Genomic DNA, 576716 nt, shown 5'->3' on the forward strand with positions numbered 1-576716 from the left:
GAAAAATTCCTGCATATCATTGACAAGACACCATGCATTACTCTTGCAGCCAGTCTGCACTGCTCAGAGAACTTCATATCTGGCTGCACAATTACCCCCATGTCCTTTTTATTCTCTACCACTGTCAGAGTAGTACCACAGAGTTGATACGTTGCTCTGCAGTAGCTGTTTCCCATATATAGTACTTTACATTTGTCAATGTTAAACTTCATTTGCCACCTCTCAGCCCATCTGCTCAACTTTTCTGGATCCTGTTGCAACAGTGTACTGTCACTAGTGCCCTTAACAACACTGCCAACCTTTGTATCGTCTGCAAACTTGGACATTTAAACTTGATATACCATCATCAATATTTATAAATACAGAAAACAATAATGGACTGAACCCTGAGTTGTTCAGTGTTGGGTCCATTATTGTTATCCCACTTCAGCACAGCGTGATCACTGCCACCTAGTGGTTCTTTTATCTGCAGATTCTTAATGCATGAAGAATCACTACTGATAATCAAATCAAGTATATTACTCCCTCTAGTTGCTTCCCAAACATGCTGATGTAGAAAAGAATCATCCAATAAATCCACAAATTCCAGTCAATATCTGTGAAATTAAAATCCTCCATTATAAGACTCTCTGATTTACTGGCCTGCTCTATTTCCCTGTACGTTTTCTTATACCCATCAGAGTCATTAGGCCTATAGCACACTCCTACTCTCAATTTTGATCTTCCAATGCATATGTCACACCAAACTGACTTGATACTGCACTGTCCAGCGATGTCGACTGGCTTCACTGCCTTGTATTTTATGTGTTTCTTAACTAATAGCGAAACCCCTCCTGCCTTTATCCTTTCTGTAGACGTTGCACTCACCACATTGTGCATTTCTTATATCTGTGTAACACCACGTCTCTGATATCCCAACAATATCCGCCTTTGATGCTTTAAGAAATACCTCAAAATCATCAAATTTATTTACCAAACTCCTAGCATTGGTATACACTCACGTGTTCCTATTCTTAGCTACCCTAACACAAGGCATGTGTTTACTTGTACCGCAATGACTCCCAGCAGTCTCTGAAACATCCTGCATCTTGTTTTCCAGGCTTCTGCTCATTCTCATAGAAGCAGTGCAAGAATCACTTCCACCTCTGCCAGTGGCTACTGTTAATCTATTAAACCTTTATCTCCCCACCAAGCTAGCAGTTTTCTGACCCACCTAACACTGCCTCAATAGCATCAGCAAATATTCTTGCTCCCTTTCTATTTAAGTGATCCCATCCCTATAGAAGCATCCCTAAGATGTTAACAAGTACAGACCAGGCAGAAAAAAATTCTACCCCTTGCACAATCTTTCCATGGCCGAATTGATCGACAAGGCTCTCATCATATACTCCCTCCTATCGTGTCTGGGCAGAATTGCACCTAATGTTGGTGGTGCCCTGCAGGATTCGGTGTTGGGCCCATTGTTGTTTTGTATATCTATCAATGGTATTGATGAAGGTATATCAAGCTTAATGTCGAAGTTTGCAGAGGATACAAAGGTTGGCAGGGTTGTTAATCACAGTAATGACAGTATGCTGCTGCAACAGGATCTGGAGAAGTTGGGCAGATGGGCTGAGAAATGGCAACTGAAGTTTAACATTGACAAATGCAAAGAACTTCATATGGGTAGCAGTAACCCAAGAGAAATGTACCAATTGTGTGGTACTATATTCAGGGAGGTGGAGAATGAAAAAGACCTGAGGGTAATTGTGCAGTCGGATATGAAGTTCTCTGAGCAGATGGGCTGCCAGAGCAGGTCATGGTGTCTTGTCAATGATATACAGGAATTTTGCGAGTAGGGATAAGGAGATGATTATCACCTTGTTTAAGGCAATGGTCAGGCCACACCTTGAGTACTGTGTACTTGTCTAGAAGCTTCGTTTTAGGAAGGATGTAGAGTTGTTAGAACGAGTACAGAGAAGTGCAACAAGGTTGGTAAGGGGAACAAAGGGGTGCTCTTACAAAGAAAGGCTTAAGTTCTGCAAATTGCGACATTTGAAGACTAGGTACCTGTGAGGTGATATGATTGAGGTGTATAAGGCCTTGAATGGATTGAACAGGCTCAATGCTGATGGGATTCTGCCTCTTGCTCAGATTACCTGAGGGGGCATAGACTGAAATTGAGAAAAGACAATTGTAGAATAGATGTGCAGAAATTTGCCTTTAGCCAGTGGGTAGTTGATTGCTGGAAGAAACTTCCATCTGTTGTTGTGGAAGTTGACAGCTTAAATAAATTGAAGGCAGAACTAGACAAACATTTGGAACGAGTGGATCAGTGAAGTGGGAAGGGATGATTTTTTTTTTGCTGATGCTGTATAAGCTTGCTTTCTTGCATCATGTGCTTCTACTAATGAATTTGAAACACTGAAGAAATGAGTTGATGCCCTATAGCAGTCCCAATTCTTTGTCGTGAGATACTTTTAGTTTAAGACTGTTCAGAGGCACAAAGAGTAATTGCTGTTGAACTCCCAGATGATTTTTCTAATTTCATGGCACACTTCAAAAAAATTATTTTTGCTCAATTTTAGAACCACTGCCCTCTAGAGAAATCTAAGTACTCATGAGACATGCAATATCTAGAGTTGCCAGGTTGCTGCATTTCTGACATCCGAAGTTGCATCAAATGCATCCTGCTCTACACCAGAAAGCCTGTTTTAATGGAGAATTACATTTTGTGTTATAGAAAGAAGTGGAATAGATAACAAGATAAACTGCACATGAGTTGATGTCATGGCAGGTAGCTACCATTTGCAGTGGTAAATGATGTAAAGAAGCAAGTTTATGCAACATCAAGCAAAAAAAAAAAAATGCTAGCTACCTCATCTCTCTATCCCCCCCCTTGTAATTCGTTTAATTATTCCTTAAATTTATTCAAACTGCCCACTTGCACAACACCATATGGAAGTCTGTTCCAACAATCAATTATTCCCTGGCTGAAAGCAAATTGTTGCATATTTATCTTGCAGCCATCCTTTTCAATTTATGTGTGTCTACTTGTATATGTTGTCTGAGAAAGAGTAAGAATACCATCATTAAGTTTATTCAATCCATTTAAAGTCTTAAACACTTCAACTGGGTTTCTTGTAGGTGTCTAGAATTAGCCTTATGCACTTCTGATGCCAGAATTCTCTGATAGCTGCAGCTGCATTGTTGCTGTTCTGATAGTAAGCTTCGCTAATTGCGCCTTTTCCTGCAACGTTGTTGGCATTGCTGCTGTAGTGCAGGCAAACATCTACTGTATGATTTTGAAGAGATTGCTTTGCTTTTATACAGTACAGTACAGCTGAGTAGTGGCGCTGTCGCAATAACTTACGATTATGCAAATAACGTGTTATTTGCATAATCGTAACTAAGATAGTTACGCGCCATACAGTGACAATTTTTTAACTATTTTTTTCCAATAAATGGCGAGCGCATTCTTTATTGTACCTGTTGTCTAAATTTCTCTTCAGTAGGAGCCTTAGAACTCGCTCCAGAGTCCTCTACATAGGGATACTTTAATTTTAACAACCCTGTATTTTAAGAAGTTTGATATTTTATTTTATAAGTTTAGTTCAAATAAGTCAATGTATTTAATTTATATATTGTGTATGAATATTTTTATATTAAAAAAATTTAAAAATATGTGTATATTGTTTCTAGGGGGGTTGAAAAATCTCTCCCCGCATTGGAATGCTGAGGATCTGATCACTTTACCTATAGTCGAAAAAAGACATCTGCCTAAGGCCCTGATCAGAGGGTGGGGCCCAAAATCGCTGTTTCAAAAACTCATTGCTGTTTTTTACTAATATTTTAGGCGATTTTTATCGGAAACTGAACTTTCTACCTGTCAAGGTCAATGGACTTTACTTGAAGATTAATTTTAAAATTCCTTTTTTTTTTTTTCAAAAATGGTTTTACCGATTTTGATGAAATTTTATATTTAGTTCTTATGTCATATAATTTGTTTTGATGTCACATTAAAACGAAATTGAAAATGTTCTTTATTAGTTTTTTCTTTAGATGGGGCCCCCCAAATTCCATTTTGCCTTGTGCCCCATGAAGGTATACGACACCACCGCCCAACCGATTATAAAAAATAAAATAAAATAAGAGTGATTTTAATTAGTTTGCCACTTTCGAGTAGCAAGTATAGTGCTGCCATCTATATATACTTTTAGAAAAAGTATATTTTGAATACATAAAATATCCGCCTCTGTAATCCATAGGGTATATTTCCCTTTGAATTCATCCAGTTGCCATAGTCTTATATCTGATACGAGGATTTAATGCTTTAAATTTTGAGAACGTTATTCTTCAAAAATGTGTATGTGTATATATTATTTTTATGTTTTTAGGAAGTTAAAATAAATGATTAAGTTATCCGAGCATACAAGTGAAAGGTAATTGAAAAAATTATTACGACACAACTCTGCTCATAACTAAATCGATCGCATATTTCTCATGCTATGGTTCATGAACTGGCGTCCTTCGGACGTCAGTTGTCCAGCGTTTCAAAAATAAAATAAACAAATTCGAGTTTATTTCAATATGAGGATTTCAGTTAGTTTTGCCCGATCCCTCTAAAGTTAGTCTCATTCCAGGTGTGTATATTCTCTTGTAAGTTTAACCCTGGGGGCTCACATCTGGTGAATATGGGCTTGGCACACCCAGGGTCCTGAGCTGGATATCATCATTCTTCTCTTTCTTGATGATTTCCTTTCTACTTTTTACTCTCTCTCTCTCTCAGGGTAATTCGGGGAATTTTTTTTCAGGCTTCCTTGAACCATATGGCTAATAATAATAATAATAATAATAATAAGTTGTACTCAATTGGTAGTGTTGTAGTGTTGAAGCTTGCGATATATAGTACATATAGTCTTTCTGTGGGAACTACAGCATCTGAACCCACGGCCGCGTACCAAGTGAATCGACAGTTAGCAAGCTTTACGGTTAAAAAAATAATAATAAAAAAAAAAAATGCCGAAAGGAACAGCTTCATGCTCAGAACGACGCAAAAAAGAATACTAATGCGTAAGAAGGTCAACATGTGCGATGAAGGAAAAGGTCACTTAATCAAACACACTAAATGAAGTGCATCAAATTCACACCTTTTTTTAAATATTATATATTACAAAATATCTTTTAAAGCAAGTTGAATTTTTATAATTATTATGTTATACACCTCATATCCATATCTCATTCTGAAAATGTAGGTGTCCTCCTTTTTATATAAAGTGACAATCCCAGCCCTATTTCTCTTGTCTACCATACACAGAAAAAAAAGTTCCTCACGTTTGTGCCTGTGTGCGCATCTACTACAAGTGAAGTAAATTTTAACCCGCATTGATTCCATGGTTGGACATCATAACAAAAACTGGGTATATTCAAGGCCACCCTGTAAAGCGAGGGATAAACAAGATACCAGAAAAACTGTGCTAGAATTCTAATGAAATAGTTACCGTACTACACGGAACTAAGCGTTTCTTTACCTGTACATGCATTATTGCGCATGCACAGAACTATTAGTCCATTGCCTGTGTAATGTAAACGAAAATTCCGCATATACTGCACAATAGCTGCTTTATTAATATTACCAGTACAGAAAAAGAATTAAATCACTATTATATTCCTCATTGCAAGTATTTCATTAACATATGGGGAACTAACGCAAAAGCAGTGTCAGTATTTAGAACTTATGGAATCAAACTGCTCCCAAAGGAAATGATAGGTAAATATTTTCAAGGACAAGAAACTATACGGGGAAATAAATGTAAAAAAAAAAAAAAAAAACAAAGAAAAAGAAAGAGGGGTGTAGATGCCGAAAGAGAACAAAACACGTCTAATTTCTACCGTTTAATACACTGGTGTGCAAGGACCAACACTATTTATGGGATGGGATGGGATACACTTAAATAGAAAGGGTGCAAGAATGTTTGCTGATGCTATCGAGGCAATGTTAGGTGGGTCGGAAAACTGCTAGATTGGGGGGATACAAGGACTAATAGATTAACAGTAGCCACTGGCAGAGGTGACAGTGATTCTTGCACTGCTTCTATTGGAATGAGCCGCAGCCTGGAAAATAAGATGCAGGATATTTCAGAGACTGCTGGGAATCATTGGGGTACAAGTAAACACATGGGTTGTGTTAGGTTAGCTAAGAAAAAGAACAGGTGCATGTATACTTGTGTGTACACCAATGCTAGGAGTTTAGTAAATAAATTTGATGAATTTGAGGTATTGCTCAAAACATCAAAGGCAGATATTGTGGGGATTTCAGAGACGTGGTGTCACACAGATATAAGAAATGCAGAACTGGAATTTGGGGAGTACAATGTCTACAGAAAGGATAGACAGGATAGGAAGGGAGGAGGGGTTATGCTATTAGTTAAAAAACACATAAAATCCAAGGAAGTGAAGCCAGTCGACATCGCTGGACAGTGCAGTGTCGAGTCAGTTTGGTGTGACATAAGCATTGGGAGATCAAAATTGAGAGTAGGAGTGTGCTATAGGCCTAATGACTCTGATGAGTATAATAAGAAACTGTTCGGAGAAATAGAGTGGGCCAGTAAATCAGAGAGTCTTATAATGGGGGATTTTAATTTCCCAGATATTGACTGGAATTTGGGGGCTGGTCACTCACACAGTAGCAAGGCTTTTGTGGATTTATTGGATGATTGTTTTCTACATCAGCATGTTCGGGAGGCAACTAGAGGGAGTAATACTCTTGATTTGATTATCAGTAGTGATTCTTCATGCATTAAGAATCTGCAGATAAATGAACCACTTGGTGGCAGTGATCACAGTGTGCTGAAGTGGGAGTTACTCAAAGAGGTAACTACCATTAGGGGTAAAGGGAAGGGGTATTGCTTTCGTAAAGGCGACTACAATGGACTGAGACAGTATTTAAATTCTATACAGTGGGATCAACTGATGATATTGCCAACAGCAAATTCAAAATGGGAAGCATTCAAAGAACTTATCGTGGAAGCTACTAGGCTTTACATACCAACTAAGAAATATTGTTCAAGGTTTAGGCCTAAATGGTTGTCAGATGAACTAATGAGGCATATGGCAGAGAAGAAAAATGCATGGGATACATACAAATTAACACGTGACACGGACGCCTATGATAGATACAAGTTGATCTGTAACCAAGTTACAAAGGAGGTTAGGCAGGCGAAGGCAGATTACGAGAGATCCTTGGCAAGGGATGCGAAGAAAAACAGCAAAGAGTTCTTTACTTATGTAAACTCTAGAAGGAAGGGGATGAATCAGATTGGTCCACTTGAGATCGATGGGTCAACTGTTGATGACCCTGCTCGGGTAGCTAACAAACTAAATGAATATTTTGCATCGACATTCACACATGAGGAGTTATTCAGCGAGGGGAATGCCAGAGGTGTATTCAATTCTAGCAGTAAGCTAGAGAATCTTGTAATAACTGAGAACAAAGTGGAGGAGAAATTGTTGAAGATAAACACAAGAAAGGCACCTGGGGTGGATGGGATCTATCCAGTTATATTAAAGGAGGCAGCAAAGGAGGTAAGCAAACCCTTAGCCATAATTATGAGAGCTTCCTTGGACTCAGGGGAGGTACCCATTGACTGGAGATGTGCAAATGTGACCCCAATTCACAAAGGGGGATCAAAGGCTGACACAAGTAATTATAGACCTGTGAGTTTAACTTCTGTTCCCGGAAAATTAATGGAGGCACTGGTGAAAGAAGCACTGCAGGATCATCTAGACAAGACTTCAGTTATAGCTAGGACACAGCATGGTTTTGTTAAGGGGAAGTCTTGCCTGACCAATTTGATTGGATACTATGATGCAGTCACAAAAGAACTGGATGCAGGGAATAACTTTGATATTATATACTTGGATCTTAGAAAGGCTTTTGATACTGTTGCACATGGAAGACTGCTGCAAAAATTGGAGCAGTGTGGCATTGGAGGCAAGTTGCTGCTATGGATAAAGGGGTGGTTGAGGGGGAGAAGACAGAGAGTGGTAATCAATGGACACTGCTCATCGTGGACTAATGTTATTAGTGGAGTCCCTCAGGGTTCAGTATTGGGGCCTTTATTGTTTTCTGTATTTATAAATGATATTGATGATGGTATATCAGGCTTAATGTCCAAGTTTGCAGACGATACGAAGGTTGGCAGGGTTGTCAAGGACACTACTGACACTATGCTGCTGCAACAGGATTTGGAAAGGTTGAGCAGATGGGCTTCGAGGTGGCAAATGAAGTTTAACATTGACAAATGTAAAGTACTACATATGGGAAACAGCAACCCCAGAGCAGCGTATCAACTCTGTGGTACTACACTGACAGTGGTAGAGAATGAAAGGGACCTGGGGGTGGTGGTGCAGGCAGATATGAAGTTCTCTGAGCAGTGCAGACGAGCTGCAAGAGTAGCTCATGGTGTATTGTCAATGATATATAGGAATTTTTCTAGCAGGGATAAGGAGGTGATTATTCCCTTGTATAAGGCAATGGTCAGGCCACACCTAGAGTACTGTATACAGGCCTGGAGGCCTCATTTCAGGAAGGATGTAGAGCTGCTGGAACGAGTACAGAGAAGGGCAACTAGATTGGTGAATGGGACAAAGGGGTTCTCTTACGAAGAAAGGCTTAAGTTTTGCAAATTACAGTGTCTGGAAACTAGGCACCAGCGGGGTGATCTGATAGAGGTGTACAAAGCCTTGAATGGTTTGAGCATGCTCAATGCTGATGGGATTCTTTCTCTAGCTCAGAAAAATCACCTGAGAGGGCATATATTCAAATTGAGGAAAGACAGATGTAGGATAGATGTGCGGAAATTTGCCTTTAGCCAGCGGGTGGTTGGTGGGTGGAACAGACTTCCATCCCTTGTCGCGGAAGTTGATAGCCTAAATAAGTTTAAGGCTCAGCTGGACAGGTATTTCGAACGAACAGAGGGGTGAAGTGGAAGTGGTTATTTTTATTTATTTATGTTACTTTTTTTTTTTTTTTTTTTGGCTGATGCTGCATAAGCTTGCTTTCTTGCATCAAATGCCTCTACTAATGCTAATGCTAATGCTATTTCTAAAGGTTACAACCACTAAATCAAACGAAACAGCCTGTGACGATTTGCATAACTGTGGCCGTTCAGTAGAAAGCTGTTGCACATGCAAATATTTTAATTGTGATGCTGAACTGCTGCTTTTATCTGTTTATGTGAGCCCTCTCATATAAACAGATAAAAGCAGCAGTTGTGTGCAAATTACCGAATGGTGAGCACGATTGTTACAGACGTTCGATTGGTTTCATACAGTACTACAGATAACGAAATGGCCAGTAGACAACATATGCATGACTTTACCCGGGGTGGGTCGAATAATTGGGAAGGTCGAAGTGCGAAGAGTGTGGCTGCAGAGTTCGGTATCGTCCATACCATCGTCCCACGTGCGTGGTCGGTCTTCAGAACGACAGGTACAGCTGTTCGAAGGACCATTGATGGTCGTCTACGAAAAACAACGCCCAATGATGACCGCTATATACTTCTACAGGCCAAGAGGGACCGACACCAGACATCGGGATCCATTGCAAACCAGCTGTACAGGACGCAGGATATCGCGGTTTGCTGTGGCCAAGCGACTCCATAAAGGTAGACTGTTTGCCCGATGGCCAGTACACTGTGTCCCTTTAACACCTGCCCATTGGAGACCCCGTTTACAGTGGTGCATCGAACACAAGGACTGGACAGCATCGCAATGGGATAAAGTACTCTTTACTGATGAGAGTAGATTCAGTCTCAGCACCGATTCTGGACATCAGCTGATCTGGCGAGAGGTTAGCACACTGCAATACCCCGCAAACATCACTGAAACGGATCGATATGGCGGTCGATGTGTTCTTGTCTAGGGAGGCGTTATCTTGGATGGACGTACACAACTCCAGATACTGGAAGGCGGTACTGTAACCGGTGCACGCTACTGTGCTGAGATAATCCTTCCCCATGTGCGTCTGTTCCGAGGTTCCATTGTCCCCGAGTTCGTGTTTAAGGATGATAACCCCACAGCCCATTGCACTGCAGTGTAGATATGCTTTTTAAAAGTCAGGACATTGTTCGTATGGATTGGCCTGCCCGTTCCATCGATCTAAATCCCATTGAACACATATGGGACGCTCTGTAGAGACTCCTAGGAGCACGTCCACACCCACCAGAAAATGTTCAGCAGCTGAAGATGGCGCTGACAGGGGAACGGACGATGTTATCGCAAGAACTTATCAACAACATTGTTCTAAGTATGGAGAGGCAGTGCAAAGCCTGCATCGACATTAGGGGTAGTCACATCTCATACTGAGGACCACATCTTCCCTTTGTTCCATCTTTGGCAGTGATGCATCTTATTGTGGTAGCCAGTGCTAGTTGCCATTTTTGAATAAAGTCCCTCTGTACCGTTTTGTTTCCGTTGTTGTGTCGGTATTGTTCCCTCCATCATTTCTGTACCTCACGAAGTTTCTTTGGTATGCTTTTTCCCATATCCAGGCCACTCCTATGAGAGATTATAAGTGAAAACCTGACTAGTCCTTAAGTTTTGCACACCAGTGTACTTCATGAGAGATATTCTGTGCGGCCTGACACAACTAAAACTCAGTAAGAAACAGTCTTCCTCAAATTAAATCTAAACAATGTGATTTAAAAATTGCATAATGAAAGGGGACAATACAAATTCAGGCCCCTAACGATATCAACTTGGTCTGTTAACAACAATAATACGGAGTCAACGGTCACCCATTTCGCACTCCGTGGTGGCCGATTTGGTGAATAGTGGTTTCTCCATTCCTACGTCAAAAGTCGATAATGAGACATTCTATCCGTAACCATCATAAAGAAACGTAGCTGCTGGAGTTACTATTAATATTAGTATCACTGTTAGCATCAGTGGTGAAAAATGATGCGAGAAAGCAAACTTCCACAGCATCGACCAAAAATGTTTTAAAAAAATCCCGTTTCATTTATTTATACGATTATTTATTTATAATCGTAATTTATTTATACGATTCATTTCCACAACTACGAATGGAAGGCTGTTCCACTCAATCACCCATTGGTTGAAAGCAAACTTCCACCAATCTACAGCGGCAGACAAAAAAACTGCATCACCTTAAAAAAAGCAACATTTCCAGTGAAACGTATAAGATTACAGTTATTTTGATTACAGTTATTTTGTTTGTAGCAAAGCAAAGGTATTGGGTCAGATATCGCTTCTATTGCATCAGATAGTAATTGCAAGGTATTGCATCAGCCTTTCTATAAATACGGCGTTGGAATGGTGTACACGCTCCTGTTTTGCGGAGGTGTAAGCATGACTACATATGTTCAATTGACACAAAGAAAAAAAAAGTAGCTGTTGCTCTATCGCAGGAAGGCTTTCTACGCGTGCTATCACTGATAAAATAGGCTGTCACCAGTCAACAGTATCCCGAGTGCTGAAACTGCAGAGTGAAACAGGTGATGTGAAGACCTGGATCACGCAGTAAGGGACTGACTACGCCTTCCCAAGATCGATATTTGAAACGGCTATGCCTTCGTAATCACCATGCTAGTGCCCCTGATCTTTGAGATGACCTCTAGTGCACGAACTATCCAAAGATGGTTTTCGGAATGTAATCTGCATGCTATCGGCCCAAGAAGAAGAAGAAGTATTTGTTCACCCAACAGATCAGGAAGGAGCTAATTGCTTGGGCTAAAACGCATGTTTCATGGACAAAAGAGCAATGGTACACCATAATCTTTTCTGACGAATAGAAATTCAACCTGTATTATTATTATTATTATTTTAGGGTTGCCCGTAATTAAATACATTAACCCGTATTTGTGTCTGTAAATTGCGTATGTTCTATGGTCGATTTGCCTGTTTTGCTGGACGAAAAAACCCCAGTTACTGGGGAGAAAAACCTTGCTATCTACGCCTGAGACCGACTAACTCAGCCACGGAGTGAAAAAAGACCATTAAAGTTCCTCGCGTCATCAACGGGATTCGAACCCAGGCCTTTTTCCACGCGGTGTGGGGAGGACGGTGACGATACCACTGTGCTACCGCGAAGACAAAAAATTCAACCTGTATGGCTCGGATGGGTAGCGACATGTCAGAAGACGAAAATCGGAGGCATACCATCCTGACTGCATAACACCAACTGTAAAGTTCCCCACCGGTCAGATGGTCTGGAGACGCATAACAGGCAAAAGGGCGGGGCGAATTAAGTCTATTAATGTAACGGTGAATACAGAAACCTAACTGCTATCTTGGAGGAGTGCCTGAAACCCGTTATTAGGTATTACCACACAGACGTCCAAAACTGCATTTTTCAACAGGACTCAGCACCTTGCCCCACAGCAAAATTGGTTAGTTTTATGCTATTTAGATTTAATGATGAGTTTGTCTTCTTGTCTCACAAGGCTTAAAACATATTTACACCAATGTTTTCCCTCGTTTTTCTCCCTTAAGATACAGTCATACCTCAGAAAGTCTGGCATTACAGTGTTGGATTGGTCCGGCAAAAGTTCGGATTTGGACCCTATTGAAAATTGCTGGTACATAATGTCTAAAATTGCTCAGAAGAAGCCAACAAGTAATATCGTTGCAAAGCTGTAATTGCAGCTCGAGGAAAAACACAAAAATACTGAAGACTCATTTTGCTGATTGACAGTACATAATACTATTACGTTAACTTGTCATTTCAGTTTCTACATGTAAATGGATAAAATGTGTTTGGTTTTCATGATTGCCATTTGCATGATTTCTCATATTTCCAATAATTCCGCATTTAACCTTTTGGGAAGATATTTATGGCAATTACGTATATCAGGCGGATTGTTTTTATTGAATTTCATTCAGAAAGATATATATCCCATCTAACAAATGCATTTCAAACTTTCTGAAACCCATAATGCAGTGCAAAACACCTTGTTTGCAAAATTCCCAAGTGATGCATTTTTTGTCCACCACTGTATTCTGCAACCATCCTTCCTCAGTTTGAATCTAAATTTCACCACACACACACACATCCCTCTGAAGTGTGTGTGTGTGTGTGTGTGTGTGTGTGTGTGTGTGTGTGTGTGTGTGTGTGTGTGTGTGTGTGTGTGTGTGTGTGTGTGTGTGTGGTGAAAGAACCGGAGCAGCACTAAACAAAGAGCACCCCTTTGTTTCCCTTGCCAATCTGGTTGCCTTCTCTGTACTCGTTCCAGCTGCTCTATATCCTTCTTAAAATGAAACCTCCTGACCTGTATCCAATATTCAATATGTAAACTAACCATTGCCTGATACAATGGGATAATCACCTCCTTATCACTTTTAACAAGGTTCATGTGTATCATTGACAAGGCCCCATGAGCTGCTCTGGCAGCCTGTCTGCACTGTTCTGAAAACGTCATATCTGACAGCACAATTACTTCAAAGTCTTTAATTTTCCATTACCCTGATTGTGTTGCCACAGTTGGTAAGTTAATTTGGAATTAAAGCTACCCATATGCAGAACCAGCATTTATTAATGTTAAACTTCAATTGCCATTTCTCAGTCTAATTTTTCACGGCAAACGTAGACATCAGCCTGATATACTCTCACCAATAACAATATTTAAATACAGAAAACAACAATGGGCACAGCACTAGTTGTTTATCATATGTGTACACGGACACCCTGACACGAAAACTGGAACATTTCTAACCGATATCATGTTTTCTCCCTGCCCATGCAGTACTTTTTTTTAAAATTAAGTTATTATTTATTATTCTCTTTGCTCTCGTGTGTAGCACAATTGCCGTGATTGCCGTCCTCCAGATATCGGGTGGAAAAGACATGAGTTCGAATCCTGTCGATGAAGGGAAGAATTTTTATCGGTCTTTTTCACAACCTGGCTGAGTTTGTCGGTCTCAAGCGACGGTAGCATGGATTTTGTTCTCTGGGAAACTCGGATTTTTCGTCGAGCAAAAGAAAATCCACTCAGAACACGTGCAATTTACAGACAGAATATAGGGAGCAATATGGCTTTCGTCGCCGATGCTCCTAAAACCCAGTCTGCGCGGGTAGCACAGTAGTGTCTTCATCATCCTCCCCACACCGGGTGAAAAAGGCTCGGGTTCGAATCCCATCGATGACGCGAGGAACTTTAATGGGCTTTTTTCACTCAGTGGCTGAGTTAGTCGGTCTAAGGCGTAGATTGCAGGGTTTTTTACCCAGAAACTGGGGTTTTTTTCGTCCTGCAAAACAGACAAATCGACGAGAGAACACACGCCATTTACAGACAAAATACATAAATGGGTATATATTAGAAATAATGGGTGGCCCTAATATAATAATTTGATTTGATTTGAATTTGCTCCTAAAAGCCAACACTAAAAATATTACTTTCTTTAGAACCAGGCCATCTGAAATTCGCCACATTCCCATGGGCTGATCGTCCCTACATCTAGACGTATCCCAAACCATGTGCCCTTGATGATAGCACATAGTAATAATAATCGTCTTCCACAAAAGTGGGCTGGATTAGATCTGTCAATTTCGAGAATTTTTAAGGGATTTTCTTCACAACATGGTTGAGCTGTCTGTCTCAGGCGAGAGTTCGATAGTTTTCTTATCCTGGAAGGTTGGGCCTTTCATCCAGAAACCCACTACTGCAACAAGGTCTTTTACGATGTCTGCGTCTGCCTCCACCATGGGCTGTAAAGATCGACTCCGTACAAGTCGGCCGATGATATGAGTGTTTTCATCACCCAACAACGCAGAAGAAAGTGCCAGAACTGATGCAGGCAGCATGTTGCATGGAAACAATACTCACCAGTGATGGTGAGTATTGTTTACCAGTGAATCTAAGTTTGCTCTTGGTTGGTCCAATGCAACTTAGTGTAGGGATGCTAGCCGATATATTCCCAACAATATTGAAAGGCAGTCCAATGGAAAGTCGTATAGTGCATGGGGTATGCGGCACCAGGGTTTCCCCAACTTCGCGTGTAACCCTGTGAATATTACAAACCCTGTAAAATCCAGACTGTGGGGGTGAGAAAGTGTTTGTCTGGTGTTAACGTTAAGTTGAATGGAAAATAGCGTGGAGATTTCAGCAATCATCTCTTTAGATAGAATTTATCGATTTGAATTTAGCCCTCTGTAGCAACAAATTCGCACACCACATCGCCATCTGCACTCTTTTGCATAGGCCTAATTTCGATTCCCGTCGACAAGTGAAGAAATTTCTGCAGTATCTTCATTAAGAGTAGGAGATCTGCAGACTAACTTACAAGTACAGTCTAATGTAGCAAAAAAGTCGTGAATTAGGATTAAATTTGAAAGTGTCTGTAATTCTGCCCAGACACGATAGGAGGGAGTGCATGATGAGAGCCTTGTCAATCAATTCGGCCCTGGAGGAAATGTGCAAGGCTCAAGGGGTAAAATTTTTTTCAGCGTAGTCTGTGCTTGTTAACAGGAGAGACTGCTTCTACAGGGATGGGATACACTTAAATAGAAAGGGTGCAAGGATATTTGCTAATGTTATCGAGGGAGTGTTAGGTGTGTCGGAAAACTCCTAGCTTGGGGGAGAGTCACAGACTAAAAGGTTAAAAGTAGCTGCAGGCAGAGGTGAAGGTGATTCTTGCACTACCTCTATTAGAATAAGCAGCGGCGTGGAGCGAGAGGTGAGCGAAGGGAGGTGTTATGCTGTTAATTAAGAAAAACGTAAAATCAAAAGAAGTGCATCCAGTTGATATATATGAACAGTGCATTGTTGAGTCATTTTGGTGTGACATAAACACTGCGAAAGCAAAAATAAGAGTAGGAGTGTGTTATAGGCCTGATGACTCGAATGAGTACAATCAACCATTGTACAGAGAAATAGAGTGGGCTAGTAAATCAGAATGTCTTATAATGGGGGATTTTAACTTCCCAGTTATAGACTGGAACTTATGGTTTGATCACTCGTACACAAGTAAGACTTTTGTGGATTTATTGGATGATTGTTTTCTACAGCAGCAGGTTCGACTGGCAACCAGAGAGGGTAAGACTCTTGATCTGGTTATCAGCAGTGATCATTCGTGTATTAAGAATTTGCAGATAAATGAATTAGGTGGCAGTGATCACAGTGTACTGATGTGGGATTTATTTACTTAAAGATATATTTACCATCAGGGGTAAAGGAAGGGGTTTTTGCTTCCGCAAAAATGACTATATCGGTCTCAGACAGTTTTAAATTCTGTACAGTGGGACCAACTGATGATGTTACCAGCAGCAAATTCTAAGTAGGAAGCATTCAAGGAATTAATAGTGGAAGCTACTAAACGTTTCATACCTATTAAGAAATATTGTTCACGGTTTAGGCCTAAATGGTTGTCAAATGAACTAATGAGACTCGTGGCAGAGAAAAAAAAATGCATGGCATGCATATAAATTATCAGGCGAGACAGAAGATTATGATATATATAAGCTAGTCTATAATCAAGTCACCAAGGAGATTAGGCAGGCGAAGGCAGATTACGAGAAATCTTTGGCAAAGGATGCTAAGAAAAACAGCAAGTATTTCTTTACTTATATATAAACTCTAAAAGGAAGGGGATGAATCTGATTGGTCCACTTGATATCGATGGTTCGACTGTTGATGATCCTGCTCAGATAGCAAACAAACTGAATGAGTATTTTGCATCTACATTCACACATGGGGAGTTATTAAGGTTTGAAAATTCCACAAGGTTATCAAATTGTAACAGGGTGCTTAATGATTTTGTGATAACTTAGAGCAAACTGGAGCGGAAATTGTTAAAGTTAAACATAAGAAAGGCACCTGGGGTGGATGGCATCTATCCAGTTAGATTAAAGGAGGCAGCAAAGCAACTAAACAAACTCTTAGCCATAATTATGAGAGCATCCTTGGACTCAGGGGAGGTCCCCACGGACTGGAGATGTGCAAATGTGTGCCCATTTCACAAAGGGGGATCGACGGGTGACACGAGTAATTACAGACCAGTTAGTTTAACTTCTGTCCCAGGTAAAATAATGGAGTCGCTGGTTAAAGATGCATTGCAGGATCATCTAGACAAGACTACAGCAATAATTCGGACACAGCATGGGTTTGTTAAGGGAAAGTCTTGTCTGACAAATTTGATTAGTTATTATGATGTGGTGACATAAACGTTGGGAAAGCAAAAATGAGAGTAGGAGTTTGTTATGGGCCTAATGACTCTGATGAGTACAACGAATAACTGTACACAGAAATAGAGAGAGGCATAAATCAAAATGTCTTTTAATGGGAGATTTTAACTTTCCAAATATCGACTAGAACTTGTGGTTGGTCATTCGCATTCTAGCAAGATTTTCCTGGATTTATTGGATGTCTGTTTTCTACAGCAGCATGTTAGGGAGCAACAAGAGGAAGTAATACTCTTGATCTAAATATCAACAATGATAATTCAGGCATTAAGAATCTTCAGATAAAAGAAACATTAGGTGGCAGTGATCACAGTGTATTGATGTGGTTAAAGATGTAACTACCATTAAGGATAAATGGAAGGGATTTTGCTTTCGTAAAAGTCAGTACACTGGTGTCAGACAATTTTTAAATTCTATATAATGGGGCTAACTGTTGACGTTACCATCAGCGAATTCTAAATCGGGAGCATTCATGGGATTAATCATAGAAGCTACTAGGCTTTTCGTGCCAACTAATAAAGGTATAACACATAAAGTCAAAGGAAGTGAAGCCAGTTGACATCGATGGACAGGGCAGTGTCGAGTCAGTTTGGTGTGACATAAGCATAGGGAAATCAAAATTGAGAGTAGGAGTGTGCTATAGGCCTAATGACTCTGATGAGTATAATAATATATTGTACAGGGAAATAGAGTGGGCCAGTAAATCAGAGAGTCTTATAATGGGGGATTTTAATTTCCCAGATATTGACTGGAATTTGTGGGTTGGTCACTCGCACACTAGCAAGGCTTTTGTGGATTTATTGGATGATTGTTTTCTACATCAGCATGTTCGTGAGGCAACAAGAGGGAGCAATACTCTTGATCTGATTATCAGTAGTGATTCTTCATGCATTAAGAACCTGCAGATAAATGAACCACTAGGTGGCAGTGATCACAGTGTGTTGAAGTGGGATTTACTCAAGGAGGTAACTACCATCAGAGGTAAAGGGAAGGGTTTTTGTTTTCGTAAAGGCGACTATGATGGTCTGAGACAGTATTTAAATTCTATACAGTGGGACCAACTGATGATGTTACCAACTGCAAACTCAAAATGGGAAGCATTCAAGGAACTAATCTTGGTGGCTACCAGGCTTTACATACCAACTAAGAAATATTGTTCAAGGTTTAGGCCTAAATGGTTGTCAGATGGACTAATGAGACATGTAGACATGTGGCAGAGAAGAAAAATGCATGGGATACATACAAATTAATGGGTGACATGGAAGCCTATGATAGATATCAGTTGGTCTGTAACCAAGTCACAAAGGAGATTAGGCAGGCAAAGGCAGACTACGAAAAATCCTTGGCAAAGGATGCATAGAAAAACAGAAAGGAGTTATTATTATTATTATTATTATTATTAGCCATATAGTGCAAGGAAGCCAGAGGCTTATGCTGCACCAGCCAAAAAAAAAAATTCCTGAGTTACCCTGAGAGAGAGAGAGAGAGAGAGAGAGAGAGAGAGAGAGAGAGAGAGAGAGAGAGAGAATCAGAAGTAGAAAGGAATCACCAAGAAAGAGAAGAATGATGATATCCAGCTCAGGACCCTGGGTGTGCCAAGCCCATACTCACTAAATGTGAGCCCCCGGGGTTTTACATACTTGAACTCGAGAAGGAAAGGGATGAATCAGATTGGTCCACTGGATATTGATGGTTCAACAGTTGAGGATCCTGTTCAGGTGGCTAACAATCTAAACGAGTATTTTGCATCTACATTCACGCATGAGGAGTTATTCAGGAAGGAGAATGATGTAGGTAAAGTAAACATTGGCAGTGAGCTGGATGATTTTGTAATAACTGAGAGGAAAGTGGAGGAGAGATTGTTGAGGATAAACATAAAAAAGGCACCTGGGGTGGATGGGATCTATCCAGTTATATTAAAGGAGGCAGCAAAGGAAGTATGCAAACCCCTAGCCATAATTATGAGAGCTTCTTTGGACTCAAGGGAGGTACCCATAGACTGGAGATGTGCAAATGTAACCCCAATTCACAAAGGAGGATCAAAGGCTGACACAAGTAATTATAGACCTGTTAGTTTAACTTCTGTTCCAGGTAAATTAATGGAGGCACTGGTTAAAGAAGCACTGCAGGATCATCTAGACAAGAATTCAGTTATAGCTCAGACGCAGCATGGTTTTGTTAAGGGCAGGTCTTGCCTGACCAATTTGATTGGATACTATGATGTAGTCACAGAAGAACTGGATGCAGGGAATAACTTTGATATTATATATTTGGATCTTAGAAAGGCTTTTGATACTGTTGCACATGAAAGACTGCTGCACAAATTGGAGCAGTGTGGCATTGGAGGCAAATTGCTGCTATGGATAAGGGGATGGTTGAGCGGCAGAAGACAGAGAGTGGTAATCAATGGACACTGCTCAACGTGGACTAATGTTATTAGTGGAGTTCCTCAAGGTTCAGTGTTGGGTCCATTGTTGTTTTCGGTGTTTATGAATGATATTGATGATGGGATATCAAGTTTAATGTCTAAGTTTGCAGATGATACAAAGGTTGGCAGGGTCGTTAAGGACACTACTGACGCTATGCTGCTGCAACAGGATCTGGAAAGGTTGAACAGATGGGCTGAGAGGTGGCAAATGAAGTTTAACATTGACAAATGTAAAGTATTACATATGGGTAACAGTAAACCCAGAGCAATGTATCAACTCTGCGGTACTACACTGACAGTGGTGGAGAATGAAAAGGACCTGGGGGTAATTGTGCAGGCAGATATGAAGTTCTCTGAGCAGTGCAGACGAGCTGCAAGAGTAGCTCATGGTGTTTTGTCAATGATATACAGGAATTTTTCTAGCAGGGATAAGGAGGTGATTATTCCCTTGTATAAGGCAATGGTTAGGCCACATCTTGAGTACTGTATACAGGTCTGGAGGCCTCATTTCAAGAAGGATGTAGAGCTGCTGGAACGGGTACAGAGAAGGGCAACAAGATTAGTAAATGGAACTAAGGGTTGCTCTTACGAAGAAAGGCTTAAGTTTTGCAAATTACAGAGTCTGGAGACTAGGCACCGGCGAGGTGATCTGATAGAGGTGTATAAGGCTTTGAATGGTTTGAGCATGCTCAATGCCGATGGGATTCTTCCTCTTGCTCAGAATAATCACCTGAGAGGGCATAAACTCAAATTGAGGAAGGACGGATGTCGGATAGATGTGCGGAAATTTGCCTTTGGCCAGCGGGTGGTTGGTTGGTGGAACCGACTTCCATCACTTGTTGTTGAAGTTGATAGCCTTAACAAATTTAAAGCTCAACTGGACAGGTATTTCGAACGAACGGAGGGGTGAAATGGGAGAGGGTTTTTTTTTTTTTTTTTTTTTTGGCTGATGCTGAATAAGCTTGCTTTCTTGCATCATATGCCTCTACTAATGCTAATGCTAAATCTAATAGGCCTAAATGGATGTCAGATGATCACACGAGACTCGTGGCAGGGAAGAAAATGAATGGCTTGCATATAAATTATCAGTCGACACCAAAGCCTACGGTAGATAGAAAGTAATATGTAATCAAGTCACAAAGGAGGTTAGGCAAGCGAAGGCAGATTAAGAGAAATCTTAAGAAAAACAGCAAAGTCTCCTTTACTTATGTAAACTCTAGAAGGACGGGATGAATTAGATTGGTCCACTCGATATCAATGGTTCGACTGTTGATGATCCTCTTCACGTTACTGACAAACTGAATGGGTATTTTGCACCTACATTCACACATGAGGTATTCTTTAGGGAAGTGGATTCTAGAAGTATATCAAACTCTATCAGGGAACTAAATCGTTTTATATTAATTGAAAGGAAAGTGGAAGCGAAATTGCTGAAGTAAAGCATGAGAAAAGCAGCTTGTGTGGGATCTATCCAACTATATATAAAGATATAAAGTGAGGCAGTAAAAGAAATAAGCAAACCCTTAGCCATGAATATGAGGGCATCCATGGACTCAGGGGAGGTCCCCACGGCCGGAAGATATGCAAATTTTTTCCCAATTCACTTAGGGAGATCGAAAGGTAACACGAGTCACCTTTCGAAATTACAGACCTGTTAGTTCACCTACTGTTCTAGGGGAAAATAGTGGAGTCACTGGTAAAAGAAATAATGCAGGATTAACTTGATAAGGCCGGATTTATACTTCAGACACACCATGGGTTTGTTAAGGTGAAATGTGGTTTGACCAATTTGATTGGATACTACCATGTGGTCACAATGGAACTGGATGCAAAGAATAATTGTGATATCATATATATAAATTTCTGGAAAACTTTTGGCACTGTTGCACATAAAAGGGTGCTGTAAACATAGGAGCAGTGTTGCGTTAAGGGCAAGTGGCTGCTCTGGATAAAGGGATGGTTGAGTGGGAGAAGACAGAGAGTGGTAATCAATGGACACTGTTCTTTCTAGACTATTTATTAGTGGAGACGTCCACAGTTCGGTTTGGTCCCATTTTTGTTTTCTATATTTATGAATGATATTGATGAAGGCATATCAGGCTTAATGTTCAAGTTTGCTGATGATACAAAGTTTGGCATGATGGCTAATGGCAGTAATGGCGGTATGCTACTGCAGCAGGATGTAGTAAAGTTAGATAGTTGGGCTAGAATTTTTAGCTCATCTTACAATATCAAGTGTTTTCATTTTTGGGGTTATGTCTGAGATATAATAATTTGCAGGATTATGTCAATCTTCTTAAGGGCACCTATGAAAATCAGAAAATCCCTTCCCTGCCCATTACATGCAAAAGTGTCAGTAATGTTGTTTTCATTTTGTCATTGCACCAGTACACGAAACGGTCCCATCAATTCTATCAGTCTTGCTGCTCTTTAGCGACTGAATGCAGTTAGTGACTGAATGCAGTCATCTGAACGTCTCTAAAATTTTAAAATTTAATTTATGAATTTAAGCACATTCTGTTGAGATATATATATATATTTTTTATTTAAAAAAAAATTTTTTTTTTGACATCTCGCGGTCACACACGAATATTCTGATTTATTAGAACTAGTACTTTTGAAAATATTCTTGGATTCGGTTTTTTTATACTTCTGGATTTCTAAGAATTTTCACTTTCTGTTATTATTCGGAGTTTTCTTAGAAATGTGGAGCACGTGTTTTGGAACACGTACACTATTCTTTCTCATAAAAGTCAAAAAAACCAAAAAAAAAAACATAATAATAAAAAATTGTGTAAATCGACGCTAGGATATTTTCTCTTACATAGAATTCAACCTTGAGCTTGGCTTTGCAATGAATTGTCCACGTCCGCATTAAAATATAATCTAATATATGACAATTGAGACGGATCACAGGTTTTTCCGAGTGTCATCTGAACCTCTCTAAAATTAATTTATTAATTTAACCACATTCTGTTGGGATGATGGACCTGGTATTTTTACAACAGTAACAACTTAGTTACGTAGAAATGATTTAAGACAAACTTCGCCCTCTATCAAGGTAATATGACGACATGCCACTAGCCAATAGCCATTGACATCAGAAATCATTGCCTAACGTAACAACTCAACGTAGCCAATGGTATCGCTTTTCGAAAGTCTCGTGCGTAGTAATATTATGGTTTTATGTGGAGATGAAGGGGGGAAAGATTTTTAGTGACGAAGTCAGAGTATCTTGACGTGGATGCTACGTTTCTGCCAGTTTATCCACTCGGATTGCGGCAAACTTGGTGACGAGAAATACGTAACTGGTAAGTACTCTTCTCAGGTTAATAACAATCAAGCATGCCGTTCGGTTGTGATGGACATTCCGTCTCAAAAATCTAATTGTAGTAGCAGATGATCACTAAGTTACCAAGCCTTGAATTGCTGTACGTTGTAGCACGCCATTTGCTACATTCTAAAGTTTGAAGTATATCATCAACAAGCCATAAGGGTGTGCTTATTTAGTGCATTCCTAACGAGCATTTGAAGCCATACCGCCAGTAATTTTTATTAATATGGGTGTTGCTCTAATTAATCTTAAATGTTGCGTCACTGCTTATAGCCACAAATGTATTACCTTCACTTATTCAGCAACTGTATGAGTTATAGGAATATAAACATCTGTTATTGAATCATCAGAGCCACGTAGGTTTCGGTGCCAGTTTCGAAATGTCTGGCTTAGGTTTTTCCGGGAAGGAAAATATAAAAGTGAAAACGGTCTAATCATATTAAAGATCATTCACAATATTCATTGTATCTTTGTGTGTAAACAATTTGATCTCTTCGGTTTGTGGCACTTGCTACAACGCGGTTGACACACTTCTTGTTTTTTGTTATTTTGAAGTTACGGTATAGTTAAAGTAGGTCGTAGTGCTATTTAGTAAACCCCATAACGCTTTCGGTGCCAGTTTAGTGTTTTGCGATTGCAAATTCAGTTATTATTATTATTTTTTTATATCAGTTACTCATTAGTTAGTTGTCATTTTAAATTGATTTTGTTATTGAAGGCTAAGGTTATCTAAGGAAAAGAAGTTTGCTTTAAGTTTCCAACAGTTTCGGTCCGGGGAGAATTTAGTAATTAGCGTTATCAGAATATTACCTATAATGGAATGTACGCGCACTGAGGGGGGGGGGGGGATTGAGGAGAATAAAGCCCACAAGAACATTTTGTTTATATTATATGATTGTACTTTCACGTGTTGACGCTTGTAAAAACTATTAATGTGGAACGTACCCCCCCCCCCCCCGGCTATTTTTCTAAGTGCGTCATTGATGAAGGAACTATATCGTTTCTCTCCTTTTTACGATCCTTCTTTTTTTTTTTTTTAAATATAATTCACTACAGTAATATTTCACTTATTCAGTAGGTTCTTTTGACAAATACTGAATAAGATTATAAGGATGAATTTTCATCCCCCAGGCAGCTCTGCAAATGGTGGTATGTATGCTAATTTAAATACCCAATGGCACTGTATGGGGCAAAAATCTGGACTTTTGCAGCCACAGTTAATATTGGATACTGCAGTGAATATCATAGTAACACAGATGCCCAAAACCTCAATGTTGTTCCACTCCAAAATACAATTCACCGAGCCAAGCCAAACACCACAATGAAGGTGATTGTTGACATCATAAATACTGCATCTGTCAGGGAAACTTGCCATTGGCAGATTCCCATTGCAGCAATGAGAGCAACACCTGCACTGTCATAGTAAAACGTGATTTAAAAATCTTAAAGATATCTCCTACACCAATTGTTGACTCATGATCAAGATCTTGATATTGATTGTCATGGTTTGGTATTTGACTATTTAGTATTAGTAAGGAAGGAGTAGAAGATAATGGCAGAGATGGATAGATGAAATTCATGAGTTTGTGGGTAGTAAATGGATGGCCATTGCACAAAACAGAAGGAACTGGAAAGTTGCTGGAGAGACCTTCATCCTGCAGTGGATTGAAAATGGATGATGAAGGAAGTGAACTTTTTCTACACCAGCCAAATATAAATAATAATAATTAAAATAAGAAAAACTTCATATCATTCTTACAAGCAGGGGCAGATCCAGGTTCTGTGGGGCCTGAAGCTTATACAATTTTAGGGGCCCTCTTTCAGAAAAATACAAAATTAAGTACAAAAATGAATGTTTATTTAGAATGAGAAAAAAAAATTACAAATGAAAAAAAAAACTGACAAATACTGCAAACATCACAAAAATCCAGAAAAATAACATATATTTTCATTAATTAACTGCCTGACACATCTCTATAATACTTTTTTTCCTAGATTTCTTGTTACATAAGTTTGATCTCCTCTTCATATGACAATGATTTTGTAATATTTTCTATAGAGGAAATAAAAAGATAATTCAGTCATTCCTCTAGCATGGCTGATCGAAATTTGTTTTTTATTATTGATAGTTTAAAAAAGTTTCTTTCAGCTTCTCAACTCATTATTGGTAATGTTATGTAATTTTTAAGATCATTGTCAAATTTGGAAAAACCTCAAGTTTCTTTCATATATGAGCTGTAAGATTTCAGGGCATTTCAAGTTCATTAACCAGTTTGTCAATGACCTCATAATGAGTTTTATGTTATCTTCGTCGACGTCAGTATTTCATGTCAAATCAGCAAGAAATTTAAATCTTTTTCCAATGTGTTCATATGATTCACCCCTCTTCATTAATTAGATTATCAAGCAATCCAAGAGCCTATTCATTATTTCTATTCAAAACTTATCTTTTCCTCTTATTGAATTACTGCTTTGGGTATGATCTGAAATTTCTTTTTTTTACAATTCGCTTCTCGATGTCAGAATAATTCCTACATATGTCCCATCTTACTCAATGTATTTCATCCAATGCCTAAAAAGTTTTTTGTGTGCTGTTCAAGTAAGATTCTTTTGGTTGAGTCCAATCATCTCATGGTTGTTTTAACTTTTTCAGTGGAATTATATTTGTTTTCATGATGATGTTTGTGCTTTGGGAACTAAAAAAAAAAAAAAAAAAAAAAAAAATCTGATTGTGGTCAAATCTATACTGTAGGAGGGTTGCAGAACTTCAAATCCCAGCAATAAAATTATTTCATGGTTGCAGTGAAGTTTGCTGTCCTGTTGCTATATTGCTAGGGTTTACATGTTTTATTTCTTTTTATGATCTTTTCCATTATTTCAATGTTATGGACTGAATTCATTGTAATCCCTTTTTCAAAAAAAATTACTGTACTGTAGCTCAGTGTTTCTCAAAGGGTGTGCCGCGTCACATTAGTGTGCCGCAAAATTTTCCAAGTGTGCCGCAAAATTTAGAAATTTCTTCTTCTATGACTACGTAGGTGTGCCGCGAAATTTTTCTTCTTTGGAAAATGTGCCACGAGAGTAAAAAGATTGAGAAACACTGCTGTAGCTAATGCCCATTGAGTCCAAAGAAACAGTCAGCTTTACCAGCCGATGCTTGGATTTTAATTTCTTTTGATGTGGAGAAGTTTTATGGTGCAATTCACAGTCACTTGTTTTCAAATCATAATGGTGAATCCAGAATTTATTCTACATTCTACAGGTCTAACGTTTTTAGCAGTCAGAACTTAATTGCAGTTTTTTTTTAATCACATGTTCAAAGATGCTTCCATAAAGAAGTATAACTTGAAAATGAACAACCACACAGAAACACTACTGCATATGTACTAACTAGAAAACATTAGTTACATGGAAAACCTAGTTGACACTTGCTGTCTTGAGGTTTTGAACTAAGAGGCATTACTTTTCTACTCGCCTTCACACTTAAGTAAAAAAATATATATATTCTTTGATCTAGGGCTGAAGGTTAAGTTACTAAGCAGAAATGTTGTGGTTATTGCCTAAAATTTTAAGCTGCATGCTGTGAGGTGAACTAATTCTGATTATTATTTTATTTAATGACACCAGAGCATTTTGTCTCTGAAAGTATGTGTTCATGGGTCAATTTGCATGTTGTGTGGGTTGAAAAAGCCACAATAACTCATGGAATTCTGCTTGAATTCACTTAACTGCAGACAGCCTTGATTGTAGGTGATTCTCATCAATCAAACCCAAACACTCTCCAAACAAGTCTATTAACAGAACATTGTCAACTCGTGCTGTGAGTTGAGAATGAGTTCTTATTTATTATTTTTTTTACAAAAACCCAAAACACGAGAGGTATTAGAACCTGTGGTACTTTGTACTGTGCAGACCACAGATATTTGTTGACATTAGACTTGAACTTCTGTAGACTGTAATTTTCAGGCAATACATATGAAGGAAAGTTGTTCCAGAAAATGGCAGTTGAATGAATAAACGAGGAAGATGAAAAGATGGTTCTATGAGTTTGAAGTTGGCTGGTGGCAGCACGTGTTCGGACTGTTTTGAAAGAGAGAGCAGAAATTATAGAAGCCAATTCAGAAGAGCAGTACCCATGGAAGTATCTGTAGAAAAGGCATGCAGCAGAAACAGTATGTCTATGAGACAGTGAGTGGAGAGACTGTTAGAGATGAGTCATTAATTAACCTATCTGCCCTCTTCTGAACGGAATCTAGAAGCCTGAGAGAGGTTTTGGGGACACTGCCCCAGATGTAGGAATAATATTCCATAGTAGGGGGGCGCCTCCGTAGCCAGGTGGGAAGGAGCAGCAGTGCGTAGCACATGCTTCTTGATTAGACCGGGGTTCGAGCCCGTCACCACCAAATACGGAGTATGCGGAAAGGTCAAGGAATGACCACCGCATATCCCGGAGCAATATGGCCTTAGTTGCTAATGCTCCTAAAAACCAAATAACAAACAAACAAACAAACCATAGTAGGGTGGATTTGCAATTTGTACAAAGTGAACAGCTGTTGGGAAGAAAAGTAATGTCGAGAGTGAAAGAGAAAACCAAGTTTTTTAGATACAGAGGAAGCAATATTTGTAATGTGCTTGTGCCAAGAGAGATTTGAAGTCAGGGTAATCCCCAAAAGAGATATATCATCTTGCCTAGAAATTGGAGTTCCACAAAAGATAAGCATAAGAGCATAAGAATCCTTTTTGCGAGATATAAGACAGGACTGAGTTTTAGAAGGAATGAAATCAACTAAGTTGCCTCTGTCCCATTGGGGAATTACCTGGAGATCGGCATTTAAGGAATTGGTAGCGGATAGATTAGAAGTCAGGATAATCCCCAAAAGAGATATATAATCTTGCCTAGAAATTGGAGTACCACCAAAGATAAGCATAGGAGCAAAAGAATCCTTTTTTGCGAGATATAAGCAGGACTGAGTTTTAGAAGGATTGAAATCAACTAAGTTGCCTCTGACCCATTGGAGAATTACCTGAAGATCGGCATTTAAGGAATTGGTAGCAGATATTCGAGAAATCGAAGTAGTAGTAGTAGTAGTAGTGGCATGTGATGCAAGAAAGCAAATGTATGAGCTTATGCAGCATCAGCCAAAAAAAAAAAAAAAAAAAATCACACCATTCCCTCCAAATGCCTGTCCAGTTCCTCCTTAAATTTATTCAACCTATCAACTTCCACAACGACAGATGGAAGTTTGTTCTAGCAATTTAACCACCTGCTGGCTAAAGGCAAATTTCCGCACATCTAATCTACATCTGTCTTTTCTTAATTTCTTAATTTGAGGCACCTCCGTAGCCAGGTGGGAAGGAGCAGCAGTGTGTAGCACACGCTTCTTGATTAGACCGGGGTTCGAGCCCGTCACCGCCAAATACGGACAATGCGGAAAGGTCAGGGAATGACCACCGCATATTCCCGGAGCAATATGGCCTTAATTGCTAATGCTCCTAAAAACCAAACAACAACAACAACAACTTTTCTTAATTTGAATTTATGCCCCCCTTAGGTTCGTAATCTGAACAAGTGGAAGGATCCCATCAGAATTCAGCGTGCTGAACCCATTCAAGTTAAACTAACTGGTCTGTAATTACTCGTGTCACCCTTCGATCCCCCTTTGTGAATTGGGGATACATTTGCACATCTCCAGTCCGTGGGAACCTCCCCTGAGTCGAAAGATGCTCTCATAATTATGGCTAAGGGTTTGCTTAGTTGCTTTGCCGCCTCCTTTAATATAACTGGATAGATCCCATCCACCCCAGGTGCTTTTCTTATGTTTAACTTCAACAGTTTCTCTTCCACTTTGCTCTCAGTTATTACAAAATCATTAAGTATCCTGCTACAATTTGATAACCTTCTGCCATTTTCAAACCTTAATAATTCCTCACGTGTGAATGTAGATGCAAAATACTCATTCAGTTTGTTTGCTATCTGAGCAGGATCATCAACAGTTGAACCATCGATGTCAAGTGGACCAATCAGATTCATCCCCTTCTTTTTAGAGTTTATATAAGTAAAGAAATCGTTGCTGTTTTTCTTAGCATCTTTTGCCAAGGATTTCTCGTAATCTGCCCTCGCCTGCCTAACCTCCTTTGTAACTTGGTTACATATCAACTCGTAGCTATCATAGGCTTCTGTGTCACGTGTTAATTTGTATGCATCCCATGCATTTTTCTTCTCTGTTACGAGTCTCATTAGTTCATTTGACAACCATTTAGGCCTAAACCTTGAACAGTATTTCTTAATAGTTATGAAACTTTTAGTAGCTTCCACGATTAATTCCTCGAATGCTTCCCACTTAGAATTTACTGTTGGTAACATCATCAGTTGATTCCACTGTACAGAATTTAAAAACTGTCGGAGACCACTGTACTTGCCTTTACGGAAGCAAAAACCCTTTCCTTTACCCCTGATGGTAATTAAATCTTTAAGTAAATCCCACGTCAGTACACTGTGATCACTGCCACCTAGTGGTTCTTTTATCTGCAAATTCCTAATACATGAATGATCACTGCTGATAACCAGATCAAGGGTATTACTTTCTCTGGTTGCCTCTCGAACATGCTGCTGCAGAAAACAATCATCCAATAAATCCACAAATGTCTGACTAGTGTGTGAGTGCCCAATCCACAAGTTCCACTCAATATCTGGGAAGTTGAAATCCCCCATTATAAGACATTCCGATTTACTAGCCCACTCTATTTCTCTGTACAATTGTTCATTGTACTCATTCGAGTCATTAGGCCTATAACACACACCTACTCTTATTTTTGCTTTCGCAGTGCTTACGTCACACCAAACTGACTCAACAGTGCACTGTTCATCTCTATCAACTGGATGCACGTCTTTTGATTTTGTTTTTCTTAATTAACAGCATAACACCTCCTCCCTTCCTATCCTGTCTATCCTTTCTGTACACATTCTACTCCCCAAATTCCAGTTCGGCATTCCTTATATCAGTGTGACACCATATCTCTGATATCCCAACAATATCCGCCTTTGATGTCTTCTCCAACACTTCAAATTCATCAAATTTATTTACTATACTTCTAGCATTGGTATACATGCTCCTACTCCTATTCTTTGTTACCCTAACACATCCCATATACCCACCCATTCCACGGTGACTGCCACCCATCCCTGAACCCCCAACACCCCATGCTCCAGGTCGCTACTTATTCTAATAGAAGTTGTGCAAGAATCACCTTCACCTCTGCCTACGGCTACTGTTAAACTATTAGTCCTTGTATCCCCCCAAGCTATCAGTTTTCCGACCCACCCAACACTGCCTCGACAGCATCAGCAAATATCCTTGCATCCTTTCTATTTAAGTGTATCCCATCCCTGTAGAAGCAATCCCTTCTGTTAACAAGTACAGTCCAGTCTGAAAAAAATTCTATCCCTTGAGCCTTGCACAATCTTTCCAGGGCCGAATTGATCGACAAGGCTCTCATCCTATACTCCCTTCTATCGTGTCTGGGCAGAATTGCAGACACTTTCAAATTCAACCCTAATTCACGGCTTTTTTTCATCAGTGACCTGTACTTGTCAAGTAATTCTGCCGGTCTCCTACTCTTGATATCATTAGTGCCAATGTGTACAACTAAATCACCTTTTGTGCCCTTAAAAGATGATATCTGCTCTACAACGTCATCAACCTTTGCCCCTGGCAGACATACCCTGGTCCTGTTCCACCTATCCTTTTTATAAAGGATGTTTCCCGTTTCCCTGACAATAGAGTCACCAACAACTACTAGTTTTTTTTTTGTTTTTTTTTATGAGAACCCCAATCACGAGAGGTATTAGTTCCTTTGGGACCAGCGCATTCTGCCTTGGGGGCTGCCTCTGTGTTGCGTGATGACCAAGTGCAAGCTCTGGCGTTGATGTGGGCAGCTGAGAGCCTGATGGGCCCTCAATTTAGATTTTTCGAGGGCATCCACCCTGTCCTTCAAACTCTCATATAGGCCCATAACAACGCTGAATTGTCGCCCGATTTCCTTACACTCCTTACATCGCGCACACACAAAGACATCCCCCATGGCAATATCATGTTCCGTTCCAGATAGTTCGGCAAACATTTCACAAGTTGCACATTGTTTTAGGCTGTGATGCGTTGGAGAATCGCCCCCCCTCAGTTCTCCCCCGAGTCACAACACTCCTGCCACTTTGTGCCCGTTGCTTTGCTGCTCTAGTTTGGGGCATGATACTTTAAATTAATAAAATCAATAAATTAAATGAATTAAATGTCAATACTACGCTATCTGATAGCATTAGCATTAGTAGAGGCATTTGATGCAAGAAAGCAAGCTTATGCAGCATCAGCCAAAAAAAAAAAAAAAAACCCCACTTGCACTTCACCCCTCTGTTCGTTCAAAATACCTGTCCAGCTGAGCCTTAAACTTATTTAGGCTATCAACCTCCACAACAAGGGATGGAAGTCTGTTCCACCAACCAACCACCCGCTGGCTAAAGGCAAATTTCCGCACGTCTATTCTACATCTGTCTTTCCTCAATTTGATTTTATGCCCTCTCAGGTGATTATTCTGAGCTAGAGGAAGAATCCCATCAGCATTGAGCATGCTCAAACCATTCAAGGCTTTATACACCTCTATCAGATCACCTCGCTGGTGCCTAGTCTCCAGACACTGTAATTTGCAAAACTTAAGCCTTTCTTCGTAAGAGCACCCCTTTGTTCCATTCACTAATCTTGTTGCCCTTCTCTGTACTCGTTCCAGCAGCTCTACATCCTTCTTGAAATGAGGCCTCCAGACCTGTATACAGTACTCTAGGTGTGGCCTGACCATTGCCTTATACAAGGGAATAATCACCTCCTTATCCCTGCTGGAAAAATTCCTGTATATCATTGACAATACTCCATGAGCTACTCTTGCAGCCCGTCTGCACTGCTCAGAGAACTTCATATCTGCCTGCACAACCACCCCCAAGTCCCTTTCATTCTCTACCACTGTCAGTGTAGTACCACAGAGCTGATACGTTGCTCTGGGGTTGCTGTTTCCCATGTGTAGTACATTTGTCAATGTTAAACTTCACATTACATTTGTCAATTTTAAACTTCATTTGCCACCTCTCAGCCCATCTGCTCAACCTTTCCAGATCCTGTTGCAGCAGCATAGTGTCAGTAGTGTCCTTGACAACCCTGCCAACCTTTGTATTGTCTGCAAACTTGGACATTAAGCTTGATATACCATCATGAATATCATTTATAAATACAGAAAACAATAATGGACCCAACACTGAGCCCTGAGGGACTCCACTAATAACATTAGTCCACGATGAGCAGTGTCCATTGATTACCACTCTCTGTCTTCTCCCCCTCAACCACCCCTTTATTCATAGCAGCAATTTGCCTCCAATGTCACACTGCTCCAATTTGTGTAGCAGTCTTCCATGTGCAACAGTATCAAAAGCCTTTCTAAGATCCAAGTATATAATATCAAAGCTATTCCCTGCATCCAGTTCTTTTGTGACTGCATCATAGTATCCAATCAGATTGGTCAGGAAAGACTTCCCCTTAACAAAACCATGCTGTGTCCGAGCTATAACTGAAGTCTTGTCTAAATGATCCTGCAGTGTTTCTTTAACCAGTGTCTCCATTAATTTTTCTGGAACAGAAGTTAAGCTCAGAGGTCTATAAATACTTGTGTCAGCCTTTGATCCTCCTTTGTGAATTGGGGTCACATTTGCACATTTCCAGTCTATGGGTACCTCCCCTGAGTCCAAGGAAGCTCTCATAATTATGGCTAAGGGTTTGCCTACTTCCTTTGCTGCCTTCTTTAATATAACTTAATTAAATGTCAATACTACGCTATCTGATAGAAACAGTGAAGCGTATTACTGTTTCTATAATTATACGTTAGATCTACCTAGTTACCTCAATTAAAAATTTGAATTCCCTATTACTATATGCAAAAACAGTGCCTGCAATATTCGAACGAAATAACGGTTTTATAAAATATTACGTATATCTACAAAAACTGTTTATATAAATTAAAATAAAAATAACCAGCGTAATTAAAACTATAAGACTACGTATTAAGTACAATATAAAATAACAATTATGTAAATAAAAAGCAAACACTTATTGTTTTTTTCAGAGCCTGTAACTCGCAGCTGTATTTTCTAAAGAGAGTCAGCACCCTCTGACTCTCTTTAGACTGAGCAGGGCAAGGTTTCTCAAACTGGAAAGTGGAATGCAATATGCTATCACCGACAAAACTATGGATAGGATTTCCAGTCAATGGAAGAAGGTCATTAATATACAAGAAGAAAAAGAGTGGGGGAAAGAACTGAACCCTGGGGGAAACCAGCATTAGTGGAGAAGTTAGAAGACAGAGATTCATCTGCCATCACCCTCAGTGAGCGATCAGAGAGAAAACTGGATAACCAATTACAAAAAACAGTTGGCAAACCATAAGATGGAAGCTTCTTTAGAAGACCTTTATGCCAAACACAATCGAAAGCCTTTGAGATGTCAAGAGCAACTGCTTGTGTTTCACAAAACTTTTCCATTGAATTTGTCCATAAAAGGGATTGATTTGTCCATAAAAGTGGATTGACACTGACGGAATCCATACTGGTGATTGTTGATCAGACGGAAGGTTTCTAGGTAGTTTAAGATTTGGCAGTTAATTGATTTCTCTATTACTTTAGAAAGATTGCAATGGGGAGATAATTGGATGGGAGGGATTTGTCACCCTTTTTAGGAACTAGCTGGATACGAGCAAATTTTCAAGCAGAAGGAAAAACACTTTTGGAATAAGAAAGTGAAAAAAGGTGGAAATAGGAATACATAGCTTTCTGAGCATCAAGTTTTGTCAAAGTCCTTCTGATATCTTTTTTTCAAAAAACCACAGGAGGCATTTAATGGAGCATGTTGGGAATGGTGGGAGGTGTTTTACCAAGATCATTAATACATGAGTTGGAAGAAAAATGGAATGCTAGCAGATCAGCTTTATCCTTGACTGAAATGACAACAGAACCATCTGGTTTTGACAGTGGTGGGAGCAGAGATGGGCAAAAGTTGCGGCCAATAACTTTGGCAAGAGACCAGAATGCTCAGCTAACATTAGGGCAAGACGCAAGTTTTCTACACTTAGCCTGTTCAAAATATAGTTTAGACTGATTTATAACTGCTTTACAATTATTGTGAGCTTTGCTGTGGGCAGAAAATGAAACCGAAGAATTGGAAACAAGCCAATTACGATATGCAACATTCTTCTGAACGCCCCCTGAATGAGATAAAGGCTCCATTGGAGAAGAGACAATCACTAAACTGTGATCTGAGATGCCTAAATGACCACTCACTTCGACCGTGTACTTAGAAGGGTTGTTTGTGAGTAAAAGATCAAGCATGTTGGCTGTACGGTTAGGATTGTCCAGTATTCTGGTAGGTAAATGAACCATCTGTGCGATGTCATTAGGAATTGCAAAAGCCTCAGCATCTCGACCAGCCTGGTCGGTGTGTCTAGAAAACGGAAGCCAGGTGGAGTTGTGAACATTAAAATCACCAATAAAAATTTACCTCACTGTTAATAAAATTGGACTGGAGAAAGAAAGTCAAGTTGCAAAGAGAGGAAGTCAAAGAGCTCCACTTGGAGCTCTTTGACTTCCTCCAGTGGAGTCGGGGGAATGATAGAGACAACTGATGAATTTGACACAATGCGGTAGAGAGATTTTAAACCAGAGAAGATCGAAAAGAGGAGATTTCAAATTACTAGGTCTCTGACAGGAAATATCGGAATGGTCATATGCACAAGTACCACCTTTGAGGTGAAAAGAATTGTACAGCAAATAATTTGAGCAACTGAGATGAGCAGTAGTTGAATGAACCAATAACTGAGATTCTGTCAGAAAAAGTACCTGGGCATTTGGCAGACTGCAAGTGGAAATGGCCATCGTTGAGATTAGAACTGAGACCATGTATATTTGTGAAATGAACTAAGAGGTTTGGGAGGTTTAGATCTTTTCGCAGATAAGCTTACTCTATTAGTTTAACAATTCATGGTGTATTCAATAGTAAGAAAAAGTGGGGGGACATGCTGTAAGAAGTAATGAAATTTTTGGACGTGACGTACACATGGTAAGAATATACCCAGATCCTTGACATACCTTTGCCTCGACAATACCCCCCCCCCCCGCATACACACTACTCTGACTCCCTCCAGTCACTATCTGGCAGAGTAGATGTAGCAAGATTATACACTAGCTGATCCGGAAGCCTCCAGAGAGTTACCAATAGGTTCGGTCTGATGTACTAACTAGCGCGGCCTGTGAACACTGTTTTAGAGCTGTACCCTTGAAATGTAAGGCAGATTGGATCTCGCCATGATGTCCATCATAACCTCAAAAGTCATCAGTAACACTGCATGATGGAAGAGATGGGGAAGGGTTGACCGGAACTTAGCTCTGGAGACTAAACATGGGTTCCACCACTTCAAGTCTCCAAGAAGCAACGTGGTGGTATTGCACCGGTTGATGAGAGTCATCTACCATCTAGTATTGCTTGGTAACACAGAGGGGGTGGCATTCCTCCATGTGGTGTGGGCGTCACACCTTGAACTCTGCTTACGTTGGTTCACACCTGGATGGTCATCTACAGTGCGCTTGCGCATGGGAGTTACACCCAGGATTACTAACAGTCCCAGCCTTGTGAAGGTGCAAGCAGAGGATTTGGCTGTGACCTGAACATCAGTGTTTTAGACTCCCAGGTAGCAAGTACAGCTTGTCTGGCATATCTGAGAGAATGCCTGTGACAACCTTAAGGACCATATTGAGATGACCTTTGATCTGTAACTTTATATATCATTATCAAAAACAACAGATTGCTCAGAAAAACTTCATAGCCATCCATGCTTTTCTTATTGCATTTGTCAGTTATTGGAATGCAAATTATAGCTTTCAACAATAAGGGTTGGCTGACTCACAACAATTCATTCCAGTAGTGAAACTATAAATTCTCGTCCCAAACCCCTGCCAGATTGCTGAACAGTCTTGTGTGATCTTTAACAACCATACTAAAACAGCTATCAGTGCCGCCTGACCTGGTAATATGGGTAGTTTTACCACTGATTCATTCCACCCAAACATGAAAATTTTTTCCTTTTAATGCAACATTGCATTTATTGTGCAAAGTGGTAGTTTTAATTTTTAATAATAACCACTGATTAGAATTTTTTTTTTCCCACTCTTTTTTTGATAGTTATTGTAGAATTGCTTCTTCTGTTTTCTTTCATTGATTAGTGGTTGTTTTTTATTATTTGTATCGGTGATAATTATTTCACTGAATTTCTGCTTGGATACATTTGCTTTTGAAAAATCGTGTACAGAATGCCATTAACTTCAGCCTGGCGTCAATTTTTAAGCTGTTATTAGTAGTGGCAAAGTGATGCAAGGAAATCTGCTTATACAGCATCAGCCAAAAAAAGAAAAAATGCTATCCACTTCATTTGCCCAACACTTTTTTTACTAAGCACTGTCGAAATGATGCAAAGAAAAAAGGTAATATAGCACCAGCAAAAAAAAAAAAAAAAAAAAAAAACCCTTCATTTGCTCATTCCTTCCATAATTTGTCCAAACCTTTAAATTAATTCAAACTACCCAGCTCCGAAAACACTTGGTAGAAATTTATTCCAGTGATTGATTATTCTTTGACTGAACGAAAATTTCTGCACATCTTTTATACAATTATCTTTTTCCAGTTTAAATTTTTGCCCCTTCTGTGTTTCATATGGGAAATGGCAAGGATACCATCAGCATTTAGTTCACTTAATCCTTTTAAAGTCTTATTCACTGCAGTTAGATTACCACATAGAGTTTAAAAACAGTATTCTGGTATTACTGTTACCCAAATGCAGTACTTTGCATTCTTCACTGTCAAACCAGAATTGCCATAGTTTGTACTTATTGTAGGAATTTGTAACCCCTGATAATGGGCTGGGCCCATTGTTGTTTTGTGTATTTAATAATGATATCGATGAAGGTATATCAGGCTTAATGTCCAAGTTTGCAGATGATATAAAGGTTGGCATGGTTGTTAATAATGATAGTAAAGACAGTATACTACTGCAACACGATCTAGAAAAGTTAGGTAGATGGGCTGAGAAGTGGCAACTGAAGTTTAATTTTGACAAATGCAAAGTACTGCATATGGGTAGCAGTAACCCAAGAGAAATGTACCAACTGTGTTGTACTACACTCAGGGAGGTGGAGAATGAAAAAGACCTGGGGGTAATTGTGCAGTCGGATATGTTCTCTGAGCAATGCTGACGGGCTGCAAGAGCAGATCATGGAGTTTTGTCAATGATATATAGCAATTTTGCTAGCAGAGACAAGGAGGTGATTATACCTTTGTATAAGGCAATGGTTGGGTCACACCTTGAGTACTGCATACAGGTCTGGTGGCCTCATTTTAGGAAGGATGTAGAGTTGCTAGAATGAGTAGAGAGAAGGACAACAAGATTGGTGAGAAGAACAAAGGGGTTCTCTTACCAGGAAATGCCTAAATTCTGTCAGTTGCAGTATCTGGAAACTAGGCACCTACGAGGTGGTCTGATTGAGGTATACAAGGCTTTGAATGGTTTCAGCAGGCTGTGCTAATGTGATACTTCCACTTGCTGAGATTAAGAACCTGAGATAGCATAGATTCAAATTGAGGAAAGACAGTTGTAGAATAGATGTTCAGAAGTTTGCCTTTAGCCAGCAGGTAGATTGCTGGAACAGACTTCCATCTGATTAGCATTAGCAAAAGCACATGATGCAAGAAAGCAAGCTTATATAGCATCAGCAAAAAAAAAAAAAAAAAAAAAAATACCTTATTTCACCCATCCACTCGCTCCAAATGTTTGTCAAGTTCTGCCTTGAATCTATTTAAGCTATCAACTTCTAAAGTTGTTTTAGATTCCATGTGCTTCTTTACCAATAGCATCTCTTCTCCTCCTCCTGTTATGGCCATCCTTTCTATATGCATTAGAATTAGAACATTGCAAACTGTTAATCTCCAATAGCAGAGCAACCATGTTTCTTTTATAGCTATAATGTTAGTATTTCATGACTAAAAACTCACTAATTATTTATTTACTAATTAGTCAGACATGATCTGCCCTCACAAAGACATAATTTTCTTATTCTATATTTGTCCAGATAATCCTGTATTGCATCCTTAACTGTATGCTCCATAACTCCCCTGACTCAGAAATCAAACTGGCAAGTCTGTATTTGCTCTTTTTTTTACCCTTTATGCCACCTTTGTTAATAGGAGAGAGATTTGCACATCTCCAGTCTATAGGGATATTGCCTGAATCCATGGATGCTCTCATTATAATAGCCGAAGGTTGCTTACATCTTTTGTTGCTTCTTTCAGTTGGAGAGATTCCGTTAGGTCTTGGTGCCTTGTTAATTTTTAATTGTAATAACATTACTTCTTATCAGTTATAAAATCATTTGACCCTCAATTAATTTGCTAGACCACTGGTATCCTGAAATTTAAAAGTGTCTTCTGTGGATGAAAAAGGTTTATTCACTGTTATTATTATTATTAGCATATGGTGCAAGGAAGCCTAAGGCTTATGCTGCACCAGCTAAAAAAAAAAAAAAAAAATTCTGAATTACCCTGAGAGAGAGAGAGAGAGAGAGAGAGAGAGAGAGAGAGAGAGAGAGAGAGAGAGAGAGAACAAGAATTAGAAGGGAATCACCAAGAAAGGGAAGAATGATGATATCCAACTCAGGACCCTGGGTGTGCCAAGCCCATACTCACCAGATGTGAGCCCCTGGGGGTACCCCAGAGATCAGTTGAACCAATGTGGTTGATTCCATTACTTTTACTGTGAACATAAGGAAAGAAATCCTTGCTACTATTTTTTGTATGCTTGTAAGCTAAGGACTTCTCATAATCAGCCTTTTAGCATTCCTAACCCCTGAGTAACTTTATTACAGATTAATCTGTTTTAATCTATACCTTAACAATACCTTTTTACTGATATAAAAAGATTATTAGTTTCCAAATAGCTACTGAGCCTTCAGCCAGTGGGTGGTTGATTGTTGGAACAAACTTCCAGTTGACCAGGCTAGCCAGGTGGATAAAGTGCCTGCCTGGCAACCCAAAGGTCGCGGGTTCGAATCCTACCTCGGGCTTGGATCAGAGTAAAATGCAAAAACTTTGGGAGGTGCCTCATGGCCACAGAAGCCGATGCGCCAAAAACTAACAAAAAAAAAAAAAAAAAAACCACTTCCATCTGTGGATGTGGGTAGTTTGAATAAATTCAAGAAAGAACTAGCCAAATTATTGGAGGTGATGGACAGTTGATGTGGGAGTTTTTTTTTTTTTTTTGGCTGATATTTTATAATATTGCTTTCTTGCATCATATACCACTAGTAATAATAATAATAGTTTTCTTCAATATTTCCTAGTTAGCATTTTTATATTTTTAAAGTTACCATTTGGTTCTATAATTTCTGATTAGTGTAATGTAACACATTTGATATTATACTAATCAGAAATAACAGTTATGGCCATGAATGATGCAAATGATAGTGCAAATCCACAGTTTATCTATTACCTATATGGTGATGTGATGCTTCATATCAAGACAAAAGTACTTATCAGTTAGAAATGATTGCACAGTTGAAGTGAAACTCTGATAGGATGAATGTTATTTAATTAAACACAGAACATCAGGGTTGTGAATCTATCAGATTGCTGTTCCAGTTTGTTACATGCATAAGAAATATCATCTATATACTTGATTATTAAAAAGAAGATATTTTATTAATGAGCATTTCATATCTTAAAATTTCCATTTCAGCCCTTACACAAAAAATGACTGTTCACTTATTAACTACACAGTTTATAGGAACATTGCCTGAATTTATGGATGCTTTCAATTATAACAGTCATGTTTGCTTACATCTTTTGCTGCTTCCCTCCTTTTTATTTCCACTTAGAATTAGTCATTGACATTTTGTACATAATTAAAATAAGTATTTTAAGAATTAAAACTTAAAAATTATATCATATCCACAGACTTTTAAACTATTTTAAAGTTTCATTCTTGATAAATACCAGTCGTAGTACCATAACATTTTAGAAATACTGCTGTAGGATAATGTTAGCAGATTATACTTACTGCACATTTAAAACTTAAACCTTCGTTTTTATTACTATTTATATAATTTTATAATGAGTGTTTGGCTGTAGTCATAAGAATGCATGCTATCTGCTGTGTTCATGAAGATCGATTTCTTAGGCAATCATAACACTTATTGAGAGTTTCATGTGAACAAGCCGCTAAAGAATGTAATTTTGTTTTGATCTCTTACCTAATAATGGATCAGATTTTGATTTCAGGTCTTCTGCATATATTGGTAAAACATTTGAGCAGCTTATCACAGCAGATAAGATATGAAATATACTGTTGTGTATCACTGGGGAACTGTTCCATCACAATTGCAATTGGCTTTTCTTAACTTTGATTTTAACCAGTAACATTGTTCAACACCTGAGTTTTCATTAAATTTGTTAAGCTGTTCTTAATTTACATTAATAGTAGTGTTCTTTAAGTATCATTAAAAGGAAACTTTACATGAATACTCTGAATGCTTTCAGTGGATTTCCTGAAGTTTGTTGATCATAATATCAATTTCATACCTGTTGGATTGTCACTTTTAATTGTTTACATAGAAAAAAGGTAGTTGGCTTTTATTTCATTAGCAGTGTCATAAAGTGGGGGTCGGCAACCTTTTTGTAAGTATTGGCCATAGAAGTTTTACAGTTAGTATTAACAGTGGCAAATGATGCGCACAACATTTCTTATATCATCTGTCAATCCCCCTCTAATAAAATTTTTATAGTTTTTCCTTGAATTTATTCAGACCACAAACTCAACACCAGATAGAAGTATGTTCCAACAATCGACTGCCTGCTGGCTAAAGCTGAATTTCAACACATCTATCCTACAACCATCCTTCTTAAAATAAAGCTACCAGATCTGTATGTGGAACTTAAGTTGTGACTTGTACCATTACCTTCTACAGCAGAATAATTACCTCATTAGCATTGCTGGAAAAATTCCTGTAATATCACTGACAGAAACCCATGGCTGTCCTAGTAGCCTGTCTGCACTGCTTGGACAACATAATGTCTGACTGCACTGTTAACCCCAGGTATTGTTCATTCTCTGCTACCTTGTGTGTAGTACCATGTGGTTAGTATGTTATTCTAGGATTACTGATACCAATATGCAGTACCTTGCACTTGTCACTTCAATTGCAACTTCTCAGCCCATCTATCAACCTTTGCATCATCTGAAAATTTAAACATTAAGCCTGATGTTGCCTTCAGCAGTATTAGTATCAGTAGTGACAAATGATGCAAGAAAGCAAGCTAAAACAGCATCAGTCAAAAAAAAAACCCTTCCCACATCACCACTCCATTCCCTACAATAGTTTATCCTTGAATTTATTCAAACTATAAACTCCCACAAAAACAACAGATGGAAGCATGTTACAACAATTGAATACCTGCTGGCTGAAGGCAAACTTCTGCACATATAACCTGCAACCATCCTTCCTCAGTTTCAGTTTATGCCCTGTTAAGTGTTTAATCTGAGCAAGGTTAAGGTCACCATCAGCATTTAGCTTACCCAATCCGTTCAAAACCTTAAACATCTTTATCAGATCTCCTTTTTTTTTTTTTTTTTTTTTATGAAAATCCCAAACACGAAAGGTATCAAAACCTATAGTACTTGGTACAATGCATGGGTTAAAGGAGAAGTATGGGGGGGAGGGGGGTGCCGGAAACTTTGCTCTAGAGACTAAACATGGGTTTCACCACTTCAAGCCTCTAATAAGCAAAGTGGTGCTTGCAGGTGCCTAGTTTCATATGGCTTGTCAGTACAATTTGGAGAACTGAATTCTTTCCTGATCTCGTTGCCTTCTTTGCACCCATTCTGACAGATTATCATCTTTATAAAATGAAGCTTATAGACCTGTATGCAGTACTTGAGGTGTGGCCTATCCAGTGCCTCATACAGTGAGATAATCACCTCCTTATTCTTGCTGGCAAAATTCCTGTATATCATTGAAAATGACTCATAAGCTGACTTGGCAGCCAGTCTTCACTGATTAGAAGACTTTACAGTACATTAATCTGAGATTCCTCATCATCATCAGCCATTTTCAATCCACTGCAGGATGAAGGCCTCTCCAACAACTTTCCAGTTCCTTCTGTTTTGTGCAATGGCCATCCATTTACTACCCACAAACTCATGAGTTTCATCTGTCCATCTCCGTCGTTGTCTTACAGGTTTTCTTCTAGCTTCTCTTGGGTACCATTCTGTTATTTTCTTAGTCCATCTGTCATCATGTCTTCACACTATGTGTCCTGCCCAAGACCATTTTAGTTCTTTAGTTTTGATGAGAATGTCCTTTACTTGAGTCTGCTGCCTAATCTGTGTGTTTCTCTTCTTATCTAACAGTGTGACTCCCAATATAATTCGTTCTATTCTTCGCTGTGTAGTTCTCAGATTCTCTTCCATTCTTTTGGTGAGGGCCCAAGTTTCACTTCCATAAGTCATGGTGGGTAGCATACATTGGTTCATTATTTTACATGTCAGACAAATTGGGATATTGCTCCTCAGTATGTGACTATATTTCCTGAATGCTATCCACACAAAATTTATTCTTCTCTTGACTTCCAGCTATTTATCATTATTATAACTGATGACTTGTCCCAGATAAGTATATGACTCCACCTTTTCAATTACTGCTCCCTCAATCATTATATTCCTTTCTATGGCATACTTGTTCATCATTAGTTTGTTTTAGCCATATTCATCTTTAGTCCAAAATCCTTACTAACTGTGCATAACTGATTAAGATTTTCCTCTAATTCTTTGGGATCGTGGCTTATGACAACGATCATAACCAAGATGACCAAAATGTCATCTGCAAATCGTAAATGGTTTAGGTACTCTCCATTCACATTGACTCCTTTCTCCAACCAGTCTAATCTTCTGAAAGCTTCCTCAACACAATATCTCCAAACCAGTAAACAGCTTCGGAGATATTGTGTCTCCTTATCAAACTCCTTTGGTCCGTGATTGCTGCTACCCATATGCCAATACCTTGCATTTATAGTAATAGTAATAGCCATATAGTGCAAGGAAGCCACAGGCTTTTGATGCACTGGCCGACAAAAAAAACCAATAAAATGAGTAGATAAGAAAATACAAATTATTAGGTAACTATTATCCAGTTGACCTTGGAGTTTATTCAGACTTTCAGCCTCAACTACCAGTGAAGGCAACCTGTTCCAGGAATCAATGGCATGCTGGGGGAAAAAAAACTTCCAACAGTCTATTCTAAACCTCTTCCATGTAATTTTAATTTATGCCCCTGAGTTCTGGAATTCTCTCTAACAGTGGAAAAAAAAAGGCATTAGCATTAGTAGAGGCATATGATACAAGAAAGCAAGCTTATGCAGCATCAGCCAGAAAAAAAAAAAAAAAAACCACTCCCATTTCACCCCTCTGTTCATTCAAAATACCTGTTCGGCTGAGCCTTAAATTTATTTAGGCTATCAACTTCCACAACAGGGGGTGGAAGCCTGTTCCACAAACCAACTACCCGCTGGCTAAAGGCAAATTTCCGCACATCTATCCTACATCTGTCTTTCCTCAATTTGAATTTATGCCTTCTCAGGTGATTATTCTGAGAAAGAGGAAGAATCCCATTGGCATTGAGCATGGTCAAACCATTCAAACCTTTATACACCTCTATCAGATCACCCCACCAGTGCCTAGTCTCCAAACACTGTAATTTGCAAAATTTAAGCCTTTTTCGTAAGAGCAACCCTTTGTTCCATTCACTAATCTTCTTGCCCTTCTCTGTACTTGTTTCAGCAGCTCTAATTCCTTCTTGAAATGAGGCCTCCAGACCTGTATACAGTACTCAAGGTGTGGCTTGACCATTGCCTTATACAAGGGAATAATCACCTCCTTATCCCTGCTAGAAAAATTCCTGTATATCATTGACAAGACACCATGAGCTACTCTTGCAGCCCATCTGCACTGCTGAGAAAACTTCATGTCTGCCTGCACAATTACCCCTAGGTCCGTTTCATTCTCTACCACTGTCAGTGTAGTACCATAGAGTTGATACGTTGCTCTGGGATTACTGTTTCCCATATGTAGTACTTTACATTTGTCAATGTTAAACTTCATTTTCCATCTCTCAGCCCATCTGCTCAACCTTTCCAGATCCTGTTGCAGCAGCATAGCGTCAGTAGTGTCCTTGACAACCCTGCCAACCTTCGTATCGTCTGCAAACTTGGACATTAAGCTTGATATACCATCATCGATATCATTTATAAATACAGAAAACAACAATGGATCGAACACTGAACCCTGAGGGACTCCACTAATAACATTAGTCCACGATGAACAGTGTCCATTGATTACCACTCTCTGTCTGCTCCTCCTCAACCACCCCTTTATCCATAGCAGCAATTTGCCTCCAATGCCACACTGCTCCAATTTGTGCAGCAGTCTTCCATGTGTTACAGTATCAAAAGCCTTTCTAAGATCCAAATATATAATATCAAAGTTATTCCCTGCATCCAGTTCTTTTGTGACTGCATCATAGTATACAATCAAATTGGTCAGGCAAGACTTTCCCCTTAACAAAACCATGCTGAGTCCGAGCTATAACTGAAGTCTTGTCTAGATGATCCTGCAGTGCTTCTTTAACCAGTGCCTCCATTAATTTTCCTGGAACAGAAGTTAAACTCACAGGTTTATAATTACTTGTGTCAGCCTTTGATCCTCCTTTGTGAATTGGGGTCACATTTGCACATATCCAGTCTATGGGTACCTCCCCAGGCAGTGAATTCTGCTTTCATTCATTTTACTAATCCCTCTCACAGACTTATAAACCTCAATCAGGTCATTTCTGAGGTGTCTGGTTGCCAAGCTTTGTATTAGCATTAGCATTAGTAGAGACATATCCCTGCTAGAAAAATTACTGTATACCATTGACAAGACACCATGAGCTACTCTTGCAGCCTGTCTGCACTGCTCAGAAAACTTCATATCTGTCTGACAATTACCCCCAGGTCCTTTTCATTCTCTACCACTGTCAGTGTACTACCACAAAGTTGATAAAGAGTCTTTCCTCATATGGTTGCCCTTTTGCCGATCTCACCATATGATTTGCCCATCTTTGGACTCCTTCAAGAAGCTCACTGTCCTTTTTCAGGTGAGGTCTCCATACTTGAACACACTATTCCAAATGTGGCCTTACAGAGACCACATTTGGAATAGTGGAGAGGGCACTGAGTGTCATTATAATATAATGACACTCACTGCCCTGGGGAGTGCTTGTAATTCACAGCTTGCATATATTATGTGCACAAATTAATTGCATATTATGTAATTCACAGCTTGCACATATGTGCAAGCTATGAATTACAAGCGCCAAAAAATTATAATGTTTTTGCCAATTTATTCACCTAATTGTCATATTGGGGCTCACATCTGGTGAGTATGGGCTTGTCACACCCAGGGTCCTGAGCTGAATATCATCATTCTTCTCTTTCTTGGTGATTCCCTTCTACTTCTGACTCTCTCTCTCTCAAGATAACTCAGAAATTTTGTTTTGGCTGGTGCAGTATAAGCCTTGGGCTTCCTTGCACCATATGGTTAATGATAATAATAATAAGTTTCTTGAAGTTTCTCACTCAAGGAATCGCATATCTGAAGTCTAAAGACGAAGATACAAGAAACCCGGCAAAATATAGGCCAATCACCTGCCTCCCAACAATGTACAAGATCCTGACCAGCTGCATAACCAAGAAGATATCAAACCACTTGGAGAGCCAGAACATAATGGCTGAACAGCAGAAAAGATGCAAGCGGCTGAGCAAAGGATACAAGGAGAAATTAACCACAGATGCCGGGGTTATGGAGCAAGCCTACAAGAAGCACCGTAACATGTATACAGCCTACATCGATTACCGCAAGGCCTTTAACTCCATGCCTCATAGCTGGATAACAGAGGTACTGAACATCTAAAAAGTCAATCCAATAGTGACAAACTTCTTAGGAGAAATGAGGGTGAAATGGACTACCATCATTAAGGTCGAAGACATCACAACCAGGCCAATCCCCATCAGGAGAGGAATCTTTCAGGAAGATGCTCTGAGAACATTGTGGTTCTGTCTAGCACTTAACCCACTATCCACCATGCTCAACAGTAGCAAGTATCGATATAACCTCAAAGAAGGAAGGAAGAAAGAACCTCTACATCCTCACCCACCTGATGTACATGCATGACATCAAGCTGTACGCAGGAACCGAGAATCACCTCCAGCAACTACTCCAGATGACCGAAGAATTCAGCAATGATATTAGGATGGAATTTGGTCTAGACAAATGCAAGACCCATGGATTGCGCCAGGGAAAATTAGTCAACTGAACTACCAGCTGTAGACTGGTAAAGAGATCGAAGCCATGGCAGAGGCCTACAAATACTTGGGGATGATGCAGGCTCAGCAGTTAGCACAAGGAAATTAAGGCCTGCCAGACCAAAAAATACCATCAGAGACTCAGAAGCCTGCTGAAAGCAAAGCTGAACAGAGGGGAACACAGTTAAAGCCATAAACATCTATGCAATCCCAGTGCTAACATACTCATTCAGGGTCATAGATTGGACTAACACTGAGCTGAAGGACATCATGACAAAGACAATGATGACCAAGAACTGCCAACAGCACCCGAAATCTGCCATGCAGAGACTGACAATTGCCCAGAAAGGAGGAGGAAGGGGCCTAATAGACCTCATTGAGCAACAGAAGACAGTGTTAGTTAACCTGAATGATTACTTCCAGAAACACATAGCAGCACTCCATCAAGCCATAAGGAAGATAGACAAGCGGTATACCCCACTAAGTGAGGAGTCCCCCCCCCCAACCAGGAGGCACAAACTAAGCTATAAAGATGGGCAGCGAAAACACTCCATGGCAGACACTACAATGATCTCCATCAAGATCACGTAGATAAAACTGCTTCCAATGCATGGTTCACGAGCGGGGCGCTCTTCCCCGAGACTGAAGGATTCATGCTCGCCATCCAAGACCAGGTAATCAACACCAGGAACTATAGAAAGTACATCGCAAAGGAGCCGAAGTGTTGGATGACACATGTCGGAGATGCCACCTGGCCTCAGAAACGATCCAACACATCACCGCGAGATGCAAGGTGATCATCCCGACTGAGTACACTCATAGACACAGCCAGGTAGCAAGGATAATACATCAGAAGCTAGCAAGGAAATACCAGTTGATCGAAGAAAGTGTACCGTACTACAAGTACAAATCCCAGGCAGTACTAGAGACCCAAACCCACAAGCTGTACTGGGAGTGCACCATAATAATGGATAGGACAATCCAGTACAACAGACCGGACATAACCCTTGTGCACAAGAAGAAAAAGGCTACCTATCTGATTGACATAGCGGTACCCAACACTGGCAATCTTCAGAAAACTCATTCTGAAAAAATCAGAAAGTACATGAACCTGACAGGAGATCAAAGAGATGTGGCATATGCAACAAGTAACGACCATCCCGATCATAGTGTCAACCACAGGTATGGTGCCAAAGACCTTACATAACAGCCTAGCAGCAATAGGTCTTCCAGCGAACACCTACAAGGGACTCCAGAAAATCGCAATCCTGAACACCTGTAGGATAGTCAGAGGGTTCCTCGACCAATAGTAACACCAGACATAACAACATCCACCCTGTGTACTTGGTAGCAATACCCGTCATGAGGTGGAACCCCAATCAGGGAGAAATAATGTAAGAGTAATAATATTATATCGTACTTTATATAAGTAACTATATATTCCTTTTTACACTTGTTATTTTTAATTTGGATAGAGATTTTGTAGGTTATTACTTAATATGCGTAAAGCTGTTGTTTCATTTGAATGTTGCCGGCATTGTTATAGTATAGACCAGGGGTGGCCAACAAGTCGATCGTGGCTTTAATTTCGGTCGATCACGACGAATTTGTTTTACAAGTTTTGCAGCTCCGACGGATGGCAAGTTTTTAGCTATATTTAGCCGCTTTATTGACTAATTATTATATTAAATTATTTTCTATAGGTAGCTTATAGACCTAGACTAGGTCCTTGGTTTATTCTGAATTGAGACAGTGGGATTTTGGATGTTAATTAATACTTAAGTGTCCATAGATTTGCCGTTCGTAACTTGCCTCCATTGTTATACGATACAACATTATATCCCGTACTAGAGAAAGTTAGCTTAGTATAGTATATAATATTATCAATTAATCAGTAAAATTTATTAAACTCCTTAAACTTCATTGTCAATTAAATTGTACTTTTTAATTAAATACATATAATGACTTAGATTTTACAAACGTAACATTATTAATTAATACATAACTTGATACGGATATAATGAAACTCGGAGATAATACTCGATACTGAAAAAAATATATATAGTGTTATAACTGCGTTGGGATGTAAGTTAGGGTTATAAATCTGTACTGAAATTGAAATTTTCTTGAAATTGAATCGAAATCATGAATCAGACCATAGCAGCAAAGCAAAAGGCTCAAGCTAATGAGAATGCTGTGGCTCAGGGGAGAACTGAGGGGGTGCAGTTGCCCTCTGAATCACAGCCTTTTAAAATACAATGCTTGCTTCATGTTTGTGCAGCATTCAGGTATGGGACATGATATTGCCAAGGAGAATGTCTTTGTGTGCGCGCGATGTAAGGAGTGTTGGGAAATGAGGCGACAACTCAGCGTTGTTAGGGGCCTATATGACAGCTTGAAGGAGAGGGTGGATGCCCTCAAAGGATCTAAATTGAGGGGCAGTCATGCTCCCAGCTGCCCGCATAAACGCCAGAGTTTGCACTTGATCATCATGCAACAGAACGTCAACTACCAAGGCAGAATGCGCTGTTCCCACAGGAACTAATAGTTATTGGTTACTCAATTGTCAGGGAAACGGGGAACATGGTATGTAAAAAGATAGGTGGAACAGGACTAGGTTATGTCTGCTAAGGGCAAAGGTTGATGATGTAGAGTGCATATCATCCTTTAAGTTGTTGTTATTTGGTTTTTAGGAGCATTAGCAACTAAGGCCATATTGCTCCGGGGATATATGCGGTGGTCATTCCCTGACCTTGCCGCATCCTCCGTATTTGGTGGTCACGGGTTCGAAACCCGGTCTAATCAAGAAGCGTGTGCTATGCACTGCTGCTCCTGCCCACCTGGCTACAGAGGCGCCCATCCTTTAAGAGTACAAAAGGTGATATTGTTGTACACGTTGGCACTAATGATATTAAGAGTAGGAGACTGGTGGAATTACATAACAAGTAATTCAACTACCAAGGCAGAATGCGCTGTTGTCACAGGAACTAATAGTTATTGGTTACTCAATTGTCAGGGAAACGGAGAACATGGTATGTAAAAAGATAGGTGGAACAGGACTAGGTTATGTCTGCTAAGGGCAAAGGTTGATGATGTAGAGTGCATATCATCCTTTAAGTTGTTGTTATTTGGTTTTTAGGAGCATTAGCAACTAAGGCCATATTGCTCCGGGGATATATGCGGTGGTCATTCCCTGACCTTGCCTCATCCTCCGTATTTGGTGGTCACGGGTTCGAACCCCGGTCTAATCAAGAAGCGTGTGCTATGCACTGCTGCTCCTGCCCACCTGGCTACAGAGGCGCCCATCCTTTAAGAGTACAAAAGGTGATATTGTTGTACACGTTGGCACTAATGATATTAAGAGTAGGAGACTGGTGGAATTACATAACAAGTACAGGTCACTGTTGAAAAAAAGCCGTGAATTAGGGTTGAATTTGAAAGTGTTTGCAATTTTGCCCAGACACGATAGGAGGGAGTATATAATGAAGAGCCTTGTTGATCAATTCTACCCTGGAAAGATTGTGCAAGGCATAAGGGGTAGAATTTTTTTCAGCCTGGTCTGTACATATTAACAGTAGAGACTGCTTCTACAGGGATGGGATACACTTAAATAGGAATGGTGCAAGAATGTTTGCTGATGCTATCGAGGCAGTGTTAGGTGGATCGGAAAACTGCTAGCTTGAGGGGACACAAGGACTAATAGATTAACAGTAGCCACTGGAAGAGGTGAAAGTGATTCTTGCACTGCTTCTATGGGAATGAGCAGAAGCCTGGAAAATAAGATGCAGGATATTTCAGAAACTGCTGGGAGTCATTGCGGTACAAATAAACACATGGGTTGTGTTAGGGTAGCTAAGAATAGGAACAGGTGCATGTATACGTGCATATACAACAATGCCAGGAGTTTGGTAAATAAATTGGATGAATTTGAGGTGTTGCTCAAAACATCAAGGCAGATATTACTGGGATATCAGAGACATGGTGTCACACAGATATAAGGAACAGAACTGGAATTTGGGGACTACAATGTGTACAGGAAGGGAGGAGGGGTTATGCTATTAGTTAAGAAACACATAAAAATCCAAGGAAGTGAAGCCAGTCAACATTGCTAGACAGTGCAGTGTTGAGTCAGTTTGGTTTGACATATGCATTGGGAGATCAAAATTGAGAGTAGGAATATGTTATAGGCCTAATGACTCTGATGAGTATAATAAGAAACTGTACAGAGAAATAGAGTGGGCCAGTAAATCAAAGTCTTATAATGGGGGATTTTAATTTCCCGGATATTGACTGGAATTTGTGGGTTGGTCACTCACCTCACACACTATCAAAGCCTTTGTGGATTTATTGGTTGATTGTTTTCTACATCAGCATGTTCGGGAGGCAATAGAGGGAGTAATGCTCTTGATCTGATTATCAGTAGTGATTCTTCATGCATTAAGAATCTGCAGATAAAGGAACCACTAGGTGGCAGTGATCACAGTGTGCTGAAGTGGGATTTACTCAAAGAGGTAACTACCATCAGGGGTAAAGGGAAGGGTTTTTGCTTTTGTAAAGATGACTACGGTGGTCTGAGACAGTATTTAACTTCTATATGGTATGATCAACTGATGATGTTACCAATAGCAAATTCAAAATGGGAGGCATTAAAAAATATTTTTCTTGCAAGCTAGGCTTTACATACCAACTAAGAAATATTGTTCAAGGTTTAGGCCTAAATGGATGTTAGATGAACAAATGAGACATATGGTAGAGAAGTAAAATGCATAGGATACATATAAATTAATGGGTGACATGGAAGCCTATGATAAATATAAGCTGGTCTGTAACCAAATCACAAAGGAGATTAGGCATGCCAAGGAAGATTATGAGAAGTCTTTGGCAAAGGAAGCAAAGAAAAATAGCAAAGAGTTCTTTACTTATGTAAACTCTAGAAGGAAAGGGATGAATCAGATTGGTCCACTTAATATTGATGGTTCAACTGTTGATGATCCTGCTGAGGTGGCTAACAACAAACTAAATGAGTATTTTGCACGACATTCACACATGAGGAGTTATTCAGGGAGAGGAATGCCAGAGTTGAATTGATCTAGATGATTTGAGAGGAAAGTGAAGGAGAAATTGTTGAAGATAAACATAAAAAAGGCATCCGGGGTGGATGGAATCTCTCCAGGTATATTAAAGGAGCCAGCAAAGGAAGTAAGCCAACCCTTAGCCATAATTATGAGAGCTTCCTTGGACTCGGGAGGTACCCATGGACTGAAGATGTGCAAATGTGACCCCAATTCACAAAGGAGGATCAAAGGGCGACACAAGTAATTATAGACCTGTTAGTTTAACTTCTGTTCCAGGAAAATTAATGGAGGCACTGGTTAAAGAAGCACTGCAAGATCATCTAGACAAGACTTCGGTTATAGCTCGGACACAGCATGGTTTTGTTAAGGGACAGTCTTGCCTGACCAATTTGATTGGATACTATGACATGGTCACAAAGGAACTGGATGCAGGGAATAACTTTGATATCATATATTTGGATCTTAGGAAGGCTCTTGATACTGTTGCAAATGGAAGGCTGCTGCACAAATTGGAGCAGTGTGGTATTGGAGGCAAATTGCTGCTATGGATAAAGGGATGGTTGAGTGGGAGAAGACAGAGTGGTAATCAATGGACACTGCTCATCGTGAACTAATGTTATTAGTGGAGTCCCTCAGGGTTCAGTGTTGGGTCCATTGTTGTTTTCTGTATTTATAAATGATATTGATGATGGTATATCAAGTTTAATGTTCAAGTTTGCAGACGATAAGAAGGTTGGCAGGGTTGTTAAGAACACTAATGACAGAATGCTGCTGCAACAAGATCTAGAAAAGTAGAGCAGATGGGCTGAGAGGTGGCAAATGAAGTTTAACATTGAAAAATGTAAAAGTACTACTTATGGGAAGCAGTAACCAGAGAGTAATATATCAACTCAGTGGTACTACACTGACAGTGGTAGAGAATGAAAAGGACATGGGGATAATTCTGCAGGCAGATATGAAGTTTTCTGAGCAATGCAGATAGGCTGCCAGAGCAGTTAATGTGGTCTTTTCAATGATATATAGAGGAATTTTTCTTGCAGGGATAAGGAGGAGATTATCCCTTTGTATAAGGCAATGGTGAGGCCACACTGTGAGTACTGTATACACGCCTCATTTTAAGAAAGATGTAGAACAGTTGGAACGAGTACAGAGAAGGGCAACGAGATTAGTGAATAGAACGAAGGGTTGCTCTTACAAAGAAAGGCTTAAGTTTTGCAGATTACAGTTTCTGGAGACTAGGCACCTGCGAGATGATCTGATTGAGGTGTATAGAGCCTAGACTGGTTTGAGCTTGCTCAATGCTGATATGATTCTTACTCTTGCTCAGAATAATAACCTGAATGGACATAAATTCAAATTGAGGAAAGACAGTTGTAGTTTAGATGTGCGGAAGCTTGCCTTAACCAGTGGGTAGTTGGTTGGTGGAACAGACTTCCATCCTTTTCCTGGAAGTTGATAGCCTAAATAAATTTAAGGCTGAGCTGGACAGGTATTTGGAACGAATGGAGGGGTGAAATAGGAGCGGTTTTTTTTTTTTTTTTTTTTTTTGCTGATGCTGCATAAGCTTGCATTCTTGCATCATATGCCTCTACTAATGCTAATGCTAATTTTAAATATATATAAAAAATAGATTAGTCAAAATCTAAATGTTATTATTATTATGCATCCCACTGCATATGCTTATTAAAATCCGTCGAACCACATGACTACTCTTGTCGCCATGCAGACGCTAGGGTTGTCTAGCGAAAATTCATGCAGTTACGTTGTGGATAGCATGTATGTGTCGAATTCTTATTTTGCTTATTTAATAGTAATCACTGGACAGTACTTATATGTTAATTTAATATTATTTGATTTAAAATGAATACTATGAAAAAGAGCAAAATTTATCACTTTCATCAAGAGTGGGAACTAGAATACTTTTTTTGTAATGATAAAAGAAAAATGGTGTTGTTTGATTTACAATGCTTCCGTGGCTATAGCGAAAAAAGGGAATTTATAAAGGGACTTCAACGCACTCCGTTGTAAATACCAATTGGATTTTCTGCCTAATATGACCTTAGAAAAAATAAATTAAAAGAACTTAAATCCAGATTATTCGCACAACAAATTTCTTCGTGACACCTAATTTACAATCAAAAGCAGTAACTGCAGCATAATTTAAAGTGAGTTATCTTGCAAAAAATTGAAACCATTTTCTGATGGTCAATTCATCAAAGATGCATTTTGAGAAATAACAGATTCACTTTTTGAAAATTTTAAGAACAAATATGAAATTAAAAGTGCTCTTCAAGATCTTCAATTACCTCGAAATACTGAGCTGCAATGCTTCGAAAAAATGAGTAAAAATGTGAGCGAACAATTGCATGCTCATATTACTAATTGTGTATCCTGTTCTGTACAGCTAGAGTCAGTGGTACAGCTGAATTGCTCGTTTTTGTTTGTATGGTTTTTGATGATTCTGCTGCTAGAGAAGAACTTCTGGGTATATTCTGCTGCTAGAGAAGAACTTCTTAAGGATCTCAAAGAAAAAAAATTCGATCATTTTGCAAATATGCAAGATCATTTGAAAAAATATCCTGTTTTTTAATTTAATAGTGAGAAATATGTTTCTGAAATTGAGAAAGTTGTTGATTTTGAAACCAGATTCAGTGATTGAAGACATTGTTCAATATATTTCTTATCCATTTAATGTTGACTTAGATACAAAACAAATTGCAGAAAAAATTGCCAAGTTTTCACATGGAGAAAATATTACTTGAAAATGAAATGATTACGTTGCGAAATGATATCTTCCTAAAAGCGAGATCATCAGAAAAAGGCCTTTGGAAATATGTTTGCCGAGAAAAGTGTGCAAATGTAAAAAAATGGGGTGAACATTTAAATTCCTGTTTTGGTTTCACATATCTATGTGAATCGGCTTTTTTGTATTTGAAACAAACAATGACGAATAATCGCTCTAATCTTACGGACTTGCATGCAGAAGATTCATTACGGTATATCACAGTATATCCCCAATTTTGAAAGCTTGGCAGATAGGTAGCTCTAATGTAAAACTAGATAGCATAATACGTATCCCTGAATTTAGGAATCTATTAGATAGTGTAGTATTGATAATTCATTAATTAATTAAAATTATTAATCTTATTAATTTTCATTGTTAATCAATAGCATTAGCAATAGTAGAGGCATTTGATGCAAGAAAGCAAGCTTATGCAGCATCAGCCAAAAAAAAAAAAACCCCCACTTCCACTTCACCCCTCTGTTCGTTCGAAATAGCTGTCCAGCTGAGCCTTAAGCTTATTTAGGCTATCAACTTCCACGAGAAGGAATGGAAGTCAGTTCCACCAAACAACCCCCGCTGGCTAAAGGCAAATTCCGCACGTCTATCCTACATCTGCCTTTCCTCAATTCGAATTTATGCCCTCTCAGGTGATTATTCTGAGCAAGAGGAAGAATCCCATCACCATTGAGCATGCACAAACCATTCAAGGCTTTATACACCTCTATCAGATCACCTTGCTGGTGCCTAGTCTCCAGACACTGTAATTTGCAAAACTTAAGCCTTTCTTCATAAGAGCACCCCTTTGTTCCATTCACTAATCTTGTTGCCCCTCTCTGTACTCGTTCCAGCAGCTCTACATCCTTCTTGAAATGAGGCCTCCAGACCTATATACAGTACTCTAGGTTTGGCCTGACCATTGCCTTATACAAGGGAATAAACACCTCCTTATCCCTGCTAGAAAAATTCCTATATATCATTGACAATACACCATGAGCTACTCTTGCAGACCGTCTGCACTGCTCAGAGAACTTCATATCTGCCTGCACAACCACCCCCAAGTCCCTTTCATTCTCTACCACTGTCAATGTAGTACTACAGAGTTGATACTTTGCTCTGGGGTTGCTGTTTCCCATATGTAGTACTTTACATTTGTCAATGTTAAACTTCATTTGCCACCTCTCAGTGCATCTGCTCAACCTTTCCAGATCCTGTTGCAGCAGCATAGTGTCAGTATTGTCCTTGACAACCCTGCCAACCTTCGTATCGTCTGCAAACTTTGACATTAAGCTTGATATACCATGATCAATATCATTTATAAATACAGAAAAGAATAATGGACCCAATACTGAACCCTGAGGGACTCCACTAATAACAATAGTCCACGATGAGCAGTGTCCATTGATTACCGCTCTCTGTTTTCTGTCCCTCAACCACCTCTTTATCCATAGCAGCAATTTGCCTCCAATGCCACACTGCTCCAATTTGTGCAGCAGCCTTCCATGTGCAACAGTATCAAAAGCCTTTCTAAGATCCAAGTATATAATATCAAAGTTATTCCCTGCATCCAGTTCTTTTGTGACTGCATCATAGTATCCAATCAAATTGGTCAGGCAAGACTTCCCCTTAACAAAACCATGCTGTGTCCGAGCTATAACTGAAGTCTTGTCTAGATGATCCTGCAGTGCTTCTTTAACCAGTGCCTCCATTAATTTTCCTGGAACAGAAGTTAAACTCACAGGTCTATAATTACTTGTGTCAGCCTTTGATCCTCCTTTGTGTATTGGGGTCACATTTTCACATCTCCAGTCTGTGGGTACCTCCCCTTAGTCCAAGGAAGCTCTCATAATTATGGCTAAGGGTTTGCTTACTTCCTTTGCTGCCTCCTTTAATATAACTGGATAGATTCAATCCCCCCCAGGTGCCTTTCTTGTTTATCTTCAACAATTTCTCCTCCACTTTACTCTCAGTTATTACAAGATTCTCTCACTTACTGCCAGAGTTGAATACACCTCTGGCATTCCCCTCGCTGAATAACTCCTCATGTGTGAATGTTGATGCAAAATATTCATTTAGTTTGTTAGCTACCTGAGCAGGATCATCAACAGTTGACTCATCGATATCAAGTGGACCAATCTGATTCATCCCCTTCCTTCTAGAGTTTACATAAATAAAAACTCTTTGCTGTTTTTCTTTGCATCCCTTGCCAAAGATTTCTCATAATCTGCCTTCGCCTGCCTAACCTTCTTTGTAACTTGGTTACAGATCAACTTGTATCTATCATAGGCTTCTGTGTCACGTGTTAATTTGTATGTATCCCATGCATTTTTCTTCTCTGCTATATGTCTCATTAGTTCATCTGACATCCATTTAGGCCTAAACCTTGAACAATATTTCTTAGTTTGTATGTAAAGCCTAGTAGCTTCCAAAATAAGTTCTTTGAATGCTTCCCATTTTGAATTTGCTGTTGGTAACATCATCAGTTGGTCCCACTGTATAGAATTTAAATACTGTCTCAGTCCATCATAGTTGCCTTTACGAAAGCAATAACCCTTCCCTTTACCCCTAATGGTAGTTACCTCTTTGAGTAAATTCCACTTCAGCACACTGTGATCACTGCCACCTAGTGGTTAATTTTTCTGCAGATTCTTAGTGCATGAAGAATCACTACTGATAATCAAATCAAGAGTATTACTCCCTGTAGTTGCTTCCTGAACATGCTGATGTAGAAAACAATCATCCAATAAATCCACAAAAGCCTTGCTAGTGTGTGAGTGACCAGCCCCATTAAATAGTATTCAATCAGATACCATGCCCCAGACTAGAGCAGCAGAACAACGGACACAAAGTAGCAGGGGTGCTGTGACTCATTGGGGAACCGAGTGGGGTGATTCTCCCACACATCACAGCTTAAAAAATTGTGAAATGTTTGTGTACTTCTGGAACAGGACATGATCTAGCCAAGGAAGGTGTCTTTGTGTCTGCTAGGTGCAGAGAATGTCTAGAAATTAGTAGCCAACTCAGCATTCTGATGAGTGCTTGAAGAGTGGGGCAGATGCCCTCAATGGTATTAAAGTGGGGGACCCATCAAGCTCTCGGCTACCCAACTCAATGCCAGAGCTCACTCTTGTGCATCAAGCAACACAGCAGCAATCTCCAAGGCAGAATGTGCTGGTCCCACAGGAGTTAGTTATTGTTGGTAACTCTATTGTCAGGGAGACAGGTAATATTGTGTAAAAAGGACATGTGGAATAGGATCAGGGTATGTCTATTAAGGGCAAAAGTGATGATGTTGTAGAACAGTTATCTTCTTTTAAGGGACAAAGTTTGATATTGTTGTACACATTGGCACTAATGACATCAAGAGCAGGAGATCTGCAGAATTATTTAACAAGTACAGGTCAATGTTAGAAAAAAGTCAATTTGAAAGTGTCTGCAATTCTGCCCAGACAAGATAGGAGGGAGTACATGATCAGAGCCTTGTCAATCAATTCGGCCCTGGAGAGACTGAGCAAGGCTAATGGGGTAGAATTTTTCTCAGCATAATCTGTTTGTTAACAGGAGAGACTGCTTCTGCAGGGATTGTATACACTTAAATAGAAGGGGTGCAAGAGTGTTTGCTGATGCTATTGAGGCAGTGTTAGGTGGGTCAAAAAACTGCTAGCTTGGGTGGATTCACATACTAAAAGGTTAACAGTAGCCGCAGGCGGAGGCAAAAGTGATTCTTGCACTGCTTCTATTAGAATGAGCAGTAGCCTGGAGGGAGGGGTGCTGGGGATTTCAGGGACTGGTGTGAGTCATCATCAAAAAACAAATAAATACATGGGCTAAATTAGGGTAACTAAGAATAAGAAATTGCTAGAAGTATAGTAAATGAATTTGAAGTGCTGATCAAAACATCAAAGGTAAATATTTTTGGGATCTCAGAGTTTCGTAAAGGTGACTACAGTGGTCTCTGAGATTTTTTTGAAATTCTATATAGTGGGACCAACTGATAATGTTACCAACAGCAAATTCTAAATGGGAATTATTCACAGAATTAATCTTGGAAGCTACTAGGCTTTTCATACTAACTAAGAAATACTGTTCAAGGTTTAGGCCAAAATGGATGTCAGATGAACTAATGTTGTTGTTATTTGATTTTTAGGAGCATTAGCAACTAAGGCCATATTGCTCCGGGATATGCAGTGGTCATTCCCTGACCTTTCCGCATCTTCCGTATTTGGTGGTGACGGGCTCGAACCCCGGTCTAATCAAGAAGCGTGTGCTATGCACTGCTGCTCCTTCCCACCTGGCTACGGAGGCAGATGAACTAATGAGATTCGTGGCAGAGAAGAAAAATGCATGGGATGTATATAAATTATCAGGTGACACAGAAGGCTATGGTAGATATAAACCAGTCTGTAATCAAGTCGCAAAGGAGATTAGTCAAGTGAAATCAGATTGCGAGCAATCTTTGGCAAAAGATGCAAAGAAAAACAGCAGAGTTCTTTACTTATGTAAACTCTAGCAGGAGGGAGATTAATCAGATTGGTCCACTTGATATCAATGGATTGACTGTTGATGATTCTGCTCAGATAGCTAACAAACTGAGTGAGTATTCTGCATCTACATTCACACTTGAGGAATTCTGTAGGGAAGTGGAGAACTTAAGCTTATTAAACTCTAATAGAGAGCTAAAGGATTTTGTAATAACTGAGCAAATTGGAGGAAAACTGTTGAAGTTAAACATAAGAAAGTCACCTGGGATGGATGGGATCTATCCAGTTACTGTGTTGCTAATTACTTGGTTGAAGGCAGGCTGTTGTTTGTATTTCTTTTCATCAGATTAGAAATCTGACTTTGTGGGTTTGAGAGTTGAGATCAATGTTGTAAAGATTATGAGATGAAGAGGTGCATTCAGAAACATTCTGCTGATTGCATCTGAGAAGACACTTTGAATGTGTGAACTACAGACCTTAAGAATAAAGTACCTTGAGGGGTGGAGAATAATCTGATTGAGGTTTATAATGCTCAGCATGGGGGAGACATCACAGTGTCTTGTCTTATTTATTTTAAACTTTGTGAGGATTAAATATTCCTTTAATGAAGCAAAATCACCATGCAGTATGATGCAATATTCAGAAAGATCGATTAACTCAGCCATTGTAAAATAGCCTCCCTTGTATTCTGTATTTGTATTGTCCTTTTGAAATTCTTTTATTTTCGTAATTCGTTTTTTGTAATTGTTTCCAAACCTTCCCAGTCTTCAGGAAACAAGGAACTTGGTATTTCCTGCACTGTTTCAATCCATCCAATTGTTCCACTTTCTCATTTGGTCACTAATTGCATCACCTTAAGGTTTATAACCTTAAGTTGAATTAGGTATGTTTAAAAATCATTTTAAAGTGTAAACTCCAAGGTTTCTATGTACCCTTCTACTAATTTTTTCCAGGATTCTCAGTTTTGCTTTTGAATCATATTAACGTATCCCTTCTGTAAGGTAACATACCTTCTCTTCGAGTTAGTGACCTCCTCTTTAAATCTTTTGAACAGTCTTTATGCCAAGAAAATGCCAGATACTGATGATAGTTCTCCACTTGTTTTCAAAACCTCTGCTCCTGAACTTACTCCTTTTTGTGTTGCTTGCCTTTTTTCACTTTATTTTCCACAGGTGTTTTCCCTTCTGCTTGGAGATTTGTTCATATCCAGCAATTAGCATTAACATTAGTAGAGGCATTTGATGCAAGAAAGCATGCTTATGCAGCATCAGCCAAAAAAAAAAAAAAAAATAAATAAAAAATAACCACTTCCACTTCACCCCTCTGTTTGTTTGAAATACCTGTTCAGCTGAGCCTTAAACTTATTTAAGCTATCAACTTCCATGACAAGGGATGGAAGTCTGTTCCACCAACCAACCACGCGCTGGCTAAAGGCAAATTTCCTCACGTCTATCCTACATCTGTCTTTCCTCAATTTGAATTTATGCCCTCTCAGGTGATTATTCTGAGCTAGAGGAAGAATCCCATCAGCATTGAGCATGCTCAAACCATTCAAGGCTTTATACACCTCTATCAGATCACCTCGCTGGTGCCTAGTCTCGACACTGTAATTTGCAAAACTTAAGCCTTTCTTCGTAAGAGCACCCCTTTGTTCCATTCACCAATCTTGTTGCCCTTCTCTGTACTCGATCCAGCAGTTCTACATCCTTCTTGAAATGAGGCCTCCAGACCTGTGTACAGTACTCTAGGTGTGGCCTGACCATTGCCTTATACAAGGGAATAATCACCTCCTTATCCCTGCTAGAAAAATTCCTATATATCATCGACAATACACCATGAGCTACTCTTGCAGCCCGTCTGCACTGCTCAGAAAACTTCATATTTGCCTGCACAACCACCCCCAGGTCCCTTTCATTCTCTACCACTGTCAGTGTAGTACCACAGAGTTGATACGTTGCTCTGGGGTTGCTGTTTCCCATGTGTAGTACTTTACATTTGTCAATGTTAAACTTCATTTGTCACCTCTCAGCCCATCTGCTCAACTTTTCCAGATCCTGTTGCAGTAGCATAGTGTCAGTAGTGTCCTTGACAACCCTGCCAACCTTCGTATCGTCTGCAAACTTGGACATTAAGCTTGATATACCATCATCAATTCATAAAAAGGGTGACAAATCCCTCCCATTCAATTATCGTTCCGTTGCATTTACTTATACTCTTCCTAAAGTAATGGAGAAATCAAGTAAATGCCAACTCTTAAACTATCTGGAAACTTTCTATCTGATCAACGATCACCAGTGTGTTGTCGATCCACTGGTGGACAAATTCAATGGAAAAGTTTGGTGGAACTCAAACAGTTGCTCTTAACATTTAGCATTAGTAGAGGCATATGATGCAAGAAAGCAAGTGTCAGACAAAAAAAAAAAAAAAAAACCTTCCCGTTTCACCCATCCATTCACTCCAAAAGTTTGTCTAATTCAGCCTTGAATTTATTTAAGCTGTCAACCTTCACAACAACAGATGGAAGCTTGTTCCAGCAATCAACAAGCTTCCATTTCAAAGGCTTTTGATCGTGTTTGGTGTAAAGGTCTTCTAAATAAGCTTCCATCTTATGGTTTGGAACTGTTTTTGTTTTGTAATTGGATATCCAGTTTCCTCTCTGATCGCTCAGCGAGTGATGTCAGGTGGCTCTCTTTCTTCTAACTTTTCTACTAATACAGGTGTTCCCCAAGGTTCAGTCCTCTCTCCCACTCTTTTGTTCTTCTGTATTAATGACCTTCTTTTATTGAACAGAAATCCTACCCATAGTTTTGCTGATGATAGCACATTGCATTTCACCTTCCAGTTTGAGAAAACTTTCCTTGCACAAACAGCTTCAACTTCTTGAATATTCACCACTAATTTCTTAAATGCTGATCTCCAAGTAATTTTCCAGTGGGCAAAGCTAACTTGCATGATTTCAATCCTTCTAAAACTCAATTCTGTCTTATATTTCACAAAAAGTATTTTTCTGCTCCTATGCTTATCTTCAATGACACTCAGATTTCTAGACAAGGTCTCATATGGCCCTTAGGGATTACCCTGACTTCTAATCTCTATTGGCATAAACACATCACAAATATTGCTTTCTCTACATCTGAAAAGCTGGTTTTTTATTTTGCTCTTGGTGTTACCTTTCTTCCAAAAAGCTGTTCACTCTTACAAATCACAAAAATGTGCTCAACCATGGCATATTATTCCCACCTTTCGGGCAATGTCTCCAAAACCTTCCCTTGGGCTTCTAGATTCCCTTCAATAGAGGGCAGTTAGGTTAATTAATGTCCCAACTCTTAAGAGTTTCTCCACATCTGTGTCTCATAGATGTTTGTTTCTGCTGCATGTCTTTTCTATAGATACTTCTGTGGGCACTGTTCTTCTGAATTGGCTTCTATAATTCCTGCCCTTCTCTTCCAAACCAGTCCGAATACATGCCTCAGCCAGTCAGTATCCCTTTACTGCCCAACTTAAAATTCACAGAACCAACTGTTTTTCTTCCTCATTTATTCCTTCAACTTCCATTTTCTGGAACAACCTCCCTTCATACATATGTTTCTGGTAATTGCAATCTACAGAAATTTAAGTCTAATGTTAACAAGTATCTTCTCTCATTTTTTCAACCCATGCATGGTACAAATGGGAGTTTTCATTAAAAAAAAAAATATATATATATTGCCTTGCCCTTTGGAACAACCTTCTGGCTTAAAGAACTTACCTCCTTGTTTCTGTCAGACTGGGTGCCACCGGTGGTTTCCCACACCTATGCCATAAGTACTCTTGTGGAGAAATACAGTACTCTGTAAAAGCAAGAATTGAGTGTAATGTGTGGTTTATGTTAATGTTAGAGTTGTGTTATGTTCTGTTGTGTTTCTGGCTACTTGGTGGCAGGGCCCCTAGTGGGAGTCTACGTTACCCGCCGCCACCGAGCCAGTCCATTTTCTGTGGCTAGTCTCTGCCCCGAGCTTTCTGGACGGAGACCAAGTAAAAAAAAAAAAAAAAAGTGGTGAGGGTAAAAGTAAAAGAGTGGGAGTTAAAGTGGGTAAGAAGTAGGAAGATGAGGAGAGAATAGGTAGGGAGGAACCAAAAAGTTGGATCTCCCTAGGCTAGGAAGCCCACCAGATACAGGGAAAGTAGAAAGATTGCAGGGTTAGAATGCCCTGCAAAGTAGAGTGCCAATTTAGCCTCCCACACCTGAAGACAGGTGTCAGTACCTGACCCACTTTACAGTATACAGTTGAAAAAGGTCAAGGATTCCATGTCCAGTAACCAGGGCACCAGCAGTGTCTTCATGTGGTGTTAAGTCAGCAGAATGACTTGTATTTTCACTCGTAGTTTTGTATAGTTAAGGGAGTTAAATTCTTCTGAGGTTTGTTCTTCTGTATGAAAATGCAGAAAGTTTCTTGTGGTGGTCTTTTTTTTGTGATGAAAAAGAATTCTTTGCCATGAGGAAGAGAACCTAGTGCTTGAAGTATCTTGCATCTAAAAGGATGGTAATGATGACAAATGTAAAGGACATGTTCCCAGTCCTCAGGCAATACCGCAATTGCAGAGTGGATTTTCTGTAAGCCGAAGTTCTGCAAGTTTGGAGTTCACATAATCATGAATCACATTGGGCCACTTGATGTGAGTGGTTTAACTGTTGATGACCCTGCTCGGTTGCTGACAAACGGAATTGGTATTTTACATTCTGCATTCACACATGAGGAATTTTTTAGGGAAGGGGATTCAGATGTCTAGTATCATTGTTGTGGGCTCCAGGGTTACCCCCATTCTCTGCTGAGTCCTCTGTACTGGGCATAGCCCAAGCCGTTACTTCTGGCCAACAACAGAACATGTTCTGCCGTTGACCAGACCCAACAGGCATATAGCAGCCAGGGTGCGCCAGACACCAGGTCTAGTGACCCCATCCCTAGCCGTGTGAAGGCATGCCAGGTTCTACTATCGATGACTCTTTACTGGGGTCCAAGGGTAGCTGGGGGGGGGGCAAGTAGTAAGTGAAAGTTGGTGATAGTGGGAGAAGTTTTGGATGTTTGGGTGGTGGGGATAAGAGGATAGTAAGTTGGGAATGGGAGAAGGCTTCTTCTCCCATTCCCCTAGCAAACTAAGTAATGAGAGTAGTAACAGATTACAGATTGTAGTGATGGACAGTGAGTCAATCCCACCCCGGAAAGGAGTCAGCAAGTCCACCTAGTAGTGGGTCCCCAGAGGGGTTGATATCCTACCCTCTAAGGGTTACTGAGTGGTTCTCTGGTAGGGAGCCTACTAGGCTGAGGCCTGTTTCCCACTCAGCATGACTGAGTCAGATTATGTAATCCAACCCCAATATGGGGTTAGCTGTCATGGTGTGGAGTGTGTTTTCACAGAAGTTTATCAAATTCTTAACGGGAAGCTAAATGATTTTCTGATAACTGAAAGGAAAGTGGAAGAGAAATTGTTGAAGCAAGCTAAAAGTGGTTTAAGGTCAAAAAGTCTTAAGTGTCATGGTTCAACATGACATTTTTCAATGCAGTGTAAGCAGGCAGTAGTAAGGTTTTGATATTCTGTCTATTATTTTTGGGCTTTCTAGTAGGGAGAAGGATGTTATTACCCCTCTCTTTACAAGGCAGTTATTAAACCACTATTCGGAATATTGTATTCAGGTAGGTCTGGAGATCAGCCGCAATGCCTTAAAGAACGGAACTTCTGGAGTGGGTTCAAAGAAGTGTGACCTGATTTTTGGTGTGTGCAAAGCTATGCACATATGAAGAATGGCTTAGAAGGTGTGGATTGACAGCTAGACATCAAAATGGATAGATATCTAATTGATATATACAAAGCACTGAAGGGATTGAGTTAAACGAATGAGGAAGGACTGGTCTCTTTCCTGGGTGAGGCATGAACCAAGGGATACAAATATAAAATCTCAAGGAATAACAGAAACTTGGATCTCATAAAGTTCACCTACAGGCAGTGGGTTGTCGAACATCGGAATAAGTTACTTCCCTATGTGATGGAGGCAGTGAATCTGGCTAAGTTTAAAGCAGAATTGGATGATTATTTTGTGGGAATGTGAATGATATGAAGGTTGATTAATTATTTAATTTTTTATTATTATTTTATTTATTGATCTTTGGCTGATGCAAAAAAAAGTTTGCTTCCTTATATTAGATGCCTTAATACTAATAGCCATTGTATAATTGTTGCAGGCATTAGTGTAGGCAGAGGATGAAGCTAGAGATTTAATACATGCCAAGCCAATTGCAATATGCTCCATTTTTATCTTGTGTCCACAAGGACTAATTCCTCATCCTAAGAATTAGAACATGAAGATATATGTATATACATTCTCCTCAATTCACACACAAAGACTGGTTTATTTGCTGGTTTTAATATACTTCCTGGTAAAATCTATCCAACTGTGTGACGAAAGTACTGAGAACTTGCACTGGTCAATTTGCTTTCTACGTGTTCACAGTCAGGAAGCATATTAATGCATGTTTCCAATGCGAACAAATGCTTGTAAACGTATTTAAGCACCCATAAGCATAAACATATCCCAACCTGCTGTGTCTGCGTAACTGGAGAACTGAAACCAAGTTGTGAACATTAAAATTGCTAACCAAAACTGCCCGACCCTTAAGAAGAGAGTTGGGTTTCAAAGAAAGGAAGTCAAAGTTCAGAGTGATTAGTGGAGTTGGGAGAACGATAGAGGCTACTGATGAATTTGAGAGAATGAGGTAAAGAGACTGATATTTTAAGCCACAGGAGATTCTAAAATGAGGACATCTCTGACAAGCAATATCAGCACAGGCCATGCACAAGAATCACCTTCAAAGTGTAACAAATCATAGTGAATATGGGCTACTGAGGTGAGTAGTGGTTGGGCCAACCAGTAATTGGAGTTCCGTCAGAAAAATTAAGTGGGACTTGGCAGATTGTAGATGGAAATGGGCATCATTGAGACTGGAACTGAGACCAGGTATATTTCTGAAATGAATCAGGGAGGTTTGTTCTGTTACTTTGACTATTCATGATGCTTTGAGTAGATAAAGTAAAGGAAAGGTAGAAAGTGGTGAGTGGGGGAGATAACTAGGCACCTTAGAGGAGACTTGATTGAGGTATTTAAGGCTGTGAGAGGCATAAGCAAAATGAATGAGGACGAAATTTCCACGGTTATAAATGATTCTAGAACTAGGGGCCATAATTTCAAGTTACGGGGGGGGGGTTGTTTAGACCGGATTGCAGGAAATTTTATTTTAACCAGCAAGTTATAAATTACTGGAATAAGTTATCTACATGGGTGGTTGAGGCTCACAGTTTGGGGAAATTCAAAGGTCAGCTGGATAATTACCTATGGGAGGAGGGAAACACTTATGTTGTCCATTTCCTTTTCTCTTATTTATTAATTTTTTTTTTTTTTTCTTCTTATTATTTTATTCTTATCATTTTATTTTATTTATTTTTTTGTTATTCTCCCTGATTGGGGGTTCCACCTCGTGATGGGTATTGCTACCAAGTACACAGGGTGGATGTTATGTCTGGTGTTACTGTTGGTCGAGGAACTCTCTGACTATCCTACAGGTATTCAGGATTGTGACTTTCTGGAGTTCCTTGTAGGTGTTCGCTGGGAGACCTATTGCTGCTAGGCTGTTATGTAAGGTCTTTAGCACCATACCTGTGGTTGACACTGATCAGGATGGTCGTTACTTGTTGCATATGCCACATCTTTTTGATCTCCTGTCAGGTTCGTGTACTTCCTGATTTTTTCCCCATGGATTTTCTGCAGGTTGCCAGTGTTGGGTACCGCTATGTCAATCGGATAGGTAGCCTTTTTCTTCTTGTCCACAAGAGTTATGTCCAGTCTGTTGTGCGGGATTATCCTATCTGTTATTATGGTGCAGTCCCAGTACAGCTTGTGGGTTGGGGTCTCTAGTACTGCCTGGGGTTCGTACTTGTAGTACGGTACACTTTCTTCGATCAAATGTCATTTCCTTGCTAGCTTCTGATGTATTATCCTGGCTACCTGGTCATGTCTATGAGTGTACTCAGTCTGAGTGATCACCTTGCATTCCACGATGATGTATTGGCTCATTTCTGAGGCCAGGTGGCATCGTCGACATGTGTCATCAAACACTCTGGGCTCCTTGTCAATGTATTTTCTGTAGTTCCTGGTATTGATTACCTGGTCTTGGATGGCGAGCATGAATCCTTCAGTCTCAGGAAGAGTGTCCTGCTCATGACCCATGCATTGGAAGCAATTTTATTTACATGATTGATGGAGATCATTGTAATGTCTTCTCTGCCCATCTTTCTAGCTTTGTTTGTGCCTCCTGGTTGGGGGGGGAGACACCTCGCTTAGGTTGAGTATACCTAAGCGAGGTTGTCTTGGGGTATACCACTTGTCTATCTTCTTTATGGCCTGCTGGAGTGCTGCTGTGTGTTTCTGGAAGTAATCCTTCAGGTTAACTATCACTGTCTTCTGTTGCTCAATGAGGTCTATCAGGCCCCTTCCTCCTCCTTTCTGGGCAATTGTCAGTCTCTGCACTGCAGATTTCGGGTGCTGTTGGCAGTTCTTGGTCATCATTGTCTTTGTCATGATGTCCTTCAGCTCAGTGTTAGTCCAATCTATGACCCTGAAGGAGTATGTTAGCACTGGGACTGCATAGATGTTTATGGCTTTAACTGTGTTCCCTCTGTTCAGCTTTGCTTTCAGCAGGCTTCTGAGTCTCTAATGGTATTTTTCGGTCTGGCATTTAATTTCCTTGTGCTGTAACTGCTGAGCCTGCATCACCTTCAAGTATTTGTAGGCCTCTGCCATGGCTTCGATCTCTTTACCAGTCTACAGCTGGTAGTTTCGGTTGACTAATTTTCCCTGGTCCAATCCGTGGGTTTTGCATTTGTCTAGACCAAATTCCAACCTTATTATCATTGCTAAATTCTTCGGTGATCTGGAGTTGTTGCTGGAGGTGCTTTTTGGTTCCCGCGTAGAGCTTGATGTCATCCATGTACATCAGGTGGGTGAGAGTGTACAGGTTCTTCCTTCCTTCTTTGAGGTTATATCCATACTTGTTACTGTTGTGCATGGTGATTAATAATAACAATTATTATTATTATTTTACTTTTATTTTTTTTTGGCTGGTGCATAAGCCATAGACTTCCTTGCATCATGTGGCCATTACTAATACTAATGTTTTATGAACTGATGAAATTTTTGGATATGGTACACAAACTTCAAGAATAAACACAGGTTCCTTGACATAATGTGGCCTCAACAATTCACATTACTTGAACTCACTCCAGTCACCAGCTGGCAGGCCAAAGGCAACAAAATTGTACACTGGTCAATCTGATTGCCTTTTAGAGGGTTACTAATATGTTAAGTCCAGTGAAGAGCATTTTAGAGCTGTACCCTCCAGACATTACCAGTATTAGATCTTGCCATGATGTCCATCATAACATCAAAGAACGTCACTCATGCTGCATGATGGAAAAGATTTTATTTTTCTAAACTAAATTGCTCTAAGAATGTTACAACATAGTTTTGCAGTAACTATTTTCATTATTAGACTGTAGTTCAACATTTGATGGCTGTAGCCATGTGCATATATTTATACTTTATTACATATTATCTTATATGGAATCATGTTGATAAGTAATTAAAGTTGAATAATTGAAATAGTTCTGTATTTTATTTTTATGACAAATTTGTATTGAAAAAAAAAAAAAATGTAATATAATAGTTATATTCATAAAAGACATGATTAATGGAGTACGTAATAAAATAAGTTTATGTTGACTTTATATGAAAAAAAGTTTCACTATTCTTATATGTATTTTATATGTTGACTCCAGTGGTATCATTTGTTTCTCTGTAGTGTCAGTATTTTGGCAACATTTTAAGGTTTATGTTTTTGTGAGATTTTTATGTGTTACATAAATCTATACCCATACTGTCATATTTAAAAGCCTGTATGGTGACCCAGGCAAGTTGTAGATACCTAATTTCTTTTGTGGTAGTTGTAGGTTAAAATTATAGGGATGGTTTTGCAGTAGTGTTAAGTGTATGCCTTTTTCTGTACCTTGGACATGGAGAGAACCCACAAGCCATCATGATGACTGTTACTTTTGTATGGTGCATGTATCAAAATTTAAAAAGTCTACAGACATGGGAGATTTTAGCAACTCAATGGTGGGCTCAGAATTTATAGTTTCACATTTGGCAAGAGAGGATAGTAAAATTAATGGAATTTTGAAGTCAATGATGTAAGAAAGAGGGGCATTATTTCAGACAAATAGGGAAAGGAAGAATTGTAGTGTAAACTGTAGAATGCTTTCCTATATAGAGTTGTTAATGATTAAGAAACATTGCCTCCATGGGTAATTGAGGCTGGTGGCCTTGGAAATTCATAGTGGATTGATACCTATCTAAGAGGTAGATCTATGTATTAAAAAAGAGGGGGGGAAACGTATGTCCCCATCCCTCCCCAGGTGATACAGATTGTATTGTATAGCCATTACTAACATGGAACGTTGTGCATTTTTCAGCACTGGTTTTCTCTTTCACATTATAGTTCTTTCTGAAGGCTTATGTTGCACAGTGTCCTCTCTGGCACCTTATTGACACAGTATGTCACTATCTCCTGAATATTTAGTGAACTCTGGGTTTGATACTTGCAATGACTGGAGGAATTTCTAAAGTCCTCAATCAAGGCTCTAGTTAGCTGACCTCAGGTGAAGGGAGCAGGGCTTTTCCTCTATGAGTTACTCCAGGTTTTCAGCCCACACAACAAGCAAATCAGTCCACGAACTGACATTTCCCCAGAAAGATAAAGACAATATGTGAATAGCAGGTGCTGTTTAAAATAATAATTTGATTGATTATATTTATGAATTATCTTTACTGTTAGTAAAGATGTGAACAACTACATTGCATAACCATTTCTTCCTTTTTCAGTTTCCACCAACTGGAAATTCAGATAAAGTTGGGCATGGGATATCAGTGGGGGGGGGGTGTTAGGTGTATACTGTTTTTGGATATTGTAGTCTACTAAACCTATTATGATAAAATTGGACAAGAACAGAATAACTATGAATTATAAATAAGGAAGTTTTTTGTTTTATTTAATCGATGTCGTTCCAGCACACTGAGATGAGTGGCAACCCTAGCTCAGCAAATGAATTAATCAGTTGCCTGATTTCTTCATTTATTACTTCATTTTGGACAGGTGGTTATTGAAAGTAAATGTTTATTTAGTTATTTTTCATGGAGATGGCAAGTGAATACAACTGGAAAAAGAACCGGACAGAAATGTTAGTGGATGGACTCCTTTCTGGACTATGAGTATAATTTTTGAAGTAATATGACTGACAAAAATATTTTGTTCAATTGTATCCATACTTTGAAAGTATGTCATTGGGTTTGGTCAATGATATATGGGAATTTTGAAAGCAGCGAAGGTGATTATCTCATTGCCTAAGCCATTGGTTAGGCTACACCTTGAATACTGTATACTGGTATGGAAACCTCATTTTAGGAAGGGTGGAGATTTGATGGAATAGGTGCAGAGAAGAGCAACAACACTGAGGGGTACAAAAGGGTACTCTTGCCAGGAAGGATCTCAGTTCTGCCAAATGTAGCATCTGGAAATTGGGCACCTGTAAGGAGGCTTGACTGAGGTGTTTAAGGTTCTGAATGGTTTGAGTAAGCTAAATGTTGATGACACCCTTACTCTAACTCAGACAACACACATAAGGAAACACAACTTTAAATTTAGGAAGGACGGTTGCAGGTTGGTAGATGACTTTCATCAACCGGTGAAATACCACCACTTTGCTTATTGGAGGCTTGAAGTGGTGAAACCCATGTTTAGTCTCTAGAGCAAAGTTTCCAGCATCCCCCTCCCCCATACTTCTCCTTCAACCCATGCACAGTACTAAGTACTATAGGTTTTGATACCTTTCGTGTTTGGGGTTTTCATAAAAAAAAAAAAAAGGATAGGGGGGTGTGTGTGCGCGCGCGCGCGCATGTGCGTGCAAAAATTTGCTTCCAGCTAGAGGGTAGTTCATTGTTGGAACAACCTGGTGTTGTGGAAGTGGGTAGTTTTGAATAAATTCAAGAAAGAACTAGACAAACTATTGGAGGGGATGGGACAGGTGATAGGAAGTGCATTTTTTTTTTTTTTTTTTTTGGATGATGCTGTATAAGCTTGCCTCCTTGAAACATTGCCAATAATAATAATAATAATACACTGAAACCTCCCTTAACAGAGACTGTTGTTGTGGACACTCAGGCTTTGACACTGGCCAGAGTATTAGGAATTACAAGTTAAACAACCTCTCCTAAATGGACACTATCTAATACAGATACAGCCACTTTAATTGGTGTCCTTTGGTATTTTCAGCATCCCTAGATGGGACATTTTCAAGGGTAATTGACACTATTGGTCAGTGGGCATTTGCAATGACGGCAAGAAGGAAGATCATTATAGGAAAAAATTGCTCACATATCATGCACAGTAGATGGCACAATATGTCATTAATACGTTGCCTACGCCTTTGCACCAGAAAATATCACACTACCGCCTACTGCTGATAGGGAATGTTTACAAACTTATTTGGCTGTAATGCAGTTCCCATTGCATATCATTTAGCAAGGTAATAAAATTGTAATGCTCTTTCCAGAATTAAAAAAAAAAAAAAGTGTGAAAATAGAGCTATAATACAGTTCTTTCAAAAAAAAAAACCAGTATCTAGACTGCTTAGATAATTTTGACCAGTAGCCTATGGGGATTTTCTGCTACCACAAACACAGGGTATCCACAGACTTCCTTTACAAAAAATAAAACATTACTATGTGAATAGGACACATGATTCAAATCTGAAAAAGTGCTTCCAATCGAAAACTGCCTCTCCTGCTCCCAATGACTTTTGTGAGTGAATGCAGAGAAGACAATTTCAGGAAGTTTTATGCAGAGCCCAGGGAAATCCATACAACATGTCTTTAGCTTAACACGTCAATGTCAGGAGTGTGTAACATGTTACATTGCCATCTGAGGATGAAACCATACAAGTTACACCTCATACAGAATCCAATCCGTTAAATTTCTCCATGATCAGTTTGCAATTATGCTGCCATATGTGGCAGCATGCACATTTTCTTACTGGTGAATAAAAACTTGAACATATCCTCTATCAACTTGTAAGTGGTTTCAGATTTGTATCATATACCCTATTGATGCAATAAATTTTTTTTTTTTTGAAGATTTGTGGACAACCTGTACATTATCCCTGTAACGTGCAGGGTATGTGGTATTCCTGTATATTCGATAAAAAATATTGTGTGGTGTTTGAAATTACTTTCATAACTGCTTTAGCGACAACAGTGTGCAGCTTTTTGACTGCAGGATGATGACAAATTTCATGTACCTCCAAATTGCCACCTTCACTTGGCAGTGAGAAATGGTGGCTGTTTTAGTAGCAACATATGAAGTTTACCTATATATCTAGATTTTCCCTTGGAATACTGGTTTAAATTTTCCCAGGCATTAAATGTATTGCATGCTAATTTTTTAAGATATCAAATTTCTTGCTGTTTTTAGCAGGGCCATATGTAGAAATTTAAAAGTGACAGATATTTGCCCATTAAAGGGGGATGTATCCTATTATATTAAAAAATTCAATGTGATCAAAAAAAAGATGAATATGGAACTAGTAAGTGAGCTAATGATCCATAATGAAAATGAAATTGTCCAAATGAAATACTCAAAACAGAGCCATTTATATTCATTTTTACTAAAGTTGTGTTATTTATTTAAAAGTTAATTAATTAAAACACATATGGTACAATGATAATAAATAAATAAACTCTAAGCAAGCAACCAGTTACAGTGAATTTCTCTGAATTACAGAAATTGATTAGACAGTCCTATGCAAAGCAGACACTTCTGTACAGTGAACTCTTTCTTCTGTCCCAGTTGTGCCTGCTTTAGAGAGGTTTCACTGTACTAATATAAAATATCTATTAATAAGATAACATTGGTAACATTCAAGCATTCTTGACAAAATAATTTAAAAAAGATGCAAATAAATTCCTGCTGAATAGTAGCAGAAAAAAATATAAATGAACCAGTTATTACTTACCTTGCCATGTGGAATTAATCACGTTTCATCAAATGTGGGATATGATATCTAAGCCTATGTAATATTATGAATGAGCACTATACAGTGAACCCTCTGAAACTTCATTGGTAATTGAATACAGATAAATTGAATTGATTGACTCTTTTTTTTTTTTTAATTTTTTTTTATAATGTTCAAAATTGCTTGTTCCATATTCAGTTTCTAAACTGGTACCAAAATTAAACTTTCCTTCAGCATTACAGTTTGTCTCCAATGTACAGTCAGTGGTGTAGTCGGAAAAAAAAATAACATTATTAGGTATTCAAAATCGGTGGGTATAAAGTTTCATTCATTTTACAAGACTTTATTTATTAACAAAGAAAAATCATATACAAATTAATAACCATATACCACTGAGAATATAACTGCCATGATAATAAAGTAAATTAAAATCAATGTTTTAAGTAAAATGTATTATAATTTAATATGAATAATTTGATTTGATTAATGAAGTTTAATCTGTTAATTAATACTCTTATAAAAAAATCCAATTACAATATAAATTTGATGCTACATAAGCTCATATAGTAAAAATAAGCTTATATAGCAAAAAATTATATATCTTCTAATTTCACCCATCCACTCGCCCCAAATGTTTGTCTAGTTCTGCCTTGAATCTATTTCAGCTATCAACTTCTACAACAACAGATAGAAGTTTGATTCCAGCAATCAACCACATGCTGGCTAAAGGCAAACTTCTACGCATATGTCCTACAACTGTTTTTCATCAATTTGAATTTATGCCCTCTCGGGCGATTATTCTGAGCAAGAGGAAGAATCCCATCAGCACTCAGCATGCTCAAACCATTCAAGGCTTTATACACCTCTATCAGATCACCTTGCAGGTGCCTAGTCTCCAGACACTGTAATTTGCAAAACTTAAGCTTTTATTCATCAGACCAACCCTTTGTTCAGTTTGCTAATCTTGTTGCCCTTCTCTGCGCTCGCTCCAGCAGCTCTACATCTTTTCTAAAATGAGGCCTCCAGACCTGTATCCAGTACAGGTCTGGAGGTGTGGCCTGACAAGGGGATAATCACCTCCTTATCCCTGCTAAAAAAATTTCTGTCTATCATTGACAAGACACCATCAGCTACTCTTGCAGACTGTCTGCACCACTCAAAAAACTTCATATCTGCCTGCCCAATAACCACCAGGTCCTTTTCATTTTCTACCACTGTCAGTGTAGTACCACACAGTTGATATGTTACTCTGGGGTCACTGCTTCCCATATACAGTACTTTTCATTTGTTAATGTTAAACTTCAGTTGCCACCTCCCAGCCCATCTGCTCAACTTTTCTAGATCCTGTTGCAGCACGTACTGTCATTAGTGTCATTAATAACCCTGCCAACCTTCGTATCGTTAACTTTGTAACTTTAAATGCACAAAGCATTTAAAGTTTTTAGTGAGGAACCTTGTAAAAAATGGTTCTTAGACAGTATAACAGGTTTTAGTTTTTAAATTCCTTTAAGTGTTACTAATTGACTAGAAATCCTATCCATAGTTTTGTCGATGATAGCACATTGCATTCCACTTTCCAATTCGAGAAACCTTGCCCTGCTCAATCAGCTTCAACTTCTCGAACATCTGCTACCAATTCCTTAAATGCCAATCTCCAGGTAATTCTCCAGTGGGGCAAAGAGAACTTAGTTGATTTCAATCCTTCTAAAACTCACTCTTGTCTTATATCTTGCAAAAAGGATTCTTCTGCTCCTATGCTTATCTTTGGTGACATGCTGATTTCTAGGCAAAATGATTTATCTCTTTTGGGGATTACCCTGACTTCTAATCTCTCTTGCACAAGCACATTACAAATATTGCTTCCTCTGCATCTAAAAAAACTTGGTTTTCTCTTTCACTCTCAGCATTACTTTTCTTGCAAACAGCTGTTCACTCTGTATAAATCGCAAATCTGCCCTACCATGGAATATTGTTCCCACATCTGGGGCGGTGCCCCCAAAAACCTCTCACTGGCTTCTAGATTCCATTCAGAAGAGGGCAGTTATGTTAATTAATGACTGATCTCTAATAGAGTCTCCCCACTCGCTGTCTCATAGATGTACTGTTTCTGCTGCATGCCTTTTCTACATATACTTCCATGGGCACTGTTCTTCTGAATTGGCTTCTATAATTCCCGCTCTCTCTTTCAAAACAGACCGAATATGTGCTGCCACCAGCCAGCATACATTTATTGTCCAACTTCAAACTCACAGATCCAACTTTTCATCTTCCTCGCTTATTCATTCAACTGCCATTTTCTGGAACAACCTGCCTTCATATGTATTTCTTGAAAATTACAGTCTACAGACGTTCAAGTCTAATGCCAACAAATATCTTCTTTCGTTTTCTCAACCTCCAACCCAAGCACGGTACTAAGTACTACAGGTTCTAATACTTCTCGTGTTTCGAGTTTTCATTAAAAAAAAAAAAAAAAGTGCAAATTCTAAATGGGAGGCATTTAGTAGTGGCAAGTGATGCAAGAAAAAAAAAAAGAAAAAAAAAACACTACACACTTCACCCATCCATAACCTCCAAGAATTTGTCTAGCATTAGCATTAGCATTAGTAGAGGCATTTGATGCAAGAAAGCAAGCTTATGCAGCATCAGCCAAAAAAAAAAACAGTAACATAAATAAATAAAAATAACCACTTCCACTTCACCCCTCTGTTCGTTCGAAATACCTGTCCAGCTGAGCCTTAAACTTATTTAGGCTATCAACTTCCACGACAAGGGATGGAAGTCTGTTCCACCTACCAACCACCCGCTGGCTATCCGCACATCTATCCTACATCTGTCTTTCCTCAATTTTAATTTATGCCCTCTCAGGTGATTATTCTGAGCAAGAGGAAGAATCCCATCAGCATTGAGCATGCTCAAACCATTCAAGGCTTTATACACCTCTATCAGATCACCTCGCTGGTGCCTAGTTTCCAGACACTGTAATTCGCAAAACTTAAGCCTTTCTTCGTTAAGAGCACCCCTTTGTCCCATTCACCAATCTAGTTGCCCTTCTCTGTACTCGTTCCAGCAGCTCTACATCCTTCTTGAAATGAGGCCTCCAGGCCTGTATACAGTACTCTAGGTGTGGCCTGACCATTGCCTTATACAAGGGAATAATCACCTCCTTATCCCTGCTAGAAAAATTCCTATATATCATTGACAATACACCATGAGCTACTCTTGCAGCCCGTCTGCACTGCTCAGAGAACTTCATATCTGCCTGCACAACCACCCCCAGGTCCCTTTCATTCTCTACCACTGTCAGTGTAGTACCACAGAGTTGATACGTTGCTCTGGGGTTGCTGTTTCCCATATGTAGTACTTTACATTTGTCAATGTTAAACTTCATTTGCCACCTCGAAGCCCATCTGTTCAACCTTTCCAAATCCTGTTGCAGCAGCATAGTGTCAGTAGTGTCCTTGACAACCCTGCCAACCTTTGTATCGTCTGCAAACTTTGACATTAAGCTTGATATACCATGATCAATATCATTTATAAATACAGAAAAGAATAATGGACCCAATACTGAACCCTGAGGGACTCCACTAATAACAATAGTCCACGATGAGCAGTGTCCATTGATTACCGCTCTCTGTCTTCTGTCCCTCAACCACCCCTTTATCCATAGCAGCAATTTGCCTCCAATGCCACACTGCTCCAATTTGTGCAGCAGTCTTCCATGTGCAACAGTATCAAAAGCCTTTCTAAGATCCAAGTATATAATATCAAAGTTATTCCCTGCATCCAGTTCTTTTGTGACTGCATCATAGTATCCAATCAAATTGATCAGGCAAGACTTACCCTTAACAAAACCATGCTGTGTCCTACCTATAACTGAAGTCTTGTCTAGATGATCCTGCAGTGCTTCTTTAACCAGTGCCTCCATTAATTTTCCAGGAACAGAAGTTAAACTCACAGGTCTATAATTACTTATGTCAGCCTTTGATCCCCCTTTGTGAATTGGGGTCACATTTGCACATCTCCAGTCCATGGGTACCTCCCCTGAGTCCAAGGAAGCTCTCATAATTATGGCTAAGGGTTTGCTTACTTCCTTTGCTGCCTCCTTTAATATAACTGGATAGATCCCATCCACCCCAGGTGCCTTTCTTGTGTTTATCTTCAACAATTTCTCCTCCACTTTGCTCTCAGTTATTACAAGATTCTCTAGCTTACTGCTAGAGTTGAATACACCTCTGGCATTCCCCTCGCTGAATAACTCCTCATGTGTGAATGTTGATGCAAAATATTCATTTAGTTTGTTAGCTACCTGAGCAGGATCATCAACAGTTGAACCATCGATATCAAGTGGACCAATCTGATTCATCCCCTTCCTTCTAGAGTTTACATAAGTAAAGAACTCTTTGCTGTTTTTCTTCGCATCCCTTGCCAAGGATCTCTCGTAATCTGCCTTCGCCTGCCTAACCTCCTTTGTAACTTGGTTACAGATCAACTTGTATCTATCATAGGCGTCTGTGTCACGTGTTAATTTGTATGTATCCCATGCATTTTTCTTTTCTGCCATATGCCTCATCAGTTCATCTGACATCCATTTAGGCCGAAACCTTGAACAATATTTCTTAGTTGGTATGTAAAGCCTAGTAGCTTCCAAGATAAGTTCTTTGAATGCTTCCCATTTTGAATTTGCTGTTGGCAATATCATCAGTTGATCCCACTGTATAGAATTTAAATACTGTCTCAGTCCATTGTAGTCGCCTTTACGAAAGCAATACCCCTTCCCTTTACCACTAATGGTAGTTACCTCTTTGAGTAACTCCCACTTCAGCACACTGTGGTCACTGCCACCAAGTGGTTCATTTATCTGCAGATTCTTAATGCATAAAGAATCACTACTGATAATCAAATCAAGAGTATTACTCCCTCTAGTTGCCTCCCGAACATGCTGATGTAGAAAACAATCATCCAATAAATCCACAAAAGCCTTGCTACTGTGTGAGTGACCAGCCCCCAAATTCCAGTCAATATCTGGGAAATTAAAATCCCCCATTATAAGACTCTCTGATTTACTGCCCCACTCTATTTCTCCGAACAGTTTCTTATTATACTCATCAGAGTCATTAGGCCTATAGCACACTCCTACTCTCAATTTTGATCTCCCAATGCTTATGTCACACCAAACTGACTCGACACTGCACTGTCCAGCGATTTCGACTGGCTTCACTTCCTTGGATTTTATGTGTTTTTTAACTAATAGCATAACCCCTCCTCCCTTCCTATCCTGTCTAGTTATTCTTTGAATTTATTCAAACCACTCACAAACACAAATGAAAGCCTGTTCCAACTATTAGCCACCCACCGGCCGAAGGTGAACTTCCACACATCTATCCTACAATCATCCTTCCTCAACTTGAATTTATGCCTCTCATGTATGTTGATGACATTCTTCCTCTTTCACATGAAAGAGGAAGAATGTCATCAACATTTAGCTTAATCAATCCATTCAAGGCCTTTAGCATTAGTAGAGGCATTTGATGCAAGAAAGGAAGCTTATGCAGCATCAGCCAAAAAAAAAATAAATAAATAAAAAATAACCACTTCCACTTCACCCCTCTGTTCATTCGAAATACCTGTCCAGCTGAGCCTTAAACTTATTTAGGCTATCAACTTCCACGACAAGTGATGGAAGTCTGTTCCACCAACCAACCACCTGCTGGCTAAAGGCAAATTTCCGCACGTCTATCCTACATCTGTCTTTCCTCAATTTGAATTTATGCCCTCTCAGGTGATTATTCTGAGCAAGAGGAAGAATCCCATCAGCATTGAGCATGCTCAAACCATTCAAGGCTTTATACACCTCTATCAGATCACCTTGCTGGTGCCTAGTCTCCAGACACTGTAATTTGCAAAACTTAAGCCTTTCTTCGTAAGAGCACCTCTTTGTTCCATTTACTAATCTTGTTGCCCTTCTCTGTACTCGTTCCAGCAGCTCTACATCCTTCTTGAATTGAATTCAAGAAGGATGTAGAGCTGGATGTAGATTCAAATCAAGAAGGATGAGAAGGACATAGAAACTTTTATGGTAAGGGCACTCTTTTGTTCCCTTCACCAATTTGGTTGCTCTTCTCTACACCCATTCCAGCAGATGTACATCCTTGTTGTGTGTCAAGTTTGTCTTCTGCCAAAAGGTGGTTGATTGCTGGACCAAGCTTCCATCTGTTGTGGAAGTTGATAGTTTGTATGAATTCAAGGAAGAACTACACCAACTATTGTAGGGGTTGGATAGGCAAACTCATTTTTTTTTTTTTTTGGCTAATGCATTCTTGCATTTGCCTCTATTAATACTGACACTAACCACTCCTTTATTAATAGTAACTTCCCCTAATGCCACACTGTTCTGACATGAACCTAATGATAATACTGGTCAACACTTATAATGTTTCAAAAACGAAAATACCCAATCTTGACTAATTTTATGCTGCTGAACACAAAAAAATCATATTAAAATTTGTTGATTGGCTCTTTTTCGAATTGAAGTTGGGGTCTCATATTAACAAGTTACTCTACATTATCAACTATGGCTCTTGGAGCTTTTGGCTTTGAGGTTACAGCAGTGGAATCTTCGAGATTATTTTTTGAAAGTGACAACATTTTGTACTCGAAATAAAGACTATGATAAATTCTATCAAACAGAAGGTGAACTCATTGTTTGTAAGGATGGTCTAATGGCAGCAATGAACATGAGGCATGTTTCCGAAGAATGGTGACTATTTATAGATTCTTCTAAGGTTAGCCTTAAGGCTGTGTTATTACACAATGGAAATATGCTGCCTTCAATCTTGGCAAAATGCATGGCAACACCACAGTTTCGGTACCACCATGCTCTTATCATGTGATCGGCAACTGTTACCTCGCTCTGCATCAAGTGATAACTTGTTGCCTCAAATATGTCTTCAACCCTGTTGCAGTAATCCTCGAATACAGCTAGGTACTGGGTGATTTGTTCTCTGTGAGATTCCTACGTTTTGCACAATATTTGTGTCGTGTAAGATTAATATGCCCTGTAATTGTGTGAATAGTCTGGATGACTTCTGTTACGTATGTGGAGAAGTCACATTAGCTTCAAGAATCTTCGAGATTATTCTTTGAAAGTGACAACATTTTGTATTCGAAATAAAGACTATGATAAATTCTATCAAACAGAAGGTGAACTCGAGCCATAAAAAAGGCCTGCTTCTTGTACTTTGGGTGTAAAGTAGGCAAGCAGGACAAGAACTAGGCTCCACACATAATGCTGCCTGTTCATTAAAACTCAATGCGTGGGTGAATTGAAAGGGAAGTTTTATGCCTTTTGCAGTGCCCATGATATGGAGGGAGCCAACAAATCACGTCACAGATTGTTACTTCTGTATGGTGCTTCCTATTAGAAAAGGGATGACAATGAAGAAAAAGTGAACAGTGACGTACCCAAATATACCATCTGAAATTTGTCTCATGTCTCGTGGTAAAGTACTATCTATTCCTGAACCACCTGACTGTTTTTCTGTACACTCTGATGAACATTGACTTGATATACACGAAGAAGTACAGCAGCAGTCTATGTCAAGGAATCCACCATTTTGTCCAAATCTTTATCCTGTGAATCAGATAAGAGCACAGAAAGTGAGCTTAATGACCTCCTCAGGGATCTCGAACTGCCGAAGAATAAGGCAGAGCTTTTGGCTTCGAGGCTACAGCAGTGGAATCTTCGAGATTATTCTTTGAAAGTGACAACATTTTGTACTCTAAATAAAGACTATAATAAATTCTATCAAACAGAAGGTAAACTCACTGTTTGTAAGGATGTTGATGGTCTAATGGCAGCAATGAATATGAGGCATGTTTCCGAAGAATGGTGAATATGAGGCATGTTTCCGAAGAATGGTGACTATTTATAGATGCTTCTAAGGTTAGCCTTAAGGATGTGTTATTACACAATGGAAATATGCTGCCTTCAATACCTGTTACGTATGCTATCCACAAAAAAGAAACATATGGAAACACGGAGATCATCCTCTTAGGTGTACACTATCAGAAGAATGAGTGGCAGAGATGTGGTGATTTAAAGGTAATTGCCATTTTATTAGGACTACAAAAGAGTTACACTAAGTATTGTTGCTTTCTCTGTGAGTGGGTTAGTTGTGCCAAAGATATGTACTACAAGAAGAGTAGTTGGCCTTGGCAAAAATCATTAACACTTGGAATGAAGAACTTAGCATTTGAGCCTCTGGTAGATCCAAATAAAGTTTTGGATCCACTACTCCACATGAAACTGGGACTCGTGAAAAATTTTGTGAAGACTTTGGAAGTGAACGGTCCTGCATTCACATGCTTGCAAGAGAAATTTCCAAGACTTAGTATAGAGAAGATTAAGGCAGGCGTTTTCACTGGTCCACAAATAAGGTAATTTTTCAAAGATGAACAGTTCAAATGTGCAAGAAATTAGCAAGGAAAGTCTTTTTTGAAATGTTAAAGCTGGCGACTACAGACAACTTGTGGAAGGTCTCATTACGTCTTACGAAAAACTGGGGTGCAACATGTCATTGAAGATGCATTTCTTGCATTCACACCTGGATTTCTTCCCGCCAAACTGTGGTGCCATCGGTGACGAACATGGTGGGCACTTCCATCAAGACATCACAGCAACGGAACACAGATACAAAAGCAAATGGAGTGCCGCCATGTTAGCCAATTATTGTTGGAGGGTGAAAAGGATGCTCCTGAAGCTGAATACAAGCGAAAGGCAAAAAGGTCCCGCGTTTAATACAGGTATGTTCATAGCTACATCTTACTGCCATATAATAAAAAATGGCTTGTTTAAATATAAAAAACTACGTTTTTTGAAAACAAGAGCCTATCTGCCATTTTAAGCACTATTTCCTTGTTTAGCACCCCACAATCTATAAAGTAAACTTACTTTCATGCCTGTAACAAGATATGATCCAAAATTTGTTGTTCAGTGTAATGGTATTCTAACTCTTCCTCAGACAATGCACAGAAGGGGACATAAATTGAAAAGTATAGCTGCAGGACAGCTGTGCGAAATTTTTTACAGTATTATTGATCTTGATGAAGGCATAAAGTTTGTCTAAATTTGCCGATGATACAAAAGTTAGTAGGGTGGTTAGTGACACAAATCAAGGCATACTATTGCAACAAGACTTAGATAAATTAGGCAGTGGATCTGAGAATTGGCAATTGAGGTTTAACATTGGTAAATGCAAGGTACTACATATGAGCAGGAGTATTCCCAAAATAATATAACTAATTCGATGGTACCATACTCAAGTGGTAGAGAACAAAAGAGGCCTAGAGATAATTGTACAGTCAGACATGAAGTTCTCTGAATAGTGCAGACAAGCTACTAGAACCACTCGTGGTTTTCTGTCAATGATATACTGGAACTTTGCCAGCAGGGATATGGTGATTATCCTATTGTATAAGGCGATAGTTAGGTCACATCTTGAGTATTGCACACAGGTCTGGAAGCCTCGTTTTAAGAAAGATGAAACTCTTTTGGAACAGGTGCAGAGAAGATCAACCAGATTAATCAGTAACACAGAAGGGGACATAAATTGAAAAAGGATGGCTGTAGGACAGATATGCAAAAATTTGGTTTCAACCACAGTGTAATTGATTGTTGGAACAAACTACCATTAGGTGTTATGGAAGTGGGTAGTTTGAATAAATTTCAGGAAGATTTAGATATATTAGTAAAGGGGATGGACAGATGGCATGAGATGAGGTAGTGTGTGTGTTTTTCTCCCCTTTGGATGATGCTTTCTTGCATCATTTGCCAATACTGCTTCTACTACTAAACAGCTTTACATTTTTTATTTAAGCTTTAGTACTTTTAATTTAATGTGCAATAGCATAAATAATAGACTACAATATAAGGAGAGTTCAGTTAAACATCCTCTCATTTGAAATATATATTTAAAAATTATTTAAAAGAATTGACTCTGAATATAAGCACATTTATTCTTGTTCATGATACTGATTTCATTATTGTAAACCAGGCTCTTTTGAGAGCAAAATTCCACATCCTGTTCCATGGACACTAGCATAAATAGTGTCTTGCAAACAGAATCCCAAGTACTTTCCTATATCATAAAAAAAATTACAGTATAACAGCAGATACTGCAAATACTATTTACTATATATTATTTAAAAAACAGTTACCCCACTGGCCTTAAAAGAGAATAAAAATGGAACAAAAATTTCTGATTTTTACTTACAAAAGGCACAAAATGTTCTTGATAATTTATACCCCAATACACAAGGTGTAATCATGGCTTTAGTTGCTTTTGCGAAAATGTAATATACCCAGTCTAACTCTTAAGAATGGTTTTATAGGTTTGGTTAATATCAAATAAAACTGCAATTAAAGCAAATAACTGTGTGGTTAACATAGAATAACTTTAAAGAAAATGTCTGATAATGTGGAACCTGTGTATGTAGTATATTCAAAGTTTTGTAATTTTAGTATAGCATAAGTAAATTTTATGACCTGTATGTGTATGCACGGCCTGTGTGTGTGTGTATATATATATATATATACACATATATACACATTTTGTGTGTGTATACACACACACACTCTTGCTGCTGTTAAATAAAATTTTTTAAATGTAGACCACTGAAAAGGTTGAATATCTTTAGCTCATAGTATATTTTATGATCACTCTTTCTATTATCTATTAAAGGATCATTTTCTTGCATGCTTTTCAAAATTGCTTCTTAATCCTTCTGTTTTCCTTACTGTTGTATATATTGCAATTGCAAGTTTAGCTCACTGTTGATCACATGTGTGTCATCCATTTAGATTCCTCCCCCACCCCCTTTTTTTGCTGTTTCATGAACTATTCTGTTCATTTAGGGGTGATTTGTAGGACTTTTCAAAGGTTTTTTTTTATTATTATTATTTATTTTTTAATTATTTTTTTAAAAATTTTATTATTATTATTATTTTTTCTTTCTTTTTTATTATTATTATTATTTTTTTATTTATTTACTTTTTTTTTGCCACACTTTCTTTATTACAAATTCAAGAAACCCCTGTTTGAATATGGACAAAATGACAAAAGTGGCACTATTTTGTATGTGATTTCATGTAAATGCTCTTTGGCCAGCTGGGATAAATATATCCTTAAATTAAAAAAAAAAAATTAAAAAAATTGGCATTTCCATTGTGATTGTCAAGCTAAGCTGTTCTCTTTTTTTGTGCTTTTTTTTTATTCTGGATTGACCAATAATATGTGTCTAATATGGAATCAATCATTCATCGAGGGTAACTGCTTGCTTTACTTCTCTCTTGCATCCTTCCTCCTCTTTGATATTAGTACTGCTACCCACCCCATCCACTCCTTGCTTTCAAATTATTTCATAATACTGTCTTAGCATTGTTTGTTTGGTTGCCTATGAGTGCTATCATCACATACACAATTAAGGTCCAAGAATGACTTAATTCTAAGTGATGAATGCAAAAAAGACCAGAAAATACAAACAGGAATTTCATTTGGTAACTTTCTTTAGAAAATGGGATAATATCCATTCAACTACAAAATCTTAAAATAATATGGAGTGTTGCACATCACTTGGAATTTTTTAAAAACTGATTCTGCCTTCTTTGAAAGACAATATATAATTTCTTTTGTCAACTGGTGTACCTTTATCAATTGTATTCTTACAAAAATTACAGTGGACAAACATAAATTGAAATATTTACTGATGTGACATTTTAGTAGTATCTTTGCACAGAGCAATATTGGTCTAGGCCCTAGGTGCTCTTCATTCCAAGGCCTCATTATGTTATAGCAAATATATTAAAATGTCCCTGCATTAAATCTTGTTTTTAAAAGAAATTCAAAAATGTTTCTCTAAATTTGGCATTAAAGTTATTTACACAATACTTGTTCTACCACTAACTTACTTGCACTATGAACTTTGATGACATTATTAATGATTTTGCTGACAGGAAAAAAAAAAAAAAAAAACTAACGAAAGCATCTGCATTTAAAAATTAGTTTGTAGAATTTTATTGTGAATAAAATCATTGAATTATATTTGAATTATATTTTTTAAAAGACTTTTCAAGGTGGTTTGTAAAAAGTGTTAAGATGGCCACTTGTCCATTGAAGATGATTTTGGCTCTGGCCATTTCACCTTCAAAAGCCAATAATTCAATCACTCATGTTCATGATCTGCTCAGGAGTGATCAAGATTTAACTATCTGCAAAGTTGCTATTGAAATTGGTATTTCTTGTTGGACATATCAGTCAATTTTAACATAAGATTTGGGAATGTGAGACATATCAGCTAAGTTTGTGCTTTGCATCCTCACTAATTATCACAGAAGGCAGCAAATATTTGTATTTCAAGATTCAGCATGCTGCTGTTGGTGATGCACATTTGTTTCTTCCATCATTACTGGTGATGAATTGTGAGTGTTTGACTGTGACCCAAAAAGAAAGGCCGATCCTCTCAAGGAGTGGCTGAGTTCTCAAAGGCCAAAAAAAAACAAGACAATCTTAATCAGATGTTGAAGATTGCATTTTTTTGCTCACAGAGTATTGTTCATTGTGAATTTGTCCTACATGGTTAAACAATAAATTAGCCATCAATACCAGGAATACTACAAAATAGTTCACTTTGATTGAGTGTTCAAGAAAAAACAGCCAGAAAAGTGGGCTTTAGGGAATTGACACTTGCATTATAACAATACCTCTATGCGCTTGGCATTTTTAATTTCTTAAGAAGCACTCCATCACTGTAGTCTCCCATTCACCATATTCATCAAATTTAATTCCCTGTGTTTTTATTATTATTAATGTTATTACCTAAGTTTTTAAAGCCTCTTTTGAAAGGTCACAGATTTGCAACAACTGAGTAAATTATTTGGTTAATTATTCAGAACACAACACAGGAATTATTAGCAATTCCAAAACAAGCCTATCCGGAATGCTGCCAGAAATAACAGAAGCTCTAGAATCGGTGTATACAGTGTCAAGGAGACTACCGCAAAGGAGATCCAACCAAATAGCCGGTAAGCTTCATCATTTCCCAAATATTAGTTCAGTCCCTAACCTTTCTGATCATACCTCATATTGGCAAGTGTATTTGAGAAAGTAGTTGCACAAATGAAATCTTTTTTTTTTTTTTTTTTTTTTTTTCCATAGTACTATATATATTGGAATCGCATGTTAACCCGTTGCCGAGTGGGCAGGAGCAGGAGTGCAGTAGCACACGCTCTTTGAGTAGACCGGGGTTCAAGCCCCTGACTGCTGAATACGGTCGATCTGCCAACCCGCACTGGACCAGCGTGGCAGATTATGGTCCATTTCCCTCAACATGAATTGTTGAGGAGCCTTTCATCCTGCAGTGGGTTGATAATGGCTGCACTTTACTTTTTACTTTTTTTAGCCACACAAATAGGAGTCTGAATCCCGAGGCAATGTAATTTATATATTTTTTATGTACCCTTCTCATCTTTGCCTCTCCCCACTTCCAACTGATGGCCCTGCTGCAACTGCACTGCTGTATTGAGGATAATATGCCTCTGCAAAGATGTTTATCTGTGTAACATTAGTACTGAAATGTCATAACTGATAAATATTTCTATTTATGTTTGTTCCATTGTACAAGTGTACATTCTTATAACTTAACAAGGTTACCGAAACAATATATCAAAGAATTCCAACAAAATCTATTCCAAAAAGGCTTACTTAAGATGTCAGAATTGTAGACTGCATGACAATTTCATTTTTCTTGCCACAGGGCAAATCAGAATTTTTTTTTTTTTCCCCTCCTCTTTTATGGCTTTAAGAGTATTTACTATGTGCAGTTATCAGAGCCAGCCCATTGGAATTTCTATTTCATTAATTTATTTTCTAACATCTGAGTTGGCCTTCAATGATTGTTGCCCTTATAATTGCAGTACTGCTTGCAGGAGAAGATGGTACTTGAATAAACAGATCACTGATAATGAAAAATCTGTATCGTAATAGTGACTTTTGACATCAAGGGCTTGTAGAATGAAAATTGTGCAAACAAAATTTAGATGTTTATGTACAAGTCATGTATGACATCAGATAGAAAGATATACAATAGCTAGTAAACATGGTTGAACTATCAGACCACTAGCTAATATTTTTTGTTCATAAGAAAAATTTAGATAGTACACACTCTATATGTTGGTCTTGACAACAGAGGGTGGTGCCATTGCATATATGTACATGTGGTTTGTATTATTTTTGCTTAAAAATAAGTGTGGCTGAAGTTGTTACTCCACTAAACTTTTAGCACAGGAAGCATCCTGGTCTATGGCGATAACATTTTTCAGTAAGGCATTCATTGATAGCATTCATCAGTAAAATATGTAGTCACATTCCTGTTGGCTGTCACCAGTAACATTAAAAATCCTCCGTAATCAGTGTATTCCATCCACTAGCAGTGTTTTGTTGAAGTAAACTTATACCATCATCTTCATGTCTTTCAGGTCTATAACACACACCAACTAGGGCCATACTGTCATCCACATCTAGTTTGAACCATACAGTCTCTACACTTGTACCAATGGTTTCATGTGGTGGCTCTTCTTTAAGAGCCTGCAGTTCACTATTAACCGTAAGTATCACAATACCACCCTCCTGTTTCTATCCTTAAGAAATATCTTGTAACAGGTTTCACTGTCAATATACCTCATTATCCATCAACATTTTGCTGTTTCCAAGTTTTTGTTTAACACATTGAACTAATTTGTATTATATTTATACACTGGTATACATAAATGAAATATTGATGTGCATGCTTTGTTTCCTTTCCTTCCTTCGCTACACATTCAACTGTCCTGTGCTTTTTTTTGTGTCTTCTCTGTGCCCAACCATATCCATATTAATTAACCAGATTCATATTGACTCAGTTTTTGTCTTGTTCTGGTTCATTTCCTTTTCCTCTTACTTGAACACCTATTATTACTAAGGCTTCTTAGCTGAAATTACTTTTATATGGCTACAGTTCATTCAACTAACCGAATCTCTTAAATATCTAAATTTCTTTACATAATGGCTAAGCTGCCACTGAAATATCCATATATTCTCATCATTAATATTATATTCAACACACAAACAAAAATACTAAGTCCTCTTATTCAGTTTCTTTAAGTACTATTTAATCAGCTTAGCAAACTTAGGCTTTGTTGGAAACATGTTTTACATCTTACTTCTCATGTGTTTCTCTGTTCTGTATCTCTTTTCTCTTCTTTAAATGCATTAATTTCCTCCCTATGTATTCTGCTTTGACACAACTTCCATATAAGAAATTATCTGTAATAGCATTCCTTATATAAAATTTTTGTACAGAGAATGAAGTGACTTTGCTAATTCTTTTGATTTAACAAAAGGAATGATAACAAAGATGAGTGATTAGATCATAGTTAACAGGAATTTTGTTAATTTTTAATTAACAAAATCCACTCCTTGTTAACTGTGATTTAGTATTATTAGTTAACATTAGGGTGATCATGAAATATGTCAATATGTTTAGGCACACGTTGCATACATACTCTTTAAAAAATAGTGATGTGAATATGAGATGAAGATGCTGGATAATGCCGTAATAACTTTCAAGAAATATTACTTAGAAAAAACAAGGGTATTAGCTGAATATTTCTGCCTTATCGACACCTGCTTAAATTTATTACAGGTAGACCCCGATTTACTTGGGGTTACGTTTCACCTCCTCAGGGTCGTTAGCTGAAGTAGCGTAAATTGAGGAAGAATTATAATGTATTTAAATGAGATACGTTCCTTCACTATGAAAATTGAACCATAAGAGTTAATATAAGTGTTTTTTATATTAAATATTTCTGGTTGTTTTATAATTATGAGATATAAATAATATTTATAGATAAAATATAAGTAATAAAATAAAAATTTAACTTAGTACTTTGTTCCTGTAGAGCCATCTTTGGAGTATGTAGTAACGCCACTGTCTGCCCCATCCCTTATTGATGTTCTTTGACAGTGGCGTAATGGGGCAGTGTTAATGGGATGGGCCTGATGGAGGGTCGATCAGTTCTGCAAGTTCTTTGACCTTAGAAAAGAACTGCAGCAGTGACGTCTGGTGAGTCTTTCTCTCTTCTGACATATTGTAGTAGGTCTTCAATATGTTAGTAACAGCTCTTTGGATGGTAAATCTGCATTCCCAGTCTGGGTCGTTATCACATAGAGTTTCACAGCCGGTTTGTATTTGTGCTAAAGCTAATTGAAGTGTCTTTGTGATGAGGGTCCTAATTGGTACAATCTCCTGCTCTTCCTCCTCAGAATCCTGTTTAGCCAGTTGTGCAGCCAGCTCCTCTAAGTCCTCCTTTGAAAGCTCACCATGGCTTTGCAGCAACTAACTGACATCATCAATGTCAACCCTGTCAAGGTCAACATCCTCAGCCATCCGAGTGACATCTTCAGCCACTGCTGAAACTGGCTCAAACTCAAGAAAGTAAAACACTGCGTCAGGCCACAATTTCCTCCAAATGCCATTCATGCATGATTGCGACATTTCTTTCCAGGCTGCAACAATGTTACTTATGGCCTTCAAGATTTTGTCCCTCACAGTCACTGAGTTAGATGCTTGACTGCCTCGATAATCCTTTTGAAGGTCGTACGTAAATAATATGCCTTGAAGGTTGCAATAACACCCTGATCCATTGGCTGCAACAGTGAGGTGGCAAATAAATGACCTTCACATTCAGAACTTCGTTAGGGATATCTTGAAGGTTGACTGTATGTCCTGGAGCATTGTTAAGGACTAAAACAACATTTTTGGGCAAGTTGTTGGCTGCACAAAATTGGGCCACCTCTGGAAAAAAGTATGAAGTGTACCATTCACTAAAAAGGGTCTGGGTCACCCACACCCTTTTTAGTGAATGGTATTAGAGTGCCAGAAAACAGGAAGTCAAGTCTTCACAATGCCCTTCATAACACATGGATTCTCTGAATGGTACACCAACATCAGCTTTAACTTAGAAGTACTTGATGCATTACCACCCAGAAGTAATGTAAGCCGATTTTTTTTCAGCCTTAAAATCCAGGGGCAGACCTCTCTTCACAGGTTATGTACATTCTACCAGGCATCTTCTTCCAGTACAGCCCTGTTTCATCATCATTAAAGACAAAGTCTGGGGGTGTAGCAGCCTTCATCCATTAACTTTTGGAATATGGAAGAATATTCCTCAGCACCTGCAGTGTCAACAATAGCCGCCTCACTGGTAATTTTTACATTGTGAATTCTGGTCCGGTTTTTGAACCCGGAAAACCAGCCCCTGATAGCTGAAAATGATTCAGTCCTTCCCAATTCCTCATTAATTCATTGGACAAGCTCCTAGCCTTGTCCATAACCACTGCCTGTGTTACAGGAATGTTATTTTGGTTCATATAGTATATCCACAGCACTAATAACTTCTCCATTATCTCACTCCTTGAATAAGTTGTTCTAGAAATTCTTACATTAACAATTCCTATATGTGACTGCTTGATATGTTCAGCATTATTCATAATGGTCATAACAGTAGAAGGTGCTAAGTTTAAGGTCTTGCACACCTCTGAATGCTGCTCACCAGATTCCATATGACGAATAATGTCCATTTTCACTTCAATCATTAGAGATTTGAGGCTTTTTTTTAACATGTGCAGGCACAGATGCAACTACGCTTAGAAGACGTGGTTGCACAATTTATTTAAAATAATAAGGCACTAATGAACATAGGAAATTATTAAAATTTAAGGCACAGCTCACAACACATGCACACTGCCGGACGAGGAGAAAGCAACTGATGTCGACACTAGTGCTGTCTAGGTACCGACTTCCTGTGCTGTGTTTACACTTGCATTTTCAAATTTTCTTTTTATATACAGTTGGACTTTTCTTTAACGAACCTCCATATAGCGAATTTTTCTGCATAGTGAACTTTTTGATTTCCCCCGGTCATTACATTGAAAAGAGTTTTTCCATATAACGAAGAAAATTTCCATATAATGAATTGATTTCGAGAGAGCTGAGTACGCATTGTTCGCACTTCTGGCCATTAGGCAATAAAGATGATGCCGTAGAAAGCACGAATTAAGCATTAATCCCTTTAGCTTTTAATGGCTAAAGGCTTTAATTCCACGAATTAAGAGCTAAAACATTTCACAGTTTAATGGTACCTGTAAAACCCTGCAGGAGGAAACTGACCAACCATGGCACGGGATAGAAAAAGATGGAAGTTTGGAAGAGGCCTTTGCCCAGCAGTGGACCAGAAATGGCTAAAAAGAAGTAAAACCTATACAACTTGTACACTACTATGCCAAGAAGTCCCGCTGGTCAGCTGTCCACAGCCATTGGCAAAGATTAAGGCATATTCCCAATGCGGGCACTGGCTCTGGTCAACCTATTTTCTACCATAAGCATCCTATTAGAGAATTAGGAGAGAGTGATTTTCCTTTATCTCAGAAATTCATCTGTTGTTTCAAAGAAATGAGTCATCCACACTTTCACTAAATTTCACCTGTCTCTGTTTACGTGGTAGCTACAAGTGATCCCTAATTTCAGCTTTGTTTTAACTGCTGTGCAAGTAATCTTACAGTGTCTAAGAGGAAATCCTTGAGCATAGTGTGAAAAAGTGGGAGTGCTTAATAGATCGCGGCGTTAAAAAAAAAAGAAGAAATCGCTTTAAAATTTGATGTCCCTGCCAGTAGTGTGTCAACCATTCTGAAAAATCCTGTTTTGATTCTCAAACTGTTTGAGGAAACGGGACCCAGTCAGAAGTGTGCGAAATTATGCCTTTGGGAAGGTGTAGATGAAGCGGTGTTTAAGTGGATGAAGTTGATTCGAGACCGAAGCATGCCGATATCTGTGCTATTAATAAAAGAAAAGGCTATGGAGTACGCATCTTTTCTGGGGCGTAAAACATTCCAAGCCAGTTTTGGTTGGCTGGACAAATTTAAAGAGCATCATGGCTTACTCGAAAAAGTTACAGTATTTCTATTGAAAGTGCAGTTGCAATTGAAGAAGACTACACCCATTGGAAAGAAACAGTTTTGAAAAAAATTAAGGAGGACTAATAGTCCAAAGGCATATTCAACGTTGATGAAACATGACTATTTTTTAAATGTTTGCTGAACAAGACACTGACTTTTAAATGTGATAAATGTGTAGGTGGTAAAAATAGTAAGGAGAGAATTACACTCTTGGTTGCAAATATGGTTGGTAATGAAAAACTGAAGCTTTTGGTAATAGGCAAAAGTAAATAACCCCGATGTTTCAAAGGAGTCAAGTCTTTAGATTTGGACTGCAACTACAACAAAAATCCTCGAATGACAAGTGAAATTTTTGAGCCGTGGATTTTAAATTTTGATGAAAAGATGACAAAAAAACCCCAGAAAAATCGCTTTGATTGTTGCCAACTGCCCTGCTCACCTTTACTCAGTAATTTCGAAACTTACAAGTGTGAAGCTTGTTTTCTTCCCTCCGAATACCTTGTCTAAACTGCAGCCAATGGACCAAGGCATTATCAAGAATTTGAAAATGCACTACCGAAGGCGCATACTGAAAAACAATTATACTGAGAATAGAAACCAACCAACCTATAGATTCTGTTATAGATTTGTGGATGTGCATATCACAGTTGGCAAAATATGGGGTCAAGATGTGATGGAAACAACAATTAAGAATTGTTTTGCAAAAGCAGGTTTTGCTAAAATGCTAATTAACAGAGATGAGTGGGATGAATTACTACAAGACATTGAGCAATCTTAGGAAGAATTCCAAGCAAGGTTTGATCAGTGAAGAAATTGTTCTTGGCGAAATTTTTAGGAGTTGATAATGATATCATAGTAGCTGAATATCCGAGTGACTCCCAACGTTTTGGAGCATATTTAAAGAACTAGTGACAATATCGATGATGAGTTGGATGAAAATTAGGGCAATATTAAACCTACCAAACAAACCTTGGCAGCATTTGAAACTTTGCATCGAGGCCTTCAGTGGGAAGAAAATGTAACAGAAAATGTATCTGAGTGGTTAAAAGTTTAAACAAATGCAAACATATTTTTATGAACAGTATACAACAAAAAATAACCAAATATTTTACGACAATATTCTTAAAAGTGTACTAATAAATTGTGGATATCATGTAAGTTGTCATTGCTTAATATGTATGTATTAATAAATTGTTTTAAAATGTTAGAAAATTTATTCCTTCCCACATCTTTCCCATCTTTTACTATATTTCTGAATTTACAGTATTTTTCATTGTTGAAAAGGTCATATTTCTTTATAATGAAATTTCTCTATAATGAATTTTTTCAAGGGAATGATCAATTTCGTTATATGGAGGTCTGACTGTATATATTTTTTATTTTTTCATTATTATTTTAAAATGGCATTAATGTGAAATGGTATAAATTGAAGCGTTGTAAAGCGGGGCCTACCTGTATTAGCATTAATATTGGAACATTAAAGAAGCCAATATATGCAAAACACACACACACACCCTTTCATCCATATCATTGAATTCAAAAGGAGCCAAAACATTTTAGTGAAGACAACTGGACACAAAAAAAAAACTCAGTTTATGGTTGTATTAATGTGCATGGCAGTGGAACAAAGTTAATAACAATGCCAAAGATTACATTTCTCCCTGGCGCCTCCGTAGCCAGGTGGTCAGGAGCACACGCTTCTTGGTTAGACCGGGGTTCGAGCCCATGACCGGGCTCGAACATGTACAGAGGATGCGGAAAGGTCAGGGAAGACCACCGCATATCCCCAGAGCAATATGGCCTTAGTTGCTAATGCTCCTAAAAACCAAATAACAACAGCATTTCCTCCTGAAATATTTGTTCATGTATGCGAACACGGTTTGATCGATCAAGATGGAGTTAAACTTTAGATTGAAAATGTTTGGAATGAAAATGTTTGAAATCTAATTTATTGGTTTGGGATATATTTAAACCACATACAACAGAGAAAATAAAGAAAATATTATCCAACATTAATACAAAGATTGCTGTTATACAAGGTGGTTTTAACATCAGTTGTGCAGCCATTGGATGCTTGCCTCAACAAACCATTCAAAGACAATTTGTGTAGAATGGAATGATTGGATTAGAATGGCAAAAAAAAGTTTTACCAAAGGTTGATATATGCGGCCAGCTCCTTTGGATATTTTGTGTGAGTTTGTAATAAAAGCGTGGAACAAAATTGATGTTAAAACTGTCAAACTCATTTAAAAAATGTGGTATATAACATTCCATGGATGGCATAGAAGATTTTTTTGTGGCAGAATGATGATGTATCGGATAATGAGTGGGATCCATATGACAAAAATTTTATAAGGACATTATAAGACATTACTTTGTTATCTGATAGTGAAGATACATAACCATGTTTTTGGTAGATTGTAGTAGTATGATAAGTGTATCATATAATGAATTTTATTGTTTAATATAATCAATTTATAACCTTATATATGCATTTTTTTTATTTTTAACAAGATTTTAAATGTGTAGTGTCTCTCCCATTTGCTATAGATGTTTAGGTTAAGATTTTAGGCCCTGCATATAAGTCAACCCACAATTTTAAGGGTTCACCATATTTCCAACTTCAAGTCTCGACCTATACAACCACTAGCATGATATTTGTTCTTTGTCTGTGCATGAATGCAGCCTTGCCAACCTGGTATATGCACAAGCTGGTATGTATGTTGTTAACATTGCATAAGGTATGCCAGTGTGTGAAAGGATGGGCAAGTTGAACTAACAGTTACATGAGAATGACAGTTTCCTGGGTAAACTTAACCTGCAGGGAAAAAAATAAAATGTGTGCTGTTTATATTTGGAGTGCTGTGCATAGTATATATATATAAAATATATATATATATACTATGACATTTGAAATGGCAGGTTAAAATGTGAAATTGTGGTATGACTGATATTGGCCATATGTGTAAACTGTGTGATGGCCAAATGAGTGTGTGTGATTTGTTTTATATATTAAAAAAAAAAAAAAAAAAAAGGGTGTGTACAGTTTATATTCAGTGTGATGTGATTTGTCAGTATGCAAAATGAAGAGTAGAACAAGGCAACTGGGAGAGAGAAAGTATTGTCTTACTTGTGTGCACATGTAGTATGATAGGTGTGCAACTGATCGAGTGTATGTGTTGTAAACTTAGCTTTTTCTTGATGGCAAGGCATTGGATGCTTACCCTGGCTAAAGCTTGTGTGGTCAGTGTAGGATTATAGTCTGATAGTGAGCTCCACTCTCACATAGGGTACTCTGTCCCTATGACTTTAATTGTCTCCCCCCCTACACCCAAGGTTTTGGCAATCCCACCTATTCCTAACTCACTTCAAGCAATTCACCTGGTAGACATTACAACCCGCTTCCCTTCTCTGTAATTGTTCCAGCAGCTCTATATCCTTCCTAAAATTGAGGGCTGATGACCCTCCTATGTGTGAGTCCTGTGGCACAATTTTATCAATTAGACACATTTTAGTTGACTGTCCAGATTTTAGCAATATCCGTTTTACCGCTTTTAGCCATCTGACTGAGCCGTATACACTCAGTCAGATTTTATCTGACAATGACAATGTGTCTGCTATTTTTAGCTTTTTGAAAGCAATAAACGTTTTTAATCGTATTTAAAATTCATGTTATTATTATTTCGTTTATTGATTTATCATTGTAATTAGATCTGGACACGGTGGCCTAATTAATTAGGTCACTGAGATGTTAAATTTTTATATATTACCTGGTCTTGGCGCATTATAGCCTTAGATGCTAATGCGCCAATAAAACCAAACCAAACCAAACCAAACCTTCCTAAAATGAGGCCTCCAGACCTGTATACAGTACTCAAGGTGTGGCCTGACCATTGCCTTATACAAAGGGATAATCACCTCCTAACTGATATCAATTTAAAATATATATATAAAATCATCATGGAAAGTTATTTTAAGTCCACTCTGTGTATAGGATGAGCATAAAATAACCAGTTATAGGACACATTATTTTTTCTTCTTTTTTTTATTTTTTTCTGTCATGAATACATATTTACCCCAGGGGCTCACATCTGGTGAGTATGGGCTTGGCAAACCCAGGGTCCTGAGCTGGATATCGTCAATCTTGCTTTCTTGGTGATTCCCTTCTACTCTCTCTCTCTCTCTCAGGGTAACGTGGGAATTTTACTTTTTGGCTGGTGCAGCATAAGCTTCAGGCTTCCTTGCACCATATGGCTAATAATAATAATATGCAAAACATGAACGTGTATGGTTAGCAGGACTAGGTAAATGCAAATTTTACTCCAGCACCCTTCCAGTTTCATAATTTACAGAGCAATACAAATTTTTGATAATGTGGGTAATGTAACATTACTTTCCAAGATGCCTGTAGACTGAGAACAATTATAAGTGAAGCTAATACTGTACTCATAATCTTTGGAAGCCATTCTATGATTTCCTTGAAAATCACAGAATGGCAGCAAAAAAAAAACAGAGAAAGACAGAATACTTCTCACTTTGCTAATTTATTTCATTGGGGACACAGTAGGAGCAGTGCAAAGGTACTTGGGGCCTGGGTGCAAAAGGGCTTAAGAGGTCTCGTTTATTTACGTTGAGATGGCTCCCTCGTTTAGGTCCCCTAGATTGAGGGCCTCTTGTGGCACATCCAATGCACCCCCTCCCCCATACACGCACACTTGCATGGCCCTGGACACGGCTTTTCCTATATTTTAATAATCAAATTGTTAAATCCTCATCCTTCATTCTAATAATATTAAGAAATTCTAAAAAGCATAAAAAAAAACTTTTCAAAAAACTGAAGAAATAACTATTACATTATATGAAGTTTTAATAGACAGTCATTTTAATGGCATGTAATTTAATTATTATTATTATTATTAGCCATATGGTGCAGGGAAGCCTGAGGCTTATGCTGCACTAGGCAAAAAAAAAAAAAAAAAAAATTTCTAATTACCCAGAGAGAGAGAGAGAGAGAGAGAGAGAGAGAGAAGGGAATCATCAAAAAAAAGGAAGGATGATGATATCCAGCTCAGGACCCTGCGTGTGCCAAGCCCATACTCACCAGATGTGAGCCCCTAGGGTTGTTTTGAGGGAGATACTTGGATTACAGGTAACATTTAAAATCAGTATTAATATAGTAAAAAAAGGAACCTCCATAGCCAGGTGGGCAGGAGCAGTAGTGCATAGCACACGCTTCTTGATTAGACTGGGGTTAAAGCCTGTACCCACCAAATACGGAGAATGTGGCAGGTCACTGAATGACCACCGCATATTCCCAGCCCGGATAAAGGGTGAGGGTTGGCGTCAGGAAGGGCATCCGGCCGTAAAAATTGCATGCCAAAACAATAAAAATGCTGACCCCATATAATAATGGGAAAAGGCGAGGATAGAAAAAAAAAAAAAAATCTGAATTACCCACAGAGAGATAAAGAGAGTCAGAAGTAGAAGGGAATCACCAAGAAAGAGAAGAATGATGATATCCAGCCCAGGACCCTAGGTGTGCCAACCCCATACTCACCAGATGTGAGCCCCGGGGTTTTACCATTGTGGATACTACTGTCTCTATCATTCATCGTTCCACATTTTTCAAAATACCCTTCCGCACTGGCATTACTAATAGAGACTGATAAGACATGCCTTATAATTTTTAGTAGGTTGCTTAAAAACACACACACACATTTTATCATCGGGAAACTTACGGTTGATTAAATTCTGTTACCGTTGCCTAAATGCGACTATTAATACTTTATAGCCAGGATAATAACTGGTACAGGATTATAACGAGAAGCTTCTGAACGACAACAGCGATCAGATCAGGACTCTGCTGTCATATTCGTTCCCCAGAGTTTTGCGCTAGGAAAAGTACAGAATGTGGTCAAAAACGGGACAAAGAGTTTAAAAATTGTCTTGTCAAAAGCGGAACGGTGTCAACCCTATATATTAGTTACACTGCAGCAATGATTACTGTGTCTGAGACCTGGATCAAATTTACGCCTAGATAAGAGCTCATTATTTGCAGGTGTCATTATGAATGATAAAATTCGATAGGATTATCTGTTTTATTATTATACGTATATAGCTGTGTTTCTAGGTACGGAAATGGACACACAATGGGAGTTGAGCCTTATGCTGCCACAAAAAATGCAAGACTTGTTGAAATTGCGATCATATCACTTGCAATAAAATATTTACAATGAAATTCTAAACTCCTTTTACCTCGACGGCGTTACCAAGTATAAACGGAATATATATATATATATATATATATATATATATATATATATATAACTTTTATGAGTTCTCAAATTCATAAATTCTTCCCTGCCTGAGATGAACATCAAATTTGTGGCGATAGGATCATTCTTGGCCATTGCTTGCGTGAATTGCTCTTTGTGTGCTGTCACTTGCTAGTGAAACGATTAATTATATTTCTGTGTATCATAATTGTAGCAGTTTTATTCTTGTTCTGAACTTAATTAATCAAGTTATTTTTATTTTTATATATGCTGTCTTGCATACGCTGAAGTTAGCGCAACTCCATTTTTTTTTTTTTTTTTCTTTTAGCTAGCCATTGCTCGTACTGTACCGTACCGTCGTTTTCAATGGAACGGCATTTTTACGTGGTTTCTCGTGTGTTGTGTATATGTGGGATAAATATAAATAGGTGTGTCCAGTATTACTTTGTACTACCGACTACTTTTTTTTTTTTTTGTAAAAATAAAATTGAACGAGTTGTCAGTTTTTAGCAAAAAAAGTTTTTTAATTATTACATATATGGTGTGAAATATCATATCCATAGAAAAGAAAACGTGTGTAAATTTTTTCACTCGTGGAGAGGAAAATATGACACACGAGTCATTCAAGTAATTAATTTAAAATGTAACGTTTTCAGTATTCAGCGTTGTCTGCGAAAATGACCTTGCTTTGCTATTACTTGCGGTTCTTGGCGTTTCCTTATCCTGCCAACTGTAGACGGATATAGAACTTCCTGAAAGGAAAGCTTGTCTGTGTGCAGTAGTTGCCGTTTGCTGCCCGATATGCATTCTGCTGTGCGCTCTAGTTTCTTATGTAGTATTCCAGTGCCACTTTTATTTCCAACTTTCTCATTCATTGTTTCAAACATAATCTGATTCAGTGATATTCAACATTTTATTCTACACCTCTAAAACATTTTCAGAACCCTTCATACATCCTATTATATTTATTTGTTCTGTCGCAGCATCCCATTTACGCTTATACATATTTATTTTTCCTCATTTGAAAAATATCCCGGAGTATTATTACTGCATATAAGTTTCCTAGTGTGTTGCTAATGCATTCTTAGACAGCCCTGGGCTGTTGGTACACATTATGCCTGTAAGAAGGCTGGCATCTATTTTTCTTATAAAACAAGCAAAAATAGAATCATTGATCTCATAAGTTGCTCATGTTGCACCGGTGGCAGATCCAGTAGGGGAGATCACCTCACCAAAGAACTTGAATAAATTGGAACAAATACCATAGGTTTTATGATATTAAGTTGAAGTTTGATAACTATTTGTGGTGTTGTAGCAAAATTTAAGCTTAATTTTCAAATTCTGTCAGTCACATATATCACCTCCTACCCAGAACCGACTTGATCTGCTACTGTGACACACTATTAAGTAACACTTCAGAAGTGAAGTATAATGTTAATTATTAGTAATGTGACCCACCCATGGCTCTTTAATATTTGGTTGGCACCTTATCAGTATAGCACTTATGACAGTTCAGCAATGATTTAACTTACAAGATTAGAGATTCCAAAAAGTGTTAAACATGTTTTTCAAGTGTGAGTTAACAAAAGTTTTAGGTGTGTGTGAAAGTTTACAATAGGAATTGCATCCATTTTTTTTTTTTTTTTTTTTTTGTACAGAAAAAATAAATAGGCAGCAAAGTCTAATGAAAATACACTGATTTCTCTAATTATGATGTATTCATGAATTTGCTAAGGGATATCTTGTCTGATCAACTGAATTAGTTACTATGATGCAAAAAGGAAATTTTGACATTGTGTACTTAGATTTAAGTAAAGATTTTGATGCTGTTTCACACGGAAGCCTGCTCTATAAATTGGAGCAGTATGGCGTTAGGGGCAAGTTTCTGCTATGGATGTTTAAGTGATGAAAGACAAGGAAGTTATAATGAGTACTGTTCTTTGTGGACTACTGTTATTAGTGGAGTTCTACAAGGTTCAGTGCTTGGGCCTCTTATTGTTTTCAGTATCTATTAATGATGAAGGCATTCTTATGGGCCAGTTTTGCTCTGCTTCCTGGAAGTATTTTTCCTATATTTTAATGACAGGAATTAAGGTGGCTTATTAAAACAACTCCTAGAAAAGTAGGAAGATAGGCTGAGAAGTGGCAGTTGAGTTTTGACATTGATAAATGCAAAATATTGCATATTGGGTAGCAGTAAACCCATAATAATATATCATTTAGGTGGTGCCATACCGAAGATGGTGGAAATGAAATAGACCGCAGGGTAATTGTACAGTCCAGCATGAAGTTCTCTGATTGGTGCAGACAGGCTACTAGGACAGCTCATTGGGTTCTGTCAGTGATTTTTCCAGCAGAGATAAGGAAGTAATTATTTTGCTGTATAAGCAATGGTAGGGCCACATCTTGAGTATTGAATACAAGTTAATAAGGCCACATCTTGAGCATTGAATACAATTTTAAGAAGGATGTAGAGCTGTTGGAATGAGTACAGAGAAGAGCAACAAGATTAGTGAATGGAACAAAGGGTTGCTCTTACGAAGAAAGGCTGAAGTTTTGCAAATTACGGTGTCTGGAGACTAGGCACCTGCGAGGTAATCTGATTGAGGTGTATAGAGCCTTGAATGGTTTGAGCATGCTCAGTGCTGATGGGATTCTTCCTCTTGCTCAGAATAATCGCCTGAAAGGGCATAAATTCAAATTGAGGAAAAACAGTTGTAGGATAGATGTGCGGAAGTTTGCCTTTAGCAATCAACCACATGCTTTAGCCAGCATGTGGTTGATTGCTGGAACAAACTTCCATCTGTCGTTGTAGAAGTTGATATCTTAAACAGAGTCAAAGCAGAACTAGACAAACATTTAGAGTGAGTGGATGGGTGAAATGAGAAGGGAGAGTGTATGTGTGTGTGTCTGTGTGTTTTTTTTTTTTTTTTTGGCTGATGCTATATAAGCTTACTTTCTTGCATCATGTGCCCTTGCTAATGCTAAAGTTGGGAAGTCTCATTTTTAAGAAGGATCTGGATCTGTTGGAATGGGTATTGACAACATGATTGATTACTTGGGGACACAAATGGGTACTTTCCACAAAGACTTAGTTTTGCAAATTGCAGCATTTGATTACATGCCTGCAACTAGACCTGATTGAAGTTTTTAAAGGATTTAGTAGCTTACTCAATCCTCATGTTTGTCATCTGAAAAAGAGTAATTCTTATACTTTCTTGGAAAAGACATAAATTTAAATTGAAAAAGGATGGTTAGAAGAAATGTTTATGAAAATTTGCTTTCAGCTGCCAGAGAGTAATTGATTGTGGAATAAACATCTGGTATTGTGAAGTGGGTAATTTGAATAAATTTAAGGAAGGATTAGACAAGTTGTTAGAAGGGATGTACAGAAGAGGCGAGTAGGTTTTGTTTTTTGGCTGATGCTGTATAAGCTTGTATCATTTGCCATGATTTGTCCCATGTCATTGCACTGCTAATAAATAATATTTCTCAAAAAGAGAAGCATGTAACAAAAAAAAAAAAAAAAAAAAAAAACCCACTTATATGAAAATTTAAGTAGCTTGTGATTGTAAAAGTAATAAAAATATCTTTAATATTTATCTACTTGGTCCCAGGGATACATAATACACTAATTTATTTTTAAGTTCCATCCCAATGTCGAATTTTTCCCACTTTTGTTTGTAAATATTTGACATGACAGTTCACTCTTCTTTTTTTTTTTTTTGCCAAGTGAGTTGGCACTATATATGTAAATTTCATGTATTCCATGACTAGTTTGCAAGTTTTCTGGATGAAAATCCAGAGTTTCCAGTGGAGGACCCATGCAACTTTTACTTAAGACCAATTTGACTTAATCAGAGTGTGTTAAAAGTCCTCTCCTATTGAAAAGATTTAAACCCAGGCCTTTTCCACATGGTGTAGAAAGACAGCGATCATAACCACTATGCTACTTGCAAGAAAGCCGGTTCCTACAAAGTGTTGCTATTAAATAACAAGGCTATGCATGCAACCACTATACACAGAGTGCTACCCATGAACCAAAGATACAGCAGTTGACCTTGAAACTTTCCCTAGTTATCTGCAAGTCATATTCCAACACACTTATTCACTTTGCATAAGACAGGTTTTCATTACCTTATATTTTCGCAGTTTGCCAGAAAAATGACAGAAAAAAAGAATCGAAAAATGACTCGACCCCAGATTTTTAACAGAAAGAAACACCAACTGAAAGTTATGATTTGTTACATTAAATTTATGGGAAAGATACTATGTTAAGAGCTTGCATGTTTGAGTGGCATAAAAGATTTTTAGTAGAAAGAGAGAATGTGAAAGATGATGAATGACCAGGCCATCTGGTATTTATTGAAACTGATGAAAGTGCCAAAAATTTTGAATGAAGATCAAAGAATAAAAAGACTCCAAGTTTGGGAAGATGTTTTGAAAAAATTGAAGATACGGCCTTTGAATACTATGATTACTTGAGATTAAAGTTGGCTGTTCCAGTAAGACCCAGAAACTAAAAGACAGTTACTGCAATGGAAGACAAAACAATCACCCAGACCCAAAAAAATGTCAAAATAAAAAATGAAAACCATGCTTCTTGTTTTCTTTGATATTAAAGGAATCATTATGGCTGAATATGACCCACCAAATCCAACTGTCAATCAAATAATATTACATTGAATGAAATTCTGATAAGGCTGCATGAAAAAATTCAAAGGAAGAGATCTGAATTGTGGAAGGATAGTTGATGCTCCAACACACAATGCGTGCTCTGTTTGCCGGTTTCTGGCCAAAAAAACTAAATCCTTGTGTGAGAACATGCACCCTTTTTGCCTGACCTAGCCTCTTTTGACTTTTTTCTCTTCCCTAAACTGAAAAATATACTTAAGGGAACCCATTTTCAGTCCATTGAAGATGTAGAAAAAAAACGACTGAAGTGTTAAAAGGGCTTACAGAAGATGACTTCCAGAAATGTTTATGCTTGGAAGAAATGTATGGAACAGTGTGTGTGTGTGTGTGTGTGTGTGTGTGTGTGTGTGTGTGTGTGCAAGCCCAAGGCAATTATTTTGAAGGGAATAATACCTTGTGAGGTATGAAATATTTCATTATATTTATTTTATTGCAACATCTCATTATTTAATAGCCACACCTTGTACTCCGTCATCAAATATAATATTAAAAGTTTCCATACTGTTTGTTGGAAAAAAGTAAAATTCATTGTGAATACATTCCAATTTTAAGGAGATTTGGATGCAGTGCTCAAATTGGAGCATAACAGCATTACTTAGAGTTGTTAAACTTCTAAAAAAGTTTTCAAGGATATTAATATGGTTATTATAAAGCACAAGGTTGAACACTTTGTAATCTCATAATCATGCATCTAACTGTCAGAATTGATGAGAATTAATGTATAATGTTTGAATACATTGGGGAAAAAATAAACAAAAAATATCCTAATTTTACTTTAACCCAGTGCTGATACTCTCTTGTATTTTTTACATCAAAAATTAAATATTTAATTGTCTTCTTGAATACAGCAGTGTGGATTTTAGTATTCCTCCACCATATTCACTTCTGGTCCAAGTCATTTTTAATTGCAAATGTATAGCCATAAAAAAATAATAAAAATTCTTTATGATGATCTGTTCATCAGAAAGTGCCATTTCCTGTGTAAGGCATGTTAGCTCCATGGGCACTATGATTGTGAATAAACAATGGTTTGATGACCCATATCACTTGGATATAATATTTTCATCTCACATTTATTCTCTGAGATTATCTTCTAAAGTGGTTCCAAGTTTGTTGTTTGAGGTGCAATGGAGATAAAAGACATTTTAGGCACCACACCTAAAAAACAATTACAATTAATCTAATTGAAGCGTTTCTTAACCTTGTGGCACACAAGTTGAGAATTATTGCCCAGATGTACAAGGTCTGATTAAAATATTGCCAAAGTTTATATATTTCCTCTATTCAAAGAAACTCCACTGAAACTTTGACATCATTAGTTAGCAATTTTGTAGAAGTGTCTGTGAAAATAAATCCTGGGTTTTGGATTTCAAGTGTAGTATGTGCTTGCTTGGATCCTGATGTTCTCTTTAAATTTATATATCTTTAATTGAAATTCTGTTTTGGAAAAAATTATCCAGTGCTATCTCTGGTGTGTATAGATGGCAGGAGGAAAGAACATAGTTTTTTACCCATACTTTTGCCACATGACTTGCCATTCTCCTGTGTAGAAATCAATTTACAGTAGGCTATTTCTCAGGTGTGATGGAAAATTGAGCCCCCCCCTCTGCAAAATGATTAGGTTCCATGGCTAAAAATATACTCAGTGATTACTGAATGGTGACCACCTACCTAATACCATGTTGGGCCATCGTTCACATGGATAACAGCTGATATTTGCCTAACCTTTGACTTCACTAGTGGTCTGAAGGCATCCATAGGGATCTGCAGCCATGCTACCTGCAAGGCTTCCCACAGTGTCGGATAGTTGCCGATTGCTTGTCCATAGCCTCACTTCCTATTCCAAAACATCCCACAGGTATTCATTTGGATTGAGATCAGGCAAATTTAGAGGTCAATCAAGATGGGTGATATTTTCACTGTGTTCCTTGAAATACTCATGCCATCTACTGTGGAATCCCCATACGTCTGCGGTGCATCATCATTTTGGATATTCTTCTTGCATTCCCCATATTGTATTGCAATGTCATCTGTAGGACAGTGACCTATCATTGAGCCCATACAACGCGTTGCACCCTTCGCTCACCATGAACATCCACCTTGAATTATCCTCTACAGCTCTGTTGGTGGGAGGTGGTTTGACCTATTTGACACCTTTCTTTTACAATTCTTTGTACATCTAACCACAGTGGGATGAGAGTAACTGACAAGATGTGCCTTTTCTGATATGGAAGCACCCTGTACACAAGTAGCATTAGCATTAGTAGAGGCATTTGATGCAAGAAAGCAAGCTTATGCAGCATCAGCCAAAAAAAAAAAAAAAAAACCACTTCCACTTCACCCCTCTGTTCGTTCAAAATACCTGTCCAGCTGAGCCTTAAACTTATTTAGGCTATCAACCTCCACCACAAGGGATGGAAGTCTGTTCCACCAACCAACCACCCGCTGGCTAAAGGCAAATTTCCGCACGTCTATCCTACATCTGTCTTTCCTCAATTTGAATTTATGCCCTCTCAGGTGATTTTTCTGAGCTAGAGGAAGAATCCCATCAGCATTGAGCATGCTTAAACCATTCAAGGCTTTATACACCTCTATCAGATCACCTCGCTGGTGCCTAGTCTCCAGACACTGTAATTTGCAAAACTTAAGCCTTTCTTTGTAAGAGCACCCCTTTGTTCCATTCACTAATCTTGTTGCCCTTCTCTGTACTCGTTCCAGCAGCTCTACATCCTTCTTGAAATGAGGCCTCCAGACCTGTATACAGTACTCTAGGTGTGGCCTGACCATTGCCTTATACAATGGAATAATCACCTCCTTATCCCTGCTGGAAAAATTCCTGTATATCATTGACAATACTCCATGAGCTACTCTTGCAGCCTGTCTGCACTGCTCAGAGAACTTCATATCTGCTTGCACAACCACCCCCAGGTCCCTTTCATTCTCTACCACTGTCAGTGTAGTACCACAGAGTTGATACATTGCTCTGGGGTTGCTGTTTCCCATGTGTAGTACTTTACATTTGTCAATGTTAAACTTCATTTGCCACCTCTCAGCCCATCTGCTCAACCTTTCCAGTTCCTGTTGCACTAGCATAGTGTCAGTAGTGTCCTTGACAACCCTGCCAACCTTTGTATCATCTGCAAACTTGGACATTAAGCTTGATATACCATCATCAATATGGTATATCAAGCTTAATGTGCCCACAGTCATGCCCTTTTGAAACTCTTTGATATCTTTACTATGTCCCATAACTGCTAATTTAGCCCTTAAATGTCTAGATGCAAATTACCTCTTCGCTAGCATAAGAAGCTGTTTGGCTTTTTATACTGTGAGCTATGCAGCTATAGTCCATTACGGATGGGGTGGTCATAATTCAGTGATCACAAAGTGTATATTCTTACCTTTAAATGGAACCTGATGTATTTTATAATTCAGTGCTTATTACGTTACTTTTTTAAAGATGTTATTTTCTATGACCTGAAAGCATTTGGATACAAGCACTGCACCTCCTCAGTGCAAGGTCTTTGGGCCTTCTCTACTCAAGTAGTCAGGAAACTTAGATGTTAAGCCTGATATGCTCATCAGTATCATTAATATATATATAAAACTAAACTGGGCCCAGCACTAATCCTGAACTCTGGGGGACTCTTCTAATAACAGTATTTCAAGAAGAGCAGTACCCATTGATAACAAACCTTTTTCTTCTCCCATCCAACCATCCCTTTTCCGCAGTGCAGCAGTCTTTTGTGTGCAAGAGTATCAAAAGCCCCTCTGATTAAAATTGTAAAAAAAGTGAGGACAGCAAAAGAGGTAAGCAAACCTATAGCCATAATTATGAGAGCATCTTTGGATTCACAGGAGGTCAAAATTGTATAAGGCAATGGTCAGGCCACATCAAGTACTGCATACAGATCTGGCGGTCACATTTTAGGAAGGATATAGAGCTGTTGGAATGGGTACAGAGAAGAAAAATGAGATTGGTGAGGTAAACAAAGGGAGTGCTCTTACCAAGAAAGACTACATATTTGCAAATTGCAGTGTCTTGAGCCTAGGCACCTGCAAGATATTTTTCCTGGAACAGAAATCAAACTAAGAGGTCTGAAATTACTCGTGCCATCCTTTGATTCCTCTTTGCGTATTATGGATACTTTTGCTCATCTCCAGTCTGCAGGACCTCCTGTGAATCCAAAGATGCTCTCAAAATTATGGCTATAGGTTTGCTTACCTCTTTTGCTGTCCTCACTTTTTTTAATAATTTCCAAACACCAATTTCTTTGTTTAACATATATTCTAGACTGCATGTCATTGTTACTATGTGTAGTATTTGCAACATTTAACTTCATTCATTTTGCAAGGCATTCATTACCTACTTCACAGTAGTATAAGTATTTTTATTATTATTATCTCTTTCTTCTCCTAATGGGTTTTCCCCCATCCCCGGCTGGTATTGTACCAGGTGTGTGGGATGGTTGTTATGTCCAGTTACTGTTATTGGTTGAGGAACTCTCCGATTATCCAACAGCTGTTCAGGATTGCAGCTTTCTGGAGTTCCATGTAAGTGTTCTCTGCAAGGCCTATTGCTGCTAGGTTCTTATAGAAGATCTTTGGCACCATGCTGGTAGTTGACAGTGATTGGGATGATCATTACTTGTTCCCTATGCTGCATTTCTTTGACTTCCTATTATAGGTCTATGTGCTTCCTGATCTTTTCCTTATACTTTTTTTTTAGAAGTAGCAGGTGTTGGGCACCACTATATCAATCAGATAGGTAGCCATTTCATTCTTGTCAATGAGGGTTATATCTGGTTTGTTCTGAAGGATCGACTTGTCTGCTCTCTCTCTCTCACTCACAGGGTAATTTGGGATTTTTTTTTTGGCTGGTGCAGCATACGCCTCAGGCTTCCTTGCACCATATGGCTAATAATAATTATGGTGCAGTCCCAGTATAGTTTGGGAGTAGGGGTCTCTAGTATGACCTGGGGCTCATAGTTGTAATACAGTACACTTTCAGTGATCAACTGGTAGTTTTTGCACTAGCTTCTGATGTATTATCCTAGTGACCTGGTGATGTCTGTGAGTGTTCTCCATCTGGGTAATAACTCTGCAGAAATATGTTGCATTGTTTCTGGGGCCAGGTGGCATCATTGACTTGTGTCAACAATGCTTCATAATCAGGTGAATAATTTGTGGTGGTTTGTTTGTTATTTGGTTTTTAGGAGCATTAGCAACTAAGGCCATATTGCTCCGGGAAATGCGGCGGTCATTCCTTGACCTTTCCGCATCCTCTGTATTTGGTGGTGACGGACTCGAACCCCGGTCTAATCAAGAAGTGTGTTTGCTATGCACTGCTGCTCCTTCCCACCTGGCTACGGAGGCGCCTAATAATTTGTACTGTGTAGGAGGTAATTAATATATGGCACCTCCGTAGCCAGGTTGTCAAGAGCAGTAGTGCGTATGTAGCAGATGCTTCTTGATTATACCGGGATTCAAGCCTGTGACCACCAAATACGGAAAGGTTAGGGACTTGCACATCAGCCATTACACAGATGTGGCACAATATGGCTTATAATTGCTGATGCTCCTAAAATCAAACATCTCAAAAAAAATGTGCATTGTGATTCTTTACTCCACAGCAGCTTTTCAACATTCTAGGGACCAGTTATGTCGTTCGTGTGCAACGTGTGCTGTGATAGTTGGGTTGTCTAGAACAGCTCTTACATAAAATGCAATGGTTTGCAGCTCGCATTGCTTTGTTCTTGTGCAAACATTAGTTCCCGTGGGTTTCTTGATCTCCTGGGCTGACAGTTTTCAATGAGTACTGTACCACTCTTCTAAGAAATTGACAGAAAGCACACTCGGTCTCTTCTGTGTTTCTGCAGAAGAAAGGCAGGGTTCACAAAGTGCAACTCGCGAGCTTTACACATGCAGTCTGCGGCTGTTTTTATTGATATTATGTATAAGTGTGAAGAAAACCTTGGTTCAATTTTTATAAAATCATAAGACTTGTGTACTAACTACAGTGGAGACCGGTTAATATGAAATGCGGAAGACTTGCAAATATTTCCTGTTAACCGAGTTTCGTGGTAAAATTTTTGATGACTGATTGCAAATTGGGAGAAAAACTAAGGGAACTGGGTATATAGATGAGGATTGGTTTGCAGAAAATAATTAGATGACCAGTAGATACTGCAAAATTCTCGACTGTCACGATCGCGATATACTCCTGCAAATCCTTCTCTCTCCAACCATTCTTTCATGCGAGGCTGGTAGTGAATCACAGCATTAACCCAATATGACCACCCACAGTTTCTGTCATCGTATTTTCATTAATATTTGCCTTGCCCACTGACGAAAAAGTTTGAGAATCAGTGATTTAGGGTGTTGTAATTATTGTCCCAGTGGCACGAACAGATTAAAGGCGGAAACACACTCCTATCACTTCATGGGACTTCACATGTAAACATGTCTAACATCAAATGTGGGGGAGCTATATTTTCCATTAAAAAAAAGGCATAGTTGTTTCTTTCATGAATATTACATCTGATGTCTCTATAAAGATAGCTAAAGCTAAGAAAAATGTTCTAAAACAGTTGATTGGTATGTGGCAACAGAGATGGGATCTTAGTGTCACTGGGGAGGTGACTAGATTGGTCATTCCAACAGTTACATTTACTTATGATAGTAACAACAAATGGTTTTTTCCTTCTATGGTAACATCATTTATTTTAACTGGCCATGGGTCATTAAATTTTAAACTACATTACTTTGGTCTAGTCAGCTCTCCTTTATATACTTATTATGTACTTGCGGTCAACCTGAGACTTGGAGTTATTTATTATATGATTGTAGTTTGTGTGTTGAACTTAGAGAAAGGCTAAAAGTGAAAATTGGTAATTTAGTTAGAGGCTGTGAAAGTGATCTTATTGCTAATCAGGCTAAATTTCAAGCACTGCAAGAGTTCTGTGTTTTTCAACGGAAAAGACATTGGAATAATCCAATGCTTACTAATTAAGATTTGGTTATATACACTTTGATTATCTGTTTTTTTTTTTTTTTTAGTTTGTTTATATTGTGTGTGTGTGTATATATATATATATATTTTATTTTATTTTATTTTTTTTTTGCTGGCTCTCAGGTGTGAGCAGCCTGGAAACGGGATTGCTGGCACCCACCGGTATAGCACTACTTCCGGAAAACTGCCTTCATAGAAAAGTGATTTCAGGACGTTGAGGACATAATAATCTTCAACTATGTAATTCCCCCTGGCCATAGTATCCTGCCTTGGAGGGAACTTTGCCTTTATATATATACTATACTTTGCTGTTTGTATGTATATATCCTTGGCCATAAAGATTTATACATAAAGGGGGGGAGGTTAATTTTACAAGCGGGTACCTCTTCGTTAGATCTTTGCGACGAGCAATGATAGACAAATGCAACCCCTCCCACTTACTGCTCTGACAGGCTGCTTTACAAGTGTAGCTCCTAACACTCATGAGATGTCACATGACATGTATGCCGAGAGAACAGACTACTAGAGTTTCCCTTGCATCTATGCCGCCACGTGGCTCGGATCTCGGCGGCAAGCAATCAAGAGAGAATATGGGCACCCTTTTCTAAAGATCCAAATAAATGCAGAGAGAGGGAGAGTGAATGCCGTATTGACGCTAGTTTAAAATTGGAAAACGAGCCCCCTTTCCCCTCCTTGGCGCTGTTTTGAAATCGGAAAACGAATTAAAAATATTTTCCCGATTTCAAACCAGCACCGGGGGTGGGGGGGGGCTCGTTTCCGGATTTTAAACCAGCGCCAAGACGGCATTCATTTTCTCTGCATTCCTTTGCAGCTTCAGAATCTTTAGAAAAGGGTACCCAGTGTTTCTGTATACTCGCAAACTTGCAGGCTTTAGTCGGTGGAAAGACGACATTCACTTTAACGCAAACTACCATTAGCAGCCTGTGGGAGGAGCTACACTTGTCTATCATTGCTTGTCGCAAAGATCCACAGAAGGGATACCCGCTTGTAAAGATTAACCGTAACAGCCAAATTGAACATCTCTTTGGATGTCTTCGCTGACTCTTTTCAGAACCTTTTAAAACGGTGTAACGAGTGCATTCCATCAGGTGGCGATTACCATATAAAAAAACATTATGTAACTCCTGTTGTCTCGAAACTTGATAATCGAGACCGCTAATATCTGTAAAATCGGACAGTTGCATCCTCATTGTGATTTTATGTTACCTAGGATCTGTGTCATTTTAAATCAATCTAAGATCTCAAGCAGATTTATTTTTAAATAGAAATTGCATTTTTCTGATTTTACGGATATTAGCTGGTCTCGATTGCACAAGTTCTCTGTCCAACATGTATGTGGTGATTACGTTGAATAAAAATATAACCGTTTTTGAGCTCCTTCACTTTGTGTATTGTACCAGTCTGAGAACTTTATTGCCACACCTTGTATGTGAGGAGGGATATTATTCCTCCACATATTTTATTCTTTTGTTGTGTTAACTTATAATTTTCTTATATACATAGGTTTTCTTTTGGGAAAACTCCTCCCCGATAATTTCCAACTTTTTTTTTTTTTTTTACCTAAAAACGCTCTGCTGTCCCGTATTTCTCATTTCTACGTGTTTACGATGTTCAGTAACATTAACATGGCTACGTCTAGTTGGGGATATTGCTAATTTTGCTTATTGGTTTAATACTACAAAGGATTCGAATCGGGTTAAGTCCGTATTTGTTACATATTCTTTTTTTTTTTTTTTTTTTTTTTTATTTCCCAGAGTAAAACTATATAATAAACCCTCGATGTTACTCTCTAATTCAGGGAAGGGGGTATTGCCCCTCTTCCCTGTATTAGTCCTTAATATTAAGTAAAAGATAATTTATTGTGGCCATATAGTGGTGCTGGGAAAACTGTCAGAATCGAAGTTGAGATACTCGTGAACTTTCACCAGATACTGGAACGGTATTCTCAGTTAATTCAGCCAGCTTCTTACCATTACGCATTTGCTTTTACCGTATTTCCCCATGTATAAGACGCACTTTTTTTCGAAAAATTTGGGGTATAAAAACTGAGTGCGTCTTATACAGTGGTTGTAGATTTTTTTTTTTTTTTACTTGCATTTCCCGCTTTTTCGCGCTTGTTGTCTTTGCGCTCATTGTTTCGTACTTGTTACCGGAGGCGCCTCCGTAGCCATGTGGGAAGGAGCAGCAGTGCGTAGCACACGCTTCTTGATTAGACCATCTCAGCCCATCACCACCAAATACGGAGAATGCGGAAAGGTCAGGGAATGACCACCGCATATCCCCGAGCATTATGGCCTTTGTTGCTAATGCTCCTAAAAACCAAAATAACAAATAACTTGTTACCGGTATATTAGGTTACGTTTTGCCACGTTCTGTCTTGGTTCTCCAACTGAGAAAACAATCCGAGACTGGCTATGGGAAGAAGAAACCCTACTGAAAACGCCACAGCAAAAGAAGGCCATTAGAGGCAAGTCAGCAAAATGGCCTAATTTAGAGAGGGAATTGAAGGTATAGATTGAGGAGCAGAGGGCAATTGGAATTCGTGTATCCACAAAGATGGTTCAGCATGAGGCAAGAAGAATTGCTGATGAAAAAGAAATTACTGATTTCAAAGGAGGACACAATTGGTGCTTCAGGTTCATGAAACGGAATGGACTAAGCATGCGTACACGCACCAGACTTTCCCAAAAGATGCCTGAAAGCTATGAGCAGAAGGTCCTTGAATTTCATCGTTTTGTCATTCAACGTCGGAAGAGACATCAGTTTGAGTTGGGACAGATTGCAAATATGGACAAAGTCCCCCTTCAATTTGATGTCCCAAGTAACAGAACTGTTGATATGAGGGGGGGGTGAAAACTGTAACTGTGAAGACAAGTGGACATGAAAAGAGCCATTATACGTTGTTCTAGCTTGTTGTGCCGACGGAACCAAGCTGCCTCCTATGCTGATTTTCAAACGCAAAACAATGCCAAAAGAAGACATTCCTTGAGGAGTGATTGTCCACGTTCATGACAAGGGTTGGATAGATCAGAATGGGATGAAGATCTGGTTTGAGAAAATTTGGAGCAGGAGACCAGGTAGGCTCTTACGCAAACCCGCCCTATTGGTGCTTGATCAGTTCAGGACACACTTAACAAAAAATACAAAGAAGATTGCTGCAGAGCAAAAAACAAAACTTGCCGTCATACCTTGACATCCCAGCTCCAACCACTTGATGTCAGCATTAACAAACCCTTCAAAGCTGACATGAGAGACGAATGGAACCAATGGATGAAGTCTTATGGGGACAATTTGACACCAGCAGGAAGAGTGAAGAAACCAACTATAGGAGAAGTTTGTACCTGGGTGAAAAGATCCTGGGATAATATCAAGATTGAGATCGTTGTCAAATCATTTAAAAAGTGTGGCATTTCAAATTCCATAGATGGAACTGAGGACAAGGCAATATATGAAGACAGTGATTCGTCATCAGACACAGATGAGGACAAGCTAATGGATGCGAGTTTTGACAGTGATGGGTTGTATGAATTTTATGATGAATAAAACTTGAGTTCAATAACTTTATGTAATACATTTTTTTTTTTTTTTTTCAAATTTCGGGCCCCAAAATGAAGGTGCGTCTTATATATGTGGAAATACGGCAGTTATTGAATAAATGGGAGATGTCGTTTATATGAAAGTAGTACTGTACAATACCAACTCGTGAAAATTAAATTTGTTCTGCTACGAGCATAAAGAATGGGAAAAAAAGACCCTCTAGTTGTTTAAGCTTAACCTTGCTTTATACAAAATTACAGTTTTTTTTTTTTTTTTCACTCTTTATTTCTCACAGATGCTGGAAAAAGACACACCACTGTCTATCTTCCTAATTGCTTTAATTTCTGTACAACACAGGTGCTCACTGTTTTCTTAGGGCCATGCAATATAACGTAAGTGCCTGGTTATAATAAAGAAACGGAGCACAAAGGAGCACAACGATATGATAATGAGCTTTTTACGCGTAAACAGACTGGGATGCTAGAGACCGTAACTCATGAGTTCCCGGTTTTTTTTTTTTTTTTTCAATTTCACGAGCACTTCAGAATCACTCCGGTGCCAGTCACTGTTTTCATCCCTTAAATAGAGGTCCGTAAAATCAGTAAATTCTAGTTTAGGAATTATTTCCACTCTTATATAAATAAAATACATATATAAAAAGGGTAATTCTCTAGTGGAGCACAGATAATTGATTTCAATTCTTCTGGAATTCAGCCCTGTCTTACATCTCACAAAAAGGATTCTTCTGCTCCTATGCTTATCTTCGATGACACTGATTTCTAGGCAGGATCATATATCTCTATTGGGGATTACTCTGCCTTCTAATCTCTTGGCATAAGCACATTACAAATATTGCTTCCTCTGTGTATTAAAAAAAAAAAAAAAAAATATATATATATATATATATATATATATATAGGTTTCTCCTTTCGTTCTCGGCATTACTTTTCTTCCAAATCGCAAATCCGCCCTACCATGGAATATTATTACACATCTGGAACAGTGGCCCCAAAACCTCTCTCTGGCTTCTATATTCCATTCAAAAGAGAGTAGTTAGGTTACTTAATGACTCATCTCTAACAGAGTCTCTCCACTGTCTGTCTCATAGATGTTCTGGTTCTGCTGCGTGTCTTTTCTGTTCATACTTCCATGGACACTGTTCTTCTGAATTGTCTTCTATAATTCCCACTCTCTCTTCCGAACATGTTTCGCAACCAGTCAATGTCGTTTTACTGTCCAACTTCAAACTCACAGAACCAACTTTTCTTCTTCCTCATTTATTCATTCAATTTCTGTTTTCTGGAACAATGCGTATTTCCTGAAAATTACAGTCTACAGTAATTCAAGTCTAATGTGAACATGTATCTTCTTTCATATTTTCAACCTATGCACCGTACTAAGTACTATAATACCTGTCATGCTTGGGGTTCTCATAAAAGAAAAAAGAAAAGAACAAGGGCTTTTATGTACGGAGTATATGCCGGTGTTGTTTGTTATTTGGTTTTTAGGAGCATTAGCAACTAAGGCCATATTGCTCCGGGGATATGCGGTGGTCATTCTCTGACCTTTCTGCATCCTCCGTATTTGGTGGGCACGGGCTCGAACCCCGGTCTAATCAAATAGCGTGTGCTACGCACTGCTGCTCCTGGCTACAGAGGCGCCTCGGAGCATATGCATTTGGCAATATGGCGGGTGTGCCTATGCACACCCGCCATATTGCCATTTATTTCTCCAGTAATCGCACTGTAATAAACATAATATCAAGTGCTATTTATAAAAAAATAATAATAATAATAATTGCCGGATTTGAAGAATGCAATCCGTTATGGGTTAGTTAATGTACCGCAAGAAATTTTCGAACTAATTAAAAAAACTCCTACATATACCAATTACTACAAAAAAAAAAAAAAAAAAAAAATCGATACGACCCATAGTTTTCGCGTTATTAATTTTAAAGGGATAGGAAAAGGACTTTGTAAAAAACTATGTACATCATACAACAATTTAAAATAATACAGCACATTGTTTTTTTTTTTTTTTTTGATTTGGTAGTTGTTGGCGCATCGGCTTCTGTGGCCATATTGCACCTTCCAAGGTTTTTGCAGTACTTTGATCCAAGCCCGAGGCGGGAATCGAACCCGCGACCTTTGGGTTGCCGGGCAGGTACTTTACCCACTCGGCTAGCCCGGTCGGCCAGCACATTGTATTTGTTAAAATTTACTCAGGCTTTTGGTGGGCGGGGGGCGATCACTTCTCCTGGATCCGCCATTGATCTGACCAGTGTGAACATGTATCTTTTTAACATAGATGACCTGTATACGCCTGAAGCAGCGCTACTTGACGATGACCACTAACCCTACCATAATCAGCGCATCATGCCCTGAATCCTCTTCGTAAATGTAATTTAAAAAAAAAAAAAATCAGAAATAAGAGCAGTCTGATTATCATATCATTATAGCCCATTCTGAGGAGAAACTATTAATTTCAGTAACCTGAAATCCATCTGAGGGTCTTTCCTGTTATTCTAATAGCATATTAGAATCACAGTATCTCTTTATTCCCCCCCCCCCGGAGGAGTCAAATACTTTGTTTGATAGCATGGTGACCCATCCCATTTAAACATTTGTAAGCTCCCTCGACAAAAATGGTCGTATTGTCCCATTTCTGTGTTCAGTTCACCCCTCAAAGGTGTTCAGTTGGATTGAGTAGTTCTGTGCTCTCTACTGTATACTGTACTACAATTTTCCTATATTATTCGCATTCACAACGCGCAACCTCACTTTGCTTTGTGACATTGCGTGTTGTGGAGGGTTAAAGACAGCTTCCATAAAACTGCACAATGTAGGGATACAGAATTGTCCTAAATGCAGGTATGATTCTGCAACATTCGGGATTCCATGCATTGCAACCTGCGGACCTGGTCCATACCACGAGAAATAAAACCACGACAACGGCAACTCCTCGTCCTCCCAATTTCAGAGTTAGAATAAGATAGGTAGTAAACTTTATCCTGGTATTCTTGCACAGACACGTCCATCAGACTGGTAGACTGCGTAGCATGACTTATTACTCTACTGGACCAATTTCCATTGATTCACAGTCCAGATTCAGTGTATCTTACCCCATACTATCCATAATGTAAAACATAGATAATGCGAAATCGACTTTGTTTAAAAAGTAGCTGTGAATTTTTAATATCTGTATGGTAAATTTATTTGTGTTAATTTTTTAATCGACATCGGTATAATACCGATGTCGATTAAAAAAATAACACAAATAATAAACAGGTGTTATACGGTGCTTATAATAAATAAGCACCGTGTGTTCGTCCCGGAATATAAACAGTTGTAAGCTCCCTTGGCGCTTACAACTGTTTTATTTCCTACACACATTGGCACTCACAGACATTTTTTATTATCTCAAAGATTTGTTTAGAGGACATAACTTTCTTAATCAGCCGTTCCAAGGCGCGTTGGCTTATATCAATCATTATTTTACGCCTACCTAGTCCTTTCTTGTGCTCAGCGTTGCCTCTAACCTCTGTTTCTTCAACTCTTGCCAGTTGAAGAAACAGAATTCGAACCCGGTTGTTGGGAGGACGATTATTACCACTACGCTACACACGAGGACCACTCAAAAGACGGTTGGCAGATTTGGGATTAGTGTGAGACCGACATCAAAAAAAAAAAAAAACGTGCCAGTTGTCCACTTGGGAATGTTCATTTCTTGAGCATTGGCACTCATAGGCATTTTTCTGCGCATGACATAAAAATATCACCCCCTTCCCTCTGAAATTCTGTTATCCCTTCCTTTTACTCATCTCTCGGAAGCTCTTGTTTAAAGTAAATTCCGCTGATTTCCTTTATGGGCTAAAATATTTGCATAGGTCATAGTCGCAGATGATAGCCTTTATTGAGAAGGGTGTCTCATGATTTTTGGTAGTATAGTGCATGTTTAATTAGGAAATTTGTTATAAAACGCAAAGCTTAATACGGCTTTAGTTTTCAAAAATTAATTTCTGGAGCATTATTCCGCATTTTGTTTGGTCATCAGAACACCTAGCCCCCCCCCCCCCCGTGTGTGTATGCGCATTGTATGTTGAATTGAGAATCAAAAGCTTAAAGACAATGATGGTATGGTTATTATTATTATTCGGAGGGTGTTCTTCGAGGAAGGGTCCACTTTTTTTTTTATTGTTTACATTAATGATCTGTCAGTTTTATTTCATTCTTTTGATGTTGAGTGGCAACTCTAAACTTTCTAAACGAATCGTGAAGTTAGAACCCCCCCCTCCGTCTTTACTGATTACTATTGGAAACCCTAATTGTAAGTACAGTTTACTGATACATTCAAGGACTTAGGTGTCCGATTTCGAACTGACCTTCATCCCTCTTGTCTTGTCGATCACATAATATCTCAGACTTCCAAATTTCTTGGCTTAATTAATCGTTCTTCCTCTGTGATTGATAGTGACAAAGTTATAATTCTTCTCTACAAGCAGCTTATACTTCCCATTTTTGGTTCCTACAACAAGAATATCTTTATCACAGACTTAAGCGAATTCAAATAAAATTCATTTAATTCTTGTGCTTTCGAAATCGCCTTGCCTTTTACCGTCGAAACTTACGGAACTCTTTGTGGTTGCTTCAGAATCGTTCCTCTTCACTCCAGACGACATTGTAGACAAAAAGAGGTAGTCCTCTTTTTGTCTACAATATCATAAACTCTATTATCGATTCTCCATCTCTTCTTGAATAAACACCTTTCACTATAGCCCCGCTTGAATTCTCGTTATAAAACTAATTTCTCACTGCCTGTCTCTCGTACCCAACACTTACTTGGTAGTTCTCTGTTCCGTTTCCTTCAGGTATTGAATAATGACAGTATTGATTTTACACTTAAACCGTCTGTATATGAGAAATTGCTCTTTATTCTGCTTTGTTAATCAAAATTTGTATATACTGTATTGTAATACTACTGAAGACTCTGTATTGATTCTCTGTAATTCTCAGCTTTCTCACTGTTATCTAGGGTCTGCGTGCACCGTCGGTCAGAAGTTTGTAAATAAATAAATAAATTATTATTATTAGTAGTAATAGTAGTAGTGGCACATGATGCAAGAAAGCAAGCTTATATCAGCTGAAAAAAAAAAAAAAAAAAAAAAAAATTCCCACATCACCTGTCCATCCCCTCCAATAATTTGTCTAGTTCTTCCTTGAAGTTCTTCAAACTGCCCACCTGTACAACAAACGGCAGTTTGTTCCAGCCATCAGCCACCCGCTGGCTGAAGCGCTGCTTGAAGAATTTCTCTATGTCGGAGTACTTCAGTGAGAGTCAATTCAGTGCTATATTAATGTATCCAAGGGCATTATTTCCATCCTGTTTCTTTAGTTATTTAGCAAAACGCTATACAGTTATTATTATTATTAGCCACATGGTGCGAGGAAGCCTGAGGCTTATGCTGCACCAGCCAAAAAAAAAAAAAAAAAAAAAATCCGAATTGAGAGAGAACTAGCAGGAAATCACCAAGGAAGAGAAGAATGATGATATCCAGCTCAGGACCCTGGGTGTACCAAGCCCATAATCACCAGATGTGAGCCCCTGCAGTTGGTATGGTGTGGGTGTGTAAATAAAATAAATAAATAAGTAAATAAGTAATAAAGAAAATTAAAAAAAAAAAAAAAGGAACGAAAGATAATAATGCAAACGTTGGTAGCCGCAAAGAATTACCAATTACATTTTTATAAAAAGATTATATTTTTATTTTATGTAATTTTGTATTTATACTATTCTCTTTTTTCTTTTCTTTAAGACATCGCTTTTTACTCGTTATAAGTGCACAAGGCGCCATTAGACCGGGGTTCGAGCCTGTCACCACCAAATACGGAGGATGCGGAAAGGTCAGGGAATGACCACCGCATATCCCGGAGCAATATGGCCTTAGTTGCTAATGCTCCTAAAAACCAAAAAAATAAAAAATAAGTGCTCAAACTGGAAAATATTGAGTCGCCAAAGTAGTATTTGACACAAAAAAAAAAGTATAAATTTATTTATTTTGCCAAAAGTTTATCCAACTCACGCAAATGTGCGTTAGTTGTCGCCCTGACGGTAGTTATAATCACCGTCCTTCCTACATTAGATGGAAAAGGTACGAATTCAGTAGCGTGGCTACCCTTTTTTGGGACCGGAGGCAAAGAACATGTTCGGACCCCTACTGAATTAACGAAAATTGCAAAAAACGGGAGACAGCCGAAGACGCCGGGCCCCTAAAGGGCCCGGAGTCAATTGCCTTGCCTGCCTTCATGGTAGCTACGCCACTGTTCGAATTCCATTAATGATGCGAGGAATTTTCAGTGTGGCACAGTTAGTCGGTCTTTGGGGGGATGGCTTCATGGTTTGGTTTTATCTCCCTTACTCTCGAGTGTTTATTTCCATCCTGTAGCAAACAGGTAAACTGATCATAAAATACACGCAACTTAGGGGCAAAATATACTGACTCCCCATAGCCTTATTTGCCAAAGCAAATGAGGCGCTTAACACACTAACTCGCATTAGTTTTCATTGATGCTGACATTCAGATTTTGCAAATATATTCGAAGTTGTAAATTGGTAATGAAGATTACCAATTACATTTTGGAAGCGTAACTAAAAACCAAAATGCATTGGGCTTTTTAATAATAGACGGTTAAAATGCAAACATATCAACCGGAACTGCATTCCTGCCCACATCCGAAAACTGTTTTGTTTTGTTAGACCTTTATTTCCTGTTATGCTAGTGATTCGATTTTCTGTGGCGATGGGGGTAACGCGAGTCAGTACATTGCAGGATCGATCGAGTCTGTACGCAGCCAGAAAAAAAAAAAATAAATAAATAATAATAATAAGTTAAGGTAATTAAGTTAAAAATTAAGTTTAAAAAAAAATAAATTAAGGGTCATTGTTCACTATTGCACTTGTATATCAGCTGCAATAAAGTAGACATGGTTTATTTGGGAACTCCCTCTAGTGGTGTAAAGCAGTTGTTCCCAAACTACGTACTGAGATGTACGAACCCTTTCAAAAATTTCATACATTTTATTGCATTTACCTGTACAAACTGAAATGACAAGTTAACGTATTAGTATTATGTACTGTAAATCAGAAAAATAAGTCCTCAATATTTAGTTGTTCCTCCACGAGCTGCAATTATGCAGCAACCCCAGGGGCTCACATCTGGTGAGTATGGGCTTGGCACACCCAGGATCCTGAGCTGGATATCATCATTCGTCTCTTTCTTGGCGATTCCATTCTACTTTTAACACACACACACACTCTCTCTCTCTCTCTCAGAGTAACTCTGGGATTTTTTTTTTTTTTTTTTTTTTTTGGTTGGTGCAGCATAAGCCTCAGGCTTCCTAGCACCATGTAGCTAATAATAATAATAAAAGATATGAAGGTAATTGAGCAGTCAAATATGAAGTTCTCTGAGCGGCGCAGACGGGCTGCCAGAGCAGATCATAGAGTTTTGTCAATGATATATAGGAATTTTGCTAGCAGAGACAAGAAGGTGATTATCCCTTTGTATAAGGCAGGGGTGGCCAACGAGTCGGTCGATCACGACGAATTTTAAATATACAGTCATACCTCGATTTATTCAATGTAATTTTTGAGATGGTAGATCGCGGCACATTTTGAAGGAAAAAAGTAGATCGCATCACAAATTAAGTAGGCCACTCCTGGTAAAAGGCAATGGTCATGCCACACCTTGAGTACTGCGTACAGGTCTGGATGCCTCATATTAAGAAGGATGTAGAGTTGCTAGAACGAGTACAGAGAAGGGCAACAAGATTGGTGAGAGGAACAAAGGGGTACGCTTACGAAGAAAGGCTTCAGTTCTGAAAGTTGCAGCATCTGGAGACTAGGCACCTGCGAGGTAATTGATTGAGGTGTATAAGGCCTTGAATGGTTTGAGCAGGCTCAATGCTGACGGGATACTTCCGCTTGCCCAGACTAAGAACCTGAGGGGTTACAGATTCAAATTGAGGAAAGACAGTTGTAGAATATATGTGCGGAAGTTTGCCTTTAGCTAGCGGGTAGTTGATTGATGGAACAGACTTCCATCTGTTGTTATGGAAGTTGATAGCTTAAATAAATTTAAGGCTGAACTAGACGAACATTTGGAGTGACCGGATGAGCGAAATGGGAAGTTTTTTTTTTTTTCTGGCTGATGCTGTATAAGCTTGCTTTCTTCCATCATATGCCTCGACTAATGCTAATGCTAATTGCAGCCTTGCAACGATCTGCCATAGAGTTCAACTTCCGGAAATACGGTCGCCCAATTTCGTGATACCACACCATTACAGTGCTTTCCTGCAGCTGAATCTTACTTGTTGGTTCTGAGCAATTTTGTACCAGTAATTTTCAATAGGGTTCAAATTTGCACTGTTGTTGGGCCAGTCCAACACTGTAATGCCAGCATTTCTGAGGTATGACTGCATCTTAAGGGAGAAAAAGCGAAGGAAAACATTGGTGTAAGTATGTTTTAAGCCTTGTGAGACAAGAAGACAAACTCATCGTTAAATCTAAATAGCATAAAACTTACCAGTTTTCCTGTGTGGCAAGGTGCTGAGTCCTGTTTTAAAATGCAGTTTTGGACGTCAGTGTGCCGATCCCTGATAACGGGTTTCTGGCACTCCTCCACGATAGCAGTATAAGTTTCTGCATTCACAGTTCCGTTAATAAACTTAATTCGCCGCACCCCTTTGCTTGTTATGCATCCCCAGACTATCTGACCGGCGGGAAACTTTACAGTCGGTGTTATGCAGTCAGGATGGTATGCCTCCAATTTTCGTCCTTTGACATATCGCTTGCCATCCGAATCATGAAGGTTGAATTTCAATTCGTCAGAAAAGATGACGGTGTACCATTGCTCTTTTGTCCTTGGAACATACGTTTTACCCTACGCAAGTCATTCTTCCTCATTTGTTGTATCAACAAAGGCTTCCTCTTTGGCCTCTGGTGTTTCAACACCTCTGATGTTTCTGGTGTTTCAACACCTCAGATGCCCTCTGGTGTTTCAACACCAGAGGGCATCTCAAAGTCCAGTTTTATTTCAGGAGTACTAGCATGGCGATTACGAAGGTATAGCCGTTTCAGAGATCGTTATTTGAAACGGCTATACCTTCGTAATCAGGTCTTTTCACATCACTTGTGGCAGCCTATTTTATCGCTGATCAAATAGGCTGTCAACAGTATCCCGGGTGCTGAAATTAAAGCGTGAACACGCGTAGAAAGCCCTTCCTGGGACAGAGCAACAGCTACACTTTTTTTTCTTGGTGTTAACTGAACATATGGAGCCATGCTTATACCTCCGCTAAACAGGACTAATGAGCGTATATACCTTTCCACCGGCATATTTTCAGAAACGGCTGATGCAATACCTTGCAATTACTAGCTGACGCAATACCTTTGCTGCTTTGCGACAAACAAAATGACTAATCAATATCTTATACGTTTCACTGCAAATGTTACTTCTTTTAAGGTGCTGCAGTTTTTTGTCAGCCATTGTGTAACATACGTATATATTCAGTGGTGAGCTGTGAACATTTTAACAATGGGCTTGCAGTTTTTCCGACTTTATACCTAGTAAATTTGATCGGTCACGGAAGTGACGTCATCCGCGGCTTCCACTAGAGGCGCTTCCCACGCTCGCTCTACTAGTAATGTGATTAGAGTGCGTGACGCATTTTTCGTGACCGGTATGATATCTCGAGTCACGGGCGGATTAGGGGGGTGGTCAGATGCGGCTTATTACTCCTTTAGCCATGCTTATAAATACATACATTTTCTGTTTATACTCCGGCACGACAACCAGATCAGTAGAGTTTACAATAAATCGTCAATACAAATATTTATCGTATTTAGTAGTCACGGGCTTGAACCCCGCCCACTCAAGGAACGCGTGCTATGCACTCTTTCTCCTGACCACTCGGCTACGTCAGGCCTCTAAGTGAGTGTGTAAAACGTTCCCATGTCTATCTAAAAAAAAAACAAAAAAAAAACTATAAAACCTGGTCGTCATGCCTCGCCTTACGATAATAACTGGATACGACAGTGTTCGGTGTTCTAACTAGTATGATGTCACAATCAGGCTTCCTGAAGTGCAACAATACAAATATTTGTCAACAATTTCTTTTTTCGTTTCGCATTTTCGTTACATTCCATTATTAGGTTCCCCTAACAGCTGCGTATGTCGCTTCAACTACAAGATTGGTACATCAATCGGTGCTATTTTACAGAGATATTTAGATACGTTGCACTCGCAAGTATACATCGCTTACTTTAAAAATCTCTGAATGATTAATAAAATATTTACGGCCTCCGTAGCCGAGTGGGCAGGAGCGGGAGTGCAGTAGCACACGCTCTTTGAGTAGACCGGGGTTCAAGCCCCTGACTGCTGAATACGGTCGATCTGCCAACCCGCACTGGACCAGCGTGGCAGATTGTGGTCTATTCCCCTCAGCATGAATTGTTGAGGAGGCTTCCATCCTGCAGTGGGTTGATAATGACTGCACTTTACTTTTTACTTACAATAAAGAAGCTCTTTTATTTCGTAAACGATATGTACAAGTCAGAATATCTAAAAGAAACGCGAAGGAGGTTTCGCATAAACCACTACCCGGCGTTCTCGTCACATGCGTATTTTTTTTTTAACAACTAGGGAAATATAATGGTTACATTTTTTTCATGATAAAATTGTAATATTGCGAATAAAAAATAACATGAAATATTTCTCATATCACAAATAACATAAAAACTATCACAAAACATTCCACAATATAGAAACAAATATTACATAAAAAACAAACTTTCTAGAAAAAGTACACAAACAATCACAGATTACATGAAAAAAAATTATTTCCCAAATATTCAAGAAAATTTTATTCTAAAAATTGCCAATTTCTTTATTAATATTTTTTGTCGATCATCTGCTTTGCTTAATATTTCAGCGATGATTACAGAGGAATAATTTGACTTAACGATCCGGATAAAATTTAAGCAATGGTTTTCCATTTAGATGTATGGCCATCATAATCTGCAACGTGAATAATTGTCACAATATTATTCATTACGCTGAAAGCTCACTCAGCTTCAGCACTGCTAATCGCAATTGTTTCCAAGATATTTCTGGCTCCGTTGAAAAGGGAATTTTACTCGATTTTAAAGATAAACTGTCTTCGACAAAATCTCTAAAATCGTTAATTTTTATTTCATATTTTATCAGAAAACTTAAATTTCTTATTCGGTTTTCACCGTCTTGTAACCGAGACGAAAGTTCTTTCACATTCCACGATTTCGAGTAGCATATGTTTAAGATTTCTTCCAATTGTGGCGTTATTTTCTTTATTTCCTTTAAAATCACCCTGTTGCATTAATAACTTTAAGGATAAAACAGTGCATTTAATAACTTGTCACGAGGTAATTTTTTTACTTTCGATTTTGATTCCTTCAAATTCTTTCAGCTTCAACATGCTCTCAATTTTAGCTTCATAATTTCCTTCAGAATATTTCAAATTAGCAAAAGCATTGATAGTTCAAATAATTAATTTATATGCTTTTACCATTGTGATTCTGTAAAGCTTCTGAAAGGTAAGAGAGCTCCTGCAGGGTGTCGATCATTAGTGCTAAATGGTTAAGAAATTACAAATTTAAAAGTCGATTTAATAATCTGGACTATTTAACTTCTAATTCAAAATGTTTGCACAAAGCGGGATGATTCACCCAACTCACAATTGCCGTCCGCAAGCTACAAGCTGCTCATCGTGGCCCGCACACACGACCGATCTTTATAGTCTCCACATCAAGTTCTTTAGCAATCATCCTTAATTCGCACTAGTTTTCTGGAGATTGGTAATACAGTTTTTTTTTAATTATTTCCTGTATGCCATTATATTTTAGAACATGAGCAGATGCGCTGAGAGGTGGCAAATGAAGTTTAACATTGACAAATGTAAAGTATTACATATGGGAAGCAGTAACTCCAGAGTAACGTATCAACTCTGTGGTACTACACTGACAGTGGTAGAGAATGAAAGGGACTTGGGGGTGGTTGTGCAGGCAGATATGAAGTTCTCTGAGCAGTGCAGATGGGCTGCAAGAGTAGCTCATGGAGTATTGTCAATGATATAGAGGAATTTTTCTAGCAGGGATAAGGAGGTGATTATCCCATTTATATAAGGCAATGGTCCGGCCACACCTTGAGTACTGTATACAGGTCTGGAGGCCTCATTTCAAGAAGGATGTAGAGCTGCTGGAACGAGTACAGAGGACAACAAGATTAGTGAATGGAACAAAGGGTTGCTCTTACAAAGAAAGGCTTAAGTTTTGCAAATTACAGTGTCTGGAAACTAGGCACCTGCGAGGTGATCTGATTGAGGTGTATAAAGCCTTGAGTGGTTTGAGCATGCTCAATGCTGATGGGATTCTTCCTCTTGCTCAGAATAATCACCTGAGAGGGCATAAATTCAAATTGAGGAAAGACAGATGTAGGATAGACGTGCGGAAATTTGCCTTTAGCCAGCGGGTGGTTGGTTGGTGGAACAGACTTCCATCCCTTGTCGTGAAAGTTGATAGCCTAAATAAGTTTAAGGCTGAGCTGGACAGGTATTTGGAACGAACGAAGGGGTGAAATGGGAGCGGTTTTTTTTTTTTTTTTTTTTTTTTGGCTGAGCATAAGCTTGTTTTCTTGCATCATATGCCTCTACTAATGCTAACATTTTCTGCACAGTGAAAGGCTCGACAAAGTTTCAAAATCTGGCAACATTTCACTTGCGTAAAGTTTATATATCTTAGTTGCCTCAACCCCCCCCCCCCCCTTCTACGGTGCTACCCTGACTAGTTCTTTGAATACAGTGCAAAATGTCGGAATCACACGGATATTAAAGATAGACAGGAGAAATTTACTGGAAGTCAAGGATCACTCACTTCTCTGAAAAACATATGCCCGTTTGTCGGAGTAAAGGGGGGGCCACAACACAGGTTGACCAGAGGCTATAATCCGTGTGGAGAATCTTCTTAATCCTCTGAATGACTATGGAAAGCATATTGACTAGGGCGACTTCTCGGTATGTGACTGCAGAGGTTTTACGGACACCACTAACATTGTGAAATGGTAATCCCTTTCACCCTTAATTTGCACTTTCTAATTACTTAAAGGACAGAGGTGAGAACAATGCATACACAGTTGTCTCTCCTAATCTGTTCGTTACATGGAAATTTTCTTCGTTCAACGGAAACTATTTAAATTTAATTACCAAGGGGAATCAAAAAAATTCGCTATAAAGAAGTTCGTTAAACAGAGTTCTGACTGTAAATCCAAAATGAAGCAAATTTAAAATACATAACCGATCGATGGGAATGGGGCCCCGCTCGCCCCACCGTAGTTTCGGCTCTGGATACTCAATAATTGCATTCAGAATTTCATTTGTAAAATAAATGATCGTCTCAACAATGGGCTCGCAAATTTAAAAAAATAATAACAACGGGCTCTCGCGAGCCCACTCAAAAAAAGCATAGCTATCCAAGCTGGACAGCCACGCATTACACCAACTGATCTTATCGAAGGTGCAACGCCTTCAGGAAGGCGTGATCCGCAACCACCTTTTCTGAGAATGTGTGTTTGGAGGAGATTCCAGAATATCAGCTTGAGAAATAAAATTAAATGACTTTTAAATTTCCCCTCTTTCCACGTAAAATCATGTTCTGCTGTTGATAATAATAAAAATCAAATAATTGTACAACGAGAAAAATGAACACTACTGTTGTAAAAGCCCTTCACGAGTTAAAATTACTTAATTTTTTTTTTTTATTAAAGTCAAATGAAGTTCATTTAATGAATGTCAATTCTCCAAAATTTATGCGTATAAAACTGCACGTATTTTATTATATAAGTTGATTGTATTAAACAAAGTATTGTAAGAAGCAGAGAAAAGTGCCACACATTATTATTAGCCATATGGTGCAAGGAAGCTATGTTGCACCAGCCTATTTTCGGTAAATATTTTCAATGTATGATGCAAGAAAGCAAGCTTATAAAGCATAACTAAAAAAAAAAAAAAAACTTCCCACATTACCTGACCATTCCCTCCAATAATTTTGTTCTCCCTAGATTTTAGAATGCAATTTTAATTGTCTTTCGTTTTCTTCTAGACAAGCCGACCAGAGATCATTTATTTTGTTTCGCGTGTTTCAAATTTTTATCTGCTTTTCACGTGAAGTGCAAAAATTGACTTCCATGGGCATTTTAATCGGATATCCGCGGACATAAGTTTAATTAACATTCCCCCGTAGTACTACTATATTGGACGAATTCTAGTCAGTTGGCACTAGCAGGCAGAAGTGGCGTTTTGGTTGCGAAATGTCTGGCGTTTCTACGTAACGTCACCCACTCAGTTTCGCCCTTCTAGTTGAGGTTGCGAATATATGCCTGATGATTGAAGCGTAAAGGAGATATTGTATATGTGTAAGTTATCTCAGACTTGACTTGAAAAGAATAAGGTACATGCGTTTTGACGGTTTCGTGTACGTAATGTCACAAACGGAGGTGGGCTGTTACAGCTTGTGTTGATTACCGTGCGCATTTACGACTGTTTTTAAAGAGTTGTAAAAATAAAATCTTAATTCCGTTAGCACGCGTACCTTGAAATACATTTTTGATATTTATGAGAAGATACTCATAACAAACCGATACTCATGTTATGATATTTATGAGAAGCTGGTAACCCAGCTTCTCATAAATATCATAACATGAGTATCGGTTCGTGAATCAGCAGCTGATATGACTAATCTCGTAAGGATGACTCATGAAGTAATTCCTTTTTAGTCGTAACATACTGTCTTGCAACGCGCACGTCATGGCTAAAAACAATTTTTTTGCACTACGTTTACGTTTAATGTGCTATAAAATCACAGGCGTCCCAACTTTCTGAGCCCTCTGGTTACACCAGTTTATTAATGTTTCGTGGACTGGATTAGGGAAAAATACAGTTCATATTATATAAATAATAATGATTGTTATTAGAAAAATTTTATGAAAAGAAGTAAAAAAATTTCACGAGTGGACACAGAAATATTTTTTCTTAGTTTTTAAAGATCAGTTGTCTCAGGCTGTAAATTTAAGCCATACCTCTGGTCTAAACCAGCACTATGAATTCATCCTTTTCAACTTGATATTGCATTGCACTATATAACCTTGCAGTCTGCCCATACTGCAAATCGGAGGCATAACATTGCTTGAATGAGTGAGGGTTTTTTTTTTTTTTTAGGTGGGGCCAGTTTTTTGTAGCTCGCTACTACTGGCCAAATGTGACATGGGAGATACCAAAGAAGTGTGAATAATATGTAATTAAGAATGAATAATGGGTTCAGAGTACTGTACTGAACTCAAGGGATGCGTAAGCTGTATTGCAAGCAGCGTAAAAGGGTCGTAGTTGTAAGTTCTTGCGTTGTACACTTCTATGTAGATGACGTTATTCAAACGTCATCTACGCCAGAAGTATCCAATTCGCCAACGTAAGTATCAAACCCCTGTCAAAACAGGGCGATATATGTAAACAAATATTTTAGTTTTCGTTGTTTCCTTTATTAGAAAAAAATTAAAAATCACAACCGTGATTTTTGTCAACGCACAGTTAGTGCTGTACCATAGGATACTTCTACCCGGGGATACATCCTCCTCGCAAAAAAAAAAAAAAAAAAAAATCGGCTTCCGATTTTTCGACAGTCTTCCGATTTTTCGACAGTCTTCCGAAATATATTCAACAGTACCAAACTTTCCACAATGAAATAAGCAAGTTAATGGTTTTACTCCATTTTTGCGCTCTTTCTATTTCGATTCACTTTTCCATTCATTTTGCTGCTCGCGGTGTATCAGCGGCGACGACCTTTGACATTCAGTACTATCCGGATATCTTTACAATAGGTTTCTTTATAACGAAGTTATTATCTGTGTATTATCATAGTGATAAATCCGGTAACGATTGCTATATTAGCGTACTTGGTCCTACAGTATCACAATTTCTGCTTCATGCTTGATCTGATCTGTTTTTGGAATTCATGTTTTGATAACGCAGAATTGTAGTCCTAGCCGAGGGCGTAACTAAGAACAAGATTCTAGTGACAGAATTTCCACGGCAACTAGACGAATACGGTGGTGAAACACACACACACGAGTCACCGTGTATAGAACCTTTCCTTTGGGAGAGATGTGGGGAATGAACACGTGTGTATTTTGCGGGAGCATGTTCAAACTTTTATTAATTTTGCCCGTTTGATTAAAAACAACAACAACAACAAAAAATTATATATATACTGTATATAGGCACATATTTTTTTTTTCTATATGAGACCATGTTATGGTCTCAGAAGCTGTACTTATCCCCCCCCCCCTTCTTGTCATTCAAAAAGATATGTCGAAACTGACCTCCCTTTGAATGCTCATGGTAACTATGGCATGATATATTAAATTCGACATCCAGTTCAGAAATATAACAGAAGCCACCATTTCTATAAGCGTGTGCTATTCAGAAGTATATAGGGAGACGACGGAATATCATGCCTACAAACTGCATGTATTAGATATCCAGCAGCTTGTTTCAGGAATGAGTAACTTGACTTTTTTTGGGGGGGGGGGGAGGCAATGTGCTAAATCAAACGCAGGCCTTTCTCATAAGTCTGCGAACAGCGCTTGTAATCAATATTAGCCTCAAGGAAATTTTTTCTGTGCAATCCTTGCAATGCATAGACAACCTAAGGGCATGCTACCTTACAACTATGAAACCACTAAACTCACAGCAGAATTTTATGTTAACCTTGTATTAAAAAATCCAGAATGAAGTAAAAATAAACGCTATACGCTGTCATCTTCAAAGGAATTCACTCTGGTTGGTATATACATGTTTCTTTGTTATTATTATTATTAAAGTACCAAGTGTAAGTACACACTACCAAAATTAGCGCACACAAAACCATATTTTCAGATATTATTTAGACAATTTGAGCGAGGGGGTCCTGTTCGACAGAACTGGTTGAACATACTTGTGGCCGGCGTTGAAGACAATACGTTTAGTCAGTGACGCTCTACCTGTTTTTATGCGAGCAAAATTCCTTTGTCTGTCACCATTATTCAGTTGCTCTTTGTTTTCAGTTGAAATAGTAGCTGATATTATTCTTGCCTCATCGGCGAACAGAGATTTTTTTTTTTTTTGGCACCTGTATGCGTTACATGGCTTGAGAGGTGCCGTCTCAGCTAATACCTCGTTCTTACTATTATTCTGGACTCGCCATGCAAATTTTTTCCCCCATACCCATACAATTAATCGGCTGGAAAAATGACGTAATGCATTGAACATAGTTGGTGGATAATATCATGGTCAATAATCACGCATCTGAAAAAACACATATAGACTGTCGAAATAACGCCACGTTGAGATCGGATGTATATACAGTGCAGATGTCTTGCAGTCACGTGATTGTTGTATTCGTTTACGTTCGCCATTTTCAAAGTGAATTCTGTACTGATATTACGGATTATACCGCTGTTTTACATTTATTTTAAATTAAAAACCCCACATAATTAATAAACCTCATACAGAGAAGAACAACATTAAAGCTTAGTGACAAACTTGATATAATCCAAACTGTTACATTAGGGTCACGCGGAATTTTAATTCATATACCCATGTGTATTGTGTCTGTAAATTGCGTGTGTTCTCTGCTAGATTTGCCTGTTTTGATGGACGAAACCCCCAGTTTCTGGGGGGAAACCTTGCTGTCCCCGCCTGAGGCCCATTAACTCAGCCACGGAGTGAAAAAAGCCCCTCTCGTAAAAGTTTCTCTCGTCATCGGTGGGATTCGAAGTCGAGCTTTTTCCACCCGATGTGGGGATGACGGTGACGATACCACTGTGCTACCGCGCAGACTAAACTTGATATAATAAAGAAAATAGAATGGGGCGTAAGCAGAAGTGTATTGATGGCAGAATATAACATTGGATCGTCAACATGGTTATGTTTTTTTATCTGCAGTTAATAAAACTGCATTCTTCATCTCTCTATTTCTTATTTGCCCTCATTATTTCTGCATTGAATACCTTAAAAATAAAACTTTCTAGATAACGAAAAATCGAAGTAACGGTACTGGTACCCTTGAATCCCCGAAGGTGCCGTTATTTCGAAAGTCTCTACTGTATATGCTGAAGAGCATCCTCACTTCAGTCAACGCTGGAAATCATCTACCACTTAAAAGTCGGCTAATCCATCAGTCAGACTATAATGAAAGTGGCTAAATGATATTGAATTGGCTAATTTTGTTTAGGCTGTTTGCTGTATTCCTGCCTAACACGATTGATTTATGCTATTCGGTATCGTATTTCTTTTTAAAATGATATGGAATAATTGGCTAAGATCTTTAATGCATTGTATTTATTCTAATACTGTTGTTAGTTGGTTTTTAGGAGCATTAGCAACTAAGGCCATATTGCTCCGGGGATATGCGGTTGTCATTCCCTGACCTTTAAACATCCTCCGAATTTGGTGGCTCACAGGCTCGAACCCCGGTCTAATACAGTGAATGAATGAATGAATCATGCCTGATTTGTTCATTCATTCAAGTCTATCCATATATGCTTTTCGACCTAAGATTGGGACCAGGACGTGAATTAAGGCAATTAGGCTAATACAGTGTTTCCCAAAGGGAGAAAAAAAATAATAAATAAATAAGCGCACTCCTCTGGGAGGGTGGCTTATTGTTTTTATGGAGACTTTTTTTTAAAATGAAATACGGATAAACCGTCCCACTGATCTAGGAATGAAATGTATTTCTGGTCTTATTGTGTTTTTTTTTTAATTTATAAAGCGTGCATTATTTATTTATTCAATTGATTGCTAGTTTCAATCGCCCCTTGTACAGCGTGCAAGCTAGAGAGGATAAATAAATTTTGGCTCAGAGAATAAATTTATAAAAAATTGACAGTTTAAAAATAGGAAAGGTTCTTCGTGCTGGATGTCTCTTTGAAATACACATCATCAGATGTGAGCTCCCGAGATTGTGTTGCTGGAGGCAGTCAACCTCCAAAACGACATCCAAACAACGGCAGAGATTTTGAGAGAACTGCACGACATCCGAACAACGGCAGAGATTTTGAGAGAACTGCACAATGGGACTGCCTTCAACGGCGGGCAGGCTTCTCAACTCAATTTTTTACTTGTACCGAATGTAAGAGACTATGGGTTCCAGTTAGTACTGTTGTGCCTCAGTTGTTTGTTGGAAGATAGTCGTTCTGTAAGTCTTACTGAAGCATAATTTTTCACAGTTTACTTGAAACTGGTTCAAGATTTTCATTGTATTAAGCGGCAACGTTCTGTTAAAGCTTTTCAAGGAGATTAGGTTGGACCGGAGTGGCTTGATTTGCAGACTGTTTGATTGCCTCGGACTTCGTGGGTGCGAAATGATGCCTGAAGGGACTGGTGCATCATATCTACCTGTCAGTAACTTGGCCAGGATATGAATATTCGTCCTGATAACAAACTTCCAAGGTGTCCATTCCATATTTGCATACAGAATGCCTCTTGATACAGTGAAGAGAATTGGAAGATCCGGTTTAACCACCTGAGGAGCCAATGCTCAATGCTTAGGAAGGTTTTGACTTACGTTTCTGGAGCTGATGTCTAAATGACCGAAACATACAAAGGGTACTAGGAAAGTTTTGCAATATGACGCAACAATGAATCACAGGAAGCTGCTTGTTGCTGCATGTTGATACATGTTCATATGTGCATAGTAGCCGCCGCGCCAAGTCGATGGGCTCAGTTATTCATTAGTAGTGAGAGTGTAAAGTGCTTGCGATGGCATCGTGGTCACGAAATGAGATAAGGACAGTTTTGCGGTATAATTTCGTGCGTGGTTTAACCATAGACCAGTGCTTAGAAGAGATGATGATTGTCCACATCGTACAACGATATTCAGGTGGTATAGAGAATTCCAAAGGGGAAATTTCACTCTGGAGGATTCTGAGAGGCCGGGAAGGCCACGAACGTCAGTTACGGAGGAAAACGTTACTGCTGTGAGGAAAATGCTTGACGAAAACAGGCGAGTAACCTACCAACAGATAGAGGATACTTTGGGCCTAAATGCACCAACAATTCGTTCGATTCTGCAAGATCATTTGCACGTGAAGAAACTTTGTTCTCTCTGGGTGCCGCATCAACTGACTGAAGAGCAGATGACACGACGTGTGACTTGGTGCCGGGAGATGTTAAAAAAGTTTGATAAGGGACAATCTCGGTATGTGAACAACATCGTGACAGGTGACGAGACTTGGCTGTACTATTACGATCTGCCAACCAAGGCTCAAAACAAAGTTTGGGTCTTTGATGATGACGACACACCCGTAATTGTCAGAAAATCCCGATCTGTAAAGAAGAAAATGATAGCTGTATTTTTCAAATCGAGTGGAATTGTGGAACGTGTCGTTTTGGACACGCAGAAGACAGTCACAGCTAAGTGGTATACTGAACAATGCCTGCCTAAAGTCATTGGATCTACGAAGAACCTGCGGCCAAAGTCAAGAATGGACGCCAAAGCCTGCACCGAATATTTGACCACGACAGGACTGAAACTTCTCGAGCACCCTCCCTACAGTGCAGACCTTGCTCCCTGTGACTTTGCACTGTTCCTGCATGTGAAAATGAAGCTAAAAGGGAGGCGGTTTTCCAGTGATGAGGACCTTCTACGGGCTTGGGACAACGAGTGTGCTTTACTCCCTAGTGAAACTTGGCAGAACTGGTTTAAAGATTGGTTTCGGAGGATGGAGAGGTGTATTGAATGTAGAGGAAATTACTTTGTAAAAATTAAATAAACAGAGCTGTCTTGCAAAACTTTCCTAGTACCCTTTGTATAAGGCAACTGGGGAAACGCACCTAACAATGTATTTTTTTCACGAACATTATTAGCCCCAGTTAATTCCTGTCTTGAGCGCCAGAACGTGGCTAGGGTCTTCTTCTTTGTGGTAGTGAAATGCTCCATGAAGGATAACTTGTTGTCCCAGGTAATTCCCAGATCTTTGTGATATTCGACTTTCTGTTTGGGTTAACTATTTAAGAGTATGGTTATGTTATGCTTTCTGGAGAAGGACAACTGGGCTGTTTTGAGAGGGTTTATAATTTCAAGACCAGTCGAAGCCAGGAAGTTGGCCAGGTTGGTTAACTGTTTTGTGGTTCGTACAGCAGCAACCTTGTGCTCACTAACATTGTTGCTGGATGGAAAGAAAATTTTCATGTCATCGGCGTAGGTAATGATGTTATTGCAGGTTGAGAGGAACGGATCAAGGGCTACAGCGAAAAGTGTCGCAGAAATAACCCCTCCTATGGGAAGCCCTCTGTTTAGTGTGTAATCGATGCTAAAATCTTCAGGCTTAACAGTAATGTGCCTCTCTGTTCGTAATTTCTGCAAGAGTGTAAGTTTCCTGTAATGCGACAGGGAGTGGAAGAGGCTTTGATATCCAGGAAGAAGACATCCACCTGGCTTTCATTGTTCAAGGCAGATTCTACAACTTGTCTCTAATAGGTTTGTTATAGTTGATCTGTTTTCGATGACTGAGTGAAGATAGGATGGACGGTGGCCAAAATATTGATTATTTAACTGTTTGATTATGCATTTCTCAAAGATTTTTTAATAAGTTGCATCCTATAGAAATAGGTCTGTAGTCTCTCCAGGTTTTAGGAATTGGTTTTGTGTGATATTTTTTCCAAACTTCAGGGAACCTGGCTGTTTCAATGATCATGTTAAAAGTGTGGGACAGTAAGTCCGCTTCTTCAGAGGGGTCCTATTGGTTGTTGAGTCTACAGATTTCCGTGTGCTAGGTGGTTAATCACCACAATCTCCAAAGGTGCAATCCGCCCATTCTTTTTTTTTTTTTTTTTTTATATAAACCCCAAACACGAGAGGTATTAGAATCTATAGTACTTAGTACCGTGCTTGGGTCGGAGGTGAGAAGACGAAAGAAGATATTTGCTTTGAAAGCCTTCCAAGTCATTTGGAAACATTTTTTCAAGTTGTTGGTAATTCTCTTTTATTCTCTTTTTGCAAGTTTCGAAGATTATCTCATCTTATAATATGGGCTTGTCTTCTAATCCTATTGAACATTGCCATTTTCATTTTAAAGAAAAGTATAGGATTGCAGGGTTTGTGTTTCTTGGCATTCTCGACAGGCTTTTTGCTTGTCATTGAAATATGGTTTAATTTGGCTGGAGAACCAGGGCCTGAACCATTCTCAGATTTTATCTTTATTTCCACCCCTCACCGGGCGATGGTCCTGTGGGGGGGGGGAAATAAAAGGAACCTGGTTTAATTTTATATAGTCTTTTTACTCTTCTTTAATTTTATTTTGTATATTAATAATAATAATTCTTTATTAAATATTCCTCTATTTAGACCTCTATTTCTTACACCCCCACGTACACATCTGACTTTGCTTCACAGGAGAATTCCAGATTCAAGGGAACTTCTCAATTATGTATAGGCTGAGTGTTCAGGAATAACAAACTCACAAGTTAATAAACAACAAAGTTTATTTACATATATATATATATACAACATAATATACAATTGATTAAAAAAACATGTAATATGACATACAAAGTTAAATCAAGGATACCTTGCATAAATTATTCTTATTCCTGTTTCCCTTCACTAGCTAATCTGAGTTGACCATTATATGAAAACACTTGATTCATTCTTCTTGCCCTAACTAACTCCTAACACTTGTACACATTCACCATACCTATTTCACTTAATCCTGGATACAATTCTGTTTCTTACATTAACAATCAATATGCTACTTTCATCATTATACTCTGTGTTCTCACCATTCTGTTACAATATACTGAAGACCAATCTTAATTTTCCTAGAGTCTCTATTTTTTATTAGTCTTTCAAGGCCTCCGTAGCCGAGTGGGCAGGAGCGGGAGTGCAGTAGCACACGCTCTTTGAGTAGACCGGGGTTCAAGCCCCTGACTGCTGAATACGGTCGATCTGCCAACCCGCACTGGACCAGCATGGCAGATTATGGTCCATTTCCCTCAGCATGAATTGCTGAGGAGGCTTCCATCCTTCAGTGGGTTGATAATGGCTGCACTTTACTTTTTTTCAGATAAACCAACAATTCTTCATCAATACAAACACTATATTCAATTATCTGTACTTAAAACATATTCAAAACTTCTCATATAAACCTTACTACCCTTCTAACACATTATAATCATTTGAACAACAATTTAATCTATTACTCATCCTTCATTTCCATTTGCAGTTTACAATGAATTTTTTTTACATAATAACTCTATTAGTATATATAATTTACTTCAGAGATAATTTATCTATCATTTTACTTCTAGTGCTACCCCCCCCCCTTTTTTTTTTCATTAATTACTATACTGTTTCACTATCAGTGCTTCTAGTTAACTTACAGTACTTAATACATATCTCACCTACTTCTATCTTTTTTCTTTCCTTTCCTTTCCGGGGAGGTTTCAAGCTAAGAATAGAAACAGGTGCAGGTATACTTGCGTGTACACCAATGCTAGGAGTTTAGTAAATAAATTTGATGAATTTGAGGTATTGCTCAAAACATCAAAGGCAGATATTGTTGGGATATCAGAGACGTGGTGTCACACAGATATAAGGGATGCAGAACTGGAATTTTCGTCTACAGAAAGGATAGACAGGATAGGAAGGGCAGAGGGGTTATGCTATTAGTTAAGAAACACATAAAAACCAAGGAAGTGAAGCCAGTCGACATCGCTGGACAGTGCAGTGTTGAGTCAGTTTGGTGTGACATAAGCATTGGGATATCAAAATTGAGAGTAGGAGTGTGCTATAGGCCTAATGACTCTGATGAATATAATAAGAAACTGTACAGGGAAATAGAGTGGGCCAGTAAATCAGAGAGTCTTATAATGGGAGATTTTAATTTCCCAGATATTGACTGGAATTTGGGGGCTGGTCACTCACACACTAGCAGGGCTTTTGTGGATTTATTGGATGATTGTTTTCTACATCAGCATGTTTGTGAGGCAACTAGAGGATACTCTTGATCTGATTATCAGTGGTGATTCTTCATGCATTAAGATTCTGCAGATAAATGAACCACTAGGTGGCAGTGATCACAGTGTGCTGAAGTGGGATTTACTCAAAGAGGTAACTACCATTAGGGGTAAAGGGAAGGGTTATTGCTTCCGTAAAGGCGACTACGATGGACTGAGACAGTATTTAAATTCTATACAGTGGGACCAACTGATGATGTTACCAACAGCAAATTCAAAATGGGAAGCATTCAAAGAATTAATCTTGGAAGCTACTAGGCTTTACATATCAACTAAGAAATATTGTTCAAGGTTTAGGCCAAAATGGATGTCAGATGAACTAATGAGGCATATGGCAGAGAAGAAAAATGCATGGGATACTTACAAATTAACACATGACACAGAAGCGTATGATAGATACAAGTTGATATGCAACCAAGTTACAAAGGAGGTTAGGCAGGCGAAGGCAGATTGCGAGAAATCCTTGGCAAGGGATGCAAAGAAAAACAGCAAAGAGTTCTTTACTTATGTAAACTCTAGAAGGAGGGGGATGAATCAGATTGGTCCACTTGATATTGATGGGTCAACTGTTGATGACCCTGCTCAGGTAGCTAACAAACTAAATGAATATTTTGCATCGACATTCACACATGAGGAGTTATTCAGCGAGGGGAATGACAGAGGTGTATTCAACTCTAGCAGTAAGCTACAGAATCTTGAAATAACTGGGAGTAAAGTGGAGGAGAAACTGTTGAAGATAAACACAAGAAAGGCACCCGGGGTGGATGGGATCTATCCAGTTATATTAAAGGAGGCAGCAAAGGAAGTAAGCAAACCCTTAGGCATAATTATGAGAGCTTCCTTGGACTCAGGAGAGGTACCCATAAACTGAAAATGTGCAAATGTGACCCCAATTCACAAAGGAGGATCAAAGGCTGACACAAGTAATTATAGACTTGTGAGCTTAACTTCTGTTCCAGGAAAATTAATGGAGGCACTGGTTAAAGAAGCACTGTAGGATCATTTAGACAAGACTTCAGTTATAGCTCGGACACAGCATGGTTTTGTTAAGGGGAAGTCTTGCCTGACCGTTTGATTGGATATTATGATGCAGTCACAAAAGAACTGGATGCAGGGAATAACTTTGATATTATATACTTGGATCTTAGAAAGGCTTTTGATACTGTTGCACATGGAAGACTGCTACACAAATTGGAGCAGTGTGACATTGGAGGCAAATTGCTGCTATGGATAAAGGGATGGTTGAGGGGGAGAAGACAGAGAGTGGTAATCAATGGACACTGCTCATCGTGGACTAATGTTATTAGTGGAGTCCCTCAGGGCTGGGTCCATTATTGTTTTCTGTATTTATAAATGATATTGATCATGGTATATCAAGCTTAATGTCCAAGTTTGCAGACGATACAAAGGTTGGCAGGGTTGTCAAGGACACTACTGACACTATGCTGCTGCAACAGGATCTGGAAAGGTTGAGCAGATGGGCTGAGAGGTGGCAAATGAAGTTTAACATTGACAAATGTAAAGTACTACACATGGGAAACAGCAACCCCAGAGCAACGTACCAACTCTGTGGTACTACACTGACAGTGGTAGAGAATGAAAGGGACTTGGGGGTGGTTGTGCAGGCAAATATGAAGTTCTCTGAGCAGTGCAGATGGGCTGCAAGAGTAGCTCATGGAGTATTGTCAATGATATACAGGAATGTTTCCAGCAGGGATAAGGAGGTGATTATTTCCTTGTATAAGGCAATGGTCAGGCCACACCTAGAGTACTGTATACAGGTCTGGAGGCCTCATTTCAAGAAGGATGTAGAGCTGCTGGAACGAGTACAGAGAAGGGCAACAAGATTAGTGAATGGAACAAAGGGGTGCTCTTACGAAGAAAGGCTTAAGTTTTGCAAATTACAGTGTCTGGAGACTAGGCACCAGCGAGGTGATCTGATAGAGGTGTATAAAGCCTTGAATGGTTTGAGCATGCTCAATGCTGATGGGATTCTTCCTCTATCTCAGAATAATCACCTGAGAGGGCATAAATTCAAATTGAGGAAAGACAGATGTAGGATAGACGTGCGGAAATTTGCCTTTAGCCGGCGGGTGGTTGGTTGGTTGGTGGAACAGACTTCCATCCCTTGTAGTGAAGGTTGATAGCCTAAATAAGTTTAAGGCTCAGCTGGACAGGTATTTTGAACGAACAGAGGGGTGAAGTGGAAGTGGGTTTTTTTTTTTTTTTTTGGCTGATGCTGCATAAGATTGCTTTCTTGCATCAAATGCCTCTACTAATGCTAATGCTAATGCTTCCATTTTAGGCTCTCAGGCTACCTTCTGAGAATCTCCTTCATCTGCTTTCTCCTGAATCTGCTACAGATAATTCTCCAGAACTCTTGGCTGCATGAGTCTGGCGTCCTTTCTCCGTCTTATTCGGGCTACCTTCCATTCGCTGCTTCCTTCCTTCTCATTGAGCTACTAATTTTGCGGATTTTGCTCCTTCTCTCTCCTCCGTATTAAAACTTATTCACAAAAAGAAAACTCACAGAGCATCTCACACTAACTCCTTCTCTACTCTACTTTTTACAGCTCATCCACAAGGAGATAGCTCATAGGGTGCCACCCTCGCCTCTTCACTCCACCTTTTAAAAACTTCTTATTAAATTAGAAATATTTCACAGCGCTCGTTTGCGTACGGGTCACTACCCTTGCCTTCCTCCATGATGGATTAGACTATTCGCAAAACGGCCACTGCTCTTACCTTCCAATGACGGACAGGCTTATTCTCCTTACACTCCCTAATTTCTAACACAACAAAAAAACTCAACTGTCAACTGTTACCAACTCATATTTTCTACCACGACCAAACACTCAACTGTACATGTTACTAACTCATTTTTACTTACACCGACGAAAAAACTCAACTGTCTGTCCTAACTCATTTTTACAAACACTGACAAGAATCTCAACACTCATTCTTAACTCATTTTTCCAAACACCAACAAGGATCTCAACTTTGTCTCTCCCTAACTCATTTCCATAAATGCCCACATAAAACTCAACTCAGGGTTCTGCGTTTCTCCCCCTGTTCACTCACTTTTTTATCTGAATTACGTACCACCCCTATGTGTCAGGTCGCCCTTGTTCTAAGTCTTAACCAATCTTTCTCATTTTATCAACTTTCACTCTGTCCCTATTTGCTCGTGTTATCTTTTCCCAAGCTGTCCCCTTATTGCTCGATCTAACTTCTTATTTTAAGAAATTTGTAAAATTTCTCAGGCTGTCTGTATCTTTGAAGTCAGCCGCTTATAGTTATACTTTAGCAGACTTATTTCACAAGATCTTCAAAACTTGCCTTAACTTGTCTTAATTCCAGCATTTGTCCCGTATTTACTTCCTGTCTCTTCTCCAGGTGTCACTGATCAGAGAAATGTCCCGACAGTATCATGGTCCACTGCACCATTGTTTTCCAGAGTTAACACCTATTACTAACAGCAGTTGCTACTCGTTTCCATTGTTTTGGTTTGTCCCTGTGTGCTGGGAACCGAAGTACACCCCTATTGCCCTTCAGCTTACCACTCCCCTTCTATAAACGTTGTCTAATTTATCCCTTGCGAGTGACCTCAGTAATATTCTTGACTTGTAAGGATTTCACTGCCCCATATTGCTGTATTATAAGTTTTACTTTAAATTAATCTCACTTTTCTATAAAATAATATACTTGTAAGATTTTACATCTTACAGTCCATAGTTGATTTGAGAGGGAGGAAGTTTATAGATTGCGTTCCAGTCTATTGCTCTAAGTTTCTTGAGAATTTTGCCTTCCTGTATGAACTTAGGCCCGGATTCGAATCCCGTCGATGACGTGAGGAACTTTAATGGGCCTTTTCACTCCGTGGCTGAGTTAGTCGGTCTCAGACGTAGATAGCAACGTTTCCCCCCCAGAAACTGGGGTTTTTCGTCCAGCAAAACAGACAAATCGATCATAGAACACACGCAATTAACAGGCGTATGACACACAGCACGGCATATGAATTTAAATACAGTATTAGGGTGGTTCAATATAATAGTGTGGGTTTTTTTCTATATGAACTTAGGGAAGAAGACAAGTTTTGTGGTTGTCTTCTCTCTCTTTTTTTTTTTTTTTTTTTTCATCCTAGTTAGTATTCTTAGGCACGGGGAAAATTAATAAGAGTGTAGCAGAACCTATATTCAAATAGATTAGGTCCAGTTTTTGATTCTGTCTTGTTGATGGATGGGATCTGCAGGGGGTAAATTCCAAGCGATGAATGGAGGATATTCAATTCTGTTTTTGCCTTTGCATACCATGGGAGGGGCATATTAAAGTACCCTGTGATGATAGTGTGAAGATTTTAAGTGCAGGGTCAACCATGCGTGTAGCTCCGTTTTAGACAGGGCCGCCGCCAGTGGGTAGACGAGGTAAGCGTTGGCCGGCAGTTTAAGAGGACGCCGAAATTTTTTTCGATATTGTTTACTGATTGGTTAACGCTTATCTGTATTCAACATTTAGGGCGTCAAATTTTATTTTGCTTACTTGCAGCGCTACTAGTTGATTCCTTATTATGCTCTGGGGGTAAATAGATTAAGCAGACCTGGATGCTTAAAAGATTATTGTAACAAGTGACACTCACCCATAGCTAAATTTTATGTCAGATCTGTTTGTTTGCACTTGTTCTGGAAGATGGGGGATGAATAAAATTTATGATTATAGTGGATTGCGCTTATTGTGATCGCTTCAGGAGTAGCCTAATAACTGATGAAACAAGAATGCAACTATTCAGTGCTGTTTATTGACGCAGAGCGGAAATGTGTACATAAAAAAGGCGGAAGTGAACAGAAAGAAAACATTAAAATCAAGCGATATAAAATACTTTAATTTCACTGCCCGCTGTTTATTCGAGAAAGGCATCATTAAAATGAAACTGTTATAACGTTCCAGGAAATCCGTGCAAACCATTAAAAACAAATGCGGAAAATATTAAAATCAAGGATTTGAAAAGGGTTAAGGATTAATAAAGGGATCCATGCTCCGTTCGAAAACAGTCAGATTGATAGGGATGCAGTACTTTCTTTCACGGAGTAACGACACATACAACCATATGAACTGTACGAACAACAGCAGTAATTAGACACGCAAAGTATCGAAGTTTAAGAACAAATTGGGCTGTTACGTAATCACTTTCATTGCACATGCGTAAATCGCGATAATATAAACGGAAGCACTGATTACAGTACGTTTATTTTTTTTCTATGCATTAGTATACGTCTTATTGGAAGTAAAAGTGATAACATTACACGAATAACAACATTATCTGCGATCACAATAAGCGGCATTCATTGTATTTTAAGGGAATGTGAAATTTATGAAATATATTGATGGACAGCGCAAGGTATAAGAGTTTAGGAACCACTGGGTTAAACCATTGCACCTTCACTTCCGACCGCGTACCACCTTGATGTTTCTGCTGCTGCCGATGCGCTGTACCACCGTGCAGATATGCCAATTCTCCTGACTTGAATTCCTTCAATAGTTTGCGTGATGAATTTGAACGGGCTGTAAGACACGTGGATTGTCACCTTCCAATGTGGGACATTTATCAGATTCTGTGCAAATAACATAGCGATCCATATTCCCCAATGTCCAAGGCGCTTCAACTTGTCTGGAGTGCATCCATGCCATGATATGTACAAACCCGACTCAATATTAAGTGTGGGGGGGATTATTTCATTGTCTTTTGTGTTTATATGCACGTATAAATGCAAATATGTTTCGGATGTACAGGCATTACTCGAGAAATAAAATTTCCGATCGACACCAAATTTTTAACGTATGCTCTGTTAATCCCTTATAAGCCGCTCTCGCAGGTAGCAAGTGGATGTAATCGCCTTCCTGTCCACTCTTGGTGGAAAAGTTATAGGTTCAAATTCAATCAATGATGCGGGGAATTTTTATGGGTTGGTTTTCATAGCATCACTGAGTTAGTTGGCTCGGGCGAGGATTGCATGGCTGTGTCTCCTAGAAGAGCGGGTTTTTCGTCTAGCAAAACAGGTAAATCGACCATAGAATACACGCTATTTACAGACCAAATATACTGACGTTTCATAGCCTTAGTTACTTTGGTGCTTAACGTGCGGGCGCGCGCACACACACACACACACACACACACACACACACACACACACACACACACACACACACACACACACACACACACACACACTTCCCTGCTAAAGATGACAGGCGTAATTCTCATTCCATAGTCACTCCCTCGCTTCTTCCATAGAGAAATATTGCTGTAAATTTAGGAAAGCAACTGCATTTCCCAAATTTCGAGATTTATTTGTGAAGAGTTTTAAATGCAGCAGGGTATATCTCTGTTGTTGTTTGTTTGTTATTTGGTTTTTAGGAGCATTAGCAACTAAGGCCATATTGCTCCGGAGATATGCAGTGGTCATTCTCTGACCTTTCCGCATCCTCCGTATTTGGTGGTCACGGGCTCGAATCCAGATCTAATCAAGAAGCGTGTGTGCTATGCACTGCTGCTCCTGCTCACCTGGCTATGGAGGCGCTATATCTCTGTTGATCTTGATTTGATAATAGAATCCAAAGAAGATTTAGAAACGTCGTTCCTCAAAGTTATTCTGCCCACGTAATGCCTTTCTGACATTTAAAATAGTTGTTTGGTATATCATACCAGAATTCCCACGATAACGTCGTGAGAATTATTGTATGATATTTTTTGTTGAAAAAGATTTTGGGCTTGCTGCAATAACGTATACTTTCACAAAAATTGCACGACCCATCGTTAACTGCCCTAGTTTATCTGCTGCAATAAAATAGTAGTAGTAGTAGTAGTGGCATGTGGTTCAAGAAAGCAAGCGTATGGAGCTTATGCAGCATCAGCCAAAAAAAAAAAAAAAAAAATTACACAATTCCCTCTAAATGTTTGTCCAGTTCCTCTTTAAATTTATTTAACCTATCAACTTCCACAATGACAGATGAAGTTTGTTCAGCGATTAACCACCCGCTGGCTAAAGGCAAATTTCCGCACATCTATTCTACATCTGCCTTTCCTCAATTTGAATTTATGCCTCCTTAGGTTCGTAATCTGAACAAGTGGAAGAATCCCATCAGAATTCAGCGTGCTTAATCCATTCAAAGTCTTATGTACCTCAATCAGATCACCTTGCAGGTACATAGTCTCCAGCCGCTGCAATTTGTAGAACCTCTTATCAAGCCTTTCTTGGTAAGGGGATCCCGTCATTCCCCTTACCAATCTTGTTGCCCTTCTCTGTACACGTTCAAGCAAATCTACATCCTTCCTAAAATGAGGCCTCCAGACCAGTACGCAGTACTAAAGGCGTGGCCTGACTATTGCCTTATACAGAGGAACAATCACCTCCTTTTCCCTGCTAGCAAAATTCTTGTATATCATTGACAAACCCCATGACCTGTGCTGGCAGCCTATCTGCATTGCTCAGAAAACTTCATATCTGACTGCACAATTACTCCCAGATTAATTAATTAATAGTTAGAGGAAAGCCTGTCCCTTATATTTATTCTGCACAATTTCTTTGTTTCTGTGCTCATTTTGATGGTAACTGCATAATTAATCAATTGCATTTGCATTCGTGCTTACAGTTCTCAAGTGCCATGCGATACGCCACCATCACGTAACAATGGATTTGTGGAATATTTTGAACCATGTAGAACTTCCTGTCTAGTCTGTGGTGGAACTTCTGTAATTGTATAACTTGGTATTTGTATGAAGTATTTTCCGTGCTGATACCCATGTGCTTTTATCGAATCGTCCCAATTTGGGTATAATGCACGTTCAGCAGAAATGTTATTTGAGTGATGTCGTCAACAGAAGTCTATGTAGAAACCGATATCATTGCTTTTGTTCGCAGTTACCCACTCATTTGCATCAATTTAACCAGCACGTTCCACTTGGAATAAGGAAACATGTAAGTTTACTTCACAATTCTATGTAAACTCGATTATGGTGCCTTTTATGATATGGCAATGATCGAGCATAATGAAATGATTTCGCTGTTCTGATTTTTAACCCAAGATAAAAGACATCATAACCGTTTGATCTCAAGGCTATGTTAAGCAGAACTGTGCATATATGTTACATCTAGCCCGAAATAAATATAATTAAGTTCGAGTCATCTTTTGTTGGCCTGAATATTAGTGGCTTAGCTTTTTAAACTTTTTATTGAATACTCAACATTGTGAAAAAGTATAAATTAAAAATTTGGCTTCGTTATGAAATATCAAATGTCAGCAGGGACAAGGAGGTAATTTTCTCGTTGATAAAGCAGTGACAAAGACTTCATCTTAAATATTCCATACGGGTCTGAAAGACTCATTTTAGGAAGTATGTAGATTTGTTGGAATGGGTGCAGAGAACAGCACTAGATTAGCAGGGGCACAAAAGGAAACCCTTACCGAGAAAGGACTTCATTGCTGCATCCGGAAACTCGGCAATGTTTAAAACTTCAAATGGATTTCGTTCTTGTGTCTCTGCTGACACACATAAGTGGACATATAGTATATTGAAAATGGATGGCTTCCGGATAAAAAAGTAAAGTACAGCCATTATCAACCCACTGCAGGATGGAAGCCGCCTCAACAATTCATGCTGAAGGAAATGGACCATAATCTGCCACGCTGGTCCAGTGCGGGTTGGCAGATCGACCGTATTCAGCAGTTAGGGGCTTGGACCCCGGTCTACTCAAAGAGCGTGTGCTACTGTACTCCCGCTCATGACCACTCGGCTACGGAGGCCGTTTCATGGGCGCAAATTTGCTCTCAGCCGGGGATTTTGGCTTATGCAGTATAAACTTGCTTTAATGTGTCATTTGCCACCAGTAATGCTAAATGCCGAATATGCACATTATTTTTTCGGAAAAAAAAATAAACAAATAATAAAATAAATAAATAAAGTATGCATTTAGTGATTTGCAATATAATGAAGCCAAATTTTAAATTTTATTTTACTCAAAAATTCTACCTGCAAGCCATATAGATGAATCATTTTATCTAGTGGTTCCCAATATTTTTTGAACTCAACTTCCATTTTACCAGGTATTATATCCTAACTCCTCCTATTTAACTTATTTAAGTGGAAAATCTCAAGAAATTCAAAAATATTACAGATTTATTCAGTATGTTTATATCAACTACAGAAGATTCACTGGTCCATAAGGAAATGTAAAAGTGTCTATTTGTAATATGTTTATGTATAAATAGATATTACATAATATTAAATAAATGTTATAAATTATAAATACATTTATTTGAAATTAACAGTGGCAAATTACTCAATAAAGAACACATATGCAGCGTCAGACAAAAAAAACACAAAAAAAAAAAAAAAAAGAAACAGTCACCTCCCATTTCACATATTGATTCCCTCCAGTAGTTCAGTTCTTGAATTTATTTAAACTATCAGCTTCCAAAACAACAGATGAAAGTTTATTCCAGCCATCAACTACCCACAGGCTAAAGGCAAACTTTCACACCTTCTTCCTCAATTAGAATTTGTGCCCCCTCGTTTGTGTGGCCTGAGGAAGAATCCCATCAGTATTGAGCTTGCTAAATCCATTCAAAGTCATAAAGAACTCAATCAGATCAAATCGGTGCCTGGTCCGAAGACCAGGCACCTACGATTTGATCTGATTGAGTTCTTTAGAGAACGAGTACCGAGATAGGTGCCTGGTCTTCAGACCAGGCACCTATCTCGGTACTCGTTCCTAAAACGAGGCCTCCAGACCTGTATGCAGCAGCACTCAAGATGAGGCCTGACCATCGCCTTATACAAAGAGATAATCACCTCCTTATCCCTGCTAGCAAAATTCCTGTGTATCATTGGCAAAACCTCGTGAGCTGTCTTGGAAGCCTGCCTGCACTGCTTAGAAAACATCATATATGTGACTGCACTTATCCACAAATCTTTTTTCATTTTCCGCTATCCTGAGTGTAGTATAACAAAGTTGGTACATTACACTGAGGTTACTGCTACCAATATGCAGTACTTTGCATTTATCAATGTTAAACTTGAATTTCCATTTCTTAGCCTATCTGTTGTTATTTGGTTTTTTCAGGAGCATTAACAACTAAGGCCATATTGCTCCGGGAATATGCGGTGGTCATTCCCTGACCTTTCCGCATCCTCCATATTCGGTGGCTCACAGCCTATCTGCCTAACTTTTCTAGATCCTGTTGCAGTAGCATACGGTCATTACTATCATTAATCACCTTGCCAACCTTTGTATCATTTGCAACCTTGGACATTAAGCTTGATATGCCTTCATCAAATAGGCGCCTCCGTGGGCAGGAGCGGCAGTGCGTAGCACACGCTTTTTGATTAGACCGGTGTTCGAGCCCGTGACCAAATACGGAGGATGCGGAAAGGTCAGGGAATGACCACCGCATATTCCCGGAGCAATATGGCCTTATTTGCTAATGCTCCTAAAAACCAAATAACAACAACAGCCTTCATCAATGTCATTGACAACAATCGGCCCAACACCCAAACCCGGTGGGGGGAATTCCGCAATTAACATTAGTCTGTGATGAGCAGTGTCCATTGATTACCACTCTCTGTCTTTTCTCACTCAGCCATCCTTTTATCCATAGCAGCAACTTGCCCTTAATGCCACCATGCTGCAATTTGTAGTGCAGTCTCATGTGTGCAACAATATCAGAAGCTTCCCTGAAATTCAAGGATAGGACATCATAATTATATTTTGCGTCCAGTTTCTTTTTTGACCACATCGTAGTATCCAATCAAATTGGTTTGATAAGATTTCCTCTTAACAGACCCATGCTGTGTCCGAACTATAACTGCAGTGTTGTATAGATTCTTCTTCATTACTTCTTTAACTAGTGACTCCATTATGTACCCCGGAACAGGAGTTAAATTAACAAGTGTGTAATTACTTATGTGCCCCTTTGATCTCCCATTTTGAATTGAGTACAGATTGGGACATCTCCAGTCTGCTGGAAATCCCTGAATTCAGGGATGCTCTCATAATAACGGCTAAGGGTATGCTTACTTCATTGGCTGCCTCCCTTAATATAATTGGATAGATCTCATACACCTCCAGGTGCCTTTCTTAGGTTTAACTTCAACAATTTATCTTCCACGTTCCTCTCAGTTATTATGAATTTCTTTTTAGCTTTCTGTTAGAGTTTAGCAAACTTCTGGCATCCCCTTCCCTAAAGAATTCGTCATGTGTGAATGTAGATGCAAAATACTCATTCAGTTTGTCAGCAATCGAAGCAGATTCATCAACGGTCAAATTATCGTTATGGAATTAACCAATTTCGTTCATTCCTTTCCTTCTAGTGTTTACACAAATAAAGACGTCTTTGCTGTTTTTCTTTGCATCCTTCGCCAAAGATTTCTCGTAATCTGCCTTCGCTTGCCTGACCTCCTTCGTGACTTGATTACAGACTATATATACTCGTCTCTACCATATTCGTTTGTGTTGACTGATAATTTTTATGCATCATATGCACTTTTATTCCCTGTCACGAGTTTCGTCAGTTCACCTGACATCCCTCCTTATACGAGGGGTTTCTGAAAAGTAAGATATTTTTATTAAAAATAAAGGCGGCACCCAGAACATAAGTTCAAATCCACCTAACAACTCTCAATTGAGTATCTTACATCTTACATAAAATAAATAAATAAATAAATACGACATTGTAAAAACATAAAATATATAAATTAATTAAAAAAAAAACGCATAAAATATATAAAGTAATTTAAAAAAACGCATAAAATTTACACTAGCAACTCATCCATATCTTAAACAATTGTGGCTATCAAGAACTCTAACATCAAAAACAGACTTAAACTGTTAAGTATTGTCCAGGTCTTCTTGGTGAAACGAATCTTATAGTCCAATTTTATCTTCAGACTTGATTGATTGATTTGGGGCAGAACCGGGTTCGCCCCCAGAATAAGCCTCTTTTTTCGAGCAAAAACTTTTTTTGCAAAAGCCTGTAGTGCTATAAGATTACTTGCTGTTTGAATTAGCTGTTCCACTGCAGTTGAGGAGAATCCCTGGACGTTATTGCTCAGCTTTTCTCTGGATTCATTATATATTGCACAGTCGAAGAGTATGTGGGACCAGTTCTCCTTTGCTCCACAGAAACAAAGTTCTGACTCTGAAAGTCTAAATTGAAACAATTTCTCACTGAGGGCCCCATGTCCTGTGACTAGATAGGAGGTTTCCATCATGAAAGTAAACCATTTCGTAACAGATTTTGTAAGGTGACATGTGTTTATGTATGGGGCGGCTCCTAGAACGTCAGTTCAACTCCGCCTCGTATCTCTGTGAAGAACAGTATCACTACAAATGGGCCAGATATGGGTGTGACGTCGGTTTGTGTGTATTATATGTGTGTTCTGTTGTTATGTTCTGGCCACTTGGCTACCCAGAAGCACCAATCACCTGGACAGATGATTCTGGGTGCTCGTCCACACCACGGGAAGGTGGGCCAGTTCCAGTAGATGGGATACCTATGGTCTCAGAGTATGAGACAAAAAAAAAAAAAAAAAAATCCTTCTCTGGGGCCCACTCCAGAGGGGAAAAAAAAAAAAAAAAAAAAAAGAAACCCGAAAGGAACACTTTTTTTTTTTTTTTTAATAATGGTGAAAGGGAATGAGATGAAACGCGATGGACAAATAAACCCGTTAATAACTTTCAAAAAGACCGCCAGTGCAGTGTTGCGGTACTGTCGCCTTACAGCAGATTCCAATGGCAAAATGGTGGCTACTGTGCGAGTGTGGTCCAAAACAAGTGTTCGTGTAGTTATTCGCTTTTTGCAAGCAAAAGAGTCTTCCAAGTGACATTCACCGTGAATTAGTTGCTGTGTATGGCGAAAAGGTGATGACAAAGAAGCAGGTGTGTTTTTGGTGCAATGAATTTAAAGCGGGCCGTGTTGACATTGAAGATCGACATCGGGCGGGTAGGCCTTCATCGAGCAAGACAGAAGACAACATTTCGCGCATTAAGGGCATCTTTCTTGAAAACAGGCGAGTGAAATTGCAGAAATAGTGAACGTGAGTAAGTCGACTGTTCACGATGTCCTTGGCTTTCGAAAGGTGTGCTGCCGCTAGGTGCCCCGAAAATTGTCAGAAGACAAAGCAAAACGCATGGGGATGTGTCTGGAGAACCTGTTGCGGTAAAGCGACGAAGGAGAGGATTTTCTCGCTCGCATAGTCACAGCAGACGAAATGTGGGTTCATAACTTTACCTCGGAGAATAAACAAGACTCCGTGACCTGGAAACATCCACAATCTCCTGTGCGCAAAAAATTCAAAACTGTTCCCAGTGTCCGAAAAGTCATGGATACAGTGTTCTGGGATCGCCAAGGCTTTCTGTTGATGGATTTCTTGCTGAAGAGAGGAACAATCAATGCTCAGCTTTACTGTGCAACGTTGGAAAAACTGAAAGCCAATATTCGACGCAAACGACCAAGACTCCTGACAAGCGGCGTGATTTTGTTGCACGACAACGCAACTCCACACACTGTTCACGTCACTCTTGAGTGGTTGCGCCGTAATCGTTGGGAAACTCGGTCACATCGCCCCTACAGCCCAGACTTCCATTTGTTTGGTCATCTGAAAAAACACATTTCAGGAAAGCATTTCACCACGGATGAGGAAGTTCATCAGGCGGTGAAATGTTGGTTACTGCGTATGGGCACGGACTTCTTCAGTACTGGTATTGATAAACTGATCCATTGTTGGGACAAGTGCATCAATAAAACTGGAGACTTTGTGGAGAAGTGGTGCATGTTCACTTATTTCTTGGTGTGTAATTTCAACTTCGTATTGTTAAACATCATCGAGAGAAAAAAATGCGTTACGTTATTTTTCGAAACCCCTAGTAGCCTCCAAGATTAAATCTCTGAAGTCTTCCCATTTAGAATTCATCATTGGTAACATCATCAGTTCATCCCACTGTATAGAATTTAAAAATTGTCTGAGACCACTGTAGTCACCTTTACAAAAACCCTTTCCTTTATTTTTGATGGTAGTTACATCTTTAAGTGAATCCCACACCAGTACACTGTGATCACTGTCCCCTAGTGGTTCCTTTATCTGCAGATTCTTAATGCATGAATAATCACTGCTGATAATCAGATCAAGAGGGAGTAATATCCCTCTTGTTGTCTCTCTAATGTAGTGCTGTAGAAAGCAGTCATCTAACAAATCCACAGAAGTCTTACTAGTGTGTGAGTTCCCAACGTACAAGTTCTAATCAATATCATGAAATTTAAAATCCCCCATTATAAGACATTCTGATTTACTTGCCCATGTATTTCCCTGTACAGTTGTTCGCTGTACTTATCAGAGTCATTAGACCAATAACATACTCCTACTCTCATTTTTGTTGTACTCATCAGAGTCATTGTTCGTTGTACTCCTACTCATACTAAGTGGTATTAGTAGAAGTAAAGTGAAGTGTAAAGTGTGTTTAGGGTCAGACGGCACCAGTGGTCCCCCCCCCCCCATCTCAGCGTTGTTTTCATTGTGGGTGAACCAGTTCGCTGGGAAATGCCAGAGATTTAAAAGTGTATGAATATTGTATATGTGTAGTGTCATGTACCGTTTGTTCATCTGGTCGTTTAGCCGCTGGACCCCTATTGAGTATGGGCCTATAATTAGGCCCATACTCCTACTCATTTCTGCTCTCCCGGTGCTTATGTCACTCTAAACTGACTCAACATTGCTCTCGCCACCCATGTTAACTGGGTACACTGCCATAGATTTTATGTGTTTCTTAACTAAGCGAATAGCCTCTTTCCCCGTTCTATATTGTCTGTCCTTTCTGTATTGATAAATGCAGAAATGACTCATAAATATATGGCAAGGACGGTGGGTAAGTTCAGATAAGGGAAGGGTGACCTATCTGTTTTTACCAAAAGTGCAACTACTTGATGTTAAAAAGAAATGCTTCGCAGTAGTTTGGCATACATGCTGCTTTCCTAATAAAGGGACATGGCCTGACAAAGCGACTCTATGAGTTAGGGTCTACCGATAATGGACTTTGCACTTGTGGAGAAGAAGAGAGATTGGGAGCATATAACGTTCCATTGTATCAATTATGTCAACTTAAGAGTGGAGTTGGGGGTTTCCATCGGATCTTTGGAGCAAAGTAATCTTTGGACCATGTTTGCAGATTGAATATTGTTCACTTACTTTAACAATTTTGTTAGAGTTTTTAACAGGAGGATACGGGCAAGGCTAGATAGTGGAACCCACTTCCCAGTGGCTGGGGTGGTAACTTAACCCATTAGGGTGGGTGAGAGGTTATTAAAAACCGAACTTAGGCTAATTCTTCTTGGTTAAGGCTAAGTGGTATGCATCCTCCATTTAGTTTTTGTGTTGATTGAGTTAGTATTTTTCTATTGAATTGTTTTGTATTTTAATATGGCATGGAAAATGAAGTTAGTCAAAATTCTCGTATAAACTCCGGTTTGGAGAGCGATGGTTGGCTAATGGTATCTTGAATGTAATGTAATGTCCTTCATGTATACCTGATTACGGGTTTTTTTGCATCCACTGGTTTATCACTACTCCAGTGGATGCTGATTTGTGCCACTAGCACAGAAAGCGCCTAAGGCCCTACTCCTCTTGCCGAAGAAAGTGCACCAGGTAGCAACTGCGTAGGAGTTGGCTGCTCCCTGGTGACAAAGAGATCTGACACACACACACACACACACACACACAACAATACACGCATAAACTTATACAAAAACACGCACACACATGCACTGTTTCTCAGGCCCACTTTACAGAGTTCTCTATACCATCATAGAGATATTAGGTGGAGATGGATTTATATCTGGGAGCCACCATACACACGGTACAGGTAAGTGGAAACACATACACTGTGTTCCCACTTTATTAGGTACACCCCTGCTGTGCACACAAATGGTTTGTCTCACAGCGTTGCAAGTCACATGACCATGAATAGTCCATGAATAGCTTGTTGGGTTCTCTCAATGATACGCAATAATTTTGCCAGAAGCGACAATGAGGTGATTATCGCATTGTATAACGAAATGGTTAGGCCGCATCTTGAGTACTACATACAAGTTTGGAAGCTTTGTTTTCAGCAATAGCGCTGTGATCCTATGTGCTGCTATAAGCGAAATAAAATTTGTCGTCCTAAATGTTAAATACTGATAAACGTTAACCGATCAGAAAGCAATGTAAAAAAAAAAAAAAAACCCTCCTGAAAAAAAAAAAAAAAAAAAGCCCGCCTTTAGGCGACGCCTACCTCTCCTACCCGGTTGCGTCGGCTCTGATTTTAAGAATGATGTTGATCAGTTGGAACGGGTGCAGGGAAAAGCAGCAAGATTAGTAAATTTGCAAATGATGTAAAGATCGGTAGAGTAGTTAATGATCAATGTTTGTTATTTGGTTTTTAGGAGCATTAGCAACTAAGACCATATTGCTCCGGGATATGCGGTGGTCATTCCCTGACCTTTCCGCATCCTCCGTATTTGGCGGTGACGGGCTCGAACACCGGTCTAATCAAGAAGCGTGTGCTACGCACTGCTGCTCCTTTCCACCTGGCTACGGAGGTGCCCCTAATGATCAATGGCCGCCGTAGACGAGTGGTCAGTCTCTAGGGTGCATAAGTACACGTGCCTTGAGTGACCCTGGTTCAAGCCCGCGACTGATAATACGATGCTGTTTCTTGAGTCTTCGCGGTAGCATAGTGGCATCTTCATCGTCCTCCCCACACAGGGCGGAAAAGGCCCGTGTTCGAATCCCATCGATGACGCGAGGAACATTAATGGGTTTTTTCACTCCGTGGCTGAGTTACCTCCCCCCCCTGCAACTCGGGTTTCCGTCAAGCAAAAACAGGCAAATCGACCGTAGAATACACGCAATTTATGGACATAATAGACAATGCACGGCAGATGAATTTAATTATTCGGATGGACTAAAAATAATAGTTTGGTGCTGTTACTTGTATTTTCTCTATCTTATGAACTCCTCTGACCGTGTGGTCGTCCGGAGTATAAACAGAAAATTTATTTATCACCGCAAAGCAAAGCTAGATAGACATCAGAGATGGTTGGAAAAGTGGCAGCTTTGCTTTAATCCAGGATCTTACACCTGGAGAACAGTAACCCCAAAATAACTTATACACTTGGTAGAGTTAAACTAAAGTGAGTAGTGGAAGAAAGGGACCTGGGAGTTACGATGCAGTCAGATATGAAGTTCTCCGAGCATTGTAGACAGGTTGCAAGCAAGGCCCATGGTGTCCTATCAATGATTTATCGAACGTTTGCTAGTAGAGATAAAGGCATCATAATGCCATTATATAAAGCTACTGTTAGACCACACTTGGAATACTGTGTTCAAGTATTCCAAGACCGCACCTAAAATAAGACATCGAGCTTCTTGAAAGGATCCAAAGACAGGTAACTCGCCTGGTGAGAGGTAAAAGGGCGTCCCTATGAGGAGACTTCGGATATATGGGTTGCACAACTTGGAAACTGGGCACCTTAGAGGAGACTTGATTGAGGTGTCTGAGTGGCAAAACTAAAATGGATGAGGAAGAAATTTTCACGGTTATAAATTATTCAAGAAGTAGGGGCTATAATTTCAAGTTACGGGGGAAGTTGTTTAGACTGGATTGCAGGAAGTTTTATTTTAGCCAGCGAGTTATAAATTACTGGAATAAGTTACCCACGTGGGTGGTTGAGGCTGACATTTGGGGAATTTCAAAGGTCAGCTGGTATAATCGTCTTCCCCACAACAGGTGGGAAAAGACCTTAGTTCGAATCTCATCGATGACGGGAAGAATTTTTATGGGTAGTTTTCACACTTGAGTTAGTCGGTCTCAAGCGAGGATGGTATGGCATTTCTCTCGGAAACTCGGGTTTTCTTTACAGCAAACAGAAAATCGACCACAGAACACACGCAATTTACAGACAACATTCACGGAGCAACGTGGACTTAGTCGCCGATGCTCCTAAAAAAAAAAAAAAAAAAACAGCAACAACCCAGGGAAGAGGGAAATGTATAGGTTGTGTATTTCCTTTCCTTTTATTATTATTAATTATTTTATTTTATTGAATAATTAATAATATTATTTTATTATTAATTATTCATTTTATTTTATTATTATTATTTTGCTTGTTTTTTTTTTTTTTTTTTTTTTTTCGTGTGTGTCTGGTGCAGCATAATCCTTATGCTTCCTTGCACAACATGGCATTACTAATACTGTACAGCAGAGCGTCAGCTATCCGGAGTAATTAATGTCAGACCTCTTGCAGATAGCAAATTTCCTGGATAACCGAATGTCAGGTATCATTAAATAAACTCCTTATAATGTATTAAGGTAAAAGAAAAAGACTTTAAATATCGTGTAAAAAACTAATTCATTTAACTAAAAAATTAATAATAACTTATACTATGTATATAAAGTGCTTAGCATCATAATACACAGCCATTTCTGAATAAACAGAAAATTTTTAAGGTGGCATCGTTTTAGGTTATATCTCATATTGTGAATACCTTCACAACGAGTTGCCATGATATTGCACTACTTCGAATAAGTAACGCTTCACCTAAGGAGAAGACTAGTGTTACTTATTCTCAGATAGGTACCACCACCCAGACAGCACTGTTTCAGGGCTATTTGATGTATGTATGTGAATATCTACTCGAATATCCACTTGTCCCTATTAGACTTAGAAAAGCAAAAAAGGTAGAGGGAAAGTTATAGTAGGAGTGGAAGAGGAAAAGAAACAGTGTAGAAGAATGAAAGGGACAGTAACTCCTTCAACTCACACCACTCAAAAACTCATAAACTCCTCGAATAGGCAACGCTTCCCCAGTGGAGAAGGCTGTTGTTACCTATTCTCGGAAACTCCGGACATCATCAAGCTCCCCCTAGCAGCACTGTTTCAGGGCTATTTGGCCCTTCGTCAGTGAGTGGGTAGGTACCCAAGTGATGCAATGATGGCAAAAACAGTTATGAAGTATAACTCCACAATATGAGAGATGCCTGATGGTGTGTGATGTATTTAGACTAAGGCGCATTTAGGGCTAGAGCCTCAAGCTGCGAACAAATTTAGACTATGTATATAAAGTGCTTAGCATCATAATACACAGCCATTTCTGAATAAACAGAAAATTTTTAAGGTGGCATCGTTTTAGGTTATATCTCATATTGTGAATACCTTCACAACGAGTTGCCATGATATTGCACTACTTCGAATAAGTAACGCTTCACCTAAGGAGAAGACTAGTGTTACTTCTCCTAAAATGATGCCACCTTAAAAATTTTCTGTTTATTCAGAAATGGCTGTGTATTATGATGCTAAGCACTTTATATACATAGTCTAAATTTGTTCGCAGCTTGAGGCTCTAGCCCTAAATGCGCCTTAGTCTAAATACATCATACACCATCAGGCATCTCTCATATTGTGGAGTTATACTTCATAACTGTTTTTGCCATCATTGCATCACTTGGGTACCTACCCACTCACTGACGAAGGGCCAAATAGCCCTGAAACAGTGCTGTCTGGGTGGCGGTACCTATCTGAGAATAAGTAACACTAGTCTTCTCCTTAGGTGAAGCGTTACTTATTCGAAGTAGTGCAATATCATGGCAACTCGTTGTGAAGGTATTCACAATATGAGATATAACCTAAAACGATGCCACCTTAAAAATTTTCTGTTTATTCAGAAATGGCTGTGTATTATGATGCTAAGCACTTTATATACATAGTCTAAATTTGTTCGCAGCTTGAGGCTCTAGCCCTAAATGCGCCTTAGTCTAATAACTTATACATAAAAATGTGCACGTTTACACATGTATGTTCACTGCCCTACCATTAATATCCAGACACCCCTCCATGGATGGGGAAAGAGGTCTATGCATGCAACACGTCACAGAACCTGCTATAAATATGCACACTGGGCTTCGAACAGACAATTGCAAAAGTGGGCATGCAAGATGACACGTTCAACAAAATTACTTTAACAGTTCAACAGAATTGATCATCTCAACAAATGCTAGACTCCGATTAACATGGTGTAAGGAGCTCGAATTCTGGACTGTAGAGCAGTGGAAAACAGTCCTATCGACAGACGAGTCGAGGTTCGCACTGTGCCAGTCTGATGGCCGTTCCTGGGTGTGGCGAATGCGAGGGGGAACAGTTCCTTCCTTATTGTATCCTCCCAATAATGAAGTTTGTTGGAGGCAGTGTCATGGTATGGGGCCGCTTTTCATGGTTTGGCTTGGACCCATTAGTCGTTATCGACAAAACCATGAATGCTGTGCAATACCAGGACATCCTAGACAATTATGCACTTCCAACATTATGGCAGTACTTCGGGGAAGGCCCATACCTGTATCAGCAAGACAACGCGGCATGCAAAATGCTCGGGTCGTAACAGAGTGGTTTGAGGAAATGGGTGTGGAAAAATTGGATTGGCCAGCCCAGAGTATTGATCTGAACCCATCGAGCATCTTTGGGATGTATTGGATCGTCGAGTACCTGCACGTCGAGATTGCGAACTGGTGGCTGCGTTAAAGGCCGAGTGGAGGAACATATCACCTGACATTTATAAAAAGCTGTTTGAGAGTATGACGCGAAGATTGAAGGCCATCATAAAAGCAAAAGGTTTCAGCACAAAATATTAAATGACACAATAAAAGCTCTTTTTTTTTCTTTTTTGTCTTTAGACAGGTGTCCCGATATTAATGGTAGGGCAGTGTATATTCAGATAGGTATTTTACTGCAAATGTTATGTAGAAAAAAATTAGAAAGTAATTTTTTAAAATAATGTTCGATCGTTTGTTGTGACCTTTTTTTTTTCTTCTTCTAAATCTCAAGTTCCTTAACAATATCACTTTGATTATATCGCTGGGCGCCTCCGTAGCCAAGGTGGGAAGGAGAAGCAGCAGTGCGTAGCACACGCTTCTTGATTAGACCGGGGCTCGAGCCTGTCACCACCAAATACGGAGGATGTGGAAAGGTCAGGGAATGACCACCGCATATCCCCGGAGCAATATGGCTTTAGTTGCTAATGCTCCTAAAAACCAAATAACTAACTAACTAACATTATATCGCTTTCTTCCTGTTTTTCTGCCCATTTTTGTGCAGTTTCTTTTCATTGACATTTTACTGTAAATAAACTGCACAGTTTCGGGCCGATATTATTCTTACCGAATCTGGAGTTAAACTAAATATAATATGAAATGAAGAGAACAAAATATGCCATGGAAAATTGGGTTCACCGAAGCGAATGAGTAAACTCTGTCACTCATGGTTTCCTAATCTAACGTATCATCAGATATACGATGTAAAAAAACAAACAAATAGAAATACTCTCATAACATAGTAAACACTTGTCTCAAGTACTACCATTAGTAAAAGAGAAAAGAAGATGGGCAGGAGCAGCAGTGCGTAGCACATGCTTCTTGATTAGACCGGGGTTCGAGCCCGTGACCACCAAATACGGAGGATACGGAAATGTCTGGGAATGACCACCGCATATCCCTGGAGCAGTATGGGCTTAGTTGCTAATGCTCCTAAAAACCAAAACAAGAAAAGAAGAAAAATCAGTCTTTAAAATTATTCTGGATAACTGACTTCCGGACAACCGACGTTCTACTGTACTAGTCACCTATCAAGAAACTTGATCGGAACTTTTAAGGCATAAATGGACACTTAGTTAATTGATTGAACTTCTTAATGTACTGTTATTTTGAAATTCGACTTAGTGAGAATAATAGCAAAGCTTAACTTATGGTACTCACCTTTGAGGTGAGCACTGTCAGTTAAGCTTTGCTATTATTCTCACTAAGGCATTAAATGGACTGTGTTGATGGCATTCTTACTGTTCTTCAGACAATATACATATAAACTTAAATTGAAAAAGGATGGTGAAGGGTAGATATGCAAAAATTGATTCTTAATAAGCGAATGATTGTTGCGATAAACTTCCATCTGTTGCTGTGGAGGTGGGTAGGAAGAATTAGACAGTCTCTCTCTCTCTCTCTCTCTCTCTCTCTCTCTCTCTCTCTCTCTCTCTCTCTCTCTCTCTCTCTCTGAGGCGCCTCCGTAGCCAGGTGGGAAGCAGCAGCAGTGCGTAGCACACGCTTCTTGATTAGACCGGGGTTCTAGCCTGTCACCAGGCTAGAACCCCGGTTAGAAAGGCTTTTGATACTGTTGCACATGGAAGACTGCTGCACAAATTGGAGCAATGTGGCATTGGAGGCAAATTGCTGCTATGGATAAAGGGGTGGTTGAGGGGGAGAAGACAGAGAGTGGTAATCAATGGACACTGCTCATCGTGGACTAATGTTACTAGTGGAGTCCCTCAGGGTTCAGTATTGGGTCCTTTATTGTTCTCTGTATTTATAAATGATATTGATGATGGTATATCAAGCTTTAATGTCCAAGTTTGCAGACGATACGAAGATTGGCAGGGTTGTCAAGGACACTACTGACACTATGCTGCTGCAACAGGATCTGGAAAGGTTGAGCAGATGGGCTGAGAGGTGGCAAATGAAGTTTAACATTGACAAATGTAAAGTACTACATATGGGAAACAGCAACCCCAGAGCAACGTATGAACTCTGTGGTACTACACTGACAGTGGTAGAGAATGAAAGGGACCTGGGGGTGGTTGTGCAGGCAGATATGAAGTTCTCTGAGCAGTGCAGACGGGCTGCAAGAGTAGCTCATGGTGTACTGTCAATGATATATAGGAATTTTTCTAGCAGGGATAAGGAGGTGATTATTCCCTTGTATAAGGCAATGGTCAGGCCACACCTAGAGTACTGTATACAGGCCTGGAGGCCTCATTTCAAGAAGGATGTAGAGCTGCTGGAACGAGTACAGAGAAGAGCAACAAGATTAGTGAATGGAACAAAGGGGTGCTCTTACGAAGAAAGGCTTAAGTTTTGCGAATTACAGTGTCTGGAGACTAGGCACCAGCGAGGTGATCTGATAGAGGTGTAGAAAGCCTTGAATGGTTTGAGCATGCTCAATGCTGATGGAATTCTTCCTCTTGCTCAGAATAATCACCTGAGAGGGCATAAGTTCAAATTGAGGAAAGACAGATGTAGGATAGATGTGCGGCAATTTGCCTTTAGCCAGCGGGTGGTTGGTAGGTGGAACAGATTTCCATCCCTTGTCGTGGAAGTTGATAGCCTAAATAAGTTTAAGGCTCAGCTGGACAGGTATTTCGAACGAACAGAGGGGTGAAGTGGAAATGGTTATTTTTTATTTATTTTTTTTTTACTTTATTTATTTTTTTGGCTGATGCTGCTTTCTTGCATCAAATGCCTCTACTAATGCTAATACCACCAAATACGGTTGGTGCCTCCGTAGCCAGGTGGGAAGGAGCTGCAGTGCGTAGCACACGCTTCTTGATTAGACCGGGGTTCGAGCCCGTCGCCACCAAATACGGAGGATGCGGAAAGGTCAGGGAATGACCACCGCATATCCCCCGAGCAATATGGCCTTAGTTGCTAATGCTCCTAAAAACCAAATAACAAAAAACCAAATACGGAGGATGCGGAAAGGTCAGGGAATGACCACCGCATATCCCGGAGCAATATGGCCTTAGTTGCTAATGCTCCTAAAAAAACAAATAACAACAACAACAATCTCTCTCGCTCAGGGTAATGGGGGAATTTTTTTTTTTTTGGCTGGTGCAGGATAAGCCTCAGGCTTCCTTGCACCATATGGCTAATAATAATAAATAATATTGGAGGGAATGGACAGATGAAGTGGTGTTTTTTTTTTTTTTTTTTAAATTTTTTTTATTTTTAGGTGCGTTAACATTTGCGTATGAAATTCGTGAAATTTCAAATGAAAGCGTCTTTAAATTTCATGAAACTTATATATTTGGCTCTTTTAAAACGATATGTCCTCATTAAAACTGGATCAATAGAAATCCCGGCAATTATTATTTTTACTTTCCGTTTTTTTTAATACACATTTTAGCCTATGTATATTTTATCGGAAGCAATGGATACTGTGTTATGTTAGTTTCCGTGTGTTGATTGGAGAAATGAATGTGTAATATGGCAGATGCACAGAAACGAAATATTCTCGGTTCTTGCAGAAAATTCGCCCTTTTATTATCGGTTTTTTTTTTGTTATACATTATGAATTTTTATGAAGTTTGCTAACTCGCCTGAAATGTAATGTACTGTGTACATTTCTTTTTTTTCTTTCTTTCTTTTTTTTTTTTTTTTTTTTTTTGGCTGATGGCTTATAAGATTGCTCACTTGCATTCTTTGCCACTATTAATATTGGTACTAACATTGTTACAACTGTTTTGTTGCGTCTTGTCGCTGAAGACTACCAATTATCTCAGTGGTTTTCGACCTTTTTTTTAATAACGGTACCCCTAAGTAATTTTTTTTTTTTTATTTTGCGGCACCCCTACTCAATTTTCTGTCTGTTAGATCCTATTCTCTCTCTCTCTCTCTCTCTGTGTGTGTATATATATATATATATATATATATATATATATATATATATATATTAAAAATATGTTATATGATAGTTATTATAATAATATAATTATAAACAAAATTACATTTCATAAAACACATTATATATATAAAGTACAGGTAGTTCTCGACTTTACGAGTTAATTCGTTCCAAGCGGGCGCTCGTAAAGCGGGGATTTATTTCCCATAGACATAAGGTTAAAAATATTGATTACGTTCTCAACAATGAAATTAATTAGCTAATGTTTAAATAATGATTGATTTATCGAAAGAAATGAAAACGTAGTCTGGAAAATCAAGCAAATTATAATAATAGAGAAATTATTTACGACTTACAAATGTTAAAGAATGTTTATTCTTCATCATCATCGACTAAATGCACACTTGATCACTCATTATTGGCTCGGCACTCGTTAGTTTTTTGCGGAAGCAGTCGCCTTCTTCAGAAATATTTCAAGAGGCGTTTGTTTCCTTTCTGTTCATTCTCTCTTTTCATTATAAATTTTACGATTGCATGCATAAGCATTTTTTAACGGCACACAAATTGCAACTAACACGATTCGCGTGGAGTAACAAGTTTAGAAAGGTTTAAGAAAAAAGAAAGAAGAGAAGATTCTGAAAATTTATTTATGTTTTTTATACGATTGAATATTTCAGTAAAGGGGAAACAAATTTCACCATAATAACGTAAAAAAACACACAATTCCAGCTATCGGTATTTTCGCAAATGCAAGAAGATCGAGTTTACTACCCGTTCATAATTGCTTGCAGTAACAGAAAAACCCAATAAACCGGAAAGTGCAAATTGTTTTTATTGTTTTATGATCGTGACCTCCAGAAATGTGCTTTAGAAAAATATCACAAAGGCGTTCAAAATTGGTTCGTATAACGGAACATATGACGAAGATGAAAGTGCAGTGCATTTTAATGATTTGAATTGGTAACTATCACAATTTACAAACCACGCTCACGACCTTTTATATGGCCTTAAGGTCACGCTCGTGACCTTAACAATGACATTTTAGAGAGATAAATAGCTTAGTTATACAGCGAAAATTCCAACTTCCGAGATCTTGAAACGAATTACCAAAAAACACAATGTGTTATTGGGTTCACATTACGATAGTGTCTCTGGAACTGATTAATATCGTAAAGCCGGGTACACTGTATTGTATAGCTACGCACGTGGTTTGGAATGTGGTATTAATGTTTAACATTCATTTTTTGCAATTAATGTTCATATTTTCGATTTTGTTGTACTTGATACTTGTAAAAAAAAAAAAAACTCGTAAACCCCGGAACTCGTAAAGCGAGAACTGTCTGCATATATAGAACTTGTATATGCGAGAACTGCCTGAATAATAATTTTATTCTTTTTATAGAGTTACTAAGTAAATATTATTATTATTATTATTATTATCTTTATTTTCTCCTAAATTTCTCCTAAGAGCTATTTATTTTCTCCTAAGAGCTAAGAGCTTACAGCTATTAACCAGGGGGTGCACATTCATAGATACAAATATAAGTTATATACATAATTATTCATTTATAATTTATACAAATCATCGTCTTTATAAATTATACAAATTATACATTGTCTAATTATTTATATTATACATATATCATTGCCTTATTTTTACATGACAGGCAGACAGAAAGAGAGTACAAGCATAATTTGCAATTTTACAAGGAATTAGAGAATGTTCACATCTACAGCACTATTTACAGCAGGTAACAGAAAGACAAGACGTCCAATATCAACATAACAGGAGCACCAGTGCAGAGCAAAAACAGTCCCAACCAGTTCATTCTTAATTTCTTGCATTCTCTTTTGTTTTCATCTGTGAGCTTCACTCAGCATTTATAGGTGGAGTAATGCATTCTGAAACATTTCAGTCCTGTACCTCTTCTCTGTGCAAAGCTTTTCTGGGTCTGCTTGAAGATCGTTGTTGATCTTAATGGTGTTAGAAGGAAAAAATCGCCGAAGGCTTTCCAGCTGCGTGAGCATGCTACTGATTGGAGGGGATGATGTTCTATTTGCCCACCTTTGCGTCATGCGGGGCCGAGTCAGCAGGAGTCAGTTTTCGGCGAGTCGAGTCTCCTGGTCAGCAGCTTTGCAAGTGTGAGGATGTTCTTGGTGACAATTATGTGAGACCAAGGCATGACATCCAAGTTGGCATATAAAATGGCTCTTGAGATTGTAAATGGCTGCATTTACAATCTCATTGTAATCCTGTTTAAACAGCTGAGATGGTTAAACAGTGATCCTGTTTAACCATCTCAGCGTCCAGTACTCTAAATCCAGGAAAGCCTTGATGGCGCCTCCGTAGCCAGGTGGGAAGGAGCAGCAGTGCGTAGCACACGCTTCTTGATTAGACCGGGGTTCGAGCCCGTCACCACCAAATACGAAGGATGCGGAAAGGTCACGAAATGACCACCGCATATCCCGGAGCAATATGGCCTTAGTTGCTAATGCTCCTAAAAATCAAATAACAATAACTAACAAACCAGGAAAGCCTTGATGGGCATCTGGGGCAGAAGACCAAATCTGGGATGCGTAGAGAGGGATGGGGCCGAAGCATCTTAAAATATATTGTTTAACAAGGTGAGGGTTCCTGATACCTACCAGTTCCTGTCTGGAGGTCCATAGGGCTGTGTAAGTTTTCTTCTTTACATATCCGAAATGGGGTGCGAAGTTTAGATTTTCGTCCCATTTCAGACTAAGATCAATATGTGTCCTGACTTTTTTTGACCATGCTGCCATTTACGCGTATTGATATGTGGTTCTTTATTACCTTGTTGGTGAAAACCATTTGTGCTGTCTTGTGTTCATTTAGTCAGAGCCCCATGCAATTAAGATATTCTTGCAACTCGGTGATTTTGGAGTTTGCTTCGTTGTTGCGTTGTAAGGACGTGTTTTAGTCATTCGAGGTGATGAAAAATTTCAAGTCGTCTGCATATACGACATTGTTTTTGATTTTGGGTCAGGAAGGGGTGCAGTGCTGTTGCAAAGAGAGTAGCAGAGAGGACACCACCTTGTTGGACTCCCCTGTTGACTTGGAAGGTCTCTTTGGAAATTCCATTTATGGCAGTGATGTGTCTTTCCCTCAAAGAACTCGTTATTATAGCTAATATGTGCCCAGTTATATGGAAATATTTCTCCAAGATGATAGTAATAGCCGAGATGGATATACTGTTGAAAGCGGATGCAACGTCTAAGAAGGCTATATCTAATTGCTGTCTGAAGTTAGGAGGGTGTTGGATTTGAAATGGTCTCCATGAGATTCATGGTAGTAGATCTTTGTGGGATCACTGAATGAAGGTACTCCGGTCTATGCCCGAAGCAGTGATGGTCGATGGTATTTAAAATGGATTTCTCAAATATTTTTTGAAACGAATGTCCAGTTACAATAGGCCTGCAGTCTTTGGAGGATTTAGGATTGTTATTTTTGGGAACAGGTTTAACGAAGTACATATTCCATATCTTTGGAAAGTGGGTTTCACTTATAATTTTGTGGAAAATGTGGATGAGGAGATCTATGATGTATGCACTGCTGATCTTAATCATGAAGAGTGGGAATTTATCAGGCCCAATTGTGGCTTTATTCCTGAGGCTATTCACAGTGGCTTTAATGTCATCTCTAGCGATATTGATTTGAGACAGTTCAGGATAGACCTCTGTCTTCAGTTTGCTGATTGCTTCACGGATTTTCTCTGTGTTGACTTCACTGTCAACTTGATTTTCTGCCAGAGGAGTTCCAAAGGTGGCTTGGGTTCATTCTGAGAAGATGTGCTCGGGCATTATATCTGTACGCCTTTTCTTATTAGATATTCTGCTTCCTTTCTTTAAATGTGATCGCACCATGTCATAGTGAGCTTGACGTTTCAATCAAATGAACCATGCTCTAGCTTCTTTATATCGAATATAATCAGGTGGGTGTTCAGTTTTTTTCCGTTTTCTGAAGAGTTTTTGCTTGTTCTTGAAAGCATATTTTACTTGTGGACTAAACCAGAAATTTGCTGGATCGTAAATTTTAATGTGTTTTGATGCCCCCTCAAGCGCAATAAAGTGAAGTGTATCCGAAAGTGCTTCTAAGGCATTGTCTACGGGGAGTTGGAAGAGATTTTGCCAGTTGAAATTCACGAGCCGTTTCAAAATTACGTCTGGTTTTATATACTTGGTTGAGAAGATAACATCAGCGTTGTTTTCCCACCTCCAGTTCTCTTTTTGTCTACAAGCTTGACTTCTCAGGTTGGCTTGGATTGAGAGAGGGATGTGATCAGAAGCGAAGCGAGTCGTACTGTCAGTTAATGTGATGTCTAGAGCATTATAGTATACCAGGTCAAGGCGCTGTGTGCCTCTTGTGAGGGGTGTTTCAAGTTGTTTCATCGAGAGGGTTTCCATAGTACAATCCAATTTGCTCTTTGCATATTTGTGCTTAGGAAGAGGCACGTTCAAATCTCCCATCACGATAGATTCTACATTTGGGTTCAAGTTTGTGACAAGCCAAGTAAGGAATTCATTTCTGGCTTTGCTGTCATGGTTGGGCGGAAGGTATAGAATACAAATTTATACAATCTTTGTACCTTCTCTGAAGGTTGCTGAGATGACTTCAAAATTTTCCAAGTGTGACTCTTGGTTTTTAATTACAGAGAAATTATTCTTATAGAGTATCATTACTCCTCCTCCTCTTTTGTTTTCTCTTCTTCTTGTAACTCATTTAAAACCAAAATTGTCAGCCAGAGCATTTAGCTGTCTATTATTTTGAAGCCAGGTTTTCTGTCAGGCAGATGAATTTATATTCCGAGCTTAATAGAAAGTTCTGCAAAGTGCGAAGTTTATTGGCTATGCTGCGCACATTTTGAAGGTAAAGAGAGACTCGCATATTTTCTTTCGAGTCTGATGAGGAATTCCTTTCCTTAATTGCTACTGCGCTATCCTAGTTGAGGGCCTCGAAGCACGTTCCCTGAATCGTTTAACCAGGGTGCCACTGGGCCAAATGGTTTTGTCTAGTAATCGTGCTTTGCAATTGATAGGGCATGAGATAGTGAAGGAGGAATATGCTGGATGTCTTGTTCATACTTGTCTTACTTCTACGTCGATACCCATCCCCTCTACGCACATTTCTTTAATGACGCTCAGTGTGATACTGGATTTAATCTGCAAGACGAATAGCTTTCCTCTTGTTTGAACTGAGGTGATGCTGTACCTTTCTGCAAGACAAGGGTGATAATCATGTGGCTGGGATGTTGGAGGATGATCAGTAGGATTGCCATTTGTCCATATGGCATGTTGTTGCTGATGGGCATTTAGGTGAGGGGGGGGGTCCTTTTTAGTGGAATTTTGAGGGGCTGATTTTGTCGGCAGAGAAACAACCTGAGCAAAAGTAGGTTTCTGATTCATGTTTGCCTCTGATGGAGGGGTTGATTTCTTTTTATTGCGATCTTGGTTTGCAGAAGAAGTAGAGCTGGGGATAGTGGTCGCTGGACCATTTTCCAACCTGTGCATACCTTTTTTTGGAGGATTGGTTTTTTGAATTATCAAAAATTTGAGGGGGTAACTGCTCTTTGCAGGGATCAACATCTTGCAACTCTGCTCTACCTTTGAGGGTAGTCATCCGTTGTGATTTAATGTGCGGGTTCTCCATCGATTTCCCTCTTGCAACTTTTGAAATGCCAGCTGGGCAAGCCTGTGGGTTTTCAAGTATTGGGATATTTCATCTGATTGTTCCGTTAATTGCACATAGTTGAGTTAGGACTGTGTCTAATTTATCATCAATTAGTTTCTGTTTGGCTATTAAAGTTCTATTCTGTTCATGCAGTTCATGGTTTTCTTCTTGGATTCCTTGCAGGGTTTTGTGGATCGGAAGAAGGAGTTCCTCGAGTAACTCTTTTAGCTCTTGCAGACTCTTGCAGTCTGCCAAACCCCATGTACTTTTTCTGACAGAATCTCAGTTATCGGTTGATTCATCCACTGCTCATCTCAGATGCCCAAATTATTCGCTGTATGATTCCTTTCGCCTCAAAGGTGGTACTTGTGCATATGTCCGTTCTGATATTCCCTGTCAGAGACTTGGCAATTTGGAATCTCCTCTCTTTGATCTTCTCTGGCTTAAAATCTCTCTACCTCATTGTGTCAAATTCATCTGTTGTCTCTACCGTTCTCCCAACTCCACTAATCACTTGGAGCTCTTTGACTTCCTCTCTTTGCAACTTGACTTTCTCCAGTCCAACTTTCCTAACAGCGAAGTAATTTTCCTTGGTGATTTTAATGTTCACAACTCCAGCTGGCTTCCGTTTTCTAGTCACACCGACCCAGCAGGTCGAGATGCTGAGGCTTTTGCAATTACTAATGACCTAGCACAGATTGTTCATTTACCTACAAGAATACCGGATAATCCTAATCATACAGCCAATACGCTTGATCTTTTTCTCACAAACAACCCTTCTAAGTACACGGTCGAAGTGAGAGGTCCTTTAGGCACTTCAGATCACAACTTGGTGATTGTCTCTTCTCCAATGGAACCTTTATCTCATGGCTATTCCCAACCACGTGTTGTTTGGCATTACAAGAATGCAAAATGGGATGACCTGCGAGACTTCTTTTCTTCTTTTCCTTGGTCGGATTACTGTTTCAAAACTTCTGATGTCAACGTTTGCTCAGATCGTGTCAGTGAAATTATTCTTGCAGGAATGGAATCCTTTATCCCACACTCCACTTTAAAATCTCGTCCTTTATCTAAACCTTGGTTTTCCAATAAATGTGCTAAGGCTGTCCAAGAGAAGAATGTTGCATATCGTAATTGGCTTGTTTCTAATTCTTCAGTTTCATTTTCTGCCTACACCAAAGCTCGCAACAGTTGTAAAGCAGTTATTAACCAGTCCAAACTAGAGTTTGAACAGGCTAAGAGTAGAAAACTTGCTTCTTGCCCTAATGGTAGCCGAGCATTCTGGTCTCTTGCCAAAGCTATTGGCCGCAACTTTTGCCCATCTTTACTCCCACCTCTGTCCAAACCAGATGGTTCTGTTGCCACTTCAGCCAAGGATAAAGCTGACCTTCTAGCATCCCATTTTTCTTCCAGCTCATGTATTAATGATCTTGGTAAAACACCTCCCACCATTCCCAACACGCTCCATTCAATGCCTCCTGTGGTCTTCCGTCAAAAGGATATCAGAAGGATTTTGATGAATCTTGATGCTAAGAAAGCTCCAGGTCCTGATGGTATTTCTCCACTTGTTCTCAAAACCTGTGCTCCTGAACTTACTCCTATTCTTTGCCGCCTTTTTTCACTTTCTTATTCCAAAGGCGTTTTTCCTTCTGCTTGGAAATTTGCTCATATCCAGCCAGTTCCTAAAAAGGGTGACAAATCCCTCCCATCCAATTATCGTCCCATTGCAATTACTTCTACTCTTTCTAAAGTAATGGAGAAATCAATTAACCGCCAACTCTCAAACTACCTAGAAACCTTCCGTCTGATCAACGATCACCAGTATGGATTCCGTCAGTGTCGATCCACTGGAGATATTCTGGCTTATGTTACCCATTTATGGACTAATTCAATGGAAAGGTTCGGTGAAACACAAGTAGTTGCTCTTGACATCTCAAAGGCTTTTGATCGTGTTTGGCATAAAGGTCTTCTAAACAAGCTTCCATCTTATGGTTTGCCAACTGTTTTTAGTAATTGGTTATCCAGTTTTCTCTCTGATCGCTCACTGAGGGTGATGGTAGATGGCTCTCTGTCTTCTAACTTCTCTACTAATGCCGGTGTCCCCCAAGGTTCAGTTCTTTCCCCCACTCTTTTCCTCTTGTATATCAATGACCTTCTTCCATTGACTGGAAATCCTATCCATAGTTTTGCTGATGATAGCACATTGCATTCAACTTTCCATTTTGAGAAACCTTGTCCTGCTCAATCAGTTTCAACTTCTCGAAAATCTGCTACCAATTCCTTAAATGCCGATCTTCAGGTAATTCTCCAGTGGGGCAAAGACAACTTAGTTGATTTCAACCCTTCTAAAACTCAGTCTTGTCTTATATCTCGCAAAAAGGATTCTTCTACTCCTATGCTTATCTTTAGTGACACTCCGATTTCTAGGCAAAATGATATATCTCTTTTGGGGATTACCCTGACTTCTAATCTCTCTTGGCACAAGCACATTACAAATATTGCTTCCTCTGCATCTAAAAAACTTGGTTTTCTCTTTCGCTCTCGGCGTTACTTTTCTTCCAAACAGCTGCTCACTCTGTATAAATCACAAATTCGCCCTGCCATGGAATATTGTTCCCATATCTGGGGTGGTGCCCCCAAAACCTCTCTCCGGCTTCTTGATTCCATTCAGAAGAGGGCAATTAGGTTAATTAATGATTCATCTCTAACAGAGTCTCTCCACCCGCTTTCTCATAGACGCACTGTTTCTGCTGCATGCCTCTTCTACAGATACTTCCATGGGCACTGTTCTTCTGAATTGGCTTCTATAATTCCTGCTCTCTCTTTCAAAACAGTCCGAACACGTGCCGCCACCAGCCAACATCCATTTACTGTCCAACTTCAAACCCACAGAACCAACTTTTCATCTTCCTCATTTATTCATTCAACTGCCGTTTTCTGGAACAACCTTCCTTCATACGTATTTCCTGAAAATTACAATCTACAGAAGTTCAAGTCCAATGTCAACAAATATCTTCTTTCGTCTTCTTAACCTCAAACCCAAGCACGGTACTAAGTACTATAGGTCCTAATACCTCTCGTGTTTGGGGTTCACATAAAAAAAAAAAAAAAAAAAAAAAAAAAAAGCATTTGTGACTCATGCTTAAAGTAATCCTGATCTGTTTTTCTTTCTTGATCATTCCGAGCCTCACTACAGCCTATTTCTTTCACGTAGTCAAGAGTATCATTTCCATCTTCATATGTTTTCTTGTGTTCACAATCGTCTGGGCATGCGTCATAACCTAAGATATCAATTAATGAGCCACTAAGCTTCCCGTTCAGCTCCGTTACTGTGAGGTTGTTGGAAACATGTGGGGAAGGTTCCTCAGTTTCTGAGTCGCCTCTGTCGATGATGTGAGATTCTGCTGCATTCATTTCTTCCTGTTATTCTGTGCTATTGTTCTCGTTGTGGGACCTGCATTTTGAGCAAAGGAATTTCTTTCGTCTGCTTTGATTTAAGCGCATGATGTCAACTTGAGAACAGCAGCTCCCAATGACGCTGCCACATCACGAGCATTTAATGGCGTATTTATTTACAACATTACAAATGCTGCATACTTGTTCCATCATATCAGATGGTTTCTTTTCCATATTTGTAACGATTGAGACTGCAGAAGCATTACTTATATGTTTCACTTAAATCTGGAGCGTTGGCCAGATATTTCACTTATGTCTTGATGAAAGGTGCGGATGCCAGCCAGGTGTACCAATAAGACTAATTGTACTTTGGCAGGTCCTGCCAAAAGCGTCGCCCCCCCCTCCTCTGGGAAAGGGGGAAAAAGTAGGCTGGAACAGATGTCCAGCCCCATTTGCCAGATGGCCTTCCTCAGCTTTCAAGGGAACCGTCCAGGGTTCAGAAGATGTACGTTCCAGTCCTTGTATTTAGGTAGTCCTTTCAGGAGTCACTACACCACGTAGCACTCAGTGGTGCATGGGGAAAGAGACCGTTTGTCATTTCCATTTAGTAATCGTGGTTTTTTCATTTTGTCTAGTCCGGTTTTCTGGTTGTTGTCTTGTCTGGTTTCATCTTGGGGGGGTTGGTGGAAACGTAGGCATTTTGTTGCGTTGTTCTGTATCACCATTTTTATGTCACTCTGTGTAAGGCGATGAGTGTTCTTTGCCTGGTGAAGAGCTGCTGAGCAAAGTTTGTTAGTGCTCCATATTCTTCACTCAAGTCCAGAAAATGTGATTCCATATTTTTTGGGAAGTACTTTATTGTAGTCATTAACCTACATCGCAGGTCCTCATAGTTTGGACAGTTACACATGATGTGTGTCCAACTCTCTGCTTCACCACACATGCATCTTGGGTCTTCTTCCAATCCCATCTGGGCCAGCTTTTCTTTGAAGCCGCCATGGCCTGTCAGTTCATATGATATGTGGAGTCCTGGTTTGAACCAAGTGTGCATTTGCGGGAATATTTTTCCCAGGTCCGGGATGAATTTTTTGATGATACAACCTTTGGTGGTTTCAGTCCAACAACGTTGCCAGATCCTGGTGATGTGGTTCTGAAGCCTATTCTTTTCCTCTTTGCATGGTGTGCTGTTGTTAACCGTGTAATCTAAGAAGGTACAGGGGAGCCCCTTCACTATATGGTATTTGATTCCACTGTTTTCAATTTCCAAGTCTAGGGGAAGGACCCCCCCCCCCCCGTGCCAGGACTTGCAGTGCATTAGTGCTTGTAGTGCTACAGGCTCGTGTGATAGTGAGCAACACAGTTCTTTGGATTGTGTCCAGGGTTCTCTGATTTACAACCATTGTTGTTTTGGTGTACCAAGCCGGAGCTGTATACAAGATGGATGGGAGGAAGAGTGTTTTATAATACAGGTTGAGGGTATGTTTTGATAAACCCCAGTCCCGTTGCATGATTCTTGCTAGTAGGCCAGCATATCTTTTTATTTTTGTGCAAATGTAGGATAGTATATTTTAATTATTAATAACTGGTGTAGGTTACATAAACTGACTGTATCAGGAACCAAAACAAGGACAGTGGTCTTCGAGGGTCATTTTTTGTGTAGAAGACCCCCCCAGTTGTGAGAATGAATGGATCGAGCCAGAAATCAGCAAGGCAATTAAAATATTAGCATTTAGCATTAGTTGAGGTATATGATGCAAGATGTTTTTTTTTAGTTGTTGGCACATCGGCTTCTGTGGCCATAATGCACCTCCCAAGGTTTTTGCATTATACTGTGATACAAGCCCGAGGCGTGATTCGAACCCACGACCTTTGGGTTGCCAGGCAGGCACTTTACCCACCTGGCTAGCCCGGTTGGCATGATGCAAGAAAGCAAGCTTATACAGCATCAGCCAAAAAAAAAAACTTCCCATTTCACCCATCCGGTCGCTCCAAATGTTTGTTTAGTTTAGCCTTATACAGCATAAAATTTATTTAAGCTATCAACTTCCACAACAACAGATGGAAGTCTATTCCAGCAATTAACTACCTGCTGGCTAAAGGCAAACTTTCTGCACATCCATTCTATAACTGTCTTTCCTCGATTTGAATCTATACCCTCTCAGGTTCTTAATCTGAGCAAGCGGAAGTATCCAGTATTATTCAAACCATATCTAGGCGTTATGCTTGGTGAATCTTTAATTTTCAACTCACATAGTATATATCTATCTGGTCTGAAAAGGTGAGGAAATTTATTGGGATTATTACTTGAATCACTAGGGTTGGCTGGGAAATAAAAGGCAAGCTGGTGAACTTATGAATGTGTATTTATCTCGATGGTAACGTATGATGTGCCAATTTTGGTTTGAGCACGTAAGTCAAAGAGTATTTGCTAGGAAGCTCAGATCCATTCAAAAGTGTAATGCTCCTTAGGATTTGCAGGTTGTGTCTGGCAAATTGCTATTAATCTGCATTTGGTATTTTGTAGGTAGGCTTACTCTGTCCGCCGTGGCATTCCCAGTTCTTTTCTGAATAAAGCGGTGGATATCTTGCCAGATCCCAAGAAGGAAAAGGCAAGAATCTGAGATACTCTGGTAAATGTCTAGCAGGAGTGTTTGTGATATAGGACTGATTACACAAAAATTTTCCCGGATATAAGAAATGCAGCCTCAATAAAGTTGAAATGGTTTGCACCAAACTTACCAGCTATGTTCTTATTGTGACTGGTCATGGTTTGATTAATGCAGTGTTGCACGATTTAGGAATCACTGAAAGATCTAGTTGACATTGTGGTGAAAGGAAATCATGGGAAAATATGTACAACTGTAAGGAGTATAGCAATCTAAGAGTTGAATTGGTATCTCGAATGAGTAATCTCAATCTTATGGCAGAAGGCTGCAAGATGAGTACTTTTCCATGAGCAACAGTATCAAAAGCTTTCATGAAATAGAAGAATATGATATCAAAATTATTTTTTTGCATCATTTGGCATTTTGCATTTTCGACTACTCCAAGTGTAATACCACACAGTTGGTATGTTAAGCTGAGATTACTGCAAGGATTATCTTCATGAAATTGCAGCCTATAATACAGGCAAGTAATACACAGTGGCAAGAATAGTGGCATCGCCTCGCTACAAACAAAGTATACCAGATTAAGTCCATTATCCATCTTTGGCAGTCAAGTCTATGTAGGGATTGTAAAGAGGAAGTTGTTCTTGCTCGGCTCCGCATGACACTCCTTTTTGCTGAGGGCTGATGACCCTCCTATATGCGAGCAATGCAACACCATTTTATCCATTCAACGTATTTTGTTTGATTGTACCAGTTTTAGAAATGCTCGTTTTACCATTTTTACCCATCTGACTTAGCCATATACACTCAGTCAGATTTTAAATGACAGTCTCAGCAGTTTTTAAATTTTTAAAATCAATATATATATATATATATATATATATATATATGTATACTCATATGAAATATACAATTTACTTTTACTCTTATACTGATTTTTGTTTATTGACAGGTATCTATATATATGCACTTTTGACGAGGTAACCTTTTTAAAGGTTACCAATCTCATCTTTTTTGAATTTTAACTTTTTCATGTCACAATATAACCTTGCTGTTTTTGCACCACAAAAAATCAAATCAAGCTCGAGTGCAAACACAACTGCAATGTATGTATCACATTTCCACAAATAAATATTCAGTATTTAATTTTATATACATGTAGAAAATGTAATTTTACAGAGGTAAAATTATAATCTTATAATTTTAATTTTTTTCCTTTTTGCTGGAGATTGGTTTTAAAAACTTCTGTTTTGCTGATTGCACTATTTCTTATTATTAGCAAAATTATTATTATCTCATAAATTAGAAGTGATGAACATTTTAAAGATGGAATTACTGTTTCACATTTCTTTGTCTACTCTGACTGTTAACCTTTTATTGCATTTTAGAATGCCATGGAGGCGCTTGTTGAAGATCAAAATACTTCAGTTGTAACTTCTCATCATGGGGGAGAACGAACAGCAAATCCAGCTATGTCACCAAACAGCTCAACTGATGGCTCACGAGCCGTGTCTGCAGGTCAAACAGCACAAGTTAGGGCTAATGGAACAGTGGTCTTCACTTCTCCCGCACAAGTAAAACAGGTTTGCTGCTATAATATTGAGTATTGTTGAATACTGGAACAATTTATTAGAAATTTTAAATAGTTATAGGCAGTTATAGTGCCATTTAACATAATGCCAGCTGCCAGAGACCTCACTAGCATTTTTAAAAATTAAGTATATATTTTTAAATCTTATACTTAATTTTATACACTTAATATTATACACTTATACTTAATTTTATATAAATATAAAATTAAGTATAAGTGTATTTTTATAAACCATTTTTTTTTTTTTTTTTTTTTTATTGTTTTCTGCACAACTACATTTAAATCATCAATTGTTGCTCCCAGCAAACACATCCTGGTTCTGGTCCACCTATCTTTATCTGGTCCACCTATCCCTGGTTCTGGGGGCAAAGACGTTTCACGTGAGCGGGTAGCTAATATCAGGGAAGAGAGCCTAAAAAACTTCAAGGGTTGTGTTAGGGTTGTTAAATATACAAGAACAGTAAATCTTAATTGTTTATACAGTAACGTTAGAAGTGTCGTCAATAAAATGAGCGAATTCGAACTGCTGGTTAAAACAAGTAACGCGGACATAATAGGGCTTACAGAGACGTGGTACCACCCGGAAATTGGGGATGATGAGTTTCAGTACGGCTTGTATAATGTATTTAGGAAGGATAGAGTAGATAGAAGGGGTGGTGGGGTAATGCTTCTTATCAGAAGCAGCCTGAGTGCGACGATAGCTTTCCCGGATTCAGACATTTCACATGCTAGTATAGAGTCTGTATGGTGTGAGATAGTTGGAAACAAAGGTATAATGCGAGTAGGAGTAATCTACAGACCAGGTGATTGTGAAGATTATGACAAAAGCCTCTACATGCAAATGGAATGGGCAAGTAAGCGTCAATGCCTTATTATGGGTGATTTCAATTTGCCTCTAATTGATTGGAGTAAATGGGAAGGAAACTCGACATGGGGAACAAAATTTTTAAATCAACTAGATGACTGTTATTTGTATCAACATGTCAGGGAAAATACTAGAGAAAAGAATATCCTAGACCTCATCATCACACATGAATCAGATGACATAACAGGGCTGACAGTAGAGGAACCAGTAGCAGGAAGTGATCACGGAGTTCTATGGTGGATGATGACGAGAGAGGTAGCAGAAGTAAAAGGCAAAGGAATGGGTTTTAATTTCAGAAGGGGAAGTTACGATGCCTTAAGGTACTACATGGCCTCTATTAACTGGGTAGATATCGCGCTGAGAATGAATACAATTGAACTGTGGTATGCTTTTAAAACATTAATCACAGATGCCTTGAATGCGTATATACCATTAAAAAAATACTCCACGAGAAGGGTTCCAAGTTGGATGAATAGTGAAGTTGCCACATTACTTGAGCAGAAAAAGGTGGCATGGAAAGGTTACAGAGCAATTAAAGTACTGAAGCCTATAACAGCTACAAGGTGATCTGTAATAGAGCCACAGAAAAGGTTCGACAGGCAAAGGCAGTTTATGAGAAATCACTAGCAAACAGAGCAAAGAGGGGGGATAAAGAATTCTTCACCAGATCGGACCTTTACGTAAGAGAAAGGGGATAGTAATAAATACACCAGCTGCCGTTGCAGATGAACTCAACAGTTATTTTGCATCGATATTTACAAATGAAAAGCCTTTTGTGGCAATGGGAAATTGTGGGAGCGAAGTTAAAAAATATGTAATTAATGATATTGAAATTTTGCAACATTATTTAATGAAAAAACCTTCGAGCCTACAGACCAGTAAGGCTCCTGGAGTTGATGGAATATACCCTATAATCTTAAGAGAGGCAGCAAGCGAGTGCATTGAACCATTGAGGCTAATTATGCGAGCATCACTAGACTCTGGGGAGATTCCTTTGGATTGGAAAAGTGCAAATGTATCTCCCATACATAAGGGTGGCTCTAAAAGTGAAGTTGGAAATTATCGACTTGTCAGTCTGACTTCAGTAGTAGGGAAAATCATGGAGGCAATGATCAAGGGTGGAATTCAGGATCATTTGGATCGAATTGAAATTCACAAGGATACTCAGCATGGTTTTGTAAAGGGAAAATCATGTTTAACAAATCTGGTTCGCTATTTCGAAAGGGTCACTCACGAGCTGGATTTAGGGAATAATTTCGACATTGTTTATTTAGATTTCAGCAAAGCTTTTGACTCAGTCCCACATGAGTGGTTGCTTTATAAGCTGGAACAGGTTGGAATCACTGGAAAAATCCTTAGATGGATAGAAGGATGGCTTCAGGGCAGGAGGCAGAGGGTTGTGATAAATGGCTATTCCTCAGATTGGGTTGATGTAAGAAGTGGGGTTCCCCAAGGATCAGTATTAGGACCACTGTTGTTTTTAATTTTCATAAACGACATTGATGAAGGGATAGAGGGCGTGATGTCTAAATTTGCAGATGATGTTAAAATTGGTAGAGTAGTTAATGATCACTGTCAAGCTGAGCTTCTTCAGAGAGACCTAGATAGACTTCAAGAATGGTCAGAAAAATGGCAGCTGTGCTTTAATCCAACAAAGTGTAAGGTATTACACCTGGGAAACAGTAATCCCAAAAAAACTTATTCACTTGGTGGAGTTCAACTAAACCCAGTACTGGAGGAAAGGGACTTGGGTGTTACGATACGGTCAGACATGAAATTCTCTGAGCATTGTAAACAGGTTGCAAGGAAGGCCCATGGTGTCCTATCGATGATCTATCAAACTTTTGCAAGTAGAGATAGGGACGTGATAATCCCATTATATAAGGCTTATGTTAGACCACACTTGGAATACTGTGTTCAAGTATGGAGACCGCACCTAAAGAAAGACATCGAGCTTCTTGAAAGGGTGCAAAGAAGGGTAACTCGCCTGGTGAGATCGGCAAAAGGGCGTCCTTATGAAGAAAGACTTCGAATATGTGGGTTGCAGAGTTTGGAAACTAGACACCTTAGAGGAGATTTGATTGAGGTGTTTAAGGCTCTGAGAGGCATCAGTAAAATGAATGAGGACAAAATTTTCAAGATTATAAATGATGCTAGAACTAGGGGACATAAATTCAAGTTACTGGGGGAAATGTTTAGATTGGACTGCAGGAAGTTTTATTTTAGCCAGCGAGTTATAAATTACTGGAATAAGTTGCCTTCATGGGTGGTAGAGGCCGACAGTTTGGGGAAATTCAAAGGTCATCTGGATAGTACTTTCGGGTAAGGGAAGCATAGGATGATAGGTTTAATTTCCTTTTTATTTATATTTTATTTTATTATTTTATTTATTTATTAATTATTATTATTTAGTTATTTATTTTATTTATTTATTTATTTTTTGTTTTTATCATTGTTTTGTTCGGATTTTTTTTTTTTTTTGGCTGGTGCAGCATAAGCCATAGGCTTTCTTGCACCATGCGGCCGTTACTAATACTAATTACTAATACTAAATTACAGAAAATGATATCCATTTACAAAAAATGTTACCCGACAATAGAGTCCTCCAATAAAACTAAATCTCTTTCAACTAGAGCAGTTTGCACATGACTGTTTTTTTCTGTGATATGAATCGGGGGTGCATCACTTGGGCTCACCAATTCTACTGTAGGCAGTCATAGAGAGTAGATGTGTTTTAATCGGGTATGACATGATAACTGAACTGGATTAACATCGTGTTTGGTAGACAACATTTTTGTTCAAAATTTTTAAAAATTTTATTTCTGTAATTTTAAAATCTTTTTTCAGTAGTTTCATGAAATTAATTTCTGTAGTATTTTGTAAATTTAATCCTTAACTTTTGTTAAGTATTTCTCCTAATTTAAATTCCTCCCAATAACTTGAACTTCATTTAACTTCACTAGTGGATAAGGTTTTTGGCGTACAATTTAATTTTTGTTATACATTTTAAATTTTAATTCTGTAATAAATTGTAAATTTAAATTTTGTAATCTTTCTTTAGTTCAAATTTTGCTTAAATAATGGTTGTTTCAAGATGCACTTACAATACAAAGTCCAAGGACATCATAATTCCGATGGAATGCCTGCAGGTATTTCCGGTGTCAGTCACCAGTTCGTGGATTGTATAGCCTGAGGTATGTGCCAATGATTCTTTTCTTTGCACCTGATGAAGAAGTGTACTGATCTCAAATTAGAACTTGGTGCATTGCGAGAAGAAATTTAGTCACTAAAGAAACCGTTGCTTGCCCTAAGTAACTAGGAGCTCATCAGGCACTCAAGTATACTGGGATCTGCCAAATGATGCACCCCAGATTCAGGTTGCAGAAAATAATAGTGAACTTCATAGCAGTTGACTATTTTGACTGGTCTGGCTGAATGAGATTTGGTTTTATTTGGGACTCTGTTGTCAGGGAAATGTGTTACATTTTTTGTAATAACGATAGGTGGACCAGGGTGTGCTTGCTGGAGCAAAAATGATGATGTTACGAACACATTGTCAGATTTCAAAGGGGGTAAAGAGAGCTTTATTATTCATGTGGGGACTAACAATATTAAACAAACATAACCTTGACCATTTGTTGGATAAATATAGGACCATACTGAAAAAAAATGCCACAAGTTGGGTCAGAATGCATATGTGTCTGCAATTCTGTACAGACACGATAGGAGGAATTATATGCTGAAAGCCTTGTTCATTAGCTCAATACTTGAGAGAATCTGCAAAGGGTGGGGGGAGGGGTTTGGAGGAATTTTATTCAACATGGCCCACACTTGTAGGTAGAAGGAATCTGTTTGTAGAGAGTATTCATTTGTGCCATGGAATAGGACTGTGTGAATGAGGCTGAGCCATATGAAATTAGTGATTTTTAAATTACAGATGGGGGGGGTGAATTTTATTCAACATGGCCCACACCTGTAGGTAGAAGGAATCAGTTTGTAGAGAGTATTCATTTGAGCAAAGGTTTTTTTTTTTTTTTTTTTTGATTTGGTAGTTGTTGGCGCATCGGCTTCTGTGGCCATATTGCACCTCCAAAGGTTTTTGCAGTACTTTGATCCAAGCCCGAGGCGGGAATCGAACCCGCGACCTTTGGGTTGCCAGGCAGGTACTTTACCCACTCGGCTAACCCGGTCGGCATTGAGCAAAGGTGATGCAAGCATTTTTGCCAGTATCATTAAGGACACCTTAATTAAGGGTTCAGGGAAACTGCTAGTTTGGGGGAGAAGGGTTATATTGATCCACATTTATCTGATGATATGGGTCAAAGTAATGCTTGCACTCAAGTTCAAGAATTCTTGTTTGTTGCTGCTACTCTGATGTTGGCAAGATGTTCTGATGGTAATGTTTCAAATGAGTGGAATGATAAAGATAAAGGAAACAACCATAAATAACTTCAAGGGATATTTCAAGATAGTAAATTATAGAAGGATAGTTAGTTTTAGCTGTGTCTGTTATTATGTCAGGTGTCAATAATATGGCTAAGTTCAAACTCCTGGTTAGGACAAATAATTCTGACATAATAGGGCTAACAGAAATGTGGTTCTGCACAGAAATTGGTGATGATGATCCAATGAATACCACAGATAAAGTTAAGGAGGCCAAGGCTATGTAGGAGAAAACACTGGCTAAGAGAGCAAATAATGGGGACAAGAAAATTTTTTGTGCATGCAAATACAAAAATGAATAAAAAAATCAGATCGGACCCTTTGGTCCGATCTGATTGTTTTATTGGTTGGTTGTAGGGAAAGTCTTAGATAACCCAGCTGATGTTGCTGATGAATTCAATATGTACTTCACATCTGTATTTACTGACAAAAGACCCTTTATGCTGAGGAGAGACTGTGTGAGTGAGGCTGAGCCATATGAAATTAGTGATTTTTAACAGATGACTGTTTATTAGAAAAACTTTCAAGCATAAAGGCAAGTAAGGCTTCTGGAGTGGATGGCATATATCCATTAATGTTGAGTGAGGCTTCCAGAGAGTGTATTGAACCATTGAGGTTAATTATAAGGACATCTTTGGAATAGCAAGAGATTCCTTTTGATTGGAGGTGTGCCAATATATCACGAATACATAAAGCATTGTGGTAGGGAAAATCGTTGTTCAAGAGTACAATCCAGGGACATTTAGGAGGAAAGGAGTAGGAGGATGGAGTAGGATATTAAGAGTAGGAGACCGGCAGAATTACTTAACAAGTACAGGTCACTGTTGAAAAAAAGCTGTGAATTAGGGTTGAATTTGAAAGTGTCTGCAATTCTGCCCAGACACGATAGGAGGGAGTATATGATGAGAGCCCTGTCGATCAATTCGGCCCTGGAAAGATTGTGCAAGGCTCAAGGGGTAAAAATTTTTTCAACCTGGTCTGTACTTGTTAACAGGAGAGACTGCTTCTACAGGGATGGGATACACTTAAATAGAAAGGGTACAAGAATATTTGCTGGTGCTATCGAGGCAGTGTTAGGTGGGTCGGAAAACTGCTAGCATGGGGGGAGACAAAGACTAATAGATTAACAGTAGCCACTGGCAGAGGTGAAAGAGATTCTTGCACTGTTTTTATTGGAATGAACAGAAGCCTTCAAAACAAGATGCAGGATATTTCAGAGACTGCTGGGAGTCATTGCGGTACAAGTAAACACATGGGTTGTGTTAGGGTAGCTAAGAATAGAAACAGGTGCATGTATACTTGCGTGTACACCAATGCTAGGAGTTTAGTAAATAAATTTGATGAATTTGAGGTATTGCTCAAAGCATCAAAGGTGGATATTGTTGGGATATCAGAGACATGGTGTCACACAGATATAAGAAATGCAGAACTGGAATTTGGGGAATACAGTGTGTACAGAAAGGATAGACAGGATAGGAAGGGAGGAAGGGTTATGCTAATAGTTAAGAAACACATAAAATCCAAGGAAGTGAAGCCAGTCGACATTGCTGGACAGTGCAGTGTTGAGTCAGTTTGGTGTGACATAAGCATTGGGAGATCAAAATTGAGAGTAGGAGTGTGCTATAGCCCTAATGACTCTGATGAGTATAATAAGAAACTGTACAGGGAAATAGAGTGGGCCAGTAAATCAGAGAGTCTTATAATGGTGGATTTTAATTTCCCAGATATTGACTGGAATTTGTGGGTTGGTCACTCACACACTAGCAAGGCTTTTGTGGATTTATTGGATGATTGTTTTCTACTTCAGCATGTTTGGGAGGCAACTAGAGGAAGTAATACTCTTGATCTGATTATCAGTAGTGATTCTTCATGCATTAAGAATCTGCAGATAAAGGAACCACTAGGTGGCAGTGATCACAGTGTGCTGAAGTGTGATTTACTCAAAGAGGTAAAGGGAAGGGTTTTTGCTTTTGTAAACGCGACTACGATGGTCTGAGACAGTATTTAAATTCTATACGGTTGGACCAACTGATGATGTTACCAACAGCAAATTCAAAATAGGAAGTATTCAAAGAACTTATCTTGGAACCTACTAGGCTTTACATACCAACTAAGAAATATTGTTCAAGGTTTAGGCCCAAATGGATGTCAGATGTACTAATGAGACATATGGCAGAGAAGAAAAATGCATGGGATACATATAAATTAGCATGTGACACAGAAGCCTATGATAGATATAAGCTGGTCTGTAACCAAGTTACAAAAGAGGTTAGGCAGGTGAAGGCAGATTACAAGAAATCTTTGGCAAAGGATGCAAAGAAAAACAGTAAAGAGGTCTTTACTTATGTAAACTCTAGAAGGAATGGGATGAATCAGATTGGTCCACTTGATATCGATAGTTCAACTGTTGATGATCCTGCTCAGGCAGCTAACAAACTAAATGAATATTTTGCATCGACATTCACACATGAGCAGTTAGCATTAGCAGAGGCATTTGATGCAAGAAAGCAAGCTTATGCAGCATCAGCCAAAAAAAAAAAAAAAAAAAAAACCCACTTCCACTTCACCTCTCTGTTCGTTCAAAATACCTGTCCAGCTGAACCTTAAACTTATTTAGGCTATCATCCTCCACTACAAGGGATGGAATTCTGTTCCACCAACCAACCACCCGCTGGCTAAAGGCAAATTTCCGCACGTCTATCCTACATCTGTCTTTCCTCAATTTGATTTTATGCCCTCTCAGGTGATTCTTCTCAGCTAGAGGAAGAATCCCATCAGCATTGAGCATGCTCAAACCATTCAAGGCTTTATACACCTCTATCAGATCACCTCGCTGGTGCCTAGTCTCCAGACACTGTAATTTGCAAAACTTAAGCCTTTCTTCGTAAGAGCACCCCTTTATTCCATTCACTAATCTTGTTGCCCTTCTCTGTACTCGTTCCAGCAGCTCTACATCCTTCTTGAAATGAGGCCTCCAGACCTGTATACAGTACTCTAGGTGTGGCCTGACCATTGCCTTATACAAGGGAATAATCACTTCCTTATCCCTTCTGGAAAAATTCCTGTATATCATTGACAATACTCCATGAGCCACTCTTGCAGCCCGTCTGCACTGCTCAGAGAACTTCATATCTGCCTGCACAACCACCCCCAAGTCCCTTTCATTCTCTACCACTGTCAGTGTAGTACCACAGAGTTGATACGTTGCTCTGGGGTTGCTGTTTCCCATGTGTAGCACTTTACATTTGTCAATGTTAAACTTCATTTGCCACCTCTCATCCCATCTGCTCAACCTTTCCAGATCCTGTTGCACTAGCATAGTGTCAGTAGTGTCCTTGACAACCCTGCCAACCTTTGTATCGTCTGCAAACTTGGACATTAAGCTTGATATACCATCATCAATATCATTTATAAATACAGAAAACAATAATGGATCCAACACTGAGCCCTGAGGGACTCCACTAATAACATTAGTCCACGATGAGCAGTGTCCATTGATTACCACTCTCTGTCTTCTCCCCCTCAATCACCCCTTTATCCATAGCAGCAATTTGCCTCCAATGTCACACTGCTCCAATTTGTGTAGCAGTCTTCCATGTGCAACAGTATCAAAAGCCTTTCTAAGGTCCAAATATATAATATCAAAGCTATTCCCTGCATCCAGTTCTTTTGTGACTGCATCATAGTATCCAACCAAATTGGTCAGGCAAGACTTCCCCTTAACAAAACCATGCTGTTTCCGAGCTATAACTGAAGTCTTGTCTAAATGATCCTGCAGTGCTTCTTTAACCAGTGCCTCCATTAATTTTCCTGGAACAGAAGTTAAGCTCACAAGTCTATAATTACTTGTGTCAGCCTTTGATCCTCCTTTGTGAATTGGGGTCACATTTGCACATTTCCAGTCTATGGGTACCTCCCCTGAGTCCAAGGAAGCTCTCATAATTATGGCTAAGGGTTTGCTTACTTCCTTTGCTGCCTCCTTTAATATAACTGGATAGATCCCATCCACCCCGGGTGCCTTTCTTGTGTTTATCTTCAACAGTTTCTCCTCCACTTTACTCCCAGTTATTTCAAGATTCTGTAGCTTACTACTAGAGTTGAATACACCTCTGGCATTCCCCTCGCTGAATAACTCCTCATGTGTGAATGTCCTCATGTGTGGCATTCCCCTTGTTATTCAGGAAGGGGAATGCCACAGGTGTACTCAACTCTGGCAGTAAGTTAGATAATCTTGTAATAATTGAGAGTAAAGTGGAGGAGAAATTGTTGAAGATAAACACAAGAAAGCACCTGGGGGGGGGGATGGGATCTATCCAGTTATATTAAAGGAGGCAGCAAAGGAAGTGACCAAAACCTTAGCCATAATTATGAGAGCTTCCTTGGACTCAGGGGCGGTACCCATAGACTGGAGATGTGCAGATGTGACCCCAATTCACAAAGGAGGATCAAAGGCTGACACAAGTAATTATAGACCTGTGAGTTTAACTTCTGTTCCAGGAAAATTAATGGCGGCACTGATTAAAGAAAACTGCAGCATCATCTAGACAAGACTTCAGTTATAGCTCTAACACAGCATGGTTTTGTTAAGGGAAAGTCTTGCCTGACCAATTTGATTGGATACTATGATGCAGCCACAAAAGAACTGGATGCAGGGAATAAATTTGATTTTATATACAGTAAACCCCCGCGAATAGCGGGGGTTACGTTCCTGAGAAATGCCACGAATACTAAAAACGCGAATACTGAGTTATGGCTCCCATAGTAATAAAGGGGTTCCGTTCCAAAGTATGAAATATATAAGAAAAACTAGTCTAAAATTTTGTTTATGTATGTATTATATGTACCTTCATAATATGACTATGTACATAGACAGTACATAGTGAAATGCAAGCATATGGCATCGAAATGAAAATAAGAAACACTTTAATATTAAATGTAATATTTATTAGAAATTTAAAATTTTTTATGAAGGAAATGCATATGAAGGAAGGTTGTTCCAGAAAACGGCAGTTGAATGAATAAATGAGGAAGATGAAAAGTTCGTTCTCTGAGTTTGAAGTTGGACAGTAAGTGAATGTTGGCGGGTAGCAGCAAGTGTTTGGACTGTTTTGAAAGAGAAAGGGGGAATTATAGAAGCCAATTCAGAAGAACAGTGTCCATGGAAGTATCTGTAGAAAAGGCATGCAGGTGCCTCCGTAGCCAGGTGGGTAGGAGCAGCACTGCGTAGCACACGCTTCTTGATTAGACCGGGGTTCAAGTCCATGGCCACCAAATACGGAGGGTGCGGAAAAGTCAGGGAATGAGCACCGCATATCCCCAGAGCAATATGGCCTTAGTTGTTAATGCTCCTAAAAAAAAAAAACAAATACAGCAGGCCCCCGTTATAACACGGTTCGCTGTACGCTGATTCGCTCTAACGCTGTTCTTATATTATAACCCGTATCTGACTATAACGCTTTCACAGATCAGTATAACGCTCTTTTACAGATTGCATTTTTGCCATATTTAACGAAATCGTTCCATTTGATGGAATTGATAGCTTGAAAATGAATACCAAAACAGCATTAAAATGTTTCCCACGCCGACGTGAGAAATTTTCCTACGCTCGGTGAAATTTTCTCGCACGCTACTTTAATTGCAGTACAGTGAATTGTTACGCAGTTCCGAGATTAACATTTTAAAAAATGACCAAGTATATTGCTTGTAATATTTGCGTTATATGTATTTATCCAAAGTCTAATCATCACCCAGTACCTTATTAGACATCATGCGAAATGGACAGTTTACTTGAACATTGTATCATAATTAATGCAACCAACACAGTTATATTTTTGAAGAGTTAATAATGGCCGATAAGAATGAAAAAGCAACAATGTCTGAGTGCAGTACGAAGACTATAAATGTAAGAAAAAGACTGAATTTGAAAATTAAATTAGACGTTTTGAAGCCAATCGATTCTGGTCAAAGACAAGCAGATGCCATAATTTAGGACTTGCAAGTTTAACTGTAAGAACAATTATAAAAAAAATAAAGAATTAATTTTAGCAGCGGGAAAGATAGCTGTTCCACTGCAAGTAACTAGGGCTAGCCCGGCTATTAGGATTGAAATGGAAAGACTTTAAGTAATTTTATTGAAGATAATATCCAATGCAGAATTCAGTTAAGTTAAATATTATTAAAAAAAAAGAGAGAGAGAGAGAGAGAGAGAGAGAGAGAGGGAGAGAGAGAGAGAGAGAGAGAGAGAGAGAGAGAGAGAGAGAGAGAGAGAGAGAGATTAGCCAATATGATGATCTGAAGAAAACTCACCAAAAAAAAAAAATGTGGAACCATTTAAAACTAGTAAGGGCTGGTTTGAATAGATTTAAAATCCAGGGAGAAGCCGCAAGTGCAGATTAAGGAGCTGAAACTTTCAAAAAGGAACTTGTTAAAATCATTGAAGAGGGGTATTATGTGTTATATTTCTCAACAGGTTTTTAACCTAGATGAAGCAGGACTTTTGTGGAAACGAATGCCTAAAAGAAGTTTCATATTGAAAGAATAAAAAAACATGTGAGGTTTCAAAGCGGTGAAGGATCGGTTGACTTTATTGTTGGGTGGTAACGCCAAGGGGGATTTAAAATTAATACCCATTTTAGTTTATTTGGAAGAGGGCCAAAGTTCAACTCAAAATCAACACATTTTTCTTGATTAAATTCATCAGTTAAAATAAATCAATTTAGATCAATTAAATTCATGATTTTAATTGGAATTTTAAGTTTAATTTTGATACGTAAGTAGTTACCAAATAATTATATGCGTATGTAATGCAGAATATTTTATATGTACAAATATTTCAATATTAAATATTTTGACCGACATTTGTGCACCTTTTCACTACCGTTTATTATTGATTAGGAAATATCCTATGGCACTGACCGCAACTCACAAATACATATGTTACCTTATGGGAATGCGGCGCTCGCTTAGCGCGGATTCACTTAGCATTCTGTTTTTACGGAATGAATTATCAGCGTTAAGCGGGGATCACCTGTAACAAAAAAAAACAAAACAAAAACAAATAAAAGGCATGCAACAGAAACAGTACGTCTCGTCTATGAGACAGTGAATGGAGAGATTCTGTTAGAGAGGAGTCATTAATTAACCTAACTGTCCTCTTCTGAATGAAATTTAGAACCTGAGAGAGGTTTTGGGGATACCGCCCCAGATGTGGGAATAATATTCTATGGTAGGGTGATACTATTGGTAGATGACTTTCATCAACCGGTGAAAAACCACCACCACTTTGCTTATTGGAGGCTTGAAGTGGTGAAACCCATGTTTGGTCTCTAGAGCAAAGTTTCCGGCACCCCTCTCCCCCCATACTTCACCGTCAACCCATGCACGGTGCTAAATACTATACGTTTTGATACCTTTCATGTTTGATGTTTTCATAGAAATACTATACTGTAGAATATTATTAAGCGATTTGGAAGAAAATTAACGCCAAGAACGAAAGAGAAAACCAAGTTTTTTAGATGCAGAGGAAGCAGTATTTGTTATGTACTTGTGCCAAGAGAGATTAGAAGTCAGGGTAATCCCCAAAAGAGATATATCATTTTGCCTAGAAATCGGAGTGTCACCAAAGATAAGCATAGGAGCAGAAGAATCCTTTTTATGAGATATAAGACAAGACTGAGTTTTAGAAGGATTGAAATTAACTAAGTTGTCTTTGCCCCACTGAAGAATTACCTTGAGATCGGCATTTAAGGAATTGGTAGCGGATATTTGAAGAGTTGAAGCTGGTTGAGCAGGGCAAGGTTTCCCAAAATGGAAAGTGGAATGCAATGTGCTATCATCGGCAAAACTATGGATAGGATTTCCAGTCAATGGAAGAAGGTCATTAATATACAAAAGGAAAAGAGTGGGGGAAAGAAGAGAAGTTTGGGGGACACCAGCCTTATTGGAGAAGTTAGAAGACAGAGCCATCTACCATCACCCTCAGTGAGCGATCAGAGAGAAAACTGGGTAACCAATTACAAAAAACAGTTGGAAAACCAAAAGATGGAAGCTTGTTTAGAAGACCTTTATGCCAAACATTATCAAAAGCCTTTGAGATGTCAAGAGCACCTGCTTGGGTTTCACCAAACGTTTCCATTGAATTTGTCAATAAATAAGCCAGAATATCACCAGTGGATTGACACTGACGGAATCCATACTGGTGATCGTTGATCAGACGGAAGGTTTTTAGGTTGTTTAAGAGTTGGCGGTTAATTGATTTCTCCATAACTTTAGAAAGAATAGAAGTAATTGCAATAGGACAATAATTGTATGAAAGGGATTTGTCACCCTTTTTAGGAACTGGCTGGATATGAGCAAATTTCCAAGCAGAAGGAAAAACATCTTTGCAATAAGAAAGTGAAAAAAGGCAGCAAAGAACAGGAGTAAGTTCAGAAGCACAGGTTTGAGAATAAGTGGATAAATACCATCGGGACATGGAGCTTTCTTTGCATCAAGATTCGTCAAAATCCTTTTGACAGAAGACCAAGCATGTTGGCTGTATTATTATTATTAGCCGTGTGGTGCAAGGAAGCCTGAGGCTTATGCTGCACCAGCCAAAAAAAAAATTTCTGAATTTCCCTGAGAGAGAGAGAGAGAGAGAGAGAGAGAGAGAGAGAGAGAGAGAGAGAGAGAAAGAGAGAGAGAGAGAGAGAGAGAAGTAGAAGGGAATTACCAAGAAAGAGAAGAATGATGATATCCAGCTCTGGTCCCTGGGTGTGCCAAGCCCATACTCACCAGATGTGAGCCCCTCGGGTATGGTTAGGATTATCCGGTATTCTTGTAGGTAAATGAACAATCTGTGTAAGGACATTAGTAATTGCAAAAGCCTCAGCATCTCAACCAGCTGGGTCGGTGTGACTAGAAAATGGAAGTCAGCTGGTGTGAACCTTAAAATCACAAAAGAAAATTGCCTCACTGTTAGGAAAGTTGGACTGGAGAAAGTCAAGTTGGAAAGAGAGGAAGTCAAAGAGTTGGAAGTGTTTAGTGGAGTTGGAGAAGGGTAGAGACAACAGATGAATTTGACACAATGAGGTAGAGAGATATTAAGCAAGAGGATTGAAAAGAGGAGATTCCAAATTACGAAGTCTCTGATGGGGAATGCGGAACTGACATATGCACAAGTACCACCTTTGAGGCGAAAGGAATCATACAGTGAATAATTTGGCCAACTGAGATGAGCAGTAGTTGAATGAACCATTTGGTGTGACATAAGCATTGGGAGATCAAAATTGAGAGTAGGAGTGTGCTATAGGCCTAATGACTCTGATGAGTATAATAAGAAATTGTACAGGGAAATAGAGTGGGCCAGTAAATCAGAGTCTTATAATTGGGGATTTTAATTTCCCAGATATTGACTGGAATTTGGGGGCTGGTCACTCACACACTAGCAGGGCTTTTGTGGATTTATTGGATGATTGTTTTCTACATCAGCATGTTCGGGAGGCAGCTAGAGGGAGTAATACTCTTGATTTGATTATCAGCAGTGATTCTTCATGCACTAAGAATCTGCAGATAAATGAACCACTAGGTGGCAGTGATCACAGTGTGCTGAAGTGGGATTTACTCAAAGAGGTAACTACCATTAGGGGTAAAGGGAAGGGGTATTGCTTTCGTAAAGGCGACTACAATGGACTGAGACAGTATTTAAATTCTATACAGTGGGATCAACTGATGATATTGCCAACAGCAAATTCAAAATGGGAAGCATTCAAGGAACTTATCGTGGAAGCTACTAGGCTTTACATACCAACTAAGAAATATTGTTCAAGGTTTAGGCCAAAATGGATGTCAGATGAACTAATGAGGCATATGGCAGAGAAGAAAAATGCATGGGATACTTACAAATTAACACATGACACAGAAGCCTATGATAGATACAAGTTGATATGCAACCAAGTTACAAAGGAGGTTAGGCAGGCGAAGGCAGATTACGAGAAATCCTTGGCAAGGGATGCAAAGAAAAACAGCAAAGAGTTCTTTACTTATGTAAACTCTAGAAGGAAGGGGATGAATCAGATTGGTCCACTTGATATTGATGGGTCAACTGTTGATGATCCTGTTCAGGTAGCTAACAAACTAAATGAATATTTTGCATCGACATTCACACACGAGGAGTTATTCAGCGAGGGGAATGACAGAGGTGTATTCAACTCTAGCAGTAAGCTACAGAATCTTGAAATAACTGAGAGTAAGGTGGAGGAGAGGTTGTTGAAGATAGACACAAGAAAGGCACCCGGGGTGGATGGGATCTATCCAGTTATATTAAAGGAGGCAGCAAAAGAAGTAAGCAAACCCTTAGCCATAATTATGAGAGCTTCCTTGGACTCAGGGGAGGTACCCATAGACTGGAGAAGTGCAAATGTGACCCCAATTCACAAAGGAGGATCAAAGGCTGACACAAGTAATTATAGACCTGTTAGTTTAACTTCTGTTCCCGGAAAATTAATGGAGGCACTGGTTAAAGAAACACTGCAGGATCATCTAGACAAGACTTCAGTTTTAGCTCAGACACAGCATGGTTTTGTTAAGGGGAAGTCTTGCCTGACCAATTTGATTGGATACTATGATGCAGTCACAAAAGAACTTGATGCAGGGAATAACTTTGATATTATATACTTGGATCTTAGAAAGGCTTTTGATACTGTTGCACATGGAAGACTGCTGCACAAATTGGAGCAGTGTGGCATTGGAGGCAAATTGCTGCTATGGATAAAGGGGTGGTTGAGGGCGAGAAGACAGAGAGTGGTAATCAATGGACACTGCTCATCGTGGACTAATGTTATTAGTGGAGTCCCTCAGGGTTCAGTATTGGGTCCATTATTGTTTTCTGCATTTATAAATGATATTGATGATAGCATTTATAAATGATATTGATGATAGTATATCAGGCTTAATGTCCAAGTTTGCAGACGATACGAAGGTTGGCATTGTTGTCAAGGACACTACTGACACTATGCTAGTGCAACAGGATTTGGAAAGGTTGAGCAGATGGGCTGAGAGGTGGCAAATGAAGTTTAACATTGACAAATGTAAAGTACTACATATGGGAAACAGCAACCCCAGAGGAACGTATCAACTCTGTGGTACTACACTGACAGTGGTAGAGAATGAAAGGGACCTGGGGGTGGTTGTGCAGGCAGATATGAAGTTTTCTGAGCAGTGCAGACGGGCTGCAAGAGTAGCTCATGGTGTATTGTCAATGATATATAGGAATTTTTCTAGCAGGGATAAGGAGGTGATTATTCCCTTGTATAAGGCAATGGTCAGGCCACACCTAGAGTACTGTATACAGGTCTGGAGGCCTCATTTCAAGAAGGATGTAGAGATGCTGGAGCGAGTACAGAGAAGGGCAACAAGATTGGTGAATGGAACAAAGGGGTGATCTTACGAAGAAAGGCTTAAGTTTTGCAAATTACAGTGTCTGGAGACTAGGCACCAGCGAGGTGATCTGATAGAGGTGTATAATGCTTTGAATGGTTTGAGCATGCTCAATGGTGATGGCATTCTTCCTCTTGCTCAGAATAATCACATGAGAGGGCATAAATTCGAATTGAGGAAAGACAGATGTAGAATAGACATGAGGAAATTTGCCTTTAGCCAGCGGGTGGTTGGTTGGTGGAACCGACTTCCATCCCTTGTAGTGGAGGTTGATAGCCTGAAAAAGTTTAAGGCTCAGCTGGACAGGTATTTCGAACGAACAGAGGGGTGAAGTGGAAGTTGTTATTTTTTATTTATTTATTTTATTTTATTTTTTTGGCTGATGCTGCATAAGCTTGCTTTCTTGCATCAAATGCCTCTACTAATGCTAATGCTAACCGAGATTCTGTCAGAAAAAGTACATGGCGTTTGGCAGACTGCAGGTGGAAACGGACGTCGTTGAGATTAGAATTGAGACCACGTATATTTGTGAAATGAACTAGGCAGTGTTTTGGAGGTTTTGTTCTTATCACAGATAAACTTACTCTATTAGTTTAACAATTCGTGGTGTATTCAATAGTAAGAAAAAGTGGGGAGGACATGCTGTATGAAGTAATGAAATTTTTGAATATGGCCTACACATGGTAAAAATATACCCAGATCCTTGACATCACGTGGCCTCGACAATGCCCCCCTTATGCACACTACTTGGACTCCTTCCAGTCACTATCTGGCAGAGTAGAGGTAGCAAGATTATACACTTGCTGATCTGGAAGCCACCCAAAGAGTTACCATTAGGTTCATTCGTGTGTACTAACTAGTGGTCGGCCTGCGAACACCATTTTAGAGCTGTACCCTCGAAATCTAAGGAAGATTGGATCTCGCAATGATGTTCATCATAACTTCAAAAGTCATCAGTTTTACTGCATGATGGAAGAGATGGGGAAGGGTTGACCAGAACTTAGCTCTGGAGACTAAACATGGGTTCCACCACTTCAAGCCTCGAATAAGCTCAGAATAATCACCTGAGAGGGCATAAATTCAAATTGAGGAAAGACAGATGTAGGATAGACGTGCGGAAATTTGCCTTTAGCCAGCGAGTGGTTGGTTGGTGGAACAGACTTCCATCCCTTGTCGGGGAAGTTGATAGCCTAAATAAGTTTAAGGCTCAGCTGGACAGGTATTTTGAGCAAACAGAGGGGTGAAGTGGAAGTTGTTTTTTTTTTTTTTTTTTGGCTGATGCTGCATAAGCTTGCTTTCTTGCATCAAATGCCTCTACTAATGCTAATGCTAATAAGCAAAGTGGTGGTATTACACCGGTTGATGAGAGTCATCTACCATTTAATATTGCCTGGTAACACAGAGGGGTGGCATTAATCCATGTGGTGTGGGCGCCACACCTCGACCCCTGCTTACGTTGGTTCACACCTGTGTGGTCACCCGCAGTGTGCTTGTGCATGGAGGTTATACCCAGGATTACTAACAGTCCCACCATCATGAAGGTGCAATTAAAGGAATTGGCTGTCACAGACCGTCCGAACTTCACCAAAATTGGGTCCAATTGACTTGAATGTCATCCGAATATCAGTTCCATCAGCGTTTTAGGCTCCCATATAGCAAGTACAGCTTGTCTGGCATATCTGAGAGAATGTTTGTGACAACCTCAAGAACTGGGGAAAAGTAAACCCAAAATAAATTATACACTTGGCATGGTTGAATTAAAAATATTAGAGGAAGAAAGGGATCTGGAAGTTATGATTTGGGTATATATGAAGTGTTTTTAGGTAGTGTAAAGAGGCTGCCAGGAAAGCCCATGGTGTCCTGCTAATGATTTACCGAACGTTATCTCGTAGAGATAGGGAAGCCATAATCGTATTGTATAAGGATTATGGCTTATATAAGGCAATTTTCAGACAACATTTGGAATACTGAGCCCAAGTATGGATCGTCATGTGTAAAAAGACATTGATCTTCTTGAAAGGGTCCTGAGAGGAAAGATTTTGATTATGTGGACTACAGAGCTTGACAACCAGGCATCATAGAGTGGTCCTGATTGAGGTTTATAAGGTTTTGAGAGGGTTTAGTAAAATGAATGAAGGCAGAATTTTTTTACTTTTATAGGAGCCGTAAATTCAAATTACAGGGGAGTTTAGTCTAGGTTGTAGGTAATTTTCTTTTAGCAAGCGAGTTGTTGATTACTAGAACAGGTTGCCTCCAAGGTAGTAGAGGCTGACAGTTTGAAGAAATTCTATAGTTAACAGGATTGTTACCTACGTGTTTTTTTTTTTTTTTTATGTGAACCCCAAACACGAGAGGTATTAGAACCTATAGTACTTAGTACCGTGCTTGGGTTGGAGGTTGAGAAGATGAAAGAAGATTGTAGTTTGTAGATTGTAGTAGATTTCTGTAGATTGTAGTTTTCAGGAAATACCTATGAAGGAAGGTTGTTCCAGAAAACGGCAGTTGAATGAATAAATGAGGAAGATGAAAAGTTGGTTCTGTGGGTTTGAAGTTGGACAGTAAATGGATGTTGGCTGGTGGCGGCACGTGTTCGGACTGTTTTGAAAGAGAGAGCGGGAATTATAGAAGCCAATTCAGAAGAACAGAGCCCATGAAAGTATCTGTAAAAGAGGCATGCAGCAGAAACAGTGCGTCTATGAGAAAGTGAGTGGAGAGACTCTGTTAGAGATGAGTCATTAATTAACCTAACTGCTCTCTTCTGAATGGCATCAAGAAGCCTGAGAGAGAGGTTTTGGGGGCACCACCCCAAATGTGGGAACAATATTCCATGGCAGGGCGGATTTGCGATTTATACAGAGTGAGCAGCTGTTTGGAAGAAAAGTAACGCCGAGAGCGAAAGAGAAAACCAAGTTTTTTAGATGCAGAGGAAGCAATATTTGTAATGTGCTTGTGCCAAGAGAGATTAGAAGTCAGGGTAATCCCCAAAAGAGATATATATTCTTTTTGCCTAGAAATTGGAGTGTCACTAAAGATAAGCATAGGAGCAGAAGAATCCTTTTTGCGAGATATAAGACAAGACTGAGTTTTAGAAGGGTTGAAATCAACTAAGTTGTCTTTGCCCCACTGGAGAATTACCTGAAGATCGGCATTTAAGGAATTGGTAGCAGATTTTCGAGAAGCTGAAGCTGATTGAGCAGGACAAGATTTCTCAAAACAGAAAGTTGAATGCAATGTGCTATCATCGGCAAAACTATGGATAGGATTTCCAGTCAATGCAAGAAGGTCATTGATATACAAGAGGAAAAGAGTGGGGGAAAGAACTGAACCTTGGGGGACACCGGCATTAGTGGAGAAGTTAGAAGACAGAGAGCCATCTACCATCACCCTCAGTGAGCGATCAGAGAGAAAACTGGATAACCAATTATTAAAAACAGTTGGCAAACCATAAGATGGAAGCTTGTAAGCTTGTTTAGAAGGCCTTTATGCCAAACACGATCAAAAGCCTTTGAGATGTCAAGAGCAACTACTTGTGTTTCACCGAACCTTTCCATTGAAGTAGTCCATAAGTGGGTAACATAAGCCAGGATATCACCAGTGGATCGACACTGATGGAATCCATACTGGTGATCGTTGATCAGACGGAAGGTTTCTAGGTAGTTTAAGAGTTGGCGGTTAATTGATTTCTCCATTACTTTAGAAAGAGTAGAAGTAATTGCAATGGGACGATAATTGAATGGGAGGGATTTGTCACCCTTTTTAGGAACTGGCTGGATATGAGCAAATTTCCAAGCAGAAGGAAAAACACCTTTGGAATAAGAAAGTGAAAAAAGGCGGCAAAGAATAGGAGTAAGTTCAGGAACACAGATTTTGAGAACAAGTGGAGAAATACCATCAGGACCTGGAGCTTTCTTAGCATCAAGATTCATCAAAATCCTTCTGATATCCTTTTGACGAAAGACCACAGGAGGCATTGAATGGACCGTGTTGGGAATGGTGGGAGGTGTTTTACCAAGTTCATTAATACATGAGCTGGAAGAAAAATGGGATGCTAGCAGGTCAGCTTTATCCTTGGCTGAAGTGACAACAGAACCATCTGGTTTGGACAGAGGTGGAAGCAGAGATGGGCAAAAGTTGCGGCCAATAGCTTTGGCAAGAGACCAGAATGCTCGGCTACCATTAGGGCACGAAGCAAGTTTTCTACTCTTAGCCCGTTCAAACTCTAGTTTGGACTGACTAATAACTGCTTTACAATTGTTGCGAGCTTTGGTGTAGGTAGAAAACGAAACTGAAGAATTAGAAACAAGCCAATTACGATATGCAACATTCTTCTCTTGAACAGCCTTAGCACATTTATTGGAAAACCAAGGTTTAGAAGATTTTAAAGTGGAGTGTGGGATAAAGGATTCCATTCCTGCGAGAATAATTTCACTGACACGATCTGAGCAGTTGTTGACATCAGAAGTTTTGAAACAGTAATCCGACCAAGGAAAAGAAGAAAAGAAGTCTCGCAGGTCATCCCATTTTGCATTCTTGTAATGCCAAACAACACGTGGTTGGGAATAGCCATGAGATAAAGGTTCCATTGGAGAAGAGACAATCACCAAGTTGTGATCTGAAGTGCCTAAAGGACCTCTCACTTCGACCGTGTACTTAGAAGGGTTGTTTGTGAGAAAAAGATCAAGCGTATTGGCTGTATGATTCGGATTGTCTGGTATTCTTGTAGGTAAATGAACAATCTGTGCTAGGTCATTAGTAATTGCAAAAGCCTCAGCATCTCGACCTGCTGGGTCGGTTTGACTAGAAAACGGAAGCCAGCTGGAGTTGTGAACATTAAAATCACCAAGGAAAATTACCTCACTGTTAGGAAAGTTGGACTGGAGAAAGTCAAGTTGCAACGAGAGGAAGTCAAAGAGCTCCAAGTGATTAGTGGAGTTGAGAGAACGGTAGAGACAACAGATGAATTTGACACAATGAGGTAGAGAGATTTTAAGCCAGAGAAGATCAAAGAGAGGAGATTCCAAATTGCCAGGTCTCTGACAGGTAATATCAGAACGGACATATGCACAAGTACCACCTTTGAGGCGAAAGGAATACGTGTGGAGAGAAGTGCATAATTTGTATTTTTTTTCTAATTTTTTTTTTTGGGCGGTACAGCAAAAACCTGTTGCTCCCTTGCACTATCTGGCTAATACTAATACTAAATAGTTTAAATGGCATTTCATAAAATATTGATTTTAATGATTTAATATAATGATTAATGATCTTGCCATATCAAAATGTAGAAAGCACTATGTAATATATGTATAAATAAAAATTGTTTTCATTGATGAATCATCTACATTTGTGTTAAAAATATATTCATCATATTACATTGTAATGTTATTTACAGTGAAATTTTGTTTATGATATTAGATCTTCATATTACTGTTGTGATATAGATGACAGGAAGTGGGGCCACTTTTTCAATATGCAGGGGCCTAAAGATTTTTTGAAACATATTACCCTGATTACATTTGAACTCTGATTACAGAGTTCAAGTTGCACTCTTTATATATTATTGCTCTTTTGGATATTTTCGTATTAACAGTTACAAGAAATGAACTTTTTTTGTGTAATGCACTCTCTGTGCTTAATTCAACAGAATTATGAGAGCTTCTTTGGACTTAGGGAAGGTACCCATAGACTCGAGATGTGCAAATGTGACCCCAATTCACAAAGGAGGATCAAAGGCTGACAACAAGTAATTATAGACCTGTGAGTTTAACTGCTGTTCCAGGAAAATTAATGGAAGCACTGGTTAAAGAAGCACTTCTGGATTATCTAGACAAGACTTCAGTTATAGCTCGGACACAGCATGGTTTTGTTAAGGGAAAGTCTTGCCTGACCGATTTGATTGGATACTATGATGCAGTCACAAAAGAACTGGATGCAGGGAATAATTTTGATATTATATATTTGGATCTTAGAAAGGCTTTTGATACTGTTGCACATGGAAGACTGCTGCACAAATTGGATCACTGTGGCATTGGAGGCAAGTTGCTGCTATGGATAAAGGGATGGTTGAGTGGGAGAAGACAGAGAGTGGTAATCAATGGACACTGCTCATCGTGGACTAATGTTATTAGTGGAGTCCCTCAGGGTTCAGTGTTGGGTCCATTGTTGTTTTCTGTATTTATAAATGATATTGATGATGGTATATCAAGCTTAATGTCCAAGTTTGCAGACGATACAAAGGTTGGCAGGGTTGTCAAGGACACTACTGATGCTATGCTGCTGCAACAGGATCTGAAAAGGTTGAGCAGATGGGCTGAGAGGTGGCAAATGAAGTTTAACATTGACAAATGTAAAGTACTACATATGGGAAACAGTAACCCCAGAGCAACGTATCAACTCTGTGGTACTACATTGACAGTGGTAGAGAATGAAAGAGACTTGGAGGTGGGTGTGCAGGCAGATATGAAGTTCCATGAGGTACTCTTGCAGACGGGCTGCAAGAATAGCTCATGGTGTATTGTCAATGATATATAGGAATTTTTCTAGCAGGGATAAGGAGGTGTTTATTCCCTTGTATAAGGCAATGGTCAGGCCACACCTAGAGTACTGTATACAGGTCTGGAGGCCTCATTTCAAGAAGGATGTAGAGCTGCTGGAACGAGTACAGAGAAGGGCAACATGATTAGTGAATGGAACAAAGGGTTGCTCGTACGAAAAAAGGCTTAAAATTTGCAAATATACAGTGTCTGGAGACTAGGCACCGGCGAAGTAATCTGATAGAGGTCTATAAAGCCTTAAATGATTTGAGCATGCTGAATACCGATGAGATTCTTCGTCTTGCTCAGAATAATCACCTGAGAGGGCATAAATTAAAATTGAGGAAAGACAGATGTAGGATAGACGTTGGGAAATTTGCCTTTAGCCAGCAGGCAGTTGGTTTGTGGAACAGACTTAATCCTTTGTTGTGGAAGTTGATAGCCTAAATAAATTTAAGGCTCAGCTGTACAGGTATTTCAAACGAATGGAGGGGTGAAATGGGAGTGGTTTTTTTTTTTTTTTTTTCGGCTGATGCTGTATAAGCTTGCTTTCTTGCATCATATGCCTCTACTAATGCTAATGCTTTTCAGTTTCATTGCTAAAATTTGATTGTCAATGTGTGTTTCACTCTTTATGTTTTATTGTTCTTTTGGATATTTTCCTATTAACAGTTACAAGAAATGTACCTTTTTGTGTATTGCACTCTCTGAATTCAACAGAATCAAGCAAAGAGAGTTGTTCCCTTGTTTCGGACTACTTTCTTATCTACCACTTTTTCCACATTACTTAGCCTGCCTCAGATGAAAATTTAAGGTTGTTAACTCACTTGAACTCCTCTGTACAATTTCTACAAATGGAATTTAACAATATTAGTATTGGCAAAATGATGCAAGAAAGCAGAGATAAAAAAAATCTTTTTTACTTGCTTTATTTCCCATTCCTTCTAATAATTTCCCTTTGTTTAAATTAATTCCAACTACCCACTTCGACAAGAGTAGCTTGAAGTTTATTCTCTGGCCATGTACAGATTTCCACACATTTATTCTGCAACCATCGTTTTCAATTTAAATTTATATCCCCTTGTGTGTGTGTGTCATATGAGAAAGAGTAAAGATGCCACCATTTAATTTCTTAACCATTTTAACATCTTGTATACTTCAATCAGATCACAATCAAATGCCTGGATTCCAGTTGTTGCAATTTATACAAATTAAATTTCTGTAAATTGTAGAAATTCACTTTCTTGGTCTTTCCAAGAGATCCATTTTATTTTTAAAATGATATTTTAAACCTGTGCGAATTCAGTATTCCAGATGTGGCCCAGCCATTGCTTCATACTAGTGATATTCATCTAATGATAAGTGTGCCCCCAATGATATGCAAGTTTCTTACAGGAAGTACACCAATGTATGAAATTTGCTTTATTGAAAATGTATCTATAAAATTTTAATGTCTATATTATAAATTTATTTGTGTTAATTGTTTGTTCAGATTAATTTCTCATTTGCCATTAGTATTATAAGAAAGTATTGTTAGGAATATATTTAAGGGTAATAAATTTCTTAAAAAAATAATGTAGTGGGTACAATGTTCTTCATGAAAATTAGCATTAACATAAGTAGAGGCATATGATGCAAGAAAGCAAGCTTATGCAGCATCAGCCATATAAAAAAAAAAAAAAAACCCTCTCATTTCACCCCTCCATTCGTTCCAAATGCTTGTCCAGCTCAGCCTTAAATTTATTTAGGCTATCAACTTCCACAACAAAAGATGGAAGTCTGTTCCTCCAATCAATCACCCGCTAGTTAAAGGCATATTTTTACACATCTGTTCTACCTCTGTCTTTCCTAAATTTGAATTTATGCCCTCTCAGGTGATTATTCTGAGCAAGAGGAAGAATCTCATTAGCATTCAGCTTGCTCATCCCATTTAAAGCCTTATATACCTCAATCAGATCACCTCACAGGTGCCTACTCTTCAGGCACTGCCGTTTGCAGAACTTAAGCCTTTCTTGGTAAGAGCACCTCCTTGTTCCCCCTCACAAATTTTGTTGCCCTTTTTTGTACTTGTTCTAGCATCCTTCTTAAAATGAGACCTCCAGACCTGTACACAGTACTCTAGGCATGGTCTGACCATTGCCTTGTATAAGAGGATAACACATCTCTGTCCCTGCTGGCAAAATTCTTATATATCACTGACAAGACTCCATGATCTGCCCTGGCAGCCTGTCTAAACTGCTCAGCAAACTTCATATTTGACTGCACATTTACTTCCAGGTCTTTTTCACTTTTGCCACTTCTCAGCCCATTTGCCCAACTTAACTAGATCCATTTGGAGTAGCATAATGTCTTTACTGTTGCTAACAACCCTGCTAACCTTTGTATCATCTGCAAATTTGAACATTAAACGTGATATACTTTCATCAATATCATTGATAAATATACAAAACAACAATGGGCCCAGCACCAAACCCTGGGGAACTCCACTAATAACATTTGTCCACGAAAAGCAGTGTCCATTGATTACCACTTTCTGTCGTCTCCCACTGAACCATCCCTTTATTCATTGTAGCAACTTACCCTTAATGCCATACCTCTCCAATTTGTACAGTGGTCTTCCATGTGCCACAAAGAGCGGTGTCCATTGATTACCAGTTTCTGTCATCTCCCACTCAACCATCCCTTTATCCATTGTAGCAACTTACCCGAAATGCCATACCTCTCCAATTTGTATAGCAGTCTTCCATATGCAACGGTATCAAAAGCTTTCCTGAAATCCAAGTATATGATATCAAAATTATTTTTGGCATTAAGTTCCTTTGTGACCACATCATATTATCCAATCAAATTGGTCAGACAAGACCTCCCTCTAACAAACCCATGCTGTGTCTTAACTGTTACTGCAGTCTTGTCTAGATGATCCTGCTATGCTTCTTTAACCAGTGATTCCATTATTTTCCCTGGAACACAAGTTAAACTAATAAGTCTACAGTTACTAGTGTCACCTTTTGAACCCCATTTGTGAATTGGTGATACATTTGCACCTGTCCAGTCCATGGGGACCTCCCCTTGAGTCCAAAGAAGCTCTCATAATCGAGAGCTTCCTTGTAAGGGTTCATCTGAAAAAAGGCTAAATACTTCTTCATTATATAGTGAGAAAATTACCTCTATCTCTACTGGTGATATTCTATATCATTAACAGAATCCCATGAATTTTTCTACTAGTTTGCATGTACTACTCAGATTAGCATTAGCAGAGCTATATGATGCAAGAAAGCAAGCTTATACAGCATCAGTCAAAAAAAAAAAAAAAAAAAAAACCTCCATTTCTTCCCATTTCACTCACCCATTCACTCCAAAAGTTTGTCCACTTTTTCCTTTAATTTATTTAATCTATCAACTTTCACAACGACAGTTTGTTCCAGCAGGCAACTACCCACTGGCTAAAGAAAAATTTCTGCACATCTATTCTACAACTGCCTTTCCTCAATTTGAGTTTATGCTCCCTCAGGTTTGTAATCTGAGCAAGAGGAAGAATCCCATCAGCATTGAGCCTGCTCAAACTATTCAAGGCCTTATACACTTCAATCAGATCACTTTACAGGTGCCCAGTCTCTAGATATTGCAATTTGCAGAAGTTAAGCCTTTCTTCATAAGAGCACCCTTTCTCCCCCCTCATCAGTCTTGTTGCCATTATCTGTACTTGTTCTAGCAACTCTATATCCTTTCCAAAATTAGGCCTCCAGACCTGTACGTAGTACTCAAAGTGTGGCCTGACCATTGTCTTTTATACAATGGGATAATCACCTCTTTATCCCTGCTAGAAAAATTCCTGTATATCATTGACAAGACCCTATGACCTGTTCTGGCAGCCTGTCTGCATAGAAAACTTAAAGTCTGACTGCACAATTATGAAGTTTTCTGAGCAGTGTAGAAGGCTGTCAGAGCAGGTGTAAAGATGTAACAGTGTGCCTTCACGTTGGACTGTACAAACAGTTCCTGTAGTTATTTTTTGTCCTGAAGTACCATTAGTTTATTATCAGCTAAATAGTATGTTATTCTTGGATTGCTGCTACATAAATGTAGTACCTTGCATTTATCGATGTTAAACTTTGCTTGTAATTTTTCAGCTCATCTTTGTAATTTATGTAAATCTTCTTGAAATATCATACCTGATTAATGTCTTTAAGCAGTCTAACCTGCATTTTTATTAGCATTAGCAGCAGGGGCGGCTGTTCAATAGGCACTGTGGCACCCCCAGCTATTTAAATCTAGATATACAGTGTATGGAGTTATATGAAATTTTGTGAAGAACAATGCAACGCAATGAATATTTTTATTAACATGACCCTCATATAGTATGCGCATCCTCTGTTTCCAGTAATCATTTCAATAATAAACGAATAGAAACACAAAATTGTTTCCAACTTTGAAGTTTAATTAACTGTAGGCCTCACTGTGTGCCAGGCAGTGACACATTTTGCCTTCCAGTGAATATCTGGTAGTTTGTTGCTATTGGCAACCAGCATATTGGCAACTTCCAGATATACATTTTTTATAGGTGAAACGAATCAAAGTCACTGTAAAGCATGCAGTGCAGATTTAATCGTTGACCATGATGGTTGTGTAGCCACAATGTCAGTGTCTTTTTGTTATTTGCCCAAATTCCCATTAAGTAACTAAATAATATCAGTGTTCAGTCAATACTCAACATTCAACAGTGTAATTATGTGTCCATTGCAAATTGGACACATAATTATACCTACCGCTTAATTGCGAATTGAGCTTGAACGTGGTAAGTTGAAGTTATATTATGAGAGCTTAATTGCGAATTGAGCTTGAACGTGGTAAGTTGAAGTTATATTATGAGAGCTTAATTGCGAATTGAGCTTGAACTTGGTAAGTTGAAGTTATATTATGAGGTGATGTGTAAGTAAAACATTATTTCTATGACACACAATTTTGTGAAATTTGATTCGATCATGGCCTCCATGCTTCCCCATGAAGTAAATCGCATGACAGTGAATAAACTTCAGCAACTTAGTTTTTCACAATTATCTGATTATTGATAGGTGGAACAGGACCAGGGTATGTCTGCCAGGGACAAAGGTTGATGACGCTGTAGAGCAGATACCATCTTTTAAGGGCACGGCACAAAGGGTGGTATTGTTGTACACATTGGCATTAATGATATTAAGAGTAGGAGACTGGCGGAATTACTTAACAAGTACAGGTCAATGTTGAAAAAAAAAGCTGTGACTTGGGGTTGAATTTGAAAGTGTCTGCAATTCTGCTCAGACACGATAGGAGGGAGTATATGATGAGAGCCTTTTCAATCAATTCGGCCCTGGAAAGATTGTTCAAGGCTCAAGGGGTAAACTTTTTCGCAGCCTAGTCTGTGCTTGTTAAAAGGAGAGACTGCTTCTACAGGGATGGGATACACTTAAATAGAAAGGGTGCAAGAATATTTGCCGATACTATCGAGGTAGAGTGGGGTGGATCGGAAAACTGCTAACTTGGGGGATACATGGACTCATAAATTAACAGCAGCCGCTAGTAGAGGTGAAAGTGATTCTTGCACTGCTTCTATTGAAATGCAATTGAGCAGCAGTCCGGAAAGCAAGACAATGGGGATTTCCAGGACTGCTGGGAGTCATAGTGGAACAAGTAAATACATGGGCTGTGTTAGGGTAACTAAGAGTAGAAACAGGTGCATGTATACCAATGCTAGGAGTATAGTTAATAAATTTGATGAGCTGAAAGTGCTAGTCAAGACATCAAAGGCAGATATTGTTGGGATATCAGAAATGTGGAGTCACACAGACATAAGCAGTGCAGAATTGAAATTTGGGGAGTACAATGAGTACAGAAAGGATAGACAGGATAGGAAGAGAGGAGGGGTTATGCTGTTAGTTAAGAAACACATAAAATCTAAGGAAGTGCATCCAATTGATGTTGGTCGACAGCGCATTGTTGAGTCTGTTTTGTGTGACATAAGCACTGGGAAAGGAAAAATGAGAGTAGGTGTGTGTTATAGCATTAGCATTAGCATTAGCATTAGTATTAGTAGAGGCATTTGATGCAAGAAAGCAAGCTTATGCAGCATCAGCCAAAAAAAAAAAAAAAAAAATGTAACATAAATAAATAAAAATAACCACTTCCACTTCACCCCTCTGTTCGTTCGAAATACCTGTCCAGCTGAGCCTTAAACTTATTTAGGCTATCAACTTCCACGACAAGGGATGGAAGTCTGTTCCACCCACCAACAACCCGCTGGCTAAAGGCAAATTTCCGCACATCTATCCTACATCTGTCTTTCCTCAATTTGAATTTATGCCCTCTCAGGTGATTTTTCTGAGCTAGAGGAAGAATCCCATCAGCATTGAGCATGCTCAAACCATTCAAGGCTTTGTACACCTCTATCAGATCACCCCGCTGGTGCCTAGTTTCCAGACACTGTAATTTGCAAAACTTAAGCCTTTCTTCGTAAGAGAACCCCTTTGTCCCATTCACCAATCTAGTTGCCCTTCTCTGTACTCGTTCCAGCAGCTCTACATCCTTCCTGAAATGAGGCCTCCAGGCCTGTATACAGTACTCTAGGTGTGGCCTGACCATTGCCTTATACAAGGGAATAATCACCTCCTTATCCCTGCTAGAAAAATTCCTATATATCATTGACAATACACCATGAGCTACTCTTGCAGCTCGTCTGCACTGCTCAGAGAACTTCATATCTGCCTGCACCACCACCCCCAGGTCCCTGGGGCCTATGAATCTGATGAGTATAATGAGCAATTGTGCAAAGAAATAGATGGGCTAGTAAATCAGAGTGCCTTATAATGGTGGATTTTAATTTCCAAGAGATTGACTGGAATATGTGTGTTGGTCCCTCACACACTAGCAAGGCTTTTGTGGATTTATTGGATGATTGTTTTCTACAGCAGCATGTTTGGAAGGCAACTAGAGGGAGTAATACTGTTGATTTGATTATCAGTAGTGATTCTTCATGCATTAAGAATCTGCAGATAAAGGAACCACTAGGTGGCAGTGATCAAAGTGTTCTGAAGTGGGATTTACTGAAAGAGGTAACTACCATCAGGGTTAAATGGAAGGGTTTTTCCTTTCGTAAAGGTGACTACGGTGGTCTGAGACGGTACTTAAATTCTATATGTTGGGACCAACTGATGATGTTACCAACAGAAAATTCAAAATCGGAAGCATTCAAAGAAATAATCTTGGAACCTACTACGCTTTTCATACCAACTAAGAAATATTGTTCAAGTTTTAGGCATAAATGGATGTCAGATGAACTAATTGGACACGTGGCAGAGAAGAAAAATGCATGGGATACATATAAATTTACAGGTGACACAGAAGCCTGTTATAGATATAAGCTGGTCTGTAACCAAGTCACAAAGGAGGTTAGACAAAGGTAGATTATGAGAAATCTTTGGCAAACGATGCAAAATAAAACAGCAAAGAGTTCTTTACTTATGTAAACTCTAGAAGGAAGAGGATGAATCAAATTGGTCCACTTGATATCGATGGTTCAACTGTTGATGATCCTGCTCAGTTAGCTGGCAAACTAAATGAATATTTTGAATCTACATTCACACATGAGGAGTTATTCAGGGTGGGGAATACCAGAGGTGTATTAAACTCTGGCAATAAGCTAGATCATCTTGTAATAACTAAGAGTAAAGTAGAGGAGAAATTGTTGAGGATAAACATAAGAAAGGCACCTGGGATGGATGGAATCTATCCAGTTATATTAAAGGAGGCAGCAAGCAAACCCTTACCCCTAATTATGAGAGCTTCCTTGAACTCAAGGGAGGTACGCATGAACTGGAAATGTGCAAACATGACCCCAATCCAAACAGGAGGATCAAAGGGAGACACAGGTAATTACAGACCTGTTAGTTTAACTTCTGTTCCAAGGAAATTAATGGAAGTACTGGTTAAAGAAGCATTGCAGGATTATCTAGACAAGACTTCAGTTATAGCTCAGACACAGCTTGGGTTTGTTATGGGAAGTCTTGTCTGACCAATTAATTGGATACTATGATATAGTCACAAAGGAACTGGATGCAAAGAATAATTTTGATATCATATAGTTGGATCTTAGAAAGGCTTTTGATACAGTTGCACATGGAAGACTGCTGCACAAATTGGAGCAGTGTGGCATTGGAGGCAAATTGTTGCTTTGGATAAAGGTGTGGTTGAGGGGGAAAAGACAGAGAGTGGTAATCAATGGACACTGCTCTTCGTGGACTACTGTTATTAGTGGAGTCCCCCAGGGTTGAGTGTTGGGTCCATTGTTGTTCTCTGTATTCATTAATGATATTGATGATGGTATATCAGGCTTAATGCCGAAGTTTGCAGACGATACAAAGGTCTGCAGGGTTGTTAATGACACTAATGACAGTGCGCGGCTGCAACAGGATCTAGATTGTTGTTGTTGTTGTTATTTGGTTTTTAGGAGCATTAGCAACTAAGGCCATATTGCTCCGGGATATGCGGTGGTCATTTCCTGACCTTTCCGCATCCTCCGTATTTGGTGGTGACGGGCTCGAACCCCGGTCTAATCAAGAAGCGTGTGCTGCGCACTGCTGCTCCTTCCCACCTGGCTACGGAGGCGCCTCTTAGGATCTAGAAAAGCTGAGCAGGTGGACTGACAGGTGGAAACTGAAGTTTAACATTGACAAATGTAAAGTTCTGCATATGGGAAGCAGTAACCCCTGAGTAACGTATCAACTGTGTGGTACTACACTGATAGTGGTAGAGAACGAAAAGGACCTGGGTGTAATTGTGCAGGCAGATATGAAGTTTTCTGAGCAAGTCTCTAGAGCAAAGTTTCTGGCATACCCCCATCCCCCGATACTCCTCCTTCCACCCATGCACTGTGCTAAGTACTATAGGTTTTGATAACTTTCGTGTTTGGGGTTTTCATAAAAAAAAAAAAAAAGTGCAGACAGTCTGCAAGAGTAGTTCATGGTGTCCTGTCAATGATATACAGGAATTTTTCTAGCAGGTGTAAGGAAGTGATTATCCCCTTGTATAAGACAATGGTCAGGCCACACCTTGAGTACTGTATACAGGTCTGGAGGCCTCATTTTAAGAAAGATGTAGAGCTGTTGGAATGAGTATAGAGATGGGAAACAAGATTAGTGAATGTTACAAAGTTGCTCTTACGAAGAAAGGCTTAAGTTTTTTAAATTACAATGTGTGGAGACTAGTCACCTGCGAGGTGATCTGATTGAGGTGTATAAAGCTTTGAATGGTTTGAGTATGCTCAATGCTGATGGGATATTTGCTCTTGCTCAGACTAATTGCCTGATAGGGCATAAATTCAAATTGATGAAAGATAGTTGCAGGATAGATGTGCAGAAGTTTGCCTTTAGCCAGCGGGTGGTTGATTGCTGGAACAAACTTCCATTTGTCTTTGTTGAAGTTGATAGCTTAAACAGGTTCAAGGCAGAACCTAGACAAACATTTGGAGCAAGTGGAAATGAGAAGGGGATGTTGTGTGTTTTTTTTTGGCTGATTCTATATAAGCTTTCTTTCTTGCATCATGTGTCCTTTCTAATGCTAATACTAATCTCTCCAAGAAAAAAAAAAAATGCGATTAAAAAGGAAGGCAGCCCCACACCAAAGATTCAAATTTTTCAGTGGGATTAAGTAATAATAAGAAATATATTCACAGTTCTAAAACTGAATGGTACCAAAGGAAAAGTTGGCATTGCAGTTGTGAAGTTAAAAATGCATTTTTTTTTTTTTCTATGTTTACTGTTTGGAGGTGACTTAAAGTGGACAAAAATGGCTTTACAAACAAACAGAATGAAAGAAAAAATTCTGAAACATGAGAGTTTGAAGAAACATATTGATAATGTGATTTCACTTTTGCTTTTAGGAAGCATAAATATTAAAACACAGCTTAGTGAGGCCTACAGACTTTCGATCTGCAAACGTAACAGAAAAGTTACCTAGAATCCTGAGGTTTTATCTAAAATAATAGACTGCTTTAAATTTTGTGGACAGTTTGAAATTCCTTTACGTGGACATGATGAAAAAGATGATTCTAAAAATCTAGGATTATTCAGAGGATTAATAAATTTTGCCTGTAGATTAGATTCCAATTTAAAGAATCATTTAGAAAATAATGCAGCATTTAAAGGCATTTCAAAAGCTATTCAGAATGATATTCTTGACTGTTTGCTTCAGATATGCCAGTGAGAAATTAAAGAAGCTTCATTCATAGCTGGCATGGCTGATGATACAACAGATGTTTCAGAACATCTACAAATGGTAATTGTTCTGAGATATGAACTGAATGGAGACAGTTTTGAGTGTTTTTGGGGGTTTTTTTTCACTCCGGAAATCCAAACGGCAGACGGAATATCGAAGTGCATTCTAGATCAGTTAGACATAATCCTCGAAGGAAATATTCAAAAACTGGTTGCTCAGACATCTGGTGGCGCAAATGTGATGAAAGGCAAGAAAGGGGAGAGGGAGTTCAGGCTAAAATAAAAGAAGTTTACAAAAATGCACATTTTATTCACTGCTATGCATACCAACTGAATCTGATGGTGAGAAATGCAGCAAGTAGTACACGAGATTCAAGAATATTCTTTTTGAACCTCATATCAATAAGCTGTCTTGCCCGACCTTCTCCTACAAGATGGAACTTCAATATATGCACCGTGATCAGTGTTTATAAAAATTTTGAATCCTTAAAAAAGTGCGCGGAGGAACTACAAGTGACAGCAACTGCAGATAAGAGAATTTCAGAAGCAACTGGAATTTTGCACATCATGAATAATGAAAAATTTGAGTTCTTGTTAGAACTTTTCCATCAGCTAATGCCTCATGTGGAAGTTATTTTTAATCAAATGCAATCTCGAGAAATTGAGGCAGTTAAAATACATGAAATATAGGAAACTTTAAGAATGTCATTCTAAAAATTAGGAATTCAGTGTAGCATTAGCATTAGTAGAGGCATTTGATGCAAGAAAGCAAGCTTATGCAGCATCAGCCAAAAAAAAAAAAACCCCACTTCCACTTCACCCCTCTGTTCATTCAAAATACCTGTCCAGCTGAGCCTTAAACTTATTTAGGCTATCAACCTCCACGACAAGGGATGGAAGTCTGTTCCACCAACCAACCACCCGCTGGCTAAAGGCAAATTTCCGCACGTCTATCCTACATCTGTCTTTCCTCAATTTGAATTTATGCCCTCTCAGGTGATTATTCTGAGCTAGAGGAAGAATCCTATCAGCATTGAGCGTGCTCAAACCACTCAAGGCTTTATACACCTCTATCAGATCACCTCGCTGGTGCCTAGTCTCCAGACACTGTAATTTTCAAAACTTAAGCCTTTCTTCGTAAGAGCACCCGTTTGTTCCATTCACTAATCTTGTTGCCCTTCTCCGTACTCTTTCCAGCAGCTCTACATCCTTCTTGAAATGAGGCCTCCAGACCTGTATACAGTACTCTAGGTGTGGCCTGACCATTGCCTTATACAAGGGAATAATCACCTCCTTATCCCTGCTGGAAAAATTCCTGTATATCATTGACAATACTCCATGAGCTACTCTTGCAGCCCCTCTGCACTGCTCAGAGAACTTCATATCTGCCTGCACAACCACCCCCAAGTCCCTTTCATTCTCTACCTCTGTCAGTGTAGTACCACAGAGTTGATACGTTGCTCTGGGGTTGCTGTTTCCCATGTGTAGTACTTTACATTTGTCAATGTTAAACTTCATTTGCCACCTCTCAGCCCATCTGCTCTGTACTTTGAAAATCCTTCACATCTGTAAAAATCCTGCATCTGTACTGTGAAAATCCTTCATAAACACTCATGATTTAAGCGAAGGAAGTATGCTACTATATAAGTGTTGACATAGGTAAGAGATATTCTTTTACCAAGCAATTTATTGCTGCTGAATTGTTTAACAAGGAGAACTTTGTTATTTTTCGTACGAAAATGCCCATGGAAGAGGTACTGTAGACTACTGAGGCATATCCCATCATTGAAAGAGAAAAACTTCTTATGGAATTACTTCACAATTATTGCAAATTAACTGACTTGCTGAAATTTTTCTCAGAAAATAATCTAGCTGAAGTTCTTCGTGAACTTAAAAAACTCATAAAAGTTCTTTTCACCATTCCAATGACTATTTCAGAGCCCTAATGCTGCCATTCGACATTAAAAAGAATAAAAATATTTTAAGGAGCACTATGAATCAGGAAAGGCTAAATGCTCAAGCAATGCTTTCAATAGAGAAAAGCTTGGTGAAAAGTGCACCAAAATTGGATGAAACAGTTATTAATCTATTTTCAACAAATAAAAACTGAAGGATGGATTTTGTTTTTAAATAAAAGTTCAAGTCTGTTAATGGTAAATGTCTAGTTAATGTTTTGTAGTATTTTTAACTTGCTTATTATTATTACTGTGTATGTCTACATGTCTTATAACCAAGGCAATTTTAGGCTGCACCCCCAAACATCAGAGTCAAGAGCTGCCACTGATTAGCATTAGTAGAGGCATATGATGCAAGAAAGCAAATTTATACAGAATCAGCAAAAAAAAAACCCTCACATTTCATCCATCCATTTGCTTCAAAAGTTTGTCCATTTCTTCCTTGAATTTATTTATTTTTATTTTATTTTATTTTTTTTTTATGAGAACCCCAAACACGAGAGGTATTAGAACCTATAGTACTTAGTACCGTGCTTGGGTTTGAGGTTAAGAGGACGAAAGAAGATATTTGTTGACATTGGACTTGAACTTCTGTAGATTGTAATTTTCAGGAAATACGTATGAAGGAAGGTTGTTCCAGAAAACGGCAGTTGAATGAATAAATGAGGAAGATGAAAAGTTGGTTCTGTGGGTTTGAAGTTGGACAGTAAATGGATGTTGGCTGGTGGCGGCACGTGTTCGGACTGTTTTGAAAGAGAGAACAGGAATTATAGAAGCCAATTCAGAGGAACAGTGCCCATGGAAGTATCTGTAGAAGAGGCATGCAGCAGAAACAGTGCATCTATGAGAAAGCGAGTGGAGAGACTCTGTTAGAGATGAATCATTAATTAACCTAACTGCCCTCTTCTGAATGGAATCAAGAAGCCGGAGAGAGGTTTTGGGGGCACCACCCCAGATATGGGAACAATATTCCATGGCAGGGCGAATTTGTGATTTATACAGAGTGAGAAGCTGTTTGGAAGAAAAGTAACGCCGAGAGCGAAAGAGAAAACCAAGTTTTTTAGATGCCGAGGAAGCAATATTTGTAATGTGCTTGTGCCAAGAGAGATTAGAAGTCAGGGTAATCCCCAAAAGAGATATATCATTTTGCCTAGAAATCGGAGTGTCACTAAAGATAAGCATAGGAGCAGAAGAATCCTTTTTGCGAGATATAAGTTAAGACTGAGTTTTAGAAGGGTTGAAATCAACTAAGTTGTCTTGGCCCCACTGCAGAATTACCTGAAGATCGGCATTTAAGGAATTGGTAGCAGATGTTCGAGAAGTTGAAGCTGATTGAGCAGGACAAGGTTTCTCAAAATGGAAAGTTGAATGCAATGTGCTATCATCGGCAAAACTATGGATAGGATTTCCAGTCAATGGAAGAAGGTCATTGATATACAAGAGGAAAAGAGTGGGGGAAAGAACTGAACCTTGGGGGACACCGGCGTTAGTGGAGAAGTTAGAAGACAGAGAGCCATCTACCATCACCCTCAGTGAGCGATCAGAGAGAAAACTGGATAACCAATTACTAAAAACAGTTGGCAAACCATAAGATGGAAGCTTGTTTAGAAGACCTTTATGCCAAACACGATCAAAAGCCTTTGAGATGTCAAGAGCAACTACTTGTGTTTCACCGAACCTTTCCATTGAATTAGTCCATAAATGGGTAACATAAGCCAGAATATCTCCAGTGGATCGACACTGACGGAATCCATACTGGTGATCGTTGATCATATGGAAGGTTTCTAGGTAGTTTAAGAGTTGGCGGTTAATTGATTTCTCCATTACTTTAGAAAGAGTAGAAGTAATAGCAATGGGACGATAATTGGATGGGAGGCATTTGTCACCCTTTTTAGGAACTGGCTGGATATGAGCAAATTTCCAAGCAGAAGGAAAAACACCTTTGGAATAAGAAAGTGAAAAAAGGCGGCAAAGAATAGGAGTAAGTTCAGGAGCACAGGTTTTGAGAACAAGTGGAGAAATACCATCAGGACCTGGAGCTTTCTTAGCATCAAGATTCATCAAAATCCTTCTGATATCCTTTTGATGGAAGACCACAGGAGGCATTGAATGGACCGTGTTGGGAATGGTGGGAGGTGTTTTACCAAGATCATTAATACATGAGCTGGAAGAAAAATGGGATGCTAGCAGGTCAGCTTTATCCTTGGCTGAAGTGGCAACAGAACCATCTGATTTGGACAGAGGTGGGAGCAAAGATGGGCAAAAGTTGCGGCCAATAGCTTTGGCAAGAGACCAGAATGCTCGGCTACCATTAGGGCAAGAAGCAAGTTTTCTACTCTTAGCCTGTTCAAACTCTAGTTTGGACTGGTTAATAACTGCTTTGCAACTGTTGCGAGCTTTGGTGTAGGCAGAAAATGAAACTGAAGAATTAGAAACAAGCCAATTACGATATGCAACATTCTTCTCTTGGACAGCCTTAGCACATTTATTGGAAAACCAAGGTTTAGATAAAGGACGAGATTTTAAAGTGGAGTGTGGGATAAAGGATTCCATTCCTGCAAGAATAATTTCACTGACACGATCTGAGCAGTTGTTGACATCAGAAGTTTTGAAACAGTAATCCGACCAAGGAAAAGAAGAAAAGAAGTCTCGCAGGTCATCCCATTTTGCATTCTTGTAATGCCAAACAACACGTGGTTGGGAATAGCCATGAGATAAAGGTTCCATTGGAGAAGAGACAATCACCAAGTTGTGATCTGAAGTGCCTAAAGGACCTCTCACTTCGACCGTGTACTTAGAAGGGTTGTTTGTGAGAAAAAGATCAAGCGTATTGGCTGTATAATTAGGATTGTCCGGTATTCTTGTAGGTAAATGAACAATCTGTGCTAGGTCATTAGTAATTGCAAAAGCCTCAGCATCTCGACCTGCTGGGTCGGTGTGACTAGAAAACGGAAGCCAGCTGGAGTTGTGAACATTAAAATCACCAAGGAAAATTACTTCACTGTTTGGAAAGTTGGACTGGAGAAAGTCAAGTTGCAAAGAGAGGAAGTCAAAGAGCTCCAAGTGATTAGTGGAGTTGGGAGAACGGTAGAGACAACAGATGAATTTGACACAATGAGGTAGAGAGATTTTAAGCCAGAGAAGATCAAAGAGAGGAGATTCCAAATTGTCAAGTCTCTGACAGGGAATATCAGAATGGACATATGCACAAGTACCACCTTTGAGGCGAAAGGAATCATACAGCGAATAATTTGGGCATCTGAGATGAGCAGTAGATGAATCAACCGATATCTGAGATTCTGTCAGAAAAAGTACATGGGGTTATGGGGTTTGGCAGACTGCAAGTGGAAATGGACATCGTTGAGATTAGAATTGAGACCACGTATATTTGTGAAATGAATTAGGAAGTCCTTGGGAGGTTTAGATCTTTTCGCAGATAAGCTTGCTCTATTAGTTTGACAATTCATGGTGTATTGAATGGTAAGAAAAATAGGTGGGACATGCTGTATGAAGTAATGAAATTTTTGGATATGGCGTACATGTCGTAAGAATATACCCAGATCCTTGACATAACGTGGCCTCGACAATGCTCCCCGCATACACACTACTCGGACTCCCTCCAGTCACTATCTGGCAGAGTAGAGGCAGCAAGATTATACACTAGCTGATCCGGAAGCTTCCTAGAGAGTTACCAATAAGTTCAGTCCGGTGTACTAACTAGCGGCCGGCCTGCGAACACCGTTTTAGAGCTGTACCCTCGAAATGTAAGGAATATTGGATCTCGCCACGACGTTCATCATAACCTCAAAAGTCATCAATCATACTGCATGATGGAAGAGATAGGGAAAGGTTGACCGGAACTTAGCTTTAGAGACTAAACATGGGTTCCACCATTTCAAGCCTCCAATAAGCAAAGTGGTGGTATTTCACCGGTTGATAAGAGTCATCTACCACCTAGTACTGCCTGGTAACATAGAGGGGCGGCGTTCCTTCATGTGGTGTGGGCGCCACACCTCGACCCCTGCTTACGTTGGTTCACACCCGGGTGGTCACCCACCATGTACTTGCGCATGGAGGTTATACCCAGGATTACTAACAGTCCCACCATCATGAAGGTGCAAGCTTTTAAGCTATATCAACTTCCACTATGACAGATGGAAGTTTGCTCCAGCAATTAACCACCTGTTAGCTGAAGGTAAATTTTCGCACATCTGTTCTACAACTATCTTTCCTTACTTTGAATTTATACCCCCCACAATTTATACCTTTGAATTTATACCCCCTTTGAATTTATACTTCGTCTTGCTCAGACTACCCCTCTTGAGTAGTCTGAGCAAGAGGAAGAATCCCATCAGCATTGAGCTTGCTCAAACCATTCTAGACCTTATTCACCTCATTCAGATTACCTCGCAGGTGCCTAGTCTCCAGATGCTGCAATTTGCAGAATTTTAACCTTTCTTGTTAAGAGAAACCCTTTGTTCACCACACCAATCTCATTGCCCTTCTCTGTACTCATTCCAGCAGCTCTACATCCTTCCTAAAATGAGGCCTCCAGACCTGCATGCAGTACTTTGCTGACCATTGCCTTATGCAAAGGAATAATCACCTCCTCTCTTCCTTGCTGGAAAAATTCCTGTATATCATTGAAAAGACCCCATTAGCTGCTCTGGCACCTGTCTGCACTGCTCAGAAAACTTCATATCTGACTGCACAGTTACCCCCGGGTCATTTTTTGTTCTCCTCTACTCCCGAGTATTGTACTGTACAGTTGGTATATCAATCTGGGGTTACTGCTTTACATATGCAGTACTTTGTATTTGCTAATGTTAAAACTTCAGTTGCCACCTCTCATCCCATCTGTCCAACTTTTCTAGATCCTGTTGCAGTAGCATACTATCATTAATAACCCTGCCCACCTTTGTATTGTCTGCAAAATGGACATTAAGCATGATATACCTTCATCAATGTCATTGATAAATATAGAAAACAGCAATGGGCCCAATATCAAACCCTGGGAGAAATCCACTAATAACATTATTCCGTGAAGAGCAGTGATTACCACTCTGTCTTCTCCCACTCAACCATCCCATTATCCATGGAGGCAACTTACCCTTAATGCTACACTGCTGAAATTTGTACAGTAGTCTTCCATCTGATATCATATATTTGGATCTTAGAAAGGCTTTTGATACTGTTGCACATGGAAGACTGCTGCACAAATTGGAGCAGTGTGGCATTGGAGGCAAATTGCTGCTATGGACAAAGGGATGGTTGAGTGGGAGAAGACAAAGAATGGTAATCAATGAACACTGCTCATCGTAGACTAATGTTATTAGTGGAGTCCCTTAGTGTTCAGTCTTGGGTCCATTGTTGTTTTCTGTATTTATAAATGATATTGATGATTATATATCAAGCTTAATGTCCAAGTTTGCAGACCACATGAAGGTTGGCAGGATTGATAAGGATACTAATGACAGTACGCTGCTGCAACAGGATCTAGAAAAGTTGAGCAGATGGGCTGAGAGGTGGCAAATGAAGTTTAACATTGACAAATGTAAAGTACTACATGTGAGAAGCAGTAATCCCAGAGTAGCATATCAACTCTGTGGTACTACACTGACAGTGGTAGAGAATGAAAAGGACCTGGGGGTAATTGTGCAGGCAGATATGAAGTTTACTGTGCAGTGCAGACTGTCTGAAAGAGTAGCCCATGGTGTCTTGTCAATGATATACAGGAATTTTTATACCAGGGATAAGGTGATTATCCCCTTGGATAAGGCCTTCTCTGTACTCATTCCAACAGCTCTACATCCTTCTTAAAATGAGGGGAGAAGACTCTGTCTTCTCCCCTCATTTTAAGAAGGATGTAGAGCTGTTGGAACGAGTAAAGAGAAGGGCAACAAGGTTAGTGAATGGAACAAAGGGTTGCTCTTACGAAAAAAGGCTTAAGTTTTGCAGATTACAGTGTCTGGAGACTAGGCACCTGTGAGGTGATCTGATTGAGGTCTGTAAAGCCTTGAATGGTTTGAGCATGCTCAGTGCTGATGGGATTCTTCCTCTTGCTCAGAGTAATCACGTGAGAGGGCATAAATTCAAATTGAGGGAAGACAGTTGTATGATAGATGTGTGGAATTTGCCTTTAGCCAGCTGGTAGTTGGTTGGTGGAACAGACTTCCATCTTTTGTTGTGGAAGTTGATAGCCTAAATAAATTTAAGGCTGAGCTAGACAGGTATTTGGAATGACGGAGAGGTGAAATGGGAGCGGGTTTTTTTTTTTTTTTTTTTTGGCTAATCCTGCACAAGCTTGCTTTTTTGCATCATATTCCTCTACTAATGCTAATGCTAATGCTAATCTGCAACAGTATCAAAAGCTTTCCTGAAATCCAATTATATGATAACAAAATTATGTTTTGCATCCATTTCCTTTGTGACCACATAATAGTATCCAATCAAATTGGTCAGACAACACTTCTCCTTAATAAAACCATGCTGTTTCTGAATTATAGCTGCAGTCTTGTCAGGATGATCCTGAAATGCTTCTTTAACCAGTGACTCCATTATTTTCCCCGGAACAGAAGCTAAAGTAAGAGGTCTGTAATTTTTCGTGTCAATCTTTGATCCCTCTTTGTGAATTGGGGATGTATTTGCATATCTCTAGTCTATGCGGATCTCCCCTGTGTCCAAGGATGCTCTCATAATTATGGCTAAAGGTGTGCTTACTTCCTTTGTTGCCTCCTTTAATATAACTGGATAAATAACTGATAATTCGATAGGTAGATTGAATAAATTTAGTATTGGGAGATAATGCAAGAAAGGAAACTTATACAGCATCAGCCAAAAAAAAAAAAAAAAGAAAAAAAAAATGCAATTTCAACATTCCCTGAAATAGTTTGTCTCTTTCTTTCTTGATATTGATAGTAAATGTGAAATGGAGCTGACACTAAGTCACCATTTAAATATATATTTATCAAAATGAACACGGGAATGAAAGTGTAACTTCAGTGTAAATACATGCTTCAACTTTATTTTGAGCAAATTCTCCTTTACTCAAATGTAAGACAAACAAATATGATTTATTTATTATGCGCTTTTTGAAGCTTATTATTTATCATTCACTTTTCTAACCCGATTATATTTCATTTACTTTTCTAAGCTTATTTGTTATTTTATTGTTTATTATATTGGTTATTGTTTATTGTTTATTGTTTATTATATTGTTTATTGTTTATTGTTTATTATTTTATTGTTTATTGTTTATTAAGAGTAGGAGACCAGCGGAATTACTTAACAAGTACAGGTCACTGTTGAAAAAAAGCCGTGAAGTAGGGTTGAATTTGAAAGTGTCTGCAATTCTGCCCAGACACGATAGGAGGGAGTATATGATGAGAGCCTTGTCGATCAATTCGGCCCTGGAAAGATTGTGCAAGGCTGAAGGGGTAGAATTTTTTTCAGCCTGGACTGTACTTGTTAACAGGAGAGATTGCTTCTACAGGGATGGGATACACTTAAATAGAAAGGGTGCAAGAATATTTGCTGATGCTATCGAGGCAGTGTTAGGTGGGTCGGAAAACTGCTAGCTTGGGGGGAGACAAAGACTAATGGATTAACAGTAGCCACGGGCAGAGGTGAAAGAGATTCTTGCACTGCTTCTATTGGAATGAGCAGAAGCCTGAAAAACAAGATGCAGGATATTTCAGAGACTGCTGGAAGTCATTGCGGTACAAGAAAACACATGGGTTGTGTTAGGGTAGCTAAGAATAGAAACAGTTGCATGTATACTTGCGTGTACACTAATGCTAGGAGTTTAGTAAATAAATTTGATGAATTTGAGGTATTACTCAAAACATCAAAGGCAGATATTGTTGGGATATCAGAGACGTGGTGTCACACAGATATAAGGAATGCAGAACTGGAATTTGGGGAGTACAACGTCTACAGAAAGGATAGACAGGATAGGAAGGGAGGAGGGGTTATGCTATTAGTTAAAAAACACATAAAATCCAAGGAAGTGAAGCCAGTTGACATCGCTGGACAGTGCAGTGTTGAGTCAGTTTGGTGTGACATAAGCATAGGTAAATCAAAATTGAGAGTAGGAGTGTGCTATAGGCCTAATGACTCTGATGAGTATAATAAGATACTGTACAGGGAAATAGAGTGGGCCAGTAAATCAGAGAGTCTTATAATGGGGGATTTTAATTTCCCAGATATTGACTGGAATTTGTGGGTTGGTCACTCACACACTAGCAAGGCTTTTGTGGATTTATTGGATGATTGTTTTCTACACCAGCATGTTCGGGAGGCAACTAGAGGGAGTAATACTCTTGATCTGATTATCAGTAGTGATTCTTCATGCATTAGGAATCTGCAGATAAATGAACCACTGGGTGGCAGTGATCACAGTGTGCTGAAGTGGGATTTACTCAAGGAGGTAACTACCATCAGAGGTAAAGGGAAGGGTTTTTGCTTTCGTAAAGGAGACTATGCTGGTCTGAGACAGTATTTAAATTCTATACAGTGGGACCAACTGATGATGTTACCAACAGCAAATTCAAAATGGGAAGCATTCAAGGAACTAATCTTGGAAGCTACCAGGCTTTACATACCAACCAAGAAATATTGTTCAAGGTTCAGGCCTAAATGGTTGTCAGATGAACTAATGAGACATATGGCAGAGAAGAAAAATGCATGGGATACATACAAATTAATGGGTGACGTGGAAGCCTATGATAGATATAAGTTGGTCTGTAACCAAGTCACAAAGGAGATTAGGCAGGCAAAGGCAGATTATGAGAAATCCTTGGCAAAGGATGCAAAGAAAAACAGAAACGAGTTCTTTACCTATTTAAACTCAAGAAGGAAAGGGATGAATCAGATTGGTCCACTGGATGTTGATGGTTCAACAGTTGAGGATCCAGCTCAGGTGGCTAACAATCTAAACGAGTATTTTGCATCTACATTCACACATGAGGAGTTATTCAGGAAGGGGAATGTCGTAGGTGAAGTAAACATTGGCAGTGAGCTAGATGATTTTCTAATAACTGAGAGGAAAGTGGAGGAAAAATTGTTGAGGATAAACATAAAAAAGGCACCCGGGGTGGATGGGATCTATCCAGTTATATTAAAGGAGGCAGCAAAGGAAGTAAGCAAACCCCTAGCCATAATTATGAGAGCTTCTTTGGACTCAGGGGAGGTACCCATGGACTGGAGATGTGCAAATGTAACCCCAATTCACAAAGGAGGATCAAAGGCTGACACAAGTAATTATAGACCTGTTAGTTTAACTTCGGTTCCAGGAAAATTAATGGAGGCACTGGTTAAAGAAGCACTGCAGGATCATCTGGACAAGAATTCAGTTATAGCTCAGACACAGCATGGGTTTGTTAAGGGCAGGTCTTGTCTGACCAATTTGATTGGATACTATGATGTAGTCACAAAAGAACTGGATGCAGGGAATAACTTTGATATTATATATTTGGATCTTAGAAAGGCTTTTGATACTGTTGCGCATGGAAGACTGCTGCACAAATTGGAGAAGTGTGGCATTCGAGGCAAATTGCTGCTATGGATAAAGGGATGGTTGAGTGGCAGAAGACAGAGAGTGGTAATCAATGGACACTGCTCAACGTGGACTAATGTTATTAGTGGAGTTCCTCAGGGTTCAGTGTTGGGTCCATTGTTGTTTTCTGTATTTATAAATGATATTGATGATGGTGTATCAGGCTTAATGTCCAAGTTTGCAGATGATACAAAGGTTGGCAGGGTTGTTAAGGACACTACTGATACTATGCTGCTGCAACAGGATCTGGAAAGGTTGAGCAAATGGGCTGAGAGGTGGCAAATGAAGTTTAACATTGACAAATGTAAAGTACTACATATGGGAAACAGTAACCCCAGATCAACGTATCAACTCTGTGGTACTACGCTGACAGTGGTAGAGAATGAAAAGGACCTGGGGGTAATTGTGCAGGCAGATATGAAGTTCTCTGAGCAGTGCAGACGAGCTGCAAGAGTAGCTCATGGTGTCTTGTCAATGATATACAGGAATTTTTCTAGCAGGGACAGGGACGTGATTATTCCCTTGTATAAGGCATTGGTCAGGCCACACCTTGAGTACTGTATACAGGTCTGGAGGCCTCATTTCAAGAAGGATGTAGAGCTGCTGGAACGAGTACAGAGAAGGGCAACAAGATTAGTGAATGGAACAAAGGGTTGCTCTTACGAAGAAAGGCTTAAGTTTTGCAAATTACAGAGCCTGGAGACTAGGCATCGCCAAGGTGATCTGATAGAGGTGTACAAGGCTTTGAATGGCTTGAGCATGCTCAATGCCGATGGAATTCTTCCTCTTGCTCAGAATAATCACCTGAGAGGGCATAAATTCAAATTGAGGAAGGACGGATGTCGGATAGATGTGCGGAAATTCGCCTTTAGCCAGCGGGCAGTTGGTTTGTGGAATAGACTTCCATCGCTTGTTGTTGAAGTTGATAGCCTAAACAAATTTAAGGCTCAGCTGGACAGGTATTTCGAACGAATTGAGGGGTGAAATGGGAGTAGTGGTTGTTTTTTTTTTTTTTTCTTTTTTTTTCTTTTTTTTTTGGCTGATGCTGAATAAGCTTGCTTTCTTGCATCATATGCCTCTACTAATGCTAATTATAATTTAATTAGCATTCATTTATGATGCTAATTAAATCTCTTAAACTACTTCGGTGCAAGGATTAAAAAATATTCCTTTGTTGGATACTAAATGGATTATTGATGTGTAATAAATATCATACTAACAATGTCTAATTTTATTAGAGATTATTAGTATGCTGTTTAGATGACATTTTTGTAAATTAATCTTCAAGTTTTACCTAATAGTAATCATACCACTGTGGTCGGCCCCAGGTGCCATGCAATTTATTAGTGACTAAGCGATTCCAGCGATTTATAGTGTTCTGAAAAATATACTAGTTATTTTAATTTTTTTTGTTAACTTCCTTTTATTTTTGTGAAACATCTCTTTATTTTACAATTAGTAAGTGAAAACACAGAAAGGAAACTCTCCTTTCTTATTTTTTCACTTATTCTCACTTTTACTAATCTAACCAACACAGTAGCCGCTTGGTCACTAAGTGGCACTGCTCTTGCCTCCACGTGGCGGGGCTGGAAACCTGGGAGAGGAAAGTAACACTCCCAGGGCCAAAAGAGCAAATATGAGTAGTAAAATAATTACTAATACTACAGGGCTTCAAGAGAAAGCCCAACCAAATAATTATACCGAAAACAAAGACAAAGAAACAGAAGACAGATATAGACCCACCAAAAATACCAACATACATTGTCATACATGCGACAGGAGATCAGACATTAAGACATATGTCTCCATTTGTAATTCAGAAAACATTAGAGGGTCTAGTAGGATCTTCAAAGTCAGTTCGACGCCTGAGACCTGGGGACATACTAGTGGAAAAAGAAAGTCCCAGACACTCCCAGAAGTTGCTAGCAACAGCAATTTTTGGAGGAATACCAGTAGTTGTAACACCGCACAACACGCTGAATTCTTCCAGAGGAATGATTTTCGAGTGGGACCTCTTAAATGTGTCAGAGGAAGAGCTCACAGAAGAACTGAGAAGCCAAGGAGTAACAGGAGTGAAAAGAATTAATATCTGAAGGGATGGAAATAGAATTCCAACAAGAACTCTTATCATAACCTTTAATACTCCGAAACCTTCAACAACAGCCAAAACAGGATATCTGAACCACCAATTAAGACAGTACATACCCAATCCATTGTGATGTTACATATGTCAGAAATTTGGATATTCACAAATTCGGCAACCTGTGCAAAATGTGGTTCTAAAGAACACGAGACTACAGTTTGCTCTGCCAACATCTTGAAACATACAAACTATAAAGGAGAATACCCAGCCTACTCAAAAACATGCGAAAAATGGAAACAAGAGAAACTAATTCAGAAATAAAAACAGAACGTAACACAAAATGACATACCAAGAACAAGGAGAATAATACAGCCATGGCCTACAAACAACCCAGAAATATGCCCAATAGAAATATATCCAATATAAATCAGTAGAAGTTCAAACCGAAATTTCCATGCTACCAAAAGAATCACTTACTGGATTGAAGGCACAAAAACAGGAGAAAACAGTGAATACTACAATTTATATTCACACAGAACAGATATCCACAAAGCAGAACCACAACAAAGACTGTCCTATACCTACAAACACCAAAGCAACCAAACAGATGAACATAGAAAAAATAAGCACATCTGAAGAACCAATACTAGAAATTTTCACAGAAGAAGGTATGGACATGGACTGGACTACCCTAAAAGAGATAAGACACAGTATATGAATGCTTCATTTCGGAAACAACCCAAAAGCCCCAGGAAAACCAAATAATGGATCAGTTCATCCAGTGGAACTGTAGAGGACTATGAGCCAACTACAACGATGTCCAGTATCTAATAACACACTATGCGCCAATATGCTTTTGTCTGCGAGGTCTACCTTAGACAACAAGATGCTCTTTCAGTAAAAAAATATACAATGTATAGGAAAGACAGAATAAGAGAAGGATCAACACATGGAGGAGTAGCTATCTTGGTCCATAACCACATCCCAACCAAACACATTCCTTTAAACAGCAATATAGAAGCAATAGCTGTAAGAATAACACTAAGATTTAGGGTAACCATCTGTTCATTGTACATTCCACCAGGACCAGATATAGCATTTGAAGAAGTATATCAATTAATCTCCCAACTCCCATCACCTTTCTGTATAATGGGATACCTGAATGGGCATAGTCATCTGTGGGGAAACACTGACATCAACAGACGAGGACAAATACAAATAGAAAGAATAATAGACCATCATAACCTTTCTCTATTCAGTAATGGTAAACGTACGTACTTTTACTCTCCTAGTCGTACAACCTCATCAGTAGATCTAACTATATGCACATGTTCCCTTCTACCAGAATTAAAGTGGCAAGTAATAGAAAATCCATACAGCAGTGACTACTACTACCCAGTAATCACCACACTGACCAGAAACCCTCCCTGCGATGCCAGCAGACCACCCCGCAGGAAAATATAAAAAAGGCAACTGGGAAAAATTTAGAAAACTGGCAATATTTAATGTCGATGAAACTCTGAAGCATGTCACAGAACCTTAATACAAGCATCCAAACAAACAATACCTACAGCTTCAACTCGGTTTCCATTGCACCCAAAATCCTGGTGGAACGAAGACTCCATGAAAACAAGAAGACAACAAGCCAGAAAAACTTCCTGGATCTAGTTTACTTCCTCAATAAATAGAATGACAAACACACAGATAATATGGAATAAAATAGGAAAAATAAATGGGAAATATAAAAACCAACCATCCCTGGCATTACACTGGAATGGAGAAAGCATTACTGAACCATCAGAGATAGTTAATATATTAGGAGAAAATTTTGCCAAAGTATCGTCAAAACATTCTTACACTACAGAATTTTTGACCTACAAGGAGAAAAGTGAAAAAAAAAAAAAAATAAATAACAGAATTAATTTTTATACCAAAAGGATTGAACCCTATAATCAACCAATTGTGTTACCTGAATTACGTGAAGCATTATCACAAACAAAACCAAATGCAGTTGGACCAGACAATATATACTATGATATGTTTAAACACCTAAAGCAAAAAGAAGTAGAAAACCTTAAACTGTACAATCACATTTTCTTAGAAAACCAATATCCTGAAGCGTGGCATCATGCAGTAGTATTAGCTTTCCAAAAACCCAATAAAGATCAGAGCAACCCAATCAACTATCGACTGATAGCCCTCACTAGCTGCTTAAAGCAAAATTCTAGAAGAGATAATTAACAAAAGATTAGTCTGGTATTTAGAGACATCCAACTTGTTCAAAAGTATACACTGTAGGTTTAGACATAATAGATCCACATTAGATCACCTCATAAGAATAGAAACATACATAAGGAATTCATTTATAACCTCAAAACATATGGTTGCCGTATTTTTCGATATAGAAAAGGCCTATGACACAGCATGGAGATATGATATACTGCAAGACGTCCGCGATACAGGTCTCAGAGGACATTTACCCCTATTCATCGAAACCTCTATGAGAAATAGAACATTTCAGGTTAGTGTACAGAACACGATGTCAAAAACATATAAACAAGAAGAAGGCATTCCCCAGGGGTCTGTCCTGAGTGCCATACTATTCGTCATAAAAATAAATGGCATCATGAAACAACTGCCATCCACGGTATCACATGCACTAGCATTAGCATTAGTAGAGGCATATGATGCAAGAAAGCAAGCTTATGCAGCATCAGCCAAAAAAAAAAAAAAAAAACTTCCAATTCACCCCTCCATTCATTCAAAATACCTGTCCAGCAGAGCCTTAAATTTATTTAGGCTATCAACTTCCACAACAAGGGATGGAAGTTTGTTCCACCAACAAACTACCCGCTGGATAAAGGCAAATTTCCGCACATATAGAGTGGGCCAGAGTAAATCAGAGAGTCTTATAATGGGGGATTTTAATTTCCCAGATATTGACTGGAATTTGTGGGTTGGTCACTCGCACACTAGCAAGGCTTTTGTGGATTTATTGGATGATTGTTTTCTATATCAGCATGTTCGTGAGGCAACAAGAGGGAGCAATACTCTTGATCTGATTATCAGTAGTGATTCTTCATGCATTAAGAACCTGCAGATAAATGAACCACTAGGTGGCAGTGATCACAGTGTGTTGAAGTGGGATTTACTCAAGGAGGTAACTACCATCAGAGGTAAAGGGAAGGGTTTTTGTTTTCGTAAAGGCGACTACGATGGTCTGAGACAGTATTTAAATTCTATACAGTGGGACCAACTGATGATGTTACCAACAGCAAACTCAAAATGGGAAGCATTCAAGGAACTAATCTTGGAGGCTACCAGGCTTTACATACCAACTAAGAAATATTGTTCAAGGTTTAGGCCTAAATGGTTGTCAGATGAACTAATGAGACATGTGGCAGAGAAGAAAAATGCATGGGATACATACAAATTAATGGGTGACATGGAAGCCTATGATAGATATAAGTTGGTCTGTAACCAAGTCACAAAGGAGATTAGGCAGGCAAAGGCAGACTACGAAAAATCCTTGGCAAAGGATGCAAAGAAAAACAGAAAAGAGTTCTTTACATACTTGAACTCGAGAAGGAAAGGGATGAATCAGATTGGTCCACTGGATATTGATGGTTCAACAGTTGAGGATCCTGCTCAGGTGGCTAACAATATAAACGAGTATTTTGCATCTACATTCACGCATGAGGAGTTATTCAGGAAGGAGAATGATGTAGGTAAAGTAAACATTGGCAGTGAGCTGGATGATTTTGTAATAACTGAGAGGAAAGTGGAGGAGAGATTGTTGAGGATAAACATAAAAAAGGCACCTGGGGTGGATGGGATCTATCCAGTTATATTAAAGGAGGCAGCAAAGGAAGTATGCAAACCCCTAGCCATAATTATGAGAGCTTCTTTGGACTCAGGGGAGGTACCCATAGACTGGAGATGTGCAAATGTAACCCCAATTCACAAAGGAGGATCAAAGGCTGACACAAGTAATTATAGACCTGTTAGTTTAACTTCTGTTCCAGGTAAATTAATGGAGGCACTGGTTAAAGAAGCACTGCAGGATCATCTAGACAAGAATTCAGTTATAGCTCAGACGCAGCATGGTTTTGTTAAGGGCAGGTCTTGCCTGACCAATTTGATTGGATACTATGATGTAGTCACAAAAGAACTGGATGCAGGGAATAACTTTGATATTATATATTTGGATCTTAGAAAGGCTTTTGATACTGTTGCACATGGAAGACTGCTGCACAAATTGGAGCAGTGTGGCATTGGAGGCAAATTGCTGCTATGGATAAGGGGATGGTTGAGTGGCAGAAGACAGAGAGTGGTAATCAATGGACACTGCTCAACGTGGACTAATGTTATTAGTGGAGTTCCTCAAGGTTCAGTGTTGGGTCCATTGTTGTTTTCGGTGTTTATGAATGATATTGATGATGGGATATCAAGTTTAATGTCTAAGTTTGCAGATGATACAAAGGTTGGCAGGGTCGTTAAGGACACTACTGACGCTATGCTGCTGCAACAGGATCTGGAAAGGTTGAACAGATGGGCTGAGAGGTGGCAAATGAAGTTTAACATTGACAAATGTAAAGTACTACATATGGGAAACAGTAACCCCAGAGCAATGTATCAACTCTGCGGTACTACACTGACAGTGGTGGAGAATGAAAAGGACCTGGGGGTAATTGTGCAGGCAGATATGAAGTTCTCTGAGCAGTGCAGACGAGCTGCAAGAGTAGCTCATGGTGTCTTGTCAATGATATACAGGAATTTTTCTAGCAGGGATAAGGAGGTGATTATTCCCTTGTATAAGGCAATGGTTAGGCCACATCTTGAGTACTGTATACAGGTCTGGAGGCCTCATTTCAAGAAGGATGTAGAGCTGCTGGAACGGGTACAGAGAAGGGCAACAAGATTAGTAAATGGAACAAAGGGTTGCTCTTACGAAGAAAGGCTTAAATTTTGCAAATTACAGAGTCTGGAGACTAGGCACCGGCGAGGTGATCTGATAGAGGTGTATAAGGCTTTGAATGGTTTGAGCATGCTCAATGCCAATGGGATTCTTCATCTTTCTCAGAATAATCACCTCAGAGGGCATAAATTCAAATTGAGGAAGGACGGATGTCGGATAGATGTGCGGAAATTTGCCTTTGGCCAGCGGGTGGTTGGTTGGTGGAACCGACTTCCATCACTTGTTGTTGAAGTTGATAGCTTAAACAAATTTAAAGCTCAACTGGACAGGTATTTCGAACGAACGGAGGGGTATAATGGGAGAGGGGTTTTTTTTTTTTTTTTTGGCTGATGCTGAATAAGCTTGCTTTCTTGCATCATATGCCTCTACTAATGCTAATGCTAATCTATCCTACATCTGTCTTTCCTCAATTTTAATTTATACCCTCTCAGGTGTTTATTCTGAGCAAGAGGAAGAATTCCATCAGGATTGAGCATGCTCAAACCATTCAAGGCTTTTTATACACCTCTATCAGATCACCTCGCCAGTGCCTAGTCTCCAGACACTGTAATTTGCAAAACTTAAGCCTTTCTTCATAAGAGCAACCCTTTGTTCCATTCACTAATCTTTTTGCCCTTCTCTGTACTCGTTCCAGCAGCTCTACATCCTTCTTGAAATAAGGCCTCCAGACCTGTATACAGTACTCAAGGTGTGGCCTGACCATTGCCTTATACAAGGGAATAATCACCTCCTTATCCCTGCTAGAAAAATTCCTGTATATCATTGACAAGACCCCATGAGCTACTCTTGCAGCCCATCTGCACTGCTCAGAAAACTTCATATCTTCCTGCACAATTACCTCCAGGTCCTTTTCATTTTCTACCACTGTCAGTGTAGTACCACAGAGTTGAAACGTTGCTCTGGGGTTGCTGTTTCCCATAGGTAGTACTTTACATTTGTCAATGTTAAACTTCATTTGCCACCCCTCAGCCCATCTGCTCAACTTTTTCCAGATCCTGTTGCAGCAGCATAGTGTCAGTAGTGTCCTTGACAACCCTGCCAACCTTTGTATCGCCTGCAAACTTGGACATTAAGCTTGATATACCATCATCAATACAATTTATAAATACAGAAAACAATAATGGACCCAACAGTGAACCCCGAGGGACTCCACTAATAACATTAGTCCACGATGAGCAGTGTCCATTGATTACCACTCTCTGTCTTCTCCCCCTCAACCACAACTTTATCCATAGCAGCAATTTGCCCCCAATGCCACAGTGCTCCAATTTGTGCAGCAGTCTTCCATGTGCAACAGTATCAAAAGCCTTTCTAAGATCCAAATATATAATATCAAAGTTATTCCCTGCATCCAGTTCTTTTGTGACTGCATCATAGTATCCAATCAGATTGGTCAGGCAAGACTTCCCCTTAACAAAAGCATTCTGTGTCCGAGCTATAACTGAAGTCTTGTCTAGATGATCCTGCAGTGCTTCTTTAACCAGTGCCTCCATTAATTTTCCGGGAACAGAAGTTAAACTAACAGGTCTATAATTACTTGTGTTGCCCTTTGATCCTCCTTTGTGAATTGGGATCACATTTGCACATCTCCAGTCTGTGGGTACCTCCCCTGAATCCAAGGAAGCTCTCATAATTATGGCTAAGGGTTTTCTTACTTCCTTTGTTGCCTCCTTTAATATAACTGGATAGATCCCATCCACCCCAGATGCCTTTCTTGTGTTTATCTTCAACAATTTCTCCTCCACTTTACTCTCAGTTATTACAAAATTCTTTAGCTTACTGCCAGAGTTGAATACACCACTGGCATTCCCCTCGCTGAATAACTCCTCATGTGTGAATGTCGATGCAAAATATTCATTTAGTTTGTTAGCTACCTGAGCAGGATCATGAACAGTTGACCCACCAATATCAAGTCGACCAATCTGATTCATCCTCTTCTAGAGTTTACATAAGTAAAGAACTCTTTGCTGTTTTTCTCTTTGCATCCCTTTCCAAAGATTTCTCGTAATCTGCCTTTGCCTGCCTATCCTGCTTTGTAACTTGATTATAGATCAACTTGTATGTATCATAGGCTTCTGTGTCACGTGTTAATTTATATGTATCCCATGCATTTTTCTTCTCTGTCATATGTCTCATTAGTTCATCTGACATCCATTTAGGCCTAAACCTTGAACAATATTTCTTAGTTGGTATGTAAAGCCCAGTAGCTTCCAAGATAAATTCTTTGAATGCTTCCCATTTTGAATTTGTTGTTGGTAACATCTTCAGTTGTTCCCACTGTATAGAATTTAAATACTGTCTCAGACCATCGTAGTCGCCTTTACGAATGCAATAACCCTTCCCTTTACTCCTGATGATAGTTACCTCTTTGAGTAAATCTCACTTCAGCACACTGTGATCACTGCCACCTAGTGGTTCCTTTATCTGCAGATTCTTAATGCATGAAGAATCACTACTGATAATCAAATCAAGTATATTACTCCCTCTAGTTGCCTTCCGAACATGCTGATGTAGAAAACAATCATCCAATAAATCCACAAAAGCCTTGCTAGTGTGTGAGTGACCAACCCACAAATTCCAGTCAATATCTGGGAAATTAAAATTCCCCATTATAAGACTCTCTCATGTACTGGCCCACTCTATTTCCCTGTACAGTTTCTTATTATGCCCATCAGAGTCATTAGGCCTATAGCACACTCCTACTCTCATATTCGATCTTACATTGCTTATGTCGCACCAAACTGACTCGACACTGCACTGTCCAGCGATGTCGACTGGCTTCACTTCCTTGGATTTTATGTGTTTCTTAACTAATAGCATAACCCCTCCTCCCTTCCTATCCTGTCTGTCCTTTCTGTAGACGTTGTACTCCCCAAATTCCAGTTCTGCATTCCTTATATCTGTGTGACACCACGTCTCTGATATCCCAACAATATCCACCTTTGATGCTTTGAGCAATACCTCAAATTCATCAAATTTATTTACCAAACTCCTAGCATTGGTGTACACGCAAGTGTACATGCACCTGTTTCTATTCTTAGCTACCTTAACACAACCCATGTGTTTACTTGTACCGCAATGACTCCCAGCAGACTTCAGTATTTTGTATCAAGCACAAAATATGGTAACAATAGAAAGGCAACTACAATGTGCAATTAACAAAATCAGTAATTGGGCCCAGGAAAATGGATTTATAATTTTACAACAAAAAACAGTCTGCATACATTTCTGTAGAAAAAGAAATGCACATCCCGACCCAGAACTAACAATACAGGGTTACAGAATACCAGTTATGCAAAGTGTAAAATTTCTTTGACTCACCTTAGACAACAAGTTGATTTCCTAGAATATATAAAGCAATTACGAATAAAATGCATGAGGTGACTCAATATCCTAAGTCTTAACATCGGTATCTTGGGGAGCAGATTGTTATACCTTGCTCAAACTTTACAAAGCACTAATAAGGTAAAAAATAGATTACGGAGCACCCATTTAGGCATCTGTGAAAAAGATCGCCCTCAAATGGCTAGATCTGATTCACCATAGTGCTTTATGAATAGCAACAGGAGCCTTCCGCACATGCCCTACATACAGTCTCTATACAGAAGCTAATAAATTGCCATTGTTCCCTAGGAGACAACAGTTGGCACTACTGTATGTATACAAGATAAGATCCATAAGAGACCATCCGACTTGGACATTCCTATTCTCACCAAAATGGGAAAACATATATAGGTACCACAAAAGTGCAAACCAGCCTCTAGGCATCAGACTACAAGAGCTACTGATAATATATGATCTCAATATAGATAATGTTGCAACTATAGAAGAGCACATAATACCACCATGGATAAACCACTCCACAGCTTGTGAACTCTCCACACAAATCTGGAATAAAAATACTTTGTCAGACATCAACCTTCAACAACTACGTGCAGTACATAGAACTCAATATTCCAACCATGTACCAATATATACAGACGGATCAAAATCAGAGAACCCTTTAGGAGCATAAGCAGTTTTCCCAGACATTACACTGTCATGCCAACTTCCAAAAGAATGCAATGTCTACACTGCAGAATTAGTAGCAGTTCAGATAGCCCTGGAGCACTTCAAAACCACATATCCTTTGAGAACAATAATATACTATGATTCATTAAGTGTAATACAAGCTATACAAACCATAAACAATATATCCCATCCAGTTCTCTGGCAAATTAAACAGATACTATCAGACTTAACAAAAGAAAAACAGGAAATACGTTTTTGCTGGATACCAGGACACAAAGGAATAAAAAGAAATGAAGAAGCCGACAGAATTGCAAAATCAACAACTAACCTCCAGAAACAATCTTTCCAAGTTCCATATAAAGACTACAAACTAATTATTCAAAACCACTGTCTAACACAATAGCAATAACTCTGGAAAAAACAAATATCAAATAAATTGTATGAAATAAAACCAAAACTTGAATTGGAAAACGAGCACAAGGAAATCAAGGAGAGAGGAAGTTGTTCTGACCAGATTATGAATCAGACACACATACACATCACATCACACATGGTTATCTACAGCTTGCTGAAGAACCTCCAAGATGCCAAACATGCAATACTATTGAAACAATCAAACATATACTGATAGAATGCCCAACCTCTGAAAATGATTGACATTTCTCATCGTTATATGAAAGAAATCAAAACATCATCCACAAAGATATCCTAGGCGACAAGGAACATGTATCAGACATTTTCAGATTCATGCAGATAATCAACGTCTACCACCTACTGTAAATAAAGATAATATACATATAACAGAAAATATTTAATCCTCATGCATTTGATCAAGATATAAAGAATATAATATACCTATAGAGAATGTAATATATCAAATGAACTGGTACACTGTGATCTCTGTTGTCAGTGCACCAGTAAACATCAAACCAACCACTGTGGTCTTACAAAGTTGAGTAGGAATGTTTGGTTTTTATTAAACTTAAATCTTGTATCCTATTAATCATTTGTATCTAAATGATTTTTATATTGATATTTAAAATTTAAGTAAAATTGAAAATTCTAAAATATGTTAATAAATAATACTAAAATTATTTGAAACTTATATTGTGGATTTACTCTTCAGGTTGTGACTTCCGCTTCTTCTACAACACAAGCTATAGCTGTTCCTCAGCCTGGTGGTACTGTTTCCATTGTGCATTTGTCCATTCCTAACCAACCAGTACATGTTCAGTCAGTAATACAGCCTGGACCAAACCAACAGTCTGTTATTCAGGCACCTGGAGGAACAACATTACATTCTGTAAGTTTGTACTTAACTCTTGAAATAATTAACATTGTTTTTATAAGACTCCAGAGCAGAATGCAAGATTCTACATTACCACAATAGGTTTAGCTTTACTGAAAGATTGATAATGTTCCTGTGGAAATAATTAGGTGATGGTTGATACTGATAATAAAATTTCTTGTACTTAAGTTATTTTTTAAAATTTGCATATTTGATTCTCATACCTTTCTGCATATTGCCTTTCATGTCTCATTAAAAAATTATTTATACTCCACTACAAACCCCACAGGACCAGAGGAGTTCCCAACTTTATTATAACTGCTGCTTTATTACTGCTGATTTTCTAGCACAACAGTTTACAATATGCTGTGCTGGTCTTGATATTACAGTGTGCATTAAATAAGCTTTAAATATACTTATCAGTATTTAAAACATTTACATTTTCAGGTTTGCAGCTAACATTTACATTATCTATCTCAGGTTCACAGCCAGCATCTACATTATCTCTGCTTTACAGCCAGCATCCAGTACATTATCTCTAGTTTACAGCCAGTGTCCAATACATTATCATGTGCCTACATATATTATCTCAGGACCACAGCCAGCCTTTCTTACTGAATTTCAAAAAGAAAATTTTACTTTAGTTTCTAAGTAGGTCTTACCAGTAGTACCAACATGTTACAGCTTTTACAGTAACTTTCATGCAGGACTGAGTTTAAATGTATTGCTAAAATTGAAACAAACATTGTCAAAATTATTTCCTATATTTTACTCATAAGTGACTAAAAGAGCTAAATAGATTAGTCATCTGTTTGATAAGCTTGAACCTGGCAGATCTTATAAGGTAATGTGCTAGATGTTTTACGAAGTCTTTTGTACTGCAGATGAAGGCATCTCCAGTTTATGAGAAACAGCACATGGCCTACTTTGGAATAGTTTGAATTTCTGCTCTTCTGTTGCAATGCTAACATAAAAATAGTGCTGCATCCATCAAACAAACTATTTACGCTTTACATCTATAATAAAATTGAATGTAAAAGCTAAATGTAAATTAAAAATATTTTATTTTATATTAAGTTTGAATGGACTTGCTTTGGTGCTGCATAGCTTTGGTATTGGTTCTAAATTCAGTATAGTTACTGACAGTTCTTGCTCAAAAATTACTCAAAATCTGAAAAGTGGTGGAGGTGGGAGAACAGAGGAAGAAGTGGATGCATCAAGTTTTTGAGAACATGCTAATAGTCACAAGACAGTTATCAACAGATTGTTTTCTGACAGTAATTTTTATTTTAGTAAATATGAATGCATTTTTAAAATATTATTTTCATATCAGGAAGGGGAAGGGAATAAGTTTCCTTCCTTGGATATTCATATCAGTAATATAAATAATTCCTTCTATTCCATGGTAAATAGAAACCTCATTAACACTGAGTGCCATAAACTTCCAGGCGCCTCCGTAGCCAGGTGGGAAGGAGCAGCAGTGCGTAGCACACGCTTCTTGATTAGACCGGGGTTCGAGCCCGTCACCACCAAATACGGAGGATGCGGAAAGGTCGGGGAATGACCACCGCATATCCCGGAGCAATATGGCCTTAGTTGCTAATGCTCCTAAAAATCAAATAACAAACAGCAACAACCATAAACTTCCACTTCAGTCACTCTGACAGCATCAAAGTAGATATTGCCAATGGCATAATGCTGAGGGTTCTACACTCCTCTTGTTGCTTATCTGGCCCATTCTATCAGGAGGAACAAAATACTCTCGCTCCACCACTACCACCAACACCATCATTACCACTTGGCATCACCCTGCACTGTTGCCTAGACTAGAAGTTATTGAGGCTGGGCAGAAGGTCTTCTTTCAGAAAATATAACCTCCTCACCTCCAACACTAGATATAATCTGTGGCAGGGGCATCCTACCTTTTTTGACTAGGGGTCAAAATACAAGGGCTGTTCAATGAAGGATGATCATAATTTTTCATAAACAACCATACTGCTTGCTATTTTTAGCTGAGTTGTGGAATTTAAGACCAAACCAAGCTGCATCACATAGCAACTGTGCAGTTGACTCATTCACATGCATGTTTTTGGCAGTTTATGCCTGTTCAGTTTCACCTACGTAACAATGGATAAGATGTGTGACAAACAGTATGCTGCTCTCAAAGTTTGTTTCTGTTTCAAAAAAACATCAGCTGAAGCATATGGAATGTTAAAAGAGGCTTATGGTGAATCTGTGCTTCCATATAGTGCAGCTTACAGGTGGTTTAGAATTTTTAAAGATGGACATGATTCGATCACAAAAATTGGCAGTCCTGGTGCTTCAACCACTGCTGTCACCACAGAAACCATAAACACTGCTTCTGTAATCGTGAGAGAAGATCATTGTATAACAGTAAGGCACCTGACAGCAATTTGAGTAGGAAGCATGCACAGTATTCTCCATGACCATTTGCATATGACACATATTTGTGCATGCTGGGTTCAACAGATGTTACTGATGTACAACAGATGGTGAGATTCTGCACAAGGTGATAATGGTGGATGAGGCATAGCTTCATTATTTTGACCCAGAGAGTAAGCAACAAAGCTCTGTTTGAAAGTCTGTCTTTGCCAACACCAAAAAAAGCAAAAGCTGCAGGAAAAGTTATGGTCATCTCTTTTTTTTTTTTTTTTTTTTTGATATACAAGGAATGGTTTACCAGAATGTTGTGGCATGTCATACAACTGTTACAGGACCTTACTATAGAACTGTACTGCACACTACGGGATTACATCTATTGTAAACAACCACAATTGCATGCAGGTGGGCAGATGCTGCATCACGACAATGTGAGACCTACACTGTCATTGAGTTTAACCAGCATCAAAGTAAAATGTGATCCTCGTCCATCCTACCCTGACCTTGTACCCTGTGATTTGTTTTTATTTCCAAAGTTAAAGAAGGGGTTGCAAGGAAAACGTTTGCAATCATCAGAATAAATGGTAAAGACATTGGAGGCAATTCTGAAATGCATATCAAAAAAATGGCTTCCACCATATTCTTGAAGGATGGCAGAAATGTTGGATTAAGTGCATTTTGTCAGATGGGGACTACTTTGAAAAGGACAATCAGAATATGGATGATTGATAAAGGTATGTTGTGAAAAAAATTTTTGATCATTCTTTATTGAACAGCCCTCTTAGATGATTGTTCGCAATGTAGGTTAGGCAGAAACAGTTCCTTATCATTCAGTAATAGTAATAACCATATAGTGCAAGGAAGTCACAGGCTTATGCTGCACAGATTTTTCAAAATGGAATTTAATTTATTATCAGCTGTCATATTTATGGGTTAATTTTTTACATTTAATAATCAAATACAAAATTCCAATTATTGCATGATAATCACATTCTTATTACATAGTTATAATAATTTTGTTAAATACTGAGGAAGGTGTAAAGTTATCAAATTCTAACAGGGAGTTAAATGATTTTGTGATAACTGAGAGGAAAGTGGAAGAGAAATCGTTGAAGCTAAACGTCAGCAAAAAAGGTATCTGGAGTAGATGGGAGCTATCCAATTATATTAAGACAGGCAGCAAAAGAGGTAAGCAAACCTTTAGCCATAATTATGAGATCATCCTTGGATTGGGGGGATTGCTATGGACTGCAGATATGTAAATGTATCCCCCCCCAGTCCACAAATGTGGGAGGTGGTTAAAGGGAGACATGAGTAATTACAGACTTGTTACTTGACTTCTGTTACAAGGAAAATAATGGAATCACTGGTTAAAGAAGTAATGCAAGACCAACTACACAGGAATACAGTTATACTGCAATCGCAGCATGGATTTATTGAGAGGTAATCTTGTCTGACCAATCTTATTGGATATTATAATGGAACTTGGATGAAAAAAATAGTTTTGACATCATATACTTAGATTTCAGAAAGGCTTTAGATATTATTCCTCATAAAAGACTGCTGTACAAATTGGAGCAGTGTAGCATTAGGAGAAAGTTACTCCTGTGGTTGAGTGAGAAAAGACAAAGAGTGGTTATAATGATCACTGCTCTTCTTGGACTATTGTTATTAGAGGGATTCCCCAGGATTCCGTGCTGGGCCCAGAGTTGTTTTCTGTATTTAGCACATGACTGGCAAATTAGCATTAGCATTAGTAGAGGCATATGATGCAAGAAAGCAAGCTTATACTTCCATAGCAACAGATGGACGTTTTTTCCAGCAATCAGCCACCCTCTAGCTAATGGCATATTTTCACACATCTATTCTACACCTGCCTTTCATCAATTTTATTTTACGTTCCCTCAGGTGTGTAATAGTATTACTATTAGTAATGGCTATATGGTGCAAGGAAGCCTAATGCTTAATGCTGCACAAGCCAAAGGGGGGAGAGTAAAATAAATAAATAATAAAGGAAAAGACAATAGACAACCTATGTGTTTCCCTCCTTCTGTAGGTAAATATCCAGGTTACCTTTGAATTTCCCCAAACTGTCAGCCTCTACCACCAGGTAACTTATTCCAGTAATTTATAACTTATTGACTAAAATAAAAAAAAAAGTTCAATCCAGTCTAAACATCCCCCCCCCCCCCGTAACTTGAATTTATGGTCCCTAGTTCTAGAATCACTTATAACCTTGAAAATTTCATCCTCGTTCATTTTACTTTTGTCTCTCAGAGCCTTAAACACCTCAGTCAGGTCTTCTCTAAAGTGTATAGTTTCCAAGCTGTGCAACCCACATATTTGAAGTCTTTCTTTCCTACATGGACATCCTTTTGCCGATCTCATCAGGTGAGTTACCTGTCTTTGAATCCTTTCAAGAAGCTCGATGTCTTATTTTAGGTGCGGTTTTGGAATACTTGAACACAGTATTCCAAGTTTGGTCTAACAGTAGCCTTATGTAATGGGATTATGACATCCTTATCTCTACTAGCAAATGTTTGATAAATCATCGATAGGACACTATGGGCCTTCCTTGCGGCTTGTCTGCAATGCTTGGAGAACTTCATGTCTGATCATATCATAACTCCCAAGTCCCTTTCTTCCACTACTGACTTTAGTTCAACTCCATCACATGTATAAGTTATTTTGGGGTTATTGTTCCCCAGGTGTAAGACCTTGCACTCTGCCAGATTAAAGCAAAGCTGCCACTTTTTTGACCATCCTTGAAGTCTATCTGGATCACTCTGAAGAAGCTCTGTTTGGTGGTGATCATTAACTACTCTACCAATCTTTACATCACCTGCAAATTTTGACATCTATCCCTTCATCAATGTCATTTAAGAAAATCAAAAATGACAGTGGTCCCAATACTGATCCCTGGGGAGGTTATTCCTCAGATTGGGTTAATGGATCCCTTACATTAACCCAATCTGAGGAATAACCATTTATCAAAACCTTTGCCCTGATGCTATCCAAGGATTTTCCCTGTGATTCCAACCTATTCCAGCTTACAAAGTAACTACTCGTGTGGGACTGAGTCAAATGCTTTGCTGAAATTTAAATAAACAATGTCAAATTTATTCCTTAAATCCAGCTCATGAGTGACTCTGTCAAAATAGCTAACCAGATTTGTTAAGCATGATTTTCCCTTTACAAAACCATGCTGTGTAGCCTTCAGAATTCCATTTGTATCTAAATGATTCTGAATTCCTCCTTTGATCATTGCCTTCATGATTTTCCCTGCTACTGAAGTTAGACTGGGCAGTTGGTAATTTCCTACTACACTTTTAGAACTGCTGTTATGTATTGGAGATATGTTGGCATTTTTCCAATCCAATGGAATCTTTCCTGTCCAGTGATGCTCCCATAATTAGCCTCAATGGTTCAGTGCATTCACTTGCTGCCGCTCTTAAAATTATAGAGTATATGCCCTCAACCTCCAGGAGCCTTGCTTGCCTGTAGGCTCAAAAGTTTTTTCTTTAAATAATCATGTGAAATTTCAGTACCATTAATTACATAATTTTCAACTTCACTCCCATAATTTCTTATTGATATAAAGGGTTTTTCTTCTGTAAATATTGATGAAAGTAACTGTTGAGTTCATCTGCAACATCAGCTGCAGTGTCTGATACTATTCCACGTCCATTACATGAGTCTGATCTGGTTTGCCCTTCTGTTCTTTGCATATATATGTAAAGAATTCCTTATTCCCACTCTTTGCCAGCGATTTCTGATAATCTGCCTTTGCCAGCCTATCCTTTTCTGTGGCACTATTACAGATCAATTTGTAGCTGTTATAGGCTTCAGTACTTTTTATTGCTCTCTAACTTTTCCATGCCATACATACATAATTGTTTAAATTAAGGCAATTATTTTGCACAAAACAATGGGACTATATTACGATTCACTACTGAACAGTCAGTGCTTTTGCACCATGTTTTGTTCACAGTGAACTGTTCAAGTCTCTTGTGAAGGTTGATTCACAATATGAGATACAATTAAAATGATGCTAATTATTGACTTGAACAGTTCACTACAAACAAAACATGGTGCTAAAGCACTGACCGTTCAATAATAATACGTAATGGTATATACATATTCAAGATTAATGTTTTCAAGGTATACCATAATTCAATCGTAATTACTCTCTGTGGGATATCTACTCAGTTAATAGAGGCCATGTAGTACCTTAAGGCATCGTAATTTCCTTTTCTGAAATTAAAACCCATTCCTTTGCCTTTTACTTCTGCTACCTCTCTCTTCATCATCCACCATAGAACTCCTTAAACACTTCCTGCTACTGGTTCCTGTACTGTCAGCCCTATTATGTCATCTGGTTCATGGGTGATGATCAGGTCTAGAATATTCTTTTACCTAGTGCTTTCCCTGATATGTTGATACAAGTAACAATCATCTAGTTGATTTAAAAATTTTGTTCCCATGTAGAGTTTCCTTCCTGTTTACTCCAATCAATTAGAGGCAAATTAAAATCACCCATAATAAGACATTCATACTTAATTGCCCATTCCATTTGTATGTAGAGGCTGTCATCATAACCATAATAATCATCTGGCCTGTAGATTACTCCCACCCTCATTATACCTTTGCTTACAACTATCTCACATTACAGATTCTATACTAGCATACTAAACAACTGAATCTGGGAAAGCTTTCATCGTACTCAGGTGGTTTTTGATAAGAAGCATGGCATCACCACCCTTTCTGTCTGCCCTATCCTTCCTAAATACATTGTACGTACCGTACTGCAACTCATCATCCACTATTTCCAGGTGGCACCACGTTTCCGTAAGCTCTGTTATATCAATGTTACTTGTCCTAACCAGCAGTTTGAATTCATTCATTTTATTGACAACACTTCTCACATTACAGTATAAACAATTAAGACTTTAGTGTTCTTCTATAGTTAAGTACCCTGACACAATCCTTGAAGTTATTTAAGCTTGCTTCCCTGGCTTTAGCTACCTGCTCATTTGAAACATTTCATTAATCTGGGCAAAAGGAAGAATCCCATCAGCATTGGGCTTGCTCAAACCATTCAAGGCCTTATATATCTCAATCAGATCACTTCACAGGTGCCTAGTCTTCAGATGCTGCAATTAAGCCTTTCATGGTAAGATCAACCCTTTGTTCCCCCTCACCAATCTTGTTGCCCTTCTCTGTACTCATTCCAGCAGCTCTATATCCTAAAATGAGGCCTCCAGACCTGTATAATGGTGCTAAATATGGTGCTGTCTTGTAAATTGATTTTTAGTTTAAACGGCATAAAATCTGGGAAACTCTGTAAAAGGTGCATTGCAAAAATTATCTTTAATCACAAATACTATGCAGAATATTTCAAATTAAATTTCAAAGTGATGTGCAGATTTTAGGTCTTACAGTCAAGTTAGGACTGTCACTTTACTTGAAGATACTGCAGTATATTCCACAAGGTTATATTTAGCTTTGACAATGCTGAAGTGCAGTATACTGTCGTTATCTGTTTTATGTATTGTAAAATTTGTTGTTTTCTTCGACATGTTATGTAAATAAATTTCAAAAAAGTTAAGTAGTTTTGTTATTTCCATTTCTGATTGGTAACCTTAGCAGCTGCTATATGTTTGCATTTTATTACTGTTATGGTACTTTCAACTCAGTTTATTAAATTCGCCATTGTTTCATTATTAGTTGGGGTTAGTACTGTTATGGTTATAAAATATTGTCATTTGTTTGTTTTCTCAGTTTTATGAGTGGTAAATAGATATTTTAAAGAATTTTTTTTTTTTTTTTTTTTACCTTCTAAAAATTTATATTTAGAACGGATGTAATAGCATTACTTCTGCAGCTGTATTAATTCATTTATTAGTTTTCATGTTTCTTGCTTTCAGTTTTAAATTTTATCAATGATTTTTCATCTCCTCATATTATTATTGCAATAATACTGGGCTTGTCACAACATTGAAACTTCTCTGTAATTTTTCATTTTCATTGTTTAATTTTTAGTAATCCTAACTACTTTTTATTTGATTATTATTTTTATATATTTTATAATTTTTTTTATTATTTTTAAGTATTGTAATATATTGTTGCCTGTTTCATGAGATCTTTAGTTGATTATTTGAAATGTTAATTAATTATGAGGAATACTAATTTTTTTCCCTCTTTGAAAAAATTGTCTGCTCTTCTATATTTAGTTTTTCTGTTAAATTTCTTTTATGCCTGCAGTTGTGTGAATTAATTCATTTATCAGTTTTAATAACTTTTTGCCCAGTTGTAAATTATCAAAGATTATTACAATATTGAAACTTTTTTCTATAACGAATTTTCATTTGTTGAATTTATTGTAATCTTATCTAGAAAATGGAATAGTCTACAACTTCAAGTTGAACAGTACTGAGCTTTCTTATACCTCACATATTACAGAAAGGGGAGAAAAAAATCTAACATGAGCAGTTTTTATCTTAGTATGTGCACAGGATGCTTATGACAACCAATTGATCTTATGCTATTTATTGTGCACCATTGGCCAGTAATTCTCAGACTTTAGAGACAGTTGGCTCTTTTAGTTTGGTATATAAAATTCTGCTTATAAGTAAAACTACTAAGCAAGTCACAGCACTTTTCAAAAAATATCAATTCATCTATTCTAATGTTCCAGTTCATATGTGACCTGTGAAGATTTTTTTCACATAGTCATTAGTCTTTTGTAAAGTATAGAATTATTTTGTAATTATTTCTACTTCTTTCATCTGTTATTTAAATAAAAACAAAATTTAAATAAGAAACTTGTATGTGGTCACATGGTATTTTGTGCTTACAGCATGATTTTTTATTGGTGACTCAAAACACAAAAGGTGTTTGAAGCTATAGTACTCTAACACTGTAGGAGTTAAAGACATAAGAATGAAAAGACATAAGATGCTTGATGACATTGGAATTAAATTTAATTTTTGTAGATTGGTATATGTATTTTTTAAGAAATACATGTGAAGGAAGATTGTTCCAAAGAACAGAAGGGGTAAAATATTAGGATTAGAAGATTTAAAACAGTAGTCCAGTCAAGAGCATTCTATTTGGCACTCTGGTAAAGCCAGATGACAAAGGGCATCAGTTGAGGAAAATTAAAAAGTCAGATATGTAGTTTTCTGAGCAGTTCAGAAAGGCTGCAAAGTAGCTCTAAGGTCTTGTCAATGTTATACAGGAATTTTGCTAGCAAGGATAAGGAAGTGATTATCCCATTGTATAAGGCAATGGTCAGGCCACATCTTGAATACTGCATACAGGTTTGCAGGTCTCATTGTGCCATTTTTGAGACAACACAGAAACCAGCAATTAACAGAGATGGTATATGATCAGAGATGTTTATTGTTCAACCATATCACCATCAAACTTATGAAGTTGAAATCTTACTGAAGTTGTTGCCTTTGGGAATTTTTTGTTCATGGACTACTTTGGTCTTAGTGTGCTAGTTCATATCGTTTAGTGATATTATATGTGATGCAAATGTTTATTCACACGTTGATTTTTAATGTTATGTAGTCTGAAAATCTTAGAATAATTTGAAGGGAGAAACTCCTCTTCCTCCACCTAGGATCAGCCTTGAGTGTAGAGGTTTCCAATGGGATTTGAATCCAAACCTTTCTGAATGAGTGACAATTAGGAAACCATGGTCAACCTTATAATATGCTGTACTGAAGTATATCATTTCCAGTGTGGGAAGGTTGTGCATAGACTATGTACATTTTGTTGAAGGAATTAAATTCTGAGAAAGTTGACACAGTTTACTGGTGTTATTATCACAGGCCATAAAAATGTAAGAGTGAAAGCATTTAGTTTAGTTGGACTTGCAAGTGGTGAGTTTCTTCAGCACAGTGCTGGCATGTATTCTGTCTCATATTAAGCAGTATCACTGCTTCATATGCGGTAATACATTAGACCAAGTATGTATATTGAGATGACATAATCAATACACAAATTGGAAAAATATTGCCAAGTGATGATGATGAGAGAGAGCTAAACAGAAGTAAAGACAGAATTCACATAGATGGCCATGTGAATTGAGCATGTGTTCCCCTAATAAATTCTTTAATGCTATGAATCCTGTCTTACCTTTTAAAACAATCAGACCACCCACGATTTGCACTCTTTCAATATTTGAACTTTTGTCACATCTTCCCCCCCCCCCCCCCTCTGTTGTCTTCAGATAGTTTTACAGATTTCTGTTGAATCAACATTTGACTTAATGGCACTCATTGTTATGTATGTTCCCTAATCTAAATAAGTAAAACTGCCCATTGTCTCCCCATGGAGACATTGGGGAGTATTATTCCCACCTATAATATGAAGAGGTTGCATATTTTTTAGTATATTTTTTTACCAGTGTCTTTTGTTAAGTACCTTATTATTATTGGAGGATTTCTCCAATGTGTGATGATATCAGCAGCATGTTCAGAATGCTTATTTCAGTCTAATTTCACTTCCAACATTACAGATTTTCTTTCTCTTTTATTAACCAGAAGCTTTATAATTATTGCTTTTTAATTTTGAAGCCATTTGAATTACATAGGTAGAATTAATGAAATTCAGCCCTGTGACAAAACAACAACAAAAAAGGCAAGAAAAGCAGACAGAGTGGAGCCATTCATGGCTGTGAAGATGTATAGTACTGTGAGATTATGCAGTGCTAGATGGATAGACATAATAAATAAGCAGAGTTTGAAAATGAATGTGGCCAAGTTATAAATTTTTAATTTGTTACTAATGAATAAATGGCATGAATATCATGGTGGTAAATATCAAGGTATGCCTGTGTACACCCACATGTACTATTATATGAAGGCAGAAATATATTTTTTAATTTATGGAATTATTACTGTTATTTTGTAATTTACTTTAGTTAGCATGCTTGGTATTTTCTGATAAATAATGGCATATTTTAGAAACCATACTCTTAGTTACCTTATGACCAGAGAACTAAACTTTTTATGCTAATTTTTATATTATATAATCTACTAATGTGATTGTTGTAATAAAAAATAGTTAAAATACATATACTTCTAGTTCTAATTTTTGAATAGTTATTTTAACTTATTCTTAATAGAATTTTCGTTCATGTCCCATAGCTTACTAAGAATGTGATTCTCTTAAATAAAGTACCAAGCCAAGGATCAGTGATTCACAGTACAGAAGGAGAAAGTGTCCATCCTGTGCAGGTTAGATCTTTGTTCAAGCGTTTCTGCGCATTCAGAAATGTCACTAGTTTGTTAATGAGGAGGTTTTAGGACCCACTAGAAAATGATCTGGCTTGACAACTACTGTTTTTGATATGTGCTAGCAATGAATATATATTTATTTATTTAAGTAAGGCAAATTCATTCTGCATTTGCCTTATTTAAAGTAGTCTCCATTTTACTGCAATGTTTAAAAAAAAAAAGCTGTGGTGGTGATAATGTGAGGTATTTTGATTTATTAAATATCCACTGTCAGACTAGAAACTGTGATGATATAAAAATTATTTTGTTTATAAATTGAGACAAATTTTGCTATGAAACTATAGATAGGAAATAAAAAGCTTGGTCAAGTTGCTATGAGCTGAAAATTTTCCTTTGAATACCTCTTCTCATTATGAACCAATTTTATTTCTCAGAGCTTTTTTTTAGCAGCAGATATTTAATAAATTATCTAGAAGCCTCTGCCCTAAATTCAATGAGCTTTTAAATTATCTAGCTAAAACTGACTAAATAAGGCACATAGCTCTACTTAAAAATTAATTTGTTTAATGTAATTCAAATGTTTCAATATTTCAGATAGAATAGGTTAAAAGTTCCAATATCTGAGTAGGCTTTAGCAAATTGAGATGAATGATCACTGTAGAGGAAATGCCACATGGAAGTGAAGAAATTTGTCGGATAGATAAGTTGTCTATAAATACTATTCTGTGAGGCATTTTTGGCAAAAACTGGGCTTTTAAATTATGAAAAATGCTGTACTACACTTGAAATTAACAAAATGATTAGTTTATTGATCTCTTATATAGGAAACAAAGTTTACCACATCAAAACACTTTAAATACACCAAATAAATTGCTATTTACTGACGATGTTATGAATCCACTCTGGAATTCTGTTTTCAAGGCTACAGAGAGAAGAACAACTAGTTTGCTTAAAAGTATACAGTCCTTAAATGAAATAAATTTTTGAAAGAAACCATTAAAAATTGCTATGGAATGAACATGATTCACCAGCCAAATAAAATTCAAACTGGTAAGTGAATGAATGAATTTGGAACTTTAAACTTTTAGTGAAATCCTGGTAAAATATATTTCAATACAAAATCAACTGGACTTCATAATGAGTAAATTTCATAAAAGTAAGACAATTCATCAATTTGAGCAAACTAGAATAAAGACAGTCCAAACTTACCTGATGAGAAAAGAGTGATCAAATTTAATTTTGATGTGAAGACAAGTAATCACTTTTGAAAGCAAAGATGCAAAAGAGCTAAAAACTAGTAATGAGATTATATGAATAAATGCAAGAGGTTATTTTACTTATTTATTTTTCACTCCAGAGATTATCCAGATATGATCTCATATTCAGTGGCATAACTAGGATTTTTTGGCACCTACAGCCAAATATCAGAAATGTGCCTTTGCTCTTTTAATTTTTTTATTAAATTAATTAAATTTATTTAGTTATTGAATAGTGACTTAATAAAATATATTAATTATAATTTAATTTGTTTCAATTAATTAATTATACTATTAATTAAATTATTAATATTAATTAATATTGACCATATGGTGCAAGAAAGCGAAGCTTTTGCTTAATCAGAAACACACACACACACACACACACACACACACACACACACACACACACACACACACACACACACACACACACACACACACACACACACACACCTTATGTGTTTTTGAATTTCCTGATTCAATATGTCACTACACATTTTCTGGATGTCTTTAGGAAAATGCATTTGGCAAAGCACTTGAGAATTTGCAAATTTATTTCTTAGGTTGATTTTTACTGCTCTAACTATGTTGAGAAATTTTTTAGGCTAGGAAATTGTTTACTGCTGTTTATGAACAAGATTTGCAACTTGTTGGTAAATAATGATGGATTACTGAGTTTCAGGTCTCACTATTCATACATGAAGTATTACACTTCTAAAGCATTCACTAACCAACTTTTAAATTGTAAAACAATATCTGCACAGTAGCTTTCATTCATTTATATTTGCTGGTATGCCAAATAACAGAAAAGTAGTTTGCTCAGAAGATTTCAGCATTTCAAAACACAAACCCAGGTCATGCTGCCATAGCTGCTTGGTCAAAGGTAGAGTACCATGCACATTTGAGTTCATAGTGGTTCTAGCCCGCATGACTGCTAATTGTGGTGATGATTTTATATTTTGTCTACCTCGTAAACTCAACTGACCCTATGTTGTTGTTCCAGAGTATAAACAAAAAATTTATTTATCTATTTTGGAAAATGCTGTATTAAAGAAACTCAACAGTGAGACTTTGGTGATGCAATTGTGTAAAATTTCTAGTGTATAACTGTATACTTTGGAAGGGGAATGATTTCATATATGAAAAAGCACTTGGCTTATTTTTTCCACTACATATTTTTGTAGCCAGAAGATTTTAAACTGCAGTGAATATTACAATTGTTTCAGTAATCACACTACAGTTATATAAACACACTTATACTCTCATACAATACACTTATACGCTCATACTGAGTTGCCTAGGTATTGCACTTCTTTAAAGCAAATAACATTGTGAAAAGGCAGTCTGCCATTTACTTGAAAGATGAAACACTACTATGACAGCCTGTCAGGACTTTCTGGTCATTCATCCTAAATGGCTCCTCAAATAAATAGCGGACTAGCTTTTTGCTTAGGGTTAATATTTTCCCCCCTTCAATTCTGGGAACAAAATGGCTTCACCTTAATGAATATGGAAAATAAATATATACCATTCTGTATTTCATGGGACAGCATTAAATAATCATTAAAAAACAAATTATGAATTTATTTAATTAATTAAACAAATGAAATTATAGTTATAATATTTATCAGTAATTTTATTTAATATTTTTTAATATTAATTATAAAAATAAATAAATAGAATAAATTGATTGTAGAAATAAGATAAAATAATTATTAAATTTTATGGAGTTATGAGGAATATAGTGTCTTCATGATTTTTTTTTTTTTTTTTTGCAGTAAGAATCTGTTCAGTTGCAATGATCTTAATGCTGACAGCAGAACAAATTACTTTCGCAACAGATTATTATTAGTAGTGACAAATAATGCAAGGAAGCAAGCTTACACAGCATCAATCAAAAAAACCACCCTACTTACAGTATCTACCTATATCATTTTTCCACCTCTTCAAAACTACTACCCACTTTTCATTTATTCAAAAAACACACGTCATAACACCAAATGGAAGTTTGTTCCCACAATCAACTACACTTTGGCCAAAAGTAAATTTTCACACATTTATGCTGCAACCATCCATTTTAAGTTTAAATTTTTGTCCCTTATGTGCATTGTCTGAGAAATAGTAATCAGTTTAGTTTACTTAATCCATTTGAAACCTTCAATTGGGTCTCCTTGTATGTACCTAGTTCCAGACATTGCAGTTTATAGAACTCAAGTCTTTCTTGGTAAGAGTACCCTTTTGTGTCTCTAGCTCCTCTTGTTTTTCTCCTTTGTATTCATTCCAACAGATCCACATCCTTCCTAAAATGAGGTTTCCAAGTAAACTGTTTCAGCACCTGTCTGCACTGCTCAGAGAACTTCATGTTGGACTGTGTGTTTACCCCGTAGATCTTTTTTGTTCACCATCACCATCACCATCATGAGAGTAGTACCCCCCAATTGCTATTATTGTGAGATTACTGCTGACAAATTCATTTAGTATTAGTACTAATAGTAGCAAATAATGCAAGGACGTTTGTACAGCATCAGCCAAAAAAAAAAAAAAAAAAGAAGTCTCCTGTGTATTCCCTCCCTAAATTTATCTAAACTACCACTTTTACAACACCAGATGGAAGTTTCTTACAGTCAGTTACTTTCTCGTTGAAGGAAATTTTCACACCTGTCCTGCCATCCTTTTTCAATTTATTTCCCTTATGCATATTGTCCAAGCCTTTGAACTCTTCAATCAGGTCTCTTCACAAGACCCTAGTTTCTAGGCACTGCAGTGTGCAGAACTGAAGTCTTTTTTTTTTTTTTTTTTTGTAAGGGTCCCTGAATAATCCTGTGCTGTTCTCTGCACTTGTTCTAACAGATCCACATCCTTCCTAAAATGAGGCTTCTAGACTTGTATGCAATACTCAAGATGAGACCTAACCTTATAGAATGTGATAATTACTCTCTGCTGACAAAAATCTGTATATCATCAACAGAACCCCATGGGCTCTGTCCTATCACCTGTCTACACTGCTCAGAGAAGTTCATGTCAGACTGTACAGTTACCTCAGGTCTTCTCAGTTCTCTACCACCTTGGGTGTGGCACCATCTAAACTGTATATTATTCTGGGATTACTGCTACCTATGCATTGCACTTACGTGCCCGTTATTTTTACGTCTTTTAGTAGTATGCCATTATTTCTGTTATTAAGCACCATGTCAACCTTTGTATCATCTGCAGATTTAGACATCACGCTTGATATTAGTACAGTGAAATTTCTCTAAAGCAGACACCACTTGGTCAGAAGGCAGCATCTTCACTATGCAGAGGTGTTCACTTTGTAGAGGTCTATGTAGCCAGTTTTAATAATTTGGAAAAATGTGAAATTCACTGTTACTGGTTGCTTCCTCAGGGTTTTATTAATTTTAATTGTACATATTCATGTTCAATTAATTAACTTTTAAGAAATAACACATTAATGTTATTAACTTTTAGTTAAAATTAATATAAATTGCTTTGTTTAGAGCATTTAATTTTTGCAATTTCCTTTTCATTATTAATAATTAGATTAGTAATAACTCGGGGAATATGGAATAGTTTTAGTCCATGTTCATTGTTTTTATTCACATAGAATTCTTTTAAAGTAATATGATACTATTCGATCCCTTAATGGGTCAAAACCACTTCCCTTTTTAAATTTCTTCCTGACTCTGCCACAAACAGCAAGAAATTTTGTTTCTTAAAAAAATTACACACACTCAGTGTAATGCATAAGAAAATTTTGAAGAGTATTCCAGAGAGAAAACCTGTATACACAAACAAACTTCAATAAAGTATACAGCTGATTATTCCCTTGTATACAGCCCTTTATTCAACTTCCATTATTCACTGTCAAATGAAAGTGGTATGTATTGGTATGGAAAAATTGTCATCATCCCTCAGTCAAAATGAGAAAAGAATCATATATCAACTGCCAAATATGGTTACGGATTGTATTCAATGTCAAAATACTTAATATATATATATATACAGGTAGTTCTCGACTTTACGCGTTAATTCATTCCTAGTGCACGCTCGTAAAGCGAAAACTCATAAAGCGGGAATTTATTTCCCATAGACATAAGGTTAAAAATAGGGTTTACGTTCTCAACAATGAAATTAGTTAGCTAATTAGTTTATGTTTAAACAATAATTGATGTACCCAAAGAAATGAAAACATAGCCTGTAAAATCAAGCTTTTATAATAATAAAGGTGTTATTTATGACTTACAAAGGTTAAAGATGTTTATTCTTTATCATCATCATCATCATCAACTAAATGCTCGTTGATCACTCATTATTGGCTCAGCACTCGTTGGTTTTATATAAATTTTTAGTAGTTTACACCAACCTTGCGTTGAAATAATAAAACAAAAAACAAAATTAATAGTTTAATAATTGGTATTACTAATTTACAATAAATTACTATTTACAATAAGCATATAAAAAGAAAAAGAATACCATAAAATACAATAAAATATACAGAATTAAAAGCGCTAAAATCTGAAGCTTTTGAAGGCTCTGCCTTCTTTCAAAACAGTACGCTTTATTTTTGCGGTGTAATCTTAAATACCTGCAGGTTCACGGCACATGTCACGTGATTCAATAACCTGTGCATTGTTCTCATGCGTAACATAACTGGCTTGGGAGCGCGTCAAGTGAAGTCGTTCATCCCCTCCAAGAATCACTGTCTCGAAGAGGGGATGAATTTGCCTACCCCTATCTCTATTAATGTTGCTCCCAATGGAACTAATCTGCAAGCTCTCGAGCCACTTGCGGTCCAAAAACCTATGCACCTGGTCAATGATAGAAGCTCGTTGGTTTGTTGCACAAGGAGTTGTCTTCTTCAGAAATGTTTCAAGAGGAATTTGTTTCCAAGATAATCTTCTCTTTTAATTATAAATTTCACAATTGCATGCATAAGCATTTTTTAATGGCACACACAAATTGCAACTAACACGATTCACGTGGAGTAACAAGTTTACGAAGGTTAAAAAAAAGGAAAGAAGAGAAGATTTTGAAAATTTATTTATGTTTTTTATATGATTGAAAATTTCAGTGAAGGGAAATACATTTCACCATAATAGCGTAAAAACCCACACAATTCCAGCTATTGGTATTTTCACAAATGCAATAACATGGAGTTACTGTATGGAGTTTCTGTTACTGCAAGCAATTATAAACTACCTGTTTATAATTGCTTGCAGTAACAGAAAAGCCCAATAAAACGGAAAGTGCAAATTGTTTTTATTGTTTTATGGTTGTGACCTCCAGAAATATGCTTTAGAAAAATATCACAAAGGCGTTTAAAATTGATTCTTATAATGGAACATATGATAACAATGAAAGTGTAGTGCATTTTAATGATTTGAATTGGTAACTAATACAATTTACAAACTATGCTCACGACCTTTATATGGCTTTAAGGTCACACTCATGACCTTAAATATGACATTTTAGAGAGATAAATGGCTTAGTTATACAGTGAAAATTTCAACTTCCGAGATGTTGAAACGAATTGCAAAAAAAACAATGTGTTAGTGGTTTCACATTACAATATTTTAACGATATGATGGTGTCTCTGGAACTGATTAATATGATAAAGCAGGGTACACTGTATTGTATAGCTATGCACGTGGTTTGGAATGCGGTATTTATGAATGTTTAACATTCATTTTTTTCAATTAATGTTCATATTTTCGATTTTGTTGATACTTGATATTTGGGGAAAAAAACTCGTAAACCCGGGAACTCGTAAAGCGAGAACTGCCTGTGTATATATATAATTTTTTTTTTTTTTCCACAAAGTATAATAAAAGTATCCTCACACTTTTTATGTACAGCACCACAAATTGAATCTTGTATACAGACTTCCTTCAGTACTGTCTTTTTTTTTTTTTTTTTTTTTCTTTTAATTTTGACACCAGCATCTCTTAGTTTGAAAATTTTATTGCCTTGTGAAATAATATTTTCCAGTGGAATTGCATACACAAACAGTAGTATTAGTGATATTAATGGACAGTCTTAATTTGGACTCTCCATTGTTAACAACATATTATGCCATCTGTTGCATAAGTAATTCATGGTCATCACGAATTTAATTAGTATTACTGTAATGATTTTGACCTTCACTTGCCTTCATTGCAAATCCCATTGACCTATGAAAAGAAACATGTTTGTCAGTTATCTTTGAAAGCATCCAGTCCAGAGAGGTTGAAAATGCAAAAAAGACCCCTATTAAATTGTCTATGTTTGTATTAGAGATTATCTATTTTGGGGAGATCATTTAACATGTCATTTCCAATACTTCTGGCTGGGACCTGCCCACAACAAGAGTTGTCCCTTATACAAAGATGCCCATTAAAAGAGGTTTCACTGTATTAGTATTAACCTTATGCTGCAAGGAAGCCCAAGGCTTTTGTTTCACCAGCCAAAAAAATAAATAAACTAATAAAATTAATTAAAATTAATTAATTAGTTAATAAAAATAATAAAACGAAATAAAACAAACTACATATTTAAACCCCTCTTCATGGGATTAATTAACAGCTCACTGGCTAAAATAAAACTTCCTGCAATCCAGTCTTAACCATTTTCCCATAATTTGAATTTATGGGCACTAGTTCTGGAGTGATTTATAACATTGCAAATTTCATCCTCATTCATTTTACTGTCTTTCAGCCTTATACATCTCAATTAGTCCTCCTCTAAGGGCCCTAATTACCAAATTCTGTAGCCCATATATTCGAAGTCTTTCCTTGTATGGGTACCCTTTGCTGCTCTAATCAGAAGGATGCCAGTATTTGCATCCTTTCAAGAAGCTTGATGTTTTTTTCTTTTTCTTTTTCCCCCCATGGTCTCCATACTTGAACACAGTATTTCAAATATGGCCTTAAACTATGGGATTGTGACCTCCCCATCTCTACTAGCAAATGTTCAAAAAATCATCAATAGGATACCATGGGAGATTAATTGCCACCTGTCTGTGCTGCTTAGAGAACCTCACATCTGCCCATATCATAACTTCAGATCTCTTTCTCTGCCTTTTTAATTCAACTCTACCAACTGAACAAGTTATTTTGGGAATGCTGTTCACCAAATGTATCACCATGCATTTTGCTACATTAAAACATAGCTACCACTTTTCTGACCATCAGAATTCTGTCTAAGTCATCCTGAACAATTACTGCTTGGTTCTGATCATTAAGTACTCTACCAATCTTGACATCATCTTGTTACATCACATTCTCTATCCCTTTGTCAGTGTCATTTTAGAAAATCAAAAACAGTGGTCTCAAACTAATCTTTGTGAAACCCCACTTCTTACATTAGACCAATCTGAAGAGTAACCATTAATCACAAACATCTGCCTCCTATCCTACAGACACCCTGTAATTCATCTAATAATTTTCCCTGTGCTCTCAACATGCTCTACTTATACAATAGCCTCTCATGTGGGACTGAGTCAAATGCTTTGCTGAAATCCAAGTAAACAGCAACAAAATTATCCTTTGAAGTAATTTAAGCGGTCAGCTTTTGTCAATCACTTAAATTTACTTAATTTTATTTTTGTGCATCCTCTGGCATCTCATATTGTGGATACTTCTCATAACTGAGTTGATAATGTCTTCACATTGGCCTACCTGCAACTGTTTAGACACTGATGAGTGTCTAAACAATCGCAACTTGAATATGGACAGTAGCAAACACTTTAAATAAAACAGCAATATTAATTTTATTTTCATTTTATTTAGAGTAGAGCATTATAAAGGCAACTTGTGGTGAAGGTTCCTCAGCAATATGAGATCAGCTTAGTAGCAAACATAGTTTGCCCAACACTAGCGATTTTGTAAATTACAACTTATTATTCATACGACTATCGTATCGGTGTTTTGGTGTGAATATCATAATACGAAGCTAGTAATACTATGGAATGGCAGGGTTCAGTTGTGATAAATAAGTAGCTCGAAGGTTCTAATCACTTGTTAGGTACAGTAAACCCTTGATTTAACGGACCGGACAAATAATAATAATACAGTAATGGATTTATAAATGGTAAAAAAAGAAGAACCATAGTATATATTAATCTCAACCATATTCTTCAAATAGGCCTCTGGGGTTGGGTATATTCATACTATGATTTTTAGCGTTTCTCACCAACCATTGAAGTAAAAACAAAAACCAAAATCTTAAAAAGCTTTATATTTAAATTTACAATAAATTTACAGTAGATCAAACAAAATAAATGTGATTATACAAATAAAATGTTACTGATAATAAAATACTGAATTAAGATAGAATAAAACAAATGTAGTTTACAGTGAATGTACAAATAAAATGATAATAAAATACTGAATTAAAATGCAATAAAATATACTAGATTAAAAGCGCTAAAATAACTGAAGCTTTCAAAGGCTTCTGCCTTCTTTCTCAACAGCACTGTTGAGAAACACTAAAAATCATAGTATCAACCATATTATGTTTTTTAGGTTATACAAAACTTCACTGTTATTATTAATTAAAAATGAATAATAATTACCTATTTCCATTATTGTTTTAATAATTACCTACTTTTATTTTTATAATCAAATTCAGGAAATTGTTTTTTATTCTTTCTGAAAACATGTTCAAATAGCTGTTTTCCCAGATTACAGATAAGAGCAGGCGGTGACTTGTGAGCTGAATGTGACTGTGGACGCTAAACTTCAAGTCCACCGACTCGCTTTGTTTTAGTCTCAGTCTGCCTAAAGCTATCGTGCTGTCAGGTTGTATACAGAGTCTTTCTGTGATTTCAGAATTGTGACTTTATTTATTAAATAATTTTACAATCTTTACAATTTAAAAATGGCATCAAGTGATAGAGGAGTTAAAAGAAAGCGTGTGAACTTAAATGTGGCACAGAAATTAGAGCTAATTGAGAACAAGGCGTCTCAGTAGCACATGTTTTTGAAATTTACAGCGTAAAAAAAAAACAAACTGTTTCTGATATTCGCAAATCAAAGGCCAAATTGCAACATAATTTTATATTGTACAGTGCGGTATATTGTATTAAAGCTTTTTTTTTACATTAAGAACAATAAAAAATGCCCCCCCAGGTTACATTCTATTTAATGGACTTTCGGCATTAATGGACACCCCTTCTTCCCTATTAATCTGTTAAATTACAGAAATTATGCCCCAGACTAGAGCAGCAAAGCAACATGCACACCTAAGTAGAGGGAGTGCTGTAGCTCAGGGGAGAATTGAAGGGGTGATTCTCCTAACAAAATGTTCAATTTGTGCAATGTTCGCCAATCTTTCTGGAACAGGACATGATAGAGCCAAGGGAGGGATGTCTTTGTGCATGCTTATGAAAAAAAGTGCGAAGACAGTGCCATTTCAGTGTTCTGATGGGCATTTATGAGAGTTCAAAGAATAAGATAGATGCCCTTGAAGGAATTAAAATAGGGCACATTAAGCTCTCAGCTGCCCACATCAATGCCAGAGCTCACACTTGTGCATCATTTGGATACTATGATGCAGTCACAAAAGAACTGGATGCAGGGAATAACTTTGATATTATATACTTGGATCTTAGAAAGGCTTTTGATACTGTTGCACATGGAAGACTGCTACACAAATTGGAGCAGTGTGACATTGGAGGCAAATTGCTGCTATGGATAAAGTGGTGGTTGAGGGGGAGAAGACAGAGAGTGGTAATCAAGGGACACTGCTCATCGTGGACTAATGTTATTAGTGGAGTCCCTCAGGGCTCAGTGTTGGGTCCATTATTGTTTTCTGTATTTATAAATGATATTGATGATGGTATAGCAAGCTTAATGTCCAAGTTTGCAGACGATACAAAGGTTGGCAGGGTTGTCAAGGACACTACTGACACTATGCTGCTGCAACAGGATCTGGAAAGGTTGAGCAGATGGGCTGAGAGGTGGCAAATGAAGTTTAACATTGACAAATGTAAAGTACTACACATGGGAAACAGCAACCCCAGAGCAACGTATCAACTCTGTGGTACTACACTGACAGTGGTAGAGAATGAAAGGGACTTGGGGGTGGTTGTGCAGGCAGATATGAAGTTCTCTGAGCAGTGCAGACGGGCTGCAAGAGTAGCTCATGGAGTATTGTCAATGATATACAGGAATTTTTCCAGCAGGGATAAGGAGGTGATTATTCCCTTGTATAAGGCAATGGTCAGGCCACACCTAGAGTACTGTATACAGGTCTGGAGGTCTCATTTCAAGAAGGATGTAGAGCTGCTGGAACGAGTACAGAGAAGGGCAACAAGACTAGTGAATGGAACAAAGGGGTGCTCTTACGAAGAAAGGCTTAAGTTTTGCAAATTACAGTGTCTGGAGACTAGGCACCAGCGAGGTGATCTGATAGAGGTGTATAAAGCCTTGAATGGTTTAAGCATGCTCAATGCTGATGGGATTCTTCCTCTAGCTCAGAAAAATCACCTGAGAGGGCATAAATTCAAATTGAGGAAAGACAGATGTAGGATAGACGTGCGGAAATTTGCCTTTAGCCAGCGGGTGGTTGGTTGGTGGAACAGACTTCCATCCCTTGTGGTGGAGGTTGATAGCCTAAATAAGTTTAAGGCTCAGCTGGACAGGTATTTTGAACAAACAGAGGGGTGAAGTGGAAGTGGGGTTTTTTTTTTTTTTTTTTTTGGCTGATGCTGCATAAGCTTGCTTTCTTGCATCAAATGCCTCTACTAATGCTAATACTAATGCTAATTTAATATAGCTGCAATCTCCAAGGCAGAATGCACTGGTCTGACAGGAGGTGGTTATTGTTGTTGACTTAATTGTCAGGGAAACAGAAAATATATTGTGCAAGAAGGATAGGTGGAATAGAACCCAGAGTATGGCTGCCAGAGGCAGATATCATCTTTTAATGGCATAAAAGGTGATATTGTTGTACAGATTGCCACTAATGATATTAAAAGTAGGAGAATAGAGGATTTACTTAACAAAAACGGGGCAATGTCGGGGGAAAAGTTGCAAGTTAGGTTTGAATATGAAACTGTTTACAATTCTGCTGGGATTTCAGTCCTTGCTGTGGGTCATCATGGAACAAGTGAATACATGGGCTGGGTAAGGGTAACTAAAAGTAAGGATGTGCATGTATACTTGCATGTACACTAATCTCCAATTCCAGAAATATTGTAATAAACTTGGTGAATTTGAAGTACTGATTAAGTCATCAAATGCAGATATTGTAGGGATAGCAGAGACATGGTGTCACTCAGATATAAGTGATGCCAAAATTGAATATGGGGACTGCAATGTATATAGAAAGGAAAGACAGGACACTGCCTTAGATTTAATATCCTTCTTAGTAAAAAAAAAACATATTAAATCTAAGGCAGTGCATCTAGGTAGATGCCCTTGAAGGACTTAAATTAAGGGGAACCATCAAGCTCTCAGCTGCCCAGATCAATGACAGAGCTTGCACTTGATCATCAGGCAACACAGCAGTAACCTTCAGGGCAGAATGCACTGGTCCCTCAGGAGCTAGTTATTGTCAGTGACTCTACTGTCAGGGAAACGGGGAAAAAAAAAAGTGCAAAAAGGGTAGGTGGAATAGGACTAGGGTATGGCTGCCATGGGCAAAAGTTGATGATGTTATAGAGCAGATATCATATTTTAAGGGCAAAAAGGGCGATATTGTTGTACACGTTGGCACTAAGAGTAGGAAATCTACAGACAACAGGTCAATGTTGAAAAAAAGTTGCGAGTTAGGGTTAAATTTGAAAGTGTCTGTAATTCTGCCCAGACATGATAGGAGGGAGTATATGATGAGAACCTTGTCAATCAGTTCGGCCCTGGAGAAATTGTGCAAGGCTCATGGGGTAGAATTTTTCCCAGTGTGGTCTGTCTGTGCTTTTTAACAGGAGAGATTGTTTCTATAGGGATGGGATACACTTAAATAGAAAGGGTGCAAGAATATTTGCTGTACTATCAAGGCAGTGTTAGGTGGGTCGGAAAACTGTTAGCTTGGGGGGATTCCTGACTAATAAATTAATGGTAGCCACAGGCAGGCAGAGGTGAAAGTGATTCTTGCACTGCTTCTATTGGAATGAGCAGCAGCCTGGAAACCGAGGTACTGGGGATTTCAAGGGCTGCTGGGAGTCATCATGGAACAAGTAAATACGTGGGTTGCGTTAGGGTAACCAAGAGTAAGAATAGTTGTATGTATACTTGCATGTACACCAATGCAAGGAGTATAGTAAATAAATTTGATGAATTTGAAGTGCTGGTCAAGACACCAAAAGCAGATATTGTTGGGATATCAGAGACATGGTGCCACACGGATATAAGCAATGCAGAATTGGAATTTGGGGAGTACAATGTGTACAGAAAGGATAGACAGGACAAGAAGGGAGGAGGTGTTATGGTGTTAGTTAAACACATAAAATCTAAGGAAGTGCATCCAGTTGATATTGGTGGACAATGCAACGTGGAGGCAGTGTGGTGTGACATAAGCACTGGGAAGGGGAAAATGAGAGTAGGTGTTGTTATAGGCCTAATGAATCTGATGAATTTAATGAGCAATTGTGCAGAGAAATAGAGTGGGCCAGTAAATTAGAATGTCTTATAATGGGGCATTTTAACTTTTCAGATATTGACTGGAACTTGTGGATTGATCACTCGCACACTAGCAAGACTTTTGTGGATTTATTGAATGACTGTTTTCTTCAGCAACATGTTTGAGAGGCAACCAGAGGGAGTAATACTCTTGATCTCGTTGTCAGCAGTAATTCTTTATGCATTAAGAATCTGCAGATAAAGGAACCACTAGGTGGCAGTGATCACAGTGTACTGATGTGGGATTTACTTAAAGATGTAACTACCATCAGGGGTAAAGGGAGGGTTTTTGCTTTCGTAAAGGTGACTACAGTGGTCTTAGAGAGTTTTTAAATTGTGTACAGTGGGACCAACTGATGATGTTACCAATGGTGTATTCTAAATGGGAGGCCTTCAGGGACTTAATCTTGGAGGGTACTAGACTTTTCATACGAAATAAGAAATACTGTTCAAGGTTTAGGCCTAAATGGATATCAGATGAATTAATGCAGCTCGTGGCAGAGAAGAAAAATACATAGGATGCATATAAATTATCAGGCAACATAGAAGCCTATGGCAGATATACGCTAGTCTGTAATCGTCACAAAAGAGGTTAGACAGGCGAAGGCAGATAGTATTAGCATTAATAGAGGCAGCCTGTTTTTACCACTAATGGTCTTTTGTCAGTAAAGATCTGTGTGAAATACTTATTCAATTCATCAGCAACATCAGCCAATTATTTGAGATTTTCTCAAACCCAGTACACATGGGTCCAATCTGATTTGTTTTCTTCTTTGTATTCACATACATAAAAAATTCCTTGTCCCCATCCTTTGCTCTCTTAGCCCAGTGCTTTCTTGTACTCAGCCTTGCCCTCCCTAATCTTATTCATGGTACTATTACAGATTAACTTGTAGCTATTGTAGGCTTCAGCACTTTTCATTGCTCTGTGACTTTCCCATGCTGTCTTTTTCTGCTCTATTAGACTGGCCAGCTCTGTATTAGCATTAGCATTAGCATTAGTAGAGGCATTTGATGCAAGAAAGCAAGCTTATGCAGCATCAGCCAAAATAAAAAAAAAAAAAATGTAACATAAATAAATAAAAATAACCACTTCCACTTCACCCCTCTGTTCGTTCGAAATACCTGTCCAGCTGAGCCTTAAACTTATTTAGGCTATCAACTTCCACGACAAGGGATGGAAGTCTGTTCCACCCACCAACCACCCGCTGGCTAAAGGCAAATTTCCGCACATCTATCCTACATCTGTCTTTCCTCAATTTGAATTTATGCCCCCTCAGGTGATTTTTCTGAGCTAGAGGAAGAATCCCATCAGCATTGAGCATGCTCAAACCATTCAAGGCTTTGTACACCTCTATCAGATCACCCCGCTGGTGCCTAGTTTCCAGACACTGTAATTTGCAAAACTTAAGCCTTTCTTCGTAAGAGAACCCCTTTGTCCCATTCACCAATCTAGTTGCCCTTCTCTGTACTCTTTCCAGCAGCTCTACATCCTTCCTGAAATGAGGCCTCCAGGCCTGTATACAGTACTCTAGGTGTGGCCTGACCATTGCCTTATACAAGGGAATAATCACCTCCTTATCCCCGCTAGAAAAATTCCTATATATCATTGACAATACACCATGAGCTACTCTTGCAGCTCGTCTGCACTGCTCAGAGAACTTCATATCTGCCTGCACCACCACCCCCAGGTCCCTTTCATTCTCTACCACTGTCAGTGTAGTACCACAGAGTTGATACGCTGCTCTGGGGTTGCTGTTTCCCATATGTAGTACTTTACATTTGTCAATGTTAAACTTCATTTGCCACCTCGAAGCCCATCTGCTCAACCTTTCCAAATCCTGTTGCAGCAGCATAGTGTCAGTAGTGTCCTTGACAACCCTGCCAACCTTCGTATCGTCTGCAAACTTGGACATTAAGCTTGATATACCATCATCAATATCATTTATAAATACAGAAAACAATAAAGGCCCCAATACTGAACCCTGAGGGACTCCACTAATAACATTAGTCCACGATGAGCAGTGTCCATTGATTACCACTCTCTGTCTTCTCCCCCTCAACCACCCCTTTATCCATAGCAGCAACTTGCCTCCAATGTCACACTGCTCCAATTTGTGCAGCAGTCTTCCATGTGCAACAGTATCAAAAGCCTTTCTAAGATCCAAGTATATAATATCAAAGTTATTCCCTGCATCCAGTTCTTTTGTGACTGCATCATAGTATCCAATCAAATTGGTCAGGCAAGACTTCCCCTTAACAAAACCATGCTGTGTCCTAGCTATAACTGAAGTCTTGTCTAGATGATCCTGCAGTGCTTCTTTCACCAGTGCCTCCATTAATTTTCCGGGAACAGAAGTTAAACTCACAGGTCTATAATTACTTGTGTCAGCCTTTGATCCCCCTTTGTGAATTGGGGTCACATTTGCACATCTCCAGTCAATGGGTACCTCCCCTGAGTCCAAGGAAGCTCTCATAATTATGGCTAAGGGTTTGCTTACCTCCTTTGCTGCCTCCTTTAATATAACTGGATAGATCCCATCCACCCCAGGTGCCTTTCTTGTGTTTATCTTCAACAATTTCTCCTCCACTTTGCTCTCAGTTATTACAAGATTCTCTAGCTTACTGCTAGAATTGAATACACCTCTGGCATTCCCCTCGCTGAATAACTCCTCATGTGTGAATGTCGATGCAAAATATTCATTTAGTTTGTTAGCTACCCGAGCAGGGTCATCAACAGTTGACCCATCGATCTCAAGTGGACCAATCTGATTCATCCCCTTCCTTCTAGAGTTTACATAAGTAAAGAACTCTTTGCTGTTTTTCTTCGCATCCCTTGCCAAGGATCTCTCGTAATCTGCCTTCGCCTGCCTAACCTCCTTTGTAACTTGGTTACAGATCAACTTGTATCTATCATAGGCGTCCGTGTCACGTGTTAATTTGTATGTATCCCATGCATTTTTCTTCTCTGCCATATGCCTCATTAGTTCATCTGACAACCATTTAGGCCTAAACCTTGAACAATATTTCTTAGTTGGTATGTAAAGCCTAGTAGCTTCCACGATAAGTTCTTTGAATGCTTCCCATTTTGAATTTGCTGTTGGCAATATCATCAGTTGATCCCACTGTATAGAATTTAAATACTGTCTCAGTCCATTGTAGTCGCCTTTACGAAAGCAATACCCCTTCCCTTTACCCCTAATGGTAGTTACCTCTTTGAGTAACTCCCACTTCAGCACACTGTGATCACTGCCACCAAGTGGTTCATTTATCTGCAGATTCTTAATGCATGAAGAATCACTACTGATAATCAAATCAAGAGTATTACTCCCTCTAGTTGCCTCCCGAACATGCTGATGTAGAAAACAATCATCCAATAAATCCACAAAAGCCTTGCTACTGTGTGAGTGACCAGCCCCCGAATTCCAGTCAATATCTGGGAAATTAAAATCCCCCATTATAAGACTCTCTGATTTACTGGCCCACTCTATTTCTCCGAACAGTTTCTTATTATACTCATCAGAGTCATTAGGCCTATAGCACACTCCTACTCTCAATTTTGATCTCCCAGTGCTTATGTCACACCAAACTGACTCGACACTGCACTGTCCAGCGATGTCGACTGGCTTCACTTCCTTGGATTTTATGTGTTTTTTAACTAATAGCATAACCCCTCCTCCCTTCCTATCCTGTCTATCCTTTCTGTAGACATTGTACTCCCCAAATTCCAGTTCTGCATTTCTTATATCTGTGTGACACCACGTCTCTGAAATCCCCACAATATCTGCCTTTGATGTTTTGAGCAATACCTCAAATTCATCAAATTTATTTACTAAACTCCTAGCATTGGTGTACACACAAGTATACATGCACCTGTTCTTTTTCTTAGCTACCCTAACACAACCCATGTGTTTACTTGTACCCCAATGATTCCCAGCAGTCTCTGAAATATCCTGCATCTTATTTTCCAGGCTGCGGCTCATTCCAATAGAAGCAGTGCAAGAATCACTTTCACCTCTGCCAGTGGCTACTGTTAATCTATTAGTCCTTGTATCCCCCCAATCTAGCAGTTTTCCGACCCACCTAACATTGCCTCGATAGCATCAGCAAACATTCTTGCACCCTTTCTATTTAAGTGTATCCCATCCCTGTAGAAGCAGTCTCTCCTGTTAACAAGTACAGACCAGGCTGAAAAAAATTCTACCCCTTGAGCCCTGCACAATCTTTCCAGGGCCGAATTGATTGACAGGGCTCTCATCATATACTCCCTCCTATCGTGTCTGGGCAGAATTGCAGACACTTTCAATTTCAACCCACCCCGTATTCATCCAACCCACCAAGTATTCATCCACCCCGGAATCCATCTCATGGTATATGCATGTTCATGGTTCCATGATTAGTGCTTTGAAGGTATTCCATGATTCTAATGTATTCCCCCTCCCTCTGTAATCCTCCCAATTAATAGATGCCACATAGCAATTAAACTGTTATAGTCTCATTTCTAAAATTAAAACTCGTGCCTTTACCTTTAACTACTTCAACATCTTTCTTCATCTTTCAACTAACGACTACTTGATCGCTACCAGCCAATGGTTCTTCTATTGTAAGTCCTGTGGAGTCATTTATAAGTAATGAGGTTTAGAGTATTCTTACCTATAGTATTTTCTCTAATGTATTGGTACAAATAATAACCATCTAGTTTATTTAAAAATTTTGTTCTCCGTGGTCTCCTTCCCACTAATTCCAGTCAATTAGGGGCAAATTGAAATCACCCACAATAAGACATTAACATTTGCATTGCCATTTCATCTGCATGCGTAGAAACCCTTCACAATCTTTTGGTTTGTAGGTTATTCCCATTCCCATTATAATCCTTTTCAGTATGATTGATGTCATTTGAGGTTATGATGAGCATCATGGCGAGATCCAATCTTCCTTACATTACTGGATTACAGCTATAAAATAATGTTTGCAGGCCAGCTGCTAGGTAGCCAACTGGACCAAACCTATTCACACTCTAGGAGGTAACAATCCTGACAATTTGTAACAATTGGTAATTTGTGACAATTGATGATTGGTAACAATCTGGAGCAGCTAGTGTATAATCTTACTGCCTCTACTTTGCCAGCTAGTGACTGAATAGAGTCCAAGTTGTGTGTATGTTGGGGAGGGCATTGTCAAGGCTATATGTCAAATAGCTAGGTAATATTCTATCTGTGTTTATGCCATCACTAATAATTCTTTAAATTCATTACTTCGTAGAACATGCCTCCCAAACTTTTCTTTACTACTGAATATATCATGAATAGTCAAACTAAGTGTTTGGAAGGTTTAGTAAAAGATCTAAACCTCCCAAACACTACCTCATTCATTTCACAAATATGTATGTAGCCTCAGTTCCAATCATAATGAAGTTCGTTTCCTGCAAATTGTTGAAATAACGAGAACTTAAAACTGCTTGGAGTGTAATCTGCCTTTAATTTCTTAAAGAATTACTGATTCTTCTCAGACATTTCATGGTACTTCCTGTACCACTTCTTCAGTGACTGTAAAGACAGCAGGACTAGCAAGTTATGGTGACTTGATTTACATAAAGTTGTTAATTTGATTACACATTTCTTATTTAAGCTTTAGTCTTGAATTAACAAAAAGCTATTAGCAAACAGCAGATAAACATTAAATTTTAACAGTTTAAAATAATTTTACATTAGTTATTAATTTGGTTAATAAGATTAATAATTAAAAGTAAATGGATAGCTATGAATACTTACACTCTTGTAATTCTGTCCTTATGACACCATCAGCCTCACATACCAAGACAATGGTTCACAGTTCATTATATTTATATGTTTGTTATTTGGTTTTTAGGAGCATTAGCAACTATATTGCTCCGGGAATATGTGGTGGTCATTCCCTGACCTTTCCGCATCCTCTGTATTTGGTGGTGACGGGCTCGAACCCCGGTCTAATCAAGAAGCATGTGCTACGCACTGCTGCTCCCTCCCACATGGCTATGGAGGCACCTATTATATTTATATATTTTGTACTGTACTCTCAAACTAAAATGTTTTGAATAAAACTCTGGTTATGGTCTCCTGAGACTAATCATAGATTAGTTTGCAGCTGAGAACAAGGGTATTTAGAAGAAGAATAAGGATCTGGACATTGTAGGATTTGTATTTTTTGGCTGTGTTATTAGATATCTGTTTGACAGCTAATCATTGTGAGCATCTTAATTATGCAGGTGGGTTTATGATTGCATTAGAAGGGGAAATGGGGTTTCCTCTTTTGAGATATTCTTATCATGGTTCTTAGTTTTGTTTTCTATCTGCTTTTATGCTCCGCTTTTGAAAATATGTATGTGGTTATTGTCTATCTGACTGCCTCTGTTTTGGTTAATATTGTTGGTTATGTTGATAATGAAGGATTCTTTATACAGCATTTTATGTATTTGTCAGTGGTTAGGACTGAGGTGTCTCCTTGAAATCTATTAGTGATCCTCGTGCCAGGCATGGAAAGCTGGATCCGATTGTGGTATTGGCCATGGGCTATATCCAATTTATGGCCTTTAATGCTTTTGAATAATTTTCAACTTGTTTGTCCAATATTTGATTTTTGCCAATCTTCGCATTGTAAATTGTATATGGAGTGTTTGGTGGAAAGAGTCTTTGTCAGTACTGAACATTCTTAGTTTGAGAGTACATAACTCTTTTGGTATGTGTTGTTGTGGTATCTGATGGTGTTGTAAGGAGAGCATTACAAGAGTGTAAATATTCATAGTTATCCATTTACTTAATGTTAATTTAATTTTAATTATTAATCTTATTAACTAAATTAATAACTAATGTAAAATGATTTAGAACTGTTAAAATTTAATCTTTACCTAATGTCTGCTAATAGCTCTGTTAACTAATTCAAGAGTAAACCTTAATAAATAAGAAATGTGTAATCAAATTAACAACTTTATGTTTATCAAGGTTCTGATGTTTTTACAGTCACTGAAGAAGTGGTACAGGAAGTACTGCAAAATGTTTGAGAATAATCTGTAATTCTTTAAGAAATTAAAGGTGGATTACACTCCATGGAGGTTTAAGTACTCATTATTTTGCTAATTTCCATTTCATGCTTTACTGCTCACCATGCAGCTAAAATAATATTCAATGTTCATTTCTCCCTGCAGTCTGCCAAGTCCCACTAACTTTTTCTGACAAAATCCCATTAGAAATTTTCTCAACCACTGCTCATTCCAGTTATTTTAATTATTTGCTGTATGGTTCACTTCACTTCAAAGGTAGTACATGACTGTGCACATCAGGGGACATAATTTCAAATTGAGGAAGAATGGTTGCTGAAGTTTGCCATCAGCCAACTGGTGATTGGTTGCCAGAACAAGCTTCCATCCATTGTTGTGGAAATGGGTAGTTTGTATAAATTCAAGGAAGAACTAGACAAACTATTGGGGTGGGTGGATAGGTGAAATGGGATTTTTTTTTTTTTTGATTTTGTCAGTGAAGCTGTGTAAGTTTGCTTTCTTGCATCATTTGCCACTATTAATACTGATACTTATATTCCTTGTCAGTGACTTACTAATTTGGAATCTCCTATCATTGACATTCTTTGGCATAAAATCTCTCTACTCCATGGGTGGAGAGATTTTATGCCCTCTTCCATTTTCTAGTCACATGGACCCAACTGTTCGATGCTGAGGATTTTTAATTATCAGTGACCTTGCACAGATTGTTCATTTACCTACCAGAATACCAGACCGTCCTAAACACCATCTTTTTCTCATGAACAATCCTTCAGAGTACAAGGTAGAGGTCATTGGTCATCTCTGCCTCTGAGATCAAAACTTGGTGATGGTCTCTTCTCCAGTGGAGAATTTCTCTTGCACCATGCTCAGCCTCATGTTTGTTTGACATTATCAGAATGCACAATGGAATGATCTGCAAGATTTATATTTTTCTTTTCCTTGGTTGGAGTACTGTTTTAAATCTGGTGATGTCAATATTTGCTCAGATCATGCCAGTGAAAGTGTTCTTGTAGGGATGAAATTGTTTATTCCACACTCCAACTTAAAATCTTATCCTTTATCTAAACCTTGGTTTTCCAATAAGTGTGCTGAGGCCATTCAAGATAAGAATATTGCATATTGCAATTGGCTGATATTCAGATCTACAGGTTCATTTTCTGCCTATGCTGAAGCTTGCAAAAATTGTAGAACATTTATTAATCAGTCCACACTAAATTTTGAACAAGCTGAGAGTAGAAAACTTGCTACTTGTCCAAATGGTAGTTGAGTATTGTGGTCTCTTACTAAAGCTATTGGCTGCAACTTTGCCCATCTGTAATCCCACCTCTGTTAAAGCTGATGGTTCTATTGTCCCTCAGCTAAATGTAAAGCCAGCTTCCTAGCTTTCTACTTTTCTTCTAATTCTTGTATTGACAATCATGATAAACCATGTACTCCTGTCCAAGCACCCTCCATTCAGCGTCTCCTGTGATCTTCTGTCAAAAGAATTTTAAACTCTCTTCATGCCAAGAGGCACCTACATAGCCAGGAGCAGCAGTGCGTAGCACACGCTTTTTGATTAGACTGGGGTTCGAGCCCGTGACTACCAAATACAGAGGATGTGGCAAGGTCAAGGAATGACCACCGCATGTCCCCGGAGCAATATGGCCTTAGTTGCTAATGCTCCTAAAATCCAAATAACAACAACATGCCAAGAAAGCTCTAGTTCATAATGGTATATCTTCACCTGTTCTCAAAACTGTGCTTCTGACCTTACTTCTGTTGTGTGTCACCTTTTTACACTTTCTTATTCTACTGCTGTTTTTCCATTTGCTTGGAAATTTCGTCATGTCCAGCCAGTCCCTCCAACTATTCAATGTTTGCCAGTATGGAATCCGTCAGTATCGATCCAATGGTGATATTTTGGCTTATGTTCACCATCCAGCTGTCATAGCCTTCTTTCCTGAAATTGAAATTCCTACCCTTATCTTTAACTAAGAACTCATTTATCATTACCCACCTTAGTATTCCCTGAACATTCTCTGCTGAGGGTTTCTCTACTGTCAACCCTGTGATACCAGTAGAATTGTGAGTGGTGATCATGACCCTTGAATATCTTGTCAATAGGATTTGCCCTAACATATATGGATAACTTTCATCTAATTGCTTTTAAAATTTTGTGTTCCATAGTGAATTTATTTCCCATTTGACAGTTTCCAATGCTGCAATTTTCAGAACTTAAGACTTTTTTGGTAAGAGTATCACTTTGTGTTCTTGACTAATCTGGTTGCTCTTATCTGCACCCATTCTAAGAGATCCACATCCTTAAAATGAGGATTTCAGGCCTGAATGCAGTACCTTGTCTAACCTTGTGCAGTTGGATAACCACCTCTTTGTTCCTGCTGACAGTTCCTGTATGTCAATAAAGGATCCCATGAGCTGTTCTTGCAGCTTGTCTGCACTGCTCAGAGAAATTTATGTGACTGCACAATTATCCCACATTGATATGTTATTCTGAGATTACTGCTGCCTGTATGCAGTACTTTGCATTTACCAATATTAAACCTCAGTTGCAACTTCTCAGCCCAACTACCTAATTTATCTAGGTCATGTATACTTCACTAGTATGTCTTGATTTCTGTCATTAACACCCTATCAATTTCTATATCAACTGCAATTTAGATATACCTTCATCATATATTTTCATCACTTTTTAAAGATATATATCTTCATCATATATCTTTAACAAATACTGTAAAAAAAGTAAAGGGCACTCCTTTACTTTTTTCCTCCATTTTTTTTTTTTATACCCATATATCTTCATCATTGTTTAAAGATATACACTAAGTGATCACTGAATTATGACCTCCTACCTAATACTTTGTAGGTCCTCCTTTTGCCCTCAGTACAGCAGCTATCTGACGTGGCATTGATTCAACAAGAAGTGTTCGGGAGGAATGGCCAACCAAACTGTGTGTAATGCGGCTAGCAATGCAGGTATGGAGGTGATTGGCGTATCCAGACGCCCGATATGCCTTTCCATAGTGTCCCACAAGTGCTCTATGGGATTGATATCGGGGAGTTCGGAGGCCAGTCGATATGCTGGAAGTCAGAACTGTGTTCCTGAAACCATTCCTGCACATCAAGTGCCCGATGGCTCAGTGCATTGTCACCTTGGAAGACACCATTGCCATTCAGGAAAAAGTGTAACATAGCAGAGCGTACACAGTCAGCAAGCAGTTGACGATAGCGGAGACCAGTGATATGTTGTTCCACATTCAACAGGGGTCCAAGTTCCTACCAGTGAAACATGCCCCACACCATAAAACTGGCTCCACCGGCCTGTACTTTTGATACCATGCATGATGGACCAAGAGCCTCATGTTGTTGACGTCAAATCTGTACACGACCATCCATGGTGTGGAATAAATAATGTGACTCATCCGACCAGCACACCTTCTTCCAGTCTTCTAATGTCCAACTTGCATGCTCTTTGCACCAGGCGAGTCTTTTACACCGATGAACCTTGGTTAGGAGAGGATGCCGTAGGGGTCATCTTCTGGTATAGCCCATATGGGCAAGTGTGCAATGCATGGTCATGCCAGATATTGTTCCAGGTTGGCCCATGTTGTATTGGGTAGTCAACTCTTCAACAGTGCTGTGCCTGTACGAGTTGTCGGACCCGGGCTTACCTCTAACCTAAACCTTTCGCTGACCTTTGTAGTTTTGCTGTTGGGTCATTGTTTGACCATTTTGGCACCAGTCCTAGTACACTTTAACAAGAGTGCCTCTCGAACACCCCACCAGTTCAGCCGTTTGGGAAATCAAGCTCTGTCCTTTGTTAAAGGACAGAGCTCGACTAGTTCCCATATCACTCTCTCTCTTTTTCCTCTTTTTTTATTTATTTATTATTATTTTTTTTTTGCTGCATCTGTCACATAACAACTGTGCTGTCCACTATCAAGTTGATAAAGAGGTAACTTTCATTGAAAACTTCTTGTCTTGTGACCACTTTTTATTTACTTTTATTTGATCTTATTCATTGTGTATCTTACCTCATTTTTTATTATTATTTTATTAGTTTTTAACCTGTTTTAATTCATATAGGGTTCATAATTCAAGTAGGGTTGAATTTGAAAGTGTCTGCAATTCTGCCCAGACACGATAGGAGGGAGTATATGATGAGAGCCTTGTCGATCAATTCGGCCCTGGAAAGATTGTGCAAGGCTCAAGGGGTAGAATTTTTTTCAGCCTGGAATGTACTTATTAACAGGAGAGATTGCTTCTACAGGGATGGGATACACTTAAATAGAAAGGGTGCAAGAATATTTGCTGATGCTATTGAGGCAGTGTTAGGTGGGTCGGAAAACTGCTAGCTTGGGAGTAGACAAAGACTAATGGATTAACAGTAGCCACTGGCAGAGGTGAAAGAGATTCTTGCACTGCTTCTATTGGAATGAGCAGAAGCTTGAAAAACAAGATGCAGGATATTTCAGAGACTGCTGGAAGTCATTGCGGTACAAGTAAACACATGGGTTGTGTTAGGGTAGCTAAGAATAGAAACAGGTGCATGTATACTTGCGTGTACACCAATGCTAGGAGTTTAGTAAATAAATTTGATGAATTTGAGGTATTACTCAAAACATCAAAGGCAGATATTGTTGGGATATCAGAGACGTGGTGTCACACAGATATAAGGAATGCAGAACTGGAATTTGGGGAGTACAACGTCTACAGAAAGGATAGACAGGATAGGAAGGGAGGAGGGGTTATGCTATTAGTTAAAAAACACATAAAATCCAAGGAAGTGAAGCCAGTCGACATCGATGGACAGGGCAGTGTCGAGTCAGTTTGGTGTGACATAAGCATAGGTACATCAAAATTGAGAGTAGGAGTATGCTATAGGCCTAATGACTCTGATGAGTATAATAAGATACTGTACAGGGAAATAGAATGGGCCAGTAAATCAGAGAGTCTAATAATGGGGGATTTTAATTTCCCAGATATTGACTGGAATTTGTGGGTTGGTCACTCACACACTAGCATGGCTTTTGTGGATTTATTGGATGATTGTTTTCTACACCAGCATGTTCGGGAGGCAACTAGAGGGAGTAATACTCTTGATCTGATTATCAGTAGTGATTTTTCATGCATTAGGAATCTGCAGATAAAGGAACCACTAGGTGGCAGTGATCACAGTGTGCTGAAGTGGGATTTACTCAAGGAGGAGGCGCCTCCGTAGCCAGGTGGGAAGGAGCAGCAGTGCGTAGCACACGCGTCTTGATTAGACCGGGGTTCGAGCCCATCACCACCAAATACGGATGATGCGGAAAGGTCAGGAAATAGCCACCGCATATTCCGGAGCAATATGGCCTAAGCTGCTAATGCTCCTAAAAACCAAAAACAACAACAACAACTCAAGGAGGTAACTACCATCAGAGGTAAAGGGAAGGGTTTTTGCTTTCATAAAGGTGACTATGATGGTCTGAGACAGTATTTAAATTCTATACAGTGGGACCAACTGATGATGTTACCAACAGCAAATTCAAAATGGGAAGCATTCAAGGAAATAATCTTGGAAGCTACCAGGCTTTACATACCAACCAAGAAATATTGTTCAAGGTTCAGGCCTAAATGGTTGTCAGATGAACTAATGAGACATATGGCAGAGAAGAAAAATGCATGGGATACATACAAATTAATGGGTGACATGGAAGCCCATGATAGATATAAGTTGGTCTGTAACCAAGTCACAAAGGAGATTAGGCAGGCAAAGGCAGATTATGAGAAATCCTTGGCAAAGGATGCAAAGAAAAACAGAAAAGAGTTCTTTACCTATTTAAACTCAAGAAGGAAAGGGATGAATCAGATTGGTCCACTGGATGTTGATGGTTCAACAGTTGAGGATCCAGCTCAGGTGGCTAATAATCTAAACGAGTATCTTGCATCTACATTCACACATGAGGAGTTATTCAGGAAGGGGAATGTCGTAGGTGAAGTAAACATTGGCAGTGAGCTAGATGATTTTCTAATAACTGAGAGGAAAGTGGAGGAGAAATTGTTGAGGATAAACATAAAAAAGGCACGCGGGGTGGATGGGATCTATCCAGTTATATTAAAGGAGGCAGCAAAGGAAGTAAGCAAACCCCTAGCCATAATTATGAGAGCTTCTTTGGACTCAGGGGAGGTACCCATGGACTGGAGATGTGCAAATGTAACCCCAATTCACAAAGGAGGATCAAAGGCTGACACAAGTAATTATAGACCTGTTAGTTTAACTTCTGTTCCCGGAAAATTAATGGAGGCACTGGTTAAAGAAGCACTGCAGGATCATCTGGACAAGAATTCAGTTATAGCTCAGACACAGCATGGGTCTGTTAAGGGCAGGTCTTGTCTGACCAATTTGATTGGATACTATGATGTAGTCACAAAAGAACTGGATGCAGGGAATAACTTTGATATTACATATTTGGATCTTAGAAAGGCTTTTGATACTGTTGCGCATGGAAGACTGCTGCACAAATTGGAGAAGTGTGGCATTGGAGGTAAATTGCTGCTATGGATAAAGGGATGGTTGAGTGGCAGAAGACAGAGAGTGGTAATCAATGGACACTGCTCAACGTGGACTAATGTTATTAGTGGAGTTCCTCAGGGTTCAGTGTTGGGCCCATTGTTGTTTTCTGTATTTATAAATGATATTGATGATGGTGTATCAGGCTTAATGTCCAAGTTTGCAGACGATACAAAGGTTGGCAGGGTTGTTAAGGATACTACTGATACTATGCTGCTGCAACAGGATCTGGAAAGGTTGAGCAGATGGGCTGAGAGGTGGCAAATGAAGTTTAACATTGACAAATGTAAAGTACTACATATTGGAAACAGTAACCCCAGATCAACGTATCAATTCTGTGGTACTACGCTGACAGTGGTAGAGAATGAAAAGGACCTGGGGGTAATTGTGCAGGCAGATATGAAGTTCTCTGAGCAGTGCAGACAAGCTGCAAGAGTAGCTCATGGTGTCTTGTCAATGATATACAGGAATTTTTCTAGCAGGGACAGGGATGTGATTATTCCCTTGTATAAGGCATTGGTCAGGCCACACCTTGAGTACTGTATACAGGTCTGGAGGCCTCATTTCAAGAAGTATGTAGAGCTGCTGGAACGAGTACAGAGAAGGGCAACAAGATTAGTGAATGGAGCAAAGGGTTGCTCTTACGAAGAAAGGCTTAAGTTTTGCAAATTACAGAGCCTGGAGACTAGGCATCGGCGAGGTGATCTGATAGAGGTGTATAAGGCTTTGAATGGCTTGAGCATGCTCAATGCTGATGGGATTCTTCCTTTTGCTCAGAATAATCACCTGAGAGGGCATAAATTCAAATTGAGGAAGGACGGATGTAGGATAGATGTGCGGAAATTTGCCTTTAGCCAGCGGGCAGTTGGTTTGTGGAATAGACTTTCATCGCTTGTTGTTGAAGTTGATAGCCTAAACAAATTTAAGGCTCAGCTGGACAGGTATTTCGAATGAATGGAGGGGTGAAATGGGAGTAGTGGTTGTTTTTTTTTTTTTTTTTTTGGCTGATGCTGAATAAGCTTGCTTTCTTGCATCATATGCCTCTACTAATGCTAATGCTAATATTTCTGTATTTATAATATTTTAATAAAGTCAGGTATGTGATTTGTCAATTGTTTCAAGAAATGTTTACACACTTTATATTTAGAAGCATTAAACTTAAATTTCCATTTTTCAGACTGTATCTGCAACTGATCCAGGTAATTTGTTCTGTTGGCAAAACAATGTTGTTGATTAATAGAATTAATCAACAAAAAAAAGTATCCACTCCATTTGGCCATTCCTAAAAATTTATCTAATCCTTTAAAGTTATTGAAACTAAATAGGTTAAATTTATTCCGGCAATTATTTATTCTCTGTCTGAAAGCAAATTTACGGATACCTAAATATGATGCAAGAAAGCAAGTTTATACACATTATCAGCCAATAATAAATAATAAACAAACAAATGGGAAAAAACAATTCCACATCGCCTTCCCATATCTAATTATTTGCCTAATTCCTCCTTAAATTTACTCAAATGTTTCACTTCCACAACACTAGAATGGAAGTTTGTTCAACAATCAACTGGCTGAAAGCAAATTTCTGCATATATATTTTAGCATTAGCATTAGCATTAGCATTAGTAGAGGCATTTGATGCAAGAAAGCAAGCTTATGCAGCATCAGCAAAAAAAAAAAAAAAAAAAGTAACATAAATAAATAAAAATAACCACTTCCACTTCACCCCTCTGTTCGTTCGAAATACCTGTCCAGCTGAGCCTTAAACTTATTTAGGCTATCAACTTCCACGACAAGGGATGGAAGTCTGTTCCACCTACCAACCAGCCGCTGGCTAAAGGCAAATTTTCGCACATCTATCCTACATCTGTCTTTCCTCAATTTGAATTTATGCCCTCTCAGGTGATTATTCTGAGTAAGAGGAAGAATCCCATCAGCATTGAGCATGCTCAAACCATTCAAGGCTTTGTACACCTCTATCAGATCACCTCGCTGGTGCCTAGTCTCCAGACACTGTAATTCGCAAAACTTAAGCCTTTCTTCGTAAGAGCACCCCTTTGTCCCATTCACCAATCTAGTTGCCCTTCTCTGTACTCGTTCCAGCAGCTCTACATCCTTCTTGAAATGAGGCCTCCAGACCTGTATACAGTACTCTAGGTGTGGCCTGACCATTGCCTTATACAATGGAATAATCACCTCCTTATCCCTGCTGGAAAAATTCCTGTATATCATTGACAATACTCCATGAGCTACTCTTGCAGCCCGTCTGCACTGCTCAGAGAACTTCATATCTGCCTGCACAACCACCCCCAGGTCCCTTTCACTCTCTACCACTGTCAGTGTAGTACCACACAGTTGATACGTTGCTCTGGGGTTGCTGTTTCCCATATGTAGTACTTTACATTTGTCAATGTTAAACTTCATTTGCCACCTCGAAGACCATCTGCTCAACCTTTCCATATCCTGTTGCAGCAGCATAGTGTCAGTAGTGTCCTTGACAACCCTTCCAACCTTCGCATCGTCTGCAAACTTGGACATTAAGCCTGATATACCATCATCAATATCATTTATAAATACAGAAAACAATAAAGGACCCAACACTGAACCCTGAGGGACTCCACTAATAACATTAGTCCGCGATGAGCAGTGTCCATTGATTACCACTCTCTGTCTTCTCCCCCTCAACCACCCCTTTATCCATAGCAGCAATTTGCCTCCAATGCCACACTGCTCCAATTTGTGCAGCAGTCTTCCATGTGCAACATCAAAAGCCTTTCTAAGATCCAAGTATATAATATCAAAGTTATTCCCTGCACCCAGTTCTTTTGTGACTGCATCATAGTATCCAATCAAATTGGTCAGGCAAGACTTACCCTTAACAAAACCATGCTGTGTCCTAGCTACAACTGAAGTCTTGTCTAGATGATCCTGCAGTGCTTCTTTAACCAGTGCCTCCATTAATTTTCCGGGAACAGAAGTTAAACTCACAGGTCTATAATTACTTGTGTCAGCCTTTGATCCCCCTTTGTGAATTGGGGTCACATTTGCACATCTCCAGTCCATGGTTACCTCCCCTGAGTCCAAGGAAGCTCTCATAATTATGGCTAAGGGTTTGCTTACTTCCTTTGCTGCCTCCTTTAATATAACTGGATAGATCCCATCCACCCCAGGTGCCTTTCTTGTGTTTATCTTCAACAATTTCTCCTCCACTTTGCTCTCAGTTATTACAAGATTCTCTAGCTTACTGCTAGAGTTGAATACACCTCTGGCATTTCCCTCGCTGAATAACTCCTCATGTGTGAATGTCGATGCAAAATATTCATTTAGTTTGTTAGCTACCTGAGCAGGGTCATCAACAGTTGACCCATCGATCTCAAGTGGACCAATCTGATTCATCCCCTTCCTTCTAGAGTTTACATAAGTAAAGAACTCTTTGCTGTTTTTCTTCGCATCCCTTGCCAAGGATCTCTCGTAATCTGCCTTCGCCTGCCTAACCTCCTTTGTAACTTGGTTACAGATCAACTTGTATCTATCACAGGCGTCTGTGTCACGTGTTAATTTGTATGTATCCCATGCATTTTTCTTCTCTGCCATATGCCTCATTAGTTCATCTGACATCCATTTAGGCCTAAACCTTGAACAATATTTCTTAGTTGGTATGTAAAGCCTAGTAGCTTCCAAGATAAGTTCTTTGAATGCTTCCCATTTTGAATTTGCTGTTGGCAATATCATCAGTTGATCCCACTATGTAGAATTTAAATACTGTCTCAGTCCATTGTAGTCGCCTTTACGAAAGCAATACCCCTTCCCTTTACCCCTAATGGTAGTTACCTCTTTGAGTAACTCCCACTTCAGCACACTGTGATCACTGCCACCCAGTGGTTCATTTATCTGCAGATTCTTAATGCATGAAGAATCACTACTGATAATCAAATCAAGAGTATTACTCCCTCTAGTTGCCTCCCGAACATGCTGATGTAGAAAACAATCATCCAATAAATCCACAAAAGCCTTGCTACTGTGTGAGTGACCAGCCCCCAAATTCCAGTCAATATCTGGGAAACTAAAATCCCCCATTATAAGACTCTCTGATTTACTGGCCCACTCTATTTCTCCGAACAGTTTCTTATTATACTCATCAGAGTCATTAGGCCTATAGCACACTCCTACTCTCAATTTTGATCTTCCAATGCTTATGTCACACCAAAGTGACTCGACACTGCACTGTCCAGAGATGTCGACTGGCTTCACTTCCTTGGATTTTATGTGTTTTTTAACTAATAGCATAACCCCTCCTCCCTTCCTATCCTGTCTATCCTTTCCGTAGACATTGTACTCCCCAAATTCCAGTTCTGCATTCCTTATATCTGTGTGACACCACGTCTCTGATATCCCAACAATATCCACCTTTGATGCTTTGAGCAATACCTCAAATTCATCAAATTTATTTACCAAACTCCTAGCATTGGTGTACACGCAAGTGTACATGCACCTGTTTCTATTCTTAGCTACCCTAACACAACCCATGTGTTTACTTGTACCGCAATGACTCCCAGCAGTCTCTGAAATATCCTGCATCTTATTTTCCAGTCTTTATAACCATCATTCCTTAGTTTAAATTTATATTCCCATTATGTGTGTTGTCTGAGCAAGGATAAGCATGCCATCAACATTTATCTTACAATGCCTATTCAGAGCCTTTAGCATTAGCATTAGTTGAGGCATTTGATGCAAAAAAGCAAGCTTATATAGAATCGGCCAAAAAAAAAAAAAAAAAACCTTCCCATTTTACCCATCCGGTCACTCCAAATGTTAGTCTAGTTCAGCCTTAAATTTATTTAAGCTACCAACTTCCACAACAACACGTGGAAGGTTGTTCCAGCAATAAACTACACGCTGGCTAAAGGCAAACTTCCACACGTCTATTCTACAACTGTCTTTCCTCAATTTGAATCTATGCCCCCTCAGGTTCTTAATCTGAACAGGCAGAAGTATCCCGTCAACATTGAGCCTGCTCAAACCATTCAACGCCTTATACACCTCGCAGGTGCCTAGTCTCCAGATGCTGCAACTTGCAGAAATTAAGCATTTCTTCGTAAGCGAACCCCTTTGTTCCTCTCGCCAATCTTGTTGCCTTTCTCTGTACTCATTCTAGCAATTCTACATCCTTCCTAAAATGAGGACTCCAAACCTATATACAGTACTCAAGGTGTGGCCTGACCATTGCCTTATACAAAAGGGATAATCACCTCTTTGTCTCTGCAGGAAAATTCCTATATATCATTGACAAAACTCCATGACCTACTCTGGCAGCCCATCTGCACTGCTCAGATAACTTCATATCTGACTGCACAATTACCTCCAGGTCTTTTTCATTCTCCACCTCCCTAAGTTGGTACCACACAGTTGGTACATTTCTCTTGAGTTACTGCTACCCATATGGAGTACTTGGCATTTGTCAATGTTAAACTTCCGTTGCCACTTCTCAGCCAATCTGCCTAATTTTTCTAGATCTAGAAATATACTGTGTTTACTGTCATTAACATTCCTGCCAACCTTTGTATCATCTGCAAACTTGGACATTAAGCCTTATACACCTTCATCAATATCATTGATAAATACATAAAAGAACAATGGGCCCAGCACCGAACCCTGCGTGACTCCGCTAATAGCATTAGGCCACATAGAACCAGGAGTGGATTAAAGTCGGTTGAGGCTCCGGGCGCAGAAGAAAATATTGGTCCCCTTAAAAAAAAGAGAGAGACAGGGAAAATAAAAATACATGTTAACCATTTTTTTAAATAAATAAAAAATGTTATGTCCTATTAATGTTTTATTTCCAATAAAATTTGAATATAATATATGTATAATATAATTAATAATAATCACAAAGTTTTGAACTAATATGTTCAACTAATTTGTTGGGATTTTGTGTGGGCCCTTCAGAAGTCAGGGCCCAGGGTGTGCGCCCGCCGTTAAATCCGCCTCTGCATAGAGCAGTGTCCATTAATTACCACCCTCTGCCATCTCCCACTCAACCATCCATTTATTAATTTGCAGTAACTTGCCCTTAATGCCATACCACTCTAATTTGTACAGCAGTCTTCCATGTGCAACAGTACCAAAAGCTTTACTGAAATCCAAGATATGATATCAAAATTATTTTTTGCATCCAGTTCCTTTGTGACCACATCATAGTATCCAATCAGATTGGTCAGCAAAGACTTTCCCTTAACAAACCCATGCTGTGTCTGAACTATTACTGCTGTCTTGTCTCGGTGATCCTGTATTACCTCTTTAGCCAGTGACTCCATTATTTTCCCCGGAACAGAAGTTAAATTAACAGGTCTATAATTATTTGTTTAACCTTTTGAACCCCCTTTGTGAATTGGGGATATATATATTTGCACATCTCCAGTTGATGGGGGGGCCTTCCCTGACTCTAAGGATGCTCTCTTAATTATGGCTAAGGGTTTGCTTACTTCCCTTGCTACCTACCTCCTTATAACTGGATAGATTCCATCTGCCCCAGGTGCATTTTTTATGTTTAACTTCAACAATTTCTCCTCCACTTTGCTCTCAGTTATTACAAAATCACTTAGCTCCCTGTTAGTGTTTGATAAACTTCTGGCATTTGCCTCCTTGAATAACTCCTCATGTGTGAATGTAGATGCAAAATACTCATTCAGTTTATCAGCTACTTCAGCAGGATCATCAGTACTTGAACGAATTATGTTAAGTGGACCAATCTGATTCATCCCCTTCCTTCTAGAATTTACATAAGTAAAGAATTCTTTGCTGTTTTTCTTTCCCGTTGTGAATGCATTCTTTGCCAAAGATTTCTCTTAATCTGCCTTCACCTGCCTAACCGCCGACCGGGCTAGCCGAGTGGGTAAAGTACCTGCCCGGCAACCCAAAGGTCGCGGGTTCGATTCCCGCCTCGGGCTTGGATCAAAGTACTGCAAAAAAACCTTGGGAGGTGCAATATGGCCACAGAAGCCGATGCGCCAACAACTACCAAATTAAAAAAAAAAATAAATAAATAACCTGCCTAACCTCCTTTGTGACTCGATTACAGACTAGTTTATATCAGCCACAGGCTTCTGTGTTGCCTGATAATTTATATGCATCACATGCATTTTTCTTCTCTGCTACGAGCCTCATTAATTTATTTGACATCCATTTAGGTCCAAACCTTGAACAGTATTTCTTAGTTGGTATGAAAAGCCTAGTAGTCTCCAAGATTAAATCCCTGAAGTCTTCCCATTTAGAAAACACCATTGGTAACATCATCAGTTCATCCCACTGTATAGAATTTAAAAACTCTCTGAGACCACTGTAGTCATTTTTACAAAAACAAAAACCTTTCCCTTTACCCTTGATGGTAGTTACATCTTTAAGTAAATCCCACATCAGTACACTGTGATCACTGTCACCTAGTGGTTCCTTTATCTGCAGATTCTTAATGCATGAATAATCACTTCTGATAATCAGATCAAGGGTATTACTCCCTCTTGTTGTCCCTTGAACACATTGCTGAAGGAAACAATCCTCCAATAAATCCACAAAAATCTTGCTAGCATGCGAGTGACAAATCCACAAGTTCCAGTCAATATCTGGAAAGTTAAAATACCCCATTACAAAACATTCTGATTTACTGGCGCATTCTATTTCTTTGCACAACTGTTCATTGTACGCATCAGAGTCGTTAGGCCTATAACATACCCCTACTTTTATTTTCCCTTTCCCAGTATTTATGTCACCACAAAGAGACACAACATTGCACTGTTCAACCGTGTAAAATGGATACACTTCCTTAGATTTTGTGTGTTTCTTAACTAACAGCATAACCCCTCCTCCCTTCCTACCCTGTCTGTCCTTTCTATACAGATTGTACTCCCCAAATTCCAATTCTGCACTGTTTTTATCTGTGTGCACCATGTCTCTGATATCCTAACAATATCTGCCTTTGGTATCTTGATCATCACTTCAAATTCATCAATTTCATTTACTATACCTCTGGCATTAGTGTGCATGCAAGTATACAATCAATTGTTCTTACTCTTAGTTACACTAACACAGCCCATATATTTACTTGTTCCATTATGACTCCCTGCAGCTCATGAATTCTCCAGCAACCTGCTCTCTAGGCTGCTGCTCATCACAATAGAAGCAGTGCAAGAATCACTTTCACCTCTGCCTGTGGCTACCATTAATTTTTCGGTCCTTGTGGTTGTTACAGACATTCTTTCAGATATGCCAGGCAGCTGTACTTGCTACCTGGGAGTATAAAATGCTGATTGAACTGATATTCGGGTGACATTCAAGTCAAGTCAACCCAATTTTGCCGAAGTCCGGACGATCTGTGACAGCCAGATCCTCTGCTTGCACCTTCACGATGGTGGGAATGTTAGTAATCCTGGTTATAACCTCCATGCACAAGCAAACGGTGGATGACCACCCAGGTGTGAACCAATGTAAGCACGGGTCGAGGTGTGGTGCCCAAACCACATGGAGGAATGCCGCCCCTCTGTGTTACCAGGCAATAGTAGGTGGTAGATGACTCTCATCAACTGTTGCAATACCACCACTTTGCTTATTGGAGGCTTGAAGTGGTGGAACCCATGTTTAGTTAGTCTCCAGAGCTAAGTACCGCTCAACCCTCCCCCATCTCTTCCATCATGCAGTATGACTGATGACTTTTGAGGTTACATGAACATCATGGCGAGTTCCAATCTTCCTTACATTTTGAGAGTACAGCTCTAAAACAGTGTTTGCATTCTGGTCACTAGTTAGTACACTGGACTGAACCTGTTGGTAACTGTTTAGGAGACTTCCGGATCAGCTAGTGTATAATCTTGCTACCTCTACTCTGCCAGATAGTGACTGGAGGGAGCATTGTCGAGGCCACGTTATGTCAAGGATCTGGGTATATTCTTACCATATGTACACCATATTCAAAAATTTCATTACTTCATAAAGCATGTCCCCACCCACTTTTTCTTACAATTGAATACACCATGAATTGTCAAACTAACAGAGTAAGCTTATCTGCAAAAAGATCAAAACCTCCCAAACACTTCATAGTTCATTTCACAAATATACATGGTCTCAGTTCTCATCTTAACGAAGTCCATTGCCACTTGCAGTCTGCCAAACTCCATGTACTTTTTCTGACAGAATCTCAGTTATCGGTTGATTTAACTATGGCTCATTTCAGTTGCCCAAACTATTCGCTGTATGATTCCTTTCTCCTCAGAGTAGTACTTGTGCATATGTCCGTTCCGATGATCCCTGTCAGAGACTTGGTAATTTGGAATCTCCTCTTTTCGATCTTCTCTGGCTTAAAATCTCTCTACTTCATTGTGTCAAATCCATCTGTTGTCTCTAGTTGAACTAGAGACAGCAGATGTTCTAGTAGCGCCGGGTGGGTAAAGCGCCTGCCTGGCAACCCAAAGGTCGCAGGTTCGAATCCCGCCTCGGGCTTGGATCAGAGTACTGCAAAAACCTTGGGAGGTGCATTATGGCCACAGAAGCCGATGCGCCAATAACTACCAAAGAAAAAAAAAATATATATGTATATATGTTCTAGTTTCTCCAGTTCAACTTTCCTAACAGTTATGTAATCTTCCTTGGTGATTTTAATGTAAACAACTCCAGCTGGCTTCAGTTTTCTAGTCACACCGACCCAGCTAGTCGAGATTCTGAGTATTTGACAAATACTAATAACCTTGCACAGATTGTTCATTTACCTACAAGAATACCGGACAATCCTAACCATACAGCCAACACACTTGATCTTTTTCTCACAAACAACTCTTCTAAGTACACGGTCGAAGTGAGTGGTCCTTTAGGCACCTCAGATCACAACTTGGTGATTGTCTCTTCTCCAATGGAGCCATTATCTCATGGCTATTACCAACCTCGTGTTGTTTGGCATTACAAGAATGCAAAATGGGATGACCTGCGAGACTTCTTTTCTTCTTTTCCTTGGTCGGATTACTGTTTCAAAACTTCTGATGTCAATGTTTGCTCAGATCGTGTCAGTGAAATTATTCTTGCAGGAATGGAATCCTTTATCCTACACTCAACTTTAAAATCTTGTCCTTTATCTAAACCTTAGTTTTCCAATAAATGTGCTAAGGCTGTTCAAAACAAGAATGTTGCATATCGTAATTGGCTTGTTTCTGATTCTTCAGTTTCATTTTCTGCCTACACCAAAGCTCTCAACAATTGTAAAGCAGTTATTAATCAGTCCAAACTAGATTTTGAGCAGGCTAAGAGTAGAAAACTTGCTTCATGCCCTAATGGTAGCTGAGCATTCTGGTCTCTTGCCAAGGCTATTGGCCGCAACTTTTGCCCATCTTTGCTCCCACCTCTGTCAAAAACAGATGGTTCTGTTGTCACTTCAGCCAAGGATAAAGCTGACCCGCTAGCATCCCATTTTTCTTCCAACTCCTGTATCAATGATTTTGGAAAAACACCTCCCACCATCCAAACATGATCCATTCAATGCCTCCTATGGTCTTCTGTCAAAAGGATGTCAGAAGAATTTTGACGAATCTTGATGCTAAGAAAGCTCTGGGTCTTGATGGTATTTCTCCACTTGTTCTCAAAACCTGTGATCCTGAACTTATTCCTATACTTTGCTGCTTTTTTCACTTTCTTTTTCCAAAGGTGTTTTTCTTTCTGCTTGGAAATTTGCTCATATCCAACCAGTTCCTAAAAAAGTTGACAAATCCCTCCCATCCAAATATCGTCTCATTGCAATTACTTCTAGTCTTTCTAAAGTAAATGGGAAATCACTTAACTGCCAACTCTTAAACTAACCGAGAAACCTTCCGTATCGATTCCGTCAGTGCTCATCCACTGGTGATATTCTGTCGTATGTTACCCAGTTATGGACAAATTCAATGGAAACGTTCGGGGAAACACAAGCAGTTGCTCTTGACATCTCAAAAGCTTTCAATCGTGTTTGACATAAAGGTCTTCTAAACAATCTTCCATCTTATGGTTTGCCAACTGTTTTTTGTAATTGGTTATGCAGTTTTCTCTCTGATCACTCACTGAGGGTGATGGTAGATGGCTCTCTGTCTTCTACGTAGGATGCGGAAAGGTCAGGACGTGACCACCGCATATCCCCGGAGCAATATGGCCTTAGTTGCTAATGCTCCTAAAAACCAAATAAGAAACAAACAGTTGGTGTCCTCCAAGGTTCAGTTCTTTCCCCCACTCTTTTCTCTTGTATATTAGTGACCTTCTTTCATTGCCTGGAAATCCTATCCATAGTTTTGTCGATGATAGCACATGCATTCGACTTTCCATTTTGAGAAACCTTGCCCTGCTCAAACTACTTCAACTTCTCGAATATCCACCACCAATTCCTTAAATGCCGATCTCCAGGTAATTCGGCCCTGGAGGGATTGTGCAAGGCTCAAGGGGTAGAATGTTTTTCAGCCTGGACTGTACTTGTTAACAGGAGAGATTGCTTCTACAGGGATGGGATACACTTAAATAGAAAGGGTGCAAGAATTTTTGCTGATGCTGTCTAGGCAGTGTTAGGTGGGTCGGAAAACTGCTAGTTGGGGGGGATACAAGGACTAATAGATTAATAGTAGCCACTGGCAGAGGTGGAAGTGATTCTTGCACTGCTTCTATTGAAATGAGCAGAAGTCTGAAAAACAAGATGCAGGATATTTCAGAGACTGCTGGTAGTCATTGCGGTACAAGTAAACACATGGGTTGTGTTAGGGTAGCTAAGAATAGAAACAGGTGCATGTATACCTGCGTGTACACCAATGCTAGGAGTTTGGTAAATAAATTTGATGAATTTGAGGTATTGCTCAAAACATCAAAGACAGATATTGTTGGGATATCAGAGACGTGGTGTCACACAGATATAAGTAATGCGGAACTGGAATTTGGGGAATACAATGTGTATAGAAAGGATAGACAGGACAGGAGGGGAGAAGGGGTTATGCTATTAATTAAGAAACACATAAAGTCCAAGGAAGTGAAGCCAGTCGACATCGATGGACAGGGCAGTGTCGAGTCAGTTTGGTGTGACATAAGCATAGGGAAATCAAAATTGAGAGTAGGAGTGTGCTATAGGCCTAATGACTCTGATGAGTATAATAAGATATTGTACAGGGAAATAGAGTGGGCCAGTAAATCAGAGAGTCTTATAATGGGGGATTTTAATTTCCCAGATATTGACTGGAATTTGTGGGTTGGTCACTCGCACACTAGCAAGGCTTTTGTGGATTTATTGGATGATTGTTTTCTACATCAGCATGTTCGTGAGGCAACAAGAGGGAGCAATACTCTTGATCTGATTATCAGTAGTGATTCTTCATGCATTAAGAACCTGCAGATAAATGAACCACTAGGTGGCAGTGATCACAGTGTGTTGAAGTGGGATTTACTCAAGGAGGTAACTACCATCAGAGGTAAAGGGAAGGGTTTTTGTTTTCGTAAAGGAGACTATGATGGTCTGAGACAGTATTTAAATTCTGTACAGTGGGACCAACTGATGATGTTACCAACAGCAAACTCAAAATGGGAAGCATTCAAGGAACTAATCTTGGAGGCTACCAGGCTTTACATACCAACTAAGAAATATTGTTCAAGGTTTAGGCCTAAATGGTTGTCAGATGAACTAATGAGACATGTGGCAGAGAAGAAAAATGCATGGGATACATACAAATTAATGGGTGACATGGAAGCCTATGATAGATATAAGTTGGTCTGTAACCAAGTCACAAAGGAGATTAGGCAGGCAAAGGCAGACTACAAAAAATCCTTGGCAAAGGATGCAAAGAAAAACAGAAAAGAGTTCTTTACATACGTGAACTTGAGAAGGAAAGGGATGAATCAGATTGGTCCACTGGATATTGATGGTTCAACAGTTGAGGATCCTGCTCAGGTGGCTAACAATCTAAACGAGTATTTTGCATCTACATTCACGCATGAGGAGTTATTCAAGAAGGAGAATGATGTAGGTAAAGTAAACATTGGCAATGAGCTGGATGATTTTGTAATAACTGAGAGGAAAGTGGAGGAGAGATTGTTGAGGATAAACATAAAAAAGGCACCTGGGGTGGATGGGATCTATCCAGTTATATTAAAGGAGGCAGCAAAGGAAGTATGCAAACCCCTAGCCATAATTATGAGAGCTTCTTTGGACTCAGGGGAGGTACCCATAGACTGGAGATGTGCAAATGTAACCCGAATTCACAAAGGAGGATCAAAGGCTGACACAAGTAATTATAGACCTGTTAGTTTAACTTCTGTTCCAGGTAAATTAATGGAGGCACTGGTTAAAGAAGCACTGCAGGATCATCTAGACAAGAATTCCGTTATAGCTCAGACGCAGCATGGTTTTGTTAAGGGCAGGTCTTGCCTGACCAATTTGATTGGATACTATGATGTAGTCACAAAAGAACTGGATGCAGGGAATAACTTTGATATTATATATTTGGATCTTAGAAAGGCTTTCGATACTGTTGCACATGGAAGACTGCTGCAGAAATTGGAGCAGTGTGGCATTGGAGGCAAATTGCTGCTATGGATAAGGGGATGGTTGAGTGGCAGAAGACAGAGAGTGGTAATCAATGGACACTGCTCAACGTGGACTAATGTTATTAGTGGAGTTCCTCAAGGTTCAGTGTTGGGTCCGTTGTTGTTTTCGGTGTTTATGAATGATATTGATGATGGGATATCAAGTTTAATGTCCAAGTTTGCAGATGATGCAAAGGTTGGCAGGGTCGTTAAGGACACTACTGACGCTATGCTGCTGCAACAGGATCTGGAAAGGTTGAACAGATGGGCTGAGAGGTGGCAAATGAAGTTTAACATTGACAAATGTAAAGTACTACATATGGGAAACAATAACTCCAGAGCAACGTATCAACTCTGCGGTACTACACTGACAGTGATGGAGAATGAAAAGGACCTGGGGGTAATTGTGCAGGCAGATATGAAGTTCTCTGAGCAGTGCAGACGAGCTGCAAGAGTAGCTCATGGTGTCTTGTCAATGATATACAGGAATTTTTCTAGCAGGGATAAGGAGGTGATTATTCCCTTGTATAAGGCAATGGTTAGCATTAGCATTAGCATTAGCATTAGTAGAGGCATTTGATGCAAGAAAGCAAGCTTATGCAGCATCAGCCAAAAAAAAAAAAAAAAAAAAAAAAAAAAAAGTAACATAAATAAATAAAAATAACCACTTCCACTTCACCCCTCTGTTCGTTCGAAATACCTGTCCAGCTGAGCCTTAAACTTATTTAGGCTATCAACTTCCACGACAAGGGATGGAAGTCTGTTCCACCCACCAACCACCCGCTGGCTAAAGGCAAATTTCCGCACATCTATCCTACATCTGTCTTTCCTCAATTTGAATTTATGCCCTCTCAGGTGATTATTCTGAGCAAGAGGAAGAATCCCATCAGCACTGAGCAGGCTCAAACCATTCAAGGCTTTGTACACCTCTATCAGATCACCCCGCTGGTGCCTAGTTTCCAGACACTGTAATTTGCAAAACTTAAGCCTTTCTTCGTAAGAGAACCCCTTTGTCCCATTCACCAATCTAGTTGCCCTTCTCTGTACTTGTTCCAGCAGCTCTACATCCTTCCTGAAATGAGGCCTCCAGGCCTGTATACAGTACTCTAGGTGTGGCCTGACCATTGCCTTATACAAGGGAATAATCACCTCCTTATCCCTGCTAGAAAAATTTCTATATATCATTGACAATACACCATGAGCTACTCTTGCAGCTCGTCTGCACTGCTCAGAGAACTTCATATCTGCCTGCACCACCACCCCCAGGTCCCTTTCATTCTCTACCACTGTCAGTGTAGTACCACAGAGTTGATACGTTGCTCTGGGGTTGCTGTTTCCCATATGTAGTACTTTACATTTGTCAATGTTAAACTTCATTTGCCACCTCGAAGCCCATCTGCTCAACCTTTCCAAATCCTGTTGCAGCAGCATAGTGTCAGTAGTGTCCTTGACAACCCTGCCAACCTTTGTATCATCTGCAAACTTGGACATTAAGCCTGATATACCATCATCAATATCATTTATAAATACAGAAAACAATAAAGGCCCCAATACTGAACCCTGAGGGACTCCACTAATAACATTAGTCCACGATGAGCAGTGTCCATTGATTACCACTCTCTGTCTTCTCCCCCTCAACCACCCCTTTATCCATAGCAGCAACTTGCCTCCAATGCCACACTGCTCCAATTTGTGCAGCAGTCTTCCATGTGCAACAGTATCAAAAGCCTTTCTAAGATCCAAGTATATAATATCAAAGTTATTCCCTGCATCCAGTTCTTTTGTGACTGCATCATAGTATCCAATCAAATTGGTCAGGCAAGACTTCCCCTTAACAAAACCATGCTGTGTCCTAGCTATAACTGAAGTCTTGTCTAGATGATCCTGCAGTGCTTCTTTCACCAGTGCCTCCATTAATTTTCCGGGAACAGAAGTTAAACTCACAGGTCTATAATTACTTGTGTCAGCCTTTGATCCCCCTTTGTGAATTGGGGTCACATTTGCACATCTCCAGTCAATGGGTACCTCCCCTGAGTCCAAGGAAGCTCTCATAATTATGGCTAAGGGTTTGCTTACCTCCTTTGCTGCCTCCTTTAATATAACTGGATAGATCCCATCCACCCCAGGTGCCTTTCTTGTGTTTATCTTCAACAATTTCTCCTCCACTTTGCTCTCAGTTATTACAAGATTCTCTAGCTTACTGCTAGAGTTGAATACACCTCTGGCATTCCCCTCGCTGAATAACTCCTCATGTGTGAATGTCGATGCAAAACATTCATTTAGTTTGTTAGCTACCCGAGCAGGGTCATCAACAGTTGACCCATCGATCTCAAGTGGACCAATCTGATTCATCCCCTTCCTTCTAGAGTTTACATAAGTAAAGAACTCTTTGCTGTTTTTCTTCGCATCCCTTGCCAAGGATCTCTCGTAATCTGCCTTCGCCTGCCTAACCTCCTTTGTAACTTGGTTACAGATCAACTTGTATCTATCATAGGCATCCGTGTCACGTGTTAATTTGTATGTATCCCATGCATTTTTCTTTCTGCCATATGCCTCATTAGTTCATCTGACAACCATTTAGGCCTAAACCTTGAACAATATTTCTTAGTTGGTATGTAAAGCCTAGTAGCTTCCACGATAAGTTCCTTGAATGCTTCCCATTTTGAATTTGCTGTTGGCAATATCATCAGTTGATCCCACTGTATAGAATTTAAATACTGTCTCAGTCCATTGTAGTCGCCTTTACGAAAGCAATACCCCTTCCCTTTACCCCTAATGGTAGTTACCTCTTTGAGTAACTCCCACTTCAGCACACTGTGATCACTGCCACCAAGTGGTTCATTTATCTGCAGATTCTGAATGCATGAAGAATCACTACTGATAATCAAATCAAGAGTATTACTCCCTCTAGTTGCCTCCCGAACATGCTGATGTAGAAAACAATCATCCAATAAATCCACAAAAGCCTTGCTACTGTGTGAGTGACCAGCCCCCAAATTCCAGTCAATATCTGGGAAATTAAAATCCCCCATTATAAGACTCTCTGATTTACTGGCCCACTCTATTTCTCCGAACAGTTTCTTATTATACTCATCAGAGTCATTAGGCCTATAGCACACTCCTACTCTCAATTTTGATCTCCCAATGCTTATGTCACACCAAACTGACTCGACACTGCACTGTCCAGCGATGTCGACTGGCTTCACTTCCTTGGATTTTATGTGTTTCTTAATTAATAGCATAACCCCTCCTCCCTTCCTATCCTGTCTATCCTTTCTGTACACATTGTACTCCCCAAATTCCAGTTCTGCATTTAGGCCACATCTTGAGTACTGTATACAGGTCTGGAGGCCTCATTTCAAGAAGGATGTAGAGCTGCTGGAACGGGTACAGAGAAGGGCAACAAGATTAGTAAATGGAACAAAGGGTTGCTCTTACGAAGAAAGGCTTAAGTTTTGCAAATTGCAGAGTCTGGAGACTAGGCACCGGCGAGGTGATCTGATAGAGGTGTATAAGGCTTTGAATGGTTTGAGCATGCTCAATGCCATTGGGATTCTTCATCTTGCTCAGAATAATCACCTCAGAGGGCATAAATTCAAATTGAGGAAGGACGGATGTCGGATAGATGTGCGGAAATTTGCCTTTGGCCAGCGGGTGGTTGGTTGGTGGAACCGACTTCCATCACTTGTTGTTGAAGTTGATAGCCTAAACAAATTTAAAGCTCAACTGGACAGGTATTTCGAACGAACGGAGGGGTGAAATGGGAGTGGGTTTTTTTTTTTTTTTTTTTGGCTGATGCTGAATAAGCTTGCTTTCTTGCATCATATGCCTCTACTAATGCTAATGCTAATGCTAATTCCCCAGTGGGGCAAAGACAACTTAGTTGATTTCAATCCTTCTAAAACTCAGTCTTGTCCTATACCTTACAAAAAGGATTTTTCTGCTCCTATGCTTATCTTTGGTGACACTCCGATTTCTAGGCAAGTTGATCGATCTCTTTTGGGGATTACTCTGACTTGTAATCTCTCTTGGCACAAGCACATTACAAATATTGCTTCCTCTGCACCTTTCACCGGTTGACTTTCATCAACCGGTGAAATACCACCACTTTGCTTATTGGAGGCTTGAAGTGGTGAAACCCATGTTTAGTCTCTAGAGCAAAGTTTCCGACACCCTCCTCCCTCCATACTTCTCCTTCAACCCATGCACGGTACTAAGTACTATAGGTTTTGATACCTTTCGTGTTTGGGGTTTTCATAAAAAAAAAAAAAAAAAAAAATTACTTTTCTTGCAAACAGCTGTTCACTCTGTATAAATCGCAAATCTGCCATACCATGGAATATTGTTCCCACATCTGGGGTTGTGCCCCCAAAACTTCTCTCAGGCTTGTGGATTCCATTCTGAAGATGGCAGTTAGGTTAATTAATGACTCCTCTCTAACACTCTCTCCACTCGCTGTCTCATATGTACTCTTTCTGCTGCAGGCCTTTTCTACAGATACTTCCACAGGCACTGTTCTTCTGAATTGGCTTCTATAATTCTCTTTCAAAACAGTCCGACCACATGCCGCCAACATCCATTTACTGTCCAACTTCAAATTCACAGAACCAACTTTTCATCTTCCTCGTTTATTCATTCAACTGCCATTTTCTGGAACAACCTTCCATTAAATTTGTCCATAAATGGGTAACATAAGCCAGAATATCACCAGTGGATCGACACTGATGGAATCCATACTGGCAATTGTTGATCAGACAGACGGTTTCTAGGTAGTTTGAGAGTTGGCGGTTAATTGATTTCTTCATTACTTTAGAAAGAGTAGAAGTAATTACAATAGTACAATAATTGTGATGGAAGAGATTTGTCTTCCTTTTGGAACTGGCTGGATATGAGCAATTTTCCAAGCAGAAGGAAAAACACCTTTGGAATAAGAAAGTGAAAAAAGTCAGCAAAGAACAGAAGTAAATTCAGGAGCACAGGTTTTGAGAAAAAGTGAAGCAATACCATCAGTCCCTGGAGCTTTCTTTGCATCAATATTTGTCAAAATCCTTCTGACATCCTGTTGAAGGAAGACCACAGGAGGCATTGAATGGATTGTGTTGGGAATGGTGGGAGGTGTTTTACCAAGATCATTAATACATGAGTTGACAGAAAAATAGGATGTTAGCAGGTCAGCTTTATCATTGGCTGAAGTGACAACAGAACCATCTGGTTTTGACAGATGTCGAAGCGGAGATGGGCAAAAGTTGCGACCAATAGCTTTGGTAAGAGACCAGAATGCTTGGCTACCATTAGGGCAAGAAGCAAGTTTTCTACTCTTAGCCTGTTCAATCTCTAGTTTGGACTGATTAATAACTGCTTTACAATTGTTGTGAGCTTTGGTATAGGGAGAAAATGAAACTGAAGAATTGGTAACAAGCCAATTACGATATGCAACGTTCTTCTCTTGAACAGCCTTAACACATTTATTGGAAAATTAATGTGTAAATGTATTTATTGGAAAATTAATGTTAGATAAAGGACAAGATTTTAAAGTGGCGTGTGGAGTAAATGATTCCATTCCTACAAGAATAATTTCACTGACATGATCTGAACAAACGTTGACAACAGAAGTCTTGAAACTGTAATCCGACCAAGAAAAGAAAAAAAGAAATCTCGTACGTCATCCCATTTTGCATTCTTGTAATGCCAAACAACACGAGGTCGGGAATAGCCATGAGATAAAGGCTCCATTGGACAAGAGACAATCACCTAGTTGCAGTCTGAGGTGCCTAAAGGATCACTCAATTTGATCGTGTACTTAGAAGGGTTGTTTGTTGGTTGTATGGTTAGGATTGTCTGGTATTCTTGTAGTCTATATAATATTGGTGTAAATACACCAAAGAAAACTCTTAAAAGAAAAAACTGTGTTTGTAGTTTGAAGGGAAAGGGCATCATTTTATCTGTATCTCATATTGTGCCTCCCCTTTACAACGAGTTGCCATGTTATTGCACTACCTTGAATAAGTAATGCTTCACCAAAAGAGAAGACTATTGTTGCTTATTCTCTGTGGGCACCACCACCCAGACAGCACCGTTTCAAGGCTTGTTGGCCCTTCATCGGTGGGTAGGCAGGCACCCAGGTATTGCAGACAAGACAATCTGGTTGTGAAGATAATCACACAATATGAGAGATGCCAGAAGAATGCAAGATGAATTTGACACAATGAGGTAGAGAGATTTTAAGCCAGAGAAGATCGAAAAGAGGAGATTCCAAATTAACAAGTTTCTGACAGGGAATATTGGAATGGACATATGCACAATACCACCTTTGAGGTCAAAGAATCATACAGGAAATAATTTGGGCAACTGAGATGATCAGTAGTTAAATCAACCGATAACTGAGATTCTGTCAGTAAAAGTACATGGGGTTTGGCAGACTGCAAGTTGAAATTGGCATCGTTGAGATTAGAATTGAGACCACAAGAATACCAGACAATGTTTGTGAAATGAACTTGGAAGTGTTTGGAAGGTTTAGGTCTTTTCGCAGATACGCTTACTCTATTAGTTTGACAATTCATGGTGTATTCAATTGTAAGAAAAAGTGGGGGAAGGGACATGCTGTATGAAGTAATGAAATTTTTGGGTATGACCTACAAATGGTAAGAATATACCTAGATCCTTGACATAACAAGCCTCGACAATGCCCCCCCCCCCACATACACACTACTCAGGCTCCCTCCAGTCACTATCTAGCAGAGTAGAAGTAGCAAGATTATACACTAGCTTATCTGGAAGCCTCCTAGAGAGTTACTAATAGGTTCAGTCCGGTGTACTAACTAGCAGCCGGCCTGTGAACACCGTTTTAGAGCTGTACCCTCTAAAAAGGAAGATTGGATCTCGCCAAGATGTTCATTGCAACCTCAAAAGTCATCAGTCATGCTGCATGATGGAAGAGATGGGGAAGGGTTGACTGGAACTTAGAGAACACAGAGGGGCAGCATTCCTCCATGTGGTGTGGGCGCCACAACTCGTCCCTGCTTACATTGGTTCGCACCTGTGTGGTCACCCACAGTGTGCTCGTGCATGGAGGTTATACCCAAGATTACTAACAGTCCCATCATCATAGTGAAGGTGCAGTCAGAGGATTTGCTGTCACAGACCGTCCAGACTGCCGAAATTGGATCCACTTGACTTCAATGTCACCCCAGTATCAGTTCCATCAGCGTTTTAGATTCCTATGTAGCAAGTACTGCTTGTCTGGCATATCTGAGAGATTATCTGTGACAACCTCAAGGACCAAATTATAAATTATCCTCAGGTCTTTTTTGTTCTCTGCGACTTTGAGTGTGGAACCACACAATTGGTCTATCATTCTGGGGTTAATGCTACCCACATGAATGTTAAAACTCAATTGCCACTTCTCCGTCCATCTGTCTAATATTTCTAGATATTGTTGCATTAATATACCCTTGTGACTAGCTTGCCTAATTAATAATCCTACTGCCTTTGTATCATCTGAAAACTTAGATATTTAGCCTGGTGTGCCTTCATCAATGTCATAATAAATATTTAAAACAATAGACCAATGTTATTAGTGGACTTTGACTAATATTATCGGTGGAGCCCCAGCACTAAACCCTGGGGCTCCACTAATAATATTTCAAGACAAGCGGTTCCTCTGATAACCACTCTCTGTTTTCTCCCTCTCAACCAACCCTTTATTCATAATAATAGCTTGCCCATAATGCCACACTGCTCTAATTTGAATAGTAGTCTTTTTGTGGAACAGTATCAAAAGCTTTTCTTAAATCTAAGTATATGATGCCAAAAATATTTTTTTTTTGCATGTAGTTTTTGTTGCTGTGTCATGGTATCCATGACTCAGCAACAAAAAACAATCGGATTGGATACTGCGAAATATCCATTTGAGCACTGCTCTTTTTGGACTACTGTTATTTGTAGCATTTCCCAGGATTCAGTGCTGTCCCCATTGGTTGTTTTCTATATTTATTAATTATATCAATGTGTGCATATCGGGCTTAATGTCAAAATTTGCAAATTTTATTAAGATGGTTGGCAAAGTGATTAGCAACAATAATTAATCAGGGTATGCTACTGTGATAAGATCTAGAAAAATTAGACAGATCGGCTGAGAAGTGGTAATTGAAGTTTAATTGAAAAATAAAAGGTACCGTCTATGGGTAACAGCAGTCACAGAATAACATACCAACTGTGTGGTACTACACTCAGGATAATGGAGAATGAAAAGGATCTGGGGTGTATTTGTGCAGTAGACAGGCTGCTAGGGCTCATGAGTTCGATGGTATATGTAGGGATTTTGCCACTAGGGATAAAGAGGTCATTTTCCTGTTATACATCTTGTTCAGCCTGTAGGTCTGAAGGCCTTATTTTAGGAAGGATGTGAATCTGTTGTAAGGGTTGCAGAGAAAAGGCAAAAAGATTAGTGTTGGGGAGGGAGGAACACAAAAGGAATTCTTACCAAAGGCTTCAGTTATGTAAATTGCAGCATCTGGAGACTAGACACCTGTAAGGAGGTCTAATTGAGGTTTTTAAGGCACACAAATTGAGGAAGGATGGTTGCAAGATAAATGTGCAGAAATTTGCTTTCAGTCAGCAGATAATTGATTATTGGAACAAACTAATTAACACAGCAATTATTCTTATAACATCACTACAACAAGTTTTCTGCAAGTGATATTGACTAAGACCAATATCACTTCTCACCACTAGTCACACTATCTTTAGTAAAGCTAGAGATAGTGTGACTATCTCATGTGGGCAGGGTTGTGAAAGTCTAGAAACAACTGCATACTACTTACAGCTGTTCTCAGATATAGCAAAGTGAACAGTATTAATGGTACATTTTCAGAGAAAATTCCTTGAGAATAGCTTAAGATGACTAAATACAGTTATAATAAAGGCTTTATTAAATAATTTATAGGTATAAATAAAGTTTAAGGGGTGGTTGAGGGGGAGAAGGCAGAGAGTGGTAATCAATGGACACTGCTCATCGTGGACTATTGTTATTAGTGGAGTCCCTCAGGTTTCAGTCCATTATTGTTTTCTGTATTTATAAATGATATTGATGATGATATATCAAGCTTAATGTCCAAGTTTGCAGATGATACAAAGGTTGGCAGGGTTGTCAAGGACACTACTGACACTATGCTGCTGCAACAGGATCTGGAAAGGGTGAGCAGATGGGCTGAGAGGTGGCAAATGAAGTTTAACATTGACAAATGTAAAGTACTACATGTGGGAAACAGCAACCCCAGAGTAACATATCATTTCTGTGGTACTACACTGGCAGTGGTAGAGAATGAAAAGGAACTGGAGGTAATTGTGCAGGCAGATATGAAGTTCTCTGAGCAGTGCATACAGGCTACAAGAGTAGCTCATGGTGTATTGCCAATGATATACAGGAATTTTTCTAGAAGGGATAAGGAGGTAATTGTTCCCTTATATAAGGCAATGGTCAGGCCACACCTAGAGTACTGTATACAGGTCTGGAGGCCTCATTTCAAGAAGGATGTAGAGCTGCTGGAACGAGTACAGAGAAGGGCAACAAGATTAGTGAATGGAACAAAGGGGTGCTCTTACGAAGAAAGGCTTAAGTTTTGCAAATTACCGAGTCTGGAGACTAGGCACCAGCGAGGTGATCTGATAGAGGTGTATAAAGCCTTGAATGGTTTGAGCCTGCTCAGTGCTGATGGGATTCTTCCTCTTGCTCAGAATAATCACCTGAGAGGGCATAAATTCAAATTGAGGAAAGACAGATGTAGGATAGCTGTACGGAAATTTGCCTTTAGCCAGCGGGTAGTTGGTTGATGGAACAGACTTCCATCCCTTGTTGTGGAAGTTGATAGCCTAAATAAATTTAAGGCTCAGCTGGACAGGTATTTCGAACGAACAGAGGGATGAAGTGGAAGTGGTTTTTTTTTTTTTTTTTTTTTTTGGCTGATGGTGCATAAGCTTGCTTTGTTGCATCATATGCCTTTGCTAATGCTAAGTTCTAGAATGTTACTACAATTAAAAGTATAATATAAAATGTTAATTCTGATATTCATTTGGTATGTGGTTTTTACATGCACAACACTTTTTTAATTGTAATTTAAATTTTATTTATACCTATACAGTATATACCCCGATGAGCCAAAACATTATGACCACCTACCTAATAATAGGCGCCTCCGTAGCCAGGTGGGAAGGAGCAGCAGTGCATAGCACAAGCTTCTCGATTAGACCGGGGTTCGAACCCATCACCAACGGATGCGGAAAGGTCAGGGAACGACCACCACATATCCCGGAGCAATATGGCCTTAGTTGCTAATGCTCCCAAAAACCAAACAACAACAATAACCTACCCAATATGACATTGGTCCTCCACTTGCAGCCAAAACAGCTCGTACCTGACGTGGCATGGACACTACAAGATTTCTAAATGTGTCTTGTGGTGTCTGGTACCAACACATTATCCTTTAACTCCTGTAAGGTCTGTGGTTGAGATGCCGCAGATCAGAGTTGCTGTTCCAACACAAACCATAGATGCTCGATGGGATTGATGTCTGGAGAATTTGGAAGCTAGGGCAATACCTGGAAGTATTCCTCATGTTCTGCGAACCAGTCTCGAACAATTCGGGCAGTGTGGCATGCCACATTATCCTGCTGAAAGACGGCACCACCACCAGAGGGGGAAGATTGTTGCCATGAAAGGGTGTACCTGGTCAGCAATGATGTTTAGGTAAGTGGTAGATATCAGAGTGCCTGGCACATGGATGACTGGACCCGGGGTATCCCAGCAGAATATCATCCAAAGCATGAACCGCCGCCACTGTTTCCCCCCCCCCCCACGGTGCATCCAGGCACCATCCCTTCCTCAGATAAATGACCTGCACAAAAAACCGGCTGTCTACATGGTGCAACAGGAAATGTGATTCATCGGACCAGACGGCCTTCTTCCAATCACTCAAGGCCCATTTCGATGCTTGTATGCCCATTGTAGGTGCTGTCGCCGGTGAACCGTGGTTAACATGGGTACTCAGAGTGGCTACGCAGCCCCATTTTCAGCAGGGTTTGGTGTACTGTGTGTTGTGACGTGTTACTCCCGCCACCAGCATTCCAGTTACTGCAAGTTGCGCCACAGTCGCCCTTTTTGTTGCCACGTACCATCCAGGAGAGCCTTCGCTGACCCCGAGCATCAATGATGAGCTGTGATTGTCCAACACCTTGCCGGCGGTTCATGGGTTTTTCCTCCTCGGACCACTTTTGGTAGGTCCATGGCTGACCGTGAGCACTCCACCAGTCTTGCCGTTTCTGATATGCTCCAACCCAGTTGTCTGGCCATTACAATTTGGCCTTTGTCAAACTCGCTTAAGTCCACTGCCTTTCCCATCTGAAGAACAAGAGTAACACTGATTAACAGAGCTCAGTATAAGGTGTTTTTATACCACGTCCTAACCCACGCACATGCCGTAGTTCACCTGCAGTTGCTTTGATTTGCATAATGACTCGCTGGTCATAATGTTTTGGCTCATCGGTGTGTATATATATATATATATATATATATATATATATTTTTTTTTTTTTTTTTAATTATTAAAATTTGCTTAAATTGCCATCGTTAGTTGATTTGTCATAAGAAATCCTTTGTAGGACTTTTTCTGTAGTGGGATTGGGTGGCATTTTTTGTTTGTAGCCAGGCATTTAAAACCCTTGATGGACCAGTCTTGCTGGTCTTCAATCTTAACCTAACTACAGCAGAGTACAGCAGCCATTTCAGGATCAAGTTGCTAGCCAACTCCTAAAGCAACCCATATCCTAACTACACTAACTGCACCTACACTTCTTCTTGTAGTCAGTTACTTTCTTGTTACTCCTTCAAGTGTGCCCTCAATGTTGTATTCATAGTTTCTTTGTTTTTCATTAGTACCTTTGGTTCCCAACATAGTAATGTGATATCTTTTAATTTTAGTTAATATCTGCAACAACCAAAGATGGTGAGAATGCAATGTCTGCTTCCTTAATTCCTTATGAAGATGAATCAAAAAAAAGACGTGAAATTCTTGCTCGACGGCCTTCATACAGAAAGATTTTGAATGAACTTTCCTGTACAGATGCTCAGGGAACAGTAGCAGGCTTAACACAGTCATCTTCTGATGTAAAGGAGGAAGCAGCAGTTGCAGCTAATGGTGGCCATGACATTTCCAGTCAAGATTCAGAAAATGGTGGAACACCTGGTACTATTACAGTTTCCGGAACACAGTATCATACAGCCGGGCTTTTAAAAGGTCAGTTTTTCCATTTCTTTTGGAAATTTGTCTATCTGATTAATAAACTTTCAATTATACACTCTAACCAGTAAATAATTAAAACATTATTTTCTTTTATCTTAATGTTTTTTTTTTTTAAATAAAAACTCCAAGCATCGGGAGGTATTAGAACATATACTACTCAGTACCATGCATGGAGTTGAAGGTTGAGAAGATGAAAGAATATACTTGTTGACATTAGACAATCTAGGCATTTTCTGGAACAATCTCCCTTCATAAGTATTCCCTGAAAATTTCAGAGTTCTGCAATTTTCAGGGAATACTTATGAAGAGAGATTGTTCCAGAAAACAGAAGTTAAAGGAATAAACAAGGAACAGGTCACTGCAGAACTCTGTGCCATTAAGATGGGTTTGACTTTTCTTACTGATTTCATTTTAGATGCAGTGATAGCCCTCCAAGATAATTTTCAGTCTTCACATAAATTTTTAAAACAAATAAGATCTCAAATAATGTGACATGATAATAAACAATAAACAGATTATTATATTCTGTCGGATCCCTGGGCACTTTGGAATGCCAGGAAATGAGCATGCACATTATATAACAAGAAACCAATTTGACATTAATTGCATCCAGATTCCTTATATAGATAATAAATTAACCATATGCCAAGTATACAATGTATACAGTATACAAGGAAAAGTGAACAGAAATTTGGTATAATCAGATATATAATTGTAGTATCATATCTATAATCAGATATGATTAAATGGACATTAAATCGACATATGACAGAATACACCTCCCAGCTCTTTTTACAGTTCTGAAACACTACTTCGGCCTAGCTTCAAATTTTGAAGTCAATTTTATTTCCTAGACACCTGTCTGTGACCCACAGCGACTTCCAGGTATTGACGTTGCAAGAGGCATCCCGCAAGGAAGAGTGCTTTCAGCTATCCTGTTTGCAGCAGTTTTGGAGCCTTTTCTAGCTAAGAATTCTAACTTTTGTCTCTCATGCCAATGATCTGAAGTTCTACGTGAGCTCAGATCATAATCATCAGATTCATGATATCAACCAACAAGCTTCTAGGCAGATATTGAGCTTGAAAAATTATCTTGCCACAATTAGGCTGCATCTGGGCCCTTCCAAATCAGTGCAACTGCTGATAACAAAGGAGAGAATCAAAAATGAAATCTTTGTTAGTGAGGAGCCAATGCAAAAAAGTGACCTCCCATACCGACCTTGGCTTCACATGGGATGTTGGGCTCACCTTTTATCCTCACTTTGTCAGTATAAGGCAGAAGATGTATGTGGCTCTTTGGGCAGTGCGTCAAGAGCTCGATGGTGTGTATCATGACAAAAAATGTCCTCACGCTTGCATGGCTTATAATGGGGCGAATTGATGCTCCATCAGTATCCGCATTAATCTCTGGCCCAAAAAAGGCAAGAGGGTAGAACTCTGACTCCTGTCTCCCTCTGCGTCTTATGCTTTTGAGCATTGATTCCCTGAGGGACATGTTTAAAGCCAATTGTCTTCAGATCTTCAATAAATTTAGGATACACCCTGCTAGGTTCTGTGAAGACAAGCTCTACAGGAACGAAATTCTCAAGAACTGTTACCAGATAATGAATCTATGATGTTCACCTGCTCCTCTTTTTTTTTTTTTTTTTTTTTGCTTGCCTATTTGTATATGAAAAAACTTTGTTTTTGTCTCCATGCAACTGTATATTTAATCCTGTAAATTTCTTGGGTCGAGCATATACTCTTGTATATTGTACATGTGTTCCTCACAATTTAGTCTGTAAATATTCACACCCTTCTGGCATAGTGCCGTCCTGGGGTGACCCAAGGTTTCTTAGGGAAATAAACTGATTTTAATAATAATAACATATTATGAGATGTAAAGGAGAATCCACAGCTATGGAAATCCAGCTTCCTATCAAACAGACATGAAGAGGTTGTGCTGGCCAGAGCATGTATTGGTCATACTTGCCTTGTGCATCTCCTTTTATTACTAGGAGATAATTGCCCATTTTGCTTGCATTGCAGTTCACCACTAACTGTAAAACATATTCTTATTGGATGCACTCAGTATCAGTCGCCCGGATCTGCATCATTCCAATCCCTCTCCAACTTATAGGCATCTGGACATGATACTGCCAAGGGGGATGTCTTTGTGTGTGCGCGATGCAAGGAGTGTATCGATATCAGGCAACAACTCGGCGTTCTTGTGGGCCTATATGAGAGCTTGAAGGACAGGGTGGATGCCCTCGAAGAAACTAAATTGAGGGGCCCATCAAGCTCTCAGCTGCCCACATCAACGCCAGAGCTTGCACTTGGGCATCGCGTGACACAGAGACAACCCCCAAGGCAGAGTGCGCTGGTCCCGAAGGAACTAGTAGTTGTTGGTGACTCTATTGTCAGGGAAACGGGGAACATGCTTTGTAAAAAAGATAGGTGGAACAGGACCAGGGTATGTCTGCCAGGGGCAAAGGTTGATGATGTTGTAGAGCGAATATCATCTTTTAAGGGCACAAAAGGTGATATAGTTGTACACGTTGGCACTAATAATATTAAGAGTAGGAGACCGGCAGAATTACTTAACAAGTACAGGTCACTGTTGAACAAAAGCCGAGAATTAGGGTTGAATTTGAAAGTGTCTGCAATTCTGCCCAGACACAATAGGAGGGAGTATATGATGAGAGCCTTGTCGATCAATTCGGCCCTGGAAAGATTGTGCAAGGCTCAAGGGGTAGAATTTTTTTCAGCCTGGACTGTACTTGTTAACAGGAGAGATTGCTTCTACAGGGATGGGATACACTTAAATAGAAAAGGTGCAAGAATATTTGCTGATGCTATCGAGGCAGTGTTAGGTGGGTTGGAAAACTGCTAGCTTGGGGGGAGACAAAGAGCAATAGATTGACAGTAGCCACTGGCAGAGGTGAAAGAGATTCTTGCACTGCTTCTATTAGAATGAGCAGAAGCCTGAAAAACAAGATGCATGGTATTTCAGAGACTGCTGGGAGCCATTGCGGTACAAGTAAACATATGGGTTGTGTTAGGGTAGCTAAGAATAGAAACAGGTGCAGGTATACTTGCATGTACACCAATGCTAGGAGTTTAGTAAATAAATTTGATGAATTTGAGGTATTGCTCAAAACATCAAAGGCAGATATTGTTGGGATATCAGAGACGTGGTGTCACACAGATATAAGGGATGCAGAACTGGAATTTGGGGAGTACAACGTCTACAGAAAGGATAGACAGGATAGGAAGGGGGGAGGGGTTATGCTATTAGTTAAGAAACACATAAAAACCAAGGAAGTGAAGCCAGTCGACAGGACAGTGCAGTGTTGAGTCAGTTTGGTGTGACATAAGCATTGGGAGATCAAAATTGAGAGTAGGAGTGTGCTATAGGCCTAATGACTCTGATGAGTATAATGAGGAACTGTACAGGGAAATAGAGTCGGCCAGTAAATCACAGAGTCTTATAATGGGAGATTTTAATTTCCCAGATATCGACTGGAATTTGGGGGCTGGTTACTCACACACTAGCAGGGCTTTTGTGGATTTATTGGATGATTGTTTTCTACATCAGCATGTTCGGGAGGCAACTAGAGGGAGTAATACTCTTGATTTGATTATCAGCAGTGATTCTTCATGCATTAAGAATCTGAAGATAAATGAACCACTAGGTGGCAGTGATCACAGTGTGCTGAAGTGGGATTTACTCAAAGAGGTAACTACCATTAGGAGTAAAGGGAAGGGTTATTGCTTCCGTAAAGGCGACTACGATGGACTGAGACAGTATTTAAATTATATACAGTGGGACCAACTGATGATGTTACCAACAGCAAATTCAAAATGGGAAGCATCCAAAGAACTTATCTTGGAAGCTACTAGGCTTTACATACCAACTAAGAAATATTGTTCAAGGTTTAGGCCAAAATGGATGTCAGATGAACTAATGAGGCATATGGCAGAGAAGAAAAATGCATAGGATACTTACAAATTAACACATGACACAGAAGCCTATGATAGATACAAGTTGATATGCAACCAGGTTACAAAGGAGGTTAGGCAGGCGAAGGCAGATTACGAGAAATCCTTGGCAAGGGATGCAAAGAAAAACAGCAAAGAGTTCTTTACTTATGTAAATTCTAGAAGGAAGGGGATGAATCAGATTGGTCCACTTGATATTGATGGGTCAACTGTTGATGATCCTGCTCAGGTAGCTAACAAACTAAATGAATATTTTGCACCGACATTCACACATGAGGAGTTATTCAGCAAGGGGAATGCCAGAAGTGTATTCAACTCTAGCAGTAAGCTACAGAATCTTGAAATAACTGGGAGTAAAGTGGAGGAGAAACTGTTGAAGATAGACACAAGAAAGGCACTCGGGGTGGATGGGATCTATCCAGTTATATTAAAGGAGGCAGAAAAGGAAGTAAGCAAACCCTTAGCCATAATTATGAGAGCTTCCTTGGACTCAGGGGAGGTACCCATAGACTGGAAATGTGCAAATGTGACCCCAATTCACAAAGGAGGATCAAAGGCTGACACAAGTAATTATAGACCTGTGAGCTTAACTTCTGTTCCAGGAAAATTAATGAGGCACTGGTTAAAGAAGCACTGCAGGATCATTTAGACAAGACTTCAGTTATAGCTCAGACACAGCATGGTTTTCTTAAGGGGAAGTCTTGCCTGACCAACTTGATTGGATACTATGATGCAGTCACAAAAGAACTGGATGCAGGGAATAACTTTGATATTATATACTTGGATCTTAGAAAGGCTTTTGATACTGTTGCACATGGAAGACTGCTACACAAATTGGAGCAGTGTGACATTGGAGGCAAATTGCTGCTATGGATAAAGTGGTGGTTGAGGGGGAGAAGACAGAGAGTGGTAATCAATGGACACTGCTCATCGTGGACTAATGTTATTAGTGGAGTCCCTCAGGGCTCAGTGTTGGGTCCATTATTGTTTTCTGTATTTATAAATGATATTGATGATGGTATATCAAGCTTAATGTCCAAGTTTGCAGATGATACAAAGGTTGGCAGGGTTGTCAAGGACACTACTGACACTATGCTGCTGCAGCAGGATCTGGAAAGGTTGAGCAGATGGGCTGAGAGGTGGCAAATGAAGTTTAACATTGACAAATGTAAAGTACTACACATGGGAAACAGCAACCCCAGAGCAACGTATCAACTGTGTGGTACTACACTGACAGTGGTAGAGAATGAAAGGGACTTGGGGGTGGTTGTGCAGGCAGATATGAAGTTCTCTGAGCAGTGCAGATGGGCTGCAAGTGTAGCTCATGGAGTATTGTCAATGGTAAAGAGGAATTTTTCCAGCAAGGATAAGGAGGTGATTATTCCCTTGTATAAGGCAATGGTCAGGCCACACCTAGAGTACTGTATACAGGTCTGGAGGCCTCATTTCAAGAAGGATGTAGAGCTGCTAGAACGAGTACAGAGAAGGGCAACAAGATTAGTGAATGGAACAAAGGGGGTGCTCTTACGAAGAAAGGCTTAAGTTTTGCAAATTACAGTGTCTGGAGACTAGGCACCAGCGAGGTGATCTGATAGAGGAGTATAAAGCCTTGAATGGTTTAAGCATGCTCAATGCTGATGGGATTCTTCCTCTAGCTCAGAAAAATCACCTGAGAGGGCATAAATTCAAATTGAGGAAAGACAGATGTAGGATAGACGTGCGGAAATTTGCCTTTAGCCAGCGGGTGGTTGGTTGGTGGAACAGACTTCCATCCCTTGTGGTGGAGGTTGATAGCCTAAATAAGTTTAAGGCTCAGCTGGACAGGTATTTTGAACAAACAGAGGGGTGAAGTGGAAGTGGGTTTTTTTTTTTTTTTTTTGGCTGATGCTGCATAAGCTTGCTTTCTTGCATCAAATGCCTCTACTAATGCTAATGCTAATTTTGGCCATAGTAGCCCTTGCACCAAAAAAACACAACTCGAACAACAGTAGCACTAGTTAGTGCCTCATTAGTGGACAATCAGACTTTTTAAAGTGAAAAAATTGATGACCTAGTGATTAGAAATATTCACATGTGAGATGTTTGTTTGTATGATCTGTTTAACCTGTGTTGACAGATTTAATTGCAAGATACAAGACTGAAGTACTAGTAAGAAAACTTTCTGATTTCAAATTTTTATGTTATATTCTTTATTGATTTCATAATGTCTTCAGGGCATTAATTTTGAATGTTGCCACTTCAGATCAACAATCACAGTCATGGTTAGTTCATCCAGCAGTGATTTCAGTTGAACATGAATTTCTTCAAGATTTGGATTGCAAAGAATTAATACACTACTTTGTTGCCTACAAGTGTGGGAAAACAAATTTCTAATAACATTAGCATTAGTAGAGTCATATTGATGCAATAAAGCAAGTTTATGCAGCATTAGCCAAAAAAAAAAAAAAAAACGCTCCCATTTCACCCCTCCGTTCTTTCCAAATACCTGTCCAGCTCAGACTTAAATTTATTTAGGCTATCAACTTCCACAGCAAAGGATGGAAGTCTGTTCCACCAACCAACTACCCGCTGGCTAAAGGCAAACTTCTGCACATTATCTACATCTGTCTTTCTTCAGTTTTAATTTATACCCTCTCAGGTGATTATTCTGAGCAAGAGGAAGAATCCCATTAGCACTGAGTATGCTCAAACTATTCAACGCTTTGTACACCTCAATCAGATAACCTTGCAGGTGCCTAGTCTCCACACACTGTAATCTGCAAAACCTAAGCCTTTATTCATAAGAGCAACCCTTTGTTCCATTCACTAATCTTGTTGCCCTACTCTGTACTCTTTCCAACACCTCTACATCGCCGACCGGGCTAGCCGAGTGGGTAAAGTACCTGCCCGGCAACCCAAAGGTCGCGGGTTCGATTCCCGCCTCGGGCTTGGATCACAGTACTGCAAAAACCTTGGGAGGTGCAATATGGCCACAGAAGCCGATGCACCAACAACTATCAAATCAAAATCAAAAAAAAACCTCTACATCCTTCTTAAAATGAGGCCTCCAGACCTGTATACAGTACTCACGGTGTGGCCTGACCATTGCCTTATACAAGGGGATAATCACCTCCTTATCCCTGCTAGAAAAATTCCTCTTTATCATTGACAAGACACCATGAGGTACTCTTGCAGACCGTCTGCACTGCTCAGAAAACTTCATATCTGCCTGCACAATTAACCCCAGGTGCTTTTCGTTCTCTATCACTGTCAGTGTAGTACCACAGAGTTGATATGTTACTCTGAGGTTACTACTTCCCATATGTAGTACTTTACATTTGTCAATGTTAAACTTCATTTACCACCTCTCAGCCCATCTGCTCAACTTTTCTAGATCCTGTTGCAGCATTGTACTGTCATTAGTGTCCTTAACCATGCTAACCTTCGTATTGTCTGCAAACTTGGACATCAAGCTTGATAAACCATCAACAATATCTTTTATAAATACAGAAAACAACAGTGGACCCAACATTGAACCCTGAGGGACTCCACTAATAACATTAGTCCCCAAAGAGTCCATTGATTACCACTCTCTGTCTTCTCCCACTGCCGACCGGACTTGCCGGGTGGGTAAATCACCTGCCTGGCAACCCAAAGCTTGCGGGTTCGAATCCCGCCTCGGGCTTGGATCAAAGTACTGCAAAAACCTTGGGAGGTGCATTATGGCCACAGAAGCCGATGCGCCAATAACTACCAAAGAAAAAAAAAAAAAAAAAATCTTCTCCCACTCAACCATCCCTTTATCCATAGCAGCAATTTGCCTCCAATGCCACACTGCTCCAATTTGTTCAGCAGTCTTCCATGTGCAACAGTATCAAAAGCCTTTCTAAGATCCAAATATATGATATCAAAGTCATTCCCTGCATCCAGTTTCTTTGTGACCACATTATAATATCCAATCAAATTGGTCAGGCAAGACTTTCCCTTAACAAAACCATGCTGCGTCTGAGCTATAACTGAATTCTTGTCTAGTGATCCTGCTGTGCTTCTTTAACCAGTGCCTCCATTAATTTTCCTGGAACAGAAGTTAAACTAACAGGTCTATAATTACTTGTGTCGCCCTTTGATCCCTTCTTTATGAATAGGGGTCACATTTGCATATCTGCAGTCCATGGGTACCTCCCCTGAGTCCAAAGAAGCTCTCATAATTATGGCTAAGGGTTTGCTTACTTCCATTGCTGCCTCCTTTAATATAACTGGATAGAGCCCATCCACCCCGGGTGCCTTTTTTATGTTTATCTTCAACAATTATCCTCAAAAAGAGGGCGTTGAATCTCTTTAAAAGTTACAGCTGTCAGTTACAGGCTCCGCAAAAACGATAAGTGTTTGCCTTTTATTTACATGATTGTTATTTTATATTGTACTTAATACGTAGTCATATAGTTATAGTTACGCTGGTTATTTTTTATTTTTAATTTAGATAAAGAGTTTTTGTGGATTTTACTTACGATAGGTAAAACCGTTATTTCGTTCCATTTTTGTAGCCATTGTTTTTGGATATAGTGGTAGGGAATTCAAATTTTTTTTAATTGAGGTAGCTAGGTAGCTCTAACGCATAATTATATAGTAATACGCTTCACTGTTTCTATTTAATAGTTTCTATTCAAATACTATTGACATTTAATTTATTGATTTTATTAATTTAAACTACCATGCCCCAGACTAGAGCAGCAAAGCAACGGGCACAAAGTGGCAGGAGTGCTGTGACTCGGGGGAGAACTGAGGGGGGCAATTCTCCAACGCGTCACCGCCTAAAAAAATGTGCAACTTGTGAAATATTTGCCGAACTCTCTGGAACGGAACATGATATTGCCATGGGGGATGTCTTTGTGTGTGCGTGATGTAAGGAGTGTAAGGAAATCAGGCGACAACTCAGCGTTGTTATGGGCCTATATGAGAGTTTGAAGGACAGGGTGGATGCCCTCGAAAGATCTAAATTGAGAGGCCCATCAGGCTCTCAGCTGCCCACATCAACGCCAGAGCTTGCACTTGGTCATCATGCAACACAGCGGCAACCCCTAAGGCAGAATGCGCTAGTCCCACAGGAACTAGTAGTTGTTGGTGACTCTATTTTCAGGGAAACGGGGAACATCCTTTGTAAAAAGGATAGGTGGAACAGGACCAGGGTATGTCTGCCAGGGGCAAAGATTGATGACGTTGTAGAGCGGATATCATCTTTCAAGGGCACAAAAGGTGATATAGTTGTACACGTTGGCACTAATGATATTAAGAGTAGGAGACCGGCGGAATTACTCAACAAGTACAGGTCACTGTTGAAAAAAAGCCGTGAAATAGGGTTGAATTTGAAAGTGTCTGCAATTCTGCCCAGACACGATAGGAGGGAGTACATGATGAGAGCCTTGTCGATCAATTCGGCCCTGGAAAGATTGTGCAAGGCTCAAGGGGTAGAATTTTTTTCAGCCTGGACTGTGCTTGTTAACAGGAGAGATTGCTTCTACAGGGATGGGATACACTTAAATAGAAAGGGTGCAAGAATATTTGCTGATGCTATCGAGGCAGTGTTAGGTGGGTCGGAAAACTGCTAGTTTGGGGGAATTTTTTTTTTTTTTTTTTTTGATTTGGTAGTTGTTGGCGCATCGGCTTCTGTGGCCATATTGCACCTCCCAAGGTTTTTGCAGTGCTTTGCATTAGCATTAGCAGAGGCATTTGATGCAAGAAAGCAAGCTTATGCAGCATCAACCAAAAAAAAAAAAAAAAAAAAAAAACCCACTTCCACTTCACCCCTCTGTTCGTTCAAAATACCTGTCCAGCTGAGCCTTAAACTTATTTAGGCTATCAACCTCCACCACAAGGGATGGAAGTCTGTTCCACCAACCAACCACCCGCTGGCTAAAGGCATTCCGCACGTCTATCCTACATCTGTCTTTCCTCAATTTGAATTTATGCCCTCTCAGGTGATTTTTCTGAGCTAGCTAGAGGAAGAATCCCATCAGCATTGAGCATGCTTAAACCATTCAAGGCTTTATACACCTCTATCAGATCACCTCGCTGGTGCCTAGTCTCCAGACACTGTAATTTGCAAAACTTAAGCCTTTCTTCGTAAGAGCACCCCTTTGTTCCATTCACTAATCTTGTTGCCCTTCTCTGTACTCGTTCCAGCAGCTCTACATCCTTCTTGAAATGAGGCCTCCAGACCTGTATACAGTACTCTAGGTGTGGCCTGACCATTGCCTTATACAATGGAATAATCACCTCCTTATCCCTGCTGGAAAAATTCCTGTATATCATTGACAATACTCCATGAGCTACTCTTGCAGCCCGTCTGCACTGCTCAGAGAACTTCATATCTGCCTGCACAATCACCCCCAAGTCCCTTTCATTCTCTACCACTGTCAGTGTAGTACCACAGAGTTGATACGTTGCTCTGGGGTTGCTTTTTCCCATGTGTAGTACTTTACATTTGTCAATGTTAAACTTCATTTGCCACCTCTCAGCCCATCTGCTCAACCTTTCCAGATCCTGTTGCAGCACCATAGTGTCAGTAGTGTCCTTGACAACCCTGCCAACCTTTGTATCATCTGCAAACTTGGACATTAAGCTTGATATACCATCATCAATATCATTTATAAATACAGAAAACAATAATGGACCCAACACTGAGCCCTGAGGGACTCCACTAATAACATTAGTCCACGATGAGCAGTGTCCATTGATTACCACTCTCTGTCTTCTCCCCTTCAACCACCCCTTTATCTATAGCAGCAATTTGCCTCCAATGTCACTGCTCCAATTTGTGTAGCAGTCTTCCATGTGCAACAGTATCAAAAGCCTTTCTAAGATCCAAGTATATAATATCAAAGTTATTCCCTGCATCCAGTTCTTTTGTGACTGCATCATAGTATCCAATCAAGTTGGTCAGGCAAGACTTCCCCTTAACAAAACCATGCTGTGTCTGAGCTATAACTGAAGTCTTGTCTAAATGATCCTGCAGTGCTTCTTTAACCAGTGCCTCCATTAATTTTCCTGGAACAGAAGTTAAGCTCACAGGTCTATAATTACTTGTGTCAGCCTTTGATCCTCCTTTGTGAATTGGGGTCACATTTGCACATTTCCAGTCTATGGGTACCTCCCCTGTGTCCAAGGAAGCTCTCATAATTATGGCTAAGGGTTTGCTTACTTCCTTTGCTGCCTCCTTTAATATAACTGGATAGATCCCATCCACCCCGGGTGCCTTTCTTGTGTTTATCTTCAACAGTTTCTCCTCCACTTTACTCCCAGTTATTTCAAGATTCTGTAGCTTACTGCTAGAGTTGAATACACCTCTGGCATTCCCCTTGCTGAATAACTCCTCATGTGTGAATGTCGATGCAAAATATTCATTTAGTTTGTTAGCTACCTGAGCAGGATCATCAACAGTTGACCCATCAATATCAAGTGGACCAATCTGATTCATCCCCTTTCTTCTAGAGTTTACATAAGTAAAGAACTCTTTGCTGTTTTTCTTTGCATCCCTTGCCAAGGATTTCTCGTAATCTGCCTTCGCCTGCCTAACCTCCTTTGTAACTTGGTTGCATATCAACTTGTATCTATCATAGGCTTCTGTGTCATGTGTTAATTTGTAAGTATCCCATGCATTTTTCTTCTCTGCCATATGCCTCATTAGTTCATCTGACATCCATTTTGGCCTAAACCTTGAACAATATTTCTTAGTTGGTATGTAAAGCCTAGTATCTTCCAAGATAAGTTCTTTGAATGCTTCCCATTTTGAATTTGCTGTTGGTAACATCATCAGTTGGTCCCACTGTATAGAATTTAAATACTGTCTCAGTCCATCGTAGTCGCCTTTACGGAAGCAATAACCTTTCCCTTTACCCCTAATGGTAGTTACCTCTTTCAGTAAATCCCTCTTCAGCACACTGTGATCACTGCCACCTAGTGGTTCATTTATCTGCAGATTCTTAATGCATGAAGAATCACTGCTGATAATCAAATCAAGAGTATTACTCCCTCTAGTTGCCTCCCGAACATGCTGATGTAGAAAACAATCATCCAATAAATCCACAAAAGCCCTGCTAGTGTGTGAGTAACCAGCCCCCAAATTCCAGTCAATATCTGGGAAATTAAAATCTCCCATTATAAGACTCTGTGATTTACTGGCCCACTCTATTTCCCTGTACAGTTCCTCATTATACTCATCAGAGTCATTAGGCCTATAGCACACTCCTGCTCTCAATTTTGATCTCCCAATGTTTATGTCACACCAAACTGACTCAACACTGCACTGTCCAGCGATGTCGACTGGCTTCACTTCCTTGGTTTTTATGTGTTTCTTAACTAATAGCATAACCCCTCCCCCCCTTCCTATCCTGTCTATCCTTTCTGTAGACGTTCTACTCCCCAAATTGCATTTCTGCATCCCTTATATCTGTGTGACACCACGTCTCTGATATCCCAACAATATCTGCCTTTGATGTTTTGAGCAATACCTCAAATTCATCAAATTTATTTACTAAACTCCTAGCATTAGTGTACACGCAAGTATACCTGCACCTGTTTCTATTCTTAGCTACCCTAACACAACCCATGTGTTTACTTGTACCGCAATGGCTCCCAGCAGTCTCTGAAATACCATGCATCTTGTTTTTCAGGCTTCTGCTCATTCTAATAGAAGCAGTGCAAGAATCTCTTTCACCTCTGCCAGTGGCTACTGTCAATCTATTGGTCTTTGTCTCCCCCCAAGCTAGCAGTTTTCTGACCCACCTAACACTGCCTCGATAGCATCAGCAAATATTCTTGCACCCTTTGTATTTAAGTGAATCCCATCCCTGTAGAAGCAATCTCTCCTGTTAACAAGTACAGTCCAGGCTGAAAAAAATTCTACCCCTTGAGCCTTGCACAATCTTTCCAGGGCCAAATTGATCGACAAGGCTCTCATGATATACTCCCTCCTATCGTGTCTGGGCAGAATTGCAGACACTTTCAAATTCAACCCTAATTCTCGGCTTTTGTTCAACAGTGACCTGTACTTGTTAAGTAATTCTGCCGGTCTCCTACTCTTAATATCGTTAGTGCCAACGTGTACAACTATATCACCTTTTGTGCCCTTAAAAGATGATATTCGCTCTACAACGTCATCAACCTTTGCCCCTGGCAGACATACCCTGGTCCTGTTCCACCTATCTTTTTTACAAAGCATGTTCCCCGTTTCCCTGACAATAGAGTCACCAACAACTACAATTCCTTCGGGACCAGCGCATTCTGCCTTGGGGGTTGTCTCTGTGTCACGCGATGCCCAAGTGGAAGCTCTGGCGTTGATGTGGGCAGCTGAGAGCTTGATGGACCCCTCAATTTAGTTTCTTCGAGGGCATCCACCCTGTCCTTCAAGCTCTCATATAGGCCCACAAGAACGCCGAGTTGTTGCCTGATATCGATACACTCCTTGCATCGCGCACACACAAAGACATCCCCCTTGGCAGTATCATGTCCCGTACCCGATTGCTCTGCAAACATCAAGCAAACAGTGCATTTTATAAGGCTGTGAGTCAGAGGACAACTGCCCCCCTCAGTTCTGCTCTGAGCCACAGCGCTTCCATTAGCTTGAGCCTTTTGCTTTGCTGCTCTGGTCTGAGTCATGTTTCTATTAATTTATTAATTAATTATGTTATGTTATTAATTATGTTAAATATAATTAATTATATTACGTTTGTAATCTAAGTCGTTATATGTATTTATTTAAACGTACAATTTAACTCCTAACGAAGTTCAACTAACGCTATCTAGTACGGCTTACAACTATCGTATCACAATGGCGGGAAAATTACGAACGGTACCGGAGTTGAAACACGTGGAAACCTTTACCGATACTTTTATGCAATTACAAGGCCGAGTAAAGAATAATTACACCAAGTTAATCAGAAAATCACAAAATAATGTTATACTACTAAATTTAAATCAAAAGTTTTAGAAAAACAATAATTTCAAATCAATAAATAAGAAAAATCCACTTAGCGGCTTTTTTTGATCCAAGTCCGAGGCGGGAATCGAACCCGCGACCTTTGGGTTGCCGGGCAGGTACTTTACCCACTCGGCTAGCCCGGTCGGCCTTTGGGGGGATACAAAGACTAATAGTTTAACAGTAACCGCAGGCAGAGGTGAAGGTGATTCTTGCACAACTTCTATTAGAATAAGAAGCGACCTGGAGCGAGGGGTGTTGGGGGTTTCAGGGACGGATGGCAGTCATCATGGAATAGTTGGGTATATGAGATGTGTTAGGGTAACAAGGAATAGGCATAGGAGCATGTATGCTTGCATGTATACCAATGCTAGAAGTATAGTAAATAAATTTGATGAATTTGAAGTGTTGGTCAAGACATTAAAGGCGGATATTGTTGGGATAGCAGAGACGTGGTGTCACAAAGATATAAGGAATGCAGAACTGGAATTTGGGCAGTACAATGTGTATAGAAAGGATAGACAGGACAGAAAGGGAGGGGGTGTTATGCTGTTAATTAAGAAAAACATAAAATCAAAGGAAGTGCACCCAGTTAATATAGATGAACAGTGCTCTGTTGAGTCAGTTTGGTGTGAGATAAGCACTGCGAAAGGAAAAATAAGAGTAGGAGTGTGTTATAGGCCTAATGACTTGAATGAGTACAATGAACAATTGTACAGAGAAATAGAGTGGGCCAGTAAATCAGAATGTCTTATAATGGGGGATTTTAACTTCCCAGATATTGACTGGAACTTGTGGGTTGGTCACTCACACACTAGTCAGACTTTTGTGGATTTATTGGATGATTGTTTTCTGCAGCAGCATGTTCGAGAGGCAACCAGAGAAAGTAACACTCTTGATCTGGTTATCAGCAGTGATCATTCGTGTATTAAGAATTTGCAGATAAAGGAACCACTAGGTGGTAGTGATCACAGTGTGCTGAAGTGGGATTTACTCAAAGAGGTAACTACCGTCAGGGGTAAAGGAAAGGGTTTTTGCTTCTGTAAAGGGGAGTACAGTGGTCTCAGACAGTTTTTAAATTCTGTACAGTGGGATCAACTGACGATGTTACAAACAGTAAATTCTAAGTGGGAAGCATTCAAAGAATTAATCGTGGAAGCTACTAGACTTTATATACCGATTAAGAAATATCGTTCAAGGTTTAGGCCTAAATGGTTATCAAATGAACTAATGAGACTCGTGACAGAGAAGAAAAATGCATGGGATGCATATAAATTATCAGGTGACGCAGAAGCCTGTGGCAGATATAAGCTAGTCTGTAATCAGGTCACAAAGGAGGTTCGGCAGGCGAAGGCGGATTACAAGAAATCTTTGGCAAAAGATGCTAAGAAAAACAGCAAGGATTTCTTTACTTATATAAACTCTAAAAGGAAGGGGATGAATATGATTGGTCCACTTGACATCAATGGTTCGACTGTTGATGATCCTGCTCAGATAGCAAACAAACTGAATGAGTATTTTGCATCTACATTCACACGTGAGGAATTATTACAATTTGAAAATGGAAGAAGATTATCAAATTGTAGCAGTGTGCTTAATGATTTTGTAATAACTGAGAGCAAAGTGGAGGAGAAATTTTTGAAGTTAAACATAAGAAAGGCACCTGGGGTGGATGGGATCTATCCAGTTATTTTAAAGGAGGCGGCAAAGCAACTAAGCAAACCCTTAGCCATAATTATGAGAGCATCCTTGGACTCAGGGGAGGTTCCCACGGACTGGAGATGTGCAAATGTGTCCCCAATTCACAAAGGTGGATCGAAGGGTGACACGAGTAATTACAGACCAGTTAGTTTAACTTCTGTTCCGGGTAAAATAATGGAGTCGCTGGTTAAAGATGCATTGCAGGATCATCTAGACAAGACTGCAGCAATAATTCAAACACAGCATGGGTTTGTTAAGGGAAAGTCTTGCCTGACAAATTTGATTGGTTATTATGATGTGGTCACAAAGGAACTGGATGCAAAAAATAATTTTGATATCATATACTTGGATTTCAGGAAAGCTTTTGACACTGTTGCGCATGGAAGACTACTGTACAAATTGGAGCAGAATGGTATTAAGGGTAAGTTGCTACAATGGATAAAAGGATGGTTAAGTGGGAGAAGACAGAGGGTGGTAATCAATGGATGCTGCTCTTCGTGAACTAATGTTATTAGTGGAGTCCCACAGGGTTCGGTGTTGGGTCCACTGTTGTTTTGTGTATTTATCAATGATATTGATGAAGGTATATCAGGCTTAATGTCGAAGTTTGCAGATGACACAAAGGTTGGCAGGGTTGTTAATGACAGTAATGGCAGTGTGCTACTGCAACAGGATCTAGATAATTTGGGCAGATGGGCTAAGAAGTGGCAACTGAAGTTCAACCTTGACAAATGCAAAGTACTGCATATGGGTAGAAGTAACCCCAGAGAAACATACCAACTGTGTGGTACTACACTTAAGGTGGTAGAAAATGAAAAAGACCTGGGAGTAATTGTGCAGTCAGATATGAAGTTTTCTGAGCAGTGCAGACAGGCTGCTAGGGCGGGTCATGGGGTTTTGTCAATGATATATAGGAATTTTGCTAGCAGGGAAAAGGAGGTGATTGTCCCTCTGTATAAGGCAATGGTCAGGCCACGCCTTGAGTACTGCGTACAGGTCTGGAGGCCTCATTTTAGGAAGGATGTAGATTTGCTTGAGCGTGTACAGAGAAGAGCAACACGATTGGTGAGGGGAATGAAGGGATCCTCTTACCAAGAGAGGCTTAAGTTCTGCAAATTGCAGTGGCTGGAGACTAGGCACCTGCGCGGTGATCTGATTGAGGTCTATAAGGCCTTGAATGGGTTGAGCACGCTGAATTCTGATGGGATCCTCCCACTTGTTCAGAATACGAACCTACGGGGACATAAGTTCAAATTAAGAAAGGATAGATGTAGAATAGATGTGCGGAAATTTGCCTTTAGCCAGCGGGTGGTTAATTGCTGGAACAAACTTCCATCTGTCGTTGTGGAAGTTGATAGGTTAAATAAATTTAAGGAGGAACTGGACAGGCAATTGGAGGGTATGGTGTGATTTTTTTTTTTTTTTTTTTTGGCTGATGCTGCATAAGCTCCTACACTTGCTTTCTTGCATCAAGTGCCACTACTACTACTACTACTACTAGTGGCTACTGTTAATCTATTAGTCCTTGTATCCCATCAAGCTAGCAGTTTTCTGACCCACCTAATACTGCATCAGTAGCATCAGCAAATATTCTTGCACCCTTTCTATTTAAGCGTATCCCGTCCCTGTCTCTCCTGTTAATAAGTACAGACCAGGCTGAGAAAAATTCTACCCCTTGAGCCTTGCACAGTCTGTTCTGCGCCGAATCGATCGACAAGGCTGTCATCATATATATTCCCTGCTATCGTGTTTGGGGCTTCTTTTCCTAGTAAAATAATGGAGTCAGTGGTTAATGAAGCATTGCAGGATCATCTAGACAGGACTGCAATAATAATTCAGACACAGTATGGGTTTGTTAAGGGGAAGTCTTGATTGGATACTATGACGTGGTCACAAAGGAACTGGATGCAAAAAATAATTTTGATATGACAAGCCAGAAGGTCACTTCACTCCTTTTTGCCTTATGTCACACGAAGCTGAATTATACATTTTTATGTTTTAATTTTTTTAGTGGGGGAAAAGCCCCACCCTATTCTTTAGAATTTTTGATTCGTTTTCTGTTGGTGATGTTAAGGCAACACCAACCTTAGATAATATTTAACCCAGACTTTTGTTTATTGTCATATTAATAGCCAATTTCATCAGGAAACTGTGTTCATTGAAAAATGAACTTATATATGAATCCGTGGAGTATATATACTTTCGATCCAGCTCTGTCACCTGTGACATGTTCACAAACATTTCTTCCTTATTTCTGCTACACGTAGCCTTGTGATATAAAAGTATTAGCTTTTCATATCTTTCCTTTATTAATTGTGAAGCCTTTAACTTATTATTTTCATATTTTTTAATAATTGCTTTGTTTTCTTCGATAGCAGGATTTTTAAGTGCTGCTTCATACTCAAGATCTTTTCCTCTCAGCCTTTCTGATACTATCTTTCTATTTTCTATTTTTGCCATTATTAACATTGCTAGTAACAGTTAAACTTTTAAAAAATTGAATCATTGCAGTCAGACATGTAGAATTCTAAAAATTAAAAGCACTATAAATATTCTTTTATATATAGAAACTTTAAAGACTGTAAAAAATTAAGAGTTTGTAAAAGCACCTTTGAGGCAAACCTGTCAATCACTTTGTTGTATTATGATGCAATAGCAGTGAGATCAGCTTTGCGGAAAGCAAAAGGTGTGCACGTGAAAAAGCAAAATATTCTTTTATATATAGATATACTTGGATTTCAGGAAAGCTTTTGATACTGTTGCACGTGGAACACTACTTTACAAATTGGAGCAGTATGGCATTAAGGACAAGTTGCTACAATGGATAAAAGGATGGTTGAGTGGGAGAAGACAGAAAGCGGTAATCAATGGGCAGTGCTCTTCGTGGACTAATGTTATTAGTGGAGTCCCTCAGAGTTCGGTTTGGGTCCATTGTTGTTTTTTGTATTTATCAATATCGTTGAAGGTATGTCAGGCTTAATGTTGAAGTTTGCAGGGTTGTTAATGACAGTATGCAACTGCAACAGGATCTAGAAAAGTTGGGCAGATGGGCTGAGAAGTGGCATCTGAAGTTTAACATTGACAAATGCAAAGTACTGCACATGGGTAGCAGTAACCCCAGAGAAATATACCAACTCTGTGGTGTTGCATTGAGGGTAGTGGAAAATGAAAGAGACCTGGGGGTTATTGTGCAGTCAGATATGAAATTTTCTGAGCAGTGCAGGCAGGCTGCCAGAGCAGGTCATGGGATCTTGTCAATGATATATAAGAATTTTGCTAGCAGGGATAAGTAGGTGATTATCCCCTTGTATAAGGCAATTGTTAGGACACACCTTGAGTACTGCATACAGATCCGGAGGCCTCATTTTAGGAAGGATGTCAAGTTGCTAGAACTAGTGCAGAGAAGTGCAACAAGACTGGTGAGGGGAAGAAAGGGGTGCTCTTATGAAGGAAGGCTTAAGTTCTGTAAATTGCAGTGTCTGGAGACTGAGCACCTGCGAGGTGATCTGATTGAGGCGCATTGAGCCTGCACAATCTTTGAATGGATTGAGCAGGCTCAATGCTGACGGGATTCTTTCTCTTTTTTGGCTGATGCTGTATAAGCTTGCTTTTTTGTATCATATGCCTCTACTCATTAATTAAAAATCACATTATTGTTATTATTTGGTTTTTAGGAGCTTTAGCAACTAAGGCCATATTGCTCCAGGGATATGCGGTGGTCATTCCCTGACCTTTCCCCATCCTCCGTATTTGGTGGCTCACGGGCTCAAACCCTGGTCTAATCAAGAAGCATGTGCTACGCACTGCTGCTCTTACCCACCTGGCTACAGAGGCGCCAAAAATCACATGAAAAATTGTATGGTGAAATGTATGTATATGTGTTTTTCTGTTGGGGGAATACAGTTGGAATTGCACAGTGTTCTTAAAATGGTCAAGTGGGACTGGAAATGAGATTTTGTTCTTTAGGGTTTGCGAAGTCCACTCTTTGTATATTGACTTAAGAAATTAATACTGTTAACTTCTTAAATTGTAAATATAACTGACAATAGTGATCAACAGCTCAGAAGTACTCAAAAGTCAAATAACCCGGATGACAAAAACAACAAAAAATATCTTCAGATGATTGCAGAAATAAACCAAGAACAAAGTGTAAGTCTCTAATTCTATGCTAGGTGGCACACTTCTGACCTGGATCTAAGACTGGATCTTCTGGTACAAAATGCTCTGGTTCTGCAGAAGGCAGTCTGGGGATTCAATTTTAAGGAAAATCAGAAATATGTGTTTTGGAAATGATTATCCATTTTGGAACTGATAACATAAAGCATACACAAACTGTTATGAAATATAAGATCATATCAGAAAAATATTGTAAGGTGGGAAAATGTTCTTGTGTTTGCAGTCCTGCTCAATAAAATATTTGAATGGCATGTAAATTTTTAGAAAGTATATTATCAAACCATTTGTTGGCTGCTTCCATGGTGAGTGCTGACAATTTCAATTGTTATTTTATTTGCATGCTTACAGATAACAGTGGTACCTATTGAGTGTTGTGCGTGTTTAGTGTCAAACAGTACCAGGGGTTTCCCCCATCTTTTTTCAGTAGGTACCCTCTTTGGTAGCTACTCAGCAAAACTTGCTCTAGTAATAGCAATACTTTTATACGATAATAAATATTTCATTTTAATTTTAGTTCATTCGTCTAGTGATTGCGCCATGTAATCACTAAGTAAATTTCTTTTCTGTGTCGAACTCTAGAATGATATTTAGAATGTAGTATTGATCTCCTAGAAGGAATCCATTGTGTATCATGGAATCATTCTCTTTACATTAATGAATTATACACTTGTTAGTTTATGTAAATTTATTGAGCTTATTGCTTCATGCATAAACTGCTTTCTTGCATTATATGCCTCTACTAATGCTAATGCTAACTGTGATTTATACATCAATTTTTTAAAAGTAGAGTACTTCTTCATGATTTCAGATTTATTATAGAATCAATGTTATTTATAAACGTGATACATTGACATCCTTTATGGTTTCAGTGCTAGCAGAAAGTTTATTTTGTGACATTCAGATTTTCATGTTATTTAGATATACAGTTCTTTAATTATTTTTATAATGTTTTTATGCTGTTATATTATAAAGCTAATTAAGGTGTCCATCTTCACTTGTACTTGAAAATTATTCTTTTCTAAAATGTTTCTTTCAAAATTATACTAAATTTTCATCTATTAGTCTTAATAGTATTTTTTCATTTATATTACTGTCAATTAATATCATGAATTTTCCAAGTAAATATGTTTAAAGCATCCTTCTCACTTATATTCATGAAATATGAAAAATTAATGGCCTGAAATATAATTATCATTTTTGAGAGAAGCTTTTACTGTCTTTCTTACAGCATCTGTCAGATGGTAATGGCCAATGCTTAGAGATGGTACTAATTTGAATTTTTAATGGCTGATAAAAAGAGTTAATGTGGTTAAAGAATATATATAGAAAATAACACACGTGTTATTTTCTATATATATTTCTCCTCCTCCTTCCTCCCATTATTATTATTATTATTATAGATTACAAAAAATGGTGGAGCTGTACAAATTTGGAATTATAAATCTTGCCAGTCTGAACTACTCAACAGTTGCTGTTACATTAACAAAGATTACAATATTCACCCAAAGAAAATATCTTCATTTCATTAGAAACCTTTTATATATTATGCTTTCTAATGTTTAATGATGTCAATATTTGTTTTTGCAGTGTTGCCTGCATCTGCTATTCAGTTAGCCTCTCAGGATGGTAGCTTGCAGGAGTTACAAACCCTTACTATGAGCAATTCAGGAGCTGGAACTGCTGGTACCATTGTTCAGTATGCTCAAGGACAAGATGGTCAAATTTTTGTTCCAGGTATGTAAAAGAGAATTTTCAATGTTCTTGTGCATGCAGAATTTCTTGGAAATATGAACAGTAATGTATATCGTATGTAAAATATCACTGATTCAGCATAATGTATTTTGAAGTAACTATCTTTTTTCTAGGTGTTTAATTACTTCCTTTAGTGACATTCCTTTGACTAATGTAAAAGCCAGCTTATTTTTTATTTGTGGGGGGGGGAAGAGTAGAAGAAGAAAATACAAAGAAGGTTTAAGGAATATAACTAAATACAGTGACTTTTTACTTTACACGTGTTTAAATTACACGAATTTAAAATAACATACTGCAACCATATTTATGAGAAGTGCCAGGAGAGGAGGAGTACATACCTAAACAGATATTGAACCTTGATGAAATAGGTTTATAATGGAATTATAAGTGCAATCAGGAAATGTAAATGCAATGGAAATATTATTATTATTATTATTATTAGCTATATGGCGCAAGGAAGCCATATAAGTACATTGCTGATTGCACTTATATTTCCATTGCTGAAAAGGCTGTGCCTGGCTTTAATTAAGGTCATGAAAGATTGGCTAGCACTTCCGCTTGGTGCTAATATGGAGGGTCATTAACTGAAATCTGTGTGCATTTATCACTATTAAAACCCCCGTGCCCTTAAAGGTTACAACAGGTCATACATGCTCGTGTACTGGTACTCAACCCTAAAGGGTGGAAGACTGCTGTTATTTTCAGAAGTTACCTTGGATCTCAGTTATGACAAGTATTGGAAGTGTATTACAAAGCAGAAGGAATTCAGTTCAACATCTTACTTATTCTTGATAATGCCATAAACCATCCACCCAGTATTGTTGATGTCTGTTCCATTATCAAGATTATTATTATTTTTTTTTCCCTGGTAACTACAACCTTAATACTCCAGCCTACGACCCAACATGTGATTAATCTTTTAAGGCTCAGTATTTAAAGTGCATTCTGGCTAATTTAACTGACAAAACCAACCACGACCAGATGAGTGTGCAGCAATATTGGCGTGCCTTCAATATAAAAGATGCTTTAAAATTCATTGATGCTGCACAACATGAAGTTCCACATAACTGTATTGAAAATTCGTGGCATAAGTTATGTCCAGATCTTAGCAACTTCTTCAAAGGCTCTCTCTCTGATACTAATGAAGATTATGCACAAACTTAAAGACAAATGCATGATACTTGCTAAAAAAAAGATAGGGTTCACTGAAGTGGAGGCAACTGATGTTGATGATTTAATTGATTTGCATAATCAAGAATTGTCAAGTGAAGATCTGTTTGCAATGGAGCAGCATTGCATCCAAGAAGAGGGGACAGCAATGAGCAAAAGCCCAGAGTTAAAGAAGAACTGTGCCTCACAGTGAAAGGAATATCGAAAGCATTAAATCTTATAGATCAGGGGTGACCAACAAGTCAATCACGATCTACCAGTCGATTGTGGCTTTATTTCAGTCGATCACAGCGAATTTTAAATATATATAAAAAATAGATTAGTCAAAATTTAAACGTTATTATTATTAAATGCCCAGCTGCATACGCTTATTACAAATCTGTTGAACCATGTGACTGCTCTTGTTGCCGCGCAGCCACTAGGCTTCTTTTGTAAAAATTCACACAGTTACGTTGTGGAGAGCATAGTGTATGTGTCGAATTCTTATTTAGCTTACTTAATATTAATAACTGGACAGCATTCATACGTTAATTTAATACCCTTATTTAAAATGAATACTAAATATTGAAAAATATTGCAAAAAATGAATAATATTGCAAAAAAGAGTAAAATGTATCATTTTCATCAAAAGTGAGAACTAGAATACTTTTTTTGTAATGATAAAAGAAAAATGTTTGATTTGAAATGCTTCCGTGGCTATACCCAAAAAAAGAAATTGAGAAAGGCACTTCAACGCACTCCATGGTAAATACCAATCAGATTTTCTATGTAATAGTGACCTTAGAAAAAATTAATTGAAAGAACTTACATTCAGATTATTTGCTGAACAAAATTTCTTCATGACACCTAATTTACAGTCTAAAGCAGTAACTGTAGCATCATTTAAAGTGAGTCATCTTCTTGCAAAAAACTGCAAACCATTTTATGATGGTCAATTCATCAAAGACACATTTTTAGAAATAACAGATTCTCTTTTTGAAAATTTACAAAAATTAAGAACAAAAATGAAATTAAAAGTGCTCTTCAAGATCTTCAATTATATCGAAATACCGTGATGCAACGCATTGAAAAAATGAGTAAGTGAACAATGTGAGTGAACAGTTGCATGCTAATATTGCTAATTGTGTGTGTGTCCTTTTTTTTACAACTGGATGAATCTGCAGACATCAGTGATACAGCTCAATTAATCATTTTTATTCGTATGGTTTTCGACGATTCTGCCACTAGAGAAGAACTGCTGGGTATGGTTTCGTTAAAAGAAAGAACTAGAATTCTTGATATATTTAACGCATTTAAAAATTTTTTTGAAAAAATTAAATTACTCCTATTTAAGCTCATATCAATAACAACAGATGGAGCTAAAGCAATGACAGGGCATCTTAACGGATTCATCGCATTGTGCCAAAAGGATAATAAATTCCCAGATTTTTTGTTATCCACCAACAAGTGTTAGCCAGCAAAAGATTAAATACTAAAAGTGTTATGGACATAGCTTTCAAAATGGTGAATTCCATCAGAGGACAATCTCTTCAAAGGAGACTTTTCAAAATGCAGCTCGATGAAAATGAACGAAAAATGAAAAATACTCTGACTCAGCCACCTCACAAATGTGAGGTGGCTGAGTCAGAGTAAGTTTCTACAGAGAATTCAAAATTTAATGAATGAAATTAAAAAATTTGTTGATCAAAGGGGAGATGATTATTAGCAGCTACAAGATAAGAGAGTGGTTCTGTGATTTGGCTTTTTTGGCAGATTTTAACAGTAAATTAAGTGATCTGAATTTGGAATTACAAAAAAAAAATAAAAATGCGGGTGACATGATTAGTAGTATTTCTGCATATAAATATCAATTTTTGGCAATGGCTAAGAATCTCAAATAAAAAAAAAAAATTCGATCATTTTGCAAATATGCAAGGTCATTTGCAAAAATATCCTATTTTTGAATTTAATACTGCAAAATATGTTTCTGAAATTGAGAAAGTTGTGGATGATTTTGAAACCAGATTCAGTGATTTTAAAACAATTAAAGACATTGTTCAATATATTTTTTATCCATTTAATGTTGTCTTAGATATGAAAGAAATTGTAGAAAAAATTGCTGAGATTTTTCACATGGAGAAAATATTACTTGAAAATTAAATTATTACATTGATGAACGATATCTTCCTAAAAGCCAGATCATCAGAAAAAAGACTTCTGGAAATCTGTTTGCCGAGAAAAGTACCTAAATGTAAAAAAATGCAGTGAACTTTTAAATTCCTGTTTTGGTTCCACATCTCAGGTGATCGGCCTTTTCATATTTGAAACAAACAAAGACAATGAATCGCTCAACTCTTACGGACTTGCATACAGAAGATTCTTTATGGTAGGCTTTATCGCAGTATATCCCTGATTTTGAAAGCTTTGCAGATGACATGAAGACATAAATTAAAAATTTAATTACATATAAATTTAAAATAAGAATTCTGAATTGTATTTAATTTTAAAATTTATAAACAACATTTTTCAATATCTGTTGATTAACTTAATTAATCACGTGCAATGAAATTCATGAGATGTTAAATCGCAGCGCATCTTGAAGAAAAAAAGTAGATTGCATCACAAATTCAGTTGGTCACCCCTGTTATAGATGAAGTCCTAAATCTGTTAGCTGATAATAAAGACTTGAACAAAGCTGTCAGCTTCATTCAAGATTCATCTTGAAGGAAGATCCAAAGTGCAATGTAAAGTTACGCTACAACTTGGTTGCTATTGTGAGTTGTTGCATGAGAAGAGGCAACATGCAAAGCAACTAACTCTGGATTCCTTTTTCAAGAACTCAAGGGAGCAGTGAAATGAACCCTCCACTTCCTGGGTTAGCGTAATAATACCCCCACTTAACTGGTCCGAATCCAAGGGAACAGAATCTGACCATGACAATCCCTCTCAACAGTCTGCCTAAGGCCACTCTCCACCCCAATATCTCTCTCTCTCCCTCTCATGTTATAGTATGTTCACTATAACCAATAGGTTATAGTGAACATACTTTTCTTACTGTAAAATAAAAAAAAAAGTAAATCAATAAAGATGAAAGAATCGCTTTGGTTACTCATCATTTTCTTTAGAGAGCCTGCCCAGTCTTCAAACCAAAGAAAACAAATGGTATGTATCAGTAGGTGTAAATTAAGAAGTCACTGTACTAGGATGTTCTGATAGAATTAGCAAGGACATGTGATGCAAGAAAGCAAGCTTATATAGCAGGGGTGGCCAACGAGTCAATCGCGAATTTAATTTCGGTCGATCACAACGAATTTTAAATATACAGTCATCCCTCGATTTGTGCACCCTGTGCAATGTAATTTTTGAGATGGTAGATCACGGCACATTTTGAAGTAAAAAAGTAGATCACATTACAAATTAAGTAGGCCACTCCTGTTATATAGCATCAGCCAGGAAAGGAAAAAAAAAAAAAAAAAAAATACACATACCCTTCTCATTTCACCCATCCACTCGCTCCTCCAAATGTTTGTCTAGTTCTACCTTGAATCTGTTTAAGCTATCAACTTCTACAACGACACATGGAAGTTTGTTCCAGCAATCAACCACCCACTGGCTAAAGGCAACCTTCCGCACGTCTATCCTACAACTGTCTTTCCTCAATTTGAATTTATGCTCTCTCAGGTGATTATTCTGATCAAGAGGAAGAATCCCATCAGCATTGAGCATGCTCAAACCACTCAAATCATTCAATGCTTTATACACCTCAATCAGATCACCTCACAGGTGCCTAGTCTCCAAACACTGTAATCTGCAAAACTTAAGCCTTTCTTCCTAAGAGCAACCCTTTGTTCCATTCACTAATCTTGTTGCCCTTATCTGTACTCGTACCAACAGCTCTACATCCTTCTTAAAATGAGGCCTCCAGACCTGTATACAGTACTCAAAGTGTGGCCTGACCATTGCCTTATACAAGCGGATAATCACCTCCTTATCCCTGCTGGAAAAATTCCTGTATATCACTGACAAGACACCATGAGCTACTCTTGCAGGCCATCTGCACTGCTCAGAAAACTCATATCTGCCTACACAATTACCCCCAGGTCCTTTTCACTCTTTACCACTGTCAGTGTAGTACCATATAGTTGATACATTACTCTGGGGTTACTGCTTCCCATACACAGTACTTTACATTTGTCAATGTTAAACTTCAGTTGCCACCTCTCAGCCCATCTGCTCAACTTTTCTAGATCCTGTTGCAGCAGCGTACTGTCATTAGTGTCATTAACAACTCTGTCGACCTTCGTATCGTCTAAAAACTTGGACATTAAGCCTGATATACCTTCTTCAATATCATTAATGAATACAGAAAACAACAATGGACCCAACACTGAACACTGAGGGACTCCACTAATAACATTAGTCCACGAAGAGCAGTGTCCATTGATTACCACTCTCTGTCTTCTCCCACTCAACCATCCCTTTATCTAGCAGCAATTTGCCTCCAATGCCACACTGCTCCAATTTGTATAGCAGTCTTTGATGCGCAACAGTATCAAAAGCTTTTCTAAGATCCAAATATATGATATCAAAGTTATTCCCTGCATCCAGTTCCTTTGTGACTACATCATAGTATCCAATCAAATTGGTCAGACAAGACTTCCCCTTAACAAACCCGTGCTGTGATTTTTGTGTACCTTTTCTAGAACAGTTTGTTTTTTATGTAATATTTGTTTTTATATTCTAGAATGTTTTGTGATAATTCGTTATTTGTAATATGGGAAATATTTTTATGTTATTTTTTATTCGCAATATTAAAATTTTATCATGAAAAAAAAAATGTATCCATTTTATTTCCCTAGTTGTAAAAAAAAGAATAAAAAAGTCATGTGTCTGCCAAGCACGCACGGTTGATGGTTTTATGTGAAACATCCTTTGCATTTCTTTTAGATATTTTGATTTGTATATGTCGATTACAAAATAAAAGAGCTTTTGTATTGTAAATATTTTATTGATCATTCACAAATTTCCATAATTTCTGGAAGACAGCGGATTTATGATAACTAAAGTAAGAGATGTATATTTGCTATCTAAATGTCGGAGCACATAGCAATGTAATTTTAGGTGCCCCGAACAGCTGCATATGCGAAATTGCGAGACAAAATAAGAAATTGTTGACACATCTTTGTATTGTTGCAGTCATCTTACTGTAGTAGTAACTTCAGGAAGTATGATTGTGACGTCATACTATTCAAAAATTCCAAAAAGTTAGAACTCAAGATATCACACTGGTCACGAAAAATGCATCACATTCTCTAATCTAATCATGCTACTTTTTTTTTTCTTTTGTAAACCCCAAACACGAGAGGTATTAGAACCTATAGTACTTGGTACCGTGCTTGGGTTGGAGGTTGAGAAGATGAAAGAAGATATTTGTTGACATTGGACTTGAACTTCTATAGACTGTAATTTTCAGGAAATATGTATGAAGGAAAGTTGTTCCTTAAAACGGCAGTTGAATGAATAAACGAAGAAGATGAAAAGTTGGTTCTGTGAGTTTGAAGTTGGACAGCAAATGGATGTTGGCTGGTGGCGGCACGTGTTCGGACTGTTTTGAAAGAGAGAGTGGGAATTATAGAAGCCAATTCAGAAGAACAGTGCCCATAGAAGTGTCTGTAGAAGAGGCATGCAGCAGAAGCAGTCTATAAGACAGCGAGTGGAGAGACTCTGTTAGAGATGCATCATTAATTAACCTAACTGCCCTCTTCTGAATGGAATCAAGAAGCCTGAGAGAGGTTTTGGGGGCACCACCTCAGATGTGAGAAAAATATTTCATGGCAAGGCAGATTTGCGATTTATACAGAGTGAGCAGCTGTTTCGAAGAAAAGTAACGCCGAGAGCAAAAGAGAAAACCAAGTTTTTTAGATGCAGAGGAAGCAATATTTGTAATGTGCTTGTGCCAAGAGAGATTAGAAGTCAGGGTAATCCCCAAAAGAGATATATCATTTTGCCTAGAAATCGGAGTGTCACTAAAGATAAGCATAGGAGCAGAAGAATCCTTTTTGCGAGATATAAGACAAGACTGAGTTTTAGAAGGGTTGAAATCAACTAAGTTGTCTTTGCCCCACTAGAGAATTAACTGAAGATCGGCATTTAAGGAATTGGTAGCAGATTTTCGAGAAGTTGAAGCTGATTGAGCAGGGAAATGGAAAGTGGAATGCAATGTGCTATCATCGGCAAAACTATGGATAGGATTTCCAGTCAATGGAAGGTCATTAATATACAAGAGGAAAAGAGAGGGGGAAAAAACTGAACCTTGGGGGACACCGGCATTAGTGGAGAAGTTAGAAGACAAAGAGCCATCTACCATCATCCCCAGTGAGCGATCAGAGAGAAAACTGGATAACCAATTACTAAAAACAGTTGGCAAACCATAAGATTGAAGCTTGTTTAGAATACCTTTATGCCAAACACGATCGAAACCTTTGAGATGTCAAGAGCAACTACTTGTGTTTCACCGAACCTTTCCATTGAATTAGTCCATAAATGGGTAACATAAGCCAGAATATCACCAGTGGATTGACACTGACGGAATCCATAGTGGCGATCATTGATCAGACGGAAGGTTTCTAGGTAGTTTAAGAGTTGGCGGTTAATTGATTTCTCCATTACTTTAGAAAGAGTAGAAGTAATTGCAATGGGACGATAATTGGATGGGAGGGATTTGTCACCCTTTTTTAGGAACTGGCTGGATATGAGCAAATTTCCAATAGAAGGAAAAACACCTCTGGAATAAGAAAGTGAAAAAAGGCAGCAAAGAATAGGAGTAAGTTCAGGAGCACAGGTTTTGAGAACAAGTGGAGAAATACCATCGGGACCTGGAGCTTTCTTAACATCAAGATTCGTCAAAATCCTTCTGACATCCTTTTGATGGAAGACCACAGGAGGCATTGAAAGGAGCATGCTGGGAATGGTGGGAGAAGAACAGTGCCCATAGAAGTATCAATAGAAAAGGCATGCATCAGAAACAGAACATCTCTAAGACAGAGAGTGGAGATTCTTAGAGATGGATAACCAATTACTAAAATTTTTTTGTAATAATAAATAATTATAATGACTCTTTTACAGCAATTGTGACCATTTGTTTATTTTTAAAATAAATATTAATTAACATAATACTTTCTACAGAACTTTGAAATAATCAGTAGAAAGCATACTGATTTGGCAGCATCGGCCCGAGTACTTGATAGAAAACATGGGCCCGAAGATATTAACTCCCAAGTGACATTTGGTGAGAATGAAATTAGAGTCCTGTGTCGTGGTATTAGCAATGGGACTCTGGTGGGTTGGCAGCTCTCATAATTTATTGTGGCTAATGATTGGGTAATGGTCTTGGTGGAGATGTTTCTAGCACCTCCCTCGTTGAAGCTGGTGGTGATTTGTGCTACTGTCGCTCTCCAGTTGGCTGAAATAATGCAAGATTGACGTTGACGTTCGTCCACCACTTTTCTCTGCCCACAGTGCTGTCCACGATGAGATGTTATTCTGGAAATGGCATATTCCCGATACACTCTTGATACTGTCGAATGGGGATAGTGCAATTTCTGTACCACCTCTGCAATAGAGTGATCATGCATTGGGCACCCACTATCATCCCTCTTTCAAAGTTGGTTGACTTTTTTTTTATGAAAACCCCAAACATGAGAGGTATTAGAAATTATAATACTTAGTACCATGCTTGGGCTGGAGGTTGAGAAGACGAAAGATATTTGTTGACATTAGACTTCTGTAGACTGTAATTTTCAGGAAATACGTATGAAGGGAGGTTGTTCCAGAAAACAGCAGTTGAATAAATAAATGAGAAAGATGAAAAGTTGGTTCTGGTTCTGTGAGTTTGAAGTTGGACAGTAAATGGATGTTGCTGCACGTGTTCGGACTGTTTTAAAAAGAGAGAGAGAGAGAGAGAGCGGGAATTATAGACGCCAATTCAAAAGAACAGTGCCCATCGAAGTAGCTGTAGAAAAGGCATGTAGCAAAAACAGTATGTCTATGAGACAGCAAGTGGAGAGACTCTGTTAGAGAGGAGTCAATTAACCTAACTGCCCTCTTCTGAATGGAACCTAGAAGCCTGAGAGAGGTTTTGGGAACAATATTCTATGGTAGGGCAGATTTGCAATTTGTACAGAGTGAACAGCTGTTTGGAAGAAAAGTAATGCCGAGAGTGAAAGAGAAAACCAAGTTTTTTAGATACAGAGGAAGCAATATTTATAATGTCCTTGTGCCAAGAGAGATTAGAAGTCAGGGTAATTATTATTATTATTAGCCATATGGTGCAAGGAAGCTTCAGGCTTATGCTGCACCAGCCAAAAAAAATTCCTGAGAGAGAAGTAGAAAGGAATCACCAAGAAAGAGAAGAATGATGATATCCAGCTAAGGACCCTGGGTGTGCCAAGCCCATACTCACCAGATGTAAGCCCCTGCGGTTATTATTTTTCCTAGAAATTGGAATGTCACCAAAGATAAGCATAGGAGCAGAAGAATCATTTTTGCGAGAAATAAGACAAGACTGAGTTTTAGAAGGATTGAAATCAACTAAGTTGTCTTTGCCCCACTGGAGAATTACATGGAGATTGGCATTTAAAGAATTGGTAGTGGATATTCAAGAAGTTGAAGCTGATTGAGCAGGGCAAGGTTTCTCAAAATGCAAAGTGGAATGCAATGTGCTATCATCAGCAAAACTATGGATAGGATTTCCAGCCAATGGAAGAAGGTCATTAATATACAAGAGGAAAACAGTGGGGGACACCAGCATTAGTGGAGAAGTTAGAAGACAGAGCGCCATCTACTATCATCCTTAAGGAGCGATCAGAGAGAAAACTGGATAACCAATTACAAAAAACCATAAGATGGAAGCTTGTTTAGAAGACCTTTATGCCAAACATGATCGAAAGCCTTTGAGATGGCAAGAGCAACTGCTTGTGTTTCACCAAACCTTTCCATTGAATTAGTATATAAATGGGTAACATAAGCCAGAATATCACCAGTGGATCGACACTGATGGGAATCCATACTGGTGATCGTTGATCAGACAGAAGGTTTCTAAGTAGATTAAAAGTTGGCGGTTAATTGATTTCTCCATTTAGAAAGAGTAGAAGTAATTGCAATGGGACAATAATTGGATGAGAGGGATTTGTCACCCTTTTTAGGAACTGGCTGGACATGAGAAAATTTCCAAGCAGAAGAAAAAATACCTTTGGTATAAGAAAGTGAAAAAAGGTGGCAAAGAGCAGAAGTAAGTTCAGGAGCACAGGTTTTGAAAACAAGTGGAGAAATACCATCAGGACCTGGAACTTTCTTAGCATCAAGATTCGTCAAAATCGTTCTGACATCCTTTTAATGGAAGACCACAGGACGCACTGAATGGAGCGTGTTGGGAATGGTGGGAGGTGTTTTACCAAGATCATTAATACATGAGTTGGAAGAAAAATGGGATGCTAATAGGTCAGCTTTATCCTTGGCTGATGTGACAACAGAACCTACTGGTTTTGACAGAGGTGGGAGCAGAGATGGGCAAACATTGTGGCCAATTGCTTTGGCAAGAGACCAGAATGCTCGGCTACCATTACGGTAAGAAGCAAGTTTTCTACTTTTAGCCTGTTAAAAATCCAGTTTGGACTGATTAATAACTGCTTTACAATTGTTCCAACTTTGGCGTAGGCAGAAAATGAAACTGAAGAATTGGAAACAAGCCAATTACAATATGCAATGTCTTATCTTGTACAGCCTTAGCACATTTATTGGGAAACCATGGTTTACCTAAAGGACGAGATTTTAAAGTGGGATGTGGAATAAAGGATTCCATTCCTACAAGAATAATTTCGCTGACACGATCTGAGCAAGTATTGACATCAGAAGTTCTGAAACAGTAATCCGACCAAGGAAAAGAAGAAAAGAAATCTGGCAGGTCATCCCATTTTGCATTTTTATAGTGCCAAACAATACGAGATTGGGAATAGCCATGAGATAAAAGGCTCCATTGGAGAAGAGGCAATCACCAAGTTGTGATTGGAAGATTGGAACTTCCAATCACAACTTGATTGGATGTGACGTTCGTCATAAGCTCAAAAGTCATCAGTCATACTGCATGATGGAAGAAATGGGACAGGGTTGACTGGAATTTAGCTCTAAAGACTAAACATGGGTTCCTCCAATAAGCAAAGTGGTGGTATTGCACCAGTTGATGAGAGTCATCTACCACCTAGTATTGCCTGGTAACACAGAGGGGCAGCATTCCTCCATGTGGTGTGGGTGCCACACCTCTACCCCTGCTTACATTGGTTCACACCTGGGTGGTCACCCACAGTGTGCTTGTGCATGGAGGTTATACCCAGGATTACTAACAGTCCCACCATCGTGAAGGTGCAAACAGAGGATTTGGCTGTTACAGACTGTCCGAACTTATCCGAAATTGGGTCGACTTGACTTGAATGTCACCTGAGTTCCATCAGTGTTTTAAACTTCCAGGTAGCAAGTATAGCTTGTCTGGCACATCTGAGAGAATGTCTGTGATAACCTCAAGGAACTCATGACATTTACCCATACTGACATCAAATTACTGTCTATGTGAATGCAGTCATACAGTGTACCTATATACCTGCCAAGCAGTGGGTTCGTCCACTAGCAAGAGGAGTGACAGCATCACATTGCCCAGGAACCAGATATCCCCATGAATTCCATCCTTGCAGTGTAAGTGTCTTTTTTTTCATCCTTCGCTTGGATTTCCTACATAATGCCTTGCAAAGAACACATACAACTGAAACATAATGTAGTTGATAATGAAGACAGATTAGTAGTAATTTTACAGCTGAACATTAAGTTATCTCAACAGTGTAGACAATCTGCGTGACATCACACATCTAGGATGTAAAGCCTTGGTTATGCCTACAATAGTCAAGGCCACACCTTGAGTATTGTATGCAGGTGTTGCTCTGATTTCAGGATGTGGATCTGCTCTAGAAAAGGTGCAGTAAAGAGCAACAAAGTTAGTTATTTGTTATAAAATTATTGACAAAGAGATTTTGTGTGCTGCAAGCTTTCCAGACCAGATGTGTAAATGGATACTTGACCACGGAATTTAAAGTTTTGCAAGCTGAATAATAAGAATATTTAACAAATTTTTTTTTTCCCTGACAGGCGGCAAAACCTAGAGGATATATATTTAAATCAAGGATAAATTTTATAGGAAAATTCTCTTTTAGCCAAAGAATATTAACAATTGGAATAAATTACCACCTGGTCTTGTAGAACTAAATAGATAATGTAAATTTAAGGAAGGGTTGAACAGATACTGGGATGAATCAAGGTGACTATTTTTAAGGGTGATGCTGAATTAATGTAGCTTCCTTGTCGACTTGCCTTTATTAAAGTAATTACTAATAGTAATTAACAAATTCCTTGGAAAATTTTGGTAACTCCATCTGTTGCAGTGGATCAGGGGTTTCAGGCCACACCAGCATTTCTAGGGAACTTGTGAATTGCACTGTCTCATGCACACAGCAGTGTACAGAAAGAAAAATAACTTTCCTTTTTCTCTTATTGCTGCAATAAGAGAAAAAGATATAGACTGGATTCGAAAATATTCTCGCAAATGCATAGATTTGAAAATATGTCAGATATTCATTCATTGTTTCTATACCTAAATACTACCTAGAATTTGTTCTAAGAAATATAGTGAATTTGCATAAGCATGCACTTTAATTGAGTTTTGTACATTTTATTTTAAAACGTACATAAATGGAATGAACACATTTAAAACGAACATATAGATAAATAAATTTTTTTAAATAAGATACAATGCATTTTCCTATTTCTCAATTTATGGTAAATCCTTACAAGACACAAAAAAAAAAAAAAGTCAGTTTTGAAATAAACAGTATAGCGCAAGGAAGCCACAAGCTTTTGCTTCACTGACTGGGGGGGAAAAACTGAGTAGATAAGAAAATGCAAATTATATGCTTCCCTCCTCAGAGGTAACTATCCAGTTGACTTTTGAATTTATTAAAAACTATCAGCCTCAGCTACCTGTTCCAGCAATCAACGACTTGCTAACTAAAGTGGAGGAGAAATCGTTGAAGATAAACACAAGAAAGGCACCTGGGGGTGGATGGGATCTATCCAGTTATATTAAAGGAGGCAGCAAAGGAAGTAAGAAAACCCTTAGCCATAATTATGAGTGAGAGCTTCCTTGGACTCAGGGGAGGTACCCATGGACTGGAGATGTGCAAATGTGAATTCACAAAAGAGGATCAAAGGCTGACACAAGTAATTATAGACCTGTGAGTTTAACTTCTGTTCCCGGAAAATTAATGGAGGCACTGGTTAGAGAAGTACTGCAGGATCATCTAGACAAGACTTCAATTATTGCTCGGACACAGCATGGTTTTGTTAAGGGGAAGTCTTGCCTGACCAATTTGATTGGATACTATGATGCAGTCACAAATGAACTGGATGCAGGGAATAACTTTGATATTATATACTTAGATCTTAGAAAGGCTTTTGATACTGTTGCACATGGAAGACTGCTGCACAAATTGGAGCAGTGTGGCATTGGAGGCAAATTGCTGCTATGGATAAAGGGGTGGTTGAGGGAGAGAATACAGAGAGTGGTAATCAATGGACACTGCTCATCGTGGACTAATGTTATTAGTGGAGTCCCTCAGGGTTCAGTATTGGGTCCATTATTGTTTTCTGTATTTATAAATGATATTGATGATGGTATATCAAGCTTAATGTCCAAGTTTGCAGACGATACGAAGGTTGGCAGGGTTGTCAAGGACACTACTGACACTATGCTGCTGCAACAGGATCTGGAAAGGTTGAGCAGATGGGCTGAGAGGTGGCAAATGAAGTTTAACATTGACAAATGTAAAGTACTACATATGGGAAACAGCAACCCCAGAGCAACATATCAACTCTGTGGTACTACACTGACAGTGGTAGAGAAGGAAAAGGACCTGGGGGGTGGTTGTGCAGACAGATATAAAGTTCTCTTAGCAGTGCAGACGGGCTGCAAGAGTAGCTCATGGTGTATTGTCAATGATATATAGGAATTTTTCTAGCAGGGATAAGGAGGTGATTATTCCCTTGTATAAGGCGATGGTCAGACCATACCTAGAGTACTGTATTCAGGCCTGGAGGCTCATTTCAAGAAGGATGTAGAGCTGCTAGAACAAGTACAGAGAAGGGAAACAAGAGTAGTGAATGGAACAAAGGGGTGATCTTACGAAGAAAGGCTTAAGTTTTGCAAATTACAGTGTCTGGAGACTAGGCACTAGCGAGGTGATCTGATAGAGGTGTATAAAGTCTTGAATGGTTTGAGCATGCTCAGTGCTGATGGGATTCTTCCTCTTGCTCAGAATAATCACCTGAGAGGGCATAAATTCAAATTGAGGAAAGACAGATGTAGGATAGACGTGAGGAAATTTGCCTTTAGCCAGCGGGTGGTTGGTTGCTGGAATAGACTTCCATCCCTTGTCGTGGGAGATGATAGCCTAAATAAGTTTAAGGCTCAGCTGGACAGGTATTTCAAACGAACAGAGGAGTGAAGTGGAAGTGGTTATTTTTTTATTTATTTATTTATTTTTTTTTTTTGGCTGATGCTGCATAAGCTTGCTTTCTTGCATCAAATGCCTCTACTAATGCTAATGCTAAAAGAAAACTTTTACCTATAATATAGTCTAAACCTCTTTCCCTGTCATTTGAATTTATGCCCCCGAGTTCTGGAATTCTCTAAAACATTGAAAATTCCATCTTCATTCCTTTTACTAACCCCTCTCAGAATGTTATTAACCTTAGTCAGGTTACCTTTGAGGTGCCTGGTAGCCAAGCGCTGTAGTGCACGTATACAGGGTTTTTCCTCATATGGTAGCCCTTTTGCTGTTCTCACCATGCAAGTTGTCCATCTTTGAACCCTTTCAAGAAGCTTAATGTCATTTTTTCAGATGAGGTCTCCATACATAATGTAGTGTATTAGAATTAGAAATGGCATTCTACAAGTTTTAAGATTTCATCCCTGTGTAATTTTCCATTATTTTGCAGCATTTTTGTTAATGAACTTGTAATTATATTTATTTGGTTCCTAATTTTTTAGTGACAGTATCTGCCACTGATCTTCAAACCTATCAGATTCGAACATCTGGAGGAACCCCAACTACAGCATTAGCTCAGGGAGTTGTTATGGCCACATCAAGCAGTATACCCCCACAACAGCTTGCAGAAGAAGCATCCAGGAAAAGAGAGCTGCGATTGTTAAAAAACAGGTTTGTTAATATATTTATTTTTTTGTAATAATAAGAAGTAATTATAATGACTCTTTTACAGCAATTGTGACCATTTGTTTATTTTTAAAATAAATATAAATAACAGCTAAAATGTAACCACTAAAAGATTTTATATGTGCTTTAACTAGTACTTTAAAATTTTTTATCTAGCTTGTAGAGGTAAAGACCATTTTGGTGCTCCATTATCCAATTTATTTAAATATAGTTCAATATAATTATTACAAATGAATTTACTAACTGCACTACATAGTTATTATTTTTATATTACACAGGGAAGCAGCAAAAGAATGTCGACGTAAGAAGAAGGAATACATTAAGTGTCTGGAAAATCGTGTTGCCGTACTTGAAAATCAGAATAAGGCTCTTATCGAAGAACTAAAGTCATTAAAAAAACTATACTGTGAAAAGAATGACTGAAAGATTTTCATATATACTATGACTACTCCCCCCATGTATAAAGAATTCCCCTGTTTCAGGCAATCTAGTTGGATCATAGATTGGCATCACTCCAAAATCACTTGGTTCCTGTTCAGTGAGAAGATGTATGTTCTGGTTAGATACATGTATGTATGCATGTATATACAGATATATTTACATATCGTTATATGGGTGCATTCATATAAATGAGCATGAACTTGATGGGAGTGTGTTTGTTTTATTGTACAGAAATACAGATGTTTTGCTTATATTTTAAACACAAACTATCGACTGTGCATGTATTTGTGTTACCTATCTGGTGAAACTGAAAATGTGTTTTACACAGTTTCATTTAAATGCCGCACTTTCTTACCTTGATTTTCTACATGCTGAATATTTGGGACCATCATCAATGGTGGTGGTTGCAGATGCCGACAGTGCAATCGTTTGTCTTTCTGCCAGAACTGGACAGACAGCTTTGAATGTACACAGTTTTTTATTTGGCCATGCTTTCATGACCTATTGTACAACTCTAAATGAACTTCGGGGTTTCGGGTGAAAAAAAAAAATAATAATATCCAAAATGTTAAATTATCTAAAAAACATTCATTTAAAATAAAAATTCTTCTATATACTTGTCTGAGTGAGTTTCATTTATACTGAGAAACTTGCTTATTTTAAACCTGTTGTCTGTTTACTTTACTTAATATATTTCTACTTTGAATTAAGTGTGACAAGTTTAATTTAGTTCAAGTTGACTATCTAATGAGAGCCTATTACTTACACACACAGAGAGAGAGAGAGAGAGAGAGAGAGAGAGAGAGAGAGAGAGAGAGAGAGAGAGAGAGAGAGAGAGAGAGGAGAGAGAGAGAGAAAAAATAAAAAGAAAAAAAGTAATCAGTTTAAAGGAAAGTGAAATTTCACTGGTGAAAGTGAAATTTTTGTGGAAATGTCTTGGGCTTTTCTGAGTTTTGCTTAAACAGTGCCAATATTTAAATTTCTTAATGGATTGCAGTAGTTATTGTATGGACTTTTAAGTTTTAATAAAAAATTAAAAATTTATATATATATTCAATATTATTAGTTACTTCGGTTTCTCAGGTTTGTTTCAAATTTGATGCACTTCACAGTGTGTGAAATTTGTAGCTACATATATCTTGCTTCCCACAGTATGGCAGCCACCTTGAAAGCATATTGGGTTTTATCTTCCCCTTTACTATGTGAAAACAATAATAAATCTTTGTAAAACAACTGAGGTAAGACTGTAGACGTTTAGTGAATTAATGGGACAAGAAAAACAGCATTGGAACTTGTCTAGCACCATGCCACTGTTCAAGCAAAAAGGCAAATTGCAAAGATGGTGGCGCGTAACCAGACAGGTTTTCACACACAATTTCTGTATCAAAGCCATAAAAAAATCGCTTCAGAAGCTATTGCACTAAAAGTTTGACTATGTTTAGGAAGGTAGAAAATGTTTCAGATTTTTAATCATTGATTAACAGTGCAGGAACTTTATTTGAGGGTTACCTGTCAGGTGACCCTCCATGCAAGAAATTTTATTTTCATACAGTTGTCAAGCATACATTGCAATAAGATGCTAAACAAATTGTTATAAGCTATGTTTCTGTATTAATACATAGTTATGTTTAAGCTATGTATCAAAACAAAAGTTGTGGTTTAATATAAAGAAATTAAAATACATGCATAATTCTAAGCTAAACTGAAAATTTCATACATTTGAAAAACATTACCTTAACTTTTACACTTAGTGCAAGTAAATTAAATTCTTATGTTTTCTCATAGTAATGTGAGAGATTTTAAGGCAAGCTATTTATCTTACATTCTCTGCTGGAAGAAACAAATGATGATGTTACTAACAGGTTGTCAGATTTTAAGATTTTTAAGTAAAGAGAGCATTATTATTCATTTGGCAATGCTGAAAAAAATGATAAGTCAGAATGCATATGTACTGCATTTTGCTAGTAGGGATAAGGTGTTTATCCCACTGTATAAGGCAATGGTCAGATCACAGCTTGAGTACTGCATACAGGTGTGGAGGCCTCATTTTAAGAAGGATGTATAGCTGCTAGAATGAGTGCAGAGAAGGGCAACGAGATTGGTGAGGAGAACAAAGGGAGTGCTCTTACCAAGAGAAGCTTCAGTTCCACATATTGCAGCATCTGGAGACTAGGCACCTGAAAGGTGATCTGATCGAGGTGTTTAAGGCTTTGAATGGATTCAGCAAGCTCCTCAGTGCTGATGGGATTCTTCCACTTTCTCAGACCATGCACATGAAGGGGCATTAATTAAAATTGATGAAGGAAGTTTGCCTTTAGCCAGTGAGTGGTTGATTGCTGGAACAAACTTCCATCTATTGTTGTGAAAGATGATAGCTTAAATAAATTCAAGGAAGAACTAGAAAAACTATTGAAGGGAATGGATATGCGAAATTTTTTTTTTTTTTTTTTTAATGTAAAACACCTTTGGCGGCACCTACTAAATTTTTGGACTGAAGTAAAACTGATTGGTAATGAAAATGCGACGGAAATGACATTACTTCCTAGATAATGCTAACTCAATCACTAACATTGATTCGATAGAGTAATTAGCAAGTGTGAGCATAAAATGTTACATCATTCATACTAAATATTTTGGACTGAAATAAAACCGATTAGTAATGAAAATGTGAGATGGAAATGACATCACTTCCTAAATGACGCTAACTCAGTCACTAACGTTGATTCAGTAGAGTAAGTAGCAGGCATGAGCACAAAATGTTACATTGTTGATAACTTCAGTTCTAGCTGTTTGATGTTAAAAATTTAAATGGGGGTCTTGCAAGGCTTTTTGGGTAGGGGAATCTTTATCGGTGTGGCCCACATTTGTATGTACAGTAAAAAAAATCTATTTTGTTGAGCCAGAATACATTTGAACTAAGGGTGGTGCAAGAGTTTTTGCCAATATTATTGAGGATAACTGAAGGATTCACAGAAAACTGCTAGTTAGGGGGAGCAACAGGAAGTAATAGATACTTGTTTTTCTGATGATATGGGTCAAACTAATGCTTACACACATCTTAAGGGTTCTTGTTTGTTCATCTTTCCCCAACAGTCAATATGGCAAGATGTGCCAAGGGTAGCAATGTTTCGAATGAACAGGAAGCTAATGCTAGGTAAATGAGATCAAATAACTTCAAGGGATGTGTCTGGGTAGTAAACTAATTTTTTTATTATTTATTATATGTTAAAAAATAATAAAAATGTAGTTAGAACATCATAAATCCTGCATCCTAGGGACATACACACACCACATACCAGATTTTTGAAAATTACCCCTTTTCAAAGTTGTGCATGTAACCTACATATTCAGGGGTGGGATAATTCACATTGTGTATGTATTCTACAGAGCTGATGATTCGATAGCATAATTTATAAGTCACATGATCAGATACAATAGTTTAATTTTGCCAATGTGAATTCAAGGAAAGAAAGCTTTTGATTGCAAAATAAAAGTAGTATGATTTTGTGCTAAATAAATAATTTAAAAATATTGGATATCATATTTTAATATTTTTATAAGGTAATAAAAATAACAGAGTGATAGCTGCTGCCATTAAGTGAACATGTGAATTCGTGCTGCTTGATTTATCCAAAGGTAGTGTGTTTACCTAAGAAATAAAGGTTGCAGGTTCAAATTCTTCCCCTGGTATAAGTGTTGTGATTGTCCAATATTTTTTAATATGAGATATAAATAATGCAATTTGATTTCAGCAATTCAGCACCTTGAAAAATACTGTTATACTACCAAGTACTATACTATGAACGTTTATTTTGTTTGGTTTGGTTTTGATTTTATTGGCGCATTAGCTACTAAGGCTATAATGCGCCAAGACCAGGTCAACGTTTATTGAAGAATGAATTGCAAAATGAATAATTTTATATTGCAACTATATAATAACAATAATGTACAGTCTAAGAAATGAATCACTTATAAGTTTATCAAGTGGAAATCTGCTGTACACCAATGGAAACAGTGAAAGGAGCAAAGGTGGAGTTGATTTTCTGGTCCATAAAGATATAAAAAAACAACATTTTGGAATTCAAAAGTACATTACCAAGGGTGTCAAGACTGAGGATTTCTAAGAGATATTAGCTAAAGGTTATAATGATTTATGCACCAACATCGAGCCATGATAGAGGTTGAAGAAATGTACACCGAAATTGAGAGTCTTCTACATCAGTGGTACCCAACAATTTTTGACTCGCGAACCCCTTTCAACATAATATTTTTATCGCAAACCCCTAAGCCTATATTCTCTGAAATCGTATAAAAGTACTGAATTTTCATTATAAAATATTTCCAGTACTACGTTTTCATAAGCAACATTACATAATAAAAATTATTATTAAGTATTATTTATACTTTGTAAAGCAGTTATTGATTAGTCCAAACTAGATTTTTAACAGGCTAAAAGTAGAAAACTTGCTTCTTGCCCTAATGGTAGCTGAGCATTCTGGGTCTTTCCAAAGCTGGGCCACAATTTTTGCCTATCTCTGTACCCGCCTCTGTCAAAACTGCATGGTTCTGTTGCCACATCAGCCAAAGATAAAGCTGACCTGTTAGCAACCTATTTTTTTTTCCAACTCGTGTATTGATGACCTTGGTAAATCACCTCAAACCGTTTGCAATGCATTCAATGAATCCTGTGGTTTTCGGTCAAAAGAACGTCAGGATTTTGATGAATCTGATATTACGAAAGCTCCATGTCCTGATGTTATTTCTCCACTTGTTCTCAAAACCTATGCCCGTGAACTTACTCCTGTTTTGTGTCATCTTGTTTTACTGTCTTATTCCAAAGATATTTTTCCTTATGCTTGGAAATTTACTCATATCCAGGCAGTTCCCAAAAAGGGTGACAAATTCCTTCCATCCAATTATTGTCCCATTGCGATTACTTCTACTCTTTCCAAAGTAATGGATTAATCAATTAACTGCCAACTCAAATTATCTGGAAATCTTTCATCTGGTCAACGATTGCCAGTATGGATTCCTTCAGTGTCGTTCCACTGGTGATATTCTGGCTTATGTACATCTATGCAAGAACTTCTAGAAGAGACAGAAAATGGAATGAAGACATAAGAGAGAAAATGGAAGTGAAAAAGAATATTATTGAGACTATCAAAGAAAAGCATTTAACATGGTATGGACATGTAAAACGGATACAAGAAACCAGATATTCAAAGACTATCCTGGAATGAATACCTCCTGGAAGAAGAAGAGTAAGACCTAGGAGGACATGGATGGAAGTATGGGAATGCATGACAGCCAGAGGTTTAACTGACCAACACACCTCGAACCGCACTTTATGGCGGGAAAAATATTCCTGCCAAAAAATAACTCATAGGCTGAGGCAGCCCATTGTAAATGGAAACACTCCTCTTGAAGAAGATGTGCATATATGGATAAATTCAATGGAAACCTTTTTGGTGAAACTCAAGCCATTGCTGTTGATATTTCAAAGGATTTTGGATTTTGATCGTGTTTGGCATAAAGGCCTTCTAAGTAAGCTTCCATCCTATGGTTTCCCAGCTGTTCTTTTTTTTTTTTTTTTTTTTTTTTTTTATTGTAAACCCCAAACACGAGAGGTATTAGAACCTATAGTACTTAGTACTGTCCTTGGGTTGAAGGTTGAGAAGACGAAAGAAGATATTTGTTGACATTGGACTCGAACTTCTGTAAACTGTAATTTTCAGGAAATACGTACGAAGGAAGGTAGTTTAATGAATAAACGAGAAGGATGAAAAGTTAGTTCTGTGAGTTTGAAGTTGGACAGTAAATGGATGTTGGCTGGTTGCGGCACGTGTTCGGACTGTTTTGAAAGAGAGAGCGGGAATTATAGAAGCCAATTCAGAACAACAGTGCCCGTGGAAGTACTATAGAAGAGGCATGTAGAGGAAACAGTACGTCTATGAGACAGCGAATGGAGAGACTCTGTTAGAGATGAGTCATTAATTAACCTAACTGCCCTCTTCTGAATGGAGTCAAGAAGCCTGAGAGAGGTTTTGGGGACACCACCCAAGATGTGGGAACAAAATTCCATGGTAGGGTGGATTTGGGATTTATATAGAGTGAGCAGCTGTTTGGAAGAAAAGTAATGCCGAGAGCGAAAGAGAAAAACAAAGTTTTTTGGATGCAGAGGAAGCAATTTTTGTAATGTGCTTGTGCCAAGAGAGAGAGTAGAAGACAGGGTAATCCCCAAAAGAGATATATCATTTTGCCTAGAAATCGGAGTGTCACCAAAGATAAGCATAGGAGCAGAAGAATCCTTTTTACGAGATATAAGACAAGACTGACTTTTAGAAGGGTTGAAATCAACTAAGTTGTCTTTGCCCCACTGGAGAATTAACCGAAGATCGGCATTTCAGGAATCGGTAGCAGATTTTCGAGAAGTTGAAGCTGATTGAACAGTGCAAGGTTTCTCAAAATGGAAAGTGTAATGCAATGTGCTATCATTGGCAAAAGTATGGATAGGATTTCCAGTCAATGGAAGAAGGTCATTAATATACAAGAGGAAAAGAGTGGGGGAAAGAAATGAACCTTGGAGGACACCGGCATTAGTGGAGAAGTTAGAACACAGAGAGCCATCTACCATTACCCTCAGTGAGTGATCAGAAAGAAAATTGGATAACCAATTACTAAAAACAGTTGGCAAACCATAAGATGGAAGCTTGTTTAGAAGACCTTTACGCCAAACAAGATCGAAAGCCTTTGAGATGTCAAGAGCAACTACTCGTGTTTCACAGAACCTTTCCATTGAATTAGTCCATAAATGGGTAACGTAAGCCAGAATATCACCAGTGGATCGACACTGACGGAATCCATAGTGGCGATCATTGATCAGACGAAAGGTTTCTAGGTAATTTAAGAGTTGGTGGTTAATTGATTTCTCCATTACTTTAGAAAGAGTAGAAGTAATTGCAATGGGACGATAATTGGATGGGAGGGATTTGTCACCCTTTTTTAGGAACTGGCTGGATATGAGCAAATTTCCAACAGAAGGAAAAACACCTTTGGAATAAGAAAGTGAAAAAAGGCGGCAAAGAATAGGAGTAAGTTCAGGAGCACAGGTTTTGAGAACAAGTGGAGAAATACCATCGGAACCTGGAGCTTTCTTAGCATCAAGGTTCGTCAAAATCCTTCTGACATCCTTTTGACGGAAGACCACAGAAGGCATTGAATGGAGCGTGTTGCGAATGGTGGGAGGTGTTTTACAAAGATCATTAATACATGAGTTGGAAGAAAAATGGGATGCTAGCTGGTTAGCTTTATCCATGGCTGAAGTGACAACAGAACCATCTGGTTTGGACAGAGGTGGGAGCAGAGATATGCAAAGGTTGCGGCCAATAGCTTTGGCAAGAGACCAGAATGCTCAGCTACCATTAGGACAAGAAGCAAGTTTTCTACTCTTAGCCTGTTCAAACTTGTTTGGACTGATTAATAACTGCTTTACAATTGTTGCGAGCTTTGGTGTAGGCAGAAAATGAAACTGAAGAAATTGAAACAAGCCAATTACAATATGCAACATTCTTCTCTTGAACAGTCTTAGCACATTTATTGGAAAACCAAGGTTTAGATAATGGATGAGATTTTAAAGTGGAGTGTGGGATAAAGGATTCCATTCCTTCAAGAATAATTTCACTGATACGACCTGAGCAAACGTAGACATCAGAAATTTTGAAACAGCAATCCGACCAAGGAAAAGAAATTTCGCAGGTCATCCCATTTTGCATTCTTGTAATGCCAAACAACACAAGGTTGGGAATAGCCATGAGATAAAGGCTCCATTGGAGAAGAGACAATCACCAAGTTGTGATCTGAAGTGCCTAAAGGACCTCTCACTTCGACCGTGTACTTAGAAGGGTTGTTTGTGAGAAAAAGATCAAGCGTGTTGGCTGTATGATTAGGATTGTTCGGTATTCTTGTAGGTAAATGAAAAATCTGTGCACGGTGATTAGTAATTGCAAAAGCCTCAGCAACTCGACTAGCTGGGTAGGTGTGACTATAAAACAGAAGCCAGCTGGAGTTGTGAATGTTAAAATCAGCAAGGAAAATTACCTCACTGTTAGGAAAGTTGGACTGGAAAAAGTCAAGTTGCAAAGAGAGGAAGTCAAAAAGTTCCAAGTGATTAGTGGAGTTGGGAGAACAGTAGAGACAACAGATGAATTTTACACAATGAGGTAGAGAGATTTTAAGCCAGAGAAGATCAAAGAGAGGAGATTCCAAATTGCCAAGTCTCTGACAGGGAATTATAAGAACGGACATGTGCACAAGTACCACCTTTGAGGCGAAAAGAATCATACAGTGAATAATTTGGGCATCTGAGATGAGCAGTAGTTGAATCAACCGATAACTGAGATTGTCAGAAAAAGTACATGGTGTTTGGCAGACTGCAAGTGGAAATGGACATCGTTGAGATTAGAATTGAGACCACGTATATTTGTGAAATGAATTAGGAAGTCCTTGGGAGGTTTAGATCTTTTCGCAGATAAGCATGCTCTATTAGTTTGACAATTCATGGTGTATTCAATAATTAGAAAAAGTGGGTAGGACATGCTGTATGAAGTAACAAAATTTTTGGGTATGGCGTACACATGGTAAGAATATACCCAGATCCTTGACATAAAGTGGCCTCGAAAATGCTTCCTGCATATACACTACTTGGACTCCCTCCAGTCACAATCTGGCAGAGTAGAGGTAGCAAGATTATACATTAGCTGATCCGAAAGCCTCCTAGAGAGTTACCAATAGGTTCGGTCCGGTGTACTAACTAGCGGCCGTCCTGTGAACACCGTTTTAGAGCTGTACCCTCGAAATGTAAGGAATATTGGATCTCGCCACGATGTTCATCATTCTACTGTTAATGAGTTAACAGATTGATGAGTTAACAGATGAGTTAAGAGATTCAAGCTGTTGTTGTTGTTTGGTTTTTAAGAGCATTAGCAACTAAGGCCATATTCCTCCGGAGATATGCAGTGGTCATTTCCTGACTTTTCTGCATCCTCCGTATTTGGTGGTGACGGGCTCGAACCCCGGTCTAATCAAGAGCGTGTGCTACGCACTGCTGCTCCTGCCCACCTGGCTACGGAGGTGCCATATTTTTCAAGCACTAGCATTAGTAGAGGCATACAATACAAGAAAGCAAGCTTATGCAGCATCAGCCAAAAAAAAAAAAAAAAAACTTCCCATTTCACCCCTCTATTCATTCCAAATTCCTGTCCAGCTCCACCTTAAATTTATTTAGGCTATCAACTTCCACAACAAAAGATGGCAGTCTATTTCACTAACCAACTACCCGCTGGCTAAAGGCAAATTTCCGCACATCTATCCTACAACTGTCCTTCCTCAATTTGAATTTATGCCCTCTCAGGCGATTATTCTGAGCAAGAGCTTGCAGGTGCCTAGTCTCCAAGCACTGTAATCTGCAAAACTTAAGCCTTTCTTCTTAAGGGCAATCCTTTGTTCCATTCACTAATCTTGTTGCTCTTCTCTGTACTCCTTCCAACAGCTCTACATCCTTCTTAAAATGAAGCCTCCACACCTGTATACAGTACTCAAGTTGTGACCTGACCATTGCCTTATACAAGGGAATAATCACCTCCTTATCCCTGCTAGAAAAATTCCTGTATATCATTGACAAGACACCATGAGCTACTTTTGCAGACCATCTGCACTGCTCAGAAAACTTCATATCTGCCTGCACGATTACCCCCAGGTCCTTTTCCTTCTCTACCACTGTCAACGTAGTACCACAGAGTTTAGCCTTAGCATTAGTAGAGGCATATGATGCAAGACTGCAAGCTTTTAAGCAGCATCAGCCAAAAAAAAAAAAAAAACTTCCACTTCACCCCTCCATTCGTTCGAAATACCTGTCCAGCTGAGCCTTACATTTATTTACGCTATCAACTTCCACAAGGGATGGAAGTCTGTTCCAGCAACTAAACCACCCGCTGGCTAAAGGCAAATTTCCTCACGTCTATCCTACATCTGTCTTTCCTCAATTTGAATTTATGCCCTCAGGTGATTATTCTGAGCAAGAGGAAGAATCCCATCAGCATTGAGCATGCTCAAACCATTCAAGACTTTATACACCTCTATCAGATCACCTCGCCAGTGCCTAGTCTCCAGACACTGTAATTTGCAAAACTTAAGCCTTTCTTCGTAAGAGCACCCCTTTGTTCCATTCACTAATCTTGTTTCCCTTTTCTGTACTCGTTCCAGCATCTCTACATCCTTCTTGAAATGAGGCCTCCAGACCTGTATACAGTACTCTAGGTGCGGTCTGACCATTACCTTATACAAGGGAATACTCACCTCCTTATCCCTGCTAGTAAAAATTCCTATATATCATCGACAATACACCATGAGCTACTCTTGCAGCCCATCTACACTCCTCAGAAAACTTCATATCTGCCGGCACAATCACCCCCAGGTCCTTTTCATTCTCTACCGCTGTCAGTGTAGTACCACAGAGTTGATACGTTGCTCTGGGGTTGCTGTTTTCCCATATGCAGTACTTTACATTTATCAATTTTAAACTTCATTTGGCACCTCTCAGCCCATCTGCTCAACCTTTCCAGATCCTGTTGCACCAGCATAGCGTCAGTAGTGTCCTTAACAACCCTGCCAACCTTTGTATCATCTGCAAACTTGGACATTAAGCTTGATCTACCATCATCAATATTATTTATAAATACAGAAAACAATAATGGACCCAACACTGAACCCTGAGGGACTCCACTAATAACATTAGTCCATGATGAGCAGTGTCCATTGATTACCACTCTCTGCCTTCTCCCCCTCAACCACCCCTTTATCCATAGCAGCAATTTGCCTCCAATGCCACACTGCTCCAATTTGTGCAGCAGTCTTCCATGTGCAACAGTATCAAAAGCCTTTCTAAGATCCAAGTATATAATATCAAAGTTATTTCCTGCATCATAGTATCCAATGAAATTGGTCAGGCAAGACTTTCCCTTAACAAAACATGCTGTGTCCGAGCTATAACTGAAGTCTTGTCTAGATGATCCTGCAGTGCTTCTTTCACCAGTGCGTCCATTAATTTTCCTGGAACAGAAGTTGAATTCCCAGGTCTATAATTACTTGTGTCAGCCTTTGATCCTCCTTTATGAATTGGAGTCACATTTGCACATCTCCAGTCTATGGTTACCACCCCTGAGTCCAAGGAAGCTCTCATAATTATGGCTAAGGGTTTGTTTACTTCCTTTGCTGCCTCCTTTAATATAACTGGATAGATCCCATCTACCCCAGGTGCCTTTCTTGTGTTTTTCTTCAACAATTTCTCCTCCACTTTACCCTCAGTTATTACAAGATTATCTAGCTTACTGCCAGAGTTGAATACACCTCTGGCATTCCCCTTGCTGAATAACTCCTCATGTGTGAATGTCGATGCAGAATATTAATTTAGTTTGTTTGCTACCTGAGGAGGATCATCAACATTAGAACTATCGATATCAAGTGGACCAATCTGATTCATCCCCTTCCTTCTAGAGTTTACATAAGTAAAGAACTCTTTGCTGTTTTCCTTTGCATCCCTTGCCAAAGATTACTCGTAATCTGCCTTCGCCTGCCTAACCTCCTTTGTAACTTGGTTACAGATCAACTTATGTATATCACAGGCTTCTGTGTTACGTGTTAATTTATATGTATCCGATGCATTTTTCTTCTCTGCCATATGTCATTAGTTCATTTGAGATCCATTTATGCCTAAACCTTGAATAATATATCTTCGTTAGTATGTAAATCATAGTAGCTTCCAAGATTAATTCTTTGAATGCTTCCCATTTTGAATTTGCTCTTGGTTTTCCAAAAGCTGGATTAGTGTCCACCTTAATAACATTTCTGTTATTAAAGAAATGTTATTAAGAAATAGTAATATTTTATTTACAGAAATAGTGAAACAGAAATCCCTGAATATGTTAAAACTGCTTTCAGAGTAGATGCTATATGAGAGAGAGAGAGCTGTATTTCAACTTTAAAAACCAATAATTCAATTACTCTTGTTCACAATCTGATCACAGTTATCAATATTTAACTATGTATGAAGTTGCTAGGGAAATGTATACAGGGTGGACCAAAAGTAGGTATACAATACTGATTGGGCCATGGTATTTTTATTTTATTTGACACTTATGGACTTCTTTTTTTGGGGCGTAGTAAAGGAGAAGGTTTTTTGATAGGAAGTCCCACACAGTGGACATATTGAAGGAGTTCATCTCTCATGCATTTACTGACATTGGTGCCAACCAGAATTTGTGTGTCAGTGTTCGGGGACAGGTCCCAGGAACGTTGCAACATTGATGGAGGAAATTTTGAGCACCTAAGTACCTTGAGCACCTTTATATGTACTCTATGAGCACGCCCCTCCACCCCAGAATCATTTATTGCAGACCAGTAATCCCTTTAATCCTCTCTCTCTTTTTTTTTTTAGATGGGAATGTGTGGATATGGAGGATGCCTGGAAAATGATTGCTGGAATACATTGTGCCAATAATGAAATTCAGGAGAGGTGGGTATATATGTTGTGCAGCAATTTCTCATGGTAAGCCATGGCACACTACATGATGTCCTCGGCAGAACTGTGGATGGCAATTCCTGACATTTTGGACAATTTCATGCTCCTTGTAGAGTTCTTTTGCACAGACTGATGCTTGTTTCAACAGGATAGTGTCACCTGTTGTATTGCTGATGCTGTTTGATAATGGTTCATGGACATGAACATACAAAAGTTAGAATGGCTGGCAAAGTTGTGATTTTAATCCTATGAGATGAACTGGAATGTAGAGGGTGACCAAAACATTCCACATCAGTAGCTCAACTGGTCACTGTTCTGCAGGTGGAATGGAGGACTATAACTTTTGCTATCTATCATTTGTTGGTAGAAAATCTACCCATGAAGATTGAGTATTTTACATGCTATTGAAATGAGTTTCAGTCAAATTGATAAGTGTCTGGATACTTCTTGGAAGGTAATGTAAACAATTCAATAGGCATTGTTTTTAATACTATTAAAAAAAGGAGTGCATCAGGTATGAATTTCCCATTTCTCCTTGAATTTTAATTCTGTTTCTCCTTTGCTAAGAAAAACCTGCAGTAAGTTCAAGTTTCATCACTCAGGATGATCACCCAGATTCCAATTTATCCAACAGGTTGAAGGAATAATTTCTTCTTATTCAGTTCTCATGTCTATTCAGTCTTACAGAATATTCCAAGAAGGAATTAGAAAACTTGGATATCTAGAGAAATCTTTAAAATACCTCAACTCGGTCTTCTAAAATGAAGGAACTTCCAGAGGAAGTTTGGTTATTTCTTAAACCATACCAGTTGTCTTAGAAGATTAATGACTTTATATGCAATTGTATTTTCCAGAATAACGACAATTTATTTATAATTTATACAGAATATTAATGATTGAAGATATCTAACAAATACAAAGAGCTAATGCTCCAACTATGTAATTTTACATATCCACTGACATATAGCACAATACTTATAACTTAATATGAAACACATAAGAGTGACAGTTTTATAAAATTTTTAAACACGTTAACTGCTGACTTATTTGTATAATTTTACAACAACACTATATTTAACAACAGAATTCCCAGATCTTTAATTTCTGGTTACAGTTAAATTCTCTCAAAGAGCTAGGAACAACAAAATGCATATTGCCAAGTATAATAAGGAATAAAAATTGCATTCAGAAAGTTTTCGTCAAAATCTTAAGATCTTTAGTAAAGTTTAGGTTTTATAAACAATTTTTTTTGGACAAATGCTAACTCTTCCTCTCCACCTGAAATTAAATAAAACCAAACTTTGTAAATATATTTACAGTTGCTAAATATATATGACAGAGGAAAAGTAAACCTGGTGGTATGGGACAAAAAATAAATAAGAATATACTACTTTTTTGTTCCTAATGGAATGGAAATTTATTCTGCCATTAACAAAGTATATAACATACAATTGAACAGAATTCATGAACATTATGTATAAAAATTAATGACTGAAGAACATAAAAAATAAATTCATAAAAAAAAAAAAAATACATGTTTTTAGTGTTTCATGCATAGCATTTGTACACTACACAAGTGTCAATAAGTATCAATAATGTGCTACATAATTTGTTAATGTCAGAATAAATTTCAATTACAAATACAGCAAAGAGTGATTTTATCATTTGTAATTTAGTGACATATTCTTATTATCTCTGACATATTATATTATTGCTGTAATTCGTTGCTACCTGCAAATAAAAATTAGTACATCTTGACAGTTCTATCTTTTCTAGTTTATTCCTTACACAACAAATTTTTAATCTGATGATTAATTTAAAGTGATTTGTAGCCAATTAAAATTATTAAGAAACAAATGTGCTGATATACATTTCTCCAAAATGACCCTTTCCATGTTCAGTGTGTGTTAAAACTTGCTCAAATAAAGTTTTCTATTTTGACTGGAGACCATTAAAACAGCATATCACAACAATGTTAAACAGTTATAAAAAATAGTAAGTCAAGAATCACCTAATAGTACAGTTTTTTAGATTTCAGTTATTTTGTCCTGTATCATATTTTCTGTTCATCCCAACCCTGCCTATTTCTTAACCTACTACAAATACCAAATAAGCTAGCTACTAATGATGAGCTTGTAAAGGTATATACAAGAAAAGGTGTGTGTGTGTGCGAACGCACACACACACATTTGTATATTTATCATTTAAGGTCCAAATATTAATTTTTTATTGATATTTTAAAAATAATAAAAATATTTCAACAAATACCACTACTGTAAAAAAATACAACAAATACCACTACTTCTTGATATACATAACCATCTCTCAGAAGGAGAAAAAAAAAACACTAGAGGCAATACAAATACAGAAATTTTGACAGTTGTAAATAAATATGAAATAAATAAAAATTCTTTCTCAGTATATAGTCAAACCAAAACAAATATGCCAAAAAAATATTAACGGTTTACAAATATCACAGCATTGTTTTAACTGCCAAAAGAACAGCTTCAGCATCCAAACAGTAATGCTGCACCAATTAAGTTAAAATGAGATAAATGACTATAGTTAGCAACAGTATCACAATTGTTTTTTGCTTAGAGAACCAATGAATAGCAAGCTTCCAACTGTTAAAAAAAAACAAAAAAAAAAAAAAAAAAAACAGGATTTTAAAGAGGCTGTAGTTCCTATTTCACTTCTAGTTTGCCAACAATATCACATTTCCCGAGAGAGGGGATCACTGAAAGACATTTTACATCAATATCATTGTTTCTTTTTGTTCTTTACATGTTTCCTTTCAAACAGATGAATTTCATCATTTGTTCATTAACTTCCCTTATTCAACTTCCAGTCACACAGTTTTTATCATTATGTTTACAATTTTATTCTTATAATAAATAATCTTCCTAAAATATTGTTCATATTTTTCACAACCTTCCTAATGGACATTCAAGAATAAACAATTACCATTCAAAAAATAAATAAAATTCCTTGATTTTTTTAAAATGGAATATAATAGAGACATCCTTATTTTAGAATAAGCTGCTGTTAGAACCGGCAGCAATCGAAAAATTAGTCTTTTGACTAGGAATTGGGTGAAGACAATACATCATGTCTGCCCCATGGCTACAAGTCACACCATTAACTATTTCAATGATAGCCTTCACTGTACCACAAACTGCCACAACAATTCCACAAAATGCCAAGAGCAGAGTTGGTGCTTTATGAAGAGAAAAAACTGGTTGGGCTTCTACTTTCAAATAAGTGACTGCAGGGAGTATATATGCCAGTGGCACTGCTGCAAGAACTCCCTAAAAACAAAGGAAATTACAGTTAGTATAATATAACAACACTTGTATTAATAAATAATACATTAGCAGTCCATTTTATACTTTTCTTAGAAAGAATTTCCTATTATGTTATCATCCATTTTTCATTTTAACTAACTGCCTTTTCAGCTTTTAAGAAATTTCACTTCAACTACATTACACAGTAAATAAATGTTTAACTTTTTGATATTCACTGAAGACTATGGAGTCAGTTTCCATTTGACTAGTAATCTTTTTCAAATATATAGTTTTGCTTCACATAAATAGTCACTGGGTTATGATATTAGTTAATTAGGATTATGAAATTAGTTAACTAGTTGTTTATATTCCAATCTATTCAATAGTTCAAAGTGCCATAGATGAAGTAAACACTGGCAGTGAGCTAGATGATCTTGTAATAATTGAGAGTAAAGTGGAGGAGAAATTGTTGAATATAAATACAAGAAAGGCACCTGGGGTGGATGCGATCTATCCAGTTATATTAAAGGAGACAGCAAAGGAAGTAAGCAATCCGTCAGCCATAATTATGAGAGCTTCCTTGGACTCAGGGGAGGTACCCACAGACTGGAGATGTTCAAATGTAACTCCAATTCACAAAGGAGGATCAAAGGCTGACACAAGTAATTATAGACCTGTTAGTTTAACTTCTGTTCCAGGAAAATTAATGGAAGCACTGGTTAAAGAAGCACTGCAGGATCATCTTGACAAGAATTCAGTTATAGCCTAGACACAGCATGGTTTTGTTAAGGAAAGGTCTTGCCTGACAAATTTGATTGGATACTATGATGCAGTCACAAAATAATTGGATGCAGGGAATAACTTTGATATTATATATTTGGATCTTAGAAAGGCTTTTGATACTGCTGCATATGGAAGACTGCTACACAAATTGGAGCAGTGTGGCATTGTTGGCAAATTGTTGCTATGGATAAAGGAATGGTTGAGTGGCAGAAGACAGAGAGTGGTAATTAATGGACACTGCTATTAGTGGAGTCCCTCAGGGTTCAGTGTTGGGTCCATTATTGTTTTCTGTATTTATAAATAATATTGATGATGGTATATCAAGCTTAATATCCAAGTTTGCAGACGATACAAAGGTTGAGCAGATGGGCTGAGAAGTGGCAAATGAAGTTTAACATTGACAAATGTAAAGTACTACATATGGGAAACAGCAACCTCAGAGCAACGAATCAACACTGTGGTACTACACTGACAGTGGAAGAGAATGAAAAGGACCTGGGGATAATTGTGCAGGCAGATATGAAGTTCTCTGAGCAGTGCAGACAGGCTGCAAGAGTAGCTCATGGTGTCTTATCAATGATATACACGAATTTTTCTAGCAGGGATAGGGAGGTGATTATTCCCTTGTATAAGGAAATGGTCAGGCCACACCTTGAGTACTGTATACAGGTCTGGAGGCCTCATTTCAAGAAGGATGTAGAACTGCTGGAACAAGTACAGAGAAGGGCAACAAGGTTAGTGAACGGAACGAAGGGTTGCTCTTACAAAGAAAGGCTGAAGTTTTGCAAATTACAGTGTCTGGAGACTAGGCACCAGCGAGGTGATCTGATAGCGGTGTACAAAGCCTTGAATGGTGATTTGAGCATGCTCAATGCTGATAGGATACTGCCTCTTGCTCAGAATAATCACCTGAGAGGGCATAAATTCAAATTGAGGAAGGACAGTTGTAGGATAGATGTGCGGAAATTTGCCTTTAGCCAGCGGGTAGTTGGTTGGTGGAACAGACTTCCATCACTTATTGTGGAAGTTGATAGCTTAAATAAATTTAAGGCTCAGCTGGACAGGTATTTCGAATGAACGGAGGTGTGAAGTGGAAGGGTTTTTTTTTTTTGGCTGATGCTGAATAAGTTTGCTTTCTTGCATCATATGCCTCTACTAATGCTAATGCTAATATGGCATTAGCAGCATGAAACAGGTAAAGTATACCTTCCAGAAGGCTGATTCTTCTTTTATTTTATATTTTTCTCTTTCTCTCTTTTTTTTTTTTTTATTTTTCAATAAATTTGTTTCTCACCCAACTGAAAAACCGTGCACACACATGCAGCATGCACACAGTTTTATTTGAAAATGATTGCTCACTACAATTAAGACTCATATGTGCTATTGAATACTCATGAAAAATAGGAATCTGCAAAACATTTGATGCAAAGCATCCCAGGTTGTTTCTTCTAAGGTTAATAATAATAGTAATTTAATAATTTTTTTTTTTTTTTATGTGAACCTCAAACACGAGAGGTATTAGAACCTATAGTACTTAGTACCGTGCTTGGGTTGGAGGTTGAGAAGACGAAAGAAGATATTTGTTGACATTGGACTTGAACTTCTGTAGATTGTAATTTTCAGGAAATACATATGAAGGAAGGTTGTTCCAGAAAATGGCAGTTGAATGAATAAATGAGGAAGATGAAAAGTTGGTTCTGTGGGTTTGAAGTTGGACAGTAAATGGATGTTGGCTGGTGGCACCATGCACTCGGACTGTTTTGAAAGAGAGCGGGAATTATAGAAGCCAATTCAGAAGAATAGTGCCCATGGAAGTATCTGTAGAAGAGGCATGCAGCAGACACAGTACGTCTATGAGACAGCGAATGGAGAGACTCTGTTAGAGATGAGTCATTAATTAACCTAACTGCCCTCTCCTGAATGGAATCAAGAAGCCTGTGAGAGGTTTTGGGGACACCACCCCAGATGTGGGAACAAAATTCCATGGTAGGGCGGATTTGGGATTTATACAGAGTGAGCAGCTGTTCGGAAGACAAGTAATGCCGAGAGCAAAAGAGAAAACAAAGTTTTTTGGATGCAGAGGAAGCAGTATTTGCAATGTGCTTATGCCAAGAGAGATTAGAAGTCAGGGTAATCCCCAAAAGAGATATATCATTTTGCCTACAAATCAGAGTGTCACTAAAGATAAGCATAGGAGCAGAAGAATCCTTTTTGCGAGATATAAGACAAGACTGAGTTTTAGAAGGGTAGAAATCAACTAAGTTGTCTTTGCCCCACTGGAGAATTACCTGAAGATCGGCATTTAAGGAAATGGTAGCAGATTTTCGAGAAGTTGAAACTGATTGAGCAGGGAAATGGAAAGTGGAATGCAATGTGCTATCATCGGCAAAACTATGGATAAGATTTCCAGTCAATGGAAGGACATTAATATACAAGAGGAAAAGAGTGGGGAGAAAGAACTGAACCTTGGGGGACACCGGCATTAGTGGAGAAGTTAGAAGACAGAGAGCCATCTACCCTCACCCTCAGTGAGCGATCAGAGAGAAAACTGGATAACCAATTACTAAAAACAGTTGGCAAACTATAAGATGGAAGCTTGTTTAGAAGACCTTTATGCCAAACACGATCGAAAGCCTTTGAGATGTCAAGAGCAGCAACTACTTGTGTTTCACCGAACCTTTCCACTGAATTAGTCCATAAATGTGTAACATAAGCCAGAATATCACCAGTAGATCGATACTGATGAAATCCATACTGGCGACCGGTGATCAGACGGAAGATTTCTAGGTAGTTTAAGAGTTGGCGGTTAATTGACTTCTACATTACTTTAGAAAGATTAGAAGTAATTGCAATGAGACGATAATTGGATGGGAGGGATTTGTCACCCTTTTTAGGAACTGGCTGGATATGAGCAAATTTCCAAGCAGAAGGAATAAGAAATTAAAAAAAAGGCGGCAAAGAATAGGATTAAGTTCAGGAGCACAGGTTTTGAGAACAAATGGAGAAATAACAACAGGACCTGGAGCTTTCTTAGCATCAAGATTAGTCAAAATCCTTCTGACATCCTTTTGACGGAAGACCACAGGAGGCATTGAATGGAGCGTGTTGGGAATGGTGGGAGGTGTTTTACCAAGATCATTAATACATGAGTTGGAAGAAAAATGGGATGCTAGCAGGTCAGCTTTATCCTTGCCTGAAGTGAAAACAGAACCATCTGGTTTTGAGAGAGGTGGGAGCAGAGATGGGCAAAAGTTGCAGCCAATAGCTTTGGCATGAGACCAGAATGCTCAGCTACCATTAGGGCAAGAAGCAAGTTTTCTACTCTTAGCCTGTTCAACCTCTAGTTTGGACTGATTCATAACTGCTTTACAATTTTTGTGAGCTTTGGTGTAGGCAGAAAATGAAACTGAAGAATCAGAAACAAGCCAATTACAATATTCTTCTTTTGAACAGCCTTAGCACATTTATTGGAAAACCAAAGTTTAGATAAAGGACGAGATTTTAAAGTGGAGTGTGGGATAAAGGATTCCATTCCTGCAAGAATAATTTCTCTGACACGATCTGAGCAAACGTTGACATCAGAAGTTTTGGAACAGTAATCCGACCAAGCAAAAGAAGAAAAGAAGTCTCGCAGGTCTTTCCATTTTGCATTCTTGTATTGCCAAACAACACGAGGTTGGGAATAGCCATGAGATAAAGGCTCCATTGGAGAAGAGACAATCACCAAGTTGTGATCTGAAGTGCCTAAAGGACCTCTCACTTCGACCGTGTACTTAGAAGGGTTGTTTGTGAGAACGATATCAAGCGTATTGGCTGTATGATTAGGATTGTCTGGTATTCTTGTAGGTAAATGAACAATCTGTGCAAGGTCATTAGTAATTGCAAAAGCCTTAGCATCTCGACCATCTGGGTCTGTGTGACTAGAAAACGGAAGCCAGCTGGGGTTGTGAACATTAAAATCACCAATAAAAATTACCTCACTGTTAGGGAAGTTGGAGTGGAGAAAGTCAAGTTGCAAAGAGAAGAACTCCAAGTGATTAGTGGAGTTGGGAAAACGGTAGAGACAACAGATGAATTTGACACAATGAGGTAGAGAGATTTTAAGCCAGAGAAGATCAAAGAGAGGAGATTCCAAATTGCCAAGTCTCTGACAGGGAACATCAGAATGGACATATGCACAAGTACCACTTTTGAGGTGAAAGGAATCGTACAGCGAATAATTTGGGCATCTGAGATGAGCCGTAGTTGAATCAGCCGATAACTGAGATTCTGTCAGAAAAAGTACATGCCACTTGGCAGACTGCAAGTGGAAATGGACATCGTTGAGATTAGAATTGAGATCACGTATATTTGTGAAATGAATTAGGAAGTGCTTGGGAGGTTTAGATCTTTTCGCAGATAAGCTTGCTCTATTAGTTTGACAATTCATGGTGTATTCAATTGTAAGAAAAAGTAGTGGGACATGCTGTATGAAGTAATGAAATTTTTGGATATGGCGTACATATGGTAAGAATATACCCAGATCCTTGACATAACGTGGTCTCGGCAATGCTCCCCGCATACACACTACTCGGACTCCCTCCAGTCACTATCTGGCAGAGTAGAGGTAGCATATATAAGACATAATAAGACTTTTACATACATGTATTTATGAACTGATTTACAGTGAAAGGTTTGTGTTATTAGATTTACTCACACAGATAGTTGGATGTATTTATTTTCTTATCTTATAGTAGTAGTAATGGCAATTGATGCAAGAAAGCACGCTTATATAGTATCAGCCAAAAGGGGGGGGGGGACCTACACAGTTCACCCATTAATACCTTCAAAGAATTTGTCTAGTTCTTCCAGATTTTGAAACTGTCCAATTCCACAACAGTTGGAACCTTGTTCTAACAATCAACCACGCTTTAGCTGAAAGCAAACTTCAGCACACCTATCCTGAAACTGTCCTTCCACAACTTGATTTTAAGCCCCCTCATGTGTGTGTGTAGTATCAGCAAGTGGAAGAATTAAGACTTTTAACACCTCAGTCAGATCTCCCCACAGATGCCTAGTCTCACGATGCTGCAATTAGCAGAACTGAAGCCTTTCTAGGTAAGAGCACTCCTTTGTTCCCTTCACCAGTCTGGTTCCAGTTTTCTGCACCCATTCCAGCAGATTTACATCCATCCTAAAGTGGGGTCTCCAGACCTGTATACAGTCAAAATGGACCTAATCATGGCCTTATACAAAGGGATAATCATCTCCTTATCCCTGCTAGCAAAGTTTCTATATAACATTGAGAAAACCCCATGAGCTGTCCTGGCAGCATGGCTGCACTGCTCAGAGAATTTCATATCTGACTGCATAATTACCCAAGTGATTTTCATTCTTCACTACCCTGAGTTTAGTAGCACAAAGTTGATAAGTTACTCTGGAGTTACTGATACCCATATGGAAAATCATGCATTTGTCAGTGTTAAAATTCAACTGCCTTTTCTCAGCCCATCGACCCAATTTTCCTAGATCTTGTTGCAGTAGCTCACCATCCGGCCAACCTTTATATCATCTGCAAAGTTAGACATTAAGCCTTATATACCTTCATATTGAAAACAACAATGGGCCCAGCACTGAACCCTGGGGAACTCCACTAAAATTCTCTAAAATACTCCATTAAAATGCTCATTACAGTTAATAATGAATCAGCATTACAATTTTAAAACATAAATTTTCCAAAAGATAACACTTATAGTCCACTTCCAGAAGAATTTTAAAGCTTAAAGTTGTGAAATAATATAAAGGAAGGAAAAGCTAATTTTTGACTTGGAGAGAAATACTTATTCAACTTGGTCACCAGAGATTGTATCGAGCCATTGAGGTTAATTGCGAGGGCATCATTGGAATCAGGAGAGATTTATTTGGATTGGAGAACTGCTAATGTATCACCAATATACAAAGGCAGTTCTAAGAGTGAAGTCAATAACTAAAGACAGTCTGACTTAGTCTGACTTCAGCGGTAGGGAAAATCTTAGAGGCAATGATTGCAATCCAAGGACATTTAGACAGAAATGGCATTTTGAAGGACACACACAACATGCTTTTTTAAGAGAAAATCATGTTTAAATTGGTAAGCTATTTTGACACAGTTACTCATGGGCCGGATGTAAGGAATAATTTCAACATAGTTTATTTGGATTTTAGCAAGGCATTTGACTCAATCTCTCATGAGAGTTTACTGTATAAGCTGGTACATGTTGGGATTACTGGAAAGATTCCAAGATGGATTGCAGGGCAGAAGCCAGTGAGTTGTGATTAATGGATATTCTTCAGATTGGTGTAATGTCAGAAGTGGGGGGGTCCTCAAGTATCAGTTATTGGACCACTGTTGTTCTGATTTTCATAAAAAATCATCGATGAAGGGATGAAAGGTATGATGTCAAAATTAGCAGATAACATAAAGATTGGGAGAGTCTTTAATGATCAGTGCCAAGCAGAACTTCTTTAAGAAATGGTCAGAAAAGTGGTATGTTTCAATGCAGCAAAATGCAAGGTCTTACACTTGTGGAATAGCAACCCCAAAATAATTTATACACTTGATGAAGTTGAATTAAAAATTGTAGAGGAAGAAATGGATCTGGGAGATATGATACAAGAAGATATGAAGTTTTCTGAGCAGTGTAAACAGGTGGCCAGCAAAGTCCATGGTGTCCTTATCAATGATTTATCAAACAATATCCTGTAGAGATTAGAGAGGTATAATCCTCCCACTGTATAAGGCAACTGTAAGGCCGTATTTGGAATAGTGTCCAAGCATGGAGACCTCATCTGAAAAGATACTGAGCTTCTTGAAAGGGTCCAAAGGTGGGCAACGTGCAGGGCGAGATCAGCAAAAAAGGGATACTGTGAGGAAAGACTGATTATGTGGGTTGCACAACTTCGTAACCAGGAGATTTGACTGAGGTTTATAAGGCTCAGAGGGTTCAGTAAAATGAATGAAGGCAGAATTTTCACTGTTATAAAGAATTCCAGAACTAGGGGGCCCATAAATTAAAATTACAGGGAAAGAAGTTTAGACCATAGGAAGTTTTCTTTTAGCCATCGAGTCACTGGTTACTTGAACAAGTTACCTTCGCATGTAGTTTTGGCTGACAGTTTGAAGAAATTCAAAGGTCAATTGGATAGCTACCTGAGTGAGAAGAGAAGCACATAATTTGTATTTTCTTATCTTTTTTTAAATTTTTTTTATTTGAATAGTGGTGGTCTTTATACAGTGAAAAATAAACTATAGAACACACTATTGGCCTCGTGGTCCTCTGTCGATATGGGGCATAATGGTCAGTCTATTATTTTTGCTACTTTGTTTAGTCTCTATTGGTGATATTTCATGTATCTTGGAACTGGCACCTTATAGGGGGGGATGCCACTAAATTCTATATAATTGGTTTTAATTTTAAATGGAATTATTTTTAATTGAATTTCTAAATTATTTGGAGACTTGGCTACAATTTTAGTCTTGTTATCTTTACTTTTCCCTCCTCGTTGATTTAACCTTTATGTTAATTTATCTATTATGTTTAAATTTTCGCTCAACAGTTTTGTCATACTACTGCCATATCTTTTAATTTTATACTTAATATTGGTTATGTATTAGGCATCATGTGGAAGATTGTGTATTTTTCTGCCTCTAATGATAGCTTTATATTTATTTTTTATTCATTTTATTTTATTTTATTTTATTTTATTTTCCTAACTTTGTCATTATTTAAATATTTGTATATCAGGTAGTTATTTGTTGTTGTTGTTATTTGGTTTTTAGGAGCATTAGCAACTAAGGCCATATTGCTCCGGGGATATGCGGTGGTCATTCCCTGACCTTTCCGCATCCTCCGTATTTAAGTGGTCACGGGCTCAAACCCCAGTCTAATCAAGAAGCGTGTGTATGCACTGCTGCTCCTGCCCACGTAGCTCCTGGCTACGGAGGCGCCTATATCAGGTGGTAGTAGTGGGTTTGACGTGCTAATGCTGCGCCTATACCGCCATCTATATCTTTTTACTTTTCTGTCTATATAAGCTGGTTGAGCTTCCATTATGTCAGTGGTGTGGCTCTGCTCTGGAGTACTAGTTTGTTCTATAGTTTATTTTTCACTGCATAAGGACCACTATTCAAATCCTCTGCACTGGTGGTTCGATCAGTGGACAGGAAGGTGGTTTGGTGCTTCGATCGGTTTGCCTTTGCGACGATTTGTCTAGCGATTGAAATGCACCGATTCCATGACCATTATTAGCCTCATAGTAGTCTGTTGATATGGGGCATAATGGTCAGTCTATTTTTGTTACTTTGTTTTATTTTTATAGTTTGTTTAGTCTCTATTGGTGATATTTCATGTATCTTGGAACTGGCACCTTGCAGGGGGGGGGGATGCCGCTAAATTCTATATAATTGGTTTTAATTTTAAACGGAATTAGTTGGAGACTTTCGGCTACAATTTTAGTCTTCTTACCTTTACTTTCCCCTCCTCGTTGATTTCACCTTTATGTTAATTTATCTATCATGTTTAAATTTTCGCTCAACAGTTTTGCCACACTACTAGCATATCTTTTAATTTTGATTTTATACTTAATATTGGTTATGTATTAGGCATCATGTGAAAGATTGTGTATTTTTCTGCCTCTAATGATAGCTTTATATTTATTTTTTATTCATTTTATTTTATTTTATTTTCATAATTTTCTTAACTTTGTCATTATTTAAATATTTGTATATCAGGTGGTTATTTGTTGTTGTTGTTGTTATTTGGTTTTTAGGAGCATTAGTAACTAAGGCCATATTGCTCCAGGGATATGCGGTGGTCATTCCCTGACCTTTCTGCATCCTCCGTATTTGGTGGTGACGGGCTCGAACCTCAATCTAATCAAGAAGCGTGTGCTACGCACTGCTGCTCCTGCCCACCTGGCTACGGAGGAATCTATATCAGGTGATAGTAGTGGGTTTGCCGTGCTAATGCTGTGCCTATACCGCCATCTATATCTTTTTACGTATCTTGGAACTGGCATCTTACAGGGGAGGGCGCCGCTAAATTCTATAATTGGCTTTAATTTTAAATGGAATTATTTTTAATTGAATTTCTAAATTATTTGAAGACTTTTGGCTACAATTTTAGCCTTGTTACCTTTACTTTCCCCTCCCCGTTGATTTAACCTTTATGTTAATTTATCTATTATGTTTAAATTTTCGCTCAACAGTTTTGCCATTCTACTGGCATATGTTTTAATTTTGATGTTAATTTTATACTTAATATGTATTAAGTATGTATTAGGCATCATTAATACATATTAAGTATGTATTAGGCATCATGTAGAGGATTGTGTATTTTGCTGCCTCTAATGATAGTTTTATATTCATAATTTTCCTAACTTCGTCAAATATTTGTGTGTGTGTGTGTGTGTGTGTGTGTGTGTGTGTGTGTGTGTGTGTGTATATATATGGGTATTTAATTTTAATTAATTTTGTATAACTGAGTTTAATTGTAGCTGTCATTAATATATATATTTATTAGGTATAACCAGATAGAAAATTAACTACAGTGAAACTTCGGTTTAACGGACAGCCATGGGGAACGAAAATGTGTCCGTTAGAGAGAAGTGTCTGCTAACAAGAAGTCTGAGGGAGAAAAAAAAAAAAGAAAGAAAGAAAAATCGTTAAACGTTTAATGTAAAATTAAATTAAAATATATACAGATTTTGAACAATATTTTTGTAAATAATATACATACAATTGTGCTATGCATATTATGACTTTATCTTAAGAAAAATGCATACAGTAATCACTTATTTTCTTCTGCACCTTCTTCCAGCTGATAATTTTGTTTTCAACATTTGTTTGGAGTGAAGAACCATCGAAAGTCCTTCAGTATCTTCTTCAACGGTGAAAAACATTTTTAAACGATTGATTTGTATGAGCACTTCTTCTATTTTCATCGGTGGTTCGTCGTTAATATGTTCTTCGACAGAATGACCTCCTTCCATTTCTTCATCCTCATGAGGAACTTCTTGAAAAATATCGATGATAATGTCGTTGATATCTAGAGCACCATCTTCTGTAGCGAGGTTGGAGTCTATATCTTTGTAGCCAGGGTCACTTGTAACGCAAGTATTGTACATTATCAATAGATGTTGAAGTTCTTGTTCTTCTTGGTGCTCCACATTGCTGTTCACAACTTCAATTTTTGCGTTTGAGAAGCCAGACTTTACAAAACAGTTCACGACAGTTTGTTTTCTAATTGTTTACTGAAGAGGAAACATTGAATCGCATCTAGGATGCTGATTTTCTTTGCAAGGTCACTCGCACATATTACATCGTTCATGTTTGCAATGAGATGTCTTAAAACACGTTTTCTGTAGTGAAGTTTAAAATTTTTTATTATCCCTTGATCCAAGGGCTGACACTCTGCAGATGTGTTTGGTGGCAGAAAAATGATTTGAATATTGGACAATTCAATGTGCGGGTGAGATCCAGCATTATCCATGAAAAGAATAATTTTTCTGTTTTGACGAATCATGTTTTGGTTAAAGTGACTTATCCATTCGCTCATGATATCTCGTGTCATCCACGCTTTTTTATTAGACTTCCAGTCAACATCCAAAAGATTCAACTTTATGCCCTTGAAACAACGAGGATTGTGTGGGTTTCCTATAACAAGAGGTTGTTCGAAGTCTCCCAGCATATTTGTACACAATAGTACAGTCAAGCGTTCCTTAGAAATTTTTCCGCCCTGGCACTTTTTGTTTTTTAGACTCATTGTTTTTTCAGGAAGAGCTTTAAAAAACAACCCTGTTTCGTCACAGTTGTAAATATCCTTAGCTTCAAAATCACGACATAAATCTTCTAATTTGACGGTCCACTCTGTTAAAACCCCAGTATCAACAGATCCACCTTCACCACTTACGGTTTTCCAAGAAATTTTATGCCGAGTTTTTAACTTGTCTAGCCATCCCACAGAAGCTTTGAACTCATTTACTCCCATAGATTTCGCAACCTCCAAAGCCCTTTCCCTAATAATAGGCCCATTAATGGGAATTTTTTTAGCACGTGCGCGACAAATTTGAAGTCCAACAGTTTTCGGGAATGATTTTTGAACCTGATCATTTCCGTGTTGCCAAAATTGTTTGAGCAGTTCATTTTTTTTCTTTAGGATGTCGCGTACCTGCGTCTTCCCGATTTTGAATTTTGCAGCGAGATTGTGAACACTATTTTTTAGCCGATCATGCGCATTAATGAGTTCGACTTTATCTTTTAAAGTTAAATGTTTACGAGAAGACATTGTGCACTTCACACGACACTGAACAAAACTGAAACTGAAAAGACGAAAGGCCAACCATATTCCCCCCCCCCCTGCACACACCGAATTCATCAGAAGTTTTACACGTGCCTTAAAATTCTTGAAAAAGGGTTTAGAACCGCGACGTAAACCTTGATAAAATTCAGAGAATCGGAAATAGAAAATAAAGACACGATTGAGGCAATACGTGGAAGAAACGTTCCTAGAAAAAGGGCAGTAAGCTCGCCCGCTGTCCGTTACGGGGAATCAAATTAAGTGCTAATCTAAACGAAACAGTGCAGATTGCCTGTCCGCGTCCGTTACAGAGAATGTCCACTAGACAGAAGCTGCAAACATGTTAAAACCAATGGAGGTGAGTTGGGGAATTTGAAAATGTCCGTTGTAGAGAGATGTCCGTTAAAGAGAGGTGTCCGTTAGGAGAAGTTTCACTGTATATTCCCCCCCCCCCATTCTTGAAAAGAAATATAGTCATGAAAAGGAGACTCAAAAAAGATACAGAACACTGGCAAATAACTATGCTTGTATTGTTTAGTTTGAAGAATTTGCTTAAGTGATTCTACGCTATTCAATTTCATTATGTTAAAGATAAAGCATAAAATTTATGTCAGCTTTTATTTGTTCCTCTCTTCTGGAAAGGTCTCTGCTGTCTACCAAGGATATTCGTAATATTTAGGTGTGTTAGAAAGGATAAAATGGTAACTAGCCAGATCTATGACAGCTTTTTTTCTCAAGTGGTTTCTTTTAAATTTTATTCTGAAAATATATACAAATTCACTTACATTTAGCTGTAACACAATTCCTAAACAATCAGTTAAAGTGGAGAGAGCAAATGTGGCCACCACAATTATAACTGTAATAATAGAATGCCTCAACAATGATGATGTTTGTTTTTCCACTGATATAGCATTTTCTATAACCTGTAGGTGAACACAAAACATAAGAAAATTAGACAAATTAGTGTCATTATACAACTGGACATATGCATTCAGATATAGCTTAAAGGTTGCCTATAATTAAAATAGCAGAATGCAAGCCTTTTTGTTCATTTGTTGTAATGGCTAAACAAACTGAGGTTTGTTTAATAATAATAAATCTCAAAAGTCATTTCATTGAACCTACTTTTCCTAGGGTCAAAGCGATGGCTGAGGCAGAGAGTGGCACCATATGGTGTTGATCCGCCAGGATTAACGGAAGAGAAACTAGAGACCAATATAACACAAAAAACAAAGACAAGGAACCATCAGCTTGGGAAATAGGGCTAAAGCAGAAGATAGTATGGGTAAGGATGAAGATAGGCCAACTGACCCAGTATGTTGATCCCATAACCACCACCCACCACTGGATATCAAAGCTGAAAGGGTCCACCTCCATAGCTGGATGAAGATGAATTATAGAAATATTAAACATACTGCATTGAGTGTGGTGCAGGATAAAGTCACTTGCATTCAGGCAAGTGACTTTAACAGAGACAGTTTGATGAGTGGCACTGTCTCCCATATGGCTACCACAACTGAAGAGCAAGACCATCCAGCCCAACTATGCTAGTGACCACCTAGGAGGGAAGAAGAAGCCAACATATGAAGTGGAGCATTGAAATGAATACGTTCATCATGCGAGCATACTACAACATAACGAAGCTAGAGATAGACATCACAATGTGCAGGAAACTACACACTAAGTGGCTGGAATGATTCCTCAGTGTACACCAGAGAAGGATCGTCATCAAGAAGAACATGATAGCTCCTGCAATCTTGGAAACAATCAAGCAGGATGTGAGCAACCAACTACAAACAACAATTGAATATGGACCTAAAAGATCCAGAACTGGAGGAGGAACAGCAAGTACAAAAACTACAACTTAGAACAGCTGAAATGGAAACAGACAAGATGACAATATCCAAAATAGAAGAAGAATGGAAGAAAACCTAGCAGAATTCGAGGGAATGGACCCCACAAAGACCCAACAGAATCCTGTGGCAAGTCACAGACCACCTCAATAAGTGAATAATACCAGATTATCTCAACAACAATAAAGTGACACTAGACATCACTTGCACAGCCATTTACTGTGCTGCTGTAGCAGCCGCCAGGATTAACGGAAGAGAAACTAGAGACCAATATAACACAAAAAACAAAGACAAGGAACCATCAGCTTGGGAAATAGGGCTAAAGCAGAAGATAGTATGGGTAAGGATGAAGATAGGCCAACTGACCCAGTATGAATGGGGTAAAAGAAGTAAGAAACTGATCAGAAAAGTGAAGGCCATCCTCAAGAAAGAAAACATCCACAGCCAACATGAGACCTATAAAAAGAGGATCAAAGAATACCCTGATGCCCTCAAGAAAATTGAGTCACATATCTATTGTTAGTAGGAAAGCCTCAGCAGTTCCACTAGATAATGGGTCCATTATTTAGATTTGAAGTGTCCTTCATATTGTTTCTGCTGATCATTTGTCTTTGTTTTTCTGCTCACAACCTGTCCTTTAAAAAAAAAATGTCCATCCCCTCATCAACAAATATTTCAAACACAGATTCATCTGGTTGGGTCTTTTCTTCTATGTTCATTTGGTCTAACAATTTCTGGTCTGTCGTGTTATGACTTTCTTTGTTTTTCTTTTGTCACTCAGTCAGCTTCAAAAGAGATAGACAGTGGTGTGTTCAGTGACTGCTGACATGATTTTGGCTGGGAGAACAGTTTTTCTAGCTTCCTATTAAGTAAATCTTGTGTTCTGTTTATACCATATTTGTTTTTTTATCTCTTTCAAAATTCACATTCTCCAGCATAACAGGATGCTCCCCTTTAACTTGGGACATTTCAAATTCAAGGCTACACAGTTTAGACTGTTTTGATTAGAAGACCCAAAAATTGTGCATATGGCTATTTCTTTATTTCATCCTCTGGGATACTGAGGAGATTCCACTCTGAGAACCCCTGATGTTATTTAGTATTGTGAGGAGAGACCATTACTGCAATTCCTACAAAAAAGTTATCTGAATCAGTCTCTCTGAATTTCGGGCATTGCTTGTCTCAACTAGAATGTTCCCTGATCTGAGCCTTTTGGGATTTTTTGGTAATTCTACTATGCTCTATACAAGATTTTCTAGATGTGGAATGATAGAGATTTCCTATGGGATCCTGTGGTTGTGTGTATCACCAAGAATGTTGGTGATACACACAACCACGTACTGGAAACATGTTGAAGTCTGTTTTTTGTCATTTTGTTGAGACTGGTTCATCATCACCATCATCTTTCCTACCAGTCTGGAACAAGTCAATGGACACCACAGTGTCCAAATTTGTGTGTCATTTTTGATCCTTTTAGTCCTAGGAGAATCAATTTCTTCCATGTTTCGAGCCCCACCACAGAGTGGTAGGAGCATTGCTGCTAGGTGACTAAGTGGTTTAAAAGTTAGTTTGTTAGTACAAAAGTTAAAAAAAAAAAAAAAAAAAAAAGGCAGCTTTTTGACTGAAACGATTTAGGGCTAAAATCTCAGTTCATGGGAAATTAACTGGTTAGTGCATTAGAATTATATGTGTACATAGTGGAATAGGGTCGCCACTTATTGCAACGCCAGGATACCTACCCACCCACCAATGAAAGGCCATCTGGGTGATGGTATCCACTGAGGATAAGTAACAATAGTCTTTTCCACTGGTGAAGCATTACTTATTCGAGGTACTGCAATATCAGGCAACGCATTGTGAAGGCATTCACAATATGAGATATGATAAAAACGATGTCACTTTACTATTTCTGGTAATTCACTATGTACAAACATGATGCTAATGCACTAACCTGTTACAATTAGCAGTTTTTGACTTATGAACTGCAAGTCAAAAACAACTTGGTTAAATTTAAACAGAAGGAAAAAAAAACTTTAATAAGAACTGTAGCCAATAGCTTTAAAAAGCATCTTTGAAATCACATTGAGCCACCTGTACATGTGAATGCATGGTACCTGTAGCACCATCCTCTTCAAAGGCATCTCTTGTCGGTCCATCATGTCCTGGTAAAGACAATTCTGCATACGTGCCACAATAGTATAAATAAGATCCTGGTTCATAAAAGTGCCGCCCTCGAAAATACTCTTCTCCCCCACCACCACCAGCCAAAGTTTTCCCACTGTTCTGAACTCTGCTTTAATACTCTTGTCTGAGACATGATTTTAGTTAAAATTTAGATTATAAAACATGGCACTATACCTCAGTGCTATCCCCATAATACTAAGAAATACATAAGTACAATAATAACACTATACCAATCCGTACTACAATTTGTACATATTATGCTATAAAAATAAGCTATGTATTATACTATAAAATTTATAATTTAAAACTATACAATAATAGAAGAAAAATCTGTTATAATTTTAATTATACACTAAGGAATTATATGAAGAATATAAGTGTCTATATTATGCTTAGAGCATTACAATGAACACAACAGCTGCAAAAGTCTCTCCTAATTCGACTATTTTTCTTACTTGGGCATTAATTCTTCACCTACTTAATTAGGAAAAAACAGATAATAACTTTGCTACAAATATGAAACAGAAATATATCAAAAATCTGATAAATCTTAAGTAACAAGTGTCTACTTAGCCTTGTTCTTGATAGTTCAGTTTATTTAATTATGGGTTGGTTGTTGGCACTGGTAGTTCCCAACAAGCAGAATTTGTCAGCAGCAGTTTTTGTAGGTGGGAAACAATTAATTTAATTTGATTAACACAAATAAAAGTATATTGTTTTTTAAATAATGTTATTACAGGAACTTCCAGACTACGTAATACTCAACTTACGCATATTCGACTTTATATAAGTTTTTTCTGGCCGGTGCAAACTGAAAAAAATATGGAAACATATTTTGCATCTGTAGGGATAAATGGAAGTATTATGAAAATATTGTAATGTGAACCTAATAACATATTGTTTTTTTTTTTTTTGTAATTCATTCCAAGTCCTTGGAAGTTGAAAATTTTGCTATATTACTAAGCTATTTATCTCTCTAAAAGGTCATATTTATAATAGAAATTGCACTACATTTTTATTGTTATCATATGTTCCCGTTATAAGAATCAATTTTGAACGCCTTTGTCATATTTTTCTAAAGCACGTTTCTGGAGGTCATGACCAAAAAACAATAAAAACAATTTGTACTTTCTGGTTTATTGGGCTTTTCTGTTAGCGCAATCTGTTATAAACAGGTAGTAAACTTGATCTTATTGCATTTGCGATAATCCCAATAACTGGAATTCTGTGGGTTTTTACGTTACGGTATTATGGTGAAATGTGTTCCCCTTCACTGAAATCTTCAATCATATAAAAAACAAATTTTCAGAAACTTTCTTCATTCCTATTTACGTATTACAATGATGAAGGGAAAGTGCAAGTGCTGGCAGTGTCAGTAAACGAAACAAAATTGATTTAGAAATGAAGATGAAAATGATTAAGAAGTACGAAGCAGGACAAAGTTTGTCATCTATTGTACGGAATTAGGTCTCGTTGCTTCAACAGTGAATACTATTTTAAAGAACAGTGCGCGTATAAAAGAACATGTCAAAGGATCAACGCACTTAAGATCAACATTGATCACAAAACAGCGTTCAGGTGCCATATCGAAGATGGAACAGCTATTAATAATATGGATGGAAAACCAGATTCAGAAGCAAGTGCCCCTGAGTCCAATGGCCAATCAAGCAAAAGCAAGAAGTATTTATGACAATACTAAGGATAAGTATGATGAACCCAAAGCCAATTTTGTGGCAAGCAACAGGTGGTTTAATAGGTTCAAGCGTCGCGCTGGTTTCCAAAACATTAAAGTATGTGGTGAAGTTGCCAGTGCGAATTCTGCAGCTGTAGAGATATTTGTAATATGTTGGAAAAAATTATTGATGAAGGTGGCTATTCAACGCAGCAAATTTTTAATGTTGATGAGTGTGCTCTGTATTGGAAAAAAATGCCGGATTGAACATACATTGCCAAAGAGGAAAAGACAATGCCAGGTTTCAAGGCTTCAAAAGACAGGGCCACGCTCTTGCTTGGGGCTAATGCAGCGGGAGATTACAGATTAATACCACTGCTCGTGTACCATTCTGGAAATCCTCGTGCATTTAAGGGCATCAACAAAGCCACCCTACCTGTGCATTTCTGATCAAACCAGAGAGCATGGATAACAATATCTCTTTGAGGATTGGTTTATATATTGCTTCATTCCTGAGGTTAAAAAATATTGTAAAGACGACGACATTCCTTTCAAGGTTTTGCTTCTGGACATCCTATGCATCTAGATGATTTCAGTTCGAATGTAAGAGTCATATTTCTACCGCCAAACACAACTTCACTCATCCAACTTATGGATCAGGGTGTTATTTTGAATTTAAAAGCATACTATTTACTCACAATGTTTGCTCAGGCATCGTCTGCAGTAGATGGTGAGAAAATTTTACATTAAGAGACTTTTGGAAATCTTACAATATTTTCCATGCCATCTTAAACATTAATAAAGCCTCGGCGTAAATTACTAAAAGTTGTTTAAATGGTGCATGGAAGAAAATATGCCCAAGGCATGTCAAAGGCTTCGAAGGGTTTGAGAAAGATGAATTATATGAAGAGGTTACAAATAGGATTGTAAAGGTTGCAGAGCTACTTCAGTTGGAGGTTGTTGCTAAAGCCGTGGAGGAGTTAAATTGAGGAAGAAGAGAAGGAATTATCTAACGAAGAACTTATTGACTTGGCGGCAGTGATAGTGAGAGAAGGAAATGGTGACGAAGCTCAAGATGAACCAAATGAGGAGCCGAGACGCTTCATCACCAGAGAGATGGCAATGGCATTTCTTGAAATTGCATCGGCAATGGTGAGGTTTGAAAAGATGGATCCTGGTAGCGAATGATTCTTAAAAGTTAACACAGGGGTGAATGATATGCTTGCTTGCTACAAAGAAATCTACGATGAAAAGAAAAAACACAACCGTCCAGTCATCCATTAATATGTTCTTTTGTAAGGTTGAGTGGCCGAATCCTTCTAAATCTCCACAGCCCTCAACCTCTGCAGTGGCATACTTATCAGCTGAAGACATTGATTTTGGCAACGATGTTCGAGAGGTAAAATTTACTGACTGTCTCCTCCCTTTATTGCTTGTCTCCTCTCTTTTTTTGTAATTTTATAATTTTGAAAATTTTTTTTAAATTGCATGCTTTTGTAATGTTTCCTGCACATGAGATAAAAAATTGAATTAAATATAATAAATAATTCTATTTACATGTTCATCGAACGTTTCTTTTTTTGATTCAATCAACTCAGCGAGCAGAGTTGCGAGTGCTGCACAAGCATGGGGAAAATTCCTACTTACATAGAGTTCTGCAGAATGCAACCCTTACATTAATCGGGGAGTGGCTATATTTTAAAATGCATAATAAATGTATGTATATTCATGTCTTGCATAAAAGATAACGAAAAACTGGGCACAACCTTTACTTTTGCTTATCCTTTTCACGATCACCATAGCAGGTTCAGTCAAAAGCAGTTTATTTTATATATGTTACTAAAAAAATATGGAAATTATTAACTGTTTTAATTAAAATAATTGATGTTTCAAGTGAATAAATCCCAATCATACTAGAAAAAAAATGGGAGGAAAAGATTTATTTACCTCTCTAGTAACAAAGCATTCAATAGGATATGTTAGCATAATTGTAACAGTAAAAAGGAGCCTTGCTGCATTTGCTAAGTCATCATCCATGCAATAGTTTTCAAGGAGATCACCTATAAAATTAAAAACACTCATGTAAGCAGCAGCAGAAGTGTTATTGGCAAGTTATGCTAATTTATATTATAATACAGCAGAACCACAAAAATCCAGAACTTTTTGAATATTTCTCCAAAAGTAGTCAAGCACTGCACGTGCCAAATTTTTGTATTATTTCCATTATTAATTTCCAAACACCATTTTAAAAATTTTTTTTTTGTTTTATGTATTTTCTAGACATCATTTCATTGTTTATGTATTCAAAAATGTATAAAATCATTTGTTTTGAGAGATATTCAATACTAGTTCATTCACAGTTTACTAGTGAATTTACTAGTTTTTTAAGGTGACCCGACTGCTGAAATCTTCACACTATTTACAACGCATTAAAAAATATTGGATAAAAACAATACTCATATCAGAGGCAGCATGTGAACCTGCAACCTTTATTTCTTAGCCAAGTACATTTTTCACTGGACCAATAAAGAAGTACTGGTTAATATTTTGGCTTAATAATTAGGCTTCATTTTGTTTAATTATTTATTATTATAATTTGGCTTAAAAACATTTTGGCATTAAGCCAAAATTTTAACCAGTCTGTCATTCTGTGGAGATTATAGGAATCAGAACTACTGAATTATCTAATAAAAATAATGAATTAGTCAAATACTTAGGCTATATGAATAATCTTCAAAACTAGAATTTCAAAATTTTTTTTTTTGGAAAATCCAGAATGTCCCTAATTCTGGATTTTACAAGAATGCCAGATTTATGAGGTTCTGCTGTATGCATATTTTTCTTAAGGTGATCCCAACCACAAAAGGTATTACAATCTACAGAATTCCAATACTGTAGACTATAATACCTTTTGTAACATACTGTTGTTCTATGGAACAGAAGTGGAAGGGATAAATGAGGAAAAGAAAAAGTTGGTTTGTGAATTTGCACACACATTTTTAACACAAGTGTAGATTGTTGCTTACATTCTAAAACAAAGGAATTATTTAATCTTCTTCATCAGACAAAAACAGTTGATGAAATTCATCAGGAGTCCTGTTTGCAGGTTTACTTTTTTGAGTTCTCAAAAAGTAAACCTGATTGACTGCTAATTTCTTATAGCAAACTAGCTTCCACATTAGAGGCATTGCTTACAGAGAAACCAATCTGAAGTACAGTACTGCTACTGCATTACAGTGGTAATGGCACTGGTATTGGCTACGTTGTGCCTGTCAAGATTCCTCATCTAGTATAGGAGTCAGGTAGCAAGGTATGAAACTTTAAATTTTCATACCTTGCTACCTGACTCCTATACTAGTTGATGAAATTCATCAGGAGTCCTGTTTGCAGGTTTACTTTTTTGAGTTCTCAAAAAGTAAACCTGATTGACTGCTAATTTCTTATAGCAAACTAGCTTCCACATTAGAGGCATTGCTTACAGAGAAACCAATCTGAAGTACAGTACTGCTACTGCATTACAGTGGTAATGGCACTGGTATTGGCTACGTTGTGCCTGTCAAGATTCCTCATCTAGTATAGGAGTCAGGTAGCAAGGTATGAAACTTTAAATTGCATGCAAACTAATTATATGGATGAATATAAATGAATTCACTTGAGACAGATAAATAATACAGAGAAATAGGCATCACCTCCAAGGATATGTTTTATTGTCTCTGGTTCTTGTAGTTGTGAAAGAGAAGCAAATGAAGAAAACAAAGTCAGAGATTTAAATGGAATGAGCAAACATAAAAAAGTAAGGCTACCATCAACATTTAGTTTACTAAATATTGATGGTATCCTTACTTTTTATCAGCAATATTGAGTATTACAGCTCTGATTCATACTATCTAATCAGCAATATATATATAAGGGGAGATAAATTGAATAAGGATGGCCAGGAGAAATGTGTGAAAACTTGTTCTCAGCCAAAGAGTAATTGATTGTTAGAACAAACTTCTATCTGGGAATTTTTGAAATGGGAACCAAAAGTTTGAATAAATTTAACTATTGAGGAAGGTTCAAACAGTTGATTAGAGGAGGTGGGTAGCCATTTTTTTTCTGCCTGAGGCTGTATAAGCTTGCTTCCTCGCATCATTTGCCACTACTGATATTAATATCCTATCCTGTTGGTAATGAGGATAGTTCATCAACATTGGCTGGTGCCAATTTTTTGGCCAATGCAGCAAAAGATCAGGGCTTCCTTGCACTATATGTCTAATATTAATACATACAGTTTAATTGTGAGGGTGGTAACAACAATGAGTGCACTTTGGATGGATGATTGTTGCCTGTGAGTAAGAACAACTGAATGAGATGCATGTGGTTAATGCACATCTTGGCAAGGATAATTTCTTGCTGATTTATTTGGAAACTAATTTCCGAAATTGTGGTTTATGTTTGGGTTTCTTAAGACTGTCAGTTAATTGAGTTTGCCATAACAACATCTGTTGGGTTGCATATGCTGTGGTGCCTCTGTAGCCAGGTGGGAAGGAGTAGCAGTGCATAGCACACGCTTCTTGATTAGACCGGGGTTTGAGCCTGTCACCACCAAATACGGAGGATGCGGAAAGGTCAGGGAATGACCACCGCATATTCCCGGAGCAATATGGCCTTAGTTGCTAATGCTCCTAAAAACAACAAATAACAACAAGCATATGCTGTACGTACAATTGTTCTATAGTCAAGAAGTGGCATGGGATGTGCACCAGATTAGTTATCAGATTTTTGGCCTCATTATCAGCATATTCATTCCCTGCATTCCAGTACCGGAATCAAGAAAAAATTGGTGGTGCACTTCTTCTGAAGCTAAATTAGATAGGGAGCATATCAGTACTGTCCAATGATGAAAGCAAGCAAGTTTATTACAGCCATTAGCAAAAAAAAAAAAAAACTATCCATATCATCTGTTTATCCCCCTCTAATACTTTGTTTAGTCCTTACTTAAATTTAATAATGTCATCAGCATTTAGTCTCAAAATAAGCTGAAAAATAAATCTATTTTTTAAGGCATTAATTTCACCAAGGGAGTCTGCAAAAAATTTTATGAATGGGATTGGATATATGATATCCAATCCCATTCATAAAATATACTCTAGTGCTAATTTAATAGCAAGCAGTGTACAATACTAGAATGGTTCAGTTATACAGGGTATCTCAAAAATACACGGCATAACTTCAGGAATGAGTTCCTCATATGTAGACAATAAAAATATTTTATATCAACATAGTTCCGGAAATGCTTGGTTCCTGAGTTATTAACTGGAATGCTTTATCTCCCGCAGGTGATTTCCTTCATCACAAGGTACTGACAGAATCTGGTGGTTTTCCATTCCGACCATGTACTCAAATCAGGAGCAAGCGGATATGCACTTTATGTACAGTTTGGCGGACGGCAATGCTCTGGAGGCTCGTCGTTTGTACAATGAAAGGTTCCCAGAACGAAGATGTCCAGACAGGAAAACGTTTGAAGGTATCCATCGCCGCCTTTGTGAACAATGGGACCTTCACACCTTGTGCTGCCGACAGAGGACGACCAAGATCTACGACTCCTGAAGTAGAGGGGTGGACCAACTGCCTGGCCTCCATGCTCAACTGATTTAAACCCACTAGATTTCTTCTTGTGGGGCCATTTAAAGTTATTGGTGTATAAGACTATGGTAGCTGATGTGGAAACTCTCCGCAATCGAATTGTGGCAGGTTGAGACACAATACGAAACATGCCAGGAATTTGGCATTGCCTTCGCAAGTCCATGAGACATCGATGTGAGGCCTGTATTCAGGCAAAAGGTGGATATTTTGAACAATTACTATAAGGTGATGTGAACAGTTAAGTGTCATAGACAGACACTTAAAACCTTCAAAACTCGGAAAACAAGCATTTCCAGAATTATGCTGATATAAAATATTTTTGTCTACATATGAGGAACTCAGTCCTGAAGTTATGCCATGTATTTTTGAGACACCCTGTATAATCAAAGCCTCTCACAAACCATATAGCATAAACAATAAACAAAAGTAATGCCATGTTGTTATCTATGCCTACAGGTTTTAGTTTCCTTCTACATGAGAGAATACTATACTATATGGTACTTTCTTATGTAGAAGGAAACTATACAGCATTAGCATTAGTAGAGGCATACACTGCAAGAAAGCAAGCTTATGAAGCATCACCCAAAAAAAAAAAAAAAAAAAACCCTTCCATTTCACCCCTCCATTCGTTCCAAATGCCTGTCCAGCACAACCTGATTTATTAGGCTATCAACTTCCACAACAAAAGATGGAAGTCTGTTCCACCAATCAACTACCCGCTGGCTAAAGACAAATTTCTGCACACGTATTCTACAACTGTCTTTCCTCAATTTGAAACTGTGCCCCCTCAGGTTCTTAATCTGAGCAAGAGGAAGAATCCCATCAGCCTTCAGCTTGCTCAACCCATTCCAGGCCTTATACACCCCAATCAGATCACCTCGCAGATGCCTACTCTCCAGGTGCTGCAATTTGCAGAACTTAAACTTTTCTTGGTAAGCGCACTCCTTTCTTCCCCTCACCAATCTTGTTGCCCTTCTTTGTACTCTTTCTAGCAACTCTATATCCTTCCTAAAATCAGGCCTCCAGACGTGTACACAGTACTCTATGTGTAGCCTGACCTGTATAATGAGATAATCACTTCCCTGACCCTGCTAGCAAAATTCCTATATATCATTGAAAAGACTCCATGACCTGCCCTGGCAGCCTGTCTGCACTGCTCAGCAAACTTCATATTCAACTGGACAATTAACCCCAGGTCTTTTCCACTTTCTTGAGGAACTCAGTCCAGTCTAGTATCACACAGTCGGTACGTTTCTCTTGGGTTATTGCTACCCATATGCAATACTTTGCATCTGTCAATGTTAAACTTCACTTGTCACTTCTCAGCCCATTTGCCCAACTTATCTAGATCAAGTTGGAGTAGCAAACTGTCTTTACTGTCATTAACAACTCTGCCAGCCTTTGTTTCGTCTGCGAACTTGGTCATTAAACCTGATATACCTTCATCAATATCACTGATAAATATACAAAAACAATAGGCCCAACACCGAATTCTGGGGAACCCTACTAATAACATTTGTCCATGAAGAGCAGTGTCCATTGATTACCACTCTCTGTTGTCTCCCAACTCAACCATCCCTTTATCCATTGTAGCAACTTATCCTTAATGACATACCTCTCCAATTTGTACATCAGTTCCATGTGCAACAGCATCAAAAGCTTTCCTGAAATCCAAGTATATGATATCAAAATTATTTTTGGCATTCAGTCGTTTGTGACCACATTAAAGTATCCAATCAAATTGGTCAGATGAGACGTCCCTTTAACAAACCTATGCTGTGTCTTAACTCACCCCAGTCCATGGGGACTCCCCTGAGACCAAGGAAGATCTCATAATTATGGCTAAGGGTTTGCTTACTTCCTTTGCTGCCTCCTTTAATATAACTGGATAGTTCCCATCTACCCCAGATGCCTTTTTTATGTTTAACTTCAACAATTTCTCCTCCGCTTTGCTCTCAGTTATTACAAAATCACTTAGCTCCCTGTTAGAGTTTGATAAACTTTTGGCCCTCCACTCATTTAATAACTCATGTGTGAATGTAGATGCAAAATAATCATTCAGTTTATCAGCTACCTGAGCAGGATCATCAATAGTTAACCCATCTATGTTAAGTGGTCCTATCTGATTCATCCCTTTCCTTCTAAAGTTTACAATTATACACCTCAATCAGATCACCTCGCAGGTGCCTAGTCTCCAGATGCTGCAACTTGCAGAACTTAAGTCTTTCTTCATAAGCACAACCCACTTTGTTCCTCTCACCAATCTTGTTGCCCTTCTCTGTACTCGTTCTAGCAACTCAACATCCTTCCTAAAATGAGGCCTCCAGTCCTGAATAAAATACTCAAGGCGTGGCCTGACCATTGCCTTATACAGAGATAATCACCTCCTTGTCTCTACTAGCGAAATTCCTATATATATCATTGACAAAACTTCATGACCTGCTCTGGCAGCCCGTGTGCACTGCTGAGAGAACTTCATATCTGACTGCACAATTACACCGTCTTTTTAATTCTCCACCTCCCTGAGTGTAGTATCACAGAGTTGTTACGTTTCTCTTGGGTTATTGCTACCCATATGCAGTATTTTCCATTTGTCAATTTTAAACTTCAATTGCCACTTCTCAGCTCATCTGCCTAACTTTTCTAGATCATGTTGCAGTAGCATACTGTCTTTAGTGTCATTAACAACCCTGCCAATTTTGTATCATCTGCAAATTTGACATACATAGTTTCATCGATATCACTGATAAATAGGCCTAGAACGGAACTCTGGGGTGAAATGAGAAGGGACTTCGATAATAACATTAGTCCACATGAGCAGTGTCCATTGATTACAGAGAGTGGTAATCAATGGACACTGCTCTCCTGAGAGACTCCACTAATAACTCCACTAATAACTTCAGAAGCCTAGGTTTTGAGAACAATGGAGAAATACCATCAGGACGTGGAGCTTTCTTAGCATCAAGATTTGTCAAAATCCTTCTGACATCCTTTTGATAGAAGACCACAGGAGGCACTGAATGGAGCATGTTGGGAATGGTAGGAGGTGTTTTACCAATATCATTAATACATGAGTTGGAAGAAAAATGGGATGCTAGCAGGTCAGCTTTATTCTTGGCTGAAGTGATAAAAGAACCATCTGGTTTTGACAGAGGTGAGAGCAGAGAGGGGCAAAAGTTGCGGCCAATAGCTTTGGCAAGAGACCAGAATGCTCGGCTACCATTAGGGCAAGAAGCAAGTTTTCTACTCTTAGCCTGTTCAAAATCTAGTTTGGACTGATTAAAAACTGTTTTACAATTGTTGCGAACTTTGGTGTAGGCAAAAAATGAAACTGAAGAATTGGAAACAAGCCAATTACGATATGCAACATTCTTCTCTTGAACAGCCTTAGCACATTTATTGGAAAACCAATGTTTAGATAAAGGATTCCATTCCTGCAAGAATAATTTCACTGCCATGATCTGAGCAAACGTTGACATCAGAAGTCTTGAAACAGTAATCTGACCAAGGAAAAGAAGAAAAGAAATCTTGCAGGTCATCCCATTTTGCATTCTTGTAATGCCTAACAACACAAGGTTGGGAACAGCCATGAGATAAAGGCTCCATTGGAGAAGAGACAATCACCAAGTTGTGATCTGAGGTGCCTAAAAGACCACTCACTGCCACCATGTTCTTAGAAGGGTTGTTTGTGAGAAAAAGATCAAGCGTGTTGGCTGTATTATTATTATTATTATTGTTGTTAATATTAGCCATGTGGTGCAAGGAAGCTTGAGGCTTATGCTGCACCAGCCAAAAAAAAAAAAATTCTGAATTTCTCTGTGTGTGAGAGAGAGAGAGAGGGGGGGGGGGGGTAGAAGGGACTCACCAAGAAAGAGAAGAATGATGATATCCAGCTCAGGACCCTGGGTGTGCCAAGCCCATACTAACCAGATGTGAGCCCCTCGGGTATGGTTAGGATTGTCCGGCATTCTTGTAGGCACATGAACAATCTGTGCAAGGTCATTAGTACAGTCAGTCCTCGTATAACACGTGTTTACACTACACGAATTCGATCATACATGATTTATAAATAGGGGAACGATATCTTATATAACACGAACCAAATTCGCTTATGCACAATTCGCCTTTGTGTTTACAAGAAATGGCAGTCGAACGCAGAATCACTCCAACTGAACGCAACACGATAGGAATGAAGAGAAGATTCTGAAAATGTATTTGTTTTTTATATCAGTGAAGGGGAAACATTTCACCATAATAACGTAAAAACCAACACAATTCCAGCTATCGGTATAATCGCAAATGAAATTAGATCGAGTTTACTACCAGTTTATAAGATTCCACTAGCAGAAACGCAACTGGAAATTGTTTTTATTGTTTTATGGTAGTAACCCCTAGAAATATGCTTTAGTAAAATGTGAGGTGTTAATAGTGTATCTCTGTGTATCAAGCGTGCCTCCTCGTTTTGTAATTGTGCTTTATTCCCTAAAAATGAGTAAAATACTAAAAGGTGTGAAAAGGAAGCGTCCTGGTGAAGACACTGCAGATTCAGAGAGAAAAAGAAAAGCAATACCGATAAACAGAGGCGGACTGGGTCAAAAATGCTTACCCGGGAAAATTTATAGTGGCCTCATACTATGGTTTATGGCCAAAATCACACCGGCCACCGGGGTTTCCCACAGTAAGGCTTATGGCTAGTCCGCCTCTGTCGATAGAGAAAAAATATGAAATTGTGAAACGCTTTGAGAAAAATGAAAGACCGTGTGATATTGCACATGCTACAGGCCTAAATGAGGCAACGCCAACAATTAGAAAGAATGTAGAGAAAATAAAAACAACTTTCATAGCAGGAACAACTCAAAGTGTAATTAAAATCCATTAGATTAAGACACAAAGAATTGGAAGAGATGGAACGGCTGTAATCTGTTTGGATAGAAAATCAAACAAAAAACAAGTTTGCTTACGATAGAAGCAAAGGCATTAGCAATATTTTATTACGTAATAAAATACTTACTTATTTTATTACGATTATTTATTGTATTTGGTAATGTTTTGGTTAAAATGTGTGTTCAATCTTGGGTGGTCGGCACCTAACCCTATTTTTCCCATAGAGCCTGTTGTTAATATTGCACGATTTTGCATTGCACGAGGGTTTCTAGGAACACAACTATCATGCTATACGAGGACTGACTGTAATTGCAAAAGCCTCAGCATCTTGACCTGCTGGGTCGGTGTGACTAGAAAACGGAAGCCAGCTGGAGTTGTGAACATTAAAATCACCAAGGAAAATTACCTCACTGTTAGGAAAGTTGGACTGGAGAAAGTCAAGTTGCAAAGAGAGAAAGTCAACAAGCAACAAGTGATTAGTGGAATCGGGAGAACGGTTGAGACAACAGATCAATTATACAGAATGAAGTAGAGAGATTTTAAGCCAGAGAAGATCGAAAAGAGGAGATTCTAAATTACCAAGTCTCTGACAGAGAATATCAGAATGGACATATGCACAAGTACCACCTTTGAGGCAAAAGGAATCATATAGCGAATAATATGGGCAACTGAGATGAGCAGTGGTTGAATCAACCGATAACTGAGATTCTGTCAGAAAAAGTACATGGGGTTTGGCAGACTGCAAGTGGAAATGGACATCGTTGAGATTAGAATTGAAACCACGTATATTTGAGAAATGAACTATGAAGTGTTTGGGAGGTGTAGATATTTTCACAGATAAGCTTACTCTATTAGTTTGACAATCCATGGTGTATTCAATAGTAAGAAAAAGTGGGGGAACGTGCTGTATGAAGTAATGAAATTTTTGGATATGGCGTACACATGGTAAGAATATACCCAGATCATTAACATAACGTGGCCTTGACAATGCCCCCCACATACACACTACTCGGACTCTCTCCAGTCACTAACTGGCAGAGTAGAGGTAGCAAGATTATACACTAGCTGATCTGGAAGCCTACTAAAGAGTTACCAATAGGTTCGGTCCGGTGTACTAACTAGCAGCCGGCCTGTGAACACCACTTTAGAGCTCTACTCTTGAAATGTAAGGAAGATTGGATCTCGCCATCATGTCCATCATAACCTCAAAAGTCATCAGTCATACTGCATGATGGAAGAGATGGGGAAGGGTTGACCGGAACTTAGTTCTGGAGACTAAACATGGGTTCCACCACTTCAAGCCTCCAATAAGCAAAGTGGTGGTATTGCACCAGTTGATGAGAGTCATCTACCAACTAGTATTGCCTGGTAACACAGAGAGGCGGCATTCCTCCATGTGGTGTGGGCACCACACCTTGACCCCTGCTTTCATTGGTTCACACCTGGGTGATCACCCACAGTGTGTGTTTGTGCATGGGGGGTTATACCCAGGGTTACTAACAGTCCCACCACTGTGAAGTGCAAGCTGAGGATTTGTGTGTCACAGAACGTCTGGACTTTGCCAAAATTGGGTCCACTTGACTTGAGTGTCACCCGAATAACAGTTCCATCAGCGTTTTAGACTCCCATGTAGCAAGTACAGCTTGTCTGGCATATCTGAGAAAATGTCTGTGACAACCTTAAGGAACTAAACAAACTAAACTAGACAAACATTTGGAATGAATGGATCAGTGAAATGGGAATGGGTTTTTTTTTGGCTGATGCTGTATAAGGTTGATTTCTTGCATCATGTGTCTCTCCTAATAATGCTAATGTGAGTAGAGACATTACAGCATATTTGTAGTTCAGTGGCTAGGTCACCTTCTAGTTGTTATGATCAAATATGGATTGCAGAAAAAAGGCAAACATATGTCTAGAGTCTCCTTTATAGAACAAAAAAGTTCTTAACAGATGTTATAGTAAAGCTTTCTAAACCTTTTTAAATCCAGATACATGTTATGCACATGGGAGAAATAATTCAACAAAGATCCATTATCTTCCTTATCTTTACGCTAATGATAAATGTGATTGTCCGTAACTTCTATTGCTTCAGACCAAATACAAGTGTGTGTGTGTGTGTGTGTGTGTGTGTGTGTGTGTGTGTGTGTGTGTGTGTGTGTGAGAGAGAGAGAGGTGAGGAGGTGTGCAGTGCTAAGCATTAGCTTACAAATATCATCTGAAATTGACAACATAAATTATAAGATTTCAAAAAGAATGTGTCAAGAGCTCACTGACTATCCAGTATGAAGCACATGAAAAAATAAATGTAACTTTTTACGGCATTAATCAATAATTGTATCATAATCAATCAATCACATAAATATACACGGTGAAAGGAAATCAGAGTGAACACAATGCTGATATGATGTAAAAATTTAATGAATACCCTTTGGGACATGATGCAACACCTTGGTGGGGGTAGAGGGGATCACAATACCCACTTTGGAAACCTCTGCATTAAAGAATGTTCTATTGAAGCAAAAGGGTTACTAGCACTAATTTATAGAGGATTCTTTCCTCTGCACAGCAGGAATGAGAATCTATATATTAATTTTACTGTAGTATGTTGAAAGCTTGGTCTCATCTGAAAATAACTCTTAGAGATCAAAATCTTTATAGAAAGAGACACAGATCATCAGTTTGGACTTGAAGTCAAGGGGTCAGAATAAAAATGGGTAAATAGAATATATTGCAATAAAAAGAGAAGGCACACCAGAGGCCATCAAACTCCTACTTAAACATAACAACCCCCTTAGTCCCATCTGAATACACTTATGCACCATAATGAAATTTTTCATCTCATATCATGAGACAGAATGGCACCATGTCTCAATTAGCCCTACAACATGTGTCAGCATTAGTTTAACTGACAAAAAGCTTAAATTCATTCATATTGTTTACAATACTCCCGGCATTGCTATATTACAATTGGAATTAATTAATATATATTGTATAATGGACTATACAATATATATTAGTTCCTACATTGTCTATTGATTAATTGATTGTCTATTGATTAAAAATAATTATAATCTCTAATTAATAACACTCACCATTGATGACAGAAGGAATATATCTACAACAGATTAATTAATTCTAGGAATGGTGATAATCCTAGTAATACCACATCAATAATTAATGAAGTAGAAAAATTAACACAGAAAACAGATAAAAAGCAAATCTTATACCTTGGCTGAATCCTGTAAATGTGGCATAACCACTGATACCAAAGATCAACACCAAAACAAATGACACACACATACTGACATGCGTGATTCGATTCCATCTGTGTTGTGTAGGATTTTCCAAGGCTTCGTAAAGAAGGAAAGAATTGTGGTGACACATGTAAGCTATAAAAAAAAAAAAAATTAATGATAATGTTAATTAAATAATAAACAATATTGTCATGTAGGAAACATTAAATCCACTGAAACAAAATATATTTAGTTTATTTTATACAGAAAATGAATAATTTGAAGTTCAAAATATTAGCATAATGCAGAATTTTTATAATTCTGCATTATGCTAATAGGAGTTTAAAACATTTAATAATATTAAAAATCTTTTAGTTTCATTGTAGTAGACATTTGTGAAGAGGTGAATGTTATCTTCCTCATAAAACATAAATTTAGTATATGGTTAACATATTAATTTAGTCAGTGCAAGAAAGATAACAATTAAAAACAACTGTAAATGCAAAAACAACTGCTGTTATTATGAAACATGAACTACTTTGTTAATATGTATGAAATGAAACAAACTGCTCTTGTTAATTACACTACACGCTGGTAGTGTAATTAACAAGATGTAATTAACAAGAACTGCTTGATGTCACTTTAGAGGAGCTGAGTTCTGGCTTGGTTGTATAGACTTTTTTTTTTTTTTTCTGTGCATGTAACTAAGTCACTATTTAAAGAAAATTTCACCATGAAAAATGTGTCAAAAGTAAACAATATACTAAAATAAATAAAGCATAACAAAAAAAAACCCCCAAATTTTTCAGAATGTCTGAAATGTTCAATTTGAGTGTTTAAGTATGTGATAAAAGTTTTTTATATCTTTTGTCTTTAATTTGGCTCAATAAAGTAGTATTGAAAATAATAATGCTTTGAGGCAGCTTCATCTCTTCTGTAAATAATAACTTGGTTTATGCATATAAAAAAAAAAAAAGATTAATTCCACACAACCAAAGTAAAATTTCACAACTGTATAATCAAACCTAGCTTAAAAGCTCTATCCACACACTGGGTATTCTCTGTTTACTCTGCTGTTCCAAAGTAAGGTCAAACTGGTCACTGTTCAGGCAAGTGCTCTATTGCAGCTTACATAGCTGTAGTTAGCAAGAGAAGTTTAGTGCTACGTTACTAAGCGTAATGATTGGCAGTGCCAGAAGAGATAAATGCCACCCTCTTTTGCATGTATTACAAGTTTAAACAGCAAATAAATATCTGAAAATATAGATACTCCCTCTTTAGAAGGTATGTAGAATTATACACAATAAACAAAAGTGCTTGTTTTAATGTACACCTCATATACATTGAGCTGCATGGCTATTATGACAGCAAAAAATAAATTCATCAATTTTTATATTACATGCAAGAAACTCGAGGTGTGGCGCCCACACCACATGGAGGAACGCAGCCCCTCTATGTTACCAGGCAGTACTAGGTGGTAGATGACTCTCATCAACTGGTGAAATACCACCACTTTGCTTATTGGAGGCTTGAAGTGGTGGAACCCATGTTTAGTCTCTAGAGCTAAGTTCCGGTCAACCCTTCCCTATCTCTTCCATCATGCAGTATGACTGATGACTTTTGAGGTTATGATGAATGTTGTGGCAAGATCCAATATTCCTTACATTTCGAGGGTACAGCTCTAAAACAGTGTTCGCAGGCCTGATCCTAGTTAGTACACCGGACCGAACCTATTGGTAACTCTCTAGGAGGCTTCCGGATCAGCTAGTGTATAATCTTGCTACCTCTACTCTGCCAGATAATGACTGGAGGGAGTCCGAGTAGTGTGTATGCAGGGAGCATTGTCGAGGCCACGTTATGTCAAGGATCTGGGTATATTCTTACCACGTGTACGCCATATCCAAAAATTTCATTACTTCATACAGCATGTCCCACCCACTTTTTCTTACTATGGAATACACCATGAATTGTCAAACTAATAGAGCAAGCTTATCTGCAAAACGATCTAAACCTCCCAAGCACTTCCTAATTCATTTCACAAATATACGTGGGCTCAATTCTAATCTCAACGATGTCCATTTCCACTTGCAGTCTGCCAAACCCCATGTACTTTTTCTGACAGAATCTCAGTTATTGGTTGATTCAACTACTGCTCATCTCAGATGCCCATATTATTCGCTATATGATTCCTTTTGCCTCAAAGGTGGTACTTGTGCATATGTCCATTCTGATATTCCCTGTCAGAGACTTGGCAATTTGGAATCTCCTCTCTTTGATTGTCTCTGGCTCAAAATCTCTCTACCTCATTGTGTCAAATTCATCTGTTGTCTCTACCGTTCTCCCAACTCCACTAATCACTTGGAGCTCTTTGACTTCCTCTCTTTGCAACTTGACTTTCTCCAGTCCAACTTTCCTAACAGTGAGGTAATTTTCCTTGGTGATTTTAATGTTCACAACTCCAGCTGGCTTCCGTTTTCTAGTCACACCGACCCAGCAGGTTGAGATGCTAAGGCTTTTGCAATTACTAATGACCTAGCACAAGTTGTTCATTTACCTACAAGAATACCGGACAATCCTAATCATACAGCCAATACGCTTGATGTTTTTCTCACAAACAACCCTTCTAAGTACACGGTCGAAGTGAGAGGTCCTTTAGGCACTTCAGATCACAACTTGGTGATTGTCTCTTCTCCAATGGAACCTTTATCTCATGGCTATTCCCAACCTCGTGTTGTTTGGCATTAGAAGAATGCAAAACGGGATGACCTGCGAGACTTCTTTTCTTTGGTCGGATTACTGTTTCAAAACTTCTGATGTTAACGTTTGCTCAGATCGTGTCAGTGAAATTATTCTTGAGGGAATGGAATCCTTTATCCCACACTCCACTTTAAAATCTTGTCCTTTATCTAAACCTTGGTTTTCCAATAAATGTGCTAAGGCTGTTCAAGAGAAGAATGTTCCATATCATAATTGGCTTGTTTCTAATTCTTCAGTTTCATTTTCTGCCTACACCAAAGCTCACAACAATTGTAAAGCAGTTATTAATCAGTCCAAACTAGAGTTTGAACAGGCTAAGAGTAGAAAACTTGCTTCTTGCCCTAATGGTAGCCGAGCATTCTGGTCTCTTGCCAAAGCTATTGGCTGCAACTTTTGCCCATCTCTGCTCCCCCCTCTGTCCAAACCAGATGGTTCTGTTGTCACTTCAGCCAAGGATAAAGCTGACCTGCTAGCATCCCATTTTTCTTCCAGCTCATGTATTAATGATCTTGGTAAAACACTTCCCACCGTTCCCAACACACTCCATTCAATGCCTCCTGTGGTCTACTGTCAAAAGGATATCAGAAGGATTTTGATGAATCTTGATGCTAAGAAAGCTCCAGGTCCTGATGGTATTTCTCCACTTGTTCTCAAAACCTGTGCTCCTGAACTTACTCCTATTCTTTGCCGGTTTTTTTCTCTTTCTTATTCCAAAGGTGTTTTTCCTTCTGCTTGGAAATTTGCTCATATCCAGCCAGTTCCTAAAAAGGGTGACAAATCCCTCCCATCCAATTATCGTCCCATTGCAATTACTTCTACTCTTTCTAAAGTAATGGAGAAATCAATTAACAGCCAACTCTTGAACTACCTGGAAACCTTCCATATGATCAACGATCGCCAATATGGATTCTGTCAGTGTCGATCCACTGGTGATATTCTGACTTATGTTACCCATTTATGGACTAATTCAATGGAAAGGTTCGGTGAAACACAAGTAGTTGCTCTTGACATCTCAAAGGCTTTTGATCGTGTTTGGCATAAAGGTCTTCTAAACAAGCTTCCATCTTATGGTTTGCCAACTGTTTTTAGTAATTGGTTATCCAGTTTTCTCTCTGATCGCTCACTGAGGGTGATGGTTATTTGGTTTGGTTTGGTTTGTTATTTGGTTTTTTTAGAAGCATTAGCAACTAAGGCCATATTGCTCCGGGATATGCGGTGGTCATTCCCTGACCTTTCCGCATCCTCGTATTTGGTGGTGACGGGCTCGAACCCCGGTCTAATCAAGAAGCGTGTGCTACGCAGTGTTGCTGCTGCTCCTTCTCACCTGGCTACGGAGGCGAATGGTAGATGGCTCTCTGTTTTCTAACTTCTCCACTAATGCCTGTGTCCCCCAAGGTTCAGCTCTTTCCCCCACTCTTTTCCTCTTGTATATTAATGACCTTCTTCCTTTGACTGGAAATCCCATCCATAGTTTTGCCGATGATAGCACATTGCATTCAACTTTCCATTTTGAGAAACCTTGTCCTGCTCAATCAGCTTCAACTTCTCGAACATCTGCTACCAATTCCTTAAATGCCGATCTTCAGGTAATTCTGCAGTGGGGCAAAGACAACTTAGTTGATTTCAACCCTTCTAAAACTCAGTCTTAACTTATATCTCGCAAAAAGGATTCTTCTGCTCCTATGCTTATCTTTAGTGACACTTCAATTTCTAGGCAAAATGATATATCTCTTTTGGGGATTACTCTGACTTCTAATCTCTCTTGACACAAGCACATTACAAATATTGCTTCTTCTTTTTCCTCCAAAAAACTTGGTTTTCTCTTTCGCTCTCGGCGTTACTTTTCTTCCAAACAGCTGCTCACGCTGTATAAATCACAAATTCGCCTTGCCATGGAATATTGTTCCCACATCTGGGGTGGCACCCCCCCAAAACCTCTCTCAGGCTTCTTGATTCCATTCAGAAGAGGGCAGTTAGTTAATTAATGATTCATCTCTAACAGAGTCTCTCCACTCGCTTTCTCATAGATGCACTGTTTCTGCTGCATGCCTCTTCTACAGATACTTCCATGGGCACTGTTCTTCTGAATTGGCTTCTATAATTCCCGCTCTCTCTTTCAAAACAGTCCGAACACGTGCTGCTACCAGCCAACATCCATTTACTGTCCAACTTCAAACCCACAGAACCAACTTTTCATCTTCCTCGTTTATTCATTCAACTGCCGTTTTCTGGAACAACCTTCCTTCATACGTATTTCCTGAAAATTACAATCTACAGAAGTTCAAGTCCAATGTCAACAAATATCTTCTTTCGTCTTCTCAACCTCCAACCCAAGCATGGTACTAAGTACTATAGGTTCTAATACCTCTCGTGTTTGGGATTCACATAAAAAAAAAAACCTAAAAAAATAGTTCACAATACCTCATTGTGAATTCCTTAAGAAGAGATTGTTGAGTAATCAAGCAAAGAGTGCAGCAATGCACACAGATCTGAGTGTGTGACTGCTAAATGAGGTTAACAATTGTATTAATTGTCAAAATAATTAATTATAAACCTTCTCTGACTAAGTGGTCATGCCAGAGTGTAAACAAGAATGTTCTCTCTCAAACTGAGTACACCATGGGGACTTGAAGATGCATCAAACTGAGTACTCCACGGTGATTTGAAGATGCATAGCACTTGTGTTTGGAAATTACACATTTTGCACTGTCAGTGAACAGTGCATCCCCCTTCCCTGGTGGAGAAAAAATGGATTACATATACATCGATAACATGAGTTGGAGTTACATGAATTCCCCACAATTCTGCACTATATTCAATGCAATAGCAAATTTTCTTATAGTTTTATTCAACTTTGTTATTATGATGCCTGTATATAGTTGGTTTGGGCAGGCTTTTCGAAATTCACAAGACACAATTCACAACGCCTAATTCAGACTTCAATTTTCATTCTAGCTGTATTTTGAATAATTCGTACTAAAGCATAAAAAACCCTATATTGTTAGCCAGTGAACATCACCAAATTTGAAATAAATGACATTTCAAATAATCCAATATCAAATTAAATGAGGATATATCATACCTGCAGAAAAGTATGTATACCCCAACTGAAGGAAAAACTGAGCAATGAAGAGTTGTTCATGTACTTAATCAGAACTTCTCTTACTGCCATCAGTATTATTGTGATATATTGTGAGTGAAAACTTAGTATATACAGTGTTCAGTGGATCGACATCGCCACTAATTTAGAGATTTCTATTCCCTTATTCCTCTATCCACTTGTTTGGGAAGCATTAGAATACTTCATAGTTGCACTCAGGTAACTTTTGTTAGATTAATCTCATAATAATATTGAGATTGCAGTGTTTGAAGTTTGTACTTTTTTGGAGGTAATGGCAGGAAACCACCGCCATTACAATCATACACTGCCATTGTGCTATTGGCGATTGCAGCTGAATAAGTTTGCCGGTTTTTTTGTTTGACTGTTCTACTAATCTCAACGTACTAATTCTAGTATTGCTTTGGATCGATTAAAGATAAATTGTAGGATAAATCACAGCAAATACAGAGATAAATTCAAGGCTTAACAGTAAAATAGTAAAGTTTTACTTTTCCCCCTTTTTTTTTTTTTTTTGATTTATTTGAGTTGGTGAGTTAATTGAAGTGGAGGGATTGAGTCTATTCCCACCCCTATTTTGGCTATTGATTCAAGTACAATGACTGATGAATGTGATAATTATGCAAGCACAATAACTGATGAGTGTGATAATATTCAAGATGCGTCCTCTGTATATGCAGTCATTTCTAAAATGCAGAAAGATATTACAAGTTTTCTTTTTGGAGAGGCTAATAAGGTGACTAAAAAAATGGGATATCATTATGGACAAATGGTGTAATTTGGAGACTGTAACAACTGCACTATTGATAAAAAATGAGAGATTAAAAGCCATTAATGCAGAAATTGATAAAAGAGCCCAATTGCTACAAACAGCGTTGTAGCAAAACATTGATAAAAGAGCCCAATTGCTACAAACTTTATCTGTGGTCTCTGGTAAACACATTGAACAGGATGAAGGGAGGTATATACCAGAGTCAGATGTAGATATAGATGTGTTTCCGACAGATAGGTTACATACACAAGAGCCTGTGTGTACCTATGTGGATACTGTGAGGGGTACTATTGAGAAGGGTGTGAGGGGTACTATTGAGAAGGGAATTTTTCACATCAGAACTTGTTTTCAAGTTCTGATGTGAAAAATGTAGTTACTACAACTCTTAAAAATGATTTGAAGAATGTAAAAGTGAAATCTTTGTGACTTGTTCATTTCCACAACCACAACGGAGTGGTTGTGGAAACAGATATGAAATCTGATTTTGAACTGCTTGACTTCTGTGGCAGTGTTTTCCGAAGCTGGAGTGATCACTGATGTTCCTTGTAAAGGTAATCCATCAGTCACAATTTATGATGTCCCATGGGATCTTTCAAAGGAGGATATTGTGATAATCTTTATAACAAGAATTTGGAAGATTATGGTTTCACATAGGAAGAATTGAAGCAACAAACAGATTTTCATTTTACTACTCAGGCCAGCTCATCATCGCTAGTTCATTGGGTTGTTAGCTTCTGACCTAAAATTTATAAAAATGTGTCCTCACTGGACAGGTTGTTTTTGACTTAGAGTTCTCATAAGCACCATCCTTATACGACAGTCACTAAATATTATCTGTGTCTTGGGTATGGACATACTACTCAATATTGTCAGCATGAGTCCCCATCTTGTGGACATTGTGCTCATAGTGGGCATATTTAATGAGTGTCCATTTAAGGAAGAGCCACCTAGTTTTAACAACTGTAAGAAACATACGAAGGAATATCAGCACTCGGTAAGGGACAGTACATGTCCCAAGTACTTACAGGTATTACAGACAGCACAATTAAGGACCACCAATAAATAATAGTTATAATAATATCAATACAAGTTTTATTCCTGGAGATGAAGCTGTTATTGGAGCTAATGATTCCCTTGCCAATCCTACTGCATCTTTGCTTGCTGGTATCAGGACTATGTAAATTAATGGTATCGTAAATTAATTATGTAAATCAATTAATTATGTTCATTAATTAATTAAATATGTTAAACATTAATTATGTAAATTAATGGTTAGAGCAGTATTGGATGAAATTCGAGTGTCTGCTGAGCAAAATGCTATTGATATTATTGCGATTCAATAGCCTTATACTGTTAAAGTGCAACCTCGATACACTCCAAAGGTAATGGGATTTCCACTTACTGCCCGTATAATTCAACTGGCCTCTCAGGAACTTAAAACATGTATTGTGGTGTTAAATAATCAGCTTAATATCACTATAATCAATGGTTTATGCAATAGAAGGGCTACTTGTATTTTGGTGACATATTAGCATTAGCATTAGTAGAAGCATATGATGCAAGAAAGCAAGCTTATTCAGCATCAGCCAAAAAAAAAAAAAAAAAAAAAAAAAACACACACCACTCCCATTTCACCCCTCTGTTCGTTCGAAATACCTGTCCAGTTGAGCTTTAAATTTGTTTAGGCTATCAACTTCAACAACAAGTGATGGAAGTCGGTTCCACCAAACAACCACCCGCTGGCCAAATGCAAATTTCCGCACATCTATCCGACATCCGTCCTTCCTCAATTTGAATTTATGCCCTCTCAGGTGATTATTCTGAGCAAGATGAAGAATCCCATTGGCATTGAGCATGCTCAAACCATTCAAAGCCTTATACTCCTCTATCAGATCACCTCGCCGGTGCCTAGTCTCCAGACTCTGTAATTTGCAAAACTTAAGCCTTTCTTCGTAAGAGCAACCCTTTGTTCCATTCACTAATCTTGTTGCCCTTCTCTGTACCCGTTCCAGCAGCTCTACATCCTTCTTGAAATGAGGCCTCCAGACCTGTATACAGTACTCAAGATGTGGCCTAACCATTGCCTTATACAAGGGAATAATCACCTCCCTATCCCTGCTAGAAAAATTCCTGTATATCATTGACAAGCACCATGAGCTACTCTTGCAGCTCGTCTGCACTGCTCAGAGAACTTCATATCTGCCTGCACAATTACCCCCAGGTCCTTTTCATTCTCCACCACTGTCAGTGTAGTACCGCAGAGTTGATACGTTGCTCTGGGGTTACTGTTTCCCATATGTAGTACTTTACATTTGTCAATGTTAAACTTCATTTGCCACCTCTCAGCCCATCTGTTCAACCTTTCCAGATCCTGTTGCAGCAGCATGGCATTAGTAGTGTCCTTAACAACCCTGTCAACCTTTGTATCATCTGCAAACTTGGACATTAAACTTGATATCCCATCATCAATATCATTCATAAACACCGAAAACAACAACGGACCCAACACTGAACCCTGAGGAACTCCACTAATAATATCAGTCCACGTTGAGCAGTGTCCATTGATTACCACTCTCTGTCTTCTGCCACTCAACCATCCCCTTATCCATAGCAGCAATTTGCCTCCAATGCCACACTGCTCCAATTTGTGCAGCAGTCTTCCATGTGCAACAGTATCAAAAGCCTTTCTAATCCAGATATATAATATCAAAGTTATTCCCTGCATCCATTTCTTTTGTGACTACATAATAGTATCCAATCAAATTGGTCAGGCAAGACCTGCCCTTAACAAAACCATGCTGCGTCTGAGCTATAACTGAATTCTTGTCTAGATGATCCTGCCGTGCTTCTTTAACCAGTGCCTCCATTAATTTACCTGGAACAGAAGTTAAACTAACAGGTCTATAATTACTTGTGTCAGCCTTTGATCCTCCTTTGTGAATTGGGGTTACATTTGCACATCTCCAGTCTATGGGTACTTCCCCTGAGTCCAAAGAAGCTCTCATAATTATGGCTAGGGGTTTGCTTACTTCCTTTGCTGCCTCCTTTAATATAACTGGATAGATCCCATCCACCCCAGGTGCCTTTTTTATGTTTATCCTCAACAATCTCTCCTCCACTTTCCTCTCAGTTATTACAAAATCATCCAGCTCACTGCCAATGTTTACTTTACCTACATCATTCTCCTTCCTGAATAACTCCTCACGCGTGAATGTAGATGCAAAATACTCGTTTAGATTGTTAGCCACCTGAGCAGGATCCTCAACTGTTGAACCATCAATATCCAGTCGACCAATCTGATTCATCCCTTTCCTTTTTGAGTTTAAATATGTAAAGAACTCTTTTCTGTTTTTCTTTGCATCCTTTGCCAAGGATTTTTCGTAGTCTGCCTTTGCCTGCCTAATCTCCTTTGTGACTTGGTTACAGACCAACTTATCTCTATCATAGGCTTCCATGTCACCCATTAATTTGTATGTATCTCATGCATCTTTCTTCTCTGCCACGTCTCATTAGTTCATCTGACAACCATATTTGAATTTTTATCTAATATCAAATTTTTATCTAAAAATTGAATTTTTATTTAATCGCTATATTATTCTCCATCAGAAGATTTTAATTTATCCTTGAATTATCTGGAAACCGCTGTAAATTACTTGGGTCCCCAGAATGTCTTAATAACTTCTAACGTAAATGCTAAATCTTCACTTTGGTTTAGAAATAGAAGTGATCATTGTGGTCATATGTTGGAGGAATTTATTATTAATAGCAGCTTAAATGTAATAAACCTACCTCAAGTAGTAACAACCTTTTCCAGCTCTGTGGGAGAATCAAATATTGATGTGATATTAACTAATTTTCATTTTAAAGCAGCTGTTCGTGATTACTGATTGGATCATCGGATTCTATTTTTTTTTTTACTGATTTTTCTAAACCTGGAGATCAATTTTTACTACAGCCAGCTTTAGTCAGATTTCCCATAAATCACATAAACTGGGAATTATTTGACTCCTCCATTTCTTCAGATTTCCCTGAACAAGACTTTTCGTCTCGTCACTCTTTTACAGCTACTGGGATTGCTGCCTTATTACGCCAGTCATTATTTAAGGCCTCATACAAGTTGGCCAGCAAGAAAAAGATTACTTTAAAGACCTGTTCCTGTTGGATCCTCAGAATTGTCTTCTTTAAGGTTTGTTTGTTAGTTATTTGGTTTTTAGGAGCATTAGCAACTAAGACCATATTGCTCCGGGATATGCGGTGGTCATTCCCTGACCTTTCCGCATCCTCCGTATTTGGTGGTCACGGGCTCGAACCCCGGTCTAATCAAGAAGCGTGTGCTACGCACTGCTGCTCCTTCCCACCTGGCTACGGAGGCGCCTCTTCTTTAAGGAAAAAGGTACATCAAGCCCATCAAAAATATCAGCGTCGATGTAGGGATTGACATTCTGATGAAGTAGCTTATTTTTATTCTCAATATATTTCACTCAAACAACATTACGTAAAGGCTATTTCCACACGTAAGCGGGAAACATGGAAGGAGTTTGTTCACAGTGCTGGTAATAATAATCCTTGGAGTCTTATTTATAAGATAGCTCATAATAAGATTCACTCTTTAGATGTATACGGGACTGTGAAGGAAGATTTCCTGGAGAATACTGATTGGATGAATACAGTTAATGTTATTCTTGACAGACTATTCCTGGCGGATGATCTAACTACTGATTCTGTTGTACATTCAAATATTCGAGTTGCAAATTCGCTTTATACCACCAATATTCAGACAGACGAATTTACCATTGGTGAGTTAACCTCTGTTGCTAAAAAGATTAATATTAGAAACGTCCAGGGATAGACCTGGTTGAAAATACATTTATTTTGTGAATTTTCAAATTGTGTTCCCAAGTGCTGCTTTTACTTTTTAACAAATGTCTCCAAGGAGGTCTCTTTCCTGATATGTGGAAAATTGCCCTTAGCCAGCAGGTAGTTGATTGCTGGAACAGACTGCCATCTCTTGTTGTGGAAGTTGACAGCTTAAATAAATTTAAGGTTGAACTGGACAAGCATTTAGAGTGAATGGATGAGTGAAATTGGAGTTTTTTTTTTTTTTTTTTGGCTGATGCTGCATAAGCTTGCTTTCTTGCATTGTATGCCTCAACTAATGCTAATCTTTTCCGCATTGATGCCAACAAGCTTACTGTCTAGTTATCTAGACAGTAAGCCAGTCTTAATGTCTACTTATCAACATTACAGTCATTCCATTTCAAGTAGACTTGCACAAGTGCAAGTCTACTTGAAACCTGTAATGTGGAAGTCTACTTAAAAACAATTTCAAGTAGACTTGCACTTGTGCAAGTCCACTTGAAAATTCCTAGAAGTGGAGCATACACTTCATTCTCAATGTGTATGTTTAAAATCACTATTACAAAAACACCCCGTATAAGTTCTGCACAGAACCCCATGGCCCACAAGTAATTCTTGAACAGGGTCATGCAAATTTTGTGGCCAACTCTACAATTCAGAACAGTGCCCGTGATGTATCTACAGAAAACGCATGCAACAGAAACAAAACGTCAATGAGACAAAGAGTGGATGGACTTCATTAGAGATTGATCATTAATTAATTTACTTGCCCACTTTTGAATGGAGTCCAGAAGCCTGAGAGATGTTATGGGATCATCACCCCAGATGTGGGAACAATATTCTATGGTAACACAGATTTGTGATTTGTACATAGTGAGTAGTTGTTTAGAAGGAGAGCAATGGCAAAAACAAAAGAGAAAACAATTTTTTAGACGCAGGGGAAACAATATTATCTTTGTACCTTGTACAAAGATAACCCCATGTACTTTTTCTGACAGAATCTCAGTTATCGGTTGATTCAACTACTGCTCATCTCAGATGCCAAAACTATTCGCTGTATGATTCCTTTCACCTCAAAGGTGGTACTTGTGCATATGTCCATTCTGATATTCCCTGTCAGAGACTTGGCAATTTGGAATCTCCTCTCTTTGATCTTCTCTGGCTTAAAATCTCTCTACCTCACTGTGTCAATTTCATCTGTTGTCTCTACCGTTCTCCCAATTCCACTAATCACTTGGAGCTCTTTGACTTCCTCTCTTTGCAACTTGACTTTCTCCAGTCCAACTTTCCTAACAGTGAGGTAATTTTCCTTGGTGATTTTAATGTTCACAACTCCAGCTGGCTTCCGTTTTCTAGTGACACTGACCCAGCTGGTCGAGATGTTGAGGCTTTTGCAATTACTAATCACCTTGCACAGATTGTTCATTTACCTACAAGAATACCAGATAATCCTAATCATACAGCCAATACGCTTGATCTTTTTCTCACGAACAACCCTTCTAAGTACACAGTCAAAGTGAGAGGTCCTTTAGGCACTTCAGATCACAACTTGGTGATTGTCTCTTCTCCAATGGAACCTGGAACCTTTATCTCATGGCTATTCCCAACCTCATATTGTTTGGCATTGCAAGAATGCAAAATGGGATGACCTGCGAGACTTCTTTTCTTCTTTTCCTTGGTCAGATTACTGTTTCAAAACTTCTGATGTCAACATTTGCTCAGATCGTGTCAGTGAAATTATTCTTGCAGGAATGGAATCCTTTATCCCACACTCCACTTTAAAATCTCGTCCTTTAATTAAACCTTGGTTTTCCAATAAATGTGCTAAGGCTGTTCAAGAGAAGAATGTTGCATATCGTAATTTTTTTGCGAGTTTCATTTTCTGTCTACACCAAAGCTCGCAACAATTAATGATTCATCTCTAACAGAGTCTCTCCACTCGCTCTCTCATAGACGTACTGTTTCTGCTGCATGCCTCTTTTACAGATACTTCCATGGGCACTGTTCTTCTGAATTGGCTGCTATAATTCCTGCTCTCTCTTTCAAAACGGTCCAAACACGTGCAACCAACATCCATTTACTGTCCAACTTCAAACTCACAGAACCAACTTTTCATCATCCTCGTTTATTCATTCAACTGCCGTTTTCTGGAACAACCTTCCTTCATACGTATTTCCTGAAAATTACAGTCTACAGAAGTTCAAGTCCAATGTCAACAAATAACTTCTTTCATCTTCTCAACCTCCAACCCAAGCATGGTACTAAGTACTATAGGTTCTAATACCTCTCGTGTTTGGGGTTTACATAAAAAAAAATATATATTTTTGATGTGCTTATGCCAAAAGAGATAAGAAGTTAGGGTAATCCCTAATAGAGATACTTAATCTTGTCAAAAAATCTGAGTGTCATCAAAGATTAGGATAGGAGCTGAAGAATCCTTTTTGAGAGATATAAGACAAGACTAAGTTTTGGACAGAATGAAATTAACTGTTATTTTTGCTTCATTGGGGAATTACCTGTAAATTAGCATTTGAAGAATTCGTAGTGGATATTTGAGAAGTTGAAGCTGTTTGTGCAGAGTAAGGTTTCTCAAACTGGAAGGTAGAATGCAATGTGCTATCTTCAGTGAAACTATAGATAGGATTTCCAGTCAATGGAAAGTCATTAACATACAAGAGGAAAATAGTGGGAGAAAGAACTGAACCTTGGGAACAGCAGCATTAGTGGAGATGTTACAGAACAGAGAGCCATCTTCCGTAGTGAGAAGTCAAAGAGAAAACTCGATACTCAATTATAATTAAATAAACAAATAATTTTTATATAATAACTGAATAATATATATAAATATATAAATAATATCATATATATAAATAATATTATATATATATATATATAATATTATATATAATAAATATATATATATATAAATATATATAATAACTCAATTATAAAAAAAAAAACAAATAAGACAAGGAGGCATATTTTCACTGGCATCAAAGAGAAGAATCAGGAGGCACAAAAAAATCAAAATATTAGAGAGCAATAGAAGGTTGAATCTCATGAGGTTTTCTTTCAGGGATGTTGTTGTTTGTTTGTTTGGTTTTTAGGAGCATTAGCAACTAATGCCATATTGCTCCGGGATATGCGGTGGTCATTCCCTGACCTTTCCGCATCCTTCATATTTGGTGGTGACGGGCTCGAACCCCGGTCTAATCAAGAAGCGTTTGCTACACACTGCTGCTCCTTCCCACCTGGCTACGGAGGCGCCACAGCATGTTGTAATCATTGGAATGAATCAACAGCCACAGTGGATGAGGCTGACAGTTTGGTAAAGTTCAAAGAAAAATTGGATAGGAAATTTATTTTTGGTGACCACGAAGGTATGAATTGACAATTTTTTTTCCCCCCCTGAGATTCAAAAACAGCCCATTTCCTTGCTTCATTTAGCCATTACAATACTAATGTTTATAAATTATTTATAACCAAAATATATATTCATAGAGCTGCTAAAATCACCTAATTAAAAACCTGTTTCATCCATGTGAAGGCACAACAAAACATGTGTCTAACAAAGCATTTGCAAGCTACTGCATTGCAAACTTTCAAACTTTCTTACAATCCAATCAATCTGTACAGTTCTCATTAGGCAGTATATGTGATTTTCTGTGTGTGCATGGAAATATCACTGAACATGTTGGTTTATAGAAAGAGTGCAACCAACTTCACCAACAATGTGAGATCAAATTACATTACAGCATGTGCCATGTCAGAATGTTTTCTTGTGCAGGAGTATTGTATTGTAATATTACATTAAAGCAGAATTTAGTACTTGCTGGAGTATCAGATAATTTAAGTAATTTATAGTTATATATCAACTTCATTTGATCAAAAAATAATAATAATATTTTGGTAGGAGCATAAACCTGAGCATAAACTACCATGTCTTAAAGATCTCATCTTTTAAATTACTGTAATCTGTTTAGTGTAATAACAAAATAATTAAAAAGTAAAATTTGAAAAGTAGCTTACCAAAAGCAATAACTCCAATTGATTCTGTTATTCCCCAATTAGCAAAAGAATAAGCATCACGTGTAACAGGACTGCAAAATAAATTCTTTAGAATTAAAATTAACTTCATCTCTACCAATTCACAAACAAGTTTCAAATTATTAAATTTAGGATTATGACATAAATAACTATATCATTTATGTGGTTATCTGTCTGCATATTAAAATAAGTCATTATAACAATACACAAGAGGTCTCCTTCTTCTCCTCCTCCTGTAGATTTAAAAGCTATTTTTGTGATGCCTTCTGTCATAAATTGTCTCTACAGTTACTTGGAAACATAGATAAGAGATGGCTGAGGAGTATTTCTGGATTATTTCAAGACAATTTGTACATAAATCAGACATATTATTTGAAATATTATATAGGAAGTGCTGGTCAACACATCAAAGGCAGATATTGTTGGAATATCAGAGACGTGGTGTCACGCAGTTATAAGGAATGCAGAATTTGAATTTGGGAAGTACAATATGTACAGAAAGGATAGACAGGAAGGGAAGGGAAGAGGGGTTATGCTGTTAGTTAAGAAACACATAAAATCTAAGACAGTGCATCCAGTTGACATTGGTGGACAGTGCAATGTTGAGTCAGTTTGATGTGAAATAAGCACTGGGAAAGGAAAAATGAGGGTAGGAGTGTGTTATAGGACAAATGACTCTGATGAGTACAATGAACAACTATACAGAGAAACAGAGTGGGCCAGTAAATCGGAATGTCTTATAATGGGAGATTTTAACTTCCCAGATATTCACTGGAACTTGTGGGTTGGACACTCTCACACTAGCAAGACTTTTGTGGATTTACTGGATGATTGATTTCTACAGCAACAGGTTAGAGAGGCAACCAGAGGGAGTAATACTCTTGATCTGATTATCAGCAGTGATTATTCATTATTCAGAATATGCATTAAGAATATGCAGATAAAGGAACCAGTATGTGGCAGTGATCACAGTGTATTGATGTTGTTGTTATTTGGTTTTTAGGAGCATTAGCAACTAAGGCCATATTGGTCCGGGGATATGCGGTGATCATTCCCTGACCTTTCCGCATCCTCCGTATTTGGTAGTCACGGGCTCAAACCCCGGTCTAATCAAGAAGCATGTGCTACGCACTGCTGCTCCTGCCCACCTGGCTACGGAAGCGCCGTGTATTGATATGGGATTTACTCAAATGTGTGACTACCATCAAGGGTAAAGGGAAGGGTTTTTGCTTTCATAAAGGTGACTACAGTGGTTCAGAGATTTTTGATGTGAAAACATCTATGGCAGCACTGGAGTAAAATTGATTGGTAACGAAATTCTTACAAAAATGATATCACTTCCTAAATGGCTTCCTAAAACCATTTAAAAATTTAAATGGTTTTGATTCAAGAACACAACAATAAAACAATCACTTCTTGCAGTAGTTTTTGGTTACGAAGTCATATTAGTCTACAAATGGATTTCACAAAGACCTCTACTTACTCTATTTAATCAACGTTAGTGATTGCACTAACGTCACTTAGGACGCGACGCAATTTACAGCATTTCCGTTTCACATTTTTGTCAAAGATTTATTTTTATTTAAATCATATTGAGGCATACATCTTACCCCGGAAACTGCATACAAAGCCAGGGGGTTTCTTGCTAATATACAAGGATTGTAACATTTAAGAGATTGTCTCAGTTCAACAGACATATTATTTTACACTATTACTTGAATGAATCATTAACAATATATAAATGTTACATGAGTGAATATAAATAGATGGTGATCATGCTGACCATGGCAGTCATTGAATATTAGCATTAGCATTAGTAGAGGCATTTGATGCAAGAAAGCAAGCTTATGCAGCATCAGCCAAAAAAAAAAAAAAAAAAACCCACTTCCACTTCACCCCTCTGTTCGTTCAAAATACCTGTCCAGCTGAGCCTTAAACTTATTTAGGCTATCAACCTCCACCACAAGGGATGGAAGTCTGTTCCACCAACCAACCACCCGCTGGCTAAAGGCAAATTTCCGCACGTCTATCCTACATCTGTCTTTCCTCAATTTGAATTTATGCCCTCTCAGGTGATTTTTCTGAGGTAGAGGAAGAATCCCATCAGCATTGAGCATGCTTAAACCATTCAAGGCTTTATACACCTCTATCAGATCACCTCGCTGGTGCCTAGTCTCCAGACACTAATTTGCAAAACTTAAGCCTTTCTTCGTAAGAGCACCCCTTTGTTCCATTCACTAATCTTGTTGCCCTTCTCTGTACTCGTTCCAGCAGCTCTACATCCTTCTTGAAATGAGGCCTCCAGACCTGTATACAGTACTCTAGGTGTGGCCTGACCATTGCCTTATACAATGGAATAATCACCTCCTTATCCCTGCTGGAAAAATTCCTGTATATCATTGACAATACTCCATGAGCTACTCTTGCAGCCCGTCTGCACTGCTCAGAGAACTTCATATCTGCCTGCACAATCACCCCCAAGTCCCTTTCATTCTCTACCACTGTCAGTGTAGTACCACAGAGTTGATACGTTGCTCTGGGGTTGCTTTTTCCCATGTGTAGTACTTTACATTTGTCAATGTTAAACTTCATTTGCCACCTCTCAGCCCATCTGCTCAACCTTTCCAGATCCTGTTGCAGCAGCATAGTGTCAGTAGTGTCCTTGACAACCCTGCCAACCTTTGTATCATCTGCAAACTTGGACATTAAGCTTGATATACCATCATCAATATCATTTATAAATACAGAAAACAATAATGGACCCAACACTGAGCCCTTAGGGACTCCACTAATAACATTAGTCCACGATGAGCAGTGTCCATTGATTACCACTCTCTGTCTTCTCCCCCTCAACCACCCCTTTATCCATAGCAGCAATTTGCCTCCAATGTCACACTGCTCCAATTTGTGTAGCAGTCTTCCATGTGCAACAGTATCAAAAGCCTTTCTAAGATCCAAGTATATAATATCAAAGTTATTCCCTGCATCCAGTTCTTTTGTGACTGCATCATAGTATCCAATCAAGTTGGTCAGGCAAGACTTCCCCTTAACAAAACCATGCTGTGTCTGAGCTATAACTGAAGTCTTGTCTAAATGATCTTGTCTAAAAGAGATAAATAGTAAAAGAATATATATACAGCTTCCTTGGACTCAGGGGAGGTCCCCATAGACTGGAGGTGTGCAAACGTATCATCAATTCACAAAGAGGGTTCAAAAGGTTACACAAGTAACGATAGACCTGATATAGTTTAACTTGTGTTCTGGGGAAAATATTGGAATCACTGGTTGAAGAAGCATTACAGGATCATCTAGACAAGACTGCAATAATAGTTAAGACATAGCATGGGCTTGTTAAAGGGAGATCTTGTCTGACGAATTTGATTGGATACTATGATGTGGTCACAAAGGAACTGAATGTCAAAAAAAATTTTGATATCATATTGGCATTAGTAGAGACATACGATGCAAGAAAGCAAGCTTATGCAGCATCAGCCAAAAAAAAAAAAAAAAAAACGCTCCCATTTCACCCCTCCAATTTGTTCCAAATGCCTGCCCAGCTCACACTTAAAAGTATTTAGGCTATTACCTTCCACAACAAAGATGGAAGCCTGTTCCACCAATCAATTACCTGCTGGCTAAAGGCAAATTTCTGCACATCTATTCTACAACTATCTTTCCTCAATTTCCAACTGTGCCCCCTCAGGTTCTTAGTCTGAGAAAGAGGAAGAATCCCATCAGCATTCAGCTTGCTCAACCCATTCAAGGCCTTATACACCTCAATCAGATCACTTCGCAGGTGCCTACTCTCCAGGCACTGCAAATTTGCAGAACTTAAACCGTTCTTGGTAAGAGCACCCCTTTGTTCCGCTCACCAATCTTATTGCCCTTCTTTGTACTCATTCTAGCAACTCTACATCGTTCCTAAAATGAGGCATCCAGACCTGTACACAGTACTCTAAGTGTGGCCTGACCATTGCCTTTTACAACGGGATAATCACCTCCCTGTCCCTGCTAGCAAAATTCCTATATATAATTGACAAGACTCCATGACCTGCCCAGGCAGCTCGTCTGCACTGCTCAGTGCAGACGAGCTGCCTGGGCAGGTCATATTTCACTGCACAATTACCCCCAGGTCTTTTCCACTTCCCTGAGTGTAGTACCACAGAGTTTATTACATTTCTTTTCGGTTATCACTACCCATATGCATACTTTGCATTTGTCAATGTTAAACTTCAGTTACCACTTCTCAGCCCATTTTCCCAACTTATCTAGATCCAGTTGGAATAGTATACTGTCTTTACTGTCGTTAACAACCCTGCCAACCTTTGTATCACCTTCAAACTTGGACATTAAACCTAATATACTTTCATCAATATCATTGATAAATATACAAAACAACAATGGGCTCAACACTGAACCCTGGGGAACTCCACAAACAACATTTGACCACGAAGAGCAGTGTCCATTGAATACCACTCTCTGTCGTCTCCCACTCAGCCATCCCTTTATCCATGCAATTTACCCTTAATGTCATACCTCTCCAATTTGTACAGCAGTCTTCCATGTGCAACAGTATCAAAAACATTCCTGAAAACAGAGTATATGATATCAAAATTATTTTTGGAATTCAGTTCCTTTGTGACCACATCATAGTATCCAATCAATCTGGTCAGACAAGACCTCCCTTTAACACACCCATGCTGCGTCTTAACTATAAAGCCTTAAATGGTTTGAACATGCTCAATGCTGATGGTATTCTTCATCTTGCTCAGAATAATCACCTGGGAGGGCATAAATTCAAATTGAGGAAAGACAGTTGTTGGACAGATGTATAGAAGTTTGGCTTTAGTCAGCAGGTAGTTGATTGGGGGAACAGACTTCCATCTTTTGTTATGGGAGCCGATAGCATAAATAAATTTAAGGCTGAGCTGGACAGGTATTTGAGATGAATGGAAGGGTGAAATCGGATTTTTTTTTTTTTTTGGCTGATGCTGCATAAGCTAGCTTTCTTGCATCATATGCCTCTACTAATGCTAACAAAAAAAAAAATGCTGATGTTATTACTGCAGTCTTGTCTAGATGATCCTGCAATGCTTATTTAACCAGTGATTCCATTATTTTCCCCGTAACACAAATTAAACTAATAGATCTGTAGTTACTTATGTCACCTTTTGAACCCCCTTTGTGAACTGGTGATACATTTGCACACCTCCAGTACATGGGGACCTCCCCTGAGGCCAAGGAAGCTCTCATAATTATGGCTAAGGGTTTGGTTATTTTCTTTGCTGCCTCCTTTAATATGACTGGATAGATCCCATTCACCCCAATCAACTTCCTTATGTTTAACTTCAACAATTTCTTCTCCACTTTGCTCTCAGTTATTACAAAATCACTTAGCTCCCTGTTAGCGTTTGATAACTTCTGGTACTCCCCTCATTGAATGACTCCTCATGTGTGAATGTAGATGTGAAATACTCATTCAGTTTGTCAGCTACCTGAGCATGATCATCTATAGTCAACCCATCTATGTTAAGTGGTCCAATCTGATTCATCCCTTTCCTTCTAGAATTTACATAAGTAAAGAACTCTTTGATATTTTTCTTTGCATCCTTTGCCAAAGATTTCTCATAATTTGCCTTTGCATGCCTAACCTCCTTTGTGACTTCATTAGAGCCTGATCCTCTGTTTATACCTGCCATAGTCTTCTGTGTTACCTGATACTTTATATGCATCCCATATATTCTTCTTCTCTACCACGACACTCATTAATTCATCTGACATCCATATAGGCCTAAACTTTGAACAGTATTTCTTAGTTGGAATGAAAAGCCTAGTAGACTGCAAAATTAAGTCCCTGAAGTTTTCCCATTTAGAATTCAATGTTGGCAACATCATCAGTTGATCCCACTGTACAGAATTTAAAAACTGTCCGAGACCACTGTAGTCACCTTCACGAAAGCAAAAGCGGTTCCGTTTAGCCTTGATGGTAGTTACATCTTTAAGTAATTCCCACATTAGTACATTGTGACCACTGTCACCCAGTGGTTCCTTTATCTGCAAATTCTTAATGCATGAATAATCACCACTGATAATCAGATCAAGAGTATCAACTCCCTGTGATTGCCTCTGGAACAAGTTGCTGCAGAAAACAGTCATCCCCACAAAATCTTGCTAGTGTGCAAGTGATCAACCAACACAAGTTCCAGACAATATCTGGAAAGTTAATATCGCCCATTATAAGACAATCTGATATACTGGACCACTCTATTTCTCTGCACAATTGCTCAATGTACTCATCACATTCATTAGGCCTATAACACATACCTACTCTTATTTTTCCTTTGCCAGTACTTATTTCATGCCAAACAGACTCAACACTGCATTCTTTCACCATCAACTGGATGCACTTCCTTAGATTTTATGTATTTCTTAACAAACAGTATAACCCCTCCCCCCCATTCCTATCCTGTCTGTCCTTCCTGTACACATTATACTCCCCCAAATCCCAGTTCTGCACTGCTTATATCTGTGTGACACCACGTCTCTGATATCCCAACAATATCTGCCATTGATGTCTTGACTAGCACTTCAAACTCATCAAATTTATTAACTATACTCCTAGCATTGGTGTACACTCAAGTATACATGCACACGTTCCTATGGTGCACTATGGCCATAGTTGCCAATGCACCTAATAAATCCCGAAACAAACAAACAAACAAACAAACAAACAAACCTGCTCCTACTCTTAGTTACCATAACACAGCCCGTGTATTTACTTGTTCCACTATGACTCCCAGCAGTCCTAGAAATCTCCATTACCTTGATTTCCAGGCTGCTGCTAATTCTAATAGAAGCAGTGCAAGAATCACTTTTGCCTCTGCCTGCGGCCACTGTTAACCTTTTAGTCTGTGTATTCCCCTAAGCTAGCAGTTTTCTAACCCACCTAACACTGCCTCGATAGCATCAGCAAATTCTCTTGCACCCTTTCTATTTAAGTGTACCCCATCCCTGTAGAAGCAGTCTCTCCTGTCAACAAGCACAGACCAGGCTGAAAAAATTCTACCCTTTGAGCCTTGCACAATCTCTCCAGAGCCAAATTGATCGACAAGCCTCTCATCATATACTCCCTCCTATCATGTCTCAAGAATTGCAGACACTTTCACATTCAACCCTAACTCATGACTTTTTTTCAACATTGATCTGTACTTGTTGAGTAAATCTGCACATCTCTTACTCTTAATGTCATTGGATCCAATGTGTGCAGCAACAACAACATCACTTCCCTTAAAAGATATCTGCCCGACAACGTCATCAACTTTTGCCCCTGGCAGACATACCCTGATCCTGTTCCACCTATCCTTGCATAGTACATTCCCCATCTCCCTGACAATAGTCACCAACAATAACTAGTTCCTTTGGGACTAGCGCATTCTGTCTTGGAGATTGTTTGTTTTGCCTGATCCACAGGAGTGAGCTGTCGTTGAGCCGGGCAGCTGAGAGCTTGATGGGCCCCTAATATTAATTTCTTCGAGGGCATTTACCATACACTTCAAGCTCTCATAGATGCCCATGAGAATGCTTTGTTGGCGCCTAATTTCTTGACACTCTAGACACACAAAGGCATCCTGCTTTGTAAGATCATGTCCTGTTTTAGAAAGGTCAGCAAACATTTCACATTTCACACATTTTTTGAGACTGTGATGTGTTGGAGAATCGCCCCCTTCTTTACTCCCCCAAGTTACAGCACTCTCTCGCTAGTCTGTGATCTTTGCTTCGCATCTCTAGTCATGATTTCTGCTTAAATACAATTTAATTAACAATGAATTTTAATAGGATTAATATTATTTTTGATTAATTGATAATACAATAATAAGCTAACAGATTCCTAATATAGTGCTTTGTATTACGCTATCTAGCATTAGCATTAGTAGAGGCATATGATGCGAGAAAGCAAGCTTATGCAGCATCAGCCAAAAAAAAAAAAAAAAAAAAAAACCACTCCCATTTCACCCCAAGTAGGTTCCAAGTATCTAGTTTAACTTTATACCTTACACTACAGTTCGAAATATATATACGTTAAGCTATTTCTTATTGACTACAATATGGTGTCTAGTTCAACAATATTGGCGCCAACACCGGGAGTCGTAACTTCCAAAAATCGCTGGTTAAATTCAAAATAAGAAGCTAACAAACGCTACTAAACCTATTTAATATCTGTGTAAAACACAATGTACTATGTTAATTAAAGAAGAATATGGTAAAAATTTAAAAATACTTATCCCTTTACAGCAGCCAAAAATCCACTGACACTTGGATTTCAGAAAAGCTTTTGATACTGTTGCACACGGAAGACTGCTGTACAAATTGGAAAGGTATGGCATTAAGGGTAAGTTGCTACAATGGATAAAGGGATGGCTGAGTGAGAGACGACAGAGAGTGGTAATCGATGGACACTGCTCTTCGTGGACAAACGTTATTAGTGGAGTTCCCCAGGGTTCAGTGTTGGGCCCATTGTTGTTTTGTATATTTATCAATGATACTAATGTAGGTATATAAGGGTTAACGTCCAAGTTTGTGATGACACAATGGTTGGCAGGGTTGTTAAAGACAGTATGCTACTCCAACTAGATCTAGATAAGTTGGACAAATGGGCTGAGAAGTGGCAATTGAAGTTTAACATTGGCAAATGAAAAGTACTGCATATGGGTAGCAATAACTGAAGAGAAATATATCAACTATGTGGTACTACTCTCAGAGAAGTGGAAAGCGAAAAAGATCTGGGGGTAATTGTGCAGTCAAATATGAAGTTTGGTGAGTAGTGCAGACTGGCTGCCAGGGCAGGTCATGGCTGTTGTTGTTATTATTTGATTTTTGGGAGCATTATCAAATAAAGCCATATTGCTCCGAGGATATGCGGTGGTCATTTCCTGACCTTTCCGCATCCTCCGTATTTGGTGGTCATGGGCTCGAACCCCGGTCTAATCAAGAAGCGTGTGCTACGCACTGCTCCTCCTGCCAACCTGACTACGGAGGTGCCGGCAGGTCATGGGGTCTTGTCAATGATATATCGGAATTTTGCTAGCAGGGACAAGGAGGTGATTATCCCATTGTACAAGGCAATGGTTAGACCATACCCAGATTACTGTGTACAGGTCTGGAGGCCTCATTTCAGGAAGGATGTAGAGTTGCTAGAATGAATACAAAGGCGCCTCCGTAGCCAGGTGGGAAGGAGCAGCAGCGTGTAGCACACGCTTCTTGATTAGACCGGGATTCGAGCCCGTCAACACCAAATATGGAGCATGCGGAAAGGTCAGGGAATGACCACCGCACTGGAGCAATATGGCCTTAGCTGCTAATGCTCCTAAAAGCCAAATAACAAACAAACAAACTAGTACAAAGAAGGATAACAAGATTGATGAGGGGGAACAAATGTGGTCCTTGAGGTTGTCACAGACATTCTCTCAGATATGCCAGACAAGCTGTACTTGCTACCTGGGAGTCTAAAACGCTGATGGAACTGATATTCGGGTGACACTCAAGTCAAGTGGACCCAATTTCGGCAAAGTCCGGACGGTCTGTGACAGCCAAATCCTCTGCTTGCACCTTCACGATGGTGGGACTGTTAGTAATCCTGGGTATAATCTCCATGCACAAGTACATGGTGGGTGACCACCCAGGTGTGAACCAACATAAGCAGGGGTCGAGGTGTGGCACCCACACCACATGGAGGAACGCCGCCCCTCTATGTTACCAGGCAGTACTATGTGGTAGATGACTCTCATCAACCGGTGAAATACCACCACTTTGCTTATTGGAGGCTTGACGTGGTGGAACCCATGTTTAGTCTCTAGAGCTAAGTTTCGGTCAACCCTTCCTTATCTCTTCCATCATGCAGTATGATTGATGACTTTTGAGGTTATGATGAACGTTGTGGCGAGATCCAATATTCCTTACATTTCTAGGGTACAGCTCTAAAACGGTGTTCGCAGGCCGGCGGCTAGTTAGTACACCGGACTGAACCTATTGGTAACTCTCTAGGAAGCTTCCGGATCAGCTAGTGTATAATCTTGCTGCCTCTACTCTGCCAGATAGTGACTGGAGGGAGTCCGAGTAGTGTGTATGCGGGGAGCATTGTCGAGGCCACGTTATGTCAAGGATCTGGGTATATTCTTACGACATGTACGCCATATCCAAAAATTTCATTATTTCATACAGCATGTCCCACCTACTTTTTCTTACCATTCAATACACCATGAATTGTCAAACTAATAGAGCAAGCTTATCTGCGAAAAGATCTAAACCTCCCAAGGACTTCCTAATTCATTTCACAAATATACGTGGTCTCAATTCTAATCTCAACGATGTCCATTTCCACTTGCAGTCTGCCAAACCACATGTACTTTTTCTGCCAGAATCTCAGTTATCGGTTGATTCAACTACTGCTCATCTCAGATGCCCAAATTATGATTCCTTTCGCCTCAAAGGTGGTACTTGTGCATATGTCCGTTCTGATATTCCCTGTCAGAGACTTGGCAATTTGGAATCTCCTCTGGCTTAAAATCTCTCTACCTCATTGTGTCAAATTCATCTGTATTTTCTCCACCATTCTCCCAACTCCACTAATCACTTGGAGCTCTTTGACTTCCTCTCTTTGCAACTTGACTTTCTCCAGTCCAACTTTCCTAACAGTGAGGTAATTTTCCTTGGTGATTTTAATGTTCACAACTCCAGCTGGCTTCCATTTTCTAGTCACACCGACCCAGCAGGTCGAGATGCTGAGGCTTTTGCAATTACTAATGACCTAGCACAGATTGTTCATTTACCTACAAGAATACCGGACAATCCTAATCATACAGCCAATATGCTTGATCTTTTTCTCACAAACAACCTTTCTAAGTACACGGATGAAGTGAGAGGTCCTTTAGGCACTTCAGATCACAACTTGGTGATTGTCTCTTCTCCAATGGAACCTTTATCTCATGGCTATTCCCAACTTCGTGTTGTTTGGCATTACAAGAATGCAAAATGGGATGACCTGCGAAATTTCTTTTCTTCTTTTCCTTGGTCGGATTACTGTTTCAAAACTTCTGATGTCAACATTTGCTCAGATCGTGTCAGTGAAAATATTCTTGCAGGAATGGAATTCTTTATCCCACACTCCACTTTAAAATCTCGTCCTTTATCTAAACCTTGGTTTTCCAATAAATGTGCTAAGGTTGTCCAAGAGAAGAATGTTGCATATCGTAATTGGTTTGTTTCTAATTCTTCAGTTTCATTTTCTGCCTACACCAAAGCTCGCAACAATTGTAAATCAGTTATTAATCAGTCCAAACTAGAGTTTGAACAGGCTAAGAGTAGAAAACTTGCTTCTTGCCCTAATGGTAGCCGAGCATTCTGGTCTCATGCCAAAGCTATTGGCCGCAACTTTTGCCCATCTTTGCTCTCACCTCTGTCCAAACCAGATGGTTCTGTTGCCACTTCAGCCAAGGATAAAGCTGACCTGCTAGCATCCCATTTTTCTTCCAGCTCATGTATTAATGATCTTGGTAAAACACTTCCCACCATTCCCAACATGCTCCATTCAATGCCTCCTGTGGTGTTCCGTCAAAAGGATATCAGAAGGATTTTGATGAACCTTGATGCTAAGAAAGCTCCAGGTCCCGATGGTATTTCTCCACTTGTTCTCAAAACCTGTGCTCCTGAACTTACTCCTGTTCTTTGCAGCCTTTTTTCACTTTCTTATTCCAAAGGTGTTTTTCCTTCTGTTGGAAATTTGCTCATATCCAGCCAGTTCCTAAAAAGGGTGACAAATCCCTCCCATCCAATTATTGTCCCATTGCAATTACTTCTACTCTTTCTAAAGCAATGGAGAAATCAATTAACCGCCAACTCTTAAACTACCTAGAAACCTTCCGTCTGATCAACGATCACCAGTATGGATTCCATCAGTGTCGATCCTCGGGTGATATTCTGGCTTATGTTACCCATTTATGGACTAATTCAGTGGAAAGGTTCGGTGAAACACAAGTAGTTGCTCTTGACATCTGAAAGGCTTTTGATCGTGTTTGGTATAAAGGTCTTCTAAACAAGCTTCCATCTTATGGTTTTCCAACTGTTTTTAGTAATTGGTTATCCAGTTTTCTCTCTGATCGCTCACTGAGGGTGATGGTAGATGGCTCTCTGTCTTCTAACTTCTCCACTAATGCCGGTGTCCCCCAAGGTTCAGTTCTTTCCCCCACTCTTTTCCTCTTGTATATCAATGACCTTCTTCCATTGACTGGAAATCCTATCCATAGTTTTGCCGATGATAGCACATTGCATTCAACTTTCCATTTTAAGAAACCTTGTCCTGCTCAATCAGCTTCAACTTCTCGAACATCTGCTACCAATTCCTTAAATGCCGATCTTCAGGTAATTCTCCAGTGGGGCAAAGACAACTTAGTTGATTTCAACCCTTCTAAAACTCAATCTTGTCTTATATTTCGCAAAAAGGATTCTTCTGCTCCTATGCTTATCTTTAGTGACATTCCAATTTCTAGGCAAAATGATATATCTCTTTTGGGGATTACCCTGACTTCTAATCTCTCTTGGCACAAGCACATTACAAATATTGCTTCCTCTGCATCTAAAAAACTTGGTTTTCTCTTTCGCTCTCGGCGTTACTTTTCTTCCAAACAGGTGCTCACTCTGTATAAATCGCAAATCCGCCCTGTCATGGAATATTGTTCCCATGTCTGGGGTGGTGCCCCTAAAACCTCCCTCAGGCTTCTTGATTCCATTCAGAAGAGGGCAGTTTGGTTAATTAATGATTCATCTCTAACAGAGTCTCTCCACTCGCTTTCTCATAGACGCACTGTTTCTCCTGCATGCCTCTTCTACAGATACTTCCATGGGCACTGTTCTTCTGAATTGGCTTCTATAATCCCTGCTCTCTCTTTCAAAACAGTCTGAACGCGTGCCGCCACCAGCCAACATCCATTTACTGTCCAACTTCAAACCCACAGAACCAACTTTTCATCTTCCTCATTTATTCATTCAACTGCCGTTTTCTGGAACAACCTTCCTTCATACATATTTCCTGAAAATTACAGTCTATAGAAGTTCAAGTCCAATGTCAACAAATATCTTCTTTCGTCTTCTCAACCTCCAACCCAAGCATGGTACTAAGTACTATAGGTTCTAATACCTCTCGTGTTTGGGGTTCACATGAAAAAAAAAAAAAAAAAAAAAAAAAGGGCTTAAGTTCTGCAAATTGCAGTGCCTGGAGAGTAGGCACCTGCAAAGTGACCTGATTGAGGTGTATAAGGCCTTGAATGGGATGAGCAAGCTGAATTCTGATGGGATTCTTCCTCTTGCTCAGATTAAGAACCTGAGAGGGCATAGATTCAAATTGAGGAAAGACAGTTGTAGAATAGATGTGTGGAAATTTGCCTTTAGCCAGCGGATAGTTGATTGGTGGAACAGACTTCGATCTTCTCTTGTGGAAGTTGATAGCTGAAATAAATTTAAGGCTGAGGTGGACAGGCATTTGAAACAAATGAGGGGTGAAATGGGAATGTTTTTTTTTTTTTTTTGGCTGATGCTGCATAAGCTTGCTTTCTTGCATTGTATGCCTCTACTAATACTAATACTAATGCAGTCAAACAGTCACATGACTAATAAACAAGGAAAGTGACATTTAAGGAATAATCTCAGTTCAGCGACATAGTATATGACAATATTACATAAATGCATTCTATGAACATAAACAGGGAAATTGTCACATGATTAATTGGTTAGGACCTTTCTTTTACCAATATCGCTTGGGTAGCTGTTTGGCAGGATGGTATATACGCGATGCACAATCTCGGTCTGGTAGTTCTTTTCTCCTTTAAAATGTCTATGTTCAGGGTGAGGAACACACATATAGTATTGGAAGGGAACATCAAGTCTACAGGTTTTATCCTGTTCCTAGGTGGCTGCATTGTAGTTTAGCTATGTCGACAGGGTCTGTTGGAAGTTGGGGTGAAAGACTATCCAGCTATGCTAGGGATTTCTATCTTTTTGATGATGAGTTTTGAAAGTGTAAATATGTTCATTTTGATTACTATCAGTTGCCAGGGTAGCCAATCTAGGTTTGCTTGAAGGGTACTTCTAGAGGTGGTAAATGTATTTCCTAGGTAGCAGTTTAGCCGCCTCAGGATCCAGTTTTCAACAATCAAGAACCAGTTGAGATTGTCAACTGGCACGGAAGTCCATATAGGGGAGGCATATAGGATGGTCTCCGTAGCCAAGTGGGCAGCAGCGGGAGTGTAGTAGCACACACTCTTTGAGTAGACCGGGGGTTCAACCCCTGACTGCTGAATACGGTCGATCTGCCAACCCGCACTGGACCAGCGTGGCAGATTATGGTCCATTTCCCTCAGCATGAATTGTTGAGGAGGCTTCCATTCTGCAGTGGGTTGATAATGGCTGCACTTTACCTTTTTTTTTTTATAGGGAGATGGCAGAAACACATCTCACCACATAGCATGTTATGAGATTAGAACTTTGTATCCCTGTCATGTTTTCACATAAAATATCATCCGTGCGTACAGGGAATGCACGGGCTGTTTTTTTTTTTTTTTTATTCTACACAGTAGGACCAACGAATGATGTTACCAACAGCAAATTCTAAATGGGAAGCATTCAAGGAATTAATCTTGGAACCTACTAGGCTTTTCATACCAACTAAGAAATACTGTTCAAGGTTTAGGCCTAAATGGATATCAGATGAACTAATGGAACTCGTGGCAGAGAAGAAAAATGCATGGATGCATATAAATTATCTGGCAACACAGAAGCCTATGGTAGATATAAGCTAGTCTGTAATCAAGTCACAAAGGAAGTTAGGCAAGTGAAAGATGATTACAAGAAATCCTTGGCAATAGATGTAAAGAAAAACAGCAAAGACTTGTTTAGTTATATAAACTCTAGAAGGAAGGGATGAATCAGATTGCTCCACTTGATATCGATGGTTTGAATGTTGATGATCCTACTCAGATAGCTGACAAACTGAATGAGTATTTTGCATCTACATTCACACATGAGAAGTTCTGTAGGGAAGTGGAGAACAGACGTTTATTAAACTCTAACAGGGAGCTAAATGATTTTGTAATAACTGAGAGCAAAGTGGAGGAGAAATTGTTGAAGTTGAACAATTTCTCCTCCACAATTATGAGAGCATCACGGGACTCACGGTAAGTCCCCATGGACTAGAGATGTGCAAATGTATCACCAATTAAGAAAAGGGGATTAAAGGGTTACAAGTAATTAAAGACCTGTTAGTTTAACTTCTGTTCTGGGGAAAATAATGGAGCCACTGGTTGAAGAAGCATTGCAGGATCATTTAGACATGACTGCATTAATAATTCAGACAGCATGGGTTTGTTAAGGGAAGTGTTGTCTGATCAATATGATCGAATACTATGATGTGGTCACAAAGGAACTGGATGCAAAAAAATAATTTTGATATCATATTCTTGGATTTCAGGAAAGCTTTTGATATTGTTGCACATGGAAGACTGCTGTACAAATCGGAGCAGTATGGCATTAAGGGCAAGTTGCTGCAATGGATAAAGGAATGGTTGAGTGGGACAAGACAGAGAGTCATAATCAATGGACACTGTTCTTTGTGGAAAAATGTTATTAGTGGAGTCCCTGGGTTTCAGCATTGGGCTCATTGTTGTTTTCTGTATTTATCAATGATATTGATGAAATTATATCAAGCTAAATGTCCAAATTTACAGATGATGCAAAGGTTGGCAGGATTGTTAATAACAGTATGCTACTGCAACAGGATCTAGAAAAGTTGGGCAGATCAGCTGAGAAGTGGCAACTGAAGTTTAACATTGACAAATACAAAGTACTGCATATGGGTAGCAGTAAACCCAGAGAAATGTACCAACTGTGTGGTACTACACTCACGGTAGTGAAGAATGAAAAAGAACTAGGAGTAATTGTGCAGCAGATATGAAGTTTTGTGAGCAGTGCAGACAGGTTGCCAGAGCAGGTCATGGGGGTCTTGTCAATGATATACAGGAATTTTTCTAGCAGGGATAAGGAGGAGATTATCCCCATGTATAAGGCAATGGTTAGACCATACCCAGAGTACTGTGTACAGGTTTGGGGGCCCTCATTTCAGGAAGGATGTAGAGTTGCTAGAAGAAGTACAGAGAATGGGAACAAGACTGGTGAAGGGAACAAAGGGTACTCTTATGAAGAAAGCCTTAAGTTATGTAAATTGCAGTGTCTGGAGACTAGGCAAACTGAGGAAAGACCATCACAGAATAGATGTGCGGAAATTTGACTTTAGCCAGTGGGTAGTTGATTGCTGGAACAAACTTCCATCTGTCGTTGTGGAAGTTGATAGCTTAAATATAAAAGTGGACAAACTTTTGTAGGAAATAGATGAGTGAAATGGGATTGGGAAAGTTTTTTTTTTTTTTGGCTGATGTTGTATAAGCTTGCTTTCTTGCATCATATGCCTCTGCTAATACTAAAATGAGTAATATTTCATTAAAAAATACTATTCTTTAAACCTTTCAAGCAGGGGCATTCCTTGGGTATGTGGCGCCCGGGTGCGAATCGCAATTTGGCACCAGGGTGGCAATTGGAATTCGGCACTCACCTTTAAAATTTTCTTCATATGTATGTAAGTTTCATGTTTTCAGGCACCCCTTGTAACCAAGGGACAGCCCACCCCCTACTTACAGGAGCGAGTCTGCTGAATATGTGTGCAGGCCCAGCTGTGTGAGTTTTCTGTTAGCGTGCTTTCATGTAATCTTGAAATTAGAGTGAAATTGTCAAAAAATCAAAATCAGAATTAAAAAAAAAAAAAAAATCAAAAAATATATGTAAAAAATTAATAAATCAAAAAATTTACTTCTTTTATGCAATAATATCTTCTGTCTCCATTTATGCATCACTTGATTTAATTTCATGAACTTCTTGGCTGAATTCCAGACAATTTGGGCTTAGCAAACCAAAATCACTCTACAATGGCCGAAAGGTAAAATCTTCTCCTCCTCCTGTAGTTTTAAAAGCTATTTTTGTGATGCATTCTGTCATAAATTGTCTCTATAGTTACTTGGAAACATAGATAATAGATGACTGAGGAGTATTTCTGGATTATTTCAAGACAATTTGTACATAAATAGACATATTATATGAAACATAGTTGTATTACCTTAAAAGTTACTTATATATTTTGTAGAAAATTAAAAAATGCCACATATTTCTTTCTTTCTGCTTTCTGATGGTTCATTCCCAAACTGTAGAGGATCTGCTACTCTAAAACATTTTCTTTCTATATCCTAACTTTTTCTTTCCACATCACTGATCTCCAGGATTACTATGCATATTTCTCCTTATTTTATTGAATTTCAACATTTTCCTGGCTTCTCTAATTATTGTTATTTTTCTGTTACTTCCTTTTTCTCCTTCAGCCACATCTTATCCATCATTGGTCAGCTGTTAGAGTCTTCCTTGGCTGCTTTGACTACCTTTATCATAATGCACTGGTTCATATGTTCATTCCATGCCCATGTCATTTTATTTCCCCTTTGTTTTTCTATTAAAATTTCTGTTCATTGTGAGATATTTATCCTCCACTTTCAATTACAGAAATTCAAGGTAACCAGTGAAGCCACTTAATAAATAAAGATATAAATAAATACATAAATGAATAAGATTAAATGGGCCTTTGACTGCGAGATCCATGATAAAATTATAAATATATTGCTCACCTCCGGAGGAACAGAATAAGGAAGTTACATGAAGGAGACACAATGTAGGATCCTTTAATGAATGCAGATTTAATTAACACAAGTAGACTAAATCAAATAAAATAAAGCTTTGTTTTACTTTATTTTATTTAATTTAGTCTACTTATGTTCATTAAACCTGCATTCATTAAAGGATTACTTATATTCATTAAACCTGTGTTCATTATTTAAAGGATTCTACATTGTTTCTCCTACCTACAACTTCCTTATTCCGTTCCTCTGGAAGTGAGCAATATATTTATAATTTTAACATAAATGAATACATGCATATTTAAATAAATAAAAAATATGTAAAAAAAAAAAAAAAAAAAAAATTTCATTTTGGCAGCAAATAAATGAAGTTTTAATTTATTTATTATTTTTTTTGAGTACTTCCATTAAGTAGATTGCCCCAGGGGAGTATAACTACATAGGCCTTCAGACAGCCATTTAAAATTCTCGTAAATTGTATCCTTAACAATAGACTACATGATCTTATCCACCACTAATTCACAATCTTTGTGGATTGAGGGTGGGAATATTAGCACTTCTCTAGTGCAGGGGAAGTCTAATGAAGATTTCATTAACATTCCCAATGGACTGATCCACTCATATGCAGCCTTTTTCAGTAAAACAGGTTATAAACCATCCATGCCTGGAGATTTCTTTACCTTCCCTCATCTTCAGTGACTTTTGCTAGTGATTTCTTATACTTAGCTTTCCTGTATCTTATCCAAAACAACCAAATTATCAAAACAAAAACAGTTCCTCCCCATCGAAGCAACTTATGTTTTAGTTTTGCAAACTAAAATCTTTTCTGCTTGTTCTCCATCAGAAGTAGTGTGGGCACCTCAATCAATTCTGTAGTAGTAATCCATACTTCTGTCAGTTGTATCTGAGAGCACTGTCACATTCAACCTCCAGCAACAAAGGCCTCTTTGAAATCTTTTAAGCACTGACAGTATACTTAAAGTGAGAACCATTCATCCTCAAAAGAAGGTAAAAACTATAGATGCAAGATTGGATGAGTTGGGTAGGTGGCAAAGTACCACACAGAACCATGCTTGGTGAGTTGCTGCTGCCTAGGATCTCATACATAAGCCTCCAGTCCTCGGTAGTACACCACATATTTAAAGGGGAAAAAAAATCCAATTACAGTGCGTTGATAAATTCGCCACTTTGAAATCTTAAATGCACTGCACTCTCTTTAGGAACTTATCATGCCTATTAGTATAACAGTCATTGTACAATTCTACTAAATGTGTGTAGGGGTTATGTTTTGTACCTTCCTGTAGTTATCTGTTTGTATCTTAAAATTTCATTTACTTTAAACTTTTTTAACTTACTCATACATCATACAAGCTTGGAGAATGAGAGCTTTACATTCCTGTAGCTTTCTGATTCAGGGGAAGTACCACAGTATGCAGTCTCAGTAATTTTATCTATAATATTAAATCAAGTTATTGCAATTTGTTTAATTTATATATTTTAATTATTGCTATACAAGGTCTGTGTTAGTATATCCATATCTTAAAATAGAAATACTATTTGTATTGATTTAATTTCTTTTCTAGCTAGCTTAATGTTGCAAAAAATTTCATTACACTGATAAATAATCTGAAGTCCCATTCCTAGATCAATAAATGAAAAATACTTCATTTTTTTCCAAAGTTCAAAAACTAGTTATCTTCCTTATATTAAAAATATGAAAAGTATTTTCCTTGAAGAACATTTAAATACTTACACACTTCCAGACATTGTTACCGAGCGAATGACAACAAATACCATAATGAAGACAGCAATTAGTAAAGACACTAGTGATATCTACAATGAAACAATACATAATATTCAGTTCCTGAAATACATATTTTAATATCAGATTTTATGTAATAAAATATATATGAAAATCAGTACTGTAAGAAATTATTAATAATGTATAAATATCTCTGATACATGTTTCAAATAAAAGTTAAATTAATTTAAACTTAACAGTTCACACCAAATTAGTACTAATATTAGTGACAAACAATGCAATGAAAAAAGCATATAAAATAATAGGAAAAAAAAAAAAAAAAAACCCTATCCACTCATCTGTCCATCCCTCCTAATAATTTGTCTGTCTTCCCTAAGTGTATTCAAACTACTCACTCCCACAACATCAGATGAAAGTTTGTTCCAATAATCACCTACAATCTGGCAGAAAGAAAATTTATGTACATCCATCCTGCAACTCTCCTTTTCCAGTTTATATCTCCATTGTACATGTTGTTAGAGAAAGATTAAGAATACTATCAGCATTTAGTTCACTCAAGACGTTTAAAGCTTTAAATGGTTCAATCAGGAGACCTCACAGGTGTGTAGTTTCTATTTCTGCAATTTGCAGAACTGAAGTCTTTAATGGTAAGAATACCAGTTTGTGTTCTTGACTAAACTTGTTGGTCTTCTATGCACCAATTCCAACAGTTTTTCATCCTTCTTAAAATGAGGCTTTATCCTGCACACAGTACTCCCCATCGAAGCACCTTACAGTTTTGCAAACTAAAATCTTTTCTGCCTGTCCTCCAATATCTAACAATTGCTTTGCACAACGGGATAATCACCTCCTTTTTCCCACAGAAAAATTCCTGTATATTATTGACAAAACACCATGAGCTATCCTAGCAGGCTGTCTGCACTCCTTAGAGAACTTCATGTCTGACTATTGCCCCCTAGTCTGTTTCATTCTCCATTACCTTGAGTGTGCTAGCTACCAAATGGTATGCTATTCTGGGATTACAATGCCCATGTGCAATTACTTACATTTATCAATGTTAAACCACAACTGCCACTTCTTGGCTCATCTGCCTAATTTTTCCAGTTCTTGTTGCAGTAGTATGCCCTTATTACTGTCAATACTCACTCTGTCAACCTTTGTATCATTTGCAAATTTAAATTATAAGTATGTTATGCCTTCATCAATATTGTTAATAAATGTTGAAAACAGTAAGGAGACCTAGCATTGAACCATGAAGGATACCACTAATAACATTTGTCCAAGAAGAGTATGCCCATTAATAACCACCTTCTGCCTCTCAATCATCCATTTACTCATAGCAATAACTTTCTCCTAACACCACACTGCATTGCTCCAATTTGTACAGCAGCTTTCATGTGGAATTGTTTTAATTCATTAGTGAAGTTATAGTTTCATTACAGTGTAGAGTATGTTTAGTGTCAAACGGCACAAAAGCGTGGTGTACATTGTAAGTGTGAAACAGAACACTGTCAATGCCAGAGGTTTGAAGGTGCATGGATTTTGAATGTGTAGTGTCGTGTACTGTTGTTCCTTTGGTCATTTGGCTGCTGGGCCCCTAATGGGACCCAACGCTGCCCACACTCCACCACGTGGAGGCAGACCAAGTACACCAGTATTATAGTTATTTACTCTGGCAGGTCCTGCCACCTAATTTCCTGAGATTTCAGTGGCTAGGATCTTAAAATAAAAAAAACGCTATAGATAGGGGGTCAGCCAAAAGGAGTACTAGTTATGCAATTTGATGTTATTAAGTTTTTGTATGTAGGGCTCAAGCAATTTAACAATAATTCGAATGCTAGTAGTTGCAAGTTAGAGGAAGGGAGAGACTGAAGGCTGGGGGGAAATTATAGTTTCATTAGTGGCATAGTATTTAGGGTTATGTGCCACCTGTGGTTTTCCACATCTGTGCCGTATGCACTCTGTGATGGAATGCACAATTACTGCATAAGCCAGAAAAAAGTGTAGTGTCTGGTTTATGCAGTATTGTGTTATGTTCTGTTGTTGTCTCTGGCTACTTGGCCACAGGGTCCCTAGTGGGACCCTACGTTGCCCACCACCACCACTGGAAGGTGAGCCAGGCTGCCCTCATACTCTGGCTGTTCTCTGCCAGGGTCGCCTGAGCTTTCTTGATGGAGACCAAATAAAAAATAAAATAAAAGGGAAGAGAGTGGGAAAGATAGTACAAGTGGTAGGGTCAAAGTAGGAAATAGGAGGAGGATGAGAAAAGAAGACATCCTCCATCAGAAAGAAGAGGTGGGAAGCAAGAAGTAGGAATCATCCCTGGTCTGAGAGCCCAACGAATATCAGGGAAAGGAAGGCAGCTTGCAGAACAAGGGAGGTCTCCAAAGTTGGGTATTACAATGGGAAGTGTGCGAGTTGGATTGCTATCAGTTCAGTGTCGTTAATCCTACAAGGAAGGTGTCCAGTTGGGTGTTCATTCAGTTCTAATAGTGGCCAATAATGAGGGAAGAGCAGGTACAGGGAGAGATTATAGTGGTTTCGGGAACGTCTGGTCTGGATGTCTATGTTGTTATGTTGTGGGATCACACATGGAGTATTGAATGGACAGATGATACCAATGCCTTTTGAAGACTGCTGAGGCATACCTGCTAAAAGCTAAAATGATTCCTTTCATTTTAACAGGTTGCTCTCCAGACTAAGTGTGGTTAAATTTAGATCCAGCAACAGTTGATTATGTAGGTCCAGGTAAATGCTACACGAGTACATTATGTGGTGCCAGTTCTCCACATACACAATGGGCATTGTTTACAATGCACAAAGTCCCGAAGTCGCTTTTAGAATGACCCGTATCCCGTCAGAAGAAAGGTATTAGCATATGATGCAAGAAAGCAAGCTTATGCAGCATCAGCCAAAAAAAAAACACTTCCACTTCACCCCTCCATTCGTTCAAAATATCTGTCCAGCTGAGCCTTAAATTTATTTAGGCTATCAACTTCCACAACAAGGGGTGGAAGTCTATTCCACCAACCAACTACCCGCTGGCTAAAGGCCAATTTCCACACATCTATCCTACATCTGTCTTTCCTCAATTTGAATTTATGCCGTCTCAGGTGATTATTCTGAGCTAGAGGAAGAATCCCATCGGCATTGAGCATGCTTAAACCATTCAAGGCTTTATACACCTCTATCAGATCACCTCGCCGGTGCCTAGTCTCCAGACATTGTAATTTGCAAAACTTAAGCCTTTCTTCGTAAGAGCAACCCTTCATTCCATTCACTAACCTTGTTGCCCTTCTCTGTACTCATTCCAGCAGCTCTACATCCATCTTGAAATGATGCCTCCAGACCTGTATACAGTACTCAAGGTGCGGCCCGACCATTGCCTTATACAAGGGAATAATCACCTCTTTATCCCTGCTAGAAAAATTCCTGTATATCATTGATGACACCATGAGCTACTCTTGCAGCCCATCTGCACTGCTCAGAGAACTTCATATCTGCCTGCACAATTTCCCCCAGGTCCTTTCATTCTCTACCACTGTCAGTGTAGTACCACAGAGTTGATACGTTGCACTGGGGTTACTGTTTCCCATACGTAGTACTTTACATTTGTCAATATTAAACTTCATTTGCCACCTCTCAGCCCATCCTTTCCAGATCCTGTTGCAGCAGCATAGCGTCAGTAGTGTCCTTAACAACCCTGCCAACCTTTGTATCGTCTGCAAACTTGGACATTAAGCTTGATATACCATCATCAATATCATTTATAAATACAGAAAACAACAATGGACCCAACACTGAACCCTGAGGGACTCCACTAATAACATTAGTCCACAATGAGCAGTGTCCATTGATTACCACTCTCTGTCTTCTCCCCCTCAACCATCCCTTTATCCATAGCAGCAATTTGCCTCCAATGCCACACTGCTCCGATTTGTGCAGCAGTCTTCCATGTGCAACAGTATCAAAAGCCTTTCTGAGATCCAAATATACAATATCAAAGTTATTTCCTGCATCCAGTTCTTTTGTGACTGCATCATAGTATCCAATCAAATTGGTCAGCCAATACTTTCCCTTAAAAAACCATACTGTGTCCGAGCTATAACTGAAGTCTTGTCTAGATGATCCTGCAGTGCTTCTTTAACCAGTGCCTCCATTAATTTTCCTGGAACACAAGTTAAACTCACAGGTCTATAATTACTTGCATCAGCCTTTGATCCTCCTTTGTGAATTGGGGTCACATTTGCACATCTCCAGTCTATGGGTACTTCCCTTGAGTCGAAAGAAGCTCTCATAATTATGGCTAAGGGTTTGCTTACTTCCTTTGCTGCCTTCTTTAATATAACTGAATTGATCCCATCCACCCCAGGTGCCTTTTTTATGTTTATCCTCAACAATTTCTCCACTTTCCTCTCAGTTATTACATAATCATCTAGCTCACTGCCAGAGTTTACTTCACCTCTGGCATTCCCCTTCCTGAATACCTCCTCATGTGTGAATGTAGATGCGAAATACTTGTTTAGTTTGTTAGCCACCTGAGCAGGATCCTCAACTGTTGAACCATCAATATCCAGTGGACCAATCTGATTCATCCCTTTCCTTCTCTCGGAGCGCCTCCGTAGCCAGGTGGGAAGGAGCAGCAGTGTGTAGCACACGCTTATTGATTAGACCGTGGTTCGAGCCATCGCCACCAAATACGGAAGATGCGGAAAGGTCAGGGAATGACCACCGCATATCCCGGAGCAATATGGCCTTAGTTGCTAATGCTCCTAAAAACTAAATAACAAACAACAAACCCTTTCTTTCTAGAGTTTACATAGGTAAAGAACTCTTTTCTGTTTTTCTTTGCATCCTTTGCCAAGGATTTCTCATAATCTGCCTTTGCCTGCCTAATCTCCTTTGTGACTTGGTTACAGAACAGCTTATATCTATCATAGACTTCCATGTCACGTGTTAATTTATATGCATCCCATGCATTTTTCTTCTCTGTCATATGTCTCATTAGTTCATCTGACATCCATTTAGGCCTGAACCTTGAACAATATTTCTTAGTTGGTATGTAAAGCCTAGTAGCTTCCAAGATAAGTTCTTTGAATGCTTCCCATTTTGAATTTGCTGTTGGTAACATCATCAGTTGGTCCCACTGTATGGAATTTAAATACTGTCTCAGACCATCACAGTCGCCTTTACGAAAGCAAAAATCCTTCCCTTTACCCCTGATGGTAGTTACCTCTTTGAGTAAATCCCACTTCAGCACACTGTGATCACTGCCACCTGGTGGTTCCTTTATCTGCAGATTCTTAATGCATGAAGAATCACTATTGATAATCAGATCAAGGTAGTATGTAAATTAGGAAAGAACCAGACAAGTCTGTTCGTTGAGGTAGGAGACACTAGGTAGAAATAGTGTGGTAGTACTGCCTTTGGTGGAATCATCCCAATGGATTTGCCAGAGGGAAGCAAGTTCCTGCCAAGTATGCCGGAGTTGTTGTTTTGGATCTACATCGACAATAGTTTTTATCCCCAGGAATTCAGTTTCTTTGTTCTTTCCGATAGAATGGGAAAGCCCTGTGAAGGCCACTTGGAGGTCAGGGGCTGTTAATACTTGTAGTGCTGCTGTTGATGTCGTTCTACAACCCCAAGTCATTTTTAATAACATCAACAGTTGTATCTGCAGGATAATGTTCCTGGTGCTGATGATGGACAAACAATGGAACCATATGGCAGCGCTGTATGCTACGAATGGTACAAAAACAGCTGAACAAAGAAGGTGGAGTGCAGGTCACTTAAGATCCCAGTTTTTGTTTGTGAAGCAAGCATATTGATATAATTTTTGGCCTTCTCTTTCATGGACTTTAGATGTGGCATGAATGTTCTGCGATTATCTAGAGTAACACCTAAATATTTGAATGAACGTTGATTCTTGAGTGCATGTCCTTTATAATGAATGATTGGTGATCTGTTGATGTCAAGACGTCCTTTGAGAAGTAGGGTTCTACTTTTATCTGTAGAGATTTCCAGCTTATTATCTTCAGCCCAAACCGACAGGGCATTCAAGACTGTGTTGGATCTGTCTCAATAGCTGCACGAGTAGAGCCCCTCAACAACGATAACCAGGTCATCTGCATATGAGAGCTGTGTGGTATAGGGGAAGTCCTGCAGGAGCCATTCATCCAGAATCATATTCCAAACAGCTGTTATTGAAGTTTAAGTGTATGATGTCAAAATTAGTGTTTTCATCCAGTTCCTTCATTATTGCATCATAGTAGCTCCTCAGATTGATCAGCCAAAATCTTTCCTTAACAAATCCACGCTGTGATTTTTGCATTTTTGTCAAGATGATCCTGCAGTACTTCTTTAACCACTGATACCATTATTTTCTCTTGAACAGACTCATGCTTACAGGTGTCTGTAATTACTCACTTTTCCCTTTGATCACCCTTTCTGAATAGGACAGACATACCAACATCTCTAATCTATAGGTATACTTCCTACAAATCCAAGAATGTGCTCATAATTATGGTCAAAAGTTTTCTCACCTCTTTTGTTGCATATGTTAATATCATTGGATAGATTCATCAGCCCCAGAAATCTTATTTACTTTGGCTTCAACAGTTTCTCTTCCATTTGCTTCTCAGTTATAACAAAATCATTTAGTTCCCAGTTATAACTAGATGTACTTCTGGTATTCTTATCCCTAAAGACTTCATGTGTGAATGCAAAATATTTATTAAATTTGTCAGCAATCTGAACAGGATCATCAATAGTAATACGTTATTCATATCCAGTGGTCCAATGTATTTCATCCCTTTACTTCTAGTGTAAAAATAAGTAAAGAATTGTGTTTTACTTTTCTTCGCATTCTTAGAAAAAGACTTTTCATAATCTGCCTTAGTTTGCCTAACCCCTTTAGTGACCTAGATGCAGACAAGTTTGTAGTTACTGTAAGTTTTTGTACTGCCTGATTATTTATACTTATCCTATGCTACATGCAATGTTATTTCTTCATATTAATAAATAGATTTGCTCTGATTTAAAAATTGAAACAGCAGCACAAATAATATAAATTATGCATTTGGGTGTTAAAAAAAAAAGATATTACAATACAATTATCACTATTAGTCATTTGAAGTCTCTCCTATGGAAAAAAGATACATGGCTATCGAAAACAGCAACAATTTTGAATGCCTATTTTTTTTTTTTATTTTTTTTTTTTTTTGGAGCATCGGGCTAGCACTGGCAAGTTTGGTGTTATTAAATAAGACAGTTTTTATTTCTTAAATAGTACTCAGCAGTGTGGAAAATTCTGTCAGCAGTGTACTCCACTGAGTGCTTCATTAATTACTAGGCATTGAGCTTTAAATGAGACCTGGTTGCATGGGATGATTAATAATAACACAAATTTCATGAGGATAGCTGCAAGACACATGTGGAAATTTGCTTTCAGCCAGCAAGTAGTTGATTTTTGGAACAAACTTCTGTCCTTTCTTAATGGATTGCAATACTTAACTGAGTGTAACTTTTTAGTCTTAAATAAAAAAACTAAATATTTAAAACTACTATACGTTAAGGTAAAGTTTCTGGGTAAATTTTTAAAAATTCTGTTTTTTTACACTTTTTATTTAAAAAATAAAAAATATTAAAATTTGTGGATAATTAAAAAAAACATTATAGGCATAAAATAAAATGATGAAATTATCGAGATCTTCCATTTTCTAGTTTAAAAGGGCATTAACTGTGCAATATTTCAAACGTGCATATATTCATGCATGTTATGAGTGTCAACAGTTTATATATATATATATATATATATATATATATATATATGTTACAATACTAATACTTACTTCAATTTTCAAATTTTTTCAAAATTTATTTCAAATTTAGCACACTGTAAAGTGCATGCATGAAATTGAATTATTATGTATGCTTCTAACTCTCTTTGATGTGTGAATGAGGCCTTCCACATTTGAATTAGTAAATCAATTAAATTGTATTTCAAAGGAAATCATTCCCTGACTAGAGCAGCAATGCAACAGGCACAGAGAAGCAGGAATACTGTCTCGGGGATGGGACCGAAGGGGGCAATTCTACCATGAATCACACACTAACAAAATGTGCAACTTGTACGATTTTTGCCGATCTTTTTGGAATAGGACATGGTACAGACACAGGGAACGTCTCTGTGTGTGTTCAGTGCAGATAGTGTGAAGAAATTCGGTCCAGCTCAACGTTCCGATGGGAATTTATGAGAGTTTGAAGAGTAGAGTAGACGCCCTCGAAGGAATTGAAATGGGGAGCCATTAAGCTATCACCTGCCCAACTAAATGCTAGAGCTCGCACTTGTGCATCAGGCAGCACAGCGGAAATCTCTAAGGCAAAATGCATTGGTCCCAAAGGAGGTGATTATTGTCAGTAACTCTATCGTTAGTGCAATGGGAAATATGTTGTGCAAGGATAGGTGGAAGAGGATCAGTGCACATCTGCCAGAAGGAAAAGTAGATGATGTAGAGCAGATATCATCTTTTAAGGGCACAAAAGGTGAACTGTTGTAACGTTGGCACTAATGATATTAACAGTAGGAGATCAGAGGACTTACTTAACAAGTATTGGGCAATGATGGGAAAAAGTTGCAAGTTAGGATTGAATTTGAAAGTGCCTGCAATTTGCAAGTGCCTGAAAGTTCTATCCAGACACAATAGGAGAGAGTAAATGTTGAGAGCCTGGTCAATTGATTCAACCCTGGAGGGAATATGTAAGGCTCGTGGGGTAGAATTTTTCTGTGTGATCTGTGCTTGTTAACATAAGAGATTGTTTTCACAGGGATAGGATACACTTAAATAGAAGTACAAGGATATTATGCTATTGAGGAAGTGGATCAGAAAACTGCTAATTTTGGGGGGAGGGGATACACAGTACACAGACTAATAGATTAACTACAGCTGCAGGCAGAGGTGAAGGTGATTCTTGCAGTGCTTCTATTGAAAAATGTAGCAGCCTGAGAAGCAAGATATCGGGGATTTCAGGCCCTGCTGTGGGTCATCATGGAACCAGTGAATACATGGGCTGTGTAAGGGTAACTAAGGATAAGAACGTGTGCATGTACACTAATGCTAGGAATACTGTAAATAAATTTTGATGTATTTGAAGTACTGTTAAAGTCATCAAATGCAGGCATTACAGGGATAGTGGAGACATGGTGTCACTCAGACATAAGTGCTGCTGAATTTGAATATGCAGAGTGCAAATGTATACAAGAAGGGCAGACAGGACAGGAGAGGTAGTTAAGAAGCATATCAAATCTAAGTCTGTGCATCGCGGTGATATTGGTGGTCAGTGCAATGTTGAGACAGTTTGGTGTGACATAAGCACCCAAAAAGCGAAAATGACAGTAGGAGTGTATTATAGGCCTAATGACTATGAGGAGTATACCAAACAGCTATACAGAAAAATAAGAGTGGCCACAAAATCAGAATGTCTTTTAATGGGGGATTTTAACTTTCCAGATGGTGACTGGCATATGTGGGTTCGTCACACACACTAGCAAGACTTTTGTAGATTTCTTGGACAACTGTTTTCTGCAGCATGTTAGAGAGGCAACAATAAGAAGTAATACTCTTGATTTCATTATCAGAAGTGATTCTACATGCATTAAGAATCTGCAGGTAAGAGACCCACTCAGTGGCAGTGATCACACTGTACTAATGTGGAATTTATTTAAAGACATAACTTAATATTACCAACAGCAAATTCTAAATGAGAAGCATTAGAGGAATTAATCTTGGAAGGTACTAGGCTTTTCATACCAACGAAGCAATACTGTTCAAGGTTTAGACCTAAATGGATGTCACATGAACTATTGAGACACGTGGCAGAAAAGAAAAGTGAATTTGGAATGCATATAAATTTTCAGGTGATACAGAAGCCTGTGGTAGATATAAATTAGTCTGTAATCAGTAACAAAGGAGGTTAGGCAAGCTAAAGCAAATTATGAGAAGTCTCTGGAAAAGAATGCAAAGAAAAACAGAAAGCTTTTTTGGCCATATAGGGAAAGTGCAACACTAACCTTTTAACCAGTTACAATCAAAGGTTATTGCAATAAAGATTTTCTCTCTTTTTCAAAAATTTCTATTTTTATATTAACAGCAGAAGGAAGGGGTTGAATCACATTGGGCAACTTATTGTCAATTGGATAACTGTTGATGACCCTACTCAGGTTGTAGGCAAATTGAATAGATATTTTCCATGTACATTTACACATGAGAAATTCTTTTGGGGAGGGATGTCAGAAGTTTATCAAACTCCAACAGGGAGCTAAATGACTTTGTGATAAATGTCTTTTTCATTTTCTACCACCTTAAGTATAGTACCACGCAGTTGGTACATTTCTCTGGGGTTACTTCTACTCATATGCAGTACTTTGCATTTGGCAAGGTTAAACTTCAGTTGCCACTTCTTAGCCCATCTGCCCAAATTATCTAGATCCTGTTGCAGTAGCACACTGCCATTACTGTCATTAACAACCCTGCCAACCTTTGTATCATCTGCAAACTTCGACATTAAGCCTGATATACCTTCATCAATATCATTGATAAATATACAAAACAACAATGGACCCAACACCGAACCCTGTGGGACTCCACTAATAACATTAGTCCAAGAAGAGCAGCACCCATTAATTACCACCCTCTGTCTTTTCGCACTTAACCATCCTTTTATCCATTGTAGCAACTTACCCTTAATACCATTCTGCTCCAATTTGTACAATAGTCTTCCATGTGCAACAGTGTCAAAAGCTTTCCCGAAATCCAAATATATGATATCAAAATTATTTTTTGCATCCAGTTCCTTTGTAACCACATCATAATATCCTATCAAATTTGTCAGACAAGACTTTCCCTTAACAAACCCATGCTGTGTCTGAATTATTGCTGCAGTCTTGTCTAGATGATCCTGCAATGCATCAAGTGGAAGAGAAATTGTTGAATCTAAACTTGGGGCAAATGGGATCTTTCCAATCATATTAAAGGAGGCAGCAAAGGAGGTGAGCAAACCCTTAGCTGTAATTATGAGAGCATCCTTGGATTTAGGGGAGGCCTGAATGGACTGCAGATGGGCAAATATCCCCAATTCATAAAGTGGGATCAAGAAGTAACATGAGTAATTACAGACATGTCAACTTAACATCTGTTTCAGGGAAAATAATGGAGTCACTGGTTAAAGAAGCATTGCAGGACCATCTCAATAGGAATGCAAATATACTGCAGTCACTGAATGGATTTGTTAAGGGGTGATCTTGTCTAACCAATCTGACAGCTTACTCTTATGCAGTGACCAAGGAACTGGAATGAAAAAATTAATTATAATATCATGCACTTGGATTTCAGGAAGGCTTTTGATACTGTTGCAAATAAAAGACTGCTGTATAAACTGGAGCAATGTGGCATTAAGGTTAAGTTAATGTTATGCATAAAGGGATGGTTAAATGGAAGAAGACAGAGCGGTTATCAATGGGCACTACTCTTTGTGGACTAATGTTATAAGCAACGTTCCTCAGGCTTCGGTGCTGAGCCCACTGTTGTTTTTAATATTTATTAATGATACTGATAAAGGTATATCAGGCTAAATGTCAAATTTTTCAGTTGATACAAAGGTTTGCAGCATGGTTAACAACAGTAATGATGGTATGCTACTACAACAAGATTTCGAAAAATTAGGTCGATGGCCTGAGAAATGGCATTTGAAGTTTAAAATTGACAAATGCAAGGTACAGCATATGAGCAGCAGTAATCTCAGAGTAAGTTATCAACTATGGGAACTGCACTACATGGTTGTAGAAAATGAAAAAGACCTAGTGATATTCGTGCAGTCAAATATGAAGTTCTCTTAGCAGTGCAGATGCACTTGCAAGAACAGCTTGTGGGATTTTGTCAATATTATATAAAAACTTTGCTAGTAGGGATAAAGAGGTGATTATCCCTTTGTACAAGGCTATGGTTAGGCTGCATCTAGAATACTGTGTACAGGTCTAGAGGCTGCACTTTAGGAAGGAGGTAGATCTGCTCAGTAGTGAGCTGTGAATATTTTAACAATGGGCTCGCAGTTTTCCGACTTTCTATCGAGTAAATTTGATCGGTCACGGAAGTGACATCATCCACGGCTTCCGTTAGAGGTAGTAGGCACTACCCACGCTTGCACTACTTGTAGTGTGATTAGCATTAGCATTAGCAAAGGCACATGACGCAAGAAAGCAGGCTTATATAGCATCAGCCAAAAAACAAAAGCACGCACCCTTCTCATTTCGCCTATCCACTCGCTCCAAATAGTCTAGTTCGGCCTTGAATCTATTTAGGCTATCAACGGCTACAACGACAGATGGAAGTTTGTTTCAACCATCAACCACCCACAGGCTAAAGGCAAACTTTTGCACATCTATCCTACAACTGTCTTTCCTCAAGTTGAATTTATGCCCTGTCAGAAGCTTATTCTGAGCAACAGGAAGAATCCATTCAGCATTGAGCATGCTTAAACCATTAACGGCTTTATACACCTCAATAAGATCACCTCGCAGGTGCTTAGTCTCCAGACACTGAATTTTACACTTTGTTCCATTCAATTATCTTCTTCTTTTATGCCCTTCACTGTACTCGTTCCAACAGCTGTACATCCTTCTTAAAATGAGGCATCGAGACCCGTATACAGTACTCAAAATGTGGCCTGACTATTGCCTTATACAAGGGAATAATCATCTCCTAATCCCTGCTAGAAAAATTCCTGTATATCATTGACAAGCTACGCTTGCAGACTGTCTGCACTGCTCAGAAAACTTCATATCTGCCTGCACAATTACCCCCAGGTCCTTTTCACTCTCTACCACTGTCAGTGTAGTATCACACAGTTTATATGTTACTCTGGGGTTACTGCTTCCCATATGAGTACTTTACGACAATGTTAAACTTCAGTTGCCGCTTCTCAGCCCATCTGCTCAATTTTTCTAGATACTGTTGAAGCAGCGTACTGCCATTAGTGTCATTAACAACCCTGCCAACCTTCATATCATCTGCAAACTTGGACATTAGGCCTGATATACCATCATCAATATCATTAATAAATTCAGAAAACAACAATGGACCTAACAGTGAACACTGGGGGGACTCCACTAATAACATTAGTCCACGAATAACAATGTCCATTGATTACGACTCTCTGTCTTCTCCCACTCAACCATCCCTAGCAGCAATTTGTCTCTAATGGCACACTGGTCCAATTTGTGCAGCAATTTTTAATGTGTAACAGTATCAAAAGCCTATCTAAAATCCAAATATATGATAACAAAATTATTCTTTGCATCCAGTTCCTTTGTGACCACATCATAGTATCCAATCAAATTGGTTAGACCAGACTTCCCCTTAACAAACCCATGCTGTGTCTGAGCTATAACCGAAGTCTTGTCTAGATGATCCTGCAATGCTTCTTTAACCAGTGCCTCCCTTAAATTCCCCAGAACAGAAGTTAATCTATGATGGCTGTAATTACCTTTGTCTCCCTTTGATCCTCCTTTGTGGATTGGGGTCACATTTGCACATTTCCAGTCCATGGGTACCTTCCCTGAGTCCAAGGAATCACTCTAATTAGGGCTAAGGGTTTGCTTACTTCCTTTGCTGCCCCTTTTAATATAACTGGATAGATTCCATCCACCCAAGGTGCCTTTCTTATGTTTATCTTCAACAATTTTTCCTCAACTTTATTCTCAGTTATTACAAGATTATTTATCCTACTGCCAGAGGCATCTGTTTTCTCGCATGATGAATCTAATTACCAACTCCATCATGCTAATCGGATTAACTGCATTTAGCATTAGCATTAGTAGAGGCATATGATGCAAGAAAGCAAGCTTATTCAGCATCAGCCAAAAAAAAAAAAAAAAAAAAAATTAGAGCATGTGACACATTTTTCGTGACCAGTATGATATCTTGAGTCAGGGGCGGATTTAGGGGGGTGGACAGATGCAGCTTATTACCCCCTTAAGGTAAAGAGGGTATATCTGTAAAACATTCCTAGGCCTATCTAAAAAAAAAAACCTTAACCTGGTCGTCATGCCTCACCTTATGATGATAACTGAATACGACAGTGTCTGGAGTTCTAACCTTTTAGAATTTTTGAATAGTATGATGTCACAATCATGCTTCCTGAAGTTACTACTGCAGTAAATTTGACTGCAATAATACAAATATTTGTCAATAATTTCTTTTTCGTCTTGCATTTTCATTAAATTTCATTGTTAGGATCCCCCTAACAGCTGCATATGTCGCTTCAACTACAACATCAGTACATCAATTGGTGCTATTTTACAGAGATATTTATATAAGTTGCACTCGCAAGAATACAGCTCTTACTTTAGTTATCATAAATCTGTTGTATCTTGTCTTCCAGAAATTATGAAAATCTGTGAATGATCAATAAAATATTTACAGTAATAAAGCTCTTTTATTTCGTAATCAATATATACAAAGCAAAATACCTAAAAGAAATGCAAAGGATGTTTCGCATAAACTGTCTACCGCGCGTCCTCGGCACACGTGCAATTTTTTTATTTGTCTTTTTTTTTAACAACTAGGGAAATATAATTGATACATTTTTTCACAATAAAATTTTAATATTTCGAATAAAAAATAACATGAAATATTTCCAATATCACAAATAACAACTATCACAAAACATCCGCGATATAAAAACAAATATTACATAAAAAACAAACTTTCTAGAAAAAGTACACAAAAAAATCACAGATTACATGAAAAAAAATTATTTCACAAATATTCAAGAAAAATTTATTCTAAAAATTGCCAGATAGAATCTACTTCTTTATTAATATTTGTTGTCGATCTGCTTTGCTCCATAGCTGAGCAATGATTACAGAGGAAGATGATTTGACATAATGATTCGGATCAAATTGAAGCAATGGTTTTCGATTTAGATGTATGGTCTTCATAATCTGCAACGTGTTTAATTGTCACAATATTATTCATTACGCTGAAAGCTTATAATAACTTATCCTTTATGGATAAAACAATGCATTTAATAACTTGTCACTTGGTAATAACTTGGTAATTTTTTTTTACTTTCAATTTTGATTCATTCAAATTCTTTCCACTTCAGCATGCTCTCAATTTTAGCTTCATAATTTCCATCAGAATTTTTCAAATTAGCAATAGCATTGATAGTTTGAATAATTAATTTATCTAATTTTACCATAGTGATTCTGTAAAGCTTCTGAAAGGTATGAGAGCTCCTGCAGGATGTCAATCATTAGTGCTAAATGGTTAAGAAATTCCAGATTTAAAAGTCAATTTAATAATCCGGAATTTTAACTTCTGATTCAAAATGTTTGCACAAAGCAGGATAATTCCTCCAACCCACAATTGCCATTCGAAAGCTACAAGCTGCTCATCGTAGCCCAAACACATGACCAATCTTTATAGTTTCCACATTAAATTCTTTAGCAATCATCCTTAATTCACAATAGTTTTTTGGAGATTGGTGATAATTTTTTTTTTTTAATTATTGCCTGTATGCCATTATATTTTAGAAAATTTTCTACACAGTGAAAGGCTCGACAAAGTTTCAAAATCTGCCAACATTTCATCTTACCAATTTAAATAATATCTTAGTTGCTTCAATTTCCCCCCACCCCACTCTACGTTGCTACTCTCACTAGTTCTTTGAATACAGTGCAAAATGTCGGAATCACATGAATATTCTGCTACTGTGACCATGCCTTGTCGATCAATTCGGCCCTGGAAAGATTGTGCAAGGCTCAAGGGGTAGAATTTTTTTCAGCCTGGACTGTACTTGTTAACAGGAGAGATTGCTTCTACAGGGATGGGATACGCTTAAATAGAAAGGGTGCAAGAATATTTGCTGATGCTATAGAGGCAGTGTTAGGTGGGTCGGAAACTGCTAGCTTTGGGGAAGACAAAGACTAATAGATTAACAGTAGCCACTGGCAGAGGTGAAAGAGATTCTTGCACTGCTTCTATTGGAATGAGCAGGAGCCTGAAAAACAAGATGCAAGTTATTTCAGAGACTGCTGGGAGTCATTGTGGTACAATTAAACACATGGGTTGTGTTAGGGTAGCTAAGAATAGAAACAGGTGCATGTATACTTGCGTGTACACCAATGCTAGGAGTTTAGTAAATAAATTTGATGAATTTGAGGTATTGCTCAAAACATCAAAGGCAGATATTGTTGGGATTTCAGAGATGTGGTGTCACTGACGGGGAGAAAACTGAATATACCGAGTTATGCAAAGCCATTAGAAAGAGACTCAGAGATGACATAAGAAGATTTAACACAAGAAAAGTAGAACAAGCATTAAGGGAAAACAAAGGATTTAAATCAGCAGCCATGAGCAGTAATACAGAAAGACAAATGATACTGAAACTGAAGAATAGCGATGGTGTACTTATAAACAGCAGAGAAGGCATAATTCAAATAGCAGAAGACTACCATAGAGAATTATACAAGGAGCAGGGGAATGATGCCAGCAGTGGGGAAGATGGATTGCAAAGTAGCAACACATACGACATACCCGACATTTTTCCTGATGAGGAAGAACATGCATTGAAGAAAATGAAGAATCGGAAAGCCCCGGGGGAAGTTGAAGTTACTGTAGAGTTGTTAAAATTGGGAGGAAGAGACATAACACAAAAACTTGCAAGGCTCTTCACAAAGTGCATTAGAAAAGGTGTGATGCCTAAGCAGTGGAATAATGCAATCATAGTTTTGCTGCATAAGAAAGGAGATAAATCAGAAATTGGAAATTATAGACCAATTAGCTTGTTATCCAACATCTACAAGTTGTTCACAAGGGTCATTACTAACAGATTAGAAAGAATACTTGATGAGAATCAACCAAAAGAGCAAGCTGGCTTTAGGACAGGATTGTCAACTATGGATCACCTTCACGTAACATCACAGCTAATGGAGAAAGCAAATGAATATAAAACACCATTATGCCTGGCATTTGTGGATTATGAAAAGGCATTTGACTCCATACAGCATAAGGCAATGTTTCGGGCACTGGAAAGACAAGGCATTGATACCCCATATATTCTGATTTTGAAGAAAATATATGAGTGTGCTACCTCCTTTATTAGACTAGACAAAGACAGTAGGAAATTTAAAATTGAGAAAGGAGTTCGACAAGGAGACACAATATTACCGAAGCTGTTTACTGCTGCCCTTGAAGAAGCTTTCAGAAGATTAGACTGGTCGCAGAAAGGAGTCAATGTGAATGGAGAGTACCTAAACCATTTACGATTTGCAGATGACATTGTGGTCATAAGCCACGATCACAAAGAATTGGAGGAAAATCTTAATCAGTTATGCACAGTTAATAAGGACTTTGGACTAAAGATGAATATGGCTAAAACAAAAGTAATGATGAACAAGTATGCCACAGAAAGGGAAATAATGATTGAAGGAGCAGTAATTGAAAAGGTGGAGTTGTATACTTATCTGGGACAAGTTATTAGCTGTAATAATGATAAATGGCTGGAAGTCAAGAGAAGAATAAATTTTGGATGGATAGCATTCAGGAAATTTAGTCACATACTGAAGAGCAATATCCCAGTTTGTCTGAAACGTAAAATAATGAACCAATGTATACTCCCCACCATGACTTATGGAAGTGAAACTTGGGCACTCACCAAAAGAATGAAAGAGAAGTTGAGAACTACACAGCGAAGAATTTTTTTTTTTTTTTTTTTGATTTTGTAGTTGTTGGCGCATCGGCTTCTGTGGCCATATTGCACCTCCCAAGGTTTTTGCAGTACTTTGATCCAAGCCCGACGGCGCCTCCGTAGCCAGGTGGGAAGGAGCAGCAGTGCATAGCACACGCTTCTTGATTAGACCGGGGTTCGAGCCCGTCACCACCAAATATGGAGGATGCGGAAAGGTCAGGGAATGACCACCGCATATCCCGGAGCAATATGGCCTTACTTGCTAATGCTCCTAAAAACCAAACAACATCCAAGCCCGAGGCGGGAATCGATCCCGCGACCTTTGGGTTGCCGGGCAGGTACTTTACCCACTCGGCTAGCCCGGTCGGCTACAGCGAAGAATGGAACAAATCACATTGGGAATCAGACTGTTAGATAAGAAGAGAAACACATGAATTAGGCAGAAAAATCAAGTAAAGGACATTCTCATCAAAACTAAAGAACTAAAATGGTCTTGGGCAGGACACATAGCTCGAAGACATGATGACAGATGGACTAAGAAAATAACAGAATGGTATCCAAGAGGAGCTAGAAGAAAACCTGGATGACAAAGGCGGAGATGGAAAAATGAAATTCACAAGTTTGAGGGTAGTAAATGGATGGCCAGTGCTCAAAACAGAAGGAACTGGAAAGTTGCGGGAGAGGCCTTCATCCTGCAGTGGATTGAAAATGGCTGATGATGATGATGATGATGGTGTCACACAGAAATAAGGAATGCAGAACTGGAATTTGGGGAGTACAAGGTCTACATAAAGGATAGACAGGAAGGGAGGAGAGGTTATGCTATCAGTTAAGAAACACATAAAATCCAAGGAAGTGAAGCCAGTCGACATTGCAGTGTCGAGTCAGTTTGGTGTGACATATTTGACAAAATTGAAAGTAGGAGTGTACTACAGGCCTAATGACTCTGATGAGTATAATAAGAAACTGTACAGGGAAATAGAGTGGGCCAGTAAATCAGAGAGTCTTATAATGGGGGATTTTAATTTGCCAGATATTGACTGGAATTTGGGGGCTGGTCACTCACACACTAGCAAGGCTTTTGTGGATTTATTGGATGATTGTTTTCTACATCAGCATGTTCAGGAGGCAACTAGAGGGAGTAATATTCTTGATTTGATTATCAGTAGTGATTCTTCATGCATTAAGAATCCGCAGATAAATAAACCACTAGGTGGCAGTGATCAGTGTGCTGAAGTGGGATTTACTCAAAGAGGTAACTACCATCAGGGGTAAAGGGAAGGGTTATTGCTTTCGTAAAGGTGACTACGATGGTGTGAGACAGTATTTAAATTCTATACAGTGGGACCAACTGAAGATGTTACCAACAGCAAATTCAAAAGGGGAAGCATTCAAAGAACTTATCTTGGAAGCTACTAGGCATTACATACCAACTAAGAAATATTGTTCAGGTTTAGGCCTAAATGGATGTCAGATGAACTAATGAGACATATGGCAGAGAAGAAACATGCATGGGATACATATAAATTACCACGTGACACAGAAGCCAATGATAGATAGAAGTTGATCTGTAACCAAGTTATAAAGGAGATCAGGCAGGCGAAGGCAGATTATGAAAAATCTTTGGCAAGGGATGAGAAGAAAAACAGCAAAGAGTTCTTTACTTATGTAAACTGTAGAAGGAAGGGGTGAATCTGATTGGTCCACTTGATATCGATGGGTCAACTGTTGATGATCCTGCTCAGGTAGCTAACAAACTAAATGAATATTTTGCATCGACATTCACACATGAGAAATTATTCAGCGAGGGGAATGCCAGAGGTGTATTCAACTCTGGCAGTAAGCTAGAGAATCTTGTAATAACTGAGAGTAAAGTGGAGAAGAAATTGTTGAAGATAAACACAAGAAAGGCACCTGGGGTGGATGGGATCTATCCAGTTATATTAAAGGAGGCAGCAAAGGAAGTAAGCAAACCCTTAGCCATAATTACGAGAACTTCCTTGGACTCAGGGGAGATACCCATAAACTAGAGATGTGCAAATTTGACCCCAGTTCACAAAGGAGGATCAAAGGCCGACACAAGTAATTATAGACCTGTGAGTTTAACTTCTGTTCCAGGAAAATTAATGGAGGCACTGGTTAAAGAAGCACTGCAGGATCATCTAGACAAGACTTCAGTTATAGTTCGGACACAGCATGGTTTTGTTAAGGGGAAATCTTGCCTGACCACTTTGATTGGATACTATGATGCAGTCACAAAAGAACTGGATGCAAAGAATAACTTTGATATTATATACTTGGATCTTAGAAAGGCTTTTGATACTGTTGCACATGGATGACTGCTGCACAAATTGGAGCAGTGTGGCATTGGAGGCAAATTGCTGCTATGGATAAAGTGGTGGTTGAGGGGGAGAAGATAGAGAGTGGTAATCAATGGACACTGCTCATCATGGACTAATGTTATTAGTGGAGTCCCTCGGGGTTCAGTGTTGGGTCCATTATTGTTTTCTGTATTTATAAATGATATTGATGATGGTATATCAAGCTTAATGTCCAAGTTTGCAGACGATACAAAGGTTGGCAGGGTTGTCAAGGACACTACTGACACTATTCTGCTGCAACAGGATCTGGAAAGGTTGAACAGATGGCGGAGAGGTGGCAAATGAAGTTTAACCTTGGCAAATGTAAAGTACTACATATGGGAAACAGCAACCCCAGAGCAACATATCCACTCTGTGTACTACACTGACAGTGGTAGAGAATAAAAAGGACCTGGGGGTAACTGTGCAGGCAGATATGAAGTTCTCTGAGCAGTGCAGATGGGCTGCAAGAGTGGCTCATGGTGTCTTGTCAATGATATACAGGAATTTTTCTAGCAGGGATAAGGAGGTGATTATTCCCTTGTGTAAGGCAATGGTCAGGCCACTCCTTGAGTATTGTATACAGGTATGGAGGCCTCATTTCAAGTAGGATGTAGAGCTGCTGGAACGAGTACAGAGAAGGGCAAAAAGATTAGTGAATGGAACAAAGGGTTGCCCTTATGAAGAAAGGCTTAAGTTTTGCAAATTACAGTGTCTGGAGACTAGGCACTGGCGAGGTGATCTGATAGAGGTGTATAAAGCCTTGAATGGTTTGAGCATGCTCAATCCTGATTGAATTCTTCCTCTTGCTCAGAATAATCACCTGAGAGGGCATAAATTCAAACTGAGGAAAGACAGATGTAGGATAGATGTGCGGAAATTTGCCTTTAGCCAGCGGGTAGTTTGTTGGTAGAACAAATTTCCATCCCTTGTTGTGGAAGTTGATAGCCTAAATAAATTTAAGGCTCTGCTGGACAGGTATTTTGAATGAACGGAGGGGTGAACTGGAAGGTTTTTTTTTTTTTTTTTTGTCTGATGCTGCATAAGCTTGCTTTCTAGCATCATATTCCTCTACTAATTCTAATGCTAAAGTCTTTTCGGTTTTTCATTATTGTAGATAAAGTAGGTATAGGGATGTTGTATTCCTTTGCAATGTCCGATTTGCTTCTTGCCATCCTATCAGTCTCTTGTATAATTTTTAGTTTAATTTCCAAGCTTAATTCTGTCCATCTACATTTTGTCGCCATAACACTGCTAGATAAGATTTAATATAAATCAAGTTCTGAAAAAGACTCTTTGAACTGGGGTAACAATTGCAACTGACCTTATTCCCATGGAAAGCGAGGGAGTGCATGTAAACAACTTGGAAAAACTTTTTATTCTTTTGTTAATTTAACAAATCATTCTTCAGAAAGATGTTTTTTAGAGTGCACTTGACGTTGTAGCTACCATTAGCATTAGTAGAGGCATATGATGCAAGAAAGCAAGCTTATACAGCATCAGCTAAAAAAAAAAAAAAAAAAAACGCTCCCATTTCACCCCTCCGTTTGTTCCAAATACCTGTCCAGCTCAGCCTTAAATTTATTTAGGCTATCAACTTCCTCAACAAAGGATGGAAGTCTGTTCCGCCAACAAACTACCCACTGGCTAAAGGCAAACTTCCACACATCTATCCTACATCTGTCTTTCCTAAATTTGAATTTATGCCCTCTCAGGTGATTATTCTGAGCAAGAGGAAGAATCCCATCAGCATTGAGAATGTCAAACCATTCAAGGCTTCATACACCTCAATCAGATCACTTCGCAGTTGCTTAGTCTTCAGACACTAATTTGCAAAACTTAAGCCTTTCTTCTTATGAACAGCAACCCTTTGTTCCATTCACTAATCTTGTTGCCCTTCTCTGTACTCGTTCCAACAGCTCTACATCTTTCTTAAAATGAGGCCGCCACACCTATATACAGTACTCAAGGTGTGGCCTGATCATTGCCTTATACAAGAAGATAATCACCTTCCTTATCCCTGCTAGAAAAATCCCTGTATATCACTGACAAGACACCTTGTGCTACTCTTGCCGACTGTGCGCACTGCTCAGAAAACTTCATATCTGCCTGCACAATTATCCCCAGGTCCTTTTTATTTTCTACCACTTTCAGTGTAGCACCACAGAGTTGATACGTCATTCTGGGGTTACTGCTTCCCATATGTAGTATTTACATTTGTCAATGTTAAACTTCATTTGCCACCACTCAGCCCATCTGCTCAACTTTTTTAGATCCTGTTGCAGCAGCATACTGTCTTTAATGTCCTTAACAGTCCTGCCAACCTTCGTATCGTCTGCAAACTTGGACATTAAGCTTGATATACCAACATCAATATCATTTATAAATAAGGAAAACAACAACAGTTTTCAAATTCTGTATAGTGGGATCAACTGACGATGTTACCAACAGTAAATTCTAAGTGGGAAGCATTCAAGGAATTAATCATGGAAGCTACTAAAAGGTTCATACCTATTAAGAAATATTGTTCAAGGTTTAGGCCTAAATGGTTGTCAAACGAACTAATGAGACTCGTAACAGAGAAGAAAAATGCATGGGATGCATATAAATTATCAAGCGACTCAGAAGCCTATGGCAGATATAAGTTAATCTGTAATCAGGTCACAAAGGAGGTTCGGCAGGCGAAGGAAGATTACGAGAAATCGTTGGCAAAAGATGCTAAGAGAAACAGCCAGGATTTCTTTACTTATATAAACTCTAAAAGGAAAGGGATGAATCTGATTGGTCCACTTGACATCGATGGTTCGACTGTTGATGATCCTGCTCAGATAGCAAACAAACTGAATGAGTATTTTGCATCTACATTCACACGTAAGGAATTATTAAGGTTTGAAAATGGCAGAAGGTTATCAAATTGTAGCAAGATACTTAATGATTTTGTAATAACTGAGAGCAAAGTGGAAGAGAAATTGTTGAAGTTAAACGTAAGAAAAGCACCTGGGGTGGATGGGATCTATCCAGTTATATTAAAGGAGGCGGCAAAGCAACTAAGCAAACCCTTAGCCATAATTATGAGAGCATCCTTGGACTCAGGGGAGGTTCCCACGGACTGGAGATGTGCAAATGTATCCCCAATTCACAAAGGGAGATCGAAGGGTGACACGAGTAAATACAGACCAGTTAGTTTAACTTCTGTTCCGGGTAAAATAATGGAGTCACTGGTTAAAGATGCATTGCAGGATCATCTAGACAAGACTGCAGCAATAATTCAGACACAGCATGGGTTTGTTAAGGGAAAGTCTTGTCTGACAAAGTTGATAGGATATTATGATGTGGTTACAAAGGAACTGGATGCGAAAAATAATTTTGATATCATATATTTTATCATATATTTGATATCATATATACCCTATAATCTTGAGAGAGGCGGCAAGCGAGTGCATTGAACCACTGAGGCTGGTTATGCGAGCATCACTAGACTCTGGGGAGATTCCCTTGGATTGGAAAAGTGCAAATGTATCTCCCATACATAAGGGTGGCTCTAAAAGTGAAGTGGGAAATTATCGACCTGTCAGTCTGACTTCAGTAGTAGGGAAAATCATGGAGGCATTGATCAAGGGTGGAATTCAGGATCATTTGGATAGAATTGAAATTCTCAAGGATACTCAGCATGGTTTTGTAAAGGGAAAATCATGTTTAACAAATCTGGTTCGCTATTTCGAAGGGGTCACTCACGAGCTGGATTTAGGGAATAATTTCGACATTGTTTATTTGGATTTCAGCAAAGCTTTTGACTCAGTCCCACATGAGCGGTTGCTTTATAAGCTGGAACAGGTTGGAATCACTGGGAAAATCCTTAGATGGATAGAAGGATGGCTTCAGGGCAGGAGGCAGAGGGTTGTGATAAATGGCTATTCCTCAGATTGGGTTGATGTAAGAAGTGGGGTTCCCCAAGGATCAGTATTAGGACCACTGTTGTTTTTAATTTTCATAAACGACATTGATGAAGGGATAGAGGGCGTGATGTCTAAATTTGCAGATGATGTTAAAATTGGTAGAGTAGTTAATGATCACTGTCACGCTGAGCTTCTTCAGAGAGACCTAGATAGACTTCAAGAATGGTCAGAAAAATGGCAGCTGTGCTTTAATCCAACAAAGTGTAAGGTATTACACCTGGGAAACAGTAATCCCAAAATAACTTATTCACTTGGTGGAGTTCAACTAAACCCAGTACTGGAGGAAAGGGACTTGGGTGTTACGATACGGTCAGACATGAAATTCTCTGAGCATTGTAAACAGGTTGCAAGGAAGGCCCATGGTGTCCTATCGATGATCTATCGAACTTTTGCAAGTAGAGATAGGGACGTGATAATCCCATTATATAAGGCCTATGTTAGACCACACTTGGAATACTGTGTTCAAGTATGGAGACCGCACCTAAAGAAAGACATCGAGCTTCTTGAAAGGGTGCAAAGAAGGGTAACTCGCCTGGTGAGATCGGCAAAAGGGCGTCCTTATGAAGAAAGACTTCGAATATGTGGGTTGCAGAGTTTGGAAACTAGACACCTTAGAGGAGATTTGATTGAGGTGTTTAAGGCTCTGAGAGGCATCAGTAAACTGAATGAGGACAAAATTTTCAAGATTATAAATGATGCTAGAACTAGGGGACATAAATTCAAGTTACGCGGGGAAATGTTTAGATTGGACTGCAGGAAGTTTTATTTTAGCCAGCGAGTTATAAATTACTGGAATAAGTTGCCTTCATGGGTGGTAGAGGCCGACAGTTTGGGGAAATTCAAAGGTCATCTGGATAGTACTTTCGGGTAAGGGAAGCGCATAGGATGATAGGATTAATTTCCTTTTTATTTAATTTTTAATTTCATTTTATTATTTTTATTTATTTATTAATTATTATTATTTATTTATTTAATTTTTGTTTTTATCATTGTTTTGTTCGGATTTTTTTTTTTTTTTTTGGCTGGTGCAGCATAAGCCATAGGCTTTCTTGCACCATACGGCCGTTACTAATACTAATACTAATACTATTTGGATTTCAGGAAAGCTTTTGACACTGTTGCGCATGGAAGACTATTGTACAAATTGGAGCAGAATGGTATTAAGGGTAAGTTGCTACAATGGATAAAAGGATGGTTAAGTGCTAGAAGACAGAGGGTGGTAATCAATGGGTGCTGCTCTTCTTGGACTAATGTTATTAGTGGAGTCCCACAGGGTTCAGTGTTAGGTCCACTGTTGTTTTGTATATTTATCAATGATATTGATGAAGGTATATCAGGCTTAATGTCGAAGTTTGCAGATGATACAAAGGTTGGCAGGGTTGTTAATGACAGTAATGGCAGTGTGCTACTGCAACAGGATCTAGATAATTTGGGCAGATGGGCTAAGAAGTGGCAACTGAAGTTTAACCTTGACAAATGCAAAGTACTACATATGGGTAGAAGTAACCCCAGAGAAACGTACCAACTGTGTGGTACTACACTTAAGGTGGTAGAAAATGAAAAAGACCTGGGAGTAATTGTGCAGGCAGATATGAAGTTTTCTGAGCAATGCAGACAGGCTGCCAGGGCAGATCATGGGGTTTTGTCAATGATATATAGGAATTTTGCTAGCAGGGAAAAGGAGGTGATTATCCCTCTGTATAAGGCAATGGTCAGGCCACGGCTTGAGTACTGCATACAGGTCTGGAGGCCTCATTTTAGGAAGGATGTAGATTTACTTGAGCGTGTACAGAGAAGGGTAACAAGATTAGTGAGGGGAATGAAGGGATCCTCTTACCAAGAGAGGCTTAAGTTCTGAAAATTGCAGTGGCTGGAGACTAGGCACCTGCGCGGTGATCTGATTGAGGTATATAAGGCCTTGAATGGGTTGAGCACGCTGAATTCTGATGGGATCCTTCCACTTGTTCAGATTACGAACCTAAGGGGGCATAAATTCAAATTAAGAAAGGACAGATGTAGAATAGATGTGCGGAAATTTTCCTTTAGCCAGCGGGTGGTTAACTGCTGGAACAAACTTCCATCTGTCGTTGTGGAAGTTGATAAGTTGAATAAATTTAAGGAGGAACTGGACAGGCATTTGGAGGGAATGGTGTGATTTTTTTTTTTTTTTTTGGCTGATGCTGCATAAGCTCATACATTTGCTTTCTTGCATCACATGCCACTACTACTACTACAATGGACCCAACACTGAACCCTTGGATACTACACTAATAACATTAGTTCACGAAGAGCAGTGTCCATTGATTACCACTCTGTCTTCCACTCAACCATCCCTTTATCCATAGCAGCAATTTTCCTCCAATGCCACACTGCTCCAATTTGTGCAGCAGTCTTCCATGTGCAACAGTATCAAAAGCCTTTCTAAGATCCAAATATATGATATTTGGATCTTAGATTAATTTTATCACAACTAAAAATTACTGGAACACACAGCGAAAACGGATACAAAAATAGATTGTGACATGTTTAATAATAAGAAATATACATATATTAGATTAGATACATACATGTATATATATCTAATTAGGTTTTCGCTCTGTGTTCCAGTAATTTTAGTTTCGATAGGTCTATAATTACTTGTGTTGCCCTTTGATCCTCCTTTGTGAATTGGGGTCACATTTGCACATTTCCAGTTCATGGATACCTCCCCTGAGTCCAAGAAGCTCTCATAATTATTGCTAAGAGTTCACTTACTTCCTTTGCTGCCTCCTTTAATATAACTGTATTAGCTAGATAATCTTGTAAAGGTTGTAATCTTGTAAAAGGCAGTAAGCTAGATAATCTAGTAATAACTGAGAGTAAAGTGGACGAGAAATTGTTGAACATAAACACAAGAAAAGCACCTGGGGTGGATGGGATCTATCCAGTTATATTAAACGAGGCAGCAAAAGAAGTAAGCAAACCCTTAGCCACAAGTAATTATAGATCTGTGAGTTTAACTGCTGTTCCAGGAAAATAATGGAGGCACTGGTTAAAGAAGCACTGCAGGATCATCTAGACAAGACTTCTGATCCACCCCAGACTCCCACAGCTGAGCTAAACTTTAGCATTTCAACCCCTGTTGCTGCCTCCATCTTGGAATCTCTTGCCTCAGCAGCCCCTGTTCCCCATCTTCAAGCCCTCTATCAAGCTTCCCCACCCAATCATCTAATCAAGCAGCCCTCAGACCCCAATCAGAGCACTCAAACTCTGACAGCTCCAACTGCCACTATGGCCACAAATTCATCACTAGCTGAAACAGGGAGGGCCTCCCAAGTTGAGTCACCACATCTGATCCTGGCCTCACCAGCTGCTCAAATTCTCGCTCCATCTTCTGCTCCAGAAACTTCTGCCACAGCACCTGGAGCTCCTCTTCTTCCCTCTGCCCTGGATCAACTGATTGCTTCAGGCCTTCCAGCTTCTAGTAGACTTGCTATTCCTGATACTGCTTCAGTCCCTGGGCTGAACTCCAATGATGCAGCCTCACTCCACCAGGTCATCTCCATGCTGCATAGGGGCCTGGCAAACTTTCTGAACCAAGAAACAAACAGATTCACCAGATCTGCTGCTAACTCCATTCAGGAGATGTGGGACAACTTAGAGTCAATAGCCACATCCCTGCTTATTGAAAATGCTAAGCTCAAGGCTGCTAATGAGGAACTTTCCTCCCATACGGCTATCCTGGAGCAGGTTCTTGGCACCATTTCCAAGCTACCCTTGCCCTCAAGTGAGGGCCCAGAGCCTGTGAAGATGATAAAAGAGAAACAAAGTGGACCTCCATCAAAATCCTATGCTTCTGTCGTGGGGTCAGCACACCAATCCCCCATCAGTCAGCAACCACAAGCAGTCCTCCAGCGAACACAAGCCACTAAAAAGGATCAGCATATCCTCCTGCTGCGTGCATCTGAAGGCTCCCAACTTAAGACAAGCGAGGAGGTTAAAGATTTGGTCCACACCACCCTAAAGAAAGACTTTAAAACACTAAAAGTTAAATCGCTACGTGTTATTCGCAATCGAGGGGTCCTCCTTGAAGCCACCAACAAGGAAGATCTGACCTCAATCTCCATGGCACCTGCTCTGCAGGCAGCTGGCCTGTCCAGCAACCCGCCTAAACGCACCGATCCATCAGTCCTTGTTTATGACGTGCCCAATACCATCACTGATACAGAACTACTGGAGGACTTGTTTAACAAAAACCTTGACAAGTTTGACATCTCTTTTGAAGAGATTAAACAAGAGATGGTGTACAGGTTCTCTATGAAGGCTCGCTCATCTGCGGCATCACATCGCGTCATTACAGTGTCCCCCAGACTCTTCAAGTACATCATGTCCCATGATAGAATCTTCCTGGGCTGTAGTGCTCACCGATTCAGACCCTTCACAGTACTAACAAAGTGTTTCTTGTGTCTTGGCTTTGGGCATACAGCACAGCATTGCACACACTCCTCTCCTACATGTGGACACTGTGCCCGCAGTGGACATGTGCTTGCTGAATGCCCACACAGGGATGAAAGTCCTTGCTGTGCTAATTGCAAAAGGAGAAAGAAAGAGCACGGCCACTCGGTCAGAGATGCAGCCTGCCCAGAATATCAAAGAGCCCTCGACCTGGCAAGACTAAGGACCGCTGATGGATGAACCTGTTCTAACCCTCCTACAGAAACAGTCAGCCGATGATAGACCACCACAACCACTCCGAATATATTCAGCCTCAGTAAACTCTAGGAACAAGAATCCCTTTACAAAACTTAGAATAATGCAAATAAATGGTCACCGGTCTCGGGCAGTTGCTGACGAAATTAGAAGAGCAGCAAAAGAACACGCAATAGATATAATCTCCATCCAAGAGCCCTATGCCTCCAGAACTCCGATGTCCAACAGTGATAAGATTGTGGGATACTCCATACATGCAAAAGTCATCCACTCTGCTACAAAGGACCCAAAATCCTGTATTGTAGTGCTTAATAGAAATCTTGATGTACTGGTGATCCATGGATTATGCACAAAATTTGCAACCTGTATTCAGATAACATTCTACTCACACTCATTCTATCTAATATCTCTATACTGCCCACCATCTATGGATATTGAAGAGTCACTCCACTATATTGAGCACGCATTGGACCTTCTTGGCTCTAAAGCTATCGTCATCACCTCAGATGTTAATGCAAAATCCCCACTTTGGCACTCCCCGGCTTCAGACCCTCGAGGACTTCTCCTGGAAGACTTGATCCTGTCTAGGAATCTTACTGTCCACAATCAGCCCAGCCAGCTAACAACCTTCTGCAGTCCATCAGGTCAGTCCAACATTGACATTACAGTCTCGACCAAGGATCTCAGGACAGCAGTCAGCGAATGGACTGTCATTCCAGACTGGACACTCAGTGACCATAGGGTGATCCTATTCAACCTCTGCCTGAACCTGAAAGACTCAACATCCATGAACCGGACCCCGGACTTTGTTAGGTTCTCCACGAAAACAGTTCACTGGACCGCTTTTGATGACACCATCCAGAATGACTTCCCTGATTCAAATATCCAGGGCCTGGAGCACATCTCAGCAGTTGACCTTGGACATAAGATTCAGAATTCTTTATCAAAAGCAGCGTACAAGTCTTCTAGGAAAAAGACTATCGTGCTAAGACCCTGTGCCTGGTGGACAGCTGAACTAAGCAAACTCAGGAAAGACACCCACAGTGCCAGGAGGGAATACCAACGCCATAGAGACTGGCCTCCCCCTGATGTCGAACGTCTTCACGCTGCCTACTTGATAAAGAAGAATGAATACACCAAGGCTATTGCTGCTCGCAAAAGAGAAACCTGGACTGGATTTGTCAGAGACTCAGGTAATACTAACCCATGGGGCCTCCTGTACAAAATCACAAGGGACAAAACCTTTGTCCCAGAAATCTATGGATCGGTTGCCACTGCTATGAGGGAAACCACCAACTGGGAAGACTCAAACGAGATACTAGATAAGCTTTTCCCCCCAGATGACGTACCAGAAGATATGCCAGAACATATGACAATCAGAAGAAACAATGCTAACTATATAGAATCCAACAGTACTAACCCTTTTACCCCACAAGAACTTGAAACAGCTATGATGAAAATTAATCCCAAAAAATGTCCAGGCCCCGACTTGATTGAGTATATGTTTATACAAAGATTTTATAAATTAAGACCCAGCCTACTGCTACTCCTGTATAACAAATGCCTCCTGGAATCAAAATTTCCGAAATACTGGAAGGAAGCACTCCTCCGCCTTATACCTAAACCAAACAAGCCACCAATGGAGCCAAGATCCCTTAGGCTAATTGCTCTTTTGGCCAACCTAGGCAAAATCCTGGAACGCCTCATGGCCCTGAGGATTGTCAACTTATTCCAATCACAAGATCTTATTTCCCCAGCACAATACGGTTTCACGCCTGGCCACTCCTGCGAAGATGCCCTCTTCGACCTGGTTCTTCATCTAGAAACATCTAAGTCAAAGTATGAGCTTGCCGTTTGTGTTGACTTTGAGGGTGCATTTGACAAAGTTTGGTGGGAGAGTGCACTGGAGCGTCTCCGGTTAGCCAACTGCTCCTCACAACTCTACTGGCTAACTAGAAACTACTTTTCTGAAAGGTCAGTTATGGTGAAAACAAAACATCAGCACGTCACCAGACCAGTCTTTAGGGGCTGCCCCCAAGGATCTGTCCTAGGCCCCCTGATCTGGAATGTAGTTTTACAAGATTGGCTAAGCAGATCATTTGAATGCACCAAGGTTATTGCATTTGCTGATGACCTTACCATTGTTGTCTCCGGAAACTCAAGACTTGCTCTGGAAGATACTGCTAACCTAGTACTAACTAACCTTACCAACTGGGCTAAGATTAACAAACTGCACATCAATCCTCACAAGACAAATATGATGATTTTTAAAACTAAACTGGATCTTCGGCGGCCCCCTCAGGTCAAGATAGATGGAATACGGCTCCCCCTGGTGACACAGACCAGGGTCCTTGGGGTCGTTATTGATCACCGGCTATCCTTCTTACCACACTTGCAACATTTATATGCCAAAATCAGAAAATTCTCTGCCTCAATTATCAGAATCTCCCGAAGCGACTGGGGTCTCTCTAAGCGTACCTTACAGTTATACTATAAAGCTGTTTTCTTACCTATCGCCACGTATGCTGCAGGAGCATGGTTTCACAGAGCGACCAATTGCAAAATCAAACAGAAGCTTAACTCCATCCAGAGAAGCATTATTCTTGCTACCCATCGTGCTTGTAGAACTGTGTCAACTGCAGCATTGCAAGTAATATCTGGAAACATCCCCCTGGATCTATTCCTTATCTATAGAGGACTTGCCTACCGTTTGAAGAAAAGAATCCCAACTGAAATACTGGATATTGAACTCAACCTGGACAGTGATACCAAACAGGAAAGAGCTCGTTGCTATAACGAGCTAATCAATTTCTGGCAGACAAGATGGGACACGACCACAAAAGGCATTGTTACGAAAAAATTTATACCGGATGTCACATTCGCAACCAGCAAAGCGGTCAACAAGTGGTTCTCAATCAGCATGGAAACATCCTTTCTGGTCACTGGACATGGATCTCTCAACCAGAAACTCCACCAACTAGGTCTACTAAATACTGACCTCTGTTTCTGTGGGTCTGTCGAGAGTTGGGAACATCTACTCTTTGAATGCACTATCTACGAGGACCATAGACAACAACTCCAGGCAGCAATTTTGGGATTTTCTCCTGACCAAGTAGAACTCCTTGTCCATTCCAAAAGGAACTTAGGTGCACTACAGCACTTTGCGGCAGATGTATTCAAGCGTAGAAGGAGGATCATCCTAGAAGCTTCTGCAATTCAATAACTAGTTATTTATTTTTATTATTTTTTTACTCTCTCTCTTCTTCTCATAATCGGCTAGCACTAGTAGCCCTAGCACTCTCCTGATAGCCTTTTCCTATCCACCCCGTGTGGGCAGAGCTGCCTCCGTAGCCAGGTGGGAAGGAGCAGCAGTGCATAGCACACGCTTCTTGATTAGACCGGGGTTCGAGCCCGTCACCACCAAATACGGAAGATGCGGAAAGGTCAGGGAATGACCACCGCATATTCCCGGAGCAATATGGCCTTAGTTGCTAATGCTCCTAAAAACCAAATAACAACAAACAACAACAAAAACCCCGTGTGGGATAATTAAAAAAAAAAAATCCCTCTTTCTTTTCTTTCTTATTTATTTATTTTTTTTTTTCCCTTTAACATCATTCTGCTTGCTGACATCCTGGCTCTATTCTTTTCCTTGACCAGGTTGTGGGATTTAAATCTTTTTTTTTTTTTTTTTTTTTTTTCGCGTTCTGACCTGGGCTGGGGCTCCCCAGACCAGGAAAGCTCCTCTCTCACACTAAATTTTTTTTTTTTTTTTTTTATTATTATTATTTATTTATTTATTTATTTGTTTGCGTTGTTGTTCTAGCTATCCATCCTGGATTGGGACTTTCCTGGGCCGAAACAGTCCTTCTCCTCTTTACTCCTTCCCTCTCTTCATCTTATACAAGTTTTTCTTTCTTCCCTGGGAACTCTTCACCAGGGAGGAGGGCGTGCAGATAGTAGGGGAGGCCTTGCCCTTCTTCTGCTAGGGACGAGTACCTGGAGGAATCGTCCAGGTGATCACTCCTTCCAGGTAGCCAATAGGCCAAAACACAACATCACGCTACAGAACACACACACATTAGCTCACAAACACAGTTTTTCTTTCCTATCACTTTCTCCCGTGCGGGATGAAAAGCTTTTTCTTTTTTTTTTTTTTTCTTTTTGCCTCTCTCCCCTTCCTTTTCATCTATCTTCATCCAATCTGGGATATTCCTGTGTAGATTCGGTTTGGAAAAAAAAAAAAAAATTATTTATTTTTATAAGACACACACCGGCCTTACCTTTACAGAGTCTATAAAAACTGAACAGAGCAACGAGGCGGAGATGAACTTCTGTTCTAGGAGCCGCCCATACAAAAACACAAAAATAAAAAAAAATAAAAAAAAAAATAGACAAGACTTCAGTTATAGCTCAGACACAGCATGGTTTTGTTAAGGGCAGGTCTTGCCTGACCAATTTGATTGGATACTATGATGCAGTCACAAAAGAGCTGGATGCAGGGAATAACTTTGATATTATATATTTGGATCTTAGAAAGGCTTTTGATACTGTTGCACATGGAAGACTGCTGCACAAATTGGAGCAGTGTGGCATTGGAGGCAAATTGCTGCTATGGATAAAGGGGTGGTTGAGGGGGAGAAGACAGAGAGTGGTAATCAATGGATACTGCTCATTATGGACTAATGTTATTAGTGGAGTCCCTCAGGGTTCAGTGCTGGGTCCACTGTTTTCTGTATTTATAAATAATATTGATGATGGTATATCAAAGTTAATGTCCAAGTTTGCAGACGATACGAAGGTTGGCAGGGTTGTCAAGGACACTACTCACACTATGTTGCTGCAACAGGATCTGGAAAGGTTGAGCAGATGGGCTGAGAGGTGGCAAATGAAGTTTAACATTGACAAAAGTAAAGTAATAAAAATGGGAAACAGCAACACCAGAGCAACGTATCAACTATGTGGTACTTCACTGACAGTGGTAGAGAATGAAAAGGACCTGGGGGTAATTGTGCAGGCAGATATGAAGTTCTCTGAGCAGTGCAGACGGGCTGCAAGAGTAGCTCATGGTGTCTTGTCAATGATATACAGGAATTTTTCTAGCAGGGATAAGGAAGTGATTATTCCATTGTATAAGGCAATGGTCAGGCCACACCTTGAGTACTGTATACAGATCTGGAGGCCTCATTTCAAGAAGGATGTAGAGCTGCTGGAACGAGTACATAGAAGTGCAACAAGATTAGTGAATGGAACAAAGGGACGCTGTTACGAAGAAAGGCTTAAGTTTTGCAAATTAGAGTGTCTGGAGCCTAGGCAACGGCAAGGTGATATGATAGAGGTGTACAAAGCCTTGAATGGTTTGAGCATGCTCAATGCTGATGGGATTCTTCCTCTTGCTCAGAATAATCACCTGGGAGGGCATAAATTCAAATTGAGGAAAGATAGATGTAGGATAGATGTGCGGAAATTTGCCTTTAGCCAGCGGATAGTTGGTTGGCGGAACAGACTTCCATCCCCTGTTGTGGAAGTTGATAGCCTAAATAAATTTAAGGCTCAGCTGGGCAGGTATTTCGAACGAACAGAGGTGTGAAGTGGAAGTTTTTTTTTTTCTTTTTTTTTTTGGCTGATGCTGCATAAGCTTGCTTTCTTGCATCATATGCCTCTACTAATGCTAATGCTAACTGGATTGATTCCATCAACCCCAGGTGCCTTTTTTATGTTTATCTTTAACAAGTGCTCCTCCACTTTCCTCTCAGTTATTACATAATCATCTAACTCACTACCAGAGTTTACTCACCTCTGGCATTCCCCTCCCTGATTCCCCTCCCTCATGTGTGAATCATCATCATCAGCCATTTTCAATCCACTGCAGGATCAAGGCCTCTCCAGCAACTTTACAGTTCCTTCTGTTTTGAGCACTGGCCATCCATTTACTACCCAAAAACTCTTGAATTTCATCTATCCATCTCCGCCTTTGTCTTCCAGGTGTTCTTCTAGCTCCTCTTGGGTACCATTCTGTTATTTTCTTAGTCCATTTTTCATCATGTCTTCGAGCTATGTGTCCTGCCCAAGACCATTTTAGTTCTTTAGTTTTGATAAGAATGTCCTTTACTTGAGTTTGCTGCCTAATCCATGTGTAATCCATGCCTAATCCATGCTGCCTAATTCGTTCCATTCTTCGCTGTGTAGTTCTCAGCTTCTCTTCCATTCTTTTGGTGAGTGCCCAAGTTTCACTTCCATTTGTCATGGTGGGGAGTATACATTGATTCATTATTTTACGTTTCAGACAAACTGGGATATTGCTCTACAGTATGTGACTATATTTCCTGAATGCTATCCATTTAAAATTTATTCTTCTCTTGACTTCCAGCCATTTATCATTATTACAGCTAATAACTTGTCCCAGATAAGTATATGACTCCACCTTTTCAATTACTGCTCCTTCAATCATTATTTCCCTTTCCGTGGCATACTTGTTCATCATTACTTCTGTTTTAGCCATATTCATCTTTAGTCCAAAATCCTTACTAACTGTGCTACTGTCTTTGTCTAGTCTAATAAAGGAGGTAGCACTCTCATATATTTTCTTCAAAATCATAATATGTGGGGTATCTATGCCTTGTCTTTCCAGTGCCCGAAACATTGCCTTATGCTGTATGGAGTCAAATGCCTTTTCATAATCCACAAATGCCAGGCATAATGGTGTTTTATATTCATTTGCGTTCGCCATTAGCTGTGATAATACGTGAAGGTGATCCATAGTTGAGAATCCTGTCCTAAAGCTAGCTTGCTCTTTCGGTTGATTCTCATCAAGTAATCTTTCTAATCTGTTAGTAATGACCCTTGCGAACAACTTGTAGATGTGGGATAACAAGCTAATTGGTGTATAATTTCCAATTTCTGATTTATCTCCTTTCTTATGCAGCAAAACTATGATTGCATTATTCCACTGCTTAGGCATCACACCTTTTCTAATGCACTTTTTGAAGAGCCTTGCCAGTTTTTGTGTTGTCTCTTCCTCCTAATTTTAACAACTGTACACAGTAACTTCATCTTCCCCCGGGGCTTTCTGATTCTTCATTTTCTTCAATGCATGTTCTACCTCATCAGGAAGAATATCAGGTATGTCGTATTGCTACTTTGCAATCCATCTTCCCCACTGCTGGTATCATTCCCTCGCTCCTTGTATAATTCTCTATAGTAGTCTTCTGCTATTTGAATTATGCCTTCTCTGCTGTTTATAAGTACACCATCGCTATTCTTCAGTTTCAGTATCATTTGTCTTTCTGTATTACTGCTCATGGCTGCTGATTTAAATCCTTTGTTTTCCCTTAATGCTTGTTCTACTTTTCTTGTGTTAATGTGTGAATGTAGATGCAAAATGCCTCATGTGTGAATGTAGATGCAAAATACTCATTTAGTTTATTAGCCACTTGAGCAGGATCATAAACAGTTGAACCATCAATATCCAGTGGACCAATCTGATTCATCCCTTTCCTTCTAGAAACTCTTTGCTGTTTTTCTTTGCATCCTTTGCCAAAGATTTCTCATAATCTGCATTTGCCTGCCTAATCTCCTTTGTGACTTGGTTACAGACCAGCTTACATCTATCATAGTATCCATCATATTTATATGTATCCCATGCATTTTTCGTCTCTGCCATATGTCTTATTAGTTCATCTGACATCCATTTAGACCTAAACCTTGAACAATATTTTTTAGTTGGTAAGTAAAGCATAGTAGCTTCCAAGATATTCTTTGAATGTCTTGAATTTGCTGTTGGTAGAATCATCAGTTGGTCCCACCATGTAGAATTTAAATACTGTCTCAGACCACCGTAGTCGCCTTTATGAAAGCAAAAACCCTTCCCTTAACCCCTGATGGTAGTTACCTCTTTACGTAAATCCCACTTCAGCACACTGTGATCACTGCCACAGAGTGGTTCCTTTATCTGCAGATTCTTAATGCATGAAGAATCACTACTGATAATCAAATCAAGAGTATTACTCCCTCTAGTTGCCTCCCGAACATGCTGATGTAGAAAACAATCATCTAATAAATCCACAAAAGCCTTGCTAGTGTGTGAGTGACCAACCCACAAATTCCAGTCAATATCTGAGAAATTAAAATCCACCATAAACTGCTTTTGTTTACACAAAACTAATTTCTAACAAGTCATTGTGCCATCCTTCGAGAAGCAGCAAGCCAGGGGCAATAATCGGATCGCTCTGCCAATATTTGTATTAAACATACAAAATTATAATATTTATTTCTCATGAGGTGAAAAAGAACTTTGTAATACATATTAACCAAATTTTGTAATAAACGAATATATTTACATAGAAAAGCCTATCCTTTTGCAGGGGAATGGTATGTGCTGTATATAAACGAGTACGTTGTATATACTGAGTTTGTATTAACGAGATTTTACTGTATATGTAATAGTAAAAAAATTAGAAGTTATGGTAATTCCTAATAGAGCTATTATTATTATTATGTTCTGAATCAAATGAATAGAATGTTTCCTGAGTGAAGAACGAGTTCCAATGCAAAATGTCTGCTTCAGTTCATTAAAAATGTGAGATGTCTCTGCTGAGTAGGGTAAAACTGTGCGCTATGACAATATCAATATCATGTATGATTTCATAAAAATGCCAACAGGTTAATCAACAAATAGCAAAACGTTTTCTTCTCATGTTATAACTGTTTGATACTTATTAGCATTAGCATTAGTAGAGGCATTTGATGCAAGAAAGCAAGCTTATGCAGCATCAGCCAAAAAAAAAAAAAAAAACCCACTTCCACTTCACCCCTCTGTTCGTTCAAAATACCTGTCCAGCTGAGCCTTAAACTTATTTAGGCTATCAACCTCCACCACAAGGGATGGCAGTCTGTTCCACCAACCAACCACCCGCTGGCTAAAGGCAAATTTCCGCACGTCTATCCTACATCTGTCTTTCCTCAATTTGAATTTATGCCCTCTCAGGTGATTTTTCTGAGCTAGAGGAAGAATCCCATCAGCATTGAGCATGCTTAAACCATTCAAGGCTTTATACACCTCTATCAGATCACCTCGCTGGTGCCTAGTCTCCAGACACTGTAATTTGCAAAACTTAAGCCTTTCTTCGTAAGAGCACCCCTTTGTTCCATTCACTAATCTTGTAATTCACTTATCATAGCAAAGACAGTTGTAAATATCTAATATAAGTCTTTCTAGACCTTATGCCTTTCCCAGGATTGCATAATGATCTTACCAAATATTATCAGTAGAGCTAAATGGAATTGAAAATGTATGCATACATGCCCACATACTTTCTAATACAAAATGCATTCAACAGATGACAGGTATAATCATATTCTGACACTTGCAAATTATAATTAGGCACAAACCTTAGACAGCCGAACAATAGTACGATAAAGGGATAATGGAAGAGTAACCAGCACTGTAGCTACAAATACTACAAAATGGCGATTTCCCAGCACTGTATCTCTTGATACTAATGAGACAAAAAAATAAAATAGATAATAATAAATTTTAGAAAATGTGGCCAATAAATCTATAACAAAATTAAAATAAGATAGCTTACTAACACGTTTGCTGCCACTTATATTTGTGAGAGTCCTTCAAATGTACCTTGGGGCAGCACTGGAAAAAGTAGGCACTATTTTAGTAAATGGATATCATCTGTGAAGAATCATTATTCCAAATAACTCCAGCATCTTGTTTGTAGTGTTCTAATATCAACAGATGCAGTTGAATGAGATTCAGAATCTGCATCACTTGAATAGAATTCGATTATTTCAGTATTAGATGACACATTATAAAGAGAACTGATTCAATGTCATCAGCTTCAACAGACCATCCATTCCTGTCCTGATGTCCCAGGCTGCAGATCCATTATAACAACACTTTAGGGTAAAATTTTTAGGAAAATACTTTTTACACAAAATTTTATCAGTAGACAGATGATGTTTTGTTTTTCAAAAACTAGGAATTAAAAATCAGCAAGTGTAATCTTAAAAAAAAAATCTTACCTTTTCTTATTGTGGAAAATACTATACTAGATAAAATAACTTCAGCATAAGCAAAGAACATATGAAACTGTGAACCAAGCATACAGCTTTTTATAGTGCTCTCTAGACAATGAGATTAATGCTAAGCAAAATGACAGCCATAATGCAAATAGCCCATGGTTCAATCAGTGTGCCAACATCGATTAGTTGTTCATTTCACGTGCCTTTCCTTAATAAATGAGTCAATAAATGAGCACTGTAAAGAGCTCATTTATCAACTGAAAATGAATGTAAACATATTTGCATTAAGGCATTAAAACTGCAGTTCGTTTTGATGCAAGTTTGTATTATGGCAGCAAATGAGTTAAGTCATATGAGAGTGCATGCACTGAATTTTGTTCTTACTACAACCTAATTTCAGATGTCATTTGATATAAAACTTTTAAAATTCTTTATAAATTTCCCACCTCTATTATCTTCATCAGCCAAAATTTCACTGATTTTTTACTTTATAAAATTTTTTTATGGATGTGCATGAATATGAAAAAAAAAATAAATAAATAAAATAATAACAAGAAATACATGAGGATATAATTATATGTGTGGCCACTCATTTAGGTCTGTGGAGATTTGTGCTGATATAAACAGTCTATGCAAAAATGTGTAATTCAAAGAGCCACATGGTGTGTGAATTGTGCAAGAAAGCACTATAAAGCTGTGAGACCTAAACAATGACGAAATCAGTTCACTAGCAATAGAGAACAGATTTTGCATTAGTATTAGTAGGTTTTTTTTTTTTTTTTTTGTTAGTTGTTGGCACATCGGCTTCTGTGGCCATAATGCGCCTCCCAAGGTTTTTGCACTACTCTGATCCAAGGCCAAGGCGGGATTTGCCAGACAGGCACTTTAGCCACTCGGCTAGCCCGGTCGGCAGTATTAATAGCGGAAAATAATGAAAAAAAAAAAAAAAAAAAAAACACTTTCCACATCACCGTCCATCCTCTCCAACTGGTTGTCTAGTTCTTCCCTGAATTTATTCTACCTATCCACTTCCAAAACAAGATAAAAGTTTGTTCTAATAATTGACACAGCTGGCTAAATGCAAAATTCCACATTTCTATTCTGCAACCATCCTTCCTCATTTTTAATTTATACCCCTCATGTGCATAATCTGAGCAAGAGGAAGAATGCCAACAGCATTGGGCTTCCTCAATCCATCAAAGCCTCATTCGGATAACCTTCTAGGAACCTAATCTCCAGATGCTGCAATTTACAGAACAGAAGCCTTTCTTCATAAGGCCACCCCCCATTTTTGCCCCCTCACAAACCTTATTGCCATTAGCATTAGCAGAGGCATTTGATCAAGAAAGCAAGCTTATGCAGCATCAGCCAAAAAAAAAAAAAAAACACGCTCCCATTTCAACCCTCCGTTCGTTCCAAGTACCTTCCAAGTTCATTCCAAGTCCAGCTCAGCCTTAAATTTATTTAGGCTATCAACTTCCACAACAAAGGATGGAAGTCTGTTCCACCAACCAACCACCCACTGGTTAAAGGCAAACTTCCGCACATCTATCCTACATCTGTCTTTTCTCAATATGAATTTAAAAAAAAAAATATATGAATTTATGCCCTCTCAAATGATTATTCTGAGAAAGAGGAAAAATTCCATCAGCATTGAGCATGCTCAAACCATTCAAGGCTTTATACACCTCTATCAGATCACCTCGCAGGTGCCTAGTCTCCAGACACTGTAATTTGCAAAATTTAAGCCTTTCTTTGTAAGAGCAACCCTTTGTTCCATTCACTAATCTTGTCTGTACTCGTTCCAACAGCTCTACATACTTCTTAAAATGAGGCCCCCACACCTGTATACAGTACTCAAGGTGTGGCCTGACCATTGCCTTATATAAGGGCTCATCACCTGCTTATCCCTGCTAGAAAAAATCCTGTATACCATTGACAAGACACTATGAGCTACTCTTGCAGCCAGTCTGCACTGCTCAGAAAACTTCATATCTGCCTGCACAATTACCCCCTGGTCCTTTTTGTTCTCTACCACTGTCAGTGTAGTACCACAGAGTTGATACGTCACTCTGGGGTTGCTGCTTCCCATATGTAGTACTTTATATTTGTTAATGTTAAACTTCATTTGCCACCTCTCAGCCCATTTGCTCAACTTTTCTAGATCCTGTTGCAGCAGCGTACTGTCTGTTTGTTTGTTTGTTATTTTGGTTTTTAGGAGCATTAGCAACTAAGGCCACACTGCTCCGGGATATGCAGTGGTCATTCCCTGACCTTTCCGCATCCCCCGTATTTGGTGGTGACGGGCTCGAACCCCGGTCTAATCAAGAAGCATGTGCTACGCACTGCTGCTCCTTCCCACCTGGCTACGGAGGCACCTAGCGTACTATCAGTAGTGTCCTTGACAACCCTGCCAACCTTTGTATCGTCTGCAAACTTGGACATTAAGCTTGATATACCATCATCAATATCATTTATAAATACAGAAAACAACAATGGACCCAATACTGAACCCTGAGGGACTCCACTAATAACATTAGTCAGTGATGAGCAGTGTCCATTGATTACCACTCTCTGTCTTCTCCCACTCAACCATCCCTTTATCCATAGCAGCAATTTGCCTCTAATGCAACACTGCTCCAATTTGTGCAGCAGTCTTCCAAGTGCAACAGTATCAAAAGCCTTTCTAAGATCCAAATATATGATATCAAAGTTATTCCCTGCATCCAGTTCCTTTGTGACCACACCATAGTATCCAATCAAATTGTTCAGGCTAGACTTTCCCTTAACAAAACAATGCTGTGTCCGAGCTATAACTGAAGTCTCGTCTAAATGATCCTGCAGTGCTTCTTTAATCAGTGGCTCCATTAATTTTCCTGGAACAGAAGTTAAACTAACAGGTCTATAATTACTTGTGTTGCCCTTTGATCCTCCTTTGTGAATTGGGCATTCTCCGCTCCTGTTCCAGCACACCTCCGCTCCTCCACCACACCTTTCTAAAAAGAGGCTTCCAGACCTATACGCAGTACTCAAGGTTTGGCCTGACCAGTGCCTTATACAATGGTTAATCACATCCTTATTGGCAAACTTCCTGTATACTATTGTCAAAACTCTATGAGATGACCTGATATCCTGTCTGCACTGCTCAGAGAACGTCCTAATTTTCCACTATAATGAGTGGAATTCCACACAATTGGTATGCTAATCTAGGATTAATGCTATCCATTTGCAGTACCTTGCATTTGTCCATACACAATAGGAAGAAGCACATGTCGCAAGCCTTGCCATTCAATTTTACCCTGGAGAGACTGCAAGTCTCAAGGGGTAGAATTTTTCCAGCATGGTCTGTGCTTGTTAACAGGAGAGAGTGTTTTTACAGGGATGGGATACACTTAAATGGAATGAGTGCAAGGATATTCACTGATACTATTGAGGCAGTGTTAGGTGGATTGGAAAACTGATAGTTTATGGGAAGGGATTTCACCTCTGCTTGAGCTGCAGAAAGAAGTGAAAGTGATTATTGCACTGTTGTGCATTTTTATTGAACATGTAAATACACGGGTTGTGTTTGAGTAACAAACAAGTGCATGTATAACTGCATATAAACTAATACTAGCAGCACTTAAATACACAGTAAATAACTTTGATGAATTTAAAGTCATCAAATGTAGACATTGTGGGGAGAATGTAGATATGGTATCAATCAGACAAACGAGATGTAGATGTTGAATACTGAGAGTACAGTGTACTGAAAGGACAGACCAATTGATGTTATCAACAGCAAATTCAAAAAAGGAAAGCATTCAGGGAAGTATTTGTAGAAGCTTCTAGGCTTTTCATAACAACTAAGGAATACTGTTCCAGGTTTACACCTAATGGATGTTAGTTGAACAGATGAGACTTGTGGCAGAGAAGAAAATGCATGGGATGCCTATAAAATATCAAGTGATATAGAAGCCTATGGTAGATATAAACTAGTCTTTAATCAAGTCATAAAGGAGATTAGGCAAGCCAGCGAAGGTTACAGAAATTCTCTGGCAAAGAAAAGTAGCAAAGGCTTCTTTACTTACATTAACAGTAGATGGAATGGGTTGAATCACATGTTCCACTTGATGTCAATGGTTAAACTGCTGAAGAATTTTCTCAGGTTGCTGACAAACTGAATAGGTATTTTGCATCTACTTTCCGACATGAGAATGACCTTTTAGGGAGGGGAATGCCAGAAGTTTATAAAAAATATAATAGGGAGCTAAATGATTTTGTTATAATTAAGAGGAAAGTGAAATAGAAATTGTAGAAGTTTAACATAAAAAAAGGTGCCTGAGACGGGTGAAATCTATCTAATTATATTAAGGGAGGCAGAAAAGAAGGTAAACAAACAAACACTTAGTCTCAATTGTGATAGCATCTTTGGATTCAGCATTGTTCCCTACAGAGATGTGCTAATGTATCCCCAATAAATAAAGGGGGATCAAAAGGTGACACGAGTAATTACAGACCTTGTAGCTTAAATTCTGTTCCACAGAAAATAATTCAGTCATTGGTTAAAGAAGTAATGCAGGATTATCTAGAAAAAAATACAATTATAATGCATTCATAGCATGAATTATAAGGAGCAGTCTTATCGGACCAAGCTGACTGGATACTACAATGCAGTAACAAAGAAACTGGATGTGAAAAGTTATATTTTTATATCACATACTTGGATTTCCAAAAAGTTTAAATACTGCTGCGCATAAAAGACTGCTGTGCAAGTTGAAACAGTGTGGCCATAAGAGCAAGTTAATCCTCTGGATAAAGGAATGGTTGTGTGGGACTAGACAGAGAGTAGTTATTAAGGATAATGCTTATCACAGACTAAAGGCACCTCCGTAGCCAGGTAGGAAGAAGCAGCAGTGCGTAGCACATGCTTCTTGATTAGACCGGGGTTCGAGCCCGTCACCACCAAATACGGAGGATGCGGAAAGGTCAGGGAATGACCACCGCATATCCCGGAGCAATATGGTCTTAGTTGCTAATGCTCCTAAAAACCAAATAACAAATCACAGACTAATGTTAATGGTGGACCTCAGCATTCAGTGGCGTGCTGTTTGTTGTTTTCCATATTTATTAATGACATTGATGAGGGTAATGTCTACATTTGTAGATGATACAAAGGTTGGCAGGGTTACTACAAAGGTTAATGACAGTAATCAGGGTAAGTTACTCCAACAAGATCTAGAAAAATTAGGCAGGCAGGGCTGAGAAATGGCAGTTGAAGTTTAACAATATGGATAGCAGTAGTCCCAGATCAACGGACCAACTGTGTGGTACTACACTCAGAGTAGAGAAAAATGCTATCTATCATTAATATTTATTAATGACACTGATGAAGGTATATCAGGCTTAATGTCTAAGTTTACAGATGACACAAAGGTTGGCAGGGTGGTTAATGACAGTAAACAGGGTGAACTACTGGAACAAGATCTTGTAAAATTATGTTGATGGGCTGAGAAATGGCAGCTGAAGTTTGTAACAACAAATGCAAGGATATGGGTGGCAGTAATCTGAGATCAATGTACCAACTGTGTAGTACCAGGCTAGTGAAAAATGAAAAAGATCTGGAGATAATTGTGCAGACAGATATGACGTTCTCTGAGCAGTGCACACAGGAAGTTTGCTAGCAGGGATAAGGAGGTGATTATCCCACTGTATACGACACTGGTCAGGCCAAATCTTGAGTATTGCATACAGGTCTGGAAGCCTCATTTTAGAAAGGTGGCATAGTTCTGATGAATTCCAGTTGCTGCTGTTTCATGCAGATGGAGAACCTGATTATGCTGAAAACAATACCAGTCTATGCATCCATCCTACCAAGTGTCAACAATGCAGGCTGAGTAGTGTAATGGTGTGGGATGTGTTTTTGTGATGCACACTGGGGCTCCCTTGATGGCAGTTGGGCAACATTTGGATGACAGAGGTTATTTCGAAATTGTTCCAAACAAGCACAGCCCTTAGTGGCTGTAGTGTATCCATCTGTGAACAGGTTCAAAAATAATATGCCATGTCACAACCCCAGATTTGTGCAGAACTGGTTCCAGGAACATGGGAGTTGAATTCGGCCTATTGTGGTGGCCACCCCAGTCACCAGAACTCAAGCCAATTGAGCACCTGTGGGATGAGGGGCATTTGAGTCAATATGGACCAGCATCACTGTAGCACACTTTCTTCACCTTTTTAAATCCATCTCACAATTAGTCCAGGCCATTGTGTGAGCTATAGGAGTCCTATTTGCTATTAGGCAGATATACATTGAGTGGCCACTCAGTGTGCATCTGCTGAAAGACTTTTATGATTGAGAAGATATATTCTATATTCCATCCATTATGGGTGACTTGAAACAAATCACAAAAGTATATCACATGCTAGGAGTGAATTAAATGTTTGAAGCTGACACTTCCTTGGATTAGATCAGAACACAATCATCTTGACAGCATAACACTGACAGAACCATACTAATGCCACTGCTTTGAGAGAAATGAAACCTACTTTAGAGGCTAGTTATCAGCTTTTGTATCAGCCATGCTTTCATTCTTTGGCTGATCAGATGGAAATTTTTGGAGCTTTGTGGGTCAACGAATGTAGGGTATACAAGTTATCATGTAATTCTGTTAAAATTCTCAGGTGAATTTAGGGTGGACTCACAATTTTTGATTAAAATTATGAATCCAACAAATTGTGTGGCAAGCAGTTTTGAATTTTGTACGAATCAAATGTTTCTTAGTAACTGGCAAAAAGAAATTAAGCTGTCTCAACAGGTGTTTAAAATATTCTAACATGTTTTTTATTTCATCTTAAAAATTCTTACACTCTTCATCTATGCTTAACTGACAAACTCATAAGATAAACTATATACCTTTTACCCTCCTACAGAAGTACTCTGGATGAAGCTGAAGATATACTCCTTTGGCAAAAGATCCTTGGCCCCATTTGGTCTAAACACAGGATTTGGTAAGGATCCCCTGAAATATCACCTGATAACAATCTATTGTATGTATTAAGCTTATATCCAATATAAATTTCAATAAAACCTATTTTGTTTCACATTTTACATGGTTAAAAAGAAAAGTGTCCTTACTGATATGTTTATTTTATATATAACATATTTAAATTATCTTATGAATAAAAACCATGTAACATCATTTTCCAAACTTATGCAAAACTCAGCAAGAACATGACATCCTTTCAATTATGCTGTTTCAAAATCCTTTCATAATATGGAACACAACATAGTGTAAAAATATATAAAAAATATATATATATAAAATATTAAAAAAAAAAAAATATATATATATATACACATACTTGAATAACGTTTAAAATAGTTGGAAATTGGATCTTTCATGATAAAAATAAAATAAAAAGGTACAGCAAACATCAGAGGCAGCAAAAAGCATATTCCTCTACATGATTCTTGAAATATAACCATACAAATAAATTAGAATGAGAGTTAAAACTAAAAAAATAAAATAATGCCAGCAGTATGGCAAGACAAGAGTCGAAATTAAAATAATGCCAGCATTTTTCGTCTATATAAACTGGTTATTAATTAACGATACGAGCACTGGAGTGCTCGTATCGTTCTATTTCTAATTTTCGCTGCATCAGGACCACCGCTGTTCAGGTCCTCTGCATTGGCGGTTCGATCTAGAGATCGGGTGGCGGACTGATCTTTCGATCGACTCGCCTTTTCAGCGATCGAAATGCAGTGATTCCCTGATCATTATTGGCCTTGTGGTTCTCTGTTGAGATGGGGCATAATGGTCAGTCTATTTTTGGTTTATTTTTGGTTTATTTTACTGTAGTGGTCTAGATCTCTGTTGGTGATATTTCACATAAATTTGGACCTGGTGCCCGTCAGAGGGGGCGCCGTTAAATTTCTATTTTAATTGGCTTTCAAAATTTAATGAATTATTATTTATTATTCTTATAATTAGAAGTTCTAAATTATCTTAGAGATTTTCTGCTGCAATATTTTTACTCTTGTTACTCCTCTCTTCCCTCCCTGTTTGGTTTGATTCTTAAGTTTAATTGTGAATATTTTCGCTCTTGTCTTGCCATACTGCTGGCATTATTTTATTTTTTTAGTTTTAACTCTCATTCTAATTTATTTGTATGGTTATATATATATATATATATATATATATATATATATACACAAAATATACATATATATATATATATATATATATATATATATATATGTCCAAATTATATAAGTTAACGTAATGCAAGTACCTCATCGTTTGAAAATTGATGTAACCATTCTCCAACCGTACCTCCAGCATACATGAAAAAATATGCAAAGTTACATAAAAATATATCAAATATTAGATAAATAACATAATAAGCCCAACATGGGAACCCATTTTGTAGGAGACTTTGTCGAGGGCTAAACCCCTACAAAATAAAAACCCAAGTTAGACTGAGCCATCGGTTTCTGTTATCATCTGCCTGTATACCAATTCCAATATCCATAATAATGGTGGCATTAATCGGTTAGTTCTATATGTAACATTTTGTTTTTATTTTTATTTTTTTATATAATAGTAACACTTAATATATTTATATATATATATATATCTTACAATTTAACACTAGTATATTTGGATTATATATATATATATGTATATTTTGTGTATATATCTACATGTGCCTCGTACTGTGATCTTTTTGATTACAGTAAAAGGCACAATATCCAAATGTCCATATGAAGAGTGGTTCACTACCCTGGAAATGAGTTGAAATAGTCAACAATACCACAAAAGTATTAATTTCATACTGTATTACTTGCCAGAAAATGAATGCAGTCATAATGAAAATGTGAAATTTGATATCAACTGTCTTTTGTAGGCCTCATTTACCTGCAGTATACAGTTTCAAATTGATATCAATCAATTCTTATTATTTTTAAATATTCTGAACACTGATGAAGATTAGTTAGAGTAATGCTGCTTTATGATTTAAAGCAATTACTCAAGGATAAAAGCTTTTGCTTTTACCAATAAAGGAAACTTAAGAACTCGCACTGACATAATATTTCATCAGTTAACATTATTTGATACAACAAACCAACTTATTAAAATCAGATCTAATTAGATCTCTAATTCCTCTTATTAATGTTTTTAATAAAATAATTTAAGCAATGTGAACAAACTCACCACTGAAGAGCCTCATGAACACTTTTGTTACTGTATCTCCTATGATGATATTGTAACTGATCATTGCTAGAAATTAAAAAATATATATATATAATTTGAAATGAAAGACAGAACAAATATCAATAACGTTATTATTATTTTTTTTTAAAAAAAGAGCATCAGAGCTAGCATCTTTTTTCTCTGCAGACTCTTCTTGCATTAAAATGCTAGTCATTGAACAAAAATCTCTAAATTAAAATATAAACAAGTTTTAAAAATTAATATTTTTACCTATGAATGGATAAACAAACTGTATTACAGTCAGAAGATAAAATCCAGGTTTTCCAAAAGCTGCCTGAACAAGATCCTGAAATAACATCAAAAAAATTTTTTCCTATTATTTTATGGTTTAACATTTTCAAATTTTATAAGCTGGTTATTTCATTTAATCAATAAGAAATTTATCACACAATTATCTCTTTCTCTAGCATTAAAAAATCATCCTAAAACCTCTAAATCCAGATCACGTCACAAAAAAAAAAAAAAAAAAAAAAAAAAAAGAACCCCACCTTCTTTAAAGCTAGTTTTTCCATTAAATCACACTATTATTTTTACCCACCAGTGCCACAAAGCTCGTTTTATTGAGTCGTCTTGCTGATGATTGCTGTGGGTTCTTAGATTGAAAAAATTATATACTTTACATATAAGAAATGAAAGAGGGAACGAATAATACATAAATGAAAACTTGCCAAATTATGCAACTTCTCTTGGACCCAATTCTTTCTGGATCTTCGAGTTTTCCATTTTCCAGATTTCAGGTAGTCTTATTATAGTTCATAACAAAACATACATTAACCAAAAATAATAATATTAATATTACATTTTTAAAATGCAATTTTTTTTACAGAAATTGCATGTTATATATAATAATATTCTAATTTTGATTATCTGTGCTTTGACCAACCATGCATTAGATTGTTCATTCAAGGATTTTTTAATGTTAAGGAAAAGTTAAATGTTATTTAACTTTTCTGCCTTTAGAGATCATTATTAACTATTTGCTTGTGGGCAAACTGACATTCATCTATCCATTAGCCAAAGAACTAAACAACAGAGATTATTGTTATTATTTATTTATTTATTTATTTTCAGTTTTAAACACTATACAGAATTTGTACCAAATCACAGTATTTATTTAGGCTTTAAAGATTTATAAAATTTAGATGATATTTAGATTTATAAAATAAAATCAAGGGACCACACAGGAATTTGAAGTTAATGTTTGAAGTTTAATTTTATATTTAATGAAATTAGAACCAATACAAGAAAAGAGTTCCAACTAAAAGGGAAAAAAAATGCTAATTCAAATTCCTTCCTTTAAGTTAATTTTATCTAAAATTGTTTTTAAAAAAATCAAAAAATGTTTTAAACAAGGCAAAATTAAATAAAAACATGCAACATTTCTTTTGTAAGTTATATACCTGTAAGTGTATAGAAATCGCAACTTTTCTATGAACAAGCTGTGTGTGTGTGGGTGTTTTTTTTAATTGCACCATCCCCTACCCCTAACATCAGCACGAATAATCAAGGTTCCACACTATACATAGCTTGTAAAGTACATCCTTAATGGCATTCTTCCTCTCAGCAAGGGGAAGAATACCATTAACATTCATCGTACTCAATCCATTTAAGGCCTTAAACACCTCGATCAGATCGCCCCACAGGTGCCTAGTCTCTGGAAGCTGCGATTTGCATAACTGAAGCCTTTCTAGGCAAGGGCAGCCTTCTGTTCTCTTCAGCAATCTAATTGCCCTTCTATGCACCCCCGTACCAGCAGAATTACATCATTCCTAAAGTGAGGCCTCCAGAAGGGACAATCACCACCTTATCCCTGCTAGCAAAGTTTCTGTATATCACTGACAAAACCCCGTGAGCTGTTCTGGCAGCATGCCTGCACTGCTCAGAGAATTTCATATCTGACTGCACAATTATCCCTAGGTCTTTTTTCATTTTCCACTACTCTTGAGTGTAGCACCACACAGTTGTTACAAGTTACTCTAGGATTACTGCTACTCATATGCAGTACCTTGCATTTGTCAATGTTAAACTGCAACCATTCATCCCACTGACCCAATTTTCCTAGATTTTGTTGTAGTAGCTCACCCTGATTACTGTTGTTAATCACCCTGCCAACCTTTGTATCATTTGCAAACTTTGACATTAAGCCTGATATACCTGATGTACAAGTTAGTGCAACTGCATCATTTCTGTACGTAGCCAACTACTTAAGTAGTTCATCATCATCATCCAAGTTTCTTGCGACGACCGACTAACTGGTTAAAATAAATTTATTAAAATAAATAAATGATATATATACATATTTTATCTTTATACATAAGAAAAATCAGAGATAAAAAAATAAGTGTTAAAATTATTAACTATTAACTAAAATTATTAATATTAAATTCTTATTTTATCTCTGTTTTATCTTATGTATATATCATTTATTTATTTTAATAAATTAATTTTAACCAGTTAGTCGGTCATCGCAAGAAACTTGGATATATGCAACCAGACGTGCACGTCTGGTTTTCTAATACTGAAGTAGTTATAAATTGGCATCATTAAGTATATCTCATTGTGAATACCTTCACAATGAGTTGCCATGATACTGCACTACCGCGAATAAGTAATGCTTCACCATAGGAGAAGACTATTATTACTTATTCTCAGCGGATACCATCACCCATATGGCACCGTTTCAAAGCTTATTGGCTCCTCATCAGTGGATGGACAGGTACCCTGGTGTTGCAATGATGACAACCCAGTTACAAAGTATAATTCCACAATATGAGAGAGGCTTGATGATGTAGAGTAATTTAGACTGCAGAATGTTTTAGGGCTAAAGCCTCAGGTTACGTAGGAAGTTAACTAACATACAAGTTAGTGCAACTGCATCATTTCTGTATGTGGCCAACTACTTAAGTAGTTATAAATTGGCATCATTAAGTATATCTCATATTGTAAATACCTTCACAACGGGTTGCTTTGATACTGCACTACCTCGAATAAGTAATGCTTACTCGAGGGCGTCCAGTTGCTGGTATCCACTGAGAATAAGTAACAATAGTCTTCTCCTATGGTGAAGCGTTACTTATTCGAAGTAGTGCAATATCATGGAAACTCTTTGTGAAGGTATTCACAATATGAGATATACTTAATGATGCCAATTTATAACTACTTAAGTAGTTGGCTACGTACAGAAATGATGCAGTTGCGCTAGCTTGTACGTCAGTTAACTTCTTACGTAACCTGAGGCTTTAGTCCTAAAATATTCTGCAGCCCGATATACCTTTATCAATATCATTAATGAATATCGAAAACAACAATAAGCCCAGCACTGATCCCTAAGGGACTTCACTGATAACATTAGTCCACAAAGAGTGGTTATCATTGCCCACTGATAATCACTCTCTGTCTTCTTCCCTTTAACCATCCCTTTATCCACAGCAGTAATTTGCCCTTAATGGCACATTGCTTTTTTTTTTTGTCGCAGAACACCTATATGCTGTTTCAAAAATTACAGAACCCTAACTACATATATGGTTATTATATTAAAAAATATATATTTGGATAAAATTGTTTTACAAAATTATGGTAGTGGTATTTATTGAAAACATGTTTGATACAACTTTTAATAAAAAAAAAACTGAAATAAATGCAATACATTTTCACAAACTTTTATTTATGTAAATGAGACTGAAAAGTAACATATTTAAAGTTAACATTCAATTTTATTTCATTCCTAAAAACTAGAAAACATTAAAATGAAAAAAAAAAAAAAAATTCCTCTAATAAGTAAGCTACCTTTTATGATTTGTCTTTGTTTCATATTTATATTTTTCACATAGTGTGAGAATCTTTGATAAAACTTTAGCTAGGTTTAGTGAGAAGTATGCTTTTGCTTTTTGGATTCTAATATCCTTTCAAAATTTGGTTCAATATTGGATAATCGAATTCGCATATCTGGTGCAGCATTTAGTTTGCTGCAGTATTTAGTTTTTGTACCAATGTATTTCGAAAAGGCAGATTCACACATGTACGTAGTTGTAAACGGTAACAAAAACCGAATAGCCCTTTTTGATAAATAAGGATATTCATCATATATATCAGACCGGAAAGTTGTTATCGAAACTGCTTTGAATTTAGCCTTTAATTTAGAATCTGAGCTCATTTCAATTAAAGTTTCATATTCTTCTGGCAGAAATCCTTCTGGTTTTATTTTCTGGTTTTTCTCAGCTGTCTTGTCAAATTTTTCTCCATTACCTCTCAATTGATTAAAATTTATCTTACTTATTTTGCAGTACATATTTCGGATTCCACAATGAAATCTATTTCATGCATTTAAATAATGAACAACGTAATTTTTTTGTATTTTTCTTCAGTAACTTTTTACATAACTTAAATTCTTTCATTTTTTTAAAATACCTACCCATATTTATGAAACAAGAAAGATATAAAGGGCACCTTGTCTCGAGGAACCCCCCCTGAATTTTATCACGGAACCCTGGGGTTCCGCGGAACACACTTAGGGAACTGCTGCTCTAATCTATACAGCAGTCTTTTTATGTGCAACAGTATCAAAACTCTTCCTGAAATCCGAGTATATGATATCAAAATTATGTTAGCATTCAGTTCTCCACTATTTAATCTCCATTATTTTTTTGCATCTGGTTTTCTACATTCATATATTTTCCAAAATATTACTGGAAAATGCAATGCCATAACAAAGGTATAGGGACAACACGATAATCACATAATCTGGTCACATGTTAAAATCCCATTGGAAACTGGAAAATTCTTAAAAAGCTCTTCAATCGGGCATATCGATCTCAGGTGGGAGGGAATAAGAGTTTTCGGTGGGAATTATTTAAAGTTTTTAACATGTACAACATGCAAATTAGATGACAAATATGCAGAAACAGAGATATTGTATATTCCAGTACATAAGTCAACCTTTAAAGCACTACAAATCATCTAAAATTGTTATTTTAAATGATTTCAATTCAGGCTTAATCATAAATCTTTTCATATTTTTATTCAGGCAGCTTAATATTTTATATTAAGCCTGAATAAAAAGAATATCACAGAACCGCAAACTCACAAGAACAAGTTTTTCTTTCCTCATTTATCTCTTTTGTTCTCTGAAATAATCTTCCTTCTTTATATTTTATGAAAATTACAACCTACAAAAATTTGAGTCTATTATCAACAAGTATCTTCTGTCTTCTCAGCCTTCAACCCATGCACATACTAAAAAAAAAATGGACATGTTTAGTATTAGCATACAATGCAAGAAAGCAAGCTTATGCAGCATCAGCCAAAACAAAAAAAAAAAAAAACCCTTCTCATTTCACCCCTCCATTCGTTCCAAATATCTGTCCAGCTCATAATTAAATTTATTTAGGCTATCAACTTTCACAACAAAAGATGGAAGTCTGTTCCACCAATCAACCACCCGCTGGCTAAGGCAAACTTTCACACATCTATCCTACAACTGTCTTTCCTCAATTCGAATCTATGCCCCCTCAGGTTCTTAATCTGAGCAAGAGGAAGAATCCCATCAGCATTCAGCTTGCTCAACCCATTCGAGGCCTTATACACCTCAATCAGGTCACCTCACAGGTGCCTACTCTCCAGGCACTGCAATTTGCAGAACTTAAGCCTTTCTTGGTAAGAGCACCCCTTTGTTTCCCTCACCAATCTTGTTGCCCTTCTTTGTACTTGTTCTAGCAACTCTACATCCTTCCAAAAATGAAGCCTCCAGACCTGTATACAGTACTCTAAGTGTGTCCTGACTATTGCCTTGTACAATGGGATAATCACCTCCCTGTCTCTGCTAGCAAAATTCCTATATATCATTGACAAGACTCCATGACCTGCCCTGGCAGCCCATCTGCACTGCTCAGCTAACTTCATATTTGGCTGCACAATCACCCCCAGGTCTTTTACACTTTCCACTTCCCTGAGTGTAGTACCATACGGTTTGTACGTTTCTGTTGGATTATTGCTACCTATATGCAGTACTTTGCATTTGTCAATGTTAATCTTCAATTGCCGCTTCTCAGCTCATTTTCCCAACTTATCTAGATCCAGTTGGAGTAGCATACTGCAACTGGATCTAGTTGGAGTAGCATACTGTCTTTACAGTCGTTAACAACCCTGCCAACCTTTGTATCATCTGCAAACTTCGACATTAATCCTGATATACCTTCATCAATATCATTGATGAATATAAAAACAACAATGGGCCCAGCACTGTACCCAGAGTTCAGTGTCCCTGAGAACAGTGTCCATTTCTTACCACTTTCTGTCATCTCCCACTCAACCATCCCTTTATCCATTGTAGCAACTTACCCTTAATGTCATACCACTCCAATTTGTACAGCAATCTTCCATGTGCAACAGTATCAAAAGCTTTCCTGAAATCCAAGTATATGATATCAAAATTATTTTTGACATTCAGTTCCTTTGTGACCACATCACAGTATCCAATCAAACTGGTCAGACAAGACTTCCCTTTAACAAACCCATGCTGTGTCTTAACTATTACTGTAGTCTTGTCTAGATGATTCTGCAATGCTTCTTTAACTAGTGACTCCATTATTTTCCGGAACACAAGTTTAACTAACAGGACTATAGTTACATGTGTCACCTTTTGAATTGGTGATACATTTGCACACCTCCAGCCCATAGGGACCTTCCCTGAGTCCAAGGAAGCTCTCATAATTATGAAAAGCTAAGGGTTTGCTTATTTCCTTTGCTGCCTCCTTTAATATAACTGGTTAGATCCCGTCCACCCCAGGTGCCTCACTTATGTTTAACTTGAACAATTTCTCCTTCACTTTGCTCTCAGTTATTACAAAATCACTTAGCTTGTTGAGAAAGGAGGCGGACGCCCCCGAAAGCTACAATGATTGTTTTATCACTTTTAATTTTTGTATTTTATTGTATTTTAACATTTTCGTAATAAAATCACTTAGCTCCCTGTTAGAGTTTGATAAGCTTCTGGTATTCCTCTCATTGAATAAGTCCTCATGTGTGAATGTAGATGCAAAATACTCATTCAGTTTATCAGCTTTCTGAGCATGATCATCAATAGTCAACCCATCTATGTTAAGTGGTCCAATCTGATTCATCCCTTTCCTTCTAGAGTTTACATAAGTAAAGAACTCTTTGCTGTTTTTCTTTGCATCCTTTGCCAAGGATTTCTCGTAATCTGCCTTCACCTGCCTAACCTCCTTTGTGACTTGATTACAGAAAACTTATATCTGCCATAGGCTTCTGTGTCACCCAATAATTTATATGCATCCCATACATTTTTCTTCTCTGCCATGAGCCTCATTAATTCATCTAACATCCATTTAGGCCTGAATCTTGAACAGTATTTCTTAGCTGGTATGAAAAGCCTAGTAGCCTCCAAGGTTAAGTCCCTGAAGGCTTTCCATTTAGAATTCAACGTTGGGAACATCATCAATTGATCCCACTGTACAGAATTTAAAAACTGTCTGAGACCCCTTTAGTCACCTTTATGAAAGCAAAAGCCCTTCCCTTTAGCCTTGATGGTAGTTTTATCTTTAAGTAATTCCCATATCAGTACATTGTGATCACTGTCAACCAGTGGTTCCTTTATCTGCAGTTAGTGTTAGAAAGCCATGAATTAATACCAAATATTTACACTTTATTGCATATATTTTTTTACACAAATACACATTGTTACTCCACTTTTAGAACCCAAGAATTTGTTCAGTGCAAATCTGTGAATTATTTTTTCTGTTTGGGTTTTCATAAAAAAAAGTCCAGTTACAAGCTCGCCCATAATAGTCACAACTCAATATTGCTCCAATCAGTAGTTAGAATGGGAGCATTATCAACATAATAAATACCCTTTGCCAAAAGTTGATACTTTTGCTAACATACAGCAACTCCCCGACTTACATAAGGGTTTTGGTCTGAGGAACTCTATGTAAGTCAGAATATCTCTAAAGGCTTATGCAGCACTCGCAACTATGCGTGCTGAATTTCATTGAAGCAAAAAAGAAATGTTCAATGAACATGGAAATAGAATTATTTATTTAATTTTTTATCTCATGCGCAGGAAAAATTACAAAGTATACAAAATTACAAAAATTCGATATAATATTACAAAAAAGAGAGAGGAGACAGGCATAATGTCAGAAAGTTTTACCTTTTGAGCATTGTTGTCAGAATTAACTCTCCAGCTGCTGAGCACGGCACTACAGCAGTTGAGGGCTGTGGAGATTTAGAAGGGTTTTTTTTCCAACACAACACAAAATTTCTCTGCAGCTGCAGAATCAGCACTGGTGACTTCACATACTTTAATGTTTTGGAAACCAGCGCGAAGCTTGTACCTAAACCACCCATTGCTTAGCACGAACTTGGCTTGGGGTTCTCCATACTTATCCTTAATAACTTCACAAATACTTCTTGCTTTTGCTTGAATGGTCATTAGACTCAGGGGCACTTGCTTCTGAATATGATTTTGCATCCATATTATTAACAGCTGTTCCATCTTCAATATAGCACCTGAACGTTGATACTGTTTTGTGATCACTGTTGAACTTAAGTGCATTGATCCTTTGACATGTTCAAAAGTTTTATACACACACTGTCCTTTAAAATAGTATTCACTGTTGAAGCAGCGAGACCCAATTCCTTTGCAATTGTTGACAAACTTTGTCCTGCTTCGTACTTGCTAATTAATCATATTCATTTCTAAATCAATTTTGTTCCGTTTACTAGCACTGCCAGTACTTGCACTTTCCATTGGTCCCTTTCCCTTCACCATTGTAATAAGTAAATAGGAATGAAGAGAAGATTCTGAAAATTTATTTATGTTTTTTATATTATTGAAGATTTCAGTGAAGGGGAACTCATTTCACCATAATACCATAATATAAAAACCCACGGAATTTCAGTTATCGATATTATCACAAATGCAATAAGATTGAATTTATACCTGTTTAAAATAGATTGCGCTAACAGAAAAGCCCAATACACCAGAAAGTGCAAATTGTTTTTACTGTTTTATGGAAGTGACCTCCAGAAATTTTTTTTAGAAAAATATCACAAAGGCATTCAAAACTGATTCTTATAACGCAACATATGATAACAATGAAAGTGTAGTGCAATTTCCATTATAAAAATGACCTTTTAGAGAGATAAACAGCGTAGTATAATAGCGAAAATTTAAACTTCCGAGGTCTTGGAATGAATTACCAAAAAAAACCATGTGCTATTGGGGTCACATTACAATATTTCACAATACCTCCATTTATTCCTACGGGATGCAAAATATGTTTCCATGATTTTTTTAAGTTTGCACCGGCCAGCAAAAACTTACATAAAGTCTTTCCATAAGTCGAGTATTACGTAAGCTGGGGAGTGCTTGTATTTTAATATGAAAATAAAAGCTGAACTGTATAACAGAGTCCATAATCCTGAATAGAACTCTTTATTAGAAGTGATACAAACAAAGAACAATGAGATTAGTGAGGCGAAAAAAAAGGGTGCTTTTACCAAGAAAGGCTTCAGTTCCGTGAATTGCAGTTTCTGCACACTAGGCACTTAATGAGGAGATTTGATCGAGGTGTTTACAGCTTTGAATGGATTGAGCAAACAAAATTTTATTATTTTTTTTAATTTTATTTTTTTTTATGTAAACCCCAAACACGAGAGGTATTAGAACCTATAGTACTTAGTACTGAGATCGGTTGGATGCTGAGAAGAAGAAAGAAGATATTTGTTGATATTGGACTTGAACTTCTGTAGACTAATTTTCAGGAAATACGTATGAAGGAAGGTTGTTCCACAAAATGGCAGTTGAATGAATAAATAAGAAAGATGAAAAGTTGGTTCTGTGAGTTTGAAGTTGGACAGTAAATAGATGTTGGCTGGTGGCAGCACGTGTTCGGACTGTTTTGAAAGAGAGCCAGAATTATAGAAGCCAATTCAGAAGAACAGTGCCCATGAAAGTATCTGTAGAAGAGGCATGCAGCAGAAATAGTACATCTATGAGAAAGCGAGTGGAGAGACGCTGTTAGAGATGAATCTTTAATTAACCTAACTGCCCTCTTCTGAATGGAATCAGGCGTCTCCGTAGCCAGGTGGGAAGGAGCAGCAGTGCGTACCACACGCTTCTTGATTAGACCGGGGTTCGAGCCCGTCACCACCAAATATGGAGGATGCGGAAAGGTCAGGGAATGACCACCGCATATTCCAGAGCAATATGGCCTTAGTTGCTAATGCTCCTAAAAACCAAAACCAAAAAAAAAAAAACTGAATGGAATCAAGAAGCCTGAGAGAGGTTTTGGGCACACCACCCCAGATGTGGGAACAATATTCCATGGCAGTGCGGATTTGCGATTTATACAGAGTGAGCAGCTGTTTGGAAGAAAAGTAACGCCAAGAGCAAAGGAGAAAACCAAGTTTTTTAGATGAAGAGGAAGAAATATTTGTAATGTGCTTGTGCCAAAAGAGATTAGAAGTCAGGGTAATCCCCAAAAGAGATATATCATTTTGCCTAGAAATTGGAGTGTCACTAAAGATAAGCATAGGAGCAGAAGAATCCTTTTTGCGAAATATATAAGACACGACTGAGTTTTAGAAGTGTTTAAATCAACTAAGTTGTCTTTGCCCCACTGGACAATTGCCTGAAGATCGGCATTTAAGGAATTGGTAGCAGATTTTTGAGAAGATGAATCTGATTGAGCAGGGCAAGGTTTCTCAAAATAGAAAGTAGAATGCAATGTGCTATCATCGGCAAAACTATGGATAGGATTTCCAGTCAATGGAAGAAGGTCATTAATATACAAGAGGAAAAGAGTGGGGGAAAGAACTGAACCTTGGGGGACACCGGCATTAGTGGAGAAGTTAGAAGACAGAGAGCCATCTACCATCATCCTCAGTAAGCGATCAGAGAGAAAACTGGATAACCAATTACAAAAACAGTTGGAAAACCATAAGATGGAAGCTTGTCTAGAAGACCTTTATGCCAAACACGATCCAAATCCTTTGAGATGTCAAGAGCAGCAACTACTTGTGTTTCACCGAACCTTTCCATTGAATTAGCCCATAAATGGGTAACATAAGCCAGAATATCACCAGTGGATCGACACTGACGGAATCCATACTGGCGATCGTTGATCAGACGGAAGGTTTCTAGGTAGTTTAAGAGTTGGCGGTTAATTGATTTCTCCATTACTTTAGAAAGAGTAGAAGTAATTGCAATGGGATGATAATTGGATGGGAAGGATTTGTCACTCTTTTTAGGAACTGGCTGGATATGAGCAAATTTCCAAGCAGAAGGAAAAAACACCTTTGGAATAAGAAAGTGAAAAAAGGCAACAAAGAATAGGAGTAAGTTCAGGAGCACAGGTTTTGAGAACAAGTGGAGAAATACCATCGGGACATGGAGCTTTCTAAGCATCAAGATTCGTCAAAATCGTTCTGACATCCTTTTGATGGAAGATCACAGAAGGCATTGAATAGAGCGTGTTGGGAATGGTGGGAGGTGTTTTACCAAGTTCATTAATACATGAGTTGGAAGAAAAATGGGATGCCAACAGGTCAGCTTTATCCTTGGCTGAAGTGACAACAGAACCATCTGGTGTAGACAGAGGTGGGAGCAGAGATGGGCAAAAGTTGTGGCCAATAGCTATGGCAAGAGACCAGAATGCTCAGCTACCATTAGGGCAAGAAGCAAGTTTTCTACTCTTAGCCTGTTCAAACTCTAGTTTGGACTGATTAATAACTGCTTTACAATTGTTGCGAGCTTTGGTGTAGGCAGAAAATGAAACTGAAGAATTAGAAACAAGCCAATTACGATATGCAACATTCTTCTCTTGAACAGCCTTAGCACATTTATTGGAAAACCAAGGTTTAGATAAAGGATGAGATTTTAAAGTGGAGTGTGGGATAAAGGATTCCATTCCTGAAAGAAAAATTTCACTGACACGATTTGAGCAAACGTTGACATCAGAAGTTTTGAAACAGTAATCCGACCAAGGAAAAGAAGAAGAGAAATCTTGCAGGTCATCCCATTTTGCATTCTTGTAATGCCAAACAACACGAGGTTGGAAACAGCCATGAGATAAAGGCTCCATTAGAGTAGAGACAATCACCAAGTTGTGATCTGAAGTGCCTAAAGGACCTCTCACTCGACCGTGTACTTAAAAGGGTTGTTTGTGAGAAAAAGATCATGCATATTGGCTGTATGATTAGGATTGTCTGGTATTCTTGTTGGTAAATGAACAATCTGTGCAAGGTCATTAGTAATTGCAAAAGCCTCAGCATGTCGACCAGCTGGGTCGGTGTGACTAGAAAACGGAAGCCAGCTGGAGTTGTGAACATTAAAATCAGTAAGGAAAATTACCTCACTGTTAGGAAAGTTGGACTGGAGAAAGTTAAGTTGCAAAGGGAGGAAGTCAAAGAGCTCCAAGTGATTAGTGGAGTTGGGAGAACGGTAGAGACAACAGATGAATTTGATGCAATGAGGTAGAGAGATTTTAAGCCAGAGAAGATCAAAGAGAGGAGATTCCAAATTGCCAAGTCTCTGATAGGGAATATCAGAACAGACATATGCACAAGTACCACCTTTGTGGCAATTTTTTTTTTTTTTTTTCTTGTTAGTTGTTTGCACATGGAGACCACAATTAGCTACTTACGTCACCTCCAGAACACCCTACAAAAACAAAAAAATAATTTTAGGAGCAGACATCAACTGTCGCTCCCCACTATGGCATAGCGCCACTGCTGACCGAAGGGGAACTGCAAACAGGCAACAGCTCGAGGATTTCATACTGGGTTTGCAGTTCACAGTATTGAACCAGCCGCACCAGTTACCAACATACTGCAACACCCTCTGGGAGGCCACTATAGATATCTCCCTGGCAAACGACGTGGCCGACTGGAGGAAACGTGGACCACCGAGTCATCACCTGTAAAATAACTAGAACACTGACAAGGGAAAAAATAGTAAAGCAAATACGCCACAGATAACGCTGTCGCCAAGGCAGACTGGCCGAAATACAAGGAGCTTTTAACTACAGCGATTCGTAACAAACCGCCATCCCTGGATCCACTAAACAACCCACATGACCGACAGAAGGCAACCATGGAACTGATAATTGACATAAGCAATCAAACCATCAGGAAAAAACACCATCAAACGGGAGCGGTCCCTTGGTGTACTCGGGAGATTGCAGCCCTCCAGTGGAGAATGATGAAAGAAAGAAAAGACTTTCAAAAGAGCCCAAAGAACATGACCAGCAAATGAAATCGAAGCATTAAGACACAGATATCCACAAGTCAGAAACCAATATACCGAAGCCATCAAGAAAAGCAAAAGACAAGCTTGGGAGCTTCCAGTCTCCACAACCGGAAACACTGACCCCTGGGGAGTAGTCTATAAGGTAACTACCAATAAGCTTCCTTAGGGGGAGGTGACTGCTACCACCAGGACCCAGCATGGAAATCTTACCACTACTTGGGAGCAGTCAATAAATAACATCCTAGTTGCAATATTCCTAAAACTAGAAATGCCAATCTTACCAGCACAGCAACACATATGTGAAAACAACAACAACTACAACAGTCAAGAGATAGAACACCCCTTTACCCTGGATCAACTCAGGGAGGCTGCACTTCGAATCAGAAACAAGAAATGCCCAGGCCTTGATCTCATCGAGCCCGAAATATTAAAAAAAACAGTGGAATTTCAGCTACAATTACTCCTCACATTATACAATAGATGCTTAGAAACTGGCCTCTTCCCAACTACATGGAAAATAGCTAACCTAAAAAATCCTACAAAGAATCCAGAAAACCCAGAGGCCTATCGACCGATCGCACTGCTCCCAGTGGCCAGCAAGCTGTTTGAAAGATTGCTCCGTAAAAGAATAACAAATCGCTATGAAACAGCAGGCCTCCAATCCGCAAACTAGTATGGCTTCAGACCGGGGACCTCAACTGTGGATGCACTGGGGAACCTGCTCAAGATAGTGCAGGACTGCAGACAAAAGTACTTGCTGCTCATCTCTGTTGATTTTGCTGGGGCATTTGACACTTTGGTGGCCAAGCGTCCTGGCGAGGCTGAGGAAGGCCCAAGTGCCGATAAATTTGCATAAAGTCATCGAAAGTTATCTAACCCAAAGAAGAGTGGAGATAAAAATGCAGTACCAGAAACTTACGAGAGAGGTGCACAGAGGATGTCTGCAGGGGTCGGTCCTGAGGCCACTCCTGTGGAACATGGTCCTCGATGAGTTCCTAGAAATGGACCTGGGACACATGAGAGTGCATGCGTTTGCAGATGGCCTTACCTTGACAGTGGAGACGGACTCCAGGGCCCAACTGGAGGTGTTGTCAAACCGGGCACTACAGCGGCTACAACAATGGGCTTCCAAAAACCAATTAAGAATTTCACCAGAAAAAACCTCATAAATCCTCCTCAGAGGGAAACTACAATTGCCGCTGCCCCCGCAAATAAAAATTGAAAATGTCACCATGAAATTCACCAGCGAGCTAAAGTACTTAGGTGTAACCCTGGATAATAACTTGTCTTTCCAGCAGCGCCTGAAATACATCCGGAGAAAAATCAGGGGCTACTCTGGGATGGTAGCCAGGATCACAAAGAAAGACTGGGGTCTCAAAAAGAGAACCCCCTCAATATACTACAAAACAACTTTCTACCAGCAATCACCTATGCAGCAGCAGTGTGGTTTCCCAAAGTGGCACTGGTTGTGAACAGAAGAACACTTGAAACGATCCAAAGGACCATATTACTCACAACAACGCGAGCTTGCAGCACAGTAGGCACCCCAGCACTGCAGGTGCTTGCCGGAGTGCTCCCCGTGGATCTGGAGGTTATCCAGGCAGGGTTGCTGTTCCTGCTGTCCACGGGAGTGGTTGCCACCCACCAGGGCTACATGACTGATCTGGCGAACAGCTTAAAGAATGAAAAAATCAGGTTACAGACCCACCTCCTAAACCTTTGGCAGAGAAGGTGGACTGAGACCACCAAGGGAGAAGTGACAAAAAAATTCCTACCGGACATCTGCAAGATATATGCAAAACAACCAGTGTAGCACTTCCCAGGGTACCACATGACAACGCTGTTAACAGGATATGGCCCCTACAATGAAAAGCTTTTCGGGCTGGGTCTCACCGACAATCCCAGCTGTACATGCGGGGAGAGCGAAAGCTGGAGCCACATAGCTTATGAATGTCCACAATATGAGGACCTCAGAGGGATTCTCATAACAAGAATCAGATACCTTCCGAAGGGATTTGAGTCACACTTCCTGGACTCAGAGGAAGAATACAGGGCGCTCTCCCTCTTCGCGCAGGATCTATTCCCCAGGAGGAAAATGCTAATTGTAATCTACAGCAATCAACACAGAGACTGACAAGAAACGCTACCAGATGAACCCTGGATAATAACTTGTCTTTCCAGCAGCGCCTGAAATACATCCGGAGAAAAATCAGGGGCTACTCTGGGATGGTAGCCAGGATCACAAAGAAAGACTGGGGTCTCAAAAAGAGAATCCCCTCAATATACTACAAAACAACTTTCCTACCAGCAATCACCTATGCAGCAGCAGTGTGGTTTCCCAAAGTGGCACTGGTTGTGAACAGAAGAACACTTGAAACGATCCAAAGGACCATATTACTCACAACAACGCGAGCTTGCAGCACAGTAGGCACCCCAGCACTGCAGGTGCTTGCCGGAGTGCTCCCCGTGGATCTGGAGGTTATCCAGGCAGGGTTGCTGTTCCTGCTGTCCACGGGAGTGGTTGCCACCCACCAGGGCTACATGACTGATCTGGCGAACAGCCTAAAGAATGAAAAAAATCAGGTTACAGACCCACCTCCTAAACCTTTGGCAGAGAAGGTGGACTGAGACCACCAAGGGAGAAGTGACAAAAAAATTCCTACCGGACATCTGCAAGATATATCCAAAACAACCAGTGTAGCACTTCCCAGGGTACCACATGACAACGCTGTTAACAGGATATGGCCCCTACAATGAAAAGCTTTTCGGGCTGGGTCTCACCGACAATCCCAGCTGTACATGCGGGGAGAGCGAAAGCTGGAGCCACATAGCTTATGAATGTCCACAATATGAGGACCTCAGAGGGATTCTCATAACAAGAATCAGATACCTTCCGAAGGGATTGGAGTCACACTTCCTGGACTCAGAGTAAGAATACAGGGCGCTCTCCCTCTTCGCGCAGGATCTATTCCCCAGGAGGAAAATGCTAATTGTAATCTACAGCAATCAACACAGAGACTGACAAGAAACGCTACCAGATGAAACAGAAAATCGAAATTCGCGGGATACCAGACTCGACCAAATGTAACGCTGACAACTGGAAAAGACGTTAGGACGGGGATTACCCCATGAGTGACATTGAAAACAGAGAAGAGACAAAAAGCAGCATAACTGCCAACAGACTGACGGCTACCTGAAGAGGGCACTCTAGCCCCCTTCACGTTTTATTCCCACATCCTTGGGGAGGGGGGAGAGGGAACGACCTTCGTTCCCTCCCCTTCTCGCCACCCTACATCTTCTACTCTGGTGGGGCATGGGCATGCCTCACTGAAAACTGGGGCTATCTACTCTATTGGTTCCACATTTCTGTCTCTCACCCCCCAGTCTTCTGTCTCCCACCCACTTCTATCTTTACGCTAACGAAAGCCCCACACAACAAAAATTAACGTGCCAAAAATCCTTTGAGCTCAAATTCGGCATAACAACCTTAGTGATCATACCCTCACGCCAACGCATACATGTGTATATATATGTGTGTGTGCATCGTCACTAACCTAATGGATTTTTTTTTTTTTTTTTAGATCCTAGCCGCTGAAATCTCAGGAAAGTAAGCAGCAGGACCTGCTAGAGTAAAACTGAGTCTACCGGCTTCCTGGTCTGCCTCCATGGGGCTTAAGTGGGGCAACGTTGGGCCTCAGCAGGGGTCTAGCGGCTAAATGACCAGATGAACAACGGTACATGACACTACACATGAACAAGTCCCTCACACTTTTAAATCTCTGGCATTTCCCAGCGAACTGATTCACCGACAATGAAAGCAACGTGGAGATGGGTGAAAGCCCTGGTGACGTATGACAATAACACACTTTACACCTTTGGGTTGCCAGGCATGCACTTTACCTACCTGGCTAGCCCGGGCGGCCTTTGTGGCAAAAGGAATCATACAGCAAATAATTTGGGCATCTGAGATGAGCAGTAGTTGAATCAACCGATAACTGAGATTCTATCAGAAAAAGTACATGGGGTTTGGCAGACTGCAAATGGAAATGGACATCGTTGGGATTAGAATTGAGACCACGTATATTTCTGAAATGAATTAGGAAGTGCTTGGGAGGTTTAGATCTTTTCGCAGATAAGCTTACTCTATTAGTTTGACAATTCATGGTGTATTCGATAGTAAGAAAAAGTGGGTGGGACATGCTGCATGAAGTAATGAAATTTTTGGATATGGCGTACACATGGTAAGAATATACCCAGATCCTTGATATAACATGGCCTTGACAATGCTCCCCACATACACACTACTCAGACTCCCTCCAGTCACTATCTGGCAGAGTAGAGGTAGCAAGATTATACACTAGCTGATCCGGAAGCCTCCTAGAGGGTTACTAATAGGTTCGGTCCGGTGTACTGACTAGCAGCCGGCCTGCGAACGCCGTTTTAGAGCTGCACCCTCGAAATGTAAGGAATATTGCATCTCACCACGATGTTCATCATACCCTCAAAAGTCATCAATCATATTGCATGATGGAAGAGATGGGAAGGGTTGACCGGAAGTTAGCTGTAGAGACTAAACATGGGTTCCACCACTTCAAGCCTCCAATAAGCAAAGTGGTGGTATTGCACCGATTGATGAGAGTCATTTACCACTTAGTACTGCCTGGTAACATAGAGGGGCAGCATTCCTCCATGTGGTGTGGGCGCCACACCTCGACCCCTCTTACATTGGTTCACACCTGGGTGGTCACCTACCGTGTACTTGTACATGAAGGTTATACCCAGGATTACTAACAGTTCCACCATCGTGAAGGTGCAAGCAGAGGATTTGGCTGTCACAGACCATCCGGACTTTGCCGAAATCAGGTCCACTTGACTTGAGTGTCACCCGAATATCAGTTCCATCACTGTTTTAGACTCCCAGGTAGCAAGTGGTGATGGCATCCTTCCTCTTGCTCAGACCACATATATAAGGGGATATAAATTTAAACCAAGAAAGAATGGTTGCAGAATAGATATGCAGAAATTTGCTTTCAGCCAGACAGTAGCTGATTGTTGGAACAAACTTCAGCCTGGTGTTGTGGAAGTGGGTAATTTTAATAAATTTAAGAAATAATTAGACAATTTAGAGAGGATGGACAGTTGCGGGAATTTTTTTTTGGCTGATGCTGTATAAACTTGCATCATTTGCCAGTTCTAATATTAACTTTCCATGCAATGGAACCCTCCACTTCACATACCTGGTATATTAATGAAGAAATATGTCAGTCTAAGCAGGTTTATTTTTATTATCATAAAAAATAAATAAAATAAAATAAAATAATAATAATAAAAGCAATATGTCAGTCTAAGTGGTTTTAATATTTTAATTATATTTTACTGATAAAAACTTGGTTTCATATTACAGATGTTTTCTGTAATTACAGAAATCATTTGTAATATGAAATCAAGTTTCTGTCACTGTTTGCTGACAATCTATACTAATTAGTTCTCCTTACTAAATCCAACTTAAATGTAAATACTTTAATTTGATAATTAAGAGAAACTGTAAAATATAGACATAATACCTGATAAGTTGTAACTCCAACAATGTTGCCACCTTTAACTAAAATGCATAATGAATAGTCTGTTGCAAAAGCAATTACAAAGAGTAGAATAATTCCAAGACCAAATCCTGCTTGCTGCAGGGCATAAGGAATACCTATGGAAGAAATAGGCATTATGGTTTTTTTTTTTTTTTTTTTAACATGCTTTCCTTCATCAGTGGAAATAATACTTTGTAATATCTCTTTAATTCAGTATTTTTTTTTTATTTTGTCAGTATAAAAAAGGGAACACTTATTAAATTACTTCACACTAACATACTGCAAAGATAATTACTTAATGATTAATTATTAAGTGTACATTTTATGTGTCTGAAAGAAATAATCAAATAATATTTTACTTTTATGTGGAGAATTAAAAGGTACAAACCTACAATTCCAGAACCAATGATACTATTTATGTAGTTAAAACCAGTCTGATATAAACCACTCGTTTCTTCTTTGTTTGCAGAGGGTTCATCCTAACAAAAATAATCATTATCAAATCAGTTTATTTTACCTACAACAGTATTAATGAAAACAATACTTCATATTACCATTATAAGATTGTTTTTATTAATGACACTTTTCATTAAGAAAAAATGGCTATTTTTTCTAGTGAGAAAGAAGCAAAATTTTATTTAAATTTTGTGTAATGTCCTTCACACAAAATGGTGGCCACCATTTTTTGTCAAGGTCCATGGGTGTCTGATGAGATAGACCTGGGATTAATTGGCCAGTCAAATAGGAAGTTTGCTGAGTAGTGCAGACAGGTAGCCAGGGCAGGTCACGGAGTCTTGTCAATGATATATAGGAATTTTGTAGCAGGGACAAGGAGATGATTACCCCGTTGTAAAAGGCAATGGTTAGGCCATACCTAGAGTACTGTGTACAGGTCTGGAGGCCTCATTTTAGGAAGGATGTAGTGTTGCTAGAACGAGTACAAAGAAGGGCAACAAGATTGTTGAGGGGAACTCTTACCAAGAAAGGCTTAAATTCTGCAAATTGCAGAAACTGGAGGGTAGGCATCTGCGAGGTGATCTGATAGAGATGTATAAGGCCTTGAATGGGTTGAGCAGGCTGAATGCTGATGGGATTCTTCCTCTTGCTCAGATTAAGAACCTGAGGGGGGCACAGATTCAAACTGAAGAAAGACAGTTGTAGAATAGTAGATGTGTGGAAATTTGCCTTTAGCCAGCGGGTGGTTGATTGGTGGAACAGACTTACATCTTTTGTTGTGGAAATTGATAGCCTAAATAAATTTAAGGCTGAGCTGGACAGGTATTTGGAACAAATGGAGGATTGAAATGGGAGGGTTTTTTTTTAGCTGATGCTGCATAAGCATGCTTTCTTGCATCGTATGCCTCTGCTAATATTAATGCTAATGGGCTAAAGATGAAGAAAAACAATTAGCATTAGCATTAGCATTAGTAGAGGCATTTGATGCAAGAAAGCAAGCTTATGCAGCATCAGCCAAAAAAAAAAAAAAAAAAAAAAAGTAACATAAATAAATAAAAATAACCACTTCCACTTCACCCCTCTGTTCGTTCGAAATACCTGTCCAGCTGAGCCTTAAACTTATTTAGGCTATCAACTTCCACGACAAGGGATGGAAGTCTGTTCCACCCACCAACCACCCGCTGGCTAAAGGCAAATTTCCGCACATCTATCCTACATCTGTCTTTCCTCAATTTGAATTTATGCCCTCTCAGGTGATTTTTCTGAGCTAGAGGAAGAATCCCATCAGCATTGAGCATGCTCAAACCATTCAAGGCTTTGTACACCTCTATCAGATCACCCCGCTGGTGCCTAGTTTCCAGACACTGTAATTTGCAAAACTTAAGCCTTTCTTCGTAAGAGAACCCCTTTGTCCCATTCACCAATCTAGTTGCCCTTCTCTGTACTCGTTCCAGCAGCTCTACATCCTTCCTGAAATGAGGCCTCCAGGCCTGTATACAGTACTCTAGGTGTGGCCTGACCATTGCCTTATACAAGGGAATAATCACCTCCTTATCCCTGCTAGAAAAATTCCTATATATCATTGACAATACGCCATGAGCTACACTTGCAGCTCGTCTGCACTGCTCAGAGAACTTCATATCTGCCTGCACCACCACCCCCAGGTCCCTTTCATTCTCTACCACTGTCAGTGTAGTACCACAGAGTTGATACGCTGCTCTGGGGTTGCTGTTTCCCATATGTAGTACTTTACATTTGTCAATGTTAAACTTCATTTGCCACCTCGAAGCCCATCTGCTCAACCTTTCCAAATCCTGTTGCAGCAGCATAGTGTCAGTAGTGTCCTTGACAACCCTGCCAACCTTCGTATCGTCTGCAAACTTGGACATTAAGCCTGATATACCATCATCAATATCATTTATAAATACAGAAAACAATAAAGGCCCCAATACTGAACCCTGAGGGACTCCACTAATAACATTAGTCCACGATGAGCAGTGTCCATTGATTACCACTCTCTGTCTTCTCCCCCTCAACCACCCCTTTATCCATAGCAGCAACTTGCCTCCAATGCCACACTGCTCCAATTTGTGCAGCAGTCTTCCATGTGCAACAGTATCAAAAGCCTTTCTAAGATCCAAGTATATAATATCAAAGTTATTCCCTGCATCCAGTTCTTTTGTGACTGCATCATAGTATCCAATCAAATTGGTCAGGCAAGACTTCCCCTTAACAAAACCATGCTGTGTCCTAGCTATAACTGAAGTCTTGTCTAGATGATCCTGCAGTGCTTCTTTCACCAGTGCCTCCATTAATTTTCCGGGAACAGAAGTTAAACTCACAGGTCTATAATTACTTGTGTCAGCCTTTGATCCCCCTTTGTGAATTGGGGTAACATTTGCACATCTCCAGTCAATGGGTACCTCCCCTGAGCCCAAGGAAGCTCTCATAATTATGGCTAAGGGTTTGCTTACCTCCTTTGCTGCCTCCTTTAATATAACTGGATAGATCCCATCCACCCCAGGTGCCTTTCTTGTGTTTATCTTCAACAATTTCTCCTCCACTTTGCTCTCAGTTATTACAAGATTCTCTAGCTTACTGCTAGAATTGAATACACCTCTGGCATTCCCCTCGCTGAATAACTCCTCATGTGTGAATGTCGATGCAAAATATTCATTTAGTTTGTTAGCTACCCGAGCAGGGTCATCAACAGTTGACCCATCGATCTCAAGTGGACCAATCTGATTCATCCCCTTCCTTCTAGAGTTTACATAAGTAAAGAACTCTTTGCTGTTTTTCTTCGCATCCCTTGCCAAGGATCTCTCGTAATCTGCCTTCGCCTGCCTAACCTCCTTTGTAACTTGGTTACATATCAACTTGTATCTATCATAGGCGTCCGTGTCACGTGTTAATTTGTATGTATCCCATGCATTTTTCTTCTCTGCCATATGCCTCATTAGTTCATCTGACAACCATTTAGGCCTAAACCTTGAACAATATTTCTTAGTTGGTATGTAAAGCCTAGTAGCTTCCACGATAAGTTCTTTGAATGCTTCCCATTTTGAATTTGCTGTTGGCAATATCATCAGTTGATCCCACTGTATAGAATTTAAATACTGTCTCAGTCCATTGTAGTCGCCTTTACGAAAGCAATACCCCTTCCCTTTACCCCTAATGGTAGTTACCTCTTTGAGTAACTCCCACTTCAGCACACTGTGATCACTGCCACCAAGTGGTTCATTTGCATTAGCATTAGTAGAGGCATTTGATGCAAGAAAGCAAGCTTAAGCAGCATCAGCCAAAATAATAATAAAAAAAAAAAACCACTTCCACTTCACCCCTCTCTTAGTTCGAAATACCTGTCCAGCTGAGCCTTAAACTTATTTAGGCTATCAACTTCCACGACAAGGGATGGCAGTCTGTTCCACCAACCAGTCACCCGCTGGCTAAAGGCAAATTTCCACACATATATCCTACATCTGTCTTTCCTCAATTTCGATTTCTGCCCTCTCAGGTGATTATTCTGAGCAAGAGGACGAATCCCATCAGCATTGAGCATGCTCAAACCATTCAAGGCTTTATACACCTCTATCAGATCACCTCGCTGGTGCCTAGTCTCCAGAAACTTTAATTTGCAAAACTTAAGCCTTTCTTCGAAAGAGCACCCCTTTGTTCCATTCACTAATCTTGTTGCCCTTCTCTGTACTCATTCCAGCAGCTCTACATCCTTCTTGAAATGAGGCCTCCAGACCTGTATACAGTACTCTAGGTGTGGCCTGACCATTGCCTTATACAAGGGAATAATCACCTCCTTATCCCTGCTAGAAAAATTCCTATATATCATTAACAATACACCATGAGCTACTCTTGCAGCCCATCTGCACTGCTCAGAGAACTTCATATCTGCCTGCACAACCACCCCCAGGTCCCTTTCATTCTCTACCACTGTCAGTGTAGTACCACAGAGTTGATACGTTGCTCTTGGGTTGCTGTTTCCCATATGTAGTACTTTACATTTGTCGATGTTAAACTTCATTTGCCACCTCTCAGCCCATCTGCTCAACCTTTCCAGATCCTGTTGCATCAGCATAGTGTCAGTAGTGTCCTTGACAACCCTGCCAACCTTCGTATCGTCTGCAAACTTCGACATTAAGCTTGATATGTCATCATCAATATCATTTATAAATGCAGAAAACAATAATGGACCCAACACCGAACCCTGAGGGACTCCACTAATAACATTATTCCATAATGAGCAGTGTCCATTGATTACCACTCTCTGTCTTCTCCCGCTCAACCACCCCTTTATCCATAGCAGCAATTTGTCTCAAATGTCACACTGCTCCAATTTGTGCAGCAGTCTTCCCTGTGCAACAGTATCAAAAGCCTTTCTACGATCCAAGTATATAATATCAAAGTTATTCCCTGCATCCAGTTCTTTTGTGACTGCATCACAGTATCCAATCAAATTGGTCAGGCAAGACTGCCCCTTAACAAAACCATGCTGTGTCCGAGCTATAACTGAAGTCTTATCTAGATGATCCTGCAGTGCTTCTTTAACCAGTGCCTCCATTAATTTTCCTGGAACAGAAGTTAAACTCACAGGTCTATAATTACTTGTGTCAGCCTTTCATCCTCCTTTGTGAATTGGGGTCACATTTGCACATCTCCAGTCTGTGGGTACCTAAACTGAATCCAATGAAGCTCTCATAATTATGGCTAAGGGTTTGCTTACTTCCTTTGCTGCCTCTTTTAATATAACTGGATAGATCCCATCCACCCCAGGTGCCTTTCTTGTGTTTATCTTCAACAATTTCTCCTCCACTTTACTGTCAGTTATTACAGACGAAGTTCATCATCATCATCAGCCATTTTCATCCACTTCATGATGAAGGCTCTCCAGCAACTTTACAGTTCCTTCTGTTTTGTGCAATGGCAACCCATTTATTACCCACTAACTCATGAATTTCACCTGTCCATCTCTGTCGTTGTCTTCCAGATTTTCTTCCAGCTCCTCTTGGTTACCATTCTGTTATTTTCTTAGTCCATCTATCATCATGTTTTCGAGATATGTGTCCTGCCCAAGACCATTTTAGTTCTTTAGTTTTGATAAGAACGTCCTTTACTTGAGTTTGCTGCCTAATCCATGTGTTTCTCTTCTTATCTATCAGTCCGATTCCCAATATAATTTGTTCCATTCTTCACTGTGTAGTTCTCAGTTTCTCTTCCATTCTTTTGGAGAGGGCCCAAGTTTCACTTCCATAAGTCATGGTGGGAAGTATACATTGGTTCATTATTTTACATTTCAGACAAATTGGGATATTGCTCCTCTGTATGTGACTATATTTCCTGAATGCTATCAATACAAAATTTATTCTTCTCTTGACTTCCAGCCATTTATCATTATTACAGCTAATGACTTGTCCCGGATAAGTATATGACCCCACCTTTCAAATTACTGCTCCTTCAATCATTATATCCCTTTCTGTGACATACTTGTTCATCATTACTTTGTTTTAGCCATATTCATCTTTAGTCTAAAATCCTTACTAACTCTGCATAACTGATTAAGATTTTTCTCTTAATTCTTTGGGATCGTGGCTTATGACCACAATGTCATCTACAAATCGTAAATGATTTAGGTACTCTCCATTCACGCTGACTCCTTTCTGCGACCAGTCTAATCTTCTGAATGCTTCCTCAAGAGCAGCAGTAAACAACTTTGGAGGTACTGTGCCTCCTTGTCAAACTCCTTTCTCAATTTAAAATTTGCTACTGTCTTTGCCTAGTCTAATAAAGGAGGTAGCATTCTCATATATTTTCTTCAAAATCATAATATATGGGATATCTATGCCTCATCTTTCCAGTGCCTAAAACATTGCCTTATGCTGTATGGAGTCAAATGACTTTTCATAATCCACAAAGGCCAGGAATAATGGTGTTTTATATTCATTTGCTTTCTCCATTAGCTGTGAGGTGAGTATAGGCTTGGCACACCTGGGTTCCTGAGCTGGATATCATCATTCTTCTCTTCCTTGGCGATCTCTCTCTCTCTCTCTCTCTCTCTCTCTCTCTCTCTCTCTCTCTCTCTCTCAGAATAATAATTATTATTATTATTTTTTTTGGCTGGTGCAGCAAAAGCCTCAGGCTTCCTTGCACTATATGGCTAATAATAATAATATGTGAAGGTGATCAATAGTTGAGAATCCTGTCCTAAAGCCAGCTTGCTCTTTCAGTTGATTCTCATCAAGTATTCTTTATAATCTGTTAGTAATGACCTTTTGAACAATTTGTAGATGTGGGATAACAAGCTAGTTGGTCTCTAATTTTCAATTTCCGATTTATCTTTTATCTCCTTTCTTATGCAGCAAAACTATGAGTGCATTTTTCCACTCCTTAGGCATGACGCCTTTTTTAATGCATTTCGTGAAGTCCTGCCAGTTTTTGGATCATGTCTCTTCCTCCCAATTTTAACAACTGTACAGTAACCTGACCTTCCCCTGGGACTTTCTGATTCTTCATTTTCTTCACTGAATGTTCTACCTCATCAGGAAAGATATCAGGTATGTTGTATGTGTCACTAATTCGCGATAGTAAATAAATTTGATGAATTTGAGGTATTGCTCAAAACATCAAAGACAGATATTGTTGGGATATCAGAGACGTGGTGTCACACAGATATAAGGGATGCAGAACTGCAATTTGGGGAGTACAACGTCTACAGAAAGGATAGACAGGATAGGAAGGGGGGGAGGGGTTATGCTATTAGTTACGAAACACATAAAAACCAAGGAAGTGAAGCCAGTCGACATCGCCGGACAGTGCAGTGTTGAGTCAGTTTGGTGTGACATAAGCATTGGGAGATCAAAATTGAGAGTAGGAGTGTGCTATAGGCCTAATGACTCTGATGAGTATAATAAGGAACTGTACAGGGAAATAGAGTGGGCCAGTAAATCAGAGAGTCTTATAATGGGAGATTTTAATTTCCCAGATATTGACTGGAATTTGGGGGCTGGTTACTCACACACTAGCAGGGCTTTTGTGGATTTATTGGATGATTGTTTTCTACATCAGCATGTTCGGGAGGCAACTAGAGGGAGTAATACTCTTGATTTGATTATCAGCAGTGATTCTTCATGCATTAAGAATCTGCAGATAAATGAACCACTAGGTGGCAGTGATCACAGTGTGCTGAAGTGGGATTTACTCAAAGAGGTAACTACCATTAGGGGTAAAGGGAAGGGTTATTGCTTCCGTAAAGGCGACTACGATGGACTGAGACAGTATTTAAATTCTATACAGTGGGACCAACTGATGATGTTACCAACAGCAAATTCAAAATGGGAAGCATTCAAAGAAATTATCTTGGAAGCTACTAGGCTTTACATACCAACTAAGAAATATTGTTCAAGGTTTAGGCCAAAATGGATGTCAGATGAACTAATGAGGCATATGGCAGAGAAGAAAAATGCATGGGATGCTTACAAATTAACACATGACACAGAAGCCTATGATAGATACAAGTTGATCTGTAACCAAGTTACAAAGGAGGTTAGGCAGGCGAAGGCAGATTACGAGAAATCTTTGGCAAGGGATGCAAAGAAAAACAGCAAAGAGTTCTTTACTTATGTAAACTCTAGAAGGAAGGGGATGAATCAGATTGGTCCACTTGATATCGATGGGTCAACTGTTGATGATCCTGCTCAGGTAACTAATGAACTAAATGAATATTTTGCAACCACATTCACACATGAGGAGTTATTTAGCGAGGGGAAAGCCAGAGGTGTATTCAACTCTAGCAGTAAGCTAGAGAATCTTGTAATAACTGAGAGTAAAGTGGAGGAGAAATTGTTGAAGATAAACACAAGAAAGGCACCCGGTGTGGATGGGATCTATCCAGTTATATTGAAGGAGGCAGCGAAGGAAGTAAGCAAACCCTTAGCCATAATTATGAGAGCTTCCTTCGACTCAAGGGAGGTACCCACAGACTGGAGATGTGCAAATGTGACCCCAATTCACAAAGGAGGATCAAAGGCTGACACAAGTAATTATAGACCTGTGAGCTTAACTTCTGTTCCAGGAAAATTAATGGAGGCACTGGTTAAAGAAGCACTGCAGGATCATTTAGACAAGACTTCAGTTATAGCTCAGACACAGCATGGTTTTGTTAAGGGGAAGTCTTGCCTGACCAACTTGATTGGATATTATGATGCAGTCACAAAAGAACTGGATGCAGGGAATAACTTTGATATTATATACTTAGATCTTAGAAAGGCTTTTGATACTGTTGCACATGGAAGACTGCTACACAAATTGGAGCAGTGTAACATTGGAGGCAAATTGCTGCTATGGATAAAGGAGTGGTTGAGGGGGAGAAGGCAGAGAGTGGTAATCAATGGACACTGCTCATTATGGAATAATGTTATTAATGGAGTCCCTCAGGGTTCGGTGTTGGGTCCATTATTGTTTTCTGCATTTATAAATGATATTGATGATGACATATCAAGCTTAATGTCCAAGTTTGCAGACGATACGAAGGTTGGCAGGGTTGTCAAGGACACTACTGACACTATGCTGCTGCAACAGGATCTGGAAAGGTTGAGCAGATGGGCTGAGAGGTGGCAAATGAAGTTTAACATCGACAAATGTAAAGTACTACATATGGGAAACAGCAACCCCAGAGCAACGTATCAACTCTGTGGTACTACACTGACAGTGGTAGAGAATGAAAGGGACTTGGGGGTGGTTGTGCAGGCAGATATGAAGTTCTCTGAGCAGTGCAGACGGGCTGCAAGAGTAGCTCATGGAGTATTGTCAATGATATACAGGAATTTTTCCAGCAGGGATAAGGAGGTGATTATTCCATTGTATAAGGCAATGGTCAGGCCACACCTGCAGTACTGTATACAGGTCTGGAGGCCTCATTTCAAGAAGGATGTAGAGCTGCTGGAACGAGTACAGAGAAGGGCAACAAGATTAGTGAATGGAACAAAGGGGTGCTCTTACGAAGAAAGGCTTAAGTTTTGCAAATTACAGTGTCTGGAGACTAGGCACCAGCGAGGTGATCTGATAGAGGTGTATAAAGCCTTGAATGGTTTAAGCATGCTCAATGCTGATGGGATTCTTCCTCTAGCTCAGAAAAATCACCTGAGAGGGCATAAATTCAAATTGAGGAAAGACAGATGTAGGATAGACGTTAGGAAATTTGCCTTTAGCCAGCGGGTGGTTGGTGGGTGGAACAGACTTCCATCCCTTGTGGTGGAGGTTGATAGCCTAAATAAGTTTAAGGCTCAGCTGGACAGGTATTTGGAACGAACAGAGGGGTGAAGTGGAAGTGGGTTTTTTTTTTTTTTTTTGGCTGATGCTTCATAAGCTTGCTTTCTTGCATCAAATGCCTCTACTAATGCTAATGCTAATCCACTTCCCCACTGCTGGCATCATTCCCTCGCTCCTTGTATAATTCTCTATAGTAGTCTTCTGCTATTTGAATTATGCCTTCTGTGCTATTTATAAGTACACCATCTCTATTCTTCAGTATCATTTGTCTTTCTGTATTTAAGTCCTTTGTTTTCCCATAATGCTTGTTCTACTTTTCTTATGTTAAATCTTATGTCCTCGCTGAGTCACTTTCTAATGGCTTTGCATAACTCAGTATACTCAATTTTATTCTTGTCAGTGTTTATCTTGCTGTTCGTTTGTCTTCTTTGGTTCATGACGACAAGTGTTTCTTGACTAATTTTTTCTTCTTTGGAGTTTTTTTTTACCTATAGGTTTTTTGGGCTTTATTACTTTCAGAAAGTTATTCCTCATCGATATCTTGGTCTTGAACAGTCTGCAGAAGCTCAAACTTGTTCTTAAGTTCCAGTACATACTGCTTTTTCTCCTCTTCTGTTATCTCAAAGACCTGTGTATTATTTACTCGAGTCAGTTTTTTCCTTTCCTTTCCTACATCTATATCAAGTGTGCATCTTAACATTCTGTGATCACTTCCTATGTTTACCTTGTTCAGGACAGTAACATCATTCATGATATATCTTCTGATAGTGTTATTATTGTTATTATTTTTTTTTATGAGCATTAGCAACTAAGGCCATAATCCTTCGGGGCTATATGGTGGTCATTCCCTGACCTTTCCGCACCCTCCGTATTTGGGGGCCACAGGCTCGAACCCCAGTCTAATCAAGAAGAGTGTGCTACGCACTGCTGCTCATGCCCACCTGGCTACGGAAGCGCCTTCTGATAGTGAGGATGAAGTCAATTTCATTAGTTGTTAATCCATTTTGACTCTTCCATGTCCACTTTCTGTTCACCCTTTTCTTGAAAAATGTGTTCATTGCTGACATTCCTCAAGATTCTGCAAATTCCACAAGTCTTTCACCAATTCCAAAATTTCCTATAGTTCCTCTTTCTGCACTGTTTTGTCTCTTTCCAACCTTAGCATTGAAGTCCCACATAATGATAGCGTAGTGAATTTTCTGCTCATCTAGAAGAATCTCAATTTCGGTGTACATTTCTTCAACCTCTTCTTCATCATGACTTGATGTTGGTGCGTAAATCATTACAACCTTTAGCTTGTACCTCTTAGAAATCCTGAGTTAAGGGTGTAAAGTAGTCTTGACACCCTTGGTGATGTACTTTTGAATTCTAAAATGTTGATTTTTAAATCTTTATGTACCAGAAAGCCAACTCCACCTTCGCTTCTTTCACTGTTTCGATTGGTGTACAGCAGATTTACACTTGATAAACTTATAAGTGATTCATTTCTTCTTGTTTCAGCCAAACCAATGATATATCAATTCACATTTTCTAATTCCTTTTCTAGCTCTAATATCCTGTCTATACCGCTGAGCGATCTTACGTTGTAACAGGCCAAGTTGAGTTTCCATGCACGGCAGCCTGTTCATACCCACAGATTCTTAGCACCCTGTGCTTCCACTCTGATCCTCTTGCTGCTATAAGAGGGGAAGTGAAAGCCGCTGGGGACTGAGGGCCATTTGTTTCATCGTGCTGTCATATGCTGGAGGGTTTGGTCTTTTCCTATTTACGCTGACCAGGCATCTTGAAGAGAACCACTCTACACGTTCGTTGCCACCTAAGTGACATAACAGGGCTTACCATCAAGAAGGTGATGACCCAAATAGTCTGTTCTGTAACAGACTATGTGACAAAACTATCACCAAGGGTTTTTGCTTTCATAAAGGTGATTATGGTTGTTTCAGACAAGTTTTAAATTCCATACAGTGAGACCAACTGATGATGTTACCATCAGTAAATTCTGAATGGAAAGCATTCCAGGAATTAGCCATAGAATCTACTAGGCTTTTCATACCAACAAGAAATACACTTCAAGGTATAGGATTAAATGGATGTCAGATGAACTAATGTGACTTGCGGCAGAGAAGAAAAATGCATGGGATGCACATAAATTATCAGGCAACACAGAAGCCTATATTACGTTCTTAGCGTTTTTTCACCAACCTTTCATGGAGTAGAATAAAATGAAAATAAAATAAAACAAAATAAAACAAATCTTGATAACTATTTACAATAACCTGTATTTACAAAATTAATATACGTATTACAATATTAAAAGATTAAAACACAAGATTAAAATGCATTAAAAATGCACCAGATCTCCCCAGACGATGCCACTATCACCGATCGGGCGCATAGGTTCTGGGACCGTAAGTGGCTCGAGAGTTTGCGGATCAGCTCTACAACCAACATTAATAGGGATAGGGGTGTACGGATTCACCCCCTTTTAGAGACTATTATCCTAAAAAAGGATGAGCGGTTCCGTACGACTTCCGTTCGAGCCACTTCCGGTTCCACAATGCAAGAGAGCGGAATACGTGAGAATGGAAACATGTGATGCCTACCATTACTCTGCTGATATTTAAAGGTGTACTGAATAATAGAGAGTACTGCTGAAGAAGAAGGCTGAAGCCTTTGAAAGCTACGGGATTTTATCGCTTTTAACTTAGTATATTTTAATGCATTTTAATCTTGTGTTTTAATCTTTTAATATTGTAATACATATATTAATTTTGTAAATACAGGTTATTGTAAATAGTTATCAAGATTTGTTTTATTTTGTTTTATTTTATTTTCATTTTATTCTACTCCATGAAAGGTTGGTGAAAAAACGCTAAGAACGTAATATGAATATACCCAACCTCAGAGGCCTATTTGAGGAGACAGAAGCCTATGGTAGATATGCACTAGTCTGTAATCAAGTCACAAAGGAGGCTAGACAAGAAAAGGTAGATTATGAGAAATCTTTGGCAAAGGATGCAAAGAAAAACAGCAACATCATTATATATCTTCATAGAGTTTACTTATGTAAACTCTAGAAGGAATTGAATGAATCAAATTGATCCACTTGATATTGATGGTTCAACTGTTGATGATCCTCTCAGATTGCCGGCAGACTGAATGAGTATTTTACATCTACATTCACACATGAAGAATTCTTTAGGGATGGGGATGCCAGAAGATTATTAAGCTCCCACAGGAAGCTAGATGATTTTGTAATAACTGAGGTGAAAGAGAAATTGTTGAAGTTAAACATAAGAAAGGCACCTCAGGTGGAAGGGATCTAGAGGGAGAGTATCCTTGGATTCAAGGGAGATCCCCATGGACTGGAGATGTGATAAGTAATTATAGACCTGTTAGTTTAACTTCTCTTCCAGGTAAAATAATGGACTCACTGGTAAATGAAGTAATGCAGGATCATTTATTATTATTATTATTATTATTATTATTATTAGCTATATGGTGCAAGGAAGCCTGAGGCTTATGCTGCACCGCCAAAAAAAAAAAAAAAAAAATTTCCCCAGTTACCCTAAGAGAAAGAGAGAGAAAGAGAAAAGTAAAAGGGAATCACCAAGAAAGAGAAGAATGATGATATCCAGCTCAGGACCCTGGGTGTGCCAAACCCATACTCACCAGATGTGAACCCCTGGGGTTGACAAGGCCACAATTATACTTCCCACAATTAAACTATTGGAGGGAATAAATAGGTGAAATGGGAGGTGTACTGCTTTTTTTTTGATTGATGCTCTATAAGATTGCTTTCTTGCATCATTTGCCAATGGTAATGCTAATTTGACACATACAACTAACTGTCTAATTGCTGTAGTGTTGAATGCTAATATAGCTGCTGTGGGTGAATACCCCACCCTGGCCTTGATGACAGTTTTCAACAGTACATTCAGACATTGTCTGCAAATAATTTTATAATTAGTTATTGGACAGTGTATAAATTAAAAAAAAAAAAAAAAGCTTTGTTATTTCTGTTTTTATTAATTTTTTTAACTTTAGGCTGCCTTATAAACTTAACTTTTTTTTTTTTTAATTTTTACTGCCTATCCTTCACAGTGTGACTTGGAAAGAACTTTTATTTTTAAGCAAAGCCTCAGTGAACTTCTCAATGATTTAATAAGAGTTAAAGAGGTATTTGTTAAATAAATGGAGTTTATGGTTAGTCATTTGTTGTACTATAATTCTTATATAATAACAATAACATTATTATTAAAACCCTTTTTCTCCTTTTATGGGATTTCTTCCGTCTTATGACAAGTACTGGTACCAATTACACGGGGTGGTTGGTTGTGCCTGATTACTATTATTACTGTTGGTTGAGGAACTCTCTTACTATCCAACAAGTGTTCAGGATTGTGGCTTTCTGGAGTTCCATGTAAGTGTTCTATAGGAGGCCTAGTGTTGCTAGGTTTTTATGGAGCTTCTTTGGCACCATGCTGTGGTTGACAAGGTGATTGGAATGGTCATTACTTGTTCCATATGCCACATATCTTTGACTTCCTGATCTTTTCCTAGAATGTTTTCTGGAGGTTGCTGGTGTTGGACACTGCTATGTCAATCAGGTAGGTAGCCACTTCCTTCTTGTTGATGAGGGTTATGTCTGGTCTGTTGTATGACATCTTCTCATCTGTTATGCTGGTACAGTCCCACTATGGTCTGTGAGTAGAGGTCTCCAGCATGGCCCAAGTCTTGTATTTGTAATATGTAAACTTTCTTTGATCAGCTGGTATATTTGCGCTAGACTCTGATGTATTATTCTAGCCATTTGGTCATGTCTGTGAGTGTACTCTGTCTGGGTGATCACCCTTTATCCCACTGTGATGTGCTGGATTGTTTCTTGTACCAAGTGGCATTGTCAATATATGGGATCTATTACTCTAGAGTCCGTGGTGATGTATTTCCTGGACCAGTTGATTAACTGGTCTTGGATGGCTAGCATGAACCCTTGAGTCTCAGGGAAGAGCCTTCTGTTCGTGAGCCAAGCACTGGAAACTAACCATCCTATCTATATAGTCTTGATGGAGGTCATTATAGTGTCAGCCATGAAGTGTTTTCTTCACCCATCTTTCTGTCTTAGTTTCTTATGTCTGTGTGAGTATGGCCCCTTGTTGAAGTTCCGTGTTGTGTGTTGTTTGCCCATCTTTCTTATGGCTTGGTAGATTGGTGGTGTTTTTCTGGAAGTAATCCTGCAGGTTCTTAATCACCTTCTTCAGTATTTGTTCCATATGTATCCATGGAAAAAATACTGAAGAAGGTGATTGAAGTAGTCAAGATTGATACTGAAGTAGTCAATCATCTCCCTCCTTCTTTACGAACTATGGTCAGTCTCTCGATGATCAATTTCGGGTGACATTAGTGCTTCTTGGTTAGGGTTGCCAGGTCCTACGTTTTTCCTGTAAGCTTTACGGTTTTTTTTTTTGATTTTACTGTTTACATTTTTAATTTGCCTGTAAGTAGGTTTCTTCCCTTTTTTTTTCTTTTTACGATGAAAATCATGTTTTAAGCGTCCTGGTATATATAATTAAAAGTTGATTTCTAACATAACCATCAGATGGCGCTGCAACTATTCAAAAACTGTTGGCAACGTTTTTTTTAACAGTTGCCTACCATGAGAAAGGTGGAAGAAGGAAGAAGTCGTGGAACATATTGTTTTTTCACTTTCATTGTCCATCGTGTGGGAGAAAGATGCAATGTAGTTTATCATGTGTTGAAATGTGAAGTTGTTAATAAGTTATAGAAAGGAATATTGAACTTTATAGAAATTTAATGTACACTGTGCACTATTATTGGCATTTTTAAATATAAATACACTTGTGCGCATTATTTCTTCTTAATAGTTCTTTCTTTTTGAAAAGAACTATTACTTCTTAATAGTTCTTTCTAAATTGAGGAGCCCATCAAGCTCTCAGCTGCCCACATCAACGCCAGAGCTTGCACTTGATCATCACGCAACGCAGCGGCAACCCCCAAGGCAGAATGCACTGGTCCCACAAGAACTAGTAGTTGTTGGTGACTCTATCAGTGAAACAGGGAACAAGCTATGTAAAAAGGATAGGTGGAACAGGACTAGGGTGTGTCTGCCAGGGGCAAAGGTTGACGGCATTGTAGAACAGACATCAATTTTTTAAAGGCACAAAAGGTGATATTGTTGTACACATTGGCACTAATGATATTAAGAGTAGGAGACCAGTGGAATTACTTAACAAGTACAGGTCACTGTTGAAAAAAAAAAAGCCACGAATTAGGACTGAATTTGAAAGTGTCTGCAATTCTGCCCAGACACGATAGGAGGGAATATAGTACGAGAACCTTATCGATCAATTTGGCCCTGATAAGAGTGCGCAAGGATAAAGGGGTAGAATTTTTTTCAGCCTGGTCTGTACTTGTTAACAAGAGAGACTGCTTCTACAGGGATAGGATACACTTAAATAGAAAGGGTGCAAGAATATTTGCAGGAATACTTAACAAATATTCTGCTATTCTACTGATATTATTATTAGCCATATGGTGGAAGAAAGCCAGCGGCTTTTTTTTTTTTTTTTATATGAAAACCCCAAACACAAAAGGTATCAAAACCTATAGTACTTAGTACTGTGCATGAGTTGAAGGGGAAGTATGGGGGGAGGGGGATGCCGGAAACTTTGCTCTAGAGACTAAACATGGGTTTCACCACTTCAAGCCTCCAATAAGCAAAGTGGTGGCTTATGCTACACCAGCGAAAAAAAAAAAAAAAAATTCTGAGTTACCGAGAGAGAGAGAGAGAAGTAGAAGGGAATCACCAAGAAAGAGAAGAATGATGATATCCAGCTCAGGGTCCTGAGCTGGATATCATCATTCTTTTTTTTTTTTTTTTCGCTGGTGTAGCATAAGCCTCTGGCTTTCTTGCACCATAGGGCTCATGATAATAATAATATCAGCATAATAGCACGATATTTGTTAAGTGGCTCAAATGCTGTAGTAGAAAGGGTGTTTTCATTAATGAAATTGAAGTGGACAGATGTCAAAAACAGAAGTCACTGAGAATTGATCAAGGCAGAGTTGCAGATTGCAATGAAAATCTCTTTTACATGTAAGGAATTCCTTCAGTATGTAAAACAGAATAAACAATTGTTAAAAAGGGCAAAATGTCAAAATAAGTACAATTAAAATATCAGACAATTTGAATTTTCATTATCTTGTATTTTTTAAAACTAATTTTATCGACAAAAATCTTCCTTTTTTTTTTAGGAAAACCTGACAACCCTCCTCTTGGTCATCATTATCCTAATCAATCTCATAATCTCCTCCAGCATGGTGTTGGTCCAATCTGTGATCCTGAAGGAGTACGTTAGTATTGGGACTGAATAAATGTTTATGGTTGTGATCATGTTCCCACCATTCAGCTTTGATTTTAGCAGGCTTCTCAGTCTCTGATGATATTTCTCAGTCGGGCAAGCCTTGATCTCCTTGTGTTCTATTGGAGGGCCTGTACCATCCCAAGATAGTGTTAGTAGTCATAGTAGTGGCAAACAATGCAAAAAAAAACACGCACACACAAACACTTCACCGATCCTTACCCTCCAAGAATTTGTCTAGTTCTTCCTTGAATTTATTCAAACTGAACATCAACAGATGGAGGTTTATTCCGACAATCAACCACTCACATAACACTTCACCGATCCTTACACTCCAAGAATTTGTCTAGTTCTTCCTTGAATTTATTCAAACTGAACATCAACAGATGGAGGTTTATTCCAACAATCAACCACTCACTGCTTGAAGGCAAACAATTGCACACCTATCCTTACTCAACATATATTTATACCCCTTCGTGTGTAGCCTTAGGAAGAAGAAGAATGTCATACACATTAAGCTTACTCAATTCATTCAAGGCCTTAAACACCTCAATCAGATCACCCTGCAGATGACTAGTCTCCAGATGCTGCAATTTGCAGAACTGAAGCCATTCTAGGTAAGAGCAACCTTTTGTTTGCTTCACCTATCTGGTTGCCCTTCTCTGCACCCATTCTAATAGATCTACATCATTCCTAAAGTGAGGCCTCCAAACTTATATATACGTAATACTTAAGGTGCAGCCTAACCATGGCCTTATACAAAGGAATAATCACCTCCTTATCCGTGCAAGCAAAGTTTCTGTATATCATTGACAAAACCAAATAAGCTGTTCTGGTAGCACGTATGCACAGCTTACAGAATTTCATATCTGACTACACAATTACCTCCAGTTCTTTTTCATTTTCTACTACCCTGATTGTAGTTTCATACAGTTGATAAAGTTACTCTGAGATTACTGCAATTCATATGCAGTACTATGTGTTTGTCAGTGTTAAATTTCAAATACCATTTTTCAGCCCATTGACCTAATTTTTTTTATATCTTGTTGCAGTAGCATACCGTCATTACTGTCGTTAACCACCCTACCAACTTTGTATCATCTGTAAACTTTCACATTAAACCTGATATACTTATCAGTATCATTAATAATTATTGAAAACAACCAAGGGCCCAGAACTGAAACCTGGAAAACTCCACTGATAACATTAGCCCATGAAGAGTTACCCATAGATAACCACTTTCTGTCTCCCACTTAACTATCCCTTTATCCATAGCGGAAACATGCCCTTAATGCCACATTCTTCCAGTTTATACAGCAGACTTTTATATGAACAGTATCAAAAGTCTTCCTGAAATCCTAGTGATATCAAAATTATTTTTTGCATTCAGTTCCTTGGTCACTGCATCATAGAAATCTATCATACTGGTTAGACAAGACCGCCTCATAACAAATCCATGCTGTAACTGCAATATAATTCCTTCCTGTTCAGATGGTGCTGCATTACTTCTTTAACCAGTGACTCCATTATTTTCCCTGGAACAGATGTTCCACTGACAGTTCTGTAATTACTCATGGTGCCTTTTGATCCCCCTTTAAGAAGCGGGGATACAATAGCACATCTATAGTCCACTGGGACCTCCCCTGAATTCAAGGATGCTCTCATAATTATGGCTAAGGGTTTGGTCATTTCCTTTTCTGTCTCCCTTAATATGACTGGATAGATTTCATCCACCCAAGGTTCCACTTTTATGTTCAGCTTCAACAATATCTCCTCCACTTTCCATTCAGTTATCACAAAGTCATTTAGCTATCCAATGGGGTTTGATAAACTTCTGACATCCCCTCCTGTAAAGAACTTCTCATGTGTAAACGTGATTCAACCTCCTCCTGTTAATACTAGCATAGAAATCTTTATTGCTTTTCTTGGCATTCTTCACGAGCATAATCTGCCTTAGTTGCCTAACCTCCTTTGTGACTTGATTACACACTAATTATATCAACTGTAGGTATCTGTATCACCTGATAATTTATATGCATCCCTTGCACTTTTCTTCTCTATCATGGGTCTCAATAGTTCATCCATTTCAGTCTAATCCTAGAACAATATTTCTTGGTTGGTATGAAAAGCCTAATAGCATCTTTGATATATCCCTGAATGCTTCCCATTTAGACGAATTTGTTGTTATTAACATCATCAGTTGGTCTTACTGTATAGACGTTAAAAAATGTCTGAAACAAAAAACTCTTTAGTCACCCTTAAGAAAGCAAAAGCCTTTCCCTTTACCCTTGACAGTAACTATATTTTTAATTAAATTTCGCATTCGTAGCCGAGTGGGCAGGAGCGGGAGTGCAGTAGCACACGCTCTTTGAGTAGACCGGGGTTCAAGCCCCTGACTGCTGAATACGGTCGATCTGCCAACCCGCACTGGACCAGCGTGGCAGATTATGGTCCATTTCCCTCAACATGAATTGTTGAGGAGGCTTCCATCCTGCAGTGGGTTGATAATGGCTGCACTTTACTTTACACTGTGATTTCTGCCACCCAGTGGATCTCTTACCTGCAGAGGCTTAATGCACATAGAATCGCTGCTGATAACCAACTCAAGGGTACTGCTTCCTCTTGTTGCCTCTGTAACATGCTGGTGTAGAAAACAGTCATTCAAGAAATCTACAAAATCTTGCTAGTGTTTGAGTGACCAATTCACAAATTCCAGTCAACATCTCAAAAATTAAAATCCCCCATTATAAGACATTCTGATTTACTGGTCCACTATTTCTCTGTATGGTATACTCATCACAGTCATTAGATTTATAACACAGGCCTACTCTCAATTTCCTTTTTTTCCAGTTCTTATATCATCACCAAAATGACTCAGCATTACACTGGTCACTATATCGACTGCATGCACTGCCATAGATTTAATATGCTTCTTAACTAAGAGCATAACCCCTCAACCTCTCCTGTCCTTCCTGAATACACTATACTCTCCATATTCAAATTCGGCATCAGTTATGTCTGAGTGACACCATGTCTCCTTTATCCATAAAATATCAGCATTTGATGACTTTATCAGTACTTCAAATACACCAAATTTATTTACAATGCTCCTAGCATTAGTGTATATGCACACGTTCGTACTCTTAGTTACCCTTACACAGCCCATGTATTCACTAGTTCCATGACGACCCTCAGCAGGGTGTGAAATCCTGGACAGCTTGCTTTCAAGGCTGCTGCAAGCAGCAATGCAAGAATCACCTACACTTCTGCCTGCAGCTCTATTAGTCTGTGTATCCCCCCCAAGCTATCTGTTTTCCAGCCCACCTATCACTCTCGATAGCATCAGGAAATATTCTTGCTCCCCTTCTATTTAAGTGTATCCCATCCCTGTAAAAACAGTCTCCCTTGTTAACAAGCAGAAACCATGCTGAGAAAAATTTTACCATGAGCCTTGCACATTCTGTGCAGGGCTGAATTGATTGACAAGGCTCTCAACACTTAGTCCCTCCTATTGTGTCTGGGCAGAATTGCAGACACTTTCAAATTCAATCCTAACGTGACTTTACCCCATCATTGCCCTGTACTTGTTAAGTAAGTCCACAGATCTCCTGCTCTTAAAATAATTACTCCCAATGTCTACAACAATATCACTTTTTGTGTCTTTAAAAGATATCTGCTCTGTAACATCATCTACTCGTGTCCCTGGCAGACATACCCTTGTTCTATTTCACCTATCTTTCTTGAACAACATATTTTCCCATTTTCCTGACAATAGTCACCGACTACACTCACCTCCTTAGGGACTAGCGCAGTCTGCCTTGGAAATTACTGCTATGTTGCCTCATGCACAAGTGTGGGCTCTGGCATTGAGTTGGGCAGCTGAGAGCTTGATCCCCCCCCCCATTTTAATTCCTTCAAGGGCATCTATCCTACTCTTCAAACTCTCATACATGCCCATTAGGATGCTGAGCTGGTGCCTAATTTCTTCGCACTGTCTACACCAAACATCCCTCTTGGCTCTATCATGTTCTTTTCCAGAACGATTGGCAAACATTGCACAAATTGTACATTTAGTTAGGCTATGATTCGTAGTTGAATTGTTCTCCCCTGAACCACAGCATTCCCACTACTTTGTAACTGTTGATTTGATGCTCCTAGGCTGGAACATGATTACCATTTAAATACAATTTAATTGATCAACAATAAAAATTAATAAAATTAACCAATTAATTGATTGGTTAATTTTATTAATTAATTTCTAATATTTTTATTAATTATTCTTAATAATTAATGATTGATTAATAATTTCTAAATGCAATGATACGTATTACGCTTTCAAGTTTTACATTATACCTTGTGCTATCACAGTCTCAAAATTAATAAATCAAAGTTTATACTAAAAATTGATTCAAATAAAAAATTCGATTCGTTTATTTACTCTACACCGATCCAAGCCACTTTCGGTGGTCAATGTGACATCACGTTCAATTCCTAGCACTAGATCTGTTCACCTTTATTCACCTTTTGATTCCTAGTACTAGATCTGTTCACTTTTATTCGTCTGTTGATTCCTAGTACTAGATCACATTTATTCACCTTTTGATTCCTTGTTCACACTTATTCGGCCATTCTTATCACTTGAGTCTCTCCCAGGCACCCTGCAGTGCATTTTGCAGTTGTATAAGTGCAACTTGTAAGCAGCACAGTAAGAAATTTTTTTTTTTGTGTTTTAAAAGTATTTTTTGTGTTTTTATGTCTAAAACGTCATATTCAATTCTGCCCAGACACGATAGGAGGGAGTATATGATGAGAGCCTTGTCGATCAATTCGGCCCTGGAAAGATTGTGCAAGGCTCAAGGGGTAGAATTTTTTTCAGCCTGGACTGTACTTGTTAACAGGAGAGATTGCTTCTACAGGGATGGGATATACTTAAATAGAAAGGGTGCAAGAATATTTGCTGATGCTATCGAGGCAGTGTTAGGTGGGTCGGAAAACTGCTAGCTTGGGGGGAGACAAAGACCAATAGATTGACAGTAGCCACTGGCAGAGGTGAAAGAGATTCTTGCACTGCTTCTATTAGAATGAGCAGAAGCCTGAAAAACAAGATGCATGGTATTTCAGAGACTGCTGGGAGCCATTGCGGTACAAGTAAACACATGGGTTGTGTTAGGGTAGCTAAGAATAGAAACAGGTGCAGGTATACTTGCGTGTACACCAATGCTAGGAGTTTAGTAAATAAATTTGAGGTATTGCTCAAAACATCGAAGGCAGATATTGTTGGGATATCAGAGACGTGGTGTCACACAGATATAAGGGATGCAGAACTGCAATTTGGGGAGTACAACGTCTACAGAAAGGATAGACAGGATAGGAAGGGAGGAGGGGTTATGTTATTAGTTAAGAAACACATAAAAACCAAGGAAGTGAAGCCAGTCGACATCGCTGGACAGTGCAGTGTGGAGTCAGTTTGGTGTGACATAAACATTGGGAGATCAAAATTGAGAGTAGGAGTGTGCTATAGGCCTAATGACTCTGATGAGTATAATAAGGAACTGTACAGGGAAATAGAGTGGGCCAGTAAATCAGAGTGTCTTATAATGGGAGATTTTAATTTCCCAGATATTGACTGGAATTTGGGGGCTGGTTACTCACACAGTAGCAGGACTTTTGTGGATTTATTGGATGATTGTTTTCTACATCAGCATGTTCGGGAGGCAACTAGAGGGAGTAATACTCTTGATTTGATTATCAGCAGTGATTCTTCATGCATTAAGAATCTGCAGATAAATGAACCACTAGGTGGCAGTGATCACAGTGTGCTGAAGTGGGATTTACTCAAAGAGGTAACTACCATTAGGGGTAAAGGGAAGGGTTATTGCTTCCGTAAAGGCGACTACGATGGACTGAGACAGTATTTAAATTCTATACAGTGGGACCAACTGATGATGTTACCAACAGCAAATTCAAAATGGGAAGCATTCAAAGAACTTATCTTGGAAGCTACTAGGCTTTACATACCAACTAAGAAATATTGTTCAAGGTTTAGGCCAAAATGGATGTCGGATGAACTAATGAGGCATATGGCAGAGAAGAAAAATGCATGGGATACATACAAATTAACACATGACACAGAAGCCTATGATAGATACAAGTTGATATGCAACCAAGTTACAAAGGAGGTTAGGCAGGCGAAGGCAGATTACGAGAAATCCTTGGCAAGGGATGCAAAGAAAAACAGCAAAGAGTTCTTTACTTATGTAAACTCTAGAAGGAAGGGGGTGAATCAGATTGGTCCACTTGATATTGATGGGTCAAGTGTTGATGATCCTGCTCAGGTAGCTAACAAACTAAATGAATATTTTGCATCGACATTCACACATGAGGAGTTATTCAGCGAGGGGAATGCCAGAGGTGTATTCAACTCTAGCAGTAAGCTACAGGATCTTGAAATAACTGGGAGTAAAGTGGAGGAGAAACTGTTGAAGATAAACACAAGAAAGGCACCCGGGGTGGATGGGATCTATCCAGTTATATTAAAGGAGGCAGCAAAGGAAGTAAGCAAACCCTTAGCCATAATTATGAGAGCTTCCTTGGACTCAGGGGAGGTACCCATAGACTGGAAATGTGCAAATGTGACCCCAATTCACAAAGGAGGATCAAAGGCTGACACAAGTAATTATAGACCTGTGAGCTTAACTTCTGTTCCAGGAAAATTAATGGAGGCACTGGTTAAAGAAGCACTGCAGGATCATTTAGACAAGACTTCAGTTATAGCTCAGACACAGCATGGTTTTGTTAAGGGGAAGTCTTGCCTGACCAACTTGATTGGATACTATGATGCAGTCACAAAAGAACTGGATGCAGGGAATAACTTTGATATTATATACTTGGATCTTAGAAAGGCTTTTGATACTGTTGCACATGGAAGACTGCTACACAAATTGGAGCAGTGTGACATTGGAGGCAAATTGCTGCTATGGATAAAGGGGTGGTTGAGGGGGAGAAGACAGAGAGTGGTAATCAATGGACACTGCTCATCGTGGACTGATGTTATTAGTGGAGTCCCTCAGGGCTCAGTGTTGGGTCCATTATTGTTTTCTGTATTTATAAATGATATTGATGATGGTATATCGGGCTTAATGTCCAAGTTTGCAGACGATACAAAGGTTGGCAGGGTTGTCAAGGACACTACTGACACTATGCTGCTGCAACAGGATCTGGAAAGGTTGAGCAGATGGGCTGAGAGGTGGCAAATGAAGTTTAACATTGATAAATGTAAAGTACTACACATGGGAAACAGCAACTCCAGAGCAATATATCAACTCTGTGGTACTACACTGACAGTGGTAGAGAATGAAAGGGACTTGGGGGTGGTTGTGCAGGCAGATATGAAGTTCTCTGAGCAGTGCAGAAGGGCTGCAAGAGTAGCTCATGGAGTATTGTCAATGATATACAGGAATTTTTCCAGCAGGGATAAGGAGGTGATTATTCCATTGTATAAGGCGATGGTCAGGCCACACCTAGAGTACTGTATACAGGTCTGGAGGCCTCATTTCAAGAAGGATGTAGAGCTGCTGGAACGAGTACAGAGAAGGGCAACAAGATTAGTGAATGGAACAAAGGGGTGCTCTTACGAAGAAAGGCTTAAGTTTTGCAAATTACAGTGTCTGGAGACTAGGCACCAGCGAGGTGATCTGATAGCATTTAGCATTAGCATTAGTAGAGGCATTTGATGCAAGAAAGCAAGCTTATGCAGCATCAGCCAAAAAAAAAAAAAAACAAAAAAAAAAAAAAAAACCCCACTTCCACTTCACCCCTCTGTTCGTTCAAAATACCTGTCCAGCTGAGCCTTAAACTTATTTAGGCTGTCAACCTCCACCACAAGGGATGGCAGTCTGTTCCACCAACCAACCACCCGCTGGCTAAAGGCAAATTTCCGCACGTCTATCCTACATCTGTCTTTCCTCAGTTTGAATTTATGCCCTCTCAGGTGATTTTTCTGAGCTAGAGGGCACAAAAGGTGATATAGTTGTACACGTTGGCACTAATGATATTAAGAGTAGGAGACCGGCGGAATTACTTAGCAAGTACAGGTCACTGTTGAAAAAAAGCCGTGAATTAGGGTTGAACTTGAAAGTGTCTGCAATTCTGCCCAGACACGATAGGAGGGAGTATATGATGAGAGCCTTGTCGATCAATTCGGCCCTGGAGGGATTGTGCAAGGCTCAAGGGGTAGAATTTTTTTCAGCCTGGACTGTACTTGTTAACAGGAGAGATTGCTTCTACAGGGATGGGATACACTTAAATAGAAAGGGTGCAAGAATTTTTGCTGATGCTGTCGAGGCAGTGTTAGGTGGGTCGGAAAACTGCTAGTTGGGGGGGATACAAGGACTAATAGATTAACAGTAGCCACTGGCAGAGGTGGAAGTGATTCTTGCACTGCTTCTATTCAAATGAGCAGAAGTCTGAAAAACAAGATGCAGGATATTTCAGAGACTGCTGGTAGTCATTGCGTTACAAGTAAACACATGGGTTGTGTTAGGGTAGCTAAGAATAGAAACAGGTGCATGTATACCTGCGTGTACACCAATGCTAGGAGTTTGGTAAATAAATTTGATGAATTTGAGGTATTGCTCAAAACATCAAAGGCAGATATTGTTGGGATATCAGAGACGTGGTGTCACACAGATATAAGTAATGCGGAACTGGAATTTGGGGAATACAATGTATATAGAAAGGATAGACAGGACAGGAGGGGAGGAGGGGTTATGCTATTAATTAAGAAACACAAAGTCAAAGGAAGTGAAGCCAATTGACATCGCTGGACAGGGCAGTGTCAAGTCAGTTTGGTGTGACATAAGCATAGGAAAATCAAAATTGAGAGTAGGAGTGTGCTATAGGCCTGATGACTCTGATGAGTATAAAAATATATTGTACAGGGAAATAGAGTGGGCCAGTAAATCAGAGAGTCTTATAATGGGGGATTTTAATTTCCCAGATATTGACTGGAATTTGTGGGTTGGTCACTCGCACACTAGCAAGGCTTTTGTGGATTTATTGGATGATTGTTTTCTACATCAGCATGTTCGTGAGGCAAGAAGAGGGAGCAATACTCTTGATCTGATTATCAGTAGTGATTCTTCATGCATTAAGAACCTGCAGATAAATGAACCACTAGGTGGCAGTGATCACAGTGTGTTGAAGTGGGATTTACTCAAGGAGGTAACTACCATCAGAGGTAAAGGGAAGGGTTTTTGTTTTCGTAAAGGCGACTATGATGGTCTGAGACAGTATTTAAATTCTATACAGTGGGACCAACTGATGATGTTACCAACAGCAAACTCAAAATGTGAAGCAGTCAAGGAACTAATCTTGGTGGCTACCAGGCTTTACATACCAACTAAGAAATATTGTTCAGGGTTTAGGCCTAAATGGTTGTCAGATGGACTAATGAGACATGTGGCAGAGAAGAAAAATGCATGGGATACATACAAATTAATGGGTGACATGGAAGCCTATGATAGATATAAGTTGGTCTGTAACCAAGTCACAAAGGAGATTAGGCAGGCAAAGGCAGACTACGAAAAATCCTTGGCAAAGGATGCAAAGAAAAACAGAAAGGAGTTCTTTACATACTTGAACTCGAGAAGGAAAGGGATGAATCAGATTGGTCCACTGGATATTGATGGTTCAACAGTTGAGGATCCTGCTCAGGTGGCTAACAATCTAAACGAGTTTTTTTGCATCTACATTCACGCATGAGGAGTTATTCAGGAAGGAGAATGATGTAGGTAAAGTAAACACTGGCAGTGAGCTGGATGATTTTGTAATAACTGAGAGGAAAGTGGAGGAGAGATTGTTGAGGATAAACATAAAAAAGGCACCTGGGGTGGATGGGATCTATCCAGTTATATTAAAGGAGGCAGCAAAGGAAGTATGCAAACCCCTAGCCATAATTATGAGAGCTTCTTTGGACTCAGGGGAGGTACCCATAGACTGGAGATGTGCAAATGTAACCCCAATTCACAAAGGAGGATCAAAGGCTGACACAAGTAATTATAGACCTGTTAGTTTAACTTCTGTTCCAGGTAAATTAATGGAGGCACTGGTTAAAGAAGCACTGCAGGATCATCTAGACAAGAATTCCGTTATAGCTCAGACGCAGCATGGTTTTGTTAAGGGCAGGTCTTGCCTGACCAATTTGATTGGATACTATGATGTAGTCACAAAAGAACTGGATGCAGGGAATAACTTTGATATTATATATTTGGATCTTAGAAAGGCTTTTGATACTGTTGCACATGGAAGACTGCTGCACAAATTGGAGCAGTGTGGCATTGGAGGCAAATTGCTGCTATGGATAAGGGGATGGTTGAGTGGCAGAAGACAGAGAGTGGTAATCAATGGACACTGCTCAACGTGGACTAATGTTATTAGTGGAGTTCCTCAAGGTTCAGTGTTGGGTCCATTGTTGTTTTCGGTGTTTATGAATGATATTGATGATGGGATATCAAGTTTAATGTCTAAGTTTGCAGATGATACAAAGGTTGGCAGGGTCGTTAAGGACACTACTGACGCTATGCTGCTGCAACAGGATCTGGAAAGGTTGAACAGATGGGCTGAGAGGTGGCAAATGAAGTTTAACATTGACAAATGTAAAGTACTACATATGGGTAACAGTAACCCCAGAGCAATGTATCAACTCTGCGGTACTACACTGACAGTAGTGGAGAATGAAAAGGACCTGGGGGTAATTGTGCAGGCAGATATGAAGTTCTCTGAGCAGTGCAGACGAGCTGCAAGAGTAGCTCATGGTGTCTTGTCAATGATATACAGGAATTTTTCTAGCAGGGATAAGGAGGTGATTATTCCCTTGTATAAGGCAATGGTTAGGCCACATCTTGAGTACTGTATACAGGTCTGGAGGCCTCATTTCAAGAAGGATGTAGAGCTGCTGGAACGGGTACAGAGAAGGGCAACAAGATTAGTAAATGGAACAAAGGGTTGCTCTTACGAAGAAAGGCTTAAGTTTTGCAAATTACAGAGTCTGGAGACTAGGCACCGGCGAGGTGATCTGATAGAGGTGTATAAGGCTTTGAATGGTTTGAGCATGCTCAATGCCAATGGGATTCTTCATCTTTCTCAGAATAATCACCTCAGAGGGCATAAATTCAAATTGAGGAAGGACGGATGTCGGATAGATGTGCGGAAATTTGCCTTTGGCCAGCGGGTGGTTGGTTGGTGGAACCGACTTCCATCACTTGTTGTTGAAGTTGATAGCCTAAACAAATTTAAAGCTCAACTGGACATGTATTTCGAACGAACGGAGGGGTGAAATGGGAGAGGGTTTTTTTTTTTTTTTTTGGCTGATGCTGAATAAGCTTGCTTTCTTGCATCATATGCCTCTACTAATGCTAATGCTAATCCCATCAGCATTGAGCATGCTTAAACCATTCAAGGCTTTATACACCTCTATCAGATCACCTCGCTGGTGCCTAGTTTCCAGACACTGTAATTTGCAAAACTTAAGCCTTTCCTCGTAAGAGCACCCCTTTGTTCCATTCACTAATCTTGTTGCCCTTCTCTGTACTCGTTCCAGCAGCTCTACATCCTTCTTGAAATGAGGCCTCCAGACCTGTATACAGTACTCTAGGTGTGGCCTGACCATTGCCTTATACAATGGAATAATCACCTCCTTATCCCTGCTGGAAAAATTCCTGTATATCATTGACAATACTCCATGAGCTACTCTTGCAGCCCGTCTGCACTGCTCAGAGAACTTCATATCTGCCTGCACAATCACCCCCAAGTCCCTTTCATTCTCTACCACTGTCAGTGTAGTACCACAGAGTTGATACGTTGCCCTGGGGTTGCTGTTTCCCATGTGTAGTACTTTACATTTGTCAATGTTAAACTTCATTTGCCACCTCTCAGCCCATCTGCTCAACCTTTCCAGATCCTGTTGCAGCAGTGTAGTGTCAGTAGTGTCCTTGACAACCCTGCCAACCTTTGTATCATCTGCAAACTTGGACATTAAGCTTGATATACCATCATCAATATCATTTATAAATACAGAAAACAATAATGGACCCAACACTGAGCCCTGAGGGACTCCACTAATAACATTAGTCCACGATGAGCAGTGTCCATTGATTACCACTCTCTGTCTTCTCCCACTCAACCACCCCTTTATCCATAGCAGCAATTTGCCTCCAATGTCACACTGCTCCAATTTGTGTAGCAGTCTTCCATGTGCAACAGTATCAAAAGCCTTTCTAAGATCCAAGTATATAATATCAAAGTTATTCCCTGCATCCAGTTCTTTTGTGACTGCATCATAGTATCCAATCAAGTTGGTCAGGCAAGACTTCCCCTTAACAAAACCATGCTGTGTCTGAGCTATAACTGAAGTCTTGTCTAAATGATCCTGCAGTGCTTCTTTAACCAGTGCCTCCATTAATTTTCCTGGAACAGAAGTTAAGCTCACAGGTCTATAGTTACTTGTGTCAGCCTTTGATCCTCCTTTGTGAATTGGGGTCACATTTGCACATTTCCAGTCTATGGGTACCTCCCCTGAGTCCAAGGAAGCTCTCATAATTATGGCTAAGGGTTTGCTTACTTCCTTTGCTGCCTCCTTTAATATAACTGGATAGATCCCATCCACCCCGGGTGCCTTTCTTGTGTTTATCTTCAACAGTTTCTCCTCCACTTTACTCCCAGTTATTTCAAGATTCTGTAGCTTACTGCTAGAGTTGAATACACCTCTGGCATTCCCCTCGCTGAATAACTCCTCATGTGTGAATGTCGATGCAGAATATTCATTTAGTTTGTTAGCTACCTGAGCAGGATCATCAACAGTTGACCCATCAATATCAAGTGGACCAATCTGATTCATCCCCTTCCTTCTAGAGTTTACATAAGTAAAGAACTCTTTGCTGTTTTTCTTTGCATCCCTTGCCAAGGATTTCTCGTAATCTGCCTTCGCCTGCCTAACCTCCTTTGTAACTTGGTTGCATATCAACTTGTATCTATCATAGGCTTCTGTGTCATGTGTTAATTTGTAAGTATCCCATGCATTTTACTTCTCTGCCATATGCCTCATTAGTTCATCTGACATCCATTTTGGCCTAAACCTTGAACAATATTTCTTAGTTGGTATGTAACGCCTAGTAGCTTCCAAGATATGTTCTTTGAATGCTTCCCATTTTGAATTTGCTGTTGGTAACATCATCAGTTGGTCCCACTGTATAGAATTTAAATACTGTCTCAGTCCATCGTAGTCGCCTTTACGGAAGCAATAACCCTTCCCTTTACCCCTAATGGTAGTTACCTCTTTCAGTAAATCCCACTTCAGCACACTGTGATCACTGCCACCTAGTGGTTCATTTATCTGCAGATTCTTAATGCATGAAGAATCACTGCTGATAATCAAATCAAGAGTATTACTCCCTCTAGTTGCCTCCTGAACATGCTGATATAGAAAACAATCATCCAATAAATCCACAAAAGCCCTGCTAGTGTGTGAGTAATCAGCCCCCAAATTCCAGTCAATATCTGGGAAATTAAAATCTCCCATTATAAGACTCTCTGATTTACTGGCCCACTCTATTTCCCTGTACAGTTCCTTATTATACTCATCAGAGTCATTAGGCCTATAGCACACTCCTACTCTCAATTTTGATCTCCCAATGCTTATGTCACACCAAACTGACTCAACACTGCACTGTCCAGCAATGTCGACTGGCTTCACTTCCTTGGTTTTTATGTGTTTCTTAACTAATAGCATAACCCCTCCCCCCTTCCTATCCCCCTCCCCCTTCCTATATAGAGGTGTATAAAGCCTTGAATGGTTTAAGCATGCTCAATGCTGATGGGATTCTTCCTCTAGCTCAGAAAAATCACCTGAGAGGGCATAAATTCAAATTGAGGAAAGACAGATGTAGGATAGACGTGCGGAAATTTGCCTTTAGCCAGCGGGTGGTTGGTTGGTGGAACAGACTTCCATCCCTTGTGGTGGAGGTTGATAGCCTAAATAAGTTTAAGGCTCAGCTGGACAGGTATTTTGAACGAACAGAGGGGTGAAGTGGAAGTGGGTTTTTTTTTTTTTTTGGCTGATGCTGCATAAGCTTGCTTTCTTGCATCAAATGCCTCTACTAATGCTAATGCTAATGCTAATTCAGTTATTCGTATAGAACAGGTATTTTCAATTAACTGTATTAGTTACTAGAAGTGGTGCCTCCGTAGCCAGGTGGGCAGGAGCAGTAGTGCGTAGCACACGCTGCTTGATTAGACTGGGGTTCGAGCCCGTGACCACCAAACACGGAGGATGCGGAAGGTCAGGGAATGACCACTGCATATCCCCGGCCCTGAGGGTTGGCTTCAGGAAGGGTATCTGGCCGCAAAATCTTCAGGCCAAAACAATAAAAACGCTGTCCCCATATATAATGGGAAAAAGCGGGGAAAAAAAAAAAAAAAAAAAAAAAAATTTACTAAAAGTACTTTAATTTTTTTTAGAAATTATTAGTGATGGACAAAGGTGCCTCCGTAGCCAGGTGGACAGGAGCAGTAGTGCGTAGCACACGCTTCTTGATTAGACTGGGGTTCAAGCCCGTGACCACCAAATATGGAGGATGTGGAAGGTCAGGGAATGACCACCACATATCCCCAGCCCGGATAAAGGGTGAGGGTTGGTGTCAGGAAGGGCATCCGGCTGTAAAACAAAAAATTTCATGCCAAAACAATAAAAAACACTGATCCCATATATATATAATGGGAAAAGGCAAGGACAAAAAAAAAAAAAAAAATTAGTGATCAATAAATATATAGTGAAAGAAAAGCAGAAGAGGCAACTTGATAATGAGCTTGGAGAAAATGACAAAATCAAAAACGAGCAACCATCATCATAAAAAAAGAAGAAAATATGTTTTCGTAAATATAATGACAATTATTTGGTGATGGATTTTCTTATGCTGGTACCCAAGACTGTCCTCAGTCGTTATGTGGTTTAAAATTGTTGAATGAATCAATGGTGCCAAGTAAATTGCAGCATCATTTTTCTACGAAACACAAGAATTTATTGTCCAAAACTATGGAGTATTTTAAAAGCAGCTAAATAAATTTAATGATCAGTATTCAAGGCACACAGGAAATTTACTCACTTCTACTGAAAAAGTTTTTATTATTATTAGCTATATGGTGCAAGGAGAGGTCCTTGAGGTTGTCACAGACATTCTGTCAGATAAGCCAGACAAGCCGCACTTGCTACCTGGGAGTCTAAAAACGCTGATGGAACTGATATTCGGGTGACACTCAAGTCAAGTGGACCAATTTCGGCAAAGTCCGGACGGTCTCTGACAGCCAAATCCTCTGCTTGCACCTTCACGATGGTGGGACTGTTAGTAATCCTGTGTATAACCTCCATGCACAAGTACATGGTGGGTGACCACCCAGGTGTGAACCAACGTAAGCAGGGGTCGAGGTGTGGCGCCCACACCACATGGAGGAACGCCGCCCCTCTATGTTACCAGGCAGTACTAGGTGTAGATGACTCTCATCAACCGGTGAAATACCACCACTTTGCTTATTGGAGGCTTGAAGTGGTGGAACCCATGTTTAGTCTCTAGAGCTAAGTTCCGGTCAACCCTTCCCTATCTCTTTCATCATGCAGAATGATTGATGACTTTTGAGGTTGTGATGAACGTCGTGGCGAGATCCAATATTCCTTACATTTCAAGGGTACAGCTCTAAAACGGTGTTCGCATCGCTGGCCGCTAGTTAGTACACGGGACCGAACCTATTGGTAACTCTCTAGGAGGCTTCTGGATCAGCTAGTGTATAATCTTGCTACCTCTACTCTGCCAGATAGTGATTGGAGGGAGTCCGAGTAGTGTGTATGCGGGGAGCATTGTCGAGGCCACGTTATGTCAAGGATCTGGGTATATTTTTACCACGTGTACACCATATCCAAAAATTTCATTACTTCATACAGCATGTCCCACCCACTTTTTCTTACCATTGAATACACCACGAATTGTCAAACTAATAGAGCAAGCTTATCTGCGAAAAGATCTAAACCTCCCAAGCACTTCTTAATTCATTTCACAAATATACGTGGTCTCAATTCTAATCTCAACGGTGTCCATTTCGACTTACAGTCTGACAAACAGAATGTACTTTTTCTGAAAGAATTTCAGTTATCGGTTGATTCAACTACTGCTCATCTCAGATGCCCAAATTATTCGCTTTATGATTCCTTTCGCCTCAAAGGTGGTACTTGTGCATATGTCCGTTCTGATATTCACTGTCAGAGACTTGGCAATTTGGAATCTCCTCTCTTTGATCTTGCCTGGCTTAAAATCTCTCTACCTCATTGTGTCAAATTCATCTGTTGTCTCTACCGTTCTCCCAACTCCACTAATCACTTTTAGCATTAGCATTAGTAGAGGCATTTGATGCAAGAAAGCAAGCTTATGCAGCATCAGCCAAAAAAAAAAAAAAAAAAAAACCCACTTCACCCCTCTGTTCGTTCAAAATACCTGTCCAGCTGAGCCTTAAACTTATTTAGGCTATCAACCTCCACTACAAGGGATGGAAGTCTGTTCCACCAACCAACCACCCGCTGGCTAAAGGCAAATTTCCACACGTCTATCCTACATCTGTCTTTCCTCAATTTGAATTTATGACTCTCAGGTGATTATTCTGAGCTACAGGAAGAATCCCATCAGCATTGAGCATACTCAAACCATTCAAGGCGTTATACACCTCTATCGGATCACCTCGCTGGTGCCTAGTCTCCAGACACTGTAATTTGCAAAACTTAAGCCTTTCTTCGTAAGAGCACCCCTTTGTTCCATTCACTAATCTTGTTGCCCTTCTCTGTACTCATTCCAGCAGCTCTACATCCTTCTTGAAATGAGGCCTCCAGACCTGTATACAGTACTCTAGATGTGGCCTGACCATTGCCTTATACAAGGGAATAATCACCTCCTTATCCCTGCTGGAAAAATTCCTGTATATCATTGACAATACTCCATGAGCTACTCTTGCAACCCGTATGCACTGCTCAGAGAACTTCATATCTGCCTGCACAACCAACCCCAAGTCCCTTTCATTCTCTACCACTGTCAGTGTAGTCCCACAGAGTTGATACATTGCACTGGGGTTGCTGTTTCCCATGTGTAGTACTTTACATTTGTCAATGTTAAACTTCATTTGCCACCTCTCAGCCCATCTGCTCAACCTTTCCAGATCCTGTTGCAGCAGCACAGTGTCAGTAGTGTCCTTGACAACCCTGCCAACCTTTGTATCATCTGCAAACTTGGACATTAAGCATGATATACCATCATCAATATCGTTTATAAATACAGAAAACAATAATGGACCCAACACTGAGCCCTGAGGGACTCCACTAATAACATTAGTCCACGATGAGCAGTGTCCATTGATTACCACTCTCTGTCTTCTCCCCCTCAACCACCCCTTTATACATAGCAGCAATTTGCCTCCAATGTCACACTGCTCCAATTTGTGTAGCAGTCTTCCATGTGCAACAGTATCAAAAGCCTTTCTAAGATCCAAGTATATAATATCAAAGCTATTCCCTGCATCCAGTTCTTTTGTGACTGCATCATAGTATCCAATCAAATTGGTAAGGCAAGACTTCCCCTTAACAAAGCCATGCTGTGTCCGAGCTATAACTGAAGTCTTGTCTAAATGATCCTGCAGTGCTTCTTTAACCAGTGCCTCCATTAATTTTCCTGGAACAGAAGTTAAGCTCACAGGTCTATAATTACTTGTGTCAGCCTTTGATCCTCCTTTGTGAATTGGGGTCACATTTGCACATTTCCAGTCTATGGGTACCTCCCCTGAGTCCAAGGAAGCTCTCATAATTATGGCTAAGGGTTTGCTTACTACCTTTGCTGCCTCCTTTAATATAACTGGATAGATCCCATCCACCCCGGGTGCCTTTCTTGTGTTTATCTTGAACAGTTTCTCCTCCACTTTAGTCCCAGTTATTTCAAGAATCTGTAGCTTACTGCTAGAGTTGAATACACCTCTGGCATTCCCCTCGCTGAATAACTCCTCATGTGTGAATGTCGATGCAAAATATTCATTTAGTTTGTTAGCTACCTAAGCAGGATCATCAACAGTTGACCCATCAATATCAAGTGGACCAATCTGATTCATCCCCTTCCTTCTAGAGTTTACATAAGTAAAGAACTCTTTGCTGTTTTTCTTTGCATCCCTTGCCAAGGATTTCTCGTAATCTGCCTTCGCCTGCCTAACCTCCTTTGTAACTTGGTTGCATATCACCTTGTATCTATCATAGGCTTCTGTGTCATGTGTTAATTTGTAAGTATCCCATGCATTTTTCTTCTCTGCCATATGCCTCATTAGTTCATCTGACATCCATTTTGGCCTAAACCTTGAACAATATTTCTCAGTTGGTATGTAAAGCCTAGTAGCTTCCAAGATAAGTTCTTTGAATGCTTCCCATTTTGAATTTGCTGTTGGTAACATCATCAGTTGGTCCCACTGTATAGAATTTAAATACTGACTCGGTCCATCGTAGTCGCCTTTACGGAAGCAATAATCCTTCCCTTTACCCCTAATGGTAGTTACCTCTTTGAGTAAATCCCACTTCAGCACACTGTGATCACTGCCACCTAGTGGTTCATTTATCTGCAGATTCTTAATGCATGAAGAATCACTGCTGATAATCAAATCAAGAGTATTACTCCCTCTAGTTGCCTCCCTAACATGCTGATGTAGGAAACAATCATCGAGTAAATCCACAAAAGCCCTGCTAGTGTGTGAGTGACCAGCCCCCAAATTCCAGTCAATATCTGGGAAATTAAAATCTCCCATTATGAGACTCTCTGATTTACTGGCCCACTCTATTTCCCTGTAGAGTTTCTTACTATACTCATCAGAGTCATTAGGCCTATAGCACACTACTATCTCAATTTTTGATCTCCCAATGCTTATGTCACACCAAACTGACTCAACACTGCACTGTCCAGCGATGTCGACTGGTTCACTTCCTTGGTTTCTATGTGTTTCTTAACTAATAGCATAACCCCTCCCCCCTTCCTATCCTGTCTATCCTTTCTGTAGACGTTGTACTCCCCAAATTCCAGTTCTGCATCCCTTATATCTGTGTGACACTTCGTCTCTGATATTCCAACAATATCTGCCTTTGATGTTTTGAGCAATACCTCAAATTCGTCAAATTTATTTACTAAACTCCTAGCATTGGTGTACACGCAAGTATACCTGCACCTGTTTCTATTCTTAGCTACCCTAACACAACCCATGTGTTTACTTGTACCACAATGGCTCCCAGCAGTCTCTGAAATATCATGCATCTTGTTTTTCAGGCTTCTGCTCATTCTAATAGAAGCAGTGCAAGAATCTCTTTCACCTCTGACAGTGGCTACTGTCAATCTATTGGTCTTTGTCTCCCCCCTAGCTAGCAGTTTTCCGACCCACCTAACACTGCCTCGATAGCATCAGCAAATATTCTTGCACCCTTTCTATTTAAGTGTATCCCATCCCTGTAGAAGCAATCTCTCCTGTTAACAAGTACAGTCCAGGCTGAAAAAAATTCTACCCCTTGAGCCTTGCACAATCTCTCCAGGGCCGAATTGATCGACAAAGCTCTCATCATATACTCCCTCCTATCGTGTCTGGGCAGAATTGCAGACACTTTCAAATTCAACCCTAATTCTCGGCTTTTGTTCAACAGTGACCTGTACTTGTTAAGTAATTCTGCCAGGTCTCCTACTCTTAATATCATTAGTGCCAACGTGTACAACTATATCACCTTTTGTGCCCTTAAAAGATGATATTCGCTCTACAACGTCATCAACCTTTGCCCTTGGCAGACATACCCTGGTCCTGTTCCACCTATCCTTTTTACAAAGCATGTTCCCTGTTTCCCTGACAATAGAGTCACCAACAACTACTAGTTCCTTCGGGACCAGCACATTCTGCCTTGGGGGTTGTCTCTGTGTCACGTGATGCCCAAGTGCAAGCTCTGGCGTTGATGTGGGCAGCTGAGAGCTTGATGGGCCCCTCAATTTAGTTTCTTCGAGGGCATCCACCCTGTCCTTCAAGCTCTCATATAGGCCCACAAGAACGCCGAGTTGTTGCTTGATATCGATACACTCCTTGCATCGTGCACACACAAAGACATCCCCCATGGCAGTATCATGTCCCGTACCCGATTGCTCTGCAAACATCAAGCAAACAGTGCATTTTATAAGGCTGTGAGTCAGAGTACAACTGCCCCCCTCAGTTCTGCTCTGAGCCACAGCACTTCCATTAGCTTGAGCCTTTTACTTTCCTCTTTATCCTTGCTAGAAAAATTCCTGTATATCATTGACAAGACACCATGAGCTACTCTTGAAGACCATCTGCACTGCTCAGAAAACTTCATATCTGCCTGCACAATTACCCCCAGGTCCTTTTCATTCTCTACCTCTGCAGTGTAGTACCACAGCGTTTAGCCTTAGCATTAGTAGAGGCATATGATGCAAGAAAGCAAGCTTATGCAACATCAGCCGGCCAAAAAAAAAAAAAAAACTTCCACTTCATCCCTCCGTTCGTTCGCATGGTGCAAGAAAGCCTATGGCTTTTTTGCACCATGCGACCGTTACTAATAAAAAAAAAAAAAAAAAAAAACCTGTCCAGCTGAGCCTTAAATTTATTTAGCCTATCAACTTCCACAATAAGGGATGGAAGTCTGTTCCACCAATCAACTATCCGCTGGCTCAAGGCAGATTTCTGCACATCTATCCTACATCTGTCTTTCCTGAATTTTAATTTATGCCCTCTCAGGTGATTATTCTGAGCAAGAGGAAGAATTCCATTAGCATTGAGCATGCTCAAGCCATTCAAGGCTTTATACACCTCAATTAAATCACCTCGCTGGTGCCTAGTCTCTAGATACTGTAATTTGCAAAACTTAAGCCTTTCTTCGTAACAGCATCCCTTTGTTCCATTCACTAATCTTGTTGCACTTCTATGTACTCGTTCCAGCAGCTCTACATCCTTCTTGAAATGAGGCCTCCAGACCTGTATACAGTAGTCAAGGTGTGGCCTGACCATTGCCTTATACAAGGGAATAATCACCTCATCCCTGCTGGAAAAATTCTTGTATATCATTGACAATACTCCATGAGCTACTCTTGCAGCCCGTCTGCACTGCTCAGAGAACTTCATATCTGCCTGCACAACCACCCCCAGGTCCCTTTCATTCTCTACCACTGTCAGTGTAGTACCACAGAGTTGATACGTTGCTCTGCGGTTGCTGTTTCCCATATGTAGTACTTTACATTTGTCAATGTTAAACTTCATTTGCCACCTCTCAGCCCATCTGCTCAACCTTTCCAGATCCTATTGCAGCAGCATAGCAGTTTGCAGTCTTTATCATCTGCAAACTTGGAGGTTAAGCTTGATATACCATCATCAACATTATTTATAAATACAGAAAACAATAATGACCCAACACTGAACTCTGAGGGACTCCACTAATAACATTAGTCCACGATGAGCAGTGTCCATTGATTACCGCTCTTTGTCTTCTCCCCCTAAACCACCTCTTTATCCATAGCAGCAATTTGCCTCCAATGCCACACTGCTCCAATTTGTGCAGCAGTCTTCCCTGTGCAACTGTATCAAAAGCCCTTCTAAGATCCAAGTATATAACATCAAAGTTATTCCCTGCATCCAGTTCTTTTGTGACCCCATCATAGTATCCAATTAAATTGGTCGGACAAGACTACCCCTTAACAAAACCATGCTGTGTCCGAGCTATAACTGAAGTCTTGTCTAGATGATCCTGCAGTGCTTCTTTAACCAGTACCTCCGTTAATTTTCCTGGAACAGAAGTTAAACTCACAGGTCTATAATTACTTGTGTCAGCCTTTGAACTTGCTTTGTGAATTGGAATCACATTTGCACATCTCCAGTCTATGGGTACCTCCCCTGAGTCCAAGGAAGCTCTCATAATTATGGCTAAAGGTTTGCTTACTTCCTTTGCTGCCTCCTATAAAATAACTGGATAGATCCCATCAACCCGAGGTGCCTTTCTTGTGATTATCTTCAATAATTTCTCCTCCACTTTACTCTCAGTTATTACAAGATTATCTAGCTTACTGCTAGAGTTGAATATACCTCTGCCATTCCCCTCGCTGAATAACTCATCACGTGTGAATATCGATGCAAAATATTCATTTAGTTTATTAGCTACCTGAGCAGGATCATCAACAGTTAAACCATCGATATCAAGTAGACCAATCTGATTCATCCCCTTCCTTCTAGAGTTTGCATAAGTAAAGAACTCTTTGCTGTTTTTCTTTGCATCCCTTGCCAAGGATTTCTCGTAATCTGCCTTCGCCTGCCTAACCTGCTTTCTAACTTGGTTGCATATCAACTTGTATCTATCATAGGCTTCTGTGTCATGTGTTAATTTGTAAGTATCCCATGCATTTTTCGTCTCTGCCATATGCCTCATTCGTTCATCTGACATCCATTTAGGCCTAAACCTTGAACAATATTCCTTGGTATGTAAAGCCTAGTAGCTTCCAAGATAAGTTCTTTGAATGCTTCCCATTTTGAATTTGTTGTAGGTAACATCATCAGTTGGTCCCATTGTATAGAATTTTAGAATTTAAATACTGTTTCAGACCATCGTAGTTGCATTTACGAAAGCAAAAACCCTTCCCTTTACCCCTGATGGTAATTACCTCTTTGAGTAAATCCCACTTTAGCACACTGATCACTGCTACCTAGTGGTTCATTTATCTGCAGATTCTTAATGCATGAAGAATCACTATTGATAATCAAATCCAGAGTATTACTCAATCTAGTTGCCTGCCGAACATGCTGATGTAGAAAACAATCATCCAATAAATCCACAAAAGCCTTGCTGGTGTGTGAGTGACCAACCCACATATTCCAGTCAATATCTGGGAAATTAAAATCCCCCATTTTAAGAATCCCTGATTTACCAGCCCACTCTATTTCCCTGTACAGTTTCTTATTATACTCATCAGAGTCATTAGGCCTATAGCACACTCCAACTCTCTATTTTGAGCTCCTAGTGCTTATGCCACACCAAACTGACTCGACACTGCACTGTCCAACAATGTCGACTGGCTGTACTTCCTTGGATTTTATGTGTTTCTTAACTAATAACATAACCCCTCCTCCCTTCCTATCGTGTCTATCCTTCCTGTACACATTGTACTCCCCAAATTCCAGTTCTGCCTTCCTTATATCTGTGTGACACCACGTCTCTGATATCCGAATAATATCTGCCTTCGATGTTTTGACGAACACCTCAAATTCATCAAATTTATTTACCAAACTCCTGGCATTGGTGCACATGCAAGTATACATGTACCTGTTCCTAGTCTTAGCTACCCTAACACAACTCATATGTTTACCTGTACCACAATGACTCCCAGAAATGTCTAAAATACCCTGCATCTTGTTTTCCAGGCTGCTGCTCATTCCAATAGGAGCAGTGCAACAATTGCTTTCACCTCTGCAAGCGGCTACTGCTAATCTATTAGTCTGTGAATCCCCCCCCCAAGCTAGCAGTTTTCCGATTCACCTAACACTACCTTGATAGCATCAGCATATTCTTGCACCCTTTCTATTTAAGTGTATCTCATACCTGTAGAAGCAGTCTCTTCTGTTAACAAGCACAGACCACGCTGAAAAAAATTCTACCCCTTGAGCCTTGCACAATCTTTTCAGGGCAGAATTGATCGACAAGGCTCTCTTCATATAATTGTTAAGTAATTCTGCCAGTTTCCTACTCTTAATATCATTAGTGCCAACGTGTACAACAATATCACCTTTTGTGCCCTTAAAAGATGATATCTGCTCTACAACGTCTTCAACCTTTGCCCTGTCAGACATATTCTGGTCCTGTTCCACCTATCAAATAAGTATATACTAGATAATAATCATTTTCATGTTATTCGCACTCCGAATGAAACCACTCGACTAAATCAAATACTTTAAGAGAGATAAAAATGAAAAGTAAGGAAAATAAATTTAACTTTACCAGTATAAGTTGTTTATCATCATGTGGAGTACTGCCACTTCCAGTTTCACCTTCCTGAAAGTAATGAAAACATTTTGATTTGTTTGTAATTATTATAAATTCACTACTTTTTATTAACATATGAACCCACATATACATGAACACACACATGAACCCACACAACACTGAAAAGAAATTGTGTATTAACTTTAGCAAAATGATGCACGGAAGTAGGCATATATAGTTATCAATTAATATAAAAATAATAAATATAAATTAATAATAAAAAAAGAAAGTGACACTATCACTGTCCCTCAATTTATTTATCAATTACTCTGAAGCAGTTATAGACTCCCTTCTTAAATTTAGATAAACTTCCATCTTACACAAGGGTAGATAGGAGTTTATTTTAGTCACTCTGTTTTATAGAAAATTTTTTGATGTCTATTCTACAATGTTATCCTCTTTCAATACGAACTAATGCTCCCTTGTCTATACCGAATGACTAAATGTAAAAATGCTGAACCAGCTAGTCTACTTGAGCCTTTCAAGTCAGGTCACCCTGCAGAAGCCTTGTTTTCAAACACTTTTCCTTACAAAACTCATCTTCCTTTGTAAGATTACCCTTTGTACCCTTATCCAATTCATCAGTCTTTTCTGTACCTTCTCCAATAGGTCCACATATATCCTAAAATTGGAAATCTCCAAGTTCGCATGCAATATTCAAGATGTGGTGTAACCACTGTTTTATATAGTCAAATAATCTCCTTTTTGTTTCAGCTGGAAAAGTTGCTACGTATCACTGACATAATCCCACGAACTGTCCTAGCAGCTTGCTTACACTTCATATCAGAAAACTTTGTCAGATTATATAATTACCCCCAAGTACTTTCCATTATCAACCATTTTTCAATGCACCAAACTCAGTTTCCTACAAGATGTTTCCCACAAATGCCTTGAAACTGTGGAATACAATTAACCTCAACTACAGAAAACTGTGTGATAATAAAAAATATAGAAACATGTTGATGACAAAAACCAACATAAAGAGAGAATTTCAGACTTTCACCAATCCGTATCCTAGACAGTTGAGGGAACATCTTTAACTGTGGAACCTTCCCTGAAGACAGTAAATATAGTTAAGAACTACATAAAATTCAAAATAACACTTAACTAGAAGTAAAAACTTTTAAAATAACAATATTATAAAAATTAGTTTACTTGTATTTGTTATCAATGGAAATCTGAAGAGAATTTCATATCTGACTGCACAATTACACCAAGATCTGTATTTCATTTTTCACTTCCCTGAAGGTGGTCTTGATTTAGCATTAGCATTAGTAGAGGCATATGATGCAAGAAAGCAAGCTTATGCAGCATCAGCCAAAAAAAAAAAAAAAAAAAACCCTTCCACTTCACCCCTCCATTCGTTTGAAATACCTGTCCAGCTGAGCCTTAAATATATTTAGGCTATTAACTTCCACAACAAGGAATGAAAGTCTGTTCCACCAACCAACCAACTCTACCTGCTGGCTAAAGGCAAATTTCCACACATCTATCCTACATCTGTCTTTCTTCAATCTGAATTTAGGCCCTCTCAGGTGATTATTCTGAGCAATAGGAAGAATCCCAACGGCCTTGAGCATGCTCAAACCATTCAAGGCTTTATACACCTCTATCAGATCACCTCGCCGGTGCCTAATCTCCAGACACTATAATTTTCAAAACTTAAGCCTTTCTTCGTAAGAGCAACCCTTTGTTCCATTTGGCTGGAAAGTCTGTGGATTGGATCCTCTGGCAACAATAGCATGAACAGAGACAGGGCAGTTAGGCTTAACCCCCTTTTTGAGGCGGTGGTTTTTCCCAGAGATAAACGTTTTAGTTTTCCATGTCCCCAGACCACTTCCGGTTCTGGTACAAGTGAAAGGAATACCGAGTATGCAACTGGTCATCCACAAGTGCCGTGAACATAGTATTTAAGGATGTGTCGCTTAAGTTTCATTATTGCTGAGGAAGGAGGCAGACAATAGAAAGCAGACAAAAGAAAGCTTCAATAGTGTTTTTATCACTTTTAAATTCATATTTTATTGCATTTTAACTTATTTACATATTTTATTTTTGTTGTAAATTAGTTTTTTGTAAATAATCAAATTTTTGTAAATATTATTTTACAGTCTTTTGTATCATTTTATTTTATTATTCTATTAAATCAGTTTTAAATGGTTAGTGTATCTGTTTAAATTTGTGGCATTCACTAATCTTGTTGCCCTTCTCTGTACTCGTTCCAGCAGCTCTATATATTTCTTGAAATGAGGCCTCCAGACCTGTATACAGTACTCAAGGTGTGGCCTGACCATTGCCTTATACTAGGGAATAACCACCTCCGTATCCCTGTTAGAAAAATTCCTGTATATCATTGACTAGACACCATGAGCTACTCTTGCAGCCTGTCTGCACTGCTCAGAGAACTTCATATCTGCCTGCACAATTACCCCCAGGTCCTTTTTATTCTCTACCTCTGTCAGTGTAGTACCACAGAGTTGATACATTGCTCTGTGGTTGCTGTTTCCCATACATAGTACTTTACATTTGTCAATATTAAACTTCATTTGCCACCTGTCAGCCCATCCTTTCCAGATCCTGTTGCAGCAGCATAGTGTCAGTAGCGTCCTTAACAACCCTGCCAACCTTTGTATCGTCTGCAAACTTGGACATTAAACTTGATATACCATCATCAATATCATTCATAAACACCGAAAACAACAACGGACCCAACACTGAACCCTGAGGAACTCCACTAATAACATTAGTCCACGTTGAGCAGTGTCCATTGATTACCACTCTCTGTCTTCTGCCACTCAACCATCCCCTTATCCATAGCAGCAATTTGCCTCCAATGCCACACTGCTCCAATTTGTGCAGCAGTCTTCCATGTGCAACAGTATCAAAAGCCTTTCTAAGATCCAAATATATAATATCAAAGTTATTCCCTGCATCCAGTTCTTTTGTGACTACATCATAGTATCCAATCAAATTGGTCAGGCAAGACCTGCCCTTAACAAAACCATGCTGCGTCTGAGTTATAACTGAATTCTTGTCTAGATGATCCTGCAGTGCTTCTTTAACCAGTGCCTCCATTAATTTTCCTGGAACAGAAGTTAAACTAACAGGTCTATAATTACTTGGGTCAGCCTTTGATCCTCCTTTGTGAATTGGGGTTACATTTGCACATCTCCAGTCTATGGGTACCTCCCCTGAGTTCAAAGAAGCTCTCATAATTATGGCTAGGGGTTTGCTTACTTCCTTTGCTGCCTCCTTTAATATAACTGGATAGATCCCATCCACCCCAGGTGCCTTTTTTATGTTTATCCTCAACAATTTCTCATCCACTTTCCTCTCAGTTATTACAAAATCATCTAGCTCACTGCCAGAGTTTACTTCACCTCTGGCATTCCCCTTCCTGAATAACAACTCATGTGTGAATGTAGATGCAAAATACTCGTTTAGTTTGTTAGCCACCTGAGCAGGATCCTCAACTGTTGAACCATCAATATCCAGTGGACCAATCTGATTCATCCCTTTCCTTCTGGAGTTTACATAGGTAAAGAACTCTTTTCTGTTTTTCTTTGCTTCCTTTGCCAAGGTTTCTCATAATCTGACTTTGCCTGCCTAATCTCCTTTGTAACTTGGCTACAGACTAGCTTATATCTATCATAGGAGGGGAGTATATGATGAGAGCCTTGTCGATCAATTCGGCCCTGGAGGGATTGTGCAAGGCTCAAGGGGTAGAATTTTTTTCAGCCTGGACTGTACTTGTTAACAGGAGAGATTGCTTCTACAGGGATGGGATACACTTAAATAGAAAGGGTGCAAGAATTTTTGCTGATGCTGTCGAGGCAGTGTTAGGTGGGTCGGAAAACTGCTAGTTGGGGGGGATACAAGGACTAATAGATTAACAGTAGCCACTGGCAGAGGTGGAAGTGATTCTTGCACTGCTTCTATTCAAATGAGCAGAAGTCTGAAAAACAAGATGCAGGATATTTCAGAGACTGCTGGTAGTCATTGCGTTACAAGTAAACACATGGGTTGTGTTAGGGTAGCTAAGAATAGAAACAGGTGCATGTATACCTGCGTGTACACCAATGCTAGGAGTTTGGTAAATAAATTTGATGAATTTGAGGTATTGCTCAAAACATCAAAGGCAGATATTGTTGGGATATCAGAGACGTGGTGTCACACAGATATAAGTAATGCAGAACTGGAATTTGGGGAATACAATGTATATAGAAAGGATAGACAGGACAGGAGGGGAGGAGGGGTTATGCTATTAATTAAGAAACACATAAATCAAAGGAAGTGAAGCCAGTTGACATCGATGGACAGGGCAGTGTCGAGTCAGTTTGGTGTGACATAAGCATAGGGAAATCAAAATTGAGAGTAGGAGTGTGCTATAGGCCTAATGACTCTGATGAGTATAATAATATATTGTACAGGGAAATAGAGTGGGCCAGTAAATCAGAGAGTCTTATAATGGGGGATTTTAATTTCCCAGATATTGACTGGAATTTGTGGGTTGGTCACTCGCACACTAGCAAGGCTTTTGTGGATTTATTGGATGATTGTTTTCTACATCAGCATGTTCGTGAGGCAACAAGAGGGAGCAATACTCTTGATCTGATTATCAGTAGTGATTCTTCATGCATTAAGAACCTGCAGATAAATGAACCACTAGGTGGCAGTGATCACAGTGTGTTGAAGTGGGATTTACTCAAGGAGGTAACTACCATCAGAGGTAAAGCGAAGGGTTTTTGTTTTCGTAAAGGCGACTATGATGGTCTGAGACAGTATTTAAATTCTATACAGTGGGACCAACTGATGATGTTACCAACAGCAAACTCAAAATGGGAAGCATTCAAGGAACTAATCTTGGTGGCTAACAGGCTTTACATACCAACTAAGAAATATTGTTCAAGGTTTAGGCCTAAATGGTTGTCAGATGGACTAATGAGACATGTGGCAGAGAAGAAAAATGCATGGGATACATACAAATCAATGGGTGACATGGAAGCCTATGATAGATATAAGTTGGTCTGTAACCAAGTCACAAAGGAGATTAGGCAGGCAAAGGCAGACTACGAAAAATCCTTGGCAACGGATGCAAAGAAAAACAGAAAGGAGTTCTTTACATACTTGAACTCGAGAAGGAAAGGGATGAATCAGATTGGTCCACTGGATATTGATGGTTCAACAGTTGAGGATCCTGCTCAGGTGGCTAACAATCTAAACGAGTATTTTGCATCTACATTCACGCATGAGGAGTTATTCAGGAAGGAGAATGATGTAGGTAAAGTAAACATTGGCAGTGAGCTGGATGATTTTGTAATAACTGAGAGGAAAGTGGAGGAGAGATTGTTGAGGATAAACATAAAAAAGGCACCTGGGGTGGATGGGATCTATCCAGTTATATTAAAGGAGGCAGCAAAGGAAGTATGCAAACCCCTAGCCATAATTATGAGAGCTTCTTTGGACTCAGGGGAGGTACCCATAGACTGGAGATGTGCAAATGTAACCCCAATTCACAAAGGAGGATCAAAGGCTGACACAAGTAATTATAGACCTGTTAGTTTAACTTCTGTTCCAGGTAAATTAATGGAGGCACTGGTTAAAGAAGCACTGCAGGATCATCTAGACAAGAATTCAGTTATAGCTCAGACGCAGCATGGTTTTGTTAAGGGCAGGTCTTGCCTGACCAATTTGATTGGATACTATTATGTAGTCACAAAAGAAATGGATGCAGGGAATAACTTTGATATTATATATCTGGATTAGAAAGGCTTTTGATACTGTTGCACATGGAAGACTGCTGCACAAATTGGAGCAGTGTGGCATTGGAGGCAAATTGCTGCAATGGATAAGGGGATGGTTGAGTGGCAGAAGACAGAGAGTGGTAATCAATGGACACTGCTCAACGTGGACTAATGTTATTAGTGGAGTTCCTCAAGGTTCAGTGTTGAGTCCATTGTTGTTTTCGGTGTTTATGAATGATATTGATGATGGGATATCAAGTTTAATGTCTAAGTTTGCAGATGATACAAAGGTTGGCAGGGTCGTTAAGGACACTACTGACGCTATGCTGCTGCAACAGGATCTGGAAAGGTTGAACAGATGGGCGGAGAGGTGGCAAATGAAGTTTAACATTGACAAATGTAAAGTACTACATATGGGTAACAGTAACCCCAGAGCAATGTATCAACTCTGCGGTACTACACTGACAGTGGTGGAGAATGAAAAGGACCTGGGGGTAATTGTGCAGGCAGATATGAAGTTCTCTGAGCAGTGCAGACGAGCTGCAAGAGTAGCTCATGGTGTCTTGTCAATGATATACAGGAATTTTTCTAGCAGGGACAAGGAGGTGATTATTCCCTTGTATAAGGCAATGGTTAGGCCACATCTTGAGTACTGTATACAGGTCTGGAGGCCTCATTTCAAGAAGGATGTAGAGCTGCTGGAACGGGTACAGAGAAGGGCAACAAGATTAGTAAATGGAACAAAGGGTTGCTCTTACGAAGAAAGGCTTAAGTTTTGCAAATTACAGAGTCTGGAGACTAGGCACCGGCGTGGTGATCTGATAGAGGTGTATAAGGCTTTGAATGGTTTGAGCATGCTCAATGCCAATGGGATTCTTCATCTTTCTCAGAATAATCACCTCAGAGGGCATAAATTCAAATTGAGGAAGGACGGATGTCGGATAGATGAGCGGAAATTTGCCTTTGGCCAGCGGGTGGTTGGTTGGTGGAACCGACTTCCATCACTTGTTGTTGAAGTTGATAGCCTAAACAAATTTAAAGCTCAACTGGACAGGTATTTCGAACGAACGGAGGGGTGAAATGGGAGAGGGTTTTTTTTTTTTTTTTTTTTTTGGCTGATGCTGAATAAGCTTGCTTTCTTGCATCATATGCCTCTACTAATGCTAATGCTAATGCTAATGCTAATGCATAGGCTTCCATGTCACCCATTAATTTACATGAATCCCATGCATTTTTCTTCTCTACCATATGTCTCAGTTTATCTGACATCCATTTAGGCCTAATCCATGAACAATATTTCTTAGGTGGTATGTAAAGCCTAGTAGCTTCCAAGATAAGTTCCTTGAATGCTTCCCATTTTGAATTTGCTGTTGGTAACATCATCAGTTGGTCCCACTGTATAGAACTGAACTACTGTCTCAGACCATCGTAGTCGCCTTTACGATAGCAAAACCCTTCCCTTTACCCCTGATAGTAGTTACCTCTTTGAGTAAATCCCACTTCAGCACACTGTGATTACGGCCACCTAGTGGTTCTTTTATCTGCAGATTCTTAATGCATGAAGAATCACTACTGATAATCAGATCAAGAGTATTACTCCCTCTAGTTGCCTCCTGAACATACTAATGTAGAAAACAATCATCCAATAAATACACAAAAGCCTTGCTAGTGTGGGAGTGGCCAACCCACAAATTCCAGTCAATATCTGGGAAATTAAAATCCCCCATTATAAGACTCTCTGATTTACTGGCCCATTATTTTCCTGTACAGATTTTTATTATACTCCTCAGATTTATTAGGCCCATAGTACACTCCTACTCTCAATTTTGATCTCCCAATGCTTATGTCACACAAAACTGACTTGACACTGCACTGGCCAGCAATGTCAACTGGCTTCACTTCCTTGGATTTTATGTTTCTTAACTAATAGCATAACCCCCTCCTCCCTTCCTACCCTGTCTATCCTTCCTGTACACATTGTACTCCCCAAATTCCAGTTCTGCATTCCTTATATCTGTGTGACACCACGTCTCTGATATCCCAACAATATCTGCCTTTGATGCTTTGAGCAATACCTCAAATTCATCAAATTTATTTACCAAACTCCTAGCATTGGTGTAAACGCAAGTATAAATATACCTGTTCCTATTCTTAGCTACCCTAACAGAACCCATGTGTTTACTTGTACCGCAATGACTCCCAGCAGTCTCTGAAATATCCTGCATCTTGTTTTCCAGGTTGCTGGTCATTCCAATAGAAGCAGTGCAAGAATCACTTTCACCTCTGCCAGTGGCTACCGTTAATCTATTAGTCCTTGTCCATCTAATATGGCAAATTCCTCTGACCTTATGCAGTTGTCTCAGTGTATAAACAGAAAATTTATTTTATTTTTATAAAGGGCAACATTCAACCACACTGATCAACTCAGTTTTATAGACAGGCAAAGACTGGAACCTTAGCTAAGCAAAGGAGCATATCAACATAAACTGTGCACTTCCTAATTCATTTCACAAATATACATGGTATGAATTCTAATCTCAACGATGTCCATTTCCACTTGCAGTCTACCAAACCCCATGTACTTTTGCTGACAGAATCTCAGTTATCGATTGATTCAACTATTTCTCATCTCAGATGCCCAAATTATTATCTGTATGATTCCCTTTGCCTCATAAGTGGTACTTGTGCATATGTCCATTCTGATATTCCCTGTCAGAGACGTGGCAAATTGGAATCTCCTCTTTGATCTTCTCTGGCTTAAAATCTCTCTACCTCATTGTGTCAAATTCATCTGTTGTCACTGTCATTCTCCCAACTCCACTAATCACTTGGAGCTCTTTGACTTCCTCGCTTTGCAACTTGACTTTCTGCAGTCCAACTTTCCTAACAGTGAGGTAATTTTCCTTGGTGATTTTAATGTTCACAACTCCAACTGGCTTCCATTTTCTAGTCACACCGACCCAGGTAGTCGAGATGCTGAGGCTTTTGCAATTACTAATGACCTTGCACAGATTGTTCATTTACCTACAAGAATACCGGACAATACTAATCATACAGCCAACACGCTTGATCTTTTTCTCACAAACAACCCTTCTAAGTACAAGGTCGAAGTGAGAGGTCCTTCATGCACTTCAGATCACAACTTGGTGATTGTCTCTTCTACAATGGAACATTTATCTCATGGCTATTCCCAAACTCCTGTTTTTTTGGCATTACAAGAATGCTAAATGGGATGACCTGTGGGATTTCTTTTCTTCTTTTCCTTGGTCAGATTACTTTTTCAAACTTCTGATGTCAACGTTTGCTCAGATCATGTCAGTGAAATTATTCTTGCAGGAATGGAATCCTTTATCCCACACTCCACTTTAAAATCTCATCCTTTATCTAAACCTTGGTTTTCCAATAAATGTGCTAAGGCTGTTCAAGAGAAGAATGTTGCATATCGTAATTGGCTTGTTTCTAAATCTTCAGTTTCATTTTCTGCCTACACCAAAGCTTGCAACAATTGTAAAGCAGTTATTATTATTATTATTAATAGCCATATGGTGCAAGAAAGCCTGAGGCTTGTGCTGCACCAAGAAAAAAAATTCCCAAGTTACCCTGAGAGAGAGAGAGAGAGAGAGAGAGAGAGAGAGAGAGAGAGAGAGAGAGAGAGAGAGAGAGAGAGAGAGAGTCAAAAGTAGAAGGGAATCACCAAGAAAGTGAAGAATGATGATATCCACCTCAGGACCCTGGGTGTGCCAAGCCCATACTCACCAGATGTGAGCCCCCAGGGTTAAATTAATCAATCCAAACTAGAGTTTGAACAGGCTAAGAGTAGAAAACTTGCTTCTTGCCCTAATGGTAGCCGAGCATTCTGGTCTCTTGCCATAGCTATTGACTGCAACTTTTGTCGATCTCTGCTCCCACCTCTGTCCAAACCAGATGGTTCTGTTGCCACTTCAGCCAAGGATAAAGCTGACCTGCTAGCACCCCATTTTTCTTCCAACTCATGTATTAATGATCTTGGTAAAACATCTCCCACCATTCCCAACATGCTCCATTCAATGCCTCCTGTGGTCTTCCATCAAAAGGATGTCAGAAGGATTTTGACGAAACTTGATGCTAAGAAAGCTCCAGGTCCCGATGGTATTTCTCCACTTGTTCTCAAAACCTGTGCTCCTTAACTTACTCCTATTCTTTGCTGCCTTTTTTCACTTTCTTATTCCAAAGGTGTTTTTCCTTCTGCTTGGAAATTTGTTCATATCCAGCCAGTTCCTAAAAAGGATGATAAATGCCTCCCATCCAATTATTGTCCCATTGCAATTACTTTTACTCTTTCTAAAGTAATGGAGAAATCAATTAACTACCTAGAAACCTTCCGTCTGATCAATGATCGCCAGTATGGATTCCATCAGTGTCGATCCACTGGTGATATTCTGGCTTAAGTTACCCATTTATGGACTAATTCAATGGAAAGGTTCGGTGAAACACAAGTAGTTGCTCTTGACATCTCACAGGCTTTCGATCCTGTTTGGCATAAAGGTCTTCTAAACAAGCTTCCATCTTATGGTTTGCCAACTGTTTTTAGTAATTGGTTATCCAATTTTCTCCTTTGTAACTTGGCTACAGACTAGCTCTCTAGTCTGTAGCCAAGAGACATGGTAGATGTCTCTCTGTCTTCTAACTTCTCCACTAATGCCGGTGTCCCCCAAGGTTCAGTTCTTTCCCCAACTCTTTTTCCTCCTGTATATTAATGACCTTCTTCCACTGACTGGAAATCCTATTCGTAGTTTTGCCGATGACAGTACATTGCATTCTACTTTCCATTTTTAAAAACCTTGCCCTGCTCAATCAGCTTCAACTTCTCGAAAATCTGCTACCAATTCCTTAGCTGACAACTTAGTTGATTTCAACCCTTCTAAACTCAGTCTTGTGTTATATCTCTATAAGACAAGGATGATTATCACGTCCCTATCACTACTTTTGCAAGTAGAGATAGGGACGTGATAATCCCATTATATAAGGCTTTTGTTAGACCAGACTTGGAGTGGTGAAGATGGATCGCAAATTAGTAACACATACAACATACCTGATATCCTTCCTGATGAGGTAGAACATGCGTTGAAGAAAATGAAGAATCAGAAAGCTGCGGGGGAAGATGAAGTTACTGTAGAGTTGTTAAAATTGGGAGGAAGAGACATGACACAAAAACTTGCAAGATTCTTCACAAAATACATTAGAAAAGGTGTGGCACCTAAGTAGTGTAATAATGCAATCATAGTTTTGCTGCATAAGAAAGGAGATAAATCAGAAATTGGAAATTATAGACCAATTAGCTTGTTATCCCACATCTACAAGTTGTTCACAAGGGTCATTACTAACAGATTAGAAAGATTACTTGATGAGAATCAACCGAAAGAGCAAGCTAGCTTTAGGACAGGATTCTCAACTATGGATCACCTTCACGTATTATCACAGCTAATGGAGAAAGTAAATGAATATAAAACACCATTATGCCTGGCATTTGTGGATTATGAAAAGGCATTTGACTCCATACAGCATAAGGCAATGTTTCGGGCACTGGAAAGACAAGACATAGATATCCCATATATTATGATTTTGAAGAAAATATAGGAGAACGCTACCTCCTTTATTAGACTAGACAAAGACAGTAATAAATTTAAAATTGAGAAAGGAGTTCAACAAGGAGACAATATCTCCGAAGTTGTTTACTGCTGCATTTGAGGAAGCTTTCAGAAGATTAGACTGGTCGCAGAAAGGAGTCAATGTGAATGGAGAGTACCTAAACCATTTACGATTTGCAGATGACATTGTGGTCACGATCCCAAAGAATTAGAAGAAAATCTTAATCAGTTATGCAGAGTTAGTAAGGATTTTGGACTAAAGATGAATATGGCTAAAACAAAAGTAATGATGAACAAGTATGCCACAGAAAGGGATATAATGATTGAAGGAACATTAATTGAAAAGGTGGAGTCATATACTTATCTGGGACAAGTCATTAGCTGTAATAATGATAAATGGCTGGAAGTCAAGAGAAGAATAAATTTTGGATGGATAGTATTCAGGAAATATAGCACATTCTGAGGAGCAATATCCCAATTTGTCTGAAACGTAAAATAATGAACCAGTGTATACTTTCCACCATGACTTATGGAAGTGAAACTTGGGCACTCACCAAAAGAATGGAAGAGAAGCTGAGAACTACACAGCAAAGAATGGAAGAGAAGCTGAGAACTACACAGAAAAGAATGGAATGAATTATATTGGGAATCAGACTGTTAGATAAGAAGAGAAACACATGGATTAGGCAACAAACTCAAGTAAAGGACATTCTTATCAAAACTAAACAACTAAAATGGTCTTGGGTAGGATACATAGCTCCAAGGCATGATGACAGATGGACTAAGAAAATAACAGAATGGTACTCAAGAGGAGCTCAGAGAAAACCTGGAAGATAACAATGGCAATGGACAGATGAAATTCATGAGTTTGTGGGTAGTAAATGGATGGCCATTGCACAAAACAGAAGGAACTGGAAAGTTGTTGGAGAAGCCTTCATCCTGCAGTGGATTGAAAATGGCTGATGATGATGATGATATTGAGGATTGAGAATTTGTGCCAAGGTATACGCATCGGTATATTGAATCTACATATTATATGCATTTTTTTTTTTTTTTGATAAATTTACATGTTCACTGGATGAAACCATGCAATCTTGCTAAAAACAGACTAACTTAACCATGATAATCCACCTTTGACAAGGATCTCACACACTAGCAGGGCTTTTGTGGATTTATTGGATGATTGTTTTCTACATCAGCATGTTCGGGAGGCAACTAGAGGAAGTAATACTCTTGATTTGATTATCAGCAGTGATTCTTCATGCATTAAGAATCTGCAGATAAATGAACCACTAGGTGGCAGTGATCACAGTGTGCTGAAGTGGGATTTACTCAAAGAGGTAACTACCATTAGGGGTAAAGGGAAGGGTTATTGCTTCCGTAAAGGCGACTACGATGGACTGAGACAGTATTTAAATTCTATTCAGTGGGACCAACTGATGATGTTACCAACAGCAAATTCAAAATGGGAAGCATTCAAAGAACTTATTTTGGAAGCCACTAGGCTTTACATACCAACTAAGAAATATTGTTCAAGGTTTAGGCCAAAATGGATGTCAGATGAACTAATGAGGCATATGGCAGAGAAGAAAAATGCATGGGATACATACAAATTAACACATGACACAGAAGCCTATGATAGATACAAGTTGATATGCAACCAAGTTACAAAGGAGGTTAGGCAGGCGAAGGCAGATTACAAGAAAGCCTTGGCAAGGGATGCAAAGAAAAACAGCAAAGAGTTCTTTACTTATGTAAACTCTAGAAGGAAGGGGATGAATCAGATTGGTCCACTTGATATTGATGGGTCAAGTGTTGATGATCCTGCTCAGGTAGCTAACAAACTAAATGAATATTTTGCATCGACATTCACACATGAGGAGTTATTCAGCGAGGGGAATGCCAGAGGTGTATTCAACTCTAGCAGTAAGCTACAGAATCTTGAAATAACTGGGAGTAAAGTGGAGGAGAAACTGTTGAAGATAAACACAAGAAAGGCACCCGGGGTGAATGGGATCTATCCAGTTATATTAAAGGAGGCAGCAAAGGAAGTAAGCAAACCCTTAGCCATAATTATGAGAGCTTCCTTGGACTCAGGGGAGGTACCCATAGACTGGAAATGTGCAAATGTGACCCCAATTCACAAAGGAGGATCAAAGGCTGACACAAGTAATTATAGACCTGTGAGCTTAACTTCTGTTCCAGGCAAATTAATGGAGGCACTGGTTAAAGAAGCACTGCAGGATCATTTAGACAAGACTTCAGTTATAGCTCAGACACAGCATGGTTTTGTTAAGGGGAAGTCTTGCCTGACCAACTTGATTGGATACTATGATGCAGTCACAAAAGAACTGGATGCAGGGAATAACTTTGATATTATATACTTGGATCTCAGAAAGGCTTTTGATACTGTTGCACATGGAAGACTGCTACACAAATTTGAGCAGTGTGACATTGGAGGCAAATTGCTGCTATGGATAAAGGGGTGGTTGAGGGGGAGAAGACAGAGAGTGGTAATCAATGGACACTGCTCATCGTGGACTGATGTTATTAGTGGAATCCCTCAGGGCTCAGTGTTGGGTCCATTATTGTTTTCTGTATTTATAAATGATATTGATGATGGTATATCGGGCTTAATGTCCAAGTTTGCAGATGATACAAAGGTTGGCAGGGTTGTCAAGGACACTACTGACACTATGCTGCTGCAACAGGATCTGGAAAGGTTGAGCAGATGGGCTGAGAGGTGGCAAATGAAGTTTAACATTGACAAATGTAAAGTACTACACATGGGAAACAGCAACCCCAGAGCAATGTATCAACTCTGTGGTACTACACTGACAGTGGTAGAGAATGAAAGGGACTTGGGGGTGGTTGTGCAGGCAGATATGAAGTTCTCTGAGCAGTGCAGACGGGCTGCAAGAGTAGCTCATGGAGTATTGTCAATGATATACAGGAATTTTTCCAGCAGAGATAAGGAGGTGATTATTCCATTGTATAAGGCGATGGTCAGGCCACACCTAGAGTACTGTATACAGGTCTGGAGGCCTCATTTCAAGAAGGATGTAGAGCTGCTGGAACGAGTACAGAGAAGGGCAACAAGATTAGTGAATGGAACAAAGGGGTGCTCTTACGAAGAAAGGCTTAAGTTTTGCAAATTACAGTGTCTGGAGACTAGGCACCAGCGAGGTGATCTGATAGAAGTGTATAAAGCCTTGAATGTTTTAAGCATGCTCAATGCTGATGGGATTCTTCCTCTAGCTCAGAAAAATCACCTGAGAGGGCATAAATTCAAATTGAGGAAAGACAGATGTAGGATAGACGTGCGGAAATTTGCCTTTAGCCAGCGGGTGGTTGGTTGGTGGAACAGACTTCCATCCCTTGTGGTGGAGGTTGATAGCCTAAATAAGTTTAAGGCTCAGCTGGACAGGTACTTTGAACGAACAGAGGGGTGAAGTGGAAGTGGGGTTTTTTTTTTTTTTTTTTTTTTGTTTTTTGGCTGATGCTGCATAAGCTTGCTTTCTTGCATCAAATGCCTCTACTAATGCTAATGCTAATGCTAATAAATCTAGCCTTTGTGTTTCTTGGAAGGTGGGGAAAGGATGACAGCATATCCCCATGGACTCACATCTTAGCACACCCAGGGTCCTGAGCTGGATATCATCATTCTTCTTTTTTCTTGGTGATTCACTTCTATTTCTGATTTTCTCTCTCTCTCTCTCTCTCTCTCTCTCTCAGGGTAACTCAGAAATTTTTTTTTTTGTCTGGTGCAGCATAAGCCTCAGGCTTCCTTGTACCATATGGCTAGCAATAATAATAATAATAATAATAGGAAAATTGTTCTGTTTACAAATAATGCAGATGCATGTGCTTTTGGGAAAAAATCTTGGTAGAGTAATTTCTCCAATCTGTTTACTCTACTCTTGGGCAATTAAGGGGCGAATAAAAAATCTTCCCCTCAGGGTGGGAATCAAACCTTGGTCTTTTTATGTTATGGAGTAAAGAAACTGCGATCACAATCACTCTGTTAAACTTAAGTGAAGGTCTCCACTTTATGGGGTTTAAGCTCATAGACGTACATATTTCTGTTAACATGTGTTATGTTCATGATAAAATTGTACAGATCAACTGATTATATTCTCCTGTTATTGTTATTTTGTTGTTTTTAATTACGTCACTGAAGCCGTTATCATCACATGCAAACATCTTCGGTAAATAAATAAAAAGGTAGTATATTACTGCAGATGTCAATCCACTGGCTATTATATAAGAAATGCACATATTTATTACCAAGAATAATAAAACTGATTGCCATTATTTCCTCTATTATTATACTCCAATGCAAATCAGCCTTATTTAAATAAAGTGTTTGTATTAGCACTACGCTCTTAGACTATATCAGTAAAAACACTTGTAAACAATACATCTTACCTTCACGGATGATCCAGTGGAACCCTTTCTGTCCAAAATATATGTATTTTCCGTAGCTGCCATATTCAGTTCAATGCTGCTAGACTTCAAACTGAAAGGGGAATGGAAAAGAATAAAAAAAACACTTTATAAAGTGTAAACCGTTTAAGAAAAGCTTAATAACATGGAGCGTTCCGACACAAAATCAGGTAGCAATGGACAAAATGCATATATGGAGTTATGCGTTGAATGAAGCCGTAGATAATTCCAATCAGAACGTTTCATTTACGAACAGTTCTCTCTGTTTGAATACACCACTAAGCCGCAATAATAAATGCACATGTCCTGACAAAAGAAAACAATTTTCCTCGTCAGACAACGAAACCGAAAAGGCACTTGGTCTGTCAGTGCCCACAACGCAAATCAAATCGTCCTCCTCACTCAGCAGAAAACAACCAGTTCGCGCAACAGCATCTGACTTCATGTGGAGCAATGACAGTATGTTCGGTTCCTCCCTTCAGTTCATCTGCTCCAACCACTTTCGGTGTTGTTCTCGCGTCGTTTTTGGTTGTACAGCCATGCGGAACTGTTTATTACGAAGTGGCTCATACATACACCATTATACATTTCTCCATATGAAATGAAACTGCGATGCTTGAATAAGATGCAACATATTTTTTTCTGAACAGAATCGGGGAGTGAAAAGTATTTTGATTAATAATAACTTACAGAATGCAACAGATAACCATTGGCAGTTTTTAGTTGCGGTCTTCAAGGATAATAATATTAACCCGGTTGGTTTTGAAGTTTGACGGCCAGCAAAAAGAAATTTGGATGTTTGTGAATAATAGGTTAGGTACGGTACCGTTGTCTTGGAGCTGTCATTATTAAAAATAATATTTTAAATTTTACGAAACATTCTCGAAAATGTTTCGTAAAATTTTTCATTTCGACTTTTTCAGAGACAGATGTACGCCTAGATGAACCCCAGGGACTCACATCTGGTGAGTATGGGCTTGGCATACCCAGGGTCCTGAGCTGGATATCATCATTCTTCTCTTTCTTGGTGATTCCTTTCTACTTCTGACTCTCTCTCTCTCTCTCTCTCTCTCTCTCTCTCTCTCTCTGTCAGGGTAATTCGGAAATTTTTTTTTTTTTTTTGGCTGGTGCAACATAAGCCTCAGGCTTCCTTGCACCATATAGCTAATAATAATAATAATAAGGTTCCGAAATATGGAAGAGTCCAACCCAGGTTCTGTTACATTAATTACAAACTCAGTCCCATACGCTTTCGTGTAAATCTAAAATATAAATTTATTTGGATTATATACGCCTCCGTGTAAATCTGAAATATAAATTTACACGTAGTCTTATTGTAACGAGCACGTTATAACAATCACTCTGCTGCTACTTGAGAGGACCCAACAACAGGAAAAAATTCATACAGTGCACTCATAAAAAAAAAAAAAAAAGAGAGAGAGAGAGAAAACAAAACCAAAACTGGTTGCATTACTAATCAAATTCTAAAAACAGCAAATTTTCAATAATTATCTTCTATAATTATTTTCATTAATTATCTTCAGTATTTATATATTTCAGTAATATCTTCTGTGTAATGCAATTCTCGAAAATGTTTTAAACATGCCTCAAAAACAAAAGTCTAATCAAATTTAAATAAAATTGTACACTTCACGTTACGTTTTCAGTTTTAAATATAATAATAATAATAATAATAATAATAATCTTTAACAATTTTAATGGTATACATTTGTGATTCCATGCACGGATAACCAGAGGAATTTTACAAAAACGTTAACTATAAAAGTGACTAAGCACAGAAATACAAAGTTCAGCTACAAAATGACCATTAGAAAAAACATGGCCATTAGAAATATTTGAGAATATAAAAATAATCGTAATTAAAGCACACAAGACTACAAATTAAGTATAGCATAAAATGACCTCAACATACTAGGACACCTGTCTTACACACCTGTTGCACACCTGTCCTTTATATACAGTAAAATAGCCCAAGATGTCATCTCGATATGATTTGTCAATACACCATAGGTCAATGTCTGTGTTGAGCGAGTTGAGAGTGTCCAAAGTCACATTGAAAGTGTCCCTTGAAACTTTGTAACCTCTGGAGACACAAAAATGGAGTACTGCGAATGTGTTTTTCTGGCAAACGCCAACCAATCGTGTTCCAGCTGCTTAAGTAATCATGCTTCGATGAACACGGATGAAGGAATGCCTTTATTTTCCTCACATGGGCTCGCTCTGTGGACTATGGGCTTGTATTGCAGTTTGGAGCATAGTGCAGGTTTGAGATTTGACCAAATTTCCACGGCATAGGAGAGCACGCCAGAGAACAATATTTCGAGGTATTTCCTGATTATTTGTTTATTATCAGTTCTACATAGATCTATTTTCATTGCACAGAAGGCTTTGGAGTACTGAGCTTGGATTTTTTGTTTATATGTGAGGTTGAAATCAATGATTACTCCTAGGAATTTTACACTTACAGTGGGAGCCAGAACCTTTCCTACTAATTCCGGAAGTAAGGTATCAGCGGACGTCATCCGACTTGGAGAAAAGATTAGAGAGCTTGACTTCTCTGGATTAACTGACAGGCCAAAAAATTTGGCATGCTGACAGAATGTAATAAGGTAGTTGTTTACAGTTTCTGAGGCGGCTTGTCTTGGTTGGGGATCAACGACCTGGTGTTGGCATGGCAAGTAACACACAATATCATCAGAATATGACAAGAACGCTTGAACCCCGGGGGCTCACATCTGGTGAGTATGGGCTTGGCAAACCCAGGGTCCTGAGCTGGATATCATCATTCTTCTCTTTCTTGGTGATTCCTTTGTACTTCTCTCTCTCTCTCTCTCTCTCTCTCTCTCTCTCTCTCTCTCTCTCTCTCTCTCTCTCTCTCCTCCTCTCTCTTCTTTCTTTCTCAGGGGGTAACTCGGGAATTTTTTTTTTTTTTTTTTTTTTTTTTTTTTGGCTGGTGCAGCATAAGCTTCAGGCTTCCTTGTACCATATGGCTAATAATAATAATAATAATAATAATAATAATAATAATAACTTGATCCATAAGTGGCACGAATATTGCAGTGAATAGCTGGGCAGAGAAGGAACCACTTTGTGAGGTGCCTACATCAGCGCTTTTAAAGATTGTACTCTAACTACAAGTAAAGTATAGCATTCTCCTCAATAGCAGACTTTTGAGGAATGGGAGTGTATTTCCCGATATTCCGTAGAATCTATTAAGTAAGGCAAGAAGGGGTGTGATTTGTATTGAAACGAATACAGATTTCATGTCCAGAAATATGGTATGAAGATCTTCATTGTCATTCCAGGCATGAATTATTTTCTGCGATAAGGACTGTAGACAGGTAATAGTAGATCTATTTGGCATGGCATAATGGGTATGCTCGGGCCTATGGGCAAAGATTGCGAGTTCAACATCGTTATAGATGCACTTCTCGAGGCATTTCAGGAACGGAGAGATGATTGATATTGGCCCGAAGTCCGCAGGTGTTTTCGCATGAGACTTTTTTGGAACTGCCACGACTGTGTAAGTCAACCAGCTTGCAGGCATCAGGGCCTGTTTGATTACTTCGTTGTAGAGGTGGGTGAGCTCGAACTAGACCCTCGAAATAGAATGGCAATCACATCAGCATCAGTGTTGCGAACTGTAGTCAGTGGAAAATAGCTGAACCACAAAGATAAAATCCAATGTTAAGAAAGAAAAAAAAATTGTAGCTAAAGGGAAATTAGATTGGTGTATATTCTCCGAAAAAAGACAGAGGATCCATTGGTGATATTCTGCTTATGTTACCCGTCTATGTACAAATTCAATGTAAACATTTGGTGAAACTCAATCAACTGGTGAAACGCTTGACATTTCAAAGGCTTTTGATCATGATTGACATAAAGGTCTTCTAAATAAACTTCCATCTTATGGTTTGCCAACTGTTTTTGTAATTGTGTATCAAGTTTTCTTTCTGATTGCTCAAGCAGATGATGGTAGACATCTCTCTCTGTCTTCTAACTTCTCAGCTAATGCTGGTGTTCCTCAAGGTTCAGTTCTTTCTCCCACTCTTTTCCTTTTGTATATTTTTGATCTTCCATTCACCGGAAATCTTATCCACAGTTTTGCTGATAATACCACATTGCATTCTACCTTCCGATTTGAGAAACCTTGCCTGCTCAAACAGCATCAACTTCTCGAATATCCAATACCAATTCCTTAAATGCTAATCTCCAGGTAATTCTTCAATGGGGTAAAGATAACTTAGTCGATTTCAATCCTTCTGAAACTCAGTCCTGTCTGATATCTCGCAAAATTAATGCTTATCTTTGATGACACTCTGATTTTATAGTCAAAATCATATATCTCTATTGCGGTTTACCGTCACTTCTAATCTCTTTTGGCATAAGCACATTACAAATATTGCTTCCTCTGCATCTAAAAAACTGGGTTTTGTCTTTCGCTCTTATTTTTCTTCCAAACAGCTGTTCACCTATACAAATCACAAATTCGCCCTACCATGGAATATTGTTTCTACATCTGGGGCAGTGACCGCAAAACGTCTCTCAGGCTTCTGGATTCCATTTGAAAGAGGGCAGTTAGGTTAATTAATGACTTATCTCTAACAGAGTCACTGCACTCTGTCTCATAGACCTTATGTTTCTGCTGCGTGCCTTTTCTGTAGATACTTCCATAGGCACTGTTCTTCTGAACTGGCTTCTATAATTCCTGCTTTCTCTTTCCAAGTAGTCCGAATATCTACCGCAACCAGTCAACATCTGTCGAACTCACAGAACCAACTCTTCTTCTTCCTCATTTTATTCATTCAGCTTCATTGAACTTCGGTTTTTGGAACAACTTTCCTTCATACGTATTTCCTGAAAATTGCAATCTACAGAAGTTCAAGTCTAATATCAACAGATATCTTCTTTCATATTCTTAATCTTCAATCCATGCACAGTACTAAGTACTATAGGTATATAATACTTAGTACTATATACCTATAGTACGAGGTATATAGTACTAAGAGAGGTATATACCTCTCGTCTTTAGGATTCTCATTAAAAAAAAAAAATTACGTTTCGGCAAGACGGCGCTTCTCCTCATTGGGCTTTTACTATGTTACTATTTCTCAATGCGCTTTATCCAGGCTATTGGATTGGACGGAGAGGACCAATTCCTTGATCACCTCCCTCACCGGATATAACCCCACTGGACATTATTTGTGAGATTATGTCTAGAATCTGGTGTATCGTAAGCATACAAATCTGAATGAACTTCGCGAGCGAATCTCTGATTCTATTACTTCCGTCATGCCTCAAATGCTGAAAAACACTCTGCTCGAAATTGAATACAGTTTGAACATCCAATGGGCCCATGTTGAAATTTTTGAGTTGTCTTTTCCATTAAAAAAAAGGTTTGCTGAAATCTCTCGTAGTTATAATATAGCGATTGTCTTGTAGTTATAACGAGGTCCCAGAATGAAGGATACTTATGGTCTACAGACAACAAAAGACGGCGCTGCCTGCGCGGGGACGATTTCTGAAGTAAACAAATTGTACAATTTTTACGAATTTAATACCTCCTGTCACTCTCCCGAAACCAAAATTAAGGGGAAAGAGAAGGGTCATATCCTTATTAATTCCTTCTTAGAACCTTAAAAAAATTACATAAGCTGGAAAGCGTTTTAAGCAAGAGATCCATTAGGCATCAAAAAAACGATTGACCATGGGGTCGAAAGAACAAAGCGTTAAAAGCTGGAACGTTATAAAGGGGATTCGCTGTATTACAATTTAGTAATAAAATTATTATTCGTATATAAAGAGCAGATAATTAAATTTATACTTAATATTTCTATAGTTGCCTCAGCTTCTTTCTTTCTTTCTTTTTTTTTTTTTTTTTTTTTTTTTTCAAGTTGAGTAAATAAATTTGATGAATTTGAAGTGCTGGTCAAGACATCAAAAGTGGATATTGTTGGGATATCAGAGACGTGGTGACACACGGATATCAGCAGTGCAGAATTGGAATTTTTGGAGTACAATATATATAGGAAAGATAGATAGGACAGTCAGGGAGGAGGGGTTATTTTGTTAGTTAAGAAATACATAAAATCTAAGGAAGTGCATCCAATTGACATTGGTGGACAATGCAATGTTGAATCAACGTGTGACATAAGCACTGGGAAAGGGAAAATGAGAGTAGGAGTGTGTTTAGCATTAGCATTAGCATTAGCATTAGCATTAGTAGAGGCATATGATGCAAGAAAGCAAGCTTATTCAGCATCAGCCAAAAAAAAAAAAAAAAAAAAACCCTCTCCCATTTCACCCCTCCGTTCGTTCGAAATACCTGTCCAGTTGAGCTTTAAATTTGTTTAGGCTATCAACTTCAACAACAAGTGATGGAAGTCGGTTCCACCAACCAACCACCCGCTGGCCAAAGGCAAATTTCCGCACATCTATCCGACATCTGTCCTTCCTCAATTTGAATTTATGCCCTCTGAGGTGATTATTCTGAGAAAGATGAAGAATCCCATTGGCATTGAGCATGCTCAAACCATTCAAAGCCTTATACACCTCTATCAGATCACCTCGCCGGTGCCTAGTCTCCAGACTCTCTGTAATTTGCAAAACTTAAGCCTTTCTTCGTAAGAGCAACCCTTTGTTCCATTTACTAATCTTGTTGCCCTTCTCTGTACCCGTTCCAGCAGCTCTACATCCTTCTTGAAATGAGGCCTCCAGACCTGTATACAGTACTCAAGATGTGGCCTAACCATTGCCTTATACAAGGGGATAATCACCTCCTTATCCCTGCTAGAAAAATTCCTGTATATCATTGACAAGACACCATGAGCTACTCTTGCAGCTCGTCTGCACTGCTCAGAGAACTTCATATCTGCCTGCACAATTACCCCCAGGTCCTTTTCATTCTCCACCACTGTCAGTGTAGTACCGCAGAGTTGATACATTGCTCTGGGGTTACTGTTACCCATATGTAGTACTTTACATTTGTCAATGTTAAACTTCATTTGCCACTTCTCAGCCCATCTGTTCAACCTTTCCAGATCCTGTTGCAGCAGCATAGCGTCAGTAGTGTCCTTAACGACCCTGCCAACCTTTGTATCATCTGCAAACTTAGACATTAAACTTGATATCCCATCATCAATATCATTCATAAACACCGAAAACAACAATGGACCCAACACTGAACCTTGAGGAACTCCACTAATAACATTAGTCCACGTTGAGCAGTGTCCATTGATTACCACTCTCTGTCTTCTGCCACTCAACCATCCCCTTATCCATAGCAGCAATTTGCCTCCAATGCCACACTGCTCCAATTTGTGCAGCAGTCTTCCATGTGCAACAGTATCAAAAGCCTTTCTAAGATCCAAATATATAATATCAAAGTTATTCCCTGCATCCAGTTCTTTTGTGACTACATCATAGTATCCAATCAAATTGGTCAGGCAAGACCTGCCCTTAACAAAACCATGCTGCGTCTGAGCTATAACTGAATTCTTGTCTAGATGATCCTGCAGTGCTTCTTTAACCAGTGCCTCCATTAATTTACCTGGAACAGAAGTTAAACTAACAGGTCTATAATTACTTGTGTCAGCCTTTGATCCTCCTTTGTGAATTGGGGTTACATTTGCACATCTCCAGTCTATGGGTACCTCCCCTGAGTCCAAAGAAGCTCTCATAATTATGGCTAGGGGTTTGCATACTTCCTTTGCTGCCTCCTTTAATATAACTGGATAGATCCCATCCACCCCAGGCGCCTTTTTTATGTTTATCCTCAACAATCTCTCCTCCACTTTCCTCTCAGTTATTACAAAATCATCCAGCTCACTGCCAATGTTTACTTTACCTACATCATTCTCCTTCCTGAATAACTCCTCATGCGTGAATGTAGATGCAAAATACTCGTTTAGATTGTTAGCCACCTGAGCAGGATCCTCAACTGTTGAACCATCAATATCCAGTGGACCAATCTGATTCATCCCTTTCCTTCTCGAGTTCAAGTATGTAAAGAACTCCTTTCTGTTTTTCTTTGCATCCTTTGCCAAGGATTTTTCGTAGTCTGCCTTTGCCTGCCTAATCTCCTTTGTGACTTGGTTACAGACCAACTTATATCTATCATAGGCTTCCATGTCACCCATTAATTTGTATGTATCCCATGCCATGCATGTGTTATAGGCCTAATGACTCTCATGAGTATAATAAACAACTGTACAGAGAAATAGAGTTGGCCAGTAAATCAGAGAGTCTTATAATGGAGGATTTTAGTTTTCCAGATATTGACTGGAATTTGTGGTTGGTCACTCACACACTAGCAAGTCTTTTGTGGATTAATGGATGACTGTTTTCTAAAGTAACATGTTTGAGAGGCAACCAGAGCGAGTAATACTCTTGATCTGATTATCAGCAGTGATTACAGTTGTGCCCCACGTATCCGCTGATTCAGTTGCCCGCGGTTGACCAAGTAAAAAAAAAAAAACCGAAAAAACTTAACACGTACTACTCGCGTGTTCAATACGATGCTTCCCTTTATTTTTTACGATGTCGATCTTAAATCGAATAGCTTCCCTTTATTTTTTACAATGTCGCGTATGGTTTGAGCACCAACATTATAATGGCTCTTTAGAGATTTAACGGATGACCGTTTTCAAACTTTTGAATAATTTGAAGTTTTTGTTTAATTTGAAAGCACAACTGTTGCGTTTGCCAATCATTTTCGCGATTTCTAAACAAAAAAAAAAAAATAATAATAATATAGTTACTATAAAAAAAAAAAATTCTGACATCTCTCTCTCTGACATAAATAACGAAACAAAATTTGTTATTTTGCGGTGTTAAACATTTGGTCTTGAAGTGTCCCTGTTAATCCAATCCGGGTAAATAAATCGAAAGTCTGCTGTACTTTATTATTACAGTGTTTAATGTTGGTAATGTCTTACTGTGTGTTTAATTTATCAATTAAACTTTATTATAAGAATGTATGTACAAGAAAACCATGCTATATATGGGGTCAGCAGGTGTTCGCTTATATCCGCGGTTTCAACCATAGGTCTTCGAACGTATACCCCGCGGATACGGCGGTCTTACTGTATTCATACATCAAAAATTTGTAGATAAAAGGACCACTGGGTGACAGCGATCACAATGTACTCATGTGGGACTTACTTAAAGATGTAAATACCATCAAGGATTTTTGCTTTCGTAAAGGTGACTACAGTGGTCTCAGATAATTTTTAAATTCTATACAGTGGGATAAACTGACGATGTTACCAACGGTGGATAGAATTTAAAAATTAAATTTAAATTTAATTTTTAAATTCTATCCACCATATCCTATGGGACATTTACACCTCGTGCTGCCAACAGAGGACGACCAAGATTAAGTCAGCGACTTAATCTTGGAGGGTACTAGGCTTTTCATACCAGCTAAGAAATACTGTTCAAGGTTTAGTCCAAAATGGATGTCAATGAATTAATGAGGCTCGTGGCAGAGAAGAGAAATGCATGGGATGCTTATAAATTATCAGGTGACACAGAAGCCTATGACATATATAAGCTAGTCTGTAATCAAGTCACTAAGGAGGTTAGGCAAGCGAAGGCTGATTACGAGAAATCTTTGGCAAAGGAAGCAAAGAAAAACAGCAAAGAGTTCTTTACTTATTTAAACTCTAGAAAGATAGGGATGAATCAGATTGGTAAACTTAACATAGATGGTTTGACTATTGGTGATCATTCTCAGGTAGATGATAAACTGACTGAGTATTTTGCATTTACATTCACACATGAGGAGTTATTCAAGGAGTGGAATACCAGAGGTTTATCAAACTTTAACAAGGAGCTAAGTGATTTGGTGATTTGGTAATAACTGAGAGCAAAGTGGAAGAGGAATTGTTGAAGTTTAACATAAGGAAGGCATCTGGTGGATGGGTTCTATCCAGTTATATTAAAGGAAGCAGCAAAAGCAGTAAGCAAACCCTTAGTCATAATTATGAAACTTTCTTGGACTCGGGGGAGGTAACCATGAATTGGGGATATGCAAATGTGCCCCCAATTCACAAAGGAGAATCAAATGGTGACTAAGTAATTACAGGCCTGTTAGCCTAACTTCTGTCACTGGTTAAGAAGTGATGCAGGATCATCTAGACAAGACTGCAGTTATAGTTCAGACTCAGCATGGGTTTGTTAAGGAGAAGTCTTGTCTGACAACTTTGTTTGGATATTATGATGTGGTCACAAAGGAACTGGATGCAAAGAATAGTTTTGATATTAGTATTAGTATTAGTAACGGCCGCATGATACAAGAAAGCCTATGGCTTATGCTGCACCAGCCAAAAAAAAAAAAAAAAAAAAAATCCGAACAAAACAATGATAAAAACAAAAAATAAATAAATACAAATTGTAAATAACTAAATAATAATAATTAATAAATAAAAAAATAAAATAAAAAATAAATAAAAAAGAAATTAAACCTATCATCCTATGCGCTTCCCTTACCCGAAAGTACTATCCAGATGACCTTTGAATTTCCCCAAACTGTCGGCCTCTACCACCCATGAAGGCAACCTATTCCAGTAATTTATAACTCGCTGGCTAAAATAAAACTTCCTGCAGTCCAATCTAAACATTTCCCCCCCGTAACTTGAATTTATGTCCCCTAGTTCTAGCATCATTTATAATCTTGAAAATTTTGTCCTTATTCATTTTACTGATGCCTCTCAGAGCCTTAAACACCTCAATATAATATGCTTGGATTTTAGGAAAGCTTTTGATACTGTGCATTTGGAAAACTACTATACAAATTGGAGCAGTACGGCATTAGGGCCAGTTGCTACAATGGATAAAAGGATGGTTGAGTGGGAGAAGACAGAGAGTGGTTATCACTGTACACCTCTCTCTTCATTAACTAATGTTATTAGTGGATTTCCCCAAGGATCGATGTTGAGCCCTTCCAAAAATGAGGCCTCCAGATCAAGATACAACCTGACCATTGCCTTGTACAATTGGGTAATCACCTCCTTATCCCTGCTAGCAAAGTTTCTGCATATCATTGACAAAACCCTAGTGGTAGCCTGTCTGCACTGCTCAGAAAATCTCATATCTGACTGCTCAACTACTCCCTAGCCCTTTTTCATTTTTTATTACTCTTTCCCTTAGTAATACACAGTTGGTCAGTTAATTTGGGATTACTGCTACCTAGGGCCGGATTAAGGATGAAATATGCCCCCGGCCATATTTATATTTGAGGTCCCTTTATATATACTGTATATGTACTGCATATACTGTACATATATTGTATATATACAGGGTGTCTCAAAAATACACGGCATAACTTCAGGAATGAGTTCCTCATATGTAGGCAATAAAAATATTTTATAATTTTATATCGACATAGTTCCGGAAATGCTTGGTTCCCGAGTTATTAACCGGAATGTCTTATCTCCCGCAGGTGATTTCCTTCATCACAAGGTACTGACAGAATCTGGTGGTTTTCCATTCCGACCATGTACTCAAATCAGGAGCAAGCGGATATGCACTTTATGTACGGTTTGGCAGACGGCAATGCTCTGGAGGCTCGTCGTTTGTACCACGAAAGGTTCCCAGAACGAAGATGTCCAAACAGGAAAACATTTGAAGGTATCCATCACCACCTTTGTGAATATGGGACATTTACACCTCGTGCTGCCAACAGAGGAAGACCAAGATCTACGACTCCTGAAGTAGAGGGGTGGACCAACTTCCTGGCCTCCACGCTCACTGATTTAAGCCCACTAGATTTCTTCTTGTGGCGTCATTTAAAGTCATTGGTGTATTCGACTCCGGTAGCTGATGTGGAAACTCTCCGCAATCGAATTGTGGCATGTTGTGAGACAATACGAAACATGCCAGGAATTTGGCATCGTCTTCCGAGTCCATGAGACGTCGATGTGAGGTCTGGTTCAGGCAGAAGGTGGACATTTTGAATAATTACTATGAGGTAATACGAACAGTTAAGTGTCATAGACAGAACTTCAAAACTCGGAAAACAAACATTTCCGGAACTATGTTTATATAAGTCTACATATGAGGAACTCATTCCTGAAGTTATGCCGTGTATTTTTGAGACACCCTGTATATACAGTATATATATATATATATACTGTATATATATATGTATTACACACATACCTATAAATACAAATACTACATAGGTTTTTATGTTTATATTGTGTATAATAATTGCTTGATAAAAATGCAAACTAAGAGGTCAAAAATGTTTTATGTTTTTTGACTTGAAAAATAAATTAATAACAAAAACAATTTTAATAGAAACTTTTAACTTATTTATTGTACAATAAAAAGGTACAAGAATAAAATTTAAACACTTAAAGTTAAGTTTCAGAATGCTTTTGTATTACGCGTTTACTGGTTTATTATTCGAAATTTTTATCACTACTTGGGAAAATATTTACACTGAAAATGAGGCCCCCGGCCATGGTCGGTTTGGCCATAGTGTTAATGCGGCCCTGCTGCTACCCGTATGCAATACTGTACCTTGCATTTGTCAATGTTCAATTTCAATTGCGATTTCTCAGCGCATTTGCCTAACTTTTGTAGATTCTACTGCAGTAGCACGCTGTCGTTACTATTATTTTTTAGGCCACCGGAATAAATAATTAAATTCATCTGCCGTGCTGTGTCTTATGTCTGTTAATTGCACGTGTTTTACGGTCGATTTGTCTGTTTTGCTGGACGAAAAACTCCAGTTTTTTGGGAGAAAATCTTGCTATCTAAGCCCGACCCCGACTAACTCAACCACGGAATGAAAAAAGCCCATTAAAGTTCCTCGCGTCATTGACGGGATTCGAACCCGGGCCTTTTCCACTCGGTGTGGGGAAGACGGTGACGATACCACTGTGCTACCGCGCAGACACGCTATCCTTAACCACCTGCCAACCTGCAGGGTGGTTAATGATTCTTCCAACCCTCGAGGTAGCGCAGTTGGAAGAATCGCCATCCACCCCGACACCGGGTGGAAAGGACCAGAGTTCGAATCCCGTCGATGACGGGAGGAATTTTTATGGCCCTTTTTCACAACGTGGCTGTGTTATTCGGTCTCAGACGAGGGTATCTTGGTATACGGAACTACAGTATATGGCCTTAGTCACTAATGCTCCTAAAACCCAACTACAACCCTGCCGACCTTTTTATCACCTGCAAACTTGGACATTACGTCTGACATGCCTTCATCAATATCATTGATAAATATAGAAAACAACAATGTGCCCAGCACTGAACCCTGACGGACTCCACTAATAACATTAATCCGTGAAGAGCAGTGTCCATTGATTACCACTCTCTCTCTCTTGTTCCATTTAATCATCTCAAGATAATCATCTCAAGACAAGCAACTTTCCCTTAACGCCACTCTGCTCCAATTTATACAGCAGTCTTTTACGTGCTATAGCGTCAAGCACTTTCCTGAAACATCATCAAAATTATTTTTTACATCCAGTTCCTTTGTTACTGCATTATAATATCCAGTCAGATTGGTTAGACAAGATGCTGTGACCGCAGTAGTATAAATGCATTCTAGTCTAGATGGTACTTCATTACATCTTCATCCTGCAATTCTTTCCCAGGCATTATCAACCATTACTTATCCGAGATACTCTACCTGGCGAATGATGAGAAGGTAATTGAGAGTAGAGTTAGTGCTGCAGAAAAGTGTTGTTTAATTATTTTATTATTAATTTGGTTACTTTATTATTATTATTTTATGATTAGTTTGGCTAATTTATTATAGTTATTTTATTATTGGATGGTTATTATTCTCATTATTGGAGCGCCTCCTTCCAGTAATTTTTTTGTGACATTCGTTTGCTCTAGTAATAGCAGAGGTACGATCTTTAATCTTTTATCAGCATTTTATTTGGTTGAAAGCATTGGAACATTGTCGAAAATATGATTATTTATTTAAGAGAATATATCACGAATTAAGTTGGCTACGACAATATTAAGAATATCAAAGAATTCTCGGATAAGCTGGTTCCTGTATTAAATTTTTCAGTGCTCTCTCTCTCTCCATGAGCTACTTTTCCCGCAGTTTTCAAATATGCTTTTGAATTTTAACTGAAGTGATTTTTAAGATGTGTGGTCTCATGTGCAAACTAACTCTATATCGGTATTATTATGCCGCAGTGATAACATAATAATAATAAATTTTCTGTTTATACTCCGGGACGACCAAACGGTCAGAGGAGTTCACAATATAGATAGAATACAAGAAACAGCACCGTATTCAGTAGTCACGGGCTTGAACCCCGGTCACTCAAGGCACGTGTACTTATGCACCTGCGCGCCTGACCACTAGGCTACGGCGGCTGGGTGTTCAGAACCTCTGTCACCTGCATCGAGCTGGAAATTCTGGTGAGTCGTATGTGTGCAGCAAAATTCACTCCTACGTATATTCCAACAACCTTAACCCTCCCTCCCTTTCTTCGTATCCATTATTAGTACAACAAACCTTAACTCTTCCCCCCTCCCTTTCTTCGTACCATTATTAGTACTGTACTCTATGTGACCGTCATGCCCTTTACTCTGCTGTTTCTGGACGATTCCAGTGGTTGTGAGGTTTCTATCAGGTGGAAGAAAGGCGGCTGATATACTGCCCGAGTTACCATGCAGATTTTTCGATTTCGAGACATGTTGCAGTTTTGTTTGTAATTCGTATAGTGGACTACGATTTCTAAGTGAGATCTGTACCGTTTTTGTGAGTTTGATAAGCCACCGTCCCTTGAAACTCCGCGTCGAGCTATTTGAAATTCTAAAGCAACATTAACAATTATCTTCTGCCGCCACTGTTAAACTGCTATGTGGAATCCAATCCTTCGTGAAAACTAAAAATGTCCACGGTTCCGGACGATGACGAAACTTCCATAACTCGCTGCACCACGGTGGGAACTCGACAGCTAGTTCAGTATGTTGAAGATCACGTGATGGACATTCGGCAAATTAGGGATGTCAGAATTTGTAGTTTCTTCGCCTGTGATTCCAGGTAAGCTTTTTAATTGCTTTCGTTTGAAGTGGAAGTCATTGCATTGCTATTAAGCAAGAGTAGCCAGATCTTAAGAACTCGGATTGTTTGCTGTGGGCATTGCAATGCAGTTCATAGCTTGCATATTGTATATATTACATATCTGGGTGTGATTCGACTAATAGTGGACGTTCACTTCCACGAAGTGAGAACGGTAATTGTGCATTTCAGTTATTTCCATTTGTGTTTAAAATAATTTTGAAACCTGTATTCTTCTGTTTATGTGTATAATTATGTATTTATTGGAGCATGCGATCTTAGCGTCCGAAAGCTCCTTTTCTCATTCGCAGAAAGTGAAATTAAATTTTGTGTAATGTAGTAGTAGTAGTGGCACTTGATGCAAGAAAGCAAGTGTGGGAGCTTATGCAGCATCAGCCAAAAAAAAAAAAAAAAAATCACACCATACCCTCCAATTGCCTGTCCAGTTCCTCCTTAAATTTATTTAACCTATCAACTTCCACAACGACAGATGGAAGTTTGTTCCAGCAATTAACCACCCGCTGGCTAAAGGCAAATTTCCGCACATCTATTCTACATCTATCCTTTCTTAATTTGAACTTATGTCCCCGTAGGTTCGTATTCTGAACAAGTGGGAGGATCCCATCAGAATTCAGCGTGCTCAACCCATTCAAGGCCTTATAGACCTCAATCAGATCACCGCGCAGGTGCCTAGTCTCCAGCCACTGCAATTTGCAGAACTTAAGCCTCTCTTGGTAAGAGGATCCCTTCATTCCCCTCACCAATCGTGTTGCTCTTCTCTATACACGCTCAAGCAAATCTACATCCTTCCTAAAATGAGGCCTCCAGACCTGTACGCAGTACTCAAGGCGTGGCCTGACCATTGCCTTATACAGAGGGACAATCACCTCCTTTTCCCTGCTAGCAGGGAAAAGGAGGTGATTCAGAAAATGTAATGTTCAGTAGGGGCAGTCTTACGTTGGAACAATACTCGGTTCGAATGCATAATTGCAGAATGGGGCCTCATCTTTCTGGATAATAAACCCATCACTCCAAGTATATATAGCAGGATTCACAGCTTCTATTACTGTATCATACAATAATATTTTATTAAATTAAGTTAATAAAAGCAATTAGTGTTAATTATTAACTTATCTATTTTATACACTTTTCGTATAATAATTATGGATAAATAGTTCATTACTAGATATGATGTAAAAACATCAGTTGCAGCTCTGCAACTGATGTTTTTTGCATGGGGGGGGAACGTAATAAATACACGCGCCTGCTCCCAGTTACAGAATGCCTTCCATCTTAGTTTCGATTGGATTATTCTCCCAAGCGTGTGCTCATAACCGCAAACGCATTATGTCTTTGTAAGTATACGTTGATTTGCATGTTGCCAAATGAAAAGGGGAACAACTTGTGGGGGGGGGAACTCTACAGTCTCGAATGACGAGGACTTTAGAAATTCATCCTTCGTTGAAGGAAATCGAACCCAGACCATTCCAAACGAGTGGCACATGGCGATGTATGGTGCTGACTATACGGAGGATTCATGCAAAAGAAGGCCCAATTTTGTATGGATGAATTGTTATGCTCCTGGAAGGAGGGGTGCCTATCTGTCTCGATATTTGTTAATATTAGCATCGGGACAGATAATATTCGATTTAACAAATAGTAACGTCAAGTGATGCGAGAAGCTGACTTTTTTGCATCGCCCAAAAATAAATAAACAAAATAATAATAAAAATTAAAATAAATCAGAATAGTTATATTATTCTCATTAGGTAACCATTCAATTCTGCTTTAAACTTAAGACTCGTTGCCTCCACCTTTCCAGGCGAGTGGCAAAGAATGTAATTTGCAAAGTTGCAGTAGCAAACCGTTAAAAACGTTTATTTGAAAAATAGGTTTGCATTTGAAAAGCGTATTTTGTACATTTTGTAATGCTATAAAATGTATGAAAATGGAAAATATATAATTTTAAACTTTTTTCATTTAAAAAAAGTTTTTAAAGACAAGCAAAATGCCTGATTTGCCCGTAGTAGACTTATATTTTACTGAGCCCATGGAATACAAAAGGGGAAAGCACAAAGGTACAGATGTGCACGAGCTTCGGTGACCGTGGTTTGAGCCCTGGACTATTAAATACGATGATGTGTTCGCTCTGGCTTGCGAACTCCTCTGACTTTGTGGTCGTTCTGGAGTATAAACAGGAAATTTATTTTCTTTATTTGAAAAATTTTACATGTAGCACTGTCAGTTAATCTCTCATCACTGCAGTCGAAAATTTTGCAAGAATATAAAAATTAATAATTTAAAATTTTCCTTGTGCTGGGCCTCGTTCAGCAGAATTTTTTTTTTTTTTTTTGATCGTTCCTAAATTATCTGTTCAGCACGGTAGTCAACTGGCCAATATATTTCATGTACTAATGTGAAGAGTGTTTCCCAAGGATCGGTGTTGGGTCCCCTTACTATTTTTAATAATTATTAATGATATTTATTATTATTATAATTAGCCATAGGCTTCCGCCTGAGGCTTTTGTTGCACCAGCCAAAAAAAAAAAAAAAAAAAAAAATTCTGAGTTACCCCTGAGAAAGAGAGAGAGGGGGGGGGTTCAGAAATAGAAGGGAATCACCAAAAGAGAGAAGAATGATAACATCCAGCTCAGGACCCTGGGTGTGCCAAGCCCATACTCACCAGATGTGAGCCCTTGGGGGTAATTTATGTAGGTATTTTGAGTTTGATGTCTAAGTTTGCTAATGATAAAAATAGTAGTAAATGATAGAGTGAACAGTGATAAATGACAGTAATCATGGTATGCCACTTCAACAGTATTCGAGTAACACACCATCTGGATAGTACTAAAATCAAGAAGTGGAGTACGAAAAAGATCTAGGGGATGGTCCTTTAGGCTGTCACAGACATTCTCTCAGCAATGTCAAGCTGAGCTTGATGCATGGGAGTTTAAAACCCTGATAGAACTAATAATCAGGTGACACCAAAGTCAGGTTGCCAAAGCTCCGCGCGAAGTCCGACTGTTCTGTGACAACCATATCCTCTGCTTACCCCTTCACCATGGTGGGACTATTAGTAACCCTGGATATGACCCTGTGCGCTAGTCCTGAATTACGGCACCTAGTATACTGAAGGTGATCACCCAGGTGCGAATCAATGTAATCAGGGGTCGTGGTTTGGCACCTCGACCACGCCAAAGTGATTCTTATACTGCTACTACTATTGGTACCTGCAGCAGCAGCCTGGAAAGTAAGGTATCTGGGACTTCATGCTCTACTGTACTGTACATCGACTGTTACGATAACTAAGAGTAAGAACATGTGCATGCATACTTGCAAGTACACCGATACTAAGAGCATTGTAAACAAATTTGATGAATTTGAAGTACTGCTTTAACCATCAAATGCAGACATTATAGGAATAGTGGAAACATGGTGCCACTCAGACATAAAAAAAATTCTGAATTTGAAGAGTATAATGTATATAGGAAGAACAGACCGGATAGGAGAGGTGGAGGGGGTTATCCTCTTAGTTAAAAAGGATATTAACCGCAAGGCAGTGCATCCAGTTGACATAGGTGACGAGTGCAATGTTGAATCAGTTTGGTGTGATATGAGAATGCAAGTAGAGTGAGAATGCAGATTATGAATGAAGTAAATGTCTCTCCCACCCCTTCGCCTTGTGGGTTCCCGCTGCCAGCTGACATATCCCACCCCTAGAGTGGAATGGGCTTCTTGACCGTCTTTCCGGATTCGACACTGCATGGACATGACAACCATCACCGACAAACACATACTGCGGCTTTGCTGGCAACACGCCATTGGCGATCTGAACTGGGTACTCTAACCCAGTTCCCTTTAAAACACCACCCCAAAGGAAGGGGAAGGAGGAGACGAGTCTCCGTATCCCCACCTCCATGCCTCCACCATACTTCGCCTGGTGGAGCTCGTTTTCCTGACCTCTTTGGGGGATGCCTACTCTATCGTCCCTATTCTTCTGTTTTCCCCCAGTCTTCAGTCCCCCCCTCACTAAACCAACCGAGTACACCCTTTAATAATGTCGCCAAATTCTAATCAACGTCTAAATTCTACGGGTTGGTGTAAATCTCTAAGACAACTAACACTATCTTTTTATCTAGCATATAGCCACACGTGTCTAAATTTAATAACATCAAAAATTTTGCCCGACTTATTAGGCCTTTTAGCACATCTCTCCAGCGTTCAACCCCAACCAGCGATTTCCTAACAGCAATCCCATAAAGCATTAATGTCAAACGTGTAAATTTTTTTTTTTTTAGGTCCTAGCCACTGAAATCCCAGGAAACTTGGTAGCAGGATCTGCCAGAGCAACTTGTTGTGATACTGTACACACCCGGCTAGCCCCCACGTGGCAGGGTATGGGCAACGTCGGGCCCCACTAGGGGCCTGGCTGCCAATAAGCCGCACAAACAATTGGCACAACACATCACACTGCACAGACACGGCCCACACACTTTCAAGTCTCTGGCTTGACAGTGTACTGTCCTCGATACAGCGAACACACGCGGAGATGGGAGAAATCCCAAGTTCCGTCTGATACGAACATACCTTATACCTTATTGTGAAAACCTTCACAACGAATTGCCATGTTATTGCACTACCTCGAAAAAGTAACGCTTAACCAATGGAGAAGACTAATGTTAGTTATTCTCGGCGGATACCACTACCACACCGACGGCACCGTTTGTAAAATGGTATGGGATAAAAAAAAAAAAAAAACCTGTGTTATCCACATATGTTCCTATTAAACTTAGGAAAGGGAAAAAAAAGAGATGCCGTCGAAAGAGGCTGTTATTCTTCTCATAAATCCCCTGAATATACAACTTCCCCATTAGGGAAGACTATTGTTACCTATTCTCGGTAAATCGGGCAGCATCAAGTCCCGCAGACGGCACATGGTGTTGCAATAAAAAAAAAAAATATATATATATATTTATAGGCCACCCGAATAATTAAATTCATCTGCCGTGCTGTGTCTTATGTCTGTTAATTGCGTGTGTTCTATGGTCGATTTCTCTGTTTGCTGGACGAAAAATCCCAGTTTTCTGGGGAAAAAACCTTGCGCTTATCTACACCTGAGACCGACTAACTCAGCCACGGAGTGAAAAAAGCCCATTAAAGTTCCTCGTGTCATCGACGGGATTCGAACCCGGGCCTTTTTCACCCTGTGTGGGGAGGACTGTGACAATACCACTGTGCTACCGCGCAGACTGGTGTTGCAATAGTGACAACCCAGTTATGAAATATAACTCCACAATATGAGAGATGCCTGATGGTGTGCAATAGTATAGACTAAGGCAATTTCAAACGAAGAGGCCAAAGAGTTTCGAAACGGTGCCGTCTTGGGTGGTGGTATTCGCCGAGAATAAGTAACATCGGTCTTCTCCATTAGTGAAGCGTCAAATCCCCTCTCAGGCGCCTAGTCTCCAGACGTTGCAATTTGCAGAAACTGAAACCTATCCTTGTAAGAGCACCCTTTTGTTCCTTTTGCTAATAGGATAAATTACGTTAAAATAGTTTAATAGGATAAACTAATCCGAGTATCACTAAGCGGATAAATGAGGAAATGGAAAAGTTGTGAATATTGTATATGTGTGTATATTCTGTGAATATACGTAGTTGAAGAGTGAATGGATACTGATTGGTTGTGCCAATTGGTGTTAAAGGACTGGTTTTGGAGGAGAGGGACGAATTATAGATATCAGTTCAAAACAATAGTATCGCAGCAGAAAGAGAGGCAGAGAGTGGAGAGGCTTTCTAAGAGATGGGTCGTTAATTAAGCAGACTGCCTCCTTTTGAATGGCACGAAGAAGATTGAGAGAGGTTTGGAGATGTCATCCTAGAAATGGATATAATATTCTGTGGTAGGGCAGTACAGAGTTGAGTAGCTGTTTTAGAAAAAAATAACGCTGAGAGCAAAAAAGAAAAGCCCAGTTTTTTTTTTTTATACTTCTTTGATGTGATGTGCTAATGATAGGACGGATTAAAAGTCAAGGTAATCGCTAATTGAGATATGTGAAAGTGTCATCGAAGGTAAACATTGAAGAAATACTTTTTTCTTGTGGGGGGACCAAAATTTTAATATCAGGATTGAAGAATAAGTGATAATTTTTTATTATCATAGATTTTCAGAAAAATTTCTCCTTTCAAGATGTATGCATTGATTTATCTGAGCTTTGGTATAGGTTACAGTAAATGCAAGAATTTATCAAAATTCTGAGCAAAAGATCTTTATTTAATGAGCAAAACAGTAATCGTCCTAATGTTTACTGATTTCTGCATTCACTTTCAACAAATGCAAGTGTTCTGAACACTATTTATTTTGTCCGATTAGCACGCCTTTGTTGACAGTCAAGAGCACTTTCACCAGCACTTCACCACACACACGGTTTCTTCTATCATCGCTCCTTCAGACGAAACAGAACTTTTTCACTCCTTCAGGCGAGACAACTTTTAATTCATCAATGAATTAAATGCGATTCTCCCCAATTCCGCCTAGATCTATTTTTTGCACTATTGTAGTCATCTATACATGAGATATTATGGGTGCCGACACAGTGCACGTTAATGCAATGATGCTTCTTGATACTGATTTGCTGGCCGGGTGGGTAAAGTGCCTGCCTGGCAACCCAAAGGTCGCGGGGTTCGAATCCCGCCTAGGGCTTGGATCAAAGTACTGCAAAAAACTTTGGGAGGTGCATTATGGCCACATAAGCCGATGTGGCCATAATGCACCTCCATAATGTACCAAAAAAAAATACTGATTTTTGCAAAGATGAGTTAGCATCATCTCAGATATGCAAACCTTCCAGCCACAGCTTCTAGCAAATTAGGCATTTATTTTGTCTTCACACGCCGATGCTCGTCTGAGTAATTCAGAATATAGATTGGTGCGTTCTGCTATCCCTTGGTACAGACATTGGCCACCTATCCTAGCATCTCGGCTAACGTGAACAGCAGTTTGTCGAGTTCGTCATGGAGTCCACGGAGAGCAGCCATGTGACCCATTTCAAAAAAAGGGAAAGATCCAGCATTCATATTTGAGGATAACAGCAAGGACAGACGCATCTTTCAGATTTGGTGTTGGGGTGACTGATTAATTACCATTAACCTTCCCCCCGATCTAACCCCGTGAATTAAATCTCTGTTGTACATACCCCACCTGAATGTCGCCATCACACTTATTTCTTACTGCCAGTATTTCGTACTCGCCATTCAGCCACTAATCAATCCTCTAGGAGAAATAACATCAAAGTAATCATCATACCCTTGATCCACCTGCACTGTCTTATCAAAAGTTATGGAAAATTTGTGGCAATGAACAAAACATGAATTATTCAAAGAAATTGATAGCTTGTTGGTTCACCTTGGATCTTAATCACTGCTATAATGCGCCGTATCCTTAGTGATAGTTTTGTCACTTGTCACACGTTTGGAAAGGTCTCGATTCTATTCCGTCGACGACTGGAGGAATTTCTAAAATCCCTTTTCGTCAATCGAGGCTGTAGTTAGCCAATTAACCAATCTCAGTCGGAGGACGTAGGGTTTTCCAGTCAATTATTCCGGATTTTTTAACCTTCACAACTTGCAAATCGGCTCTTGAACGTACACTTATATACGCATATACAATGGCACAGATATGGTCTGAGTTGCTGACTCTCCTAAAACTCAATGATAACAATAGGGTCGTATAGGACTTTTTGGTATAAAGTTGATACTCCGCATAGGCTTAAATCCTATAGTTTCTCAAACTACCGGCGAACTTGCAAGGAATGGTAGACTATCAGTGTCTTATCCGCTTATTTCGGTAGGCTCAGTAGCCCCCCTTTTTCTACAGCATTACAGATGTTCACATTTCTATTTGCAAAAGAGAATGACTTTTTTCAGTGCTATTCTCTAGTTTTTTTTATCAAGATGGCGCTTTGTAGAAAGTGATCTAGAAGAGGTGGTAATTGATGACGAGCGACTAAAAGAAAAAAATCACTAGTTTGGAGAAAGTGCTGGAAGTTAGCAGATCAAGGCTGCAGCAAACGATAGAATTACAAATTCCTTAGCCAAGTGGCTAAAGAAAGCCACTTGGCTAAGGAATTCTATAATAAAGCAAAAGTGGGCAGTGAAAATGAGGGGTTAAAAATAAAGATTGAAAACTCTTGAGCAGAAAGTTAAGGAACAGCAGGCTCAACATAGCCAGTTGGCAAAGAAATTGTATAGTAAAATTCTCCAGCAGGCTTCATCTAGTCAACGGATCTATAGACAATAACCCAATCTTCTTGAGTACTGGATTATTATTATGCATGCCCGCGTAAATGTTTGACTTAAATACATACGATTTCACTGACTCTATAGGGGCAAAACTACAAATTCTATCCCCCTCCCTCCTCGTGCTCATTAACAACCGTGCCAAACCAATCATCGAGACACATGTCCCTCCTTCCCCATTCGCGCTTTGGATGATCTGGCAGCACATTTAATCTAGCCACTGGATTATATATTTCATTTAACTTTACAGAAAAGTTCGCGACTAATTAAATATCAAACTTTCAGTCCAGCAGAATATTTAGGAAAACCATGACGCATTCAATAACCGCAGGGCCGCTTGGATTTACGTCATAGTCGCAGAAGAGACGACGGGAGTAATTTATGAGCCGAAGGAATGTGCCATTAAGTGCTTCGCTTCCGAACGATTTGTAAATAACTACTTTTCTGACGTCATGGCCAACAAAGTTTCCACCAAAAAAAAGAAAATCACTCTCCGTCTAAGGTTGTTTTCCTCGCACTTATTTTAAATGCCATTAAGAGCATTCACCTAAATTGGCACTTTCACAAAGTGCAATAGAGGCTGCTTTATTGTTTTTACGAATAAATAAATTAATTAATTTTCTGTTTATACTCCGGGACGATCACATAAAGCGGGGGTCGGCAACCTGCGGCTCTTTAACTTTTAGGCCACATGAAACAAAGTTTGAAATGGAGTTAGAGGACTTAAAAATCAAGGACATGTGGAGTGCAAGACTAAAATGCCTTGAAATTGAGGATTTGGAGGGGCAAAAGGCTGCCCTTGCAATTCTACACAAATGGATGCCCATGGATGAGTTGAAAAAGCTAGACCAAATTGTGTTCGATGCTTGCCGGACACGTAATTGCATTTGGACTTCTCGCAGTTTTTGGTTCGGCGAATTTCTGCGGGCAAATATTTCAAACATGAACTATATTAAAAATAAATCAAGAAACCATCTGAACAGTGCGAGTCCCTCTGATGAAAATTACGGCATACTTCCGTGATGTTGAGAGACTCGCTCAAGAAGTTCAGCAGCAAAAGTCACATTAATTAGAAATATTATTAATAAATAATATTTCAAAAAATATATATATTTTTAATGAAACACCTTTCCACTCTATTCCATTTCTTAAACTCCCCCACCCCTCCCCCCAGCTTGAGCTGAAGTGGGGCTCTTCGGATTCTCTTTTTTTCTTTTAATTAGATCAAAAATGGTTCTTCACTCAAAAAGGTTGCCGACCCCTGACATAAGGGTTACAAGCGTTCACAAGGTAGATACAAAAACATTACCATATTTAGTGGTCACCCTAGTTTGAACCACCATCACTCTTTAAATACGTCGAGTAAAATAAATATATTTAGTTTAATCAAATTTCAATTTTTAAATCTGTAGTATGCAATGTTACAAATTTCACCATTTAAGAGCATTGTGTTGGGGGGGGAGGGGGTACCTTAAAACAAATTGAAGAAATTAAGCATACTTAGTATGTAAAATTTAATGGTTCATACGGAATTGGCATCATTAAGTACATCTCATATTGTGAATACCTTCACAACGAGTTACCATAGTATTGGACTACTTCAGCGCCTCCGTGGGCAGGAGCAGCAGTGTGTAGCACACGCTTCTTGATTAGACCGGGGTTCGAGCCCGTCACCACCAAATACGGAGGATGCGGAAAGTCAGGGAATGACCACCGCATATCCCCGGAGCAATATGGCCTTAGTTGCTAATGCTCCTAAAAACCAAATAACAACAACAGCATTGCACTACTTCGAATAGTAACGCTTCACCAATGGAGAAGACTACTGTTACTTATTCTCGGCTGATACCACCACCCAGACGGCACCGTTTCGGAGCTTGTTCTATATGTGTGAGATAATAACTCTACTATCGACTTGTCCCTATTAGACTTAGAAAAGAAAAAAAGTATAGGGAAAGTTTTATAGTAGGAGAGGAAGAAAAGAAACTGTAGAAGAATGAAAGGGACTAACTCCTTCAAATCACAACACTTAAAAACCCGCCCCTCGAATAGGCAACGCAGCCCCAGTGAGGAAGACTGTTGTTACCTATTCCTGGCACTGTTTCGGAGCTTGTTAGCTCCTCATCGGTGGGTGGGAAGTTACCCTGGCGATGCAATGATCACAACCTAGTTGCGAAGTATAGTGATGTGCAAGTAATTAAGATCATAGAGCACTTTAGGGCTATAACCCTGAGGTTGCGAAATAGTTAACTGACATGTACGTTAGTGCAAGTGCATAGTTTCTACACGCAGCCGTTGTGAAGGTATTCACAATATGAGACGTACTTATTGATGACAATTCCTAGTTATTAGTAGCTGGCTGCATGTAGAATTGATGCACTTGCTAACTTACACGTCAGTTAAATATTTTGCAACCTCAGGGTTATAGCCCTAAAGTGCTCTATGATCTTAATTACTTGCACACCGCTAGGCATCTCATATTGTGGAGTTATACTTCGCAACTAGGTTGTTGCAATGCCAGGGTACCTGCCCACCCACCGCTGAGGAGCCAACAAGCTCTGAAACAGTGCTGGAGTAAAGTCGTGACATTATGAATGTGGACAAAAATGTTTTCAGTCCATTCACAGCTGCAATCAATATATAAATCTTCGAAAATTCTAGTTCTGTAGATTTTGATTTTACATAGCAGCACACTATTGATTTACATGTTGTTAAAAAAAAGAGTATGGTACGGAACATGCTGTAGGCCTGAAGGGTAATTAAGTTTTCAGGCATGGGGCTGCCGGTGAGCTCGTTGGCGCCTTTACTCTGTGGAAATATGACCACTGTTGATATCAGCTGTATTCAATTTGCGAGTGTCAGGCTATTCCTTGTGGCAATAGTAAACATCCAAAGGTGTGACTTCGAGTGCTGTGCAAAGGATAATCTCTGGAGATGGTGAAGGCAATTCTTACTGCTTTATTTATCTAGCTTAGGTATTCAAGGCTAATGATATTGTTGACATATGGCAATGGTGCTAATGCCCAGATGACGGAATCGTATAGAGCAAGAGGTGAAACCCGCTTCTGCACGTATAGAACGGACTCATTTTGTATAGTTAATACTTGGCAACTAATTGTTGCCAGGTGTTCCAAAGAGCAAGAAAGTTTTCTTCCGAGATGCATTGAAGTGGTGTTTGAAGAAATGACTAACATCACGGTGGCTCTTGACCTTTTCAAATTATTATTCCATTTACAGAAATCTGTGTCTCTTGTATTTATTGGTGAAAGATTTGTTGCGTTGGAGGCTGACTATTTGGAGAAGTCAGAAGAACTTTTTTTTTTTTTTTTTTTTTTTTGTATACATAAGGCTCTCTCTCTCTCTCTCTCTCTCTCTCTCTCTCTCTCTCTCTCTCTCTCTCTCTCTCTCTCTCTCTCTCGCACCATATGCTTAATAATAATAACTTATTGCTGTATGCAACACTCTTTACGGCTAAGAGCCAGAGGTTCATATGAAAGATTATCAAATACTACGATGAATAATCATAACACTATCCAGCTCATCAACAGACCAGCGATTGATGTAGACAAGTTCTGCGACTCAAAAGTATACAGATCAGAAAAACTACAGGAAACTTTCACGTGGATGCAGCTATAACATTTACTCCCGCCTGAAAAGCTGCACCTAAATTTGTTTACTGTTCAATCGGCTACTGAAATTTGTAAATATTTAATATTTATGGCTGTTATTTATGTAAGTTGACCTTGTTACATCAGCTGATTGTAAAAACTGATTTATATTTTTCATATAAAATGTAAACTTTGTTTGTTTATATAGAATGTAAATAATTAATTGTATTACGAATCGCCCTCCTGGCTTGAATGGTCGTGTAAGGGGTCAATAAACTGATATAATAAAAACTAAAGTAATAAAATACTGTATTAGAAAACAGTATTGTTAAAAAAAAATAGACAACCATATAATTAAATGTTAGAGCACAAAAATTAATGAATTTACATGGGAAGTAAATATAATTATTGTCTAGGATAAGTCCTTTTATAGTTCAGAACAATCGGTGGAGACTCACTGTATGGCGAAGATCCAATACATATTCCTTTTGTCTTTAATACTTACTATTACTTTTACAGCTGTCTGAGCACAGATATGCATCTGTGCTCAGTTTTTATCTTTGGAGAATCAAAAGTGTCACGAATTGCTGTGTTTAAGCCGCCAGTCATCTCAGTAAGGTCAGACAGGTTAGATCACTGAAGTAATGTAACTTTGGCCGTTGATGGCGAAGTCCCCGGGAGTTGGTTCTATAGCGTTGCGATATGGATCTGAGAAATAAATGCCCACCTATATTTTTTATCTACTGAGAATTTGTAGAGGCAGCCGTCCAGGGAGTATATGTACCCCCTCACATTTGCATAGGTAGGAGCCAATCAGATAACTTTAACGGATTTGGGGTGGCCTGAAGGACCGAGTTGGCCCTACTGCTTGGGAATGGGATCTTCCAGCTGCAGTAAGTCCAGAAGTCGGCTTCAGAAAGTAGTTATTTTTGTTGAGCGTTTTGTATAAAAACATTAGCCTTTTCTTCTTTGTCTGAGTAGCTGAACAATTTGGGATCTTGTGAGTACGAGAGGATATTCTGGTTGGAAAAGGATGGATAGGATGGAAATTTATTTGCTTTCAACCAAAGTGTAATTCATCGTTGGAATGAATTTCCACCACTATATGGAAGTTAATCAAACACGCTACCCACTTCTACAACTAGTGTTGTGGAAGGAAGTAGGTGGTTCGAACAAATTTAAAGTACTTACGAAGTCGAAAATAGACTTCGGGTTGAGTGGTCCGAAAGGAGCCCCGATGTCAAACTAGGGAAGGATTGCGGAAACCTGACCTTCTGTGTTCAAGAGATGGTTCACTGTTCCTTCTCGATGCCCAGATAGTAGGCACGGGGCAAGATCTTGAGACTTGTCATTGTATGAACAAAAGTAAATATAACAATAACTTAAGTCTCAAAGAAACAATAGGCCAGGAATTGGTAGACAGCCTATTGTCTCTACAATAACCTTATCGCATAAGGGTGTCTGGTGCAAGACTTCGGAATCAGTACTTCAATCAATGGGAATTGCCACTGCTGACTTAAAGATAATTGCAGTCAGGGCACTTCAAGGGACGTTGAGCTGCTGGGGGCTCATCAGCGGATGACCACGGTCCGCCATCCATAACCTCATGTCGATAGGTTGAAAGGCACTTATGTAACGGAAAAACCATCTCCGAGAAGTAAGGGAATAATAATTTAAAATTTAAATTCATGAGGCCTCATTTTAGGAAGGCTTCAGGAATTTTAATTTTCCAGCGGCTCTACAGGAATCTAAAGTTTCCTGTAGAGCTGCTGGGACGAGTACAAAGAAGGGCAACTAGATCGGTGAGGGGGAACAAAGGGGTGCTCTTACCAAGAAAGGTAAGAGCTAGGAGACTGTAGGAGACTAGGCACCTGCGGGGTGATCTGATTGATGTGTATAAGGCCTTGAATGGTTTGTGCAAGCTCAATGCCGAATCGATTCTTCCTCATGCTCAGATTACGCGTGAGGGAGCACAAATTCAAATTGAGGAGAGACAGTTGTAGAATAGATGTGCAGAAATTTGCATTTAGCCAGCGGGTGGTTGATTGCTGGAACAAACTTCCATCTGTCGTTGTGGAAGTTGATAGCTTAAATAAATTCAAGGAAGAAGTAGGAAAACTTTTGGATCGAATGGATGTGTTAAATGTGACTTTTTTTTTTTTTTTTTTCCCTGATGCTGTATAAGGTTGCTTTCCTGCATCATATGCTAATGTTGTATACATCACGCTTCTTTACGTATCGAAATCAGGCATCGAGTACATCAAACATGTATAAAGATTTTCTGCGGCACACCTATGGTATTGTACTATTTCTTGTTCGTATGCGTATTTGAGTGGCATGTGAAGATTTTTGTAGATGTAAATAAAAAATTTATTTGATTTAATCATAATTAAATATAGCAATTTAATTTCTTTACTTTCGACATTGCATGGTAACGCTAATAATTTACTTATGAAGAAAATACTCTTTTAATCTGATAAAATAGTCTTTTATGTAAGTTAAAAATACTCTTTAAATCTGATAAGCATGAAGTTGCCTTATAATTAAGTTTGTCAAAGAATGTCAAACAACTGAATGAAATCACTGTTAACCTACGGAGCATTAGACAGGTCCTCATCTTCATTGAATTTTTCAATCTGTAAATTCCAATCTGAAGTGGTTTCATGGAGCATAATGCATGCAGGTTTATTCAAGAGGTTTATTTCTATTTGGCGCCTTCCATTGAGGCTGGAAGGAGTATGGCCAAATAGGATGAGCTGGCATGCTGCAAACTTTGGATGCATAGTTTAATAATAAAGTTTTTTTTCTTTTGAGATGAAATGGTGGCTCGCGAGCTTCTACATATAAGCTTTAAGCTGGGGAGGTTCTAAAAGCTTCTAACGCAATTCTGAGAGATTGTACTGGATAGGTCAAGTGCGCTCTTTCTGGAAGAATCATAGACAGGATAGCCATAGTCCAGACGCGACTTGATTAAAGCTGGATAGAGATTGAGAAGGCCAGCACAATCAGCACCCTAGTTTTTGGCAGATATTGCTCTAAGAATAAAACCAATTACTTAAAAAATGTTAATTTTTTTTTAAGTAATTGGTTCGGATTTGCTTTATATGTGCTAAGAAGTTATTTATTATTATTTTTTCCCTAGTATAAATCCAGTGAAGTGCAAGTGAGCGGGATTATGTGGTCCTGTAAATATGACTAAGGATCCAGATATAGCTTTCGTTTTTCACAGAAATATGACTACTGTCTTTTTTTTTTGGTTTTGATAGATTAGCCATTATAGTTTGTCCATGCAGTAAATCTGTTGATTGTGATTTATAATGGAATTTTGAGAGTGACATTGATAGGTAGTCTGCAAAAAGATGTTTGCACTGTATTCAGAAGGACATTAGTTAGTTGATTGAGTCTGACAGCAAAAAGAACGGGACTTAGTATCAATTCCTGTGGTCTTTCTCCTTCTTGGTTTGTTCTGTTAGGGTTTAATGGCGCATGGACTACGCTAGCCATTCCTTCTTGTGTATAATGCCTGGAGAACATTTTGACAGCATACCTGGAAAAATCAGTGTTGTAGAAAGTTTCGAACAAAGAAGGGAAGATTGCTTGTAAGTCCTAGCTCATAAAAATCCCGAAAGATTCCATAACGGCAAGTAATATCAAATGTTTTTTTTTTTTCTCTATTCAAACATACCAGATGTTCTTTTTAATGAATGCATTGCGAATCGAATCTAATTTGATTGTGAGGTCAACGGAGGATTTGTGATTGAGAAAGCCAATTTTGAAGGGCTTTGAATGGTCTTTCCCTGATTTAAAAAAAAAAAAAAAAAAAAGGCTGCAATTATTGTATGACTTAAAGAACTCGGAAAACATTTTCCAAAAAAAATCCGATTGTGACAGTTTAGTAGGCCTTCCAAATCCGCCTCATTCGAATGTTCTAGTACATCATCCTCCGTATTTGGTGGTGACTGGCTCGAACCCCGGTCTAATCAAGAAGCGTGTGATACGCATGGCTGCTCCTTCCCACCTGGCTACGGAGGCGCCTTGAACCTCGGTCCACTCAAAGAGCGCGTGCTACTGCACTCACCCTGCTGACTGATGATTTTTTAAGCAAGCTTAAAATTTAAGCTTAAGATTAAAGCATAAAATTTTAAGCAAGCTTAAAAATCATCAGCTGAAAAAAAAAAAAAAAAATCCTCCCACATCACCATTCCATACACTTCTAATAATTTTTCTAGTTCCTCCTTAAATTTATAAAAACTACCCACTTCCACAACATATGAAATTTGAGAATCAACAAGACCTCCGCACATCTGTCATGCAATATTCCTTTCTCAATTTGAATTTATACCCTCTCATGAGTGTAGTCTAACAAGAGGAAGAATGCCTTTCTCAATCCAATCAAAGCGTTAAACACCTCAATCAGATCACATCACAGGTGCCTAGTCTCCAGACGCTGTAATTTACAGAACTTACGTCTTTCTTGGTGAGTGCACTTTGTTCCCCTCACCATCCTCATTGCCCTTCTCTGTACTCGTTCCATCAGCTCTATGTCCTTCCTGAAATGAAGCCTCCAGATCTGTATGCAAAACTCAAGCCGCATCTTGAGTTTTGCATACAGATCTGGACGCTGTCACCGCTCTCGATAGTGCACGAACCAACTTCTTGGCAGGTGTATAGGTACACTGCATTCACGTAGACGTAATTCGATGTCAGTATGGAAAAATGTTGTGAGTTAGTAGTAGTAATGGAGACATGATGCAAGAAAGCAAGCGTATTAGCTTATGTAGCGTCAGCCAGAAAAAAAAAACAAAAAAAACAATTTCACACGCGTTTATTAGCTGCAAATAGGTTATGGGAATCACCGGCCACCACAGTCCCATTGCAAACACCACGACACAGGATTCTACGTCTCAACTTATTCAACACCTGGTCTGAAGGCAGGTGTTGAATAAGTTGAGAAGTAGATCGGTGGCGATCTCCACTGTCTTTTTCACTGTTTCGGGTTCGAGTAGGTCTGGTCAGGGCATTTGTTCCCTTTGTGTGCTACAGCATTGATGAGTCCCTGCTAAAGGGCAGATATTGCTCTGCCCTTTAGCAATATCGAGGACTACCAAGCTCTGAGCTTGGTAGTCCTCGTTTTCTTGGCATATAAGCAGTTGCTCATTGGTTGTTGGGTCCACTTCCAGCTTGAGGACTGTGTTTAGGATGTTGATTTCTGAGTGCTTCCAGGTTGTTGTCAATCTCCATTTGGTAGTCTTTTTGCCATGTTGACTTTGCCCGTGGGAAGTTCATTAGTGGCAATTTTTGTACACCATCCCCTAGGAATCATTATTGCCCATTGTCGAGACCATTTGTTCCCAAGACAGACTCCTGTTTACTTTTATGGATTTGCGCCGTATATGCATTCCTGGCTTCCCTATATTTCTGGCGGAGGGCCTCGACCTCCACAGCTGAGCAGGTTCTTCTGGCCCTCTGAAAGGTGTTTCGTCGCGTTTGGGTTTTTTCTCAGCCGTTGTAGGTTCCGTTTCCACCAAGGCGTGGCTCCCGGGGTTGGATTCCTCCTAGGTATGGCAAGGTTGCTGGCTTGCATGGTCAGTGCAGTTGTCTTGATTTGGAGCTTGTTGGGGTCCTCAGTGGTTTGAAGTTCCTCTTAGTGCTCCTGCACTGCAGCAGTCAAGGTGGTTCGAAAGAGTTCCTGGACATTAAGCTTGATATATAAATACCATTCCTGGACATTAAGCCTGATATATAAATACCATTCATACATACATAAAACAACAATGGTCCCACTCTGACCCCTGGGGAACTCCACTAATAACATTAGCCCATAAAGAGCAGTGTCCATTCATTACTACTCTGTCTTCTCCCACTCAACCATCATTTTATCCATTGTAGCAACTTGCCCTTAATGCCATACTGCTCTAACTTGTACAGTAGTCTTCCATGTGCAACAGTATCAAAAGCTTTCCTAAATCAAGTATATATCAAAATTATTTTTTGCATCCAGTTCCTTTGTGACCCCAATATAGTATCCAACCAAATTATTCAGACAAAACTTCCCCATAACAAACCCATGTTGTATCTGCACTGTAACTGCAATATTTTCTAGATGATCCTGCAGTGCTTCTTTAACCGTTGAATTCATTATCTTCCCCGCAACAGAAGTTAAACTAACAGGCCTATAATTACTTGTCACCTTTCGATCTCCCTTTGTGAATTAGGGAAACATTACCTCTCCAGGCCGTCGGCACCTCCACTGAGTCCAAGGATGCCCTGCCCTCATAAGCAGATCGAAACCTGCTCACTAGCGTAGCTACCCTTTTTAGGGCTCGGAGGCAATTGCCTTGCCTGCCTACATGGTAGCTACGCCACTGGGCCTGCTTACTTCCTTTGCTTACTCGTTTAATATAACTGGATATATCCCATCGACCTCCGGTACCTTACTTAGGTTTAACTTCACCAATTTCTCGTCCACTTTGCTCTCAGTTATTACAAAATCATTTAACTCTCTGTTAGAGTTTGATAAACATCTGGCATTCCCCTCCCTGAATAATTGCTCATGTGTAAATGTAGATGCAAAATAGTCACTCAGTTTGTCAGCCACCTTAGCAGGATCATCAACAATCGAGCCATCGATAGCAAGTGGCCAATCTTGATATCTTTCCCCTCCTTCTAGAGTTTACATAAGTAAAGAAGTCTTTCCTTTTTTTCTTTTCATCCTTTGCCAAACATTTCTCGTAATCTGTCTTTGCTTGCCTAACCTCCTTTGTCACTTTATTACGGACTATCTTATATCTACCATAGGCATCTGTGTCTCCTGATAATTTATATGCGTTGCATTTTTTTCTTCTTTGCCACGAGTCGCATTAGTTCATCTAAGCCTAAACCTTGAGTAGTATTTCTTAGTTTGTATAAAATGCCTAGTAGATTCCAAGATTAATCCTTGAATGCTTCCCATTTAGAATTTTCTGTTGGTCCCACTGTATAGAATTTTAAAACGGTTCCCTTTACTCTTAATGGTAGTTGCATCTTTGAGGAAATCCCACATCAGTACACTGTGATCACTGCCACCTAGTGGTTCCTTTATCTGCAAATTCTGAATGCATAAATGATCACTGCTGGTAATCAGATCAAGAGTATTACTCCATCTGGTCGCTTCTCTAACATGCTGCTGTTGAAAACAATAATTAAAGAAATCCACAAAAGTCTTGCTAGTGTGTGGGTGACCAACCCACAAGTTTCAATATATATCTCGGAAGTTTAAAATCCCCCATTATAAGACAATCTGGTTTACTGGCATACTGTTTCTCTGTAGAGTTGGTCGTTGTACTCATCATAGCCATTAAGCCTATAACACACTACTACTCTCAACTTTGCTTTTCTAGTGTTTGTCACACCTAACTGAGTCAACATTGCAGTTGGTTAGTTTCGGATATCTAGGACCTTATAATTTTCAATGTTAAACCTCAACTGTCATTTCTCGGCCCATCTGCCCAATTTCTGTAGCTCTTGTTGCAGTAGTCTAGCCTGATTGCTGTCATTAACCATTCTGCCATCCTTTGTATCATCTGCAAACTTACACATTAAGTCTGATATACCGTACCTTTATCATATCATTAATAAATATAGAAAACAACATTGGGACTTTGTTAATAACATCAGTCCATGAAGAGCAGTTTCCATTAATAACCAATCTGTCTTTTCCCACTCAGCCATCCCTTTATCCATAATGCCACGCTGCTCAAATTTGTACAACAGTATTTTACGTGGAAAGCCAGGAAAGGCATCAAAAGCTTTCCTGAAATTCAAATGTATGAATTATTTTTTGCGTCCAGTTCCTTTTGTTATTGCCTCATGGTCCAGACGGACTTGTCAGGCAAGATCATCCCTTAACTGGTCCACGCTGTATCTGAAGTACAATTGCTTTCCAGTGTACATGGTCCTGGATTACTTCTTTATCCAGTCTCCATTATTTTCCTTGACACAGGAGTTAAGCTAACATACCTTTAATTAAT

At 38.8% G+C, this 576716-nt stretch overlaps 2 protein-coding genes across 9 annotated transcripts; one reads left to right on the forward strand and one right to left on the reverse strand.

Annotated features, from left to right (window-relative positions):
* The first annotated feature begins 22549 nt into the window (after positions 1-22549).
* Positions 22550-335820, forward strand: LOC150090447 (cyclic AMP-responsive element-binding protein 1-like). Of its 8 annotated transcripts, none has more exons than XM_090389890.1 (11): positions 22550-22918; positions 85896-86027; positions 87480-87607; positions 94546-94709; positions 175277-175462; positions 232686-232862; positions 244409-244498; positions 297473-297788; positions 319192-319338; positions 334652-334820; positions 335114-335820. In XM_090389890.1, the coding sequence occupies exons 4-11, from the start codon at positions 94647-94649 to the stop codon at positions 335256-335258; spliced, it is 1293 nt and encodes a 430-aa protein (XP_090246016.1). In that variant the 5' UTR covers positions 22550-22918; positions 85896-86027; positions 87480-87607; positions 94546-94646; the 3' UTR covers positions 335259-335820. The 8 variants fall into 8 exon arrangements, with proteins under 8 accessions (XP_090246016.1, XP_090246015.1, XP_090246022.1 ...); XM_090389889.1 differs by having other exon boundaries at positions 22554-22918; positions 175277-175471; XM_090389896.1 differs by lacking the exon at positions 244409-244498 and having other exon boundaries at positions 22554-22918; positions 175277-175471.
* Positions 335821-350548: 14728 nt separating this feature from the next.
* LOC150090448 (putative sodium-coupled neutral amino acid transporter 11) lies at positions 350549-542212 on the reverse strand. Its single transcript, XM_090369136.1, has 13 exons — positions 541714-542212; positions 525873-525926; positions 485065-485155; positions 484659-484792; positions 466035-466110; positions 465765-465830; positions 455920-456026; positions 417768-417847; positions 398220-398290; positions 382681-382842; positions 370889-371001; positions 364018-364155; positions 350549-351158 (listed from the first exon to the last, which is right to left on the reverse strand). The coding sequence occupies exons 1-13, from the start codon at positions 541774-541776 to the stop codon at positions 350880-350882; spliced, it is 1434 nt and encodes a 477-aa protein (XP_090225262.1). The 5' UTR covers positions 541777-542212; the 3' UTR covers positions 350549-350879.
* Positions 542213-576716: the final 34504 nt, after the last annotated feature.

Source organism: Mastigoproctus giganteus, chromosome 2 (genome assembly GCF_048544385.1).
Source record: "Mastigoproctus giganteus isolate SK-2022 chromosome 2, ASM4854438v1, whole genome shotgun sequence".
NCBI lineage: Eukaryota > Metazoa > Arthropoda > Arachnida > Uropygi > Thelyphonidae > Mastigoproctus > Mastigoproctus giganteus.

What these genes read in the sequence shown, in the direction of transcription:
- LOC150090448 (XM_090369136.1), bottom strand. Translation starts at nt 541,776, where the DNA reads ATGGCAGCTACGGAAAATACATATATTTTGGACAGAAAGGGTTCCACT. An exon ending in CATTGGTTCTGGAATTGTAG is followed by an intron (nt 484,793 to 485,064) that starts GTTTGTACCTTT and finishes TTTCTTCCATAG; the next exon opens with GTATTCCTTATGCCCTGCAG. An exon ending in AATTGGAGTTATTGCTTTTG is followed by an intron (nt 382,843 to 398,219) that starts GTAAGCTACTTT and finishes TTTTTTTTATAG; the next exon opens with CTTACATGTGTCACCACAAT.
- LOC150090447 (XM_090389889.1), top strand. Translation starts at nt 94,647, where the DNA reads ATGATATTTGTTCTTTGTCTGTGCATGAATGCAGCCTTGCCAACCTGG. An exon ending in TGGTCAAATTTTTGTTCCAG is followed by an intron (nt 319,339 to 334,651) that starts GTATGTAAAAGA and finishes CTAATTTTTTAG; the next exon opens with TGACAGTATCTGCCACTGAT. An exon ending in CTGCGATTGTTAAAAAACAG is followed by an intron (nt 334,821 to 335,113) that starts GTTTGTTAATAT and finishes TATATTACACAG; the next exon opens with GGAAGCAGCAAAAGAATGTC.